Here is a 548,277-nt window from a genome sequence, read left to right on the forward strand (position 1 = left end):
GATTGGACATATTATCACTTAGTTGTACTGACTATGGCGTTTTAGAGATGATAGTTCGGGGTTAGGTTAGTTAAAAATTCTATTTGAGTAGGTAAAATAAAAAATCCGTTAACTACTCTTAAAACAACAAAATATCAATTTGGGTGTTCTCTGAGATTGTTGAGGCAGAGTTCTGTGGTTTGGCGAGTTCCAAGGGCCGTTGTCACTCAATTTCTATTTCGGTTTCATTTTGTTTTTTGGAGATCAGTTGGGGAAAGGTTTTCTTATTTGATCGGGGCTAAAATGTCTTCCGAAGCTTGGGTTTTTTTATTTCAGCTAAGTGTTCCTTAATGGTGGGATGATGGCTGTGGGGTGTTCTTTTCTGGTGGGGCAATTTTCAATTAGTTTTAGCTCTAAACTATTGGGCTCTGGTTTCATTGTGGCTTTTATGGGTGTCTTATCTTTATGTTATGGGTGTTGTTTGGGGTTCATCAGCATGTTTTTTGGTTTTGGTTTTGGGTTTAGGGTGCCTTCTCTGGTTTGCTGTGGGACAGGGAGATGCGCATGTGTTGGGTGTTTGTAGCTTCTCATCTTGAGAACAACTTTTGTTTGGGTTTTTATAGCTTCTCCTCTGTATTTGGTGACTGTAATTCTTTCATGATTATTAATAAAATTGGCTCAGACTTATGAAAAGAAAAAAAAAATCGATAAAGGAAATCATTAGCATACAAATTAAAACTTCTAAGACTTTTGAACATTTGATTTTCAACAAGAACATACCACAAGTAATTCCAGAACAAGTATGATCACCCTTGGTAATAAGAAAGTAGAGTATAAAGGGTCTGCAAGAGAGTAAGAACAATGAGTATAACGGCAGCCAGAAAGGAAATAATACTCCATGGATTTTTAAAGTAGTCACGTCTCGCTGCAGCTATATAACGATGCCAAGGGGACTCAGCGTAGGCATTAACATCATTGCATAATTTTGCTAAATAGAAGTACTCTCCCCAACATATTTCCTTGCACATATTGTTGAAGAGATTCGAAACATCATCTCCATTACCCAAATTATTCAGAATGATTCCCTCCCGTTGAAGTAACTCGACATCATTTGGTGTATCGATCAGTGTATCCATGAGTCTCATGTATGATGTAATATAATATATACTGTCCCGTTGACATTGCTCGAAAGCTATAAGGTTCCTGAAGACTGAATCAGTAGCGTCATAAATGCACAGCGGTGGAATTTTGAATGTGCCATTGTGGAATTGTAAGTCGAACAAGTCGTTTGTCATATTCTTTTGAAACACTACCCCAGCCTGTCTGAGTGATGTTGCACAATGAATGGGGTCCCATTTTGCCACAATTGACCAACGTATAGTATTTCGAGGAAGGCAACATTTGTACAACAAGTGAAGCAAGTGGTTGCCATTTTCCCGGCATTTTTCGAGGATTGCTTCTTCGCTGATATTCAACATTAACTTGAAAAGTTTAAGAGCTATCTCATTGAGAAATGTTGGACGATCATTAGCATAACCAGCCGGGAATGCAAGCTTAAACATAGATTTTAGAACAAAGAAGGGAATCTGATTCTCCAGAAGCACCAAGTCACGCTGCAGTGTCGACATCATCCAACCAGTCGTGAATATGGGATCGTTTTCCATGTACGTACCCATTTCATATCTAATGAAAAGCTCAAGCATAAACCTAGCATCATGTAATAAGATTTTCGCAAGCTCGTGTTTATCATACAGGATTGGTTCTAAATAGCAAGCGCTGACTGCTTCATAAACATTTAAGAGGTCATCGTAACAAAAATCGACAATTGCATTAGGGTTTTCCGTACGCTGGAAGAAGGAGATTAGGTACCGCTTTTTGTGATCCTCCATAGGTAATGTCCTTTCGGCTTTATGGTGGATTGGTCCAATTTATCGATCGAAGGGGTTTCAGAACTTTGCAGATGCTCCAACTTGAAGATGTTGGAGGTGTTTCATCGAGCCCCTTTTTAATGTCGATCAACCAATCTATTTCTGGAGGAGGAGGACTCTTAGCTGGTTCCCCCATTTTAAATCAAACAATAGTAACCTGCCAAATACTCAAAGCATGCATATTCAGGAATTTGATAATATTCTATCATTATTAATAAGAATCTCATATAATGTTTCCACTCTTATTAATTTGATCTTCATATATATAATAAACAAGAATCTGAAGCTGAAACTAACTTAAGATCAAAGGACTTGACTTATATGCTGAGTAAAAGCACTACAAAGACACTATATATTTGAGTTACCTGGAATAATATATATGAAGATCCGAAGCAAAAAAAGTCCGATGGAGTAACTGGAGTTGCACTTTTGCTTTGATTTATAGGGGTTTCTCCTGGTCCTCCAAACTCTGCAATGCATGGCATAAACATGTTTGGTTTCAGACCTTGAGTCGTCGGTCAACCATGGGGATTAATTGGTCGTGATGCCCATTTCACCTACAACCACAAACTGGTCTAAGATATTTTTGTAGGCTTTAGACTTTTTTCTGTCACAACTAACAAGTGGCTTTTATGTTACCCTAACCCTAAGACTAATATCTTATGTACAAGTCAAGTTCACACTCACTAATAAGTAATATCTAACGTCAAGTTGTAATCCAATTCCACAAATATCTTATTGTAGATAATTCTCACGGCGTTAAAGAAGAATAATTTATTTCACAAAACTAGAAACTCCAACGATGAAGCTCCAAATATGATTGGGGTTCCTGGTTCTAATTTTCATCTGTCATTTAATACTGTATCCTTTCAATTGTAGAAGTAGATTATCTTTTCTTAATATGATACCGATTTGACGTTTGTTTGTTTTACCAATTTCAGGGTTTGTTTTATTTGGAAGGTTTTAATTGTTGAAACGGTAGTATTTATTGTACATAACCAAACATCCGTAAGTATTTACAATTACTTTTTCCTTTTTAACTGAGACTTCAAAACATTTTATCTCGTAAAATACATGTTAGATTTCGAAAAAACAATTATTTTACTGTGCAGTTGACATTACTCAAAGGCTACAAAGTTCCTGAAGAGTGAACCAGTAGAGCCATGAGCTCGCAGCGGTGGAATTTTGAATTTGCCATTGTGGAATTGTAAATCGAACAAGTCGTTTGTCGTATTCTTTTTTAACACTACCCCAGCCTGACTGAGTGATGTTGCAGAATGTATGAATTCCCATGCTCCATTACTTCTTGAATCTACAGGATTTGGAGGAAGATAACAGTTGTGCAACAAGTGAAAAGACCAACAGCACCACGGGGCACTTGTCACGACCCAAAAGTGGGGCACGTGACCGGCGCAAGACCCCGATGGACTGAAGGCCCACAAAGGTCAAGCAAGCCTCTGAACATTAATATCCATACCTAATAACAGATCATGATTTCAAGCTTCAATACCTTATCAATTTTTCACACATAAACAGGACCCAATGGCCATACAAATTTAATGAACCTAACTATAGTCAACGGAGCGTCTAAGAACATAACTCGGTAGCAAACCAGGACATATGGGCGAAATACAGGGGTACCCGCACGAACAAGTGCTGGGCTTACCAGAACCGAGGTGTACTCTAACAAGCTCCTTTTATTTCATTTTTTATTTCAGCTAAGTGTTCCATAATGGTGGGATGATGGCTGTGGGGTGTTCTTTTATGGTGGGGCAATTTTCTTTTAGTTTTAGCTCTAAACTATTGGGGTCTGGTTTCATTGTGGCTTTTATGGGTGTCTTATCTTTATGCTATGGGTGTTATTTGGGGTTCATCAGCATGTTTTTTGGTTTTGGGTATTAGGGTGCCTTCTCTGGTTTCCTGTGGGACAGGGAGCTGCGCATGTGTTGGGTGTTTGTAGCTTCTCATCTTGAGAACAACGTTTGTTTGGGTTTTTGTAGCTTCTCCTCTGTATTTGGTGACTGTAATTCTTTCATGATTATTAATAAAATTGGCTCAGACTTATGAAAAGAAAAAAAAAATCGATAAAGGAAATCATTAGCATACAAATTAAAACTTCTAAGACTTTTGAACATTTGATTTTCAACAAGAACATACCACAAGTAATTCCAGAACAAGTATGATCACCCTTGGTAATAAGAAAGTAGAGTATAAAGGGTCTGCAAGAGAGTAAGAACAATGAGTATAACGGCAGCCAGAAAGGAAATAATACTCCATGGATTTTTAAAGTAGTCACGTCTCGCTGCAGCTATATAATGATGCCAAGGGGACTCTGCGTAGGCATTAACATCACAGCATAATTCTGCGAAATAGAAGTTATCCCAAGATATTTCCTTGCACATATTGTTGAAGAGATTCGAAACATTTTTACCATTACCCAAATAATTCACAATGATTCCCTCCCGTTGAAGTAACTCGACATCATTTGGTGTATCGATCAGTGTATCCATGAGTCTCATGTATGATGTAATATAATATGTACTGTCCCGTTGACATTGCTCGAAAGCTACAAGGTTCCTGAAGATTGAGTCAGTAGATTCATAAATGGACAGCGGTGGAATTTTGAATGTGCCGTTGTGGAATTGTATGTCGAACAAGTCGTTGTCCGTACTCTTTTGAAACACTACCCCAGCCTGTGTGAGTGATGTTGCACAATGAACGGAGTCCCATTCTGCAACAATTGATGAACCTAAAGTATCTGGAGGAAGATAACATTTGTACAACAAGTGAAGCAAGTGGTTGTCATGCTCCCCGCTTTTTTTGAAGATTGCTTGTCCGATAACCAACAAAGAGTCCAAATATCGAAGAGCGAGAGATCTTGCACTATGATTAGCATAATAAGTCGGGGATGCAAGCGTAAACATAGAGTTTAGAACAAAGAAGGGAATCTGATTCTCCAGAAGCACCAAGTCACGATGCAGTGTCGACATTATCCAACCAGTCGTCAATATGGGATCGTTTTCCATGTACTCACCCGTTGCGTATCTCATGAAAACCTCAAGCATAAACACAGCATCATGTAATAAGATTTTCGCAAGCTCGTGTTTATCATACAGGATTGGTTCTAAATAGCAAGCGCGGACTTTCTCATCAACATTTAAGAGGTCATTGTAACAAACATCGACAATAGCTTCAGGGTTTTTCGTACGCTGGAAGAAGGAGATTAGGTACCGCTTTTTGTGATCCTCCATCGGTAATGTCCTTTCGGCTTTATGGTGGATTGGTCCAATTGAGACAATATGAGGAGTGTAAGCATCTTCATTTACCAATCGAAGGGGTATCGGAACTTTGCAGATACTCCAACTTGAAGATGTTGTAGGTGGTTCACTGAGCCCCCTTTTAATGTCAATCAACCAATCTATTTCTGGAGGAGGAGGACTCTTAGCTGGTTCCCCCATTTTAAATTAAACAATAGTAACCTGCCAAATACTCATAGCATATTCAGCGATTCCATAATATTCTCTTACTATTAATAAGTAGGGGTGGCAAAAAAAGTCAGTTCCCGATTGGACAACAACACGTATTTACGAAATATTTATATGTCCAGACCTCAATCCGGATTGGATTTTGAACCTACTTAATTGACAATACTTGGATTGGTTTAAATCCATAAGTAAATTGGTCAATAACTTAATCTGCGTTAGGGTCAGACAAGTAAATCGAACAAGATTTCTATGTTTAGACTCAAACCCAATTTTAAACCCCTAAAAAATTCTATGTTTGGATCTGAATTTTGAACATATAACTTATGTCTAAATTTGGTTTAATCCGGACCAGACAAATTCGATCAACCAGACAAGACAGAGATTTGCGACCCCTATTAATAATAATCATATATAATTTTTTTTAGCTGGTTTGGCACAACGGTTCCATAGCGGGACCGCTAACGATACCGTTTTACGGAACCTCTGCACCAAATGCATGGATTAAGCTAGCGGTACTGCTCAACAACCGCCAGCTTAATCACCTAAAAATAAAAGCTTCATCGAAGCTTTTTAAAATGGGTATGGAAAAAGTGAAGTGGTGTGCCGCATTTTTATATTTAAAAACAGTTATGTTGGTCCCACGTAATGGTTGCACTGTTCCACAAAATTTTTAATTTTTTAAAAAGAAAACGTGGGCTCACTTATATAACATTATATAATCAATTAAAAAATAATTTTATGTAACAATTTCAACATAACTTTTTATTTTCATTCTTTTATTAATTAAATTTTTTTATCAATATAAATATTATAAATATGAAATTGGAAGAATTCTCATATTATTATAATTATTAATTTGACATTTTCTTTTATTTATATATGTAGCATATATTAAAATATAAACTTAATTTAAATATTAAAGTAAATAATTATAATTTTTACTTAATAAAATATACTTATAAAGTCATATACTTATTAAATTTAGTAAATTATATTTTTTCATTTATAATTATAATATTTAATATTTATATTGAAATAAAATAATTAAAAATAAAAAATACAAACAAAATATATTTTACAAAAATTAATAACAGATAACATAACAATTTTTACTTAAGATCTCACAACTTATTTAACCAGTAAAAGCACCACAAAGAAACATTTGAATTACCTGGAATAATATATATGAAGATCCGCAGCAAAACTGTCCAATGGATTGGAGCGGCTCTTTTTGCTTTTGCTTTGAATTCTTGTAACCAAACCACTCAGTTATATTTATAGGGGTTTCTGGTCCTGGTCCCCCAAACTTTTCAATGCATGTGATAAACATGTTTGGTTTCAAGTTTTGAGTCGTCGGTCAACTATGGGGATTAATTGGTCGCGATGCCCATTTCACCTGCAACCACAAACTGGTCTAAGATATTTTTGTAGGCTTTAGGTTTTTTCCTATCACATAAGAGTTGATTTCTTGTTGTGTGTTTGATTTTCTGTGTTTCATAATCTCACGCTGCATCAAAACGATGTTGTACTTCATCGATCTACGTCGGACACTCACAGACGATATCATATTACATCGAACATCGTTATACAACCGTCGAATGATGTTGTACTTCACTGGTCTACGCCGGGTAATAAGATTTATCATTACACAAGATTTACTATTACATTTGAAATAATTAGTCATAACCAGATTGATAAAGTCAGACACTTTGTTGATATAGATTACAGTGCATGAACATCTCCAAATGTGGAAATGGTTTGTCTTGACTACTAGAAAGGATTCTCGAATTGGTGCACTAGTGTGTGTAAGATAATATAAATTCACATACTTAAATAGGAATGAACAACCAAAAAAATAATGTCAATGAATTGTTCATCCTATAACTATGGAAGTATGATATCTTTTAAACTTGAGTAAGTAAATACGTGGGTTTCAGCACTTATGACATTAGTTATCTCCTGACCTTGCGTAATACCAATTTAGCCATTAAAATCCTACCACTTTTTTTTAAAAAAATTTTAATCTCTGCAACATCTTCTTTTATTTTGCTATCTATTACTATACCTACGAGTTTATATTTCAGTGGTCCCTCTCTTCATTGGCAACCAGCAGACATATATTTAATGTGAATGATAATGGTCCACAAGAGTAGTTCAAGACTGCATGCACACCTGCAAATTGAACACACAAAAAATCATATAATCAAGACTTTGTCTTCCCTCTATCATCTCATTATTTCCATCCACATAATTAATTAAATGAGTTTCCCCAATCTATTTGGATAGTAACAATTTTCAAAATTCTCAAACCCTAAAAAAGTAGGCAAGTATCCGTCCACAGTTTTGGTCCTACTTAATTATCCTGTTTTAATTTGCGTAGTAATGTTGTTTTCATTACATTAACTGGTGGGTATGAGGTTCTGTTTGGTACATCGTATCGCTAATAAATTATGTGTTAGAGTATACACTGCTGATTTATGCTAGAATATATGTTATAAAATACGCTGTGTCAGTGTTTGGTAAAATTAGTTTTGAACATATAGAATATAGGCTATCAATTTACTAATAAGAGCATTAAACTATATACAAACATCTAGTGATAAATTTTAATTTTTTTTAACAAATTTAGTTTTTAACTGTACTTGTATAATTTATATAAGCATGTATTGCTTTTATGTGTATATATAACATGTGTGTTTTGAGGAATTCTCTCTTAAAAATCTAAAGTAAAAACCTAAAATAATAACCAATGTTTTTCACTATTGATTTGGAACATGTGAGACTCAATTGGTCATTTCATTTATCCACACCCTAAAAAATTAAAATTATTTTAGGTTGTTTATGAGAGAATTCTTACACATACATCAAGAATTTTCTTTTTCTTATAAGATCCTAAAATGAGGTTCTAACTTTTACGATTCAAAATATATTTTTTAAAATTTGAAAAAAAATATATTTGTACTAGGAATGGAGCCAGCATTTTTTGGAGCCACTTTTAGAAGTGGGCAACATCCTTCTTTATTAGGGAGCAATGTCGGAGATTCATCAGTGGTCGGTTTTGCGTGTGACAACCTGGCTTTTATATGAATTATTGGTGCATATCATATTTAAATCTAAACCCGAACCGTTTGAATGAGCAAATAAGACTCCGTATAGTATAAAATTATCCTTTAATGAACTTATCGAGTGTTTGAACGATTTTTAAAATATTTGAGATAGTATAACATTAAACAAAAGTGGTTCTTATACGATGTTAGCTGTATAATATTAAAACATGTCCAACTCATTTTTATTTTATACGGAGCGCTTAGGATAAGAAATGACATGTCAAATGACAAAAAAGATCCTCACTCTCACTTTAATTGGGGGTAATCCAGATATATTAACACAAATCTTATACTATACAAACCTAATATCATATTATTTACAAACATCGGATATGATTAAATTATACATCAACTTATACAAAGATTAAATTATACATTAGATAGAAAAATTATACTATCTTATACGGAGTTCCAAACGGAACCTAAAAGAATAATATCTTTATGTACAAGTCAAGTTCACACTCACTCAACACTCTTTCACATTGCTTATTGTCAAGCTGTAATCCAATTGCATAAATATCTTTAAATTAAATAAGTAAATATCCAATATTTGGTTGGAGCCAAGTACTTGTTTTGGCAATACCTACGTCATAACAAAAAGTCATTCAATTAAGTTAAATAAATAATTACTCGTATTTAAAAATACTGACAAATAATACCCTAAGCAATTGCAATGGTGTAAACAATATTGGGCCATTAAATTTCTTGTGTATTTGGGTGACACGGTAAGGAATGAGTATCAAGTGTAACACAATGGTTGTAGATGCAAAAATTCAATGATTCACATGTCAGTTGATGAGACGGTTGACACAACACCAAACCTCCATAAATCCTACAAGAAAAAGTAGATGACAACCCTTCGTGGCTCGGGGACACTACGATGCTCAAGTCAGTGTCAAATTCGGGAAGTTCTAATACTCAAGTGATCTCTGGAGTGTCGTGGTAGAATCAAATATCTGATCTCATGACATCTTTGGATGTTAGCTTGAGATATTCCCTAAGAGCTGAGAGTTATCATTTCTCAACTTTTATTCTTAGCACGACTTTCAGAAAGCTGTTGCAATATGTAAACTTTGTTCCTGTGACATGCTGACTATGCATGACTTATTTTTCTCATATACAATGGTGCAATTTTGTTTGCTTCTTCTGCTAAGCATTTGGGGTTCTCTTTGTTATCAACTTCTCCAAATGGGCCCCATCTCTACAAATAGGCAAGCGAATATAGGGTCATGCCAAAGTCCATACCCCCATTTTATTCTCAACAAAATGGGGGACATCATGTTTGCACCATTGAGAGCCAGTTTTTCATAGTCCATTAAAAGGGACATCAAATGCAATATATGTTCCCCTAAAATGCAACCGTTGTGGTTGTTCGAATGATCAACATCATACTGTGTGGTCATCGTTGCAATTGTAATCACGTGGAAGTGGCGATAGGACTATCCAAATTTAAGATTATTCTCCAATTTAAGTTCATAATCTCACTAAACATATTGCTTTCACATTGCTTAATGTAAACTTTTAAACCAATCGGGAGCGCTACATATCCCTAACAAATTCAGTCATAACATGTAATTTCACTCACTACAATCGTTGATGACAATAATGTAATTGTCGTGCAATCAATAATGACACAATGACTGTGATGGATGAAATTAGTTGGAATCATTAAATCCACACTCATCCCCTGTTCTCCGAGTTTGAAGTCAACTAGACTTTACATCCTCAAATCAATTTCAACAATAAATGGTCCTTCAACTGCAAAGGCAAGTGGGGCCCACGGGGAAAACCTACTTATTGTGAACAAGTCACCAAACCTATAAATTTTAAGACTTGTTAATATCAGCACAGAAATTATTAATGACCGACCCTACAAAATTTATTGCAGCATGAGCGAACTTTTACGAAACTGTTTGGGAATGGGCGCCACTATCCCAGCCCAGATCCAGCCAGGTTTTATTGATCATGTCCCCAGGGCCGTCTCCAGCATTTTGGAAACCCTAGACAAGTTAAGAAAATGAGGCCCTCATCCCCCTAAATTTTTTTTTATATAAATCTAAAATCCAACATATCTAGTAAATCCAAAATGCAATATAATTAGTTCTTGAATACACATAAATTATCACCAATATCCAATAAATTAAGCAACTCAAACTTATAAATTTATTACATCAAATGAAACCAAATAACACTAAACTAAATCTAAGAAGAAAAGGTTAATACTCTTCTAGCCTTTTGGTGTGCAAAATTGTCAATTAAATTGTTGTGATCAAGTTTAGCTGCCATTTTTTTCTCAATAGACAATATGGCCAAACCGTTCAATCTATCTTGTGACATAGTTGATCGGAGATAGTTTTTTATTCTTTGGCAAACTTTCACCAGTAGTCGCACTCTCAGTTAAATTCGGCGGCATATTTGTAGGTTTTACATACCTATTCATAGATCCCGTGAAAGATTGTGTGAGTTTATCTTGTCTTTCTTTCTTCTTCCTCTTCGAACTTCCTTATTCGAATTTTCTTTTACTTGTCATGATTTCTCAATCACAAGCAAACCTAACAAAAAAAAAAGAAAAAAGGAAATTAGGGTTTAGAAAAACAAATAAGAATTTTCCAATTTCTAATTAAGTGTGTCAAAAGGCCCAAAACAATAGAAATATATAATAGGTGATTTACCGGTGACTTTCCTTCTCTTTCTATCTCCGACTCTCTCTCAAAACTCTCAAAACCTTTTTTCAATAAGACGAGTAGACGACAAACAACGGAACAGGTTCTCATATAGTCTTACTCTTTGGCCTTTATTGGTGTTTTTTCAATTCTTTAATTCTTATTTTACAATTATGACCCTCACTTGTATGTTTGAATTTGATTTGTTACACGACAATCAAAGTTTTACGTCAATAAATTACATTTTTTAATTTTTATATATGTGATGGCGTGTCATTTTGTGTTTGGGCTAATAGGCTTGTTTTCTTAAATAGCAATATATATTAGAATATTTTTTCTTAATAAAAAGTGAGGTCCCTCTCATGAGAGGCCCTAGGCAATTGCCTTACCGGCCTCCCCCTGAAGACGGCCCTGTGTGAAGACCCCCTGGGCCCCCACGCATAATCCAAGGCCCAACCCTCACACCCACGAATGGGCCGGGCTGTGGCCAAGGCCCTCATGGGCAGGGATAGGGGGAAGAGAAGCCCATCCCATGAAAACCTTGGTTATAGTGGGAGGAAGGCTCTCCCACTTATATACTACACTGGCATGCCCACATCTTCCGATGTGGGATCATGACAATACCCTCCCCTTCAAGACCAACGTCCACGTTGGTCAAGCACCCTGGCCGGCCCCTCCGAAGTACAGTCGGTCCGAAGACACACCTCCGAGGCCCTCGCCTGCACGGGCCCTCACCTGTCCACGCATGGACCAGACCCCCCTGGGCCCCCACGCATAATCCAAGGCCCAACCCTCACACCCACGAATGGGCCGGGCTGTGGCCAAGGCCCTCATGGGCAGGGATAGGGGGAAGAGAAGCACATCCCATGAAAACCTTGGTTATAGTGGGAGGAAGGCTCTCCCACTTATATACTACACTGGCATGCCCACATCTTCCGATGTGGGATCATGACAATACCCTCCCCTTCAAGACCAACGTCCACGTTGGTCAAGCACCCTGGCCGGCCCCTCCGAAGTACAGTCGGTCCGAAGACACACCTCCGAGGCCCTCGCCTGCACGGGCCCTCACCTGTCCACGCATGGACCAGTAACCACGTGCCAGTAACCAGGGAAGATCTCCACTCCGTGGGTCGAGCACCAAGGCTGGCCACTCCGCAGACGCGGCCCCAAGGTCGGGGTACTGGACTCTCAATGAAAGCACCAAATGTGAAGACCCCCCTGGGCCCCCACGCATAATCCAAGGCCCAACCCTCACACCCACGAATGGGCCGGGCTGTGGCCAAGGCCCTCATGGGCAGGGATAGGGGGAAGAGAAGTCCATCCCATGAAAACCTTGGTTATAGTGGGAGGAAGGCTCTCCCACTTATATACTACACTGGCATGCCCACATCTTCCGATGTGGGATCATGACACCCTGCATGTCCCTTTTCCAACAGTTGTACCTAGCTCATCCTGGGGCGTCTTTGGCTTTATGAGAGAAAGCCCGTCGGAGAAAAAAGTGAAGAGTGTGATACTTGTTGCCCGATGCGGAAGGAGCACGAGCAAGAGGAACATCAAAGATTATTAACCCTGAGAAGTTCATCAAAAGTATGTAATCATATTTTGTGGAGTTTGGCTCAAATCAGATGGTGTTGTCCGGACAGCATGAAGGCTTGTCTGGACATCAGGCTCAAATTCAGAAGTGGTCAGATGGCCCAGATCAAGCTCTATCTGGATAGACCTCAAGCTGTCCGAATAGGTGACACGGACAGCTTATTGGGACTGACCTTATAAATAAGTTTTATTTTGTAGGTTTTATAGATTATATTGTTGTAAAATACCTCTAACTCTGGCTAAATTTTTCAGATAAATCAACATGCAATAATCCACCCCACGATCAATTCTTGACTCCGCTCTTGTTTCCATCATAACAAAAGGTCAATTCAATTAAGTTAAGTAAACAATGACTCGTATATAAAAAGACGGACAGAATCAATGTTTTAAGATAGAATAATAAAGAAGGCATTCATGTATTCCGTCAAGAAATGACAGTCCCATGTGCATTGTTCGGGGAAACTAGGAATGCACTTAATATCATATTTTGAGAAATGTAATATACGACAAAGAAAATATTTGAAAATTGATTTCACACATTTTCATTCAATGTGTCATCATCATGGTGTATTGGATTACCAAATGGTAATTGCTAAATGCACACAACTTTTACTAAGTAGACATGCTCTACTATTAGCTAGGCAGAGAGTATAGATAGAAGAGAAGGGAATGGATGTGATTGATTGTCATGACTGATGACTTGAGAGAAAAGAGAGACAGAGCAGTCAAAGTGTGTCTCTTGAAATGTGTTCCACATTCTGCTATACATATACATACATATATATGTATGTATAAAGGTCGGCCCCACAATTACATCAGGTGCACTGCATGTTCATGGCATATATCACATGATATTAATTGGTTCTATTTAAATGACGAAAATGACCCTCATCTGAATAAACAGTTTATGATTCGCTCCATATAAATAAGGGGTAATGTTGACCGTCCGATGAAAAGGACAGTCAAACTCAGAAACTCTAACAATTACAATAATTAATTAATTAATTAATTTCTTTATTCTTTTTTTTTCTTTGAAAACTATAAACTTCAATATATATTAACAATTAATTTATAACTATTGTAAGGGTCAAAAATCGTTCAATTATGAATCACCTCAATCTCAACCATCATGTTGAAACACCTCTCTCGATAAGATTTTTTATCGAAAGCGAGTATTTTTTTAAAAAAATAGTGGTGCTTGATGTCTCTAATTGAGACAACTTCTTGTTTCTCAATAAGGATAGTATGTGAAAAAAAAAAGTATTTTTGAATACAAATATTAGAGATTCAAATATACTTGTATTAATTGCTAAGTGGAGAACAATAAATGCTCGGTGTTTTTAGTCTCGTAATACACTTATTATTGATAGAAGAGAGGAACATGCCCACATGTAGCAAGAAGTACCGACTTGATAATTAATTATATACTAAGACCAATTAGAACTTGCCCAGTCATGACTAAATAATGTTGGTCATGACTAAATAATATCACTTTGATTACTAAATTGATTTCAATTGATGATGAATTAAAATTAAGTTATTTTAGTTTGTTAAAACTTTGGGCCAGTTTGGTTGAGTTTTTTTATTAGCATTTAAAACTTGCTAGTATAAACGTTGGGTGACAGCCAAACAACCATTTCGGGCTCGTAATTTGAGGGATTGTTTGCAGCATTTTAGGCTACTTTTCCAATGCTACTATTTTACCAGCATTTAACAATTTATGACTCATTTGTCCCCATTAATTTCACTTAATTCCTATTATACCCTTCATGTTAAGACAAAAAAAAAGTGCAAGTGAAATTTTTTCTACTTATGAAGGAATATTGTTATTAAAATCCTTCTCATTAAATAAATAAATTAAATTTATTTATAAATTAATTTGTATGTTTGGATATAGCGTATACAACTAATATACAAAATACTCATGCACGTAATTTATCACAATATATTACACAACACAAGTGTTAACCGTAAAAGTTCAACCAAACATCTATCCAACATTCATACGGCATATCTGTTACTAAAATTGTCTAGTATTTTTGCTATCACCGTTTCTACTGATATATCTGCTAGTTTGTAAATGCTTTACCAAACTGGCCATTTGTGAGAAATCTTATCAAAAAAAAAGATGGAGAGAAATGGGAAAGAGATAAGAGGGAGAGTCATGCTAGGTTTCTAAGTCTTCAATATCACTCTTTAGTTATAGGGTTTAGGATTTAAGGTTTAGGGTTTATTGACTAATTTACTTATACTATCAGTATATACACATACACATATTTTTAGTATACTTTAGACACAATAAAATGAAAGTACATCTCGACTACAAATAATTAAATTTTATGGATTATATTATATTATATCTCAATAAAATGTTTGTCAGATAGGTAATGACACGAACACGAGATCTTGTATTTTTTAACAAAAAATAATTAGTTTATAGAACAAATACACCTTAAATATACAATTAAATTTACTATTTGTAAAAAATTAAAAATACACCTTAAATATAATAAAAGCTCATATAATAAATAAAAATGTAATGATAAAAAATTTAATATATTTTTAAATTGATATTTATAATTTATGCTTAAAATTAATCTAATAATAAATAAATTTATTAGATTAGTGATGCCAAATTGTGATTAAGAAATTAAAATAAAAAATAATAACAATACCTTAATGACTTTGTAATGGGTGACGTCATAATAGTTATGTTACCCATACAACTAGAGATATTTGACTACAGACGTAAGACAGAGACGTATGACATAATCAAATTAGGATTGGCAGATTCTTTCACGGATGAATCAGTGCCCCAAGTGCATTTAGCAAAATCCGTACAAAAAATGAAAATGTCAAATCAATGCAGTTAACGAGGTGTGTGTACCAAGTAAAAACAATGTCATTTAGGAAGGAGTGAATTTTGTCTGTGGGTCACATCTTTTTTACTCGGTACACACACTCCGTTAACTGTGTTGATTTGACACTTTCACTTTTGTACGGATTTTGCTAAATGCACATGGGGCACTGATTCGTCCGTGAAAGAATCTGTCAATCCTGATTTAATTTCTGTCATATGTCTCTGTCTTGTGTCTGTAGTCAAATACTAAATGGTCGAGTTTTTTATCAAAATAACACTCTCACTCAGAATATGTCCCAATATAACACCCAAGTGAAAATATTTCTGAAAATAGCACTACAAGCCACTGTCAGTGGCGTGTTCTTTGCAAATTTTAAACGATCACACCATCAGAGATGACGTGATCTAATTAACATTGGTCACTCTATTGGCAATGGAGTGACTAATGAATATTTTCATTCACGCCAACTATGTTAGCGTGAATCATATTTTTATGATGATAACGCCAACTGTGTTGGCGTGATCATCCTAAAAATATACACATATATATGTATCTATATATATATATACATCTATTTACATACATATATATATACATGCATACATATATTCATCTAGATACACATACACACACACACACATATATATATATATATATAGAGAATAATTCTTCTATGTGAATAAAAAGTGTGAACCAACTTTTCAACCATAGATGTGATGGGTTCCACAGAAAATTTATGTTACCCACTTTTGTTTTGTTTTATTACAATCATTGGATTTGAAGTTCACAAAGTTGGTTCACATAGGATAATTCCTCTATGTGTGTGTGTATATATATATATATGTATGTATATATATAAGAATTTTCCTATGTGAACCAACTTTGTGGATCAAAATCCAATGGTTGTGATAAAGCACAACATAAGTGGGGGCCACATATTTATTATGGGACCCACCATATCTATGGTTAAAAAACAAGTCCACAAAGTTGATCCACACTTTTAGTCCACATAAAAAAATTCATGTACACATATATATTACATGTATATATATATATCTATACATATATGCATTAAGATATATATATACACACACATATATATACATACACACACATATATATAGAGTTTTTTTTTTTTTAAGGGTCACGCCAACAAGGTTGGCGTGTTGGCGTGACTGGTTTTTATACACTATTCACGCCATCAGAGATGGCGTGAATGAATCACGCCATCTCTGATGGCGTGATCGTTGAAAACATACAAAGAACACGCCACTGACAGTGGCGTATAGTGCTATTTTCGGAAATACTTTTCCACGGATGTTATATTGGGATATATTATGGGGGAGAGTCTTATTTGGGTATAAAACTCCCAAATGGTCTAGTGGTATGGGTAACATAACTATTATGACGTCACCCATTACAACGTCATTAAGGTATTTTTATTATTATTTGTTATTTTAATTTCTTAATCACAATTTGGCATCACTAATCTAATAAATTTATTTATTATTAGATTAATTTTAAGCATAAATTATAAATATCAATTTAAAAATATATTAAATTTTTTATCATTACATTTTTATTTATTATATGAGCTTTTATTATATTTAAGGTGTATTTTTAATTTTTTACAAATATTAAATTTAATTTTATATTTAAGGTGTATTTGTTCCATAAACTAATTACTTTTATTAAATATATATTATAAAACTAGGGGCCCACATTACTTTTTGTTAAAAAATACAAGATCTCCTGTTGGTGTCATTACCAATCTGACAAACATTTTATTGAGATATAATATAATATAATCCATAACATTTAATTATTTGTAGTCGATGTACTTTCATTTTATTGTGTCTAAAGTATACTAAAAATATGTGTACGTGTATATATTGATAGTATAAATAAATTAGTCAATAAACCCTAAACTCTAAACTCTATAAGTAAAGAGTGATATTGAAGACCTAGAAACCTAACATGACTCTCCCTCTTATCTCTTTCCCATTTCTGTCCATCTTTTTTTCTTTTTGATAAGATTTCTCACAAAGTTTAAACAGACTAAAATCACTTCATTTTAATTCATCACCAATTGAAATCAGCTTAGTAATCAAAGTGATATTATTTAGTCATGACTAACATTATTTACTCAGGACTAGGCAAGTTCTGATTGATCTTAGTATATAATTAATTATCAAGTCGGTACTTCTTGCTATATGTGGGCATGTTCCTCTCTTTTATCAATAGTAAGTGTATTACGAGACTAAAAACACCAAGCATTTACTGTTCTCCACTTAGCAATTAATACAAGTATATTTGAATCTCAAATATTTTGAATTCAAAAATACTTTTTTTCCACATACTATCCTTATTGAGACACAAGAAGTTGTCTCAATTAGTGATGCGGTATGTCCGGAGCTTTCCCTTATCCCACATTGAAAGAGTGGGAGCAAGTCGACTGTCATATATGCACAAGGTTTGCCTTACACTAATACCCATGATTGAAGTTCATAGTTTTCAAAGAAAAAAAAAGATAAAGAAATTAATTATTGCAATTGCTGGAGTTTGACTGTCCTTTTCATCGGACGGTCAACATTACCCCTTATTTATATGGAGCGAATCATAAACTGTTTATTCAGATGAGGGTCATTTTCATCATTTAAATAAAACCAATTAATATCATGTGATATATGCCATGAACGTGCAGTGCACCTGATGTAATTGTGGGGCCGACCTTTATACATACAACATATATATATATATATGTATATATATGTGTAGTACAATGTGGAACACATTTCAAGAGGCACACTTTTGGCTGCTCTCTCTCATTTCTCTCAAGTCATCAGTCATGACAATCAATCACATCCATTCCCTTCCCTTCTATCCATACTCTCTGCCTAGCTAATAGTAGAGTACATGTACTTAGTAAAAGTTGTGTGCATTTAGCAATTGGGTACATCTAAATGTACACAAAATTTACTAAATGCACACAGCGTTGATTTCAAGACTGTCTTTTCATTCTTCACATACACAATCACGATACCTTTTTATTCTCTCTTTCTTTTTTACATATAATCATTACATTATACGAGTGGGGTCCACGATAACCTTTTCACTTTTGTTTTCCTCTTTTTTACTTTTTACCCCTCGTCGACTTCTTTACTTTTCTTTTCCTGATCAACATTTTGACTATACCTTTTTTTGTCTTTTATTTTGTATTTTTAAAAGAATTTTTCGATCAGTCAAAGACTCAAAGACTATTAAGTGTTAATATTTTTTTTGGTACACTAATTCAAGCCATTTTTTCATGCTAAAAAAATTCTTTATTTTTTATGTATTAAAACACTCCTATCAAAGTCTATTAACAAATATTCTATTTAAGCATGATAGCATTTATTACATTACTAATCTTCTATCACAATAGTTTCAGGAGAAAACCTAGAATGAGTATGTTGCATGTATACATCAAGTTGTTCCATACACGGTAAAACCTATGCAACTGTGCACTCATACCTAAAGTAATTCCACTAAGGCGTAATGGTAAGCATCGAGTAACCCTCAACACAGTCATTAATTCTAAATTTATTTTTAATTCACCTGAAAAGAAGAAAAACATCTTTTTGGAATGTTCAAAATACCCTTATCCGGTGTGTTTTTTTACCGCGTTTATCGTATCTTGACCTGATCAAAACCTTCTATATCTCATCCGAATTTTTTTTTATTATTATTATCTCTCTCTCACTGTCTGTAGAGTGTAGAAGCTATTTTTTTTAAGACCTTTCGAATTTGACCTGATCAAAACCTTTCAGATCTTGATCCCATCATATTACATGTTCTTAATTTTATATAGAGCTTCACATATTTCCTTAGTTAGGGATTATCCGATACCTATCATTATATCTTAGTGGAATTACTTCAGGTATGAGTACGAAGTTGAATGAGTTTTAAGCGTCATTCACGACCAGGAAAGTTCAGTTTACTGCGAAAGATCAGCGAGATAATTAAATCCTCAACTACTACAGTACAAGATCCGGCTGTTATAAAAAGTACACGTGGACGCCCTTCTTCAAAGAAAAAGGCAGACATGCATACTCGTTGTAATCCTATCGCACCCGACTCTGTAGAACAAAATTTTCTTCAGTCCTACCAACAAAGTAGACATAGTATTTCAATGGGATGCCTATCCTCAAAGAAAAAGGCAAGTGGAGTAACTCATACAGATTCACATCATGAATTTCATCATTCCCAGCAACTAGGGAGACACAGTTGCTCATCCCTCTACAGTACTCCACCACTCCCTACACAAAGGAGTTCCAAATCGAGTAACGTTACGCATGAACATATTTATGTTCGTCAGTTTCCGTCAATATTGCATCCTTACATTGGGTCTATACAAGATGTAATACCTGATGGAAATTGCGGCTTTCGGGCGATAGCTGTTTGTCTTGGTTTAGGCGAACATGCATGGGATACTGTCCGTCGTGATTTGATAGGTGAGTTGGGCGCATTCTGGCATGAATATGTTGCAATGTTTGGTAGTGAAGAACATGCATTGGGTGTTCACAACTCACTGAACTTCTTTGAATCAGATAGAGCAGCACCAGTTCAACACTGGATGACAATGCCAGACATGGGTCTCTTGATTGCTTCGAGGTACAATGTCATATTACATGTTCTTAGTTTTGCACAGAGCTTCACATATTTACCACTGCGATCAACTCCTCCAGTACAGTATCAACATGTTGCTATCGCTATCGGACACGTTAATAATAATCACTATGTCCAGGTTTCCTTAGCTAGGGGTTACCCGATGCCTACCATTATGCCTCAGTGGAATTACTTTAGGTATGAGTGCGCAACTGCATGAGTTTTACCATATATGGAACAACTTGATGCATACATGCAGCATACTCGTTCTAGGTTTCCACATGAAACCATTGTGGTAGAAGATTAGTAATGTAATATGTGTTATTGTGTTTTAATAAAATTAAAGTCACTTTATTGAGAAATGTGTTCAAGCATGTCCATTGTTTTTGCTAAATAATATTTTTATGAACTAACCTTATATATTTATAAAAAAAATGTTAATTAGTAGTATTTTAGTTTACAACTTAACATATAGAAATAGTTTTAATTAAGTGCTCCTAAGTTGAATAAACTATATAAACTCAATTAATAAATACATTAATATTCTAAAAAAAATTCATATTGATAATTATCCCAGTGATGCATAAACACAAAAAAATTCATTTAAGATATATGTTGAAGTTCATAGCTTTCAAAGAAAAAAAAAAGAATAAATAAGGTAATTAATTAATTACTGTAATTGTTGGAATTTGAATAAATGGAATAAGTAAATTTGTTTTGTCCTAGATGGTCATTTCCCTTTAAACTTAAAAGCAAATGTTAGAAGACAAAAGAAAAAACAACGGTTCCTCCTTTACACATAAAAAGTAACGCCGTTATATCATACATACACATACGTCAAGTCAATTGTCAATTCATATAATACACAAAAATACATGTTTGTGTGCATTTAGCAAAACTCATGTGTATTTAGCAATTACCTTAGCAATTATCTCTGTGCAATCACTAAGGTCTTGGCTACAGTAAATTTTGTCCATATTTGGAGAGAGCAAATGGTGTGACAAATTTCTTAGCCAAGAAAGGGGTTGATAGATAAGATTTGATGGTGTCATGGTTTCTTTAATGCTTTTGAATCTTTCTCTTCTGTTGTGTCTTTCTTTTCTCCAGTGCTAATTTTTTTTTGTTAAAACTATATATTGGTGGTTGTAAGAGGAGTTGTTGTCCTATGTAATTTATATTTTTTCTAATAAATTCTGATTTATCAAAAAAAAAAAGGTAGAGAAAGGTGTGCAAGGACTCATTATCAGGTAGGTATTAAAGTCGGAGTAAGATTCACTTAGGTGAGCCATAAACCTTGTGTTGATCTATATGATTATGATTTAATTGGAGATTGTTCTTTCGTAACCTTACAACGATGCCAAGGGAACCTAGCGTAAGCATTAACTTGATTGCGTAATCCTGTAAAATAGAAGTCTTTCAAAATTTAGATGAGTGACAGGTGAACATGATTATATTTGGTATAAAATAAATAGGAAATTAGTCAAAAGAATAATATGAAACTTTTATATTCAATGAAGGACAAATGTCTTGTAACCACTTTTATCCGAATACCAGCCCTTGGCATCAAAATGCCATCTCCGAGCATCAAGAGCATTAACATTACCCAAAGGAATATTCAAAACAACCTTAGCATCAATGGATAGACGCAGATTCCTAACAGCACTTTATTTCCAACACCTTCTTTGACTGTCAATAAAGTGGCCAACCCTTAGATGTCCCCAATTAGAATTGATTGGAGTAACGAGATTAAACTTCCACGAGCTGGGAATCCACTTATCGAACCAAATTGATGCATCCTGACCATTTCCCACCCACCAAATTGATGAGTACAATCTTAGTTACCCTCTCTAGGGCAAAACCCCCCACAAGAGCAACTCACCCGTTTGATACCATACCAAATGGGCTTAATAGAGAGAGGGTTTTTGACCAAATGGGCTGGAAAAATTAAATTTAATACTAGAATACACCCATGTGTCTTTTGCTAAATTAAGAATTTGTGTCCATCTCATTATGGCCCATAGACACTTAAATGAATTACACACAAAAAAAAAATACTGAGTATGTTCCAACATATCTTACTCAGGTTACACTAATCACTCAAAGGGTACAGTTGCATGCCTCACTAATGACTCGTCTATAACGCATTATGTTGCTCTTTTCATCTCGACTATGGCTTGGTTGTTCAACTGACTGATTGGTTTCAGATCATTGATTGAACTTATTATCACTCAGTTGTACTGACTATGACGCTTTGGAGATGATAGTGGAGGGTTAGGTTAGTTAAAAACGGTATTTGAGTAGGTGAAATAGAAAATCTATTATATTAACTGCTCTTGAAACAACAAAATATGGATAAAGGATATAATAAGCATCCTAATTAAAACTTCTAAACACTTTTGAACATTTGATTATTCAACAAGAACAAACCACAACTATTTCCAGAACAAGTATCAATTTTTGTAATAAGAGAGTACAGAATACAAGGTCTGCAAGAGAGTAAGAACAATAAGTAGAACGGCAGCCACGAAGGACATAATACTCCATGGATTTTTAAAGTAGTCACGTCTCAATGTAGCTTTATAACGATGCCAAGGAGACTTAGTGTAGGCATTAATTTGATTGCATAATCCTGCAAAATAGAACTCTTTTAAAACTATTTGCTTGCAGATATTGTTTAACATATTTGAAACATCATCTCCACCACCCAAAGCATTATCAATGATTCGCTTCTGTTGAAGTAACTCGACATCATTTGTTGTATCGATCAGTCTATCCATGAGCATGATGTATGATGTAATATATTGTTTATTGTCCTGGTGACACTGCTCGAAGGCTACAAGGTTTCTGAAGAGTGTATCGGTAGAGCCATGAATGCGTAGAGGTGGAATTTTGAACGTGCCATTATGGAATTGTAAATCGAACAAGTCGTTTGTCGTATTCTTTTGAAACACTACTCCAGCCTGTCTGAGTGATGTTGCAGAATGTATGAATTCCCATGCGCCCAGCTTGCTTCTTGAATCTATAGGATTTGAAGGAAGATAACAGTTGTGCAACAAGTGAAGCAAGTGGTTGCCCTTCTGCCTGCATTTTGTGAGGAATGCTTCTTCGCTGATGTTCAAAGTTGACTTGAAAAATTGAAGAGCAAGCTCTTCGAGCGTTGGAAGACCAGCAGCACTAGACGGTGCTATACGCTCAAACACAGATTTTAGAACAAAGAGAGGGATCTGATTCTCCAGAAGCGTCAAGTCACGCTGCAGCGTCGAGATCATCCAAGAAGTCGTGAATATGGGATCAACTTGTACTTTTAAACCCATTTCGGAGTATCTAAAGAAAAGCTCAATCATAAACCCTGCATCATGTAATAAGATTTTCACAAGCTCGTATTGATCATACGGGATTGGTTCTACATAGCAAGCGCGGACATCTTCTTCAAGAGCTATGACTGTAGCAAGACATCCATTGAGCATAGAACTAGGGTCTTGCATACGCGTGAAGAGGGAGATTAGGTACTGCCTTTTGTGATACTCCATAGGGGATAACTTTTTGTCTTGATGGTGGATTGGTCCAATTGAGACGATGTGAGGAGTGTAAGCATCTTCATTTACCGATCGAACGTTCATGGGAACTTTGCAGATGCTCCAACTTGAAGATGCTCGAGTTGTTGCACGGAGCCCTTTCTCAATGTCGCTTAACCATGTCATCGTTAGAGGATGATTTCTAGCAGCTGATTTCTATCCTTGATAAGATTAATCTCATTTAATTTTTTTCTCTTTTTTGCTTTGAATTATGGTAACTAAACCACTCAGTTATATATGGGGGTTTCTGTTTCTGGTCCTCCAAACTCGCATTTGCATTGCAAGTCATTCTACAACTAACTGCTGATTTTTCTTTTTTCTACAACTAACTGTTGACTGGTTCAGACCCAAAAAATCCCCCCACAATTAAGTACCTACGACTTGGTTTATGTTTGTTTTATCTTGTCTACTCTTAAGACTCTTTAACGTATTTCCCATTTCCAAGAGTGTGCATGACCTTTTCATCTGTTTCTTCGAAGCACCCTAACAACCTACTTGGGCAACCTAGTTTGCCCAAATCCCTTTCTGCACACATTAGCAGGGAGCCTGTCAAGAACTGTGATAAATTTGTCCGAGCGAATGTTTTGTATCATTTATGAGCATTGAGTGTTTCCTTTGTAACAAATGGACCTACAAAGATTGAGTCATAACAAACTCTATCTCTATCTCTATCTTTCGGTGCTGAAAGATACAATTAACTCTTGTTTGATAAGTAGAGTATCTCGGCCCAGCTTTTTGAATAAATATCAATCCAATTGCATAATTGTATCTTTTCCCCCTCCTCATCGACTTCAAGACCATGTGTCGTCGACATCAATTCCTCACATTGTTGACATCAGGTCCATGCCCTCGACATCAGACTCATCTATCTTCAACCTTGTCTCCCTAGTCATCTCAATTTTGACCTCCCATTCACCTCAACCTCGATCCTTGATTGTCGGAGCTTCTTTGGCTAGCACTCCACCGGTGCCAAGATTTTTCCAATTGTTTTTTTGCTTACATGTATTGTAGGTTGCTGATGATCCACCTTGACTTTTCAACGATTGTAGATCGAGCACCTATAATATTTACTCTTCAATCCTCCTTAATTGTATTTATACCACTGGATTATCCAAATGCCGGTATTCTCCTTTCAAAAAAAAAATGCCGGTATTCTTGGTCAATGAACAGTCGCCCGAGTTTCCTTCGATTTAACTTTGAGAAATGCAACATCTTATTTATCATCGCAGCCATTCATCTCCTATCTATATGTTCTTAAAGACGAAATTACCCTTGAATCCAATCCATTTCCACTAGTGTAAACGTTCGTAAGTTGGATTGACCATGTCATAAATAAACAATATTTGGATATTCTCGTCAATATACACCCATTTAATTTACACGTGTCTCTGATCGCTATTATATACATACATGCATACACAACAGTCTTCTCCTCAGTACTCTGTAGTCTGTACTCCACTGTGCTGGCCGCCGAGACGCAGCGAGAGAGAGAGAGTGTTACCGACGTCCGACAAGACGCCACTCCATTGTCTCGTCTCCGCGAGGAAGAACACGAGGAGTAATCAGGTACTCCCTCACTCGCTCTGTCTATATACATAAGCATGTGTTTGTGTGATTGTTGGGGTTCCTAGTTCTAGTTTTGATTCTTGAAAATGATCAAATCATCCTCTTCCTTCTTTCTAGTGAGGGTATTATTTGTGATCACTTCTGTTGAATTGTTGGAGTAGTTTATCATTTCTTGATATTCTTCCCATTTGGCGTTTGTTTGTTTTGCCAATTTCTGGGTTTTTTTTATGTAACCAGAGAAATTTCTAGTTTGTGAAAGATGGCTGACCCTAAACCAGTCCCGCTCTAGCGACCTTCTCTGTCGAGAGTTACCCACTACCTCCAAGACAACAATCGAATTGGTACTTTGCGTACCCACTATAAGAAACAGCGCTATGCTGAACTATACCTCCAAGGTATCTTCAATTCTCTGGTGACTCTCTACACCCCCTTTTCCAGGCACGGTGGCCGCGTTTCAGGTGGTTTATGGATCAATTCACTCCACCAGCTGGAGTTATATCATGGACCTTCACGACCCGTAACTACATATCTGCCTGGATTCACGACCTCTACGTTTCCAATAGTGTTGCCGCTAGGAAGCTTTCCCCCCTGGCGTTCAGTGACGTACCTGAGTTTACAGGGGCCTCGGGCGAACTCGAGAAAAGGGGCCCTTGTTTTCTTTTTTATTTATTTTAAAATAAAAAAATTTTCTTTTATTGGTTTTTTAGTGAAATATGTGGAGAATTGTTAGTTTTTAATTGATTTTTTATGTTTGGATTAATATAAAATTAATATTATTTTCAAAAATTTGGGGCCCTGGGGATTTAGGGGCCCGGGGCGACCGCCCGTGTCGCCCCACCCCAGGGCCGCCACTGCTGGCGTTTTCACAGCATTACCAGCATGAAGAAGTCTATTATTCATTTGAATATGACGAATTTCTTGTTAGGCTTAATGCCAGTATCCGCCCCACACACATAAGTGGGAGTGGGACTATGGAGGATACACTGTTCATCCCGATTTTAGACGATGACCCTGCGTGGAATACAGACAACCCTTTCCATATCAATGGCTTTCATCTCGACTATGACTTGGTTATGGGAATAATTGGAATCATGAAAGGCTGTAAGGCAAAGATAAACATGTCCACATTGGTTACTGATGATTCTCTTGGTAGACCATCATGGCTTTTCGATTGGCACACTGACAATCGATGCTGCGCTTGGTTCCCCATGGAGGGTAATTACAATTTAGATGATGTATCTATTGCTTATATTGTTGGAGTAGCTTGTACTCCAAACCTTGGCCCTTGCGACGTCGACGACTGGCAGGAATTTCCAAACGGTACCGCTGCTCAGTGCATTAACGTGGCCAGTTATGACCGCATAATTGACCGCTGCTTCTTTGGTTCCTATGAAGTCCGGACGATGGAACAAAGGCAACAGGCTCAACTCACACCGGCAGCTAGCACTCGCCAAGCTGGTGCTCCGAAGAAAGGCAGAGGAAAAGGTGAAACTTCCAAGTCTGCAGCTTCAGAGTCGACTGAAATGGTTCAACTAACTGATTGGTTTCAGATCATTGATTGGACATATTATCGCTTAGTTGTACTGGCAATGGATCCTCACACAAGATTCGACGCTTTGGAGATGATAGTTCGGGGTTAGATTATTTCAATTTATGAATGTAATCTTTCTTTTGGATATTATGACAGGAACAATTTTGTGTACTCACATTTTGATTAATCAAATGAAAGCTCCGATTTAATTCGAGTCAACTGTTTTGATTATTTCAGTCACTCCATTCTTGTTTGTTGGCATAATAATGGCTCAGGCTTACCTTCTGCAAGGGAGATCCATTCAGAAATGAAAGAGCATGCAAATTATAAATTCTAAGACTTTTCAACATGTGATTATTCAACAAGAACAAACCACAATTTATTTGTTTTTTGGATAAATCTGAGCTTTATTAATGATTAGAAAACAAGAACAACAAGCTGTGAACCAATCCTCGAGAATTGCTGTAGGATTTTGCGTACGCCTGATTTATCATGTAATAAGATTTTCGCAAGCTCTGGTTTATCATACAAGATTGGTTCTAGATAGCAAGCACGGACATCGTCATCAAGACCCAAGAGGGCACTGTAACAATCCTCGAGAATTGCTGAAGGATTTTGCGTACGCCTGAAGAGGGAGATTAGGTACCGTCGTTTGTGATCCTCCATAGGCAATAAGTTTTCGTCTTGATGGTGGATTGGTCCAATGGAGACAATGTGAGGAGTGTAAGCATCTTCATTCACCTTTCGAACGTTTCTCGGAACTTTGCAGATGCTCCAAGTTGAAGATATTCGAGGTCTTTCACTGAGCCCCCTTACAATGTCGAGTTTCCAATTGTCCATTGGAGGTGGATTACTAATAACCTGTGAAATACTCAAAGCAATTCGATTATATTTATATACTTATTGATCATCACAAATTGGTTTGGTTTCAGACCTTGAGGTCTCGGTCAATTATGGGGGATGGGCGTAACTGTGACGTTCCATTTTAGTTTAGTTTGGTTTTTTTAATTTTATAAAATGAAAGATGGTCTTTATTTATTTATTCCTAACTGAAGAATTGAATCCAGACTCAAATTGTTCTTGGTCTTTATTTATTTATTCTTAACTGAAGAATTGAATCCAGACTCAAATTGTTCCATTTTATACATGTGAATTATTGGTGTATATCATATCTATATCTAAACCCTAAAACTATCATCTTATGTATCAGTCAAGTTGATGCTCTCACTAGACATATTCTTTTCATATTGAGTGGCAAGGTGTGTTACTCTACCAAAGGTAGATGTCACAAGTTCTACTCCCACTCCCTTAAGCTACATCCTCACAAGGTTATTACAAAAACTATCGATAAACCCAATCAAGCTCGTTGTCAGAGTGAGCTGTTGATCTAAGATTTGAATTTGACCCAGTTATCACAAAGTGACAAGTTAAGCTGGGGTTCCCTCGGATATTAAAAAATATATATATATATATATATCCGATATTAAGTTGAGGCCAACTCCTCATTTCATCACCATCCACGTCATAGTGGAAAGTCCTCGTTATGAAAATTAGTTTCGTGTTACTGTCAACCAACCCTTACATCATAACAAAAAGAGTCAATTCAATTAAGTTAAATAAATAAACAATGACTCGTATATAAAAAGACTGACAAAAATAAATAGTAAATAATACCTTATGAGTCTAGGTCTGTACCCCAAAGTCTTCATTCTTGCTCCACCTGGTTAAGTTGTTCGGCTTTATAATGCTGAGGAAAAGGCCCACAAATATAAACGAGCAAAGCTTCTTGCTTGTGTAACAAAAGGCTCCCAAAGGTTAGGCATAGTACACAAGCTACATGACATGAATTAATAAGATAAGCTACGTGAAGCATCCTTGACATTAAAGAAGATTAGAAGGCCTAACAGAAACATAGCTGTCTTTCAACATTTATTCCAAGTTAAAATTGGATACACTTTTATGTCAAGTGAATTGAAAAAAAAAAAAAAGAATCATGAATCGAATTATAAATACTCTCGAGACCTACTGCAGCCATTCCTGCATAAATCATGGCTTTGTTAACGAAAGCGATGGATTTAGAAACTTCTCAGCGTTGAAAGCAGGGTAGCGCGAGCACCACAGTCCCCAGTGCCTCTGCACCACTGAGAGGAATAATAAAAATGAATACATAGCACAGGCTGTTAGCGCAACCATGGTTCCTTTGGAAGGTATGGTGATGCAACTTGCTGGGCAGTTCTATATAAACGGAGCTACCTCAGTGTGGCAAACGTTTTGGAAAATCAGATCTCCCCCATTTTTCGCAACTACGCCCAAAGGAGTCCATCAAACCCAATTTCCATATTTGAAACTGGGCAATCTCCAATATCCTCTTGGTCAATAAATTGATTGTCCTCCAATGAACCCACATAGGGCTCTAACAGATCAGATGATCTCTCTGATGGAATGCCATAGTCTTTAAGAATGTAGGGTGAGGCAGCAACAGCTGCTTCCTTCTCCAAAACAGCAATGAAGTTGTCATCGAATTCGAAAACTAGGTACTTGTCCTCGCATGCTACTCAAGCAGAGACAACCAGGTTAGCTTGTAAAATGAAACAAATAGTAAACACAAAGTTTTACAACTTACAGTCTACAAGGTGTGCCAAGTGATGAATATTTTTAATTCGAGTCCCATTAAACTTCAACACCTGCCGCATTTGTAACTGAATTAGCAGAGGTCGTATCAAAATAGTAAGTGCTATGGGAAACTTGCCTGTTGATTGCTCATATCCTCGTATCCAATGTTTACCTCATTTGCTAAAACCTATTAATGAAAAGGAAAAAAAAAACATAAGCAAACAATTATGACAGACACTTGGATAATGGTTATCATTTCCATAAAAAGCCAGGCCATCATCGTTTTTTCTTCCGCTGTATCAGATTGAAATATGGAAAGAGTCATAACTAAACTTCGGTGGGGGGAAGGGGTGGGAGAGCATGCATATACCTGAGATAAGACCACCATCTGTTCCCCTTTGAACCTTGCCATTGAATACCGTGCCTTTGCCAGTAGTTTCAGCTGGGTGGTGAAAAAACTATCAGATTTTGTCACAAAAAAATTCGTTTAGTACTATAATTGAATGAAGTGTTCCTCCATACTGTTTTACAACTTACCCCTAGAGAATCTTCACACTCCTCACTGTCATGAAAGAGAAAAATAGAAAGCAATTAGCAGCCGCAACCTTGAAGGATGGTATAATTAAAATTGTATATAGCTTGGTACCAGTAAGAAACATACTCTATAAGTGGCTCTGAAAGTGGGGTGAACACCAATCCGGCAGTAATTAGATAAGAAGGCTGACCTCCATCAATGTGATAGGGAACCTTAAAGCAAAAGACAAAAGAACTCAAACAACTACCACTAGAATACAATGTTTATGTACAGGTGAAGAGTTTCCAGTGGCACACCAAAAGCACTTCTGGATTCAAAATTACTTGAACTTCCATAGGTACCCCATTTCTGACAATTCCGAGCTCTGCTGCATCACCAGCAAATCTACATATGTGCAACATTAGATACATATCTGGCATCAATAGAATGATCATAAATGTACCAGAGAGTTACACAATAAACATGGTGAAATAGATTAAAAGATTACATATATCATTGGGTGAAGAGAAAAACAGATCAGAATTAGAAGTCCAGCGAGAATCAAAATAACTTTGCAGGTATGCCTATTGATTTTCCACACATCATCAATGGCCAAAGTTGGCCAAGTTCAGTGAAAAGCATTACAAAATGTCAGCACACGACTGCAAGGATCTCAATAACTCAAAACAGTCATCCTTGCTATCTTTAACTTATTTTGATTATGTTCTAATGTCAGCAATGTCAAAATCTCACACCCATTCCAAAATAAAAATGTCAACATCTGTCATACGTTCAACCTTGGGTATTCTTTCTAATACATGAGAAAAAGCACTGCAGCAAGGAACAAAAGCAAGACAGAATCCCATGTCATGTTGCAGTGAACTTTTAGGTCAAGCTTATCTGGCCGACTCTACATTATGTCATAATTTACCAAGAGGCATTGCATACTTCCATTTAATTTCACAGTCGAGAATTGAGCCCTTACTTTTGACTAATCAGGTAGCGGAAAGCGATGCGCTCATTTGATCGGAAAGGCACTGTTCCTTCACACCCTACAGGAACATCATCAAAGCTTACAATCACGTCCCCCTGGAGAAGCACACCTGTTATGAAAGTTCTTGACATATAGAAGATATAATGATGTTTTATAAGAGTCAAAAAATCTAGAAGACCATAAATCGCCTATTCCATCCTTACTGCTGGCCAACCAGTTGTGTATTTTTCTATATTCAAGTTTTGTTCCTTTTAAGAAATATATATTAGGCTGAATATTAAGAAGAGTTATAATAATGAACCGATGCTTTCTATGCAATTCTAACTAGATACCTCCTTTAACACATTATTTGCATCAGATGTGGGTCCAACTTTCCGCACCAATACACCCTGCATAACAAAGATTTTATGAGGAAAGCCTGAGGATAACAGCAGAACATTTAAGCATTGAGACACCTATCAAGTTCAACTAAAGAGATTAGTAAGAGAAGAACTATGAAAATCGCATCAGACGCATCAAGTAACAGACAGATATTTATCAAAAAAACAAAAAAAGTTAGACAAATTGAATGCTTTGAAGCATCTACAATTATGATCTAGAAATGAGTTTTATCCTTCTATAATTTTCCATGTTTACGTATGCTTTGGAATTCCTTTTTCCCTATAACTGGACAATCTTTTAACAGTTCCAATATAATGTTCAATATTAACTTCATAACTTGCAATTTATAAAGTACAATTAGATAGAATAGTTCGTCACCTAGAAATGAAACCCAGAATGAATGCATCAAACTTAAATTTTGGTTTTCAATCAAATTCTGAATTGAACATTTATTTGATTGGACCATCATGCATACCTTTTCACAGCGCATTCTTTTATTCCCTTATATTTTCAACATTCTAGTCACAGAGATTCAACCTCTACTATTGCCTCTACATCCTCTCCAATTTCCGACACCCCGTTTAAACATATTGTTCAAATGTTCTCCATATCCAACCCTTCACTTCTTTTTTTTACCCTTCTTCATTTATTGCCAAATCCCATGCGACCATCCACCATATTTCATCTCACATCATTGTCATTTAAACAGTACTGATTTACTGGTGTTCTGTTCAATCGAGACAGTTAGGATTTAACATTAACTAGATGAAGCATATACACCTCATTAGATGGTACTTTTAAGCATGCACGGATTGCTGGATTCTCCAACTTCTGCAACAACACACCCAGCGAAGGAAAACCTGAAATTTAATAGTGAAATGTTTCTATAGTCATTCTGCAGCCACAATATTGTTGTCACAAGGAAATGCAAATATTGAATACAAAAAATTGCATCTCCAGAAAGCAACAATAAGTGCAGATGTTACCAAGTGATCTAAAAACAGTACTGGAGTGGAGTGCACTAACAGAGAAATCAGGTGGTCCAAAAAAAATTTTTATTGTCCATGAATTTCTCATTATCTCTTCAATATTTTTTTTTTAACAAGTGCAAGCTAAAAAGCTAGATAGATATGATAACAACTGACAACCCCAGACAAACTATATGTGAAAAACAATGAATGAATTATCATAAGACCGCTAAGAAAACAGTTCAGTTATAAGTAGTATGTGACTACTAAAATGACTCTAGTTTTGCGACAATAATATGAGTATCGAATTTACGATCTAAGACATGGAATCAATATATTCGAGAAGGGTCATACTCCCTTTGCCAAATGCAGAGGGTAGTTTGGTGCTACCAATAATAACACCTATAAACAGATCATTCGGCTATGACTCGTCAACAGCTGCATTGCAAAGTGGATAAATCCTGTTGTATTACCAATTTACCATGTAAAATATGCACAAAAGAAAATGTGGCAAATAAACCTAGCGAAATTGACCAACTCATTGCCTAAGGTGAATTTATGTAGAAGTTTTCCAATGCTGTTCATGTAGATGAGATAGTCTATAATCATATCAAATTGTACATATTAAATTCTAATGCCATTGGAACACAAAGTTGAAACTTAACATACCCAATTCCATCCAATAGCCAATGCAAATATATAAAGATGGCAAGAATAGATTCTCACCAGTGTACTTTCCATTCCTTTCATAGTCATCCAAAAAATGAGACACAACTGTTGTTGGAATCACATACCCAATATTCTCAGCCTCGTCAGATCTGTAAGCCTATAGTAGGTAGACATAACACATAAACAGAGGGAAAATAACTATGGGAGGGGAAAGAGAAGAGAGAGACTATAGAATGACATTTTTTAGCAGAAAATTCACCTGAAATGCCATCCCTATGCACTCCCCCCGGTCATTGAAGGCCGGACCACCACTATTACCTAAAATCTAGCAAGTATAAGCAGTGGCTATCACAAATATATGGTACTAGTCCCTGAATTTTGCATAAATTAAAATATTAAATCTTTTATATCGGAAGCATGATAACTTTTCTGTAGGTTGAGCGGTAAGCAAGAGGAGTTCTAACAAAATTGTAAATTTAATTCTACTGACCAGGATTTATTGCCGCATCAATTTGAATGCCCAACAAATCAGATGACCCATGAGCATACGACGTAACCTGACAGCATAAAATTGGTAACAAATATAGTACAAAATTGTTGTTCATGCCACATAGGCGGAAGATATAGCCAAGTGCGTCAATTTTCATAAAAATAGGATGTCAAAACTGGTAAAACATGATGGACATTGATGGGAAGAATCTAACCTCTATACGTGAAACAACACCTTTTGTCACTGAAATGGTGTCTCCTCCAAGGGGATATCCGACAACAGTTACTGCATCCTGCAAGAAAAGAGTATTAAGCCAATAAGTAAATGAGTAATTTTTATCAATTTCATAACTGACAGGCTAAGACTCTTGTTATAATTGTCAGTGCAAAAATAAAGTCGTGATATAATTGTGAAATAAACACAGGCAAAACAATCACGGAACCATTTCAAATTTAATAACTAACGTGAAAGATTCACTTAAATTTAGGACCACAGTTTCGATGTAACATTATTATTTTTTATTTCAGCGCAAATGTGATAACAACAGCGGAAAAAACTGTCATTTGGATCAAGTGCGCAGCTCTAACTTCTAAAACTACATTTATGAAAATGCACATCACAATTTGCACAATCAAACAAAAGATAGATTTATTGTTGTTTAAATTTGGATCGAGTAACTAGCAGCAAGTGCTAATGTTGCATATCAGAATCTAATTACACATTTCGATTAATAGGATCATATATGATGAGAATGGTAATACCCCATATGAAATTATCCACTCACAATTCAAGGCCCTTCAAAAATGCCTTTCACTATTGATTTTAGTCTCTCACAAAACAAAACACCAACTTCTTCAAGGAACTTATCATTCTGTTTACAAAGAAATCCATACACATAAAACATACAAGCAAACACCATTCCTCCATGAGAAAGGGGGTATTAAAACCTGAAGACGCGGCAGATGTCCAAAATGAAGTTGTTTGGCTCCTTTCCAGAATTCCTTACTTTCTACAGAAAGCAAAGCTATATCACAATCAATACCTCTGGCTAAAACCTGCACTACATCATTAAGGGAAAAGTAAGGTGCAACATCATATTGTCGTCCAATGGGGACTATGGAATACGGTCTAACATTAAACATTAGGGTACAAAAATCTTATTAAAGGCCAATGGAAATTATAAAATAAAGTCTTAATTAAACTTGTGTCAAATTAATAAGCAATTATAAATATCTTCCCATTTTTTCAGTGATGGGAAATCAAACCATGTCAGTGGAAATTTTCAAGCATATTGAGTGCCTCACTCAGAAATCGTTACAAGTAAATAAGTACTTGATTTAACACTTAAATCATAAGAAGATTCCCAAGATTTAGTCAGAGATGAAGACGACAGATGCTACGAACAAAATTGTTTGTCCCTGGTCAGCCAAACACAATTATTATAGTCTGTGCCATAGTTACCAGGAACTGGGTACGCTTCGGGTCGTGGTACGGGTACGGGTACGGGGTACGCCACTTGATTGATTTGTGGTACACTGGGGGGTATACTTAATTGGTACGCTAGTTGGGAACGTGGTACGGTTTAAATAGTTGTTCGGATCACCATTAAATATTGAATGAAATATAACTATATAAGTATTGGAATTGAAAAAACAACAAATAATTCAAATAAAAAGAAGAGAGATTACAGCTCACTTAATTACTAACTCTGAACCTCCATGAAACAACTAACAAAGTAAAGCTAATGAAACTACAATGGCTCAGTTGAATCATACACTTTATCTAAGGAAGCCCATTTCATCTCTTCTAATCTCACAGAAGATTCTTCTAAACATGTATTATCTGGATCAACATCCCATTTCTTGTATGGTCCTTCTTTATAATTGTCAGAGAAACGTGACTGAAGACGAATATTGGAATGAATAAAAACCAACTTATCAGCCCTTGTCCCATTCAATCGATTTCTCTTCACATTATGAATGTAGGAATATGTACTCCAATTTCTTTCGGCAGAGGAACTGCTAATTGGTTGAGATAATACTTTTTTTGCCACTTCAGCCAATTCTGGAGTTTCAGACCCATATGTAGACCACCAATCAATAGCATCCATTGTCACTGCATCAAGTTGAGCTGCTGCCATTGCATAAATACCTTTCCTCATGTGAAATGTTGCAAACTGTTCACGCAATAGTTTATTTTCTGCGGCATTTTCAGCTATCTTTTCAAAAGCTTCCATGACACCCATAACAACTTCCTTATCAACATTTGGAGCCCTTCTTGCAATTCCTCCAGGAGCTGGTGTTTCAAGGTAACGTGGATCATAAAATCTTGGAGTAAGTGCAAAACCAAGACAATGCATAGGAATATTCATCTTTTCCCACCTTGCTAACACAATACTCTCTATTTGAGGATAACAACCAGCATGTTTGTTATTCCTCATTTTATCTTTTATTTGTCCAAGCATACTATCCATTCTTTCATAAATCTCCCCCATCTTTGGACCTTCACCATCAGAAAACTTAATCATATAATATATGGGTTTTGTGATACTAATTATGTCTTCAACCTCATCCCAAAAGTCTTCACTACCAATAGTTTCAGCAACTAAAGCACCCATTTTTCTTGCGTGCTCATCTCCTTGTTTCACCCACTCCTTCCATGTTCTAAGCACAATGGTGGTAGCTAGAGCCTCTCTACAATCAACCAGCCTTTTCAACAATATGTAATGCGAGGCAAATCTTGTCTTTGCCACTTTCAACAACTCTAATTTTGATTGACCTCTAAAAATTGACAAGGCATGAGTATGATTGATAAAATACTTAACAATATTTTTTCCCCTTATATAAGTATCCCTCAACCAGTCAAATGTATTAGCAAAATCCTTAAAAACCAAGTTCAGCGTGTGAACAACACAAGGTGACCAGAAAATGTGTTTGTGGATTTTTTCTACCTCTTTTCCCGCAGCTTTGCAATTAGCAGCATTATCAGTGACAACTTGAAGAACATTTGACGGACCCACTTCTTCAATTGCCTTGAGCAGAAATTGAGCAATAGCATTACCTGATACAAGAATAATGAAAGGAATAATGTCAAAAAAATAAGACACAAGAATACTGAGAAAAAAATAAACTGCTAGCTACAAGAGAGTGAAGAGACACTTAAAATACCTGTTTTTTCAATCCCAGAGAAGTCATTGGCATACATGAACATAGCTCCACGGCTGTTTGCTGCAATTATATTAATTAGGGGCTTGTGCTTCACATTAGACCATCCATCTGATACGATTGACACACCTTGATTGTACCAGGTGTCTTTGATTACAACTAGATCCTTCTCAACACTCCTTTTGCACTCATCTAACAGTGTTGTTCTTGCCCTCTCAAATGAAGGAGGCTTGTAACCCTTAGGTCCTCTGTTTATTGCCGTCACCATCTCACAAAAGTGAGGATTTCGTAGCACGTTGAAAGGAATCCCATTGGCGCACAACCCCTTTATAATTTTCAAATCTACCACTTCTCTCTCCATCATGTTGAAAGAATCTTCAATGGACTTGACAGGCAATGGTTTTTGTCTTTTAGTAATGGTAGAATTTTTCAAGGACAAGGACACCCCTGACTTCTCTGCTTCTTGAACTCTCCTTCTCACTCGTTCATATTCATCCCGATTCTTCAGCAAAGCTTGGCAACGTTTGATTTGTGACTTCGAGCCAGGTGGACCACCAAAGAAATGATGGTGAATCCTAGTATATGAACTAGTAAATTGACCCATACAGTGCTTGCATGTCCATGACTTTGAACCACCTGGATTTTTCCCCTTTGCTGCACCACTAATAACTTCATTGAGCAATGGCTTTGATTTTGAATCTGACGTTTCAATTGGATGAGCCTGAGTATGAGATTGTTCAATTTGCTCTTCGCCTGAATCCTCTTGTATGTCAGTTATGTCATCTTGATCCTCATTTGAAACCTCTTCCACTCTTCTTTTTCCAAACACCATAATTCTTAAAAATATGCAGATATGAATGGATCTTTATGGCAGGAATAGAAAAGTAAAGTAAAGTAAGAAGATGAAGTGATGAATTATGGAGATGACGAGTGAAGAAAGGGTGGTTATTAAAAAAATAATGTAATTATAAAACCATATTATATTATCATGTATTTAAAACTTATAATTACAAGATTATTAATGTAATTATAATATTGTAGTTCAACATAATTTTTAAAAATGATAAATACACGTATTTTCCAAATTGTGAATGTAATCATTTTTTTCCTTGAATTACAGTTTATTTTATCCAAAAAAAATAGTAACAAATATTAAAGATTGGATGAAGGATAAGTAACAGTTTTTAAAAATCTTCTGCAATTGTCCAGATAAATTTAAAATCTAACCGATAAACCACTCATATTTTATAACAAATATTAAAATTCGGATGAAAATATTGTACAAAATTATTAATGTGGTAGTTGTATTCTTGTTTAGTAAGTGAGTATTATTGGGATTGTTGGAAATTCAGTATATATAGAATATTAATTGAATGCAATGAGTCTAAAATCTCAATGAATAAACTTTTTAAAAAAAGATTTAAACATTTATATCTATTCTTTCTTCAGATGTCGTTTGAAACTTTTTGATGACATTTGTTATAGAAAATAAATAAATAAATAACGAATTTAAATATCAATTGGCTATATCCATCTCATATTTATTAGCCGCATCTATCTATCTCTTCCCAACATATCTTAAGGGAAGCACTATCCCAACTCCCTACTTTCAACCCCCTACCTTCTCTAGACTTACCTCCTAGTTTCAATCAATCAATCCATCAAAAGGTACTACAACACTACTTTAATGACTTTTTCCAATCTCATCCGTTGAATGACTTTTCAATGGTTTGAAATTGTCCACGTTGCAAAAGCATTACCTTTTACTTATTCGTCATTGCATCGTAAAACTCGCCAGTCCCTTTTCTTGACCGTTCATGTATCCAATCAACCACTCTCTCATGGACTCCAACTCAATAAATACTCAGTGTAAAAATAATAATAATTAAAAAAAGCAAACAAATAATCTTCATCAAAACATTTAAATTAATAAATGTATATATATATATTCTCTGCCCTATATGTGTATATATATATATATAGGTATATATCTATATATGTGTGTGTATGTATGTATATATCTATATATATATATGTATATATGAGATGAGACATGATGAAAAGACATGACATGACATGACAAATAGTGACAACCTAGGGAGAGGGGTTTAAAATAGTGGGGTTTGTTTATCAATTTCCATATCTTAAACACCAACTTTTCGTCTTCCATTGACAATTTCAATCCACCGACACTTTCGTCCAATCCCATCAAGGAGCAAAACAGGATATTGGAATGATTTAAAAAATAAAATAAAAATCTGATATTGAATGATTAATATTAAAACAACTCATTTTTGTAAAGATCACCATATCTTAAACACCAACTTTTCGTCTTCCATTGACAATTTCAATCCACCGACACTTTCGTCCAATCCCATCAAGGAGCACAACAGGATATTGGAATGATTTAAAAAATAAAATAAAAATCTGATATTGAATGATTAATATTAAAACAACTCATTTTTGTAAAGATCACCATATCTTAAACACCAACTTTTCGTCTTCCATTGACAATTTCAATCCACCGACACTTTCGTCCAATCCCATCAAGGAGCACAACAGGATATTGGAATGATTTAAAAAATAAAATAAAAATCTGATATTGAATGATTAATATTAAAACAACTCATTTTTGTAAAGATCAAAACGCTTCGTTTTGGAGTGTTTGGTTTAGGGCAAAGTGGCAAACAAACAAATACCTAGCCTTCCCCGTACATCATCTTCTTCTCATCTTTGACAGCGCTGTCTTCTTCTCAACCTTGACAAGCGCTTGAGCAAAACTAAAGAAAAACAGAGACAGTAAAAACCAGAAATCTACTTGAAGCTATCTGTGTTGATTTCGAAGAGGAAGTTTGCTTTCTCCTTGATGCTCAGTCTGAATCTGAGAGGTTATTGGGCATACTCGGGCTAGGTGGGTTTCTCAGTATGCTTGAAATTCGAGCAAAGCCATTAACGACCGACAATCATCCAAAGAGAAATTGCTACACCACTAAACTTCGAGGAAGAGCTGCTTAGTTCAAAAGATAAGTATCACAAATTATTGTATTAAATTTGAAAAATCTCTTTCTCTTCACTGATTTAGGGACGCTCATTTGGGTGTCCCAGATCACGTTCCCGACCGACCCAGGTCGCTACTGTACCCCGTTCCGGGACGTTCGTCCCAGATCGGGGGACGAGGGGGGTATGAACGTTCCTGGTAACTATGGTCTGTGCCCAATTGGTAACTAGCTCCAGACATCCATCAGTCTGTTTACTTTGTTAAATAATGAAGGAAGGGGGTTGATAAATGAGGATAATATAATAGGCGTACAAGATCATGCTTATCCACTAGCTACCAAACTCAGTATCATGGGAGTCACCAAAACATCAATTATAAGTACCATGGGAGTCAATGCAAGATCTAATATCTAAACCATGTTTTCAAATACAAAGAGCTCCCATCAAGAGACTAAATCACTGGAGACCCATTGAAATTTCACAACAAATTCCACTGTGTGGACGAAAATGATACTTGGTTATTAGATTGGCCAGCTAATCGGGCGAAAATCTGCTTCCTATGTCTCCCTTCTACTGCACCGTTGAGTGGTATGAAAAATATTGATATAATACTAGCTTAAGAAGAAGTTTAACCCCATCCAAAATAGATCAAGCAATATAAAATGAAAGCTCAGACAGGATGCTACATTTTGAAGGAACATACTGAAAGCTACAATGCATTCTTCTGAAAAAGCAATACCTTAGCCACATATTTGGTATCATCACCCCTTTTCTTCACTTTAATCTGCAGTCATAAATTAACAATAATGAAAACAATAACGAAAAAATAGAAATTAAATCGCTAGAAATTAACCTAAACAGTATATTGCAAAGCAATTGCTAATGAAACCAAAACTCAAAAGAAGAGTGAAAATGAAATTCAATACATGGTAGTAGGGCTAAGAATTACACTTGCAAATCTACACCTTAGTCACCAATGTTATGCAATCCATCAAGACAGAAAGGCCAATGGGTGCCCATTGCACACTTACATAGTAGAGTCGTTGGACATGAAAGGAAGTAGCCATTCTTCATTGTGGCTTAAACACCAAAAAGCCATATTCGGTATCAATTTAGAATCCAAGACTTAAAGATTTACCTGTGTACTATGTTCAACACAATGTGCGTTTGTCAAAAGTTTTCCATCTCCGATCATAAAAGCACTGCAGGAAGTGGGGAAAAAATCATCATCCAGTATACTAACCGAATGACATGCATGGGTAATGGACACAACAAAGAATGACAATTGAATTCAAACAGGGTAAAGATCGAAAGGAGAGTGTTAATCACATTATTCTAGAAAGCTAACAAGTAAAGATTTTTAATAACTTACCTTCCAGTACTTGTATATTGTCTTTGCTTTTGCCAAGGAAGGGAGTAATCAGGTGCAGTATGCGTACAGTAAAGCTTAAAAGATGTTGGAAAAGGAAAACAAAAAAGTTTGTGTTAATACTTAAGAATAATATGAAGACAAAAGAAAAACAGATAGCTTCTACAAATCTTAATAATATACAGAATCAACTGCACCTTTAACAAGATATATCAGGTATCGTATTGGCTTCTTCAAACAAAAATGAAAATGATCAAGCAACTACAGTAACTATAGCATAAGGTAACCTAAAATAGCAAAATTTTCAAGCACTAACATACAGGCCCAGAAAGCGTGAGGGCGTTTACCTTCACAACAGCATTCAGGAAAGCTGCATCTTGAAGATTTCCCGGTTCCACCTGAAATCAGACACAACCACATTATGACGAAAGAATGACAAAGACTAAAAAGAAAAGGAAACAATGCCTCATACTATAACTGAAGTTGAAAAAAAAAAAAAGGAAACAAGGAAACTATTTTCTTTTGAATGGAATCAGGGAGCTCTTTTCAAATATGTAAACAAACGCAAAAAAGATTTCATAATTAGCAGATTTTTAAATCTCAAGACATGCTAGCGAATTAAGTACACTTCTGCAACATCAACCCTCATACTTCAACAAATTCACTAGGTATTATACATGATTCTGATTTTATTTTCCCAATCAAACCTAGAGGTCAGAGTAATCTCCCACGAAACAGTAAAGTACAGAAACACAAAAATTTCAGTCGAAACGGAACACAAATTCATACCTGCTGCTCTGTTGAGTCAATTTGGAACTCTTTCTTGTCCTTTCTTCGTGAACCAAAAGCTTTAGAGGAAATTGATTGAGCTCGCCCCACCTCTCCTCTACCACTCTTTTCATCGGCATACAACCAACGTTTCTTAGAAACAGATTCTTTCTTCTGTGCTTAATCCAAACATATTCACATCGAAACGACCAAACATATCAACATAAAAGTAAGTTGAAAATTTCGTTTCAACACTAAATCAGTTCTCCGTTTCTGTTCCTTTATCACCTCTCGCATCTTCCACTTCATAGATGTCACTCAACATACAGTGTAGATAAGGAGCTTACCTCTCCATTGATTTCACGAGGAGACGATGAGGAGCCTCCCTCGGAAGCGCTCCTCCTGCGATCGACGGCTCTGGGAGTGACTGAGCGATGAAAGGTGGCGTAACGGCGGTGGGAGGGAAGAGAGAGGCGGCATTTAACGGTTGAAGTGAGCACGGAGAAGCAGCAGTTGGCGACTGCGATGGCCATATCGCAAGGAAGGCAGCTATGTTTTCCTTATCCTTTGCTTATTATTTGGGAAATATAAAATCTTTGATTAGGGTCTCCGATTTGGCGCCCCGCTTTTTTCGACCAATGAGGTGCCTTCTCTACTAAATTTTACACTTAATTAGTATTTAATCCGGTTTCCAGTGATACGACGCCGTTCGGTCGACAATCCAGTTCTAGGTTTAGTGGGCTCACCTACAGGATCCAATGGGCTATGGTTTATTATAAGTTTCCTGAAAACTGTGGCCCACAAAAAATAGCCTATGTGGGCCACACCGGCCGAAGTGTAAGGAAACCAAGTCTTGACCAAAAAAAAAAGTGAGCCCATAGAATTCGGCCCATCATGTGTTAAAAATATGTCCTATATGTGTATTTGTAATGAATGACTATCACACTTTATACATAAGATTGAGGTAAAATGGTGAAGCTAAGTTTTAGCAGGCACGGAGAAGAAAGTTCAAAATAGTCTAGTTGGTTATCTCTCCTTACTTAGAGCCTATAAATGCCAACCTACTGGCTACTGGGATATTTCATTGTTGAATCCAAGCTCCATAGGCTTGTCCCATTTCCACGCAACATGGGCTTCAGTCCAATCTTATTTGTGGCGTTAGCGTGGTGCGGGTTATTCTGATATCTCAATATTTATGCTTACTCAACTGTCCAAAGAATATGTTTGGATAGGTTCCTACCAAAAAAAAGAAGGAAAAAAAAGATGAAGGGTCCGTTTGGTAGACAATTTTGACAGTAACATATATGGTAGCATATATTTTGGTAGCAGATATACTGGACAATAATAGTAGCAGATATGCTGTCTAAATGGTTGATAGTGTTTGGTTCAACTTTTACTGATAACATATATGCTAGGTAATATTATGTGACAAATTACAAGCAGGGGTACTATGTATTTTAGTCGTAAGAAATGTAAATATAAATAACAATTAATATCTAAAATAAAAATAATTAATTACAATATTTATCAAGCCCAATAGAGCAGTTGAAAGCCCAAATGACTGCCAAGCACTAGGGTCAAAATGAACCCAATAAATATTAAAAGAGAGCTCCATCGGCGGGAGGTAATTGGTTGGCTGGAACCTACAAATTATAGATGCAGAAAGAGAGGAAGTCCATATCAGATATCACGGTCGGTAATAGAGAGTCGGAGACAATGAACGATTAGCACAAGTTCATGATCCCAAGGACTGCAACAGTGGGTTCCGATCGTTCTACGCCATCTCTGGCGAGTTCTCGGAGGTAAGGGATGAGATTGCAAGATCACAAGTTAGCTACCGCTGGTCAACCGATGTGAAAGAAGGACGGTGGGGTCTGTGAGGAGACACGAGGCATTGACAGGGATAGGAGTAGTTATGGAATTTCATTAATAGGAGAGGATAGATTGGGGATAAAAGTCAAAATTGTCCCTTCCATCACCATTTTCGTTTGACAATTAATATTGTCTCAATATTGTCTAGAAATTCTTGTCAAGAAAATTGCTATTTGTTTGACAACTACCATATATGCTACTAACTACCAGGGATGGCAAAAAAAACCGATCCGAACACTATCCGTAGGGTACCCAATCCGTTTAAAACTCGAAAATCCATCCTATAGGTTTTGAAAACGGTTTTGGATTTGGTTTTCAAACCCGTCATGATTTAGGGTCGGGTTTGGTTTTTGGTGCCGGGTTTAGGGTACCCGAACCGTTTAATAAAAAGATTCATTATAGTAATAATATTATAAATCATCTATAAATGTATACTACTAGGATATTAAATTATAACATGATAAAGCATATTAAAACGTATATATTTATAGAAGCATACTAATAAAACTATAAATTAGACTAATTTAAATTATAAAATCATAATTAATATAAATCATACTCAATATTAATTTATATTAATATAAATCATCAAAGAAAAAATTAAAAATATTAAAAGTTAAATGGTAAATGGGTACCCGATGATAAACGATTATGAAACGGTTCCGGGTTTGGAAATTTAAATGATTTTTTAAATGGTTTTGGAACGGTTTTGGTATAGAGTATAGTAAATGGAAACGGTTTTGATATTTCCTAAATGGAAGGGTACCCGACCCGTTGCCATCCCTACTAACTACAATATATGCTAACAAACATGGCTTGCCAAACGGGCCGAAGTAAATTTCTGAAGAGTATTTTCTTAAGATAAAATATATTACATCAGTAAGATCAAGATATTCTTATTGGTATATATTGTAAAGCCCACCTTTAAATAATCACTAGGCCTTTCATGAGTTTAATGACCTGGGTTAAGGTTTAGTTGTTGGGCCCATGAAAAATAAATTCGTGAGAGTAATCCGACATATCCACAGTAATTGAAACCCCAAATGAAACCCCAAAGCGGACAATATAACAATATAATTGCTTGTTTGGGATGTCAATACTTGCATACACATGCTACCAGAATACAGTATTTAGGAAACCAAAGCCTTCTTGTACTTACAAAGAATGACCTTTCCTTTCAACTTCCATGAAAACAATAAGCGAAAACTCCACAAATCATGTTTGACAGTAAAGATTTTACTGCATCTGATCTGGTGCAGGGAACCCAAAAGTCTTGAATGAAGTAAAACCTCCATCGACAACCAAATTATGACCACTAACATACTTGGCATCATCGGATGCAAGATAGAGTGCAGCATTGGCTATGTCACAGGGCTCACATTTTGCCCCCTCTAACGCTCCGGCCTTGTGTATCAGTTCCACAAGCCGCGACGCCTCAACACCTCGATAAATCTGAGTGAATTCTTGCATCACAAGCTCGGTTGGAATCGCGAAAGGCGAAATGCAATTGACTCTGATCCCATGCCTGCATAGCTCTGCTGCAACAGATTTCACAATGCCAATGACACTAACCTTTGATATGGAATATGTGTGTTGAGCTAGCCCTCCCAGTAGTCCTGTGACGCTGGCTGTGCATAGAATGCAGCCAGATTTACGCGGGATCATGACACGAGCAGCGTGTTTCATTCCAGCCACAACTCCTCGGACATTGATGTTCATGACATTATCGAAAACCGCAAGATCAAGGTCTGCAATAGTAGGAGGAGTTCTGCAGGCTACCCCTGCATTATTGTACATAATGTCAAGCTGGTTGTGTCCGGAAATGGTGAAATCAACAGCGTTGGATACATCTGATTCGTTCGTCACATCGCAGGTGATGAAGGAGGCATTCGGTCCAAGTTCTTGGGCGGTTTCTTGGCCGAGTTGGGGTTGAATATCAGCTATCACAACTTTAGCACCATTTTGGATGAATTTTGCTGCTGTTGCTTTGCCAATACCACTAGCTGCTCCAGTGATCAGTGCTACTTTGCCCTCTAACTTGCTATGTCAAGTACAACCAAGATTTTAAGCATCAGTTTTTCGATCCAAAAAATGTTCTATAACATTTCTTTATCAATTGCTGCTAGTGACATACAAAATGCTTTTAAGACTACCTTGTGTTTTTTTTTTTCAATTCAGTTAAAGGTCATGTAAAATGAACAAACAAAATCTCTAAAGTCCTAACCCTAAGGGATTGATCGAGTCGATTCCTGACATTTCATGAAACTTGTGGGTTCTAAATTTTAAATCTCTTGCCAACACTTTGGGGTCACACTTCCTAGTAAAATGTCAACGAGATACCTTGATTCTGTATAAGTAAACTTTCATTCAGGGATTTACTCCACTATAGTGGGTCCAAAGGGCCCTTCCTAGAGGTTCCCACGATGTAAAAAAAATACATAAAGTCCTCTTGTTTGGTCATGGACAATTCCAACAACTCTTCAACAAGTAATCCCTATATCTTTTATAAAAAAAAACAAACAAACAGAGCCTAAAACATGAGTTTTGATTAAATCAGTTAATTGGATAGTAACTTCCACATTCTCAGAAGTGAGTGGCTTGAACACAGAAAGTAGATAATCTAAAAAGTAAGAAATCAAGGTCATGCAAAATGAACAAACAAAATCCGTAAATCCCTAATCTCAAGGGTTAGTCGAGTTGATTCTTGACATTCCATGAAATTCATGGATTCTAAGTTCGAAACCTTTCACTAACACTTTGGAACCGCATCCTTTGATAAAATAATACCAGCAAAGTACCCTGATCGAAACTTGATGCGGCACACGGATCTAGGATTTACTCCACTGCGGTGGGTCCAAATGGCCCTGCCTAGAGGTTCTCACCATATAAAAAAAAATCCCTAAAGTCCTCTTGTTTGGTCACAGAGGATCCCAAGTTCCAACTACTCTTCAATAAGTAATTCCTAGATTTAAAAAAAAATAAATAGAGCTTATACCGTAAGTTTTGATTAAATCAGTTAATTGAATAGTAACCTCCACATTCTCAGAAGTGACTTGGCTTGAACACAAAAAGTAGATAATCTAAAAGCAAGAAATCTAGGGCAGGTATTAGTTGGTGTTGGAACATTGTGTTTATCACAAAATAATAATCAACTAGGGATGCCATGAAAAATGGTGTCGGGTAGTTCTAAACACCGACAAAATCAACCCTTTAATAAAAGTCGTTGTAATTTTAATCAGTCGTACAATATATGTTTATTAGTGCGGATTCACACATTTTTTTGAATTTGATAAATAGACTACACGTATGGGGTTAAAACTGTAAGAAAACTATAATAACTTCTACTGGAAGGGCTCTCATCGGCAATTAAAGCTAGTTAATACCCAAAAAAAAAAATGGATAGTTTCATGAACAGTTGAACACACCTTCCAGTCTCACTGGACAATCCCCTGCTACAGATCCGAGCAAGGCAAGCTCTTGAAATGGCTGCATTTTTACTGTTTTTGAACAAGAACAATATGTATAGACATTAGTTGTTCTGAGTATGTGGGTGCCAAGAAAAAATGAAAGAATCACAAACAATGATTGATTGCACATAATTGCTTTGATGAAATTAAGCTTAAAACTCATGATGATTGAAAGAGAAACAGAGGAAGAAAAAAAGGGTAGTGAACTGAAAGATGATTAAATCAAAAATGGAGAAAGAATTCCATAAATCTTACAGAAAATATGTATTGGATTGACAGAGAAACTGACCTTGAACCGAACTTGAACATGCTCTCTTTTTATGTAAAGGGATGGAAATAGTAGACTAGTAGTCAGGCACATACACAGAATAAGAGGCCTTTTAAAGAGAGGACGAAAGATTGCTATTGGGCTTAATATTGACCAAGTAATCGTTGGAATATGGTATAAATTATGTGAAACGTCTCAATCAAACAAATTAATTTATTGGGTTGAATGACAAAGTAATTAATCTAAACATGGTATCGGAGCGAGAGATCTTGGGGGCTCAAACCTTAGGCTCCGCAATTTAAACTCCCATTTTTGTGTGTTTGTTGTTGCTCTTAGTGTTAAGTCTCGTTTGTTGTATGCACGTGTTGGGCCGTCGGATTGTCCAGCCCACATGTGAAGGAGAGTGTTGGAATATGGTGGGTGGAGTTAGGGGACAAGTAGGATGTAAGTAGATGTTACTTCCATATAATATGTTATAAATCCAAGACCAAACACACATACCAACAAATATTGTTCAAGGACTAGCACAAATTTGTTCACCCACACCGTTTTCGTAGAACTTAAACCCATAAAACACGTTTGTTTTATGAGATGTGCTTGAACTTTTACTTATATGACACTCAATTGGAGCAGTTTGTTTCGTTTGTTTTATGAGATGTGTTTGAACTTTTATTTATATGACACTCAATTGAGTTATGTCAATTCGACGTAAATTATAAGTCTTGAAATAATATATGATGAGGAATTGAATCTATGAACTCGAGTGGATTAACTCAAATGGTGTCTTCAATTCTTCATGAACACTTCACCATGAAAAGGCCTTTATTGACATTTGATAAGATGCAATCAATCAAACTATTTCTATGGCATGCGAATGAATCATTTTGTCTATGGATCTTCAAGAATTTGGAGAAGAAAACTTAGCCACACCATTCTGTCATACTAAGAAAGGCATTGTAGGCAATCATTGGATTCATATTGACCAATGACTCCACATTTTTTTTTCCCTATTGAATTTGTTTTAATATATGTAATTTTTTTTAGAAAAAAAAAATCTTAACCGTTAGTATATCAGTTTTCTCAGTTACTAAATTGAACGCATTAGATCCAAGTAAATTCGTGGGCTACATATAATGCACATGAAACCTCGTGACTTGTCAATACATCTCAGTAACTAGAATAACAGAGATACCCGTTGTTAGGATACCTATGATAAATGATACGCAATTCCTCAAATAATGAAAAGAGATTTGGCATTATCATGTGTTGGTTTGTTGTTAAATTAATCACACAATGACAGGAATACTTGATTCTTTTTCACCCTCAAAATCAGGGGGGTCTACAAGTATGATAAGTCGGCTAGCTAAAAAAGTTGTTTGAATTTATCTCTAATGTATTGATTAGTGTGCAAAAGCAAAAAATTAATGATGTGGTCCATTGACTGATAAGATCGTAGACATTTTTCATATATCCTAATGAAAAATTCAAAACCTAAATGTCATAAGCAACAAAGTGAATGTAGTTTAAGATATCATTAAAAAAATATTAGGATATTGGAATTCGAACCCTAATCATTAGAATATTACAAATCATTCTTACTACTACAATTAATGACTCGGACGTGTAGTTTAAGTCTTCATGAATCAAGTAATAAACCACGTTTTTTTGGCCTTTTAAATGGATTTGATTTCAAATTTGTATGACTTGGGAACTCGATCAATCCCCTTTAATTTTATTTCTTGCTTCGAACCTCTTAATATTATAAGTTTTTATTTGTTTATGTACTATCTTTCTCCCCTTTCTCTTTTATTGATTTTGATTCATCCCTTAATTTGTATTGGAGTTTGTAGGAAAAATGAATAAAAGGGGTTTCAAAGGAAAGGGAAACACAATGTTTAATTATATATATATTTTTTAAAATTATGTGATTTTGAGTGTTATGGACCTATGGTAGTTTTAACTTTACTATCATATAGAATAAAATGAAATTACAATTGCAAACCGACCTTAGCTCAGTTGGTAGAGCGGAGGACTGTAGTTGGTTGATATGCCAGGATATCCTTAGGTCGCTGGTTCGACTCCGGCAGGTCGGATTACTTTTTTATTTGATTGAAATAAAAGCAGAACGATCTCTAAAAAATCTTAACTCATCTCATATTGTATATGTATTTTTTGGGCTTAAGAACCATTGCTAACGGCCCATAAAGGACAACTTCGTGCTGTCACATGACTTCATCGGACAATAACTCCAATGTATTTGGAAGGAAAAAAAACAATAAAAACAAACTATGCATCAAGATGGAGCCAGGTCCTTGTTGAGACAATCAGGTAAGAAACATCAAATGATTCCTACATCTTACTCTAGAGGTGTAAAACAGCACAGTAAATTTGAAGTGTCATCAAGCAGAAATTCTTATCACACAAGGTGGTTAGTAGGAACATCCAATGGTTTACCTGATAAATGTCTGAACAAAACATGCAAGAACCACAGAAGCCTATCAAAGTCTTCCCTGAGAGAGCTTGTTAGACCGGGTGCCCCGAAATCAAAATCTTAACTTACATGGAAGGATTTCAGGAGGCGGATGGCGATTTCTCTTCAGAGTTTTGATCAGTTATGTTTACATGCAAGCCAATTTTTTTTACATCCCGTAGGAAAGCTTCAAAGATGAAGATGGCTACTAATAACTGACTTTTCACAGTGCAATAACATGCTGATTACATAATAATTACGATGTTTGGCAGCACGCAGGCATTGAAAATCCGATACCATACAGGACAAATGGAAAACATCTTCCTGCCTGCAAGAAAATGGTTGAAGAACCAAAACATCAGATACTCACCAAATAGACAGAAAAGGGAAGCAGAAATGCTGAGCATAAAAGTTACCTATAAATAAATAAAAGATTTAACCTAGTTCGGTTAAAAATTTTCAGATATTGATCACTATTTCTTTTATGAGTTGTATAAATCGTTTGAAAAATAAAGTGGTGCCACCTACTCTGTATGCACGTCGAAATCAGAAGCCTAGACTTCTTCGGGAAAAAGAAAAGAGAAAAAAAAATTCATGAACCCCCAGCTGTGGAAAAACACCAATGCTCAACCCCTTCCGCAGGTCTTCTATAATTCTATTTTCCATTCCAGAAGTTACCAACAAAACACGAGATTTAGTAAAATTAACAACTTCCTCTAGATATAAGAGCAGAGCATACCCATTGAACCAGATTAAGGATTGCCCTCAGGAGCTGGAGCCTTGGCATTGTAATTGTCAAAGCCTCCACTTGTAGGTGTGGCTGGATTGGCTTGGTAGACTGCGGATGTAACCATTGATGGGGTACCACTAGAAGGAGAGGGTGTTGCGGCAGTCCCAGTGACTGTTGTCGGAGGAGCTAGTGTAGGAGGTCTTGGGAGAGCATTAAATTGACCAGGTGCCGGGGCAGCACCAGGTGGTGCCATCATTGATGGCATGCCTGGAGCAGTAACATAACCTGAGAACAAGTATGAGAGCATTTCAATTCATACATTCCAACTTCACAGAAAAGGTTATCTCCATCAAGAAGCAAGCGTTACGGGAAGAGGAATATGTAAAGTAAAAGTATATAAAATAAAAATATATATATATATGGGGAAAGGCTACAATTGCTTCTGACTTGGGAACCATGATGTAGAAGAAAAGTTAACTGAAATTTACAAGCCATCCAATTGTTTTTCTGTGTATACACATAGAAAGGTAAACAACATCCATGCATAAGGCTCTCACAGTAGGTGAGGTCGAGGACAAGCAAGATGTACTCATATAATATGTGGAAAGGTTGTTTCCAGGAATTAAACACGTGACCTCTAGGTTGCACACCTACAACTCTTACCACTAGATCACATAAAAAACCAAAAAAAAAAACCAAAGGTGACCACCAAAACTCCACAACAATGAGCCTTGAGAAAAAAATAAATTTACCTTTGATAATAATAATGAATAATCAATCATCTTGCCAGATTTTACCAGCATATATGCACAAATAATAATGAATAGTGAGTAGCATAGTTAGATAATGAAGAATTTCATATCACTTGATGAATATATTTTTTGAGCAGACCACCTGACCTGACAAATCTATTACCTAGAATCAAATTAAGCAACTACAGATACAGCACCGATTAGGTCAAAGCAACAAACCATCTGCCATGAAGTTAATGTGAGATATTGACTCCTATAAAATCAAGCAAGTGAAAATTTGAATGCACGCGCAAAATGAGAAATGGTTGTGCGAACAAAATAGTCATATCTGTTGAAGTTTGGTCTACCTGGAGCACCAGGAACTGGTCTAGGAAACATAGGAGGCCTCATTCCAGGGATTAGTTGTGGGTTAAGCGGTGGCATTCCAGGTGTTGGTAGGACAGGGAGACGAGGCCTCTGAGCCATAAGATGTTGATTGTAGGCAGCACCAACCTGCTGGAATGCCGTAGCCTGACCAAGATGTTCCTTTATTCGTTGGTCAATTAAACTCTGAGTTTGTTGTTCTTCAAATTGCTGATAGTACAATCTCACATTTGCCTAAAGGTATAAACAAAAATCAGAAAGCAATTCCCATAAAGAATAACAAACAATTCATAAGAATTGACGGCCATGAAAAAACAACAATACCTTGTGTTTATACCCTGCATTGTGCTGCTTTCTAACTGATGGCTGAAGTACGTTAAAAACAAGAGGTTGTCAGCAATATACAATCCCCAACAAAAGAATAATCTTTTCGCACATAGTTTGTTCCCATACGAAAGCCAACTAGACTTAAAGCATGCCAAACGAGAATGAACAATGAGATGTATCATCAGACCAAATTCCAGTAAAACAAGTGATAATCATATAGAAGGGAAAAACAGAGACGGTAAAAAAGGAAGTATATAAACTGAACAGAATTGTTGAAATACGAAGGAACTTACTGAATCATGTGTCAAGTAAGTGTCACAATAATCGCAGTAATACCTGCAAATTGAAAAAATAAAAAAGAATGAGAATTAGCACAATTTCTCTCCAGAGGAAAAATGAAGACGTTTTGATGAACAAAAAAGGATGAAGATCGAACCTAGGCATGGTTGCTCGAGACCAGAACCAGAACGCGAACTACGTTAGAAACCCTAGAAGACGTTGCCACTTGCCAGAGCTCGCAGAAGTCGGAGAGAGAACTTTTGGGGCCGTCAGAATTAGAAAGCCCACCATCACTGGGCTTCTATATATATAATATAAATATAAATATAAATATACAGAACATTCTGGCCTGAAAAATTCAAATCATTTAATTTGGGCTAATGCAATTTTTGATCAATGAAATAGTTGATCAGGGCCAACTCGATCATCAAATATTTTAAGATTCCAATATCATAACTCAAGGTTAAAAATTGTTCAAATATACATAGTCGGACAGATTTTCGACTATTCGAACAGTCAAATTGATGGTGGTATTGGTGGGAGGAGTTAGGACTAGTATGAACTCTGAAGCCATTAATTTCATTTTGAGGGGTTCAATTATTTGATTGAAAGTTTTTGGTGGTAATATTCTTATTCTTTGTTCTTTTTGGGGATCTGAAAGTGTCATGCATAAAGTAGAACTTCTGGATGTAGTAATCATACTAAGTTCATCAGGGATTGCTGTTGTTTTTTGCTAAGTTGGGTAAGAGTGCATTCCTCATTTGTGTGAGTTTCACCTGTTTTAGTCTATGTTTTTCCATAAAAAACAGATTTACTGAGTTTACATAATCAACTGCATCAATTACATCCTATGTTCCCTGAATGATTTGGACGCGACGAGAACCATTGCAGTAGAAGTTATTGTAGTGGTCATCACATATATCACGTATGTGTTGGACCGAATGAGGATCCTTGCAGTGGAAGTCATTGTAGTGGCAATCACAAACGTCTTGTCAGTTTGGACCAGACGATGACCCCTACAGTAGAAGTCATTGGAGTGGTCATCACAAACGTCATGTCTGTTTGGACCGAACGAGGGCTCCTGTAATAGAAGTCACTGTAGTGATCATCACAGATGTCCCGTCTGTTTGTCCGGACGAGGGCCTCTGCAGTAAAAATCATTGTAGTGATCATCATAGATATCCCGTATGTTTATCAAATTCAAAAAATTGTGTGAATCCAAAATAATAATAAGAAGATATGTAAGTAATAAAAACTGCAGAGAAATTCCCCAGTGCCTTCTATTGCAAGAGTTCTTAGCCGGAGTACGCAAGAGTAGACTATGAATTAATGCAACAAGGATTCATGGGTTGGTTAAGTGATGGCCCAAATCAAGCAACAGGACAAGCCATACATGTTTTTCTAAGACCAATACTTGGCAACCAATGGTCTGCTCTTGTTTATTGCAGCTCTGTAATTTAAATTTTTTTTCTTACTTTTTACTTTCACTTTTTCAACCTTATCAATTAACTGCTGTTTGCGGAGAAGTGATGCAAGTTGCCACTTGCAATGGGGAGCAGAAGCCCACTGTCTGCCGACTCTTGCTTGGCGGGACAGACTGGCGTTTTTATCTTTGTCCCTCGTACTTCGTCCTAAATTACGTTTGTACCCTTATCTCTGCATTTACAATCCTACCCCCCCTTCCTATACGTATATAAATATTTGTAAGTCCACAACACATTTTTCTCAAACCTTCTTGTTTCTGCTACAACACTTTACCCTTCATACGTTCATGTAGTGTACTATGATAATAGGACAGTGTCAATTTACATAAGATTGGTGTATTTTTGTAATTCCAATCGCAAACTATATAGCCTCGTTCCCAATTACCCATGTATCGTGACTAATCGCCTGTGAATTGACACCATATTATTATTTATGGTACACTATGTGATGCATAGATATATTCTAATGTAAAATAACGAGAGATTTTTGTAATATATGTTATGAGTTAACATATTCCACATCATGGCTTAATAAAGCAAAGCGCATCTCCTATATATAGCAATGCATTTTCCTAACTGAGCCCAAGTGTGTTGGGCTTTGAGCCATGGACTTTGACCTATAGTACCTAGACTAAGGAGGAACAAAACCATCCAAGTTTGATGTATCTATGAAAATCAGATCTCCAAAAACGGACAATATTCTTATTATGGGTCCGTTTAGTGCATCATATATTATATTTTGACAATAAATTGTGTTTGTCAACCAAACAACAATATTCAAGCCTAAAAATGGAGACAATTTGTTAACAATATATTGTCAATTTTCCAATTGTCTCATTTTGGACAATTTTGAGGCAATTTTTGACTTTTCTCCTCAATATACCCTCCCATTATTAATGAAGTTTCATACCTACCCTTTCACCTCTCTCTTCCCGACCCACCCTCCGGCAACAACAATTCATCAATCCTTTCCACCTTGGCCCTTAACGTCGCCAACTCCTCACCGTCTCTTCTCTGAATATTTACTCCCGAACTCGCTATCACCACCTTCTCCACCCTCTACGAAGAAGATTAGGTCTAGAACGTAGAGGTTGAAGAGAGGACAAGAATTGGACCTGTTGTCTCGTCGTCGTTTATGTTGATGGGTTGGGATGTGAGGCCGGAGGTGGTGCAGCGGCGGCGGAGTAGATGGAGATCGGGCATGGTAGTCCCATTTGATTTTGGGAGAGAGCACTAGTGGGCATGGAAGATGTCGTTTTTTATAATAATTATAAATTATTTTAATCAATTACCAATTTATTCATAATACCCTTGCACATAATTTATCCAACAATTTTAACACCATATATGTTATTAGTAAAAAGTACAATCAAACATTTATCAGCATTTTAACAATCATATCTGTTATTTTTTATTACAACAATTTATTATCTATCATATATGCTACTATCAAAATTGTGCGTCAAATGACCTATAAGTTGTGACTTGTGAGAATGCACACATGAGCACGTCGAATGTCTTGCCTCAAAAGGTCACGTTCAAAGAATAATTCAAGCCATTGGGACAAAAATTACATGATTAGAGGATTACGACGTTAAATTTACTTTTTCAGCCAAGCCATGTGAATGCATTACGTGGATTGTCACATTTTAAAACTTTCACAATTACAAGTGTCGGCAAATCAGGCTTGCCTGGCCCATTTTAATATATAATAATATATATATAGATAGATAGATTCAACAAAAAAAGCAAACCCACAATGGAAAATCTTATGGGGGAAGACTTGCATTTTTCAATGAAGTAGACTAGAATCCACTCAATGTGGGAATCATGCCGGATTCATTGATCACAAAAACATTGATTGAGTTCGTCTTTTTTTTAATTAATGCAAATTGTCCATTTAAGGAGCGGCGTATGTAGCTATCAACTAAATCATGATTAGCACATAAAAAATACATGGTAATGTACCATGTATTAGGCTAAGCTTGATATTGTTTTAGTATCCGACTCGAGTGGGAGGGTCACAAGACTATGCATGTCAAGTTTGATGATACTGAACGAGCTATCAAGTGACGAAATGATTCAATACTTTAAATCTTATATCGTCTTGGGAAAGAAGTGTAGTGCATGATATAATATGTCAACCTTCCATATTAGTAACAAATGTTTTTGAACTCAAATTAGTATGAGTTGGTGTTAGACCTAGGAAGACAAAGTCATACAGAGTAATATGAATCGACATAAAGTGGAAAAAATGTGACTAGTGTAGAGAGCCATGATATATTACATTTGTTTATTTTCACACAAATTATTTTTTATTGTTGCTCGAAATTGATGATTAATTAATTAGTTTCAAAATAAACAATTGACTAGTAAATGGATAATTAAGTTAATTATTTGGTTTGGATCTTACTACAAAGTCATAAATAAAGACGTTTGTGTGCCCCACTTGATCCACTATCACCCCACTAAATCAAAATTCCGCTTTCGCCTTTTCCTTATTTTCTTCCTTTTTTGCGTGAGAGGGACAAGAACATTAGAAAGTAGAAACACGAGATTGAAGGGCATAACAGTCATTTCCTTGGGTGCTTCAATATACAGATCCTTAATTCGATTAGGGGTGAAAAAAAATGGTTTAGGATTGGATTATATTACATGTTTACTAAATATGTATATGTCTGGTTTCTAATTCGGATTGGATTTGAGAATGGGAGATAGCCTGGTTGGTCTGATTATCTGCCCAGGACCTTGAGGTCCAGGGTTCTATACTCACTAGGGGGTTTGGGATTTGGATAGTTTTCCATCCGCTGTGGTGGTCTTCATGCCCCTCGGGCATGGCAAAAAAATTTCGGATTGGATTTTCGAATGTATTTAATTGATCAAACTTAGATATCTACATAAGTAAACCAGATAATAACCTAATTCGGGTTACGGTTCGAACAAGTAAATTTGATAAGATTTATGTGTTTGGACTCGGATTGAGTTTTAAACGGGACAAGTTTTTTTTATTTCAACCCGAATTTCGGACATACTATAATTTATGTCCAAATTTAATTTATTGAACTTGAACAAATTCGATCATCGGAAGCAAGTTTTGCCACTCCTAATTTGGACCCATAGACTCGAACAGCTGTCAGGACGCTGTCGTAAATCTGACTAAGATGGAGCCCAGTTACATACTACTAAATTGTGATATGTTTATCGAAGAGAAGATCCAACTTTGCCATCCAGAAATCCTCACTGTCCCTGCGACGACTCCACGAAGAAAGTATAGAAAATTAGGAAAAAAACAAGAATCTAGAGAGAGAAAGAAACGAGGAGACAGCGAGGAAGGCAGACGTAGAGGAGTAGGCATTAATGGCGGATAGTAAGAAGGAGAAGAACATTCATGGTGATGAGAGCGTCAAGCTGTTTGTAGGTCAAGTGCCGAAGCATATGACCGAAGCTCAGTTGCTCGCATTGTTCAAAGAGTTCGCTCTGGTAGACGAGGTCAACATTATTAAGGATAAGGCCACTCGCGCCTCCAGAGGTTCCCTCCTCTTCGTTTCAAATCTCACATTCTCATACTATTATAATTCTTCTCTTGTTCCGACCTTTTTTTTAAAATTTTCGTGATTTGTGTGATTTATCGAGTTGAACATTGAGATTTGCAGGCGTAGGCTGTTATGAACCCTAATTCGTTTCTCTGTTGGTTTAGGGTGTTGTTTTGTGATATGTCCGTCGAGGCAAGAGGCGGATAAGGCAGTCAATGCTTGTCATAATAAGAAGACACTACCAGGGGTACGTTCAATTTCGATCGCTTACATTTGTGTTCTGTTTTAGTGGAGATCATGTGGTGCATTGCGAATGAATGTGGTGAGAATTTCTTCCATGCAATGTAAATTGCTGATCGTACTTGGAAGAGATAGTTAAGTTTTGTAGGCTTCAAAAATGGCAATTGGCGTTTAGTAGTACACTTAAGGAGACAGCTCTAGTTCACTTCTTGACACTCTGATTCGTACTTCCAAATATGTGCATTGTGTGAAAACTATTCCCAATCGGTTTATGGAGGCTGTTTGTCTAGACTGGCATTCCAGTTATTATATACTAATGAACGCATATCCTTCACAAATTGACATTGGTTTAACATATAAATCCATAATGCGCAAGATGAAGCATAACATTTTTTTTTTCTATTCAGTGGAAACGCTGAATATTTCTGTAAAGATGATTATGCTGATGGAAAAGAAAACAATGTCAATATAAGAAATATGGTGATATTGTGGCACTTGGCAACAATGCCTTTGGTGTGGTAACAGGTCATGTTACCTGAACATATCAAATGGTGAAATGACTAGAATTACTAGGTTCTGATGAAATGCATATTACAATAACAGAAGTCGCATGTATATACCACCTACTAGTAGTGGTAAGACGCTTTGCTAACTATCCTTGGTTTATGAGAATATGAGGAAGATGGCAACTGAAAGGCAATGAGGCAGAGAGATGTATTTTACAGATGAAAACTGATTCCAGCATGAAAATTAGCTCTGAGCCCCATGGATAATAACCAGATATATTAATATCCTTGAAATTATTATCTTTTTGTTGAAAAACATCCTAATACAACATCTGACCTGATCAACACAATAATAGTAATGGAATGTTAATTGAACCGTTTTTACTCCACAAGGATATACAATTTGTTTTTTTTTTTTTGGGTTTGCCTCTTGCTTGTTCATTTAGGATTAAGTATTGGATTGATTTGATTGCTTCTTTCTGATGCATGCATTATTGAGTGCAATTCTAGTTGTTCTATTAGGATAAAATTAAAGGTTTCTAAATTGAACAATTTGTTGTAAAACAGTTTGCCAAGACAATCTAATCTTTTCTATTGCCTCAGATTCATTAGGTTTCTTTATCCTTGTGCCCTAACTCTGTTACTGTGTATTCATGTTGTGGTCTCTCTAATGGGATCTCATTCTTTCTTTTGATCCAGGCATCTAGTTCATTGCAAGTGAAGTATGCGGATGGCGAGTTGGAAAGGCTAGGTGCTAATGTTTTCATAATTGTATTTCCATTAGATGTTTGCATCACAATATATGTTTTCAATCATTATCTCACGTTGTTTTCTTAGTTCTCTTTTACTGAAGATGTTGTGTCATTATGTTTCATGTCATCTGAGCAATAACCGTTGCTATCCCTACAATCCAGAGAACAAGCTTTTTGTTGGCATGCTTCCAAAGAATGTTTCAGAAGCCGAAGTTTCTGCTCTATTTTCTAAATATGGAACCATAAAAGACTTACAGATTTTAAGAGGTTCTCAGCAAACAAGCAAAGGTGTTTGTTCTACAAATATTTTTCTCTTACCAGATTTTTGCAAATTTATAAAACCTGAAATCTCTGATCTCAACAAATTATCTGGTGACTGTGACACTTTACTTCTTTATGGTAGGATGTGCATTTTTGAAGTATGAGACTAAAGAACAAGCCCTTGCTGGTCTTGAGGCCATCAATGGAAATCACAAGATGGAGGTTTGTGGCTATGTGTATGTTTTGCTATTGAAAAAACCACTCTTATGATATATGCTGAGGATAAGTCATATCATTTTTTAGAGTTCTGAATGTTTATTTGATCTTTTGATGCTTACTGTTTAGGGCGAGTTGCAAGTGTAAAAAGTTCATAAAAATGCATTGATTAATTAGACATCTGCTTCATATACCTGTTTACTAGACCTTAGCAAATAGCAATGCTAGATGTTTTTCTTTGGTAGGACAATTTGGTTAGCACCATATTTCCCACTTATATTGTTTATATGGTATTGATATGCAAAGTCTTATCCTGTTAATTTAAGGGGAGGCAGGTCTCCACCCTCCAAATAGTGGTAATTTATATCCTTTACCACCACTATCGCGTCATAGTTTCCATTGTATAGTGTAAGCTATGAAATTTAACATTGGCATTTCATATTGTAGCTTGATGTTGATCTAGCTTAGCATCTTCGTCTGATTGTACACACCTCACCCTGAGAAAATACTAACACTTGAGCAGATGAGCAGAAGAGAAACATACAGACTTTTCAGCAACTCTTGTTTTTTTCTTTTGCTTCCTGGGGACTAAGAAACATGAGATTTATTTATGCTCTTGATTGCTAATGGTTCTTGCATTTGCTTTGGCTTTTTGCTCTCTACTGTCAATTTGATTGTTATTTTTTTTTTCTCAAGTAGGGTTCTAGTGTTCCCCTGGTTGTCAAGTGGGCAGATACAGAAAAGGAAAGACAAACTCGGAGGGCTCGTAAGGCTCATTCTCAAGCTTCTAATGCGGCAGGTAGTGATTCACAACCTCCTTCATTATTTGGAGCTTTGCCAATGGGATATATTCCCCCCTATAATGGATATGGATATCAGGTTAGTTCAATGCATCTCTAAATATTTGAGCTTTTCCGCACTTTTATTTCTTTCTATCTCAATTTGCTACATATGTTGAGCTATGTTTATCATTTTGTCGAGGGTTGTTATTGCTCTATTTGATATCAGAATGGATTTAGAGTAAGACTGTCAGTTTGTTATCCTTGTAGGCTCCTGGTACCTATGGACTTATGCAGTACCGTATACCAGCAATGCAGAATCAAGCGCCTTTCCATAATATGAGTCCTCCAGTAAACCAAGGAAATGCATTGCGTGGAATCACACCAGACCTTGCCTCTAGTATGACTCCCAGAAATTATCCAATGCCTCCTGCGAGTTATTTGGGGTCTGCGTATCCTGGCATTCGGTATCCCATGTCATATCCTGGAGGAATGATGAGTCATCAGCCTTTGAGTGTTTCACCTAGTTCTCCGCCATCTTCAAGTGCTGGTACAAGTTCGGGGGGTCAGGCTGAAGGTTTGTGTCTACGTTGTTTTTGTTTTCTTTGTTTTTTAAAATTTTTTTAGTGGCAGCATTGTAATGTCTCCATTATTTTACTTAGGTCCACCTGGTGCCAATCTTTTCATATATCACATACCTCAAGAGTTCGGTGATCTAGAGCTTGCCAATGCTTTCCAACCATTTGGAAAGGTTTTAAGTGCTAAGGTTTTTGTTGACAAAGCAACTGGTGTCGGCAAATGCTTTGGTATTTATGGTTCCGATTGACCTTTAATTTTAAGCTTTGGTCATGACTCATGAGGAATCTTGCATATCTCACATAAGTATCTGTTTGCAGGATTTGTCAGTTATGACTCTCCAGTAGCTGCTCAAGCTGCTATTAGTACGATGAACGGGCGCCAGTTAGGAAGTAAGAGATTGAAGGTACAACTTAAGAGAGACAAGCAGAGTTAACCTTATTGATTGGAAGGTGAGTCATGGAAGGAAGCAGAATACCCATATGTGGTGGCATGCAACCTGCAAATATTCAAATTGACACCTGTTTCGAAATCTTAGGGGTCGATTGAGATGATCTGTGATTATAGCATTACTGTGCATCCTTCCTGTAATTACCTCAGAGGATAGAAATCCTGGAAAGCTGTAATTCATGGTGCACTCAGCACCAATACAATCTGTAATGTGTACCATGAAAGTTTCTTTAGACATTGATTCTTGATTTATTGATTTTTCACTCAAGAACATCTTTCCCTAATTTTATATTGTAGTTTCAAGCAAAAATCCATTTTTATATTTCCTTCCTTTTGTGCTTCTGTCCTCGTCAGTAAAATGCATGCTGAGAAGTAAGGAATCATGTCCTGAAGATACAGTAACTGTGGCATATCTTTTTCAGGGTTTTTGTCAGCCAACTTCCATTGTGCATCTATGCTTTGTTGTGCCTTGCTGCATGGTTGTCCCAAAACATCTTACTTTCCTGGGAATGAGGAGATATGGAGTAGCCATTGCAAACTTTCTTCCTGCTCATGATATGATCTAAAATGAGTATCTTTAATATCAATTTATATGAAGTGTCATGTTTATAGTGGAGATTTGCATGCATGCATGGTCATTATTCAGGTATATGCATTTGTTTGCGAATAATGATGTCTTGTCCTTCTTCTTCTTCTTCTTCTTCTTCTTCTTCTTCTTCCTAGTGGTCTTTGTACATATCATTGTGAGGTTGCAAGCGTGATCCTCAATGTATAGATATTAGACTCCTTCCTCCGGCCTTCGTTGAATTTTGTATAGCTACTTTAAAAGAGACTTAAGCAATACTCTCTTTAGCATCTTGCATGCTCATATTCTCTTTCAGTTCCTCATTTTAAAATATTGAAGATGGCGTTCACCTGTGGTTTAGTTGATATGGAGTTCAGGTAATCCTGATTCGTACTTCTGCATGCCTGTTCATTTGATTTTCTATTAAGCATTATTTACGATGATATCATTGTGTACTCGTAGATTCTATTCTCATTTTTCCATCTCTGATTCCTTGCTGATTGGTTTTTCATGCATTAAGGTTGGGATGTGTACAATTCAATGGAACAGGTGAAGAAACAGTTACCATCTGAACACTGCTTTTGGAATTGCAAGGTATTATGCTTTGTGTTCTTTGCTTTGTTTTATTACGTGTCCTATGACATGGACAAGCCTATGTGCCTTTTGCCAACCCAGGATCATTTTTCAGCATTGATCTTGGATGTCATATCTGTTTTCCACATTTTTTATTGGAATTTTATTTTCCTTTCCACTCTAATGGTCTATGAAGCTAAAATATCTTATGAGGAGAGTGACTTGAACTTCGGAATGCTGTGCTATTCAGTTGCTACCCAATTTACAGTGTTATGTCTTCAAAATCGAAAAATGTTCAATCTTGGATTAAGTTATACTCTTGATGGCATGGCTGGGGTCTGAAGTTCTATTCTTGGCTTGCAGCAATGCTATCCGTTTTACTTGTGTATAAGATATGCAAGTATTAACTGGAAATGCGTTTTGCCACCTGATTGATGCCTTATATTTGTGTATATAAGCTGAGGAATTTATGTATAAAACTTAGATATAGAGTTTCCACATCCCTCAACAACGGGTTTCTTTTGATAAATGTATACTGCTAGCAGTCTTCTTTGAAAAGTTCAAATTAATATAGGTCAATTTTATTGTCGGGGGATTGATCTGTTATTTTGCGTTTTGGCTTGAAAAGGCTTGTGACATATGGCACCTTGTCCACATGCTTCTTTCCACCAGCACTCGATCCCTATGCCTCTTAAGAATAGTTGTAAAACAGTTGGGGACCAGGAGGGCAGAGATAAGAGCCCCTTGTTATAATGCTTCCTTTGGATACTGAAGCAGGACGAGGAGTCTAGGAGATTTACTGGAGTATGAAATAACCCTAAATGTTCTTCCAGTCAGAATCAGCCCCATCTCTGCTCAGAGGTAGGTTTATCGGTTGGAGTTGGCGCATCAATTGATTTTACTAAGTCAATATCCTCATTATCACAAGAAAGATGCCTATCCATTGGTCAAATACATGATCAAACTGCTTTGATATCATTCGATAGCCAAATGTATATTTGCTGGAGACGCTGAGGCCAAAGCTATATGGAACTTGCCTGCACCCAAAAAGGTATGTTCTTTATATTACATGTATAGATCTGTGCACTTAATTTTCTTATGCTATGTACTCCAAAATGAAAATCAATTTCTATTCAACTGAAAGTTTTTTCAGTCCTCAAAAGTTGAGCAACTTATGTGAAGCAAACACACATTTTTATGCACAAAGAAATATCAGAAATTTTCATCTTTCCTCCTTTGTGCAGAAGTCTGGATTTTGACCTGTATTCAAGAATTAATGTGTACACCATACAGTCTGGATTTCCTCCACTTGATGCGATTTATGTTACTATCTGATCTATTGCTTTGCAGTCTGTTATCCCATGTGTTGACAGAGATTATTGCAACTGCACAAGTCTATGGACAGTATTGTTCAAGATTCCTATACAGATTGAACGATATGTTTGAGGTGATTTGTGTGGTGTAATATCGGTGTGACAGGAATAATGGTTGTGCCAAGTATGTGTGTTTTTTTCCCCCCCTTGTGTGGCCGTTGTCCGATGGTCCTCAGCTAGTAGGCTTTCATGTGCTTGCGTGATACATATGCTGAATACTTGAGTTGTTATGCTTAGTCATTTGACAAACAAATATTTCAGCAGTGCTTAGAGTAAAATCAAAGCCTGTTTGATTGTCAAATATTTTGTCCAAGTTAATAGAGATTAGATAGGGAGACAGTTGATACATTGAAACTTTCATGGATTATTGCTTGTTTCTTAAGGTGTATATGCCGTGATCATGAAAATCAGTCCTGGCCTTCGCCGTATGGTCTTCTTTTATAGAAGGCGAAAATTTTATTCCCCAATAAAGGCTAACATCAAGCTCCGGCCAGCTCTGGATTGTTCATGGCTGCCACTGTGAGTGCTGAATCTCCCTCAATGATGACTCTCTGGAAGTTCCTTTCCCTTGACTTCTGCACGGATATCTTGTATGGTCAGTATTGCTGATTCCTGGAAACGTTTCCAAATGGATCAAAGTTTACTGAATGTCTCTATTTTTGTTTATAAGTGCACTTTGTTTTTGAACGGCTGCTTCAAGTTCAATGAACTGACTCGTCGACCTAACCCGGTGAGAGTCACTTGATTGTTACTGTTCTATTGCTTTTGCTATTGAAATTCGGGTCGGGTTTAAATCGGACAAAAAAAAAATTGTGTCTATACCTTGACTTGATTTTAAACTTGACAATAATTTTGTGTTTGAACCTAAACTTCAGACGTATTTTTAATGTCCACATTTGGTTTAATATGAGTCGGATGATCATTTGAATCGGACAAAGTTTTATCATGCATAACATGTACTTGATCATGATACCTAAGGGTGGCAAGAAATCGATTCCAGGTTAGTTTCAAGTTGGATAACAATACATGTTTATGAAATATTTACATGTCTGGACCCTAATCTAGATTGGATTTTGGATGTATTTAATTGATCAAATATAGATTTGTTTAAATTCAGATAAGTAAATCAGAAGATAACCTAATTCAGGTTAGAATCCAAACAAATAAATCGGATAATATTTTTATGTTTGAAAGAAAGAGAGAAATTTTACTTTTAGACCTGAATTTCAAACTTATAACATATGTCCAAATTTGACAAATGCGATAATCCGGACTATAAAGAGTTTTGCCAACCTAGTGATACCATAACCGGACGGCGTATTGCGTAAAAAAGAAAATAATAACGAAACGCACTTAACGACGTCGTATACCTCTTGCTGAGGAAACGTATATTTTATATGCGGTGCTGCCTTTTCAAGGTAGTTTCACCATCCACCACGTCAAGGAGGAATTCGGAAAGCTTGCTGCTTTCTTTCACCGGGAAAAATCCCACTCTTCACTCCGAAGTAGTCCTCGAAATTCTCTTGCATATAAATCTCCTCGGAACCTCTCAGTCCTCCATTCCTTTCCGTTATCTCGATTGTCTTCTGCAAAGATGATGCTCAGAATCCGCAGCCGGGACGGCCTTGAGCGCGTATCCGTCGACGACCCCCATATTACGGTGGCTCAACTCCAATCCCTCATCCAAAACCAGCTCCGGATCCCTACTCACAACCAGACCCTCTCCACCAACCAAAACCTCTTATTGGCCAAAACCCCAAGCGATCTCCTCCGATTCACCGACATGTCCAATCCCAACACCAAACTCTCCTCCCTTAATCTTTCTCACGGTTCTATCGTCTTCCTTGCGTACGAGGGCGAGCGTACCATTGCGGGCCCCACTGTCCAACCTGCGGGTTCCTTTGGCAGGAAGATGACCATGGATGATCTCATCGCCAAGCAGATGCGGGTTACCAGACAGGAAACCTCACACTGCGAATCGGTCTCCTTCGATCGTGACTGTGCCAATGCGTTTCAACACTATGTGAACGAGACACTTGCTTTTGCTGTCAAGAGAGGTGGGTTTATGTACGGTACAGTGGCGGATGATGGCAAAGTGGAGGTGAATTTCATCTATGAGCCGCCGCAGCAAGGTACTGAGGAGAACTTGATGCTTTTCATAGACCCTCAGGAGGAGAGAATTGTGGATGCGATCGCTATGGGGCTTGGGATGCGTAGAGTGGGGTTTATATTCACGCAAACAATCATGCAGGATAAGAAGGATTATACGCTGTCGAATAGGGAGGTTTTGCAGGCAGTGGAGCTTCACGCAGAGAGCGGATTGAAGGAGTGGGTAACTGCCGTGGTGAAGCTAGAGGTGAATGAAGATGGGGTTGCTGATGTGCATTTTGAGGCGTTTCAGATGAGCGATATGTGTATTAGGTTGTTTAAGGAAGGGTGGTTTGAGAAAGAGATAGGGGAAGATGTTGATCCTAAACTCTCCAAGATGAAGAAGGATGTGGTTGTTGGAGGGAAGGATGTTAAGGAGGTCGACAATGATTTCTTCTTGGTTGTGGTGAAGATTCTTGATCACCAGGTACATTTAGATCCACTATATATCTTGTGTTTTCGCTTGCATTTGCTTATAATGTTTTGTTATACTCTGCTCTGTATATTAATATGCTCTCATATTATTGATGAATTCTCAATGATGGTTGAATGACATATTATAGTTTGTTTGAAGTAAATGTGTGCGACCCTTGAACAAGAGAGAATTACTTGCTTAGGGTGCCCTATAAATAGCCTTACTAGGATGATGCCTGACTGCCTCCAGGCCAATAAGTTGTGAATCATTCTATGCTACAGTATGATGTAGGAGAGTCCTTGTTGTTCCACATCTTACATGAGTGAGAAAAAAATCTAATGGAACTATGGAAGACTATTAATTGCTTTGAAGACTAATTAAGTTGCCAAGTGGCACAGCCTTGAGAACTCTTCTGTCTTCCTTAAAATATGATATTCTCGGGCACTTCTGATTCTGCATAGTCATGCTGCCTTCAGTTGAGCTGATAGACTTTATTGGCAAATTGCAAAGCCCTCACATTTCCACCCAGAAAATATCAAGCTCAATCCATGGGTCATGGTGGTAACCCTGGATGTTTCAAGCGGTTATATACCCATAGAGCATGAATATCTCATTTGCAGCTGAAGCAGCCTCCTTGGTTTAAGCACTCGGATTTTCCTGGGATACCAAGAATTTTGTGTGAAGATACTAAAGGAAATTGTTCTTGGGAGGCATCCCCTTGGTGTCTTTCTCTAATAAATCTTTTTTTGCTTTCAAAAGATGTTAAAGGGAATATGTGGTTTATTCCGTTTGATGTTCAGCACAGAAACTCTTTGCGGCTGTATGTTTCGTACCAGTTTATGAAGATCTTTTGTTACCTTTCTCATGCATCAGGAGCTTGTGCTTTTTATCGAACTGTGAACATAGACTGTTAGGGTTTCCTTTATCGAACTTATTGTCACTATTTTGGATAGAAACACACAATTTCTTGTTTGAAAATAATTGAAATTTGTTTTGGAGATTTGGAATCTTGTTGCTTAGCTGCTCAGCTTGTGCATTTCAAGGAGTACCTTTGCTAGGATAGTGCCTTGAAGGATTTTTAGGAAACCCATGAACATGACCTCAGAAATGATGTCATTATGTAAAGTATTTTAGTACTCAATATTGAAGCGTATGGTTATGTTGTCTTGTTTTCACCCATGAAAGTGTTTAATTCTTGTGCTACAAGGGGTTTTTTGTCAGATTTATATTTTAGTGTTTCCATTGGCTGATGGAATTTGATGGCTGTTGATGTTTTTTGGTTTTGAACTTACCCTACCGCATACTTTTCACAGGAGGTGGGGTAAGCATTGTTTTAGATGCAAGCTCTGAACTTCTTGTTGTTGCTTTTAGTCTGTTTTATTTATTGTTATGTGAATTTTACCCTTTCCTGTTTCCTCTTTGCGTGATAAATTTTACTGCCTGTTCTTTTGCCAGAGGAACATTCCTTTATAATTGCAAAACTCTATAGTTTATTATGAACATACTCTCTTTAACATGTTGGTTGATTAATTAGAACTGAATGTGTCATAATGTACATATTAAGCTTAGCAGCCTTTCTAGGATAGCTCTCTATTTGAAGCTACTGACTATGTTGAAAGAGTGGGATCGTTTTACTCTATACCTGTACAGTGTATGCTCATTTGGGAGACCAATCATTAGCTGTCCAAAGCATATTTATGTAGAAATTTATTGATTTGCACACTTTCCCGAATTGCATAGAAACGTCATTGAGGATGAAGGAACTTTCTTTTTAACTATATGGTTATGAAACCTTACTGATTAATTATGTGATCAGTTGAGATGGTCTTTATATGTATTATTCATTTATTTGATGCTATGGATGAAAAGCTGTTCAGAGATGTCTGTAAACTGATGACACAGTTGAAATACTCCTCCGTGGCAGATGCTTTTTAAAAGAATAATATGTAAATGGAGGATAGTATTGGAAAAGAAAATTTCATTAATTACCCTCACTTGTGGCAGTACATTAGCATTTGAGTAACAATGAAAAAATTGATATCTTCCATATTTGTTGGTGCTTTCTAAATAGTTAAATTCCCAATGCTGGATGATTTCCTCCCGAATGAAGATTTCGAAAGAACTCATGAAACCTTTTACTTTTATGTTGCCTTGGATGCTATCATGGTATGGTTTATGTGAACTTCTATTTTACTCCAGGGACCTCTTTCATCAACCTTTCCCATTGAGAACCGAATCAACCAAGTGACGATGAGGGCACTGAAGAATCATCTGGACCGGGCAAAGAGTCTTCCGTTTGTGAAGAGAATTTCTGATTTCCATTTACTATTTTTCCTGGCGAAGTCTTTGGACCTCGGTAATGACATTGCTGGATTGGCAGTGTGTGTGCAGACACAAACAGCCATACCAGAAGGTTATCAGCTCATCATTGAGTCGGTGGCTAACGCTTCTTGATTTCTTTTAATGCTCATTTGTCGAGCAATACATCACGTCCCTTACAGTGTCCTCAAAAATCACGAGTAAGTGTTTGCTTGTTCGACCTGGAGCAATCTCTCCTGGTATGAAGTACATTTCATGGCCCATTGTGGACTTTGTGCCCTAGCTGATTATGCTAAAAAAGAGGAGAAATTAACTGGCAGTTTCACCATGTACCTTATAATTCAAGCTTATATTAGCTGTACTTTTATGTTCTGCTGAAACAGGGCATGTCTATACACTAGAGCGAGTTTGATTCTGCTTGGTCATTTCTATGAGGATTTTATTGCTGAAATTGATGAATTTAGCATAGTTCGTTAATATGCTTGTCGTTCGAGCACAGGGAACTGAAATCTTGCCTTTCAGGAATGCATTCGACAAATTCACTCGCAGGTATATGCTCTGTTTGAGGGTTGGGATTTGCATTTCAAGACAGTGATGCTAATGGACTTGTTTGATATGACTGTTGTATTTGTTGAGAATGAACATCTCTGGTCTTATACCTTAAACTCCATATATGCTCTCCAAACCAGTCTTTCACCCTCCTCCCTAATTTATCAAAGAATAATGTTTAAGATCCTCAAAAGATCCCTATTTAATGTGGAGTGTTTGATATAAAATGAGTGTTTTTAATCTATGGTTATTTTAATGTCATATAGATTAGATTCGGGAGACTTTTGAGAATGATATTGTGAGGTTCTCTATCATGGTCCTTTATCAAACTATCTCAACTTTATGCGATTTAAATATACGATCAAAGCATATTCATACCAAATAGTTTTAACAGAACCATACCTGGATCATTGAAGGCTAAAAGAAAACTAACTCATCTGAGGTGAAAAGAGAATGCCAATTGCAGTTTCAGAGAACAGTTGATGCTTATACACAGCTAATAGTTCTCAAGTATTCAAAAGATGGCTAGTCGTCGACGGGGGTGCTTGGTGTAGGTTTGAGTTTCGGCCTGGTGGGGAAGGTCTTGGAAACTGATTCTGCCATCGTTGGTGGTGGAAGGAGTTGCAAATAGAGGGTTTTGGGAGTTCGGTTTTTGGAAATTTGCGTTCGCGCATTGATGCATTAAAGGCGTCGTATATCCACTGTTTCCAATTTATGACCAGCTTTCGCAACCCTAAAAAAAAAATTTGATAAAGAAAGCAGCGGGTTTGCGAACATCTGTGGATATAAATTGCGCTCGACTATCTCAGGTGATACTGATTTGTTTAAATTCCGTTCAATTTTTGCAGTGGGTCGGCTCTTGATCTTCGAGCATGAGGCAAGATAGGGAAGAATCATTACATAGCAATGAACTGGTATGAGTTCTTGTGTGGCGCAAGCTAGGTGTTTGTCGAAATGTCTGACTGGGGTCTTGTGCGTATATAATGTTTTCATATAATATATATGTCTTGGTTATAGATGTGGTGATGGAATCTAACTAATTTCTCCCAAGTATTTAGGTAGCAAAACTGAAATATTTGAGATTAAAGCTTTGATCTTGATAATGGTTATGAGAGTATGCGAATGGCTTCAAAGAAATCTAAATCCTTCTCACATTTACAACATTGGTAGGTTAGAAGAATGCAGTTCTTGAAGGATATAGTGCCTGCAGCTCAAAACAACATAAATACAAAGTTCATACTGTTGGACAAAGGAAGGATAACAATGGAAGGCCAAAATAAGACATGCTTGGCACTTGTGGCTGATGAGACAGCTGCTGTTCACTTCCAACTATGGGGTGATGAGTGTGACTACTTTGAATCCGGCGACATTATTCATTTGATCGATGGCATCTTCTCTTACAATCGTAGCAGTAGTCTCGTTCTGAGAGCAGGAAGGAGAGGGAAAATAGAGAAAGTAGGAGAATTCACCATGGTATTTGTGGAGACACCTAACATGAGTGAGATCCGCTGGGTTCCTGATCCCAACAATCCCAAGATTTATGTCCAAGAGTCTATCATTGCTCCACATTCGCGGATGTTCACTCCAATGCTTTGATTGCTGGTGTCTTTAGGTTTGATTGAATTGCTATGTCATTGAAATTTAAGTGTGAAGTTTATGGATATTATACTTGTTAGAGGTTGTTGCAATTTGATTGTATGCATTCATCTATGCATGATATTGTAGGTTTTCCCTAACTGACGTTGATGATTATAGTGGTTCGGTTTATTTCATGCTTTATGTTAAGATTTGTAATCCCGCATCGGATTGGTATAATTTAACTGAGTGATATATAAATAAATGTCTAGCTGACGCAATTTCTTAGTCTAAGTCCTTCAGAGACGCTTTATGAGAACAAATTTGTACGGGCCTTTGGATCTTAGATTAAGAATCCAAGAAAATTATTTCAATTAGGGTGATGTGATATCTTTAATGGACTAAACACAGAGGAGGAAGGAAACTCCATGGGTTTGGTTTGAGCCTTTCAGGCGTCGATTTGTTCAGAGCAATAATATGACAAACACTGAATTGGGCTTAGTCTCCATCATGAGCTTACCAATTGGTCTAAACTCCCAATAGCCCAGGCAGCTCTTTCTCATAGGATTTTCACTCTTATCTGATCCAGTAGCATTATAGTCCAGTTCAACATTCCCTCACTGGTTGATCCTTCGATAGTTCCATTTTACCGGTTGGGTAAATTAGGTACTTGTCGGGTATCCCTATAGAGGAGGGGTGGGACTCAAAACGGTCCCCTATCTCTGGTTTTGAACTTTCAAGAGATTATATTGACTATTGATTATGTTGATAATTTCTTGTGGTTAATGGCAGATTTTTTCTACGAAAGGACACCCTTTTCCCACGTTGAGAGGTAAAGAAGAATTCAAGCTAACCCAGAAGAGTACAATAGCGATGCTTGTTGCTTCCAAAGGGGGCAGAACAGTTTAAGACCATCTTGGCCATGGAAGTTTTACAAAGAAACTTCAGGTTAGTTCACTAATCACTACTCTACCGCAGACAATGATATCTGGATTCTTCTGCTTCAAAACTTTCTTCGAATCCGAGTGATAATCTCTCTTTTTCTTATATTCTTCCACGAATGTTCTGCTTTCGGATTCCCTCATATATTCTCGCCAAGTGAAGCCGAATGATTGGATCCTCAAAGCTTTGTGTTTATGCCTCTCTCTTTTTTTTGGGTTATCTTTCTTTCACAGAATCTTACCTGGGTATTTTCTAAATTGCTCAAAAAATTCGTCTAGGGTTTGACTCTGCTCCTTGGTATTTGTCTGCAATCTCCATTAGCCGTTGATAGTTGATACTTGATTATGACAGTTGATGCTTTTGGAAATTAATAGTTTATGTCCAGAGGTGTTCTTAACTCCTTTGCATAGATTCTTGTGACTTATCATAATTAATTAATCCCTTTTGGGTGGGAACTTGGTATTTGGGTCCTGCAGAATATCATTTATTAGAACTAGCGGAAGTGGAAAGCATATCATTCCCAAAACTAGAATTGGGTCTTTCAGATGTTATCTTTCTGCTGTTGTTTGAATCCAGTTAGTTCTTCCCAAAGAAAGATAACATGGATGAGGATAGGGAAGTGGAGCTTTCAGATACTAATGGTATTTTACAAAATCGCTGCTCATCTGGTGATTTTCTGAATTCAGTATCTGTAGATTCTCTCCTTGATGACTTCTTAAGGAACACCAGAACATGCACACACACTCACACTTGCAACCCACCTGGTCCGGACGCTGCACATACACATACATGCTACCACACACACACCCAAGTTTTAACATCTGAAGAAGACGATCAATCAAAGAATGAAGAGAAACCCAGTTCAAAACAGAAAAGACCATTGGGAAATAGGGAAGCAGTTCGAAAGTACAGGGAGAAAAAGAAGGCACATACAGCTTACTTGGAAGAGGAAGTCAAGCAGTTGCACCTGGTAAATCAACAGCTAGTTAAGAAACTGCAGGGGCAGGCAATTCTTGAAGCTGAGGTTTTGAGATTGAGAAGTCTCTTGGCAGACCTTAGGGGAAAAATCGATAATGAGTTGGGTATTTCTGTTCCGCCGAATACCATTTTGAATGATGGTGATTGTGCTGTACAGTCCACTGGTGAGGCAACTGGTCTCAGGTGCCAGACTGATTTACCATGCTTGCATCCATATGCTGAGGGGTCATCATCACAGGCTAGTATTGGCATAAATGGGACGGAGCTAGTAGCTCCATGGGAGGGGAATTGTCAGCCTCCAGTAGTAGATTGTCAAGTTAACACGATTGATATGTTAAGTGCTGAAGAACGAACCCTGGAGACGGTTGAAGCATTGATTTCATCATCATCTCAGGCTGAATGACTGCAGGAGGAATCTCACCAGTAAGCTTCTCCAATCACTCAATCTTGCTAGAATACAAGTGTATGAAAGTTCATAGTAGTTGTCTGGGTTGTATATCTATAATCTATACAGTCAATACCAGTGTCTAGATATAACATGCTTACAAATTCGTATTTTCACTGTATAATGCAAATAGTCGCAGTATAAGTTTGGCCAATGTAAATATAACACTCCTCTCTTCTTGATAAAGGTGTGTATCTTGGAAAACATTCGATTTGGGTCTAATTTAGAATCTAGTACTGAGACTATTTAGTTCATTTTGCAGCGACTTACTCATTTGCATGTGTTTTTGTTGGGTTTTACATCCTTGCATGAGCAATGTTCTGTCCTAAGCCTTGTGTACCTCTTTGCCACTTGATTTCTCAAGGAATGTGCTCTGTTTTGGGGCATAAAGATTGAAGGATTCTTCTTCTATTTTTTTTTTGGTAAAGTGGAATTCACCTAGTCATCCACAACTATCCATTGGATAACTAGTTGTAAATATCGAGTCACATGAAAGATCTCGCAACTCTCATGGATCAATTGAGACTTGAGCCAATTTAGTGTAAGAAAATAATGCAATGTGACATTCTCAAACCATGGGTTGAACAAGAGTTCATCTTCACAAATTGCGATAATGAAAACACTCATGGGAATTTAAATCACCACATTCCGTTTGCATTAAGAATTATTGCTGTCAACCTCACTATCTTCACTATCTCAACCAACGACCCGTTGTTATTGCAAGATACTAATAGAGGGGAAAAAAACTTGGATCCTCAAGCTAAACAAATTCATCCCCTTACAGCTATCAACCAACCAGGTGGTTGACGACAAATAATATGCCTCATAATGACTACAAACTGGTTTAACGACACACGACCCTCGTCTTTATTGATCATGTCTTGTTAAAATCACTAACTTTGTATGTTAATAATCTACATCTATATATTACAATTTACAAGGAGCAAAAGTGATCTATAGACCCCCTCCCTATAAATAATGTAAGAAAGCAGAAAACACAATACAATTTTCACACACAAAAAATTGTACATATGTTACACCGAGCTCGTCAACAACTAGATCTTCTATCAGGGAAGGTTACACTGGGCAACCATTACTCTTCTGCAACTTTGTACATCAGAAAATACATCAACAACATACTCGAGATCAGTCGCAGAAATTTTGCCCAACACACAGCATGTGATGGCTGAGCTTGGAATTTCCACAGCAAAGCATAGGAGTGCACAAAATTCAGTCAGATCACATCATATATAAGCGAGTGAGCTGCGATCAAGGTCAGGCTGTGGGCGACCTCGAGTTGGGGTTGGTGGTCTTTGAATGTTGAGCTCCTGTGGAAGTAAATAAAAATATAGATGACAGATTGGCTTCCAGATAGCTTGATTCAACATCAAGGCACACTATATATCAAAATGTAGAATCTCTCACCTGCATCCAGGAAACATCTGAGAAACGTTCTGGAGATGTCTCGGGTGATTGTAGCGGTGGTGGCAAGGGATGGATCAGTTTTGGAACCACAACCAGACCCCTGCCAACTACAAGTATGGCTCCAGCATTGTTTGCCGTCCCTGGATACATATAAAAGTTTAGGCTGCAAATCTAACATGGCGAGAGCTAGAGAACAAAAACCTACGCTTACCACAATAGTTGGTCGCAGAAAAAAGAGTAATTAATTGGCCCTGAGCAAACCGTTCAAAACCATCCATCACACATTCATGAGCTCTAATGATGAGCTGTAGCTTGTTTCTCTTACAAAAGTCTGTTACCCGATCAGGCTGCAACAATAAAAATATACGATAGGATGAACATGCCACTATATATCTGTAAATATATCCACGGCATATGAATTTAGAGAAAGCATTGTAGAATTTCAAGATTATCACAGACAAGCCACGTGGACAAAAACTTGCAGTTACAAGGACAGACTATGTGGTCCATGAAGTTTACAAACAGGCACCATAATTACTAAGTTTGATTGGTTATCAAATTCATACATAACTAGAGTCTCTCAACATGGTTATTACTTATTACTAATTCAACATGGAAGTAAAGACCCAAAAAAAAGAGTGAATATACGACCACATTTTATTAACAACAACAATCCTATTAGCTAGTTTATTGCCAGCCTTTTCTATTGGACGAGGCCAGTTGATATGATCCCACAGTTTTCGTTAGTAGGCTCCTTTTAGGGTCATATAATGAAAAATAATTTTCCTAAATTGCGCAGGCTTCATAGTAGCTTCATGTCAAGGCAGCAAGATTTGACTCTTACCACTGACCTAGGCTAGAACCAATATATTGCAAAAGATTTGGTGCAACGAGGAGGGTGAAAGTTTCAAAGGAATAAATATATAACAAAAAAAGGTAAACAACTCTCCTGCACAAGGTAAAGCATGTGGGTAGGCTGTTTCCAGGAATTGAAATGCAACTCTACCGCTGAATATACAAGAAACTGAACACACATACCCCAAATGTAACAAGACCGGGTCCTCTTGCATTTGGTCTCAAACCCTCTATGCTATCATTCTCTGTCGGATCAGACCTGTATAAGAAATGCCATAAGATATCTGTGATATGGAAGATGGTACACAAAAATGATAAATTGAGATTCCATACCATAAAAGGTCCATCAAAATTATTGATCCAGCATCCATTGTTATGGGTCTCTCAAGTTTTTCTATTTGCTCCACCGAGTTAATAGATCTCCCTATGCCCCCATGCATGCAAATTATTTTCTTCTCAATGAGTGCAGCAAGTGGAAGATGGTTGAAAAGTTGATTGAAGCGAGTCCACGCCCATATTCCATCACTCTCCCCCTACCAAAAATACACAGGTCATTTGGCACGGTCAAAATTTTAGAATATAAAAGGATAGTTTATGTACAAATTCATCCAACCATTCTCTCAATGCATTCAATACGGAAACCAAAGAGCGCATTAATGTCAGCAGCTTCATGATTTCCACGTATCAAGTGAACATTTTCTGGATACTCAATCTGCAAAATCATTGAATATTAAGAACTGGGGTGATGTAAGGAGAAAAAATGCATTGTTTCAAATGCGATATAAGAAATACGTTGAACTATATTTTTTAGCAAATTAAAATTCATTTTAGGCGGAATATTTGCCTTTAGAGCAAGAAGCAAGGTTATGGTCTCCAAGCTGTGCTGTCCTCGATCAACATAATCTCCCAAAAACAAATAGTCAATATACCTGAAATATAGAACAATGCTGATTATCAAAAAATTCCTAAGGTATTTTATATTACTCAAAAGATACTTTTGTGTTGAAAAATAACACCGATGAGCTTATTGCAACTTCTGTTAAAGTATATTTAAATTTATAAGCTTGTAGTAATTAACTAAATCAAAATTATAATAACACCCGTACAGATTAGGAATTAACCAGCCAATTTGAGCATTATTAAAACATAGTAAAACAAAATTTGGCAAATTATCTCTCTATAATTGTCCACAAAGTCTCATAATAGTTTAACCCCATACTGAGCACAACAGTTTGATGCAGCCATGCAGGGAACATAAAACTTAAGAAAACAGCTTAAAAAATCCTAGTCTCGGTTTCTTTAGTGGGCACCGACACTTTGTACAGATTTGTAGAACTATAGAGTTGTATTTTTATAATCTGAGTTTTATTCTATTTTTAGAAATAAGGGTGTCAGATCTGAAGAATATAAGCTAGTTTTAGGTCAACCAGTTTCATATTGAGTCAGTATTCTAAAGTAGCTAAAAGATCCACATTTCTTACTTTGGCTCCCGGAATCTAAATCCAATTAGGGATGCAAGTAATCTAATCTTCTACTCTAGGAAACAAAGTTGGTTCCTAATTATTATAATCATCACTTATTAATTTACTGGATATTTATTTATGAAAAACAACTTTATGCTTGAATTTATGTACAACACATGTACCCCTGTTTTTCACTTTTCAGAATTTTCATAGACCATAGGTCCATAGCATAATTTACCCATATTAATACCTCTCCATTTTCTGTAGATTACTCTCATTCTTACAGGATAATCAAACCTGACGCAGAGTGGGAAGCTATAATACGTTTATAAGTTCAATCATGATCGTTATGGTGTTTTCTATATTTCATATCATGATTCATGGGCATATATGTAATTTACATTTTCTAGCAATCTGTCTTTGGTTTAGTAGGATGAGTCTTAGTTTCAGTCCTATTTAAGTTATTAGTCTTTATGTAGGTGTTTAGTTAAATTTTCGATTAATGAGCTCTGCATTAGCAAACATTGTTTTGGTAGAATTAGAAGTTCTAGTTAGCTTAGGAACTTTAAACTATTGTACTCACTAGTCTCCAGAGACCACAATATGAGGATTTGTTAATGGAATATTGAGCACTTGGGATTTTGAGACATGCATCTCTAGAGCGTTCCTTCTCTCTTTCTCTCCTCTTCTTCTTTAGTTTTATCTTTTCATTCTTTATTGCTGCAGTAATCTCGGATTACTATTCACAGCATCTAAAATCCCTTTGTTTCCTAACTTTGAACATCCTCATACCTTCCAAACCCCTTCGTTACCCTTAAACTCGTCTAAAGACAATTGTAGAGCAGGTTTCTCTATCCATCCTTTTCCTACATCACAACCACTTGATTTATAAGTTATTCAAAAGATAGATTCGAGCCAAGGTGACAAACAACTTACTGCTTTGTGAAATGTAGCCTGAAGTGGATCCTGATACCCTACACTTAAAGCAGTAAGTGATTGTGTGGCTGAGAAGAGTGTCACTCTCTAAGCCACCTTGCAAGAGTATACTTTGTCACTTCCTCACTTTGACTAATTTGCCAGCTGCTAAACCACCCACTATCCAACCACATATTTTTTTCCACCTCAAACACATCACATTTAAAAAAATATCTTTGCGAGGTCGTTTTCATCCCTCCCCAATCCCTCTCTTATACCATGTGGCATCCCTCTTTACCATCCCTTATGGACAGCCAACTAATGCAATCAACTATTTACTGACTTCACTTATATATATGAGAAATTTGAGATCTTTCACCAAATTGATTCTAGAAGATACGTTCATCACAAATTTTATTCAAATTATTATTTATCAAACGGTTCACTTTCGATCACAAATTTTAAATCCTTACATAAAATCATGTGCCTTTTTAGGGTATTCTCAACATCGCATCTAGCAAAGAGAACTCCCATGTGAGGGTGCAGGTGGTTAAAGTTATGAACACTTGATAGCAGCTCCTAGAAACATAGTCCAACATGGCACCATATAATGATTTTTCCTAAAGTGCCCAAAAATTCCTTCACCCCAACCAACACGCCAACCCCTCCTCTTTACATAGTTTTCTCAAGACCACTTCTGAAATTAGGCCAATATGTATAAATGGAAAAACAGTAAATTTCAAGAATGCAAAAAACTGGGAGTTGGAACTAATCAATGGCATGCATCGCTCAATATAACCCCATGAGAAGTTTCAAACTTACGTTATGTCTCCTGCGGTAGAAGGAAAACCATACTCATCAAATAGACGCATCAAGTCACCAAACTGTCCATGAAGATCACCAAAGACTTTCACAGGAGCTTTCAACTGAAGCACTGTGGGCTCAAGCATAAAGATCTGTTCAGCAGCATAACAGAGCTCGCCAACTTCATAGGAATCCAAGAAAAACTTCCTATTGGGAGGAGCCTTCCAGTTCCGAGGCCTGAGCAATGTAGAAATAATCTGCATGGCAACAAACAATTACGAACTAGCCCATAAAATTATAAGGAATGAACACCACATGTGATACAACTTGCCTTCTTATGCAACCCCTGAGGAGACTTTTGCCGGGTGAACTTTTTAGTGGGATATGACAGATCATTATTCATAGGAACCATCCTTCTGCTCTCGTTTTCAAACTGATCCAGGGACAGCTGTCTCACCATTCCACCCAAATTCCCAACAGCCTCTTTAGCAACCACTACCTGTGACAAACCGAAAGTATTAATTTGCACCTTGGTGACTGAAAATGACCTCAAACATACACATGGAAGGAATAGACATACAGCTCGGGGATGAAGGCGAACATCTGCCTCAGTATCACTACCATCCGTATTTGTTTCTGCTGCATGTGAGTTTTCATCAGACACAGAGGTGTCTTCTGCAGAATTGGCACATGCTGCTTGTGCAGCATGCCAGACAGCACTAACTGCCTCAGCTTCAGCAGCAGAAGCCTCCCTCAGTTTCTCCATGGAATTTTCATCCATGCTGTTAAAAATGTAAATACATCACCCATTTAGAAAAACAAAACAAAATAAGAAAATTGCCGTATAAACATGCATGTGTGTTGCAAGTTGCAACGAGCATATTGTGGGCCTGTACAATTTTGCAAGAGAAATAATAGAGAAGAGTTATGCAAAGATAACCTCATGCCACCAGATGAGGGAACCTCAGATCCATGATCCAAAGTTTGAGTTGTTGCAGAAGAAATAAAGCCAGATTGGTTCAGTCTGGGACTAGTCACAGTAGGAGTCCTCTCAGATGTTAATACAGGAGAGTTGATGTCTGACTGAATAGGAGAATTTTCTGCAACCTGAAAATCATCTAGCAGAATATCTGCACGAGATAAAGTAAATAGTTACAATTTGCAACTATGCTTATTGCATGAACCATTGCCATGTGTCCTACCAATGAGGCTAGAAAATGAACAAAGAGAATCAACAATGCTTCACTATAGAACATGACCTGACCAGTCAAATGGGTACATATAAACTCAAGCGTTTTTTTCCCTGCCAAGAAGATTCCAAAATTAAGCCTAATACCCAATCCAAAGAAACTGTCGAGAAACGTGTATTTCGTGCATGTGAAGATTCATCTCTAACGTCTCTGAAAATAATATTCCTTTAAAGGTTAAATAAAGATAGGTCAATGCTAATAATAAAAGAAATTCTCATTATTTCACACGTTCAAAGACATCACATAACCAATTTCACTGTTGGAAATATCATGCAACTCACAACTTCAACCATCAGTATGATTAAACAGGAGGCCTGGCTCAGAGATGGCAAAATTTACCATGCTGCAGTAGGACAAAGGATTTCCTACTGAAGGGAGACAATAGGAGTTGCTAAAACATGCTGATTTTAAAAATAAAATAAAAAACACAAAACTTCAGGACTGGAGGTAAAATTGTAACTTCAAGCAACACCAGAGGATAGGCCAGATTACAATTTACAACGAACAGGAACTCAATAGAAAACATAATATTGGAAAGGTGAATCAAGGCATACATCCTTTGTTCTATGTAATGGAAGTAGCCTATCAGACCAGTTGATTTCAGCCTATTAACTGACTGAAAAGTGGAAGCTGCTTGGAGGAAAAATAAGAATAGCTGAAAATTAATGGATGGAAAGTTTGAAATTCTTTAGACCTAGGAGAGGTACAATATGAAAAACAAACAGATTTGTTCTACATAAGCTTAGCATTCTCAAGTTTAGTCTCATACTTTACCTCCTTTAAGACCACCATAAACATATATGCGAACACCAACAGACGCAGATGCATGGCGACATCGACGCATAAGTTCCAAAGAAGGATCATATTCATTGTTCCCCTTGCTGTTGCGTGATGAAGTAACAAGCCCATTTCGGTCCAACCAAACACCAGCAGCAGTGTCCAGAACTACCATAAGAGGAACATCATTGATCAAAACATCAATAAGATCAAGAATATTCACATTCAAAATACAAGACAACAGACTAAAGGAATGGGAAGATTACCTGCAATGGCTGCTTCACCCTCTACAGCACGCCCTCCCCTAAGGGCACCTCCGGTGATATGCAAGCGTGCACCGACAAAAACCTGAGGAGTAAATGTATAGTTAATTTACCAGAAGAAACTCGCACCAAAGGCCTAAGCTATCATACATATAACCAGAGACGCACAAATTAACTACCATCAAATGTTAAAATCCGAAAGTTTTCTACATTGCTTCCAAAATATACAGCACCAGCAGAGATTTTACATTTACTGCTTTACTTTGAAAAGACTAAGTGACAAATCTACTTGGATCTTAGTTCGCTTACTGCAGCGTGCTCATATCTCGGTGAAGGAGATACTCCAGGTGCAAGAGTCCACTCCCACTGACCATTTCTATGCATTAGCAGCCCATAGGCATCTCCCAGTGGCTGTGAAATGTGTAAAAGAAATTGATTCAAAAAGTCTCAACATGAAAAAAAATTGAATCAAATGAAACTTAGATATGCTTGTAGTCAACTGTAGCTCCAGAAAGAAAAGTTTTTCTTTTTCCAGGGAAGAACGATTGTATAAAACATTATTATGTAGAATGTAAATGGATATATTTCTCAGAAAAAGTACCAACGGTATGTTGCAGCAGACTGCGTTTGTGTAAGCATATAAATAACAATATCAATTGACTGATTTAAAACTTCACAAATGGAGCTGATCATACCGCACCAGAGGTGTCTCTTCCTCCACAAAGAAGGAACATGCCATCTGAACGTGCACTGGCTGTTGCATACCTGCAAATCAAAGGAATGTCATGTAAAGTAAGAAGATGGAACTGACGGAGGTACAGAAGTACAACATTTGTGGTCATTGACAACCAAGGCAAACTTACATTCTAGCACACGGTTTATCACCATCAGGATTCAACCTCTGCCATACATATGGTTTCTGGGCAGTATCGAAAGCCCAGGCATCAGAAAGAGCTCTTTTCCCTGAACATTATTTGGAAAAAAGGATTTCAAAGAGGATCCACGAACCAGGACATATTTTTTCATTGATGAGAGCAAAAAGAATCACAACACATCAATCCACACTTTTGTGGGAATCACAATCAAATTAAAGATATTATCATTCAAAAAGCATGCAGTCCAGCATAAACTCCACCCCAAGTAAAGGCATAAGTAGGTGAAATGGGATTAACTTTGACATCAATCCATAACAAGTTTTTATCAGGGAGTAGGGTACCAGAGGGCGGAAATTTTGCATTATGACAATATCTAGAATGATCAGTCTAATGAGTAATTGAATTGCCCCAGCTATCAACGCACAACAAGGCTGCAGTTCCTTGAAGCAGCAGACTTGTGAGTGTTCCATCAAAACATAAACCCCTAAATTGATATACTATATCCAATGCTTTCTTTAATCCTACCAACTAAGAATAGGCAGCAGAAGTCCCTTCTGTAGTCCAACCTACTGGGTTCCCAAAGTATTAAAACAATCACCGTGTAATACACGTATGTTGCTGCAACGAATTAGATAACACATCAAGATCTAGAGGCATAAATTATAAGCCACATGATCAATTGCAAAAACAATTGTCAATCTGTTGACTCCAATAAATCTATTCTCAGATCCTAAAAAGATTCATAAGATAATTTTGAATTAAAACTTCGTAAGTTCACTCCACCATCAATTGTTGAACTTTCCAGTGGAAAGTTTCCACCTATTGGATTGCTATCTGATTAAATAAATATCTGAACCCTTTGTAGAACATTAAAAGTTTCACCATACTCGTAAAAGTTTGTACTCTCGGTTAACTTGTTGGCTGTTGCACAGCAAAAAGTCAAACTATGAAAGACAGGTTGCATGCATAAAGTGTAAGCAGTAATAAGCAAACTAACTACTGTAGCCACATTTGTTGGGAATTATACCGTTCTATTATGAGTTAGCATTGGCAATGTTTTCAATAAACATACCAAGCTGCCTGTAATGAAATTCAGTTTTAAATGAGTTTTGCCGAAACATGTAATTTTTCAAAAATGTTACACGTAATCAGGTTCCAGAGAAATTAGAATTGACTTACAAAAATGAAAATAGCTTTGGTTACCAATCAGGATAGGTATCCTTACCATCATTGCCACTGACAGTAACCAGATATCTTTGGGCAACCAAGTCCATTACATGGCCATACCGAGGACCAGGACCTTTTCCTTGTACAACCACTCTAAAGTCCAATCAAAAATTGAGGGCACAAATGATTAAGTGGTGTGATTACAACAAAAGAGCAAGATCGAACAGCTGCAGTACTAAGTAAAAGAATAGAATAACTCACCGGTGCCATTTGTATTTATCATTAGTTAAGTCAAGCACGTAGAGATCATCAGTTGAATGCCCAGCTGGACCTATGCCACCCTAGCCAGTCACCACCATCAATTCATATAAGTAAAATAAAACAATAATGAAAAGCATCTAGTCTCAAATTACAGCTCAAAATTTACCTGAAAGACCACCATAGTTCCAACCACAGCGGCAGCGTGGGCAGCCCTAGGAGATGGAGGCTCCCCAGCGGGCCTAAGTCTGCACAATTTCATTGCATCCCCAAAAGTCACTAAAACCCACTACTTTTAACTTTAAATTCGTAGCAAAACCCAGTACTTTTAACTTTAAATCCGTAGCAAACAGGGAAGGAAAGGAGCAAGTAAATAGAAACCTAGTCCATTTTCTGGTGAGAACATCATACGAATGAATTGAATTGGTAACCCCAGCCAATCCTACAACCAAAATTAAGAAGAAACCAATCAGGAAATGCTAAGGAAAGCTCGGATTCATAAAGAACGCAATTCAATCAATCAGCAGTAGATAGGAAGAGAGAGAAAAGTAACTGATGCCAGGGGCGGAGGAGGCGGCACCGCCCTCAATGGCGGTTGCACCCCCGAAGAGGATCAAGCGAGGACCGTGAGACTTGGTGGCGGCGACGGCGGTGAGAGTGTGACTACATCGAGGACCAGGCGCGTCGTCGTCGGTGTCCCAATACGTCTCCAATGGACGATAAGTCGGAGCCGGGTACAACAATGGCTTCGAACCCATCGGGTCAAGCAAACCAAAGCTAACAACACCTTCTTGGCTTCTTCCTCCCCACAGATTCAAGATCACAATTTCAAAAACCAAACCCTAAATCGGATCTCGGTAAATCTATTGACGGGGCCCGGATTTTGGCTCCGGAGCCTCCCTCAACTCAAGTAATCCACTAAGAGCAACTTTAGTGGTAAAAACTATATCAAGCACTTCAAAATCATTATCTCTCTTCTACTCTCTCCTACATGGCATAACTTAATTGGGTGAGTGGGTCCCATAATATACACTATTCATTAACACTTCATACTTTTCAACACTTCATATTCATCTTCTTTATTTTCTCTCTCTTACTTTTTATCATCTCTTTCTTATTTTTCATCATCTCTCTCTTCCTTTTCATCACCTCTCTCTTCCTTTTTATCATCTCTTTCTTCCTTTTCATCATCTCTCTTCACTATTCATCAACTATATACATACTTCATATTTCAAGTGTCATTTTTAACAACAACCTATATTTCAAGTGTCATTATCAAGAAAGTGTGTTTTCAAGTGTTCATTTTCTTCCATTGTAGAACTCTAGCACTCTAAATTTTCCGTAAAGTTCACTTTTCAACACTTGAAAATGTGTTATCAAGTGTCCATTGGACATGCTCTAACCCGGTAATCCCTGTGTTGTCTTTTTTTTTTTTGATACTAGGGAGGGGAATACCCACAAACAAACCAAAGGATTAAACCTCTACTTACAATACCCGCCTAGGCCAAGCAACTCCAATAAAATCCTCTCAAAGCAGACCCTGAATGCCAACAATAGGATGCAACAATAAGATGCTGAAGAATCGTTAGCCCATTGCCCTGTGTTGTCTTTGATATTTCAAAATGTTGACAGTCCTTGCCGGTTGCCTCCTTGCTAATACGAATAACATATTATATTATTTTTCTAATTGGATATTGTGGATTTTTGTGATAAACATCGGAGTAGTTGGTATCTCAATTCCCCTTATAATTGAGGCGGACGGAACGTCACACAAGGTCCAAGTGAATTCTTGAATTCCTCATATCTCACATGATGCATGAAGCACATTGCATAGGATTCAAGTAAATTCTCATGCTTCACATATCCCACATAATACACAAAAAAATATGTATGTAAAACTCAACAGCTATCATTACTAATATTTTTTATCCTAGTTATTTTAGATGGACGCACATTATACATATAAAATCGTGGGTCTCATATGTTATCCATATAAAATTATGTGGGTTGAAAAAAAAAAGACTAGGATCATTATTATTGTTTTTTGTTAGATTATCTCAAATGTTGAGTAGCCGATTATAATACATATAAAGTTATGAGTCTCACATACCATCTATATAAAATTATGTGCCATAAGAGAAAAAACGATATGATCATTACTAATATTTTTTGTCATAAGATTGACGTACATAGAAATCGTGGGTCAAGATAACAAAACCATGTCCGTTGAAGTGAACAGAAGTGGCCCACTCAGGTCTGGAGTCAACTACCTCAAGACGTGGGCCTTTTATATTGCTGAACAGCTGTCTCGTCTCTAGTGCAGTGTGGTCGGTCAAAAAACGCGTGCTGGCCCACCTGGCCACACCATGGGCTTGGGCTACACCATTCGCTCTTTCATGCAATTTTCCCAACGAATTTCAGGAAATTCGTAAAATTTGCAGGAGAAGAACAATCACTCATTTGTTCAAGAAAAACAAAGGAAAATTCTTTCAACAGAACAATGGAGAGGACTAGATTGCCTCTTCATTACTCAGAGGACAACGTTTCAGTCAACAATCAAGAATTGATAACAATCACACAATTGTAAGGATGAAGCTTACACTTCCATTGAAACAAATCCATGACAACATTGCTTGTCTTGCTGAACTCACCAAAGAGGGCCAACGTCCTTCAAAATCTCTTATAAGTTTTCAAAACTAAAGGACACCTTAAAATTCCTGTGATGCAGATCCAATGTCGCCTTTCCCCTTCCCAACCTTTTTGGGCAAGAGATTCTGATGAATGTTTGGCAAAACTCCTCCATTTGCAATAGTAACAGTCCCCAAGAGCTTGCTTAGTTCCTCATCATTCCTCACAGCAAGCTGAATATGCCTGGGAACAATGCGATTCTTCTTGTTGTCCCTAGCAGCATTTCCAGCAAGTTCAAGTACCTGTCAAAATATTTACACACAATCAGATTCTGAATGCAAGAAATTAGAAGGAAAGAGTCATTAACATAGTTTAGTCTTGCATCAGCTTCCTAGGCTACAATTTATGAAGCCTTCCATCACCCAGAACTTTCCCAGAATCCAAACAGACCCAATCACCCAGAAATAACTTAAACCCAACCTACAAAAAGACCGAATCAACAAAATTCAATAACCAAGAGTTTTCAGATTTCAAGAAAACAATTCCATCGTAACAAGTTTCTTAATCAATCATAGAATTTAACCAACCATAATATGTCGCCTGTAGCACATAAAGATCCACCGATCACAAGAAAATAAGCAGAATCTCACAAAACCCTAAATCAGCATTCCACATTCAGATTGAGATTGGAGACAAACAATTAAATCCCCAAACGCTTCACACATTTAGTCACGTAAAACCCAAAACAATCAAAAAGAGGATCGGATGAACGAACCTCAGCAGCAAGATATTCGAGGACGGCGGATAAGTAGACAGGGGCACCAGCACCGACGCGATCAGCGTACTTCCCTGCCTTAAGGAATCGAGCAATACGGCCGACAGGGAACTGGAGACCGGCCTTCTGAGATCGGGAAACGGATTTGGATGACTTGGGCTTACCTCTGCCTCCTTTGTTTGAATCTGCTGATGCCATCTTGTTATTTCGCTTTTCTGGATTTGTACAGAGAAACCCAAGAGAATGAAACTGCAGCAGTATTGAGAATGAATGCGTAGTGTGGTTACCATTTGGATGGTTTTATAGATTTCATTGGCTGATGATAGAAGTCCCGGATCGCCAGCGTGACACGCAAACCACATAACTTCATAAAGACCTATTTACCCATCCCCTATCTATTAGACAAACCAGGCAGGTTTGAGATGAGGAACCTCTTTGCCCATCCTCATATCCTATTAGACAAACAAGCCAATGAGATTGGTGATTAATTTCAATTGATTACTGTGGAAGAAATCATAATTTGATTATGATTCTAGTCAATATATCAACTGACCATATATTTCATTCAGTTGTTACACAAAATGAGATTTACATATCAGAAACTGGAAGTACCAAAACCCTAGATGAACAATTTAATTTAACCTAGAACTCTTGTGATGCCGATCCAATCTCGCCCTTTCCTTTCCCGATCTTCTTCGGCAACAAATTTTGGTGAATATTAGGCAAGACGCCTCCATTAGCGATAGTAACACCGCCCAACAATTTACTCAACTCCTCATCATTCCTCACCGCCAGCTGAATATGCCTTGGCACGATTCGGTTCTTCTTGTTATCCCTCGCAGCATTCCCTGCCAACTCCAAAACCTGCAGAACAAGGCAACAAAGAAACCGCACAGTCAATCATGTGATCCAGAGAAGAAAAAAAAATAGAGAGAAATGATTAAGCAGGGACGAACCTCTGCAGCAAGGTACTCCAAAACGGCAGAGAGGTAAACGGGCGAGCCAGATCCGAGCCGCTCAGCGTATTTGCCGGTCCTAAGGAAGCGGGCAATTCTCCCGACAGGGAACTGGAGACCCGCCTTCTGTGACCTGGAGACCGATTTGGTGGCCTTGGGCTTGCCTCGGCCTCCCTTGGTGGTTGTAGCAGCAGCGGCAGCAGAACTCATCGTATCGAAATCTGAGTATTCGAAAAATTGAAAGCCAAAGCAAGAGTGTTTTACAGGGAGCTCTAATTTGTGTAAGGAGACGGAGGGGAGGCTCGTATTTATAAGGGATTTGGGAAAAGCTTTTTTATTGGTTAATTTGGTTTCACACGGACCGCCAGCGTGGACAATAAATTTTGAGATTAAGCGGGAAGGGAATGGTTTTCGTGGACAAATTTTATTGGTTGACGATAGATATTCCCGGATTGCCAGCGCGGCTGAGATTTATGTTTTTATTTGATATTCTTGATTATGGCGGGGAAATTGAATTTTTTAAAGGCTTTTGACCTTTAATTTTGGTCCGTCTCCATTTTGGATCAGACAGATTGGGTTGGGCTCAATGATTGGGCCTACTTAATGTCCAAAGAAACTTTTGAATGGGCTACACTATCATAACATTAGTAGACTTGGGCCTGTATTTCTATTTCTATGTTTTCTTGCCTTCAATGAAAACAATCCTGAGCTAAGGAGGCAGAAATACAATTTGGGTCCTCCTCAAAGCCTAACCCAAAGAACACTGCAAGTGAGCTATTGATTGAACGACAATCACGTTACATGTAAGGGATCACCCACCTATTAAGTCGTGGATTCGAATCATAACCCCTCCTCAAACCCATGTTTCAAAAAAAAAAAACCCCGAAGAACACTCAAATTTTACAATCCGGATATTCTTTAAACCAAATCCGAATAACACACTAATTTTTGAAATTTTCTAGCCATCTGGTGAGTTATTTTATTAGTTTATTGTAATTCTTAGAGGCATAGTTAAAACATTTCATGTCCGTAGATAAAAATCTATTACATATAGGCCCGCACACAGATAAATTAATATAACAAGACAAAACATAAAACTGGAAACAGTTGTGTCTGCCCCAGGAATGATGCATAAGTCAAGACAAATGCATAAAATTAGTGTGTGTACATAAGCAGGTACTAGAAAATGAAAGAGAAATACAGCAAATGAGAAATATTACCTTGCAAGAAAAGCTCAGTAGCTTCTTCTACTCTTTCTTATTCATTCCAATCTCAGTCACTGTTGAAAACTTGGGGTATTTCCAAAAAAATCAGACACAAACAATCAAATCCCAACCAACATAAATGTTTTTGGACATAACCTTAAATCCAATAACATAAATGTCATATACATACATAACCCTTTTGAACTCTACCATCCCATCACCTAACGGCTAAACACCGTAAACCTCGCGTCGGGCAAGAGGTGATGAGATGGGAACGAGGATGTGAGAAAGAGGTTTGACCCAATTTATTTGTAGAGGTATATTGTTTGCTTTGGGTATTAAAGTTCGTAAGATTTTGTTCTTAAAATGGTCAGCTACAATTGAGAGGAGTTTGGCTCAAACTTCATAGTTTGAAACGAGTATGTATTCTCATGGTATGTAGATATGTTTTACACGAGCCAATATGTGTTTCAGTGGTAGAGTTGTAGGAGTAACGTATATGATGAAGTCACCATGGGAGGAACAATACCTTCCATGCTATTGGATCTCATGAGAGATTAATAAATTAATTATTTATCCCAACTTGTTCAAAAATACATCTTCAATGGTGGACTTGGATCCATTGATCCAATATTATATAGTTTTCCAATGATGGTTACCATTAATCACATTTGTTGTATTAATTAACTAACAAAATTAATTTAAATAATCCTATTTTGGTTAACTAACACATGCTTTGATCATTAAAGTTTAGAGATATTAGGGATTAAGAAATTGTGTATTATATAAACATTGACTTGAAAATATATGTACAGTAGCCGCTTCAAAGCACCTAACCGGCTCCTCCGAAAACCAAAGATTAAATTAATCATTGGGTTTATTATAATTTAAATTCTTATTATATTGTATTGAAACTTAATTAACAAACAAATGATTAGACCTAATCATACCCAATTCAGTTAGTTGAATATCTAATGAACTATTATTTTGTTCTGATTCTAAGAAATTGTTGAATTAGTTAATAATTAGTTAAAAATTAAATTGATATCACAAAATATAAATTGAATTGAATTGAATTTTTTTTGTTATTTTCTATGTTTTATTGTTTTTAATGTTTTATGACATCATTTATAAAACAACAAGATTTTTTTTGTTCTTTTTTGTCTTGACAAAAAATGACCTATTAGATGTCTTACTATATAGCCAAAATACCCTCTCTTTTTTTAACCTAAATCGATACCATATAAATTTGTCTTTTGGTCGATCTATATGGGCCTAAACTTAAGCCTTCAAACTCGGGTGTACAAAAGTTTCCCACATGACAATGGGATAAGTTGGGCCAAAACTAAACGTGTGGTCATATTGATATGACTCCCGATGGAAATCAAACTTAGTATCTTATGAGTTCATATGGTTTGAACTTAAAGAGAATCACCACTAAATTATCACTCAAATGATTATATATAGCCAAAATACACCTCTCACATCAACCATAACAAGGCAAAATAGAGTGACTCACGTAGAAAAATTAAGTTTGTGACCTTGTTTTTTTTACCTAATAAGGACAAAGTAAGTTGAAGTTTATGACACACCACAATCCACAAACATATTGCAAGAGAGACTTTCTCTACCCTAACAAGAATTCATGTTCTTTTTCGCTATCAATCAAAATTAGCAAGTTTGTGACATAAAAATCTTATAAAAAAGGTATCTTAACCTAACAAAGAGACCAAAGCATATGAACACAATTAATGGAACAAATATTGTACTTGGTAATCAACGCATGTGATTCCACACTTTGATTTTATACTTTATAGTCAAAGAAATGGACAGTGAACCAAACAAGTTTATTCATTACATACATTGTACTCAGTTTGGTCATATGAATGTCATTTTTGAAACAAAAGATAATGTTTATCCTTTCTACTCCACCACATTCATTGTACGTAGCTTTGTCCAGTTAAAAGGTACTTCCTTTTGGATATACAAAAGCACCCAAAAGGCTATCTCATTCTAAGGTGGTGCTAGCTAAATGGAACGGTATTATCAACGTTCATATATAAATGATAAATCATACATCAAACTATCAAATCCTCCTCTTGAATTGATTGACTACTTAGAACTTGTTTGGATTGATATTTTAGAGAGTTAAGTGAGTGCTAAAGGCGGGAGACTCCCTCCACCTTGCTTGAATTGTAAGAGAGAATTAAGTGGGATGAAGGAGGAAGAAGTTTCATGTTCTCCTCACTTAACTTTCTAACTCTATATCTTGTAACTCTTCAATTTAGGAAATTTGTGAGGTGTGAGAAAAATTTGTCTATTATTTCCAAAATCATTCATAAAATTTTTTCCCTCATTTCAATTTTAATAAAGGCGTTTTTCTAAGTTACATTTCTTAACTCTTCTTAACTTTATCTTCTATCCAAGTGAGTTTGATTCAAGATAGTCCCCTTCCCATAAACTCCCCCTCACTTAACTCTCCCTCCATTAACTATATTAGACTCTTAATTTTTCAATCCAAACAAAGCTTCAAAGACAGCTCGCACTATGCAAACCTCACTTGGATGTGATCGTAAGAGTGATGTATATCGCATTCTACGAACTCTCTTTGGACATGATTATAAGAGTACTCTTCCATTGTGAACTGTTTGATTTGAGTCATAGCTATTGTCTAAAGGGTGAATCTATCACCGCGATACCATTAAGGTACTTGATGACGTCCAAAGCTGTTTTTGGTCTTGGTGACATATCAAGCGGTGGGATTGATGTCGGATGGTGTCCGCAGTTCTGCTAAGAATGACCTACATAGTATAACACGTGAACTAAAGGGGGTCTCGAAGGTGTGCTTGGGAGGACCTCTCTGACGCTGAAGTTAGTATGCTGTCAGTTAGAGAGTGCTCTCAAGTAGCAAGTAAAAGCGCAGGATTCAAGTCAGTATGCTTGTAGGAGGTACTCTTTATATGAGTTGAGAGAATCCTAACTTTGATAAGAACTAATCTCTCCTTTTTAATCTCAGGCGGATTCAAAGGAAGGTGATTCATATCCTGATTCTCTTCCTAAATGGAGTAGACCTTCTTCGAGACTTTGGATTTCCAAGGGTCTCCGAGGATAACGCTATGTCAGTATCAAATGGATATCTCGGTCTTGTTAAGATGCTCTCTTATGGGTCGCTGTGACATATCGGGGCCCTTTGGATGTCTCATCCTCAGTTGGAGTTTTCGACTCTACCTTGGTAGGTGGCAGAGAAGACTTCTCGATTGACGCATTATCAACATTTATAGCCACGTGTCAAGATCCATAGGGTATTTTCGGTATCATCAATACTTTTTTTTTACAATGAACCATTTTCCATTAATGTGTGTGAAGGGCAAAATTCCCTCTATTACCCAATTAATCAACATTGTAATGGTTGAAAGTTGGTTAATTTGGACACGTTAAATAAATAAAGAAAAGCAAAGTGGTCTTCATTGGTGTGGGATTGACCCAAATCGCCAATCGGCACAAGATTCCAAAAGCTGTTCTTAGTTGTTGACCTAAATGCCAAACAATCCCCCATTGTGGGACGCAAGTTAAATCACTAAAATACAAAATGAAATTAAGCAAGTGAAGTGTATATATATGTATGTATGTATATATATAGATATAAAGGGAAAAAAGAGAGGTAGTGGAAAGCAACACGGCATTGGGTTTGAGATAAGGGTATGTGAGTGTGACACATGACTTGCCTCCCCCATATAAGGACAACGTATGCATCCAAATATAAAAGCACCAGCTTCCTTTTATTTCTAAAAAATGTTTTCTTGATTGTGTTGTATTGACTTGGGAGGATGAAGTATATAGTTTTTGTTAGTTTCTATACCAATTTGATTTGTTGTGTTTATGCGTATTTTGTTGGCATATAGATATATACATTATTTATAATTGGGTACACGAATTGTTCGATTTAAATCATAATTATCAATGAAGACCAAAGTCCATCACCACACCCCCCATCAAAATGTAAACCGACAGAAACCCCTCCTAACAATATATACCGTTCACGAAATTCGGTCCGACAAATAATTTGTTATAATATATGGGGTTGTACAAAAATTATCAATATAACTGAACCAACAGATGACCGAATCGATCGATCGATTATTTTTAAAAAAAATATATGTTTATTTCTTTAAATAACCAACCCATAACCGATAATAAACGATCGATCGGACAGTGGAATTCATGTCAACAAAAAAATGAAAAAAATTACCATTTTCACCCCTAATAATGTCTTCAAATTTTGCAATATACGGGTTCAAACTCGCGATTGTTGAAAGGAGGCGAGACTTATACTCTTCACTAAAAAAAGTGAGGGTTGAAATCATTTTGGCGGGCTTTGACTATAAAATGGTTGCTTTTGATAAATTGTGGTATAATAACATTAATATTTTTTCAAGATAGAAAGAATCAAACTTGAAAAGATAGATCTCAAAGTCCAAATTCCTCCACTACACCCCATATAAAGGGCATGGAAATAATGATAACTTCATAGGCATGACAAGTGAGCACTAGTGACTCTCCCAAACTAATACTACTTTGTAAAGAAAATTGAGCACTAGTGAGATCACCTTAATAAAGGAATGATCAACATCTTAAAAGAATCTTAGGATTTTCCATTTTTGTAAGGCTTTCCACCATCAAAGCAAGCAATGTATGGTCCGGATTAGCTTCAATTACAAATACGCATGTATTCCCCATGAAAGTGTTCCAATACTTTCCCTTTCTTTTTGTTTCTTTTGTTCACTTTCTTCTACCTCCATCATATGCGTATCTTTGAACAAAAAAAGATATGTTCCGCATGGATTGGGGGAGGACCAGTGCACCAAAAATTTTTATAAAAATCTTTAATGTGTAATATTTCGTATAACAAATCCAATTACATATGTTTTGTTCTGGAAAAAAAAATCAAATTCATCTCGATTGGACATGGCAATTTTATATCGTCGGATATAAACTCAAAGCATTCGATGTTTTGATCATGCTGAATTACATATTTGTTTTGAACAAAAAATACAATGTTAAATTCGTTAGGCTAAATAATTACACATTTATGATTTTTCTAAAATTTACACATTTATAATCTTTCTAAAAATTTTTGACGCACCGATTGAGGAACCAGTGCATAAGGCACTACTCCTCCCCTGAGTCCATTGTGCATACCAAAAAATGATCAATAAGGTCACACAATCAAGGCTGGGTAACTGTATGGGCCAAAATCCGTCTTCACACCAAATCTCCTCAATAAGGCCTACGCAAATCTCAGTCGATATCACAAGCCCACGGCCTAGGCTCCCTTCTCAACATAAAGGGATCCAACTTCTTGAGATGTTATGTGCGCGTGCTCTCTCTCTAAGGCTCTTATTTCTCTCACTACCAATTCTGCCACCGTCAATTAACTTGATAGTCGAAGTTTCCCCGACCAACACTATATTAGTTTCGCGATCTATTTCTAGTGTGATTTTTATAGGATTGTCGAAGGGCTCGTTCGACAATACATGATTACAAATTCTCATGTCTATATGAACCAAGTTAAACTCTCAACATCAACACTCTACGACTTATCAGGTACTTGCAGAAAGGGAAGTATCGAGAATTTACATGGACCACAAAGTCCCTTGTCATAATAAAAACAAGAAAGTACAAAATCAAAGCTGATCAGGCCACGTGGCAAGCTTAGAGACGTTATTGCCCCATCATGTTGCGCGCTCTGGAGTGGGTCCCCAAACTGGAGCCTTATGATCATCGCATCAGATTGTTTTAAGGAGAAGACTTTTGAGTTTGGTTGGTGTGTTTTTCACGGGGGGCCCATCATAAATAGTGCAAGCTCTCTGAGCTGCCACTTGTCGAATGCCCAATCAAAGATGATGGATAGATGGATGGATGGACTGGATATACACTACTCTTAACATATACATACAGAGTTCCGCACAATACGACAAAATCTAATTCCCACGTCATAAATAGATGACTCCAGAAGGAGAAAGAGTAAAAAAAAAATCAAAATTAAAAAAAAGAAAGGCTCCTCCCAAACTCTCTGCCAAATAACATGCCGTCACGCGAATTCTGCTAGACGACAAAATGTTGATGTATTTTAGATTAAATAAATAAATATGAATTTTTTTCCCCTTTTTAGAATCATGCTCTCTTTTTTGGCAATGTTTATCCATATTTGTTGTCCAGTATTTAGATATGACAAATAGATTTATCATGGTAATTTTTGTGTTTACAAGTAATATGATAAGCGTTTGATATTTTTATAATCAAAAACGATATCATACAAATTTATTATTTATATATATTTAATATGAGTCTAAAATCGGGACATCAGGTCCGCGAGTTGAAAATTTTCTCACACGATAAGATAAGTTATATCAAAGCTCAACATGTGGCTGTTAAGATATTTTTTTTAGTGGAAATGGAATTTAGAAATTCAAATTAATGTAAAAATATGGAAAAAATAATTATAATAGTTAAAAATAACTATCTAATTAGAAGTAGAGTAATAGTAAATTAGTGATAATATAAGCTTGTTAGAGAGAGAGTGGGGTGATGGTAGGACCCACACAAACAGTTAATTTCAGCCGTCCGATTTGTCGTCTCTATCGTCTCCGTCCACCACCGTCAATCCTCCCCTTTGTGTATTTTGACTCTCCATTTTATTATCCTCTCCCACCATCTGCAACGCAACACGTGTCTCTCTCTCTCTCTCTCTCTCCCCCCCCTCTGTGTCTGTTAAGTGTTCTCTTATTTTATATACACATTACAGAGAGACTGTCTCTTCCTTGTTCAGAACTCTAAGACGAGGAATCAATCAGAGGCAATAGAGTATAAAAGAAGGACGACCCCTTACTGTAGATGCATAGATAGATATATATAGGGGGTTTTACAAAGTTGAGTTTACTGGTTTGGTAGTTCACATCTTTCAGATCGAACTCTCTACTATGAATGACTTGGTGTGAAAACTCTGTGCGTGTTATGAGGATTTGGCTCTGAATATCTTCTTCTTTCATCTCTGGGTTTGTTCTTAGCCAGGGTCTCGTTTGTTGGGGCTTTTTGGGCTGAAACGTTATACATGGCGGGTAGTAATGAAGTCAATCTCAGTGAATCGAAGGTATTCTTCTATACAATTTATTCTTCTGCTGTTTGATTTGGTTTTGGGTTTCTTGATGATTTGGGGGATCAAATGGTGATTCTATTTCTTGGGTTTTTATTCTTTTGATGTTTTTGTTGTCATCTTCTGTGGTGATTTAAGTTGTGGGAATTGACTCTGATTTGAAGGAAAAAAGAGGGTTTTGGCTTTGAATTAAGAATTTGAGCTGCTTTGGGGGGTCTAATTAAGCTTTTTTCTTTCAAGCTTTGCAGCGTTTGTTATGAGTTTTCTTGTCAGCTAGTAGTGAATGGGTTTGTTTGATTCACTTTCCTTCATTCTCTTTTCTATGTTGGGTTTGACTCTCTTGTTTTAGAAAGCTGAAGATTGAGAATTTAAGTTCGACTTGGAGCGATAAAAGCTTAGAACATGTACTTTGAGGAGGGTCTTCAATTGTTTTAAGGCCCACCCTGTTTGTTTTCCTTTGTGGTTCTGATTCTGATTTCTTCATTCAACCATGTGTAATTTGTTGTGTGGGGTTGTGAGGGTGTTCTGTACTTCCTGTTCTGGCTCTGTTAGAACTAATCCGTCCATCTATGATCTTCAAGATGCGTTGTATTAATCTAAGTCCTTGTTCTGCTCTTTGTGTAGAGGGTTGTTCCCCTGAACACATGGGTCCTCATCTCCAATTTCAAGCTAGCATACAATCTTCTTCGCCGTCCTGATGGAACTTTCAACCGGGATTTGGCAGAGTTCCTTGACCGTAAAGTTCCTGCCAATACAATTCCCGTAGATGGCGTTTTCTCTTTTGATCATGTTGATAAAGCCACTGGCCTCCTCAATCGGATCTACCAACCAGCTCCTGCAAATGAGGCAAAGTGGGGCACTATAGAGCTCGAAAAGCCCTTGAGCACCACTGAGATTGTCCCAGTCATACTATTCTTCCATGGCGGAAGCTTCACCCATTCCTCTGCCAATAGTGCCATTTATGATACCTTTTGTCGCCGCCTTGTGAGCGTTTGCAAGGCTGTTGTGGTGTCCGTAAATTATAGCCGATCACCTGAGCATCGGTATCCATGTGCGTATGACAATGGTTGGACAGCTCTTAAGTGGGTTAAATCCAGGACATGGCTCCAAAGTGGAAAGGATTCAAAAGTTCATGTATACTTGGCTGGAGATAGTTCAGGAGGGAATATAGCTCACCATGTAGCTGTTAAGGCAGCAGAAGAAGATGTGGAAGTATGGGGTAATATCCTGCTTCACCCAATGTTTGGTGGGCAGCAGAGAACAGAATCAGAGAAGAGATTGGATGGAAAATACTTTGTTACAACCCAGGACCGGGACTGGTACTGGAGAGCATTTCTCCCTGAAGGTGAAGATAGAGACCATCCAGCATGTAACCCCTTTGGTCCTAGAGGCAAAAACATAGAAGGACTCAAGTTCCCTAAGAGTCTTGTTGTTGTGGCTGGTTTGGATCTTATTCAAGACTGGCAGTTAGCATATGTGGAAGGTTTGCAGAATTACAATTTCCAAGTGAAGCTTCTTCATCTAAATCAGGCAACCATTGGGTTCTATTTCTTGCCGAATAACGAGCATTTCTATACCCTCATGGAGGAGATGAAGAACTTTGTGAATCCTAACTATTAATAGAACTACCTGACCTTACTTACAGGCAGTCATACATAACTGAAGCTTGAAATTTCACTCGGGTCGTTTTTTCCCCCCCTTTTGGCAGTAATGGTGTGTAGTTATAAGATTGTGTAGTATTAGCTCTTACTGTGTTACTATTCGCAGTGGTGATTCTGGAGTTCTGTTCCTTCTGGGACTGGTTGTTCATGGAATGGAGATTACCAGTTTATCTGAGAACGCCAGTTTCAATAATTCCGAGGAATGGAGCTCTTCCATGGGATTGGATTGAACCACCAGATACAAAGCTTACCCCAGTTAGCTTCCAGCCAAGAAGACAGGAATGGAGAAGTGTGGGGGTAATGGTTGATTAATTTGTTTCTTTTTTTACTGAACTGGCTATTATAAGCACTAATGTCAAAAACATGGAATGGAACATATCCACCCTGTTTTTGAAGTTTGTATGTCATACTTTGTGTTCTATAACTATATAAACAATTTTATTTGCACATGCAGCCGATCCCAAAATTTTAGGATAAAAGCTCGGAAATCTCGTGTCTTATATTGCTTCTGTATCACTGTTCTTCACTATGCTAAAGAAAACGTGATATGAGCTTTTGATGAAATGAATGTTTTTCTGAAGGTTTCTACGTGAACTGTGACAGACTTGCTAGACATGACAGTCCAGTGAAGAGCTTTACATTCATTCCACTATTGGCGGAATCCAAATCCAGGGTTGTTAAGATTGGTTTGTGAAAAATAAAGTCATTTTATATTCAAGATATTGAGAGATGGTGCATAATTTTGTTTGGTTGATGAATCCCACTTTGATTAACGGCCTCTGCTTTTGTATCCCATTAAGGATTTAAACCTCAAATGCACTTGGTATAGTGTAGACTCTTGAATGTGAAAGAAGTGAAAAGGAGATTAAAAGGGGGACCTTTCTAGGTCATATCCACTAAAATGGTCACAAGACTCTCCATGGCATGGCAACTCTTTTTTTAACTAGGAATCATTTAGCACAACGTATTCTTCCAGATAATTGAGTGGACGTAAACCTCATGCTTAGAAAAATCTATAAAAATACTCTCATTTGGTTCGAATTCTAGATCTTAGCAACGAAAAACTCGAGATATAATCAACTAAGCTATTGCTCCGTGCTTGACAACTCCTCCAAATGTTAAACAAAACAAAATCAAAACTTAAGTGAGAGGGAAAAGAATGATTGAACAATTGAGACCCAGATGGTGGATATCATTATCTTTCAACATCAACTTTGATAATCTCTTGTCAGCTACTGATATGCATTGTATATGGATTTTGTTTGGAGCTTGGGAGAAAAGCAAACATGGAATTTGGCTTTGTTTTTGATGAGGAAGAAACCCATCAACTATAGTGGTTGGGAGTTTTTGATGTATTATAAGGGACCACTTTGAATATACAAAACCCACATTTTTTTTAACTAAAAATTCAAGCTGTTGGGATTGCTTTAAAGTGTTAAAAAATTAGGCACTTAGTGGTAAGAAACAGCTAAGCTTTGGACAATGACATGGGAACCAGGAACCCTGTCTTTCTATGGCCTTTTGCCTTAGAATAGAATGCTTTTGGCCTGCACCTGTCAATCACAGCCAAAAACATTCACTTTATTCTTCTTCTTCCTTCTTCCTTCCTCCTTCCTTCTTTCTTTCTTAAGATTTTGATGGGTCTTCTGCCTGTCTTATTATGAAGTGTCCCTTGTACATTAGATGCTTACATACTTCTTCATCCATGCAGGCAAGAATACAGTAACAAGAAAACAAGGAAAATTAAAAAGGAGATGATGTTGAAAGGCTATAATAACTCAAAATAGAACACAAAAGAACAGGATGATTTCAATTTTCCAGAAGAAATACCAGCCAAAGCAGGAAAAACAAAGACTCTGTTTACAGGCATGGAGTGAAAAGCCATTATGGTCCAACTGTATGGGCCAAAATGTACCTCAATAAATCCACTCAATAAGGCCCACAACAATCTCAGTCGAGCCCATAAACCAACAAAAGCCATAATCAAGCCCAATAGACCCACGACATGTGCTGTTTATTTAACAAGACCCACAAGAGTCTTAACCGAGCCCATAAGCTCATGAAAACCATGGTCGAGCCCAACAGGCCCACGGCCTTGGCTATAAATAAAGCTTACGACTTTCGGTAGAACACAACAAGCAATCATGAAAGACAAAAGCTTTAAACAACAAACGTTGGTTTTTTTAGATTGGATTCTGTCTTGAAGATCTGACCACAACCCTCTTCATTTGTGGCAAGAGCATTGGAGCACCAAAATGGAAAAGACTTGTGTTCAAACAATAGCCATAGAAACCAAAACAAATTTGTAGAAAGTCAGAAGAAAAAAAACAGTAAAAGACATGGGGGAACATTATACATTTATACTAGTAGATTAAGATAATGAAATGAATACATCAATGCTAGTTAGCTCTTGTTTTGACGGGGATGTTGTCAAGTGGGAATTCCCTGGAGATGGAACCTCTCGTTACAGCAACAGATCCGGGAGAACTGATTCTTACTGGGATCAAACAGACAAGGATATATGATACAGACAGTGATGTTTGTAATTAAATAAGGTGCGTTTATATGCAGAAAATGAAAACTCTGTTGTTCTGGTTGTGAAAGCTTCCTGAATAATCATCACTGGACGACCCATTTAGTGGTAAACAGAGTAGAATGTATCTATACATGTTATGCAGAAGGTAAATAATGGTAGTGGGTGGAGAAAGCATGCACAAGGAATGAAACAAAGAAGGAGGAGGAGGAGCGCTGGAGAGCAAAGCAATTAGGGATTTTGACTTTGAGGAAGGGAAACAAAGAAGCCGTCGGTGGTTTGAGCATTGCGATGGGCTTGCGGCTTGAATGCTCTATGGGCCGTTTGTAATTAGGCCATGGTTCGAGTGTATGGTTGGCCCAATACTCTGTCCCATCCAATGACCGAATTTGTCTGACTAAGATTATACCAAGTTTGAACATAAATTATATGTCCGAAATCCGGATCCAAACACAAAAATTTGTTTGATTTAAAACCGAGTCCAAATATAGATTCTTTTTTCATTTACTTGTTCGAGCCCTAACTTGTATCAAGTTATTGTCCAATTTACTTACCCATATTTAAACCAATCCAAATTTGGTCAATCAAATACGTCCGAAATCTAATCCAATTTAAACATGTACATATTTCGTAAACTCGTGCTGTTGTTTGATCCGGAACTGAATTTTGCCATCCATGAGGAATAATATACCTTGATGATGCCACTCACACTTGTGTACTTGCCTTTTTATCATTTTGGAGTGTGGGAGATTGTCTTTTTGCTAATACAAGTCATTCAAGCAAAGCTTGAAATAATTACTAAATCAATATCATAGCATTTTACTTTCGAAAATAAACTCAATGAGCCACCCTCTTTTCCCTTGCTTTTTTTTCCCGAGAAAATTATAAGTAGTTTGGAGGTCATATTTGATGATTAGTGAACATAAAATTCGAGTGGCCTTTTTATCTCCTTTCCCCCTACTTTTTAAAAAATAAGAATGATTCATTTAGAATCAACTCTCATATGATGTTAAAATACGATATAAATAATGTGAAATGTCTCAACCCAACAAATTATAAGATCGTATCAGAGGAGAAGGTATTGAGTTCAAACCTTTGTTCCCACAATTTATATTTATATTTCTTTGAATTTCTCACAAATTGGGTAACCATTGAAAAGTTGAACCATATGTTTGAGCATTTGACCCTGACGAATTTTGAATTTTCACGTGTTGGATCTTCAGATTGTCTCCCCAAACGTAAGGGGGAGTGTTAAAATATGATATAAATAATTTGCAATATCTCAATCCAATAAGTTGGCTTTAAGACATCAAAAAGATTCACAGACATCAATTTTACTTATGGGATCATGTATAATGGAATTAAGGAAACAAGCATGAACCAGTTTCCGAAGTCTTTCCCAAAAGAGATTCCATATTGTGATACAAGACAAGAAAATAAGAAACATGGGTAGATGGACAATTAATTGGATGTCAAAATTGGTCCTCACAACAAGCATTCTAAGCTTTGTGTCAGTGCCATCTTACACTACTTCCCAACTAACCCAGAGAAAGAAGTTAGTTAAGAATTTTCTTTTATAGATTGACTCTTGTGTTTGGCTCTGCTTCATTGATGCTCTCAAAGCCATTTTTTAATCTATCATTTCCCCCACACTTGCATAAGAGGATAGTAGAAAGAGACGTCCAAGTGTTCGATGAAATGTCAAGCTCACACCCATGCAGCTGGCGACCAATGGTTAACAATTGAACATGCCCCCCCCCCCCGGTGCAAATAAAAAGCCGAAAAGCCAGAGATGAAATGTCAACCTCACACCCATGCAGCTGGCGACCAGTGGTTAGCAATTGAACATGCCCTCCCCCCCGGTGCAAATAAAAAGCCGAAAAGCCAGAGGATACCATAATTTGAAGCACTCTATGTACTCACAATCATATTATGACATAAGTCATAACCACATACACCGCATTGCACCACCAATATTGTCGCTCAAAAAAGTGTGTGTGTATATATAGACACACACATAGTCGTTCTCTTATGCAGACACCCGCATTTCCGTTTAATTTATGGACCTGAATCTTAACCGTCGGATCTAACTAACAGCTGAAATTAAAAGGTCAATTTGAGATGATTCAACCCGTTTCATGTCAAAACTCACGATTCTTCTTCCAGCTTGTGTTTCTTCATACATTTGCTTGCAGAACCAAGGACCATCTCAGTTCGGCGGTGGCGTACAATGACGATGGCCGGATTGACAATCTCTTCCTCACTGTGGCAGCTTTCAAGTGTCATTCCAACATCTATGGTGAACAACATCAACTGGGGTTTGGTTGAATTTTATTCGTTGTGGTCTGGGCTTAAATTAGGTGGTAATGACGTCCGAACAATGGTCGCATTTCAAACTTGTTAGAGCATGTCAAAGCAGGTTTTTTAATCTCAGTTGTTATTGGTCATATCCAACAGTTAAGATTCACATTCGTAAATTAAAAGGAAATACGAGTATCCGCTTAAGAGAATTCTCATAATATATATATATATATATATATATATATATATATTTACCCTAAATAGCTACACTTTGTACGAGCATTCACGATCTTATTGGTGCACATTTACTTAAATTTTACCAAAAATAAATTAATGAATCAAACAAAAATGGAAACCCAATATCAACCTTTCTAGCATTCAGCCTTCCCAAAATGCCCTTGATATGAGTTCAAATTTCCAAACCATTACCCTCTCCACCCCACACACTGCGCTGCCGGCCTAACCTTCTGCTTCCCAACCTTGAGAGGGCAGGGCGTCTGTACGGGCGGGACCATACAGTTATACTGTAGACATAATAAACTACTCAGGGGGATATCAGCCGTCGGATTAATCTCAATTCCCGTCAGAAAATTATGCTGTAGATACAGTATTTGTATACTTGACGCCAGTAACCGGTCCACAAAGCTATCCGGAACTTGACCCGTGAACCGGTTGTTGTTAAGGTAGAGATTCTGCACGGTCGAGAACATTGGTGATATCTGGCCGGACAGTCTGTTGTAGCTAAGATCGACGGTCGGGATTTTGACCTGATCAGCCGGCTGAACTGGACCGGAAAATGAGTTTCTCTGCAATTGGAGGTTTGTGATCGGAAAGTTGAAGACCCGACCCGGGATGGTGCCGGTGAGTTGGTTCATGCTGAGGTCGAGATAGTTCAACTGGTCGAGCCGGTTTAGGAGGCCGTCAATGGGGCCACTGAACCGGTTCCAGGATAGCGAGAGGTATTGAATCGAGGGAGGAAAAGAATATGGAGCGACCGAACCGGAGAAATCGTTGTGCTTTAAATCGACCCGGGTCAGGGTTTGAGAGAGGAAAGGAGCGATCGAACCGGAGAGGTGGTTGTGACAGAGAATGACGTTGGATAGCTCTGGTAAGGTTCCGACGGCGCGAGGGATCTCTCCGGTAAACAGATTATAACTAAGATCAAGCGTCTTGAGATTGCGAAGTTGCCCTAAAGTCGCCGGAATCTCTCCGGATATGAAGTTCCGGCTCACCGCAAGAAACCGTAGCTCCTTTAACTGCGATATGGAAGAAGGGAGAGAACCGATAATCCGACCCGGAACGACCGTAAACTCTGCGAGAGCATAGAGTTTCCCAATAGCAGGATCGATCCGACCCGTCAGACCCGGAGAACCAGCCCTCGGGTCACCGAGATTTAAAGCGATCACCTTATCAGAATCACAGTAAACTCCGGCGAAATTACAAGGATCCGAAGTGAAGTCCCAGGAAGCAAAGAAATTCGACCCGGACATATCATCAAGCCCCTTCCGAATCGATTGCAGAGCCAAGAAATCAAGAGGGTCCAAAATCGCAAACACACGTACTCTACCTTCTGCTAGCAAACATATCACAAACAGAATGCATTGCATTACACGGAAACCACCCAGTCTCTGCTTCACCGCCATTGGATGAAAAGTAAAGTATTGATCAGAAGCGGTGAAGAGCTCTGGAGTCTGGACTGATGTCGAAGTGCTTATATAGGAAAAGGAGGGAACTTTTGAGGGAAGAAGGACTGCTTTTCCGTGACAGAGTACCGATTTCTCGTGAGAAATGGCGTGGAAAAGAAACTATCAGCATCAAAAAGAAATCTGCAGTACCATATAGAGAGAGAGTTTGGCTTACAAGAGAAGAAATTCTTGAATCTTTGTCAGTCAATGAGGTGGGTTTGGCTTGTAAGAGAAGATGAATATGCAATGACTGCTACTCTCTCCCTCTCCCTCTCTCTCTCTCTCTCTTTCTCTCTCTCGCTCGCTCTGGCCCTTCTGTAAAACTACAAAAGAGTCGTTTAATTGTATTTTATTTTTTTTATTGGGATGAGGTTCGGGGTCAAACGGTTGTCCTAACATGCATGGGAGTTCAGGCTCGGACGACAAGGCAGTAGGTGTGGTTCGGACGGGTATCGCGTGCCCTGCGGTGACGGTCCATCGATGGTACTAAATACCGTAAGATGTTGCCACGTGAGCAGTGAAGTTAGTGAAGATGGATGGCTTGAGAGATACGGTAACAGTTTGCAATTAGTTACCAGCTGTCGCCGTAGCTAGCACGTGAGATCCTACATCAACCACCCCTGTTGGTTGCTTTAATAAGGAACATGATTCATCTTCTTTTTCTTTTTCCCGTCAACTGCACAAGATGCTTGTGGAAATCTGGTCAATTACTAGGTTTCAAGACACTAATTTAACTACTTGATTTTAATGAAAGAGCCCATGAAGCCTTTTTTTTTTAATTAAAATGCTTTAATTGGACCAGGTTAAGAGCCCCTGTAGTAAAAAGTTACTATAATTTTAGTCAGAAACGTCCAGTCTGTTTATTATCCTGAGTTCTACTACAGGGACCCTCGTCCGCCGATAATATGCACATGACATTGGTGTCTTTTTTTGGGTGCTTTTTACACACTTGTTGGTCTGGCCATTAATTTCTGTCATTTACTTGGAGCTGAAGGAACTACAACATAGGGAAAGAAGAGTCAAAAGTATTAGTGCATCAAAAGATGTATGTCAGTCGAAGAATGTTGAGATGGTAAGAAAAATTGGCATTTCTGCATTTAATTGCATGCGGAGAACAAAGGAAAAAATTGCCGCGTTTTAATTTTGCCCCTCCCTGTATTCCTACTGTTACCTAATTCGCTAGGATGAGTAATGACAATCTGTTCATCAATTACCTCGAAATGACGAAATGTGTATGTATATATGCACAATTTAGGTTTAAGATAGATATAGTAACGAGCATTTGATTGACATTTTGAGGGGAATACGGTGAGTTGTGATAATAACTCATTATCTCGTTTGGTTGAGTTTGGAAAGATGAAATTTCAAACACATCCCACCTTATTCTCTTCTTATGGAGATTAGTTAAGCTCACTAAAATGGTGAGATTGGCTAATCACCACAAGGGAAAATGAGTTTGATACTCAAAAGACGTATACCCCTTATTAAGAAGTAATCACAACCATTAAATTAATTTATTGTACAAAAAATTTGATAGTATGAAAATTGTACAATTAAAATTGTAACACTCATACTCACTCTTCATTTCATACCAAACATGGTAATGTTCATCTCACACTATCTCTTACTCACCTCACACCCACACCCACACCCACACCCACACCCATTGGAATAGCAACCAAATGCCCCGTAATAGACTAATAGTAGATATAAAGTGACAATTGAGAACCACGAATAATTCTGATGACACTCATATGCGTGATATTTCATAAAAATCTCGAGCTCGAGCCCCAAAAAAAATAAAAAATAAAGTGACAGTCTGTCACACGTGGATAGTGTTAATATCAATGTCATTCACGAATTACCAAACTACATAGTTTGTAAAAGTACTCGGCTTAATCATTGATGGGGCTTTGGAATTGGAAAAACTTTAACAATTTTAAATAAAAAAGAAGAGAGATTCAACTCATGGACGTTGCTTCATTCTGGGATGTATAATAATACTTGTCACCAAATAAACAAACATTCCTAATGAACGTAGACAAGTGCTCCAGCAATCAAACAGTGCTCAACTTTTGTGAAAGAAACGATGAGTAAGTTCTACTTAATATATACATACATATGTATGTATATATATCTTATCAGAGAGGAGAGTATGCTGAAAGCAGATATCTCTGAAGATTGGTCCCGCTGTGTTAAATAGGTATCGAGGGGTGTGTGTGTGTGGGCGCTGTGATTGCACCAAACCCATCTACAAGATGCACGATACATTCAACACTGTAACTTTGGGTGACTAGTCCTTTCTTATTAATGAGCAAGGGGTTGCAGTCTTTTTCATCCCAGCTGAGCTACGCTTTCTTCAATACCCCCCAAAAATGGGCCTGTTTGTTCCTTCAGTTTCGCAGTGCCCGCCACTATTAATGCTGTGTTGGGACTACTGCCGAAAAAAATTAATCCCGAACAAAATAACAATAATGAACACCATGATTTTTAACTTGGAAATCCCTTAAAGAAGGAAAAACCACAGGATCGTAGTGCAGTCAAAAATTTTCCATTGGAAATTAGAACGACATTATGAACACCTGAAAGAATTCTATCTTTACCTTTATTAATATAGGGTGTATGACATCAAGGTACTCGAGCTATCGTCGGAATCGACCCACCAGCAGCAAGGATCTGTTGCTGTAGCTGCAGTCCACCACAATTAACATTAGAACACAAGTGAAAACCATGATAAAAAATGAAGGCAGGTGTTAATCGTTTTACCAACGGTATCGCAAGCAGAGCAGAAGACATAACGAGGAAGGCGGGCGAAGGATGGCAAGACATTCTAGAAGGCAAGAGAAATGGACTTCTGGAAAGTAAATCGATTTCTTAAAAAAATTTGTTAAGCATATGAGCTCATTTAAATACCAGGCATCTGCCACTGAATAAATGGAAATTTGTACCATGAATAATGTCTGAAGCTTGTTCTTCAGCAAGAAGTATTCATGATTCACTTGCTGCAGGCATCTTACACACCTGCACTGGCACTCTCAATGAATCAAATTCAAGTGCATATGAAAACAGTTAACAAAGTGCACAACACATTTGGTGCTTCTATTGAGAACTGTGTCAATCCGCAAAAGTTATTCTGGGGTTTTTGAAATATTGTTGTCTTGGTCCCTTGGATACTTAAATCTAAAATCACTTTATACCTTTGATACGGAACTTTTGACAAAAATAAATTTCAAATGAGAAACGTCATTGTTCTCTTGAAATCAAACCAAAAGAAAAGTTAAACTTTTATATTTCTTTTCAGAATTGCCAGTTCCATATTGATTCTTATAAAGAACAAGCCAAAACAAATTCATCATAAAAAGGAACAACACCCAACGCAAAAGGCTCCGGCAATGGAGGCAGGGTCTGCAAATGTGCACAGCAAAGCCAATGAATTGCAAATAGGTTGTTTTTGTGCTATGAACATGTGACTCCTTGGTTACAATGAAATGACTTTACCACTATCCATGTTTCACCATTCATCATGACTTCCTAAAAAATAACAACTCGTACTGTAGTTCTCATTCCAAACAATGTATCTAAAAGTTGATATCCATCAACTTCCATCTAAGATTATCGATTCACAGTGCACAGAGTATAACTCAACCGTCCTGACTTCTTTTAAAAGCCTTAAAAAATCTAGGAGAAATTATCTACCCTTCCTTCAAGAACACAGCATCTAAACATTAGCTTACCATAGGTTTCAAGCATTTGTGATGAATTTGAGACATTCACATATCCTCAATAAATTACCTTCTGCTCACTTTGTAATTCTTTTCTTGTTTGATTTCAGACTCAATATTGTGTCATCACATATCATAAACCAGTGCACCGAATGGTCAATGAGTTTTTCATTAGACAAGCAATTAAAATTGAAGTATTTTTGAATAAAGGCTCACCCTTCACAGTTTTGGCCTTCACAGTAAGTTCTGAAGGCAATGCACAGCACAGATTCTTCATCCTCATGGCACCTACACTGTACAAAGAGCAATGCTCTAATCAAAGAAATAAATAAAAAAAAAAACAGAGAAATAAACATATTAATTCAAAGACTGCTTTTCATCTTAAAACTAAAGTCTAAAAATACACTCTTATTTGTATACCAGCCTACCAGGCAGATATTGTCTCGGTATAAGCACTGTAATTAGCAATACTGATGAAACAATCACAAGTTACATTAACTTTTGCCAGAATTCTCAAAGGTTAGTAAAGAAGTGTTTTCAAAGGGAAGAGACTCATATTATGCAGATCAGTGAACGGGAAAGTTATTAAGACCTGGAGCAGCTACTCTTCAATTGATGAACATGGGAGTCCACTTGCTGGCAATCCACTATCCGTTGTTCTCTGAACACAAAGCAGGGACCCACTCAATAATTTCTTCAACAAATGAAGTCTAATCCAACAAACACACACATGCCCCTTTGCACCAAGCAAGGTTTCTCTAACAAAAACTATATAATATAACTAACTGCAATAAGAAACTCAAAAGAGTAAGGAAAATATATACTCACAGAGCTTTAGCCATATTGTTGATAAGCTTCTCACAATCTTCAAAAAAGAGAGTGACAAATTCAGCCACAAAATCAGGGGTGCTTTGGTCTTGCAGCTTCTGTAGCTCGGCAAACTGATCGTCCACCAATCCCTGAACTCAAACAATAACAACTCATCAGCATCAGAACATCCAAAAGCTTTCCAAAAAAGTCGCTCCCCACAAAACATAAATGTCAGGACTCTCTAATACTGCATATTTGTAGTCTTTTATTAGGGTTTGTTGTTATGGGTCATATATAAACCCTTCTTGTTTCCAGTGTTTCTTATGCTGGCATATACAGTCTCCTTTCGTGTTTTACTTTGTAATGCACTTGAGATTTCAATCTGAATAATATTATGTGATCTGGGTGTTCTCAATAAATATGGCTTCTTCATACTCAAAATCTAAACTTTATCCATGAAATAATTTCTGTATTCGAGAAAAACGAAAGTAATAGAACAAACCCACATGAAAAGAATAATTGATACACTTGAATCCCACAAGTTTCAACCAAATACAGATATAAATTCCTACTGACCTCCCTGAAAAGTGAAGTAAAGTAATCAACGAACTGCCTCTGCAACTGAGTGACAGCGTTCATGGTCGACACTCGAACCCACCTTCCTGTCGTTCCTTTTCAAACTTTAAACGACCTAATCGGATGAGTAGAAATGGTGGATCTTACAGAATGGACACTAAGCTTGCACCATTCGACTTGAAATACTGATGACATGAGAGAATCTTGCGCGTACAGTGATACCCTAATTAAACAATGCTCCAGTAGGAATGTTATTAAGGAAAATTTAGTGTACATGGACTTACAAAGTACAGGGCTTTGTGGTGTTTTTGCCCAAATTCAAAGTCTCACTTCCCGGATTCACCAGAAAAGGATCCAAACTTACTGGGGTGGTGAGCCCCATTTAACCCACTGAATTAAAAAACGGAAAAACCCCATTCCAAAGGAAAGAGATAGCGGATCATATCAATCAAAGTGGGATAGCGCAGCTTGTTATCGATTTCGGCCGAAGGTGTGCCGTCTGTGGGAGGGTTATGTGGTTCGATCCTTGATGGATTTATCTCCGTTCGTTTTCACTAAATTTTGGCTCAACTTATCTATCTACAAGTCGTGAACGCAACCCATACGGATCAACTTGACTGTTCAAAATAAGCAATTATCTATCTACCGGGGCGTGCACGCAACCCATACGGCTAGACTTGACTGTTCAAAATAAACAAATCCAGTGGTATCATTCTTCATTACCCGAAAAAATTGGTCATATCATAAAATACAGTTTTTGTGCAAAGAACCAAGCATATATCCATATTTATGATATGCATTTTAATCTTTCTATTCATTCTTCAAAAGTGTTTTCTACTTTATTTGGTCCAATCAAGAGTTCCCAGAAATCGTTCATTACAAAAAAACTCAAATGATGACTGGTGTGACATTGGTGTTGCTTGCGGTTTCTTTCTTACTCTTTGACACTTGACAAGACTCAAAGAATAAGCAATTTTACCTTAAAAATTCCAAAATTTGGTTTCAACTTCAAGAATATCAATAAGTAGCCTACAATATTTTTTTGACTCAAAAGCTCTAAAACAGTCCAAATCGAATGCTATGCCTTCCTTCAACTTTGTTCCACAATTTCTTTCGTCCTCAACACTACTTTTGTAACTTTTCCAACTCTATACCTACAATAAAACATTCTATCATTTTTTAAAAAAAATATACTCTTTGATAGTACTACTATACATGTATTTGTGTGCTATCACTCTATCTATGAGGCAGTTCAATAAGGTTGTAGAAATGACTCCTGATTTTCAGTATCGAAATGCTTAATCAAGTGATCATCATCGACTTCTTGAGTATTTCTGCACTTGAGAGTTCTTCGCGGAAAGCTTTGCAGAGAAATGACACTTTGGATGTCTTTGTATATTTCAAGTAGCTTAAGTTTCCATTCAAGAGCTGCACAACCTGCATTTCATTTCCATATGCTCGTATAAGATTTATTATTGTTTGTGTATTTCTAATGATCTCTCTTGTGGGTTTTCAAGAAACTCTACGTACCTGACTCATTTGAGGCCGTCGAATGGGAGACTGCTGTATGCATAAAGAAGCAACTAAGAGCATAATACACATCTGCCCAGCATTGTAACCACCGTTACCGGCTAGAGAGGGATCGATTAGGTCTCTGATATTGTTCTTCTTCAGTAAAGGTTTTGCCTAAAAAGGGTAAAAATCTGAAGCCTCAACGACTATCCATCTAATATGATTCATCGATGCAGCAAAAAAAGGGAATGGGACGAGAAAACCATACCCACAGGACAAGGCTTTGTTGTGAATAGTCTAGAGCTCGGCGACCGGTGGCTAGTTCCAAGAGCAGCACCCCAAACGCGAAGACGTCGGTCTTTTCATCTACTATTCCATGCATTAAGAACTCAGGAGCAAGATAACTGCAATAGTGAGAAAGTCCGTTAGTGGTACATTCGAAAATAAATCAGATTATTAAAAGGCAACCAGCAGAAAAGGAAAGTCGAGTTTTTACAAACCCGAATGTGCCTTCAAATTTGGCAACATAATGGTGAGTCCAATGTTCCGGTAGCCATTTTGCAAGTCCAAAATCACAAATCTGAATGAAAAGTACTGGTCATTATTCAGAGCATGGAATCCCAAACATTCATAAAAAAACTATGTAATATATCTCTTTTAGTACGGTTATAACTAATCGATTACGATAAATTGGATCGGATTTTGCACATAGGAGTAACATCTCTCCAAACCCACTTAGCCGAAACTAGATCGCGTGAATTATCATATTCAAAACTTAACACCAAAACCAGAAAAAGGGTTTTGTAAGTGTACCTGAGGCTCAAAATCCTCCGTAAGCAAAACATTGGCAGCCTTGATGTCTCTGTGGATAATCCTTCTCTGACAACCCTCATGAAGATATAATAAACCCTCTGCTGTCCCTAAAGCAATCTTATACCTAATATGCCATTTTAGCTTCTCCTTTGACCCTGCAAAATTCAGCGAATCCAAAACATATTTACAGCTGCATAAATTAACGGTAAGATTCAAAACGGGCAATCTCCAAAAGGTACTACTAACTAACCATATAACAACGAAGCTAAGCTTCCATGCGCAGACAATTCAAGGACTAAATGCATTCCTCCTTCAATGCCATAACCAATTAACTTGGCTGTATTAGGATGGTTCACATGTGCCATAACCCCAAGCTCCGACAAAAAGTCGCCGATCATCTCGTCCTGTGTACCTTTGGTTAGCCGTTTAATCGCTACAAATTGCCCATTTTGAAGACAACCCCTGTAAACCTCAGCATAACCTCCCTTCCCAATCATGTTCTCTAGCCATGTTGAAAAGCAATAAATCCAGTTAATATGAAACTATCACATCAAATTTTTTGGCTTAATAAGGAAAATCTAAACATGACAACAATAGAAAACCTGGGTTGAAATTGTTGGTTGCAGCTTGAAGCTCTGATAGACTGAAATTTCTATTGCCGGACTTCGAGTTACACAATCCGGTGTGGACAAGAAGATCAGGTGCCAGCACAACATTTTCTCTCATACTACTGCTCCTTCCAATTGATGAGAGCTTGAGGACACTGAGAGGTTGTAAAGCTGCAATAGATTTCTTTGATCCATTTTTTAATAATTGCATGAAACCACGCCATCTAGACGCATGTTTTGATTTATTTTCGGAGCGATCTTTCGAAGAACTTGTTTCGAACTCTTCCCTCCTAAAATAGTCCTCAAGAACTTCTGCAGGAAAATTAGAATCCACCTTCTTCTCCATATTCACATATCACAAAACCTACAAAAAAACGAAATCAACATTCAAATATAATCAAATTTCAATACTTTGGAATAGAAAGTAAGTGTAAAGATGATAACTTTACCATCAACAGAAACAGAAGAACAAAGCAGAGCAATTGGGTTTGCTTATCCAGTAAAAATTCATTGTAGAAAACCCATGTCAGGGGGAAAAAAATATTAAATAAGAGAATGAAAAATAGAAACGTAAGTCAAAAAAAAGTGAGAAAAAGACAGAACAATTTTCGAAGAGGAAAGGAACCTAAAAAGAAAAGGGCTGAAACTGACAAAAACCAATCATACACAGTGATAATGGTATCAGATAACTTGCTTGAGATCATATCACAAATTCTCAACAAAAACCCAATAGAAGAAGAAGAAAGAGCAGACTTACCCTTTTTCTGAATGTTGTTGTGGGAGAGATTGTGAGAGCAGAATAGCAGAGAAACGGCGAGGGAAACCAGAAAGAACAAGAGGACATATAATAAATTCCACAATTAATCTTAACCAATACTGTCTTTTCAATACACCGGTAGAAGTAGTAGTAGAACCCATAATGATTCTTCCATTTCCTTAAGGAAAAAAAATTGAGTTATTAAATTAAGAGGAATAAATAAGGAAAATAAAATTTGCGGAATTCAGAGTTTGTGTACAGAAAGAGGAAGGAAGATCTCCAGGGATTCCTTCTATTCCTGTAGAGGTGGCTTTCTCCTTGGTCAGACATCAGAGCACTCAGTTTTGTTCTCCCTGTAATGTGGCACGTGGGGTCAGTGAAGCACGTGCTGTTCCGTTGTAATAAAAAAAGCTAATTTATTCTTTTTTTCCGAAAAATGAAAAACTATGTTTTTAAAATTTTTGAAATATCGTTAGAAATATTTTTTCATTAGAATCGAAGCTTATATACATATATACCTAACTCAACCAATTGTTAATCGAGTAATCTCTTATTGGTTAAAAGCTAATATATTGCCTATAATATTATTTATATATTATTATTATTATTATATACTATTCTAATTTTGTGAAAATGATTGTAGACATTCTTCACCTCCAAATCAAGAGACTCTCATGATCAATCATTACAAACTAGAAACATTCTTCTATACGACAACGTTTTATCCTATAACTTCACTGTTGCTTCTTCTTTAAGTTAATACATAATTAACTAATTTTAAGTAATCAATATTTAAAGTGGATATCTCGATTCGTGTAGAAGCAGGTGAATAATCTCTTTGGGGCAAACAAAACCCTATCGATTTAGGGAGACCAAAGGAAAAACTTGTTCGATGTGGTTTTTGATTACTAAAAATAAGTTTCAACATTAATTCTGTCTATTTGTTTTATGGTTGGTAGCTTATTAATATTCCATCTTACGTCAAAGTTGATTTTGAAAGTCATGGCCTGCTATATATATATAGATATATATATATCTATATATATATATATATATATATATATATATATACACACACACACATATACAAAGCCATCTCAACAACTTTAGTAAAATTAAGAGAATTGTTTTTGGCCAAATGGCCTATTCCAAATCTAAATCTACAAGTTTTGTTACGTCTTCTCATTCCATATCCTTTTTTAGGTGCATGTTTTCTGCCTAACTAGAAAACAACCTTGACCTAATTGGGGCTAATCCTAGTTAAGTTTAGGCGGCATTTGTTTTGGTCAATCTATATATATAATCAATGATATTGTGATGTTCTAATTATTAAAACCCTAGTTGGGGAATTGTAAAATGAGAAAACAAAAGGAGAAATTAAAGAGACCATCATGACGTGATCCTGTTGAACCATACAACTAAGTGACTAACTAACTTGCTTGTGCAAATCATTTTTGTCTTAATTTATTTAGTTAAATATCTGACTTAATTACTTATGTTAGGATGGATATAATAACAAAAATGAAACGTTCCATGCAGCAGAATCTCCTTAATTCAACGATCATGTTCCGCAACGCCAACCCTATCACCTCTTTTTAACTCCAATCAACATTCCCCCAAATTAGGAGAGATATGCGGGTGCGTTTGGTAGGGTGTTAGCACTTGCTAAACACATCTCTTTTAGTTTCAACACAATGTGTTCGAATAAAAAAGTATGACTGAGCGGTGCATTATAGTACCATTGCAGTGAGTTTGAAGCTGAAGCTGCAGGAAGCTACTTCCACTGTTATCCCCCATCGGAAAGATGTGTAGATTATTTCTTTCTATTTTATATTCCTTTAACTGTACCAACAACTTATCTGATCTCTCAGTTTCTGCTTGAGGCTTCATGGAACTTGCTTAGCAACTAGTAGTCAAGTACAAGCAAGCAACCCATGTCTGCCTCTCCTCTTATTTACTCATCCGCACCCCATGATTACTCAAACTGGCTGCCAAGCCAAGACAAACAAGGTTGTAAACCTTCGACTGTACGGGTCAATTATTGTCTTCACCCGGTCAACAAGGTATGACTAAAACCCAAGTAAGAACAATCACAATGGTGGTTTTTTGATGAAAAGTGGGTCATGTATAAGAATTTATATTTTGTTGATATGATTGTATTGAGGGACATGTTTTGTTGATATGGTTGAGTCAACAAAATGTATTGAACCAATAAAATGTATTGGTACAACAACGTAAATTTATTGACTTGATTTTTGTGTAATAGAGATGGAGTCCGATCTTGATTTTTGTGTAAAATGTGTGTGTGTGCTGTGGGGCACACCTGAGAACTAAAATTAAACCAATATATTAACGTTGTTGGAACATAAAAATTTTTATTGACCCATTAGAACATCATTTTTTGACAATCATGCCCTAACAAATTACAACCATTGTGGTTGACATTTACTAGCAGCTCATGGCCTTATACACTGTGCGTGTAGGAATCCAACCCACTTGGAATAGGCCCGCATTCATTACAGGTGTAACTATTTATTTATCGTACCTTTACATATTATCATAACATACACGTGCCATAGGCCTGCTGTCCAAATGACAGCTCACACCTATCATATCATTACTTTTTCCTTCCTCCTCGCCTTGACCTCAATGTCGTTGGCAGGGGTGGAGGGAGGGGGTTACACTAGGTTATAGCCTCTCAAATTTTTATAGAAAAAATATACTTACACATATATATGTGTGCGCGCTCTAAATCCTTAATGCTCTAGTTACTGCACTTTAACAACTACGTAGATAGTCCTTGTCTCCATCCATCTATCGACCTAAGAAGATGTGACCAGTGAGCACTATACTATTATCAACACCTACCATTATCATGAAAGCCACCTATTATATGTGTTAATTGCTTGGATATGTTAGGCAGGACATGTTACTTGCTTGGATATGTGATAGTGGTTAGTAGGTTGCCATCTCTGTAGAGATGTCTACTGGGTTTTGCTGGAATGACTGAAGAAACAAAATACTAAATTTAAATAACTTTATTTTTTAAAAAAAAATCGGGCGGCCCGATTCATGAAGGCTTGAGCCCGACATGGTGGGTCGTCTGTAACGGACTGGAAATCCTGGCCCAGCCTGTTACAAACTATTGGGCTGGGCTGTTCAGGGCCAACGGACCCTTGGCCGTATTACACCTCTATCAATGGTACTAGTACGGTCTTGTATTACACCTCTATCAATGGCCGATGAGTCTCGTTGCTTATAACAAAAGCAGCGGATTCTCCGCCACGCTGGCAAGTAACCCCCTATCTGAAACCCTAATTCGAGGATTTGACAAATCGGGAGAAGAAGAAGCCATAGAAGCACGAACAATCTTCTCCATGGAGCTATGCTCAGGTGGACGTGAGTGCTCAATACCGTGACTGTCGCACCATCGACCGATGCTAGTTTTGATAGCCAAATTGGAGATGACGGTAGTGAAATCGGGTTGGGACCCGTCCTCAAGAACGGGTAAAAATCCAAAATCCGTACAGACTTGTACAGATACTCTCTCGAAGGTTTGGCCTGAAGAAACAACGATGGGGTCGGCCATCAAATAGGCAGTAATTGGACAACGGTACTTTTTAGCGGGCTCATCCTGACATCCTCTCACCAAATCATGTACCAATTGTTGTCCAATCGTATTTTGAACTTAGCAAACTACTCAACCATGATGGGCCTCTTTCAAATGGGCCTCTCTCTATTGGGCCTACTTTTTTTTTCCCCTAAATAGGCCTCTCTCTATTGGACCTCTTATTTTTCCCATGTCCACTAAGAATTGGGCTCCGATAAGTATGTGGGTAAATTGTGCCATAATACAATTAAGCTTGGAACCTTTCAACTAATTATCTTAATCTGTCAGAGCAAGTCCAACCCATTACTCATTTTTGGTATCACATTTCCCTTATTTTAAGTAAAAAACAATTTTAAGTTATCAGTTTTCTAACACCCTTCCAACCATATACCCCATTTTCATATCACGTCCAATATTTAATTATTTTAAAGTAAGAGAGAGGGAGAGATGCAAGAGAGAGAAAAATAAAAGTAAGAGAGAGAGAGTTGCAAGAGAGAGAAATCGAATAAAAATAATTAAAATTGATATAAGTAACATGAGTCATACCCTAGATTTGAGTTACCAAAAAATGAATTCTAAAAATAGATAAGAGTTTAGGTAACCCGTTGGAAGGTAAAAAATGGAAAAATGTTACCTAAAACAAATTTTTATATTTTGAGTAACTCATTGGACATGCTCTCAGTATAGGCCTAATTAATTACCTTGTATTATAAGCCACGTCTACATCTTCAAATAGTTTCATGTGAGACACTTTGATGTTGGCCGTGTGGGGGCTCAACAGAGTTGCCTCTTTCTTTCTTTTACGATTGTTTGTCTTTCATTTCATGGGCCCAATGTAGAAGCTTTCATTTTTCCTTCTATGGTGTTCCTCTTTCATGAATCATGACCAACACAAAAGGACAATAGTCTCTCTTAACATTATATCAGCAATAGTCCTTTTTTCTCCTCCTTTTTTTTAGTGATGCTACTGACAATTAGAAGTGGGACTGTCATCTGTCATTGTCTCTCTCTCTCTCTCTCTCTCTATATATATATATATATATATATATACACAGCTCATTTGAGAGATCTTGATGCAGTGATCAATTCCATGTGAAGCTCACTTGGTGTGTATGGCTTTTCCTGGTATCAAGTACATCACCACAGAAAATTTATCAGAGAATGGAACTTCACAGCATTGTATATGAACAGCTGCAGGATATTTATTCGATTTTGTCTAGCAATTATTGAGACTTTGAATCTGGGTTTTGGCATAGTTGGCATGGTATGTCAATGATTATTGGCTGTAAAATCATAATCATTCTACAGTAATCAAAGCATGAGGGCTTGAAAGTACGGTCAGACAGCTTATTTTTGCTGTCTTCGCCATGCCAGTACAAAAAAGAAAAGGATAATATGGCCTAAAATGTCAGTCAATGTCGAATCTCTCCTCCCACTTGAACCAGAGAAATGGTGGTGGTTGCTTGGTTTTGTTAGGTGGAATGTTTGTCGGTAGCCAATCCCTATTACACTTTAAAATATATGGCACATGGTTTTTAAAACCATACTATACATCAAACCGTACTCTTTAAAATATCACGGTTTCGACCGTCTGAGCGGTGGTATGACCGGGTTTTAAAAACTGTGATATGGGTTTTTGCTTTTGATGTCAAAACAGACTTTTAATATCCAGTAATAGCAATATTGCATACCAAAGAAGCTGTAGTTTCTGGTAGTTGTAAAGAAGGTTGAAAGGTATGGATCATGAATGCAACTACTTGGTCACACTCAAATACAACTACTTGGTTACACTCAAGTACAATACAATTCATTTATGTTCCGTTTGTTTGGAGGAAAACTAACATCTCATGAAAATATATCTCAAGGAAATAATTGTCATGGAAAAACAACTAGTTTCTAGTATTTGGACAAAAAATTTGTTAATGTTTTCTCTTGTTTGTTTGGTGGAAAACATAAATTTGAGGTACAACATTTTTATTTCCTTGTGATAATATAATGTGTGCATACATATATTTATCAATGTGTCAATACACAGCAACTATAAGAAGCAAATATTAAATTCTATTTTGAGACAATAATCCAACAAAATACAGAATAATCCAACTTCTTTTATGCTTTTTATATACAAACATATCCAATATTACTTTATTTCACTATATATGTGGATGTGGATATCACTTTAAATGGTCGGTGTACACAAGTACATGCTCAATACATTCTCTAATAGAATATATTCACAATCACCATAATGTAACTTGTTAAAACTAATATTTTCGAATTAATATTTTTCATCTATTTACATATAAAATGTATAATTTTAATGTCTTATTATATACATGAGGTACAATTTCAATTGACCTAAAAGTTCATTCGGGTCCCACGTGACATTTAGCAAAAAAATGTCTTAATTTAATATCTTGTTATATGTATTTATATATATGCAGTATTATATATAAAAGATATAGTTTTTTAATTCACCTTAAAAAGTCTTCCATGTATACTTTTAGCAAAAAAAAATTAGCTTAACAATCAATTTATTGTTGTGGGGAAAACAACATCCCAAAGATAATAAGAGAAGTTGTTTTCCATCTTACAATTCCTTATTTTGAGCTGACTTATTATAAATTTTGTTTGACTAATTTTGTTTTCATATCTCCAAATACCACAAAGTTAGAAAAACATTTTCAAGAAGTTGATTTTCCATCAAATAAACGGAGCATTAGAAAATGACCATTTGACCTATATATGAGGAGGATCCAGCTCAGCTCTCTCAATCTGGTTTAGTGATATGGACTACCTTTGGACCTATCAATCAAAGGAAAAAAAGAAGATCTGACTTCATTCCCTTAATTTATTTTGATGAAAATATTTTTTATTAGGAGAGGGTGTATGGGAGCAGCCGAGCAGCACACGGATCTCAGTTATCCCAAATATTGAGATCGACGCATGTGATTTCATATGGATCATGTGAGACATAAGAGTTCACATGAATCATGTGATCATGTGCGTCTATCTTAGTATTTGGGATAGTTGAGACAAAAAAAAATATATTAATATAGAAGGCAAAATAATCTTCTCCCGTCCAATTTTGACTATACTATTATAGGAGACTGATTTTTCTCCTTATCTATTAAATTCAAAAACGGATCCTTCACAGTATATTACCATACAGAGGGAATATATATAGTTGACAATTCTATGCACTTGCACTCTTGGTTCCATACATATAGGAGCTGCTTCTCTTTGCCATAAACATATACACACAACTGAAATTTTGACACAACAAAGCATGGCTATCAAAGAGGATGTAGAGAAAGCTAACAATAGTGCCCAAGAAGAGATAAGAGAACCACTGATTCAGGGAGCGAAGAATCCGGCCGACGAAGAAGATGGTTCTGATATCCACAATAGAAGTCAAGGGAATCACACCATGGTTTACATTAGCACATTTGTGGCAGTTTGTGGTTCATATGCATTTGGAGCCGGTGTAAGAGAGATTTATGTTTCATGTTCTTTATCTGAAAGAGGCCTAATTCAGGAATCTAATGAGAATCATACAATGTTCTTTACTGATTTTTAGGTCGGATACTCATCGCCTACTCAGGATTCTATCAGGGAAGATCTCTCTCTGTCTCTGGGTGAGGTAAGTCCTTGAATAACCTCTCTAGCTATCCCTCTTAAACTCTGCTGTTCTCATCACTTTAAAGAAAGTGTTTAATGCAGTATTCAGTGTTTGGTTCCATATTGACCTTCGGAGCGATGATTGGCGCAGTCACAAGCGGGCCTATTGCTGATTTTATCGGTCGAAAAGGGGTGAGAATAAGTCCTCTAATCCATCTATTTAACATCTATAGCTACTTCATTGGCTGAAGAGTAGAATTTATGCAGGCCATGAGGGTGGCTACTGCTTTCTGTGTTGCTGGGTGGCTTGCTATTTACTTTTCTGAGGTTTGAACCATCTTAGAAACTAGAATTCGTCATTGTTTTTTCTGCTATTTTGGAGCCTAAAAAAGTGGCCTAATTTGTATTTCTGGGGAACTTGATTAATGTAAAGGGAGTATGGCCTTTGGACATTGGGAGACTGGCTACAGGATATGGAATGGGAGTCTATTCTTATGTGGTAAATTTCATTTTCTCTCGTTTTCAGCAATTCATTTCATTATATAAGTTGTTCTGAGAACCCTTTATGGAATGTATGTCAAGGTACCTGTTTTTATAGCAGAACTCGCACCCAAAAACCTCCGCGGAGCACTCACAACAGCAAACCAGGTAAATATACCAGAACACAATTCCGATCATTTTCATAAGAACAAAGTTACATAAGTATCATATTTGACTGTCCTTTTGTTCTACAGATTATGATCTGTACTGGAGTGTCTGTTTCCTTTATGATAGGGACAGTCCTAACCTGGAGGACTCTAGCATTAACCGGTGACATTTCTGTCCCTTTATATTATAACCGATCTTAAAGAACAGTGATGAACATAACTTTGATCTTTTTATATGTAACATTTGAAAACAAAAGAGCAAGCTATTGTGACAAGAAGATACTTACAATTTGATTGCAGGACTTGTTCCGTGTGCCATTCTTGTCGGTGGTCTCTTTTTCATTCCTGAGTCTCCCAGATGGCTGGTAAGAAACAAAAATGAATATTCTTGTTATAGACATAACATGTTCACTTCTTGCAGACAAAATAAAACTAGTGACATTGCAGGCAAAGTGCGGTCGCCAGAAAGAGTTCGAAACTGCACTTCGGAAACTTCGCGGCAAGGATACTGATATCACTGACGAGGCAGCCGAAATCCAGGTCCCCTCTTCTTCAAATTCTATATCCTTAATCCAGATAAAGAGTTTTCCAAATAAAATCCTCAAAATGTGATCCATCATTGACAGGATTACATAGAAACTCTTGAGCGTCTCCCGAAAGCCAAACTCCTTGATTTGTTCCAGAGGAGATACATACGCTCAGTCATTGTAAGTTTTTCATCTCTTAACTGACAGAACTAGCAAAAGAGGACCACTTGATGCATAAATCTGATTCTTGGTCTGTGCTGTATTCAATGACCAGATAGGAGTTGGGTTGATGGTTTTTCAACAATTTGGGGGCATCAATGGAATCTGCTTCTATGTCAGCAGTATTTTTGAATCAGCAGGTAACGTGAGAATTCGATAAATTCTGCTCCTTCCAGATCAAAACATAAAAGTATTGGTGTAGGAAAAAGAATCATCTGCATCTCAAGTTCTTTTGAAATTCATTTTTTGTAGCAAAATAGTATTCTCAACTGGATTCTTAGTCTCTTTTGCTAATTTAGAGGGTTTTTTTTTTTGCTGATGAATAGGATTCTCTGCCAGTGTTGGAACAATAACCTATGCCATCCTTCAGGTTCTGAATTCTCACCAACTCCATTAATTCTTAGGGAATCAAATATCTGTGTCCTGTTCAGTAAGAATGGCTGAAACACCTGATGTTTGCAGGTTGTGGTTACTGCCCTAAATGCAGTTGTGATAGATAAACTTGGAAGAAAGCCTCTCTTATTGGTAAATTATAATCCTAACAATCATTTTCTGATATGCTTTACATTCTGAAAGTTAACTTTTTTATCTTCATTGTATTCTAGGTTTCTGCAACCGGATTGTTCATCGCCTGTTTACTTGCTGGACTTTCATTCTACCTGAAGGTAATAATACTACATTATCTACTCTTAACAGCAACCCGTTTTGGTTTCTTTAACAATAAAACTAACTGAACCCTTTTTTCGAGTCAGGCTCACGACTTGGCCCTCAATGCAGTTCCAGCACTCACTGTAATTGGCATACTGCTATACATAGTATCCTTTTCCGCAGGAATGGGTGCGGTACCTTGGGTTATGATGTCTGAGGTATTTAAAACCGGATGCTCTCATTGTTCAAAGCCTTATGGTTTGATCTGCATTAAAAAAAATGAGAAAGTTTTTCCTTTTGACTGTAGATATTTCCTATCAATATTAAAGGAGCAGCTGGAAGCCTTGTAACATTAGTGAACTGGTCTGGTGCTTGGGCAGTTTCCTACACTTTCAACTACCTTATATCTTGGAGCTCCTATGGTGAATAGATTCGATTTGACAGCATTATTAGGAAAAAGAACTAGTAGATATGAAATCATTGGAGCTGTGAGTACTTACCTTATCTGTATGTGTGGTTTGCAGGCACATATCTTCTTTACGCAGCGATCAACGCATTGGCCATAGTGTTTGTGATCACAGTGGTACCTGAAACAAAAGGAAAAACCCTGGAACAGATTCAATCTTCCATTGATGGAAAATAGAAGAACAGAAATGAATAAACATCATTCTTCCCTGGAGAATGCCTTGAAGCCAATTAAGGACAAGGTATGATGCTGCCAACAGAAACAACGGATTCTGGGAAAGGTATTATTTGAATTAAAGCAATTTTTTTGCCACAAGATGAAGAGGATGGGATATCGAGACCCAAATAGCGCAAAGGACTCAGATTGGTTCTGCAATTGCTAGAACATTGTATGAGATGTTATTTTCCATTAATAATAAAGATTTTAGATTGATTGCATCTTCACATTTTCAAAAGATTTTCTCATTTCTAAATCATTGACATCCAAGCTTAATCAAATTTGGAGTACCTAAGGCCACAGAGAAAATGATGGTTGCTGGAAACTCCTAAGCCAAACCCGAAGAATACCCCAGCTTTTGGAATTTCTAGCCATCCGGTGAGCTATTTTATTGCAAACTGCATCAATTATATGACCGAACTAAGAAAAATGGTATGCCATGGACCTGCTAGCCGAAGTCACAATCGATGTAAATACCACCACACCCTTTTAAGTCTAGTTAAAAAGTTAAACTCCATGCGAATACAAACTTCATGATTTTGCACAAATAAGAGAAAAGGCGGAGTCCAAAACCATCTACTCAATCTCTCCCACTTTCAGCTAACATAGTCAAACTAAGAAAATTAAACAAGAAGAGGGGAGGAAAAAACCAAAAACAAGTATGTGTCAACTTCTTGTTTTCCAAATACCTTATGATGATGTCACGATGAAGAGGAGTTGTCATCTTTACAACTTTCTATCTCGGTTGCTTTCGCTTTCTGGTCACATTTTCTTGAGGATTGTTGTTATTGTCTACTAATTTTTTACTCTTATCAACTTTCACAAAATGTATTGATCAGAAGGTCCCTTTTGTCCCATACTTACATGTCCCTTGCACACCTGCATCAACAACAAATTCAAGCCTTTTAATTCATGACACCGGAATTGATTTATTTGAAAAGCAAGTAATTATGTTGATTACTTTGGCCTTTAGCTATCATGACTACTGGTTCACATTCCCCTACAAATTCCTCAGAATCAGTGTATTGGCTTCCCTATCTCCTCATAATACTGTAAAACAAAAGAAAAAGAAGAAAAAGAACCCATATAGATTAGTTAGGCTAAATGCGGATGTACGCAGCCTTAACCTTGCATTCTCCAGTTCTCATCAAGATAATCAAGGTGAGTGCGGTTGAAATTCAATTCCCCTACTTGTGGGGCATCAATTGTGGCCTTAAGTACACAGTTGCTTTCTTATTTGCTTTTATGATGTTCATCTTTCATGACCAAACAAAAGGGTATAGTCATTTTTTCTCCTCGTATTTTCAATGCTGCTAATGACAATTAGAAGAGGAATATCATCAGTCATTGTCTGTATCTAATGAGCTCGTCTCTCTCTCTCTCTCTCTCTCTCTCTCTCTCTCTCTCTCTCTCTCTCTCTATATATATATATATATATATATATATATAGATTGTATTCCAAGATGATACCTGTCTGATTTGAGAGATCTTGATGCAGTCATCAATTCCATGTGAAGCTCCCTTGGTATGTATGTCTTTTCCTGGTGTCAAGTACATCAACTAAGCCAAGTGAGAGTTTGTGTTTTCTTCTATCAAATGAGAAAGTCCAGGATTCATAGTCAACAGAGGAAAAAAAAACATTTTCACATACAGCACAGCATTGTATATGAACAGCTGCTGGATTAATCCATTTTGTCATTGTAATAGCAATAATTGAGATTTTGAATCTGGGTTTTGGCATGGTTTGTCATGATTATTGGCCTGTAAAATCATAATTAATCTACAGTAATCAAAGCATGAGGACTTGAGAGTAAGGCAGCATATTTTTGCTGTCTTTGCAATGTCAGTACAAGAAGAAAAGAATAATAAGACCTAAAACTGTCAGTCACTGAGGAATTTCTCCTCCCACTTGAACCAGAGAAATGGTGGTTGTTGCTTGGTTTTGTTAGGTGGAATGTTTGTCTGTAGCCAATCCCTATTACTCTTTAAAATATCTCAGACATGGTTTTTAAAACCGTACTATATATCAACCCGTATCATACGTACCGGGACCGCCGGTTCACGATTTTGAGGGTCCGACCGGTGGTACAGCACGGTTTTAAAAACTGTGATATGGGTTTTTGCTTTTGATGTCAAAACAGACTTTTAATATCCAGTGATAGCAATATATGTTAATATATATATATATATATATATATTTCTGTATATCAGGAATTCTCCTATGTGGACTAAAAAGTGTGGACCAAGTTTGTGGACCAAAATCCAATGGTTGTAATCAATCACAACATAAGTGGGGGCCACACATTTATTATGGGACTCACCACATCTATGGTTGAAAAACAAGTCCACAAACTTGGTCCACACTTTTGGTCCACATAGGAGAATTTCTGTATATCAGGAATTCTCCACATAGGAGAATTTCTATATATATATATATATATATAAAAATAATTTCAGTTTCTAACCATCAACAATGCATTTTCTTAGAGGATAATATCCTGTAGTAACTCCGTAGTTAAGCGTGCTTCTGCGAGAGCATTATTGGGATGAGTGAACTCCTGAGAATGCACAGTCATGCGGGCTCGATGTATCTACGGAAATCGGACAACCCAAAGCGAAGAATATTGTTGATGTGTATTGGGATGTAAATTATAATAATATAGCATACCAAAGAATATATAGTTTCTGGTAGTTGTAAAAAAGGTTGAAAGGTATGGATCATGAATGCAACCGCTTGGTCACACTCAAATACAACTCAAATCATTTAGAAATTGACCATTTGACCTATCTATGAGGAGGATCCAGCTCAGCTCTCTCAATCTGGTTTATAGATATGGACCACCTTTGGACCTATCTGCATAATCAATCAATCAAAAGGGAATAAAAAAATTCTGTCACTCGCTTAATTTATTTTGATGAAAGTATTTTTTGTTAGGAGTTTGTATTCAAATAGGATTGTGTGTATGGGAGCAGATGAACGCACGCGATTTTATATGGATCATGTGGGGTATACAATTTCACATGAATCATGTATGTCAATCGTAATATTTGGGATAGTTGAGGCAAAAAAAAAACACGGGGATCCTTAACATTTTCGGTATGGGAGATATAGAAGGCAAGATAATCTTCTCCTGTCCAATTTTGACTATACTAATATACTGATTTTTCTCCGTATCTACTAAATTCAAAAACGGAACTTTCACAGGTGTATAAGTATATTACCATACAGAGAGAATGAAGATGACAATGAAAAGACAGTTTTATGGTAATGTTTTTAACTTCAACTTGTAAACTTAGAAAGTGATATATATATGTAGTAGTTGACATTTCTATGCACCTGCACTCTTGGTCCCATACATATAGGAGCTGCTTCTCTTTGCCATAAACATATACACAACTGAAATTTTGACACAAGAAAGCATGGCTTTCAGAGAGGATGTAGAGAAAGGTAACAATAGTGCCCAAGAAGAGATAAGAGAACCACTGGTTCAGGGAGCGAAGAATCGGGCCGACGAAGAAGATGGTTCTGATGTCCAAAATACAAGTCAAGGGAATCACTCCATGGTTTACCTTAGCACATTTGTGGCAGTTTGTGGTTCATATGCATTTGGAGCCTGTGTAAGTAGATATTTATGTTTCATGTTCTTTATCTGAAAGAGGGCTAATTCAGGTATCTAATGAGATTCATACAATGTTTTTTACCGATTTTTAGGCCGGATACTCATCGCCTACTCAGGATTCTATCAGGGAAGATCTCTCTCTGTCTCTGAGTGAGGTAAGTCCTTGAATTACCTATCTAACTATCCCTCTTAAACTCTGCTGTTCTCAACTCTAAAAAAAAAGTGTTCTATGTTTTAATGCAGTATTCAGTGTTTGGTTCCATATTGACCTTCGGAGCGATGATTGGCGCGATCACAAGCGGGCCTATTGCTGATTTTATCGGTCGAAAAGGGGTAAGAATAAGTCCTCTAATCCATCTATTTAACATCTATAGCTACTTCATTGGCTTAACAGTGGAATTTAATCATTTATGCAGGCCATGGGGGTGGCTACTGCCTTCTGTGTTGCTGGGTGGCTTGCGATTTTCTTTGCCGAGGTTTGAACCATCTAAAAACTAGAATTCGCCATTGTTTTTCTGCGTTTGGAGCCTAAAAAAGTGTCCTAATTTGTATTTCTGGGGGACTTGATTAATGTAAAGGGAGTATGGCCTTTGGACATTGGGAGACTGGCTACAGGATATGGAATGGGAGTCTATTCTTATGTGGTAGATTTCATTCTCTCTCTTCTTCAGCAATTCATTTCACTATATAAGTTGAAGTTCTGAGCAACCTTTATGGAATGTATGTCAAGGTACCTGTTTTTATAGCAGAAATCGCACCCAAAAACCTCCGTGGAGCACTCACAACAGCAAATCAGGTAAATATACCAGAACACAATTCCAATCATTTTCATAAGAACAAAGTTTCATAAGTATCATATCTGACTGTCTTCTTGTTCTACAGATTATGATCTGTACTGGAGTGTCTGTTTCCTTTATAATAGGGACAGTCCTATCCTGGAGGGCTCTAGCATTAACTGGTGAAATTTCTCTCTCACTTTATATAATCACCGATCTTAACGAACCACGATGAACATAATTTTGATCTTTTAATATGCAACCTCTGAAAACAAAAGAGCAAGCTATTGTGACAAGAAGATACTTACAATCTGATTGCAGGACTTGTTCCGTGTGCTATTCTTGTCGGGGGCCTCATTTTCATTCCTGAGTCTCCCAGATGGCTGGTAAGAAACAAAAATGAATATTCTTGTTATAGACATGACATGTTCACTTCTTGCAGACAAAATAAAACTAGTAACACTGCAGGCAAAGTGCGGTCGCCAGAAGGAGTTCGAAACTGCACTTCAGAAGCTTCGCGGCAAGGATACTGATATCACTGACGAGGCAGCAGAAATCCAGGTCCCTTCTTCAAATTCCATATCCTTAATCCAGAATAAGAATTTAGCAAATAAGATCCTCAAAATATGATCCATCATTGACAGGATTACATAGAAACTCTTGAGCGTCTCCCGAAAGCCAAACTCCTTGATTTGTTCCAGCGTAGATACATACGCTCAGTCACTGTAAGCCTTCCCTCTCTTATCCAACAGAACCATCAAAAGACGACCACTTGATGCATAAATCTGACATTCAAGAATAAACTTTATAAGAGTCTAAATATCTTGGTCTATGGTGTATTCAATGACTAGATAGGAGTTGGGTTGATGGTCGTACAACAATTCGGGGGCATCAATGGAATCTGTTTCTATGTCAGCAATATTTTTGAATCAGCAGGTAATGTGAGACTTCGATAAATGCTGCTTCTTCTGGACCAAAACATAATTCATTTTTTGTGTGCAAAACAGTACTCTCAACTAGATTCTTAGTCTCTTTTGCTAATCTAGAGTTCTATTTTTTGTTTCGCTGATGAATAGGATTCTCTGCCAGTGTTGGAACAATAATCTATGCCATCCTTCAGGTTCCGAATTCTAACTCACTCCATTAATTCTTAGGGAATCAAATTTCTCTGTCCTGCTCAGTAAGAATGCCAGAAATACTTAATGTTTGCAGGTCGTGGTTACCGCCCTAAATGCAGTTGTGATAGATAAACTTGGAAGAAAGCCTCTCTTATTGGTAAACTATAATCCAAACAATCATCGTCTAATATGCTTCACATTATTCCTGAAACTTAACTTTATCTTCATTGCATTCTAGGTTTCTGCAACCGGAGTGGTCATAGCCTGTTTACTTACTGGACTTGCATTCTACCTGAAGGTAGTAATGCTACATTATCTACACTTAACAGCAACACGTTTCAGTTTCTTTAACGATAAAACTAACCGAACCCTTTTTTTGAGTCAGGTTCACGACTTGGCCCTCAATGCAGTACCAGCACTCACTGTAACTGGTATACTGCTGTACATAGGATCCTTTTCCGCAGGATTGGGTGCAGTACCCTGGGTTGTGATGTCTGAGGTATGGATGCTCTCATTTTTCAAAGCCTTCTGGTTTGTTGTGCGATACAAGAAATGAGAAAGTTTTCCTTTTGACTGCAGATATTTCCTATCAATATTAAAGGAGCAGCTGGAAGCCTTGCAACACTAGTGAACTGGTTTGGTGCTTGGCTAGTTTCCTACACTTTCAACTACCTTATATCTTGGAGCTCCTATGGTGAATAGATTCGATTCGACAGCATTATTAGGAAAAAAGAACTAGTAGATATGAAATCATTGGAGCTGTGAGTACTTACTTTATCTGTATGCGTGGTTTGCAGGCACCTATCTTCTTTACGCAGCGATCAACGCATTGGCCATAGTGTTTGTGATCACAGTGGTACCTGAAACAAAAGGAAAAACCCTGGAACAGATTCAATCTTCCATTGGTGGATAGAAGAACAGAAATGAATAAACATCATTCTTCCCTGGAAAATGCCTTGAAGTCAATTAAGGACAAGGTATGATGCTGCCAACAGAAACAATGGATTCTGGGAAAGGTATTACTTGAATTCATGCAAATTTTTTACCATAAGATGAAGAGGATGGGATATCGAGACCTGAATAGCGCAAAGGACTCAGATTGGTTCTGCAATTACTATAACATTGAATAAGTTGTTATTTTCCATTCATAATAAAGATTTTAGATTGACTGCATCTTCACATTTTCAAAAGAATTTCTCATTTCTACATCATTGACATCCAAACTTAATCAAATTTGGAGTATCTAAGGCCACAGAGAAGATGATTATCCAATGTTTAGTTCATTATGAATTTATGACCTCAAAGGCATAAGAATGTTAATTCACAAGTAGCCTCCATGGAGCCAGTACAAGCATGGACACATCCATGTTCTACACCCACCCATTATGGTCTATGTTATCCAAACTAGTAAGTTTGATTGATTGATGAAAAAAATACAACCATAATGGCCAAAAAAAAAGTGCCAAGAATGATTCGCAGTTGCATTTCCTTCTGATATACTACACAAATTGTCAAATTGCACTACACCCTCTCTTTTTTTCTTTTTTTTGATAGAAACAATGACACTTTGTCTTCATTGAATTAGTAATGAGAACAGTCCTCAGTAAAGGAGAAAGAAACACAATCTGGATTCTCCTAAGCCAAACCCGAAGAACACCCCAGCTTTTAGAATTTCTAGCCATCTGCTGAGCTACTTTATTGCAAACTGCATCAATTATATGACCGAACTTAGAAAAATGATATGCCATGGACCTGCTAGCCGAAATCACAATCAATTGTGGCCTTAAGGACATTCCTTAAACAGACAAAACAAAACAACATCAAAGGATCTTTTCAGTGTCTTAAGACAAACTTGATCTTTGTAATAAGGGTGGTGTTGTTCATTAGTATCAGAGAACAACAAATCAGTAAAAAACTCCAAAACCCTAAACAGAAATATTTACAACCATGAAATCATTAATTTCACTTAGAGTGTGTTTGGATTGAGGGATTTGGGGGGAAGGGAAGAAAAAGGAGGGGAGGGGGAGAGAAGGGAAGGGAGGAGAAGGGGGACTATTTTTCCCTCTCCCATGTTTGGGTAGATAAAAAAAAGAGGAAAAAATTTTGTTTAATTTACTAATTTATCCTTATTTTTATGTTAAAATATCATATACAAGGGTAAAATAGATATTTAACTTATAAATGACTTAATTAGTAATTCTTTCCCTCCAAATGACTCTATTTTACAGAGAAAGAATTTTGACGAAAATTTAAAGAAATCTTCCTCCCAAATCCCCTCGAATCCCTCCCCTTAATTTTTAATAAACTATCCAAACAAGGGAATTGGAAGAAAACTCTATTTCCCTCATTTTCCTTTCCCTCCAAATCTCTCAATCCAAACACACTCTTAGAGAACTAAAACTCATACAAATCTAATCAAACAATAAAATGATTCCCCTGTTACCTTTACTTCATTAAACAGAAAAATTAAAGACAAAACAATTAAACAGAGAGAAAACAGAAGAGTTGACTGCAAAAACTGACCTGAAATCGGTGTCATCCAAGATTTTCTGCCCTTTCCACAGCATTGCCATACTCAGGATCCCAACTTTTCTGCAAACAGATAATTCATCCCTAAAGCAGCAGCCAAATCTGATAAATCACATATTCGAGTTTAGAATCTTTAGATCACATATTAGGGTTTAGGATTGAGAATTTAAGGTTTAGGTCTTAATTTTTAGTTTTTAGGGTTTAGAGAATAAGATTTAGAATTTAATATTTAAATTTTTTTTAAAATTTATTATATTCTAATATTATAAATATCAAAATATTCAATCATATATTTTAATTCATGATTTAACATAATAAATAATTTGAACCAAAAATTGGAGCTCCCCCTATTCCATAAGGGAATTGGGTGGGCTGGATTGATTTTTGGCCATACTATTTTTTTTTTTAATTAATGTGATGCCCCGGACCAATTGGTGCTCAAAGCATTTGCTTTGGTGACTTTGTGCTAGAGGCCGACTATGTTCTTAACTATTTATTCATTTGTGACCAATAACTCGTAAATTGACATCATTTTATTAATTATGGTGCATCGCATTAGTATATGACATGGTGTGTTAGGACATTGAATAATTTCTCTGTATAACCCGCAACGGAAAAGAGGTTATTCTATAATACTAGACAACATAACATATACTAATACAATGTCTCAATCATCTGTGAATGGATTATGTTTCGCTTCTTCTTCTTAGAAAAACGATCAAACAATTCCAAATCTTTGTTCTTGCGGATTGGATCATTCATATAATATACAAAAAGAAAAACTAGATATTTGAGATCTTTCTCTTTGAATGAGATCATATCTCATTAGATATCTTACCACTAGAATCTCTCTTTTTTTAGATCCAGTTCCTCTATCATCGTGAACCCCAGTTAGATTCAGGAGCAAAACATTTTTTAGCTATTGGAAGAACATAAGTACTCTCTTTCAAATCCAAGAAACCATTCTCAAAAATCTTCTTTTTTTTTTTTCCCCTTTTGGAAGATAAATCAACCATTGTTATTGATTCTGGTGCACCATATTAAATGGCAAGATGACTGAATAATTACTCAAGAACTGATCGCATATAAATAAACTTTGATTTGATTAGGGTTGTACAAAATTATTGATATAATCGAACTAACCGATACGAATTGATTGGTCTGTTATCTTCAAAAAAATTACATATTTCTTTAATAGAATCGATTGATAACCGAAATAACCGTCAATAACCGACTGAGCGGTCAATTAAATTCTTGTAAAAGAAAATTGAAAAAAAAAAATCAACCGACCGTTTACATGCGCCCCACTTAATAAACCGAAATCATTGTCAATAACCGATCACGCTGTCAGTTAAATTATTGTAAAATAAAATTAAATTGAAAAAAAATTGATCGACCGTTTACATGCGCCCCACTTAATAAACTGAAATAACTGTCAATAACCGATCGCACTGTCAGTTAAATTATTGTAAAAGAAAATTAAATTAAAAAAATCGACCGACCGTTTACATGCGCCCCACTTAATCAACCGAAATAACGGTCAATAACCGACCGCGCAATCAGTTAAATTATTGTAAAAGAAAATTAAATTGAAAAAAAAATCGACCAACCTGTTTACATGCGCCCCACTTAATCTTCGCAATCCATACCTTCCTTTTTATGATCGACGATTACGAAGAGTCTAGAATTATATATCTTTTTTTACTTTGTAGTTTGTACTTGCATTCGCAGATTGGGAGAGCCGCCATGGCGGAGGAACTACCTGACAAAACTCTGAAAACGCCGAAATCGTCGTTGTCCAAGGTCAGAAGCAAATATATTCTATCACTTCCTTTACATTCTCGGGGGGGTTTTTTTTCCTCTATGTAAACAAACCTTCTTGTTTTTTGTTCTACATTAGGGTTTTTTCCCTCGCTGTTATATAGTCTCGTAACAGTGTCTCTGATTTTGATTTTTTGCAATTGGTCTGATTTTCCATGGAAAACCCCGAGCATACCAAATTTTCTGTGATACGATTCCATAAAGTTCGTAAGTGAGTCAGGTATTGCGATTTTCGGTAATCGGTAGAAATTATTTTGAACAATTGATTCCAAATTCTTCTACTTTTCTTGATAACCGAACGATTGAAAAAGGCAGAAGGATCTGGGTACTGTGTGGTTATCTTTAATGTTGATGGTTTCTAGGCTTGCTTATCCTACTATGCTACATGTTCGGTCATCGTTGTGTTATCGAGGCTTCAAAATCCTCACTAATTGCTTTTACTAGTTCTGTGAGGTTTTTCTATCCCCTAATTTTACAGATTTGAAGGATTTATTGTATGTATACACATTCTTTATATTTACTTAAGCTTTTCAGAAATGAAAGTTTGTACATGCAGGACAAAGCAAGGCATGGTACTGCCTTGAACTTAGCTAACCGGAAAAACTACTTTTTTTCCTTTTAACGGTTTTGGTTGAGGGAGGGGGGTTTGTTTGGGATGTGAGTGGTATTGGAAGTTAATATTGTGGTCTAAGAGGCTTGTTGTTGAAAAGTTAGATATCACTGTTGGTGGTTTACAATGGAGGTGGGAGAATTCATATTGGATCATACTCATCCAATTAAAATGTAACCACCCAGGATGACATACCATGTCTTCACAATGTAATGTCTAATACAAGACTGGCATGCAACAAATTGATCACAGCCTCTAATATAGCCATTGTGCGCATGTATTTTACGATTAAGAAGTAACTTCCACTTGTATTGGTAGTGCATTAACCTACTATAACTACAGGATACCCACCTCTTGCTAATTACTGCATTTATTCACGTGACCCACAAATGATGAAAATCTCCCTTTTGCCTATCTTATTCCGATGAGTTGCGACCAAATCTCTGTTTTTTTTTTGTTTATTAATAGTTTGAGTATGTCTTGAATGACAGAACGAGGCCCCTGAAAGACTGAGGCAAATAAACAAATTTTTGTTATATGGTTTTGACTTTTGGGCCATATCTCCTCGTCTAGTTCTGGTAATTGAACTTTGAGGAATAACTGATTGATTTGCTTTTTTGTCAGTTATTCTTTATTTTTCTCCTAATTTTACAGATTTGGAGGATTTATTGTATATATACACATTCTTTAAATTTACTTGAGCTTTTCAGTAGTGAAAGTTTGCACATGCAGGACAAAGCAAGGCATAGTAGTGTCTTGAACTTAGAAAACTGGATAGACTTTCTTTTCTTTTTTTCCTTTTCTCATTTTGGTTGACGGAAGGGATTTTGGTTGGGACGTGAGTGGTTTTGGGAAGTTAATACTGTGGTCTAACGTCTACGAGGCTTCTTGCTGAGGTGGGAGATTTCACGTAGGATCATACTCATCCAATTACAATGTAACTCAAAATGACATGCCATGTCTTCACAATGTAATGTCTAATGTCTTTTGGTTTAATTGTATTTGTTTTAGTGACTTATCAATTTGTTGCGTGCCAGTCTTGTATTAGAGTTGGAGACTTTTGGACATTGGAAATAGAGGGGTCATTTATTTCGCAGTCTTATATCGTATATGAAACTGGCTGATAAAATTTCAATATAGCTCTTTTTTGTGTGTGTGGTCGATGTAGCTCAAATGATTAACAAGTATGTGAAGTTTCTCTGGGAATTAACTTTTTTCTTAACCCACTTTTCAGTCACTGAGGAGAAAGGGTTCGCCATTGCGGTCGGTTGATACATATGCTGCTCAATGTATAAAATGCTTGAAATGGAGGGTGATCACTACAGAGGAGGAGTACGAAGACATTAGAAATAAAGTCTCTGTAGAACCATTTGTCTGTGCTAGAAAATCTGGTGCGTCCTGTGAGGACCCTGCTGACATAGAAAATGACGGTTCCCAAACATGGGCCATTGACAAGCCTGGCATTCCGAGGACTCCTGAGGGCTTCAAGAGAATCTTGGTGCTCAGAAGTGATTACTCTAAAATGGATGCTTACTATGTTACTCCAACGAAGAAGCGACTGAAATGCCATAGTGAAGTAGCAGCTTTTCTTGAAGCAAATCCAGGTTACCAAGGTGTGTCTCTTAGCAATTTCAATTTTTCAACCCCTAAGGTTGTGGAAGACACTATTCCTGACTATATTGTGAGAAAGGGTTCTGCTGATGGAAACTCTAATGCAAGAGTTGAAGAACCAGAGGATGCAGCAGAATCCGGCAGCTGTGGCAACCAAGAGTCCGGAGTAACCCAGTGACTGTAAGCTTTGTACTTTGGACTTTGGAGAGTAATTAGCTCAGGGTTTTGCTAAGCGGATTGTTGCTTTCTGTATTGACGTTTTCATGTTTAATAAGAATAAATTAGTTATTCATGAAAATCATGGAGATTCTAAGATCTTTAATGGATCTTTTGAAGAAAATTTCTTCAACTGATGTGAGCTGGCTCTTCATCAAATATAATTTACTTCAAGAGAAATTACAACATTCAGTGACAGAAAAAAAAACTGCATTGATTCTGAAAAGGAAAATTACAGCTCTGTTTTATCTACTGTTCACAAAAAATTTCAAGGTCAATTGATTTGCAAACATAGGCTACAATCACCCTTTCTTTTTCCCAGACAAGCTTAACCGTTCAGCCTCTTTCACTGCAGCTAAAGCATAGAACTCAGATCCAAGCATTTCGAGCACATCAAGATTCATAGAGCTGCTCAAGTCGACCGTCTTAGTAATCACTTCTACAGTTATATTCAAGCCTAAAGCAGACAAAACACGTACAGAATTTGCAATCCGGTTAATATTCTGCCTTGATCCCCAAGCAGGGGAATTCATGGTACCTGGATCGTAAAGGACGCACGTAAACCAGCTTGTTAACTCTCTCCACAACTGCACACAAAGTCGCTACCACCTCGCCGTCTCTCTCCGCAGTTCCATGCCCCCTTCACCAAAAGAAAATACGACATCATCAGAGTTCAATTATGCAACGCTTGGGCATTTATACACTTTTTTTTATTAGAATTAGGTGTGATACTTTACAATGTTGTCTTCGAAGTTAACGGGGATAATATCAGCGACGGTGACAGTGACGGTGACGGAAGCATTGGCATTCACTTTAGAAGAGAATGATTCAAGCTGTTGCAGAGCTCTCTGGAGTCTGATCTCCTGTGTCTGGTTAAGAGATACCTGTAACCCTCTCATCTCTCTCCAGTAACGAAAATCCTAAACCCTCTCTCCCGGACTCTCTTCAGTCCTCACGTTGATTTCCCTCGCCACATCGCGTTCAGTTTGTGGGCCTCGCCCTCCATTTTCCAGGTTTAACTTTGTGTTACAAGCCCAAAACCGTATAGGCCCATGGACAATTAACGGACCGCAGATTGTCTGAAATCTAACTTCATTGGGCCCTTATGGGCCAGAAAGTACAGCCCTATTATAAAAAACTCTGCTAAAATATTTTCTTATTACAATTTTACGTTGGAGATGATTCATTGTCATTTGATTTTTTGTTTCGAATCAAAAATATATTATTCGATTCATCATGCTAAACTCTACAAATTTAGGATCTGTTCAAAAATTTTAAAATTGTTTGATTCATCGGTTGTAAGAAAATTGCTAAGTGCACCCCTCCTACCTCAATCTTGTAAAATGACATGTTGGTTAGAAAAGACAACCCAAATCAAAAGTAATATAGCCAATATCCAATAAATGAACTCCCAAAATTTGCGATTGTGTTCACTTTATTTGCAGATTGCATATCCAAATCAATGAACCAAAACTATGGTGCATTCACCATTTGAAAGAAACCATTAACATGGAAATTACAATGATCAATATACATACATACATATATATATATATACACACACACACTTATATTGGGTAGCAAATCCTTGACAAAAAGAATTACCAAAACAAACTTCCATTAGGAATTGTGTGTAGAAATTATTTTTGTGCTCCGAAGAATCTTCTCTTCCTCACAATCTCACCAACCTCATTCCATACCCCACTTCCCTCCTAAACCTTCTCTTAACCAGCCTAACAATGGCTGCAACACCTACTCTCTCTCTTTCCTCTCTTCATTTCCCCTAATCATCTCCCAACACCCTTTTCACCCAATAAGGGCAGGATGGCCTTTTGGAGTTCAATCGTCGACTCCCCATCTCTCCTCGGCCTCCTGTCTCTCCTCCTCCTCCTCCTAAGCAACCCCACCACCTCCACCGCCGCCAATGGCTTCCGCCTTGGCATTATTCGAAAACCCACCTCCCCAAACCTCACTGTATTCCGTGAAGCCCCTGCATACCGCAATGCGGACTCCTGCAACTCCACACAAAAAATCCACATCACAATGACCCTCGACGCTAATTACATCCGGGGAACAATGGCGGCGGTCCTCTCAATTCTCCAACACTCAACGTGCCCGGAAAACATGGAGTTCCACTTCCTCTGGTCCCGCTACGAACCCGACGTCTTCTCCAGCATCAAATCCACCTTCCCTTACCTCAATTTCAACGTCTACCGATTCGATTCCAACCGGGTCCGCGGCAAAATCTCGAAATCAATTCGCCAAGCACTCGATCAACCACTAAATTACGCCCGAATCTACTTGGCCGACATAATCCCCGCCGACGTGAAACGGGTAATCTATCTAGACTCTGATATAATCCTCGTCGACGACATTGAAAAACTCTGGGAAGTCGATTTGGAAGATAAAGTGTTAGCTGCACCCGAATACTGTCACGCGAATTTCACCAATTACTTCACGGACATGTTCTGGGCGGACCAAGAACTGGCAAAAACATTCAATGGGAGAAAGCCATGTTACTTCAACACAGGAGTTATGGTGGTGGATGTGGAGAAATGGAGACAAGGTGGGTATACAGATAAGGTAGAGGTATGGATGGGAGTACAGAAGCAGAAGAGAATATACCATCTGGGTTCACTGCCACCATTTTTGCTTGTTTTGGCTGGGAATATAAAGGGAGTCGATCATAGATGGAACCAGCATGGATTAGGTGGAGATAATATTGAAGGGAAATGCAGGAGTTTACATCCTGGTCCTATTAGTTTGCTTCATTGGAGTGGGAAGGGGAAGCCATGGTTGAGGCTGGATTCAAGGAAGCCTTGCAGTGTTGATCATCTTTGGGCTCCTTATGATCTCTATCGTTCTTCAATACATTCAATGGAAGAATGAAGAGATTAAGAGAGAGGGAAAAAATTAAAAAAAATTAAAAGAGATTCAAAAATCATTGGAACATTCTTTTGTGGGTTCAAAAGAAAAGATTTTTCAGAAAATGGAAAGGCAGAGAAACAGAGAGATGTGTTGAGGGATTCAACAATTGTAGAGCACAGATTGATTTATTATTCTAATGAATTTACAGAGAGAAAATGTTTGTCTGTTCGAAATGAAAGATTGCATGAATTCTACGTTGGATTTCTTTCTCATCCGTTTATGTATAAATACAAGATCCTTTAAAAATACCTACCGCAATACAAGACTCCGATCGAGTGTTTTTTATCTCGACTATCCCTAATAATGATATCCGAGTCCCACAATACATGCATGTAATTCCATCACCCACCAATAAATGTCAATTGGATTGGGCCTTTGTGAGTTTCTAAGATATTGACCAGACCCACTTACTACCTACCATGGACCTTTCGCTCCGGCCCAACAAGACAATATTCAATTGTACTGTGAACAAACCATTATATATATTCAACAAGAAGACGATCATCAAGGCATTTGATCAGGCTTCAAGCTGACATTTCTCTTCATTGCTTCCTTTTTACTTCTGATGAATATTGCATCTGATTTTTCATTAATATTTGAATCCACAATCCAATGCCTTGGAACCCTAACTACAGGGAATCCGAGGGCTTCGCAATGCCTCGGAAACCTATTAAGGCAATGTGGAAGTTGAGAAAAAGAAATTTCACAGATTCACACAATGAAATAGGAATCAAAGAAATGCAAGCAAAAGACTAGATATCCACTTGTCTGAAAGACAACTAATATAAATTGATTAATACAAAATTCGCCCTCTACTAGAGCTATAATTCACACTCCTCATACTTAAGCTCCATCGGCTACCCCGAAAGCCCCGGGGAGATGGGTGTGCATGAAACACCGCGACCGACAATATTATCTATTTCTACTGAGAAGAAAGAACCTAGCAAACACTTCAACTTGCTTGAACACAAGCTCTTTTGAGCAAGAAGTAAACAAGGAAGTATACCTTTGGCAATAAATATACCCGGGAGCAGATTTAGTGCTAACTTAAGATCATTGTTCCTTCAAATACTGCTGCCCGGTTCAGAAGTGGATTCGGCCATATGTGTTTCAACTGAGGAGGGCAATGCAAGAAGTTGTCCTCTTTGGGGACGAGGAGGGAGATGCTTCGTGGGTTTTCTTGATCCTTCAGTCCAGGGTAAGAAAACCCCAGTACCTCCATTAGGAATTCTTTTAGGGCTCAACATCACAGGGCGGACAGGAGCCATCATGACCACAGGGGCACGGACAATTCCCCATTTTCCCATTGCATCCATCGCTTCATAGCCATTGGAGACTCCATTTGACATTGCGTAAGGGCTTGTGAAGCCAGGCTGCCAGAGAGTCATTGCACCTGCCATGGGAGTAGTTGGAGGTGAACGGTCATGGTTGGAGTCTGGTCGAATTCGGAAGAATGTGAGGCTGACTCTTCTGTTGGAAGATGAGCATATGACATGCCTCGCCATGTCAGCACTATTTCCCCTCATGACTAATAGAGACCTGCATAATTGTACAGGATCTCATAAATAAGCTTCTCAATTGGGATCAGTAACAAGGGGGGCAATATAATGGACAACATGTAAGACAAGAACTATAATAGCAATACAAGCATCAACATATCAACATAATCTCTGTATCACAACATAATGGTCAGCAAATTGTTACAAGAATGCAGCATACACTTACAACTGAGAAGGTCATAAATGAACTTCTGGTATGCACTGAACCATTTCCACAAATTCAGCCCATATATAGTTGTAAAAAGCTTGAGCAGAAGGTTAATAAGGCCATCTTCTTCAGAATCTCCGTCTCATATAAATTTTTTGGCAATGATGGAGACCAACTTCTCTACTGAGAAGTTTTTCAAGGTCAAGATCCAACTTACATGCATGGATTCATCAACCCCAACAAGAATGTAAACACCCAGTGTAGTATGTAACTAGTCAGATGCTAGCAGACTATCAGTGACTACTGCTATTTCCTCTGGCTATATGCCCAGAAAAATCTGTCCTACTTTCACAGGGAAATTTTTTGGAGTAGAACTTGTGATTCCTTACCCAGATTGCTTCCATTTTATTATTTGGTCACCTTCCAATGGTTACTTGCAGTTCTCTTAAGGGTTCAAACATCATGGCCTTGAGTCTGCAGATTTTTATTGTTCTGTAACTTTCAATTGTGTAAATACTACTCAGAAATTTAGTGTGTACCCTTCTTTGAGTGAAAGCATGAGTGGCCCTCTATAGTTCCCATCGTTATCGCTAACAATTCTCTGTCCAAAGGCCATCGTCGAGTTGGATAGGAGAAGGGTAGTAATGGGCTGGTCCAAGTGGGGCGGCTTCAGAAAAGGTTGTGAATATTCCCCCTGCACCGAAAGAAAACAAACATATCTATGATGTGTATCATACTCTGTTTATAATTATTCTCACAGTTAAAATGCTCATAATAGAGATTGAAACGTAACTAACTACAATTTCAAATGTTTTGACATTGATCAACAAAAGGAATACCTCATCAAAGAAGTTGATGATGCAGCCATTTGGTCTTTTGTATTCAGATATTAATTGCCACTGAATGAGGTGATTGATGACACCTCGGAGAATAGCTGGAATCGGTTCTATGTAACCTAGAAATATTTAAAAAAATCTTAGATTTGTCTTCAAACTTTCTGTAAGGTATGTGTACCAGTTTACAAAAAGAAAGAAAATGTATACCAAGTTAATGGAAGCTAAACATTTGAAGCATATTTACCAGTTTGGTTGTTACTTGAAGCTTCCTCTTTCACATGTCCAAATATCGGAACGCCGAGCTGAATAAGCTCTCTCTTGTTTCCCTTCACCTCCTTGTTAAACAAGATAAACGTCTCACCTGTATTTCAATTCAAGGAATGCGCAATGTTATGAACGGAAACTCGCTAACTTTTTGCCTCAAAGATTGTTCCAATGCAAGGCAGACATTTGTATAACAATTCAAGGAATGTTCAATGTGTATGATGGAATACTTTGAGATTAGTTATTTTTTTGAAATGAATATGTTATAAATCGGATACTCGTGAGAGAACGACATAAATTCAACCAAAACAACTCGAAAAGGTAGTGTCCGCTCTGGGCTTAAGACCCACACGGTTTCGTCCTTTAAAAGACCCTCTTGGTTGAGAGGGATTGGATTTTTATTTATAAACCACATAGTTGGTTTACCCCTAACCCATGTGGGATACGTCTTAAACCTCACAAACAAACAAAAGGGTTGAGAAGGGAAATGCAATTGTTAGAACTCAGAATGGTGAAAAAGAACAAAAAAAAAAAAAAAAACACTCTGGCAACCTCACAAACAAACAAAAGGGTTGAGAGGGAAAACTGTCAAAGTGAGAGGGTACCTAAGAGTTCTCCCTTCTGGCCAGCAGCCCGGAGTTCGTACACAAAGTCATTCAATTTAGACAGCTCTGAGTCCGTGAATATGTCCTCGTACAACTTCAAACCTTTCACAGCATTCACCTGCGTCAATGGCAAAAATCAGTCAATTAGCAACAGCCAGCCACATTTATATATATATCAATTATCAAAACAAAACGTGAATTTCATTCATCACATGTGCATAAAAAATGACAAAGAAAGGACTTGCATTGTGTCCCTTCACTTGCTCCTTGGCTGTAAAACCTTTTGTCAATTTGATTTGTCCAGCTCTCCCCTCACAGTTTTCATGGCTGGAACATACATCAATATGTTCAGTACTGGACTGCACCTCATGGGATCCTGCATTAAAGAAAAACATAAATATTATTTATATATATCTTTTTATTTTTTTTATAAAAAAAAAGCAAAAATGACACTTAAAAAAATTCATCATTTTTTTTATATATAATTCTACATTCCTAGATGGGGCCCCTTCGGACAATTATATGCTGTTAGGATCAAACGTGCGCACCAAACACGTCCTACCAAAAAAGAATGCAGACAGCACTACAACTAACTTTTGATCCGAATATAGAATTGGCATATCCGCCTACCCAAACGTAAAGTCTCTCCACCTTCATTGGATCGGCCACCCGCCGTTTTGACCCGGTAACTCGTTCTCGTCAAATGAGTCCGCGGACCCCGAGTTAACATAATAAATAAATAAATTGATTAAAATCGACCGCAGAGAACCGTGACGTCAAGTTAAGAAGATCAGACAGTTGTAATGATCCACGCCGCCTACAATGAAATCAATAGCTCACATCACGAGGCGCTTGCTTGCCATCAACGTCAGGGATTCGATCCTTCCCCAAACCAACGTAACATCGACCGCAGAGAACCTTTTTGGCCACCTCGGAAAACTCAAAATCTTCCCACTTAAATTGACATTTCGAAAAATATCCACCATATTTTGGTATTTTTGCAGTTTTGACCCTTTTATTTTCGGGAAATTTAAACGACATCTGTTATTATCTAACAGAACGTTGAATTCAAAGTCAGAAAATTTGCAAACAGGGTTTGAATATCTGATCTGGTGGAGAAAAACATGGTTCAGTTCTGTTTGTTTCCTCAGAAAATTCAGGAAAATATCAAAAAAATTTGGAAAACTATAAACGACCAAAAGGAGAATTAAAAATCTCGCCTGCTTTGTTGAATACGGCAGAAAATGCCAGATTCAAAAGCATTAATCATCCTGTTTAAAGTATTTGAAAATAAATATTACGAATCCAAATCCAACTCTCCGAAGCCATCTTTCGCCGGAAAAGTCCACAAATTAAAAAGTACAGTTTCAAAAATCTCCAGTTCTCATCAAAATTGACGTGAAAGAGATCATTCAGAAAATCAGACACAGAACAATTAGCTAATTAATTACTTTTTACGTATATTCGGAAACCAGTATTCATACTCACCTGAATCAGTAATTTCACTATCGGGTGAATCGTCCTCTTGATTATAAACCTCTCCTGAACCATCTTCGCCAGAATTTCCTTCACTTTCCGTCCCTTTCTCGGCAGTTTTTTCTTTCTCATTTTCAAACACCTCCACTTTCTTCATTTCCTGATCAGCACTCTTCTTCTCCTCCACCTTCTTCGTAGCCACCTGCTTCAGCTCAAGCGCCACATCAGCAATTGAGTGATACTTTTGCATCTGGAGCACCGGGATCCAGTTCATCCTCCTCCTGTGTATCGCCGAGAACACCGCGTCGTACTCCGATCCCAACTCACTAAGTCGAGCCAGGTGTGTGCAGAGCACGTCGATAATCGCGTTTGCCGCCGCGAATTCGCCACGATACCATGCCAGGATCGCGTCCTTAGCGAAGGCATCCGACATCACCGTCGGTGTTTGCATCGGAACCATAGCCGGCATCAGAGGAGGAGCTCGATCCGCCGTTGCTGCAGGCCCTGCTGCCATCGGCATCGCGAGTAAAGTCGATTCACCGATATTTTGATACTACAAATCTCCGAAATTTCGGGTTTTACAGTCTTGGCTCCTACTTTTCGGCCGAGATTTCGGCGAAATATATCAAGCTGTTTCGAGCGAGCGATTGCTGAAGGAGGAAGTGGTGAGAGGGAGTGTTTGGAACACACGAGGGTCTTGCAGCTGCTGTATGTTGGGGAGACGCTATATATTTGTGGCACCCTCCGTACCGGTGGGGCCCGAGTGCATACGTGGCAAAAGGTGAGAAGTTGACGTGGCAGCGAAATTACGTAAATGGGCTTGGCCAGTACTTATCTGGCATGCTGTGAACAAGTCAAACTATAGTAAACTTCCTAGAAGGTCCGTAGCAGTGAAAGTTGGAAAGTTGTCACAAAGGAAGAAACTAGAAAGGAAATTTTGATTTTAAGGTAGAAAATAGAGGCTTGGTTGGTTATGTCTATGTACTATATCTATATATTTTAGATGTATAACTGTATAAAGAATACCACATATATATTTTAGGTCATCTATGGTAATTGAGTAGAGGCGAACATGTTGTCTAGTGCTAATATTGCAATATCGATCGTTTGAAGTCAATGTATTAATGATCATCCGAGCAAGTTTTATGAGGTGGTCGATCGAATTGGTTAATGACGAGTCTTTCTAATTAGATTTAAATTCAACTCACCATATATATCAATATTTTGTGATAAACTATATTAATTTCCGAGATGTACAGAATGAACATTCTAATTCTACGTTACGAACGAAAAATTCAATTATAACATTAAGAGAATGTCATACACATTTACTTAGTGACGTCTAAATATCATAATAGGAGATCGAGATGAAAAATGAGAACATCGGTTAGTAAATTACTATAAAAGAGTGATGGCTAACTTGATCGTCCGAAGGATAAATTTGTACAGTATCATTAAAGTTTGTTGAAAGCATTAATGAATTAGCTTATGCATGAATAACTCATATTTTAGACCAAATAGCAATCAACCACAGCCATTAAAGAGCACATTTACAAAGTTTGACTAATGATGTCCAAAACCAATATCCTCATTTATTACGAAATATATTATTTGAATTTGAATTTGTTTTATAAGCTAGCTAGGTAAATGTCTTCTATGATTTGGCTCCATATAAATTTTTACCCTTAAAATCGGATGACCAAACATCCACAATAAATTTATTATAACAATGTCCAAATCTATCATTAACAAATGACCATTGAAACAAAAAATCAATTTTGAAACTAATAGAGCCATACCAAATTGATCAAAACCATTTATGAACCATGAAAAGTAAGCATGAGGTAATTGGGGGAGAGGAGTTCTCGAGGGCTGCTGTAGTAATAACTACAGCAGCCCCAGCTGTAGCCCTTTTTGGGCTTCAAAATATTTTTATTTTTATTTTAAAAAATTATATATGTGTAGTATTCGAAGTAACGATTCCAACCACATATTTTTTGTTCGAAACAAAAATATAATTTAACGTGAAAAATACATAATAATTCTGAATCGTTGAATATAAACTCAAAACATTCGATGTTTCGATTGCTATGAATTTGATTTTTGTTTCGAACAAAAAATATGTCGTTGGAATCGTTAGACCGAATACTACACATATATAATTTTTTTAAAATAAATAAAAAATATTTTAAAGCCCAAAAGGAATACAGCGGGGCTGCTATAGTAATAACTATAGCAGCCCCCGGGAACCCGGTGGAGAGGGAGATGATTAAAATATCCAAGTGCATGGAGGAATTTTCCTATGCACACATAAATTGTGCATTTAAAATACGTATTTATGTTTTCATCATTAATTCGAAATATGTGAGACCCAAAGCAGTGGACCCAACTTATCATTTCACACATTAAAAAGTGATACGTATTTTAAGTGCGCATAGGAGAATTGCATATATTGAGAACTTATATTTATGACGAAAACAACAGTCAATTCTAATATTCGAAAAATCTATTAGTGTAGAGTGTCTACACACAATTTTTACTGACCTAGAACTTTATTAATTTAAAATTATGAATTTTGATGAGGTAACTGGGGGAGAGGAAGATGATTATAAATTTCCAAAAATTTATATAGGTCAAAAATTTATAATTTATCATAAAATTAAGAGAGAAAAAAAAACGAAGATATATATAGAAGGGTATTGATGTAATTGAGCACAACAAAGAGAACGCACGGGAAAGCTGGTATATGACACGGAGGACCCAAAACAAAGCATGAGGTGCCTGCCCCTCAATCATACATAATCAGTGACTGGGGGAGTGAGTATGTTCGTTTGGTGGGGTCCAAAGAGTGGAGGGGCTCAGCAGTGGAGTAAAATAGGAAGTGACCGTTAGATTCTTTAGTTCACTCTTAGATGTAAATGTAATAGATTACACAATCTAGATCAATGGCTTAAAACAGTCCATATTTGTTATTTTTTTTAAATATGAATTATTTTTTCTTTATTAGAAAATTCAACGCAAACATCAAAATGATATGTCTTATATGGGTCAAAGGCTCGGACAGATTTGTTATGTTTGAGTCGTCTAAAAAATATTTAGGCTCAAAAAACGCGTCTTTTGTATGAGAGAATTTGAACGTTTGCTTATATACCTCTCATCAGTTGGGTTCATCAATCTAATGTGGGATTACAATTATTGACACTCCCTCGCATTTGTAGGCTCTATTATGCAAGGTTCAACAAGTGGATATGGGTAGACCGTAGACGTCAAATTCTAATGGACTGAATCTTTACTCTGATATTACGTTAGAAAATTTAGCTCAAACATATTAAAATTTCATTGTCCACACCGAGTCAAACGTTCACACGAATTTGTTACCCTTGGGTCGTTTCTAAAGTACTTAGGCTTAGAAAATGCATCACTTGTATGAAAGAAGTTGAACTTTTATTTACATATCACTCAGTTATGTTACGTCAATACGAAATATAACCACAAATACATTCTCAAACAAAAATGTATCATTGGATTCACAATTATGTATATATATTAATAATTTTTAAAATTTAATCCCCTCATCCCGGGGTTCGTACCGCTCTATTGTTGCCTTGTTGGCTCGTAGACGAAGAAGGGAAAGTGTGTGTGGGTCCCAAAACAAAGCGCGATGCGCACAAGCGGAGGATACCCCCATTCCCCTTCCTCACCACCACAAAAGACACAGCGGCAGCAACATAGAAGATGCTGAGCCGGCTAGCTCGGCTCGGCTCGGCTTGTCTAGCCTGCTTTTTTGTACGTAAAAGTGAATTTTTTTTTTTAATTAAAAGGACTCTGCTGTCTTATTCCCTAATTGATCACAAAAGCCAAACTTTTTTTTTTAAAAATGCTTCACTTTGTAATATAATGTTTGGGAAATGAGGGTGGCATCAATGAATCTTTATAGATATAGACATTTTATTCATCATTTGGTGTTCAAACACTCTATGATCCGTACTCTAAATATCTTTATGAAAAAGATAAAAGATATTGTATGTTTAAAATCTGGGTGTTAAAAATTGTTTTGTGTAGATAAAATAGAAAATATGTTAAGAGACCCTGATGTCAATGCTATAAATTTACTTTGATAATTGAAAAGGAAGTCGGAAACCGACTGAAACTTTTGCATTTATAAATTAGTTGTAAGGAACAAGAATAAAGTGTGTATATCTTTTAACATTGATACTAATTAAAGAACTCATGGACATAGTTTCTTTACTTTATTTGTAAAGAGAGTGAATAAAAATGGTTAGGATCTTTAACAGTCATACCAATTATAAATCAATTTGTGACTTTGTGTATATAATTAATAAATTTTATTTGACTCATTCTTTTAAAAATCCAAAAAAAAAAAGTGTTTTGTTCCATGTCTTTTCTTCAAGGCTCAAGCATGTAATAAAATCCCATTTGAGGAAAAGCAATATAAACAAAAACAATGCAATATTCAACCTAAAAAAATCAATGAGTCACTCTCTACAATGTTTTTTTTAAGGATTAGCATTTGCTTTTAGAAGTTAAAAAGGGGTGATAGAGACATATATATATGTGTGTGTGTGTGTGTGAGATAGAATTTCATTTGGTTGGAGCTTTATTTAGCTTTATTAGATGATTCTTCTTTATATATTCTACATGCATGCAAAAGCATAAGTGGCTAAGCAAGTGCTTCTAAATTGAAGCCAAGCCAAGTAATCTGAACTTGGGACCCACCAGGGGAAAAAAGGTATTGTTCCATTATTATCCTGTTTAGCATTCAAGGGTGTACATTAACATGAGAGGCCCATGCTAAAAGTTCCTCCCCCACTCACACAACACAATAAGTCAAAATTATATCACCCCATGTCTTATGTCTAGTTCTCTTTATTTATTAATTAGTTTTCAATTGGAACTTCTACTTCTTGTAGTTGTACAAAACATCAATCCATTTCAAAAAACCATTTCAACCTAGTGTTACTTGTCGTCAGCATGGAGTGGGTTGAATTAGCAGTCTGAATTGCCTAGCTCTCCGATGGATATGTTGGAATGAGAAATTCTTGGTTACCAAAAAGGAATTCGATAAGTATTTTTCACGTCTGTCATTCGTTAAAGAGAAGCCAAAACTTCGATCCTATTTCATGTGAACTGAACTTTGATGATCATTTTAGACAAAGTTGGTTCGATTTAAACCTAATAGCACGAGAATCCTTGTCTTGTATATGATATGTATAAGGTGGATAGATTATGATTCCCTCACACTTTATAGTGTCTTTTTCTAGTTCCCTTTTTGTGAATTACAACTCATAGGTTTCAACTTTAGACCATCCAATATACAAGAAGTGTAGGGATATGTTTTTTTGTTTTCCTTTCATTGAAAAACTTTTGAATTGCCTAAACAATGCCACTTGGTTTCATTGCATCCGTCCATCTAAAGTAGGAATAGTTGGATTCAATATAAAAAAAAAATGACATGTAGGCTCTATCAGTTTGGTAGCCCTATGGAGCCCAACAGATTTATTCCATTGATTTTAATCAATTGAATAGTTTTATTCCACTCTTTTATCCTATAATTCATTGTCCAAAATTTATTGTTTTAATATAGATTCCATTATTTTTACAGCACAGTTTATAATTCATTGTTTTTTGAAATTCCATTGAAAAAAACAATGGAATTAAGATTTTACCGATAAAACTCATCGACAATGGTGCTTTATGCATTGATTCTGAATATATATATATTTTTTAAATCTAACATGTATTTTAAGAGTTAAAACGTTTTCAATTTCGTTTAGTAGACTTGGGCTCTCATAGACTATCACTATATGGACTACCTAGCACTATGGGGGAGAGAGAGGTGATGTAAACGCTTCCTTGGACAAGGGGATGGATTAGATTGGATTAGATTAGGTGGTTATAATTATTAGGTTGTCATGTCTTTGCTACCTAGCGTGAAAGCCAGGCTTTTTGTTGATATAATTGTGTTTGTCTTACTGAAATATTGTTGAAATTCAAAACGAAACCCATTGAAGATATTATCCGTTCTAGGTCATGGGTCTGTATAGATTTGTTCTTCATGGGTCGTTGTCAATAATTCTTAGGTCCAAAAAATGCGTCTTCAATGTAAGAAGAGCTAAGTTGTGCTTATAAACTACTTTGCTGGGTTATGCTAGACTAATGTGTGATTTCAGTATGACTCACTTTTCCAACACATCTCCATGTATGAGTCATTGAAGATGGCTTGGGTTTTTCTTGTTCTTGTTTGAGGCAACAAGTAAAAAAAAAAAAAAAACTAATGTTATTATTAAGAATAATGTTTGAGATCTCAAATATGACTCTCATCTATCCTCAATTAATGCGAAGTATTAGATATTAAGTAGATCCTACATTTATATTTATAATTAATGATTATTTCACATGTTACGTAGATTATGAGATAAAATGGGAATGATATCTTGGGTGTCTGTAGCGTTACTCTATTGTTAGCTGCTCAGGTTGGCCCCAACAAAAATTCCAAAATTTGTACTAAATATTCGTTACACATGCATGTCCAAACTGTTCCAAAAAAATAAAAGTTACACATGTTCAAGAAAAATACACACAGAAAATTAGATTTTGTAAGCAGTAGTATTAGTTGTCAATATGATATTACGGCTTTTTTTTTAAAAAAAAAATCCGATTTTAGGGCTCACATGATACATAGTAGTGGGTATCACTTGTCATCTCATTTATCCACACCAATTAAAAGTGATCCCCTTACTTTACATATTTATTTTAAATCCTTATGTGAGAATTTCTTTATATATATACACAAAATAGGATATATATTTTTTCATATAAACGGTAGTTTCATGGTGCATTATTGTTTACGAGTGACATCAGTAACCTACAAAAGTTAGGAAGGAGATAGCAATCGTGAGAGTCCTCAACACTGGTGTGGAGTCGACCGATGAAACTCTGACAATCAAATTAGCGATTTTGCGATTGATGTAATGTGACAATATAAATTATAGAGAGAGCTCATAGCGAAAATAACTCGCGAATGAGATCTGCTCAAAGTGAAAGGACCCCTTCTATTTGTAGAAGCTCGGAGAGCTCACGTGATGATGCAAGCCATGTCAAGGGTATATGAGACGTTGTAGGCCATGTCAGAAAAAGTAGGATACCACGGCCGAAAGTCAGAGACAAAATGGGTGAGCGGCTCGAGCCCACGACAAAGGTAAGATGAGTGAACAACTCGAGGTTGGTTCTTGTCCTTTCAATGTGGCTCGTGAGTCGACGGCTTGAGGGTGGAGGACTTAGGAGCTGGGCCAAGCCTTCTTGGCCCGTGGAGCCCAGCGAGGCTTCTTTGTACTTGGGCTTTGGGAGCCATTGGGCCGTATCAGTCCATGACTAAGTTGGACATGACTGGAGAAAGGGCCCCTAACCCGCATTGTTGAGCCCAGGGTGAGCAATAATAGGAAATAAATCCACCAACACAGAAATTAATAATAGAATTAATTATTCCTTAAAAATTGTTTATTTATCCTTTGCACTTAAAAGAAACATAAAAATATAAGCAAATTAATCCATAAGAACAGACCATCACAAAGGATGAAAGTTACCCAAATCCCAATGCTCTGATGAGAATGGAACCCTGGACCTTAAGATCCTGGGTAGACAACCTGACCAACCAGACTACCTCTCATTCTCAGACCACGTACTTGGCTTAAAGAACACATACATATAGATATAGTTCTCATCAATAAACAAAGACAATCATCAATACCACAGAAGTACTGTTATATTAATCTGCTAGTCCTCTACTCTTCATTTAGAAGAGTCATGCTTTCCACCACCACTGCCGGACATAGCTCTGATCTTAAGCTTGGCACGGTTAATGTACTCAGAGAAGGTCTTATCGGCTTTCGTCGCCTCACTGGTCTTATCGACTTTCGTCGTCGAATGCCTCTTATCGATGACTTTCGCCGCCTCACCGGCATTCGACGTGGTTCTGATCTTCACCTTGGCACGGTTGATATAATCAGTAAACCTGTCTTCAATATGGCTATCGCTATGGCTACGGCTACCTATTTTCTTGCCTTCATGTTTGTTTACTTCACCACTTATCTGTGCCTTAGGCCTGCGGTTTGGTGAGTCGGTCTTCAAAGCCTTGTGCACAGATGGTGGGGGTTTGTTTTCCATATTTGCTGCTGCGACTTCAGCTGGCAGGATATTCCCATGTTTGCCAGCAGCTTTTGCCGGGTCAACCGTGTCTGCGGCTAGAGGGACCTGGGTTCTTGTGGGCGATGAGCGATGCGGCGAATCGTTGTGATGGCAGCAAGGAGTCACTGCTCTAAAGATTTTCCCACAACCATCATTGGGGCGGCTGCTACTGCGCTTCTTTTCCATTGACATGAAGGGAAATTAGAATAACCTAAAAAAGCAGTAGACCTAGTTTTAGGATGGATACTTTCATAATACAAGGAGGAAGAGAGATTTATAATAAGAAGAAAATTATATAATATAAAGAGTCTGTTCAGGGAATTTTTGCCAGAGAGAAACTTTCTCAAATGTTCAAACTGATATGATTGAATGGGATCATATTCCTGGCTATTTTCCTGCTCCAATGTTCGATCTTCCAGAAACCACAGATTAAGAAAGTAATGTGTCCATCTGGACAATTAACAAAAGGTGTACTCCAGACCTTAGCTGTATAAAGATGTATAGTTGTACGACATCAAATTAAATTTGGTATCAGATTCAAATATGACGTCAACATCAAGAAGGCTGTTTTGAAGAATATATCATACAACAGTGTTAGGTAACCCAAAGCAACCCAAATCTTGGTGGCATGTTGACTAAGCTGATGACTAGACGAATGAGACGAGACACATTTTGAATTTTGAAAATTTCAAACAAATACCAACTCTCTCTTCTCTCCCCCTAACTCTCACGTTCTCTCTCTCTCTTTCTCTTTCTCTTTCTCTCTCCTTTCCCCCTCTCTTTCCCTCATTGTTAGAGCACTAGCAATGATATTATTTTGTCTGGGCCAATAAATATGTATGAGATTTTGTGTTTTATTGATGTGGTTATATTGAGTTTTGTGTTTTGCTGATGTGGTTGTATTGGAATATGTGTTTTGCTGATGTGGTTGTATTGGAAGATTGTGTTTTGGTGTTGTTTTATTGTGGACAATATGGAGGGAATGAGAATTTGTTGGCCTTCATGTTGGGTGGGAAGGAAAAATGTATAGGAATTTGTGTTTTGTTGATGTGGCTATATTGGGAGATGTGTTTTGTTGATGTGGCTGTATTGAGAGACGTGTTTGGCTTGACTTTTTATGTAATAGAGGTGAGACCCAATATTGGCTTTTATTGACCCAACAAAATGGGACCATTGCAATTTTAGAACCAAGGTTGATTGTACGGCACCACTCAGGACCGCCGACCCATTGAATTGAAGCGCCGGAGCTCCATGAATCTCGCCTTGAAGCCACAGTCAAACGAAACTTTTGGAGCCCGATTCGGCCAAAATAGGCCACCCCTCCGCGAACCACCATCACCATTTGACTTGTGTTGATGAGTTCTACAGTGTAATTTAGTTTCAGGCAATTATTACCTCACTCTGATAGATCGACAAAAGCTTAAATTAAGAAAATAAATCTTTTGTCAAAAACTACTCTAGTGTAATAAGATTTTGGTATGACGAGTCATTCAAACTTTAATTTCTTTACATATAAGCCAAATTGGGGCTTCCAGGTTAACAAGAAACCTTACCAACATTATTGTCCAAAGAACTACAATAAAGAATTAAGGGACGAAGAATCTAGGGAAAAGAGAGGGGCTTCAAGGATCGGGATCCAAAAGTTTTCGTTCATCACGACTTTAAGGTGAAATCCCGACGAAATATGTGGTTGTGGTTGTTGATAGCAAACGAAGGTTGTGGATGATTCATGACACTTCGACGCTTCAGTTCGATAGGTTGACGGCCCTGATCGGTAGCCGAACGGCCAACCTTGATATCTGGCAATGAAGGGGAGGAGATAAAAGAGAGAAAATAGAGAGAGAAAAGAGAGATAAAGAGTGGAGTAAATATAGGTGGGAGAGGCTTTTAAAATTTGAATTTTAAAAATTTTCCAACTTGACAAATGACATGGCACTTGCCACGTCTTGGGTTGTTTGGGCTACCAGAAATTTGAGTTCTTTGTCATCTTCCTATACCATAGCAAGTGATACTTTCAAGCATGGCCATTGGCATGAAAGCTCAAGAGTTTCTTAAGATGATTTGCAAATGTGACTCTCTTTAGCAAAAGATAGACATTTGATCAAGAAACTACATCTCAGCAACCGTGTGTACTCAATACTCATGTACATCACCAAACTGGCATAATGAACGAGCCAGGAATTCAGATCACACTTCACAAAGTCTTCCCTTACAAATGTAAGCAACTTACTTTTAACTAACAGCAGCATTGTTTTGTCCAAACCATTCCAATGGTCATTCATTCGCTTAAGGCTTTACGCTCTCTTGCGAGTAACCCCACAGCCATGCTGATCATCATCCTAAAGTTGCCCCCAACTATTTGGGGGTCTACATGACTGCTGCTGCATTTTCCTTTTTCCTAATGGCATGGGGCATCACCAAGACAAACTAATGTTGCACAATTTCAGCCTCTACACTGCCTTTAGTTGTAGAACCATCGTCTCAGTATGCTCCATTTCCATATCGAAACCCAGGATTTAACATTAACTCAGAAACCTAGAAACAAGTCCTGTTTTAAAAGCATCATCAAATTGCCATGTTTCGCACAAGATCATTTCCCTCTTCATAGACAACATTTACTATAGATAGACCATAAATTGCATACATTTATATATCCCAACGCTACTTTATCAAATTAACCATTATCATCAAAACAGTATCCATGGTCCAAACTGTGGAACCTCCCAACTGACCTGCTTCATAACTCCCATTTCCACCCTAACTTCGAGAACAGGCTAAGAAAATAGGCACTAAACATTTCTGTCTGTACAATTATTCACTTAACTATACAAAGATGGCAGAACAATCCACTGAATCATTTGAGTTGTACAAATTTACGAGGATAACTAAACGTTCTCACTCACAATTAAAGAAAATGACCCTTCGTACATTAATCCTCCAGGCAACAATATTGGGGTCCTCGACGTAAAAGAATTGACACCGTCCATAGTGCATACGATTGGGGGGGGGGGGGAGGCAACAAAATTACTAAAAAAAAAAAGAACTACAAGATGAAGATGATTCAACGCTTTTGGACTCTTACATGATATCGAGATCCAGATGGAGAGTATTCTGACCTATTAAACTTGCTGTAAATGCTGGAAGCAATCCTCAATGGCGGAAAGTCTTCAATGCCTGCTCTATCCGTCTCCGACAAAGAGGACAGTTAGTCAATTGAGAGGAGCATGTCATACAACAGCACATATGACCACACCTGCAAGTGACAACCAGTAGCCTTTCACTTAATTTTAAACGGACAAGCACAAAAATAAGCAAATTTGTTTTCTGTTTCGAAGGTCATTTAAAGCAGTTATCATATAGTTCAGCAATTGAAGGAAAGCGGCACACTCAAACCACTTCCGAGATTGGGGCAAAACGGCTTATGATGTATGGATTACAGAATTTTCAAAAACTGAGAAAAGTGAGCTAATACTTGATTTTCAAGAGACAGATACATCATTTTTGTTCTAACAGTTGTCATCACTCAAAAAATTTCATAGAACTACAAAGATAATATAAAGACAACTTGGCACCAACAAATGGGATTTTTACGCTCTTCGTCTAGAGAGATTAAAAGATTATCAAGAGTGCTTACGGGACAAAAACAGCATCATACTCGTGCTCCAGGCAGATCACACATAGATCTGGAATAGCGAGGTCTCTCTTGGCATTGCCTGACCCCTCCTCAGCTTTTCCATCTGATCCTGAAAAGCAATTTCAAAGTTCTAGTACTTAGGACCAAGCATTGAAATATTTTCCAAAAACGACCAATATGCCTGGACCAAGAAATTTACCTTCGTCATCCTGCCCTGACCTCTTAGCAGCAGCTTCAAGAACCCTGCATCGACACTGCTTTAAAACTCCATTTTTACAACAAAAAATAAGAATCAAAAGAGGAAGGATGCAACACTCTGACTTCAACTGTTGGTGCGCTAAATGCTGACTTATCTCAAGTAAACAAAACAAATATTACCTTTTTATGACCATAGATGGACATAACAAAAGAATTAAAGTAGGTTCATTTCCTTGCACTGGTTAGTGATGAGCAAACAACCCTAGTGTTAACGCAAACCCATTAGCAATTTCATTCCAATTCCACCTCAACCTAAATTTGGGTATTCTAACTACTAAAATGCAAAGTACAGGGTGAGACCAGCCATATTGATCCTGCTTCTCCAGGACTGAGTACATCTAAAGTTACTCCCTTTGAGCTCTATCTCTGCCTACTCGCAAACACATGCATCGTTATTAATAATGGCAACATCAGAATTGATATTGTCCTGTACTGATGAATTATTAGCACTTTCAGTCTCTAACAGCAATGATTAATATCAAACATACCTTCTCCGCAACTCCCAACGGCGCCTTCTCTCCATAATATATTGTATAGCATGCTTGGTGATCAGAAAGATACCAAAAACTGACAAACCAACAGAAGCATATTTATACCACCTGGTGAGCAGATAAGACATCAATCAACAGTTTCATTAGTGTCACTCCACATAAAAAAGAGGGGATGAAACGTTATTTTCTTAAGTCACATTGTGTACAACCTTGCCCACTTCCCAAGATTTCCTATGAGCTGATCAAGAGTCTTGGGAGATACATAAAAAGGTCCCCTGTGAGGTCTCTGAACACGAACTGTTCCTATATCATCCTTGACAACCTGATTGCAAATAAAGATAGCAAAAAATTCAGTTAAACTCATGCAAGAAGCCAAGAACATACTATGTTTATAAATAATACTAAGTATAGCCAAAGCACCATTTGGGTGCCACTTGGCAACCATCATTTTTTTGAACCTGTTATAGCCAAAGATTAAACATCATTATTGTCCTAATTTTCTTTTATTGCTTAGCCATCAATTCCAACTTTCCATAATAATATGATTTCACTTGATCATGGAAAGAAATTTGGGTTTTCTAGTTAATTAAACGCCAGTGCAGGAGTATGTAAGCAGTAGCTCCCAAAGTCTGGCAATGACTTTCACCGTTTCACGCAATGGTCCTGGTGCCCAAGCACCAATTTGACTTTTACCAGATGATGGGCACCCTAATTTAGAGTTAAAATTGTCTTTTATTTACCGCAGTTGGTTCTAATTTTCCAAATACAAGTTCCAATTTGCTGGGTCACTTCATAATTGAATTCACCAAATCAAAAGTTATTACGTTTGTTAAGACTGCATTGTGTTATCTTCTTAAGTCAATTTTTTTTCTGAATTTTTAATTCTTATGCGAGATCCTAAACAAGCCTGAAAACTTTAGTTTTGGGCTACCAACTACAAGGTTCTACGCTTGATGCATACTTCCTTTCACATTAAAACTGTGTTATGCAGATAAATCAGATCCTTTCTTTAAACCAAGTTCAAGCACCCACACCATATATGTTCCCAATACTTGAGCATTCATCATAAGAAAATATCTAAGACTGGATGAGCAGTAGGACGATAATGTAAACAATGTGAAATGAAGGTAAAAGAGAACTATAAATGAATCTGGAAAATAAGTGGGACCCATGATTAAAGGGCAGAGAAGAACTAAAAGATTGTTTAGCCACAATCTTTTAGGGTGAAAAGACAGTTAGGGTGGCACATATGTTGAGATCATGCATTCCTAAATAAATTGAAATCACTGCAGACCTCAGGAATTTGCCATAGAAAAACATTTCCTTGTTAGATTTGATTTAATATCTTGAAAGTCTTAACAAGCAATATGTAAGCACATCCGCTGGGCAGTTTCTAGTCTCCAATTACATTAAACAACATGAAATAAATGAATTTTGACTATCTCCCAAAACATACCTCACCAACCACAGTCAAAGAACTGCCAACTGGAAGCACCCTCTCGATTCGTTTAACACCCAGCATCTGTAGGTTAATGCATCGTCAAATTAGCTTGACCCAAAGTCTAAGCAGTGTCTTACAAATTGCAAAACAAGTCAAACCTTGAGGCCTTGGAGATAGTCCAATGTCCCACGTACAAGAGAGCGTCCAGACTCTTCAAACACTTCACTTCCAACAGTCAACACAAACCCGGATGCGCCTCGGGCACCCGTTACATATGCACGACCTGTCCCATCATCCTGATACATGGGAATTGGGAACTCTAGGTCAAATGGATGCTCTAAACCAAACACACGATTTCCTCTGGAAAAAATGAAAAACAAAAACTTCTTGCTTGACTGCATGCATAGATATTTTTCAAAACCCCATAGCAATATTTCCAGCAGCAAAAACATGGTTGTCAGAGGCAAAAAAAAATTAAGAAGGGACAAGAGGGAGCCCAACACAGTGGCTATTTCTCACCAGGTACCAAGGAACCTCTTTACTCATGGATAGCATCAAGGCTGAATCCTGTATCCAAGAACCATTGTCATTGTGCTTCAGAAAATGCTGTTCTGCCTGTAGAACATATCAATAAATATTTTTACATACCAATACAAAGACAACCAAGTTTTTCAGTTGTACTCCTTCAACTAATAATTTGATATTACCGTTTCTTCTACTATAACTCCTCTCAAACCGCTATACTCGCAACTGATTGGTGTCTCAGAGCCAACCCTTCCAGATATTGCTACAACTAGTGGTAGAACTTTGCTTTCAATGTCAAGTAACTGTGCTGAAAGGCAAAACATTGAAAGACAATTCATCATATCCGGCACACATTATTTCTATTTTCAACTCATGAGCACATAAAAAGTTTACATCAGTTTCTATCAGGTGTTCAGATGCAATTTCAGGAAAACAGAGACACAAATATAACCTAATAGTTTCCGTTTTGAATGGATACGCTAACCTTTTATTTAAAATACACAATGAAATTTTTATACCACACCTATAATATTCATTTATACCTTTCCAGAAGTTCATCAAATTTTCGGAAATATATACTCTGATCGCTGCAGTCCCCATCACAGATGAGCTACCATTTTGCATAAGTTTAGAAAGATATAAGCAAAAATATTAGAAAGAAATTGCTTATTTTCCCCAAAGGATTCACTTCGAAGTAATGGTTCCTGTGGTATGATCATCATTTGTTTTTTCAATTGCAACAAGTGCACCTAGATGTATACCACAGGAAATAGCAGCAAAGAATATTATTTCTGTCATATCCAAGAAACAACGAACACAGAAAAACTAACCAAGCTAGAATGGCTCAGTCTAACCATTAAAAAAAACTTTTCTAAATACCCGTTCGAGAGACGGGATTTCATGTATAAGTCATGAATGAATCTCATGACCACTAGGGCTCACTGAAATAGAACCAATCAAACAAAAGGACCAGTTCAAATACTGACGAGGATCGAAGGTGTTCTACTTTCGATCAGCTACGAAATACAGTTTCTAAAGGAACACCAAGAACTAGTAGGCTATGTAAGGGGTGCAGAATTAAATTGAACAATCACTGACTACAGATGAAAAACCACTCAAGTAATCAACACAACAAGTGCTAAATTTCCTCAGCGAATTATCAGTTTTCTCTTCAAAATCCATCAACGAAAATTCAAGAAAGTAATTCTTAGGTTATTGGAAAGGCTCATACCCAATTCTTTCAACTGATTGATTCTTGTGACAGACCTAAGAACATCCGCATCCCTGTACATCCACAAAATGTATAAACAGAGAACATATTAACGGTCAATTTGAATTCATAGCAGCATTCTGGATTAGCCAAAGCGTTCAAAATTCAATTTCTAAGTGCGTCAAAAAAATTAAGGCGGAATCAATTCATTAATTTTCAAAAACAATCTACTATGTTGCTTCGTCTGTATATTCCATTCTATTCATATAAATCGAAAGCATCGGAACTTGACCTGCCGCTACTTCTGCCGAGCAAATATAGAGCAGCCGCACTAAAGCAGCAGCTCAGTCCACCCCATGGAATCATCATCTTCAATCCGCAGCTCAAATAAACCCTAACTTCTCTACACCACGACCGCCCTCTTCATTACCTATAAAAGCCAAAACAGTGCCTAGAACTACTAATCAATTCCGAGGTACTTCGCTTCCAACTAACACAAGATGCGAAAGCAACCAGCAATAAAGAACTCAGAATCGATTGATAGAGATGGGAAAATTCAGTGAAATTCGAAATTCGTGAGAATGTATGGAGAATGATTGCTTGATAAGAGAAAGTTCCACTTTGTCTCAAAGAAAACAGAGAGAATCCGATGCTTGAAGTGAAGGAAGCAAGGTAGGGCGAGGAATTTAACAGAAACTTTTCAGTTTCGTGCCAAAAGCAACTTTTATCAACTTCATACAGACGCAGAGTCGCAGATATCTATGGACTCCAGCGTCCTTTGTGAACGGCCATACGAGATAAAACGGTACCGTATCGTCTTATACTCCGCGTTCACGAAATTCGTAAAGAACATGAAATAGGATTGAAATCAAGGCTACGTCTAGTTTGGGCCGAGGCTCTAACTATAAGGCCCATATCGACCAGGCCTTATAGGCTCAAGTATGACTCGTCATTCCATTTGAGGTTTGAGGAGCTTCCCCATTTGGTGGCCATTAGAATTGCTACCTACCCCATATTTAAAGGTTTTGATAATCCTTCAAGCCATCCTCCTTGATTTCACTCCTATTGTCCATGAATAACATATGCTGTCACCAATCAGCTTCCTGAGGTTGTTCAATTTCTAAAGGAATTTTTTAGGAGTATAAACGGTCGGTTACAGTCGGATTTTTCGATTTTTTGACATGAATTTAATCGATCAATCGGTCAGTTATCGGCAATTATTTCGATCAATTATTGATTGGTTCTATGTAATTTTTCTTGAAAATAACCAACCAATCGATCAATTTTGATTGCCAGCTCGATTTCTACGATTTTTCTAACACCCCTAGAATCTCTTTAGTTTGTTCACTATATATGAGAGATATTAGTGGCTTGGAATGTTATAACTTATTAATGGCTCATATTGCTTGGAAAACTCAAGTCCACTCAATGAGGCATTTTTTTGGACCTAAATACTATTAAGTGAGACAGTCCAAAAAGAACAAAACTATATGGGCTCGATATATCAAAAGAATCGATAAACTCAAAGAAGACAATATGGTCGATGTATCAAGGATTGGTATTGCAAATACTTGGATACAGAAAATCAATACAAATGCATGCATAACTTCTTGCAATAACTATACAACACTTTCATTGACAATAACAAGCCAGTTTGAATTCAGTTGCAAGCTCAACAAAGCCAGTTTGAAGGTCAAGAATCATATAGCAGGACGAAGGAATACTGATAAATGAGTAAGAATGAGAAATAAAGGAAGCAGTCAGCAAAGCCGGATTTATTTGACAGGATACGTCGTACTTAGTACGGGAGGTGACTCGGAATAATTTCCGGGAAGTATTTGTTCTGCAACATATCTGTTAGCAGCCTCAGTATAATGGTTTCCATCCCAATTTACATGTTCAGCAGTGTCATTACAAGGACTTGCAGTCACTACACTTCCATTCAGATTCTTGGTTACTCCACAAGCAATTCGATTGTCGAAGTTCAATGGCGGTCCACCATATCCGCAACAAGCTGTTAGAGGCTCCTTGAATCCTGAAACACTCATCGTCCATTAGAGACAGTGTAATATAACAGAATCAATGCAATCCAATGTTGACTTACCGAGTTCCGAAGAATTTGATATGAGGTTGAGTTTTATCGAGAAGATGTCCACATAAGTAACATTTGCATCAGGAAATTGTCCCTGGAAATTAGCGCAAAGATCATGAAGCTGTGCATTGAAGATGTTCGCGGCGCGATTGTGTGAAGTCACGCATCCAAGCTGGTCCAGTTTTGATGTGTTCTTGCCATATGTAGCAATGATTCTTGGTAAACATCCTAGAGGACCTGTGTTGTGAATCCAAAAGTTCCTGCCACCCTCATTATACAATGTCTGGAAGCCAAACAACTTGTTAGTATGATATCAAAGCACAACCTTAATTCCGAGTTTTTATCGAAATAGCATTTGGCGCTGTTTGCAACGACGTCTTTATACGTACTTTCAGAGTTGAACAGAATGATATAGTACAACCTTAATTCCGGTCTGGAACTCCGCCAGAATTGTAGGGATCAAAGTAAGCACTTGGTCCGCTGATTTTGAATAGAACGCACCATCAAGATCATTCTGACCCACATCAAACATGTAAAGGCCCTCTTTGAAGTACTCTTCTAGAGGGAGATATTTCTGCAGCTTCTTATCTAAAACCATTCCAAAGTGCCTAAATTAGCTAAACCATTATTTATCACGCAACGATTGTTTCACAAATACAGTTTGAAATTCTTAGGCTCATGAAAACAAGTCTTCAATGTGAGAGAAGTTGAGTTTTGTTTATAAAATCACCCGGTTGATAAATACGATGATCAATACCTTTTGACAATAATTCAAAAACTCGAGCTTTGAATCTGATGAACTGAGCAACCTGAACTCCGAACGAAAACGGGCTTACTGAGGCTGCATTGGCTGGAAGTATAGTCGATCCTCCGGTCGCAAAATTACACCCGGTTCGGAAGCTTGGTGCACCAACAGAGTCCAAATAGGGATTAAGAAATGGTAGGTCCATTGCATCCACTGTAACATGTAACAAAAGAACATTCGCACAAGTAAACACTTTTTTTTTTTTGATAACGAAAAACCATCTAGCTCAACATGACTTTCGAACATCTAAGTGGGCATAAACCTCAAGCCGTCAAAATGGTTAGTTCAAACTTCGACCTCGAGCACTATAAGCCCTAAGTCCGGAGAGATAATTAACTTTTAGTACTAATTGAGAAACCAAAGAGATGTAGTAATTTACTTAGAAAATCGATGATCAACCGGCCATCGCAGAAACGGCCAGAGGACTTAAGGAAGAATGTCTGTCCATTAGGTGGTCCGACTGGAAAAGCAACTCCGGCAACCAAGCCACCAGTGTCGGAATTTGAATCACCAAAGTTAAAGACAGCTTTGTAGGAGCTGACGTTTAACACAAAGAGAGCAAAACTGGATACAAGAAGAAGGGGGAGTTTCATTGCCATTGTTGATTGAGGAATTACCAACCAAGCTAGATATATGAAAAGGCGTTAATATTGAGTATCGAAGTGCCTGCAATGCAAAGAGTCAGACACATGAGTAAAGACAACGTCTAAGGCCAACATTTTGGCTCTTGCTTCACGCAAATAATATACGTTTTTTTGGGTAATGTAACTGTTGGTTGTCAAAAAAGTTTTTGAGGTTGAATTCGGTCACGGAACGTTCAAACGTTTCAATTTGACAATAGAAAATTAAAAAATTATTTAAAATATGCACACTCTGATAGATTTTCTATCTTTTAGGCAATCCAACTATTGATGGGGCAAAAAAAATCAATATAATGAATCTGTTTGAATAGTGAGAAATCTATCGGTGCGTATATATTTGAACAATTTTTAATTTTGAATTCCCAAGTTAAAATGTCTTAACATTCGGTGATTAAGTTGAAAATTAACAACTATTCACCAAAAATTTGCATTACCTCTATAGTCAGTTTCTGTGAGCTCTATACCTCTTTTCTTACGGTTCAAATACTCTTTGTAATTTCTTAGTGCCAATATCCCACGTCGTTTGAAGAGTACAAGATATTATGGTTTATAAATCAAGCCCAAAAGCTCAACACTTGAGGGCACTTTTTAATTTTTAATAAAGACAAAATTGTGCTAAGGTTCGAAGCGAACAATACCTTAAGTGATCTTGGATCAAACTTCTATCTCGCCTCATTTTTCTATTCTCCCTATTTCTTCAATATTGACCATAACTAAGTCATCATAGTTCATTACATGTACTTGACCCATTGGCCATAGTTTGCTAATGTGTTTCAAATTGATAATTGAAATACCAAAATGATATGTGTCCATAATCTAGGTGGCATGAGGAGAAGTGTGGGGGACCATTTTATATTATGGACATCAAAATTATGGACATGTAGTGTTTTCGATTGAAATATTATTAGACATTCCAGCCTATACACATCAATAATATTGTCTATTTTGGATTGTCCTATTCTCGTGAATACATTGGATCCGCACAGCTTTATCTTCTCGGAAGGGTAGCCATCCTAATTGGACTATCGCAGAAACACGTTTAATTGCGAAGTTACTACGGAATGTTCTCTCAGAAGCACGTTAAATCATATAAAATGCCCTTGATGTATCCTGCTTTTCTCATTTATAGCATTTAAGTATAAAATTTCTCGTTTCTGTCCTTGATGTTTCGTAAACCAATCCAAATCTACCCAGATTTCATTGTTCCGATTTTAGTTTGTCAGAAGTTACACATGTGGCAACTGAAATGCCTACATGGCATACATGTGCCTTATAGTTAAAATTAAATATTTAAATCAAAATTCCAAGTCATTTTTTCTAAAGAAAAAAAAATTAAAATACAAACTCCTTATTCGCATTTCAGATTTTAAGAATTACAATTAAATAGTTGAGAGATGATTTTAAGAGTAAAAATAATTTAAAGACAAAAATAAAATAAAGATATAATTGAGGGAGCAAATATATATTATATATTTTTGTCAAAAAGAAACTAACTCGGAGAAATCGTAGTCCAGATGCAATTGTCAGAACAGGAGACCTTCCATGTCGCTTAGTCGTCAAAAAAGAAAAGAAATATATAATCATGTCCTAGAAAATCTACATGCCATTACGAATCCCTAAATTTTCTCTCTCTCTTTCCCGATAAAAACTTAATTCGAATCCCAAGTCCCTCCCCGATTCCTCCCACTGCCTTCCAATCGGCAATTCCTTCCATTTCTCGGGCATGGGGAGGACTCTCAGAGAGATCAGCTTGTCTTCCGCCGTATCGTCATCCTCTCCTCAAGCTACGACGTCCATTTCGAAGACGGATACAGTGAACGGATCGCATGAGTTCAGAATTGCGGGATATTCACTGTTGAAGGGGATGGGAATTGGAAAGTACTTAGCGTCGGAGACTTTCGTGGTTGGGGGATACTCGTGGGCGATCTATTTCTATCCGGATGGGAAGAGCCCCGAGGATAATGCGTCGTACGTTTCACTCTTTATTGCGTTGGCGAGCGATGGGACTGATGTGAGGGCGCTGTTTGAGTTGGCCATGTTGGACCAGAGCGGGAACGAGAGACACAAGGTGCACAGCCATTTTGGGAGGATTCTTGATAGCGGACCCTACACGCTTAAGTACCGTGGTAGCATGTGGTAAGGAGTCGAATTCCCTTTTGATTATTGTGTGATGTTGTAACATTATAACGTTTTGCTGGTTGTAGCTGATGGGGATTTAATTGAAATTCATGGATAGTAAGAAATTTGAATTAAGAACTGGGATGTTACTAGAATACTAGCTGCAAATTGCAATGACTCGGCTCATGAGATTGTATTTGGAAGGAATTTGATTGATGTCGGCATTTTTAAGATCATGGACCTTTTAAGGGGTTGAGATAAGCTGGACTTTAGAATGATTTCAGTACCTTAAAATGTGCCTAGCTCTACAAACTAAATGTGCTTTTAATTTTTAGTGCCTTCCAGATGTTAGTTTGCAAGTTGTATTACTGATTGTTGGCAGTCCCATCATATCAATCTTGGGAGATCTTCATCTTCCACCATCCCAGAGGTCTTTTAGCCACAATTGATTATGTGAATTTCTTCGACCCCCAAAGGATTGGTATCTCATACTCCTAAGTCAAAAAACAAAGAGTGTCCCATCATCTCCTTTGACAAAATATTGGGTTTTTTTAACAACTTCCGATCTATGGCGGGATCACTCCATTTCTACCATTCAAAGTCAGTCAGGGATCAACATTGCAATATATCTCATATTTTTAACTTGAAAACAAAGATTTTCCCCTCGTCTCCTTTGTAGAATTTTAATGTAGAAGTAAATGGTTTGTTGATTCCTCTGCTTCTTCGCGTAAGGAACTTTAACTACAATATGACTCAATTTTCATCACTCTCTAGTCTCTATATAGATTGACTGCAATACAGGGCACGTATGCCTTTATTTTCTTACTATATTTTGAAATACAATTTCCACATATGACACCATCCATGAACCATCACTAAAATTTTCTTATTTACCAAGTTCAGTGAAATTTTTTCCATGTATGCAAGCAACATACCTGATACCTTTTTCATGTAACACTGACACTTTTTTAAATATTTTTCTTTGTCAATAACCAATAGCCTTTTCTGATAACTTGAATTATTTCATTTGAAGGCTACTTCTACATCTTTGATGATTGCTATTTTTATCAATCTTGTTTTGCTGGGGACTCCGAGATTTGGGATGTGAATCTGCAGAAGCGGGTTGATGATAACCACCTTTACCACTATACATAGTGTTTTTTGCACCTCAAATTGTTAGCCTTTCCTATTATAAGCGCTACGACTACGGTTACAAACACCTTTTTGATTTTCAACGACTACTTTTTTATTAACCAGGCGCCCCTCTTTTGGTAAACATGACTTCTTTTATGTAATTTCCTCTGTTGCCAAGTAGTAATTTTTTTGTTTGACGCCATTTAAAGTATTTGGTCAAATAAAAAGTACAACATCCAATGGTCTAGTGGTAAAGGTGGTCACTCTCTATAAAGAACAAAACATTGGATGCCCAAAATAAATTTCTATAATTATAATTTTTTGATTTATATGAACAACTATCATACATCTAAAATCAAGCATGATATTAATTTCATAATTTGAATCAATGGATACAAATGTTTTAATGTTGGACATTGCAGGGGATACAAACGTTTTTTCAAAAGAAGTGTCCTTGAGACATCTGACTTTCTCAGGGATGATTGCCTCCAAATTCAATGTAGTGTTGGAGTTGTTAAGTCATGCACAGAGGGGCCGAAGATATACTCCATACCAATGCCACCTTCTAACATTGGTCAGCAGTTTGGGCAACTGATGGAAAGTGGAAAGAGAACTGATGTAAACTTTGAAGTCGATGGGGAAGTCTTTGCTGCTCATAAGTTGGTTCTTGCTGCTCGTTCACCTGTATTCAGGGCCCAACTTTTTGGGCCTATGAAGGAACACAATACTCAGCATATTAAGGTTGAAGATATTGAGCCACAAGTTTTTAAGGTTCGACGATTTTCTTTTTCCTCTGCTTTACGTATGCATTGTCAAGTTATGATGTTTAATGCTATCATATTAACCATCACTCATGATTATTGGCATCATTTTTGACATTTTTGCTTGATGTTGTGGAATTTAGTCAACACCCTTCTTCTATTTTTGTGAAAAGCACTTTATCCTTTCATTTATAGTCATATGCTGGCCATTAACACGTTTTGTGCTCTAACCAACCCTCAGATGACAGGCATGTTACACAGCCACACACTGTTTCTTTCTTGAAATTGCATTTTGAGTTTTAGCTAGCCATGTTCCTGATGCAGTTAATGCATATGATGGGTGAAGTAGAACGGAAAGGAATTTATAGGCGTTAGTTCCTTTTTGGGAATCTGAAGCTCTAGTAGAATTGGCCACAGGGGCACCAAGTAGGTGCAAACCCAAAGAGGAGATGCAAGAAAGATAACAAAAGCCAGAAAAAGAAGACAAAAAGCTACGGTCCACAAAACAACAAACTTATGAACATTATTATAAGTTAGATTTGTTTTTTCCGCCACCATTATGAAGAGAGAGCCCTCTTCCATCCAACACCAGCCGCATGTTCTTGTGGCTGTTGAACATGTCCTTTATTTTAGTCCGGAAGGAGACTTTAAAAACTTGAATTATGGAGCTAATGAGAGGATACTGTTTACACAAGAAAAGAGAGAATGAGACTTGTATTTTGATTCATTTTTCTTCTTAATTTACGATCCTTTATTCTTTAAGACTTGTGCTTACACTCTCATTCTATTGCTGGAAGAACATGACATTTAGCACTTGCCTCTCGTTTGGCACTAGTACCTTGGTTTCTCAGTGGTAGAAAACAAGAATATGTGGTTAGTTATGACATACTGCTATTCTGAAAAATGCAGGCTTTACTTCATTTTATATACTGGGATGAATTACCTGACTTGCAAGAGCTTACTGGTATGAACTCAAAGTTGGCTTCTACTTTGATGTCTCAACATCTGCTTGCAGCTGCAGACAGATATGGTCTGCAGAGGCTCAGGTTGCTGTGTGAGTCCAATTTGTGTCAAGATGTTGCGATAAATACTGTGGGAACAACGTTAGCCTTGGCAGAGCAACACCATTGTTTCCAGCTCAAAGTTGTGTGTCTCAAATTTGTTGCTACGCCTGAGAATTTGAAAGGTAATTTCTGTATTTGAACTGCGTTTGACATTCGGAGCAACATCAAAACTTATTATAAGCATTTTCTGTTGCAATATGTATCTGCTTTGTCATTGTGTAATAAACTCTAAATTTATGGGCACGAATGGTATCTATGTTTAATTTTGTCCTTTGTAGCATGATCCTAAATGATACATTAAAGGAAACTCTGCTTTTGTCTCTGTTAGTGTTTTTGGAAAACTGGTTTTCTGATCTTCATTCATGATAGAGGAGTCAGTGAAATTTGTTCTCTCTGAGAGGTGCAGGTTTATGTTTTATTTTGAAAATTCAACTTATGTATTTGGGAAGAGAAACTTGTTCTTAGGCTGGCTTCCTACTTTGCAGTAGTTTGCTTTCAATCTCTCTAAATTTTTCACCCACCCATTTAGTCTCCTATAAACACATTATGTTAACTATTCGTCTAATCATATTGTCAATTAGTTCAGTTAATCTGCTGTAAGTGACCTTATGTTTCAAGTGTCAATCCTATGATCATGCACTAGTTTGTTTATCCTACCCATCCATAGTGGTGTAACCCTTTGCTTATGTCTCACCGCATCCGAGTGCCGATGCAGCACGTCACTTGCGAGGGATATATAATGATTTTATTTGTACTATCTTGAGCCTGGGATGCTCAGCACATTCTGAGTTTCAGTCGAAGCCTACTTAATATGCTGTGTACTTTCTAATGATTGCATTTACCAATGTCATTGTGATATTAGCTAAGCTCATTCCTATTTTGGTTATCAGCTGTGATGCAAACGGATGGTTTTCAACATCTGAAGAACAGCTGCCCATCTGTCCTGGGCGAACTCTTGGATTATGTGGCCAGAGCTGGTGAGCATTCTGTCATCGGGCGGCGCGGAAAGGAGGTTATCTTTGATGGCAATGATGCCAATGGAAGGCGGGTGAAGCAGCGGATATAACGATGAACATGTCATTTCTTTACATCCCACTGACTCATGTAAAAAAAGGGGGAAAATAATAATTATCTAGAAAGATAACAGTTTAGTAAAAATTTTGTTTGTAATGTATTTGTTCATTTAGCTTCAATGGTTTTCCACTTTTCCCACTCTTGGAGAAGAGGGTTCTTGTGTTGTGTATAAAGGTTGTAAGCAGTTGTTTGTGCTTTGCTCTTGCTCTGTATCCCTTCTTCTGTGCTTGTTTTGGTCAAAATATTGCCAATTTGGCTGGCCTCTTTGAACTTTTTGGACTCTGCGTTTGCTCCCATCTGAGAGCTATTTTGGCATAATGGGAGGGGCAGCTAAAAGAAATCGTCCACATTTAACTGGCAATTTAGGATTTACAGTTTTATACACAATCAATTCCACGCATCACACTAAAAAGATAGAACTTGTTAATTCTACAGGATTTATATTTTAGTGAAAAAAAAGGAGTTAATGCAATCTTTTGTCATTCAAAGAGTTCTCTAAGTTGCAACTCATTAACATACAAAGTGACTGAGTTGGAATTTGATAATTCTTTCAATGATTGAGTTGGAACATTCGGTGAAGATGGTTTATTGAATAATTTAGTGGGAACAAAAAATCGTTGGTTCTTATGAGTAAGTTAGTTGTTTAAAACTCTAACACATGTAAGTGGGTGAGAGTTCGTAGGTTCTAATACTGGAATTAACGTGATTTAACATTATTCCTGCACTGAATTTCAGATCATTAGGGTGGAATCGGATGACATTTGTCTTATTTGGCGTTATTCTACCCCCCCCCCCCGCCCCCCGCCCCCCGCGATAGTTTCTTGACTTGGGTGTGAGTGCGTGTTTTCTTAAACACAAAACAAAAAAGGAAAGAAGACCCCCGTCAGAAATCCTTCGGTCGATTTGAGACTTTGAAGTCCAAGCTGCACGAACTCACTAGAGAACTGAGAAAACATGGTAAAATCTCTTCTTCTAGGTCAATTCTAAACACAACTTAAGTTCAAGGGTTTTGCAGCTCTTAGATTTTTCATAAGTTGGCTCTGGCGCTTTCTCTCGATTTTGTGCATTTATCATCTCCGTCCCTTCTCTGTTTTCCATTGTTTCTGTTTCGATTTCAGTATTTTTTTGCGGTTCTTGGTTTTTTTTGATGTGTTGTGTTGTATTTGGTGCAGTTGTTCTTCTCGTATTTCAAGGACTTGGTGGGGAGAGAAGTGACGGTGGAGCTGAAGAACGATTTGGCAATCAGGGGGACCCTTCACTCGGTGGATCAGTACCTCAACATCAAGCTCGAGAACACCAGGGTTGTTGATCAAGACAAGTATCCTCACATGGTATTTTTCTCCTTTTTGATCAATTTTTGGACTCTTCATGCCTAGGGTTTTGTCTTGTTAACTTTCGCTTTTGATTGTTGCCTTACATAGACTGCTCACCTGACTGAAATCATTATTTGTTTGGATTATTTTATATGTATTGGGGGATTATTTGAGTGCTTCAGGGTGCAATCTATGAATTTAGGGTTTAGAGAGGCCTTCACAGAGATTGATGCAGGATGTCTACCTATATGGGTATGCAGTTATGTGTTGAGGGAGGTTTTTTTTTAAGGGTTTCGATGAGGTTTTGTATATTTAAAGGTTTGGATGTCAATGGTTTACGGCTCTCGAAGGTCGATTCTCTTTGTAATAGGTAGGGTCCAGGATGGGGCAACATAGCAGAAGGGGAAGTCTGCCCCAGTTGTGTAGGTGAATCATTACCCAAGATGGAAAAAAAAGAAGAGGGGGAAGCAAAGAGATATATGGTTAGCTCGACTACTCTTGGTTTTAGGTTATATACAACTTTAACCGTCTAATTAGATCTGTTAATTTTTATGAAGATTGAATATAGGGACTACGGAAATGAGAGATTTTCTTTTCATTAAAAAAAAGCACGGAAGATATTACTTGTTCATGGGATGACCCCAACAACTATTAGTGTTTCCTTATCGTACATAATTTAGCATAGCAAATGTGATTTCTGTCTAAAGGTAATTTCTTTTTGTATAGAATGCGTGTCTCAGCCTCACACATGGTAATGACTTGTCCTACAAGAGGTTGTTGGTTGGCCAAATCCAAGTACATGTAAATTGTTTTAAGGCTTTCGTATCTGGAGAATTAATTTGGCATTTCTTAAGTTGCCTTTTTCGCTAATGCTTGTGAGTTACCAATCTGGGGTTGGTCACAATTGCTTACAGAGATTATTTTCTTACTTGACTAGAGTTTCCATTTATTGCAGCCATAGACGATTATCACTATTATGCCATTAGTTAAAGGAATTTTATTACCTGTCAAGCTATTTACATATTGGATTTAGGTGAACTGATTGTTGAACATGCTGTTAACAAGGTTAGATCATGATATGAGTGGGAGGGGGAAAATTACAAAACTTGAATTTATTTGTGAGTGGGAGGGGAAAAATAACAAAACTTAGGGCTGATGGGATTTCTATGGGAGGAGAAATATAGAGAATGTAGCGCTTGCTTTAGATGGTTAGGATGGTCTGATTGTTACTCCTAACTTGTCTAAGTTGCATGCTGAATAGTGAGATGCCAAGCCGTTTTCTTCATTTAAATGTGGCAGACAATGTGGCTGATCTTTGCTGTTCAACTTGTTATGAGATTATTTTTGAGCTACAATGAAATCTGCCAGGTCTTGCATGAGAGTGATCTTGCAATGGTCGAATCATCGCTGAATTGGTTGACGTAGTATGATTCTGGGTTAAGTTTTTGTGGCTTATCTTCTAGACTTTAAACATAGCACCAGATATGAATGTAAACCTGATTTTCTTTTTCAAGCATTCGATAGCTAAGTAGTGCGCCACTTGTTAATAATTAACTTGCTTTCATCGGAGTTTCTGGAGTTTTTGCTGTGAAGCTACGGTAATCCTTAGGTGGCTGAAGTTATGAGTTGTCAAGGGCAATGGATGTGACCTCTGAAAGATCTTTGAATTGCCTAATGAGTAATAACTACGTCTATCTGTATTTTGTGCCATTGGGGTATGCATAAACACGGTTTGAAATTTGTCTGAAAGGTGTAGATAGCATGCCTTTGTATCAAGATTCTTGGCTATTGAACTCTTGATCTCATCTATTGGTTCAGGAATTGCAGTTGAATATAGTAGAAGTCTTGGCAGTCAAGTAATCCTTGACATGTAATCAAGAAGTAAAATTTGAAATCATCAGTTTCTTTGGCATATAATTTTTTTCCTGTTTTTGTGGTTAGGTTATAACATACCCATAAATTTCAGCTGAACAAGTTACTTGATTGATGCCATGGTACCTTGTCAATTTGTCCTATTGTGTTGAACATATTTGGTTTATTGACCTATATGTTGATGAATTTCTGAACTCGGTGTTCGTTCAATGTCGGCATCTTTACCGTTCCCAGTTAGTAGCACTGCCTGGATTTAACTGATTTTCTTTCTTCTCAATCACAGCTTTCAGTAAGAAACTGTTTCATCAGAGGTTCGGTGGTGAGATACGTTCAGCTCCCTCCCGATGGCGTTGACATTGAACTGCTCCACGATGCCACAAGAAGAGAAGCTCGGGGTGGCTGATTTTTTTTGGTTTTGAACTATCAGTGTACTTTTACATGAATATCTATCTGATTTTGGATACTATGGATGTAATAGCTTTAAGGTCCAAAGATGACTTTTCTTGACGTTCAAATGGGTTTTAGTTACCATTGCAATGACTCCATGATTGCATAAAAACTCGTTTGCAATGAGTCCATGAGAGCATAACACAATTTTCATTTGGCTTAATCGGGTCTGAATGTGTACTTGATGGGTCTGGTGGTTTCAACCAAGGAGGAGAGATTCGGGTGGCAAGCGATCCAGGTCGGACTCACGGGAGGGAAAACCGGAAAAGGATTTGCGGGTGTCAGTTGGGTGGATTGTGGCTAGAGATGTAAAGTGCGTCGGGGTTCGAATAGCAAGTATCACGGGTTGCGGATTGTGACTCACTGACTTGTGACGTTGTGTTAGGTTCGGCCCTTGATACTTTAACCGGACTGGGTCCGGGATCTCGGCCCGGTCCGGTAAAAACGTTTGGCCTTGCCGGGTCCGTCCATTTTACACCTCTAAGGCTCTAATTGTGGGTTCATTTAAATAACTTCCCTCTTTATAAACACACGTGACAAAAATGATTGGTATACAAATTTTTGAGATCTGTAATATTGCAAAAATTTGAATAATAATAATAATTTTTTTTTTTCTAAATTAGTGAAAACGGGTTATTATTATATACGGTATATTAGAAGAAAAGAAAATTAGAACAGAGAAGGGCATCATCAGGCATGGGGGCTTCCGAATCAGTTCCGGAGAAATCAATCCATGAATTCACTGTCAAGGTCTTTCTACAATCATCTAATTTTCCTCCATTTCTGTTTCTTCTTCTTCTTCTTCTTCTTCGTCTTGTTTGTAAAATTTTGTTGAGAAGCTTTTCCGCTTGGTTTGCAGGACAGCAAAGGAAAGGACGTGGACCTTAGCATCTACAAAGGAAAGGTTCTTCTCGTTGTTAACGTCGCATCCAAATGGTTCTTTTCACTCGCTTTTCCTTTGCCTTATTCCAATTCATTGTTGGGTTATTGGATTGATTCTGTTTTCGTTCCGATTCCTTTTGGCGTTTTTTGTTTTGTTTTGTTTAATTGGTCTATTTCGGATTGCAACAGTGGGTTTACGGATACAAATTACACCCAGTTGACTGCGCTTTATGAGAAATACAAGGACAAAGGTAAGTTATTTAATTGTTCTGTATCTCTTGTTTTTGGTTCTTTTTTCTTTTTGTTTCTTTTTTTGGGGCTTTTTTTTTGGGTTATTAGCATGAGAAAATGAATTGCAATGAAGAATAGTTTCCAGAGTTTAGGATGTTGTTGCTATCTTTTATGTAATATAGTGAATTGTTCTTGAAAAATTATGTTATGGTGGATTTGAGTTTTTATTTCTTCTTTTTCTACATGTTTTTCTCCTTTCCTTTGGTTGTGGGATATGTAAATTCATAGTACTCTGAGCTTATGCTTCTTCTTATGAACATTTAATCTATTAACGAAAGGATTCAGAAAGTTTTCATCCCAGTTTTATCTGCAATGTCTTCCTGTAATTTAATAGGATCTGAGGTCACTTGATTTCCTGTGCAACAGGTTTTGAAGTCTTGGCATTCCCTTGCAACCAATTTTTAAAGCAAGAGCCTGGGACAAGCGAGGACGCCCAAGAATTTGCGTGTACAAGGTACAAGGCTGAATATCCAATTTTCCAAAAGGTAATGTATCGTTTCTACTCCCAACCTAAAATAATTCCATGATGGGCTTGTTTTAATGGAACCTTGACCATTTTTCCATTCAGATTGTGGTTTGATTAGTTTAATCTGTTTCTGCATTTGTTGAAGTAACTTGATCAAATATGTTGGTCTTTCAACTTTGGTCTGCAATTTTATATGTCACCTGTGAATGATATGATATTTCCAATAGGTAGTTCTAATATTTGGTCATCTTCCAGTTTCTGCACTACTATTTTAATAAGACTGTAGCCTTGCTACTATTTATGAATTTTTTTAATTGTAGAGAAGTCCGGGAAAGCTCTTAATTCACCTCTCACAGCTCACTTGTGAACCACCACACCTTCTGAGAAATGAGAACCACCTCTCTCATTCTTTTATGAGCCAATGACACAGTCATTCAAGGGCTAAACATATTGTTTTGACCTTCAGATGGCGCCCATGCTTAGGGATTAGTATTTATCTATCCTCAAGGAAAAAATTCTGCTATTTTTCAATTTTTTTAATATACTATTTCTTTTGGATCCTCAACAACTATATAGAGAACCAATTCTCCCTCTTTTTCTTTGAGTGTTTACCTCATTAGGTGTTTGTGTCTGCTGCTACATTGAGGGTTTCGCTGTATAATTGATCAATTGCATTAGTTCTGGTTCTTTTGGTGCTGTTCCAGTCACTCATGGCTGATGTTTCTTATATAATCTTCTGTCACTTCACCTCTGCCAACTGGTTTTCCAGTGATCATATCAACTTAAGCTCTACTGGGAACAAATTTCTTAGCATTATATTGCAATCCTGTCTTACGTTCAGGTGCGTGTGAATGGACCAACTGCAGCTCCCATCTACAAGTTTCTCAAGGCAGAAAAAGGTGGATTCTTTGGGTCCCGGATAAAGTGGAATTTCACTAAGTTTTTAGTAGATAAGGAAGGAAATGTCCTTGGTCGCTATGGCCCCACCACTGCTCCGTTGTCCATTGAGGTACTCTCTCATTCCTGATCAACCACATGATAGAAACTGGAGACTAGCTGTATACTTATTTGTTTGACCTCTGATAGTTACTTCTTTCTGCTAATCTGTTTGATTTTGGGTGCAGGCTGACATCAAGAAAGCATTGGGTGAAGTGTGAGATATATAACCAGTGGAGGCTATCATAGTATGTACATAGAGGGCTAATTCTTCTGTTTTATTGAGTTAAATGGAAAATTTGTTTGTGTCTCGTGCATCTTACTACAATCAACGAACTTCATGTTTTGATGTGTAATCAGTGTTTGCTTATTTGGTATTTTGTTCAGGTGGTCTGTAAATCTAGTAGGTGAGAATATTGGTGTTTATCCTCTGTTCATATGTTGAAATGCTCATGTGAGAGTCTTATGGTTCAATTTGAATTGTTGTTTTTGGCAGAACAAACCTATTGCCAGACTTCATTTCCCCTTTCATGGTTAACAAAAAATTGGACTATTGAGTTGATATTTTGTGCCTTAAATGGCTACATAGATTCTCCGTCTGCTATGATTCTACTTCTTTCACAAATGAGAAATACCTTAAGCTTTTGGGATCTTTGGACATTTTTGGTGGTTATTTGCTGTATTTGAGCTGTTTCACCAGAACAAAAATTAGGTTTTACATTTTTGATAAAGGAGAGTAGGGCAGATATTGAAGGGCATATGCCATTAAATATGGTTATTTCTGCTTTTCTATTATCAATTTTGGTATCTGTATTGATGAGTTGTATGACAATTTCTTCCTTGTGATTTCCCTTTCTCCTTAATTGGCATGTAGTTTTCATGTCCAAGTTGTCCACGACATCTCAGACAATACAAGTAAATCTGTAGTCCCCTTGTTGAACTCCCTCCCTCCCTCTCTCCCTCTCTCTTTGTGTCTATTTCTTTGCACCAAATATTTCATATATATGTGAGTAATGCTCAGGCTTGGACTTATAAGTTATGGACCCCGCTGTTTTATGAACAAATGGGGTCGAAACAAGTGGGCTTCACTTGTTATTTCACTTTCAGAACACTCGAACACTTGTTGTTTTAGTTGTTATTTCATTTAATAAGTTACAGACATGACTTATAGTGACTCTTGTAGCCGATCCTAAACTTTTGAGATAAACACTCGAACAATGATGGATATCTTATATTAGTAGTTCATAGTTCATACAACTAAAATGTCTTTCCTGTAGTTCATTTTGGTTTGGTTGTAGGAACTGGGTTGGTAGAAACACCTGTAAGTAACAGTCACTATACCACCACCAGAATAGTAGCTAGCCACACAAAATGAGTGGGATTTAAAAATTCAGATCTCTCCTCTTCTTCAGCTATTGAAGAAGAACAAACTAACATGACTCTATTGGTCACTTACATTTCTGCTAAACAAGTCCCCATTTGTTTATAATCTTCTCTTGATGCATATCTGAAATCACAGATACAGCTCAGATGGAGAGATTCAATAGTTTTAGGCTAGTGTTTCTTGGAGCCATGGCAGTGATCTTGCCCAAAATCGAAAGCCAGGTTGCTCCAGTTCCCCTTTGTTCCTCCCAGTTAGCCCTGGTGACCTATGCTTGCTCTATGCTGCCAACGCCTTACGCTCCTTCTTTATCCTCTTCACTTAACTCCTCCTTGGATGAGCATGGCAATGGCAACAGAAATGTAAGTGGTCATGAGAACCACCACCGCCGCCATCACGATCACGATCACCATGATCACAAGCATGACCATCATCACCACCGCCGCCACCACCACAAGCACCATGATCATGACCACGACCACGACCATCATCATGGAAGCCCTGTAGAAGAAAACTGTTGCCACTGGCTTAGTGAGTTGGATGATGTGTGTGTATGTGAAATGTTAGTTCACTTGCCTGTCTTCCTGGCAAGGCCTGCTCACCAATACACTATCATTGTTGATGATTCATGCAATGTCACTTACACTTGCGGAGGCCGAATTAGACCATAATTAGGAGATTATCATGATTCATGGATTTAAGCTTTGGTTTCAGAAGATTCATGGATACTCTGTTGTTAACTCTGCTTCTACTACCTATTATTGACCTCAAGTTGCTAATTTGTAGTCAGTCTTTACTTGTTCTGGTTCCTATCATATCTCCTGCTAATTATATATTTCTCTTTTATCTTTCATTCCTGTAAATAAATTGTAGCTGTTCTTTGATCAAAGTTGGACAAATATTTTGAGGAAGAAAATTGACTTAAAAAAGTTGGTTATATACCAAATACCAATCAGTATCAGGTCACTTCATATTCCTTCCATATCTCCCCAACTTCTAAGTTTGTTTATTCTAAACTTGGCCGAACAGGTCGCATGCACAACCTGACGAAAAATAAATTGCACCAAATGGAATGGAGATAGATCTCACTGGGGATCAAACAATCAAACACGGAAACCCACCTCTCCTCCCCTTGAAGAGTAAGAATGAAACATATCTTTTAATTAACAGCTCAAATGCTATTTATGAAAATTTGAATTAGTCCTCTCTTGTATAGAGATTTCAGCTTCGAAGGCATAATAATTTTGATGAGATATGACTTTATACTGGAGCATCTAACCAAATCCAGCGTACTTATAATAATTAAGATGATATGTATATATATATATATATATACACTTGCTAGCACTCTCTATGGTTTAACTTTGTAAATCTCTCACGACATTTTTCTTGTCTCCCAAATCTCTTTCCTTAAAAACTGTACACGATTCATGGTGATTCTGTCATCTAATGACAAATTAGGAGGATCAGAATATTTCTGTTGAGTACTAATGGTTGGTGTACATGAAATGATTAAATCCCCTTGATTGGAAATCAATGGAGAATTTATTACTGTATTTTCTTCTTCATATAAATCTCACACTTTCATACTCAAGCACTTTGTAGGAATACACAGTGTTAAACTTGCATAGTTTGGCTTTCGTCAAGAGTTCAAAGCAGAAATGGATCATTCTCAGGAAGCTCTTCAGGTATTTGTTTTACTCCAATTGATCCAATTCTTTTTTTATATTCTTGTGTTGTTCACTGTTTGGACTTCTTCTCCCCAGGTTTGTGCTCTGAAAGTGAATCTCAATTGCGAGCCGTGTCGAAGGAAGGTGAAGAAACAATTGCGGAAACTTCATGGTAACATTTCTTCAGGCCATTTGTTCAAATTTTGTGATCAGAAAGAAAGTATAAAAGATAACATTTTGTGCTCAATATTTGCAGGAGTGCAGTCCATTGACATAGATACAAAGGAAGGAAAGGTAACAGTTTATAGTACACTAGACCCTGACATACTCATAGCAATGCTGGCAAAGGCAGGGAAGAAAGCAGAGCTTCTATGGGAATCTAAGCTCCAAGAGAACAACCAAAGCCAAGCTGAACCTGAACCCGAACCCGAACCCGAACCCGAACCGAAAGATGTCCCATATGCACCCCCCAATGATGCTCAATCTCAACCAGATGAACTTGATTTTTATAAGGTGCAATTAGCACACCTACAGGAGTTGGCCAAGAATAAAGGGTTGAAACAATTGGAGCTCACAACCCATTCTAGGAACATCAAGATGATCTTCAAGGACCACAATGAGGACCCTATAAGTCATGCTACTCCTGACCACTACTCGAAAGTCGGCATGGACGAACCACCGTCACCACCACCACCGGATGGTGGTCGTTCAAGTCACCGTGGTGGTTGTCCTTCTCAATCTAGTAATGTTGGTGGTGGTGGTCCTTGTCCTGTAACCGAACCTCCTGGCTCTTGTTCCAATGGAGTTGATTTTCTCCACCGGGTTGGTCCCGGGCAGTTTAGTAAGAGAACAGTGAGGGGCCATGGGCTTCCACCACTGACCCATTACCCACATCGTGTGCCCCGGCCCATGCCCGTGCCGCCACCTTATTACGGGCCTCGTCCTCCTAGTACTTACCATGTTCCTGGAGGCCCATCACCTGCAAATGCTTTGTATGCTGATGTATACTGTCGTGATGAACGCAATGCTTGCTCGGTGATGTGAGCTTCTGCTTCTCTTATTAGTCCTTGCTAAATGTGTGTTCTCCATTATTTTTCTTCCTCTCTTCCATGTTAATTTATGATGCATTGGTTTTGTATTTTTATATATGAGTTTTGTATTTTCTAGTGGAATTCTGGATGAATCTTGTAATTGTTTAATTATTAATAAAATAGTTGGTTTAAAAAAAATTAATAGTAGATTATTATTAAATTCTTTCTAATCCTGGCCATTGAATTCGATCTTTGGATTCCCAAACCAACGTTTTGATCCGCAGCACAATATCAACAGTCGGCACCCTAGGTACCACACGCGAATTCGTGTACATCTAATATGTGTTTAAATTTGGATTGTCATATTCGAACGTATAAAAATTCTCATATGACGACAAAATAAGTTGGGCCAAAACCCAATACATGATCACAATCCCAATGAGAATGGAATATATGGCCGGCCTCCCGAGTACACACATTTTGAGTACATACACTTTGATCACAGAGAAATTCACCAACTAGACTAAAAAATTGGAAATGTGGCAGTTCATTGGACGCGGCCCATTAAACTATATCATGGACTAGATGATTAGGTGGATATGTGGACTTTTAACGCTCTCTATTGACTTATCTTTGTTAGGTGCCGTAAAATTATGTTCGAATAACCAAATTTGTTCTCCTCGGAATAAATCAAGTTTGGACTTTGGATATAAGTTATATATCCGAAATCCGGGTCCAAAATGAAAATTTTTATCAGGTTTAAAATCGGATTTGGGTCCTAACATAACATTTTTATCCAATTTACTTGTTCGGACCTTAATCCAGATTAGGTTATTGTCCGATTTATTTGTCCAAATTTGATCAATTAAGTATGTTTGAAGTTTAATTAGAGTTACGGTCCAGACAGGTAAATATTTCATAAACACGTGATGTTGTCTGATCTGAATTTTTTTTTGTCACCCCTAATCTTTGCACAACCCTATCTCCCGCTCCCAAGTTGTGCCAACCCTTTAAAAGTGGGGGCATGCCGTAAAAAGGGCACCGTCTCAGTGAGCCCTAGTTATCACGACTAGGCCTGCATCTCATATTCTAATCTCAACTGAAGTCTCGAGTGATTCACAACTCACAAGTTGGTACAGATCTCCCTGCTCTCCGCCTTCTTACAGTGGCTCGGAACCCTACTTCTTTGTATTCTCTCAGCAATGAAGCTTGTCAGGTCAGTTATTACTGCCTAAATCTATTGTTTCATCCGCAATAAGACCTCCCTCATATCTCTTAATTTGTTTTGTTTTTGGAATAAGCAGGTTTTTGATGAAATTAAACAACGAGACCGTGTCAATCGAACTCAAGAATGGAACTGTTGTTCACGGCACGATTACAGGTTTGTTTTTACTCCTTAAGCATCGTTTTCCTTTTTATCACGAGGTTCCTTGTATCTAGGGTTTTGCTAAACCCTAAATGTAATGTATGTATATGCGTTTACGCTTTTATTAGCCGCTTGGAGGTATTCTGTCTTACGTCTGTGAAGGAATTTGTCGTTGTCAATGTGTTCTGTTATTTCTAAGCCCCGCACGTCTGGTAATACTCTGGCTTAGTGTGATCCATAGTTTCTATCATGTTGATGAACTGATGCCCTAAATTTGTAGATACGTGAAGGGCGTGAATTTCTGAAGGTAAAATTTGACTAGTACATTGCCTGATTGCCTATTTGCCTCTCGCTTTTGAAAATTGGAGCTGTAATCCTCAAAAGTTACATATACATCAATTTAGGCTTGGTCTAAACGTAGAGAAGACATCACTCTTTTACTTGTCTTGTTACTATGGGGAATTGAGTTGTATTTCTTTGTTGGTCATCCTTTGGAAGTCACTTCCCAACCATTCTTTTGCCAAATATTGTTTCCAATAGAAACCTTTCTTTGATTTGGTCAGGATCTAACTCCATGCCAATTTTACTAATCGTTTCTCTCACACTTATTAAACCCCTTTATGCTTGTTAGACAAAATGCTATTTGTGCTTGCAACGTAGCAGCTGTCATTACATTGGTTTAATTTGGTTGAGAGATATAGTGCTATGATGTTAGTAAGTATTGTGTGTATTTTGATAGGACGCTGTTTCCATTACACGGGTGGATTAAGAGATCTTGCTACGTGTCCCAAAAGGAACTAAATAGTTTGTTGCTCGTATAACTTTTCGTAAAGAGTAATCTAAGTTACGAGATTCTTCTGGTGCTAAGTATACCGACCTAGAGGTAAATCGTTCTGTAGATGGAAACAAATCATTAGATATATCTCCCCTTCGGAGAGGGAAACTAAAAAGAACTTTTGGCTCAAGTATCACAATTTGTACGACCAGCTTTCTCATGGGTGGCCATGTATTGCTGTTATATATACCTCCCTTTTCCATTTCTTACTCTTAAGTCTTAAATCATTCTTCTGTGTGTTTTTTTTTTTTCAAATGAGAAATCCACTTCGTGGGTTCCGTTACATTTCAAGACTATAATATCATTCCCTTCTCAGATAGTCTGATAGGGAAAGCAAACTTTTAAGCAGAATTGCCCATTTGCACTTATGCCGCATTTCTACAGCTGGAATCTTTTCCTGCTATGGGTTTCCAAAAATCTTGCCACAGGGAGAATTATTAGTGTGACAATTTTGTTTATCCAGCATTGGCTCACATATTATGTGGAAACAGCCTTGGTAAATTCTGCGTACATCCTGCTTGTCACCACCCGGGTCCACTGTTGGAGCCTGCATAGGAGTTGTTTACCTTTTTCACAAACCCAACTGCAATTCAAGCAGTTATTTTTACTGTGTTGCTGGCGTATGCTTACTATCAATGCCTTCACTCACGATCCTAAAACATGCAGCAACAAGTTTATTGTTGCATGTGTTGGAAATTCATGTATAGTCTTCAGATTTCTTGCGATTGAATATGCTATTTAGTTTACCAGACTCATGTTCATTATGTGGAGAAGCTATTGTTCTGACCATTGTATTAATAATTTTGTAGGTGTTGATATCAGCATGAACACTCATCTGAAGTCCGTGAAGCTTACACTGAAGGGGAAGAATCCTGTAACTTTGGATCATCTTAGTGTTAGGGGAAATAATATTCGCTATTACATCCTGCCAGACAGTTTGAATCTCGAGACTTTACTCGTTGAAGAGACACCTAGAGTCAAACCAAAAAAGCCAACTGCTGGTATGTTCATCACCTCTTTGTGATAATGTAAATGATCTGGTTTTCATCTGTGTTATGGTTGTTGACATTCTCAATTCTTTTCGAAACTTCAGGGAGAGCTATGGGACGTGGTCGGGGTCGTGGACGCGGACGAGGACGGGGTCGTGGCCGTTAGGTATGTTGCACTAAGTTTCGATTTGTGTGACATTGTTTTGTAAATGAGACTTGCTTGGTCACTTAGGACCATGTCCAACGTACTTCCGGTGAACAACATTTACCTTGTGGGGATTTGATTAAGGATTCTGAAATTTCACCTGGTATTAATTGCTTGAATGCCTCCTGAAAGAAAAGGTGAGTTGCAGGTAAATGTGCCTATGATAGAGATTATCTTCTATAATTGTTCCCTTTAACTCGAATTAATCATTCAACAATTCACAAAGATGCACCCAGTCTCCACATTCAAGGGGGGTTCTTGGACTGAGAGACTGAACCATGTACATTGGGTCACATATTGAATGGCCGAATTCAGAACCCTGACTGCACCTATTGGGCCCAGTTTGACAAATAATGACAATCCCATGGTATACAGCTACTGTATCTAATAAGAGTCGGTGCATGATCCTGGTTGTCATATGTCATTTTTGATTCGGGACTTCCGCAATTCATTTGAAATTGTATGGAAATGTAGATTTTACAATTTCAATCCAATGGTTTGAGAGGTTTGTTATGTCACACTATGTTTTTATTTTTTTAAAATTGTTTGATTTTTTTTTTTCATCATTACATGTTCACATGTAATGATGACATTGTAAATTCGGAATTATGACATTGTAAATTCGGAATTGCGAACCTTCAAATCCTTTAATAAATAAATGGAGCCATTAAGGCATCGCCAACAGATGATCCAATAATCAATTATTTTATGTACCATTCCCTAATATTAGGTGGCCTACACCTTTCTGTCCCTTCTTTTAACATAGCAAATTAAAATCACCAACATGAATATCAGACGGTACAGGCTGGGATTTGGACACATTTGGGCATATGGTCTGTTCTAACATCCAACTAATTTTGTCTGAACAAAATATTAAATCCAAATTACATGTGTCACGTTCTCTGGTTATATGAGTACTAGGTGAAGTTTCAAACATTTATTTTGGTTAAAGCAATTGTTTTTTTTTTTAGGTAATTCGGTCTCTTCAAAGTTATGGTAGAACAAATGTCACCTCTTAATATTCATTAAAACACTAAGATTAACGACAATTGAAGAGAATTAATTATTAGGAGTTGGTCCGAAAATGTTAGATAGCAAGATCATAATTAATTTAAGGGAGAGCAATCTGGAAGAGATTTAGTGAATTTAAATACACAAACCTCTGGGTAGTGGTGAATCACTTTGGGGTCAAATTGTATAGATTTGAAAGGTCTTGAGTTTGATTTCACTGTGATGAATACCCTTGTAATCATTTGTTGTGTTTATTATTTTGCTCACAAAAAAAACCCACTAATGTTTATTTTCCAGGAATTTATGGGGATTGACTCTATAAATTGAATTTTCAACTTTTTTTTATAAAAAAATCCAAAACATTTAAAGCATGGCATAGAAGATGGTATAATTGACATGGGAGGATCCATAAGGTAAATGCAATGGTTTGTTATTTGTTGGGCCAACAAAATTGTTGGCCCGATCCCACCTCTATTACACAAAAAGTTAAATCAAACACGTATTCTAATACAGCCATATCAACAAAACACATCTTTCAATACAACCATATCAACAAAACACAAATTTCTATACAATTTCTCTTCTCATCCAACATGGAGGCCAACGACATTCCATTCCTCCATATTATCCACAACAAAATTACACCAAAACATCAAATATCAATACATCCACATCAATAAAACACTTATCCCAATATAACCACATAAGCAAAACACATTTTATAAATACAGTCACATTAATAAAAGATAATATATTTGTTGATCCAATAATAATTTACCATTGCATTTGCAAATGGGGCACTGGGGCAGGATATGTGCGGTTACCAAAGCAACACATATACAGCGAATTGCGCACCCGCAGAACAAGGCTGTACAAATCAAAATCTCAGCACTCCCAAAACAGAAAACACTATAGATTCCACACAGGTTCACAAAAGCCCAATAAAGTAATAAACTAACCATCCAAGGATAATAAACCCATCTCTTTTAGTGTTTATCCAAACAAAGTCTCGGATTTGCCATCTGATCTCGAAGTTCTTTGATTGCTCCTCGCGGCGTTCATGTCTGATTACTTCTGCAATAAGTTGGTTTGAGGTGGGTTTATTAATTATTTGTTCTTATCTGTTTTTAGTCTGTTTGATAACGACCCATATGTTCTTGTTTTTTGTGTTCTTTATTTGTTCGAAGAATTTACGATGTGAATTGGATGGTGCTTTCTTCTCGAATTGGAGCGTGATGGGTGTTTGTTCTGTTAAAGATTTGATTTTTTTGCATTTGATTGTTCTGTCTGGAAGTTGGTGTTTACAGTTCTTCTCCTAGACCTATTCAGATTCTTGGTTTTCACCATACTAACATACTTCATTATTCGCATAAAATTATATAGCTAAATGGGTTTTGCATCGGTTTCTTTGTTATATCCGGTCATTGAATATATCATTATCTCATGAAGCTAAGTTTTATGAAAACTGGGTTGATAACTATGAACTCAAATCTCTATTTATGGATCCAATCTCTTTTGAGTTTTTCTCTTGGATTGATCTCTGAATCAAGTTTGGATCATCATTGGATGTTTTCAATGTCCCATTTGTATTTAGTAGGCTGAACTTTGTAGCTTGACTGTGTTTTGTTGAGGATGGCATGATCAGTACAAGTTTACTGGGATTTTATGTTGAATGAATTTCATTTGAGCAGTTCTATGACTTTTATTTCGCATACATCTTAGGGAATCATATGATTCGTAGTCTTCCCAAAAATCTTGTCTTCCTAGGAGTTTGAATTTTTCTTCTATATTGAAGGTTTTCACTTTTTTCTTCCCCATAACGTTTTCCCCCTTCATCCTGCGGAGACCTCATATAAGTGTCTTTGAGCAGCAGATGCACTCTTTTATGTCTATACCTTATTTTTATACAATCGTTTTCTATATTTGATTTCAGCTAGTTTCCTCTATAAATAACCTATCTTGATACAAAATGGAACATGGGTTTTTTTGTCAAATAAAAATTGTGTTCCACCAACACATTTGGAATTCATTAAAAGCGCCTATTTCTAATATTGCTTTGAAATATTTCCTGGTAGGTATTGGATTTCTCTATTGTGGTGCTAATGTTATTATTTTTCTATATGATAAACATGCCTAAAAAAGGAGGCATATATTAGAGGATGCTTATAGTAGTACTCTGTGTCTGGACTCTGGACTTGGGGGTTGTAGCTTCAAGGTTGGAAGAAGATGAGCAAGAAGAACAAGATTGAAGAAAAAGTGCCAATAGGTTTCTTTGGGATTTCCTGTTCTTGTTTTGCTGTCATCAACTTCAATTGAATTGCATATCATGTTGGTTCAATTTTTTTTGTCGAAAAGAACATATCATAATTCTTTAAAATTTTGCTACTCTGAAACCAGCAAAACAGAAATAGATTTTACTGAAATGCAAATTTATACTGAATCATTATTTGACAAAGTGACATGTTTTTGTTTTTGAGGACCTCCTTTTCTTGAAACCATTTCATGTTTGCCACTTTTATTTGGACTTTTTGTTCATACCTTGACACATCACGTGCTTGTATATTTTACGTTCAGAGTTCCATGGCTGCACCACTTGCCCCATTTGAGAGCACGACTTCTCTGAACACTGATCTTTTCTATGACATATTGAGACGTCTTGATGGCCCAACATTGGCTACCGCAGCATGTGCTTGTGCTGCTTTCTGCTCGATCTCCAGAGAGGAGAGACTGTGGGAAGATGTTTGTTGCTCCCTGTGGCCTTCAACTAACAGGGAAGATGTTAAAAGTTTAATAAAGTATCTTGGTGGATTCAGAAAGTTCTATTCAGATTGCTTTCCACTTATTGTTAATAAGGAAGTTGCTGAGTATCAATGGAATGAGGGTCTTGAGTATCTTGAAGAATGGACTGAAGCAGAATACTATGGTGATGTGGATGAGTATGGAAGCATTTTGCCATCAGATTTTGTTTCTATTGTGGATATCAGGTATAAAGATAAAACAATTTGTTCAAAAGTCTTGTGGGGCATTCCTAATGCCAATGGACACAATGGCTGGTTTTACAACTGCCCGTTTCGGATTGATCTTCTTACCTATGCAGCTAGAGATGATGACAGTGAAGGTGAAGTTACCCTCTCTGTCGCTGATGGTCTGTCACCTATTTTATCAATGGAGAAAGAAAGGAAAGACGGAAAACTCTGGCGGGAGCTTCGTGAAGGACTGCAATTAAGTTGGATTGTTGTGAATAGAAAAATGAAACAAGCTGCTAATCTTGCTAGCTGGAGCCCTCTTGGCGGGCAAAGACATTGGCCTACGGACAGAGACTTTGTGCTGCGCTTTGGATCCGTTCTTCCTGCAAAAGACATTCTGCCCTGTCAAGTAGTGGAATGCATACTTATGATGAAATTCAGGGTCATCCATACGGAGGGAGAGGGTGTTCGGACAATTCTCAAATTATCGGAGTTGAGCATGCAGTTGGAAGACATGGAAGGCGCTCATGTTAATGGAAGAAACAGTTTGCTTATTCTTAAAGAAGCGCTGAGCTGCCGTCGGAGCAAAAATTACAGTGAAGTGCTTGAGTGCTGCCATTTGTACTCAAAAGTGCAGAGTGAGTTAAAAGAAGAAAAGATGAGAAATGAAAGTAGGTTAGATCGGCTATGTATCTTGGGAGGCATTGCAACGTTTATCACATTTTGGTACATCATCTTGTGATGTGGTTGTGCCTCTTTTTGCTGTAAAATTTGTATTTTTTTTTTTTGTAAAATTCAATTTTGCTAAAAGTAATACAAGTTCCTCTGGTTGAAGAGCTTGTTAGATAAAAATTGTATTTGCATTTCAAGCAAAGCGAGCTCTGGATGCAGTAGAAGTCAACTGGACTGGATGACCAGGTATGCTTTCGCACTCTTTACCGAGCGCATGGAGAATCAATTGGGTGATAGCCTAATGATGAATCTTTCTAGAGCTAAACCACATGAATTCGGAAGGTCCCGAGTTCAATTATCATTGGAAGCAATTACCCTTGTGGTTGATGAATCTTCCTAAGACTAAATTGTATAAATTCAAAAGGTACTAAAGTTCAATTATCATTGAAAACAATACCCTTGTAATTATGCATTGGACTTTCGTCCAACATATCCTGTAATCAAGTGGAAAATTTGTGCACACACAAGTTTAACGGCACGAGTTTATATCATATCAAATGTCCAAAGTGGTAGCTTGTATCATAATGTTCACGGTTATAAAGCATATGTATAGCCTGGGATTTTAAGATAGTTGTTTGTACAAGTCAATTAAGCAGTAATCCTTCAACTGTAACCTGACACCAAATGTTAAACATACAATAAAGACATTGATAGGAAAATATGAGCTTACAAGGCACAATAAATTTATCACCTAAACCACAAACAAAATTTACAGTTCTAACTTGACAACCAATCTTCTTTGGACTCCCATCATTGGACGCCTAGCTTCGAACACCATCTTCCCAAATGATAACTGGCGAAAAGTAGAAGCGGATGATGATCTAGAGAGAGAGCGCTCATGGAAATGAAACTTACCGCATAACCTCATTATAACATTTCGAAGTCTTTTCCATCATTTCTCATCTTTTCCAAGTCCTCTTGAGACAAAAGGGTCTTTCGACCACTGCCACCAGTTCGATCGTAGGGCTGAGCCATCTTCCGGAGGAACTGCACTCGTATTAACAAGATTATAATGACTGATAAATACATGTGACGCAATGGTAGAGTTGCATGAGTGCGTAATTAATGACTGATAAAACCTCAATCCAGGCTAAAAAAATAAAATAAAAACACGTATGTGATAAAGATACAAGATTTCATAAAACTAGATTGTGTTAATAAACAAACTTCTGTTCCCGAATATTCTAATCAAAGCAGTCAATGATCAAACTTCAAAAGGATGACGGGCTCGACAGTAAGCCAGAAGTGGTCCTGTTTGGACTATGGATTTTTTTTAAAAAAAAAATCTTGAAAAATAGAAAATAAAAGGTATGCAAGATTTTGAATCACATGGAATCTTTTTTGTTTGAGGAAAAAAATTCCTCCAATGAAAAGACGTAACAAATTTGAACTATTCTAAACAGTCGGATGCAAATTGTGTAATAGATTATCTTCTGTGTTCACATCCAAATATCAAATAACCAATCTAACAGTTAAAATCTCACATACTTTTTCTTTTTCAATTTGTTCATATTTTCTTAAAAAATTTCATGGTCCAAACGGGGACCACTTCCGGCTCAGAGCCCCTCAAGGCCTCAACCCATCATCCAAAGCATAGGTTTAAGGCAAGTAGAGTGGGAAATGTGGATCAATCTTTATCAACCCTAAAAGAAATAATAATTGCTATAAAGAAACTCAAAATCGCTTTGCTGATTAAGAGTTTTGACACCTGCAGGCACACAAAAACTATAAGAAGGTAAAAACAGCATACAATGTGGTCGAAAGAACACACCTCTCGTGCAATGTGCAGGGCCATGTCAGTACTCAAATTTAGGTGTGCATCACGCAAGTGTGATAGTATCCAGCCAGGTAACTTAGAGCGCTTGTCATGACGACTATACCTGTGCATGGTAAGTTAACAGGTTAAAAAAATTCATAAATGGAGAAGTTTTTCAAGCCATGCTCATATTGCTTGAGGACTCCCCAGTTGAGTATAATCAACTCCTTACTATTTGTACTCGGGCATGAGCTCATGGAAAAAGCTTATTATACATATGCATTTAGAAGACGAAGAAAAACAAGAGCATTTAGAAAATTTCATAGACAAGCATGAATGCAAAAGAACAATGTGGTTGAAGAAACAAATACCTTTTATCAGCAAATATCATCATTCCATAATCAGACTTTGATCTGATCACTCGACCCACACATTGAGCAGCTTGCCTCTACTTGATAAAAATTTAATTAATGAACATGACTTTGATTTCAATATCATGACCACATTGTGAAGTATATGCATGTTGCTTTAAATGACTCTAAAAAGAGTTGAAAAATACCAAGGCATCGAAAGTCAAGAAATCGCCTTCCTTTATCTGGAAGGTATCTCGTAAGTACTCCAACCGTGCCAGTAGTACTCTGTCATTAAGACCCCAGTTTAATTCTCTTGAGTCGCAAAAAGCTTTTAGAAAAGAAAAACTTAATTACTGGGCTCACATTTTCTTATGACAACTAGAGTTTTAATTGTCTTACCCAAAAAAAGAAAGACTAGATCTTTAAGTTTTTTACAGGATGGAGAAGAAATGGAAGAATGAAAACAGTAGGAAACATATTGCTTCACAACCTTAAAAATTTCGTGGATACCACTGTTCCCCTACTTTGTAAATAATGATGAGAGGGAAAAAAAATAATAGACTACAATATTTTATCAACATGCCTGCTATACTAATATAAAACCAAATGAAAACTTAATACCCATGTAACCATCTCCTTTCTTCCAAATTGGATTAGAGCAGAACAAAACTTACTAGGCCCTACCCATCCTACCTCCCCTTCCAAGCCAGTAAAGGAAACATCTCTATCCATGTTTTTCCAACCCTTCACCTTCCCATACAATCATGACTTAAAATCTGTAAAACTACAGAAACACCATAATTTAATAGAATATATTTGTCTACCAAATAAAAACTGATATTAATAGATAATTGAACTTACTTGCTTAGTGTGTATTGGAAAGGAACACCAAACATGATCACTAGTCTGCCATAATGTCTATCAAAGTCTATTCCTTCAGCAACTTTTCCCCTGCAAATGATCAGGATCATCGACTTTATAGCACTATTCTTGAAACAAAAAGGATTATCAAACAATACATCACACACAAATATTCTACATTACTCTCTTCCTCTCTCTCTCTCTCTCTCTCTCTCTCTCTCTCAAACACACAAGCACACACAAAACCCCACCTTGGTAAAATGAATTCACAGAGATGGTAATTATGAGAAAATGGCTGATCGGCTGATCGTACCAGAGGATGAATCCTTTTCCCAATAGGTGGTTGTTCATCATTGGCCGAGACATTTTGGTGGGGGGGGGGGAGGAGAGAGGAATAGGTAAGATATTCAAAATTGAAGCTCTAAATCTCCTGTGTGTAACCACTAGGCATTCCAAATGGGAAAACAGTAAGCAATAAATTCTGATGCAATCCTGAAGTTTTATCAAAATCATCTCATAATTAGCATATACTAATAAAATATTCACTTTCCTTTATTGTTACTTAGCATAGCAATCTAAAATAAAATATGAATGAATAATAGCGGAAGGTATAACTACTTCAAAGTCGATTTCACTCTGAATTCATGAAAAAACCAATAGTAACTTTGAGCCCACCACCATTTCAAATTTGATTAAAATTACACAGGTAATTTCATGCTCCAGACAAAGGCTCGGAACAATAATTTCAATATTTAACTATGTTATACCTGGCAACGGAGAAGAAAACTGCACCTCTCCCACAATCACAAGCTCTACGATAGTTGTCAAGGGCCAAAGTAGTTTCTACAACATCTTGTGTTTCAATGAAGACAAGCTTATTCTGCATAATGTCCTGCAAACATTAACAATTAGCATATATATATATATATATATATTCTAGAAACACACTCTTCCAGAAATAAAAGACACAAAAAAGAAAAAAAGACATGTATTTATACGATAAACAGTAACATCATATGAAAAAAAGAGTATAGAAAACTTCACAGGCAACTGTCAAAACACACTCTTCCAGAAATAAAAGAGACACAAAAAAGAAAAAAAGACATGTATTTATACGATAAACAGTAACATCATAGGAAAAAAGAGTATAGAAAACTTCACAGGCAACTGTCAATCAAATAGCTTGTCACCTTAAGAATCCCACTATCATTCCAAACACTGATAATTCCATCCATGTAAGAGTAACTAACAAAAAAACACACAATTCCGTCTGGAACAACGGAGACCATCTCCAGCAAGAGTTTTCCATAATTTCTAACAACACCAGGATCGCTTCTCATATCAAATTTGGTGCTCACGGGAAGTTGATCACTGGAAAAAATAAACCAAATGACATCAGCAGATAATAAAACTAAAACTACCACATAATTTAGGACCAAATATGTCCCCCAAGACTAAGAGATTGAAACGTCATAAATGGCATCAAAGAATGCAGTACGGATTAGGATTACCCTGTACAATGTAAGGACGTAAGGGGAAGATGATGCAATAAAGAACAATTCATTTTGTCAAGAACATAACAATAGAAAACATATACAAATTGAACAAGTACCTCCCACGTGTAAGAACCATTGGACATATGCATTCTCTTGTCAAGGACATTGTAAAACTCCGACTCACAACAGGGTGGAAATTAAGAAGACGAGGGTAGAGATCAATTGGGCTTAGTGTTCCAGATGTAATTACAACTGACTGGAATCGCTCAAATACCGGCTTTATGGCAAGAGAAGCATCATGGCAGCAAAGCTGGAATACCAAATTAGAAATTCGTAAGAACGAAGACATAATAAGAAAAAGTAACATTGTGACTAACTGAGAGATCCAAATGTGTACATTCCTCTGAAGAGAGTAAGTCCGTGTTCATTGATAGATAAATCATAGAGCTCGGATTTAAAATTTAAGGATTTTGGGAGAAAATGCAATTCTCCTTTCATGAGTTCCATTGCACACACAATCGAGGAGAAGAAGAAGAAATGAAATCAATGCAAAGTTCACTTGATAATGGATATTTCAAGAGAAGTTTAGCCAGAACATTTAGACAAACTGCTTTCAGAATAAGTAGCTTCAACAAAGTGATAATAGTTTCCTCAACCTTAAAAGATGAAATAAAAAACAAACGAAACCCTAAACAAACCTGCAATACAGGGTCGGGGATATGTGGCATTCTCTCATCAAAGGGTTCAATGATGATTGAAAACCCACGAAAATATGTTCCCACAAGCGTTGCAAAGTCACATATTGTCTGGATATGCAGAAACTCATCTGTGTCGGTTATTTCTAGCGTCAACATGAGAGAATGCAACCGATCGTAACAAAATTTCAATGTTTTCTGGTCGATCCCAGCATGGGTGTTTAGGGAGGCAACAAATCCAATAGGGCTTTCCTTCTCAACGTTTTCTGTGTCCAAGCGCCCTTTGAGATACTGGACCAATCTACGTAAAACATGCAAAAAATGCTCAGCACGGCGGATGTTCCCAGGGACAGCCTCCTTCAAAATGTCATCAGGCAAGGCAGGATTCGAAAGCCAGGTATCTGACACTACATAAAGTGAAAGAGAACACTTAATAAGAACTAAGGACTCCCAGAAAGATATAAGTAATAAGAATGAGACCTAACGTTCACGCATCAACTTACCAGCTAGGTTTCCTCTCTGGGCCAAACCATCAACAAGCCGGTTGTATTCAGCACGCAATCTTCCTGCATCAGTGGCCTTGAACCTTCCTACCAAGTCAAACAATTCAGAAGAGTATATCAACAAGAAAATTACATTAGAAGGTGCAAAAAAAGGAACGAAATGACATTATTCTATTAGAAGGAATAGAAGAACGTTGAGCTTTTACAGTGACATAATGCACACACACATACATATAGCCAGATAGATGTTGGAAAGCTATCCATTATCTTGCGTGGTAATTCTCATTCTCTTCATCTCTTGCTTTCTTCTTAATAACATCACATACTTGATACTATCAATAAAGTATACACATTTAAGCAACCATGCATTAAGATCATCAAATTTCCCAGTCTGAATTCAAAATGCATGAGCTTGAGCATTGGCGATTCATTTATAAAGTTAAGCCAAAACAAAATAATGAAGACAGTGTTCAAACTTGCATATTAACATTTGGATTCTATATAAAGAAGACCACAACATAAAACAAACCAAAGGCAACATTCAAACACTGCAGGTAACACAAACCATGCTGCAGGTCAAGGATTTCCCATAATCTCTTCCATATTTAAGGTTAATATATAAAAATATTAGAAAAAAATACCTGTCAATTTCCTGACTTATCCTAGAAAGATTTCTTGAGGCCCCTTCCAGTGTCTGCCTCCTTACGCTAACACTAAGTGCCTCAATACATACATTATCGATATTATGAGCCTCGTCAAACACCACAACAGACTCCCTCTGCATTTCCTTGGATATAATCCCTGCCACCTTTGGATCAAGCAAGTACTGATAACTATAAACCACCACATTAGCAAATTGTACCATATGTCGTGCCAGAAAGTAGGGACACCATCCTTTCTCCTTCCCAAATGCCCTAAGATCCTACAACAATAATAAAAGTACTAATAGTAATAACAAACACAAGCAAAAAATCATCACAATTTAAATCTACAAAAAGCACCAGCTTTCAGCATTGCCCATACCCAAATGCCACAATCATTAAAATCAATCAACACCACAATTCCTAATACGTCCAAGGAAAATAAAATCAATCAACCCAACGTGCAAACCTGCAAAGTATAAACCCCAGGCGGCAGCACGGCCCCAGAGGCTGCCCTCTCATACTTCTCGAAGAAATCACAAGTGTGCACATTGGGGTTTTCTGCGGCCAAAGCCCTGACCCAACTCGCTGTGAGTTTCCTACAGGCCGCGTCGACGGAATCCCTATTTTCGGCAGACACAACGTCTGGATTGATACACAAATTCTTCCTGGAGGAGAGACCAATGGCGAGAATTTTAGCAGCGGGTCCTAGGTGCTGGAGCTGGTAATTATGGAGCATCTTGAGTTCCGCGAGCGTCTTCTCCATCTCGTGAACTGTGCGCGTGCAGTAGAGGAGCTTGATCGGGTTTTGTGGTTTCGAGAGGGCGTAACCGGTGATAAGAGAAAGAAGGGCAATGGTTTTTCCAGTACCAGTGGGCATCTCGAGAAGGCAATGCCCCTTGGCGTCTAGGGCACGCTTCAACTCTATCATGTACGCATACTGTTCTGGGTATATGTGGTCATACGGGAAGTAGACGGTTATGTCTTCAATTTGAAACTTCATGGCGGCTTTGGCTCTGTGTGAGAGAGAGCAAGGGCGGTTGGCTGAAGGAGGAGGCACGGTGTTGAGCAGGAGCCTAGTAAGCCAGTATCTCTCTCAGGCTTCAGCAGCTGCGTACTGACTTACTGTCTTCACCGGACATATAAACCTGAGGGTACTAGATCATAGCTTGGATTTGGGCCCGAAGATATTGGGATCAAGTCAAAATATAATAGCATCGGGCCAAAATTTGGGCCTTTTGAGCCCACAAGGTTTATTAATTTGACTAGAATATATAAATAACGGACAATTGGCAATAAGAACACTTTAGACAACTTAATTGTAAAAAGGTCATGGACATTTTTAAAATTGTAAAAAAGTACAATTTAAGGGTAATTTGGTCATCTGACTTAAGATATTTTTTAGTTTATACCTACAATACCCTCCTTCTTCTTCTTCTTCTTCTTCTTCTCCCTCCAACTATCCAACTTCCTCTCTTTCTCTCCTTCTTCTCTACTAAAAGTTATCTCCTTCTTTCTCTTCTTCTTCTTCTTCTTCTTCTTGTTCTCGATCTGAATTTGTTCTTCGTTGACTTCTTCTCCGTTTTTGGTCGAGTTTCTCCTCTCTTCATCGCCTTCTTCGTCGTTGCTCAATCTGGACTGCGTCGAGTTGCTCTGCCTTGTTTTTGACAGATCTGGACGATGCTTTGTTGTTCAATCTGGGCTGTGCTTTGTTTTTTTGCAGATCTGAACTCTGGTTCGTTTTTTGCAGAGATGTATCACTATAGTATCACCATAGTATCACCAACACCAAAAAATCATTAAAATGATACAATGAAACTAGTATGCATACTTCATCTTCCTAATTATTTTTCCTTTCTTGATTTTCTTTTCTTGGTTACCTCTCTTATTCGTTTTGGAAAAACATTTACAAGTGCAGTGATGTATCACTATAGTATCACCAACACCAAAAATTCATTAAAATGATGTAATTGAACCAATATGCATACTTCTTCTTCCTAATCACTTTTCCTTTCTTGGCTTTCTTTTCTTGGTTTGTACATCTCTTGCTCGTTTTGGAAAAACATTTACAGCTGCAGAGATGTATCACTATAGTATCACCAACACCAAAAATCCACTAAAATGACATAATTGAACTAGAAAGACATGTAATGCAATCAAATTTACATTCTAACATTTATATCATCATTTTATAAGCAAAAGATATAAATTGAACACTAAATTGGATCTTCTATTTAAAAGTATCACTATTGTATCACAATTCGTGGAGAGAGAAAATCAAATTTGAGGTTATTTTGGTAAAAGATGATCCCAGTGTACTTTTTTAAAAGGATGTTTTAGTGACTGCACTATTTTACAATTAAGTATAATCTGGTGTACCGGCCTCCAAAAGTCCCAAATAACGGATTATCCCTGCCCAAGCCTGGACCGGCCCATGATCAGCATCTTCAGTCTCTCTCTAACCAACTTTCACTCGCCCCTCCTTTTTTTCAACCGAAGCAGGGGCTTAGGTTTGGAATCACTGTTTCTTGTCTCACGACTTCTTGCAGCTGGACTCTCTTACCGCGGTGCAATGGCGGGTGATTTCTCAGTTTCAGGAGGCCGGACTGACATCCGTGTTGTCGTCGCCGGCGATCGTGGAACCGGAAAGTCTTCCTTAATTGCCGCAGCGGCTTCCGAGTCATTCAATGAGAACGTGCCACCAGTGCTGCCTCCAACCCGTCTACCCGCTGATTACTATCCCGATCGCGTCCCCATCACCATCATCGACACTTCTTCCAGGTACGTGGTCCGGACGTGGCTATACGGCGTAGGGGTCTTTTGCACATGTTGTGATGCATTCGTAGTGTTGAATATTGTTGAGCAAGAGAGACGATATTGAATGTTGCGGGTGAAAAATTGTAATTCAATGGTAAACACAGGCTAAATTTCAACTGAAAACGTTGGAACCAGCCAATGCAATTGAATAGTTAAAAAAATTGGTTGCACACTTACTAATTATTCAGTTCGACTGGTGATTGCTTTGGCCTTTCTTTTTTTAAATTTTATAATTTCTTAGTTTGTAAAAGTAGCTGAACTGAAGTTTTTATGTTTGGCAGAAAGTTATTTTGTAATCAGTGTTATTTTGTTGTTTTATTTTGGAAGAATAGTGTAAGGCTTAGTGAAGAATTGAAGCGAGCAGATGTTGTCGTGTTAACTTATGCATGTGATCAACCGAGGACACTCAGTCGATTGACTAGCTTTTGGCTCCTTGAACTGCGTCGTTTGGAGGTTTGCAATCTGTAGCCCCTTCCTTCCAACACAAAGATTTCCAAATAAATTTTCTTTGCTAGGCAAAAGTCTGGCTGGTTTTATTTTATTTCTTACATCACAAATGAATAGGTGAATGTACCAGTTATTGTGGCTGGTTGCAAGCTAGATCTAAGAGATGAGAATCAGCAGATGAGTCTTGAGCAGGCCATGGCGCCGACCATGCAACAATTCAGGGAGATTGAGACTTGCATAGAATGTTCTGCGGCTACCCTGGTTCAGGTTTATTTCAATGCCCAAACTTTGATATCGCAGCACACTTTTTCTTTATTCATGACCTTTTTGTTGCAGCAGTTGATGCTATCATGTCCAACACGTTAATACAAATTTAATATGGAACGTTGAAACAACTTGTTTTGAAGGCAACAGTTCTAATATAAAAAATAAAAAATAAAAAGGAAAGAAAATAACGCATGGAAAACAATTATATCAACAGATAACAGCAAAAAGCTTCCTACTTATGTCTATTGAAGTTGCACAATTTTTTGACTTATAGTATACTTTCAAGCTTTAAGATTCATCCTTCTTTTTACTTGATAGCAGTCCAATAATAAATGATTTTGCTCCTGTGTGACATGGTTTGGGTCAAACAATAACCTAGCAGTTCTTGTTCTTAAGTTTCCAATTCAAAATTCAAGGGGTTAACAATGGACAATAATACTTTGCAGGTCCCAGATGTTTTCTATTATGCTCAAAAAGCTGTACTTCATCCAACTGCTCCATTGTTTGACCAAGAAAGTCAAACATTAAAACCTCGTTGTGTGAGGGCTTTGAAAAGGATATTTGTTCTTTGTGATATTGACATGGACGGAGCCCTCAGTGATACAGAGTTGAACAAGTTTCAGGTTTCTGTCAAAATTTTATTTTCTTAAACTCTTTACCATGTTACTTATCCAACCTATGCACCTTATTTGTGCCAGTCTGACATTGGGAATGATGTAACAGGTTAAATGCTTTAATACTCCATTGCAGCCTGCTGAGATAGTAGGTGTTAAACAAGTTGTGCAGGATAGGATTCCAGAAGGAGTCAATGACCTGGGACTTACCTCTGAGGGGTTCATATTTCTGCATGCTTTGTTCATAGAAAGGGGCCGTCTGGAGACAACCTGGGCTGTTCTGAGAAAATTTGGATATGGCAATGATGTAAAACTTAGGGATGATTGTCTTCCATTACCATCAAAGCGAGCTCCTGATCAGGTATCACCTACACATAAAATCTTTCAATTGCACTTGGAGACTTGGCGCTCGATAATAGTATAAACTGACATTATTCCAACTATGAGTACTTATGCGGTTTGCTTGGACATTCATGTTAAGAGATCATACCAAGGAATTTTTCAGCATCTTTTTATTTCGACAATCTTTGGGCTTTGTTTTGGAGAGGGAGAAGTTGGAACACCAATTGTTATGTTTTGTGTATGGGGTTAGAGGCTATCTTATGCCAGAGTGCATTTTTAGAACACTCAGTGAGGGTCCTAGATATGTCTTCCTGATAAACTCTAATCGCTTAATAAGAGGATCTACCAACCTCATGATTATAATTTCATTATAGCCATATTCGGGCTTACCTATTCTCACCGGTTTCATTCTCCAGGTCTTGTGACTGGCTGTCTCTGGATATGACACTTGGGCACACCACAGGCTGATATCATCCAATAATTTTAAATGCTTAATTAGCTTGAGGGGGCACTGTGGAGTTACTTGGTTGGTTATCATATGTATGTCATGCTGTGTTGATCACAAATTTATGGAAGCATAAATATTTACTTGAGTTTAGCTTAATAAGAGGATCTACCCACCTCATGATTATAATTTCATTATAGTCATATTCGAGCTTACTTATTCTGACCGGTTTCATCCTCTAGGGCTTGTGACTGGCTGTTGCTGGATATGACACTAAGGCACACCACAGGCTGATTTCATCCAATAATTTTAAATGCTTTAATTGATGATGTTAAATGGTTAATTAGCTTGAGTGGGCAATGTGGAGGTACTTGGTTGGTTATCATATGTATGTCATGCTGCATTGATCACAAATTTATGGAAGAGTAAATATTTGCGTAGCATTGCATTTTATACTATGGAAACTTACCAAAACAGTATTATTTATTAATAATGACATTATGTTTTTGATTTTTTTTTGTTAAGTTCTTTTTTGGTTACAGATACTGTTGAAGAGCTGTACTTGCTCACAATGTTTGGGTATAAAATAAAATTTCTTAATATGTCATCTTGCAGAGTATAGAACTCACAAGTGAAGCCACGGAGTACCTGCGTGGGATTTTCCGGTTGTTTGACATTGATAACGTATGCAATAATAACCCCTGTCGAACTCTTTGGTTACATTCATGTCACAGCAGTATTATTAGGTTCTAAATACATAATTACCTCACCGCTGACTAATAAAGTCGGTGAGTCTCTGAACATGTCCATCTTGATGCTTGCTTGTTAGGTTCTAAATGTATAGTTACCTTATTAATGACTCATATAGTCATTGAATCCCTGACCATGTTCATCTTGATGCTTGCTAGGATGGAGCCTTAAAACCTGCAGAGCTAGAAGATCTATTTTTTACTGCTCCAGAAAGGTAGGTTTTGTGATTTGTCTAAATTTTTTTCGATGTACCATGCATTTTTTTTTTCGAATAGAAAAGCAATTTATGCATTGTTTCAGTTTGATGCCTCAGGTTGCTCAAGAGTTGAGCTTATGAATTAGTTCATTTTACTATGAGCAATTTGACAAAGTATTCCTCATCTTATTAATTTTTTCTGAGGGCTAGTGGAAGAGTTAATGTTATGTGCTGATTGAGCCTGATCTGATTTTTTTTTTTCACAATTTTATACTTATTTTTCATATTTTTGTGTATATTATTTATTCTAGTCCTTGGGTTGTGGCGCCTTACAACGATGCTGCAGAGAGAACATCACTGGGAAATCTGAGTCTGAATGGGTTCCTATCGGAGGTGTGTATACCCTCTACTTTTTACTATTTGTTTTATAGTGCTCTTTGATTGTTGGACTTGTCACTGTTGGCTATAACACACCCTGCTTCCCTAAGTTTTTCACTTCTTACTCCATTTACATTGAGCCAGCGATCACCCGTAAGATAAAAGGGTGTTTACACAGAGAAAACAATTGATTAGTATGTGGCTCTTTTACAGATATTATCTGTAAAAGAATGCTAAATTTTTCTCCTAAGCAGCTTTGGAGAAAGAAAAAGAAAGTGCAACTTTTTTAGCACTCTCGGTGTCCAAGTGACTTGACTAGGGAAATTCCTCCTCAATCCTCAGTGTCCAATGACTTGACTAGGAGATTCCTCCTCAAATTCAATCCTTACGCTAAGCGTCAAGTCTACAACACTTTGAATGATGCATAAGAGTCGTTTACCAAGTGAGGATAGATAGGAAGTAACAGAGATGGGTTTTGGAGGAAGATAAGGCACAATATTGTAGGAGTGGTTACCAAACGTATACTTTGTATGGGAAACTCAAAAATAGTTTGTGGCATTGAGAACTTCTTGTTGTCCCAATCCACTGAAAGTGAGGAAAGGAGTGGTAGGTCAAGAACGGTAAAGGGAGGGCACATTGGGTTTAGGACCCTTCTAATATCAGCATTGGGAGAATAATGTTTGATTTTAATTGCAAACTATGGGAAGCATGTGTTAATATATTGTTCTCTCGTAATAATCTTCTTAAGATGGATGTCGATTTCTTGAGAAGGATTTACTATGAGGATGATATCCAGGAGAAGTCAATTTTCAGAATTTTCACTTGGATGTTGAATGGAATTTCTCACTCTTTTCACATGCTTGTATAATATCAGGGATAACCTGGAATGAGTTTTTTTTTTTCTGTCTCAGCGAAATTAATTCAGTCTGAGGAGAGATAAATATTCCTTATTGTTATCTCCTTAAATTCACCTTTTTGCTTACCAAAAATTTTCATTTTATCGCTTGAGTTGAGTCTGCTTGAATATATTTTATTTTCTCGGCCTGTGGTTATGTTCTAATTTATCTCTGGTAAAACGCAGTGGGCACTTATGACCTTACTAGATCCACGAAATAGTTTGGCCAATTTAGTATACCTTGGATATGGTGGTGAGCTTGCCTCTGCCCTACGTGTTACTCGGAGAAGAGCAATTGACCGTAAGAAGCAACTAACAGAGAGAAATGTTTTTCATTGCCTGGTTTTTGGTCCCAAAAGTGCTGGAAAATCTGCGCTGTTGAATTCATTTCTAGGAAGGTGTGATTCTAAACTGATGCTACAGCTGATGTACCTAGTCAACTGATCGCAGTTCTTGATTCTCTCTCTTTCATTTTTTCATTCACCTCCAGTTGATAGCTTCTTTATGTTCTTACCTGGAGGATGTATATAGTTTGAATATTCATTTTCTGTTCTTTCTTCTAGACAACATTGTTTGTTCTTGTCAATTCAACCGCAGGCCTTTCTCGGACCATTATATTCCAACTACTGGGGAACATTATGCAACAAATATCATAGACCAACTTGGGGTGAGAAATATTGTGTAATTGCATTCTGATTTTTAGGTTTGAGTATTCCTGTCCATCTTCATTTAGGTATTGTGCAACTTCTGTATGGTCATCGTTGTCATATAATTGTTCCTGCAGGGGACTAAGAAGACTCTTATTTTGCGAGAAATACCCGAAGATCGCACCAAAAGGTTTCTCTCTAATAAGGAAGTTTTAGCAACCTACGATGTGGCTCTATTTTTATATGATAGGTAAGTTTTGTTGTTGAACATATCTGTAGTAGACATTTTATGTGCTTTATTATAGCTGTACATAATACTTGTCAGACTTCTATTTTGTTGAATTGGTGCTTGTGCTGCTCACCAAGTTGATTTATTCATGATGCAGCAGGTTTGTTGCCCCCGTGCCTGCAACACCCTGTGATGTATTAGTCTGTGTGCATTGTATAGTATTAGTACTTCGCATTCCATATTTCCATCAAATATATAAGTGTCTAGAATTTAATACGAAGTCTTTCCTTGAGAGGCTCCTGATTAATTGACATTAGTTTTTGTGATGTTTTGTTTATAATATGTCCTTTCCATGGCATCACAACTTCCAGTTCAGATGAGCATTCATGGAAAAGATCAAAAAAATTGCTTTTGGAGGTTGCTAGGCAAGGAGAAGAAAGTGGTTACAGGGTGCCTTCCTTGCTTATTGCAGCTAAGGATGACCTGGATCCATATCCAGTGGCAGTACAAGATTCAATAAAGGTATGCAATTTACTGTTGGATACTTGTATTTGCATAACAATTACTTGTTGTAATGCATGGTTTCTTGACTTCTCCTCACATATGTGTAGTTGCAATATTAATTATATTTTCTCGTGAAAAAATTATGACAATGATTTCGACTCTTTCTTTTAGGTTTGTCAAGAGTTGGGGATGGAGGTTCCTATTCGTATCAGCGTGAAATCTGGAGATCTGAGCAATGTATTCTTAAAAATTGTTTATGCAGCTGAGCACCCTCATTTGAGCATTCCTGAAACTGAAAGTGGAAGAAAACGCAGGCACCACTGGCAGCTTGTTAATAATTCGCTTATGTTTATTTCCGGTGTGTTTATTGTCTTCTCATCTCTCTTTCGACCCTTTTAAAAACCACTTCCTTGAGGCTTTCTCTTTCCAGTGTTTACTTGAAGATGTCAGTCAGCCTCATTGCGAATTTGCGATGTTTCTGTGTGCATATGTATAGTTTATGATGAATTCTGTTTCGAATTTACAGTTGGAACTGCTGTTGCTGTTATTGGACTGGCAGCTTACCGTGCCTATGCTGCGAGGAAAAATGCTTCAAATTAGGTATTAAAATTTGTCTGTTTTTTGGATAAGTCATGAGGCTAGGTACTTATATTCTTATTATTTGGGGGGATAATTGAACCTTGCACCTTGTGCACATGTAAGGAGTTGGCTACTACTAGGCCACAAGCCCATGTTTTTATGATTTGACTAGTACTCACCCACTGTTGTTTTGTTGCCTCTGAAACTTTCATCAAGTGTTTGGCTTTATCCGTGTTTACCTATCTCTGAAATATTACAGAATGTTATGATTGTTTGGATTCTGGAATTTTAACACCCAATATTTATGATTTGAGTTTGAGTGGCAGAAAAATCTTCTTTCGTGTCTCTAAAGTTATCCCTTTGTCTATATGTAGGATATTTGAAGAGGATTTTAGCGGTGAGAAGATGGAGCTTCAGATAAGCAGCCTTCTAATGAGGTAATGTTGGTTTTTGATAACCACAGAACATCCTTATGCGCACAGTGCATGTTTTTCCTGTCTCCTATTCCCTGATTTGAACTGGGTTCTTGAGCCCAACATAAAGTTATGGGTTATGCCGAAAATACCGATGCTAGGGAAAGCATTTAGTATATTCAAAATACAGTGTAAGGACCGAAAATAATGAGAAATTTTGAGCTGCCTTGTGATGATGGATGAAGTTGCCATGTTAAAATATGATAGCCTGATTTTCTGCGTTATTGGTTCAATGTTAAAATTCTCAGATTCCTATTTAATTGCTACATTGTTTCACGGCATGGGTTGGTCTGATATTGTCACTAATCGTGGCTCTTAATCATAATGAAGCTTTGGATGAGTGTGCTGATCTGAGATTCTGTGCCTCTATATATATAAATCTCATCACTTTTTCATTAATGTAAATGACACAAATTGTGTAATGGGCTTTCTCCACTGGACTGGACCAGTTATTTGATACATGTAAAACAAAAGCAGGATTCAGCTTTACTCTACGCGACACTTCAGCCTACTCTTAGAGTGTGTTTGGATTGATGGATTTGGAGGGGAGGGAAGAGAAAGGAAAAGGAGTTTCCTTCAAATTCTCTTGTTTGGATAGATTATAAAAAATTGAGGGGAGGGATTTGAGGGGATTTCATTAAAATTTTTTTAAAATTCTTTCCTCCTAAAATGGAGTCATTTGGAGGGAAGATATTACTAATTAAGTTACTTATAAGTTTAAAACTTATTTTACCCTTTGACATAATACTCAAACATAAAAAATAAGGATAAACTAGTAAATTAGATTACTTTTATTTCTTTTCTTTTTTTTTATCTATCCAAACATGAGAGAGATAAATGTATTTTCCCTTCCATTCTCTTCATTCCCTTTCCCTTCCCTTCCCCCCAAATCCCTCAATCCAAACATACTCTTAGGCTCTGTTTGGATTGAAAATTGAAGTGTTAAAAAGTAGAGTTACGGAAGGGAGAGTTTAGTGAGCGGGAGATGAGTGAATATTTGAACTACAAATAATTTTTCCTTGAGTGTCATCCTGTATGCTTGCCTGAGTTTGCCGATCTTTTCCGTTGTAATAAAAATAGCGCAGTTAATAAATTTTTTTAAAATAAAAAATCATGAATGTGTTTTGATCGGATTTATAAGTTCAATGGTATATTTTTTGTCTCAAACAAAAGTTTTGTTTTCGGTTTATATTCAACGGTTCATAGCAAGAGCAATATTGAATGTTTTGAATTTATATTTATTGATCCATAATTTTTATGTCTTTTTCATTTTCAAATATATCGTTGGACTTGTAAATTCGATCAAAACACATCTATAAAATTATTTTTTTTCAAAAAATAAATTGTAATGGTTTTACAGTCACTTCCCGCTGTAAAAAAGTTTACAGCCGGGCCCAGTCACTCATCGTGTACACACCAAGAGACAGGCATGCAGATAAAACATTCAGGCAGACCGAATCCAGGTTCGGATTTGCTCTTTTTAGGCTACGCAAGAAACAAAACAATAGTTTGACATTTTGCAGTGGCGAACTCCAATGGATCTTCGTCTAGGTTAAATAAGACAGAGACCATATAAAGATTCAGGCAACGATATAATGATTTTATGCTGACTGATCATAAAAAGAAAATCTTCTTAAGAAAGTGAGTGTAATAAAAATAAGTGATTGGGTATCTGCTTTGCTTTGCTTTGCTTTGTTATTATACGGCGAAGCCAGATGATGTGAAAGGTCAGGATTCTTGGCGATCAACATAGTGTTAAACAAGATCTCTCACACTTCATTCTCGTATCGTATCCATCACCCCCAACAAGAAACACTCTCCTCTCTCTCTCTCTCTCTCTCTCTCTCTCTAGCTAGCTTGGCTAACTAGTTATGGGGATTGGGGAGTAGGCCTTATTCTTATATCAGATCTCCACTTACAACTATAATTGGCCATTTTAGAGCATTTGGGATGGTGTTTACCAATTGGGCTAACAAAAACTTAGGAAACGTGTAAAGTGGTGTATGAGTGGGAAGAGAAATGTGGCATGCGGCAATGGTGAAATTTTGAGAATGAGATTGGTAGAGAGAATAAGTAAAGTGGATCCCAAATATGCTAAAAGTAAACGAACATATAGGCCAATCAAGTTTCATGTCATATCATTTGGTGCAGCAAAAATGATCCAATAAAATGACATTGTTGTACCCATTAATTCATCCATGTCACAGGAAAATCCACTTTTCTCCCGTCCATGCCCCAACAAATTGTCATTGCTCCAGTTGCTCTCGCAACAATACCATGGATACCAAGCCATCATAACACATTGTATTTTTCACAAATTTGTTGACCATGAATACCATTTTGGCCACAACAATGCCATTTTATTGTCTCTCTTTTATTGGGATATGGTTTGCTTGCATGTTGGTTCCAAACATGGGTCCCACTTAAACTATTCTCACAACTATATCAAAAATCAATATTGGGCCGCACCTTTATTACACCAAAAACTAAGCTAACAAATTTACACCATGACATGTAACATTTTATTTTCATTCCCAGCCACATTGACAAAACACATTTCTCAATAGATTTTGTTGTCCCAACAAAAATTCACCACTACAAGGTGCTCTTTATGACATCTACGTTTGGTTTGCTCATCAATTTTTGATAGAGATGCGTTAGATTCCTCACAATTTTTTCCAAGAAGAGAGTAATATATGTTATGTTGTTGGGAAACATGGACGGTTGAGATTCCGCGACACAATTATAGTTACCTCGCTGTCAAGATTAATCACCCTATATAGGAGTCGGCGGTGACTAACATAGTTATATATATATACCATTTTTTATTTAAAAAAATTAGAAAAATTGAGAAACTATATTATATGAATTATGAATCCAAGAAAATAAATAATAATTGCATTGCTGACAAGAAAATATCTCATGATTCCAATCAACTAGGACTGGATTCTCCAGAATCCTCGAGGTTGTAGGGATGTGGGTCCCTTTTTGATATCCTATTGGATCCTCTGAAATCCAATTATCCTGTGTTTTCGCTTGTCAACCATTACAAAAGAATCATGCACCCTACTTTATTAATATTGAGTCATTTTCACTTAATAATATATATTTTTTAACCCGAGAGTAATATCAGACAAATTTACCATTAGAATATGATATAAGTCTAAACTTGAGTCGTCAGACCGACACACACATATATATCACTTTGCGTTGGCAAGATGATAGTGCGTGTTGTATTACATATATGGTTTCATTTTAAGGGTGTAAGTTTGCATTGCATGTCATCCACACATGGAAAACAACAACTCTTGCCTTAGCTATCACACAAAGTGAGGCAATATATAACAGAGAGAGAGAGAGTCAATTTTTTGTGATTTGTCTATATTTATTTAGGGTTTTGTTTTGTGTTCAGGGACTCGACTCTAGTGGACATGATCACAAGCCTCTGCACTATCAAGATTAGTGTTGTTCGGAAAACTACCGAATGGTGAAGGATTTAGTACTCTAAATCTCACATCGCTCAGGAGAAAAAGTTAAATGTAGAACATAATAAGTCAAATTTCATAAAAGTGTTTCCAGGTCAAAGGACTCAGGATAACAAATATGTACAAACTAACGTTGATGGACCCAAAATGAACAATATTTATTAGAGGCATAAACTATTATACAATAAAGACCCTGGACTGCACCACCCTCCTTATTTATTTGTTGCTGCTGTACATAGATGAGGTTATATATGACTTTATTGCCCCAACAAAAACTAGCTTTCCATGTCATTCTTATTTGTTCTTGCATGGCTCCTAAGTCATGTATACGTGCATTCCATTATATATATATGTGTGTGTGTGTAAGCTAGGCTAGCTATGCATTGCATACGTAGCTTGCTATAGCTTAACATGAGGCGTCATCTGCTCCTAATGTTTTGGGAGATATGATATACTTTATCCGACAAATGAAATCAAAGGCAAAACAATAATATTTTGTGGTATACAACTATACACATATACATACATACGTACATATATATATATATATATTCCTACAATATATATTCAATGAAACAACAATAGAAAGACTAAGACCACTACAAATTGCATGGTCACATATCAATATAACGTCTTAGACTTTAATGATGGATATATATATATATATATATATATATATATATATATATATATATATATATATATATATATATATATATATGATAGATCATCAAGAAAGCACCAGGTAGATTTTTGTAAGGTGATAAATGAACTAGTACCGTCCTTTTTTCTTTATTTGTTTGGTGGATTGAATAAGTGGAAAAGGTATATATTTAGCTATTCCAAAAAGAATTTAACTTAGTAATATGCAGTGGCGGATCCAAAAATTTCAGTCATTAGGGACACTTTCTGGTATATTGGGGGCCCAGTACATTGGTACATCAAGGCTCTGGTACATAAAGCATAAAAAATCTCGTTCGAAGTTGGAGGTTCGATTCTATGATGACACATCTATTTTCAAGTGATTTGCGATGGACCTCGGCCTAACTAACCTATTATGTAAGTTTGTGCGTGCCTAGTCTGGCTCGAGTTTGGACTCAGTGGACAGTCCAAAAGGACACGCCTACTGAGTTTGTCTCGAATCTCGTTTACCAAAAAAAAAAAATTACTGTACTAACATTCAGCCCATGGTAGGTTTAAGTCAAAATATAGTACTGGATGACAAATGTAGACAAACATTTGTTATGGAATTTTTCATGATTGGAACCTATATATATGAAGCATATATAGGTTAATTACATTTACATTTTTAGTGCAACATTGGAGAGTATCCAAACGCCCAAACCTAAGTGTTTCTTCCACGAAAGAAACTATATATATAGTATTCAATTAATGAGATGTATAGAGTATAAAGCCAATTTTTGTGAGCGATATTGGCATTATCTTCTTAAGGGGGGAGGTCAGTCCTAGGCAAACAGAGAAGTCATGTGACATCTATATATCGTCGGAGTGGTAAGGATAGTATGTATCACTTTGGTGATTAGGGTTTGAATCCCCACTCTCCTGTTTCAAAAAAAATAAAAAGAGTAACCTTCTATAATAATATTTTATATATGTAAGAAAAAAATCCAACTCAAATAACTTTTCAACGTCAACGGGTACCCAATACGTGGCCTCGAGGTTTTGTCCAATATAATAGTGGTCTTTATTGATCGAACTCCTTCATGGGTCCTCGATATTTAAGAGATATTGAATCTTAACTTATAAAACACTTTGTTTTCTCTTAATCTTCCGATAGAGGGATGAATCATTCCAACTGGAGGACACAAACTCGAGTGTCAACATTTACAATATGTGTCTTAACTTAAATATATCTTAACTTATACCTATGTGACTCTTGATTCTATTTGGTGGGTTTGACTCTCGCATGCAAGTGAAAGGGATTTGTTGAGAAAAAAAAATTTGCATCACTAAAACAAAGATATGATGGCATAATTTAAAATCGTGACCCCTGAAAAGCCCGAAAAACTATGTGATGAGTTAGACTTGGACTTGAACTCGAAAAAACAAACATTATTAGAACGATATTCAAGTTTGGAGTTTGGAAAAAAGAGTCCATTGGTGACTCCTAACATATACCATAAAAATAAACCTTAACGAATGGATACCTAAACTCCACGAGTGGAGACTAACCAACCAATTACATTGAAGCTTTGTGGTGTTGTACTGAACAATATATGTACATATGTGATCTGTCTGTCTGACAAAGTTACTGATCCCCTTCACTCTCTATGCACACAAAAATCTCAGACACTGACTAGGTCCCTCTTGTTCTCTAACTAATAAGAATCTGAGACGATAGAAAAAAAGCACATGCACATGGATGATCCCTGCCTATTGGGTCAGTACCCCCCTCCACATCCTCACAGTCACAATCACAATGTACATGTGGATGCAATTGTTGTAAAAGGGTATTGTCGGTTCTGAGGTACCTCCTTTATGGGTACTCTACCCTCTCCTCACAGAAAAAGTGAGTACCCAAGTTACCAATTAGTCTAGATGACAACTTAGATACTCATTTTTCCCACCTCCACGAGGTCATGGGTTTGAGTGGGAAAGCGAGATATTTTCTTGAAATAAAATTGTGAGGGAAAGGATTGAGTACTTGTAGAGACACCTCAAAGTGGACAATACACATGTGATGTGGACCAGAAATCCCACATGCTTGAATAAAAAATAATGGGAAAAGGACACAGAACAACATAACCATAATAACTACCATTAGCATTATCATATACAAACATAGTTGGGTATTGGGTTGGATAAGGTACCCAATAGTAATACCTCTCAAATTATAGCCACTAGTACAGTAGGAAGATAGAGCAATTAAAGATGAAAAAACAGAACTAGTAGAGATATATGAATGTTTAGGGTTTATGAAGAAGCCACCCAAAAGGATTCCCAATTAACCAATTCTTTCCTTCCATGCTCACCTTCCTTGCACCTACTTGTCATTGACAGCTTCTTTGAACCCATTGCACCTCTCACTTTCACACCATTTTCCTCCTCCTCTCCCACACAAACAACTTCCTCTGTTTCCTCTGTTTCTCCAAAATCAAGAACAATTTTCTCACTTTCAATTTCTTCAGTTTCTGTTTCAATTTCATCAACGTCTGGCTCTTCTTCTTCTTCGTCTTCTTCTTCAAATTTAGCTTCATGATCATGGTTACAGTCAGGAGAGCAATTTTGCAGTAGACGAAGCCTAAGCCGCCCGTCGCTCCGCTCGGCTTCAAAATAAGTAATGCAAGAAGAAACAGATTCAGCTTTTAGAACCAGACGTCCACCTTCCCTGTGAGGCCTCAATTGGACACCATTTGTTCTGCAAATTGAAGTTAATGGAGGCGGAAAGCTAGCGCTACATTTCATTCTTTTCTCAGTCACCCAATTTTTGTAATACTTGGGTGACGACTCACAATTGTCAAGTTGTTCTAGTGATGAAGTGAAATGAATCTCGTCGCTGCTTTCGCTACAATTACTACCAGTTTCGTTTCCAAGGCTCTCAGTACACATTTCTAAGCTCTTAGTGCTAAGCTTAGAAGACGACGATCGGAGGGGATGGACATACACTTTTTCATTCTCAATTTCAGATGTTTTGGTGAGAGATTGGAGAAAACTCCATCCACCCACCTCAATATTGTCATTGCTTTTCAAGTTTTTCTGCTCCTTGTGGACCTCGGATTCAGTGAGGGAGGGCCCAACAGAAGTATTGAAGACATTGAAATCCAGACCTTGACACACACTTGATGACATTTTTTGATATTCTCAAAGCCAGAAAGCAGAGGAAACAGGGTAAAAGCAGGGGAATTCTGTTTCTGGTCTGAAATGTGTGAGTTTTGGACAAGTTTTAAGGCTAAAAAGGATCAAAGACAAGGTTTTGAGACAAAACCCATGTAATGAATTGTTTGTGAGAAATTGGGGTTGGCAGGGGTTTGGAGAATGAGAGAAAGAGAAATGGACATAACACAATGAATTGAAGGAGGACATGAAGGGGGTGGGGTTGAATTTATAGTCAGAACCAGCAAGCAATATGGTACCTATAACGCCCACTAATCTGAGTTCACAACAACCTTACAGTACGGATACCCGTGTTTTTGTTCCAACTATCCCAAATGTCGAGCTGACAGCACACGATTTCATATGGATCATGTGGGGTCCACGATTTAACATGGATAATGTGCGTTAATCTTAATATTTGGGATAATTGAGGAAAAAAAATACATTGGTATTCTTAGCATTTTCTTTAATTTTGTGAAGACACATACTACTTTACTTCCCTATCAACACTATATATATTTGGGGTTTATAGTGTTCTTTCATGGGGATTAGAAATTATAGTTTATACATACAAACATACAAGAATGATTTTCCTTAAAATGGGATTGACCGACATTCATGAAAGCAAATATTTTAGTGCAACCGACCAAATAAATTAATGAGAAGACTTGTTGGTTGGTTGATACAATTATACTACATTACCACTATATCTATACATTAAACCATACAAAGTTTGGTCACCTTTGATGTTCTTCTAAGGTAACCAAGCTTTCTCTCCATGTTATATATATGCTCACAAATGACAAATGCACACACTATCACAATTAAACTAACCTACTGTTCCTTATTTAATTCAGAATATCAAAACATTCCACCTTTTGTTTTACGTACATAATAATAAATTTTTTTTATTAAAAAAGCTTTAGATTTAAGCAAATAATCATTCATAAAGGTGTCTTTGTGAGTAATAAAATAAAGAGTATTGGGATGACTCGGGAAATCCTAAGTTCGATTCTCACGGTAAGTAATATCATTGTGACATGCGTTGAACTTTGACCTAACTTACCTTGTCATCATGCAGAAAACTTATGAGCTCACGGACCTGATGATCTGAGTTTAGGCTCATATCGAATACTCAAATGACAAAATTTATTATTGTTATCGGTTACCAAAAAAGAGTACTGCCATGACTAACATGCTCACATCAAATATATGCATCCATTAGTAGGTAGTTTGGCATGTGAATTTTTCAGGAAAGGGACTCATGAATTTACTATAATACCCATCTTTTTGATGGAAAATATACATTTTTTTTGGTATTGAAACGATTATGAATCCTTCCCTCCCTAATGCCCACCTTAATGCATTATGCTTTGTGGAGTAATGCCTTTTACTTTTTCTTAAGTGAGAGATCAAATATTCATTTTCTTCTTCCAAGGTAGTCTCAAACAAACATCAAATTGGTATAGTCTATTTGATATGTTCGTTTTCCACGGATTTTTTGTTCTTATTTTTCGTAAAACAGAAAACAATCCCTAAAATACGTTTAGTTGGTCATTTTTTAAAAAAACACGCGAAACAAAAAAATAGTTAAAATCACTTGAAAACAAAAAACGAAAAAATATATGTTTTTTAATTCTTCGTTTTTTGAAAAATAAAAAATAGAAAACAAATCAAACAAACTCTTAATTTATTTCTGTTGGTAACGTGGAACACACTTAGCTGTCAATCGGACAACTAATTGGTAAGTCTCGAGTCACATGAAAAACCCCCCACAACCCCTATGGACTATTTGAGACCCGGGCCTAAACCCAATGTAGAAAGATAGCGCATGATGGCATTCATGTACATGTTGGACTAACCAAAGACTCATCTTGCAAACTGCGATAATGGAAACACCCATGAGATTTGAACTCACGAACTCACGCTTGCGCTAAGAATTACTGCAGTCAAGTTCACCAACTCAACCAACCATCCCATTGTTCTCTTAATTTTTTCCTTGCTAAATCAAGAGACCTATACTTGCAAGATAGGAAGGAACAAAGGTCATCTATCTTGAATAAGCTTCTCCACATATCCACAAAAATCTTAACCAGGATTTTTAAGTACATTGTGTTCCCCACTAATATAACATTTAGTTTCTTCAAGCCATGCATCAATGGCTGCACAGTAAATGATTCGCCTTCTAAAGGTAGTAACACTAATTGACTCCCAATTCTCTCCCATTTTTTCCTCTAAAGAACCCACACACATACACTGGCTACCTCCTCTAAATCATCTTACTAAGTAAGGGATTCTAAGAGACAAATAATAACTGATTTTGTACTAAAATCATTGAACCAGCAACGAATCCCTGGTAAGTGCATGCATATATACACACACATATTGTAAAAAAAAAAGTTAAAAAATTATATTAATGCAAATTAATAAATATTTGTCTCTTGTTAGGATATTTAATGACTTTGATTTGTGGTTCGAATGAATTAAAGTTCTGTTTTGTTTCAATCTAGTGCAATTATAATAGGAATCCAATTACACGTAATCATAATTATAATAATATCGAGTTTACAGGTACTGTGATTACAAATTTTATAATATATGACAAGTATTAATAATATAATTACTAAAAATTAAAAAGTTAAAATTAAACCAAATATTGTTTTAATATAACCGATCGGGTTGTAAGGGTAATTAGAGATATAACCCAAGAAAAGGAAGGGCATGTGCTGCTGAGTAGCTAGGCTGACAAGAATATGGCCCCTAACCATCAAATTTGCTTTGGAAAACCAACAAAGCAAATTGTATACTTCTTTTATATATTAAGAGAGGCTTCTTTTAGTAGTATAATTTGATTCACGTATATTTTTGTCTAGTTATTATAATTTAGGCTATGTTTTGGAATTTGGATTGAAAAAAAAGAGGGCTAGGCTATGTTAAGTGAAGGTGAGTGAAGTGGAGTTAAATGAGGGGAGAGTTCATGAGAGGATGTTCCGAGTTTAGGTTTATATCGAATGTTTAAAAGACAAGTTTGTATTATGTCATTCACGGTTTAGAAAAAAAAGAGTTAATTGGGAAAGAGGTTGAGTTAATGAGAGTTGAGTAGAGTTAAGGGACGTGGGAAATGAGTTAACTTACAATTTAGAAAATAATAAACAAATTTTTCTATCAACCCAATCCCCAATCCCTAATCGAAAGTTATAAATGCTAAGTTTGACGCTCTACTTGTATTAGATTTCTTGAGGGATAAGGAGGGGGTAAAAATTACACCCTCTTTAGATTGGAGGGGAGTGTTAAAGAGGGTATGATCCAAGTGATACAGGGAGCCACTCAATCTGGTCCATCAACTTTCCCCTAAGATCAACAACTACTTCGCCAGTTTTTGCAGTGTTTTCAATCACAGCTGCCACCTTCATAAAACTAAATTTCTCATCCTCTCCTATCCTATAAACACATTCACAAAATACAAATAAACACTAGAGAACTTACCCTAACATTGATTTCAGGGTTTAAGCATCTAAATCAAACAGAGAAATGCATTGTATATGGTTGTGCGTGTTTGGAATTATACCTTGAGTATGAGAAATGAGCATCCATCGGGAATGATTAAAGACTAGATGTTTTTAATTAATTGATGTCTTCACTCTTGTTTTAGTTTGATTATAAAATGCGCACGCTTGCCGAGTCTTCAACCATTTTCCTTTTCCGTACTTGAAGGAATTCTCGCTCCCACTATTTGCCCCTTTCAATTTTTTGAACACTCTCCACAACCTCAAGGGGTATATAAAAGGGTATATATGTAAATGACTCATTTTTTAATCCCTTACTCTCATCCACTTTACTTTCCATTCAAAGTAATTGTGAATAAGAGTAGTCCTCTCACACTTAACTCTATCTCCCTTGACGCCAATTAACTCATAATTTTTCAATCCAAACAGAACTTGAGAGTTAAGTGGAAAAACTTCCTTCCCTTTCAACCCACTTAATTCTATGTGGTCTCTCCTTATAAATCAAGTCACAAGTCAGGTGAAGTTACTACCCTTCATTAAGTCTCATCACTTGACTCTTAAAACATTAATCAAAAACAGAGCTTTAGGATTCTTTATACATCTATGACAGCAAGGGCCCGACATGCTGTTTTAGCATGGTAAGACAGTTATATACGCGATCTCTCTCTGTCTCTGTCTCTGTCTCTCTCTATTACAGGACAAAAAAAAAAATAATGACCTTGTGAGTTTGCATTACAACTTTTCGAGCAAATATGAAATGTGCACTTCTATATCTTAACAAGATAATACAGTAAAGAGATGAGAAAAAGAGTGATACAACAATTGCTGACCACTTTGGTTCGCTAAAACGTTAAGCAAAATGAGGATTTTATGCCATAATATCTTCAACTGGAAATAACATTCCAAAACTTCGTTGAAATAGATGGGATCAAATGTTCTATGTTCCTGAAACTGTTTTCCATTAGTCTATCAAATACAAGAATTTCAATTTCAATTTGCCACAAAATCCATTAATCATGCCAGTGTAGATATATATGTTCAAACCACAACTTCATGATGCCGCTACAACAAATAGATATCCCTCTTCCATTGACTAAAGAATCTACCACCCAGTTCATCAAATATGAAGATTTTGTATTTCGACTTCAAGGGTTCTAAGTTTTTTCTCAGCATTGGATAGCTCATCTTGCATTGCTAAGAGTTTGTTTAATCTATCCTGTGCCTCTTCTTGATAAGGTTTGCCAACAGCACTTACAAATTTCTCCAAATTGCCGGAAGCTTCCAAGAGATCTTTCTGCATGGCTTCTTCAAGTTCACATGCCAAAGCGTCAGCAAGTTTATTCACCCTGTCTATCATCACTTGTCTACGAACTGGGAAACTTGAAATAGCTATATACCTATATGATATTAACCATCAGGAATGAGAGACTACTAGAAAATACCAAGTAAACAAACAAAAAAAAGTGAGAATGCGTATGTATAATCATGCTGCCAGCTATATAGTTCAGAAAGGCAAGGAATAAAGATTCCCGCACTAAAGTGCTCGAATAATTGGCGGCATCATCCACATATATTCTGCAGATTTCCTAAAAATACGCTGCATACATTCTACTCTAATTAAGGACCATCATAATAAGACAATAGTCAGAGAGATGTTTGCACACGCTCCCAATTAAGACTCTCAACTCACGGTCCACTTCACATACGTTCTAGTCGACATGTCATATTGCCAGTCCATCGTTGTCAGATCAAGAAAATCTGACAAGGCATTTTATGACAATATAACAAAGAGAGTTTCAGTTTCCATAGAGTTAGTAGAGTTTTACATCAGAATGATCTTCATGAAAGCAATTAAAACACCGAAGGGTAAGGATATGAAGAATTACAACTGATTTTTCAAGGCATAATTTGCCATGGTAGCACAGCAATAGTAGCGACATTTCCCTATATTCTTTCTTGAAATTTGTGAAAAATCACCCACATTCAGTAGTTAGTGCTTCAATTTTTCCACCCCATCAGCATTAACTTGTATAAGTCCACTGTACCAGTAAACATCATTTTGAGCATCTTATACTTAAATTTTATTTACTTGTCTCCACGGGGCGTAATATTTGCACACACTCCAAGGGTAACTTGTTATGTACAAGGGTAGGGAAGGGAAGAGATGGAATAATATTTTTCCCTCTTCCATGTTTGGATAGATAAAAAAAAAAAAAGAAGAAGAAAATTAGCTTAATTCACTAATTTATCCTTATTTTTAGGTTAACTTGTTATGTACAAGGGTAAAAGGTTTTTAACTTATAAATAATTTAATTAGTCATCCATTCCTTCCAAATGACTCCAATGGAGGAAGAATTTTGATAAAAATTTAATGAAATCTTCCCTCCAATTCCCTTCAAATCCCTCCACTTAATTTTTTATAAACTATCCAAACAAGAGAATTTAAAGGAAACTCCATTTCCCTTCTCTTCCCTTAATCCCAATTCCCAAATCCCTCAATCCAAACACATTCTAAAACTATCACCAATACAGGCTTCAGCAGTGATGCACACAGGACAAATGAGTAAGTGAAGAAGCTAAATTACCCTCCAGCAGAACAAAGGCCAAGAGCAAGAAGATCTTCCAATGTAGTTGGGAGCACAGAAGTCAGAAGCGAAGCAGATAAACCAGCAGCTCCTAGTCCACCAAAAGTCCCCGAGAACTGATGTAAAAGAAAAAATAAAATTCTTTAGGCCCACTTAATCATTATTAATCATTATGATCATTGGGAGTCTGATTGAATATGTACCAAGAAAGTACTTCTCAGTTTCTGGAAGAATTTAAAGAAGAAACCACTTCCTGTAGAACTTCTATTATTATTTCCATACAACAACCATCAAAAAGAAAGATAAAAGAAACAGAAATACCTGGCTCAGGGCAAGAGTAAAAACTAGTTTTTTTTTCCAGAGTTTGAAAGATAAATTTTTGTGGACTAAACAACATTCCCATGTTGGTACTTATCTACCAAAAGCCAAAATGCATGTCTTCAGGTAATGTAAAGTCAAACCCACAGCACACACCAAATATAGTGAGCTAAATTCTATTCATTGTGATAGGCAATGTTTACTCACCACATCTCGAATGTTTTGATCAAACAACTTGGAAGCAGCAAGGGCACTCAGTTTGTCTATAACTCTCAAGCTGAGTTCATCAACCTTTTTCAGTAACTCATAGGTCTCCAAATGCATGGCTGTGCTTGGATGGACAAACGACGGCCATCGGTTTTCAAAAGATTCCTTGTACAGCCTCCCTTCACGAGCATTATTTGTTTGCAACCATAAGACATATTCTCCAACTAGTTTCTGTATATTTCAACACACTATGATCAATGAACAGAAAAGAGGGATCAACAACAACTAATGACATCATCTTGCAAAAGAATTCTTATGCAGCATCCATTCAGAAGTATTATTTAATTCTAGTAATGCCACATATTCTTTTACTCCTTTCTTCATTTGAACACACTCCAAATAACAAACAACAAATGAGAGATAAAAGCCAACAACTCCACAGAAATGTGCCTCAAAGGATACCAAGTCAACATTACCAAGCAGAGAATTCATATAGATGTCCAGAAGCCAAGCAATAAAAGGAAGTCAATTCTAATCTAACAGAGCCATTTTGGGTCTGCCCATAGTTTTATAGAACAGAAAACAACGTTTATCAAATACAAAGACTCAATTTAATTCCCAGATAAATCAAAACACTAGCTTACTCGTCCATCTGAGAGTGCTGGACCAATTATGTCATTTTTAATCCTTGAAGTGGCAGGCAGCATGGCAGATTTATCGCCTTTAAATATATATGAGGTGACAAGATCAAGATTCGATAATTGCAGAGTAGATTCAATGAGCTCCACAACACGCGATTTGGTTGAATAAATCTGCAATTTCATTCACAACCACAGACACGGTCCATAAACTGATAAAAGAAGAAATGAAGGCAAATGTGTCATAGCTCAAACATCATATTCTGAAAACTATACCAGTGATAAAGCTTGTCTTCTCCAAGAGATACTCTCATTTTCCATCTTCATCACATATTGTTTTACGCTGCCAACTATTTCATTCGCCGAAGTAAGATCCTCCATGGCATATTGGCAATCTTGTCTCACAAGAGTCTCACAAGCAGAAAACAGACGTCCCGCGATTCCAATAGGTGTTGCAAGTTTAAGCTTCATTCTTTCCATTCCCATTGTTGTTGATCCATCTAAAAAACTATACAAGAATTTCTCTAATTCATGGAATCTACTGGTTCTCCACAAGGAATCAGAAACAGATATCTCACCATGACCTTTAGAAAGTTTTGCTTCAAGTGCAGACCTTGCAGAGACAGGATATAATATCACATTCTCAGTGTTGAGCAGCTTCTTTGTATTGTCCTTAATAAATGACATTGCTTCCTTAAGCTTCACCAAATTAATAAAAACAGTGTCAAAGAAGCTCTAAGTTGCTTGAGCACTTGAGCGTACAAAAAAGAATGTGCTTTAGTTCCCACAATAATAAATGCAGAGAATTTATATGAACAAATGTGTAACTAAACCTCACGGGCATTCTGATAGAGGTCAGATTTATTCAACACGAACACAACTTTCTTCTTCCATTGCTGAATATAACGAAGAAAAGCAACCTGAAGAATAACAGAACATTGAATCACTGAATCTAAAACCAAAGTACCAAACCTTAGAAGAACACGGCATAATACTTATTCTACACAACCTAGCAGAATCCAGCAAGGAGATTGACCCCCAATTACACATACTATAAAGATGACATATAAAGACCAACTATAAATAGACTTTCGATACCCATAGCAGCTAAATTAAAGATGATAAGTTTTCTAATGCAAGTAGTTAAAGCTTAAGAACATTTAAGATCTAACTTATGTCCTCAAGAACTTCATGACCAGAATATTTGTAGCTAGGGACTCTTCTTCCAATTGCATGCCTAAGAATCAACATTCACATATGAGATCCATGAAGAGTGCTTCAATCAATCTTTAACGCAACTGAATTTACTCCCACAACGGAATGGCACATTGGCAAAAGATATCATTCCAATCTCATTTATTGACAATATTTTATCAGGCGAAGCATGTAATGTAAGAACAAAAAAGCCACAAACTATAGCATTCATCCTTTTGCGTTTTACAGCAGCAAAATTATTGATGCTAAGTCACAGGAACTGCAACTAATCTTACCTCACTTTCAGTTAATGGGCGATCAGCAGAAATAACAAAAAGAAGCAAATCTGCCCGAGGTATAAATTCCTCAGTAAGGCGTTGTTGCCGTTGGAGAATAACATTAGTGCCAGGTGTATCAACAATTTTCATCTGTTTTCAATGAAACAAGAATCAATTAGAGCCCAACATAACAACTTGTAAAATGGACTCAACTCATTTAGTTCCGTAATTTGAAGTGATTATCCCAATAAACTGGTATTATATATCCATTTCCAAAAGACCATATCCAATTCACAGAACAAAGCACACCAAAATGATGACCATCCATAGATTAAGTTTTAATTGTGTTAATGAGAAGAATGGTACAATAAAGAGAAAAAAAGATGTCAACTCTCAAACTCATGATTCTGCAACTGAGCAATTTCTGTTTATTGGTGTCTAAGAGGTGGTGCATTTATTGGACAACACGTACACACTTATGGAACCAAGATGTCCAGGGATTTAAATGGACATCCGAATACTCACTTCTTTAAGAATTGGAGCAGGGAGGTAGCATATATATTGGCCATCAGGATGCCTCTCACAGCGTTGCTGCCCTTCAGAAGCCACCTCAGAATAGCATAAGAAGGTGATCTCATTCGTTGTAGGAACAACCCCATCCTGAAGGTATCTTTTCCCAAGCAGTGCATTAATGACAGTAGATTTACCAGAGTTAAATTCACCCTGGAAATGTCAAAAAAGTAAAGCGTCTATAAAATTCACCCTGATATGTCATTTTGTCCAGGACATGAATAATAAATGAAAGAAGAAAAAAAAGTTAGACCATGCAAAAATTTTCATCATGAAAACACATCTTCCCTCTGCTTGATTAATGTTAAAGTTTCTTTTCTTACAAAAAAAAAATAGTTGAAATGCAGTATACGGTCCTCTGTCTCTCCTTGTCTCCTACATGCATGTAGCAAGTCTAATTGTCAACCATAACGTGTTGATCGGGGTTTACTCTTTTGACATTGTTTTACAAGTAGCAACTTGCAATCACTAAAACAAATAAAAAGATAAGACATCATTGTTAGAATATGTATAAATGATGTAAAATGTCCCCAACCCAATAAGTTCACTTATCGGATTGAATGACAAATTAACAAATCTTAACATGGTATCATTTATACATATTCTAACATTCCCCTCACATGTTGACTAGGCAATCCGACAGCCCAACACGTGCACAACAAACAAGACCCAACACTAGGGCTACTCTCACACAAGGCCCTTAGTTGGGGCAACAACAAACACAAAAGCCCACACTTGGGACGACAACTAATGGGAGTTTAAATTGCGGAAACTAAGACTTGCCCCTCTGAGACCATGTTAAGATTAGTTACTTCGTCATTCAACTCAATAAGTTAACTTATTGGGCAAGGGGCATTTCACATCATTTATACATATCGTAACAATCATCAAACCAAAACTAGGCTCAATTTAAGTATACAATGAGTAAAGAAGAGCAAGCAATGAATCACTAAATAAAGGGAGAGAAGTGATGAGCAGATGTTTGACTACATAATTTACCCTAGTTAAGGTAGCTGGCCAGCTGAATTTTGTATAGCTGAAGAAACAGGAAATTAGGGAAAATAAAAAAAAAAAATTAGAATGGTAATATTCAATAAAATTCATGCACGTTAATTTTTTCTTTCTTTCTTCAAAAACAGACAAAACTCTATTATTAATAGAAGGCAAATATCAATTACGTATTTCTAAAATAAAATATGTATAATTAACACCAAAGCCCACTTTAAATCTACATATTTTCGACCAAACAGAAAATAATTTATTTGAAATGTAGGAGCTAATACCAATGTATATCCCTGGAACCAGAATTTGTTGAAGTTCAGCACTCAATTACCACTATAGCCAATAAAAATGGTTCAGCAATTTGAGAGACGACATCAATGAGCAGTGAAACTTCCTCCATCTGTCATTCAAATGCCAACATTACCAATTTAGGCCCGAATGAAAACATAGCAAAAGAAAAGAATCTGACATATAATAAAATTATATGTAGAAGAATCCAACTACCAAATTTTTAATTAAAAGATCACCAGTGGAGCAGTTTTCTTGATGACATCTATAGCTTCCAGCAACACCATTCTTTCCCTTTCTATGAGCAGTTTTTCTCTATCCTCCAATTTAACAAAACCCAACAATCGCTTTCCGCCACGAACATCACCATCAACATTTAATGATTTGAGCTTGCTGAAGTGCCCAGGTTCATTTTTTGGTATTGTATTAACTGAATATGCAGCGTTCAACAGTTCATCCAATACATTATCGCTCAACAACCTCAAGTCATCCAACGAAATAACCAAACCGCTTGCAGCTGGTTTGACAGCCTTCAATGCCTCCGCAAGCAATGAAGTGGCGTCTCCTCCCGGAGCATCGCAACCAATAAAGATTGGAATCTTCACATTATCAAACAGAACACCTTGCTCTTCACCAAAACTGTACAGGAGAAAATCAGCACCCTCAGAATTAGAAGCGTTTAAGGCAGCATTCGCAGTCTGCACCTTCCTTCCAACCAAAGGAAGAACAACTGAGTCGGATTTTGAATCCATCATCATGTTCCTTGCTACAATAGCGGGAAGACCTGCTTTGAAGAAACAAAACACATTGTGCGCATATGTACACTCAACCACACAAGACTGCAATTTGGTCCAAAAAAACAGCATACTAACCTTGATCTGAAAGCACAACCCCGCTCGCATTAACGGCGGCGGCAATATCAACGCGCTCCGATATTAACAAATACGCACGGTCACGAACTACAGACTTTAACAAACAAGCAGCTTGGTAGAGACTCCGACCACCACCGCCTTGGCCGCCATTGAGGATCACAATTCCAACACGCTGTGAAACGGCAGCATCAACTAGACCTAAAACCTCCTCGTCACCAAACTCGCCTTTCAGCACCTCATCAGGGTTCAACTGGAGAACGAGACTGGGGACCTTGATCTCCGGCCGCTTGTAACCGCCGGGGAAGAGAGTTCTATGAGACAAAGGGCTCGGAAAGTCTTGATTGGAGCTGTTTGGGAGAGATTTAATGGGGCAATGTGTGCGATGAGGCGTAGATTTGAAGCGAATGAAAGACGGTGGAGGTTGAAGAGTAACAGAAGGGGCGAGGAAGAGATATGGAGTCGACAGGGAAGCGTGGAGGGAAAGGGAGCGTGTCATGGAGGAGGAGGAGGAGGAATTGTGGTTCGGGAGAGAGAGGAGGTTATCTCAGAAGCTCTCCGTTTGGCGTCTGAAAATTGAGTGGTTCTGGATTATCATATCTTGTTTACCGTTGGGAGAAGAAATGGCAGATGGGCCCAATTATTGAAATTATTTGGGCCTCTTTTCTCTACATTTGTCCAATATAAGTTTGGGCTAGATTTACTTGTCTTCTGATACCATTACCAATTTACCATTTTGTTTTCATTCAAGATTGCATGGGGTTACCAGGTGACTCGATTGAACAAATGTTGTTCAAGAACATTGGTGCATTGGAACAATCCTTGCTACAAAAACATCGCTTGAAAGCGAAAAGAGTTGTAAAATTTACATTTGTGACAAGCCATGAATATTTTTCTTTTAACAAACTCGATTAGGCCATTGTTATACCTGCCACATTTAGCCTGAACTTCCCTGTTCTACACTTTTAAAACTTCCAAGTCCTCCACAGTTTTCTTAAACAACTGGGAATCAAGGTGACTGGCGTTAAACCTTTCGACTCTGAATGAGTGTCGATAGCGAGGACAAAAGTCTAGCCTCCATTTCTCTACACTACATCAAAACCTTCACAGTCTTCCGACTGCTCCGTTGCATCTCTTCAAGCAGTGAATCACAACAAATGATGCTCTCTTGTACCATCAGCCTTAATTTAGCAAGATATTTACAAGGCGCCAGCTTCTGCTCCTGATTGTCTCTGAAAGCTGTAGAAATCCAGGCCTCAAAGAATGCAAAAGTATTACCTGGGTGGCCTCTCCAATGCAGTCCAACCAAACCTCCCTTTACGGAAGTCAGCCAGGATGCGAAATCCCGCTTGATGGATATCACCGTTGAACAAGTGAACTGCAAGCTTGTGTACAAATCTGCATGAAACAATTAATTTCAACTTTCTTTGAAATTAGATGTTGGTTAAGCGTGTCATCTGAAGACCTTCCAAAATAAAAAAAAATCAAGTTGCTTTGCACAGTAGTATAGGTAGGTTTTTATATGGTCCATGTCTCCAACGTTTGGTTTTCAATCAGATCAATTTGGTTTCCTAACTCAGTTGAACTTTCTAGTATATTTGCTTCCATCGTAAGTAATTGTGCACAAGAGCTTCTTGCTCTTTCTTTCAATAAATTCTTTCTGACCTATTAAAAAGTGGAGAATAAAAAGAATTAGAGACAAGAAGGAAACAAAATAAGACATACGTTTTACCACAGTGACCATCAGCCTGAATCTTATACCGCCTTTGGAGAGCTTCAACCCCTGGCAAAACAAGATCAATTTGAAGGAAGAGGCTCTCAAAGAAAGTAATGATATCAAGAGGAAAAAGAGTATACCTATGTCTGGAAGCCTCGTCAACATTTGCACAAGAATCGCGGCAACTTCAGCAACAGTGTAGGACCTCTCTCCAATGTCATCACATATAGCAAGCTTTATTGCAGCTGATTGATCATTAATCCGCATTGGGAGTACTCCAGGAGAGTCTAACAACTCAAGGTCTTTCCCAAAGTGAACCCATCTTAAAAATGAACAAGAAAAAAGACGATGAGTTAAGGAACTGCTAGTCATGTTTCTCAGCATCAATCCTGTTTATAATAACTAAATAAGGCTAAGTTTGAAAGATTCTTTTTCTGTCATAAGAGGATAGAACTCCAAAACCTTTTGACATGAAAACTTTGTACAGTTCAATAAAAAAAGGTTATAATCGTCAGTGAAATTTCATATTTTTCGCCACACCTATTACCCATAAAATTCACATTCTTGGCATGATGAAACTTCAGAAATTCAATAGCTCCAGGAATGCATCTAATTCAAAACTCATTGGTAAAACCTAGGCATTTGAAGTCCTTTCGTTTTCATCCATTTGAAGTCCTTTCGTTTTCATCCGCATCTCACCTTACACACAACGAAGAAATAACACACACCTTAATTGCCTGGTGACACCTGGTCTGGGAGCTGCTGGGCACATTCGTCGCTTTAGCAAACGGTTGATCAAAGATGATTTCCCAACATTAGGATATCCAACTATTCCAGCTCGAACCTGTGCAACATTCAATTAAGGTGATCCCATTAAAATATAGCAATATGATTTGTTACTTGTCAAGCATCACAAGTAGGCCTTACAGACACTAAAAATAGTGAAGAACTAAGTAAAGGAGATGAGTAATAGCACTATTGCTGAATTGCAGTTTGCACTTTCATCTTTTTCTATTTCATTGACCAACCATCTACCATATGCATGTCTCCTAACAATACCACATGGACAATAGAGCTCTTTCCAATACTCTGAAGTGAGGTGTAAATACATGAAAATTATCAAAAGCAGCTCAACTACTAAAGATAATGCAAAGAAGGAATCTGGCATTAGAGCAAAATGAATATACTCTAGACCATTAAAAATGTGATTAAGTAGAAGAAAATATTAGGAACAATCATCATTACAAGAGCCATTAAAAGCAAATGGCAGACCAGTAACGGGCAAGAGTCAAAGTTTTAAAAGAATAAACTCTTTATAAAGCTCTGGAAAATCACATCCTTCATAATGAAATTAGGGAACAGATCCATTAGGTCAACCTAACTAATTTAGTTTGAAGGCTTGGTTTACTTGAGCTGAATATAACAAGTGCATGGCTACAAAAACACGATATAATGTACTGGAAAACCTACTGCACGAGGAAGGAGTCCTTTGGCTCTGCGTTTGATATTGACCCCTTCCGCTAGAGACCTTGCCAGTCGGCCTAGCTTCATAGTACCCTGTAATTGTCAAAAGGGTGTAACATGCAATCAGAGTTGCCCAATCTGAACAAACCTAAAAGAGAACAGCTTAAATTTTATACCATTCCAAGTTGCCCATTGGAAAAGACAACCTTTGTTCCCTGTAGCGCATAATAAGATGCCCAAGCATTTCGGTCTGCTGTTGATATCATGTCTTCCCGATTTAAAACTAAAATTCTTTTCCTATTACCAATCCATGAATCCATCTGTTCACAAAAAGGTAACAGATGATTTAGAACCACGAAAACTTGCATTTAACATGTCAATCTTAAAGAAGATCTATCTGAGAATTCAATTTGGATAAGAGAGAAAAATGAACAAAAAATAAACACTCTTGTTTTGGCTATTGAAATAACTAGGCTTTGCACTGTAAGGTAGGATAGGACATTAGTTCAGTAACCTTAAAATAACAGCACAGTGAAAACACCAGTTTGTACACAGAAAGTCCATAATATATTAACATCTTTCTAAAAATGACCACATGCCTTTTGTTCTTCTCCACTCCACTACACCAGCCAACACTTAAATCCATGATATCGGAATCCATCCCCATGCAGTTTTGCCTTGTGTAACATCAAAATTAACAAGAATTCTAACCTGTGGATGAGTCGTAGACATAGGGATTCTTGCATCTCGCACCTCAATCACAACATCCATCAACTTGAGCTGTTCCTTCAGTTCCTTTTCTGTTTTTGCAATGTGGCCGGGATACCACTGTATTGTTGCAAGCACCCAATGAATCAGTTTGCTAGAAATGAAAGAACCCATCAAATTAACACGTCCAATATTCAATCACCCAGGACCACACAAAATCTATACCTGAACAGGACGAAGTCCCCTTATCCAGTGATAAAGATCAGCATCCAGATCAACCCAGTCACTCTCTCCATCACTCCCATCATGAAAACTATTGGAGTCCTCATTTCCAATCTCGAACAAACTTGAATTGTTACCACCGACAATCTGCATATTTAGTTTCAAAATTAACTTTAATATTCAATTAAATTGGTTTCAAGAACATTTATCAATGATTGCCAATCAAAAGGAAACATCCCACAACACAATACACAGCAATTTTCATTTACGCAGTCTACAACCGTTAATTCTGGTTACATTCTTACAAAACAAAGGAAGAAACACCTGCCTTAATGGTGGGAGGTGGAGATGAAAGAGAAGCCGTAGTGGAGAGCGCCTTCGGAATTGATTGTTTTGGTTTGCTTCGAAAATTTCCGGCGACTTTGGGAGTAGCCAACCATAACCCCGGCAGCTGCACAGCCATCCCAATTAGAAGAAAATCGTGTCCTCTCTTTTAGCCAAGACAAGATAATACGTATGGGCGGTAATTATTTTATTTCTTCAATCTTTTCCGGGTCTGGGCCAGGCTTAACATGTCGGTCCAAATCCTATTATTGGGCCGAGAGGCCTGTTCATTAGTTCAATAACATGTTAAGGAGGTGGGTATCGAGCTTCTCTCGCCTTTCTTTTCCCTCCCCAGTAGTCGTAGATATTGTTGAACAAGGTTTTGATTCAAGTTTTCTTCACTCAAAATCTAGATCTCATCTATTCGTCGAGACTTCTTGATCATCGATTATTTGATATTTTTGGTGTGTTTGATATTTTCGGTGTGCTTCGGTGACAAGTATTTGATGCATAATGATGCGATTCCTAATTCTGATCTAGTTTGTTTTCGTCGATAAACGACGAAGAATATGACCAGAGCCAAGCCAATACCCTATAAAGTTTTGCAATGTGAGGAAAGAATCAAAGATTCTGCCATTAGAAGGGCACCTGTGAAATGACAATTTTCCTACAAAAAATTCAAAGGCAAGTAATCTTCTTGTTCATGTGGAAATTCTTTTAAGTTTCCAAGGAACCAGCAGGAATGTTACAGGACGAAATGGTGACTAAAGCAAGCAAACTTCAATACGTTAGCCTGCTGGATTCAACTTCATTGCCATAGATACAATTCTCCATAGATACAATTCAATTCTCTCCCTTACTGTATCAACCACTTCAAACTTTCTTCAATGAAAAAAAAAAAATCAGATAAAATCATCTCAACAAAACTGGCTCTGCCATGGAAGCTTGTGTTTAAGCAGAAACCACCTCAGGATACTACTAATGTTCAATAGAGAGAACAAATGGCAAATCTTCAGCATTCATAAGTTACCTCTTGCCCTCTTCGGCTTCTTCGCGAACGATTTGCCATTTTTCTTTGATGTATCAGTGACAAGTTTCCGTTTCTTATTCTGCTTTCCAGAAGGAGCCGATTCTAAATTTCTACTCTTGCCAGATGGGGGGTCAGCTATAAGAGGTTTCCGGTTTGATCCCTTTGCATGAGATTTGCCTTTCTTTTCTGAAAATTTTGCGGGCCGTTTCTGCTTCTTATTATGCTGTTTAGGAGGGTTAGTATTGTCATCTTCGTCACCGGAATCACTCGTAGACCCATCCTCATCAGAGCTAAGTACCAAATCCTCCACCACATCTTCATCAAGAGCTACCTTCTGCTCCACCTCTTTCTTCTTCTTTTTCTTCTTCTCCTCCTGTTTTGAAGACTTCGCGCTGAAAATTAGGTAATATATTGCGACCATTAGCCCAAAAATTAAAAGCAAAATAAAACAAACAAAAAAAACACAATGAAATAAAGGCAAATTCGACAACCATACTTGGAATCACTTGCTGGTAACCACGAGGAGCTGAAGATTGCAGCACCTTTCTCAGTATTGGTATCATCATCATCATCTTCATCAGTTTCTGATACTTTACTCCCAAAGACAGAGGAGTGGTCCCCTACCAGCACACTGAAAATTACATGCACATTAGAACATAGAATCGAGCAACAGATAAATCAATCAAGTCTAACAAGAAGTGTGATTGTGAACCTGGACTCCGCCAGAGAGTCATTTCTTTGCTGTGCCTTTTGATGTAGAGTCAAAACATATCGAGACAGAGGACTAGTCCCCATCTTCTTTTCATCCTAATACAAGGAAAAAGACCTATGTGAAGATGAATTAAAAGCAAAGCACACAGAATATCTGGTAAGACTGAAGATCAATACTACAAACTTCATTTCTACCATTCACTGCTCAAAGGATTGTTGTGCCTTTCTCAATCATCATGATCAACAAACACCGACAGTATAAAAGAAATTCTCCAAGCCTACACATCAACACTATTTTCCAAGCCACGCCAAGGAAGCAAAATCTACTAATTATGAAGCAGCAATAATTTGACTATCTGACCAGTCGTACATTATCCAACTCTTTTAGGGAAAGTATTTTCAAATAGTAATAGAGGTAAACAACTCATGAAAAAGTAGAAAACAGTAACTTCTACTATCCAATGGCCTGGCTCTCCTAGTTATGGGAGATACAGTGTCTGATACCTGCTTTGTTCACTTAATTAAAGATACTCTTGCAATAAAGAAATATGTTCGCAGCTATCGTCAAGCATTGAAAACTAGAAAGGAAACAGAAGTACGAACAAAGAGAAGACATGCAAACCTCAAGAAAAGAAGCTGCTGCAGGATCGTTAGGTAGACAAGTAATTGATATTCGTCTTTCATTTGTAAATGCCGAATTAGCCTCTATCTGGCACGTGGAAGAGCTAAAAATTAGTGATGGCTGACATAACTTTGCTACATGTAAAATATGGACTCATCATAGGCAAATCAGTCAAGCAATCGCTCAGTAAATTTCTTTTCCTCCAATTAAGCTCAAGTTTTTACCAATCTTTTACCTGACGAATGAGCTGCCTTGTTTCTTTCTCGAACCTCTCAATTTTAGTAGCTTTGCAGAAGCTTCGCAACCTCACAGCTGGAATGAATGACAACTCGAAGAAAGCAACAGAGCAACTCCATTGAGCTAAATGTTCAGCAAGTTCTTCAATCACAGAAAATACACACGCATCCTGGAATGCTCGTGTCTTCAGGGTAGGCTTACTTACCTGACATCCATCAACAAATTCAGTTGTAATGAACTGATATTATTGGCTGTGTCAAGGTAAGAAAATTAAAAATACCTTCAATAAGGTACGCAAATCAACAGCTTTGCCGACACCACCTGTTGGGGACCTATTCAATTCTTTCATCTCCAACATATCCAAGAGGAGCATTGAAACTGGTATAAAAGTGCAGGTTGAAGCAGCAATGCGATTGAGCATTTTAACACACCTCAGCTTAAGGGGGAAGTATCTAGCAGTTGGAACTAGTCGAGCAACTCCAGAAATTATCTGGGTTAACGGATAAGCAAGGGGCCTAAAATCAGGTTCTGAGCTGTAGGCGCAGACAGCTCCAGTCCAAAGCTCAAGACAGTTAATAAACTTCCACTCAAAAACCTTCCTGAATGATTCCTACATAATACAAAATGGAAGCATTAGTAAAAGAAATCTTGGTGTATTAAAAAGTAAACTCCTAGGAACAAAGCAATTACTGTTTTGATAAGTGAAAGTTGTGCAGTATCTAGAAGTGTGCCAAACAACTGGCTCAAAAGAAGATGAACATTCCAAGTCTACAGACTCAAGGTGAGATCTTATTTCAAGGTGAAGAAAATTAACAACTCAATGAAATGGAAATTTAGTTCCAGATAAATTCATCAACCTATTGCATGATTTGCACTTACAGATACACATGGGAAATTGCATAACTAGAAAGTACTAAAAACAATATTAATATAATACCTTAGTTTTCATAGAAATTGCATCTTGCAAAATCATGGCCAACTGCCGTATATAAACAAATGCATGTTGATAGGCACTTGGAATGTCAACCCCTATAAGTTCTACAACACAATTTCCAAGAAACTGAATATGCCGTAATTTTACTGCATTTACAAATTGGCAGTTCAAAACATATGCTTTGTACATCCCTTTGAAGCATTCATCTAGACAATCTGATCCCAACCGAATGCATATATCTCTTAAAAATAGGAAGGAAACAACAGGGAGAGCACCTCCTCCTGTGCCCCAGTAGTGAAGAACAACCTGAAAAGTCACCAATAGCAACAAATGAGTATGACAACATAAATTCAGTAGTTTTGTCACAAAAACCTCAAATTTATTGCTTAAACTTCACAGGCACAAATTAATGTAGCTAACACTAACATCATCATCTGAACTAACCAACCACTGATATTTATATAATACCTTTAAAAGAAATGTGAAGTAAAAAAAGTCATATGGCATCCAAACAACCAAGGAGTAAAATCAAGTTGATATCGAACACAATGGACTTACATCTGACACATCTACAGCAAGGTCCAGTACCACAAGAAACGCTATATATGCACCCACTTGGAAGGAATGTAAGAATTGCAAAGAAAATAATAAAACTTGTAGAGGGGGATCTATAGCTCAGGTGGTACCTTAATGTACTTCCTTAATAAGCTAGGAAAAGCCGCCAAAAAGATGGATGAGTATTTGAGACGCCGTAAAGTAAATGATATCATTTCAGTATCAGTCATTTGATTCAAAACGTGTAGGGCATTTCCAAGGTATGACTTCACCAGATGGTTGTAGTTCTTCCACTTTTTAGTGGTCATCAGGTCGTTCATGGTTTCCTTCTTCCCACCAACCGCAGTGAATGCCAAAAATTTTCGAAGAATTCCATCCATTTCAGTTAGCACGAATACCATTATTTTATTAAATACACTGCTAGACATGATACTAAATTTTGCAGAAGAGTCATCTCCACTATCATCGCCGTAGTGGCATGCAATCCTAAAAGCTTTCATAAGAGAGCGAACAGCACCTAATTGTCCATTTTCTCGTATTGAATTGCACCACGATTCAACCATTTCTGTAGTGATAGCATTTCTGGATGGTTTGTCCTCTGTCCAAATATCATGCCCAATGGTCTCATCATCCACTTGCATATCAGCATCCTCCAACTCAGAATCATCCAACTCAGCGTCAACATGTTCCTACAAAAATTGGTAAAAAGAAATGATAGGGGCATCAAAAATCAATTTTAAGCACATGAAATTTAAGCTTCGTTTGCGGACTCACGTCATTGTCCTCATCATCGAACTCTAGCAGCTCCTTATCATGCTCTTGCAAGAACTGATAAAAATCGGGGTCCTGCACAGAAAAAACAGCAGCAGGATGAGCAAAGTTTTGTGAACTGGTTATCCATGGGAAAAAAAAACATTGTTTTGGATGAATTAATTCACAAGAACAATTTTTTACTATGTTATCATCTGCAGACTTTTTTTCCTATTCGAATGCAGCTGCCGGTGCAAGCTAATTAGGTAGGGAGTTCACATTTCCTTGCAATTCCATTCCATCTGGGCCTCACAAGAATGATAGCTTAATCCGTATATGAGCCAGTACAATGCAATGTGCTGGAAGCATACTACGGCAGTACTCTGAGGTTAATCTTATTATGAAAAATGCTGAATTGCATCTGTGCTCCACTTTCTTTGTCTTTTACGTGCATATGGAAAAATACGTAACTTTAAAATTAGGTTTAACAACCATTCTTGTTATCTTTTAACAAAGCTTAAAATCAATGATGTTGTGGACTTTTTGACTAAATTCAACATCCAAAAAATAGGTGTTACTCGTGCAAAAAATATATATCCCAGATTACAGAGTTCATCATCAATACTCTCTCAGTATTTAATCTACTATTTGAATACACTTAATAGCCAGTTCCTAAGAACCTTTATGTCCCTAATTCATTATTTTAAGAGAAGATGACTTCTCAAATCGAAGTATTTAATACCCAATGATTTAATGATGAAAAAAAAAAACAAATAACGACGAAATTTTATATCAGAGACGTTCTCAAAAGTAAAATAAGAGTAGCTACTAACAGTAACATTAACTGGGAATTTAAATGTAAAATTAACATAAAAGACTGACCTTTTCCTTAAGTCTTTCCAACTGTTCTTTATGCTCTCTTGCTACCTTTTTAGATTTTGTGGTTGTGCTCTTCTCCAATTCTGCAACAAATATCAGAAGAAACCCAACAAAACAATGATAACTGCGATTATGTTAAAGTACAAAACTCAATTAAACAGGCACGAGAACAAATAACCATGTAAACACTTCAAGAAAACAAAACAAAACTATTAGCACAGTACCTGCATCCTCCATGCCCATGTTGAAATTTACTGAGAGGACACTGCAAGAAAGAAATCAAATGCATCGTTAAAGGTTCCAAACAGGTTTTTGAGAAGCAGAAGAGCGAAGATGAGAAAAATCCCCTAAATCCTCATAAACATCAAAGAAAAAAAAAAACACATACAGACCCAACAGGGATTGCATATACGCAACCCAAACTATAACCGATGAACGACCATTTTACCTCAGCTAAACCTTCAATGTGGGGCAAAATAAACTTGAACAAGAGAAATTCAGCTTCTACTAAAATCTAAAGATCAAGCGACAAGTTACTCAATAGACTTTTGATTCTGAGAATGAAAAACTATTTGGAAATTTAACAAAACTCACAGACCCGAACGACGCCAAAACCCTAAACCCCAACCGGAGAGAGTTCTACACTTTGGAGATCAAACGCTAAACCCTAGACTCAAGATTGAACGTCAAGAATGGGATAGTATTTGGGCCATAATTTTGCACGTGGGCTTTGCTACAAAGGGCCGTCCTGGACTGGAAGGGCTTTCAATTTCAAATTGCACAAAGCCCATCAATAGATCAAATAAGCCTGGAGTTTTGGGCGGGCCCTAGCCCAGCGCAATAGACTTCTGGGCTCTATTTCTGACTACCTGGACCTAACCTATAAGCCTAGGCCCACAAAAACATGGGCCAGAAGTGGCACGCCTGAAGGCCCATTCTGTAGGATAATCGCGATATTCGCGTAGCCAAACACAGTCACAGTCTCTTGGAACAAGAAGAAAGTTCTTATCCGCGACAGAAAACCCATTTCCTTTCCTTCTCTCTCTTCCTCTTACTGATCCTTGACTACCGAAAACGCTTGCTGTCATGGCCGTCTCGTTCTCCACGACAAACCCCGCAGGTTCTAAATTCCAAGCCAAAATTCTTCTCTCGCTATCAGGTAACTGACCCCAATCCTTTCTTCATCTAATTTATTTGCATTACATGGTTGTATATTTCTGTTAATATTTGAATGCGTTTTAGCTGCGGATTCGTACTTTGTGTTTGGATTTTGAATTGGACATGCGTTAATTTGACTCAGAAAGCTGTCTTACAGATTCATATCAGAGGGGACCTTACTGCGCTAAAGGCCATTCCGTCTCTCCCAATGTGCGTTGCTTGAGCTCTGCTTCGTCTTATGTGAAACTTCGAGTTGGTACAGTCAATGGTTTTAGTAAGTCCGTCATTGTGAAACAGCAGAAGAGGCAAGTTCAATGGCTGTGGTTCAGTCTTTTTTTGTTGGTGTTTCTGTTTGCTCCTGTAATTCCAAATAAGTTTAAACTCTCTTAGACATCTCTTAATTTGCTAAACTGTTGTAATTTGTATAAAAATGTGCCTCAAATTTATGTGTAATGTTCAGAGCAGGGTTTGTGAGGTGTGCTACGATTGAAGAAATAGAAGCAGAGAAGGCTTCAATCGAGAAAGATGTTGTAAGTGTGTTTGCTGATGATTGTTTATGAGATGTATCGTGTGGCCCTGTTAGGGGAATTTTAGGCTCTTTTTAACTCTTTTTTTTTTGAAAGATTTTGGTAACAATGGGCAGAATTTGATCACTGATCTTAATTCTTGCTTTCCAGAAATCAAGAATGGAAAAGACTATTGAGTCAGTAAGATACAATTTCAATTCCATAAGGACAGGCAGATCGAGCACATCCATGTTAGATAAGATTGAGGTATGGCTCTGGGTAACTGGTTCCTAGGACAAGGTTTTCTATTATCTTATGTTCGTGTATCCTTTCAACGGCCTTTGAACCATGTACACCCAAGTATTATTGGGTACACAAATAAAAGGTTACTTGAGAATAAGTTTTGGGCATCCAACTTCAGGATGCTCCAATCTAACATATCGAATCCTGACTTACAATGCTCTACCAAGAAACCATGTAATGCATAGCCCACAAATGAAAGTACACTCTTCACTGCAAGACTTGAAAACAGTTATATTGTGAAGTGAGAATGATTCAGGTCTAAAATCAAATACCCTTGTGTCTCTTGACCCTATTGGGGAAAGTCTATTGATCTCTTGTTTAATTCTTTTTTTTTTTTTGCTTATGTGTCTCGGTATTGTGGGTAAGTTTCTTGCGTCAGATGAAATGAAGTTTTATACATCTAATCTTTAATACAATCTAACATCGGCGGTCATTTTGTAATTTAATTTGTTTATGCCAAAGATTTTTATTTATCTAGTTACTTTTTCACTCATTTGACGAGATGATTTATGAGTTCATTGTAGAAAAGAGACCACTTTTTAAATAAAGTTTTCGGATTAGGAATTAGCAACAATGAGGCAGCTTCTGCATACTTTGCTTAAGAGCTACTATATGATTTATTTTCCCACAGCTATGAAACTACTACTTTTTGGTTCAAATATTACCCTTTGTCTTATATAGCTAAACAATGCACTTTTAGGTCGAATATTATGGAAGTCCGGTCAATTTGAAAAGCATTGCCCAGATTAGCACACCAGATGCAAATTCTCTCTTGGTCCAGCCATATGACAAATCCAGGTATTGGTTAGACTTGAGGCTTGAAACTAATTGAGATTGGGACCTTGAGGGCTGATTTTTCTTTAGTAACCCTTTTGTACCTGGCTTATTTGTTAATGAAGAGTGTTTGCTTCATCTATTTGGGAATGCCTCTTTCCGATACATTGGCCGCCTTTCTTAAACTATTTAAAAAAGATCTGGGATTCCTATTTTATTAAGCTGTAGCAAATTTATATCTTCTAGTTTGCAGAGGACTCTAATTAGTTACTTTGATACGTTGTCTTGACATTTTGTTTAACTTGCCAATGTGCCTTTTTTCAGTTTAAAGGTTATAGAGAAGGCTATTGTCAGCTCTGATCTTGGTATGACTCCTAACAATGATGGAGAAGTGATAAGGTTAATACTTCCTCAGTTGACATCTGAAAGGAGGAAGGTACTTTCCTTGATGTATTGCTATGTTTGGAATGGGAACAACTTGTTTATCTAATTTGAAGATCTCTTCAGTTTGTGTGGCTTGATTTACCCTTTTTACTGTTCATATCAAGGCAGTATTCTTCTCTCTCTATATATGTCTTTTAAATTTGTAACAGTTTAATTTCTTGGTGAATGCTTTCATCTATGCTTTCAGTCTTCTGGTCTTTTCCTCACAGTTGGATGTAAGATTGCAAAGTTTTGTTGCCTAGTTATGCCTTGTATGTGCAAGGCATCCCTATTGGAATAGTAATCTTAGCAATAACTCGCTCAGGATCTATTGACCCGGTCGATAATGATCTCTCCCCCTTCCTCAGTGATGGTGGGGCAGTGTTGAAGGGAGTTTCTATAATCCTGCCACCCTATTTGGTCAGTTCTGTGCAAATTGACTAAGTGCTGCTCTATAGTTTGGCAATCTCCCTCCCGGGTGAACACGCACACATGTTTAGCTACTTGCATATCTTCTGAAAGTCTGAATGTACATTGGACTTTCCTCAAGAATGTTTTCAATTTGGCTGAGATCTTATTTCAATATTTTCTTGTTCTCAGGAGCTATTGAAAGTCGTAGCCAAACAGGTTGAAGAAGGGAAGGTACACGTGCATTCCTTGTAAACAGTTTGAGATACTCAATAGTTGCAATTGATTCATTGCTTTAAGTTTCTAGAGCCCACCTCTTAGGAGAAGTATATGCCATGGTATATTTCAAGAAATATCAACTTAAAATAAAGTTTTTTGGCAAGTTTTTACGAATGAACACCTGTTTGCTTGTAATCAATCATCTTAGGAGTTAGGGCACATCCAAAGGAATTCGGAATGGAAAAATGTAGCTGCTTAAACTCATGCATGTCAGATTGCATCTAGATCAAAGTATCTTTTGGGGATATAAGTCAATGCACAGGCTGACATTAAAATGCTCATTATCCGCTTGAACTGAATTGTAGGTGGCAATCAGAAATATAAGAAGAGATGCTTTGAAGGCATATGAAAAGCTAGAGAAGGTTTGTATTTTAAAAACATATGAAGACACGGCCTTCTGATTTATTTGTGCTGCAGTTACCTTTTAATTAGACTTTGTATTTTCTGTTTCATTTAGGAAAAGAAGCTCTCAGAGGACAACGTGAAGGACCTGTCAAGTGATTTGCAAGTAAATTGATATTTTTGTTTTGTCATAATCTTTTCATTTTGTCTACATATCAAAGTTGCCAGATCATAAATCTTGTCATCAGCATGAATAAAATATTCATTATGCAACCTTTTGGGTGAATGGAACTAGTAGCATGGATTAGTTACTGTGATGTCTAGGCATTTTGGTCCATCTTATGCATCTGATGAGAAATATTCCTTTGAAGTTAATTATCACATGTTCATACCTTTTCCAAACTGGAGTCACTGATATAGTGGTTTTTTATTTCATAGAAATATGTTGTTTGCTCTAGTTCTTGGAGAATGGAGTTGAATATATATTTGGACAGATTCCCCCAACTGTTCATGGGGTTTGATTGACAATTTGCTAGCAATTCAGGGAGCAGTGTGGTGTCTTGTGAATTTTGATTACTATATGCAACAGTGCCTTGATTAAATTTAATGTCCACTGGCAGGCCGGTAATTATCATCCACTAGGTTGTCTAAGTTATTTCTTTTAACTGATTGTAGAGTCTGCAAAAATGAATACAGTATTTCTTCGTTCCGTGCTTCTATTTTTTTTCCATTGTTTTTAAATGGGGATGCTAAGGCATTACAATTTGATGTCATTTTAATACTCAAGCAACCTTTTCTTCGTGCAGAAGCTTACTGATGAGTACATGAAGAAGATTGACAGTGTCTACAAACAAAAAGAAAAGGTATGCTTTACTCAATCAAACTAATGAAATTGGAAGAGGTCTGCAAGACAACACACACACATACATTAGTGCACTTAACCCTTTGCGTTTGTGTTAGCCTCTTGCATCAGTTCGACCCCGTGTTAAAAATTAACTGGCTATGGCTAAGGGTAGAGATTCTATCTTCTTCTTTTGTCTATGTACTCACTTCTTTCTCATCCCTCCTAAACAGATGCTTGTTCTTTCCTATTGTCATTGTTGCTAATGAGGTTAAGGCCATTCTACCCATGGTCAATGTCCTTGTTTTACGGGACCTGTTCCATTGTAAATTAAAAATACTCTAGCAAAATTCAAAATTTTAAATTATTTGTATCACTATTCTTCACTTCCTCGAGCTGAAGCTTGTGTAATATTCTGTTGAGCTTAAACCAAGCTCAAATCAAAGCTTGTGCTGATTTCTACCCCTACTTTTCACTTTTCCTAAGATTTGTGCATATACAGTTCATTTGATCTTAGGGGAATCCATGTAAAAGTTGAAAGGGGGATGGAAAGCTGTGTCATTTCCATTTAATATTTTCTCCTCTGCTATTATTGTTTGTCCGGTAATGCTTCATGAAGTCTGCATCTATCAGAAGCTTTTAACTATACCGGATGTGGGGCTTCATTTCTTTTTTGGGAAGTTTGTTTTCGGCATGGAGTTAATGGTTAATTTCTCTGAGTTTTTCTTTTTATTTCAGGAGTTGCTCAAGGTTTAACAATCGTGGAGTTGGGCATAATCTTCTTACTTTTTGGTTGAATGACTGGTTCATATTATCTATGGCTGTTCATGAAGTTTCTTTTCAGAGCGAGGAGCGGGCCGTGCGCTCCACCTCGCTCCTCGCTTTAAGCGTGCGCCTCTCACGCTTTTGACAACACTAGCACTTGGTGGACATTTGTTTTGGGTTTTTGGTATAAAGCATTTTGTATAGCATTATTTTGTGCGAGCATTACTTGGAATACCAAAATTGCTTTTCAGCAGTAGTAACTGGTTCAGAACTTTTCATGGAGAATTTGCAATTCAGATTAAACTGGAACATTAATTTTCTTTCAGGGCAAGTGCATTTGAGGTATTACTTGTCAAACATTTTTCATTCTCCAGCGAAGTTTTTGTAAATTTGGTTAAAGGTGATCGATATAACGATGGAAAAAAACGCTCACCACTAAATACTAGAAGGTCCCGTTTGGGCCTTGCTTTCTTACGGTCTTGCTTTCTGGTTTGTCCACCTAATAACGATATGTTTGGTTGGGCAGTTCCGGCCAGAACGAAAACGCTCAATTTCCATTCCGGCATTTGGTTTCGCGGTAGATCTCGGAATGGAATGTTGTATTCTGTTCCTAACAATAACTTGCGATTTCCACCTCTACCTAGGAAACCCACAATTTCGGCTTGAATGGGAATTGAGTTTTTAAGTAGAATGATAATTTTGGTCCTTTGAACAATTTATAACCCTTGGATCAAAAAAACCACAACCGTTCATTCATTTAACCTATGAATGTATCTATCGATTCGGTCTCTACGAAATTTTTTTAAACCCCTACCACCTTAGTCTCAGTACCACAGTTAGGCCGGTTCAGTCTTCAATTAACAATGGGCTTTTGAATCTCAGGATTATAATTATAATACTAGCTTTAATTTATAAACACTGCAGAACAACCAAGATTTGTTTCCTTTCCTGGTCCTTTCCTCTTTTTTTTTGCATGAAAAAAACATTTCTCACGCATGTGCATCTGAGTGAGAATATATAACTTTGAATATATATATACTATAGTATTTTAATATTATACTGCCATTGACAGCCATACCCTACACTACACTACACTACCCACTTTACAGGCATCTATATAATATTAATTATTTCCCAAAACTAACCATTTAAGTGGTGTTAGGTGTTCCAAAAAAAAAAAAAAAAACAAAAGAGTGGTGCTGGGCGTACATATATGGTGGTCAACAAAAGGGTCCCAACCAAAAGACATGTATTTGTCAATGTGTTATGCATGTTAAATTTAATTATTTCATTTTCTCAAAAAAAAAAACACTTTAATTATTTCAAGAAAAGACTGCTATTGGGAATATTGTCACATTTGAAAGTTATATATCCATAAATAGCTTAGACCAACAAATGCACTAAGCACACATCACACTTGAGTTCATAAATCGTATCATTTCACTCTCTTGGCCTTTGTTTTCTGTCTACAATATTGGCAAATACACACACTTCTTGATATCATAATCATATATATTGATTTCAATGGCAGCAACCACCCAATCCACGGAGGCTCCACGGCGGTTGGCCAACTTCGCCCCCACCGTTTGGGGTCACGATGACTTTGCTTCCTTTGCTTCCGATCAAGACTCGGTGAGTATATACATAACACTTTAATCTTAGTTCACTTCTATGTGTTCGATACTTTTTCCTTTTTGGGCTAAGTAAGGAAAATTATACATATACGATTGATATTGTAGGTGTATGGATTGTACACAAAGAGAGTAGAGGAGCTGAAAGTGCAAGTGAAAGATGTGTTGTTTTCTACAAACGATATTGTGGAGAAAGTTGAGTTGATCGACTTGTTGGGTCGTCTCGGTATTTCATATCACTTTGAGAGTGAGATTGAAGATCAGCTTATGCAAAATTTCGACGTAATCAAAACTAAACTCGTCGATGACAATGACTACGACATGTACGCTGTTGCACTTCTGTTCCGCGTTGTGGTAAGCGATCGATCGATGATATTTACGTAAACATAATTCAATGAAAATTTTAATGTGTTTAATTACTAACAAGATGATTTGTGAGTTATTGATACTAGAATTCTTTGACAAGTTTAAAGGAGAGGATGGGAAGTTGAGGATGAGGCTGATGGACCTAGGTTACACAAGAGGGGGGGTGAATTGTGTCCCCAAATTCTGAATAGGAATCCCCCTTATATCAATTTCACAAATCAAGCACCACACCAAGCACACAAAGTGAGTCTTACTAATACAATTTCCCTAATTTATTTCCAATCAAACTTGTAACTTAAGTATATAATGCGTCCAGATGCAAAATCCTATCAATTTAACTAATGGCAAAGTATAGTTGCGCACAAATGGACCTATATGAGCAATATGAATAAATTGCACAATAGGAACCAATTGAAGCAAAGCTTCTAACAAGATAAGCACTAGAAAGTACTTAACTTGCAATTTTACAGGACAATAGCAATATGAACAGAATAAACAATAATGTAAAGTAAATAAAATAAAACAAGTTATGTTAAATTAGAAGAGTTAATGAAAGATGTAAAAGTAAAGCAAGTAAAGAACACACAAGTAATTTATAGTAGTTCGGAGACCCTTCTCCTACGTCTACTACCTAGGTTCACCACCTAGGATTTTCAAACCTCCACTAAGGTGTGGCTTTTCAAGAGCTCCACAAAACTCTTACACAAGGGTTTCAAAATTACCCCAACTCTTCCAAAATCTCACAAATATAGTACCCGGTTTGGGTTTTACAAAGATAGGCTCAATGATTCACTCACTCAGTGTTTGCACTCAACAAACTAGGAGGAACTCTCAAGAGATTTTAAAGTGAGGCTCACGAATAGAAAATCGGATTTGAGTTTAGAAGAGCTCACAAGAAGAGAAGATTCTTCACACCTGGAATTGCAATAGCAATCGGTGAAGATGAACAATAAAGATTTAGTTCTTCACACTTGTGTTTGCACTAAGCAAACGGTGAAGTAAGATAGAAGAATATTATATGAGTTTGGGTGAGAAATTGAGAGCAAGTAGCTTTGATAATTCTAACTCTTTCTTGTGTATTTTCTCTTGTGCTAAGCAGCTGCATATATAGGCCAAGAAAAATCATGTTCCCACGATTTTAGCTCTTGAGATAATCGTCCATAAAGTCAGCAATAATGTCTTGATTCTTCTATTTCAATTATGAGATTTTGCCTTGTAAAAGTCTTTGGAACATGTGATAGAACCAACTTCTTTTGACTTGTATAAAAAGAAAGCTCCATGATTTTCTCTCAATTAGACGCACTAATTTGACACGTCAAAGTATGTATTCAGCTTTGAATTTTGCACTTGTAATTATGGTAACATAATCAACTTCAAATGTCAAAGTCTTCCCTCCAATTTTGAAAACATCCTTGAATTTGCCCCTTCTTTATTCATAGAAGAATCAGCTGCAAAATCTTCTCAATAAATTTATTGTGATTTCGGTAAGTCAAAAAGAGAACTCCTTGATTTGATTTCCTTCTCCATAATTCATGGCTTAATGGCTTCAATCAAATATGGTAAGTCTTTCTTTATTTGAAATCAAATGCCAGCCAACTCTCTCTCCAAATATCTTTGCATATATAGGCTAATGTGTTTGTAAGTTTCCAGCTCAAATAAATATCATATAGTCATATAATAAGTCACATAAATCAATTGAATAATAACATTTCGCAACAATTTCAGACAGATATTTGGGCAACGATTGTGAGCAAGAAAAAGTCAACATTTCTTAATCATGTCTTCATGAAAAATGTTTATTATGATGTAAATAATCTCTACCAAATTTCAGATTAATCCGAATTCATTTGATATAAAAATGATCAGTGAGTTCACAAGTAGGTTTAAACCTTATCAATAAAAACTAATTTCAAATTCAATCTTAAATTCATTACATAGTGCATGTAATCAAATAGCACAATAATATTGAATCATCAAAATTAAAATGTAGGACCTTTGGTCCAACACAGGCTAGCTAGTGATGTGAAGGGGATGCCAAGCTTGTATGAAGCTTCTCACTTGAGCATGGATGGAGAGGATGTTTTGGATGAAGCAGTTGGATTTTCAAAAACTTCTCTTCATTCCATAGTGACCCAATCGAACCCACATTTCGCAAACCAAGTTTCCCATGCATTGCAACTATCTTATCACAAGGGCATACCAAGAATCTGAGTCAAGGCAATACATCAATTTCTACGAACAAGACGAGTCTCGAAATAAATTTATGCTCAAATTGGCGAAAATTGATTTTAATCGCGTACAATTTTTGCACCAACAAGAGCTAAGTCATGTCTCAAGGTACATACAATTTCTTTTACAAACATTTTTCTATTAATTTTGATTGGGTTAGCATTAATTTTTCTTGTTAATTTTTTGACCATTTTAGGTGGTATAAAGGCTTGGAGATTGCTTCAAAATTTCCTTATGCAAGAGACAAAATTGCTGAAATCTACATGTGAACTGTTGGGTCTAACTTTGAACCACGTTATGGTTGTGTCCGAATTTTCTTACCAAAAGCGTGACAATGATATCGATCTTTTTTTTTTTTTTTTAAGGCCATCATGACCAGGTTTCATTCAAGTAATAAGAGTACAAATGGCCAAGCCAAACTAGGCTAAAAGCTATCTGTCAACCACTCCTAGTGGGTAATGAGATACAAAACAAAACAAACAACATAGAAAAAAAGATAAAGGTCCAAGAACAAGACCCCAGATGCCAAGTGGGTAACGACAAAGGCCCAAGAATATAATCCCAGATGCCGAGTAGCTTTTGTCAAAGCGGATTACCTAAACTCAGAAAACATTAGAAAGAATACAAATCTTTCTCAGAAAATCACAGATCCGTTCTACCCCAAATGGAGCTCGTATTTCTATCATTCAAGCCACTCCCCAGCCAGTCTTCTCTAATAATCTCATACAATGATATCGATCTTAGACGACACATATGATGCATATGGTACAATTGAAGAACTCCTGCTCTTGATCGATGCAGTAGAGAGGTATGATACTAATTTGTACTTCCTAATCTTTTTTTTTATGCACGGTCCTAGATTTACGTCTACTCAGTTGTCCAAACGACATGTTGGGCTGAGTGATTCCTCGGTTATAGAAAGAAAAGAGGTGTATCTATAGTTGTTAAAATTTGTGAATTTTAATTGATTTCTACGTGGGACATTGATGCCATTGATCAACTACCAGATTACATGAAAGTTCTTTACAAGATGATTCTAAATCTGTACGATGAATTCGAGCACGAATTGAGAAATGAAGGAAGATCTTCTTGTGTCGTTTATGCTAGAGATTCGGTACGATTAATCACCTCACTAATTTACCTCACTTATGCTTAATTATTGCTTTGTTAATTATGTTTATGCGTGTATAGTTAAGAGAAATGGTGAAAGCAGACCATGTTGAAGCCGAATGGTGCAACAAAGGTTACGTACCAACATTTGATGAGTACATGGAGAATGCATTGATCACAAGCTGTTATCTTGCAATTCCAGCTACATGTACTTTCTAGGCATGGGGGAAATTGCAGGAAGAGAAGAATTTGAATGGCTCAAAAGCATCCCAAAGATTTTTAGGGCTTCCGAGATGATCGATCGTCTTATGGATGGCATAATGTCACATAAGGTATGAATAATGAGCCGCTATAATTTTCGTGGTTCGATCCTCAGTGGGATCTATCCCCATTCAATTTTGCGTTGGGCATCGACCCAGCTAATATGTCGGCTAGTTGTACGTGTGACTTGTTTAGCCTAAGTTTAGGCCCAACTTGACTGTCCAAAATAGGCAAGTCCGGTGGTGTCGTTCTCGGTTAAATTTGATCATGATTAATAAATATTGTTAATTGAAATTAATTAGTGTATATATATATGTGATTGTAGGAGGAGCAAAAGAGGGGGCATGTTGCCTCAAGTGTTGAGTGCTTCATGAAGCAATATGGATTGTCGACTAAGGAAGAAGTGGTTCAAGATTTCCAAATTAGGGTTGCTAATGCATGGGAGGATATCAATGAAGAATGTGTGAGACCAACTGCTGTGTCTCTTCATCTTCTGATGCCAATTCTAAACCTAACTCGCATCATTGATGTTGTCTACAAGAAGGAGGATGGGTATTCAAATCCAGTGAATTTGAAGAAGCATGTAAAGTCCTTGTTCATTGAGCAAATACCAATGCAAGATTAATGTTGTTATCCTAGTATTGTGATTATATCTAATACTAGCTTTTATATCGAAAGCTGAGAACCTCGTCGTGTGAACCAAATTTATTGACAAATAATAACAAGCTAAATAGGCGTTGATCCGACGGTATAAAATGTTTCATATCTATATCAATCTTATGTCAGAAAATATATTAAGTTCGAATATTCTACATATTAAGTTCGAATATTCTACACTAGGGTTGAGAATTTCAAACAATATTTATTAAGTTTGAATATTTTACACTAGGGTTTAATATTATACGTACTGTCAGTTTGAATATTCTATATATTAACTGTCAGTTTGAATATTTAAGTGGCGTTAGGTGTGTAAGTATATGTATATATGGTGGTAAACAAAAGTGTCCCAACCAAAACACAGATATTTAATTTGTCAATGTGCCACATGCGTCGTGGATGCTAACTTTTTCATTTTCTAAAAAAAAAAAACTCTTCAATATTTCAAGAAAAGACGTCTATTGGTAATATTGTCGCATGCGAAGTTATCTTCTATAAATAGCTTAGGCCAACATATGCACTAAGCACACAGCACTCACTTGGCCTTTGTTTTCTGTCTACAATATTTGCAAAAACCACACTTCTTGATATCATAATTATCATATATTGATCTCAATGGCAGCAAACACCCAATCCGCGGATGCTCCACGGCGGTTGGCCAACTTCGCCCCCACCGTTTGGGGTCACGATGACTTTGCTTCTTTTGCTTCTGATCAAGACTCGGTGAGTATATATATCACACTTTAATCTTAATTTATATACTTCTATGTGTTTGATAGTTGTTTTTTTGGGCTAAGTAAGGAAAATTATATATATATACATATGATTGATATTGTAGGTGTATGGATTATACACAAAGAGAGTGGAGGAGCTGAAAGTGCAAGTGAAAGATATGTTATTGTCTACAAATGACGTTGTGGAGAAGGTTGAGTTGATCAACTTGTTGGGTCGTCTCGGTATTTCATATCATTTTGAGAGCGAGAGTGAAGATCAACTTATGCAAAATTTCAACGTAATCAAAACTAACTCGTCAATGACAATGATTACAACCTGTATGATGTTGCACTTCAATTCCGCGTCTTCAGACAACATGGTTACAAAATGTCTTGTGGTAAACGATTGATCGATAATATTTTTGTAAACCTAATTTAATGAACTATTTAATGTGTTTACTAACAAGATGATTTGTCAATTATTGAAACTAGACGTGTTTGACAAGTTTAAGGGAGAGGATGGGAAGTTGAGGATGAGTCTAGCTAGTGATGTGAAGGGGATGTTAAGCTTGTATGAAGCTTCTCACTTGAGCATGCATGGAGAGGATGTTTTGGATGAAGCACTTGGTTTTTCAAGAACTGCTCTTCATTCCATGGTGACCCAATTGAACCCACATTTTGCAAACCAAGTTTCTCATGCATTGCAACAACCTTATCACAAGGGCATTCCACGAATTGAGTCGAGGCAATACATTTCTTTCTACGAAGAAGACGAGTCTCGAAATGAAATTATGCTCAAATTGGCGAAAATCGATTTTAATCGCGTACAATTGTTGCACCAACAAGAGCTAAGTCATGTGTCAAGGTACGTACAATTTCTTTTACAAACATTTTTCTATTAATTATGATTGGCTTAGTATTAATTTTTCTTGTTAATTTTGTTATCAATGTAGGTGGTATAAAGACTTGGAGATTGCTTCAAAATTTCCTTATGCAAGAGACAGAATTGCTGAAATCTACATGTGGACAGTTGGGTCTAACTTTGAACCACATTATGGACGCGTCCGAATTTTTCTTACCAAAAGTGTGACAATGATATCAATCTTAGACGACACATATGATGCATATGGTACAATTGAAGAACTCCGACTCTTGACAGATGTAGTAGAGAGGTTTGATATTAATTTCTAATAATTCCTATTGTGTGGGCTGTTTTGGTGGCCCGAGTTTACGCTCACTCAGATGTTCGAAGGACATGTTGGGCTGGGTGGTTTATCGTTTATTAAAAATTGAAGTGTATCTATAGTTGTTTAAATTTGTGAATTTAAATTGATTTCTAGGTGGGACATTGGTGCCATTGATCAACTACCAGATTACATGAAAGTTCTTTACAAGATGATTCTGAATCTGTACGATGAATTCGAGCACGAATTGAGAAATGAAGGAAGATCTTCTTGTGTCACTTACGCTAGAGACGCGGTAAGATTAATTACCTCGCTAATTAACCTCACTTAATGCTTAATTATTGGTTTGTTAATTATGTTTATGTGTGTATAGTTAAGAGAAATGGTGAAAGCCTACCACGTTGAAGCCGAGTGGTGCAACAAAGGTTACGTACCGACATTTGATGAGTACATGGAGAATGCACTGATCACAAGCTGTTATCATGCAATTCCAGCTGCATGCTTTCTAGGCATGGGGGAAATTGCGGGAAGAAAAGAATTTGAATGGCTCAAAAGCATCCCAAAGATTGTCAGGGCTTCCGAGATGATCGGTCGTCTTATGGACGACATAATGTCACATAAGGTATGAACAATGAGCTGCTATAATTTTCGTGGTTCGATCCTTAGTGGGATCTATTCTTGTTTAATTTTGCATTGGGAATATGTCGGCTGGTTGTACGTGTGAGTTGTTCGGCCTAAGCTTAGGCCCAACTTGGCTGTCCAAAATAGGCAAGCCCGGTGGTGTCGTTTGTTGGACCTATGGTCCTATATGTCTAATTTTGTTGATATTAAATCATTTATAAATGATAATGAAACATTAAAGCAATATTTGATTTATATGAATTGAATTTAAATGACTATATATTTTTGAGATAGTGCTGGAAATTAAGTTTTGAAAACAAACATACATGGACTAAGTTAGAGCATCAATTTTCTAATTATCATATCTTAACCAACTTAGGTCCAAATGACTTGAAACTTGAACCACATGCACATGAAGGTTTAATATATGTTCTAGGACTATAATCATGAGAAATTAAGTGCATCACATATATATTTGGTCATATGCTTAAATTCCGCCAAAACTAGGTTTTACCTAATTTTGTGCATATGTGTTCTTTGTGAACGTGGTGAACCAAATGAACTCCGATTTAAATAAAATTTCGTGTGCATCTTAGTTTCATCACTATGAACATATTTTATTTTGCAAAGTTCAAGAGAAAATGTCATTTACACTGAGTTTGCAAAATGACTTTGAATTTACACTTAGAATTTATCGGTTTCACTATTAGTGATCTAATTGCTTGGTTGAGTGACCAAACGATTTCCGATTGTTATGAAATTTTACATGGACATTCTAATACATATAAAATGATTTATCATGCAGTAATATGAATTTTCTGGGTTGTTTTTCTAATGTAATTAACCTATGCGCTCTATATGAAGCTCTTTGAGCTTACATGCAATTGGGGAGTTATACCTTCTATTTCCTTGTAGGTTAATCATCATTGTGGTCTCATATGGCTCAGAATTCAGTATGTTCAAGAGTGGTCGAAGTCCTGTTTCTAAGAATGAGCTTGAAGCTCTAGGAAACTATGAAAAATCCTATATTTGCCAACTTTCCACTAAGGCACTTAATCAAGTTGAATGAATCAAAACATTGAGGCTATTGGTTGTGGTCTTCATGGAGATACAACTCTTTTCAAACATGTGGGACAAACCTTTTCCTCTCTATCATTAGTGATATATTCTTGTTTGACATTTTCACTCAAGACATGTGCTACCAAGAAAGTTAGGATTGGTGCAATCAAACAAGATCCTTGACATTTTCACTCAAGACATGTGCTACCAAGAAAGTTAGGTTGGTGCAATCAAACAAGATCCTTGACTAAGGGATCACTTTTGAAGTCTTTGATTCAAAATGAAGGGACAAGATGGCATAGTACAATTTACATCCATGGTTGAGAATTAAAGAGAGTTTGAATGGTCAAGATTTGAAGACATACATTGATCAAAGGGTTGTGCTTGTGACAACACTTATGGAAGAAAGGTACAACTTGACTTCTCTCAAGCTTCCAACGTCTATATGCTCTATGGTGGAGATTTGTTTGCTCAAATCATCAATGACCAAGATTAGGAGCTGCAATGGATGGTAGAGATCAACTCTTGAAGTTTGATCCAATGGCTGCAAGCATAGGAGAGAATTGCCTTTAAAAGAGGATTTTCCTTTTGATACAACTTGGAGAAGCAAATTGAAAATTATCCTTGAGAGAAACCTCTTGCTATCAAGTTCATCAATCATCAAGCTTTCTTGCTATTTGCTACAACAATCTTCTCCAATACAAGCCTCTACAATCAAGGACTTCTCACTACTCTTGCTTTTGCAAAAGGGAAGTTCCTATATCCTTTAGGCTTTGTTTACTTACAATCTAAACCTCTCTTTTTCTTAAAATCCTATCTTTGAGAGTGTTGCTGTAATCTTGAGAGTTCCACACCAAATACCTTTGAGGTAACCTGTGAGAACCTTGGCTGAAAATCTCATTGAGAAATTCCCTTTGTTAGGGGAAATTGTAAACATTGAAGTTTGAGGGAGTTCTTAGAAACCCTTGGTGTAAGGAGTTTTGTGGGTCTCTTAAAACCACACCTTAGTGGAGTTGGGAAAATCCTAGGTTGGTGAATCTAGGTAGTAGACGTAGGAGAAGGGTCTCCGAACTACTATAAATCGCTGTGTTGATTTCTTTGTTTACTTGTTTATATTTACTACTTGTTTCAAACTGCAGGATTTTCAAAACCTTAATCTGTCCGAGATTAGCAGACTGCCTTAAACTTTGAATTTTGATCTGAAATTTTGATATAGTGTTTATTAAGGTGTTGTGACATTGCATATAAAATTTCGTTGCATTTCGACATCATTTGATAGGTAAAATCTGAGTTGAAAAATCTGTGTGCAGTGTGTTGCTTGAAAATCTGTTTTGTGCAATTCTTGATTATTTGATATTTGGTCATTCACTATATTGTATCACATCTTGCATTGGATTGAATATTGATTAGGAAAATCATTAGAGTCCAAATTTGTGTGCTACTTGTTAATTGCCATTAATTTGTTTAAATTGAAAAAGGGATTCCAATTGGAATTTGGGGACACAATTCACCCCCCCTCTTGTGTTAAACTCGATCCGTCATCGTTTTCGGTCAAATTTGATCATGATTAATATATATTGTTAATTGAAATTAATTAGTGTATACATGTGATTGTAGGAGGAGCAAAAGAGGAGGCATGTTGCCTCAAGTGTTGAGTGCTTCATGAAGCAATATGGAGTGTCGAGTGAGGAAGAGGTGGTTCAAGATTTCCAGATTAGGGTTGCGAATGCATGGAAGGATATCAATGAAGAATGTGTGAGACCAACTGCTGTGTCTCTTCATCTTCTGATGCCAATTCTGAACCTAGCTCGCATCATTGATGTTGTCTACAAGAAGGAAGATGGGTATTCAAATCCAGTGAATTTGAAGGAGCATGTCAAGTCCTTGTTCATTCAACAAATACCAATGCAAGATTAACGTTGTTTTCATACTATTTAGGATGTTTGACTTGGTATTTGGTTTCAGTTAAATAAACCCTAATTAATGGGGTTAGTTGGGCTGTTTTGATTTCTTCAAGCACTAATCACGTTGAGTTGGTTTCCAACGTGGGAGCATATTTCCTTTCATTGTACTGGCTATAAACATAGATGTTTATTATTCAATAAAACATAAGATTACAATTTGTTTCAATCTTTATTGTCTAAAATTCTACAATAACAAGCCAAATCAGGCCCTACAGTAGATTGTCTACTGCACGGCCCCATATCGGTCTCGTGGACCTCTTAAATGCATAAAATTGATATAGTGTGTATTTGGCAGAGCGGTTGTGTTAATTTTCAACGTTAGTTGTTAAGTTACGGAAAAAAAAAATTGAGTTTAAAGTTGTGAAATAAGCTCGTAGGTGTTTGACAAATCTGTTAATTGTGGTTAGCGGTTAAGTTGTGTTAAATGTATTTTGTTTTTTTAAAATTATTTTATTTAAATATATTGATACTATATGGAATATTTATATTACATATAATTTTTTATATTTAAATATATAATACAAATATACAATATTTAAATGTATAATAAAATGTAAAATATAAGTTTTTGCATTTTTTAATTATAATTATTTTTGAAATTAAATTTAATTTTCTAAAAGTACAAATAAGCTAATTTATGTATTATTTATTACATATAAATAATATATACAATATTAAATGTAGAAACTTTAATTTTACATTAAGTATGTTTTAAAATATAAGCTTAATATAAATACTAAATAAAAAAGTACGGTACCCACACCTTTTAAAATTAAAAAAAAAAAGGTATGCGGTCCATGCTAAAAAACAGCCAACGCTATGAAACAAGTTGTGAAACAAGCATATGGAGCTTGTTTCAACTGGGCGTTACCATCCCGTTTTGCAGGCAGTAACGCCCAATTTATTGATGCATTTGATGAAGCTTGCCGTGAAAACAAGGTCATATAGCCAGTGTTAGGAAAAAGAGGGGAAGTCAGTTATCTCTTGTTCAAGTATTTGTGTACCTCAAAAGATTGTCTGTAGAAAACCCCACTAAAGACAATTGTAGTGCACTCTATTGAAGATTCACTTGCAGCCTCTGCAATGGAGATTGCTATGTACTACAAAACCTATATACAGTATTCTCATAGTCGATCAATGTGAGACTCCATTCACAAGGGACTCTTTCCTTTCAACTTTGACCGGGCGTGAAGAACCATGATATTGAGACAACACACCTCCATACACACGTGCTCAACTGCTGAGTTGTACGGACATGATTTCATGTGGATAATGTGGAACCTGTAGAGCTCACAAATTCAGTTGAATCATGTGCATCCAACTCAATCGCTGTGATAACTGGAATACTAAACTGCTAGAATCTTTATCATTTTCGAAAATGACAATAGCAAAAACCTAATGTTATGGCATTATTGTCAATTCCAATGACCCTTTTTACCAATTGTTCCCAGACAACAAAGCATGATCACCAAAAACTAATGTCTGTGTACAAACTATAATACCTACTATCGCTAGCAGTGATGCATCCCTTTCATGGCAACTTCAAAGGCGGTGAGTCTATGACATGCCATGAGGATGTACATGCCTTTCAAACAATATCAGCATATTCTCCCCAATGAGACACGATGTTAGCATTGTCATATGTATTTGACTTGGATCTACTTGCTGAACCAGCTCCATCTTTCGAATAATTTCTTTTGAGGAGTCCAGATTGTCCCCACCCCTAACACACTACCTTTTTCTTCACGGAATTCTTATTTTTTCAGCTTTCGGCTACCAATGCTGAGTTCTCAAGCGAAACATTATTTTCATATGTCAATCTTTTTTCTTTAGAAAAAAACTTGTTTGTAACTTCCAAAAAATTATTTGCTCGTTCCAATGAATCAATGCAGCTTTCATGTGTGTTCATTAGAAGATTGAAGAGACGATAAATAACAAAATTATAGTAGTACCTTCCGTCATCATAAAAATGAAACAAAACATAAATAATATGAATATATTTCTACTTAACAAACGCAAAAACCTTTATTAAAAGTAAGAGAAAATGCTAATTAAGTTTATATTTGACATCAAATGAATAAGAAAGATGTTTAAAATATAAAAAAAAAAATTAACTTTAGATTAAATAACCTCGATTTACCGATTCACCAATTTTGTAAAAAGCCAATCTTTTTTTCCGGTTTTCTCCAATTCTTGAGCAAGTACGGAATTTTAGCTTATCAAATCGAAAATATGGTCAGTTCATCAAGGGGTCGGTCCAATTTTAATAACAGTGCGTGACACTGAAATAGTCGCAAGGAACAAAAACTGGACTGTTGAGTAAAGCATATATAAACAATTTGTAAGAAACCCAGAAAATATAATTTTTTTGTGACTGTAAAAAAATCAGAGTAATTAATTATTCTGCAAATATGTACTCGACATGTTTGTTAGGTCACAAGTAGCTGCCCAGATGACACTCATGTATGTGGTATCAGATATGCAAAACATTAAATTTAATTTCCACTGGCATCAGATATGCAACAGTGCGTTCGTGTTAGCCTCTTGCATCAGATACTCAGATCAACGCCGTGTTAAAAAATTAACTGGCTATGCCTAAGGGTAGAGATTCTATCTTCTTTCTTTTGTTTACGTATTCACGTCTTCTCATCCTTCCTAAACAGATGCTTGTTCTTTGCTAATGTCATTGTTGCTAATTAGGTTAAGGTCATTCTAGCCATGGTCAATGTCCTTGTTTTACGGTACCTGTTCCATTGTAAATTCAAAATACTCGAGCAAAATTCAAAACTATTTTTCACTTCCTTGAGCTGAAGCTTGTGTAATATTATTCTGTTGAGCTGAGCTCAAGCCTGATTCTTACCAAGCTCAAATCAAGCTTGTGCTGATCTCTACCCCTAGTTTTAACTTCTAACTAAAACCTGTCTGTCTGACAATCTAATGTCAAAAGTTGACTTGTGCATATACAGTTCATTTGATCTGATGAAGGGAAATCCTTGTAAAAGTTGAATGGGGGATGGAAACCCTTGTCAGTTTGACCGACACCAAAGTGTGTGTGTACTTACCCCAAGTGTAGGGTATCGTCAAGTAATAAACCGGTGAGTCCGGTATCGATCCACGAGGAAGCAATGCAAATTTGAAGTGAATGATATGCAAATGACTAGTTAACACTAATAAACACAATGAATATCAAATAAAAACAAGTAAAAGAAATGGGCCGAATGACTCGGTAGCATGAGCGATTTTGTAATCAAAGTAAGCACAAATTGGATTTAAAACAATTAATTAAAAACCTAGTCTCTAATCCGTCCCGGTGGTTACTCGGTTCTCATACTCAAGGTATCATTGCAAACACACACAACCATACACAATGCATTGTGTGATACTATCAATCATGCATATGCAAAGAGAATTGGGATATAAGACTTCAATTCATACATGTAGGCCATCGGGTCTCTTAATCTACGATGAACGCAAAGGGATAAGCACCTAATATTATGGATTAATGTTCCCCCTTGGGGCTCGGCTTGGCTAACACCCTAGTTTCACACTCAAAGATCAATTAACCATAACTCTCCCATGCACATTCCTAAATTAACCCAAAACCCCATCATCAATACACATAATTAATAGCTATGCAATGGAAAACTCAATTAATTAAGGAAATCATGCAATGGATTTAACAATTCTCAATCAAACACATTAGATGCAATCCCTAGACTAGACAATCCAAGAATACAATCAAATATGTTATTCTCATATATCCACTCACACAACTATCACGAAATTAAAAGAGAAGAATCGAAGCTACGATTCTTTGAACATACCTTGAGTAATCGAAACCTTGCATCCACCTTTCGGGATTAGAAACTAGAGAAGAGAACTACCCACTCATGATTGTTGCAATAAACATCCAATCTATTGTCATCTAAATCAGAGTTTATACAAAATCAAGAGAAAGCACCAAAAAACAACAAAGAAAACTTAGAGAGAGAAACTAGATCTACACTACTCCTATGGTGGCTTCCTCTTGGAGAAGTCAATGAATAATGAGGAAGCCAACCAAATCTTAGGGTTTTCTTCTCTTTTTACAATAGAAAATACCTAACTACCCTTATAAAATCGTTTCCCATTGGTTACATACATGATTTACCCCAAATGCCCTTGAAATTTCGGTGCAGAAAATTGCAGATTCGCCGTAGGTGTCCGGACGGGTGTCCGGACGCTTCATGCCTCCAACTTGCCCGAACAAGGTCCGATTCCTACAAAACCAAGGGGAAACATTTGTAAGTGTAAAATTAAGCTAAAATGCAATCAAATACATTAACTAAGTGCTAGAACATCCTAATTAAAGGACATTAGAACCTCAAAATAGAGGTCCAATCACACCCCCCAACTTAGACGTTGCTAGTCCCTAGCAATGCAACCACTACCTAAAACTAAAATTTGCTAAATAAAATCCTAACTCACTGACGTAGGCATCACGGTTGCATTTAGCGCATGCAACAAGCCTTTAAACCCCTAGGTCACCCTAGTGGACGAGTTGTAGTCTCGTGAGGGCTTATCAGAGCGATACCCACAAACACTTACCAAGGGATCCACTATTACTTTGAAAGCACCATAAATTATTCTTAAGTTCTCACATGCAAGAAATAGAGCTAATCCCCCAATTCCCCCGCTAGTCGAAAACATGTAAACTCTTTGGAAAATCAATCTCAATCCCCTTAAAAATGACTAAGAACATTTTTATACTATGAAAAATATAAGTGCAATCAAGCAAGACAACTCAATACATTCACACAAGTAAAACTTTGTTACGGAACCTTTTGGTGTTCATAAATCCCCAATCCCAAATGTACACAAAAACATAAAAACATTGTGCTAAGTAAATGACTTACACAATTGAATTAAATATATGTGTTTATAAAAGATAATTTGGATGGGCATAGCTTTGAGAAAGAAATCACCTACAAGAGCAATTAATGCATCCGCCAACTCACTTGCTTACCTTGAATCAAATTCATCAAAAGGTTAAATGGTTTGTAATATGGCTAAGGGACAAGGTAGGAAGAATTTGGACTAGGTAACAAGTTGCAAGGTTAAGTTCAAACATGTGAGCTAAATTCTCATTTTGTCACCCCTTCCATTGCACCACAAATTCAAACACTTCTCATCCTTTACACACAAAGGATTAACTTTATTGCATACACCTCTTTTTGATTTTTTTCTATGCACTTTTTTTTTTTTTTTTTTCTTCTCGAAAATGAACAACATTTGAACAACAACCCTCAATTTGTTTTCAACATAAGAAAGGGTAATATCACTACCAACTTATTTTTTTTTTTCAAGCTCCTACTCAACCTTGCAACCAAAGGTGGGAAGTATTTAAGGAAGTGGTGCACACAAGGCTTGTAAGTGAAATAAAAAGGCTTAAAGAAATTTAGGCTTATAATCACTCACAAATGAATAGGCTAAGCTCAAATCTCTCAACCTAATGAATCATTCAATCCTAATTTCATAGGCAAGTGGCAAAATACAAAAATCACACTTCTCAGTAATCAAATGTAATGTTTACAAAGCTATTGAAGAACACGCGCTAAGATGTCAAATGAATATCAATGAAAAGAATCACCCAAAACCCAATGTATATCAATGAAGAATGGCTCAAAGGAATGAGAAGGGTAAAAAGGTAATTTTTCAGGCAAAAGAATCCAAAAACGCAGTCATACAAATGCTTCAATGCCAAGATGTTTGCTTAACTACACAATTTTATATCAAACTAGGTCTCAATCATCCCAAGAAAGATTGATTATAATTATCTCACTCAATCACATGCATCGATTTAGCAAAAGAAACCAAGGAACCTACTCTACACTTGCACGTGTGAACAAGAATAAGAAATTAACAGTCAAATTGGTGGTGAATCCCAAAAGCATCTACCCTTCCCTTCCTAAAGTCCATCTAGCATGTATGAACAACAAAGCATAACACAATAGGATAGAGGGTAGGAAATCATACCATACTCTTCAAAAGTGATCGGAATCATGAGAAACGAAGCGTATCCTGAAAAAGTTAATACCAACCACACTATCCAAGCATGACACAACAAGACTTTTTCTTTTCTTTTCTTTTCTTTTTTTTCAAAATTTTCAAATTTTTGATATTCACAAAAGCACACCAAAATAAAGCAAGTTTCACAATGAATTCACAATTCCCTCACCCCCCAACTTAAATGAGATATTGTCCCCAATGTCAAGAATGGAAAACAAGGCAAGAACAAATTGTGAAATGCATTGTGAACATACAAAAACACACCAAAATTGAAATCAAATCAAAACTAATCACAACCATACTATGGTACAAGGGTGGAGTCTAACCATGACACATGGGAGAATTGGGATCCTTGAGATCCCAAGAACATCCTCATAATCACTACTCCCATGTTGAGGAACATGACGGACCACGCATGATTCGGTCCCTTTTTCCCGAAACTCACATGGAAAAAATTGTAATTGGGATTTGGGACGCCATACTTTTTTAATTTCTGTAAAAAATTTCTGTGCAAAGTAGCATTTAGAGGACTTTTTAAATCCACTTGGTAAAGGTATTTTTTTTGGTTTTTGAGGATGCACTTGGTATGATTCAACTTTGAGTGGGGAAGGCTCTAAAGCTCCTAAAAGAGAGGACAAAAATCCCACACCGTAAATAGTTAAGGATTTCAAAACTCCTTTCATAGCATCTCCCTCAATCAAAAGTTTACTACCTTTCTCAACCAATGCTAGTACAACCTCAATTGAATCATGTGCAAGTGTCAACTTTAATTTGTCCTCAACATGAGAGTGAATATAAAGCTTAGGGACGTACTCAATTTCCCTCCCAAGGTCTAAATTGTTCCCCTTTTTTCTCACTTTATTTTCCTCTTTCTCTTCATTTCTCTTATCTTCGCTCTTTTCCTCAACCTTTTCAACTTGAGCATTGTCCTTGTCTCGACATGATCTATCTCCAACTATAACATTTTTCACCTCACCACCCACTTCTTCCACTAATTTCTCATCCTCACTTACCTTAGGAGTCATGGTATTGTCAATTACTATCCCACTCCTTGAGGTAATGATGGGTTGTTCTTGTTCTTGCACATTCAACCCCTCACTTGAAGTTTCGAATTGAAATTCTAATGTTTGAGTGATCTTTGTCAATTGGCTTCTTAAATCTTCCAAGGCTCTATTGGTTTGCTCACGAAATTCAAATCTCCTTTGATTAACCTCCAATTGAGCTTCCATGAATATTTGAAGCGTATCCTCAAGTGATCTCTCTTGGGGTGGGGTGCATGGTTGGTAAGATGGTGGAGCTATACATTGGTGTGAAGATTGTGCTTGCCTAAAGGGTTGGTACTCATGTGCATGAATGTAGTCAAAAGGAGGAGGTGCATGTAAATTTTGTCCGAAGGGAGCATATTGTGGCACTTGTGGCATTTGATAATACATAGGTGGGTAGACATTTTGTGGGGCAAATTGCGCCGCATTGTCTTGTTGAAGTGGTTGAGGTGCATTTTGCAAAGCATGCTCAACTTGAACATTTTGCAAATTTTGGGCATTGTCAATTTGGACATCTTGCCCTTGCACCGGATTCATCAACTCATCAATATTCACATGTTGCAAAAGACGACGCAATGCATCAAGATTCATATCACCCCCATGTACACTCCCCGCATCACTCACATTTATATCACCACCTATCCCATCTCTATTAGACCCATGCCCACTAACACTATCTCTAAGATGAGACATGATGGCAAACAAAGCTATCAAATAACACGAAAGATGGCAACCAACCAAGTCAAGTAACACCAGATTTTTCAATCAACAAACAACCAAGAACAATGTCAAGCAAGAACAAGAGCAAAGATAGGAATAGAATGACAATCAACCTCAGGAACAATTACACACCAAGAAGTAGCAAGTAGTGATAGAAAGAAAAATGCGCAAAGCTCTCTCAAACAACGTATCACTACCAAGCAGCAAACAAGGTGGCATCCATCGCCCACAGGAATCTAAGTTAGCCCCATCCGCCAAGTTCTTCTCACAACTTTTTTTTTTTTTTTGTTTTTTTTTTGTTTTTTTTTTTTTTGTTTGTTTTTTTTTTTTGTTTTTTTTTTTTCAGCAACTACACAAGAAAGCAAGTAAAAGGGAGGAACGAAGTTACCCTTGAAGCGTGACCGTGCTCCTTCCTTATTTGATGACGTTTAATAGCATAAAGCTAGCATCTACAAGCCACCCAGCTCCGTCTTTGACACTCACTTCCCCGGCAACGGCGCCAAAAACTTGACCGACACCAAAGTGTGTGTGTACTTACCCCAAGTGTAGGGTATCGTCAAGTAATAAACCGGTGAGTCCGGTATCGATCCACGAGGAAGCAATGCAAATTTGAAGTGAATGATATGCAAATGACTAGTTAACACTAATAAACACAATGAATATCAAATAAAAACAAGTAAAAGAAATGGGCCGAATGACTCGGTAGCATGAGCGATTTTGTAATCAAAGTAAGCACAAATTGGATTTAAAACAATTAATTAAAAACCTAGTCTCTAATCCGTCCCGGTGGTTACTCGGTTCTCATACTCAAGGTATCATTGCAAACACACACAACCATACACAATGCATTGTGTGATACTATCAATCATGCATATGCAAAGAGAATTGGGATATAAGACTTCAATTCATACATGTAGGCCATCGGGTCTCTTAATCTACGATGAACGCAAAGGGATAAGCACCTAATATTATGGATTAATGTTCCCCCTTGGGGCTCGGCTTGGCTAACACCCTAGTTTCACACTCAAAGATCAATTAACCATAACTCTCCCATGCACATTCCTAAATTAACCCAAAACCCCATCATCAATACACATAATTAATAGCTATGCAATGGAAAACTCAATTAATTAAGGAAATCATGCAATGGATTTAACAATTCTCAATCAAACACATTAGATGCAATCCCTAGACTAGACAATCCAAGAATACAATCAAATATGTTATTCTCATATATCCACTCACACAACTATCACGAAATTAAAAGAGAAGAATCGAAGCTACGATTCTTTGAACATACCTTGAGTAATCGAAACCTTGCATCCACCTTTCGGGATTAGAAACTAGAGAAGAGAACTACCCACTCATGATTGTTGCAATAAACATCCAATCTATTGTCATCTAAATCAGAGTTTATACAAAATCAAGAGAAAGCACCAAAAAACAACAAAGAAAACTTAGAGAGAGAAACTAGATCTACACTACTCCTATGGTGGCTTCCTCTTGGAGAAGTCAATGAATAATGAGGAAGCCAACCAAATCTTAGGGTTTTCTTCTCTTTTTACAATAGAAAATACCTAACTACCCTTATAAAATCGTTTCCCATTGGTTACATACATGATTTACCCCAAATGCCCTTGAAATTTCGGTGCAGAAAATTGCAGATTCGCCGTAGGTGTCCGGACGGGTGTCCGGACGCTTCATGCCTCCAACTTGCCCGAACAAGGTCCGATTCCTACAAAACCAAGGGGAAACATTTGTAAGTGTAAAATTAAGCTAAAATGCAATCAAATACATTAACTAAGTGCTAGAACATCCTAATTAAAGGACATTAGAACCTCAAAATAGAGGTCCAATCACAGTTCGATTTCATATTTTCTCCTCTGCTAATATTATTTGTACTGTAATACTTCATGAAATCTGCATCTACCTGCAGCTTTTCATATACCGGAATGTAGGGCTCCATTATTGGCATGGATGTGCATTTTTCTTTTTTTGTTTCAGGAGTTGCTCAAGGTTTAACGATCGTGGAGTTGGGCATAATCTGGTTACTTTTTGAGATTTTGGTTGAATGACTGGGTTCATATTGTCTATAGCTGCTCATGAAGTTTCTTTTTCAGATGAACAGGAGTTGATGGACATTTGTATTTAGGGTTTTTGGTATAAAGCATTTTGTATAGCATTATTTTGTGCGAGTATTACTTGGAATACCAAAATCGCTTTTCAGCAATAGTAACTGGTTGACAACCAGGGGTAGAGCCACGAAATGATACTGGGGTGGGCTATTGCATTTGAGGTACTACTACTTGCTAAACAATTTTCATTCTCAAGCGAAGTTTTGGTAAATTTGCTTAAGATGATATTCATTATCAAAGAAAGATGACATAACGAAGCCAAAAAAGAAAAGAACGCTCACCACTGCGTGGTAAAAGGTCTGGCTTGGGCCTCATTTTCCTATGGTTAAGGTTGTCCGCCTAATAGGGGTCTAAACAGTCGGTTACGATTGTTTTTCGTTTTACATGAATTTAACTGATTATGGTCGTTTATCGACAATTAATTTGGTTTTTTCAGTTATTTTGATTAGTCGATTTTAAGTCAATTTTTTTTTGAAAATAACTAATAATTGGTCGAATTGATGATCCATTTGATTTTTACGATTTTTTTTAAAGGGATAAATATCACAAAAACCATTAAACTTATCAAAAAGAGCCAATTTCGCTATTTTTCGTGCTAAATTAGCTCCTAAATTTCAGACAATGGTCCACACTCGCCCTTTTGTCTTCCTACCATTAAAAAAATGATGATGAGAACCAGAATATGTAACATGGCATACATTTGACAAAAAAATAAATTAAATGGAAAGGTGACATGGCTTTCAAAAAAAAATAAAAAATAAAAAAAAATCAAACACAAAAAAATAAAAAATCACCACCACCACCACCACTTCCTTTCTCATTCTGTTTTTCATTGCAAAACCAGAGCTTTGAGTGGAGTTTCTCTCTAAATTATTGCCATTCATTTGGGTTTGTTTCAGAATTCCTTGAAAAGTAGGGCACCAGAGAACTTCATGACGACTGTTGCGGAGTCGCCGGAGATGGAGGTCAGATAACTTTTCATGGAACCTTCTTGATTTTTAAAAATCATATATAAAATGATGCCACGTGTCAACATTTCATTGACCAATGCCACATCACATATCATTAAAAGATTGAAAAAAATACACATCTGGCCAAGTCATCTCCGTTAGAATGGAAAAGTGGTCGAAGAGCTAACCGAAACACCATTGTTTAAAGTTGAGAGGCTAATTGGATGTGAAAAAAAAAATTTGAAGACTGAATTGATCATTTTTTATAAGTTTAAGAACTTTTATAATAGTTATCCTTTTTTGTAAACCCCTACCGCCTAAGTCTCAGTATCACAGTTAGGCCGGTTCAGTCTTCAATTGACAATGGGCTTTTGAATCTCAGGATTATAATTGTAATACTAGCTTTATAAACACTGCAGAACAACCAAGATTTGTTGTCTTTCCTCGTCCTTTCCTTTTTGTTTTTGCATGAAAAAAACATTTCTCACGCATGTGCATCTGAGTGAGAATATATAACTTTGAATATATATATACTATAGTATTTTAATATTATACTGCCATTGACAGCCATACCGAACACTACACTACCCACTTTACAGGCATCTATATATGTGTGTGTATATATATATATATATATAGTCAAAGATAGGATCCTCATTAATCTCCGATATAATACTAATTATTTCCCAAAACTAACCATTAAAGTGGTGTTAGGTGTATAAATATTAAATATGGTGGTCAACAAAAGAGTTCCCACCAAAAGACATGTATTTGTCAATGTGTCATGCATGCTAACCTTAATTATTTCATTTTCTCAAAAGGAAAACACTTTAATTATTTCAAGAAAAGACTCCTACTGGGAATATTGTCACATTTGAAGTTATATATCTATAAATAGCTGAGACCAACAAATGCACTAAGCACACATTACACTTGAGTTCATAAATCATATCATTTCATTCTCTTGGCCATTGTTTTCTGTCTACAATATTGGCAAAAACACACACTTCTTGATATCATAATCATCATATATTGATTTCAATGGCAGCGACCACCCAATCCACGGAGGCTCCACGGCGGTTGGCTAACTTCGCCCCCACCGTTTGGGGTCACGAGGACTTTGCTTCCTTTGCTTCGGATCAAGACTCGGTGAGTATATACATAACACTTTAATCTTAGTTCACTTCTATGTGTTCGATACTTTTTTCCTTTTTGGGCTAAGTAAGGAAAATAATACATAAATGATTGATATTGTAGGTGTATGGATTGTACACAAAGAGAGTAGAGGAGCTGAAAGTGCAAGTGAAAGATGTGTTGTTGTCTACAAACGATATTGTGGAGAAAGTTGAGTTGATCGACTTGTTGGGTCGTCTCGGTATTTCATATCACTTTGAGAGTGAGATTGAAGATCAGCTTAGGCAAAATTTCGACGTAATCAAAACTAAACTCGTCGATGACAATGACTACGGCTTGTACGCTATTTCACTTCTATTCCGTGTCTTCAGACAACATGGTTACAAAATGTCTTGTGGTAAGCGATCGATTGATAATATTTACGTAAACATAATTCAATGAAAATTTTAATGTGTATAATTACTAACAAGATGATTTGTGAAATATTGAAACTAGACGTGTTTGACAAGTTTAAGGGAGATGATGGGAAATTGAAGAAGAGTCTAGCTAGTGATGTGAAGGGGATGCTAAGCTTGTATGAAGCTTCTCACTTGAGCATGCATGGAGAGGATGTTTTGGATGAAGCACTCGGTTTTTCAAAAACTTCTCTTCATTCCATGGTGACCCTATTGAACCCACATTTCGCAAACCAAGTTTCCCATGCATTGCAACAACCTTATCACAAGGGCATACCAAGAATCGAGTCGAGGCAATACATCAATTTCTACGAAGAAGACGAGTCTAGAAATGAAATTCTGCTCAAATTGGCGAAAATCGATTTTAATCGCGTACAATTATTGCACCAACAAGAGCTAAGTCATGTCTCAAGGTATGTACAATTTCTTCTATAAATATGTTTCAATTGATTTTTGATTGGATTAGCATTAATTTTTCTTGTTAATTTTGTGATCATTGCAGGTGGTATAAAGACTTGGAGATTGCTTCAAAATTTCCTTATGCAAGAGATAGAATTGCTGAAATCTACATGTGGACTGTTGGATCTAACTTCGAACCACATTATGGACGTGTTCGAATTTTTCTTACCAAAAGTGTGACAATGATATCAATCTTAGATGACACATATGATGCATATGGTACAATTGAAGAACTCCGGCTGTTGACCGACGCAATAGATGGGTTTGATACTAATTTCTACTAATTCCTATTCTTTTTATGTACGATGTCGGCTGTTCTGGAGACCCGAGTTTACGCTCACTCAGATGTTCGAAGGGCGTGTATCTATAGTCATTTAAAATTTGTGAATTTAATTTGATTTGTAGGTGGGACATTGGTGCCATTGACGAACTACCAGATTACATGAAAGTTCTTTACAAGATGATTTTGAATCTCTACGATGAATTCGAACACGAATTGAGAAATGAAGGAAGATCTTCTTGCGTCGCTTATGCTAGAGATGCGGTACGATTAATTACCTCACTTATTAACCTCTCTTATGCTTAATTATTGCTTTGTTAATTATGTTTATGTGTGTATAGTTAAGAGAAATGGTGAAAGCATATCATGTTGAAGCCGAATGGTGCAACAAAGGTTACGTACCAACATTTGATGAGTACATGGAGAATGCATTGATCACAAGTTGTTATCATGCAATCCCAGCTGCATGTTTTCTAGGCATGGGGGACATTGCAGGAAGAAAAGAATTTGAATGGCTCAAAAGCATCCCAAAGATCGTTAGGGCTTCTGAGATGATCGGTCGTCTCATGGACGACATAATGTCACACAAGGTATGGACAATTAGCTGGTTATCGGCTTCGGCCAAAAGCGTATACCTGCAAGGTTTTTGTGGTTCGATCCCTAGTGGGATCTATCCTCGTTCGGCTCAACTTATCTTTCGGTAGATTGTGCACGTAGCCTGTTTGGCCCGAGTTTATGCCCAACTTAGCTGTCCAAAATAGGCAAACCCGGTGGTGGTGTTCTCGAGTTACCAAAACAAATGAGTTTGAAATTGATTAATAATTGTCAATTGAAATTGATTTGGGTATATATGTGATTGTAGGAGGAGCAAAAGAGGGGGCATGTTGCCTCAAGTGTTGAGTGCTTCATGAAGCAATATGGAGTGTCGACTGAGGAAGAGGTGGTTCAAGATTTCCAGATTAGGGTTGCGAATGCATGGAAGGATATCAATGAAGAATGTGTGAGACCAACTGCTGTGTCTCTTCATCTTCTGATGCCAATTCTAAACCTAACTCGCATCATTGATGTTGTCTACAAGAAGGAAGATGGGTATTCAAATCCAGTGAATTTGAAGGAGCATGTCAAGTCCTTGTTCATTCAACAAATACCAATGCAAGATTAATATTGTTTTCCTAGTATTGTGATTATAATAACACCAGCTTTATATCAAAAGCTGAGAACCTCGTCATGTAAACTAAATTTATCGACAAATAATAACAAGCCAAATAGGCGATGATTCGACGGTATAAAATGTTTCATATCTGTATCAATCTTTTGTTAACGAATTTGATTTTTCTCTCCTAAAAAAAAACATGATGATCTATACCTCACGTACTACGAATGGACCTAATCCAGGCTCTGCAGTAGATTGTCTACTACACGACCCCCGTTTGGGGTCTCGTGCACCTCTTAAGTGCATGGAATTTATATATAGTAGTGTACTCTATTGAGATTCTCTTGCAGCCTCTGCAATGGAGATTGCTATGCTATGTACTATAAAAACCTATATATAGTGTTCCTGGTGGGGCTGACGCGGCTATTTGTCTAGCAACCATGCAATAAAATGATACAGTAATGGCAGAAGCTGGATCCCGGTGCAAGGGAAATTCCTTTAGGACAGATCCCTGCATCCTCTGTGAAAGAAGCCGAGTCTATAGCCGTAGATGAAAGCATGTCTTTCTAAATGGGAATTGAATACAACGCCTTATCATTATCCAATTCTCAAGCCAAAAAAGCCCTTCCTTACGGAACCTCCTCTTCCTTCTTCTTTTGCATTAACTGCGAATCCCTTCTTCTCTTCCTTGGTATGAAAGAAATAGCTAGGACCAATCTCCCTCACAGTGTCCTTTCCTTTCGCGGATTCTCTAAGAGCGACATCCACATGATCAGAAAGCAGCGACGAAGGGATACCAGCTGCTGAGTCCAGTTATCCCAGCTACTGAGTTGTACACACATGATTGATGATTTCATGTACATCATGTGGAACCTGTGGAGTATACAAATTCACTTGAATCATGTGCGTTCAACTTAACCGTTGACATAACTGGGATACCAAATTGTTGACATCTTTATCATTCTAAACAATGATAAAAGGGCAATCAACTAATTTTATGGCATTCCTGTCAATTCCAATGACACTTTTGACAAGTTGCTCCCAGACAACAGAGCATGATCACCAGAAAATGATTCACCACCCAGAGGAAGTCATAATTGTCAAGTCATGCTCCTCCTCCACATGCCCAGCAGCCCAGGCATGTTGTATACAGTATACACCACATCAAACTCAGGTCCTAAAGCAAGTCTTTTAGACCCACAAACAGACAAAAGGAATAGACCATGCATCATGACTCTGCTTGGGTTTGGTCACTTGGAATCATCATGAATAGGGACTGACAAGGAAAAAAAAAAAGAAGGATAACTCAGTATTGGAAGGAAAGCCATAGTAGAAAATCCCCTTGGGTCCATTCTCTGATATACTCTTTTTTTTTTTGTCCACAAAGGGCACGTGCGTCCCCTCTTCTTGCTTCTTGTGTAAGCGGGGAACATGCAGATGACTAGGGCCCATGATGTAAATGGAGGGGAGGAGAACTAGAAGAGTTGCAGAGCTTTTACAGAGTTCTATTTCTATTCCTACTGAATCAAAATAATTGGGCAATCAAAAACTAGTATCGATTCCCCACTATCTTATCCACCATAACCAACCCACATTCCTTCATAGATCAACTTATGTGAGTCCCAAACTACCTTCCCCAGGTTTACCATTTTCATTAGCAATAGAGGAGACTTTTTCATAAAAGACCTATGCTTTAGAGGTTTTAGAGTGTAGACGGCAATGGAATCAAAATTCCGTACAACTTTAAAGCAAAGGTAGTGCATATTACATTAAACTAGTCCACAAATTAAAATACTAAGTACAAAGATCATTTTTTTAAGTTTGGCAATCCATGAACTTTTGTCCTCAGCATTGTAAACATAAATAGTATATGTTGAAAAGATTATCTGTTCAAAGAGATTATAAGCTTGCAGTACGAGGACTCCAAAGAGAGTAGAGAACTCACTTCTGCCATAATGCTGGCTTAGATCTTCAAAATCTCCTCAAAGTCAGATGACACATACTGAGACATCATCAACAAATTCAGCTGGCAAAGATTCCAAGATTCCATACAGAGCAAAACTAAACTAATCATACTCCAATTCGTCAGGAGTGATGGGCCGCTTAAGGGGGATGATAGATTTCTTTTCAACATCCCGTGACAATGCTTTCCTCATATCTGGAAATCAAACAATTGTATGAGATGAGATGAGATAGGAATTTAGCGAAAAGAAATTGCTTTCATTAGGCAAGGAAGTGAACCCACCTAATCCATCTTCCTCTCCTGAGTAATAGCGAAGCACTCGTCTATAGATCACATAACCAAGCTGACAAGGGAACAAAATTTAAAATGAGCATCCCATCCAAACAGACTTTGACAGACGAAGAGAACCTCGTCACACGAATGCCAAAATATTTAGATTTTTTTGTGACGACAGAATTTTCAAAACTGATGGAAACAATACATCTTTAAAACTAAATATGCATTATAAAACTAGTAAAAATGATAAACCACTAAAGAACGTTTATTTTTTTGAAATACGCAAATGAAGTATCACCTTTTCATACATCTTGATGGCTGGTGTGTTTGATGCCCTCACAAAAAGATCCACAAAGTACGCTTTATCACTACAAGAAAAAAGAAGAAGAAAAGACAGATCTAAATAAAACAGATAATGCAAAGACAACAACATTTCAAGTGATCAACAAGAAGACAAATGGGGAAGAAGGCTCACACATGATCATAAAATGGCATTTTACATTCTGAACAAGAAAGGGAAAAAAGTGGGATTTAACTTAAGTGACTGAAAAGAGAATTGTTCAATGTTCTGTTAATACTGTATAGGTACTCCCAATCTGAAGACGAAGGATTGGTGTAGTAATGTCATAGAGAGAAACAACTGTGAGGAAGGCTTATGAAGCAGGCCAACAGCTAGGTTACCACAATAGTATTAATGGTTGCATTCATACAATCATACCACAAAAACCTCAGTCTTACTCATAACAACTTTCGAGATTCATATTGAACCTTAGACTTATTATGTTTGCATATTAAACCCCTACCCATGTAATACCAGACTACCAGTGCAATCAATACTGCCCCTTCCCTGGAGCATTAATATTGATCATGCTCAACTTACTACAAATCTAAGTAAAAAATCCATGACCACAAAGCCTTGGTAAGCACATCACCTAAGTGATATAGGGGTTCCCATTCTCTGATGCAGTAGCAATTTGGCTATCATTTCACATTCGCCTACACTTTTCATGAGAAAAGTTCATTTCCCTCAATGCAGATCACTTGCATCATGCCATCTTCTATGAGCCATGGCTCTATATGTGTCGGAAATCGATTTTGCATAAACTTTATGAGCTTTCTTTCCACATCACAATATAAACTCCAAGATATATGCAATATCAAGAAATCGACCTTCCGTGCCCAATCCACGTTAAAGAATCCAACAATATACAAAGAAATAAACAACAAGAAAGAAAGATGCATATTCAACATGTCAAACAAACAAATGAACTCCACCAAACTTGTCAAACCAAGTTCTGCTTCAGACCATAAATTCATTTCTTCACCTAATCAAACAGACTTACTAGACTCGACCTGAATAATATACTGCCATAACATATTTCCAACTAGGGAAAATCATCATGCCCTTGGGCAGAGTTCTGTCCAAAGGAACTAATCGAGGAAGAAATATCTCCCCTAAACAAAAAAGAGTTGTAAGATGTTTATGTAAAGCTTCAACTACTCCAGCATAAAGATTATTAAGGGAAGGAATTCCACCTAAACTCTTACAGAGCAGAGCCTGCTTTCGTTCGAAGACATTGTAATATACAGGCGGGTATGAGAGATCTTGCATCTTTGTTAATATGTCACCACCAGTCAGAGGATATCACATATTCTACTTGATAATACCCACCAAGAGCAGGAGCAATCAACGATGGAGCAGACAATGAAGAAGAGATTCAAAGGAGGATTGAGCACCGTGACATTGTGGAGGAAAGAATAAGAAGTGAAGGAAAAATATCAGGCATGCCTAAAACTAGGTTAAATAGATGTCACTCATAATACGCTTCCGAAATTAGATATCGATACTTGTACAACGTTACATTTTCATATTAATCTTCAAGTGCGTAATACTTGTGCACCCCTCTCAACAGCATCAACTACTTGCACAATACCTTTATCATAAATGAATATTCATACAAGGTAAACTAAGAAAAATGAATTGCACAAATGAATTTTGCAATACAGAAGTAAACACTGGCCTAAACTATATCTAATAGCTTGAAATATGACAGAGGTCAGCATCTTTTAGACAAAATGGAAATGGAGTCAATTTTTCTCCTTTTGTTGACATAATGCCAACCCAGAAAACAGCTCAATGTTTTAAGGAGAGGATTCTTGGCAATGTAAGAACTTGGTAAATGACGTCCTAATTCTCGGTTGTAAGGTAGTAAGAGAGATACCAAAGTAATCTACAATGACAAGTTAGTAAGAGTAAAAGGCCATCTACCAGGAGATGCTTTTTCGATAAAAATAAGAATCACAGAGTGCGAGAGGTGAGTGTTAAGAGTGGAGGATTTCAAACTATTGTTGAAGCTGTACCAGGAGAAATAAACACGCTAAAGCAGAACCCAGAACAACAATAATAAGTTACCATTGCTAGACACTAACAGCAAAATAAAAGCACGACACCATACGAATTTATCCCTTGAAATTCAATTACATGTTATCACTGATGTCTTCCAGCAGATTCATTAGTTTCTTAGCCAATTGCTGCCGACGGTACTCTGGAGAAACAGTAACTGCCGTTACATGACCATGCCAGGACTCCCCTTGACCCTCAACTTTTCCCATAACTGCAATGTTTCAAATGCGTCAGAGCCAATTACACATCCTCTCAGAATAGAAACAACAAGACCCAAAAAAACAACGAAAATTTAAAATTAAAACATGAACAAGTAGAAGGAAGAAAGAAACGCACTGTAGCCCATGACTCGGTTACCGGGCGCTTCGGCGACATGGAAATAGTCCGGCCATCTTGCCAGATAAGTCATATAGAATGACATGTTGAACTGTTTCACCTCAAATAGCGAGCTCAATATCCATTGATTAACACAATTGTTGATCAGATAAAACTGTAGGAAATACAGAAGAAGAAGAAGAAGGCTTACAGTTTCAGTAAGATGGTCAAGGTTAACAGAAGCAAAACGAAGAAGATCGTTGCAGCAGAATCGGCGAATCGTCGTCATCCTTCTACACTTCGCCTTCGGCGACTCTCACACACTCGGTCCCAAATCGTATTCTAAGAAAAAGAAATTGTGCGCCAAAATTCCATTACACCAAACAAAGCCTTAAACAAATACAATTTTTTTTTAATTTTCTCAATGAAAGAGCAATGATAAAGTTACCGCGAAATATACAAATGACTTATCTGCACGTGTGCCACGTGGCCCCTTCGTGTCCGTCTTCCAGACTCTAACACCGTCGTCAATCAGAAACGAACGCCAATATCACTCTCTTATCTACCTCCAATCGATTCCTTCCACCTCACCTCGATCACCATGGCCAAACGCCCCTGCCCTTGCCCCTCTTCCTCCACCACCACCTCCACCGCCACCGTTTCTGCTCAAAATCATACGTTCCCGAACCTAAACCCCCAGACGGACCATCTCCTTAACGCATTTCTCGGCCTCGCAGACTCCCCCTCGCACTCCCTCGACATCTGCCTCGATCGCCTCCTCGACTCCTCCACTTGCGATGCCAATCAGTCCGTGCTCATCGATCGCGTCCACAAATTGGGCTCTGTCCTCGTCGACGCTGCCAACCGCGCCGCCCGAAAGCGCGCTTCCAAACACAATTCTCTTATCTGGCCTCTCCCTCCGGATCTAACTATCAAGGTATTTATCCCAACTTTACGGTTGATTTTGTTAGATTCTTTGGTCCTCTGAATTCGGATGATTTTGATTTAGTCGATCGGATTTAGTTCATCCGTCGATGGTGAGATGCTTTTGTAGCGTGTAGTTGAAGGTATATGAAAATACCTGTATGTATTAGTGCTTTGAATTCTATTGTTATTTGAAGAATGCAGTTTGCTTGTTTGGATTCTTTATTTGTTTTTCCCTTGTCTCATAAACTCATTGGATGTACCATTGAATTACCTGTAGCATCAATGTTGATTTGAGAATGCACAATGTTTCTGTTCCAATGGATGCAATATGATGCTTTTAGTTGAGAATTCTGATCCAGAAGTTTTGTATGCTTTGGTAGGAGTATCAAGTCTTTGCATTAGCAGTTCCGAAATAATAGCTTTCTTTATTGATACAGGTTGGAGTTATGGTGAATGTTAGAAATACAAAGTACCACATTGCTGGGGTGATGCCAAGTGATTTGGTATATAAGTGATAGCCCAAATTCGTGCCAGCTTAAGCCAAAGCGGACAATACCTCACAAAGTGGTGTTGGTTTGGGCTATTCATGTTAGGTTCTTTCACGAGTATCTGAATTTATTTCATAGTATCGTGAGCCATTTTGATTCTACGACCTTCCCAATCTCATTCGGAACACTTGATGGCCTTGCCTACCCATCAAGTGAGGGTATACCCAATCCATTTCAGCCACTTGTTAGGGTTTGCCTTTCCCAACTCACAAATGTGGGGGAGTGTTAGAAATATAAAATTCCCCATTGCTTGGGTGATGCCAAGTGATGTGGTATACAAGTGATAGTCCAACATAACAGGTCACTGTTATTATTGGGGCATTTAATTTGGTTTTTGGGACAGAAGCTTCTGCTTCTCGTTTTCTTTTTCACCTAGGGAGACTGCGCTTAATGAATTCTCCATTATTTTAATGTATTTCAAAGGGAACTCATTGATGTTTCTATGTGGCTATAGCAATCTGTGTTTCCACTTTTGCTGTTGGATTTCATTATAGTGGAAGGAAGCCAATTTTTTCAAGTACTTGATGTCTATAGCGATCTACAGGTCTTCTCCATGCTCGACACACAAAGCTTGTGCTTTGCTTCTGCATCATGCTCAATGTTCAATAAGTGTGCCCTGGATCCATTGTGCTATGCAAATATCGACTTGACGACAGTTGTCCCAAAAGTCAATAATGCAGTGGTATCTATAATGATTCAACGAGCAGGAAGAGTCCTTGAGTAAGTATTTAATTGAAGAATTTTATATTTCATCTTTGCCTTTGTAGAGATTGCTAAACTGCACAAGAGTCATTATCTTATATTATCTCGTTTACTTAAATCTTTATAGCCAGTTAACTTTTAATTAGCAATCTCTAAAGGCTCATCAAACACATAAAGTTGTGCTGGATGGTAATGCTGGCTAAGTGAATCCACATTCATCTTTGACTAATAACCATTTGTCTTGCGTGGCATGGGATATTGATAAACTTGCCCCATTACACTAATAATTCAAGAACAGTTGGCCCCTTCTCTCATTTCCCTTGCCTAATAGGAGGGAAAAAAGCAACAGGATGATTATGCATAAACGTACCTCCACCCCTGGCTGGGAAAAGCAACAGGATAACCCTTTTGTGTAGAAATCGTGTACAACTTGAATGATTATGCAGAAGTACTTTATTCTCCTTATCATGTTTCTTTGATTATTTAGCGGAATTATTTACGATGCAGTTGTTCTCATTTTTTATTCCCCTTTAACTGGTTTTGCAGGTCTCTTAAGCTTGGCATAGTTCCAGGCCCTACTTCGTCTCCTGGATCTTGTCAACCATTGGTTTATACCATCAGAAATTTTGTAGATGTATCTAAATTTTCATGGACCGATAAAAAGCCCAGGCAGGGGAAGGAGTCATCCATTCTTACAAGATCCTGCTTAAACTCTTTAAGTGGGGACAATAGTGCTGCTGGGTATGATTGAATAACTTTAAGTATAAAGAGATTCCCTTGTGTCGGTGTTGAGTGACTTGTTCTTTTCTTAACTCTTTTCCCTTTCATTTTGTCAGAACTCTTTTGAGAAGGTTGCACCTTTACAATATTGAAAGAATGGACGGTGCATCGCTTAGTGGGGCATTATCAGCTTGCCCCTCTCTTCTTGATCTGGAGATTGTTGGTCTGTAAGTTTTCTTTGACCCAGATTTGGTCATTGTAGTTGTAAACACACTGAAAGATGATAATAAGCGATTATGAGTTATGCTCATGTATGTGTTACCTGTTGTGCTCATGTTAACAAAGGACCAGGCATCTGACTAGATGATGAGTCATGTATGACATAAATGGAAGGCACGAAATATACATATGATAGAATCTAGATTTCCTTTCCTTGGTCTGGTTTGTTCTGCAAAATTTAAATTTTTTTAAACTTTTCTTGCGCTTTCTTGTCCTTGTATCCAGTTTGGAAGCCTTGTAAATAGGAGTTTTTTACCTGTTCTTTTTTCAAAAGACCTTTTTCCTAAAATCGATGGTAATTGATTTATTTTAAATTTTAATCGTGACGCTTTCTTTTTCCCCCCTCAATTTACTTTTGGATATGGGAGCAGACATGTTGAATTGAGGCAAACATTGATGTCCGTGAGCATGTTTTGTCCCTTGATAGAGCGTTTATTCTTCGAGTCATCCAAAACAGGTGCAGTACCTCCTTCATGAGATTTTTCCCCCTTAGTCGTTTTATATTGTAAGCTGATTATGAAATGTTTAATACCAGGACAAGATGACAGTTTGAAGTCACCAACATGTGTTGACCTGGTAAACAATTGCCCGAATCTAACTTCACTGGCACTCAGGGGTTTTAAGCTACATGATTATAAAGTTCGCATTCTCCTTAAGGTATGTTTAAGGACAGTTGGATGACACTCATGATAACCTTGATATTAGTGGGGTAGATGAACAGGGTAACATTTCTACTTGTGCAGGGATTTCGAAAGCTAAACTATGTTGACTTTTCAACATCGTATTCAATTACCGGAATGTTTTTGAGGTCTTTGTATCTCTTATACTCTGTGATTGGTGAGTCCTTTCATTTGGTTCCTTTACTGAATTTTTTTTTTTTTCATATTGAAAATTAGGAACCTTGGAAGCAGCTTAGGTGGTCATCTACTAGAGGTTTTGATTTTGAGGGACTGTATGCACCTTAGAGAGGTAACTATGATCTTTCCGTTCCAACCATGACTCTCTGCCTCTCACATTGATTGCCATTTGCAGGTGGAAGTTGCTCGATTATTGACAGCAATTCTTTCAGGAGATTTCAAGTTCCTTCAACATCTTGTGGGTAGATTTTCTTAAGCTGAATTTAATCCAAGCTTGGTGCTCAATTTTTATGACTGCTGCAATCTTATAGGACATATCCAATAGGGAAGGCTTAGCTTCTGAAGGTGACTGGTATCAGAGGTGTTACAACTCAAGGCAAGGGTTATTTCCTTTGGACTGATGTGCTTGTACCACTTCTTTCTTTATGTAATTTTGTACTATTTTATGCAGTCTAATCCCCGTAAGGCAGGTCTTGCAAGAGAGGCCTGGCATGTGCTTATTGGCTGAGTTTCCTTCAGAAGGAAGGTTAGTTTATTATTCGGCCATTAGCATGGGTGCTACAATTTTGTCATAATCATCAAAGCCTTTTCTCAAAGAAAATTTAGGATTAGCTACAAGAATCCATAAGAGAAGTTAGTTGGAGTCCCCTATGTGGATTCTTCCCTACCATGCTTTCATATGGAAACATATGTTCGCAAATATTCCTACTGAATCAATGCCATGCCATTTTTTTTTTCACTTTCATTCATCCATATCGATTTTAGCCCTCTCCTCTTTTTAGTATCTTCTACTGAATTTTCACTAATTTCCCTACATTATACGTGCTCAAAGAAAAATTTAAGAAGATTTTTTTGCATATATTATCGGGCCATTCTAACCTAGATCAAATAGTCTCGTTTCATCCTTGTATTGCTGCAAACAGGAAGGGGAAAATGACTTTTTTAACTTTATTTCACTATTATTAAGCATCTTGGGTTTTGCAGTTTCTTTGGTCTTGACATCGATTTGAATAGTGACATCAGTCTGCCATCCCAGCTGAGCAGTCATACATCAGATGGTTCTTCGTTTACGAGTTCGTTGGAGAGCAGCTATAGTAGTGATCAGAGTAGTGGCAACGAGGAGAATCGAGATTCTGGTGGTGTAATTTTTGAGGAAAGCTCAGATGAAGTTGACTTTTTGCCTGGCTAGGTAACTTATCAAGCATGGCAAGGCTTGGAATCCTCGACCACCCAATAAATTGAGTACTGCTCTCCCTCTCTCCCTCTCTCTCTCTCTCTCTCTCTCTCTCTCTCTCTCACACTCGCACACACACACCCAGACACACATTCACACACTCATATTGACTCACTTTTATAAACACAAGTATTCTGGAGTTCTTCCAAGAATGCTAAGCAAAAATATCATAATTGACCTGTGAAGCTCTAAAAAATGTTGGGATGTTATTATAATTAAAATTTTCTGATGATAAGCGAACCACTTGAACAAGTGGTGCTGTTCTTCCATGTCTCAATCTATTATGCAAGATTTATAACATGACAAAGTTGTCTCAAAAGTCTAAATGTGTTCCTTCTTTTGTTTTACAGATACTGGGAAGAAGTTTCCAGTGAGCCCAAGCTCTTACAAGATCTATGAAGAACATAAACTGATTTCTTCCATCACTTGGTTCAACTGCAGCAGAGAATATTTGGGGAACTAACTTCATGGTGGTGGCCTCCATCACTTGATACAACTGCGGACTACAGCAGGGAATTTATGGAGCGATTGGTTTTTCATTATGAAGGCTGTAAATGGTGAAGGGAACCTTTTATTTCCCTCACTTTAAGAAAAGGATTACAGTATTTTTTACGGTTCTACCATTTCAGTATGTTCTGTATTTAATGATGATTCTTGAAACTTTGAAATGTTCGAAAGGCCGAATTGTGAATCAATATATATCACTTTTCTGCTATTGCGTTCAATTACCAAATTATGTTCCTGTCCCTTCCTCTATTTTTGACGAGATCCCGGACAACCTGGAGAATGCAGTGTTAAATTCAAAGCATCAGATTAGTCTTTGGAGTCCTTACCCTTCATGTATTCTGTATTGTTATTGGCGATAGCTTGGTTGGTTATCTCCCTAGACTTAAGTCTTACGGCACCTAAGGTCGAAAGTTCGAACCAACCAACGGAAATATTTTCTTGTGGAATTCTAGTTTCGTGAGCTTGTCTCACTTTCAGGTCTTATCCTCAAGGCTTTCTATCCCACCTTATCTGTCCCCAACGTGGTGTAGGTTGTTCTGACAGTCCGAAGTTTACGTCCACTCAGTTGTCTGAAGTACATGCTGGATTGGATGATTCCTCGGCTACCCAAAAAGAAAATTAACGAAGCCAAGATGAAATGCAAAAACATCCCCTGAGATATGGCATAATCTCCTGTAGTAAGTGCCGTTCTCATGTCTGCTAAATTGGCTTGTGATATCAACCTCTGCTATTATCATCCTTCAACTATTGTCAACACAATTCTCTGTTGTTTTGAGATAAAGTACAGAAAACTGGTCAGCGGTGATAGTAATATAACGCATCTAAGAATTCTTAATTGGCTAGTTATTAAAAGCCCTGATACGAATATCCCACATTGTTTAAACATGGGAGTTGTGATATATTGATAAGGAGGACAATTGCCTTCACAGGATAGAACGCGGATAGAACGCGATACGATGAGATAGAATGCAATAGAAACAAAGAGAGTAGGAATGAGTTACCTACTCTAAACGATCAAAGCAAACCCTTTTATTCGGAATTAAAGTACTATTCACAGCATCTAAAATCCCTTCTTTTTTTCCCTATCGTTAAACATCCTAATTCCTTCCAAACTCTTTTCCTAACCCTAAACTTGTCTAAAGACAATTATTGGGCAGATTTCTATATCCGTCCTACACCAGTTCGCAGCCATAACATACATCTTAGCAGATGCATATCTATCACTGGAATGTAGCATGCATCACTGCACTTTCAAGAATGCATACCAAACAAATCAATGTCATTTCTACACAAAAATTATCAACTGCAGGTCTCTCCTTTTTCAGAAACGTAGCAAATTGATACACAAAACACACACCCACATGGATAGAATTACCGAGAAATTTTTTTCCAAGATATCCGCATTTCATTTGCATGCTTGCTCCGAACTTTATTTGGGGCAATTTGTGCGAGGGAGGGGGAGGCGAGGGCAATGCGTCATAAAGATTTTTATGTCCACGGGGTAACATATGCATACCTAATATCACACCATATGGTATGGTGATACTTTTTCAGAAAACTAACAGCAACAATCCTAGCATTCATATAGTCAGTCACTTGAGAAGTGGAAAAACAATTTGGTAAACTAATACTTCATTGCTCTATGGAAATCATCACAAGAAGTTTTTGAAATAAAACTAGACTTCTACTCATTTTTCCAAGCATACAATACAAGTGAGAAACCAAGACCTGGGTAATCCTTAGCTTGTGAAGAGCTCTTCCAGGACAATACAGAAGGATCAAAGACTGATTGGGTCGACCACATCTTCTCCGCGGAGAGACAAGTTTGGAACATAAAAACTGCATTGCCCATAGCATTACCAAACAGCCAGTTATGTACATCCCAAAACACTTCAACCGGAAGCCCATCCACCAGAATCGTATGGTTGCCCCGGAACTTCCATTTGAGCCGCTTCACCTGCATCACTGTCTTACTGTCAATGCGGATCACAAGACACGGGTCTTTAAGATCGACTGTGTCACACTCAATTGTAACATCATGCATCTGCCCCCTGTCAGTAAATTGAGCTTTTGCACCATAAAACTTCTTTCCAGATATGTGCTCTCTCTTTGCAATGAAAATGGCATTAGAATGAACAGAGGTTTTGTCAATCTTTCTGTATGCTTCCTTCTTCAGATCCCCAAGAAGTAAAACCAATTCTTGGTTAAAGGTCACAGCCAAATAGAAACCCTCAACAGGCTCAGGTCCAGACCCAAATTTAGCATTACAGAAGTCCCAATATATGTCAATCTTACCAGAATCCAAATCGACATTCTTACACCCTTTTCTCTTAGAGAACAACCATGGTTTTATATCGAATTTACAGAGGCAATGATTGGACAAATCATCAATAGAAATGCTAAGTCCTTGACCCACCAGATTCTTGGTCCAAGTAACAGTAATTAAGCAAGAATGACCACGTAATTTACATTGATAAACACAAGTAACCAAGTTTTGAGCAGTTCTGGTGGTACCTGAAGATGAAGAATCAGCAACTTGGACTCCACTTTCACCAAAACAGGAAGGAAAATCCCTCATTTGTACCAATCAAAACAAATCTCAAATCTCCCAAGTTTTGCTTTTTTCTCTCTTCTATCAGCAAGAATTTGATGACCCTCTACACGTTAAAAGCATGAAAAACAGCACAAAACCCATATTTAGAAAAGAGATTCCACCTCAAATCCAGCACAACCACCATTAGAGTTCTCCAAAAAATGAAATCTGGATGCTTCAATTCGGCATATGAGAGAGAGACAGAGAGGAGAAACTGAGATTCTTCTCTGCCAATGTCTTGCTTAGTTAATCCAAAAAAATAATTGACAAAAGGAATCAAAGGATAGCCACAGAGAGCGATGGGGAAAGAGAGTGATTTTTCACATTGGGGGAATACTATGCAGGCTAAATATGAAGTGAACGACAACTGGGTATTTTATTTTCTAGGGAAACAAACAAAACCAAGAAAGAAAATAAAAAATCAAAAGCAGTTGCAGGAAAGAAAAAGCAACCTCTTTTCTTCATTCTCTCTCTCACGCTCACACATTTTCTTTACTAAATGCCATAATTATTAATTAAGAGAATCATAATGGGACCTTCCTTTTAAAAGACATAACACATGCATCAGCATTTAGACCCCCAAAAAACGCTTGCTTTTGAAACCTCCATTGCTCTTTTTCATTGCATTTTCCATGTAAGACAAATGTGACAATAGTGAAAGAGATTGCTGTCTGTATTAAACAATTCTAAATAGATTTTCTAGGGGGGAAAATTGAAAGGGAAGTCTCTATCCTTTATTCCTTTTGGGTTATTATGTGAATAAATAAACATGATCATCAATTTTTTGCTGCAATTTGAAGGTTTAATTATCAAAAATTTTTATATAATGGCAGAAAACATAATTTTTAATAATAACAATGTAAACAATAATTAAGATAATCATATCAAAAATCCACACTCAATACATGTCAATTATATTAGCCGTTTTGGGGTTTCGGTTCCGATGGATACATCAGATTACCCTCACAGATTTGTTTCTCGTGGCTCAACAACTGAGTCTTGGCACAAATCACTTAAGCCTATGAAAAGGTCTACTTGACATATATAAAGAGGGGCTTTGCACATATAAATCACTCTGCATCTGTCCGATTTGGTATATTGTGTCTTAACAAATCATAGTGGGACTTCTCTTGAAAATTAACAGTATAATCACAATTTTTCATGAAAAAAAAATGTTACAAAATTCTGGGATGAAATTTATTTAGCTTTTGGAGACTCAGTAGATTTGAACCTTTCATTTTATTTTTCAATTTGGAACAAAACTTTGTCTTTTCACATCCTTTTAGTACGAAATGTTCTGCGAATATTCATTCGCAATCAACTTGAATACCTTGACCGGCTCCACTATTTCGATAGACATGGTGGACTTGCATTGGCTTAGTTAACCTGATCAACTTGTTAAAATGGCTTCTTTCAATTTTTGTGGGTGTTGACCAGTGCACAATTGTATAATAGGTCCCCCACCAAGCATTTAACTAATTCGATGTGATAGACCTTTAAAACTGTTTTCGATCTTAGTGACGTATCAGGCAACAAAATTGACGTTTCAATGATGTTCTCAACAATTCTATTGAGGATGGCATGCACAGTAAAACTCGTGAACTAAAAGGGTCCCCGACTTCAAGCCAAAATACAAATGGACAGCAAAAGCAACTCAAATTGAGCACGACCCTCTGATTTATAACACTAGGTCATGGACACAACATTTGGACATTTCAAGATGACTGTCCAGAAATTAAAAACTATGTCCTCCCAACTCTAGGATATCTCCAAACCTTAAAACCCAGTTGGACTTGTTCCACACCATGTTAGGTACTAAAAGAGATAAGAACCCATTTAAGACACCATCCTTGTCAAGCAACTAGCAACCCAATGAGTCCACTCTTATACTATGTTTGCGTATTCACATTGGATAAGGTAAGCCTAACATTATTCCTTTCCTGTGGATCCCAAGACACTACTTTCTATCCATCACTCTTTAATCCTTTGTGTAAGAAAATTCTGTCGAAATCATAATGCGTCAAAAATGAGCACGACTTTATTCTTCTTAAATTGTTGTCATTGGTTGGGGAATTAGAGTGTGCGACGGCAACACTAGGCTCACACAACAAACATTGTCCTATTTGGTCCAACATATGATCCGGCTACTCAACGAGTATCCAATATTGGCCTTCAAGACTTTTTTTTTTTGGCTCTATGACACACGCGTTGGTAGTGCAAGAAAGACTATACATTTGCTAATATGCCAATCCGATATAGGATAAAGTCTTAACACTTTGTTTTGTTTGTCGATTTTGAGTAGAATTACCCTTATATTAGAAGAACCCATGGAGTTAGCAAAATCATGAAGTTACAGTAAATGTGTTTTCTGAAGTTCTGTGTCATCATAGCTGGTCTGGATCATGTGCAAGGTTCTTAGGGTGTTAATGTAATGAAGCCAAGTAGCTTTAATCTTGTGATGCTTATTGTGTCTCTGTTAGTTTGTGGCCACTTTCTTAACAACTGCAATTATGGCAAAGTCCTGGAGGAGACTTTACATGAGTCACGCCACTTGTCTTGTGTGAATGTCTAGACTAATAGTCCACATCAGAACTCTCATATAAAGATGCTTTTTTCAAAAAGAATTAATTCGTGCGGACCCTTGATTTAGATTGAAAAATATCCTCGACGTTATTAGGGTTTAGAGTTTAGGCAACAAATTAAAGAAGTTTCACATTGGGGTTAGAGATAATCAGGCTCGAACTGAGGCCTTCCATAACATCAAGGTGACACTCTACTGCTAAGTTATATCCCTTCCTTTGCCCCCCATCGAGAAACAAAACTGATTCAACATCGAACAATCGAACAACTTGGAGTCGGGTCTTCTTTTTGCACTATTACGGATTAGAAAATAATGGGAAAAATTGGATTTGATTGTCAGTTGTTGACTCTAGTAACTCCTTGTAAATGCGGGAGGTAACAAGTTCAACTCCCAAACACATCAGTTTCGACGTTATTTCCTTGTCATGGCCATATGAGAACATTGTTTCGCATGGGCATAGAGGAGGATTTGTGGAGTTAACTCTCCTTTGTTAACTTCAATCTCATTTTCTCCGCACGGACTTCCCGGTCTTACCTATCGCCAGTGTGAAGCAAGCTGGGTTGGCGGCCCGAGTTTAGAACTAACCGAACTATTTGGTTGAAATTTTCACACAATATGTGTTTTCTAGGATTAAGAACCAATGGTGACGGCCCAAGAAGAACAAATCCATGCAGGCCTTTGGCCTGTCTAGTGGGAGTTCTCACACAAAGACGTGTTTTTTAGGGTTAAAAAACCAATAGTGACGGCTCAAGAAGATACAAATCCATATACGTCCATGACCCAAGACGACTAATATCCTTAAAGGACAATATTTGTCGTGTGATGAGAGGGTGAGATCCATCTTTGGGCAAACCAAAGTTCCATCAGATCGAGTCACGACTGCTCCATTGCCTTGTGGTCTGGTTTGGTCTCATAAATGGCAGCTCTGTCTGTCTGGCGTAGGCCACACATAGTTAAACACAACAACGAGGCAACCACTAACCTCCCCACCAAATCAAACAGTGACCACATAAAACAAAGTATTATCAACTGTCAACAACCTTTATGTGTATTGAGGTGTTTTTTTTCCTTTCTAAAATCATATGCAACTTTTTTTAGCTGACCACCCGTGCCTGAACCATTTAACTTTCTAATCATTAAGAAAAAAAAAACATATCCTTTATCTATGTTGAAATTGACAGTCTAAATATATTGAAAATATTGTTTGTTTCGCGTCACAAATCCGCACGAATTTGTTCTTCATGAGTTATCGCTAGGGTTATCCAAAAAAACTGTGTCAAATCGAATCGACTGTTTGATGAGGATCAACCGAAAAACAGAAATAGCCGACCAAACTGTCAATAACCGACTAAACGGTTAGCTAAATGTATGCGAAAACCCCTACCTATTGTCATTGGCCCTTGGGCCTAGAAAACGCGTTTTCAATGTGAGATGAGCTAAATTTAACTTGTAAACCACTCAGTTGGGATTATGCGAATCTGATCAGGTGGAATTTCAGTCTTGAAAATCTGGAAAAAAAATTTGTACCCATGGAAACAGAAATCATTACTTGAATTGTTGTTGGGGGGTGGGGGGGAATCGGTTGGCAAGCGCAAGCGCAAGCGCATAACAATAAATAATGCTGCCACTGTGTTAGGCATTGCCATTTTTATTTTCTTAAGTTTTACAACAAAAACTCTCTTGAAACTCTCTTGGCGGCTGCTTAGAGATTGCAGCTCAAAGAAAGGAAAAGGAAAAGGAAAAGGAAGAGGACACCCACAAGTCAGCTTAAAATCACTTGTTAACCCAAGTACAAAGCTATGGAAGTGCCTGCCTAATCCTTGCTTCAAGAGGAGGGAAATGGGGTAAGCTGCGGAAAGAGGACTAATCTCTCTCTCTCCTGCACTTTTTTGGCATAAAATAGGTTGAAATTAAATGCTAGTTCACATAAATTATAGCATTTCAATACTCTTCATTCTTATAAGAAATTGCAACCCAAATAACTTGCAGAGATATTGTCCGCTTTGGAGCTTAAGTCTGCACGGTTTTGTCTTTAAAAGAACTATCTATTATTGAGAGGTGTTAGATACTTAGATCTTAGCTTATAAAATACTTTGTTTTCTATCAACTTTCCGATTTGAGACTTTCATCTTAACAATTCTTTCTCACCCTCCCTCCTAGAAAATAGTCAATGATCCTGGTATACCATGTTATACAATGATGTGGTGTACCATAACCTCTCTTTTTAAGACTCCGTCCATACGCAATAATAACATTTTGTCAGCTTTGAGCCAGTTCATACTAGAAAATAGTCAATGATCCTGGTATACCATGTCATACAATGATGTGGTGTACCATAACCTCTCTTTATAAGACTCCGTCCATATGCAATAATATTATTTTGTCCGTTTTGAGCCAGTCCATACTAGTTTGAATCTAGGAAAAACGCTTGTTTCTAGGTAGGAAGTTTAACCTATTATATTCTGCACTTCACATCTTCCCTTGAGCAATGTGGGACAAGAAATTTAGCTCCATTGTCACTCGGTAGCTCACCCAACACCATCAAGTTTGACCTTGCTGAGCCTTGTGACTCGCTCACTCGAGCTAGGTGCCACAGACTCCCCCTTAAGGGCCCACTGATGCTCATGAGTGCCCACACTTTAAACCCTAGGGCATCAACTCTGATACCATATATAATAGTCCGCCCATTTGTACTAGTAATACTTTGTTCGCTTGGGGCCAGCCCATGACTTTGTCTTCCAAGGCTCAGCATCAATTTATACTAGTTTGAGCTCAAGAAAAACGTTTATTTCTAGTTAGGAAGTAATTTGACATATGATATTCTACACTTACATCTTCCAGTGAGAAATGTGGAACAAAAGACTTAACTCCATTATCACTCGATTGCTCGCCCAGTTTCACCAATCTTGACACTGCAAACACTTGTGATCCACCCACTCGAGCTGGTTACTACACCCTCCCTCCTACCTAGAAGTGCTTACAGTTCCCCCATGATGATCTCCTTCCCTCCCTTGCATCTTCAACACTTTCTTCCCTGTAAAAGCCACGCGTAATCTACTAAATAATTGCTCAACGTATATTTCAAATCTTGAAAATAAATATTATCGCAATTAAAATAAAAAGCCCATAAACAATTATCTGGGCCTACAAAAGCCCATCTTCTGTGCCATATGCCACTGAGGCAATCAGCCAAGCAAAGCTCAACGGCCAGAAATTGGCTCCTAAACGAAGGCGGCATGTCGTCACTGTTCTCTCTAGCGTGTTCTAACGCCTCTGTAGCCACTCTCACTTCTGCGCCAAGCAAAAATTTCGCCATCCCCGTCACTTCGAAATCAGTTTCCTCTCTCAAATCCTCTCCGTTTTCCCGACGGCTCTATAGGAATGGTTACTGGATTTCTCACCGAAGCAAAATTCGGGCAAAAACCGCGGACTCCGATAATGGTACCAGCGAACTAGCTTCCGGCGGTGGCGGTGGAAGTGGAAATGCATCGACTAGTTTATTGTCCATTCTTTGCCCGTTGCTCAAGCTCTTCTCTGTGAGTCTGGTTTGAATTTCATGTGTGGCTCGCTCTAATGCGTAGTGTACTCGCTTTTTCATATTTTAACTCTTCTGATTTAATTCGTCCGTAAGAATCTTTAGAAATTACTCTATAGCAGGTTCCATTTATTGAGCTTATTCTGTGGTTGTGATAAATGAATCTGCTGATTCATAGCTGTTTTGCTGAGTGGAAATGCATATATGGTATAGTAGCATTGTTAACAAGATTAAGTTTATTTTTTGAATTTCGGATTATATAAAGGACGAATGGGGGAGAAGAGGAGGGGAGGCAGGTGGTGTTTGGATTACTACTGTGAAACTACGCTTAAAAAATAATTCGTATTGCGTTTGTATCCCCACCAAGGGTTTTAAAGGATCCAAAAGCAGGAAATAAGTAGCCTAAGAAAGGAAAAAGCATTTTCAATTATCTTCTGTTTCTTTCTTTCTTTTTAAAAAATCATAGGATTTAGGCACCTTTTTCAATGTTAATCTGTGACACAGTTTGATGGGTCTAGCAAGAGTCAATGATGGGACTTTGGGCAGGGGTCCATAGAAATTGGATAAGCTAATTAATATGGATAATCCGGGTCATGGAGTGGTGATTTTTGCTACCTCTCACTGTTATCTAGTTTAAGTGCAATGCTTGTTCTGGGTTAAAAGTTCATCATTGAATCCTTGATTTCTCATTGACTTTCTATGTCGAAACAATTTAAAAGTTGTCTCATTGAGTTTCTATGTTTAAACAATTTATAAGTTGTCGAGCCTAATTGAAAGAAAGAGGAAAATCTAATTAGATGCCCCTTTTTTAGTCTCTAATAAATGTATGTCTTGCCTACTTTTTTGCGGTCCATAACTCCTGGCATTATATTTTCTAAATTTTTCGTGTTTCTTGCAGGGGGGAGATCCTTCTAAGAATAGAAGTTATTCTTGGGAGGTAGGATCCTTTTTTCTCCATTTCTCATTTGTTTTTGCAATTGTCATTGTAGCTTTCTTTTGTTTGTTTTTTTTTTACAGTGTAATGACGTCTACTTTGTTGTTCCCAGTCTTAACTTCTTGTAGAAAACTTTGGGAAAGGGGATGAAAAGCAACTAAACAAGTAAATCGGTTGTGAAAAAAAATGCTTTGGTTGGCACAAATAACCAGTGAGACCCTTAGATCTCATATACCTTCATCATTTTAAAAAAGTAAAACTACAAATTTTCACTTGTGGCTATTTTCTTGTTCTGAGTGCATACATTCATGCATCAAGAAACAATATCCCTTCTAGCTGAGTCTGGCCTCTAGTTTTTTGTTGCTCAATGATATAGGAAGCAACATCTTCTTTGTCAAGTTTGGCAAGATTTCCGTGGGGATCAAGATCATTGGCAGATGCTGATACTGAGGAAAATCAAGAGACATCTAGTTCAGCACCTAAGCTTTTGCAGCTCTTTGAATTTGGTAAGCAACTGACTCAATTTGTGGACTGCATCCCTGCAAACCAAAGTTATATGACATGCAGAAAATGTCTTCTTCTTTTTTTCCTTTTATGTTTAAACTTACACAGTTCAAGAATATTTAGAATATAATTATAACAGTATAATTAATCTAGATGTCTTTCGAGATATTAGTTTAGACATTTATCATCATCATTATCATCATCAAAGCCTTATTTTTGAGACAGATATAAAAAAAAAAAACTAGTGATGCTAAAGCATAGTATCCTATTCTCTACTATGGAAATTGGAAAGTGGATCCTAGATTTTCTGAGCTAGGGTGATTTTTATCCAAGATATTTCGTTCCATCTGTTGAAAATTTGAACTAAATTATTCCTAATATTTACTTTTTTTCAAACAGAAGCATGCCCCTTTTGCAGGAGGGTTCGAGAAGCCATGACTGAGCTAGATCTTTGTGTAGAGGTATCAAAAAGTTTCTTTGATCCAGTAATTTTCATTAAGTTACTGACTTACTGTGCACTAGCACTTGCATTATAAATTGACTAGCCAGCCGAAAATTGCAATGCCAATTTTGATAATTTTAAATTACTTGACTAATGGTTTGGTTGTTGCTGTTTGATTCTTAGTTTTCCTGATAGACCTGTTGACACTTATGCCCAGGTCTATCCTTGTCCAAAAGGTTCTGTAAGACATAGACAAATGGTCAGAGAATTTGGTGGCAAAGAACAGTATGTAATTCCTTTTCTCAGATTTTCCTTTTAAAGCTCAAGTTTTTTCAACTTCTAATAAGTTTTAGTATGTCATCTCTTCAAGTTGCATTAAAACCTCGAACTCCAACGTGTATATCTTTTTTTCATTCTAGATGATCATCCTATAACTCAAAAAAAATCCAGAAGCACACTATATATATATGATGCATGATGGAACACGTTGTATGGTGGTCAATGGTCAATTGGTCATGTTTGGTGTATCAATTTCCTTACTCTCTTTGTAACATGCTATTTCTACAGAAAGGCTCATTTGATTAAAATATGAACCTTTGTATCATCTTCTTGTACATTTTGCTCTCACAAAATGAGTGTCCTTGCAGGTTTCCTTTCCTGATTGACCCAAATACTGGAATTTCAATGTATGAAAGTGGTAAGTAGCAGAGGTTCACTTGACCAGAATATTAAAAATGATAGTAATATTTTAAAGAAACATTATCTCATGTTGAAATTGGCCTACGCTAGTAAACTGGCTTTTTGTCAAGCCATCAAATGGTAGATGGTGGTTTTAGACAGCCATGTAATTAAATATTTTAAACAGAATGGCTTCTAAGTTCAGACTCCTGGTTGTAATTAACAATGGGGGAAAGAAAACTTTCCAACCATTGAGAACAGAGTCTTTGTTGTTCTTAAATGAGAATGGTGATGATGAGAAGAAGAACTTTTTATCTTGTTTTTCAACTTAATATACAGTTGACAGTATCGTTATGGTCATTATATAAAAGTTACTTCCAGCAAGTGACATACAAATTATATTATATGAGACAACTCTGAAGTAAGTGGAATGTGTATGTCAGTCGTAAATTTTATTGTCCAGCAAAAAAGAATAAACTCAATATTTAGAATGTACTCTTACTCTTTTCTTTTTGATGTTTCATGTTTATAATTTTATGTGACTCAATAATTTAATCGGCTGCTGCAGGATAAGATGATTCATTACTACATTTTTTAACAGGTGACATTGTGAAATACCTTTTTCAGCAATACGGTAAAGGGAAAGGCCCCTCAACAGGGCTTTTGGAAAGGTACTGTGGTTTACAGTTTATGTAATTGTTCCAAAATTTCATTATGTTAGAGTATAAATTCAAGAAGCTATCAAAACTTCTGAACGTATTCTATATAGTTTTCAATTTTCGTCATGTTGATGAAGTTTGAGTACAGAAGTGGAATTGATTTTTTCATGCATGAGTACATTTACACTGCAAGCCTTTAACTATTTAGTTACATGTAAATAAGCTATGCAACATCTCAATTCAAATTATGGAATAATATATTCAATGCTTCTATTATTCGTAGGTTCCAGAATTTCTAGGTCCATTTCAAAGTTCATGTAAAGGTGGCAAGTGTCAAAATTAAATTGTCATTGACAAGATGACAATTGAAACTAAAATTTGTTCTTGCTTTGCTGTACTACCACTCTCACACCCCCCATAGACATCTCTCTGACATACGTTGCATCTTCATGCAGCACATTGTTCACAGGATGGATGCCAACAATTCTTCGAGCAGGTAGAGGGATGACCTTATGGGATAAAGCCAGACTAGATGCACCATCCCAAAAATTGGAACTTTTCTCATATGAGAACAATGCGGTAAGGATATGATATTGTCACTTTCTTGAGGAATCATCATCTATACTGTATTATGCCACCTCTCTACTTAATTATCAGTTATTGAATGTATCAATAAACTGAGAATCTGTTGCCAAACCAGATCGATGTTGGTAAAGTTCTTACTTCTTAGTAACATCTGGGTTAGGGTTTTTTTTGCTGGCTACCCTGTTTGTGAGTTCTCTGTTGATGAAAATATCTTTGGTGAGAAGCTGATGGCATTCCAAAATTTACATTTGCATCATATTGCAAAGAGGGAATCCTCAAGGGGTCAAAATCGCTTTCTATGCTTACTTTCTTTTGGTATTAGTCATGAAAATAACAATGTTAGAGCTTTTTTCTTCTTCTATGTAACGTACTTTTGCTTATCCTTTTTCCCCTCCAATAGCATGCACGAATTGTGCGAGAGGCATTCTGCGAATTGGAGCTTCCATATATCCTCTACAATGTGGGAGAAGGGTCTCAACGGAAAAAGTTGCTTCTTGACATGTCTGGATCCCAGGAGGTCAGATTCTAACATCATTGATGTGAACTATAATTTTCAAATCACGTCTTGACTAATTTAAATATGCTCCTTATAACAACATCTCAAATTTGAATGACCCCATATTTGTATGAATTGGTTTATGGGAGAGAACCTATGAGCATTATTGCCAATGTGACGTTGAATATTAATTTTGTGTGATGATATGAGAAAACATTCGTGTATATTCGGCTAGTGATGCTAAGTCAGGGTCTCAGGGATGTGATATTATGTGCCCAACAAGATGACATTCTTGTCCTCATTTATTCTTCTATTTCTACAGATCACTTGTCCTCCTGTTTAATAGCATTGTTATTTATTTGATTTGGTAAAGAACACATTAATGATCTTGCATATTGATGATCGTGTGTGTTTGCCTCGAAGGTGTATTAGAGAGAAACCATATGCCTGAATGGGAACTTTGTTTTACTTGACAGGTGCCTTACATGATTGATCCCAATACTGGTGCTCAAATTGGTGACTACAAGAAGATCTTACCTTACTTGTTTGAGACATATTCGTTAGCCACTGTCTAGTACTGAACATCCGGCAACATCTGGGTAAGTACATACAACCTTGCAATTGCGTCTTATCACTGGCATTAAGCTAAATAGAGAATAATTAGTGTAGCACGGGTTTGGGTTTGGGTTTGGGTTTGGGTTTGGGTTTGGGTTTGGGTTTGGGTTTGGGTTTGCTTGCGCTCTGATTTAGCTGTAACGTTGCTTCTTAAGTTGGCATTTTTACCATTTTATTTACCTATAAAAGAATGTTCCTTTTCCTCCCCTTTTTTTGTATGGTTCAAAAAGCAGGAGAAGAGTGACCTACCACCATTTACCGTAGCCAGTGTTATATGCTGAATCAGTAACGACAAATGTTGAATGAAAGACTTATAATTTGTATGAGATTTAAGAAAAGAGCTTGCGAGTTGCAACAATGAGCTATAGCTTAGTTGGTTATTTCACTAGACTTGGGGCAGATGCATGCTGCTAAGGTTCCCTATTCGAACCAACCAAGGTATTTCCTGATTTTCTAGCTGAAATGTTAGGAGCTCGAACCAAGGGTATTTCCCTAGGGTTTGCTAGTCTCATAGGCTTTTGGCCTGAGGTTTACCGGCAGAAAGATCGTAATTTGTCTCTGGCAAGGGTTCAAAAAACCATTTACCAGTTGAAGGATGGTCATACAACATCCTGACATTTAAGGACACTTCATTTACTAGACGTCTAGACCTGGTTGAAGGAATTCTTAAGAGTTGCCAAGACTCTTCAAAAAGGTTTCTTTTAGGGTTAGAAGGGGAGCTCAAACAGTATATCCAATCAACAAAAATGCTTTCAATAACTTAAATTTTGTGAACAAGTATCTTCATGCACAAGCAGTCGCTGCGGCAAGATGAGCACGCCTATTCTGAATGAACTTCTGTCGAAATTCACCTTTCTTGATTGCTTCTCTTATTAAGCGGAAGAACATGAGATAATGGTGAGTATTATGTCTGCAACAGAAGAGAAACTGTCATCACCATTATCAAGGTCGAAAACACTTGAAGAAAAGAAATTCATACATTTCTAGAAGTATCTGTGCCAGCATTTCATGAACATTGAGTAGATGATTGATATATGCTTTAGTATGATTCTGGCAGGTATAGCAACCACAACTTTCAACAATTGGTGTAATGTCTTTCCTGAATCAGAAAACATTACAATGTCCATAAACGTAAATCGCTAGAAAGTTGTAAACAAATGCAGTAATCAAATGAATCATTTTTTCATTGCTGGGCAATTTTCCCTTTAGTGAGACTGATAAAAGAAAAACAGGTCCAAGGGCTTGAGGACTTTAGGGTTACTAGCATTAGGCAACCTGATTCTATGAAATATTGAACTTAAATTGCAATGTCAAACTATCTAACACTTTCCGAGAAAGAAATATTACAACCCTCAGAACATGCTACAATCAAAACACTAAAATTGAAAATTCAAGGCCAAGGGACAAAGTGAGAAGAAAACTACTTTAGTACCTGTAAACCGTTGCTTTCAGATTAATTTTTGTTTGATCACTTCCCAAATGAGGCGACTGAAAAGCAGATGTACTAATCTCATTGCCATCCAATGGAAATGAAAGAGCAAAGCCTCCAAGCGTGAGATGGTAAATATACCTGCCAAATTTTCATACGATCTTTCGACTTTCAGAGATCACATCAAAGGCAGAACCATGGATGATAATGCATAAAAAAAACCGAGCACTTACGATGAGTCAAAAAGATCGATTCCAGAAGCCACACCCTGCAAGACCTCCTCTGACAGATTGAGAAGACATGATAATCAGCTTTGGGAAAACAATTTTTGTACGAATGTACAAGCAGGTTCTGTTCCTACATAAAATTGTCCTGCTGAACAAAGAATGGAATAGCAGACAATTGTTTGTAGGTTTGGAAGTCATGAATTTAACTAATCTATCAGAAGTCATGGCATTCAAGCCATGAAAAAAATTCTAATAACTGAGTAAGAATGACCAGACACCAGTATACAGGAAACAGTAAAATACCAAATGGTAGTAATGACAAGAGGCAACGAGATACCTGGAAGTCCAAGCCCACAGATCAGACGCGGCTTTTCCTCTGGTAATCTATCCTGAACATTTGGTAGCAGATTTAGAAGTTAGAACCCAGAAATAAAGAAGGCAGACATGATATATAGTTGAGAGTACAGGGGTCAAGTTAAATCAATCTTCCTCAGAGACTGTGGGGTACATATGACCATATGAGCACCAACTATGAAATTGAAATCAATAGTTCAATTGAGGAATAAGAACAAGGAACAAACTATAACAACATAGTACAACAGACCCTAGGGAACACCTATCACAATTCAGAACAACAGCCCACATGGTAGAGAAAGGATGATCGCCATATATCATTAGAGACATCCTCCAGTTTGTCAATCTTTTCCTAACTATGAAATATGTTGGTTGCACATTTAACTCCAAATAACACAACAAGTATCATTAAGGAAATTTATTGAAAAAAATCATATGAGAGATGGAAGCTTCCATTCTCGTAGATTAGTAACTTACAGTAACTGCATTAAGCAAAGCAGGACGCTCTTCCATACTCTCACCAAGCCCAAAACCTGCGATCCAATAGCCTACACAAAAAATACTTCTGGTCAACTGAAGATGATGTGAAAGAACATGTAAAGAGGAAAATATAAGCCATAGGCCAGAGGTGTAAGATCCTAGCATATGCTTGGCGTACAAGAGAAGCAGCAGCAAACAAATAAAGATAGTTGAAAGGGGAAGGGTGAGCTAATGTAAATATCTAGTTAGAATGTCAGGAAAGGAAAGGATTAGGAGAACAAAGAGACAAATGATTTCTTTTCTTTATGCAACTATCTAGGATGATAAAGCCAATCTTCTTTTTTCTTTTAAATTAGTGGGCTCATGCAAAGGCATCGAGAAAGGATTTCTCTATGTTGGGCAGAGATTAGATTCGTAATACTTCTCTTCTGGATGAAAGTTTGATAAGGGGGTATCCTTTGCAAATCCCCCCCCCCCCCCCCAAAAAAAAAAAGGATATTATCATACCTGATAAATTTCGCTTGGCTGTTTCTTGGGCACATCGCTGTCGTTCTTCTACATTATATCCTCCAACAATTGCTCCAAAAACAAATCCACCTGCCTGCATTGTACGCATTAACGGTAGTAAACAAACAGGGATAAGCAGCTACTCATATCAAGTTACTAGCCAAATCCAGAAAGAAAATGTCGCTTAGAGTATCTACCGAGCTTGATGCAATGCACTCATCCAGCCATTTAACAGTTCGGTCTACTGAGGTCTTGTTCCTCTTATCAGATACCCATGCTGGCACTTCATCAGCCAAAGTGGTCCAAATATTTGGTCTCATGGAAGAAATCATTTGCATGTAGTCGGCAGGTTTAACCTGCAGGCATAAAGGTTAAAGCAATCAAAAAAGAAAGTGAAACAGGGGTTCATGCAGTTAAGGAAAATTATAGGTAGTCTACCAAACAACGACCACAAGGAGTCTCAAAAGATGCTCCAATTTTGTTTGTGCTTTTGAATTCTGGAAGGCACTGGATGGAATCCCTTGCTACAGCAACAAACACGTGTTCATGCAAACCAAGCAGCTGGTGGAGTCCACCAATATTTGATATTGTTTTTGTTGAAAGACCTTCCAAACTGCAGAAATAAGAATGCAACACAGGCCATTCAATTGTTAATTAAGGTAACACATCTTCTTATAAACTATTTACATTTTCCCTCATATCATACTAGAAATGAAAGTAACATGAGATATATCCTCTTGCAAACAACAAATGATATGGGGATTCACTAATAACTCTAAATCTAATCTGGAAATAAAACTCACATAAATCATGATTCTAATTAGACATGCATCAGCCACTAAAAGAACAACAAAGACCTAGGTCCGAGCAGAACTCCAGCCACCATCCTAACAAGACTAGAGAACCTATTTTACTCATTTCCCAGTGATAATTACATTTGTCTACTATATTATTTTCAACATAGAACCACATATCCCTTGCCACCTGTATAGGTGATCTTCCCCAATCCTCCCTACCATTCCTGATATACTTCCAAAAGGCCTTTAGTTTTCCTGCCCTACATATTTTTTAAACCCTTCTTCGCCATACTTCCTTCACGTCACTGTGTTTGTTTTCAGCTGTAAGGACGCAAATGGATGACTCCGTCCCCCCCCCCCCCTTCTCCCCTCTCCCCTCTCCTGGTTCCATGTTAACCCTTTTTTCCGCAGATAGAGAGCTTTTGCTTGAAGTAATATGAAAGATTCCAGGGAATTACTTTCCTAAGCATAGTTATCCTGAATCCAACCACATTAACTAATTCACCCACTTAAAAAACAAAGAAAATAAATGCACATGTGTGCATTAAGTATATGCGACCATATGCTAGAAACAAAATCAACAAAATTCTGAATTCTCTTACACCATTACACAAACACCTCGCGTGCATTCCGATAAGCAAACATGAATAACCAAAAACAGCTTATAATAGAAGGGGGCAATGGTCAAGACTTACAATTGGAGAGGACTGACTTGAAGAAGATGAGAGTCCGGGGAAGGCAAAGAGGGAAGAAGGTCAGGGGATATAAACGCGGGCAGTCCTTTACGAGTCGAGAGGAGGAGACATGGAGTCTCCATTGGGGTCGGCAGGCTGCCTATCTGAAGTGACCCCGCCCGTGCCTTGCCGTTACTCCATGCCTTGACCGCGAACTTCATGCCCTCTCGGTAGTGGTGGTGGTGGTGCAACCAAAGCTGTGTCGGATTTGCTACTTTGACAAGATTGGGTTTAGGGAAGGGTTTTAGGCTCGTACAAATCATCAATCGGAGACGGCTGCCCAACGAAAAGGGCCGTCGAAAGCACAACGACTCGCGAGTCGCGACAGGTTTGCCTGGATACTCGTATTCCCCGCCGAATTTATTGGGTTGGGTTTAGTTGTGAGAACAACAAAGCCCGTTTTAAGTCCAAAAAGTTTAGTAGTGAAGGCCCAATAGAGTATTTAAGGCCCAAAGCCCAATTCAAACACAAAAATTACACCAATCCATGAATAACGGTCAAAAAATGTATAAATTTGTTTCATTAATAGCTTTCTTCATGTATTTGGCCATAGGTGTAGGGGTCACCAAACGGTACACGGAGCCGAGACCCGAGGGCTTTATATTTTCGGGTCGACCCGGCCCGATGCCAACCCCTACATGGGTGAAGGTCACTATGTGCTTCAACCAAACATGCATTGGTAGCATATACACTCTCTTTTTTGTGACTGAACCCACCAAAAACACAGCTCACCTAACTCCACTCAATGGTAAACTCACGAGTCATATACAATACTCGCAAACCACATGAGCCGGTTAAGTCCTAGAACCTATCATCATTCAGCGGATAAAGAGATTAGAGATGCCATAAAACTTTCGTTGCATCACTATGGCAGCATTAACAATACACACCCACAAGAACTGCTCTTTCATTTCATAAAGTCCACTCAAATCAGACACACAATGACTAGAAAGACAAGCAACATTATAGCATAAAACAGGGCAACCATGGCTTTCTAGGTTATTATTGCCTTATTGGTCTAGGAATCATAACTTGCTAGCTGCTGTATGTTCATGGGATACACAATGCTTTGATCTCCATTGAATGCCTTCCTTGCCATCAAAATGTTCACAGCTGATGTTGGGTGGAATGCATCCCAGAAAAAGTACTGATCTCTGCTTGGACATGGTGTTTGGAATGGTAGACATGTAATCTGTCCACTGTTTCTCCCAATGCCACAGCACCCGCGATTCACAACATTAAATCCTACACAAAAATATATCGACATCCATTTCGAATTTTCAATTAGTAGAAGTAAGAACAACCAGAAGCAAGAACATTAGGCAAAAGTCGAATTCAATCAAAGTTTAGCGACCAGGGCAATGCCTACCATACTGTTCTCTGTTGGCAACAAGGTCTTCGAACAATCGAGTAATGTCAATGTATGTGAATCTTGCACCAGGAAGATTGGTGTTGAAGTTATTGATCATGGCCTTCACATTTGCATTGAAAGGTAGAACAAGCTGGTTAACTTCTTCATTGCAAATTCCAGCTGTGCTTTGAGACAATATGCTTGGTATGCATCCCATTCTTCCTAATCCTGAAATCACAAATTTTCTTGCTCCAAGATTGTATAGAGTCTGCAAAATTTTCACAAAACACGGAGATAATGAACTTGGATTTCTTGCAATTTTTTGGGAATGTAGGGGGATAAATATAACTGGGTATTAATTTAAGGTAAAATTTAAAAGCATATCATATGTACCCTTAGTTGCCTTGAATATCGTTGAACCAGAAAATCAGCATATTGCTGTGGATTATACTGATTTTTAGTATCATAGTTGGGCATAAGGTAGTTGTTCAAGTAGTCATTGCTGCCCATACCAACAAAGAATATTGACCGTCCGATTGCCTGAGCCAGATCAACTGCCCCAAGATTACCTGTGATTTGATCAAGTGTGTTCTGAAAGTTCCTTATCTGCTCATCGAACGGTATCCGACCCACCTGATCAAGAACCAAAGTACAAGATTAAAACTGGATGCAGCTGCTTCTTGTGAAAAAAAAAAATGTGCCATCATTTAATAGCTTCATATTTCACCCATTTAAGGCACTGCAGAATAACACAGAACTATTTTCCTTCATTCAAAAAAGTATTAGAAAATTGATGTGCATAAGTGCATTTAAGATTCTGATGAGAAAAAAAAATTCAGTACTGAAGATAACCTTAAGGAAGGTATAAAGAAAGATAACATCCAGTGATTAGGCAGAGTAGCTAATAGGTGTTCGGTGAGTAACATGAAGTAAGTTGATAAAAAAATTAATTCCTAACATACATACATACATACATATATATATACATATACACAGATATTACTAAGTAAAGGGCCTTACAAAATTTCTGCCAGTTATATCAAGGATTCCTGCAGCAGCAGAGGCATAGTTTACTCCATGAAGCACTTGGTCTCCTGATGCTTCAGTGTATGAAGGGATAAGTGGAAGTCCAAGTAATTCAGCTGCATGTAGCAGGGTTCATTAACCACAGTTAATTAGGGACAAGAAAAAAAAACTTTGAAATCAGAGTTATAAGTTATAACAAGGGTTTTTTCTAGAAAAATAGGGTCATTGAATTCCTTTCCCTGTCATACAGCTTGACAAATAATTGAAGCAATTGGCAAGGCTACCTTTTTTATCTTCAACTGCAAAAGACCTGATGAAGACATTGCTACTAAACTACTAAAGTCTTTTTTTTTTCTTTTTTTAGATTGATGATAACCTTCATGGATCCAAATTGAAAACTATATATATATATATATATATATATATATATATATATATATATATATATATATATATCATGCATGAAATGCACATTAGTTGTAAAGCAATGGTCTAAATTAATTTATCTTCCACCATGTAGAATAGAGAATCACGTATAGCCAGTCACACACAAGACATACAAAGTAAGAGATAAAATATACCTATTTCATCAACCATGGTGTAACCATTGGAGAAGCGACCAGTGGGGCCACCATTGAAGTCAATACCATAAGGGAAATAATTAGCCTTGGCAAAGGAAGGAAGGTTGTTGTTATTTCCATTGTCAATGAGTGAGTCTCCAAATACAAACAATGCAGGCACCATTTCTCTCTTCACACCACCTTGTCCAGGCCCAAATGGATCTAGAATCTGAGCTGAAGCCGCCATGAAAAACATAAGAAGGAAATGTAGACTGAAGGTGGCCATTAGAGAGACACACAGATAGGAAGAGAAAAGCACAAGCAAGAAATACTAATGCAACTTGAATGAGTGTGAGGAAAGCAGAGGGGGTTTTAATAGTGGAGAGAAAGGTGGGTGGTTGAGTCTGCAGTAAATGAATTCATCTGTTCTCTACCTTGTAGTAATTACACTCCACACTGATCACTGCATTGCAGGCATCCCCTCTTTAGAATTTATATTCACAGTCACAGCTAGGCCCACTCTACCTCTTCTTTTTTGGTAACATGGGAATCTTATTCAGCGTCACATTAATTTACACTCCTTTATCTGGAAGCTAGCCAAAATTAGGAGATTAATTATTTGTTTACCTTCTGTTTCATGTAAGGACAGCAGATATAAGTACTGTTACTAACTTACTGTTTGACTAATCATTCAACTTATTTGTTGGTTTCCCTATTTAATTGTGACAAATGAGTGGTCAAATATCAAATTAATTGCTAGCTAGCCAGTACAAAAAAGTTCAGTTAAAACTGAATAACCCAGTTCAAACTTAAAGAATTACAATTCTTTATGCAGTACAAAACCCTGAATCTATCTCAATTCTCGTGGTCATGTACTCATGTGCATTTCATGAGTCTATAACTAAGATAGCTAGGGCAAAAGACTGAATTTAATATGATTGGTTGACCACTTGAATGGAAAAAATCCACTGTATATTTATGTTGCTATTCCCTCTCGCTCTTTCTTTCTTTCTTTAACAAGTAACGACACGACAGCAAACAAAGTAGCCTCTGAACATTCTATATGGGTCTAAACTCAGACCGTCAGGCTCGCACGCACACAGAAGTTTTCCACATGGTGATAGAGTAAGTTAAGCCAAAACTCAATGCGTTACCATAAGATAAGGTATTTCCCCTCGTGAGAATCGCACCCAAGATCTCCCGAGTCCATAAAACCATGTATAAGTAACTAACTATAGATATTGGATCAAGAAAATAATCAAAAAAAGTAAAATAGGGTCAGACTTGGATTTGAGTTTAGGTATTCAAATGCTGATAAAATTATATGGAATTAGTAGGAAGAATTAATATGCCTGCAACAATTACAGAGAAGGAAACGTACATGCATTGGAAAGCATTGACTTTTGCAATCTAGGTTAATTAAAAATCCTCAAAACATCAAAAAAAATATGGTAGAAAGAGATAGAAGTCAACACGCAAAAACCTCTAAGAATGGGAATGAGCCAATTGAAGCCGCAATGACTGAGTGGCAGCAGCATTAAGATCATAGATATCCATCCAATCCTCAATGTCTTTGAGCCCAACAAGGTAAGCAATCAATCCAAAAGGGTAGACAAGGTTCATTAAATTCGAGCAGTTAGCTTCTTTCTTCTTTTTGCCAAAATTTGACATTCCCAAGATAGCAGCCATATATGTTGGGTGATTGTCTTCAATCAGGTGCGTCATCCAGCATTCATCATACCTTTGACTTTTGCCACCTTAAATATAACGATCAGAGAAGAATATGACCCATCCACCCAATAATCGGACAATTAACTGGTAAATTTCATTACAATATGGATCAGTTGAGACTTGGGCCAAACTCTAGTGCGAGAAGATAACGCTGGACTGAGCAAGGGAAGATAATGCAGAATCGCTAGATTGAGCTATAGCCTATAGTTAATCTTGTAAATTGCAATGATAAAATTACTTATGGAACTTGAATTCACTACCTCCCGCTTGCATTAAGAATTAAGAATTACCGTTCACCATCTAGTGAAACGACCCGTTGTTGACTTGCTCTAACCCCTTCGTAAACCCATCGATCAAAGGGGGTTTTCGCAGCGGTTAAGAATCACTACTTGACCATCGCCATAGCCGGATTCTTTGCCGCCGCATAGACGACAACGAAGACAGATAAATCGACAAGAGAAGCACTGGCTGCTGTGCTCAATTGGCATTCGGTAGTGAGGGTTGCAAAGGAAATGGGCCTTTCATGAAGTTGTTTGTAGTGGGCCTGGACTGTATTCTAAAAAAGTGAAAACGACCTACAGTTTGGCCCATGTCATAGTCGAATGGGCCAGGGAAATCTTTGAGACTAACAACATTTATTTCCCATAGATTTTTTAAATTTCTCAGTGTATGGCGGATTCGGGGGTCTGAAATTCGTTAAAAAGCTAGTTCAGACTCTAAAATTTTATCCAACGACCTTTCCAACGCCACATAATTTTTTGTGTTCGAATTTTCAATCGATGGGATAATTTTTTGTGTTCGAATTTTCGATGGGGCTTCTTTGATTACAGTTTTAGAAGCCCAGGGAACCGTTTACAGTACAAAATTTCAATCTTAGTGATGGGCCTCATACCCTTAATGATGGATGGTATATACGTATGAATCGATCAATGGGAGATTATTACTAATATGAGTCTGGTCCTGAACCTGGGCCTAGGCATCGTGCAGCTACGTCATTATTATTAACTTGGAGCTCAACGCATGGCCACAAGCATATGCTCTTGATGAAAATCGAACTCAATATCTTTCTTGTTCATATGGTTTGAACTCATAATTTTTCATAATCAAAATCAACCATAAAGGCACACGTTTTACTGAAACAAAACAATTAATTTGGAAACGTATATATACACATACATACATGTATGTATATGTTCCAAGCAAAAACTTCTTATATTACACCCCATTAAGTTAATTATTAACATGATTATACATATACCTACACAGTTGACAACTTATATATGTAGACATATAGCTTACAAACATTTCCATAGTTGTTTTATTTTATTTATTAATACACTCCAAACCTAGGAAATGAATTTCCTAAAACTGAAATATGTCATTCTGTATGGTTAGTGGATATGGAAAATTAGTGGTCACTGGTGCAAAGTTAGCAGTCCCTATATTCTCCTCTATCTGCACCAGAAAAGCCACAAAATATTTTTATATGAATTAGCAAAATAATTAATAACAATTAATTAAGTAGTGTATTTGGACTATAAAAGAGGATTATCTAATTAATTATATGAGTTTAATTAAGACTAACCTTGTTCCTCAACAGTTGAATCTCCTGAAACATAAGGTCCATCTGGATTCATTTTTATACCATAATTAAGTATCTTATAATCAATTAATGACAATTAATTAACTTTAATTAATTAATCGTTTACCACAAAAAATATATATCAAAACATATACATATAGCACATATTGTGTGTATATATATATATAGTTATACCTTGGCAGAGCGTATGTGATAAATCCATTCTTCAAGATGTTTTTCAAGTATATGTAATTCCTCCAAAGTCACCATGCCAGTAGTTCCCCCACCAAACATGTACCTAATACAAGCATGTTATAATTATACCACTAATAATTCATATATTTTGAAATATATGTTAGGTGTAAGTCGCTGATGTGATTTATAAATTAAGATTGAATCTCTCTCAACGAATAGGGTTCTTTTAAGGATAAAATTGCGCAGATCTTTGGTCCGAACGGAATTGTTTGAGATGGATATATGCTGATTTATAACACATTTATAATCAAAATATACCTGAGTCCCTTCTGGAGTATTTCGATCTCCTGTTTCAGCATGTTGATCTCCTCTTTAACCTCCTACTCGATTGCATAAGCTTTCAATTAATTATTAATCCGTACATCATAATATATATATATATATATACATACACAATTATTGTTATTCTATTAAGAAGACATTAATGGAGGCAGCATCCGATGCCAGCCCAAACTGACTTTTTGAATGATAATATATAGTAGTTATATATATATATTATACACACACAGTAGTACAATATGCATATCTGTAGGTTAATTTATTAATTATTAAGAGAAAGAAATCATGATTAATAATTAAATACACACCAGGGCTGGTTGTGGCTGATCAATGCCTTGTTGTTCATGTTCAGGCTGCAGAGATCCTGATTGGGTCGACTTCATGTACCTCTCAATCAGCCCTTGCATGCTTCTTGAATCATCAAAAGAGAGAAACGAAATTTCAAATAATATATCTCATTTGTTCATATTATACTAATTTAAGGACCTGATTTTTTTTTTAACCGAGGACAACAATATACAAGTTTGTCCTTGGAAGATTCAATATGGGCCTAAACTCAACCCGTTAAGCCCGCGCACACAAAAGTTTCTCACTATAAGACATGGTAAATTTTGTCAAAATCCAACGGATAGCCACAAGGATATTGATGTCAGTGAAAATCGAACTCAGAACCTCACGAGTCCGTACGATTTGGCCTAGAGAAATTCACCAACTATATCACCCAAGTGGTAACACTTAAACTTTAAATCCTAAATCTGTACGTGACAAACAAAACATGAGCGAATATTGAAAAAGAAGAGCTAGCTAGAGAGAGAGAGAGACCCTTTGGTAGAAAGTTCATAGATCTTTCCATGGGAAGAGAAAATGACAAGTCCAATTTCAGCATCACAAAGTACAGAGAGCTCCTTGGCCTTCTTAAGAAGCCCTGCACGCCGCTTGCAGAAGGTCACCTGTCGATGCACTGTATTCTCGATCCTCTTCATCTGAACCTTTCCGCGAGCCATTGATTGGATCTTCTTCTAGGGTTTTTGAGACAACCTAGCTTCCACTAGTTTGAACTAGCTTCAAGCTGTTGCATGGCTCTGTCTATCAAGATAAACTAGTTGTGAATACTTGTGAAACTTAATGCCTCTGGCTTCAACTTTATATATAGTCCCTTTTTTGGTGTTCTCCAGGCCAACAAGAATATATAAATATTGGGCATATATTTTCCTTTTTACATAGCACTAAGATTTTCTTTAATATCCCCTCTCTCTCACACTCAAACTCACACACATGTAAGCAGTTGGGATCCCAATTATTCCAGCAGCTGAGTTTGACGCACATGATTCAAATGAATTCGTGAGTTGCACATGTAAGATACACATGAAATATTGTGCGTACAACTCAGCAACTGGAATAACTAACATACCAATTGCTCAAATCAATCCTTATCATTACTATTTTATATGCATTATGTGAGAAATGTGTATCCAACCCAGCAACTTGAATAATTAGGATCCCAACTGCTCATATCTTTATCATTTTCGCAAGTAACACACAAAAGCATGGACAGCCACACAAAACTATTTTCCATCCACTACTAGTACTAATTAATTAAAGCATAATGTCTTGAGAATATATGAGATGTTTAAGAAAGAACGATTGGTCACTCATTTCAAAAAGTGTGATATATATTTTAGATATTATATATATATATATATATATATATATTGTATGTGGAATTAATAGTGTGCATGGAATTGCTTTTCATGTGCAGTCCACGGAGCTCATGAATTAGCCAATGAGCTCCCATGTTGGGTTGTTTTGCTTTTCTCCACCACTTTTTCCTCATTTCTTGGCTTTTTCAGGCGTTGCATCATGCATGCTCTCTGTTTCCTCGACAAATAATTACTTACAAGTGATTTTGTTAGCTTTAAAGGTCATGAGGTGATATATATATATATATATATATATATGATGGATCATGCGAGAATCTTCACCACCAGTAGGGCTGCAAAAGCCCCGATCCTTCAACTAGCTGTTCGCGAACATGCTCGCTCGGTTGAAGGCTCGATTTCTTATTCATTCGTGAAGTTAATTGAATGAGCTCGAACAAAAAATTTAAATTGGAGATTTAAAAATAGTCGAGTTTGAACAAGCATGTGTTCGACTCAGTTATATTCGTGAAAAGCTCGTTCGTGGCTCGCGAGCAAATTCGGTTTAAAAGATCGCGAGTAGACTCGATTAAAGGCTCGATAATAGACACAGTTAATATGCATAAAAAGATAAAAAAAAAAAAAAATGAAAACAGGCTCTGCTACAAGTGTTGTAAATCCACACCCTCAGACCGATAATATTGTCCGCTTTGGATTGTCCAATTTTCGTGGATACACAAAACCCGTACGACTTTGTTTCTCCTTTGACCCAAACAAGTGAACTAAACTCAACTCACTCAAGCTTAATTAGGAAAAACATTGTTGATAGTTAAGGGTGAACTTTACTCCTTATAAACAAGGAGCTATTTTCACATCTTACCGATGTGGGACTTAACAACAAGCTTGCGGGCATGTTCTTGAGTAGGCCCGCGAGTTGGCTTGTAAACTATCATCGAGCTTGGCTGAGAATGGACGAGCTGAGTTCGAACATCACAACTTGAGCTCATCACAAATCTACACGAACGAGTTTAAATAAAGTAATACTCGGTTCGGTTCGATTCGGTTCGGTTCGGTTCTGCTATTTTGCAACCCTATTTGCCACCAGTAGTCTCACTAAACTTAACATTGAAGACTACAAGAATCTTAGTTAGCCAAAGAGAAAAGGCCGGGAAAAGGTAGACAAGAAGAACCTTATTGTCAAATCTCACTTACATTCAATAGAAATCCTTGAAAAGATTTTTTCTTTAATGAATGGGAAAATCATAAGATAATCACAAGTTGCATGCTTTGACGTACACTTTGCCACTTGGATATTCTCTTCCTTTATATGAAAAGATTGATTAGATTTCACATATATGTGTTATCCTTTCATTTATAAAACGATAAGGGATCAAATTGACAATATTAATTGGTTCTTGAACATATATATATATATATATACAAACACATAAATAAAATAAGGATAAAATAAAATAAGGTAACTTTTTGATCATTGATTGAAATGACAAGTAGAGTTCACTGTTTCGCTTAGAATGCTTGATTTGCAGTACAAGAATATAAAAGTTACAAAAAAGTATAATTTAAACTTGTTACAATGGAATGATGACTGCAATTAGCTTGAGGCACAAGTATATATTGTTTTCTTCAAGGAGATTTTAGTCTTTTGCAGTTCCTTTTGTTATATTTTGAAGCGGTGCAACGAGATTCTCTTGCCTCTTCCCCCCTCTCTGGGATTAAAATTATCTCTATAAGACTAGCTTTGACCAATGAAGAACAATATCTTGTTTTAATTTTTAAGAAAGAAATCGTGATCAAAAAGCTTGTGAATCAATAACACGAGCCCTCCACATAGCCACTCCTTTGATTAGCATGATTAAGATATGATTATTAGTCCACTTTTAAGATAATAATCCATTTAAGTTATTGCTAGCTAAAGTTCCTACAAACACATACACGTACACATAGAAATTCGTACTATTTAATTAACTTAAGATTGCAAGAAAAATGGGTTAATGTAACTTTTGGCATGTTCAAACTTGATCATTGAATGTTCGAACGTCATAACTTAGTAACTTAAAGTTTAAATTTGTTCCAATATAGTAATTAGAACAGATTTCTATGTTTTCGAACAATCAACCCATGTACGTGGTGTATTGACCGATCGACCATAAATCTTTAAATATCGAAGATATGGCTTGACGGCACTTCAATCAATAAAGGATGTTGACGTGGCTTCGAACAACTGGTATTTGAGCGGCAATGAAACCCCCAAAATTGAAACTCTAATTAAACACTATCAAACATTTCGAGAGCTTTGCAAGAAGGAGTTGGATCATCTCTACCAACATCGTGAGGTAAATTGTTCTCATCAGAAAATATGCAACTACGAGACTAGTTATCTAAGCTATTATGTTCTAAGATCACATTAAGAGATTTCGATCTTGAAGGTAAGACGATGAATTGATTAGAGCTATTACACTCTTAAGACTAAATCGAGGAATTTCCACACTATCATAAAAAGATTGTAGTTTACTTTGACATGCTACATAAGTGGGTTGACTGTTTGAAAGTTGGAAAATTTAGTTGTAACAAATTTAAACTTTAAGTTATTAATTAAACTGTGGAGAAAAACTATTCATGCAAGTCATTGATTGCTTAGCTGCAACAAGCTTACAAGTACAAAGACAATCTAAAGTCCAATCAATATATATATATTCCTATGTATGTATGTATATATAGATAGTTTGGAATTGATTAAAGCATGATTGAACAACCAAGTTATATATAGTCGCTTCAAATAAATTCTGATTCCAAAGCCGTATAATTAGACACTATATTAATACCAAGGAGAACCAATCAAAATTAGGATAAATTGATTCTCTTGAACTTTTATCTATGATAATAATAATAATAATAATAATAATGAGAGTTAAATTAATGAAACAAAAGAGCTCACCCCAAACACAAATGTCGGGTTAAAGAAAGTGGCTTTCCCTTATGCGGTTTTTACATTTTTTAACCCAACTTGGTGCCATCAAAAACCTAATTACTTAATCAGCCTAAACTAATTATCTCCATATATACATATACATATATATATATTTAAATATATGTATGTATGTATGTATGTACCCACATACGTTGTGCATCATCTTGATCATCCAAATGGGGCGAGGGCACAAGTGAATGATTGCGAAGAATTAAATTATTAAGTATCACCTCCATCAAAATGCGGGGATAGCTCAGTTGGGAGAGCGTCAGACTGAAGATCTGAAGGTCGCGTGTTCGATCCACGCTCACCGCAATTTTTTAATTTTTTTAAAAAAATTTATTTTTTGATTAAAAAAAAGTTAACTAATTTACTAATTTGTAACGCAATTTTCTTTTGCAGTCAGGAATTCCACCATTTTGAAGACGATTAGTTAGCAAATTCCATCATTTTGTGGGATTTCTCTTAATTTTTTTAAAACGAATTTATTTTTTGATTAAAAAAAAGTTAACTAATTTACTAATTTGTAACACAATTTTCTTTTGCAGTAAGGAATTCCATCATTTTGAAGACGATTAGTTAGCAAATTCCACCATTTTGTGGGATTTTTCTAAGGCAGCGTCTTTTGGACCCACCTCAACGGATTATCCTCGGACCTATGTATCGTACTTTTAGAATTTTTCCTACACAAGATATATATATATATTGGTGCATTGTGGGAATCTCTCCAAGGCAGGGTCTTTTGGATCCATCTAGACGGAATACCTATTTTTTGATTAAAAAAAAGTTAACTAATTTACTAATTTGTAACCCAATTGCTTTTGCAATCAAGAATTCCACCATTTTGAAGACGATTAGTTAGCAAATTCCACCATTTTGTGGGAATTTCTCTATAAGGCAGCGTCTTTTGGACCCACCTCAACGAAATACCCTTGGACCTATGCATCGCACTTTTAGAATTTTTTTGTGTATTGTGGGAATCTCTAGGCAGGGTTTGGACCCATCTCAGCGGAATACCCTTGGACCCGTGCATCGTACTCTCATAAGTTTTTCTACACGGGATCAGAGTAATTTGCCGACAGTTTTGTCAGGTGTGTGACCCCAAAGTGTTGGCAGAGATTTCGAACCTACAACCCATGAGTTTACATGGAATGCCAGGAACCAATTCGGGCAACCCCTTGTGTTTATACTTTATTACAGTTAAACAAAACAATGCAAGTAAAAGTAGTGATAAGTGTAGTCCTCAACTATTTTGTTTATTTATTCGTCTACATACCACCGTATGGATTGAATATCACTTTAATGGGTATATAAGTATCAAAACTTAAAAACATTGGCTGAACTTGGGGTCTTTCCGAGTTCCACTCTATGAAAGGGTGGGATAGTTCTCACCCCACTTATGACCATTGATTTTAAATTTGATGACATCATAATAGGTCATCTAACTTTAAATCAAGGTGGGATTTCTCCCATCCTTTTATGGGGTGGGATCCGAAAATTTCCCGTTGATCTTAAGTTACCAGTAGACGATCTTAATCATTCATAAACCCTGGATGAATGAATTTCACTTTGATTTTATTCCACTAAAAATGTTGAGCACTTCATAATTGAGAGTTAGGACTCAGGAGTCTACACGCTACACAGCCACTCCACATGATTCAGACCCTAATTGGACTGGCACAATTGTTTTGGTGAGAATAGGGTTAATATATAGTAAATTATAAAAAAAGATACCTTGAATTTTCCAATTTAGACCTCTCATTGCAAAAAGAAAAAAAAATTCCAACGGCGCTGACCCTGAATCCACGCTTAGCTTTACTTGCCTTGACATAAATTTTATATCTATCCTTGGCGACTCCCCTCATATTATATCCTGACTTCGCCTCTAAGTTTCACTAGGGAGCCGGAATTATTTTGTAAAATAAAACCGTGAGAGAGGTATGAATGCCCATAAACATACCGAGCGCGGAGGATAATAGATTGGAGGTAAAAAGGCATCACAGAGGTTAACAGACTACCAAATCAACTTTATTCGAGTTTTTTTTTTTTTTTTTTTGTTTTGTTTAGACAACCTCCTTTTTGGGTTGAACTTCACACCGTGGGCCTGAACAACTCGTTTATGGGCCTAACATAATTACTCGTATGGCATTTATAGGCGATTGGTGCTCCTATCGCATGGGCCCATCAGAAGACTTAAGCATATTCTTTCATTTTATTTTATTCTGTGAGAGAAAAAAAAGGTCGTTTTTTTTTTTTTTTTTTAAAATCAGGCAAAAAAAGGGTCGGTTAGATTTGCCTGATTTGGAACACCTTGCGATATATTTACGATCAGTACACAAACCCTAAAACCTCTGAACAGACTGACAGCACTTCTTAGCCTCCTTTCTCACTCTTTATCTGAGAGCTAGGCCGTCGGGTTGTTCTCCTTCTCCTGTAGTATTTTTGTGTTTTGATTGTGTTATATGTCATAATTTCATACTTTCATCCTTTTATATCGGAATTATAATGTTCTCATTTTGATGTGTTTCTATTCTCCCACTTTCTTTAGCGGATCTTCTTGCGACGAGTGAGCACTCCGATCTATTTAGCCATGGCTCTGGTATGTAATTCAAATCCTTTTTGGAAATTCGATTTATGATTTCCGTGCATAGTTTTTTTATCTATGTATTTTTAGTTGAGTCTTTAATATCTGAAAGGCTTTTATGTTCTTTGCTCATGAGTCATGAACTGGACCTAAAATTTTAAGGAGCACAAGACATGGCCTGTCATTGAGAGGGAATTCTTGGTGAAAATTGGGAATCATATTCGTAACTTCTCTGTAGTCATATGGTGGTCATCATTATCATCATAATTTTACTTGATAGTGGAACAAATGATTTCTACTTGAGAAAATTTAATGCTGGTGATTCTAAATGTTATATTTTTATCTACTTATAGGTGTTGCACTCGTGGGCCTCAAATAGAAATGCTTTCAAGGCTCTAATTGCTGCAGAGTACTCTGGTGTCAAAGTTGAATTGTTCAAGGATTTTGAGATGGGTGTGACAAATAAGACTCCTGAGTTTCTTAAGATGAACCCAATTGGAAAGGTGTGCTATCATATTTGTGAAGTTCTCCATTTGTGGTAATTTAGTGTATTTGTTTTTCCCATAAAAGAGTTTTTCATATGTAGGTCCCCGTGCTGGAAACACCTGATGGCCCTGTCTTTGAGAGCAATGCCATTGCTCGTTATGGTGAGATGAAAGTTTAATTCTTTATTCGGGTTTCCAAAATTTTTGGTAGAGGATTGCAATTTTTACTGACTGTTATTGTATTTAACAGTTACCCGATTGAAGGCAGATAATCCTCTATATGGATCTTCATTGATTGAATATGTAAGTTATATACAAATTCGCTTGCATTGGTTATATACAAATTCATTGCATTTCCACACCTCCAACAAGAAGGGGGACAAAAAGAAAATTGTATAATGCCATCTAGTGCTATACCTGTATTTTTTGGTGCGTTGTAACTTGTATGGCTTTAATGGGAAAGAACAATGTTGATTCGTTATGTCGTCCCTTTGATTGGTACTTAGAGCAACAAAACTCTTTAAGTCTTTTCAAATTTACAATGCGATGTATTTATGTCTTTTTTTTGTATGCATGTATACATATAAAACTCGGGTACTTCCCTAGATGAAACTCGTAAGAAAATGGAATACTCTGTCTTTGAACCGTACTCTTACAATACTGCATAAGTAATAATGTAATATATTATTATACTGCATAGGTTCTTGTGGTATTTCCTTAACTTCGAAGTTTCCTTCATATGTTTGACTTTCTCTATTTCCTTAGGGCTCTTTTTGTACCATGCAATATGTCGAACCAATATTATCAATCTTTTATTTTAACCACCTCCTTTGGTGACTTTTGAGGGCGGTGGCAGCACAATCAATACTTTTGTTTTCTCCTTTTCGATATTAGTGTTATGCATTGTGATAATTTCTCAAAGTCTGTTGTTTCAAAAAAGTATGCTGCTCATTAGTCTCAGACGTTGATAGGTTGCAATTATGTTTGTGATATCACATTTATTGTGTACCGTCATGTTGTGTCTCCTTCCGTTATCAGGGCCTTAATTTTATAAGTCCTTCCACCGCCGTGCATTCACCGGCGGTGTGTCCATCTTTGGTTTGTCATGCATCAACTCCGGCAAACCCTCCGTGGGCCGTGATTCTCAACCAGCCACCTTACAATTATCTCTGGCCTCCTCCGACATTTAATTTGTTAATTGCTTCTTTTATGTGAGACTTTCTGGTTCTTTGTAGATTTGCAGTCTTCTTCTGCTGTTGGTGTTAAGCTTCAATTTGCTCTTTGAAGGTTTTACTGCATAAGCAATTCATAGAGACTTTTTCTTACTCTAAACGATTTTTGTGTTGGAGTTTAAATGGACGCTTACATGCTTGCAACTCCACTTCGGTGGAGTCAGTCAACGACCATCAGTCGTGGTACCATATTGAGTTTGAGAGGGGGTGTTAGAAATTATTAATATAATTTAGTTTCCTAGTCTATGTTGTTGTAGGTTCTTACGGTGTTTCCTTAATTTCTATGTTTCCTTTATCTCTAGGTTTGACTTTTTATCTATTCCTCTATATAAGGGCTTCACTTTTTACCATGCAGCATATATATCAAACCAATATTATCAACCTTTTATTTTAATACATTTCATAATCAAAATGAATGAATTTTGTTCTTCTCGTTTCATCATTTCTAGATCATTTCTGTTTGTCTGGTTCCATAAAGGGGGCAAGGTGGTTGATACAAATAACATATTTGAGGTATTAAACTGGCAGATTTAAAGCTCTTAAACCTGTCCAATCCTACAAATTCACTGGTTAATCTTGCCTCTTGTACTGTAGCCAAGTGTTTTGGTGATGATGAATTGATGATGTTGCACAGTGATTCGGTGCCGAATATGAAGTGTCTCATTAGTTTAGCATCATGCCTCTAGTACTAAATCTGCAGTGCCTTAATTTTGTGATGCCTATATGATGAACTTGATTGGATGTCTTTTGAACTACTGTTTTTTTTTTATGGTTTATCATCTTGCAAATTTTATTGGCAGGCCCAAATCGAGCAGTGGATTGATTTTTCATCAATGGAGATCGATACCAACATTGGAAGCTGGTTGTATCCACGACTTGGCTATCGTTTATATCTTCCTGCGGTTAGTTTTCTGCTTTCTTACTGTTTTCTATATCCTATATGTAAAACAATACAAAATCTATGCTGTAATAGTGGCTTCAGTTGACTCATATCTCTGCTTTTGCTCTCTTGTTAATTTTCTAAAGGCTGAGGAAGTTGCAATATCTGCTCTGAAGAGAGGTCTAGGTGCTTTGAACACATATCTATCTTCAAACACGTACCTGGTCGGACATTCTGTGACGTTGGCTGATATTATCATGACATGCAATTTGAAAGATGGCTTCAGCCTATTGATGACTGTGAGCTTTACAAAAGAATTTCCTCATGTTGAGAGATATTTTTGGACTATGGTTAATCAGCCAAATTTCTCTAAGATATTGGGTGAGGTGAAACAAGCAGAATCTGTTCCTCCTGTTCAAAAGTCTACACAGGCAAAAGAACCTGTAAAACCTAAGGCAAAGGAGGAGCCAAAGAAAGAGACCAAAAAGGAAGCCAAGAAAGAACCAGCAAAGCCTAAAGAAGAGGACGGTGCAGAGGAAGAGGCACCGAAGCCCAAGCCAAAGAATCCACTTGATCTTTTGCCTCCTAGTAAGATGATTCTTGATGAATGGAAGAGACTTTATTCAAACACAAAGACCAACTTCCGTGAGGTTGCTATTAAAGGTATTTGCTTCTTAAGCTTGTCAATTTTCTTAAATGTACCAGACCACCAGAAAAATCTTTTAATCTTTTTTTTTGGTTATGTAGACTTGGTATTTTTACCTATGGTATTGGAATTCTATGCTCTGTACATTTCTTGCATTAATTGAGCACTCAGTGTACCTCTTTCATCTCTAACTACCATTGCTTCTCCTGTTTATTTAAGTTAGTAAAGGCTATGCTATATGGATGTATGATGATTGTCGTATCTATTTCTTTTCTACTGTTTTCCCTGTTCTTTCAGCTGTTTCTCCTGTGCTTCTGTTTTTTGCTTTTATCATTGGAGTACATCTTTTCCAATTGTTTGGTTAATTCTAATCCCATTTTTGCTTGCTTTACCAGCCATCCCAAAGGTATGCATCCATCTGCGTCATGGATGTTTCTCTAATAGTTGAACCCCTCCATTGGTTCTTTCTGATAACCATTTCGGCTTGCATGTTTTATAACATTTTCTTGTAGACATTAATTTGAGTTTCATTGGTTGAAAATGCTTGCACCTGTCTGATTGTTCCCATCATTTCAAACCCCTTGATTAAATATAGTTGAAAATCCCACTAACGAATATTGCAGTGGACATTATTTTGCTTAGTGGTTGTTCTTTTTTCTTCACCAACACTGATGTCTCCCCTCTGTTTGTGAATGGTAGTGTTTCATTTATTCCAAGGAAGGGTTTTCATTATGTTGCATTTAGTGGTTTAATGTTAACTTGTGTAAAATTCACTCTCTTTTAAATTGAAGCAGATCACATGGCATCAATTAGTTTTTTTTTGTGTGATTGTGCATATCTATTGTGTCATTGGAAGAAAGATGCACGGTTTATGTTTCATTTCCCTAGCTGTTAATTTTGGTGTCAGTGCCTATCATACTAATTGATGCTGTTGCTACTATTGTGTTGTATTAGTACATTTGAAGGTGAAAGTGTGAATCACTGTTTCAAGTAATTTTGATGAGATATTTAATTACTGGTAACAGACAGGTGGTGTTGGTTGTTTGCGGTTCTTGCTTTCTCTCCCTCCTGAGAATTGGAGGAAAGCACCTACTGACCTACCCTCTTTGTTCAGTTATTAACATATCGTCTTTGGTTCCTCTTGCAGGCTTTTGGGACATGTATGATCCCGAAGGTTACTCACTTTGGTTTTGTGACTACAAGTACAATGACGAGAACACAGTCTCATTTGTGACACTCAACAAGGTTGGCGGCTTCCTGCAGCGCATGGATTTGGCTCGTAAGTATGCTTTTGGGAAGATGCTGGTGATTGGCTCAGGGCCACCCTTTAAGGTGAAGGGCCTGTGGCTCTTCCGTGGACAGGAGATCCCTCAGTTTGTACTTGATGAGTGTTATGATATGGAGCTGTATGAATGGAAGAAGGTTGACATTGCAGACGAGGCACAGAAGGAGCGTGTGAATCAGATGATTGAAGATTTTGAGCCTTTTGAGGGAGAGGCTTTGTTGGATGCCAAGTGCTTCAAGTGAGAAATTTCCTGTCTTGGACTAGTATAACTTTAGCCTTTGGGAGTCTCAAAATGAACTTTGTTTTTGTTTTTTGTTTGTTTGGTTGTGACTGGTAACCATTTTTGTGAAACACCTTGGCATATGATGTTCCTGTTTATCTGAAGTTTATTGGGATACTGTTATTTAAATTATGTTAGACCAGCTGAATTTTCAGTTTAGAGAGTGGTTTGTAGATCATATGGAGCTTTTGATGGCGTTGTGGGGGCATACAAACAAACTCCCTGATACCGAGATCAAGTTATATTTGTGGCAATCTCTTTGTAAAATTGAGAAACCAGTTTTTGTGAAAATGTATTTGGTAATGTATTTTCTGTAAATGGGGGGGATTGCCTTTCATACACTAATATCAATGTGCGCCAATTATGTATACAAGTTACGAGAATCACGAATAGTTCTGATGATACTCGTGTGTGATATCTCATAGAAGTGTGTGATATCTCATAGAAGTCTTGACTCTGATCCTTCATATATCTTCCCTTGTATTAAAAAAATGTACACAAGCTATGGGTCTTTCGTGACCTTGAGGCGAATTGGCCTTTTGTTCTTTATAATGTAAAAAAATTCTATCTACATTTTCCCATGGAAAAAAATAAATCTACATTTAACTTTGGGGTGGAGAGCATCATAATTCATGAGTCTTATTTTGTGATCTTTGTTTTACCACGGATCGTTGGTTGAAATGGTTTGTTTTCTCTAACAAAAAATCGTCGGCGTGAGACAGTGAATTAATCACGTTAATTTTTAGCGCAAGTGGAATGTCGTGAGTTCAATTTACATAGGTATTTTTATTTTTATTATCGTAATTTGCAAGATGTGTTTTTACTCAATCCAGCATATGTAAATGTCACAATGTGTTATCTCCCACACTATTGGGCCTTGGCCTAAGGTCTCAACTAGTCCATGAGATTGCAGGGTCTTCCATGTGGTCTGGAGTGCCTCAGACATAGGTCTCAATTGGTTTTTGGGGTTGCAACGTCCTTCATGTGACCTAGAGTGCCTTGGGCTTAGATCTCAACTGATTCATGGGGGTTGTAGGGTCTTCCATGTGGCCCAAAATTTACCAATCAATCGTCCAGTGGACAAATTGAGTGCTTTCTCTGCTCTATATATGACCTAAATACAGATAGAAAACTGAAAATATTTATGTGTTTGGAAATTAGTTTCCTTTTTTAATTCCTAAAAAGGATTTTCAAACAAATTTTGGAAAAAAAAATGTCCATTTTATTGTGAACAAATCCATTCTAAAAGACCCATTCAAAAATAGAAATTTGGGTCAAAATGACCTAGTTCGGGGGGACACCGGATCTCCAACCTCCGATGGCTGTTCAGGCCAGTCAAAGACATGGGATGTGTAGTGTTTTGACCGAACAACCTTTCTGATGTGGTGGCGTGAAAACAAAACCTTACCTAAGATATATATATATATAAAGGAAAATGCATTGTGTCGCGTGATTGTCACGTGACAGATTTTTTGGTGGAAATGTTTTTTAAATGAAGGTGGTTAAGCTTTAATATGATTTTAAATTTGCTTAAGCGTGTTTAATAGAAGTTGATGGTTGGAGTGCTTTGACGACGTGCTAAAGCTGGGGGAAGGGGAAGAATTTCAATGACTTAATATTGCTCGCCTAACCGTACAGAAAAATTCGTTCTTTGCCATTTTTGAATCTTGGACGTACGTAGACATACACAGAGATGATTAGTGGATCTCCATGGCCTCGAAGATATCTTCAGCAGCTCCGCATCCTCTTCTTCTCCCTCTCTCTGCAACTTATTTCAGGTCCGTCTCCCTTCTATCGCTATACATTCTGTATCTAAAGGTTGTACTTCTGCGGTACACTCGATTTTCTTTTCTTATTATCTAAATAAGACGTGATTGTGGAATTACCTAATTGCTGTAGAGGATCTTCTTAGAATAACGCGCTAGGTTAGGTTTTGAGGCAACGAAGAATTCTGATGTTTTTTGGGGGGCATGTTGAATTCTCCAATCAATAAATTCTAAGATTTCTTTTTTTTAGGGCCTGGGATCCAATAGATTTCACCAATCCCACCTCTGTTCCTTTAAAAAAACTTGATTTTGGGGTTTTCCAATCGTGTTACCTCACATCATATTAATCTTGGGTTTCTAAATATCTTATAAGCATAATTCAGAATTTCTCCCTACTGTTCAAAAATTCTCTACAGCTGCATTGAATTTGAGATGAGATCTTTTTATGATAAAACGGCTGACAACTTTTATCTTTAAAGGCTTAGCGAAAGATCCATCAAGTCCCACAGATACAAACAAGGCTGCAAGTCACAATGCATCAAGTACCTCTGTTGGGCTTAGGGTGTTGATCATTTTTCTCGGTTTAGTTGCAATTGTCGCATTTGCTGTGTTATTATTCAAGATATGGCAAAAGAAGAAGAGAGAACAGCAGCAGGCCCGCCTTTTGAAGTTGTTTGAAGATGATGATGAGCTTGAGGTTGAACTTGGCTTACGTGACTGAAATACTGCCTTTTGTTTCCTCTACCGTGTATAATTTTGACCTCCACTTTGTGATTGTTGTTGTTTGTATACAAGTCGTTGTTGTCTTTTTGTTAGGTTGTCCTAAAATAATTATAATTCGTTTGTCAAACATATCTTACTTTGTTTGTGTATATTCTATATGAATTAGTGGTCTAAAGCTACAAAAATTTTGTTTTCTGGAGAATCCATTTGTTTCACATTTATTTTTCTGTGCACTGAACGTTATCATAAACTGCTTAGAAATCACATGCTCAGTACTAAAGCATAATATTGACAAGGAATTGACAAATGATGATCTAAACTAACTCCGATTACAGATGGTCAGTGGGAATATCGCGATGGATATTGGTTTGGGATTTTGAATGAGTCTGCAAAAAAATTTTCATTACCGTATTTGGATCTAAACTAACTCTTATTACAGATAGTCAGTGGGAATAGCGCAATGGATGTTGGTTTGGGATTTGAAAGAGTCTCAAAAAATGTTTTGATATCTAGAAAGGTGTAATTTATAGAGATCTATAATTTGAGTGTCTGTGTTCTGAGAGGTACATACTTTAGTTGTGGATTCAGTCTTTTCTTGCAGAGAGCAGGTAAAGGGAGATTCTTTTGGGGATTTGGTTCTGGAGTCATGCTTAGAACTGTTTGAATGAAGTTTTTGGATTCTTATTGGATGTAGGAATACATATGTGATGTTCTATTTTATTGGTGTGATGACTGGAAGGTTCAGTTTGGAAGAATTTATTGGTAAAGTTATCATGTTTTTGCTTAGAAGGTAAGCAGATGTGGAATCAAATAAGATGGTTCTGTAAATATCAATGTGGCTGATAGTTGTCATGGGGAGGTTCTGCTTGGAGTTCTATAGGAATCCAGAGAGTTGGATGAGTGTAGTTTGTTGCTGGCAAGGCGAGGCTCATTTGAAGCTTAAATTTAGTATGGAGTGCATGTACAATGATTGTTTGGTGCAAATCTTGTTCTTTGGATTCACAAGGGGGTGAAGAAGAGTCTGTGCTTAAAAATTTCTGTGAGAAGCTGACTTTGTTTAAGGTGTTGTTGGTGCACGGTAAGATGGCAGAGCCACTTGACGTTATAATGGGAGTTCCTTTGGGATCTCTTCAGATGATTGATAAAGCAGCAGAAACACAGATTTCTCTTTTGATGGTTCTCAGGGTTCTGCATAATCTTAGAGCTTCTCAAGTTGATGTTGCCAAATGCTCTCTTTTTCTTCTAGCTTTTAATATTTTGATGACCAAAGACCTGCAAACTTTGTATATTCCCTATCTCATCTGGGATTTGGCAGCACACTCCTTATAAATATCAGACGCTTCAAAAGTATAAGCGCTCTTCTAGACATCTATATTTAAGATGATAGTGTGAGTAATGAATTTAAAGCACACAAAAGGAGTTTCAGCATCCATACGTCTCAACAGTGTGGATAGTTGTAGTCCCTCTGTTTACATATCAGCTAGTAATAAGTGTGGCGCCAACACCGAGTAATATATTTGACACCGAAATCTCAGTTTCAGGTTTGGATAACGATTTTAATTGTGGTTTTCTTGAATTTGAAAAGCTCTTTGCAGATTATCTCTATCTCTATGTGCACACGTTTGTGTGTGCATCGTGCGTAAAGGTTAGGGAGTACACATTTCTTGAATTTGATAATGCTCAGCTTGCTAATATCATAGATGTTTGAGTTGCTGGGAGGGAGGGTAGTGGCATCCAATGATATTAAGGTAGCTTTGATGTATGATTATCTTTTGTACCCCTGTTACTGACGTTATGCTGGTAGTTTGTTCAGTATATCATATATGCAGCTAAATCTTTGCTTTCTTTGGTTTTTGTTTCTGTGCTTCTTTATCGATGTCAATGTATGGAAATGGTTGCTTGTGGCTTCACCCTAGTGAACTTTTCTGTTGTCATAACCAGTGGCTGTCTTTTTCAATGGTTTGATAGCCAATGCTCATTTTTTGCTCTCTCTCCTCATGTTCCTTGTTGCTTATTGGCTGATTGATCGATTTGATATGTTTAGGCTTGAAACATATGATGGGATCATAGGCAAGGTAGTTAAAATTGCGATTTTGATCATTAAATCGTACGATTTTACGATCATACCTATAGAAACCTAGTTAAATAGCAGTGGAATCGTAAGGGTTGTAAAATCGCACAAAATCACATAAAATCGTGAGTAAAATCATTAAAATCGGTAAAATCGCGAGTAAAATCGTTAAAATCTGTTGCAATTGTTTGTATTTCTTTTTTCCTTTTTTAATTTTAATGTAGTTTAAGATACGTATTTGAGTGTAAAGGGACCCTGTCGGACCAAAATAAAAAAAAAATATATGGTTCAGAAATATATCCAATAACTTTTATGTTATTTTTGGAACATTATTGAGAATTATTCTTAATTTTACATGGTATGTAAACTCTTAAGATTTTACTTTTCGATTTTACGATTCCGATTTTACACCCCTTCTCCGATTCCGATTCGATTTTACGATTTAACTACCTTGATCATAGGACACCCTTATAATGTGTTACACTGTTGGCTTTACCTAATGGCTAATATGTTCTCAAAGGCTCAAATATATTGTCTTTCAATCTTTGATTTGTTATTCAGGTCCCTGATTTTAATCGCTTGCATATGATTAGATTGAATGCTTCTACTTTCAAATGCTGTATTTCCCTTTTTTGGGTTTGAGGATGCTATTATAGCATTTGTTCTGTCTTTTTATGATATTTGGGAGGAAGAAAGACACTTGAAAGAAGTGCATACATTTGGCTTTTATAGTATGCTGGACCATCTCCAAATGTGCGTTTTTCATTTTGACCTGGTGATGATCAGACTGAGGAGTATATTTGTTTTACTTTGTTGCTTAGCTAAAGTTTATTGAAGTTTCTTTTCATATCTGGTATTACAGATCTAATACCATACTCTGCCTGCCATTTAAGACTCTTTAAGGGATGATTAGTGCTATATTTAGGATTTGTGTCCGTCCGTCCATTTTTCACTTCACAGCTTTTTCCCTGCTGTTGTTTGAATAATGGAGATGTAGATGACTAGCACTGAATTTATCATTTATTGCTTCAACAACAGGATGCATTGTGTATGGTATATTGTATTTCAAGGATAGTAAATTCATATGCCAATTCTGGTAATGGTAGGTATTTGCCATGGCTTACGTAGGGTGGTGGTGGTCCAAGTATGTCATTTAGACAGATGAGCTTGTAACTTTCGTCAAGCACCACCTCCTATGGCACTGATTAATGGTGATGGTTTTTCTCTGGTTATGGTTACTAGATCCACTAGTTTGTTTGGAAATTGCAGGCACTCTCTGAAGGCTAAACCATTTTGAGGTAACTCAACATTCATCCTAGTCTGGTCCTGGTTTTGCTAAAGCTCAAGGGCTCATTGCAGACTTAATTGAATATTTCTGCAATATAAGCAGCAGACTTAGTTGAATATTTCTGCAAAGTATTTTTATAAAGAATTCCTATTTGATTTCTTGTGCTGGGAAACTATTTTTGCATTTGAGTTCTGGTTGAAAGGTTGATTGGATTCTCTGCCCTAGTCAGTCAACAGTCAACAGTCAATTATGGGCACAGGCAATGCCAATGCATGTACTTTGTCAAGATTGACATGGAGGAGATGTGTACTGTCAAATAATTATGCTATTATTTATTTCAAAATTCTTCAAAAATATAATCTTATTGGTTATATTTGGATTTGGATTTCTCATGGTAAAACTTTAGTCACACCCCTACATTTACTAAAGACACCCCGTCAACTGATTTTTATAAGGGATGATTAACTTAAATTGGGGTGTTTTTAATAAACTTAGGGGTGTGACTAAAGTTTACCTTTCTCATGCTAAAGCCTTAAAATCAAGGAACTATGACTTTAGGACTGTTCTTGGGTCCCTAGAGGCCTTAGACAGATTGTGTGTAAAACATTGCCTAGTGGTTTTTGATTAACGTGCCTAATGCTATTAGGATTTCAAAGATTTTCTGGACGTACAATAGAGAGAGAGAGACGGGAACGCGATTGATTTCTAAGATCGTTTTTGACTTGGCGCCGACCTTTTACAAGTTAATCTTGATAAGACTCCCACAGACGATCTTTTTTTATACGAGGCCTTGAGTAACGTGACATTAAGAATGTGTTTGGATTGAAGGATGTGGGGGAGGGGAGGGGAAGGGAAGAACATATTTTTTTGATGCGAGGCCCTTAGTAATGTGACATTAAGAATGTACGTGATATTAAGGAAGGGAGAGAAGGGAAGGGAGAGTACTTTTTCCTCTCTCATGTTTGGATAGATAAAAAAATATTTTGGAAGGAAACTGATTTTCCTTTCTCTTCTATTCCTCCAAATCCTTCAATCCAAACACATTCTCCGTTCTAGGATCAAGAATCTCCTTGGTAGAAAGAAGCTCTGCAGGAACTTTGCGGAGCTTTTGTGTGAGAGAGAGTTAGCTTAAAGAGTGAATCATGAGAAGGATTGGAGAAACTAAAGGCTTCATGATAGTGGGAAATGACTAGGCAATTGGACCACTAGATATAATGGTCCTTACATTACCACCTATAGAATGAATTCTAAATCAACCATTCTACATTGATATGGAGAGATATTCCCATTCTTGCTAAGATCTTGAACATATCAAACTGAATTGGGATTCCTTGTCCAAAAAAGAAGAGAATTGTTGGTCCTACTTGTGAAAATGAAGGCCAAAGGTAATATAATAACAAGCAATTACGTGAAGGAATAGACACAACAAATCTCAATTTAAAAAGCTTAACCAAATTTAATTCTTATGTGCATGCTGTTAAAGATAAAACGTAACATATCGGAAAATTAAGGGAAAGTAAAGTACTTTAAAAGTCAAGATCCAATGCCTCTCAATTGTAGATGACTCTTTTAATGATAAAACCGTACGAATTTTGAGTCCCAAAACAGATTATATGTACCACTACAAATTGTTTGGGTTGTATTTTTTTTATATGATATCCCAAAGTTAATGCTTTATATCTCTACAAGTTGTTTGAGTTGGATTTTCTTACACAAACATTTTTTTTCCTAACAAGAGTATCCGAGACTTTGCCTCGATTGATCTATTGGATATGCATAGAATGTCATCAATGCTTTAATAATTTCATGTGGAAGTAACATCAATATCCCAAATGTTTAATTAAATTGATGCAAGTTAACCAACCAATATTTTTTATGGTAGGCATGCATGCATATATATATATAGACATACATATGTTTCAACTTCAACTTGAACACCCGAGCCACTAATAGTATTGGTAAGGATGGTATCACCCTGCTGATCAGGGTTCAAATCTCCTATCTCCTGTTTCAAAAAAAAAAAATCAATATCCGAAGAAATAATGTAATTAACTTGGAATTCCAGAGAGTTTCCAATTCCAAATAAGCATGGGTGTGTGAGGTTCTTTGTTGCATGTATATGCCAAGTTAACTAATCTAATTGATTTCATTTGTCACCACAACATCAACAGATTTACTTTCAACCGTTCTATCCAATCTCAGTCTCAATCTATGTTGACCAAACATGGATCAAGCCCTATATATATATCAAGTAAAAGCTTGATCAAACATAATATATACCTAACCAAAATTAGCCTAGGCAGCTCTTCCCTCTCATACCAAAATCACACATTTCTCAAGTAGTTTTTTCTGGGTAACCGAGAACACCACCATACAAGCTTGTCTTTTAGACACCGATATGGGTCTAAACTTGGGCCGTCAGGCCAGCATGTACATAAGTTTTCTACCTAAAGACATAGTAAATTGAGTCAAATCTTAGTGCGTGGCCACAAAAATATTGCTTCCAGTAGGAATCAAACTCAGAAACTTCTGAGTGTACATATGGTTTGACCCCCCACATTTCTCAATTAGCCTCTTCTACTTAATCAATAAATGATATGTATTTTCCTTTGTTTGTGTCAATAACAACAAAATTAAATCCAGGCATCAAATATTCAAATAGCTAGCAAGTCTTAATCCAAAAGCAAATGACTATGAATATGAAAACAAGTTCCAAAAATCGACTAAATTCAACAAACCAAGAATTGACTTACAAGTCTAATTAACAAGTCTTTGTGTAAGTATCTGAAAAAAAAAAAACCAAATGGTAGTTCACACATATGTGGATCGCATCAAACCCTAAATCACTTAGGTGATACTTTAGTGGTGAATCTTTCTAGGGTCAAACCGTATGAATTTGGAAGGTCCTGAGTTTGATTCCCACTGGTAGCAATATCCTTATGACCAAGCGCTGGCCTCTAGCCCAACTTACCATGTTATCAGGTCGAAAATTTATGTGCGCGCAGGTCTGATGACCCGAGTTTAGACCATATCAGATGTTCAAATGACAAATTTATATATATAATATTGTTCTCAGTTAAAAAAAATCGCACCAAACCCTATCCTATATATGAAGCCATAAATCTCTGAATTGCCCATTGCCTAAAGAAAACAAAGTGAAACAAGTATATATATATATATATAAAGGCATTACCTTTAGATTATAGAAGGGAGGGCAAGATAGTAAATACAAATTAATGAGTTTATAAATAAGAAGTGAAACAAATATTGCCATATATGGCTCAAATTCAGACCTGCAAAGCTGTTTAATTTAGCTAAAACTACAACGTCTTCTACTCATTTTTGTACAAAAACAATTCCCAATTCACTTTCACTACTACTACTCTCTCTCTCTCTCTCTCTCTCTCTCTCTCTCAAAATTGGTTGATCTTCTCTCCATCACTATCTCAGTCCAGTATAAGCTAGATAAACAAAGCAAGAGCTATAAATACACATAGAAAGAAAGAAAGAGAGAAGTGTAGACAGTTTTGGGTTTCCTTTGGGATTCTAAATTTTCTGAAAGCTGAAGTTAACCGGAGAGATCTCCAAATCCCAGGTCCGTTTTTGTTTTTGTGTCTCTTTTCTTTCTCATCTTTTAAAGAAACAAAAAATACATTTTATCATATATAGTTAGATTTTATAAATAGATATATATATATATATATACGTATGTATGTATATACATGCTTCAAGTTAGTTTCAATGTATGTATATGTAGACTCAAATACAAAATGCAAATCTATTTTTGCGTATAGAGAAGATTTTTCTTAGATCTGGATATCCAGTGAAACGGCTAGAATCTTTGCTTCACTTAATTTTCTTCATTTTTTTTTCCATTTCTTCTTGTCAGAACCCATCTCCAGATTTGCTAGGTTTCATTGTGTTAATGATTAGTACATGCATTTTGTCTATTTGGGTGTGTTATGAGTTCATCAATTTTTAATTTTGACATTGCTTTTATGTTTTAATTAACTATTTCTTCCCATAAATGGTTTAACCTAATGAGACATAAATTTATTTTCCCATGGGTTTCTATTATCATGAGCTTCTCTGTTTGATGTCCAAGATCTTCAACCTTCACTCTCTCAAGCCGCTGAACAATGACCTTTTTACAAACAAAAAACACACACATGAAGAGAGAGAGAGAGAGATGATATGGTATACAAAACCTTAATATGCATACAGCTTTTTCATTTGTCTTTTTTGATTGAACTCCCAGTGTGCATGATAGATCTCCTTTCAACTTTTTCTGATTCTTTGATTCAATATCCATGATTTTTTCCTTTATTTTTCTCACAAATTTCTGACAATGAGTAACACTGTAAATTTTTTTTTTTCACTTTTCTTTGCTTCAGCCTCTGAAAACATTAAGATTTCCTGGCTCTCACAGGTCCATGAAAGGAAACCTAATTGTTTCTCTCTCTCTCTCTCTCTCTCTGGTTCAAATTTCAATTCCCTAGCTTGTGAAACTTCTCTTCTACTATTTCCCATATAAAATTTTCAAAATTATTGCTTTATATAAATTTGTTTTTGATGAATAAGATGTGATTTCCTCATATGGGTTGAAGGGATCGACTAATTGTGTTGAGGTTTGTATTAATGGATAGAAAGAAAGATCCATGGGGCGAGGAAAGATTGAGATAAAGAGGATTGAGAACACAACCAACCGTCAAGTGACCTTCTGCAAGAGAAGGAATGGACTTCTCAAAAAGGCTTATGAACTATCAGTTCTCTGTGATGCTGAAGTTGCACTCATTGTCTTCTCTAGTCGCGGCCGCCTCTACGAGTACTCTAACAGCAAGTAATTCTTTCTTTTTTTTACTTTGTTTTCCATTGCTGAATGATCAACCATATCATAGCATCCTTTGTATTTGATGTTGTTGGGTTAAAGTGTTTGGAAAAAAAATTATGATGTGTTAGAAGTCTTGGTGTCTAACCCATGAAGAAGAATTACTAAGTTGTTCTTTGACATAGTCTTTTTTTTACTTCATGTACTAATTACAGTTAATTAATAGATGAGGGAACTATATATATATATGTATGTATGTATGTATGTATTAATGTATGTATGAGATTACATACTAGTTAGCTTTTAGGTCTAGTTATTGAAAGATAGAATTGTTGTTAATTTGTGTATATATTCATGTGTCTATAACTTGGAGAGTATATATATAACATGTATTTGTGCAAACAGTCTAGTTACTATATATTTTTGCTACCCTATATTTCAAATGTCAATGAAAAAATACATTAATTTGTTTTTGTGAATTTCAATGAAGGAATTATTGCCACCAGAAGAAAAAAGAAAATTGTGGAATTTTCTTGGCCTTCTTGATAAAAATGTTGTAATTAGGAGTGATGAGAACTACTGCCTTTTGAAAATAAAAATGACTTGGCTTCTTTTAGTCCACTCGACAACAAGAACAAGAAAAAATACAAATTTTCTTTGAGTTCAGATGATCCAACTTTGTAGCAATAAACTTGCACCAATTTGAATGTCTGTAGACCCTAGTTAGTTGTCATTTCAATTTTCCTTTCTAGTGTTGCAAAGCTTGACAAAATGTAGTACACGAAACAATATATATAATATAGGCCAAAAGGGTTTCTTTTGTGTAGTTCCTCTTGTATTAATATATGTATTATTTTGGGGTGAAATACGCTCGACGTGTGGGTGCCACGACGTTCGACGTATGGATCAAAGTTTAACGTAAAGTATTTTATATTTATTTCATGAAATGTTTCTGCCTCCCCCACTAGAGCCCATGACTTCGTGGAGGTGGGGAAATGAGTACCCAAATACTTAGTTACCACAATTTTAGTATTTTGTTTCCTCTTCTAGTATTCAAAGCCTCCAATATCTTTTGTTTGTCCTTATTGGGTCATCAGAAAAATTGAATTATAGTGCCTGCCTTCTTTGATTGGTTTTATTTCAATCTCTAATTGAAGTCCAATAGTTTTTAAATAATTATACTCTTATATATATATCCAATAGTTTTAAATAATTAGTCTTCATACATAATGTTTTAAAACTGTGTTTTGAAATTGGTGCTAGCTTAAATACTTTCTGGACTTGTGTACAGTTGTTTTTCTTTCCCCTTTTGGACCAAACAAAAGGTGAAGTTTTTCTGAGTTTGACCAACAAAAAACATTATATCTATATTAATAGCAAAGAGAAACTCACAGTTCCATTGACAATTTGACCATGCACCTTTGTTGGAAGAAAAAGACTTCCATCATTTTGATTGGATTCAGCTCCAACTGAGCTCTCTTTTTTGCACCAATTAGGGTCTGTCTAACCTTGTGGGATGCACTCTTTCTGAGTCTTTTAGGTTCCTTTTTCTATGTCATAATTCACGACAAATTGTAGATTCAAGGGCATGCATGAGTAGCCTAGTACATAGAAATGGCCTTTTTTTTTTAATCTCTTACTGATCCTTTCCCAATAAACCCTTCTTGACAAGTGATTTCAATTGATACTATATGAAACCCATTTCTAGCTTTGAGTACTGGCTATATCAATCCCATATCTTGTCTTTATTCACTAGTAATTAAAATTTTAAAAAGTTCAGTACTTCTTGTTTATTTTTCTTCAGGCAGCATATTGTACTTAATTAGCTAGCTAGGTTGTGACACTTCTTTAATTCTCATGATCAATAACAAGAAAAATAATGCTTTTAACCTTAGATTTTTAAATTTGCTCTTAGCGGTATTAACCAGTTATAGGTATTATCCGTTCTAGGACTAAGACCCACATATAATTTTGTACTTAAAAGGTCCTCACAGTTGAAAGAGATTTCATCTTTATTTATAAACCACATCGGTGACTATCTTACATAAAGCTTATGTAGAATACAAGTCTTAACAATGTTTTTGTTCCAACAACAATTAAGGAGCATATTAGAAAATACTTACAAGAAAATGCATATCCTTCAATCTCAAAACTTGAACCTTGAAATCAAAACGATTTATGCATGGTTAGATATACATTGTCTGAATTTATATGCGATTACATCTGTAACAGTATTTTAAAAATCCTTTCCTCTTGAGTTTCTTTTGCCATCATCAGCTTAATTTGGCAACTTCCCATGCACACTTTTTGTTTGTAGCATTTTAGTGAAAGAAGATCCAAAATCTTTTTTTTAGTATCAGTTTTCTTCAACTAAGAAGTGAAACTTTGAGTGGCTTTTTCTGGCATTTTCTATTACTATTCTTAGGTTAAATGATAAGAGAGAGAGAGAGAGAGAGTAAAACAGTCTTCATTTCATTGATAGAAAGTAGAAGATGTACTAGTTTGATACTTTTCATTTACTTTGAATACTTGTGACCTTTATCACCTAGATCCGGGGAGGACTAGTGCACTATGAACTGGTTCCTCAACCGGTGCACTTAAAAATTTTAGAAAATTTTTAAAAAATCATAAATGTGTAGTATTTAGCATAACGAATATAATGATAAATTTTTTGTTCGAAACAAAAATCTCTTTATAACTTATTGGATTTCAGTCCATGATACTTTTCATTTACTTAATTAATTTATGAAGTTTTGGTATTTTTGAATCTCTTTATAACATATATATAGATTTAACTATAATCTGGTTTTGGTACATGCAGCATAAGATCAACCATAGAGAGGTACAAGAAGGCATGCTCAGATAGTAGTAATTCAAACTCTGTTAGAGAAATCAATGCCCAGGTACCCCATTCTTTCTTTCATCTAGCTAGCTTTTTAAAATTAATTTAGGGTTACATCCTAGCTAGAAGTAATTATTCCATAAACTCTAGAAAAGCTATAATATTATAGAGCTAGGATTAACAATCAGAAAATTTGCTAAACCATCACTAATTAGTTATACAGTTATACTGATGCAGATGGAAATGGTTATCTTAAACATTTTATTTTGATATTTTAATAAGTCAATTGTTTGTTAAACAATTACATTTTTAGGAGTCAAGTATTCCTTTTAATTATTTGTTTATCGTGGTTTACAGTTTGATTAAAATTTCTATATTTAAGAATTGTAACATCTTATGAGAGAGACATTTTTTGGATTGAATACAATGACATAGACTAGCCGTTTTAGAATTCCAACTTCTTTGGTATTCCCTACTAAGTGTTGAAGTTTTAAATTTGATATTTGTGATCGAATAAACAGATTTAAGTATAACGTTTCTTTCATCACGTTGCCCTACATTATATATATATATCATTACAATTTTTTTTGTACATAATATATATGTGCAAGTCTACACAATTATCAATCACATATGTCATGGTTGTGAAGTACAATAATTAGCTTGCTAGCTAGTTTCATTTGAAGTCAATATTATACTCACCTCTGCCTTGTTAACTAATATCTATGTTGTATGTGTGTGTATATATATATATATATATATATGGATTGAATGTAGTATTTTCAACAAGAATCAGCAAAGCTTCGGCAACAGATTCAAATGCTACAAAATTCTAACAGGTATTAATTAGTTAATTATATAATAGTAGGTGTCTAAATGCCATGGTAGTAGTAGTAGTCAAAATAATTAAAGATAATTAATGTCAGACAAATTAATATTTTGCTATATATATATACTCTAACATATAGTTTTCCCTTTGAATTGGTTCAAGGCACTTAAATGGTGAATCTTTGAGCTCCCTAACTGTGAAGGAGCTGAAGCAGCTGGAGAACAGACTTGAAAGAGGAATTAGTAGAATCAGGTCAAAGAAGGTTCGTACACATTGCAGAACCAACTCCAAGAAAAAAAATATTACATATAAATTAGTGGAATATATATATATATATATAGTTTTCCACTATTTTAATATGATTTAATGCCTGTTCTCATCTCCTGGAACAGCATGAGACGTTGCTTGCTGAAATTGAGTACTTGCAGAAAAGGGTAATCACTGTCTTCCCACAATAACTTTTAATTTGTTATATATATATATATGATTTCTGATGAAAGCCTGATTATGTAGGAGGTTGAGATGGAAAATGAGAGTGTTTATCTTCGAACTAAGGTATATATATGAGCAATTGATTTATCAACTTCACTATCTGCATCATCTTGCATTGTATACATATATATATGTATACATATTATATATACTCTGTGAAAATCATCAGATAGCAGAAATAGAGAGGCTTCAGCAGCAAGCAAACATGGTGACAGGCCCAGAACTGAACGCAATCCAAGCGTTGGCGTTGCGCAATTTCTTCAATCCAAACATGCTTGAGACTCCAGGAACTGGCTTCTCTCATCCTGACAAGAAGATACTCCATCTTGGGTAATCTCTCATCATCATCTCTTGATGAGTTTGACATTAAAGAGTAGCTGTGCAATGTTATATATATATATATTCTCACCTCCATTGTCTTTGTTCCTTGCAGGTGAAGCACTGGAGAAAATGGTGGTATGCCATGGTGATAATAATATTATTAGTTGGAATTAATAAGCATAATGTCTTTGTACTATGAATTTGTGATTTGAATTTCCAAGGATAAATTGGAATAAGTGTTCATTTTGAAGTGGCAAGATGATTTGAGATGTGTAAGTGGAAAAGTTTTTGTGAGACTTTTATGTAATAACTAAATCACCTGTTAATCATTGTTCAACTAGTGTGTTTGATCATATGTGTACTATTACCCAAACAAGTTGTAGTGGTATATATTGTTCATTCCGGATCCACACGATTTTGTCTTTAAAAGGGACTTCCAATAATTTATAGGTGTTGAATCTTAACTTATAAATTACTTTGTTTTCTTTCAACTTTCCGATGTGTGACATTTTATCGTAATATTCCTCCGCACTGGTTAGCTCATGTTACGCAAGCCACAACAAAGTGGACTATTCGGGGTAGGGTTCTTGTGGTACCCACTATCTTGTGGGTGGTCTATCTATAAGAACATCCAACATGCCCAACATGTAACTCAAATGGGGGAGGTAAGTAAACCCGACATCATAGCTGGGTATTGATATGATATCATGTAATGTAAGAAAATCCAACCATTGTTCGTAGAGATATCGTCCGTTTTGAAATACTGTGAAGTTACTGCATGATGTTTTCCTCCAAGAAAACGCGTTGTTAATGGTAATGAACTGAATTTATCTATATATGTTAACAAGGAGATTGAAGAGTAGGATTAATAGGAAATTAACCAGAACAAACAGGCTATTGATTGATAAATTTATTTATGATGTTTATATTTATTTTTATTTTTTTGAGAAGAATTTATGGTGTTTATATAGATAAAAAAATAAATAGGGTTTGAAATTGGGCCTCAATTTTACGGCACAGTCCAATATTCGGCGTGCTTTCAAGTCCATATTCCATAAGCCCAGTTTGTAGAAAGACATGAGTCGCCGTGGTAATAGATTTTTTTATTATGGTTTATTTTTTTCCTTCTGTCGCGCATGTCCAAATCTCAACCTGGTAAAAGGGGCATTTGGCATCGTTTTCTCGAAGCAGAGTATTGGCAGACACGAAAGAAAGAAGAAGAAGAAGCGTTTCGACTTTCTATGATCACTCACGCCGAGGAGGAAGTGGTTAGGGAAGAATCGATATTGAAGTGAAGAATGAAAGACCCATTGAAGAGGACGAAAGTGGTGATTAGGCAGCTACCTCCTTCTCTCTCCAAGACCGATCTCCTCTCTCAAATCGACGGCCGCTTCTTTGACTGCTACAACTGGTTCTGCTTCCGTCCGGGAAAGTTCAGGTACTTCTTCCGTCTTTGATTTTTTTTTTTTGTTGGCGAAGTATGAATAGCTCCGTCACTGTATTGAATTTGAAAGTCAAATTATCGATGGTTGCGTTTGCGGGCAATTTTTTTTTTCCCTGAGCGTGGTAAGTAACGAAAGTTTCTATTTTCCTGGAAGATTGAGAGAAAAGAAAGGGATATGATTGCAAAATAAGAATTTTCACCCGGTTTTTTGAACAATTTTTGCAGCCAGAAGAATCAGAGATATTCTCGAGCATACATAAACTTTAAGAGGCCCGAAGATGTTTTCGAGTTTGCTGAGTTCTTCAATGGACATGTTTTTGTTAACGAGAAGGGTACTTGACATCTAAATTTACTATACTTTACGTGGTCTTCTGTAAATTGCCGGAGCTTTTCTAGAGTCCTTCCTGAATGTAGTCATGGGTCTTCAACTGGAGTTTTTGACAGTTTTCTGTTGATTAAGAATAAATGAATGTGACTTCGATATCTTTTTTTTTTCCCCTTCTTTTTTTAGGAAAAATCAAATCTTCTGTGCGCTTTAAAACTATGTTGTAGTGACATGCCTTCATTTAAATTCTCGATCCTTTTCAGATATTATGTTTCATGCTATTGGTGCAACAAAATTGTGACTATCATAAATCTCAGAAACAGCAGTAGATTTTTTGTTTTTCAACTTAGTTGTTTTAAAATTTGGAGCATGCTTGTATCTTCCTCCCTCCCTCCTCCCCTTGGGGCTAGCCTAATGGGAACTGAGGAGAATTGTTTGGCAGAAAACATAATCGTGACATTGAGGATATGGGGCAATGGTATAGTAGTGTTGCTGGTGACGACTTAATTTTACTAGTATTGGTTTGGACTATATCAGTGCCAAAGCATGGTTGTAGTACCATTCTATCAGTTGTTGTTTTAAGTATTTGTGGCGGAGTTAATGATATTGGTGTGATCAGTGATGATAGTGTAGTCACGATAAGATTTGATAGTGATGATGGTGAATAATGATGAGAATATGGTGGTTACTCCAATGTTGGTGCAATGATGGCTGTTGAGGAGGCTTGGTGATTAGGGTCTTGGGGTAACTGCGGTTATGGTATCATGGTCCTGGTAATGGTAGTAGTAATTTTTTTGGGTGCAAGCTGGTGGTGAATTAACTATTTGTTTAGAAAATAAAGGATTATTCGCAACCTAGAAGTCACGGGTTCAATTCTTAGAAACAACGTCTTCGCCATATGGGAATAAAGCTGTGTATGTCTTGCCCTTCCATGACCTTGCCTTCATTTTGGGAGACTTGTGTATAGGAATTGTTTACCTTTACCTTTTGAAGCATTAAATTCTTTTTAGACACTTCGGTCTTTAATGTACTGCATTTGTTTGCAGAAATGCAGACTTATGGCATTAAGAAATTCATTGCTTTATAATTTTCTGCCTTCATTTTTTATGACATGAAATTGCATTATCATGGCAGGACATCAGTTCAAGACCATTGTTGAATATGCACCTTCACAGCTAGTTCCTAAGCCTTGTGCCAGAAAGGACAGTCGTGAAGGGACCATCTATAAAGGTACTTGTTCATTTTGTTTTCTTTTGGTTCTCACATGGATAAATTTTCTGCTGCCATTTCTTTTAATCACCAACAATTCTTTTATGAAATTAGATCCTGACTATCTGGAGTTCATCAAACTTATTGCCAAACCTGTTGAACATCTTCCTAGTGCTGAAATTCAGCTGGAAAGGAAAGAAGCAGAACAATCTGGTCAGTTAAAATGTCCCTTTACTTTAATGTGCTTGAGTATTTATTTCCGTTCAATAATGTTTTTCATTCCTGGGGATTTATCTGGTGAATTGATATATGGATAAAGGTTTTCTGTCTCAGAAGTAGTTTGTTTCTTCACTTCGTACTTTCCAGGTACCGGGAAAGAAGACCCTGTCATTACACCACTTATGGATTTTGTTCGTAAAAAACGGGCTGCTGGGAATGGAACTCGGGTATATATAATCGAAATTTTCATACTGCTTCCTGTTGCATGTTTGCTTTTCTTCAATTTTGCCTGCTTTCATTTTTCCATTTTGCTATTTCGATTAATACCGTGCTATATTATTCTTGCATGACCTTCCCCCTCTCTCCTTAATCTATGGCAATGTTGATACTTTCATTGGGATGAAAAATGGCAATATATTTTCTGAAATTTTATTCATTTACATTTTTATTTCCTCAAAGTTAGTCTTGAAAAGGATTCTGTTGACTTGTGATAGGCCTCATTTGGGAAGGTTAGCAGAAGAAATGGGCAAAAGCCTTCTAGCAAACATGGGTCACCTGCAACCAAGCGAATCTCTGAAAATAAAAAGGTATGCTTCTGTTATAGGGTTGTGGTCTGGCGTTCTCTTGTGTTTCTATGCTTAAAAGATTACAATATAGTGGTTGTGGTTTTTATGTTCATTTCGTCATTGCTCATGTTTTGTTTTAAATGCAGCATTTGTTGCTTGATATCTTGGCAGAGTTGTAAGCTTTAGTTTAGTCATGACATATGTTAGAGGTTCCAATGGCCCCCTTATTCATAGCAACAAAATTTCAGTAACCAGGTTTATAACTGAGATAACATCCAAAAGAAAGCTAGGACTAATTTTCATTTGTATGTCTTTTATCTTTTACTCTTGTCGTTGTTGTTTCTTCTCCCATTCTCTATGTTAATCTATGTGCATTGGTAACATTCTGCACTATTGATTAATCGTCTGGAGTAGAAAGGAAAAGTGTTTGTACCCTGTTATTGTCTAGGGACTGTTGTTATTTGGTCTTATCTTTTGATTGATTGACAGTATATTCAAAAGGACAGCATAAAGAATAGGAATCGGAAGGACAAGTCAAATGCTACATCAGCAGCCAGGCGAGAGGATCAGCCAGCTACTCTAACTGGTATATCTTTTTCAAATCGAAATCTGGTTTATCTATCGAGCTATATATATCTATATATATTTTTGTATACACATATGTATATGTATATTTCTCAGCTAAGTGATTATTCTGTTAGTGCTAGATCTCTTTGTTATTATTTGCTTTATAGAGAGGGAAGGCTTTGATAGGTGAATCTAGATTAGGTTTCGTTTCATGTTCTAATTGTCTACACTCAATTCAAACAACTTCTGAAGTTGCAAAGAAATTTCTCTCAGCTAAGTGATTATTCTGTTAATGCTAGAACTCTTTGTTATTATTTGCTATATAGAGAGGGAAGGCTTTGATAGATGAATCTAGATTATGTTTTGTTTCATGTTCTAATTTTCTACGCTCAATTCAAACAACTTCTGAAGTTGCAAAGGAATTTCCGTATAGCTACGCTAAGCTAATAGATATCATTATCATCAAAGCCTTTATCCCAAAAGTTTGGGGTGGCACGCTAAGCTAATAGATAGTAAAAGAAAAACATTTTTCTTTAGTTAGCATATAAATTCATTCTCTGCTTTTATTCTCCCTCCAAAAAAGTATTTTTTGTAGATTGAACCTAGAACACCAAGGTAACAATTAAGCAACCTCATTGTTGTGTCTTTAAGGGCTTTCCCTGATTCCCTGATTCTAGTGATGGAAAGGCATAACATGTTTTTTTTGAATTTTTTTCCTTCAAGATAATAGCACTGTAAGTGTGTAATGGGCCCATGTGTGCATGACCCATGTCATGCCATGTTCAAGAAATTTGGTTTCAAATTCAGGCATAAATTTTGGATTTCTCACATTAGCTTTCAATGGCTTGTGCACAGCTGGCAGCACCGAAGGTTCCATCACAGGAATTACTTTGAATGCTGATTCAGGAAAGAAAAAAATTCTGCTTCTTAAAGGAAAAGAGCATGAAATTCCTAATGTAAGCAGTTTTCTTGTTCTCTATCTTGTTGATATTATTTGTTTCATATATATTTATTTCTTCTACAACCATGTGAATTCTGGTACTGTTCCAAGAAATGACACGTACAAGGCTTATGTTCTCGATCTAAAGACGGATCATACTAGTGTTTGAAATTCACATGGTGCCTCACTTTATGTCCAGGTGTCAGAAGGCATGCTGCCGCAGCCAGGTGTAATATCTGCTGGAGAAAGCATGCCCATTTCTATTTTTCAAAAGCAGAATCAGAGGCGTGAGGCTGGTGGGAGGATGATAAGAAGCATACTTCAGAAAAATGAACCACGTCAAAGTCAATCTTCAACTGCTGTTCAGCCTCAGCAGAAAATTCCAAACCTGAACCTGGAAAATGGGAAACAATCTCAACGGGCAACTAATGCACGAGGAGGTTCTGTTGGTCATGTACCTGATGATAAATCACCTGCACTTGACTCTGAGGGTGAAGCAAAAAGGACATCAGTTGATAGGTTCATGAAAAAGGATATACATGGTTTGGATACAGTTTCCCAGAAGCAGGAAAAACGTGTAAGAACCAGGGATAGACCAGATCGTGGCGTCTGGGCTCCTCTTCGTCGTTCTGATGTTCCTCCAAGTCAGGAAAGCATATCACCCACTGTGACACAGTCTACTCAATCGCCTACTGATTCTGTTGAAGGTATTGTTGCCAATATTCCCGATTTCATGTTCTAAAAGTATGAATGATGTGTTGGAGAAGATATTTTCATTTCATATTGTCTTCTCTATTAAAATTTAAACATATGAATTTGAGCTATTTTACAATTCTGAGATGGGAAGTACATAACCTCACTTTATGTACTTCCCATAAAGTGAGGTTATGGGAAGTACATAAGTCAAGCTATTAAACATCAATTGGGTAACTTCTTCACTTTCCAAGTGATGGTATTTGGGTTTATTTTTGTTAATAATTTGGCAAAGATAAATGCTTATGGGACGGTAAGTGTGACTTACAAGGATGAGGGTTTTAAAAGTATCTTAATCAATATTAGTTTAAAGTAGCATTATATAATTGAGATCCAGGTCCATTCATCCCTAAGTGTGTATTAGTATGTGAGTATGTCCTAGTGTTACATGTGACTGACGTGAAATATTTTATGTGAACATGTTTTTTTTTTCGACGACAATGTGTGAGATGTCTAAAATAGCATAATTTCAGACATAACAAAAATTGAAAATGAAAATTTACTTCATTTTTAAAATCTATTTTAATTGAGCTGCCATGTAGCTTGAATTGTTGGATTGAAGCTTGATTCTAGCAATGCTGTTTTGTTCCCTGAACTTCGAGTTCTTTCAGGCTCGCGCAGACATTTTGGTCATCATGGACCAGCCAACCTAACAAAGGATGAAAGCTCTTTGAACACAACTGACGGGAAGCATTCAAAAAGAGGAGGTGCAGCAGGCTTTGGTGTCCATGAGGTCTACAAACTTCATACTTTGTGTTGGATATTTCTTGTTGCATTGTCTGCTATGGTTAAAGGTGTTATTTTTTCGTTTGCAGAAACAAATGTGGGTTCAGAAGACTTCTTGAGGTTCCTATGAATATTGAGATCCGGTACGTATCGTATGATATAATTAGCAGTCGTATGCAATATATATTCTCTTTATTAAAGTCAAAATGGGAGTTTTGAAAAAAAAATTCAAGGAATTTTTGTACAGTTGTAATGTACATAAGAGGTTGCTGCATAATTGCTTGTTGAAGCAGTGTTACCATATGTCGCATACTGTCTGTATGTTTTGCCGTTCTCATGCCTAGATTTGGGGATGTAGCAAGTATGGGTATGGGGATTGCCAAAAAAAGAAAAATGTATTTCATAATACAACCCAAGCTTTCATATCTGATGGATTCTTGACTTTTTTTTTATACGTTAGTGGGTTATATTCCTAATTTTTTGAGGGAGGGGATTCTCAACTGTCAAAGGATACTTTATATAAGTGCAATAGTTTCATTAGTATGTTATGGATGGTTTTTTGGTTTCTGGAAATTTCAAGAAATGATGTTGGTTGCTTATGTTTTCACCTCGATCATATTTGTTCGTGCAAGTATCTTTGTGTTGGATGATGAGGCCTTAAACCATCTTTAGCCAAAAAGAGGACTTAAAGGTTATGCCTTTATGCTCTCACTTGATAGTTGATACATTGTTTTTCTCTTTTGCGTGTGCTATGCGGCATGCTGTGGCCTGGGAAAAGAACCAGTTTTTAGCTATTGAGGTGAATTTTAAAGTTATCAATTTTATTGTTGATAGATTGCAAGTTCTGATTGATAATTTGACTGTTGGCTTAAATAAGACTCAAGAATGAAGGGTTCCAGATTTGACTTTCTTTGAAGGTGATATTATGAGGGATTGTACTATGTTGGACTTGTACTCTCGAGTCTCGTTGTAAAGAGGTTATACTGTATACTGTGAGGAAAACCCTTCATGGCTGGTCTATTGGAGTTGGTTGTTCTGTTTGTTTTTACCGTTCAGTGTGTTCTTTTATGTTTTCGTTTTAGGTCTTGCAAAATGTGCTGAGTGCCATTTCAGTTTCTTGGCATTGACTTGCCGCTCTACATATGGTTTAGCAACAGTTATTGTTTGCTTTCGCTTGCTTTTCAGGTTTCACCTAAATTTGCTCTCCATTTCCCCTTATGCTGGGTCTCAACCTTTTGCGTTATGCGATAGTGGATGAAGAACCATTGGCTGTATATTTCTGGGGGTTGCTCCCATGGCATGAGTTCCACAGTGAAATATAGCTGGATAAAACTTCTCTGGAGAGGCTATAGAGGTTTAAGTTTAGTCGGTGATTGTGCATCATGGATTATCTCACAGTTTAACCGAAGACATATAATTCTTTTCATGCAGAAGAGTAACATTTGAATTTAGAATCAAGCAGGATAAAAGCACAGCCTTTGAAGGTGAATGCACAATCCTCGCGGACTGTCTTGTGGAAGGCACTACTAGGTGGAGAAAGTCTCTAATGAACAATCCCCATTTGGGTGTATGTTGTTGTGGTGTTATAGGTGGACACTTGATTGGGTGTAAGTTATTATGGTGTTAAAGCCTAAAGGTAAACTCTTGATTGGTTGTATTTGTACTATAGATATCCCTACACAAAGTGATGCTGGCGGTTTTTTTGTTATGCATTCATAGGGTAGGACATTACATGTTGTAGTGAGAAGTACTTGGAATGTCAAATGTTCATGGAAAGAATAACCCTCACTGCTTGATGTATTATAGTCTGTGTATCTTTGATTTTCTAGATGCATTTGTACTAGATTATATGATCTTATGACATAAGTGGGGATAGTAACTCTTTAAGATTTCTGAGAAACTAAGTTTTGCTTTCTGAATGGTCTCTATTCCATGCGACACAAGGGATCTTGAGTTTGATTCTTACTGACAACAGTACCTTTGTGGTTATGCGTTGATTTTTGATCTAGTTTATCCTATTGTCATGTGAGAAACTTTTGTACGTGCGCTTGAGTTTAAATTCATATCAGATATCTTCAAACGACAAGCTTGTACGACAAGCTTGTAGGATGTCGTTCACTTTGACATTTATCATTTCCTCAACCAACTATTGAACCATTTGAATGTCTTAACAGCATTAGTATAACCAATGGCTTTGAGCATCATCATTAACCATTTTCATTTGGTTCCTACACTCATACTTTCTAAATCGTGGCAGAGGTAAATCCACAGATCGTCTTCATTACAGTAATTTCTGTTGAATGATAAATATTCCTTCTACTTACAGTGATTGTCCAAGTACAATGACATCCATCACATCTAAAGGCATGTAAGAAGCTTGAACTACCTATTGCCTTTTGTTAAAAGCAAAAATTACAGAACAAGAAATAAGTGGTTTCTGAAATTTGAGCTATGGAATTTGCGCAATTTCCAGCAAAACTTTGTGCAGGGACTGCGGTTTTGAAAAGAACGGGCAGTGGTCGCTACCTTTGATCTTGAAGATTCCTTCTGGTGGGTTTTCCCTCAATAGCTTTTCTTGGACGTCTGGTGAAAGAGCGCGATCATCCAACGTCTGAATGAAGAACCGCCGGCTTGTTCCATACTTCTCAGGGGACAAAGACAGCTTCTCCATGATAGGACCAAGTGGGATGGGCCTCATGGAAACCATAGCCAAAGCAACATCCTGGCATTAACCAAATAACAACAATAAAAATCCCTGATACTCGTAACGTATCGGCAACACACTACGAGATTACTAGGAGGGTTACAGAATTCCAGTTGAACAGAAAATCTTAATTCCAACATACTTTCAGACTATAACCCTGTCACATCTAATAGCAGAACGAATCAAAAAGCTTCCTCTATGCAAATATGGTTTCTGAATCTAGTTTGGTGAAATAGACTTTAGGAGTTTTTGTTCGAAATGGACTATAACATATGGACACACAGAAGTTGCATGGGCATGCAATGTGGAAAATAAGCCCTAGTCAGACAGCTAAAGGAAGTTGCTCAATGCATCATGTGCTACTCACTTACATTTACAAATAGTATCCAAAGGAGGAGTTCAAAGTTAAGAAGGTTTTGCTGTAAGTAACATACCTTAGATGGTGATTGATTAAAATATAATCCCTTTATTTGCTGTTTCTCGAACATGAATCCAGTTGGAGGCTTGTCTTTGCCATTTCCATAAATCAAAAACTTCGATTCTTGCATAAAAAGTTCCGCGGAACCAAGCTGCAATACAGAATTGGGCTTTAGAATGCAGTTCAGAAACTCATAGCAATGCTAAACGCCTGGTCAATCACAAGACTGTGCTGTTCAGTTTATATGGGTTGTTAGATTATTCATATGCTGAAGGAATTTGACCAAAAATTTAACACTTCTGCTCAAATTTCATTAACATTGACCAAGAACCTAGTTTTACTTTGATCAGGTGGAATGATTTGATGACATACCCCTTCAGCGAAAACATCAAAAGGCCTCTGGCCATCAGAAACCATCGCAGCACAGAGAAAAACTGCTTTCGAGATCTTCTGTGGATATTGCTCCAAAGCATAAGAAATACACGCCCCACCACTACTATGACCAACCAAAATAACCTGGATAAAGCTACACACATCACAATTTTACAAACGTATGTGCCAGCTGAGGGCTTCAAGATGAATGGTATTCATGATAACATCATATGTGCTTCTAACCTTTTCATCATCAGGAAGATCCTTTAAGTACTCAATCAATGGTCTCGAATACTCAGCCACTGTTGTGATACTGGGAGTATCTGCCAGATCGATACCAGATCCTGCAAGATCTAATGCAGTGGGAAGCAATCCTGCTTCCTCCAACAGAACAATAGTCTTATACCAACACCAAGCTCCAAATCCTTCCCCATGTATCAAAACTATTTTTTTAAACTTGACATTCTCCAGAAAGTCAGGTTGCTGTAAACAATACACAAATTACAATTGAATGTCATTCCATTTGAAATAATAGAGAGCAAAATTTCATACAATCATAACTCATGTAAAAATATTTAAAACCACAAATGTTTGCTGAAATGTTTCTCTAGACATGAGCCTTGTGGATGGATTGACAGAATTCCATGTGTTCTATTAGTACATTCAATCATACATAACTTTTTTGTTCCATTCAATAAGCAAAACTGTTTCAAATAATAAAATTTCAAGCCTACGGTTTTGCCGCAAGGGGTTAGTAACCACACTTCAAACTGCTTCCTTCGGAAATGCTGATCTTGCTAACTAGAGCTGACAAAGAGGAAAGCTTCTCTCTATGGGGGGTCTCTATATGGACATGGAATAACTTGATTCAACAATTACACTCCTTTTATATCATCACTTAAAGGAATACTGCTTATGATTGTACTCTAGCAGAGGTACTGAGTTTCCTACGTAATTCTCTATATCGACATTCATATGCCACAATGAAACTAAAATAAGTCGAAAGAAATCCTGATCTCCCAAACAACCAAGATAGACTAGGAAATGTCAGCTTGCAGAGTGATTATTAAGAAGATTAGATAACAACAAGAAGTAGAATTTAAGTCGTCGACATTTCTCTTCCCTCCCAAAAGGAACTACATATCAGACTGAAGCACAAACTGGGCATCAAAAAGTCCACATATTGAAAGAAAAAGGCACTGAACTAGCTTCCCATACTTCTCCAGATGCACCATCAGTTTCAACCCAGAAAGGGAAGCCCTTCTTTTCAGTTTTCAACCTTTATATTTTTACCTTGACTAATTCTTGCTTCCCATACACATAATTAAGAACCTTTTCACTTCAATCCATGTCTCGCAAACCATAATCAAAAGATCCAATCACCATACACCAGTAATTAACTCAGTCAACATCATCATCTTTATCCCACAATTTGCACATATTTTAATGGCAGGAAAAGTAATCAAAAGAAAAGCAAAAGAAGTATGATTATATATTTATTAAATTAACCTGTTTGCCATTAGAGATTGGATCCTCAGATAGAGTGCGTCTTCGAGAACTGGTAGACCCAATACGCCTAGACATGGATCCATCAAATCTCTGTGACAGTTGTTGCTGCTGAAGCACCATAGAGAGAGCTTGCCTGTGCAGCAATTCTTCCTCACCAAGCAACTTCCTCTGCGACCTGCCCATTCTCTTACTTCTCGATCCAACATCTTTGCTTTCTTTCTTTGTCATGCGAATAAAACGATTACCCATTGTTGCAAACAGCCTTCCCAGAGCTTCTAAACGAAAACCCAGAAACCTCTTGACTGAAGATGAGCTAAAACAAACTCAATTTCCGGGAAAATTAAAGTGTTAGTAAAGGAAAGTGGCATTAATGTTGTGTTCTCCACTGTTTCAGGATGAGTTGGGTATTTCCTTCTTTAATTCGTTTGTTTGTTTGTTTGTTTCATTGTTTGAGAGAAAAGGTAAAATCAAAACCCAACTGGAATTTCACTGTTTCAGGTTTATTTAATAGCGATTTAGAAATGTGAATGTGATTGTATATGGGATCCTAATAATATGTCAACTCTCTTCTGATTCTCAACCATATAATTGACTTTGAAATTTCAATGCTGTTGCTTTCATTCTGTACCTGTAACGTTAGAGATGATTCTTTCATATTAATTTTTCTTTAACTGCTTGAGGATTAGGTTTTCTTTTTTTGTCGTATGAGTCGCCTGGTATTAGTTTTATATATATATATAGTATGAAAAGTCGCTCAGTATTGGTTTGTGTGTGAGAATTCAATGAACAAGAACAGCAAAAGGCAGGCTGTAGAAGACCAAATCATGTGCTTATCATTAAAAAAATTATTGATTAATTAATCTATCTACTTTGCCATGTGTCATTGATTAGGGTCTTGCTAGTAGATTATTTAAAAAATAATACTTTGTGACTACATTATAAATTACGTCAAAGTACATGCCCACAAGAGTATTTGTTCATAATAGAAATTGAGATCAAGAGGCACTCGAACCACCGTTAATGTGGAATAAACAAATAACTTAACAAAAGCACTAATAAATGAAAAAGATAGGAGCTGCTCCAACCCCTATAACAAATAACCCAAATTTAAGTAACTCAATAGCATATGCTTGATGAATATTTTATCAAGTATATGCTTATTACACACATGACGAATTACACCATCAAACTTGTTTATTTTAAACAGTCAAGTTGGATCTAAATTTGGGTCATTCATCGCACACACAATCTGTCAACAGATAAATTGGGTCGAAATCCAATGTGAAACCAAATGAGAATAGATTTCATTGAGAATTAAACCACGAAAACCCTGTAGATATACACTTTGGCCGAAGAGGCTAACCATCTGGCTATCCCAGTTGGGTTTAATGTACTCAACACTTTCAAGTCAATCTCCAGTTTTACCAATTCTGAAATGGACCTCCATAGATAGCTACGCTACATTGTTACCTCCTTTAAAAGGAACTGAAGAGAGTATCAATGCTACCTACTTTTTCTGCCTGTTTGGCAGGGCGGCGGCCACAGCGGATCCGCTAAGCGATCCGCTGGAGGCCAATGCACTGCCAAACGGCACATTTTCGCTAGTGCCAGCGGATCCGCTTTAGGGAGCTGCAGTTGTTATTTTTTTAAATTTTAAATGTGTGGGTCCCACACTTTAATATAAAGTATTACTATTTAATGATTTAAATATTATGAATTAATTATATTTATATTTATGTATTCTAATAAAAATATTTATATTTATGTTTATGTTTATGTATTCTAATAAAAATTATGAATTTATTATATTTATGCAGTTATAATTATTATAACAGTAAATTTAATATTGAAATAAATTAATTAAAATTTAAAAATACAAATAAAATATTTATATTTAAGACTTTTAATTTTATAGGTGTTTAATTTTAATACATAATGATAAATTAAAAAATACAATAAATGTAAGAAAATTAATTTTATTAATTAAATGTAAATTAAAAATACAATAAATATAAGAAAATTAAGTTGATTAATTAAAAAAATACTTCAAATTAATTTTAAATATAAATTATATTTGATTAATTAAATTAATACTTAGAATTAATTTTAATAAGAATTATATTTATTAGATTACTTTTAATATAAATATAAAAAAAACTGATATTATAATACTTTATTTCAACCATTTTTCCGCTAACGTCAGTTTTTAGTTCACCAAACACCTCACAGCATATTTCACAGCTTTAAGCTCAGCATATTTTTCACAGCATTTCCGCTAGCATTGAAAATCAATTTTTCCTCTGTACCAAACGGAGCCTTTGTTATTTGTGTTGACAATATTGTGCCGCTGTAGCTTTAGAAGCATTATTGAGTTCTCACTTTCTGTGCCAACCCTACCATCCTCCTACAAATGATTTATACACAATAGTAGATAGGGGTGTCCACGGATACACAATAGTGAATAGGGGTGTCAATGGTCTGTTTCCATCGATTTTTAACATAAATTTAAACCATCGTTCGATCGGTTATTGAAGGTTTGATTAACCTCACTAATATACATATTTGACAATAATTGATCAGACATTTTGCACGGATTTTTCGGATAGCCCTAATAATTGAGTTGTGGAGCAAGAAAATGACTGGTTACTCAACATATTGTCAAGTTCGCATTCAAAAATCAAGATCTATTGGTTTCTCAGAGTTTTACCTTCTTCTTCATGAAACCAAAGCCATATTGAACCATAAACCTAAAGACCCGGATAGAAAACCAATCCAAAACACCCAAAACAATGTGAGAAATGAACTAAATTCAGAGCCAGAAGAGGAAGACAATGAAGCTGGAGAGACATTTGGGGTGATTTTTGCGCTGAATATCTTCGGTCAAATCCACTTCTTGTCATGTGGAGAAGGGAAAGTCAGTTTTAGATAGTGCAGTTGGGAGAGTATTTTCTATGAGAACAACTTTTTATGTTGGAGAAGGATATATTCTAGGACTCAACATGGTGATGATGCTGATGAACAATCCACATTGCATATATAAGAGAATAAATAGAAGAAAGAGAGGCCATTTCCTGAACTCGGATCACGTTTGCGCTCATATAAATTTTTTCACCTAATGACGGACTAAATTGGGCCAAATTATACATATTTCACAACCTATTTTTCATAGATTATAAATTAAAGTTGAAATTGAAAAAATAACACTACGAAATGAGTGGATCATATACTCTTATTTCTTTTTTTTTTCTTTCTTTTTTTTATGACCGAGGGAAGGCTTCAATCCAACGTCAACTTTGTAACTTTGGGCCAGTTTTAAACTCATGATAGCCACTCCGTACACACAATGGGTCACCAATTTAATACTGAGTCGAAGTTTAGTGTGCAAGTAAGATTGAGCCGAGATCTAGAATAGAGCTCTTAACCTCTCCTAGGAAGCAGCTTGTGCCATCGATCCTCAGCCCACATAACTTAGAAAATCTCAAGGAATTACGTCCCACTAGTTCGAATACCTGACCTGATGGATCTTTTACCTTCAAAGCGGATGATATAACCATTAAGCTAATGCGAACTTGTTGTTATATACTCTTACCCTACCGTCCAACCGTCGAATCTTCCATAGTTGGGCTTCTAATTTTCGGCCCAGATTGTTATTGTGAGCCCAGGCCTCAAATTTGTTATCAGACTCCTACAATCCCTAAATTGGTTACCGTGACTCCCAACGAATTCCAGAGAGATCCGTCATGGCTCGACAGATGACTGCCTCCACCTCTTCTGCGACCACCGTGACTCTAGAAACCCCTGCTCCTCCTCCCTTACAACAACAGCAGCAACAGCCGCCACAAACATTGGTTCTACGGCTGAACCGGAAGAAGAAGAAGGTCTCATGGAAGGAGGGCACCGTCGACAACGAATTCATGCAGAAGAAAAGCTCCAAGAAGTGCTGTATCTTCCACAAGCAGAAGCCCTTCGACGAAGACGACAGTGACGATGAACACGATCACGTTCACGATCACGATCACGACCACGACCACGACCACGACCACGACCACGACCACGACCACGACCACGACAACCATCAATCCGACGCCCAATCTTCGTCCAACGACGGCTGACATAGTGACATCTTGATTGTGAGTTTTTGATATCAAATCAAATCATATGTTGATTTTGATTTTTTTTTTTTTTGTATCTTTAAATTGAGATTTCAAATCATAGCGTCTGTTGATATTTGAGTATTATTAACCCCTGCAATTTATAACTGTGAGGATACATATAGCTTTTGAATAGTGATTGGCGAAATCATGCCCTCAGATTTTGGGGATCCAGTGCTGTTTTTTGTTCCAATTAAGGTTATCTCTTATTTTCTGTGCTGGAGTTTTTGTCACAGTTCTTGTACATCAACTGCCGAAAAATCTAGATTAAAGAAATGAGTGACACATTAATGCTGCAAATAATTGAATCTGGTCAAGAAACCCGCAATATTTAGTGCTTGTGTACTTTGATGATATGATCAATTTTGGACCACCTGAATTTGAATTGCTGGTGTGCTCGTTGGTTGTACATAGTAAGTTCAAGCTTGGCCCCTATCATTACGTGGCTGTGATGTGAATGTCTTATTACTATCTGGTTTGTGCCATCACTTAATGGCAGCATGCTGTGAATTCTAGAGTTGACATACACTATTAACGAATTCTGTTATGGGGAAAGAAGTAGTTAAGCTAGAAGATCTATGCATAGACTGTGAATGGAGCTAAATACATTTTTAGTATTTGTTGTATCATTATGCTCGTATTCCTTTCCAATCACTTATATATTTCTGCCAAAACAATTGGACTTGAAAGTGTTGTTGTAACAAGGGGAAGTTTTGTTGTGTAGGGTTTTGCGATTTTCATAGGAATAGATGGGTGATATATATTTCTGGAATAATCGATTGATCTTCTCACTCTTAAAATGATGTAGATAAAAGGTAAAAGGTATTTATTTTTTCTTTAATCATGCAATGCTGCTTCTGATTGATTCCAGGTGTGGTATTCTTGTTACTTAGAAACTCACTTTGTAAAATTGATTCATTGAATGATTGATGGTTATATTTATTTATTTTTTATACAGTGGAAAACATGCAATATAGATGGTAAATACTGTTCTTGATGGAATAGATCACCTTTCTTGTAGCTGACCTGTTATAGTCTTCAACAAAAACATTGGTTCTAGATTTTATGCAATTAAGCATTATGAAATGGTTTTATTCTTTTGGTCATTTGAGATTTTGGTTTCTCTTACATTTTGGTGGTAGCTTCTTGGTCTGTTAGTAGGCTGTTCAAACCTTTAAATTTATTGAAGGATGGCTCACATTTTATTGTTTGTTACTATTTTTTTTCCATTATTTTCCCCAATCACTTTTCTGTTTGCCTATCTTATTTATTTTTGTTTATTTATTTATTTCCTCTCTCTGTGTTTGGGTCAGGATTTGTGTTTCTGTTGTTTGACATAGATTTTGGTAGCGTACCTGATGCTTTTGATTGAGGATGGTCACAGTATAGTGATAGGTTCTACTCTGAATAAACTTTTTTAGTGTTCATGCTTCCAGTACCTTAAGTTTAACCTTATTCGATGTACAAAAGCCCTGAGTTAGAGACTAAAATTCGGATTAAAATGCAGTAGAAACAGAGTTTTGACTAATGGATTAGAATAAGTTTAGCCTTATTTGATGTTGGCATGCTTCTTTATGGTTGTCGATGTTAGAATCTCTCGAAGAAGAGATTTTGGTTTTTCTAGGAAGAGGATTCTTTATCCATACTGCTGGCTGCCCGGCAGCCACCTTTGGTTTCCATGTGGAACAGCTTAGCGTGTCGAACATGCTCCAGAATGTCTGCAAGTGAACCAATAGCAGAAAGCAGAGGGACGGGCCATCAGACACAGTATGTTCAAAACTTGAAAGATGATCCAAGTTGAACTTCCTCTTTTGATCTTTGCGTGCACCGTATACTTGTTTAACTGGAGGAGAATCGTTAACGGTCAGAAAGATTTTGATCCAAGAAGACAGTGTGCAGGAGAAGCTGACACATTGTGAACTGGAAGACGCAAACTTAAAATGCTTGGGACTAATTTTTATGGTGAATGTCCGGGTAATGAATGATGTTAGCCATCTTGAAGTAATTTTTTCCCAACTCGACTATCCCTGGGTTTTCATTTAGGTATATTGAAGTTTTTGGATTTTCATCATTTGAATTGCTGTCTATACTATTAATGCTTCTTTGTCCACTACATCATTTTCCCAAACAAATTGGATTCCCTCCAACAATTCTTTTGTCAGTTCCTTTGATCTCTACAGTATATTTTTGTGTCCTGAACATTCCATATCTAAATTAAACTGAGGGTGTGTTTAGTATGCTTATCTCGAAACACACGTTTGGTTGTCCATTTTAGAGATCGCATCAACCTGAAATCATTTGAAACAACTTGCAAACAGAAAACGGGAAAAAAAAAAAGGAAAAAAGTTTTCTAAAGAAATAGAAAAATAGCAAAATATTAAAAAAATTAACAGAAAAGCTTTAGAGCCCATGGGCCTGGAGGGCCCAGCCCAAGTACACCGTATCCGTTGACAGATGGGGACAGACAACTAGTAGCCTTTTTGGCCTTTTAATTATTGAGGTAAGAAAAAGGAGAGGAAGGAGAGAGATGGCTAGCAGCAGCAGCACTGTAAATTTTTATCAGCTCAGCGCCTCTCTCCCCCCCTCTCTTCTTCCCCAAATCATGATAAGCTTCTCCATTCACGACTATCTTTTGCTTCTTCATTCAACTCTTGCATCTCTTTCTGCTTGGATTCGTCCCCGCTCGGTTCTCGTATCAGGCAATCCCAGTCGCCAAACGCTCCAAATTTCGTGGTGTATAGGTGACAGCACTCTGTCAAAGCTACTCGAGGATAGGAAGGCTACATCAGGATCTCCGGCCGTATAGGTGTAGAAATTAGAATCCGCCTCGGGGATTCAAGTTGTTACTGCTATCGTAAAAATTCTGCCATACAAACTACATAAGAGAGTTTTCCAAACTGAGAATTCGATAAGGAGTGAAGTCATGAACTTGTGTAGTAAAATTGTTACAACATCAGGTCCTGTGTTGTACCCTTGTAGAACATAGATCTTGTAGTCATGTAAATTCTCTCAAATTCTTTTTGTAAGTTTGATTTCTCAAGATGGTTGGTAGAAAAAATATTCCAACTTCTTTGTGTATTAAGTTCTAAAACAGCTGCTATTTGCAATAACTTTTTTTTCCCGGCAGCTGTGAACGATACCATATAAGTTTGTCCTTTAAACATCCGATATGAGACTCGGGCTGAAAATAGAAGAAGTTTACCACTTGAACGATACCATATAAGTTTGTCCTTTAAACATCCGATATGAGACTCGGGCTGAAAATAGGAGAAGTTTACCACTTGAAGATATGGTAAGTTGGGTCAAAATCTAACACGTGGCCATTGGCCAAAAGGGTATAATTGCTAACTCAAGCTATGTGTGATAACTTCATCCAGTTGACTGTTTTGTCTCCTGGTTGCTGTAAAGTTACATGGTTATACACATTATTATTACTAAGAGACTTGGCAGACTTGACTCTACACAGTGCATTGATCTCCCAATTCCCTGGCATCTCTATGAATAATGATCTACTCTTCAGTATCTTCCTTTTCTAACCTATAAAACATTGCTCTGTTCAGTATATTTGTGCATTTTAAACCTCTTTAGAATTTGGTTTGCATTTCATCAGCAGTTTGTCCAGCTATTGGAAACTTTTGCCCTTATTTTGTCTGAATTAGATCAGAAACTTCTGTCAAGTTCTATATAATGGAGGTCAGAACTTTTTGATTTAAAACCTCAATTCATTAATCTGACCCCATCAGTTGATATTTTGGATTAATATAAGGATTTCTACCCAAGTTTTGTGCTTCCAAAATATTTATAGCACTAAATTTTACAAACAAGTAGGCTGGAATAACTACACTTGCTGATAAAGTTGAGACTGAAAGATAAGCTAAGCTAACTCTAGGAATGAAAAGAAATGCTAGACAAGAAAAACCTTCTCAGTTTTTTGAATAACTGTTGTCTGGTGATCTGAAAGTGAAGGATCAGCATCAACAAGCATCTTGACCACCTCTCTCATGGAAGGTCGTAGTGTTGGAAGCTTGGCGGTGCAAAGGATAGCGATCTTCAAGACCTTGATCATGTTATCTTCAACAGATTCAGACATGACTTCGCTGTCAAGAACCTTGATGACATTTTTGCGGTCATTGAGACGAGTTGAAACCCAATAAACAATTTCTTTCCCTTCTCCGTACTCATCTTCGATGGGGTTTCTGCCTGTAACCAATTCTAGCAGAACGACACCAAAGCTATATACATCACTCTTGGCTGTTACTTTAGCAGTATATGCCAGTTCTGCATAAAAGATATATCGATGAGCGTAATGATCCACAACACGCTTGCATTACAAAGATTATCTCTGGAAAAGGTTCAGAACTTACAAAGAATAATAGAAACTGCAGCAGCAACAACAACTACAATGCTCATAAGAAAAAAGGGTTTTTTGAGACATACCTGGAGCAATATAGCCATGAGTACCAGCAAGGCAGCTATTATCAGACACCCCAAGAGACTTCTCTGCAATCTTTGCAACACCGAAATCAGCGATTTTTGGCTCATAATCCTCGTCAAGCAAAATATTGCTCGATTTTATATCTCTATGAATGATGGGTGACAAGCAGTCATGGTGAAGATATGCAATTCCCTTTGCAGCTCCCAAAGCGATTTTATACCTGTGATACCAATCCAACTCTGGCTGCCCGCCTTTTATTTTTCTGCGAAGTGCTTGGAACAGATTACCATTTGCCATATACTCGAGCACCAAAACACTTGAACCTCCATTTAGTAAACAAGCATAAAGCTTCAGTATATTCCTATGCCTGATTTTCCCCAAAATCTCCATTTCCGACACCATAACTTTCACCTTATCCCCTTTCCATAGTTGCTTTACAGCCACGGTACCACCATTTTTCTTCAAATCTAGCCGATAAACTTTCCCTGTACTGCCACATCCAATCAAGTTGTCTTCTTCCAAGTTACATAGTTTGTCCACGTCAATTTCAAATTGGTGGAAAGACACAAGTTTCCATTTTCGATCTACCGCTTTCGTCCCCTCCACATCAGTTTTCATATCAGTTTCACCATGCTTAAAATTCTTGTAACTCACAAGCATCAAGCCAGCTAAGACCACAACCAATACTGACGCTAAGATAGAGAACAAAACCAGCCTGTGTTTGTATGCCCTTCTCTGACCGTGCTCTCCCACGCATACCTTGATTGTATCGTTTGTTCGGGCATTGGAATTTAGATCAATGCATAGTTCTTTATTACCAAGAAATGGGTTTTCTCCCCCCATTCTAAAAAGCTCAGAAGGAACCTTTCCTGACAACTTGTTATCAGACAAATCAATGGAACTAAGCTTCAATTTTTCTAAACTTCGTGGAATCAAACCAGTAAGGTTATTTCTTGAGAGATTCAGAGAGTTCAAAGAGTTCATTTGAGCAATTGTTTGTGGGATTTTACCAGTCAAAGAATTTGATGCAAGATTCAGCTCCACCAGTCTATCACAGTCACCAAGTTCTGGTGGTATTGAACCAGTTAATGAATTTTCTTCCAAATGCAAGGAGGACAACTGCTTTAGAGCACCAAATTCGGAAGGTATTTCACTGGAGAAGTCATTGTTACTTAAATAGAGAGCCTGCAAGTTCTTCAGACTACCAAGTTCTGATGGAAGCTTACCCACAAACCGATTGTTCTCCAAAAACAACTGATTCAACTTGGCAGAAAACCCAATATCAGGTGAAATCCTTCCTGTAAATTCATTGTCTTTGAAATCTATTATTTTGGCCAGTGGCAATGCCCAAACTCCATCCGGAAACGATCCAGACATGCGGTTGTTGCTGATCCTGAGCCTCTCCACTGATTTACACTCGGCATACGTATCCGGTAACTCCCCAGAAAAGTTGTTCTTCAGAGCCAGTAAGTAAAGTAACCTTCTTCCTGTGCACAAGTACTTTGGGAAAGGACCAGAAAATTGATTCTCCGATATGTCAAAACTATTCAGAGGCGAAAACCGACCAAAGTTTGCCGGAAATTCCCCTGAAAAGCTGTTTTGATAAATTGAGAACCCCTCAAGATGACGCATAATTTCAAACCCAGAAGGGATTTGACCAGAAAAGTTGTTATTATATAACTGGAAGACCTTCAAGAACTGCAACCCTCCTACTTCCTCAGGCAATTTTCCATACATTTGATTATTGGATACATCGAAATCCGTCAAAAGCGAAAGACTTCCGAGCTCTAGAGGGATTTCCCCGGTCAACTTGTTTATGAAGAGCTCGATTTTAGTGAGCTTTTTCAGTCTACCAATGGCTTTAGGAAATTCTCCAGAGATGTTGTTCGTCGATAAATCTAGCGTCTCCAAGGACTCCATATCAAATATCGAATCCGGCATCTCTCCTCTCAAATGGCAATTTGCCAGAAAGAGATATGTCAAGTTCTTCAAGTTCCCAAGACTCGCGGGAATTTCACCTTCATCGAAATAGTTTTTGCCTATTGAGAGAAAAGTTAAGCCAGTAAGATTTCCCACCCAACTTGGGAATGGACCAGTGAATTGGTTCGAAGTCAAATGAAGCTTCTTCAAGCTTTTCAGGGCAGAAAGATCCGGAATTACTCCAAACATACGATTTCCACTAAGTTCGAGCACTGTAAGGCTCTTGAGTACCAGTATCGACGGAGAAATCTCTCCGGAGATGTTCTTCTCCACCACAGAGATCTCAATGACATTCCCAGTATCATCACAAACAACTCCAAAGAAGTTACATGGAGATTCTGATTCTTTCCAAGGACCAAGCGCATTGAACGGGTCTCGTAGCTGGTTCTTGAAGTCAAGCAGTGCCTGAGTCTCAACGGTCACTGAAACCGAAGGCGGGAAATTTGAAAACAAGCTCAAGAACAACAAGGTCACAAGTAGAAGGGGGAGGGTTTTGGCCATTGATCGCCTGACTTCACAGTTTACAGATCATGCTTCAATTTATTGCCTGGAAACAGATGAAGATAAAACATTCACAGCTCTTATTACACTGTTCATTATAATATATTATTACATCACAGAATCAATAAACTAATAAGAGATTTATCTGTTGAATTTGATAGAAAGATAAAGAGATAAGTGGGGACATAAGTGAGGTTAGAATGACAGTTTTTTGTTTGTAGCTGTGGATTCTTACTTGTAGTAGTGTATTATCAATAAACAAAAAGAAGAATGATTGAAAAGCAGAATGCCTTTAACAGGAATCCATGGTAATTAATTCATATAATTAGTTTAATTATAAATTAATTCATGAATTAATCACAATACCTACTACTTCAACCAAAGGTAGTGTTTTTTTTTTGGATTTTGAATGTCCCAAATAAAAATTAATTCAGAAAAAATGAAACCCACAAGAGATTTTATTTCAAAATTGTGGAAAAAGAAGAGAAAAAGTGATTGAGAATTAAAGGAAATAGAATAATCACCTTGAATTAGAGAGAAATGGGTGTCCAAGACTGAAGCTTGAACTTTACTTCACCAAGCTCTGCTCACCACAATCCCTGAATCTCAGAATTTAAACATCTTCTTTCAATCTCAACACAAAAAGGAAACATGGGTCCTGTTTTATTCTTCTGGAAGGAGCAAATAATGAGATAAAAGCAAGCAAAGACTTGGAAGACGAAAAGTGAGAAAATTTTGAAGGAAGTGTTTGTTGGTTTGTTTGTTTGGTTGGACAGCAATTAAGAAGTGCAAATTCCCAATAAGGGATGAGGGAGCAGGGTGTTACAGAGACCGAGAAGCACTACAATTAATGGTGTAATTGACAATCAATGGAGAGAAGAAAAGAAGAAGAAAGAAGAAGAAAGAAGAAGCATTTGCAGAGAGAGAGAGAGATGGAGATGGCAGATAGTGACCTCGAAAGAGGCAAAAGTAACGTAGATTACTTGTGTTTGATTTGATATTGATGTATCAGTTATACTATTTGAGTCAGATAGTTTGGAGGCATATGGAGTTGTCAATTTAAGGATTAAATGGGTGTTTAAAAAAAAATTTAGAAACTAAATCCATGACTGATTAATTGGTTATTTTTTTAAAAAAAAATTATTTAGAATCTATCAAAATAATCAAAAAAAATATCATTCATAATCGATCGATTAAATATACGTCAAAAAATCGAAACGAACGGATCCTAATCGACTGTTTATTACGCTAACTTTTGAAGGCAAAGTTATTCGGGATTATAATGCTAATTTTATTAAAGAGTTCTCATATTTTAAGGTGGATTTGGAAAGACAAAAAAGTTTTGTAGAGTATAAAACTATCAAAGCATCTTTTAATAATAATATATTATCAGATATTTGAATGATTTTTTTTTTTAAAAAAAACTCAAAGATAATATAATCTTATGGTCGTAGTTGGAGTATAAAAGGACTCTCTACAGCATGCCCCAATTGGTATAGGGGTTTTAATTCTTTGCTCTAATTTTTCTTCTAAAACTATGTTAAATCATGTTTTAAAATATGTTATTAAGAATTTTTGCGTTCATAATGTTATAATATAATAAATTTTGAAAAAAAATATAAATCTTAAACCCTAAATCATAAATTCTAAACTTTTTTTTGGTAAAATATAAATTTTAAATTCTAAACCATAAACTCTAAACGTTAAAACCTAAATTTTAAACTAGAAATTTTAAACCCTAAACACTAAGTTATGACTTTTGAATTCTAATATGACATCTTCAAAAAAAAATATATATATATATATATATTTTTATTTTTTTTAATGTAATTTTTTTAGAAAAAATTATAGCTAAAAATTGTAGTAAGAATTGGAGGCCCCTCAACTTATCAGGCAACAGCTAGTCCAAAGCTAGACAAAAGTCACAAAACACACTCCCCAAATTTGACTAAAATCCTTCTTCTTAATTGATTTTATGGTCAACGGTGATTCTATGCAACCATGACTCTATGTAATTGTTTTTTTTCCCACTATTGAGTGAAGAGTGACGTGTTAATCCACCGACGAAAAGTGTAGCACTAGTTGTCTACAATGAGAACATAATGACACTTCAAATGGGTCGGAAAATTTGAAGACACTTCTTATTTGGAGTGTGTACTCTAAAAATCAAAAGATATGTACAAAGGGGACCAAGTGATGAGAGAGGTGATGAAAAAGATCATCTTTCCCTCTCAATCTTTTAAATTGGGATAAGTACTACTAATTACTTAATTAGATTTTGCACTTGTGGGTTTCTAATTAAATATCATAAATTAATATTATTCAAAAAAAATTATTTTTTGTAATTTAATTTTATTTAATAATAAATTGTTTGCTCCAAAAAAGAAATGTCATTTTCGTGCTCTAGCTTATCCTTCTAATGTTGATCAAAGGCTGTGGTTAATTCAATTTATTTATGAAGTGCGAAAAATGAATTATAAATTAAATATAATAGAAAATAGAGGCAAATCTCAAAGAATATTGAATGTCTAATAATTCCAAGTGGACAGGGACATTTATCATTACATGAACAATAAAGGCGTCCATATTGCTCTGTCTTTTCTTTCGTATACATTTCTAGATCCATATGTATGTATGTATGTATATGTGTATGTATATGCGTATGTATATGCCAGTTTTGTCATATCTTTAATTTTCACACTTTTAATTTCTTTTCTCATTGTTCCATATATTTCCATAAAACAAAGGAACCAGACTAGACTACTTTACAAAGTTTAATTACCTTAATTAGCAAAAGAGCATTTCTTTTAGGCTTAGTTTTTTTAAAATCTCTCTCTCATCTTTCTGAATATGTGTGTGACATATTTTTTTTAACCATAAGTATAAATTCGGCTCGTCATGTCCGTACGCACAGTAATTCCCCACTTGACAACATGATAAGTTGGACCGAAACCTAAGACATGACAGCACAAGTATTACTCTCAGTGAATGACTATGCGTGTGAAACATAATGACGCGCTAACTTTTAAACCTTCAACTCGCGTTTAAACCCTAAATTTTAAGCCTAAATAGGAGTAGGTTGAAAAACCCATATCTATAACAAGACAAGTATTCTTTGGCATTTATTAGTGATGTGTATGTATGTAGGCCCATTAGGTTTCATTGTGGGCTGGCAATTAGCTAAGAAGAATAAATTTGTCTATTTCAGCTGACCAAGATTGCATATTAGATTTCAAGGATAACTTTGTCACACTGTCAAGTAAAGAGAATAAAGTTTTGTAGAGTATAAAACTTCTTAAGCATCTTTTAATAATAATATTGTCAGATATTTGAATGATTTTTAAAAAAAAAAAAAACTCAAGATAATAGTCTTATGGCCATAGTTCGAGTATAAAAGGCTCTACAACATACTCCAGTTGGGATAGGGGGTTCAATTATTTACTCTAATTTCTCCCCTAAAACTATGTTAAATCATGTTTTAAAATATGTTATTATATATTTTTACGTTTATAATGTTATAATATAATAAATTTTGAAGAAAAATATAAATCCTAAACCCTTAAATCGTAAATTCTAAATTTTTTTTGGTAAAATATAAATTTTAAATTTTAAACCATAAACTCTAAACACTAAAATCTAAATTCTAAATTCTAAATTTTAAACCCTAAACACTAAGTTATGAATTTTGAATTCTGATATGACATTTTCAAAAATATAAATATATTTTAAATCCTTCTTCTTAATTTATTTTTTGGTCAACGGTGATTCTCATGCAACCATGACTATGTAATTTTTTTTTCCACTATTGAGTGAAGAGTGACTTGTTGATCCCGACAAAAAGTGTAGCACTAGTTGTCTACAATGGGAACATAATGACACTCCAAATGGATTAGAAAATTTGAAGACACTTCTTATTTAGAGTATACTCTAAAAATCAAAAAGTACGCACAAAGGGAACCAAGTGAAGAGAGATATGATGAAAAAGGGGTGTTGGGGACCTGTTGTAATAAAATTACAGTAGGCCCGACTGTAATGCTACTTTGCGGCAAAAAAAAATTTTGTTTTAATTTTTAAAAATTATAAATATGTAGTATTCATCATAACTAATACAACGATATATCTTTTGTTAAATTCATCTCGATCAAACACATAGAATATTTTGAGTTTATATCCGACGGTCTAGAATTGTCATATATTTTTAATATTGAATTTGAATTTTTTTGTTTCGAACAAAAAAATATTGTTGGATTCGTAACAATAAATACTATATATTTATAATTTTTAAAAATTAAAACAAAATTTGTTGGTACCCAAAATAACATTACAACGGGACCTATTGTAATAAAATTACAACAGGTCCCCGCCACTAAATGAAAAAGACCATATTTCCCTCTCAATCTTTTAAATTGGGATAAGTACTGCTAATTACTTAATTAGATTTCGCACTTGTGGGTTTCTAATTAAATATCATAAATTAATATTATTCAAAAAAATTATTTTTTGTAATTTAATTTTATTTAACAATAAATTGTTTGCTCCAAAAGAAATGTAATTTTCGTGCTCTAGCTTATCCTTCTAATGTTGATCAAATGCTGTGGTTAATTGAATTTATTTATGAAGTGTGAAAAATGAGTTATAAATTAAAATATAATAGAAAATAGAGGCAAATCTCAAAGAATATTGAATGTTTAATAAGTCCAAGTGGACAGGGACATTGATCATTCCATGAACAATAAAGGCATCAATATTTGCTCTGTCTTTTCTTTCCTATACATTTCTAGATCTATATGTATGTATGTATATGTGTGTGTATATGCCAGTTTTGTCATATCTTTAATTTTCACACTTTTAATTTCTTCTCTCATTTTTCCATATATTTCCATAAAACAAAGGAACCAAACTAGACTACTTTACAAAGTTTAATTACCTTAATTAGCAAAAGAGCATTTCTTTTAGGCTTAGTTTTTTTTAAAATCTTTCTGAATATGTGTGAGACATTTTTTTTAAACCGATATAAGTATAAATTCGGCTCGTCATGTCCGTGCATACAGTAATTCCCTACCTGACAACATGGTAAGTTGGACCGAAACCTAACACATGACAGCACAAGTATTACTCTCAGTGAATGATTGTGCGTGTGAAACATAATGACGCGCTAACTTTTAAACCTTCCACCCGCGTCTAAATCCTAAATTTTAAACCTAAATAGGATTAGGTTGAAAAACCCATATCTATAACAAGACGAGTATTCTTTAGCATTTATTAGTGATGTGTATGTATGTAGGCCCATTAGGTTTCATTGTGGGCTGGCAATTAGCTAAGAACAAAAAATCTGTCTATATTAAGTGCATTTCCTCTTCTTAATGACTATTTCAGCAGACCAAGGTTTGCATATTAGATTTCTAGGTTAACTTTGTCACACTGTCAAGTGAAGAGGAAGAAAAGAACAAAAAAGAGGAATGACTCAGATACCAGGTGGTGGATGGCAATGGCATCCAACAAATCTTCATCCAGATTTGTTAACAGATTCAATTAATCAAATCTGTTCCTGATTTGAAATCTTGTCTTGGATCCATATGTAATAACACTGTTAATGAAACATTACAGATAAGTTGAAGCCAATATTGGCATTTTTACACTTAACACTGTGAATCAGCTAGTAACTAGAAAAATGCCTAAACTAGTTTCAAACAAAATTTTCCAAATGAATTAAAGGGTTAATGACTCGATGAATCGTTATTGGCAAGAAGGGATCAATTAATTGCATGGAAACTAGAATGTGCAAGTATTAGGTTGCCGGTTATGATACGGATCCCAACAAATGGTATTTCACTTAGATCTCATGCGTCCAATTCAGTTGTTGGGATAACTGAGATATCAACTGTTGAGATCTTTATCATTTTCGTTAGTTTGCTAGCTTCAAGTGCATTGTGCATCTACCAACAAAGCTTTAGGGATTCCTGGACATGGGTCACCACCAAAACTCTGTTTTGATAAGGCAATGGAACATCCCCTCTTCCCTAGACAAGCCTGGAATACATTTCAAGAGTTACACAATTAAGAACATGAAGAATTTCTGTGAGAATTTATGAAACTTGTTAATCTTTAATGAAACTTCATTTAGAACCGGGTTAAGGAAATCATCACCTTTTCGACGATCTCTTTGGAGTTAGTTGAGTGGCAGCTTCCAATGGTGTAGGTTGTTCCATTACAAGAACCAGATGGGTTTCCATAGCTTGCAAACGAGACGTTGGAAATGGTGGTTGTTGGAGGGCAATTCAGCTGAACTTTAGGTCTTCTGCCATGGTTTGCTGCACTTTGGTTGTATACTAACCATGAAGAAACTGGGGCCATATGAGAGGACGTTACATGCCCACAAACACTTGTGATGGATATCGTAGCTATGGAAATTCCAAGAGGGGATCCACCCTCTTCTTCTAGTATAACTAAAAGGTTCCCAACGGGTTTAAGGAACGAACGAGGTACGTGGTACCTGATAACAAAGAAAGTAAAACGTTTTTAGAACGTATGCTTACTGTATTAGAAATCTCATTGCCAGAAAAGAAAAGCCTCCGATTCCTATATGATTCAAATTGAACCATAGACGCCCTGTTTCGGTCAAGTTCAACTGACACTAGATAAAATAGTAGCAAAAGGGTTAGGGGGCATAATGTATACCATTGCTGTGAAGGAAACCCACTAGGCTTATGAAAGGAGACCCAATATCTGCCAATGCTTTCTCCATTAACGAAAGCTTCGCCTTTTCCCATGGAACCAAGATCTAAGGCAATAGGATCATCCCCAGCAGGCGCATCAAATAGAGACTGTGACCAACCAAATAGATAGTCAATGACTTGAATTAAACACAAAACCATAGATAAACAACAGTAAATGAATCGTGAAACTATTTATACGTCATAAAACTGTAAAGAAGATTAAGCAGAACTAAGTTGTCCGACCTTGTACCACGTGAGGGGACTAGGAGAAGAGGAAAAATTGCTCCAATGGACTGGACTTGGTTCTTGGTTGGTGTAAATTTTTAAATTCTCTCCCAGCATTCCTACCTGTGTCAAATCATATGTAAATTGTAATAACAAGACCTACTGCTTGTGTCTTCAAATTGCCCAAAATAAATGCAACTACAGTGAAAGCATCCTACAAACAGCGGTTTCTATGCATCAAAATTCCTTCAGGAATTGCCCATGCAGGTTATTATGACTGCGTCCGTTATCCGGACAATTTGAAATCCTATCCATCAACACCACCAAGCCCATAATATGAAAGTTACAATCTCAATCAACAACTCATCATAGTCATTTTGGAATGTAGTTAGGGTGCTAGTCCACCTGAATATATTTGGTTGTCAATAAAACCAAGTTATTTCGAATTTAGAAGCAACCTCAGTACCAAAGAAATCACCTTGAATCTCATGCCTCAGACAAGGCAGATCTTAGACCCCAGCTCGATTTGATCTCTTGGTCTCAGAAACTTCAACATTAAACCACATTCTATATTCATCTATTACTACAAAACAAAATATCAGAAGATGTGGTGCTCTACTTTAAGTCATGATGCTGAGCAGCAAAAACATCCCTTCCATAACCTGCAGAATTTTTAGAAACCTTCCGGCCTCCACTTTTACCACATGCCTCTCCATTTTCACATCCTCTAAATGGGGATTTCACATGTCCAGAAACTCCTACCTCTCAACATATGATAACGATTCTTACAAGCTTGAACCTAGCAAAGTCTATTAATCAAGTGCAGGGTATCAATATGTTACAATAGTTTCACAATGACTTCAAATTGGTGCTAAATACAGCAAAGATCACAAATTTTTCTTAACTCATGAAAATATGGAATAAAGAAAATTTATCTTTATGATCACGGCCACTGCAAAGACGCAACTATGTTAATTAAAAGAAAAAAAAATTGGAACGATTAGGAAGGTTAAACCACAGAAGAACGCATACAAACATATGAGTGTGATAAACTACACATAAGCATATAACTACTATGATTGCCAGAAAGCAGAACACAATACCTGATAACCCCATGAGTAATTGGCGAAATCCTTCAGCCCATTTATACCATGAATCCTCACCCCACGCAGTCCAGTATTTCTATGCTCTAGAAATGCTCCTGAATCCTTAAGAACAGGAGTAAAAATAAATTCGTATGCAGAAGAAATGATCACATATGACATTGTCTTTGGACATAATAAGTTTTATGAAATTCTATTAGGGTATTTGGCATGACCCTTGTTCAGAAACAGCTTGAAGGAAAGTTGAAAAATCAATTATTTTGACATATTTGTGCCACAACTTCATTCTACTTTACCTCAGATTGACGACTGAACGAAATTTATTTAAAATTTCAATATTATGTGAGATTGAGAAGAAAAAATGGCACATTGCTTTCTCAAATTCATGATCTAAAGAAATTCCATCTCTCTCTTAATTGCTTTCTGAAAAGAAGCATTCAAACAAACAATGTGACTAACAAACAGCATTCAACTAAATATGCTAGATATTAAACAAATTGACCGATACTGGAAATTTCTATAAGGAGGTTTGAGGTGATTATCTAAAAACACAAGGCATGAGTTGGCTTTTGGTGAGCACAACTGATGCCAAGAAAATTGATGTCACTATTTCCTTCAATTTCAACCTATGAAATTGCTGGCATGAGAAGGAAAAATAAAAAATATGCAGTAAGCAATCTCGTAACCATTATAATTCATCCTTGAGTCACTCTATTATGATATTATCATATTCTATCTAGGAGCAATGTAAAAATACCATTAAAGATTTGGATCTTACCGGCAATCCAACCATCACACTCAGCAGGGAGACATAGTTAATCCCACTGATCAAAGAAACTGTACTTTCAAGAGTAAATCTTGGTGTATTAAAGCTTCCATGTGCAGACCCTGAAATACGTAAAGAGAAGTTTCATAAGTATGTTAATGTTTTTGAACTAAGGGCTGAAACAAGAAACATGGCATCTATATGTGCTATTCTAAATTAAGTATTGAAAAACGGCTTGAGATCATTAACAAAGCAAGTAGATGGTTGAGGCCAATTCGCTGGCCTTGAAAAGTTTTCTAAAATGCACATGCATAACATGATCAATGAGGAGATGTGAGACACACCTACTAACACTCCATTTACAAATGCATGCAGAGCATGCCCAGTAGAGCTCACGTTAAGTACGGCCCGATCACCAAAAGTTTCATGCTGAATTCTGCAGACAAGTCGAAAGAAAGGATTTGATAACTAACTTCAAAAGAATGATTGGAACCAGTTTACGATCTGGACACCATTTAGACTAAATCACAATTGACAACTTTAGATTGTGTGACAATTCAGGAACAAACTAATTCCTTCAAATATTTAACTATGCTAAAACAAGATACCCCCCCCAACCCCCCAAAATTAATGTTGGTACTCCCAACATATATGTGAAAATAATTCAATTCCAACATATGTAGATCACCACTCAAACAGAGGCAAAAAGAGATTAAAAAAATGAAAATAACCAAAGATTATGCTTGAACAATCATTTGGATATATATATATGTATGTATGTATGTATGTATGTCTATAGCAAGAAATTTAGTTCAGCCATGCCAAGTGAGGTTCAGGTTGACAATTCGAAACTAAGATAATGCAATGTTTTTGGCTTACTTGAAAGTGTACCAAAGGTAATCAGATGTGTCTTTTGTAGCATTCATTTGCTCTAACAACACATTTGTTCTTAACGAGGTATCATCAAAGTAAGGAACATCTTCTTTGAGTTCTGCCCACCTATCCACGGCATCAAATTTCATGCGCGTGACCATCGTTCTTGTGCTATACTGGACATTTACCTATCCCATGACATATGCAAGTTAAAATCTTCTGCTTGTGTTGATGAACTATGTAAATCTGAATCATTAACATTGTAGCAGTTTTCCACAATAAATGCAATGGAGTTTTACTGACAAAAGTTAGAAATGTTAGATTTTCATGCGCAGATTGAAGCATAAATAATTTTGAATCAATGGCCAAAAAATATTCAATATTCCAAAGAACTTGAAAATGAGTTTTAACAAAGTAGCAACAGATGCACAAGCATACCTTGGCTGTATTGAAGGCTACACTTTTGCAATCAGGTAAAATACTAATTGATTTTGGAGGCAATTCATATGAAGAACCACGAAATTGCACTGTAATTCCTTTATCATTGTTCACAAGAAAGGCCGCACACCCTCCTGAGTTGCCACTAAAGACATAGGCCTATTCAGAGAAACTAGAAATATTCAAACCCGGAAACTTCTAAGAAAATTTAAGACTTAACAATGTTCTCTTTCTAGCTTTCATACTTCTTGTTGTGGACCTAATGAGGAAGTAACTGGTACTCCAGAAAGTAAAGGCTTTGAGCATAGCTTTATTGCTGCGTGCAACTCCTTCAAATGACCCCACTTTGGTTGCCTAATCAAGCCTATATTTTACGATAACAAGTTAAGGGAGATAGTGCCAGCCAAAAACAATATCCTTATATTAAAAGTTGAGAAGCAGACATATGTATGTGACTGACAGACGTACCATACTCATCAATAGGAGCTTGGTCATAGTAACTAGTTGGCACATATGCGGAGGCCACCCTTCCGAAATTGGTTCCGCCATGATACTGAAATAAAAATACCCATTTCCTTTTTAACTCTACTTGGGTAAAAAATAAACAATTTTTTTTTAATTTAAAGAGTAAAACTATAGTTAATGGATTCTTTGTCAAGATTGGCAATCGAGGCTTTTAGCATATTATGGCATGCATGTATTACATATATCTTTGAAATGTACAGTGTTGATCAGCAGAGCAAGAGGAGCAGTGGTACCATATAATAATTTACGAAGCTTCCATTCCTTGCAATGAATAGTGCAACTTGAAATGCAATGTCCTCAGCGTCCCTTGTTTGTATTTCCTCGCCATATACTTGATAGCTACATAGGAAAGAAGAGACGTCTACTTAAGAAAGACATTCACATTTGTATAACAATTCATTAGTTAAATAATCCATAACTGCCATTATGCACTTAATAATTTTATCAATTTTAATTTCAGATGATAAAAAACAGTGTCTGAAATAATTGACATTGAAAAATGCAGCACTGTAGGAATGTACATACCGAGCTGTCCAGTTCTCCGTCCATATTGATGGCTTATTAGGTGAGTTAGGCCCCTTAAATAACTCCCCGCATCTCCTACTGTTACATGTATTAATCTGTGAAATTACATGAGATATTTCACAATCAATACCTATTTATGGTAAAAAAATGAATCAAGAATTAAAAACACACACAGAGAGAGAGAGAGAGAGAGAGAGAGAGAGAGAGAGAACGAAAGGTTGCCCTTCAAACATTTCAAGCTATCTTAGTTGAGAGAAACTGGACATTGGATGCTCCAAGTCCAAGTAGTTTCATGCTAACTTAAGATGTCAAACTAAAAAAGGTGAAGAATTTTGGAAACGGTTATTTAGAAACCTATGGTGATTGAGGCAACTTAGATTTCAAGAGGAGGAGACCAACCACAGGATCAGGGGCATCATCTTGTTTGCACATCATCCAAGGCACCCCAGTTTGAAGTCCCACAGCCATAGCTGCGGCCCATTTGACATAGGCTGGTCCTTCTTCTTTAAATGCACCTTCCACTGTCCCGTACTCATTCTCTATCTACACACACACTGATAGCTTCAGGTCACAGCAACAGTACTGAAATTATATTTTGTTTACGATTATTACTAAATCAACCTGCGATAGTATGATTGGGCCACCTTGCGAAGAGTATAAGTTCTCTGATTGCATCATCCTCACTATCTTTGTGGTAAAATTTTGCATATGAACCTACCAACAATATATGAACCAATTGTCAATAATACCGATACACTTCTAATGATGCAATTCACTGTTCTATACAAGCGTAAAAAATTCTGCAAAATTGAATTCCAGAATGAAGGAAAAATGCAATCAGTTCTAGGTCATCTATAAGTAAGATCTGCACAGCTGGGCATTCAAAGCACGTCAAAAATAGATATTAACTAGTGGTTCATGCTATGCAATTTGGGCTTATTCTCCAACTTCTCACATTCTTCAGAAAAAGAAAGACATTTTTGTTACCTTGAAGGGTTCGTTGTTGGTACGATAAACAATGCCAGGAATGTCATGCAACCAGAATGGCAGCCCTCTGCAAAAGGACCATATATACACATCTATAAACATCAGGTCTGTTATTCATTGGTCATATATATATGCTAGAATTATAATGTGGCAAGTGGGTTCATACCCATAACTCCATTCACTCTGAATGAAAGGTCCAATTCTGAGACTCAAGTAGAGCCCCTGTGCTTGAACTTCTTTTATGAATCTTACAATGTCTTTCCTTCCACTGAAATCATACTGCAATACATTCCCAAAGCAGCAAATTAAGCCATGAGAGAGAGAGACAGAGAGAGAGATTGACAGAGATACACAGAGAGAGTGAATGATTTGTGGGTCAGATTACCTGACCGGGTTGAGGTTCATGGAGCTTCCAAAATACATACGTCTGAATCACATCAATGCCACCGGCTTTGGCTTGGCCGATCAAAGATGGCCACATCTGCAAACAGATAATCACATATTGCCCCTATTAGCTGCAACAAAATCTCTCATTCTTCCAAAACAATCGAGAAAAATCGTTCTCGTCACATCGTTCTACACTTCTACTATAAAATCTCCAAATTCATAGTCGTCACTCTTTCGTATTTCTTGTATTTTGAAAGTGGGCCGCAGTTAAGTTGGACACCACTTATCTGGGCCGAACCCATATCCAAAAATTTTTATGGACGGCAATACGGCCCATGTTGAGCCCAAATACTCTTCAATTTTGGGCCTTTGAAAGAAAAGTTGGGCTGCGACTTATTGGGAAGCCCAAGTTGTAGTATTATTCATGACATTATCGAGGCACATGACGAAGTTAATAAGAGTGGTTGTATTGTCACTTAGCAAATATATCATTTTTCATCTTGTTAGATTTTTCAACAAAGCTGAATTCCAAGTTGCAATCCCATTATTTCAATAATTTTAATTATAAAGGTGTTTTCAGTCTTCTAGATTATTAAATAAACAATCATTGTAGTTGGATCCAAGAAAAGCATCCCCATATTGGCAAAGAAATTAATTAATAATTTTTTTCCCAAAAAAAAAAATAATAGAATTGCACATTGGCAAAAAAATTTCAATTAAACAAGAATTACGAGAAAATATTCGGTGATTTGGTATATCATGTCATATATATGTTGATGTGGTGTAACAGGACCAATAAAATCACGACAATTCATGGGATGCGAGGTCAAATCATGGGTGTTTGGAATGAAAATACTAATTAGTTTATACTTCTAAATTTGACATTATCCCCAACCATCCATGAATTGATACCAACAACTTATGAAATGTCACTACATTATTGGTTATGATACACTACATCAACAGCATGTGACATGACGTTTGAGGACCACTGAATATTTTCTCAGATAACCCGTATTTACTATTTGGGGTTTATAATTATGAGTGGTTTTTTCTTAGCTAGATATATGTATTAGAGCAAATCCTCAAATGCATGTGGTTTATCATTAGTTTGTGTTCATGAATGGTTTTTTCTTCTTATTTTTAGGGTTACTTTTGGTGGATTTATGGATTATGCACGAAAGGTTATTAATTACAACAATATATGCAAAGAAAAGAGAGTATGGATAGGCACCTCAGGAGTGCTGCGAGGATAGTGAATGGAGCCGGAGAACAAAATCTTATGTTGGCCGTCTACTATCAGAGATCTCCCATCGTAGCTCACTTCTCCGGTAGCGCCGGCAGCGCCGCCGCCGCCTTGAACGGTGCCGCTAAACCTCGAAAACAGCAACAAACACAGTAGACCCACCATGACCACCATGCACATACCTACAATACACAAGGAAACCCCTATCTCTCTCTGTTTAGGACAAAAAACTGATCAAATTCTCACAAGAAGAAAGCATAACAGAACATCTATATCTATATCTATATATATATAACTCTCTTACTGAATATCACTAGAGAGAACGTAGACTTAAAGGTATTGTATAACATGTATTGATTCGACGACCTAGCCTTCATAATTCTTGGGATTTGTGTCGATTCAGTCCTGATTAATATAGAAACCAGTATTCAGAAGCTTTGATTGCTATAGAAGAAATGTAATATACATATATGGTATGGTATCATCGAAAAGAGGAGGAGAAAATAAAGAAATAATGAATAGCTGTAATTAACAACAATGTAAGGGAACGTTAACAAGAGGAGGGTGAGACGGCAGAGACAGAAGTGTATATGTTGTCTTTTACTGTGAGCAAATGGAAAGCCACAATCCTGGTAAAATGCTAACGGAAATTTGTTGAGTGTGGTGCACTGGCCGAGAATTTATTTCACTCGAGTGGGTCTAAAGAGTCTTGTCTTAAAGAGGTTCTCACGATATTAAAAAACAAGAGTGAGGATATTCTTGTAAATTTGATGAATGGTAGAATCTGAGGACACCCAGCCCAAATTCCACTCATCTTTGTTGTCCTGTTGATATGCGATTGGATCACGTTGGGCCCATTTTCAGGGAAATTTGCCGTGGAATTAGGTTTGTTGGACATGATTGGATCACGTTGGGCCCATTTTCAGGGAAATCGGCCGTGGAATTAGGTTTGTTGGACATGGATAAGGCTGGTGTTAGGCCCTATTACGGACTATAACTTTAAGCCCATGGGCCGGGGCGTTTATTGGCTTCATGTTTCAAACAAATTATGGTTGAACTACGATTCTTTAAATCAAAACACAGTCCTTTAAGTAAGGGTGTTATATGGTCGGTTTGGTCGGTTTTTTGACATTAATTTATCAAACCAAAAGATCGGTTTTTGTTTTTCCGATATTTGGTCGCTTTTTTATGAAAATTTTTCGAAGAAATGAGTCCTTTTCATTGCTTTGGTTCATACCGTCTGGAGCAATCTTTAACTCCACCGAGCTCTAGCACAGAAGCCACCGATCGCGTCCACTTCTTGTTTGCAGAAAGAGCAGAAGAAGAAGAAAAAGAATAACGTGCGGGCATGCGAAAAGCAAAGTTTTTAAGGCCATTTTTTTGGAGAAAGAGCGAGGTTTTTGTAGAAGAGAGTGGAGTGAGCAACTGAAGTGGCCATTGCCGTACTCTTCTCTAATTAATAAAAAAAGTCTCCTGAGCAACTGAGCCTCCATGTCTAATCGATTACACTCGGTCCGAACCCGTTTTCGACCAGAGCATATGGTTAAGCAATTTTGGCGATTTAAATAACCCATTAAGCCCAATACTTTTCTGGTTCAACGAGGCCCAATTCTTGAGAGGTTTAATGTCCTCAAAAGGCCCATTATCGTTTGACCTTTCGGTCAAAATCTTGAACTAAGAACATTCTAGCATTATCGAGGTCATATATGAGAAAAAAAAAGAAAGAACAGGTTTCTCCCTTTCTTATGAAAGAAAAAAATTCATTAGCAAGCGCAAGATCAATCTAAAACATTCTTCAATAGTTGATTAATATTTCTAAGATTAAACCATATATATTTGAAATTTTTTCAATCTATTGAAAATAATATTTTTGTGGTCATTGACTTTGGCCTAATTTATCCTATTGTCAGAGAAATTCTTGTAATTTTTATACGTTCAAACTTAATAGATTGTTCGAATTTGAGATCTCAATCGGATATTAAAAAATACACACTTATATGGCATCATTCAAAAAAAAAAAAAACCTCTACACCTGCGAGGGCCCAAGTTTAGGCCCGGAGTTTAATTCTAGATGTATGGTTAAAATGGAAATAAGAAATTAACAACCGACCATTTTTATTTAGTTTGGTTTGTTAGATGACAAGCTATTTATTGTAATCACGATCTACCCGAGTAAAGATGACGGATCCGGAGAGGATCAGCAGTGGAGTGGCGTTGAGTTTCCCGGCGAACGACGGAGGAACGAGTTCTCCGCCGTGTTCTACGAAGGTTCTACCTCGTCGATTGAGACAGCGTCTTCTTCTCGAGGCTAAAAGCCCGCCCTCAGCTGAAGAGATCGATGCCAAGCTCAAGGAGGCCAATCTCCGTCGACAAGTCTCTCTCTCTCTTTTGCCTTTCTCTTGTACTTTAATTTGGATTCAAGCCAGGAAATCTTGCTTTTATGTGGAGATGTGATTGAGTGGTCAAGTAATCTTGAGTTTCTATAGTCGTCTTTTATGTACGTGTGTACTGCGCAATTGAGACAATTGTTGTCTGTTCGCGGTGCAGCAATTCTATGAGTTGGTATCAAGCAGAGCGCGATCATCGAGACCTTCACAAGAGGAAGTTCTTGGTCAGCAACTAGAAGCCAAGCTCAACACCGCTGAACAGAAAAGGTTAGTTTCTATCTCTATTTCTATATAGAGACATTATATTCAATAGGAGGAAACTGTTTTATGATTAAAGGACAATAGATGGAGGTTTGCATTTTCAGCATTGTGTGTAACAGAAAAATAAATTATCTTTTGTTTACGTACCTTTTGATCTGTTCATGGACGTGCATTTTTCACCTGACACAATGCCCGCTATTGGATTCTTCAATTAACCAAACCGTCAAATGGTTCAGAAAGAAGACTTGTCTTGCTACTGAACTTTTGTAGAAAAATAATGTATCAGAAATGAACTATACTGCTTAGCTCATGTACAATTAACAGTTATTTATAGATCTTTTCTTTTCTTTTCTTTATGTTCCCAGATAATGGTTATCTTACTATTATCAGTCCTTATATTGACTGCAAACATGACAAGAAAGTCATAATGCAACAATCATTGCATTTCTGTCGAACTGTTTCAGTGATTTTAACCCGTGGTGACGTGTTCAATGTATCATCAGGAAGAATGAAGACTGTTGGCAAACATGCTTTCTTTGTAAAATGGATATTGCTGGTATGAGATTGTGGGGTAAGCTAGAAGGAAGATTTAATTCAATTTTCTGGTCCAAAAGAATAGAAAGGTTTATCATTGCCCATTTAAAAATAAAGTGACGACCAATTGGATTGGTAAAGGTGTCTCCAAATGCTAAGTTATAGAGCTGGACTTCATCCCATAGAGATTCGCTATTGGCTAGACAAGGCTCACTTACATATTTGGTTCACAAATCTACCTGTGTAGTTTACATGCTATACCGGGAACCTAGTATTTAATAACCTTTGATGCAATTTTACCTTAGTATTTAAGCTTTTCATGCACCTTTTGCCTTTCCCTTTAGCCGCATAGTCTTTCTCTTGTGTTCACAGTCTAATTACAATGTATTATCATATTCTTAGGTGCTGGAGGCAATTTGTGAAGTTGAGAAATAAGACTTTTGCACTGGCAGAAGCTTTTGTCGCCTTAGAAATCAATGAAGAATCTGTTAAGTCAATGCCATTTGAACTACTTGCTCTCAAGATTGAGTCCGCTGCGAGTATTCAAATTGTGAAAGCTCTAGCTGACTGTTTAGAGAGTCACTTCAGAATCTCAAGGGCAATACCAGTGGTCCTTCTAGTCTGGATAACATTGAACATCTTCTTAGGCACGTTGCTTCCCCTTCTCGAAGGCATGCCAACAATCCTCTCAGGGGAGGGGTGAAAGCTATTGGGTCTAGTAAAAAGGCACGTCAAAATCCAGTAAAGTTGTCAAGGTATCCTGCAAGGGTTGTGCTTTGTGCCTACATGATAATTGGACAACCAAATGCAGTTTTTAGCGGGAAGGGTGAGCTTGAGATTGCTCTTTATGAGTCTGCAGCTTACTTCAATCAACAGTTTGAGGAGTTGATCAACATCATCATTGATGGTTACACTCAAGCTGCTCAAGGGAAAATAGCCTCTGCGACTCCAAGTAGCGAGACCTTTAGATCCCAACTGGAAACTTTCGATAAAGCATGGTGCTCTTACCTGTTTTGCTTTGTATCATGGAAGGTTAAGGATGCTAAGTTGTTAGAGAAGGATTTGATGGGAGCTGCTCGACTGATGGAGCTCTATGTGATGCAGACTCACAAACCAAATTCAAAAGGAAATGATGGTGCTCTTACTCATTATTTGAAGGATATCAAAAAGCAGGTATGTTACGATGCTAAGCTTACCCACAAAATTCATCCTCCTGATCAACTTTTACTTTGCTTGTGTTGTCAATTGCCATGAAGTAATCTAGCTATGCTGGGTTGTTAAACATCGTGAACTTCTGCAGGCTATTTTGCACAATCCCAGTGGTAAAGCTGGGCTTGAATGTATGCAGCTTCTCATTCCTGATGCACACACTGGAGACCTTGTGGCCCAGAAGTCTGGTAGTTCATTGCCATATGGGAATACCTCATCTTCAGGTCCACCTGCTTCACCAGATGATACTTCTGGCACTGTCTCTGGTGAAATAAGTGGTATTGTCGAAGAATGCGAAAGGTCTATACCTGAAATTCAATCATCACTGGAGAAAGAAGTTTTTTCACCAAGAGTAGAAAGTGGTTCTCAATCTTTGAGGACTACAACTGATTTGAGCTCCAGTGCAACATTATTTAGTGAGAATGAAATGCTTGTAAATGAAATTATTCATGAGCACCATGATATTGCTGATAGTTTAGCTATTGGCGACAAAGATCAGAATAGTCTAAAGGTTGGTGCATCAAATCGAATCATGATTTATTTATTTTATTTTATTTTTTTGAGGGGGGAGGGAAGCTTTATTGGTCTATGATTTGGCTAGTGTTCATTTATGGGTTTGATTTTTAGAAATATTGCTGAACTGCATTATGTACAGGCAAAAGTGAGGGAGGCGATGGAAAAGGCTTTCTGGGATGCGGTAATGGAATCAATGAAGCAGGATGAGCCTGACCTCAGTTGGATCCTTAAGCTCATGAAGGAAGTTAGAGATGAACTGTGTGAGATGTCCCCTCAGAGTTTGAGACAGGAGATTGTCGAGACTATTGATATTGATGTTGTGTCACAGGTAGCTTAGTTAACTGCTGATATCAATCTGCATAACATACCAGCAATTACTTTGCTAACATGTCAGTTTCAGCAGCAATAACTTTTTCTGGGGCTCCTTCAGGTGCTGACATCAGGAATTTCAGATATGGATTTCCTTGGAAAGATCCTAGAATTCTCATTGGTCACTTTGCAAAAACTGTCTGCTCCAGCAGATGATGATGAGATAAAGGTCACTCACCTTAAATTATATAAAGAATTAGCAGAGACATCTCAAGCCGGGAATAAATCAGAAGCTTCATTTGCCATCTTAATGGTTAAAGGTCTGCACTTTGTGCTACAGCAGATTCAGGTGTATATCCTTTCTCCTCTCTTCTATTTTTGGTTATTTGTTTCCTCAGCTGTTACTTGTTAGAGGTTTCTGAAACTTTTCTGTGGTTCTTTCTGGTAACCCAATTTTTTATGACTATTTCATTATCTCATCATGGTAAATAGTCTAGCCTTCAGATGCCTGCCTTTGGTAAAGAATATAAGGCTATGTTCCAGGCCTAGACTGTGAGACAGCATAACAAATCATTGATGGACATTCATTCCATGTGGGCATCGTAAGCATGGATCTAGGCATTGTACATGCATTCGTGTGTTATGATCACTGTAGCATGTTATGATGTGAACTTAAATGCCGCAGCAATGCTAGTGCGAAAGCTATGAGCTTATTTGGATTTCATATAGCTTTTTTTTTCCCGTATTTTTCCTTTATTAATTACTGTCATTTTTACTGGCAGAATCTCAAGAAAGAGATCAGCAAGGCACGTCTCAGAATGGTGGAACCAGTCATTAAGGGACCTGCTGGTTTGGAATATCTTAAAGATAGTTTCACCCGTCGATATAGATCTCCAGTTGATGCCCCTATTTCTCTACCACTAACAAAACAGTGGCTTTCATCTATACAAATAGATGTAGGACGGGAGTGGGATGAACATATCGATTCTCTATCTGCCTTGACAACAAGCAATGCAGGGTTTTCCCAAGTGGTACCCTCAACCACTCTTCGAACTGGAGGCATGACTCTTATGGCATCCAGACTTGACTCTGTAACTTCTTCTGCTACAGGTTTGGATGGCACATTCAACGGCAAAAATTTTCTGTTTCTTAGAATTGCAAAAAAAAAAAAGAAAAAGAAAAAAGAAAAAAGAAGAAGAGGTTTTTGAACTTTGACTGGAAGCAAATTTCTTATGCTCAGGTAATGAGCAACCGGAATGCAAGGGAGAAAGGATTGACATGTTGGTTAGGCTTGGTCTGCTGAAGCTTGTGAGTGAGGTAGGCGGGCTGGCACTGGAAACTGTACCTGAAACTCTTAAGCTCAATTTTTCCAGGCTGAGGTCCATACAATCACAACTTCAGAAAATAATTGTAGTCTCCATCAGGTATGTGAATATGTGTATTAGTAGTCTCTTTCCCCCACCCTTTGTTTCCCTCCTGTCCTTGTTCTAACATTAAAGCAAGTAAGCTGCCTAGGAAACCTATTTTCATAAGAAGGAAAAGAAGAGAGTCAAAGATTAGATGATAAATGCTTCATCAGGTGTGTCTTTCATTCTTTTCTGACTAAGAAAGGAGATAGAGATCATAGCACTTGATGGCCACTATTGTGGACCATTATGCATTACAGCGTTGAGATTCCATTAATTAAATCTACATATTGAGTATTTGAGTTTACTCCGCTCTAGTTTTATTCCCGCCCTTTTAGCTTTAATATACTGATGCCGCTCTGATCTATGTTTTATTGTGTCACTCAGTATGTTGGTCCTTCGGCAAGCCCTCCTGAGTGAGACCTTAGTGGCCAGTTCTGTGGACATGGAAGACATTATATCTAGATGTTCCAAAAAATTGTTCAGCCTACTGGACAATGTTGAAGATGCCGGTATCGTGGAGATAATTGATGCAATCTGTGCAGTTTCAGAAAGTTACAACCATCTTTTGGATGCTGAAAAGCTTCAATCAAGGAAGCAAGTTATGGCTAACATGTTAGTCAAGAGCATGCAAGCTGGAGATGCAATATTCACCTGTGTGTCTCAAACCGTTTATCTTGCTGCACGGGGAGCTGCTTTTGGAGGAAGTGGTGTCAATGGAAGGAAATTGGTTGAGGCAGCTCTCCGCCGTATCGGGGCATCTCATCTTGCCGATAAGGTGATGAAGGTTGCAAAGGTCCTTATTGTGGTTGCAGTCATTTCATGCGGAGTTCATGGAGACTGGTACCAAGAATTGCTCAAACCCGGCCCGCTCATCGATGAAATGCACTAATCATTAGTACTACCTCTGTGGTGTTCAATTTATGTAACATGCAGCCAAGATGACTAGCATGTACGAGGCAGTCATTATGTAACTGAAATGCTATTGAGAATGCCAGGTTGCTCCTACCACAGATGCGATTGAGCTACATAGTAGGAGAAGGAAATGAACTTTAATTTCTTGTAATATAACTATTAAGAGTAGTATCATTGATGATTTATTTCTTGATAATATATGCATATTTGACTGTAAATACTTTAATTTTTTTCCCATATGATTGCAAAAGGAAAAGCATTCAATTCAATACTGGCTCCTTAGCAAGCTCAATCTTTCAAAAATTGTTCTAAACGGCACGTCCAGGTATGAACTGAGAGCACAATACCAATACCAGAACAATCAAAAAAATACAATCCAAGAAGTGAGGTCCACGATGAGGACTTGAAAATTAGGGCTATGGAGAATTCCTAATGCAATAGAAATATTCCTCCCGCTCCTGGTGATAAAGCTCAAGTTGCAGGCCTTTGCACAACATTTCTTTAGTTCAAACTTGGACCATGAACGCGAGCAAAAAACAAGAATGGTCAGAAAGAAAATTCAACACTTGCATTATATGCAATTATTTCCTCCAATTTTTCCCGGCTTAATTTCACTCTAGGGTTGAAGTCAATTGTGTAGATTCTCAGTCCTGCTTATCCTGGAAATGATAACAAGCAATCCATACTCATAATCCTGAAACACAAACGATAAACGAAATAACAAGTGCCACACAAAGAGAGAAGTGCCCGGACAACAGTCCAGCAACCTGTATATGTGATTGTGCAATTCGTGTACATGCTACATATGGACACCACTGTCATTTGTTTAAAAGAAAATACACGATACTAAATAGAGTCTAAAACTTACGAAGACGAAATACTGAATAATACGGAAATACAATATACATTCATGAAGAAAGAGCAATACTGTTGGAATAGATTCACCAACATTATTCATAAGTAATTGCAGTAACACCAAATATGTGAGAAGAAAGTGAGATCAAGACACTACTCTCATGCATATATTAGATAACACATACTAAAGGAAGTGATAAAAGACAGAAAAAGGCTAAGTAAGAGCCAATGAACCACTTAAGGGTATTTATTAGGCAGCAAAAATGTAAAACCAAACCATGATAGCAGTAGAAATTTAATGAACACGAAGCCCCGATGCGATCATTTGTTGTTTAGAATGCCTAAATGAGTTTCAAGTGGCCATAAGCAGTTAAGCTATAATCAGTGTTCGCTAGTAGGACTAATTATCCATTTAGGTAGACATTTAATGAGGTAAAAAACACAAGAAGAAAGTAAGACCTCCCCTCATGGTGCAATATTGAATGCTGTCTATCACGCAAGGAAGTGATTTTACAAATCTCACATGTTATCTTTACACAAACTTATGTTCAAAGCCCATCTCAACAATTTTGCCTCATTTTATGTATCAAAATTAGCCCCCAAATTTATTTTTTTTTTAAAAAGCAATAACAGTTAAGAGTTAAAAAAAAAGATAATCAAGAAAGGCGGGCCACTTTTCAGCCGGGGCAAGGCGAGGCAAAGGTGCACAACTAGCCTCATAATACCCTAAGTTGGTTAAAAACTTAAATACAAACTATGCATTTTCTATATATCCTCATCAACATAAGGTACTTCTATGCAAATTTCTACACAGTAAATGCATCATCAAATTTCCTATCGATCTCTTAGTTTCCTTTTTGATTATTTTGTTTGTCACAATTTTTGCTAAAGGAAATAATATGAATAATATAAAATATCAGCAGCGGCCGAGAAACTGTAGTGGGAATAAATGGAGAAGGAGAATTCATATGACGAATATTCACCAAATTCTCAAATGGATTCGCGTAAGAACTCCAACACTGTTTCAGATAAAGGATTTGATGATGTTATCAGATGACATGAATGAAAATGTGTCAACACAACCTGGATACAGAAACCTTCTATACAGAATAAAGATTAAGAAAGCTGGACTTACAGTCACATAAATGACAAGTCTACCTGAGGAGCTGGAGAATCTACAATCTCAGGAGATGCCAACTTCGCAGGAGAATCTTCCATCTTAGGAGGTGCCAATTTTGCAGGAGATCCATCAAAAATACGAGAACACTCTGTATATGCAGATCCTAGGCCAACTCCAGCACCAAAAGCTACAGATGCCCAGCGAGTCACCGGACTCCCTGCCCATAATAATCATAGTACGTTGATCAAGTGAAAATAATTCACTGGGACTGGGTACAATCAACACAAAAATTCATACCATCTCTCAGAGAAACCAAGCTCGTTAGCGAGAAAGAATGTCTCCACTCGATCACAATACTATTTGAAATAATGCCAGATTAGATTCACAGGTACCATTGCATACTCACTCAGTTCCTAATTCAGCGTCAAATCAACTAAAGTGAAATATTGAATTCAATGGAGAAAGATTCTGTAAACTAAATTGTGTTTGGAGGTGAACTAACATAATCCATTATGTGTCAGATGCTAACAGCAACCTCATACATCTTCCATATAAGTATTATTAAACAACATTATAGATGTTTGTAAGCAAATTACAAAGTAGAATAAAAGGAGACTTCTCTAACGAAAAAGTCTGGGAATTCCTCAAAGTAAATGACCAAATGCAATGCAAAAGAAAAACATTGCAATACACAAAGTAACTGCATCTTCTCAGTTAAGCGTTCAGATTAAATCATCAGAGTTCTTTTTACGGTTACTGTCATGCTTCTTTGATTGTCACACACAAAAGAGGAATTTCTAATTGTATCTGGAACACTCTAACTCGCAAGAACCAGTATCACAATCAGATCCTTCAATCATATAATCCCCGATAAACAATGTGGAGAACGAAACATAGAATACGAGGCTTTCTAGACAGAAAAGCCTGGAAAATAAAAGAATATCGCAGTATATAGAGAGAGAGGACTGACTGAATAAAAGGAGACCACCAAAAGTCCCAGCCACGGAAGAGTAAACGAATCGGCGAACCGTCAGATCGAGACATGCGTCCCATTTGGCGTTAACGTTGCACTTGGGCTGCACAACTTGCTTGTTTTCTGCCATTCTTTCTTCTTCTCGTTTACGTTTTCTTCTGCTACGTTTTTTCTCCTCTTCTCCTCCTCTCTTCTGGTATTCTCTTTATGCTTTGCTTGACCTTGGTAGTAAGGAATCTCCCTTTCCTGTATTATATTCGGTGACGACGACGATGACGCGAATCGCTCCTCCGGATGATCTCTGAGAGAAAATTGAAGCAGGAGTTACAGGACTGCAGTCTAGGGCTGCGAGGCTTATTGGGCTGGACTCGCTTAGGGTTGCTTTATAGGACTGGCCCAATTCTAGATTTGGGCTTAAGGGGCCAAGTTCTTTTGGCCCATCACAAGCAAAGGCGCCAGAGGCCCATAACATAATGTCTAATACTCTTCTCTTGTCGTCTCTGCTCCACTTTACTCTCACTCTCTCTCTGGAACAAAATGGCCGATGAAACTCCTACGTCAGTACCACTACCAGCAGCCTCGCAACCGACACCAAGGGAGGACGAGAAACCAGACTTCCAGCCGCCACCAACATCATCTGTAACTGAATCTGATTCGCTGTCAATTACGCAGAAGGATGAGCCACCAGCACCAGATACATCAGAAGTTGTGGACTCTGATTCTAAAGTGACCGAAGAGCCGCCTCCTGCACCAGTGGCTATGGAGGAGTCTAGATCACTTGCGTCTGTGATGCAGAGAGATGGGTCTGCATCGCCGCCGGTGACCACGACAGAAGCGGAGAAGTCTGAGGTGACGGGGAAGTCTTTTGCTGGCAAGGAAGATGTTGTTGTGGCGGAGGTTGTGAAGGATAAAGATGAAGAGACGCAGATTCAGGAAAAAAAGGTTCCTCAGACTCTGATTTCGTTCAAGGAGGAGAGCAACAAAGTGTCCGATCTCTTGGATGTCGAGAGGAAGGCGTTGCTTGAGCTGAAGCAGCTCGTACAAGAAACTCTCAACACTCACCAATTCACCTCACCACCTCCTAAACAAGAAGAGAAACAAGAAGTCCAAACACTCCAAGAACCCCCAAAAGTTGAAGCAGAATCTGATGTCAGCACAGAATTGACTCCACCGGCACCCAAAGAAGAAGAATCAAAAGCACAGGAACAAGAAATTCCAAAAAAGGAAACCCAAGAAGAAGCACCAAAAGAGGAGCAAAAAGACAAAATTCCTGCTGACGAGGTGTCAATTTGGGGAGTTCCTCTCCTCAAGGATGATAGGAGTGATGTGATTCTGTTGAAATTCCTGAGGGCTAGGGATTTCAAAGTGAGGGATGCGTTTGTGATGCTCAAGAACACAGTCAAATGGAGGAAGGAGTTTAATATTGACGCCCTTGTGGATGAAGATCTGGGTGATGATTTGGAGAAAGTTGTGTTCATGCATGAGCATGACAGGGAGGGGCATCCTGTGTGTTACAATGTGTATGGGGAGTTCCAAAACAAGGACTTGTATCTGAAAACGTTTTCAGATGAGATCAAACGAAACAATTTTCTACGGTGGCGAATTCAGTTCTTGGAGAGGAGTATAAGGAAGCTTGATTTTAATCCTGGTGGAATCAATACCATTTTTCAGGTTAATGATCTCAAGAATTCTCCTGGGCCAGGTAAGCGTGAGCTGCGAACTGCTACCAAGCAGGCTCTCCAGTTACTCCAAGACAATTACCCTGAATTTGTTGTCAAACAGGTATATATAATCATTATATATTATGTTTGATTGATTTGCAAATCTTGATTCAGTTAATGTGTGAAGGACTTGGATTGATTTTTCTTTTGTTTGATTACTATTTAGGTGTTTGTTAACGCTCCTTGGTGGCATATTGCTTTCTATACAATGATAAGCCCATTCATGACCCAAAGGACCAAAAGCAAGTTTGTTTTCGCAGGACCTGCAAAATCAGCTGTGACCCTTTTCAAGTTAGTAGTTAATAATCTGCTTCAATCACATTTTGGTTAGTAACTCAGACTCTAATGAAACATTACCTGGTGAAACAGATACATATCACCAGAGCAAGTGCCAATTCAATATGGTGGCCTCAGTGTGGATTATTGTGATTGCAACCCAGAATTCACCATTGCCGATGCTGCAACCGAAATTACTTTAAAACCAGCAACCAAGCAGACTGTAGAGATCATAATTTATGAGGTAATAGCTGTTTCCTTCGTGTCCCACCCACAAGGTATATACTGATGCATCCTGTTGTGCATACTTAGTGTTATTTAGGATGCTTATCTATCAATGATTTCCTATATCAATGCACTTGTATCATAAAATGAGCTTCATGTTCTGCCATTGACAGCTCCAAATCAATGTGCATTGCAGAAATGTATCATTGTTTGGGAGCTTCGCGTTATTGGGTGGGAGGTGAGCTATGGAGCTGAATTTGCCCCTGACGCTAAAGATCAGTATACAGTAATCATTCAGAAACCTACAAAAATGGCCCCAACAGATGAACCAGTAGTGAGTAGCAGCTTCAAAGTTGGAGAACTTGGTAAACTACTCCTCACAATTGACAACCCTACCTCCAAAAAGAAGCAGTTTCTTTACAGGTTCAATGTCAAACCCTATTTTGAATGAGTATCACCATCAAAGTAAGGGCTTAAGTTTCCAACGATTAAATATGGAAGTTAATTAAATTATTTGTTACTTTTTTTGGTGTGTCATTTTGGATTTGGTTTTTTTTTTCTTTGCATATGAGGCATGGCTTGTGGAGAGTGGCACATGGGTTTCAATGATTTGGGAACAAACAGATATGACTTTTGACAGATGGTGAAGAGAAAATTTGGTAGTAGGAGTTAATGATCCATTGCTGATTGTAGTGAGTGTGTTTTGCTGTGTCTCTGTATATTGTATACTGTCCTTTGTATGGATGTGTATAATGCTATTAGCAAGTTTTCTGCCTCTGTAAATTCATAAATCATGTGCGCTGTGTTTGCTATTCTTCTGATTATCCCCTTATAAGCAGGTGTCTTGACACCAAATAGTCAAACCTAATAAACTTTGAAAAGATTGAAAGAAAAGAAAAACAAGAGAATATTGAAACTCTGATCCAAACTTTGGCTGATTGTTTGAACTAGGAAGACAGGTCTGTTTTACCATTCAGATCCAAATCTTCTAGTTTCAACTGTCAAGTGCTACTCAAATCAATACCTTGGACCAAAAGACATATAAGGTAAACCCTCTCTCTTTGTCCTTTTGTTACATTTAGTATCTCTTTGATCTATAATTACATGGCTGACATAAATTTAGGGAGCTTAATATATCTTAGAAATAAATTTGAACTGATGATTCTCTTGAACACTGATTAAGAATGAACATCTAAAGTGTATTTCTTATAATTATTGATAATAAGCATGCTTTGGAGGTCTTAATGACAATTGTGCACGAAAGTAACTTGTCAAACTTCAGATTTACTACTAAACTAATTGATTGATTTTGTTATCATATGCATTGCTTGTTGACCATCCATCCTGTAGAATAATACCATCTGTGAAATTGCAAGTTTTTTGTATGAATTAGCCAGTAGAAAGTTCTTGAACAAAGCCTAATCTTTCTAGTCGTTACTAACTCTCTCATAATTCATTTTAAGTTGATTCAACCAATAAGGTCAAAGGGTAATTTAAACTGCCGCAGTCTTATGAATCCTAGTATTTTTTTTTTGTCTCAACTATCCCAAATGCTAAGATCGACACACATATTTCATATGGATCATGTGGAACTCGTGATTTCACATCTGTGTCCATCTCAACATTGGGATAATTGGGACAAAAACACCGGGATTCTTAGGATTTTCATTGAAACTAACACAAGTTAGCAAGAAAAAAAATTTGTCTTAATTACACATTTGTCACTTAAGGAATGAATGCTAAACCCATTTGAAACTCTTATTCTAATGTTGACTACTAATAATGGTTAAGGCCTTTCAGCATTCTTAGAATGCAATTTTATGTGTTTGTTGAGATTTCAATTGTTGGGTGGATTATGGTAGGTGAATTTCAAGTTTCAACTTTTTCTTTGTCATGAATAGCACTTTTGAACAGGCATGACAATTTGGGACCTGTTTGCTTTACAAATCATCGTTACCTTCTTCATCCTTGCATGCTCTTCTTTTGTCTACTATATCATAACAGCTTTATAATATTTAATGCACCAAAAGAAGAATCAAATTGACAAATTATGCATACAATAAAGAGCTACTGCAAGGCCAGATTGCCCTTAAACCTAAAATTGATTCATTCCATATAGATTTAAAGTTCTAAAATCATAATTCCTAAGCCCATTCCATATACATATTTACTTATTCTAAGTCATTTTTCAGTAAAAACTCAAAAAAATTCTTTTTGAGACACTACCTCTGAACTCGCGTCAATCATTCGCCCCTTCTTACTTCGCTCCACCATTAACCAAGTCTCCTCAATCAATTTTCTAGATCCGCCGCTACCCCTAACCCATGCGATCTGTCTTAAGATCACAACTGCTTCATAGATATCGATGAATCTGTGTATGCATATCGAGGCAAGAATAGACGTAGACAAAAAAATGAAGCTGGAGACAAACCAAAAAAAAAAAAAAAAGAAGCCTATGCACATGCCTCTCTGTCCCCACTTGGCCCTTGCACTACTCATATTTGCTTTTGGTTTGTAATTTCCTTTTCACCACCTCTATACAATACATTCTCTATACAAATACATTCTGATTTTAGAACTTACAATGCAATTCAATATTATAAAACTCCTTTTTAATGTGTGAATTCATGACTCTGGAGATAATTGAATTCTGGTGGGAGAACATTGTTACTTGTCTAAGAGTTTAGTCGGAATAAAATCTCAAATATTCTTGTTAAAAAGTAATAAATTCAATTGATATCATAATATAAAAACTAATAATTTCAACATATTTTATTGTTTTTGAAGCAAATGAGGCCTAACTTCAGCAAGGTTTTGAAAACCGGACCGGAGCGGCCGGTCGGACCGGTCCAACCGGTGACCGGCCACTTGTCCGGTCCGGTTGAGGTGCCAGAACCGGTCATTGATGAACCGGGATATTTCCGGTTGAACCGGCCGGTTCTTCGGTTGAACCGGTCAGAACCGGGCCGGTTTTGACCGGTTCGGTCATTTATTAAAGTTAATAAAATATTTTTGAATTTTTGTTATTTGTAGGGTTTGAACTCATGACCTTTTATTCATTAAAAAAGGCTTTAACCACTATGCTATGAGATTTTCTTTGTTTAAATTGGTACTTTATTTGAATATATTGTATTTTTATGAAGTTTTCTTACATATTATATGCATATAATATAAATATATATATAAATAATTCATTACATTAAAACCGGTTCGAACCCGGTTTGAACCCCGGTTGAACCTTTAAACCGTGAACCGAAGACTTTTCCGGTTTGATGACCGGTCCGGTTTTAAGAACCTTGAACTTCAGCATGATTTTAGTAAAAAAGGGGGAAAAATCAGCCTAATTGCAAGGTTCTTAAAACCGGACCGGTCATCAAACCGGAAAAGTCTTCGGTTCACGGTTTAAAGGTTCAACCGGGGTTCAAACCGGGTTCGAACCGGTTTTAATGTAATGAATTATTTATATATATATTTATATTATATGCATATAATATGTAAGAAAACTTCATAAAAATACAATATATTCAAATAAAGTACCAATTTAAACAAAGAAAATCTCATAGCATAGTGGTTAAAGCCTTTTTTAATGAATAAAAAGTCATGAGTTCAAACCCTACAAATAACAAAAATTCAAAAATATTTTATTAACTTTAATAAATGACCGAACCGGTCAAAACCGGCCCGGTTCTGACCGGTTCAACCGAAGAACCGGCCGGTTCAACCGGAAATATCCCGGTTCATCAATGACCGGTTCTGGCACCTCAACCGGACCGGACAAGTGGCCGGTCACCGGTTGGACCGGTCCGACCGGCCGGTCCGGTCCGGTTTTCAAAACCTTGCCTAATTGTCCAATTGACATCCAAAGAAAATCCAAAAATTCATGATGTGAAGGGGTAAAGCAGGAAAAAGAATCTAGGGATTTGAGTTTGGCCAAATCAATAGAAAACGAATAGTCATTGACTTTAAAGTTTTATAGTCTATACACACAAGGGGATTCCTTGAGTAAATAAATGGCAAATAGTTTAGGTGAGTTGGATTTGTCCATCACTAACAGATAAACTATGGAACATTTGATCTCCAACCTTTGATAAAGATTGAAGATAGGGACATAGACTATGAGTTGACACACAAAAAAAAAAATTAGGACATTTTGTTCAAGATATAACATGAAATCAGAGTTCAGATCCTAAAAAAGCAAAAAAGACATCCACCTATTTGGATCATTTGTTGTTGAATCTCTTGGATGTCTGTATAGATAAACCACCTACAAAATTGAGGGGTGCCACAAGAACCCTAACTCGTGACATGGACTATGAGTTACCACAGAAGAAAAAATCATTTTAAGACATTTTGCTTAAGAAATATATCCTACACTGTTCACTGATGATGATAACACATCCATAATCAGAATCGCACCTTTAATTAAGGTGGGTGGAGTACATAATTAGGAAACCAAAACGAAACAGGGATTTGGGGAGGAGGTAGGATTCAAACCCACGACATAATGGGTGGATGATCTCTTACATGCAATATGATTATCGTTCAACCAACTGTTCACTTACAAAACTTGGATTCTTTAAGAGGGAATCAACATAAACAAAAAAAAACACACTTTTGTTTTGTCCATATGCCCTACAAAGGCCAAAAAAGAACAACCCCAAAAACAATAATGTGAAGTGAACGTTACTGATAAAAAGTTAATGCACATAATCTTTGTTTTTCAAGGTAAAGCAAGATTTTTGAATAAAGGTTTTTCATTGCTAATGCATGTCTCTACTCAGACAGCCTGGTGGATGGCCATTTCATAGTCATTTTTGAATTTACACTCATGTTCAAGGTTAAAGGATAATGGGTTCGTTTGATGGACAATTTTGACAGTAACATTAATTTTGGTAACCTAAATGTTGATAAAAGATGGTTGTAGATATATTGCTTGAAATACTAGTAGTATTTGACTATACTTTTCTTGGTAGTATTTATGCTGTTGAAATTATTGTGACAAATTACAATGCATTGATATTATGAAGGAAATTTCACATTTAAAGAAAGGTTAAAAATAAAAATTCAATATAATTTTCCATAAAATTGTTGAATCTTGAACGACTGCAAAACAATCATTTTGGGGTATTAAAATTGTATGGAAGTTAGGGTCATCAAATTGCTATTTGATGCACCAATTGGTGTAAAATTATGCGTCAAACGGATACAATATGAACGGAATTCTCCTATGCATATTTAAAATGCGCATATGTTTTAACCATTGATTTAGAACATGTGGAATCAAAACAGTTGATTTCATTTATCATTTCACTCGTCCACATCTTTAAAAAGTGATGCGCATTGGAGAATTTGTGGGTATATATATATATATCTCGATGATCAAGAGAAAGAAACGCCAACTTTACACTTGGATCAAAAAAACACACACCAACTTTACACAGTTTTACAGGCCAGAGAAACAAGGTTTAATGTCAATATTTCCATCCATGCTTCTTCCCACAACGCTATTTTACCAATAACATTTGTGTTCATCGCAAAAGCAAACAAAAGTAAACCCCCAAATCTAATAAGCAAAATCGCCCAAACTGTGAAATCAAAAAATAAATTTGAGCAAAATAATGGGTAAAGAAGGAAACCCTGTTTTCAGAATCAAAAGAATTCCCCCCCACCCCCTCTTTATTTTGCACTTCAATGGTGATTGGCAAGTAAGAACCCAGAACTAGGAGTGCATTGATTATTGAAGCTCTTAGTCGGATGGAGTTTTGGTCTTGGACCTGTAAAGGAGCTTCTTCTTCTTGGAGGTTTGGTTATCAATGGTGGATCACAACCTTGCCAGGATCACCAGTCTTGAAGCTGTCAGGGATGACCGGTTCATCGCTAGGGGTGACCTTCCCTTAAGTCATTGATGGACAAAGGAACCGCGTAATCTGGGTCTGGGTAAATTAGTATTAAACCTTACACCTAAGTCAGTGGAGCTTAGGAGGTTTGGCGAGGAAAAGATCACATTTTGAGAATAGTTATGTTGCCTAACGCGGCTTGATCTTAATGATTGGCTTTGAACGAAAAGAGAGTTTATGATTAGTCATTGAATAGCAATTCATCCACTGAATTATATCAAATCCGACTCTGGTGAAAAAAATAGAAAGGCCGCCATTATTGAACGTGGGAAGCATGCAAGAGAACCAGCACTGATATTCTGAAACTCAGCAAACAAAAATAAATAAAAACCGTGGATTGAAGATGACAATTATTTTCAATATAAATTAAAGAAGTAAACTCATATTTTACAAATGCTGAATCAATCAATCAGGTGTAGGGTTGATTGAAAGGAGATTCTCCACATAACTAACAACAACTTGCGAAGTTTCATCAGCCTCATCAAGATGCAAAATCTTCTCCATTTGTTGGCTTCTAGTGTCATAGAAGAATACATGCCCTTCCGAATTTCTAAAAAATAACCGACCATCTTTCCCAATACCCAATGACATATAAACTTGACGTTCGTAAAGGGGTCGGACAGATACTTTTCGAAACCAAGAGTACCCCTTTTCTTCAGCTTTACCTTCAGTCCACACCCATACATCAAAGCAGGGAAAAACCCCCCCGGTGTTATAGATAAGGGCAAGACATCCTCTGAAGTTGCAAAGTCCTACACCCTCATCATATGAAGAATCAGAATCTGGAAGCGGCACCTTCTGAAACACTTGATCAGTCATGTCGTAGGACATGATACATTCAACACGATCCTCCTCTTGTCTACCCAACCAATAACAAACACCATTCAAATATGTGCAAAACCGTGGATGATACACGGGAGAAATATTTGGATGGGCGTGGGCCGGGATTTCTTTCCAAGAATCACTCTTGAGAGAATATAAATAAAGTTTACTGGATCCGTCTTGGTAAACTAGCACCTTATAGTCATTATTCGTGCGATCGAAACCAAACGCGACTCCTCCGATTCCTCCGATTCCAACAACGATGATTTTGTCCATGGGCGGTGGAGGGAGTGACTTGAATTCTCTAGTGGCTGGATTCCATAGCGCAATCTCCCATCCGGAATACAGGCAAAATAAACCATCACAGGGACCGACTAGATAAGGGAACCGGAATTGGTTACAGAAGAATGGACAACCCTTGCGGGTGAATGGTATAGAAATTTTTTCCGTCAACGTAAGCGATTTTTCAGAGAACAACGACAAATATCTCACATCATCATAGGAGGAATCATGAGTGATACCGAAACTAGGGTTGGAGTTGCAGCAGGTCAAGAGATGGTGCTTGCCAATAAAATCTGAATTCTTAAAAAGATTAAACCAAGTTTTGCAGACGCACTTGAATCTCATCAATGATTTTACAGGAAGCCTCGCGAGTATCTCAAACAGAATATCCTCCATGACTCACCCTCGTCTCCTCCTAACAATTTCTTTCACAAATAAAATCGAAATTCAGCTACTTCTTCTCGCTCACACAACAATCATCGTTCCAATTTCAATTTATTTATAATAATGCGATACCGAAATATAGAAAGAATAGGAAATACGAATCAAATTACAAAAGCCAATTAACCTTCACCGATTCAAATTAGATCTGCTATGAGAGGGCAGTTGTTGATAGAAGAGGAAAAATGACGTGTAGGAATAAAAAGGGGCAAAAAGGATAGATGACTGAGAGGATATAATTATTATTTTAATGATGAAAGAGAGAGAGAAAAAATATTATTTTAATGATGAAAGAAAGAAAACAAAAATTATTTTAATAAGTTAGAGAATATGATAGGTAATATGAATATATGATGCATTGTTGGTCGTTTATGGAATCTATAAACCAAGTTTTGGTGACCCAAATAGTTCAACTCCAGCTGACGCTTATGTGGCATTGCCATGTCATTTGACAGGGTGGATGTCTTTTAAATTTCAAAATCTCTCCTTTAGAGTTTCTTTTAGGGTTTATTTGTGAGAGTCGCGCATATTGAAAAGAAGAACCTCTGGAAGAGGAAAAAGCTTGTTTTGACGAACGAGATACGTCGGGGTGTTGATTAGCAAGGATTCGGGCACCACATTGAGGTTTTCGAGAAGCAAATTGAAGAAGAAGAACCTCTAGAAGAGGAAGAAGCTCGTTTTGACGAACGAGATACATCGGGGTGTTGATTAGCAGGGATTTGGGCACCGCATTGAGGTTTTTGAACAATGCCTTGAAGAAGAAGAAGCTCGAACAACTTATCGACTCTGATCTTGTGTGATGTCTTGGAATGGGTAAATATTGTTTTGTCGAATTTGTTTGTTTATGTTGTTTATGTGTCTGCATTTTAGTTTGTTGAGTTATTTTCGGTTATGAATGTGTTGAACGGGGTTCTATCATGAGTTCTGACCTGACGAATATGTGTTTGCGAAGATCGTTGTATAAATTCCATTGTTAAAATTCAATGGAATATGTAATTTCATTCATTTTGTTCACTTGTTTGTCTGTAACGAAATGGTTAATAATGAATGGAATCCGTTGGGTGATAGTGAAGTTATTAATGTCAGCTACCAGAGCCCTGAGTTGTTTTTATCAATGGCATAACTATATTCCAAATAATGTATTCCATTAATAAAACACAATGGATTTTGTTATTCCATTGTTTTTATATGGTTTTAATGGTTGAATGTATATAATATTTATATGTTCAATCTCAGGTAAGTTAATTGGCCGTTCAAAGAATGTGATAAGTCATCGTCCGACCCAAAAGAATGGATGCACATCTAGGCTAAGAGCTCGGGTATCATCAGAAAGAAAATGGGAGATCACTTCCTTTGAGGATGAACATAATCATGCATTGAGTCCCAGTAAATCAAGCTTTCTTTCATGCAATAGGAGTATGAATCAACATGTGCAGAGACAAGCCTAACAAGAATCACAACGCACAGGTTATTGTAGCAGAAGGACATGACAATTTACCCTTTTTGATGAGGGATACTTGAAATCTTATTGCGAAAGTGAGGCGTATGCGAATGGACAAAGGTAATGCTAATGCAATCCAGAGTTATTTTGCTAAGATGCAATCTAATAATGATGGTTTTTTTCATTCATTGATTGGGATGAGAAAGGGTTAATAAGTATTTTCTGGGATGAGAAAGCAAGGTTAAAAAGTGTTTAGTCGTGAACTTCAAGCTTTTGACCAATTTACCAATAGTTTTAATATTAGACTTGTATTGCAAGGGTAAATTTTTTTCCTTGGTTGCATGGATATTTCTTCAACATTCTTCAAGATTTTTTCCTTCGGTTTAATGGCTCGTTCTTTTCTTTTCCGACTTCTTGACATTCTCAATATCTTGAGATGGTATCTTGTAAAAAGTTAAATTATAGAAGTTTACAACACTATAACAAAACTGGTCAACAGATGGAATGGAATGTTAAATTCTATTGATATTAAACAATGGAACCTATCAATTCCATTAAAAAATCAATGGTACCTTCAAAATACATTGATAAATTCAATGGAATTGTGAATTCTATTGTTTATAAACAATGGAACCGATTCAACAATTGTAACCTATGAAATCCACTGAACTATTTCAATGGAACATATGGAAATCCATTGAACTAGTAATTACATTTATTATAACCAGTGTACTTACTTAAATCTGAAACCCATTTGATGAAAACCGAATGAAATGTCTGGAAACTGAACAATAATAACATATTGAAAATGGTTTTTTCACTTTGCATGTTCATTGATAAACTGAAATCTACATAGATAATATGAATGTTCATTGGAACAATATGTCTAAAAGGTTTTTGATTGATCAACAGGGGATGGTGGATTTGAACCCCTGCGGCCCTGCCCTTTCGCACATTATATCTTTATAATCACAAATGTGAAGATCACGTGTCAGATAACATTAACCATTATAGATAGTATAATCAATACAGAGCACAACATGAATCATTAGAGCCAAAATCATCAAAGCTTTCATATAATCAATTCCTACATAAGAAGCATTAAACTTTTCATTGTCAAGAATCAATCAATAGTTTACATTTAAAAGGTAGACAACGCCCGTGCATAAGACTCTCACGATGAGCGGGATGAAGGACAAGCAAAATGTACGCATACTTTACCCCTCACATAATATGTGGAGAGGATGTTTCCAAGAATTGAACATGTGACATCTAGATTGCACTCTTGCAACTCTACTACTGGGCCACATGTTCACCGATGATAATTTATTTTATATGTAACCAAAAGAATTAGCATTAAGAAGTATATCTAAATTTTCTGAAAAATATTTTCAAAATGGCTGACATTCAAGCAAGAGATTTGACAAAATCCATTTCATATGCAAAACATTTTGCAGACCTTAATTGCTTCAACTGAATTGATGGTTGAGAAACATACAAAATAAAATATCAATCCAACACTTCAATGAGTTTTTTTAAACAAAACTGAAGTTTAGCAAGGTGCTAAATTATAAATACATTATTAAAGCCAGAAGCGACAAGAACTATACTGCATTTTTAACGAAACAACTAAAATACATACCCCTAGGCCTTCTAAACAACCCTCTGTAGTTCTGGCAGACAAGACCAACAGTTGGAGTATACACGACGGGTGTATATTCCTCAATGTTAGCAATAAGAACCTGACAGGTACAGCAAGTAAAGTTATGATCCAAGATGTCCTTCCATTAAACAAGGAGAAAGTGTCAAATATAGAAAATAATGCAGTTGCGATACTAATTCTCATGACTAATCTGTAGAAAATAATGCAGTTGCAATACTAATTCTCATGACTAATCTCTCAGAAAGACCATCAAAGTTACAAAGAAAATTGAATGTAATGGTAAGATTATATTAAGTAATTATGCTTGTTACACTTAGGTACCTTATCATGGAAGTTTTGGTTACGTACATAAGGCTTTCAATGCAATGAGAGCGGATTATGGTGGATCAAAAAACTACAAAGTTTCAAAAGGCTTCCGCCTTGCAACTCTGTTTTAAAATCTTTTCCACCTAAACGTGAGATTAAAGCAGTAATTATCCTATTCTCTCTATTTTCCGTCTAGATGTTAGCCAAGGAGACATCATGTTAGTATGCTGACGTGTCATAAAACAGTAAATGGTCTATGTCCATCATCCATATCAAACTTCAATTCCAACCTCAAAGAAATCAGATAAAGTTTCCACCTCAAAATTTCACTAGATAGACACCTCCTTAACCCATAAGAGTGAAACTGATTCTGCTGATGGAGATCTACACCATTAAGTTGCAACTTCTTTTCTTATCAAAAAAACAAGTATCTTGTCAGCGAGAAGTATCAAAAAATGACAAATCATATCATTAACAAAATTCCATAGGTGAGCAGCAACAAGTCCCAATAAAGGAAGGCATTGCTTCAGCAGTTCAAATAAGTACAAATTCATCAGTCATACAATTAGGCATCGCCATGGTGTTTAATATGACAACCACAAACATAAAAGACTATCTATCTATATGTGCACCTTAACTCGATATCAAACCTTCAAGTTTAGCATGGCGTATCTTAACTCAGACCTTGAAAATGATTACATGGGTTGCAGACTTGCAGTGCACCCCTTGGGTGCCCTTTCATACATTTTACTTTTCATTCAGAAAAAAAAAAAACCATAGGTAGAAGATAACTGAAAGATGAGACAGATTCATACTCCACGCCATACGTCTAATAACTGAGGGAAGCTTTTATTGTTGAACTGTAACTAGCAGTTAGGTTTAATTTTTGCTTGCGCCGTGCGCGAATAAGACTGGAGAAATGTCGTGTCATCTGAGAGAGGGTAGATTATCCAAAACTAATACAGACAGAAGGCACACACCTTATAGTCCATTGTCTAATTCCGATCATGCAACCGATTAAGTATTCGCCACTTAGCCAATGCATTTGGATCAGATGGCCACTTCAAGCCTCTTCAGGTCAACCACTGTTAATAAAGAAATGTCAACACGGGTAATGGCGCAAGATAAGAGTTCTAAGTGAAACTGCATTATTACAGATAAAAGAGAACATTTTCTAAACATGAAATTAACCCATGAAAGAAAAATGTTATTCCACCAGGCTCAGTGGCTTACAGTCCAACATACATAATAATTCCTTATTATTTTGTCCATATATAGTTCCTTTTTATGCAATCAGCTAATATATATGTAACTACAATGTTAGAATTTTATGCTTCAACCAAGTCAAGCAATCAACTATAAGTCAGCACTAATACCATTTATTAGAAGTGGTAAAATAGTCAAACCATCACCGATCAAATCCCAGGTTCTATGGGTCATAGGTTCATGAACTTGAAACCTCTAGAAAATGAAAATACTTCTAAAATGAAACTGTGACATTCCAAAGAAAAAAAGTTAGGGATTGCCCAGTCCCGCCATATCAAAAGAGATATCTCCAAGCAGTGACACAATTAAAATGTTAAATTTTCTCATGAAGGAGTTTCAAAATTTTAAAGATAAAAATTTAGCAAAAAAATAACAATCTTCTCAAAGTCCATAAACAGTAGGAAATGCCCTCTTTTGAAAAACTACTGCAAGTAAGATGAAACTTCACTGTAGAATGTTAAAACGCAAGTGGGAGATAGAGAGAGAAAAGGGATTGAGAAGTTACTGAAGCGTTCAATTTGTTGTTCTGAAGACATGACATTTGGAGGAAGAAGTCCCCCGAAGATCGAGACGATCTCGTTCCGTCATGGAAAATGTTGTTCCCTAGTACACAGAAAAAAAAGCAATCACAATTAGCTGACTGTTAGAGATAGGATCAATACATTTTTCTTTTACTTTTATGCTAGAAACCAAAGCCATGTAGATTAGTACTGCTTACAAAAGCCTGAATTTCAACACGACTTGACTAGAAACCTATGACCCAGAGGCATAACAATTCCATATAAGAAGATATAGATAATAAGAATGTTGACAAATCAACCGACAAATTCTCACATATGAAAAATTCTAAATTTCCTCATTTTACCAACTTAAAGGAAGCTTCTAGAAATTGTCACGATGTAATTAAGAAAAAAGAGTATTGAATCTTGATTTTGAGTAGAAGTAATTTGGGTCGGTGAGTAAGGTCTCTTTTAAGAGTGTGAGCTCCTAAATATAAATGGGACATAAAGCATTCCTAGTAACACCTGTTCAGACCGCATATGTGGGGGTCTCTCAATAGTTAGTGTGTAACCAGTCAGTTTGTTGTCCCACTCAATCTATCGCAAAGTATAACTGCAATCTCAATCAAATGTTGACTCAGCCAATCATTCCTTGTTTCTAAATCTTATAGGTGACAACTCAACTATGATAAACAAACAAATAAATGAATCCCAATGTAACGAACAAGTGACATTAACCACAAGCACAAGAAGTAGACAACAATTAGCCTATTCTACGTGCCTCAAAACTTGGATTGCAAGTAAATTATCCAAAACTTGTGTAAACATATATGATTTAACTGAGAAAAAAGCATTGGAGGAAAGGGTCCAGCATATCTTATCTTCCCATTAAGACTGTTCGGCAAACAATCATAGAGAATCTTCCAAAAATTAGTGAGAAGGTCGATCTCCCAGTCTTGAGCCTCCCTAGAGAAACATAGGGACCAAGAAACTCCATCGGTAAGATCATTAAGCATCGCTTCTTTGCTAGCAGCTAACCTGAAAGGAACAGGGAATTGAACCTTAGGGGGTATTGTTGATCCACTTATCATGCCAAAAGCTAATTCGGGATCCATTCCCAACCTTAAAAGCCACATGCTGTTTCCAATACTGCCACCCTTTCCGAATATGGATCCATAGACTACAATCACGAGCCTCTCTAGTTAGCCTGTCCATACCATATTTGGCAGCCACAATCTTCCTCCACAAATGATCTTTGTCTCTAGCAAACTTCCAGTGCCACTTACCTAGGAGAGCTTTGTTGAAAAGGCTAAGGGAAATAATACCTAGCCCACCTTTATCTTTGGGCAACTTCAGAGAGTCCCACTTCACCAAATGAAACTTATTCCCCACCTCACAATCTCCCCACATAAAATTCCGCTGAATGGACTCCAATTTATAGACAATCGAGGCTGGGATGGGAAACAGAGACATATAGTAGACCGGAAGGTTCCATAAAGCGCTTTTTAATAAGGTTAATCTACCAGCCTTGGATAGGTGGTTCTTCTTCCAACCAGAGAGCTTTTGCTCAACCCTATCCACAATTGAGTTCCACATGCTAGTCTGCTTGTAGCCGGCTCCTAAAAGCAGCCCCAAATAGCACATAGGGAAAGCTCCAATACTACAGCCATGGATACCAGCCAAGTCACTCATATTTGAAGAGGGGCCCAAGGCGGCAATCTTACTTTTATCTAGATTCACACGGAGGCCAGACACTGCCTCAAAGCCAAGAAGGACAGCCCGTAAACTCAAAATTTGATCAGCATCCGCCCCACAAAAAACTAGAGTATCATCGGCATAGAGGAGATTGGAAATAGAGACCTGGCTCCACCACTACCAACACTAACACCTTCCAAAAAGCCGCTGGCAACAGCTCTATCAACAAAAATACTAAGGGCGCCCATGCCCAGAATGAAAAGGAAAAGAGGCAATGGATCACCCTACCTCACACCCTTGGAGGAAGTAAAGAAAGTCGAAGTGCACCCATTAACCAGAACAGCAAAAGCGGGGGTAGAGATGCATTCTTTCATCTAATCATATTGTGGAGCCTCCTGGTCTGCGGTGGAGTGCTGTTTGGCGCACCACTTGTCCTCCCAAGGTCTCTTTTTCTTCTAGGAAGCATTATGGGGCAGAATTCTTACCATCCACAGTTTTAAAAAAAGAGGCTTCCTTCTGCCAAACAGATGTGTTGTCTGTAAGAGTGAGGAAGAATAAATCTCTCATCTTTTATTGCACTGTCCTTGGGTTTCAGTTTGGAATCTTACGGGTGTTAATTGGGTGCCCTGTAATAATTTGAGTTCAGAAGTGGAAGCTTGGCAAATCCTCACTTCTTGTAAACCCAAGGCTAAGTATTTGCTTCTGGTTTTTCAATGCACCTGTTGGTTAATCTGGAAGGAGCGTAACTCCAGAATTTTCTGTGAAAAGGAGTGTTCCATTGGGATTTTCTTGGATAATTGGCTTTCAGAGCTCAAGCTCTGGTCGTTTGGTTCTTGAGCTAATATTTTCGATTATATGAAAATTTTGTAGATGTGTTTGTTCTTGGGTTGCACCCCACCGGTGCCGTTAATAATTTTTTTCGATTCAAAAAAAACTTGTGTAAACATATAGCATCAACTATCCCATACAAGTTCAACTAACAGAATAAACCAAAGCAATGTTTATAAACTGAGAAAATCAAGTAGATCAATCCAGTTCTTATAATTAACAGGAAACTAAGATTCAAAAACCGAGAGAGGAGTAGTTGATTGTCTACCTTATTAAACCAAGGATCGTGGAGTATATCGAGGCTGTGCTTGTGAACAATGGTAGGTCTATGGCCCTCGATCGGAGTGAACCATCTGGTCTGCGTATGCAACGCCGGGTTTACTCTTTTTTGGTTGAATTTCATCCCCAGTAACTATAGTTTTCCCCTCTCCTACGCCTTCATCTCCAAGAGATCGTTTTTTCCCTGACGCAAGCAAAATTAGTTGATTGTCAGGCTGAGTTGCAGTTTTGATCACCTGAGCCCTCCTCTTCCATTTATTTTTTCCTTTCTAGCCCTTCACAATAGAAATTTCTTCCACCATAACATCACCTAATTGTTCGACTTCAATAGAGTCTTCTTTCCCCATAGCACCCCCCATTTTTTCCACTACTACATTCGGCACCAACGTAATTCTTGTAGGGGGTTTCAAAGTCTTCAAACCATTTTTTTCCAAACATGGATCAGACAGAGATTGAGAGAGTGTATCCATATTTTCTGGACAAAGCTCTGACCTTATTGGAAATGTATAGATACCCTCTTTCCTTGTGTCCTCCGCCACCCCAGTACTGCCTCTCACAACATGTGGCGAACCATCCTTAACTTCTGATGTCCCACCAGTACTGTATTGTATTTGTTCAACACGATTCTCCTCCGAAAAAACGACCTCCCTGGGACGACTGTCCTTTGATCCCAAGCTTCCCTCCTCAGAGTCGCCAGACTGGTGCACAAATCTTTCTCCTTCAGCATACTCATGCCGTTGGGGATTTTGCCCCAACTTTCGAAAATTAGGTTCTGCCTGAAGCCAAACTCCATACTGAGCCTGAGAGGAAGCTGAATGTAAACGGGACTGCTTCGGATTTGAGCACACCCCCTTCAGATGAGATATACAGCCACAGCTAAAGCAAAACTTTGGTAATCTTTCATACTGAAAATTTATTATAACATCTCTGGAAGGGAAATTAACCAGCTTCCCCCTGGACAGAGGTTTTGATAGATCTAGCCGCAGACGAACTCGTAAATATCTTCCCCAACAAAAGCCCTCAAAGATCTGCATCCACTTCTACAACCCGCCCAATTGTCCTTCCAATTTTTTCTCCAACAGATTTCGTCATACCAGCCAGCGGAAGGTTATGCAATTGTACCCAAAACGACTCCGTTATCAAACTGCAGCTCCTTAATAGGAGTCTCACTATCCATCTCCTTAAGGACCAAAAGACTTCTATCAAATGACCATGGACGGCCCTCCATAACGCGCATCTTGTCCCTCTCAGATTGGAATAAAATGGCGAAAATGTTCTGCTGAAAGCTTCCAAACACTAAGCATATTTCGAATCACCACTGATAAACCCTGACTTTCCTCCTCTGTTACCGTAAATTTGGACCATATCGCTTCCCAGTCTTCCATCAGAGAAACTGTCATGATCCCACATCGGAACATGTGGGCATGCCAGCGTAGTACTTAAGTGGGAGGGCTTCCTTCCCACTATAACCAGGGACCTTCTTAGGTCCACCCTATTTTCATCCACCCTTTTGTCCACCTTCATCAAACACCATTGAATCTAAAAAATATCCTCGAGATGCTCACCTGAGTAAAGACTGTAATAACCTTTAAAGAGTTATTTAGAGGAGGTGGATGGTCCACTCTTTTCATAAGAGTGGACCTTAGTAATTTCCCTATAACCAAGGTACATCGGAACATGTGGGCATGCCAGCGTAGTACTTAAGTGGGAGGGCTTCCTTCCCACTATAACCAAGGTTTGACTTGGATGGGAGTCTCTTCCCCCTATCCCTGCCCAAGCGGGCCTTGGCCACAGCCCGGCCCATTCGTGGGTGGAGGGTTGGACCTTGTGTGTATGTGTGGGGCCAAAGGATTGGCTATCCCATATCGTGTTCTCGTTGTGAGTCCGGTTCTCGAGCCTCGGGGCGCGTCCACGGAGTGGCCGGCCATGGTGCTCGACCCACGGGGGCAAGGGCCTGCCGGAGGGGCCGGCCATGGTGCTCGACCAACGCGGACGTTGGTCTTGGAGGGGCGGGTAATTGTCATGATCCCTCAGGATCATGCCAGCGTTAACATCTGAGTGGGAGACTCGGTCTTCCCACCAGAAACCAAGGTTTTCATGGGATGGGCTTCTCTTCCCCCTATCCCTGCCCATGAGGACCTTGGCCACAGCCCGGCCCATTCGTGGGTGTGAGGGTTGGGCCTTGGATTATGCGTGGGGGCCCAGGGGGTACCCCGACCTTGGGGCCGCGTCTGCGGAGTGGCCAGCCTTGATGCTCGACCCACGGAGTGGAGATCTTCCCGGGTTACTGTCACGTGGCTACCAATCCATGCGTGGATTGGCGTGGGCGCGTGGAGGTGAGGGCCTTGGGAGGTGTGGCTTCGGCCCGACTGTACTGCCGGAGGGGCCGGCCAGGGTGCTTGACCAACGTGGACGTTGGTCTGTCGAAGGGGAGGGTATTGTCATGATCCCACATCGGAAGATGTGGGCATGCCAGCGTAGTACTTAAGTGGGAGGGCTTCCTTCCCACTATAACCAAGGTTTTCATGGGATGGACTTCTCTTCCCCCTATCCCTGCCCATGAGGACCTTGGCCACAGCCCGGCCCATTCGTATGCTCGACCCACGGAGTGGGGGCCCAGGGGGGTACCCCGACCTTGGGGCCGCGTCTGCGGAGTGGCCAGCCTTGATGCTCGACCCACGGAGTGGAGATCTTCCCGGGTTACTGTCACGTGGCTACCAATCCATGCGTGGATTGGCGTGGGCGCGTGGAGGTGAGGGCCTTGGGAGGTGTGGCTTCGGCCCGACTGTACTGCCGGAGGGGCCGGCCAGGGTGCTTGACCAACGTGGACGTTGGTCTGTCGAAGGGGAGGGTATTGTCATGATCCCACATCGGAAGATGTGGGCATGCCAGCGTAGTACTTAAGTGGGAGGGCTTCCTTCCCACTATAACCAAGGTTTTCATGGGATGGGCTTCTCTTCCCCCTATCCCTGCCCATGAGGACCTTGGCCACAGCCCGGCCCATTCGTATGCTCGACCCACGGAGTGGAGATCTTCCCGGGTTACTGTCACGTGGCTACCAATCCATGCGTGGATTGGCGTGGGCGCGTGGAGGTGAGGGCCTTGGGAGGTGTGGCTTCGGCCCGACTGTACTGCCGGAGGGGCCGGCCAGGGTGCTTGACCAACGTGGACGTTGGTCTGTCGAAGGGGAGGGTATTGTCATGATCCCACATCGGAAGATGTGGGCATGCCAGCGTAGTACTTAAGTGGGAGGGCTTCCTTCCCACTATAACCAAGGTTTTCATGGGATGGGCTTCTCTTCCCCCTATCCCTGCCCATGAGGACCTTGGCCACAGCCCGGCCCATTCGTGGGTGTGAGGGTTGGGCCTTGGATTATGCGTGGGGGCCCAGGGGGTCTTCACAGAAACCCATAGATAGTAAATTACAAACAAACGGCAAGACAAGAACAGAATAAAGGAACTCCTCTTCTCCTCTTAGTCGACTAAACCCCACTTCTTTCGGAGAAACCCCGCTAGGTTTCGCGAAGAGAGAGACTTTTTTGTTACGTTGCAGAGCTTGGCTGCCTATTTGGTGAATATGAAAATTAAAGTCATGTTTCCTAAACTTAGGATCTGATTGTCGAATTCAAGGAAGAAAATTATGAAGCTTATTTTCAAATCAAAAGAAGCTTAGCTGATTGTCAATTTCCTTATTTTGTGAAGATATTTCGAGCCAGAAGAGCTGATTGTATGGAACCATAATATAAGGCGAGTAACACAAGTCAAATTAGAGGAGCATAAAATTTAAGGGTCTCGTTGCCTTCTTTGATGCTTCTTCCATTTAGTAACCCGTGGAGTTTCGCTCTCCTTTGTGAATTGGAGAAGCAATAGCCGAAATACACTTACGAAAGTTTCGAAATTCTGCTTAATTGTTCATCTTACATCAAGCTTCTTCCAAAGATCTCTTGCTCTTTTGCTGCTGCAAATCAACCGTGCTTCATCCCTTGTTATTGTGAGATCAAAAATCAGATTCCTTGTACTCAAATTCTATCTCACCCGTGAGAAACATCTATGGAGTGAATTTATACACACATTAAACCCCAAATTTGCCCGTATACGTTCTTCTAGTGTTCTTATTTCTCAAAGTGTGATCATTTGCTATCTTATGCATCATATCATCATCTTAGGTTGTTAGTAATCATCACATCATAAATATTCAGATTGCTTGAAATCAAACTAGGGCACACTGTTTTGGACCAAACCTCGAGTGTTTTATGCATTTGATTTGTTAAGTGTTCAATTTGGTTTAAGCGGATTCCTAATTGGAATTTGGTGGCTCGGTCCCTCAAAAACTTCCTAAGGAGATTTTTAAGTGGCTGGTAATTAGAGGGAGAAACTTTCACGTTTTAAGATAAGTGAGTCCGCTGGCCTATGCTATGCTGCGGCCCATTGGGCAATTAGAAGTAAGAGATTTGGATTCTGGAATTTAGAGAGACTGCTCTGTTCATCTAAAATAGCTAGCATACATTTAGAATGAATGTTAAACATGAAAGCAATAGCACGAGGGTCTATGCTCTCTACATCCTGTGCTAGCTCTACATTTTGTGTAATGTATTTACATCCTGACAATCCACTTTAAGATCAAACATGTATTTATATGTGTAAACTATATGCCCTAAACTTATTCTTTACTGCATTTACCTTCTTGTATCTTCTTTGCATCCATGGCATTCTGTGAGTTTGTTGTATCAGCTGTATTCTCTGCGGCAAGCATATGTTGCAATTTGTTCTGCAAAAGAGAATTGACCCAAAAGACGTCAATTGCAGGCTAACTACAAAGTACAAAAATGAGAATTGACCCAAAAGACATCAATTGTAGGCTAACTAGAAGGTACAAAATTTGCAGATATCAGTAAGCACTAAGCTCAACCATCTTTCATTTCATGTAGTTTCAAATTCAAAAACTTAACCTGGATGAAATTCTTCACAATGTGCAAGACAACAGAAGAGTAGTCTTTTGCATAAAACCGCTCAAGCTTGGACTCCAATTCCTTGATGGCCTTCACTGTTTGCATCAACTTCGCATCGATATAGAAAATCTGCCACACCAAAGATTGTTATGTTAGGCCAGAGCGAATTTGAACTCCACAAAGAAGTTTGACCTTAACATGGTTATTTACCTACGAATATGTATCTTTCAAATTATACGCTGTATATGTTATGATTCAGAACTAGTCAGAATTCTAAGAACGATGAGTTGATATAATGTTCAGATTTACTAGCTACCTATCACTACTTTACTCACCTCAAAACATAGCTCCAGCTTCTGCTTCTCAATTGCTCTCTCAACTAGGGCATTTCCTACCCCCTCTTGATCGAGCCTACTCAGCTCCACTTCACCAATTACGCAACCACATATTGCTAACGATATTTCATCAAATAGAAATGTTTTAGAGCTGAGGGCTTGTGCCGTAGTTAGAACTCTGGTTGTGGCAAAAAGCTCCCACAAAGCCTTATTATCTGGCATTCTTCTTCTTGAGCCATCAACTCCATTTAATTCCGAGAGCTCCTTTTGCCTTCTGAACAGGAGAGACAAATGGCTCTGTCTCTCTGGATTAAATTGTTCCTGGTTGGATATGTAGCTCATGACCGAGTATAATGCTTCCCCGAACTGAAAACATCTATTTTTTAATTCACATAAGTTTCGGAGATCAGGTTCAAAATTCGATTTTTCCCTTTGGTCCCAAGTGACCAACTTCTCAGAAAGTAGGGAGTCATCAGAGTCATCAATCAACCAATTGGCAAATGTAAGGCCATCTATTGGCTCAAAAACTCTGTGATCAGCATTGTGTTTGCAAATGGCTTGCAAATCCAGTTCAAGAGACGAGACATCAGTATCAAAAGAAATGTTCTCTGCTTGGCTATTGTCATAGGGAACTGCATCTTGAGGATAAGGCATTGATGATATACGAGCAGAAATGCTTTGGAAGAAGTTTACAATGGTGCAGAGGGAGGTAGACTCCAAAAGGCATAGGTTGAATTGTGTTGCCCATGGCGAGTCATAAAAATCTAACTCCGTGTAAACTTCGTGAAGTTTTTCATATGTGTATAGCATCATGATCTTCAAATGAGAGTCTGCAACAAACCCATGCGTCATAAGTGAAGCCACCTCCAGTCTAATCCTACTAAGCAGGTCTGTAATTTCAGCATCCTGTCTGTACTCCCATACATCATCTTTTTCTTCCCTTTCAACATCCTGTAGAAGTTTTTTAGGCGACCAATCGGCACATGTAATTACATCAATCCAATTCCCATCAATACTTTCGGGTAGAAATGATCCATATGTCTTTAAGAGTGTCGCAATGTGAGCTTTTAATTCTTCCATCTGTGCATACCTCTCAAAGAATTCTAATTGACTACTGTTTTCTTTCTCTACCAAATACATACGAATATCTTTAATCTTGGGCTTCAGTATATCCTTCTTCTGATCTGCCGTTAGCTTTTCAAAACAACCCGCAAAAGACTGGAATTTCTCTGGCATATCTTTTGTTTCGGATTTCTGTTCCTCCTTTTCAAGCAATTCATGCAGTCGATGTTTCAAAACCTCAATTCTTACCTCAAGACTCTGATTGTGTTCTTCAAACGCCGTGTTAAGGAGTATCACAGTTGGGTTTTCTAAAGTCAGTCCAAAGACGCATTTCTCTTTCATTCTCGTAAACTGCTCGGCTTCTTTAGCGGCTAACGCGTAGAAATAAAGAATATCCAATGAGTTGGGGGACAGATCGTGGGATTCCTGCAGTGCTCTTAAAGAATGATTTATCTTCTTGTTCTTGATATTTGCTACTTGCGTAGCTCGTGCATGCCTGTAGGAGATCAGCCCTTGAATATACAGCAGGATTGGTGAGTCTTTGTGCTTTAGGATGGAATTACGTATGAGTTTCGCTGCACTGTTGTAACTTTCCTTATAAAGTTTGTCCAATGCCTTTGCGTAATCCTTTTCCGAGACGTTCTGGTGGATGCTAGTGGTGTTCTTGGCCGAGGACTGATCACTGGTGGTCTTCTTGGCGGAGGATTGGTTACTGGTGGTCTTCTTGGCGGAAGAAGAAGAAGAAAGACGTTTCTTGCGGCCCATGGTGGAGGGAAAGGGCTATTTTTTGTGATTGAGCTTTGGTTTTTAGAAGTGTGTTTATACTTATACTGTATACGGACCTCGTGGTGTTCTTGGCGGAAGAAGAGGGTGGAGGGAAAGGGGCTGTTTTAGTATTTTGCGATTGAACAGAGACCAGCTACTTCAAGAGGGTGGAGCGATCCGAAATGGCGAGATCCGAGTGCTCTCAAATACAGGGATCCGAAATGACGATCCGGGGCTCTCGAGGGTCTAATGTGGCTATTGGATACTAAAGGGTTGGATCAAATAAAAACAGAACAGTGGGTATTAGCAGTCAAAGTCAAACGCCGCAATAGCGGGTCTGCTCTGTCCGTTCCCGGCGACCACAAGGGCACTGAGAATCCAGCCGCTCAGTCGTAGCAGCTACATGAAAGAACACTTAAATCTTCCTTGTCATTTTTATTGAATAAAACACAATTATATTAAAATAATAACACACCACAATACATAGAGAGGAGTTTGAAACTCCTTGAGGAACACTACAAAAACAAAGCACTCCAAAAACAAGAGTAAAAATTTGACCCAAAACAATATCATATGCCACAAATAGGCTATAGAGATTAATCGCGTTTGAAGAGATAGACAGGGGTCTTAGAGCATCAAAAGCACGATTAAGGACTGCCTCAAAACCTCGCCAGAGAGTGAAACATTGGTTGCAACCTTGAGACAAATCATTCACAGTTTTGATCAGAGTATCCAAAAGACGAACGTCACCGCCGTCACCACAAACCGCCAGATCTGAAGAAACCCCCAAATCAGTGAACCAAATCATCATATCTGAAGGCAAAACCTGCAGATCTGTGGCCCTATTGAAAAACAAAAGAAAACATTCACACACAAAGAAACAATCATAGAGGAGGAACTGGAGAGGAGAGAAGGAATATGTAAGCGGAATGGAGAAAGAGGGTAAAGGGAGGGAAAGAAGGGAGAAAGAAGAGGGGGAGGGGGAGGGGGAGTTGGCAGGAGAGAGAGAAATAAGTGTTTCTTCCTTGTCATTGTTCTTTGTTGACAAAGTCACCATTCCAAGAGATATAATTGGGTAAAATATACTCGCAACAAACATACTTAAAATAAATATACTCAAAACAAAAGCAATCAGAAAATATGGATATTCGAGAGGAAACTTGGTCATTCCATAGTAATATAAGCCTTAAAAAATGTGCAGAAGAAAATTCATATAATATATTGACTAAGTATTCCTAAACTTGCCTGTGTCTGATGTTGATGAGGTTTTTGTTCGCCTCAACAACGTCAACTGGTGTAGTGGTAGTGGCTCTCCCCAACACCAACTAGGTCAAGGGTACAAGCCACGGAAGCATTACCACTACACCAGTTGACGTTGTCAAAGTGAACAAAAACCTCATCAACATCTGCTCATTCTATTATCACAGGCTTACTCATTTCCTCCCTATTAAGCACACAAAAAATAGACTTCTGTAGATGCATACTAATTATCGATATATAAGTAACCTAGTATTTCGTTGTCGCATACATGAGTTAGACTAATTACCTTGTTCTCACAGTTTATTCTTCCATCAATCTATAATATATCATATCATTTAAAATTTGATTATAAGAAATTAATTTGAAATTGTCAAAATACCACAATATCACTCATTGTATCTGTTAAACATGTCAATACAATTGTATAAGAGTACTACCCAAACTTTAAAGATCAACTTCAAAATTAAAATAAACTTAGTGTACACACAACATCATTCCTATTTCTATGTCTAAGACGGCAAATCAAGGTTCCTCCACGAGCCTCAAAATTTCTGTCATAGTTGATTTCTATTTTCAGTGAGAAAAATGTCTTATCAGGAGACAAAATGAAATTAAAAATACACTTATAACAGTAGAAAGAATTTCTCTAGTTCGCTTAAAAAAAAGAATTTATACTAGTCACATTATCTGCTATGTAACGCTGTTTAAGGAGATGCTTCAATAGGTTATTTAAATCAGATAGTGAGTTTCTATCTTTGATAACAGTTGGAATACTATAGTTTTTCCACCCATAATTGAGTTAAATAAATGCAACTACCTTCAACTATTAAATGGTGCACAAAAACATAAACAACAAAATTTGTTAAGATTAGTTACTTTGCCGTTCAAACTAACAAGTTAACTTGTTGGGCTGAGACATTTCACATCATTTATACCTATTCTAACACTCCCCCTCACGTTTAGGCTTGGCAATCCGACAGTCCAACACGTGCACAACAAACAAAGATCAACACTAGGGCAACAACAAATACACATAAAGGCTTACACTTGGGGCAACAACAAATTAGGGGTTTAAATTACGGAAACTTAGGTTTGAACCCTAGACCTCCCACTCCGATACCATATTAAGATTAGTTACTTTGCCATTTAACTCAATAAGTTAACTTGTCAGGTTAGGGCATTTCACATCATGTATACATATATTAACAAAATGGAAAGGGTCAAAAAGAAACAACCTCTAAAGGATGACCATAAATTCAGAAGACACTTTATGCAAATGTTGTAACAGCATATATGTACTCAATAAAGAAAGACACTGATCTTTCCAGAAGCATGCATGCGAATAAATAGATTTAAAAAAAAAAAAGTGCAACCAAAACAAAGGTATACCCTTTGAGGATTTATTCCAGCAGCAGCAACATATAAATCTAGCTTTCCAACTCCAATTCCCATTCCCTGAACTCCAAGATCTTCAAGACCCAATATTCTGCTCCCATCCGTCACGACAATCTTATCAACCTGAACTCACCCAAAGGGAAAGAAAAAGGGGGAAGGAGAAGGAAGAAAGAAAGAACTGTAATTATCTGTGGATGATTATTTTGAAGTCATTTACATCACTTGAAACCAGGTTCTATTATCAAACTGGATTTTTTATAGACCACCAAAACAGAAATCTACATAGATAATATTAATGTTCATTGGAACAATATGTCTAAAAGTTTTTTGATTGATCAACAGGGGATGGTGGATTTGAACCCCTGCGGCCCTGCCCTTTCGCACATTATATCTTTATAATCACAAATGTAAAGATCACGTGTCAGACAACATTAACCATTATAGAGAGTATAATCAATACAGAGCACAACATGAATCATTAGAACCAAAATCATCAAAGCTTTCATATAATCAATTCCTACATAAGAAGCATTAAACTTTTCATTGTCAAGAATCAATCGATAGTTTACATTTAAAAGGTAGACAACGCCCGTGCATGAGACTCTCGCGGTGAGCGGGATGAAGGACAAGCAAAATGTACGCATACTTTACCCCTCACATAATATGTGGAGAGGATGTTTCCAAGAATTGAACATATGACATCTAGATTGCACTCTTGCAACTCTACTACTAGGCCACATGTTCACCAGTGATAATTTATTTTATATGTAACCAAAAGAATTAGCAATAAGAAGTATATCTAAATATTCTGAAAAATATTTTCAAAATGGCTGACATTCAAGCAAGAGATTTGACAAAATCAATTTCATATGCAAAACATTTTGCAGACCTTAATTGCTTCAACTGAATTGATGGTTGAGAAACATACAAAATAAAATATCAATCCAACACTTCAATGAGTTTTTATAAACAAAACTGAAGTTTAGCAAGGTGCTAAATTATAAATACATTATTAAAGCCAGAAGCGACAAGAACTATACTGCATTTTTAACGAAACAACTATGCAATGTACCAAATAATAAAAGAGACGACGCAAAAATCTTGCATTAACAGCAACTGATCCACGACAGCAATCAAGTCAACAAATAGAAAAGTGATAACTTGACTGAACCATGGACACGTATTAAGACCTGCTCAGCCGGCCAGTTATAAACCATAGACATCATCTCTCCACAATCTTCAGCACAGAAATACATACCCCTAGGCCTTTTAAACAACCCTCCGTAGTTCAGGCAGACAAGACCAACAGTTGGAGTATACATGACGGGTGCATATTCCTCAATGTTAGCAATACGAACCTGACAGGTACAACAAGTAAAGTTATGATCCAACATGTCCTTCCATTAAACAAGGAGAAAGTGTCAAATATAGAAAATAACGCAGTTGCGATACTAATTCTCATGACTAATCTGTAGAAAATAATGCAGTTGCAATACTAATTCTCATGACTAATCTCTCAGAAAGACCATCAAAGTTACAAAGAAAATTGAATGTAATGGTAAGATTATATTAAGTAATTATGCTTGTTACACTTAGGTATCTTATCATGGAAGTTTTGGTTACGTACATAAGGCTTTCAATGCAATGAGAGCGGATTATGGTGGATCAAAAAACTACAAAGTTTCAAAAGGCTTCCGCCTTGCAACTCTGTTCTAAAATCTTTTCCACCTAAACGTGAGATTAAAGCAGTAATTATCCTATTCTCTTAATTTATTCTCTCTATTTTCCGTCTAGATGTTAGCCAAGGAGACATCATGTTAGTATGCTGACATGTGTCATAAAACAGTAAATGGTCTATGTCCATCATCCATATCAAACTTCAATTCCAACCTCAAAGAAATCAGATAAAGTTTCCACCTCAAAATTTCAGTAGATAGACACCTCCTTAACCCATAAGAGTGAAACTGATTCTGCTGATGGAGATCTACACCATTAAGTTGCAACTTCTTTTCTTATCAAAAAAACAAGTATCTTGTCAGCGAGAAGTATCAAAAAATGACAAATCATATCATTAACAAAATTCCATAGGTGAGCAGCAACAAGTCCCAATAAAGGAAGGCATTGCTTTAGCAGTTCAAATAAGTACGAATTCATCAGTCATACAATTAGGCATCATCATGGTGTTTAATATGACAACCACAAATATAAAAGACTATCTATCCATATGTGCACCTTAACTCGATATCAAACCTTCAAGTTTAACACGGCGTATCTTAATTCATACCTTGTAAATGATTACATGGGTTGCAGACTTGCAGTCCACCCCTTGGGTGCCCTTTCATACATTTTACTTTTCATTCAGAAAAAAAAATATATAGGTAGAAGATAACTAAAACATGAGACAGATTCATACTCCACGCCATACGTCTAATAACTGAGGGAAGCTTATTGTTGAACTGTAACTAGCAGTTAGGTTTAATTTTTGCTTGTGCGAATAAGACTGGAGAAATGTCGAGTCATCTGAGAGATGCTAGATTATCCAAAACTAATACAGACAAAAGGCACACACCTTATAGTACATTGTCTCATTCCGATCATGCAACCGATTAAGTATTCGCCACGTAGCCAATGCATTTGGATCAGATGGCCCATCTCTTGCATGATTTTCAAGCCTCTTCAGGTCAACCACTGTTAATAAAGAAATGTCAACACGGGTAATGGCGCAAGATAAGAGTACTAAGTGAAACTGCATTAGTACAGATAAAAGAGAACATTTTCTAAACACGAAATTAACTCATGAAAGAAAAATGTTATTCCACCAGGCTCAGTGGCTTACAGTCCAACATACATAATAATTCCTTAATATTTTGTCCATATATAGTTCTTTTTTATGCAATCAGCTAATATATATGTAACTACAATGTTAGAATTTTATGCTTCAACCAGTCAAGCAATCAACTATAAGTCAGCACTAATACCATTTATTACAAGTGGTATAATAGTCAAACCATCACCGATCAAATCCCAGGTTCTATGGGTCATAGGTTCATGAACTTCAAACCTCTAGAAAATGAAAATACTTCTAAAATGAAACTGTGACATTCCAAAGCGAAAAAGTTAGGGATTGCCCAGTCCCACCATATCAAAGGAGATATCTCTAAGCAGTGACACAATTAAAATGTTAAATTTTGTCATGAAGGAGTTTCAAAATTTTAAAGATAAAAATTTAGCAAAAAAATAACAATCTTCTGAAAGTCCATAAACAGTAGAAAATGCCCTCTTTTGAAAAACTACTGCAAGTAAGATGAAACTTCACTGTAGAATGTTAAAACGCAAGTGGGAGATAGAGAGAGAAAAGGGATTGAGAAGTTACTGAAGCGTTCAATTTGTTGTTCTGAAGACATGACATTTGGAGGAAGAAGTCCCCCGAAGATCGAGACGATCTCGTTCCGTCATGGAAAATGCTGTTCCCTAGTACACAGATAAAAAATCAATCACAATTAGCTGACTGTTGGAGATAGGATCAATACATTTGTCTTTTACTTTTATGCTAGAAACCAAAGTCATGTAGATTAGTACTGCTTACAAAAGCCTGAATTTCAACACGACTTGACTAGAAACCTATGACCCAGAGGCATAACAATTCCATACAAGAAGATATAGATAATAAGAATGTTGACAAATCAAGCGACAAGTGGACAACTTCTCATATATGAAAAATTCTAAATTGCCTCATTTTACCAACTTAAAGGAAGCTTCAAGAAATTGGCACGATGTAATTAAGAAAAAAGAGTATTGAATCTTTATTTTGAGTAGAAGTAATTTGGGTCGGTGAGTAAGGTCTCTTTCAAGAGTGTGAGCTCCTAAATATAAATGGGACATAAAGCATTCCTAGTAACACCTGTTCAGACCGCGTATGTGGGAGTCTCTCAATAGTTAGTGTGTAACCAGTCAATTTGTTGTCTCACTTAATCTATTGCAAAGTATAACTGCAATCTCAATCAAATGTTGACTCAGCCAATCATTCATTGTTTCTAAATCTTATAGGTGACAACTCAACTATGATAAACAAACAAATAAATGAATCCCAATGTAACGAACAAGTGACATTAACCACAAGCACAAGAAGTAGACAACAATTAGCCTATTCTACGTGCCTCAAAACTTGGATTACAACTATATAAATTATCCAAAACTTGTGTAAACATATATGATTTAACTGAGAAAAAAGCATTGGAGGAAAGGGTCCAGCATATCTTATCTTCCCATTAAGACTGTTCGGCAAACAATCATAGAGAATCTTCCAAAAATTAGTGAGAAGGTCGATCTCCCAGTCTTGAGCCTCCTTAGAGAAACATAGGGACCAAGAAACTCCATCGGTAAGATCATTAAGGATCGCTTCTTTGCTAGCAGAAATCTTACTTTTATCTAGATTCACAAGGAGGCCAGACACTGCCTCAAAGCCAAGAAGGACAGCCCGTAAACTCAACATTTGATCAGCATCCGCCCCACAAAAAACTAGAGTATCATCGGCATAGAGGAGATTGGAAATAGAGACCAGGCTCCCACCACTACCAACACTAACACCTTCCAAAACGCCGCTGGCAACAGCTCTATCAACAAAAATACTAAGGACGTCCATGCCCAGAATGAAAAGGAAAGGAGGCAATGGATCACCCTGCCTCACACCCTTGCAGGAAGTAAAGAAAGTTGAAGTGCACCCATTAACCAGAACAGCAAAAGAGGGGGTAGAGATGCATTCTTTCATCTAATCATATTGTGGAGCCTCCTGGTCTGCAGTGGAGTGCTGTTTGGCGCACCCCTTGTCCTCCCAAGGTCTCTTTTTCTTCTGGGAAGCATTATGGGGCAGAATTCTTACCATCCACAGTTTTAAAAAAAGAGACTTCCTTTTGCCAAACAGATGTGTCTGTAAGAGTAAGGAAGAACAAATCTCTCATCTTTTATTGCACTGTCCTTGGGTTTCAGTTTGGAATCTTATGGGTGTTAATTGGGTGCCCTGTAGTAATTTGAGTTCGGAAGTGGAAGCTTGGCAAATCCTCACTTCTTGTAAATCCAAGGCTAAGTATTTGCTTCTGGTTTTCAATGCACCTGTTGGTTAATCTGGAAGGAGCGTAACTCCAGAATTTTCTGCGAAAAGGAGTGTTCCATTGGGATTTTCTTGGTTAATTGGCTTTCAGAGCTGAAGCTCTGGTCGTTTGGTTCTTGTGCTAATATTTTCGATTATATGAAAATTTTGTAGCTGTGTTTGTTCTTGGGTTGCACCCCCTTGGTGCCGTTAATAATTTTTTTTGACATATAGCATCAACTATCCAATACAAGTTCAACTAACAGAATAAACCAAAGCAATGTTTATAAACTGAGAAAATCAAGTAGATCAATCCAGTTCTTATAATTAACAGGAATCTAAGATTCAAAAACCGAGAGAGGAGTAGTTGATTGTCTACCTTATTAAACCAAGGATCGTGGAGTATATCGAGGCTGTGCTTGTGAACAATGGTAGGTCTATGGCCCTCGATCGGAGTGAACCATCTGGTCTGCGTATGCAACGCCGGGTTTATCATCCCCTGTTTGAGTCGTCGGATCAGATACGAAGATGATCTGATCTGGTTCAACATTCTTGCTCTTCTCTCTCAGGAAAAATCAAACTGATGAAGCAGATCAGAGCCCTAAGAAGCCCGATACTACCGAAGAAGAAGAAGACTGACTTCGAAGTGGAAAATCTTCTCAATCCGGATCTGGTCGTTGCGTCGAACTTCCAATTTTCGTTTGTTTTTTCTTATTTTTATTTTTCGTGATCGAAAAAGGACGCGCAGCCCGCGTGGCATTATGACAAAGATGGTGACCTATAAGTAATAATAACTCTACGGGACCAGGCCTCTCTTTGTTAGACTCAGCCCAAATTATTTGGGCCATAACATCAAGAAAACCGGCCCAATGAGCATAGATTTATTACACGATTGTGCCGATGAGCTTGGGTTAAACATTGATGAATCTTATTTACACCGCATTATTTACTGAGTACAACTCATTCTAAACAAACCCCAGTTAAAATTAAAACAATTATGAGTTCACTCATTTTCTTCTTTTTTTAATTTTGCAACCTAAAACCCGTGTCATCAGCGTCAGATGTAGATATTCGGGCAGAATCCGAACCGAATCGGAGGAGTTCGAGCAATCTTTTCTTGACCTAATGCGTTGCTCCCATCGTTTTAGCCGTTTGGCCGCAACCGTTGTCTACAATTAATACATCCATGACCGTCAACATGTCCACATGAAGTCCACCCAGTAGGCCACCCTAACCGAGTTCGTCAAGTACCTTGGCCGGACTGGCAAGTGCAAGGTCAAGGAGACCTCCAAAGGTTGGCTCATCTCATATATTGATTGTGATTCAGAGACATCTGAAGGGAAAAGGAGAGAGCTTTGGTAAATTGGTTTTTGAAGAAATTAATGATACTGAGAAGACTGAAAAGAAAAGAAGGAATGGAGGAGAAATTTGAAGGGATGTCTGCATTGAAGGAGTTGATGAAAGAGGAAGAGAAGGCAAAGGAGAGGATCAACAGGAGGGATGCCCTGATCCCGTTTCCAGCGATGAAATTGCCCAAGAATCGCGAGAGAAGATTTGCAAAAGAGAGAGAGAGAGGAGGGAAATGAGGGAGAAAGAGAGATAGTGGAGGGAAACTGTAGGGTTTGAAGGGGGTGTGTACAGATGATTTTTTTGTGCGAAAATGATTAACTTCCATAAAGTAGCTATACATAATCATACATAATCTATGTGGCATGACACATTATCATGCCACATTGATATCAATTAAAAAAATTAATAGCTGAGAGTGATAGATTTCCCACCTAAAATTCACTACTATTCCACTTCTCTTTCCTATCTTTATTTTCTCTCATCTGAGCTTATCTTCTTCTTCTTCTCTCTCATCTCCTTTCTTCTTGGGTTACGCCATTGTTGCACGGTAGCTAGCATTTCTTTGTCTTCACATCCTATTACGTAAATCGAGCATCTATTTCATCAATCTTCTGTCTAGATTCTCAGGTTTAGGTGTTGGGCTACATCTTTTGTGCTCCAGACTGTATCAATATTTTTTCATCTTTGAGATCAATCGCTTAAGGATGCATGTAGAGTGATACGCCTTGGATCCATTGGTTCATTTTGCTAAGATGTATCAGGGTGATGGTGGAGGTTTTGGAGGTGATAGGCCCATGGGTGGTGACTTTGGTGGTGGTTCCACTGGCAATAATGGTGGCCAAGGCCCAAAGATTGAGGACTAAAGTTGAATAGAGGAAAATATGGGGCATGTTACTCTGTTTGTTGTGTGCTATGTTTCTTTGTGTTCAGTTTGTACTTTGTAAAGCCAGCTTTTGACTTTACATATGTGGATAATTATGTTGTCAAGTTATTATTAAACTGTAACGGTGCCTAATTGCACTATCAAATAAGCTTATTGCATTGTCGAAAATGGATAAAATGACTGAGTACACTACCTCAAACGTCCCAATGACTTATTACGCTATCGCATATATACCAGTGCATAATCACGCTTTCAAGGTGCTTTATTACATTGTTGCATATGTACTAGTGCATAATCACACTCTGAAGGTGTTTTATTACGTTGTTGCATATGTATCAGTGCATAATCACACTCTCAAGGTATTTTAATACATTGTAGTAGTGGATAATTATGTTGCAACAGTGTCAAAGATAACATTGATTTGCTCATTCTTAGTTGGAATTATTGTGTTTCTTGGAATTAAAGTAGTCATAACACCACCAGCAGTTTCAAGCCCAAGACTAAGTGGTGCGACATCGTGCAACAACATGTCCTGCATCTTTTCATTCCCATCACCAGTAAGAATGGAAGTGTACTACCCTTCTTTCACGGGTTTCTTAGTGGTTCGTCATTAAGGAGGATCTCGCCCTACTTCCAATGGCTTGCCGTCATCATGAACACCGTGCTGATCTACCACCGTCGAGAACTCTTAGAGTGTGTTTGGATTGAGGGATTTGGGGGGAAGGGAAGGGGAAGGGAAAGGGAAGGAAGAGAAGGGAAGAGAATGGAAGGGAAAATATATTTCCCTCTCTCATGTTTGGATAGATAAAAAAAGAAAGGAAAGAAAAGTAGTTTAATTTACTAGTTTATCCTTATTTTTTATGTTTAAGTGTTATGTCCAAGGGTAAAATAGGTTTTTAACTTATAAGTAACTTAATTAGTAATCTCTTCCCTCCTAATGACTCCATTTTGGGAGGAAAGAATTTTGACAAAAATTTAAAGAAATCTTCCTCCCAAATCCCCTCAAATCCCTCCCCTCAATTTTTTATAAACTATCTAAACAAGAGAATTGGAAGGAAACTCCCTTTCCCTTCTCTTCCCTCCCCTCCAAATCCCTCAATCCAAACACACTCTTATTTGCTTTCGCCAAACACTCTTCGTCTAAAATCGGTGTAATAGCAGCCGAAAATGGACACTTCGTACGTCATCATGACCTATCAAGCCTCTCGTCCGTTGAAATTTGCCTGAGCTCCTCTCATATTCTCTCAAATGGGTCTCAAGTCTAGGGTTTGTTTTTTTGATATTTGTGAGAGAACCCACTTTTTTATCAAACGTTTCTGAATTTGCCTAACCAGTTGTCATATGTGGCATGCCACATCTTTATGGATGTTTATGGATGGTAGACTTATGTATGATAAGTAGGGATGACAAAAAAAAACGATTCGAGCATTATCCGTAGGATACCTGATCCATTTAAAACCCGAAAACTGGTCCTATAGGTTTTGGAAACGGTTTTGGTTTTGGTTTTCAAACCCATCATGGTTTAGGGTCGGGTTTGGTTTTTGGTGTCGGGTTTAGGGTACCCGAACCGTTTAATAAAAAGATACATTATAGTAATAATATTATAAATCATCTATAAAGGTATACTAAATTATAACATGATAAAACATATTAAAACGTATATAATTATAGAAGCATACTAATAAAACTATAAATTAGACAAATTTGAATTATAAAATCATAATTAATATAAATCAAACTCAATATTAATTTATATTAATATAATCATCAAAGAAAAAAATAAAAATATTAAAAGTAAAATGGTAAATGGGTACCCGATGGTAAATGGTTATGGAACGGTTCTGGGTTTGGAAATTTAAATGGTTTTGGAACGGTTTTGGTATTTGCTAATTGGAAGGGTGTCCGACCCGTTGCCATCCCTAATGATAAGTGCTACCATTTTTTTTGTGATTTGTGGGTTGTACTTAACAAAAATTGGGGTGCAAATAAGGTTTATCTTAAACATTTTTCATCTTTTCTATCATTTTTGATTGTTTGATTTTTTTAAAAAAAAAACTGGGAGCTCGCGTAATGTGCGGGGAAAGTGCTAACAAAAATTAAATTTTAACTTTTAATAATTACAATCACAATAGAAATTACAATCAATTTAGTATTATATATTTTATAAAGTGTAGGGTAGTATTTCAAATAATTTATTTAATGATAATATATTTACTAAATAATAGTATTTTATATTGTACAAAATAGAGGGTAACAAAGTCTTTTAATCATTATTATCACTCATATTCTTATATGAATTTCTTGATCAACCAAATATAAGAATTCAAAATATTCATGTTTCTGTCTCACATTGGTTCTTATTCATATTCTCGTTCCCATTTTCATAGGCAACCAAACATATTGTAGAAGTTATTCAATATTTTTTTGTTCTTTTTTCAATGTGACTCCAAAGAAATTGAATTTGATTATTTCTAATGATAAAAATAATTATGTTAGAGTAAATGTTATGTGATGTTTACTATTCCAATTTTTAAGGAAAATGATGAACAGGGGCAACCAATGTAGCGTAGCAAACTTCCTTTTCGGCGTGACCATAGAAGTACCAATTCGCTGTGAAATGATCGGTTTGAGCCATAACTACTATCCAAATGACAAATTCATCGCCACAACCCCAACAAGATATCAGTCAGTAATGAGACATTCTCCGCAATTGACATGGACTAAAGAACTTTCTATAGGTATTCAGAGTGCAACTAACCAACAAAATTGTTTAGATAGTCTTCCATAGCTTCTGCTTGATGGTCCTTTCACATGATAAATTGAGTTAGTTCTAGGAAGCTGATGGCCTTTGACAAACGAGTGCTAACAAAATAGAGTCATTTTCAAGTACCAATAAATGTCAAAGGCCACCATTAATTGGAGATCCTTTACAATTTTGGTTATATGTGTAGGGAAGTTTCTGCGCGTTTCTCCTTCGACTGATGTTTCACTTTCACAAATCTTCTCTTCGTTTTCTTGATAAGTACTCTGACCTTTTGTTATAATTGTGAAGAACTTCAACGAGACCTGTTAAAGACAAAACAATCAGAAGAACTTTTATACTAAAAGTAGTTTAATTCGCGGGATCATGCACCCTAATAACGGGAAAAAGGGTATCGGGTTGTATCCAGTTTATTATTCTTGAAATAAACAAATCACACACCCCTTTTCGCAAAAAAAATAAATAAAAAAAAATACACCAGGAATTATGCTCAGATTTATTCTACTTGTTTGCTAAAATATCGCTATTAAACCTGAAACTCCCGGCGGCATATGGCCAGTGACCTCGAAAAGGAAAGAATCGATTACATTTTCATATGATCACATCAAAGCAGGTTACTGAGGGGAAAAAAGTCTATTTGATCAATCAATCAAGTAAATACAACTATACCCACTACGAAAGTAGTGGAGACTGTGGATTATGATCAATATAAACAAGTACAATGGAAAGACTAAAGAGAGATCCAATTACCAGAACTGCCCAATATTTGATAAATAATTAGGCAACCACCATGATTTGGATAGTCGATTTTTCAGTACTTAATATGTCAACCCTGCTAATCCAAACTCAAGGAAAGAATCTCATACATAACCACTATATTATATATGAACAGAAAAGGGAGAGAGAGTTGACTGGATTAAACTATTGTTTCATTCAAAAATCATTCTCAATTTGCTCTAGTAATCCAAACTACATGAGAAAGTTGTGTTTAGAAATAATGCATGTAACGACCCGTCTTGGAGGGGGTCTGTACAATTTTCAAATTGTCTAAAACATAAAATATCTATGCAAATCCTCCACAAGTCATTTAATACAATCCCAAAATGAATAAAATGTACTTAGAAATCTATCAAGACGTAATTAATAAGTTTTTATAATTTATACAAAGCAAAAGTCTTTATAATATCAACCCTACACTACATATAACCTTAACTGTATCCATGGGAAACCGCTCACGCCTCGGGATGGTGGCCGTCATCCGCATACTCACTTGAAAAGAAAGAAAATAATAGAGGTTGAGTTGAATAGCCCAGTAGGGGTATAATACCCGATAAGGACCCGGATATCCATGAAGCAGATAACGAGAGAGAAAGAGAGAGAGCAAATCAGAACGTCAATCAACTCAAGAGTAATGCAATGATAGGCATGGACAATAAGAACATGCTCATGCCACAATCACAACCCCATATGCATATACATAAGCATGCAAATTATATATACAAAACACACATCTCCTCCCAATACGCGTAGCGCCACAAATTATCTACATCCAATCATTGGCACACGACAGTCCGAATCCCCCCTCGGAGATCGTGGCAATCAAATCCTCGTATAATCACGTGGGTAACAGATAAAGGGGAATAAATCTCAGACAATGATAACTTCTTAAGGTGGCGTGTCGTGAGTCACAACCACCACCGCACAAAACCAGAGTCAGACAACAACAACAAGACTATCACATCCACCCATCTCCACAAATCCACAATCTAAACACACAATCAACATATATCATGATGCATGTATCACAATAAGTTTCTCCATAACCAATACTTCACATGCCTATCTACATGCTGAAAAGATTATAATCAAACACGGAGAAATGCAAACCAATGAATAGACAACAACCAACGATTCAGGAAGCGAGTATTTAACACGCAAGAAAATAAATCACATAATTCTACAATACGAAGTATTGGGCACTCGAGGCCATCAAATAAAATATCTCCGCATGCCATGAAAGGAATCTAAACCAACGGCACAAGGAACAAGAACGACACGAGTCCAATCAGATATAATAGAACACTAATAATTCCTAATGTAGATGACATTAAGGAACTTATCAAGCAAACAGAAAAATAAGGGGAATAATATCCCGGAATTTAAACAGAATGAAAGATCGGGTATAAGAGGCCAAAGAAATCAAAACCCCTATCTCGATAGCAATACACAATCAAATACACATCTAAAGCGTCGCCTCGATCACCTATACAAATATACCGGCATATTGCGGGTTATTAAATTGTTCAATTTACTAGCTTGTCTAAAATAATTACCGACTTTCTAAAAATTCCCAACTACATGTTTGGCCTGCATTAGTCCATTGGAAATGTACTTAAAACAACAAGGGCAACTTAATACACTAGTGAGTAAAGTCTATAAATGGCTTCAATTGATCAAATTATGCCAAGGACCATTCGGGTCCAAAGATTTCTACTGGACCCAAAAAAATAAATGATTTACTTAACTAAGTCTGATTAGTCCAAAAATCAAAGGAAATCAAAAGTCCAACGGGTCAAACCTGCAACACCATAAAAGACAATTCCTTGACCACGCAAGACCTTGGAATCGAGAGCACCGTGAATTGCATGGGGATTCTTCACCAGATTCGAAGGAATGAATAGCGAGTTCAAGCACCAGTTTGGAGCGGCTGTTGGCATAGGGTGACCGTACTCTGGCCGCTAACAAATTGGCGGCATCGTTTCCATCAAACGAGACTCAGCTCGCTCGGATCTACCATCATCTTTGCAAAGTTGATAGCAAGTTTCAGGCACGTTTCGGTGGAGTCTTGTGGCCGTTGGCAATCATCTTGGCTGGGACAAGGTTTTGGTGATCGGCAGATTCCTGGGCAGCACCGGACGGAAATATTTAATTTTCGGTGTGGGGCGGCAAGAGGAGAGAGATACACAGAGGCAGAGAGTATAAAATCTATGTTTTATTTTGTTTTTCACGAATCCCAATACTAGTTATTATAGGTTTAATTCAGCCACTTTCTCCTTTATTTCAATTTTTAACCCTCAAAGAGTTTTCGTTTTCCATTTAAATCCCTCCTTGTTTTATAGAATTTTCAATTACCCCTTATAAAAGTTTAGGGTTTTACATCCTACCCCCTTAAATGAAAATTTCTCCTCAAAATTTAAATCGAACATCAGATATCGAATAAGTCGGTAGCTCTCACGTATCTTTGACAAACTCCTAAACAAGCAATTTTTCGATCTTTTAACTCGAACAATTTGTTTCTGACACATTACCCAAAGCAACTCTCTTCTCGTAGTATTCCAATATTGCTTGAACCTTGAACAACTAATTCATCGTGAGGAATACATCAAAATACGCAATTCTATTCCGACTAAGTTGACTTGGAACACATGATTACGGAAATAAAACATACAACACGACAAACGCTACTAACACACACAAAAAAAAATTGTCCCTACAAGGACTCGACAAGTAAAGATTTCTCATTGGGGTAGCACTCAATCCCAAAATAACAATAGATCGACGGCAGTACAAGAATAATTAGTGCCCCAAATCAAGTGACACTCAAGACCAAAAATTAGAACGAAACGAGCAAATACCTCCTATGTCCCGCTAATTAATTAGCGAGAAGGTTGGAGGAAATTAATGTCTAGATAGTAGATCTCCCAACTTTAATTAAATAAAATTCGAACAAAATCCCATGCACGGGATTGATCCATCATTAGAAATATCATTCAACCCACAAACTCAAAAACCTATAATTAAGGATTATTTTAAAATAATATTTTTAAGAAAATATGAGAACATACCCAAGCTCATAATCTAAGGTCAAAGTCCTAATGATCGCAACATGGATATGAAAATTATAAGGCAAAACGACCTCACATTCCCACGGAAGTACCAGTGACCTATGGCCTCCAGACCAAAACTAAAAGTTCATCCAATCCAGTTCAGAAGCCAAACAAATATTCAATATGGACATTTCCAAATGATCACATTTAGATTTATAACCATTGAACTCATCACGTCAAAGGATAGATAATTATAAATTTAACGGAAGCACTACATGTCCATAATTTTGGTGTCCATAAGTATCCATAATCTAGGTAGCATGAGGAGAAGTGTGAGGACCATTTAATACAACATGGTCCCCCACACTTCTCCTCGTGCCACATAGATTATGGATACTTATGGATATCAAAATTATGGACATATATCATTTTGGTAAATTTAATAAACTCACAGAACTTCTTTCTGTACCATAATCTTTCACAACTCCACCATTCTTATCAGCAATAAACATTGATAAAAAAAAATCTAATCGTTGGGGGAAAGTACTACAATATTGAATAAAATTGCAAATGCATGTGTGTGAATACCATTCTAATCACATGCTTCCCAAGAACCCACTGAAATATCATTCATGCAAAACAAGTCCATCAATGACAATTGCACTGGTTGTACTTACTTACAATAGAAATCAATGCAATAGTTTGGTTACATCCAATCACTTGGCTTAGTTGGCTATAACTAATTATCATTTACAACAGTTGAGACCAACAGAGGCGGTACTTAATTCTTTGTTCATAGGCCGAACTCAAACATACATACAAATGTTGTGTGTGTGACTGAATAAAGCATCTAGCATAAAAACATAAATTTACTTGGTCCCTCAACGACTAAGAGAAGAGGGGATTAATGAAATACCTCCATTCCCCCTCTCCAAAAGAAAAAAAAAAAAACACACCATCCCCCAAGGAACTAGGTTAATGATGAAGAGAAACCAGTGGCGGTAATAGTTCCAATAATTTATCCAAAGCAGAAGAGAAAAAATAGAAAGGCCGCCATTATTGAACGTGGGAAGCATGCAAGAGAACCAGCATTGATATTCTGAAACTCAGCAAACAAAAATAAATATTAAAAAAAAAACACTAGCAAATTAAGACTTCATGCCTGGAGAACATTTTTGATAAATCACAACCTAAAAAACCATGAAGCAAAAGAAGAAACGTTAGTAGGAAATTACACTACACTTGATACTATACTCACTGACAGAACAAGGACCTAACCCTGTGTGTGTTTATTTTGCACTTGTTCGCCAAATCGGGGTTGTTTCAACATGTGTCATTAGAGTCCTTGTGTGTCTAGAGTTGCATTTCTAAGGTCGGTGTGTCCTGTCCTGTAATACATTTATATATGTTTTGTGTAATGGAGGTATAGTTGGAGAAGGATCTTTACATGTAATGAAAATGAGGATAATTCATAATATATACACGGCAGCAGCACAGGGTAACTTTCTTTCTAGAACTGAAAAATGGGCTATGTATCGTAATAATCTAAGAAAGAATTTAAGCACAGATCATCAGATCAAAAAGGAATAAAGGATGGAAGATGACAATTATTTTCAATATAAATTAAAGAACTTAAAACTCATGTTTTACAAATGCTGAATCAATCAATCAGGTGTAGGGTTGATTGAAAGGAGATTCTCCACATAACTAACAACAACTTGCGAAGTTTCATTAGCCCCATCAATATGCAAAATCTTCTCCATTTGTAGGCTTCTAGTGTCATAGAAGAATACATGCCCTTCCAAATTTCTAAAAAATAACCGACCATCTTTCCCAACACCCAATGACATAGAAACTTGAGGTCCATAAAGGGGTCCGACAGATACTTTTCGAAACCAAGAGTACCCCTTTTCTTCAGCTTTACCTTCAGTCCACACCCATACATCAAAGAAGGGAAAAACCCCCCCGGTGTTATAGATAAGGGCAAGACATCCTCTGAAGTTGCAAAGTCCTACACCCTCATCATATGAAGAATCAGCATCTGGAAGCGGCACCTTCTGAAACACTTGATCAGTCATGTCGTAGGACATGATACATTCAACACGATCCTCCTCTTGTCTACCCAACCAATAACAAACACCATTCAAATATGTGCAAAACCGTGGATGATACACGGGAGAAATATTTGGATGGGCGTGGGCCGGGATTTCTTTCCAAGAATCACTCTTGAGAGAATATAAATAAAGTTTACTGGATCCGTCTTGGTAAACTAGCACCTTATAGTCATTATTAGTGCGATCGAAACCAAACGCGACTCCTCCGATTCCTCCGATTCCAACAACGATGATTTTGTCCATGGGCGGTGGAGGGAGTGACTTGAATTCTCTAGTGGCTGGATTCCATAGCGCAATCTCCCATCCGGAATACAGGCAAAATAAACCATCACAGGGACCGACTAGATAAGGGAACTGGAATTGGTTACAGAAGAATGGACAACCCTTGCGGGTGAATGGTATAGAAATTTTTTCCGTCAACGTAAGCGATTTTTCAGAGATCAACGACAAATATCTCACATCATCATAGGAGGAATCATGAGTGATACCGAAACTAGGGTTGGAGTTGCAGCAGGTCAAGAGATGGTGCTTGGCAATAAAATCTGAATTCTTAAAAAGATTAAACCAAGTTTTGCAGACGCACTTGAATCTCATCAATGATTTTACAGGAAGCCTTGCGAGTATCTCAAACAGAATATCCTCCATGACTCACCCTCGTCTCCTCCTAACAATCTCTTTCACAAATAAAATCGAAATTCAGCTACTTCTTCTCGCTCATACAACAATCATCGATCCAATTTCAATTTATTTATAATAATGCGATACCGAAATATAGAAAGAATAGGAAATACGAATCAAATTAGAAAAGCCAATTAACCTTCACCGATTCAAATTAGATCTGCCATTAGAGATCAGTTGTTGATAGAAGAGGAAAAATGACGTGTAGGAGTAAAAAGGGACAAAAAGGGGAGATGAAGGAGAGGATAAAAATATTATTTTAATGATGAAAGAGAGAGAAAAAAATATTATGTTAATGAGGTAGAGAATATGATAAGTAATCTGAATATATGATGCAGTGCTAGTCGGATGAGGAATCTATAAACAAAAATGATATAGGGCCCAAGTTTTGGTGACCCAAAGTAGTTCAACTCTAGTTGATGCTTATGTGACATTACCATGTCATTTGACAGGGTGGATGTCGTTTAAATTTCAAAATCTCTCCTTTAGAGGTTCTTTTAGGGTTTATTTGTGAGAGTCGCGGGCATGAAAAAGAAGAACCTCTGGAAGAGGAAGAAGCTCATTTTGACGAATGAGATACGTCAGGGTGTTGATTAGCAAGGATTCGGGCACCGCATTGAGGTTTTCGAGAAGCACATTGAAGAAGAAGAACCTCTAGAAGAGGAAGAAGCTTGTTTTGACGAACGAGATATGTCGGGGTGTTGATTAGCAGGGATACGGGCACCACATTGAGGTTTTCGAGTAGTGCCTTGAAGAAGAAGAAGCTCGCACAACTTTCCGACTCTGATCTTGTGTGATGTCTTGGAATGGGTAAATATTGTTTTGTCGAATTTGTTTGTTTATGTGTTTGCATTTTAGTTTGTTGAGTTGTTTTCTGTTACGAATGTGTTGAATAGGGTTCTATCATGAGTTCTGACCTGATGAATCTGTGTTTGCTAAGATTGTTGTATATATTCCATTGTTAAAATTCAATGGAATATGTAATTTCATTCATTTTGTTCACTTGTTTGTCAGTAACGAAATGGTGGATAATGAATGGATACCGTTGGGTAATAGTGAAGTTATTAATGGCAGCTACTAGAGCCCTGAGTTGGTTGCAAGTCATTTGGATAGTAATCAACATGTGCAGAGACAAGCCTAACAAGAATCACAATGCACAGGTTATTGTAGCAGGAGGACATGACAATTTACCCTTTTTGTAGAGGGATACTCGAAATCTTATTGTGAAAGTAAGGCGTATGCGAATAGGCGAAGGTGATGCTAATACAATCCAAAGTTATTTTGCTAAAAAACAATCTAATAATGATGATTTTCTTTCATTGATTGATTGGGATGAGGAAGGAAGGTTAAAAAGTGTTTAGTTGTGAACTTCAAGCTTTTGACCAATTTACCAATAGCTTCAATATCATACTTGTACTACATGGGGTAAATTTTTTTCTCTGGTTGCATGAATATTTCTTCAACATTCTTCGAGATTTTTCCTTTGGTTTAATGGCTCCTTCTTTTCTTTTCCGACTACTTGACATTCTTAATATCTTGTGATGGTATCTTGTAAAAAGTTAAATTATAAAAGTTTCCAACATTATAACAAAACTGGTCAACAGATGGAATGGAATGTTAAATTCCATTGATATTAAACAATGAAACCTATCAATTCCATTAAAAAAAATCAATGGTACCTTCAAAATACATTGATAATTCAATGAAATTGTGAATTCCATTGTTTATAAACAATGGAATCTATCAATTCCATTGATTCAACAATTGTAACCTATGAAATCCACTGAACTATTTCAATGGAACATATGGAAATCCATTGAACTAGTAATTACATTCATTATAACCAGTGTATTGACTTAGATCTGAAACCCATTTGATGAAAACCGAATGAAATGTCTGGAAACTGAACAATATCATATTGAAAATGGTTTTTTCACTTTGCATGTTCATTGATAATTGTCGAAATCAGTGGTTTAGATGTAAACTACAATCAACTCCATCTTTTGAGTGAATACGAACAGATTTAGAATCTAGTATTGATAACAAAATCAATGGAAACATGAACAACGCAATCGAAATGGAAAACAAACAATGGAATACCTTTAACGCAACGATTCGAGGTCCAACAGAATGATTCGATAGAGAAGAACTACGATTATTTGGTATTGGAATCGTGAGTTCAAGGCTGAAACCCTCTGGTTCAATTTTCGTGAGGAAGAGAGAAACTGAAACTGCTCCCATAAAAACGTAACCAATACGCAAAACATAGGTAACTGAACCGTATCCCACTTCTTTTTTTCCAATTTTTTCAATTTTACACAGTCAGGAATTGAGTCAGCATGTCACATGTATTTGAGTTCTTTTGGGCTACCAAAAATTGGGCCATTTATCACTAATAAAAGGATCATTTTAAGACATTTTTGTCTAAGAAATATATCTAACACTGTTCACTGATGATGGTAATACATCCATAATCAGAATCACTCCTTTAATTGAGGTGGGTGGAGTACATAATTAGGAAACCAAAACTTGGATTCTTTAAGAGGGGAAACAACATAAACAAAAGGCACACAAAGCAATACTTTTGTTTTGTCTATGTGCCCTACAAAGGCCAAAAAAGATAAACCCAAAAACAATGTGAACTAAACGTTACTGATAAAAAGTTAATTAATGCACATAATCTTTTTTTTTTCAAGGTAAAGCAAGATTTTTGAATAAAGGTTTTTCATTGCTACTCAGACAGCCTGTTGGATGGCCATTTCACATTCTTTTTTTTTGAATTTACAATCATGTTCTAGATTAAAGGATAATAGGTTGGTTTGGTGGAAAATTTTGATAGTCTAAATGCTGGTAAAAAATGATTGCAGAGATATGGTGTTTGAAATGTTGAATAGCATTTAATTGTACTTCTTGGTAGTATTACAATTGGACAAAAAAAAAAAAAACACACCAACTTTACACTGTTTTATAGGCCAAAGAAACAAGGTTTCATGCTTACATTTCCATCCATGCTTCTTCCCACAAGACTATTTTACCAATAACTGTGTTCATTGCATAAACAAACAAAAGTAAACCCCCAAATCTAATAAACAAAATCCCCCAGACTGTGAAATCAAAAAATAAATTTGGACAAAATAATAGGTCAAGAAACCCTGTTTTCATAATCAAAAGAATCCCCCTTATTTTGCACTTCAATGGTGATTGGAAAGTAAGAACTCAGAACTGAGAGTGCATTGATTATTGAAGCCCTCAGTCAGATGGAGTTTTGGTCTTGGACCTGTAAAGGAGCTTCTTCTTCTTGGAGGTTTGGTTATCAATGGTGATCACAACCTTGCCAGGGTCACCAGTCTTGAAGCTGTCAGAGATGACCGGTTCATCGCTAGGGGTGACCTTCCTAGTCTTTGATACAATGACTGTGTAGCCATCCTCTGCACTCGGCACGAATTCAGCTCCGTAGCTCACATCCCAACCGACCACTCGGAGTTCCCAAGCAAGATGGCTTGCCTGCAAATTGGATATGTAAGCACATGCAATCAAACAGTTGAGATGCAGTAATTCAAGATTGATCAAATTAGGATCTGCCCACCTCTGTAAATGCCAATTCGACTGCGTGTTTGGATGTTGGCTTGATTGTGACCTCTGTTACAGGGTCAGATGTAGAGAATTCCTGCTCACCATCCCTGCTAAGTCCTCCATATTGAACCGGTACTTGTTCAGGAGCTATGTACCTGCACATTAATGGCAAACACATGAGACTTGAGAGAGATTAAAAGATTGATGGACGTATCTGCACACATACTAATGGAAGTGAACTTACTTGAAAAGGGTTTCAGTAGATTTGGATGGTCCTGCAAACACAAACTTGCTCTTGGTCCTCTGTGTCAAGAAAGGGCTGATCATCCTATTGAAGGCAAGGTACCACCATGGAACATTGATGAAAACCTTCGCAAACCAAAACCCAGTTAAGAACTTAAAATATAATTTTCAGTTATAATTGGAATTCTATCCCGTTATCCCAGAGTACTGAGTTGTACGTACAAGATTTCATGTGCATCAAGTGGTACATGTGAATGCACAAATTCACCTGAATCCTATGCACCCAACTCAACAACTCGGAAAGTTTTGATTGAAGAAACAAGACATAATCAAATACCTGTTTGGCTACGAACTCAGGATAGTTGTCTTGTAGCAAACTCAAGGCCTGGTTAGTGGCGTTCCTGAGATCTCTCTTGAAAATTCCAGGAAAGTTTTTGAGATCATTGACTTGAACAATAGTGTTGATTCCACTGGGACTGAAATCAAGTTTCCTGATACTCTGCTCCAAGAACTGAATCCTCCATCTGAGAAACTTAACGCGCTTCTCTTCATCGGAGAAGGAATTCTGGTACAATTCCTTGTCCTCAAAAGCACCATAGACGTTGTAGCAGACAGGATGGTTTTCCTTATCGAATCCCTGCATGAACACTACCTTCTCCAACTCATTTCCAAGGTCTTCATCGAGAAGAGCCTCGATTCCAAACTCCTTTCTCCAGCGAACTGTGTTCTTGATCATGGTGAATGCATCTTTCACCCTGAAATCCCTGGCTCTCAGGAATTTCAAGAGGATCACATCGCTCCTCTCATCCTGAAGGAGTGGAATTCCCCATATGAAAATTTCTTCTGGTGTCAGAGGAACTTCAGGTTCTTTTGGGTCCTCTGCCGGAGCCGCTGGCTCTGATTCTTTGGCGGGGGCTGAAGTCTCTGGCTCCGCGGCAGCGGCAGAGGAAGTCGCAACTGAGACAACTGTCTCCTCAATTGCCTCCACTGTCTTGGTTCCATCCTCGTCCACAGCAGTCACTTTCTCGACGGCAACCGCCTCTGGAGGCACAGCCTTCTCCTCTTCTTTCACTTCAACCTTCAACTCTGTCTTTTCCTCAGCCTTCTCTGATGGCTCAGCCGCAACTGCCGCTGGTTCTGCTGGAGGCACAGCCGTATCCTCTTCTTTCACTTCAACCTTTTCCTCTGTCTTTTTCTCCTCAGCTTTCTCTGAAGGCTCTGTTGGAGGAACAGCCTTCTCCTCTGTCTTTTTCTCCTCGGCCTTCACTGAAGGCTCTGCCGGCTTCTCCTCAACCTTCTCCGGCTCGGCTGGTTTCTCCTCCTCCTTAGCAGGAGGCGGCGCCGGTGGAGCAGTGAACTCGTGCTTATTCAAAGCACCTTGAATGAGTTGTTTAAGCTCTTCCAGAGCCTTCTTTTCCGGATCAGGAAGTTCACCAGCAACGTTACTCTCTTCCTTGAAAGAGATCGATTGCGTGATGCTCTGATCTCCTTCAGCCACGTTTTCCTTCTCTGCCTCTGCCACAGCTTCTTCAATAGCAGGATTCTCCGGTGCCTCAGGTTCCGCCCCCGGAACAGGAGGCTGTTCTTTCTCCACCACCACCACCTCCTCCGTCGGTGGCACTACTTCAGTAGTCGCTGTCGCTGGGGCTGGCGCTGCTGCTGGAGTCTGAGTCTCCTCTGCCATGACTTTCGCTGCTTTTGCTTCCTAGACTGTAATCAAAGAGAGATATGAGGTTTTTTAGAGAGAGAAAGTGATTGTGTTTATTGGAGAGAGAGAAGAAGAAGAAGAACATAGAAGATGAAGGATGCAGAGGCTTAGAAATAGAAGAAGGGAACGTATGTTCGACCTTCGAACCAGTCTGTATGTCTCTGTCAAGGAACGGTAATGCCAGGCTGGCTGGCAAGTACAGCACTTCGGAACTGGGTGGGTCCCATTCCATTTCCGCAAACCAATCCAATCCAAACCAATCCCCCTAATTTTGCTCAATTCTTCTCTAATTAATTTTGTTTAAATCCTTAATTAATTATCACAAATCCTTAAATTTTCCATTTCTGATACTAAATCAGCTGTAACATAAATGTTTCTTTGCCTATGCTACATCCACTCAAAATAAAACGCTCATTTTATTCTCAAATTTATGTAACATGCGAAATAATCATTGATTATAAACACATATAGGATTCACTTAATATTCAAAATATTCCATATTAATTGAGAATTTGATGGGTTCACATTTTGACGTTTTGGTGTCTCAACCACTTTTCATATGTAACTGAGAATTCTTTTTTTTTTTTTTAATACAAGGATGAGGATGAGGAGTCTCAAACTCGAGTCACTTATGAAATACCACACACATGAACGCAATCTGCGATTCTCGTGATCATCAAGAATCCAATTTTTTAAAACCAAAAAAGAGGGAAAATAGTTTTTTTTTTTTTAACAATATAATGGATGATAATCAACGTTACCGTTGGTTATTGTCTCTAAAATGGTAATTATGATAAAACAAATAATAATTATGATTAATTCATGTTGTTCATGTGTGCTTAACAGATAAATGGGGGTGTTAGCCGTTGGTTGGAAGAAACAGATATTCCCAATGACTTGACGTGAATGCAACTCTGTCGCAATCAAATGTATAAAAAGTTCAATATTAATTAATATATAAAAAAGACAAAAAAAAAAAAAGAAGAGGAAAACCACGGGCAGTTCGTACCCCTCACGTAGGACCAGCAACAGCGCATCACAGCACGATACGTGTCATTGTGACCGATGACAGAATGTCACAAAAGATTATCACAATCTCCTTTCCTTAGTTTTTGTTTTTTCGGCGTTTTCATCTCTTTCATTTTGCGTACAAAAAAGCCGGCGAGAAACAGATGGATTGTATTACGTGGAGGCTATTTCCGATTACGATATCAAGGAATTGTCTGCTCTAGTGTTTTTGTACCAATCCCTCGCGGTTTCATCTAAAAAATATTTTATCAATTAGGTTTAGTGGTAAAATATATGCGTATCCACCCCTCTTTAATTAATAAAAAGGTTATGAGTTCTAACTATGAGGATCGTGAGGGGAGAGTAGGAAAACCCACAAAGATATTTTGAAGCGGATAATTCCTAACACAAAGGGGTATAAAGGGGTGTCAGGGGTCTGTTGTAGTAAAAATTACAACAGACCCCACTGTAGCTCTTTTGGAGCACAAAAATTTTTTTATTTAATTTTTAAAAATCATAAATGTGTAGTATTCGGTCTAACGAATCCAACGATATTTTTTAATTCGAAACAAAAATTCAAATTCATAGTGATCGAGACATTGAATGTTTTGTGTTTATATCTGCGGTCTAAAATTGTCACGTATTTTTCATGTGTTAATATGATTTTTGTTTCGAACAAAAAATATACCGTTGGATTCGTTATGAAGAATACCACACATTTATTATTTTTAAAAATAAATATAAAATTTTTTGCTAATTTAAAATTATATTACAGCGGGACCTATTGTAATAAAAATACAGCAGGTCCCCGCCACCCGAGACAAAGAGATGTAGTGGGACCCATAAAGTTTTCTTTTTTCCATTCATCTATTTGACTATTCCAAAAGGCAAGCTTTAAGTTGTGGAAAAAGATTGACTGAAATTATTCCATCAATTTCACTAAATATGCACCATTAAATGGTAGAGTGTGGTGTTATCAAATCCAATCAATTTTTCTTTGATGTCACTTTCTTTTGAAAAAACTATATGATTTTTTTAAAAAATTTAATGAACATCGATTCTTTTAGGGTTTTTTAGGAAATAATTTCGTGTGATTGGGGGACCAGAGAGAAAGTTAAGCAATTTTTTTGTTGGCATTGATGAGGTTGTATTTCTAACATGTAAAGAATGTTTTCCTAGTGAGCCAGTTTGTGAAGTTACAATTATACACCTAGATATATGACTTTTTTTCCATTTCGTGTGGATATAGATAAGAATTCTTCAAACGTGGGTGTAAAATGAGGACCATTTTTCCTCATTGATTTAGAATATGTGGTTCCGAGAACAATGGGTCATTCTTTTTATTTCACTTATTCACATCCTTAAAAAGTGATCCGCATTTCACAGTTGCATAGAAGAATTCTTATGCATTTTACATCTGCATAGAAAAATTCCTATGTATTATATATATATATATATATGTGTACACATGCATGTGGCATTTGTTTGTATTGTGGGGATTAAGAAAAATCAAACTTTGCGAAAATTCATCCACTATTTGTTTCAAGGAATTTTCCTTTATATATTTATATAAAATATATGTTGGAAAACCAACTATTTTCCGAAGAAAAATTGAGGATTTTCTCAAAAGTTTGATTTTCCTTGAAACAAACGGAATTTTAATTGTACTACACTTTTCAATACTTGAAATCATCTCAATCTGTCCAAAGGCGTTCATAAGTCTAGAGAGTTGTTAATCTGATAAGTCGAACATAAATCTCTCAATTAGAAAAAAAAATAAAAAATCATCGACTACATCAATTTCTAAATGTGTTTTGGTTAGGATATAGATATTATAACATTTATGTGACGCAACGTGTAAGTTCTAAATGTTTCAAACTTTTAAATATTGTATACAGATAAAACTATGAATGGCGTACGTGAAGCCCACCTAAGAGAGCTGTCTGTTTCTAGATTCAAAATACGAAAGCAACAATAGCTTAGAACCATTCAACCTAACCACAAAGCCTCTGAATTATGTGCAAGTCCAACACTATATATACATATATATGTGTGTGTCTGTGTGTGTATATCATTAGCGTATGCAACACATTCTCTTCAGTACGTATAACTAGGCTCAATAATTAATTTGGACTTTATTTGCAGAAGCAATTAAGATCTTCATAGACTCGTAGTATTAAATCAAATAAATGGTTGCATACACCCGAATCGCTAATTGGACTAGTAAAGATGGTGTGTATCACCCTAGTGATCATGACTCGAATTCCCCTCTCTCTCTCGTTTCAAAAGAATAAATGGTTGCATACTTGCACTATATAAAATGCAGGACTAAATTAACGGAGACAGGTCTTCTTAAGCTATCCGTATCAATGTCAAGATGAGAACATTCGCAGGTAGAGTTCGAAGCTTTGGGTATCACAGATTTGGGCCTTAAATGGTCCAACACGACGCAAGAGATTTAAGCCCATTTCTTATTAATGGGTTCTTTTTCTGACCTACATGGCCCTCCACCTCTAAGTCCTAACTTGTAAGTCCAAAGTAGGTTTTTTTTTTAAAAAAAAATTGAGTATTTCCAACGTTAGTTTTTTGGTAAACGATAATTCCTCAATCCAACATGTTCATTGGATAACTGGGGCAGCTATAAACTCCGGCCGTCAACCCAACCCGTTCCACGATGACGACGAGTAAGACTGAACTGAAACCCATGAGTGAAATAATGTCAAAATTACTGAGAATGAGAGTTGAACTTGCAATATCCCACATTTACAAACAATTACCACACTTAACTTCACCATCGCGACCGAAGTTCTTTCTTTCATTACAACCTTAGATGATTACACTTACAATATGTTTTTCTTTGAATATTTTTGTTTTGGGTCTAAGAGGGTGCAATGATTAAGGACTAAGGAGTGTCCCAACCACTAGTGTGACAGATATGCTCCAACTAACGTCTAAATTATTGAATTCCAAAACCTCAAAGAAACTCCAGCAAAACAACCCATTAAAGTTCATCTGTCTAATTATACTAATTTCTGCCCCAATCTTTTTGTTCTAAATTCTAATTCAAACATGGAGGACAGGTCCAGATGGGATTTGAACCCACTTTCCACTTATTCTATTGCAACCTTCTTTGGGTACACAACATTCACATACCTTAATACCTACCACACAGACAAGTTAGCAAATAACCAACGAAACATTGCTCAATTGATAATCGACTGAGTTAAATACATGTGTGTCTAAGGTTCGATTCCAACTGCAAACATATTTCTCTGCAGTATTTCAAAAAAAAAAAAAAAAAGTTAGCGAATTAACTTACAATTCAAAATACAATATTCACACAAGCTTCAATACAATTATACAAAGAAGCTGGATTAACTCTACATATATCAAAGAATTACATTTAAGCATTTCACCAGAGACAACAAGCAATTGCACTGAGTCAAATGTTGGTGTCCTTTGAGCGACAGTTGAACTGTTCTACAACCCTTACCTTCCTTGCTTGCTTTGTCATATAATAGATGTGTCCGTGTAACAGCAAACGGATTTACTTACCCCAACACAAATTGCAAGATCTGGAGAAATACAAGTAGATGCCGGTTCTATACAGCACCGAGCCCGGGAAGTATACATCTCTTACCTTCTTGCCTTACATGTAGTTACATTGCAGCCTGTGGAACAAAATACGTATTCATACAGTTCTTCGATTATAAATGTAAGATTTGGAGAAATACACGTAGGCTGCCAATTCTAATGCACTAAGTCCAGCAAGAAGCCAATAGAAGTAGTCGAGATGAGCACGGTTCAGATTATTCGAAAACCAGCTATCACAACCATCCCCGCAAGTAGCTTTGTCAATTATAGATACTAGAAAGCTGCTTAAGAAGCTTCCAACACCAAAGATACTGAGGTAAAGGGACATACCCACGCTCCTTAATTCATGTGGGACCTGATCATAGAAGAACTCTTGTAGACCAACCATGATGAACACTTCAGAAGCTCCAAACACCACATACTGGGGAACCAACCACCAGACGCTCATTGGAATCGTCACACTTGGCTTGTCAACCAGCCCGAATTCTTGTGCAGTTTTGAGCCTTTTAATCTCAACTAGAGCTGCAACTACCATAGAGAGAGCAGAGAAAAACATCCCGGTTCCAATTCTCTGTAGCATTGATATACCAGAAGGTTTCCCAGTCATACCTCTCGCGATGGGCACAAAAATGCAATCATAGATAGGAAGAATGATCACAATGGTAAGACTTATGAAGGATTGTAGGGAAGCAGCAGATACGTCAAAGCCAGGTGTAACTGTTCTGTTCAGGGTAACTCCTTGTTTGGTGAAAAAAGTTGAGCATTGTGTAAATACAACAGCATATACCAAACTTGTAGCCCATATCGGAACAAGCCTAAGTACTGCTTTTGCTTCTTGGACCTCACTAAGGCTACACACCTTTCCCCCTTTTTTTGAGCCTTCTGGCGCAAGCAAGGCTTTGTTCAGGAACCTGAATTTTAGCAAAATTGGGAAATTCAGAATAGCTTTGGTAAAGTGGATCAATAAAAGGGGATATTGCAAATAGAACTTTGATAAAATCAGAAACCATAGAAATAAAATCAGACAACAAAAGGCCTAGGCAGATTTTTTTTTTATAAAAAAGGGAAAAGCTTTAGATGCACCAAATTTCATCCGTACGATAATGTGATGCTTTTAGAATCAACAATCTTTAATCCTTTTAACATTCTCTAATCTTTATATACTACAAATATGCGGAAAATTAATTTTCCTTACCTCAACTGCTCAGAACCATGATGGGGTAACATTCCCAGAGCTTCCTGTTCAGTAGTTATTGCCGAAGGACTAGTCCGCCAGTTCCTAAATGCTGTAACATATACATTACCGATCCTTAAAAATGGGCTTTTTTGGTCCGCTTTGATGCTATATCGGTAAGTCTTTGTTCCAAGTAAGAAAACAATCAGGGCAACAACCATTGCAATACAGGGGATTCCAAATCCAAGGGCCCAATTAAGATTGTCTTGGATATAGGTTAAGACAACTAAAGACACAGTTGTGCCACCACACAAACCAAAATACCACCAATTGAAGAATGAACTTTTGGCTTTGGTCTCTTCTGGGTCTTTTCCATCAAACTGATCCAAACGCCTGGACACAAGGCTTGTGACCACTTCGTCCGACCGCCACTAGGTATAAAGAGAAGAAGAATAACAAAACTTTAAGCTGATAAGGAGAACATGATGTCAGATTATTGACTCTCTGACAGTGAGAACTGCTATGCAAAGGAAGCATCACTGACAGAGTCAATAATCCCAGTCCCTGCCATTTATTTCACAAGGCAAAATCTTTAGACACAAAACAAACAATAAAGACATAATCACTTCCTTTTTCAAATTGAAAAGTTTTCTGGGATAAGTACCATCTTATGTCCTTCGTTTTAATTGCAAAGAACTTCCTGCCCTACCAGTTGAAATAGACCATGTATTATCAACTCAAATGCGTTAATCCAAAAAAAACAAACAAACATAGATTTCAAAGAGAAACCAAAGTCAAGTCATAACTCCTACTTTTTTCACTGTCAAATACATCATCATCATCATTATCGAAGCCTTTATCCTCGAATTGGGGCATAGCTATTTGAATCATGGAAAAAGTTGGTTGGAGTCCAGTAAATGAATCCTCATCTACTAATATGGGATTTAGTACACCAACCAAGTCAATAGATTGCTGGATTGGAGTACTCCAAATTGTCTGTATATAAGCTTATTCATTCCAGTAATCCAGTGACCAGAAAAGTCATATAATCTGCACATTAGTAGAATTAATCGGTACTTCAATAGATTGCTGGATTGGAGTACTTCAAATTATCTGTATAGAAGCTTACTCATTCCAATGACCAGAAACCTCATATAATCTGCACAAAAGTAGAATTAATCATTTTTCCTGACACTACACATCTATCATATGATTTTAATTCTTTTTTTTCAGGGGTGCCAAGGTCCAAATAGGGTCTATCAATTTTGAAATATTGGAAATAGCCTTTTCATTCTGTAGCAGAAGTTAAAGTCTATTCATATGTCTTGCTATTTCGAAATCACTCGGAGCTTGATGCACGAGAGTTGTTTTCCTTTCTTTCATGTTAGTCCAAATATTTTGTTTAATGAGGAGTTTAACATAGAGAACTGAACTTGTTCTGAATAACCTAATCTAAAGTGACGAACAGAAACAGAAATTCAATTGAGAATACGATGAGAGTGTAAATGGAATACCAAGATGTATATAACAGAGGCGACAACGATGGTGCGGAAACGGCCCAGGAAAGAATCGGCGATGAAAGCTCCAAGAAGTGGCAGCAACGAGGCGGCGCCGGCCCAAGCGTTGACGTTCTCTGCTGCTGCCGCGTTGGATTGTCCGAGCGGCCCTGTCAGGTACTCTATGAGATTCGACGATATCCCATAGTAAGCGAACCTCTCCACAATTTCGACACCTTCACAGAAAATAGTGCATAATAAAACGCAAGAGATTAGCAATTACTTCTCAACATGGACAGATATAAATTGATTCTGCGAGTGAGTACACCGCCTGTTCGTTTACCGATGATGAAAGAGGCGGATGTCCAACCGCCGGACGAAAATCTAAGGGCGGGATGGCCATTATGATCAACGGAGCCATCGACGGCTGTGGCTTCTAAAAGCGGCGATTCAGCGTCGGAGTGGCCGGACAGGACCATTCTTCCCACACCATCCACCAGGTAACAGGTAATGCGGGCCACCAATTACCTGAAGCGAAACAGATTTTTAAATGGATACATCTAATCGCAACCGTCCAAATTTTTCCTTAAGCAAAAACGACATATAGAAATAGAAGCTTTTACTATTTAATAAAAAAATCCAATAATGTTGCTTCATCATAGGCTCATTTGTAGTTTACGCTATCATTTTTTTATAGAAAACAAATTTATTATTTTTTTATACATAACGGTCAACTGAGTCAATCTTAAACTTGAAGACAATCCATTCTATCGGCTAACGACAATTTAAAACGGACAGAATTAAATAATGCGAGGAAAAAATTAAATAATGCGGAAATTGCTATCCACGTGTCAGATGACAAAAACTCATTGCTCTGCTGTCATTTTTTTTTCTTTTTTTAGTAATTATTATGTGCTATGCACTCAATCAGCAAAAACCTACAAAGACCTGCTCAATTATTGCAGGGAAAAAAAACATTAGAGAGCAGATAAACGAATGTTAAAGTGTAAATGCACCCATTTTTTTACTCTATACACCTCGGTCTCATCATTGTCTTGTAAGTGGAATCCATGAACACAACAAATGAAAAGGCACGTAATATGTCTAATGAGCGTGGATGAGCAAAAAATAAATCTAGAAGCTCATTAGGCTCATCATTAACTCGATAGAAATATATATACTTGTGCTCGCCCAAGTTATAGAGAAGTTGTTGCATTTGAGAGTTGCTTGCATTTTCTGTAAATCGATACTTTTGAAGAGCATCGTAGATTGTTTTTATAGAATTTTGTATATAGTGTTTGTAACTATACCATTTACATATAAACATACCATATTTGTTGTAAATTCATTAGTAAAATCTTGCTCAACTTGCTCGGATGTTGATCCAACTTCTTCTCGACATGGATCATCATGCTTAGAAATGAATTACTATTAACATTACAAATATGTATATACATATATGTGTGTGTGTGAATTCTTTTAAAATATACAAAAAATAATGTATGAAAATACCTCACTTGATCCTCCACTGGATAATCTTAAACCTTCGGCCCACAACCTTATATAACTATTCATAACGTTAGAAAACATTATAGATAAGTTACTTTTTTTTTGCATGACACAGATATTTCTCTATAGTATTTGTGTCCTGCAAAATTTAAAATTCTCATGTTGGAGTGTCCTTGTCTACTCTTGTGTCCGTATCTGTGCTCCCGACCTCGGTGGCCCTGGGCAAATTTTAAAAAAGTGGCCCTCGTAAAATAATTTAAATGTCGTATATAATTAAATATGACTCTTTTACCATTTTGAGATGCAAAATGAGACTTAAATAAGTTTCGGACTATTGTACAAGATTTAAATGAGTTTGGGGCCACTAAAGTATTAATTCTCTAATGTTATTTTTAAAAAATATGTGACTATGAGGATTTAGAGATTATGGGAGGCCGCCCACCTCCCCCCACCTCGGACGCGAGCACATACTGAGGAATCAACCACCACAAGCTCATTGAGATTGTGACATTACGCATACCACTTTCAATTCTCTGTAGCATTGTTGCAGAAGGTTCCTGGTCAAGGCTCTAGCTAGCGGAACAAAAAAGCAGTCATAGACAGGAATAAAGAGAACGACGGCCGTAAGGTACTAAGGCTAATGAAGGACTGAAGTGAAAGTAGCAGATATGATAAAGCCAGGTGTAAATTGTTCTGTCCATAGTTGCTCCTTGTGTTGGTACAATTATGTAGAGGTCTGTGCAAACAAAATAGCATAGACCAAGCTCATGGCCTAACAGTTGAAGAAATCGATCACATTTAGAAATATAATCTACCTCTTATAAATGTAAGATTTAGCAAAACACAGGAACAAACCAAAACCTGCACCACTTAGTCCAGCCAGTAACCAATAGAAGCGATCAAGATGTGCCTGGTTAAGGTTACTATCAAACCAGCTATCTTTACTTGCTTTGTTAATCACAGAGACAAGCAGGCTGCTTAAGAGGCTCCCTGTACCAAAAATACTGAAATAAAAGGAAATACCCATACTCCTCAACTCAGCTGGGACTTGATCATAGAAGAATTCTTGCAAACCAACAATGGTGAACACATCTGCAGCACCAAACAGAATGTACTGAGGAACCAACCACCATATTTTCATTGGAACTGTTGCTTTCGGTACGTTAACTAGACCATGTTCTTGCGCTGTGTTGAGCCTTTTTGTCTCGATTAGAGCGGCAATTACCATGGCCATAGCGGATAAGACCATACCAATTCCTATTCTCTGAAGCATGGTGATGCCAGAAGGTTTCTTAGTTACAGATCTTGCTATCGCAACGAAAACTCGATCGTAGACTGGAATCAAGAGAGCAATTGAGGTGGCGATGAAAATTTGTAGGGTCGCAGGTGGAATGTCGACGCTTGAAGTGAGTCTTCTGTCCATTGTAACTCCTTGCTTTGTAAAGAAGGTTGATGATTGTGCAAAGACTATGCCGTAACCCAAGCATGAAACCCATATTGGAACGAGCCTCAGTATCGCCTTTGCTTCTTCAACCTCTGTGATACTACAGCCTTTCCCATCCTCCATAACACCAGCTGGTTTGAACAATGCTTTGTGTAAGAACCTAACAGCGAAGTAAATTTTAGATTAGAGAAGATTTTCGTATACCAAAAAAACCCATCTCAACTAACATAAGGATTAACCCTTATAAGATGCATTAGCAGAGTTCTATGAGTTCTTCAAGGGTGCTGTCATGCTTTCTATATAAATACACCACACACACACATATATATATATATATATATATAGGTGCTTGAATATGCATATATGTTTCCAACTGCTGAGTTGAACGCACGGAATCCAAGTGAATTCGTGGGTTTTATATATTCAAGATGATGCACATGAAATCTTATGTTTACAACTCAACAGTTAGGATAACTGAGATATCAATTACTGTGATCTCTATCTTAACTGAGAAAATAGAACTCATTTGAGATATAAAGATACTGAATAAGTCGATTTTCCTACTTGAACTGTTTGGAAATGTGGGAAGGTGAGGAGCCAGAACCTTCCTCTTGAAATTCTATTGCCAGGGGAGTGATTTTCCAGTTCTTAATCGCCGCGACAAACACTCGACCAATTCTCACAAATGGGTGTTTTGTCTTTGTCTTGGCACTAAATCTATAGGTCTTGGTTCCCAACAAGAAAATGACCAACGCAGCTACCATTGCAATACAGGGGATTCCGAATCCGAGCGCCCAACTGAGATTATCCTGAATGTAGACCAACACCAGAAGCGTTACGATGACGCCCACGGATGAACTGAAGTACCACCAATTGAAGAATGAGCTTTTGGCTTTGCTCTCTTCTGGGTCTTTTCCATCAAACTGATCTGCTCCGAATGCTTGAACACAAGGCTTGTGTCCACCTTGTCCGATCGCGACTATGTATAAAGCAAAGTAGAACAAACCTATATGGATTTGAGGAGGAGAACATGATTTTTTAGCACCATTTTTTGGGCAGTCATGAGAAGTAAGCACTGCAAGCAGAGTCAACATGCCTAGTCCCTGCCATTTATTTCAGCCCATATCAGCTATAACACCAGTGGCATTAATTTGTACTGTATGGTGATCATCAATCCCAAAAAAGGGAGAAAGGAAGAAAGAAATTACCAATAAGTAGACAATGGTAGCTGTTACAATAGTCCGGTAAGGGCCGAGGAAAGAATCAGCCACCAAACCACCAAGCAGGGGCAGCAATGAAGCTATCCCAGACCACAAGTTAACCCCGGCAGCCGCAGTTGCAGTGGACTCGCCAAGTGAACCCGTCAAGTATGTGATCAGGTTGGAAGAGACGCCGTAGTAGGCAAATCTCTCAGCCAGTTCTACAGCTATACAAATTAACAATTTATGGTCATATATATATATATATTGTGTGTGGTTGTGTAAGTAAATCAATATTTTTAACATTAATCTTACGTGATCGCACCTATAATGAACAAAGCCGATATCCAACCTCCCGTGGAATATTTGACGGCTTGACCGCCACCTTTGTAGTCGACGGAGGAGTCATGTTCCAGTTCCAGTATTTCTTCCTCATTCGCAGTGCCTCTATCCATGCCTGCCTTAATTTCCAGTTCCAGTATTTCTTCATCATTTGCGGCGGCGACTCGATCCATGACTGCCTGAACTTGTAAAACTGATCTCCGTTTCGTGTTGATTAATTCCTTGAGCTCCCATTATATATACAATTCCAAGTGGTAGTGATTTAAGACTTTGATGGTTTCCCTTTTTTGCAGAGTTTGGAATGGAAATTTTGTTTTGGGTTGCGAATGATTCCTATTTACGTCACGATATATATCCACCTACTCACCCAAAGTTGTGATTCTAAACAATCTGTGATGCATAAGAGAAGGAGGAGGAGGAAAAAAAACCAACAAAAAGAGAAGAAAAAAAACCAGATAATCTAACAATTCCAAGACTTTTTAGTGGAAATTCTAATGAAATTAGATCACAAATCTTTCAATTTTGAGTAAAACAATAACATCAAGGTTTGTTATATAAAATTACGGTAAAAACCCGAAGAGATTTATGCGAAACTCGATTCTTGCAATATTTAATCAAGAGGAACCACCCAACTCAACATTGATAACTGAATGAACATAAATTTCTGATCGATAGACCCATGTGCAGCAAAGTTTCTCATCTACCAACATTATAAATCCTGGGCAGAGGTCAAGTGCACGAAGAACAACTAACAAACCACAGTCCACTAGTAAAGCAGCAACCCGAAGCCCAGATATAAACCTTAAAGGCCATTTAACGCAGCTGATTATCAAGACAGTCACCTCTCATTCTCTCAATGGTCCCCCTTGGGGCTCGATTACCAAAAAAACCCTAATATTGGGGGAAAACGGATAGAGACCCAGCTTGGTTTGGACGATCGATCACGACTGGATTGGAGAGAAATCGACTCTTTCTGCTCTTGCATACCTTTCGATTTCATCGTCTTTTGCTTGTGAGAAAGAGAGGGAGACGTACAGCTTGTTTCACAAAACGATCGTGGAAGTGAAGAATCCTATAACCAGAGGAAAAGTACCTAGCGTTTAGAAATACTCTGGTTTTTTTTAGGCCTAAACGGCTAGCAGCCTAGCTAAGGCTTGACACAGTTGCTATTGGATGTCATTAGTCAACTTTGATGGCTGCCAACCTTCAACCTTGATGGCTGCCAACCTTCAACCTTGATGTCATTAGTCAACTTTGATGGCTGCCAACCTTCAACCTTGATGGCTGTCAACTTTGAATGTGTTCATTAGTCATTAATTGTGTTCACATATCATTAGTCAGTAACATAGCTAGAAGTGCGGAGATGCATATGATCTTGTTACTATATATACTAGGGTTGTAATTCCATAAATGTTAAGAATACAAAAACACTTATTCTTCCATATCTTCCTTTTCTTCATGGTATCAGAGGAGGTCTTTTTTATTCTTCGTTTTGTTTTCTAAATGGCCGAAATCACTCCAATCATGTCCGACTCAGGCAATCCCTCGGCCTCTCTACCTTCAAATACTTTTGATGTTCATACAAACCAACGATTATGTTCGGTTTTGTTGAATGAGTTCAATTATCTTCCTTGGTCAAGATCTGTGCAGTTAGCTCTTGGTGGAAGATCAAAGCTTGAGTTTATTGACAAAAGTACTGTTGTTCCTGATGTCAATTCTTCTCAGTATAAATCTTGGATTGCCCAAGATAAGATGGTGCAGACATGGCTACTTAATTCTATGGAATTACATGTTGCTGAAATTTTCAGTTATTATGAATCTTCTGCAGATTTATGGGATGCTGTTAAAGAGATGTATGGAAATCAAAATAACGCGGCACGAGTTTTTCAACTCAAAAGAGACATTGCATGTCTTCAACAGGAAGGTAAACCATTTATTCAATTTCTTGGTAGCATGAAAAGTATGTGGAATGAGTTGTCTGTTTATCGTCCACATACTACTGATTTTGCTGTCTTGCTAAAACGGGCTGAAGAGGATAAAATATTTCAGCTTTTGGCTAATCTTGCTCCTGATTACGAAGATCTCCGTAGTCATATACTTATGAATTCTGAGCTTCCTTCTCTAGGGAGTGTTTGTGCTACTATTCAACGGGAAGAAGTCCGAAGAAAGGTCATGAATTGTAACCTCAAAACTGAGGTATCTGAAGCCCGAGAATATATGTTCAATCATAAACGATCTGAAGAAAGAAGTTACAAGGGAAAGAGACCTGAGTTGAAGTGCAATCATTGTCATAATCTTGGTCATACAGTGGACCGATGTTGGGTACTTGATAGGCATGATAATACCTATTGTTTTTGGTAGAAATATCCCCCTCTTAAGCTTTCTTTTGATAAATAATGAGTGTATTTATGTGTTGATTTGTATTTTGATAGGTTGATTGCGGTTTGGATGAAAAGCGACGGAAAAAGGGCTGAATTGAAGAAAATGTCCACCGACCTTCGTGTGTTCAAATAGCCATAACTTTCTGTTACATTATTGGAATCGAGCGCAATAAACGGCATTGGAAACTAGACATCCCAAGCTTTCCGTAGCATCTAACATCATGCAAATCGGAGGTCATATGGAGAAGTTATGATCATTTGAATCATGCGCCTAGGGGTAACGCGCCTAGGCGTGGCGCGCCTAGGCGCACAATTTGTGCACACCCAGAATCAATCCTGCACGCCCAGTCCAGAGTGATGGACTTGAAATTTAAGTGGTGCACGCCTAGGATTGCGCCTAGGCGTGAATTCAACACGCCTAGGCGCAAAAAGCAATTTTCTGGGATGTTTTAAGTCGCGATTTGTCCGAGCTGCGGGAACTTTGAGACCTAGAACTGATTTTCTGGAGAGCGAAACCAGAGGGGGAAGGTGATTCTTGGAGCTAGGAGGAGAGATTCTTTAGCTCAACTTGGATCTACTCAACTAATTGGGTTTATTCATGATTTTCTCATCTCTCCTTTTGTGTTTTTCTCTCATTATGTGTAACTAAATCACTTGTGCCAAGGCTAGGATGAAGCCTTGGGTTTGATGACTTTGTTTATAACTCGATTTACATATATATGAGTTGATTTGGGTATAAATCTTGTGTTTCTATGTTTGATTGCAATTTCTTCATGCTTGTGGTGTTTGGCCAACACTTTAGGTTTTTGGATGAAATTGTTTGGAGAATTTGCTTAGACAATAATATGTCAAGTAGATTATGCTTCTTGAAACACTTGATTATGAATGTGTCTCCCTTTAATTAGGTGACAATTTGTATGAATTCTAATCTCCATAGAACTCCATGAATTCCTATGCATGTTTAGACCAATAAGATGGCTAGAATGTATTTAGGAATATCCGACCTAGACCAATAAGATGGCTAGTAATCGATTTTAGGGAGATTTGGTTTAAGTGCGCTAAAACCGACTTAGGTACGGATTCGTTATGCCCGAATTAGCAAATATGTGTGTGAATTTGTGTCATTGCAAGTCATTTCCCAAGGGGGATTCCAAAGCCTTGGTGTTCATCTCATATTCGTTAACTAATCTCATTTGCATTAGTTGCATCCTTATTCTAAGAAAATACCAAAAACACTTTGCTATTTGCTTGTTTTATTTTAATTACCAAACCAAACAATCTTGAGTTGAACTTTACTTGTGATTGCATTGTCCATATATACATACAAATATACATTTGGATTAGACATAACACCGTCCCTGTGGATTCGACCCTTGCTTATCATTGTGCTGTAGTCGCCGACTAGTACACTTGCTAGTAAGGTTAATTTAGACCCAACAAGTTTATGGCGCCGTTGCCGGGGACGGTTGCTTATATTTGATCCATTCTTGTTTATATACATAGATACTTACATACTTAGTTTAGTTTTTACTTATTTGACAATTAGTGATCCTTATACTATTCTTTCTTGTTTGTAGTTCATGCAAGGAAGGCGTTCTCAAGATACAGAAATTCTTCCTGTTGATCTAGACTTGGAACGTACACGATGGAACAAGAGAGACAAGGATTTTCTTGAGGAGAAATCTTCCACTCGTTCTATCTCTCCTACATCCAGCTCTAGTTCATCTAGTGACAACACTTTGGGAGAACATTCTGAACAGGAGAGCATGGCTGAAAATCGTGAGGAAGTTGGCAATAATGCCAACAATGCAAATGCTCTTGTCACCATCATGGACTACTCTATGCCACAATTCTCTACTAGACAATCTTGCATCGTCTTACCAACCATTCCGCCAAACCTCTCTTATGAGCTTAAATGCCATGTGATTAACATGCTTCCATCATTTTCAGGAGCGGAAAATCAAGATGCTAGTGATCGCATTGATAATTTTCTGGAGATTTGTGGCACTCAAAAAATCCAGGGCATATCTGAAGAGTTCATACAGTTGAAGCTATTTCCTTTTTCTCTTAAGGAAAGTGCTAAGATTTGGTTCAAAACTCTGCCACCAAATTCTATCACTTCTTGGGATCAACTCTCTGCCAAGTTTATTCAGAAGTTCTATACTCAGTCAAGGACACAGAGGCTGAAAGATCAGATTTTTCATTTCAGGCAGAACAAGGGAGAACCACTCTTTAAGGCTTGGGAGCGATATAAAACTCTATTGATTGGTTGTCCACATCATCAATTCTTGCCATGGCAGATTATATCATACTTTTATCAACATATGTCTGATGAATGCCGCCATAGGTTAGATGCAGCTGCTGGAGGAAATATTATGGCTAAGGAACCAACTGAAGCCAATGAAATTATTGAGACTGTGGTGGCAAATTCCTCACAATAGGATAATCGTGATCTTGATGCTCCTAGACACATGGTTTATGAGGCTAGTGGTTCAAATACAGAGATGGCATCTGTGGCTAGGAAATTGGATGCGGTAGTGACTTTGCTCAGCAGAAATTTGGATCCTTGCGGCATTTGTGGAGGCACCGATCATCCTACTCATGTATGTTCTAGAAGTGGGACATTTCCTGAAGCTGAAGTTAATGCTATTCAACCTTTTCATAGGCAGCAGAATGATCCGTTTTCTCACACATATAACCCAGGATGGAAGAATCACCCCAATTTCTCCTATGCTTCACCCCAGAATTTCAATCAAGGGCCTAGACCTTGGCAAGCTCCACGACACGAACCACCTTCTCAAGATGCAAGGAAGTCTACTATGGAGGACCTTATTTCCCAACTTGCTCAATCACAAGTCTCAATGCAACATTCACAAGCAGAGATGAGCAAGTCAATGACTCAGTTGCAACAAACTGTTTCCAGTAATACTCAATCTATCGCAAAGCTTGAAATGCAAGTAGGACAACTTGCTCATGCCTTGAGTGAAAGACAGCCAGGAAAGCTGCCGAGTCAACCTGAGGTAAATCCTAAGCAGTATGAAGATGCTAATGCTATTACTGTTTTGCGAAGTGGGAAAAACGTGGATAACAAGATTGAGTATAAAAAGCTTGAAGGTGAGAATCATGATGAACCTATAGCGGTGGAGCCAAGTGTTTCCAAAATACCTCATGTTGAGAAGGAAAAGTCGGAAGTAGAAGAGTATGTTCCAAAAGTGCCTTTTCCATCTCGTCTTGCACCGGCTAAGAAAAGCAAGTATAATCGGGATATTTTTGAAGTTTTGAAGAAGGTGGAGATTAATATTCCACTCATTGAGGCAATTAAGTCTATTCCCGCATATGCAAAATTTTTGAAGGAGTTGTGCACTAACAAAAGAAAGATTGGTGATCATGAAGAAGTATTTCTCTCCGAAGAGACAAGTGCTATTTTACAAAAGAAGCTCCCACCCAAATTAAAAGATCCGGGTAGCTTTACCATTCCTTGTATTATTGGAGAGAAAGAAATTGAAAAGGCCTTGATGGATCTTGGTGCAAGTGTGAATATCATGCCTTATTCTGTTTACACTACATTGAAGATCGGTGAGTTGAAACCAACATCAGTCACTCTCCAATTAGCGGATCGTTCTTTAGTGCATCCTTTTGGGCTAGTTGAAGATGTTTTAGTAAAGGTGGGTGAGTTTGTTATTCCGGTGGATTTTCTGGTGCTTGATATGGAGGGTGAACCTAATCCGAGAAAAGATGTACCACTCATTCTAGGCCGCGGTTTTATGGCTACCACGAAGACCATTATAGATGTGGAAAAGGGCATGCTCACAATGACAGCCTTTGACAAGACCATTGAGTTCAAAATCTTTAAGGCTATGAAGAGTCCAGATGTCATTAGAGAATGCCTTCATGTTGATATGGTAGGCCATGAGAGAGTGAATTTATTGACAAAAACGGCTTCAAGTGATGAGGTTGTAGAATATGTGGTTGGTGATAGCATTGAAAGCAAAAAGACCCTATCATCGCCAATATCCAACGAGCTTGTGGTTACTTCCCTTGTTACTAGCAAGCTATCTCCAACTTTGAAAGGCGTGCGGACAAGAACAAGGAAGTTGAAAAAGGCACGGTCCAAAACAATGTTGAGAGGTAAAGCGAGAGCTCCTTTTGAGACATTGAAATTGTCTATCCATGGTACTTTCACGATAATGAATTCTAAGATAGAAAAAGGGTGGAAATTTGTGGCTCGCCAACTTGAATTCTGTGGGCCAAATGTTTCGGGGATTCTGAATGGAAAGTATCCTGTGCACCATCCTCCTTGATTTGTTTCCCAAGGATTGTTGTAAAGGTGATTGAGGCTTGTGGTGATTTCTCCAAATCAGGTTGTCTCTCTCCTTATCTAAAACAAGTGTTGTGTTTAAGCTTTCTCCCTCCCTTTATTTATTTGCATTGACGACCATGCATGTTCTTAAAGTTTGGGGTGAGAGTTTGCTTAAATTGTTCAGTGTTGATGCATACATGGTTGATTTTGTAGGTACAACTACGTCTGGCTGAAGACATTAAACTTAGCGCTACTTGGGAGGCAACCCAATGAAGAAAGTTTAAATTTCTGGGGATTATGTTTACAGCCAAACCACGCCTAGGCGCACCTTATACACGCCTAGGCGTGTGTGTTTTAAAAAAAAAAAAAAAAAAAAGGGTTCATATGCAAGAAAGGGTTCATGAAGACATTGAAGAATTGTGGCTAGGCCAGTACCCCAATCCACTCGATACATGACTCTAACCCCAGGTTGTATTGTTTCAACTTGTCCTCTTTTTAATGCATTATTACATTGTTATGTTTTGCATTGAGGACAATGCATTCTTTAAAGTGTGGGGTGGTGGACTGCGTATGGATTTTCTTGTGCGAAATTTTACATGATTTTTGTACTAGTTGAATTTGGAAAAAAATATATATATTTGAAAAAAAATTTAAGTGCTTGAATCTTGCATATTTATGGGAGTTTGCTATTGAATTGAGTGTTATACTGAAATGCAGCTGATCTTGGTTTGTGGAACCCATCATATCCTTCTATATGCTTGACGTCTACTCTATTGCATAATCATTGTAATTCGCCTGCACGAGAATGTGTGCTTGTGGGGTATGACTTGGGTGAATAGATGTTGAATGTGGACTTTCTCTAAGATGATCTAGAACACCGTGTTAGTGATATTCTTGGCACTAGTTAATTACATGCATGTTAAAAAAAAATGAAAAAAACAATTTGATGATGATTAAAAGCATGTTCCGCTCTTGTGATCTTGCCGAGTAACCGGGGCTCTTGTCTAACCAACTCGAGTTTCGCGTAAAAAGGTAAGACAATCATGATGAACATACTAGGCTAGCTTAACTTCGAAGCCTTTTCAACTCGAGTGATTGATCTGAGGCGTGCTTTATCACATAATGCCCTAAACCAACTGGTTGGGAGTCATTGGTTGAGAACTCGTTACATGGGTTGACTAGAAAGCTTAAAGGAGTGAGCATTGCACGGTCCTAGTAAGATAAAAATAAAAAATAAAAAATTTAAAAAAAAGAAGAAGAAGAAGAGAAGTATGTATATAAATAAAAGTGCCTTGGTATTACTACTTGACCGTTCTTGGAATTCTTGGAATGTGACTATGTTTGGCGCCTATGAACTTTTGGAAGCCAAATATTTATACATTTCTTCTTTGCATGCACTTAATGTAGACGAAGTGATTGAGTAGACGGATAATCTTCATTGAGTATATGTTTGGATGAAGTGTGGGGTCTCTACATCTTTTTGATTGGATGGCATTGATGTATATTGTTTCGATTCTAGTGATTTCCTTCCCATATGTTTGATTTGAGTTATCTTGAAACGTTTGTGGGTGTCGTTCTTGTAAGCCCTCAGGAGACAAAACTCCTCCACTAGGGACACCTAGGGGTTTAACGGCTTGTTGCATATGCTAAATGCAATCGCGATTCCTGCGTTAGTGAGTTAGGATGTTAGTTGGTAGATGTACTTAGTTTAGTTTTACTTGAGGACAAGTAAGGTTTAAGTGTGGGGTGTTTGATAGGCATGATAATACCTATTATTTTTGGTAGAAATATCCCCCTCTTAAGCTTTCTTTTGATAAATAATGAGTGTATTTATGTGTTGATTTGTATTTTGATAGGTTGATTGCGGTTTGGATGAAAAGCGACGGAAAAAGGGCTGAATTGAAGAAAATGTCCACCGACCTTCGTATGTTCAAATAACCATAACTTTCTGTCACATTATTGGAATCGAGCGCAACAAAAGGCATTGGAAACTAGACATCTCAAGCTTTCCGTAGCATCTAAAATCATGCAAATCGGAGGTCATATGGAGAAGTTATGGTCATTTGAATCATGCGCCTAGGGGTAACGCGCCTAGGCGTGGCGCGCCTAGGCGCACAATTTGTGCACGCCCAGAATCAATCCTGCACGCCCAGTCCAGAGTGATGGACTTGAAATTTAAGTGGTGCACGCCTAGGATTGCGCCTAGGCGTGGTGCGCCTAGGCGTGAATTTAACACGCCTAGGCGCAAAAAGCAATTTTCTGGGATGTTTTAAGTCGCGATTTGTCCGAGCTGCGGGAACTTTGAGACCTAGAACTGATTTTCTGGAGAGCGAAACCAGAGGGGGAAGGTGATTCTTGGAGCTAGGAGGAGAGATTCTTCAGCTCAACTTGGATCTACTCAACTAATTGGGTTTATTCATGATTTTCTCATCTCTCCTTTTGTGTTTTTCTCTCATTATGTGTAACTAAATCACTTGTGCCAAGGCTAGGATGAAGCCTTGGGTTTGATGACTTTGTTTATGACTTGATTTACATATATATGAGTTGATTTGGGTATAAATCTTGTGTTTCTATGTTTGATTGCAATTTCTTCATGCTTGTGGTGTTTGGCCAACACTTTAGGTTTTTGGATGAAATTGTTTGGAGAATTTGCTTAGACAATAATATGTCAAGTATATTATGCTTCTTGAAACACTTGATTATGAATGTGTCTCCCTTTAATTAGGTGACAATTTGTATGAATTCTAATCTCCATAGAACTCCATGAATTCCTATGCATGTTTAGACCAATAAGATGGCTAGAATGTATTTAAGAATATCCGACCTAGACCAATAAGATGGCTAGTAATCGATTTTAGGGAGATTTGGCTTAAGTGCGCTAAAACCGACTTAGGTACGGATTCGTTATGCCCGAATTAGTAAATATGTGTGTGAATTTGTGTCATTGCAAGTCATTTCCCAAGGGGGATTCCAAAGCCTTGGTGTTCATCTCATATTCGTTAACTAATCTCATTTGCATTAGTTGCATCCTTATTCTAAGAAAATACCAAAAACACTTTGCTATTTGCTTGTTTTAGTTTAATTACCAAACCAAACAATCTTGAGTTGAACTTTACTTGTGATTGCATTGTCCATATATACATACAAATATACATTTGGATTAGACATAACACCGTCCCTGTGGATTCGACCCTTGCTTATCATTGTGCTGTAGTCGCCGACTAGTACACTTGCTAGTAAGGTTAATTTAGACCCAACAGTACTTCATCCTGAATTGAAGCCTAAGTTTCCGAGAGAGAATATGCCTCAGAAACGGACTCAACCTTCGGGATATAAGGCTAATCATGTTACAACCATGGCTGGAGATGGATTGTCAAGGTTCTCCTCAAGTCCAATAACTCTTATTAATGAGTTTGCTTCTTATCTTCAAGCAAAGCAAGGTGAATCTGATAACAATGGGAAGTCAGCTGCCTTACATGGTCAATTTGCTGGATTTCTATCTGAAGATAAAAATGGTGCAACTGATGACACATCAGGTATTTTGAAAGCTTTCTCAACTGCGCTGAATTTAAGTAATGTGCATGATTTTTGGGTCATAGATTCAGGTGCCACTGACCACATCACAAATAATCCTACAAATCTGTTTGAGTTTAAGTTCTTATCTCCACCTTCCCAAATATGTGTTGCTAATGGTAATACTGTATCTGTTGTTGGACAGGGAAAGGTAAACTTACTTTCTAAGCACATTGCATCACCAGCATTGTGTGTTCCTTCTTTTCCTTTTCAACTTCTTTCGGTTGGCAAACTCGTAACTCAACTAAATTGTTGTGCTATTTTCTCTCCTCACAATGTTGTATTCCAGGATTTAGTCACCAAGAAGACGATTGGTGAGGGATTTTTCTTTCAAGGCTTATATTATCTTCTCAAAGATTTTCACAAGGGATTTCATGTAAATGCCTGTTTAGCTTCCAAGCACAAATTATGGCATCAACGTCTAGCACATCCCTCTGAGTCAATTTTGGCAAAGATTTTTCCAAATATTAATAAAAATTCAGTTGATTGTGACATTTGTCACTTGTCAAAATCTACACGATTATCATTTCCTTCTTCTAATTCTCGTTCAAATAAATTATTTGAATTAGTACATTCGGATGTCTGGGGTCCTGTTCTTGAGTCCTTTGATGGTTACAAATATTTTGTCACCTTTGTTGATGACTTTTCTAGATTCACCTGGTTGTATCTCTTGAGATCAAAAAGTGAGGTTGCTAGTGTTTTTCAAGATTTTCATAGTCTGATCAACACTCAATTCTCTTCTAAAATTAAGATTCTTCGATCAGATAATGGCACAGAATATATGTCTCATATCATGACACAATACTTGAGCATGCATGGCATCATTCATCAAACTAGCTGTGTTGGTACTCCACAACAAAATGGTATTGCTGAAAGAAAAAATCACGACTTGCTTGAGAAAACAAGATCTCTAATGTTTCAAATGAATGTTCCCAAACAATTTTGGTCCCAAGGTGTACTCACCGCTACTTATCTCATAAATCGCTTGCCTAGTAGAATTTTGAATTTCACTTCTCCATCTGAGTTGTTGACAGGAAAGCAGCCGAATTTATCTCATCTTAAAATATTTGGGTGTACTTGTTATGTGCATATTCAAGCAATTCACCGTGACAAGTTAGATCCAAGGGCAGCCAAGTGTGTTTTCTTGGGATATTCATCTACAAAGAAGGGATACAAGTGTTATGATCCCATCTCTAAAAAGCTCATTGTAACAAGGGATGTTAGGTTCGACGAAAACACTCCATATTATTCTCAGTCTCGTGGCAGTTCAAGTCAGGGGGAGTCAACTTTAATTCCACTACCAACTCTGGATATGTCTCATGATTGGTTATCTATTATTCCACGGGTGGATTTTGTTGATCCACATGCAACATCTGACAGTGAACAAATATCCACTCCAACACCAGTCGTAGTAACTCCCACTGAGTCGGTTCTAGAGACTAATGTGGAAACTGATATGCAAAATTCTGATCTGTCTATTCGACGTAATCCTACTCGTGATCGACGACCACCACCAAAGCTTCAGGACTATGTGTCATACTCGGTAAGACACCCAGTCACTAATGTTCTTGGCTATCATAAACTGTCCTCTTCTCATGCAGCCTATCTTAGCAACATCCTTGACAAAACTGAACCTCAAAGCTTTTCTGAAGCTAATCAAAAAGAGGTTTGGCAAAAGGCTATGCAAGAGGAGCTTCAGGCTCTAGCTGATAATCATACTTGGAGTGTTGTTCAACTTCCAAAGGATAAGAAAGTTGTCGGCAGTCGTTGGGTATACAAACCAAATTCAAATCCGATGGTTCTATTGAAAGGCATAAGGCAAGATTGGTTGCACAAGGCTTTACCCAAACTTATGGAGTCGACTACACGGAGACTTTTGCGCCGGTGGCAAAAATGACAACTGTTCGTACTTTGCTATCGATTGCTATAAATCATGGCTGGTCTTTATCTCAAATGGACGTGAAAAACGCATTCTTACATGGCAATCTCCTCGAGGAAGTTTATATGAAACTACCGCCGGGTCACCCTCAAAGCAGTAATCCACAATTGGTTTGTAAGCTTCATAAATCCATCTATGGATTGAAACAGTCACCCCGTGCTTGGTATGCCAAGTTGAGTATGGTACTTGAGGAACTTGAGTTCAAAAGGAGTAACGCTGATCACTCGTTGTTTGTTCTCATCAAGAATGGGGTACGATTAGTAGTTTTAATTTATGTCGATGACCTTATTATTACTGGTGATAATATTGCAGCCATCTCCAATATTAAAAAAGTTCTTCATCAAAAGTTTGCCATTAAAGATCTTGGGGTCCTTAAATATTTTTTGGGAATCGAAATGGCTACATCTCACAAAGGTCTTGTTTTGAATCAAAGAAAGTATGTGTTAGATTTGTTGTGTGAAGTTGGCATGCTCGATTGCAAGCCTGCAAATACACCGTTGGACAGTAAACTAAACTTGGCTGTAGATGGTGAATCTCTTCGGTCGCCTCAAATTTATCAAAGGTTGGTAGGTAAGCTTATTTACCTCACCATTACTCGACCCGATATTAGTCATGCAGTCAGTATTGTGAGTCAATTTATGCACTCTCCAACCATTGTTCATATGGGAATTGTTAAACGAATTCTTAGATATTTGAAGGGGTCTATTGGTCATGGTCTACTTATGAAGAACAATGGTCATACACAAATAATCGGCTACACCGACGCTGATTGGGCCGGCAACTCTCTTGATCGTAAATCCACTACTGGCTATTGTATATTTGTTGGTGGCAATCTTGTTTCGTGGAAGAGTAAAAAACAGCTCGTGGTTGCTCGTTCTAGCGCTGAAGCCGAATATCGTGCAATGGCTTCCACTGCTTCTGAACTTATCTGGCTAAAGGCATTGTTGGTCGATCTTGGTTTTCTTCATCCTCAACCAATGACTCTCTACTGCGATAATCAAGCCGCCATGCATATTGCCTCCAATCCAGTATTTCATGAGAGAACCAAACATATTGAAGTCGATTGTCATTACGTCCGCGAAAAAGTTCAGTCTCAGTTAATTTCTACCAAATATACTCGAAGTCAAAACCAACTTGCGGACATGTTCACTAAGGCTCTTTCTTCAGCTCAATTTCATTGGTTACTTTCCAAGCTTGGATCAATCAATATCCTTGCTCCAGCTTGAGGGGGAGTATTGGATGTCATTAGTCAACTTTGATGGCTGCCAACCTTCAACCTTGATGGCTGCCAACATTCAACCTTGATGTCATTAGTCAACTTTGATGGCTGTCAACCTTCAACCTTGATGGCTGTCAACTTTGAATGTGTTCATTAGTCATTAATTGTGTTCACATATCATTAGTCAGTAACGTAACTAGAAGTGCGGAGATGCATATGATCTTGTTACTATATATACTAGGGTTGTAATTCCATAAATGTTAAGAATACAAAAACACTTATTCTTCCATATCTTCCTTTTCTTTAGTTGCTCGTCGTGAATTTCCCGCAACAGCGAGAGAATCGGTCGCCTACGCTTCTCCTGACGACACTGGTGGCTTCTTCGATGCGGGCCCCTCGTCCAGCTTTCCCAAGCAAAACAGCTCTCCGGCCGACATTCTTATTAAACGGGAGGAATATTATTCCAACCATGGAATTTCATCTGAGTACGAGTTTGCGCCGCCCAGTACGGATGAATCATCGGCGGCCAAAAGGTTTAGGGAAGTCCAGTTGCAGAATCCATTTCACTTGGTAAATATTTCTGTACAAATTATGGAACAGCGATTTTTAATGCTGAATAATTTGTTATTTGAAAAAAAAAACTGCATGGAAAGTCTTGATGACAGATCTAATTTGTTCTCTCTCTTGATTTTATTTGCAGCAAACAAGTACTGCAGATATGTTAGAGGAAGCAGTGGAGTATCTTAAGTTTCTTCAAATACAGAGTCAGGTATCTCCTTCGCCAAAATTATATCTATATGCTGTGCATTCTCTATGGTATCAACATTGATGTTGAAGATTCATACTTTTAGAAGAGGATTGGGGGCAAAAAATTGCAAGTTTAATAATGGGAAGATTCTGAAAGCTTCCCTGAACAATCTAACAGTTGAAGAAATCGATCACATTTGGGAATATAATCTACCTCTTATAAATGTAAGATTTAGCAAAATACAGAAAGAAAGCAAAACCTGCACCACTTAGTCCAGCCAGTAACCAGTAGAAGCGATCAAGATGAGCCTGGTTAAGGTTATTATCAAACCAGCTATCTTTACTTGCTTTCTCAATGACAGAGACAAGCAGGCTGCTTAAGAGGCTCCCTACACCGAAAATACTCAGATAGAAGGAAAGACCCATACTCCTTAACTCTGCTGGGACCTGATCATAGAAGAATTCTTGCAAACCAACAATGGTGAACACATCTGCAGCACCAAACAGAATGTACTGGGGAACCAACCACCATACACTCATTGGAACTGTTGCTTTCTTTACGTTAACTAGATCATGTTCTTGTGCTGTATTGAGCCTTTTTGTCTCTATTAGAGCTGCAATTACCATGGCCATAGCGGATAAGACCATACCAATTCCTATTCTCTGAAGCATGGTGATGCCAGAGGGTTTCTTAGTTACAGATCTTGCTATTGGAACGAAAACTCGATCATAGACTGGAATTAAGAGAACAATTGAGACGGAAATGAAAATTTGTAGCGTAGCAGGTGGAATGTTGACGCTTGAGGAGAGTCTTCTGTCCATTGTAACTCCTTGCTTTGTAAAGAAGGTTGATGCTTGTGCAAAGACTATGCCATAACCCAAGCATGAAACCCATATTGGAATGAGCCTCAGTATCGCCTTTGCTTCTTCAACCTCTGCAAAGGCTTTCCCATCCTCCACAACACCCGCTGGTTTGATTAATGCTTTGTTTAAGAACCTAACAGTGAAGAAAATGTAAGATTAGAGAAGATTTTACTATACCAAACAAACCCATCTCAACTAACATAAGGATTAACCCTTATAAGATGCAGTAGCAGAGCTTTATGAGTTCTTCAAGGGTGTTGTCATGTTTTCTATACAACATATAAATAGGTGCTTGAATATGCATATATGTTTCTACGTTCTACTACGTCGTCTCGATGTTTATTTTGTCAATGCAGAAAATAGAGCTCATTTGAATATAAACATACTGATAAGTTGATTTTCTTACTTGAACTGTTTTGAAATGTGGGGAGGTGAGGAGCCAGAACCTTCCTGTTGAAATTCTATTGCCTGAGGAGTGATTCTCCAGTTCTTAATTGCCGCGATAAACACTCGACCAATTCTCACAAATGGGTGCTTTTTCTTTGCGTTGGCACTATATCTATAGGTCTTGGTTCCCAACAAGAAAATGACCAATGCAACTACCATTGCAATACAGGGGATTCCAAATCCGAGGGCCCAACTGAGATTATCCTGAATGTAGACCAACACCAGAAGTGTTACGACAACACCCATTGATAAACTGAAGTACCACCAATTGAAGAATGAGTTTTTGGCTTTGCTCTCTTCTGGGTCTTTTCCATCAAACTGATCTGCTCCAAATGCTTGAACACAAGGCTTGTGTCCACCTTGTCCAATCGCGACTATGTATAAAGCAAAGTAGAACAAGGCTATATGGAGTTGAGGAGGAGAACATGATTTTTTAGCACCATTTTTTGGGCAGTCTTGAGAAGTAAGCACGGCAAGCAGAGTCAGCATGCCGAGTCCCTGCAATTTATTTCAGCCCAAATCAGTGACAGCAGTTGCATTAATTCGTACTATAGAAATACACCATGTTGACTGTAATAGTTGAAACCATAAGAAGTGATAAAGTTCGGCTTACGTACTGTCTCCTCTCCCTGATTCCGCCGAACGTTATGAAGGAGAGTTGTTTATTATTAAGATATTTTTTACTCTAAAGCTGATAATTATTGGGACAGAAGGGTTTATTATATGAAAATGATAAAGATCTCAGTAGTTTGGTATCTCAGTTAAGTTGGATGCATTTGATCTAAGTGAATTTGTATGCTCTATATGTCGATTCTCTATGTGTACAACTCCACTGGAATACGAGCCGCTGGAATCTTCTATGGACTTTGATGCAATCTCTCTAATACACTATGGGCCCCATATATAATATATTTGTTTAAGGGGGGCCACTTGATGAATTATACATCGTGGACTTAATTAAATTAATAATTGTAGGCGAGGAAGTAAACTATATCAAACAAAAGATTTCGATAAACACAGTACCTCATGTGTCATGACCAACGACCATTGAACCTTGAATGATTAAGACAATAATTAATTTAATAATTAAACACGTTTATTACCAGACACCATGGCGCCATCCTCAGGCCTCCACTGTTATGCTACAAGTGTAAGTACGGGTGGGCATACATAAGATTTTTGTCCGACTTAAAATCGGGTCAGGGTCCAAACTCCAAACACATAAATCTTGTCCACGTTAGTTGTCCAAACCCTAACCCCGGATTAACTTATTGTCTAAATTTAAACCAATCATGATGTGGTCAATTGTACATCCGAAATCCAATCCGGGTTAGAGTCTAAACATATAAATATTTCGCAAGCAAGTGATGTTGCCCGACTCGAAACTGACCCCAAAGAGAGTTTTTGGTTTTTTGCCACCCTTAAGTCTAACCAAATATGAAAAACGCCCTTCTTCTTTTTTAGCAGTTTTTGTTTACTTTCACTACCATTTTTTCTGGTAAATAAAATAATTGAAATAAGAAACACATGTTAACTTTCACTGCTTTAATTCTTCAACGGGAAATTTTGAAACGAGGAAAGCCTTCTTGATTGTAAAATTAACCCTGAAAAAAGGGAAAAAAGAAAGAAAGAAAGTACCAATAGGTAGACAATCGTGGCAATAACAATGGTGCGGTAACGGCCAAGGAAAGAATCAGCTACGAAACCACCAAGCAAAGGCAACAATGAAGCTACGCCGGACCACAAGTTAACGCGCGCAGCCGCAGTTGCGGTGGATTCACCAAGCGAACCTGTCAAGTAGGTTATCAGGTTCGCCGAGATGCCGTAGTAGGCAAATCTCTCAGCCACCTCTACACCTATACATACAAATTAAAAACTTATATATATAAGTGTAAATCGGTATATATATATTCTTAACAGTAATCGTATGTGGTCATACCTATAATAAACATGGCAGATCTCCAACCACCAGAAGAGGAGGATTTGAGGAGTGGACGACCTTTGTAGTCCACGGAGTCCTCCACCACATGCAATTCCAGTTTTTCTTCGTCATTTGCAGTGCCTCTACCCATGCCTGCCCTCCGCCTGAATTTGTGTGTTTTCTTTGTTGTAATTCCTTAACCTCCCGTTAAATACACAAGCCTGAGTTGTAGCGGGCCAGACATATATATATATATATATACACACACACTATATAGTATTAGAATTTTCTGATTTTTCTGATTGTGGGCTGATGCAAGTTGTTTTTCCAAAATGGCACGTTAGACATATTTAAATATATGAATAGCAATCGGTCAAATGCTGTTGCGAACAGCTTCAAATACTATTTTGGTAATTAAAAATCTCTATTATAGTATAGCTTATAACTAATTCATTAAGGTGTCATGTTTGGTTCGCAGAATCCAGCTTTCCAGAACTAAGAGTTTTTTTTTGTCAATTATTCTTATGTTAATTTGGTTGATGTAATTCTTAGAATCTAGAATTTCAAGGAAAGTTGAATTCCTTCCAAATGAAGAATTCTCCTTTCCTCCCAAAAATAGAAGAATCCTTGGAATCCTCACTTATTTTGGTGTCATTTTGGTTCTCGAAATTCATCATTCAAAGAGAGAGAGTTTTCTTTTTTCTAATAAATTCTATGTTTGGTTGGTGGAATCTAGATTTTAAGGAAAGTTGGATTTCTCGCAAAAGGAAGAATTCTCATTTCCTCCCAAAAATGGAGGACTCTTAGAATCCTCACTTATTTTCAAATAAATACCTATAAGGTCATCTTGAAAATATATAAATTTGACAATATTCTATGATTATGTATTTAAATATATCATCTTTATATTATTTAATTTTTCATTGATTAAACCTGATCGCATATAAATATTAAAAAATTATTTTTATTTTTTCATCTTTACAGTTTTTAATTTTTATATTCAAGTTAAAGTGTTATTTTTTTAATTGAAGTTTATCATATAATGTGAAATAATTATAACTTTTACTCTAACCGAACATTGCTAAGAAAATCAATAATGTCATTAAAGTAGTATAACAGTGTGATCCAAACATTGACAAGGAATAAAGATGCCAAGAAAATAGCTTTCATGACATCTTCTTTCCATTCTAATATCCAAATCGACAAATCAAAACGAGCCATGAATATTAAAGGAAGAGATTTGATAAGGTAAAGGGGGGAACCAACTTAAAAAAGAAGAATAATAAATAAAAAAATCATATAATTTGTGAAAAAATAAAATTTACACTTGAAATTAAAAACCCAAGACATACCCTCACAAAATTACAATAATTTATGATATAACCATTCCCCTACTCTTCAATGGAAATCTTCTACACAACATAGAAAAATGGAAGCTTAGAGAAACTTAAGAGCATTCTCATGCATTCACATCATCATCATTTTTTAAGTTATTAAAAATTGACATGTGAAATTTTTATTTATAATTCTTATAGGATTTGAAAAGTATGATAATCACAATGATTTCAATAGATGATACATACCAAATTAAACTCACTTAATTGTAAACACTTTGTGAAAAGTCATGTTCTAAATCAAATTGATAAAAAAAAAGAAGATAATTAATTTCAACTAATATACGTATATCTAACCTAATTTAATTTCTCTGCGTGTATTAGTATGGATGGCCATATGAGTTCAATACCTTATATCTATTTTTCCTTTAAATAGATGGATATTTATTACATACATTTGTCTTAAAATACATGCATCACATATATGATCTCTATAGAAGGATAGTTTGATCAAAACCTATATTGTACATTTTCTTTACATAGATGATAGATGTTACTCAAAACGGCGACGCTACGTATTCTTAATTAAATCATCCATGCTAAGAAATATGACATCACAACTTTTTTATTTTTTCTTTTCTTAAACGAAACTTCAAAATATTTTATTTCTCAAAATACATGTTACATATTCGGATTCAGCATGTAAAGCTATTTTCAAAAGAAACTCATTGTTGATAGGTTTAACCTGTGAGTTATTAATTACATTATGTTTGAAACAGTGTATACAAATCTACAACACTTAAAACAATGTAATTATGTAAAAAAAAGTATAATAAAAGATTATGTGAGTCAAAAACAATGTAATAAGAGATTGTGTTAATCAGTTTTAATGTAATAATAGCTTATGTTAAAACAATGTAATTATTGCATCATTATGAACGTTTATGTACGAAAAAACTTACGGATATATATCATTGCCGTACTCAAAATAAACCCGTATAATTGATGGTAATTAAGGAACTTTTTTATAATTTCATATATTTTTTTTATAATTGTCAATTAATGTGGGTTCGAGTCCTGCCGGCTCCCCTTCCCTATCCTTTATTAAAAAAAAAAGTTTATTATATATAAATTAGAATCACGGTAAAACCCCGATATTTTTGCGCCACTGGACGCCTCTGAGCCTACCAAAACGACAGCGGAGGAGGATCTCGAGCAAGAACTCGATTCTTGCAATGTCTGCTCAATTGGAGGATTGGCGCTGGCGACATCGATTAGCACCCCCGCATCAGAGAGAGAATCGGTCACCTACGCTTCTCCTGACGACACTGGTGGCTTCTTCGATGCGGGCCCGTCGTCCAGCTTTCACAACAGCTCTCCGACCGACTTTCTTATTAAGCGCGACGAATATTATTCTAACTATGGAATCTCGCCTGACTACGAGTTTGGCCCAGTATGGAAACTTCTTCGGCGGCCAAAATGTTTAGGGAGGTCCAATTGCAGAATCCATCTCACTTGGTAAATATATCTGTACAAATTATGGAACTGAGATTTTCTATAAAAAGAAAATTATGGAGCTGATTGTTCTAATTTTTTTTGCAATTAATTATCCAAATGGTAGTAACTAGTGATTTATTTTGATTGAAGATCGGTAGAAAGGTGACCAGAGTGGTCAGATACCCGATTCAGTGCCTTGCAAGATTCGTGCAAATCGTGGCTGTGCTATGCATCCTTGGAACATTGAAGAGAGGGTAAGATTAGTCACTTTATCTTCATTTTGATCAGACTCTTGTGTTTTTGTCTTGGCTAAGATGTACATCTCTTCCTTGGTTCTTATGGCTTAGGAAGAAAGCTTCATTTTGATCAGACTCTTGTGTTTTTATATGCCCAACTGTATGCTACAAAAGTCTAAGTTAATGAAATCTCTGGTGCCATGAATTTCAATTCTTTTGTTTAGTGGCATATCTCATCTCATTTTATATAAATTGCACTTACTGAAAGTAATGATGTAAGTGAGTGACTTTGGTTCAACTTTTGTGATTCACTTGAATGATGAATCTGTTGTCATGTGTAGATATGTTCATGTAGATTTACATGCAAATTTTCATTTGAGCAGAGTAGCTGCAGTTACTATATAGGATGGTATTTAGCAGTAGAATTAGTCTTCGTCGTTGCTAAATTCATATCTGGTACTTTAGTTCTACAAATTAATGGCACATGACTGCAATAAAGGCTATGCCATCTACTGTTGTTCTGAACACATCTAGGATTGTAGAGGAAGCTCGTGAATGACTGGCTCATTTTCGCCAAGGGGATCTGCATACTGAATAATTTGGAGAGCATCAATATAGCTAAACCCGAGAAACTATGTCTAATATTTATATGCATTCGGTTTCAACTCCTTCCAAAACCTTCGTGATTTGTACCTAGACTAGTAACAGAAAATATGGTAATATGAATGAAGTGAGAGTGTGATACTCCTAATCATGAAATCTCATCTTGACTTCGGAGAAAAAGATGCTTGAATTTTTAATTCTAAACAATTTGTTATTTGCACAAAAATGAATGGAAAGTCTTGAAGACAGATCTAATTTGTTGTCTCTCATTTTTATTTGCAGTAAAAAAATTCTGCAGATATATTAGAGGAAGCAGACAAGCAGTAGAGTATGTTACGTTTGTTCAAAGACAGATTCAGGTACCTCCTGTGCCTAAAATATATCTGTATGCTGAGCATTCTAGATGGTATCAAAATTGATGTTTCTCTTGTTATTTGAAGACTCACCTTTTAGAAGAGGATTGGGGGCAAAAAATTGCAAGTTTAATATCGTAACATAAGTTTTTTTCCTTATAATAATCGGAAAATTCTCAAAAGAATCTTCCCCAAACTAGGAACTAAAAGGGAGTGTAGTATAATACTATAATGATAGGATAGGATGATTAAATTTGAATCTTGGACTATTTCTCTTTAAAAACAGAATGATGTTAAAGAACCTGTAAAATTGTCTCTGTAAATTTCATACTGGTAATCTTTAACAAAAGATTAAAAAGAAACATTGTAATGCTAGAACAAACAACAACAGGAAGTTAAGCTTGAATAATTTCAAATCCAGGTAAAAACCAGAAATTCATTAAGGAATGGGACCGCATTGACAAGTTATATAAACATATGGTAGATTTACCAAAATATATGCAAGAGAATAGACGACAATGGTGGGGTATCGATCCACGCGTTCACGTTCTTAGCTGCAGACGCATTGGATTAAACCAGCAATGATAGCACTATCAAACTCCTGCTTCACAAACAAATGCACCACAAGAAAACAGCAATGCCTAGCTTTCATGTCAACATTAGATGAACAATCTAACAGTTGAAGAAAGTGAGCACATTTAGATATATAATCTACCTCTTATAAATGTAAGATTTAGCAAAATACAAAAACAAAAGAAAACCTCCGCCACTTAGTCCAGCCAGTAACCAGTAGAACCGATCAAGATGTGCCTGGTTAAGGTTATTATCAAACCAGCTATCTTTATGTGATTTGTCAATAACAGAGACAAGCAGGCTGCTTAAGAGGCTCCCTACACCAAAAATACTCAAATAAAAGGAAAGACCCATACTCCTCAACTCTGTTGGGACCTGATCATAGAAGAATTCTTGCAAACCAACAATAGTGAACACATCTGCAGCACCAAACAGAATGTACTGGGGAACCAGCCACCATACACTCATTGGAAGGGTTGCTTTTGGTATGTTAACTAGACCATGTTCTTGTGCTGTGTTGAGCCTTTTTGTCTCTATTAGAGCTGCAATTACCATGGCCATAGCGGATAAGACCATACCAATTCCTATTCTCTGAAGCATGGTGATACCAGATGATTTCTTAGTTACCGATCTTGCTATCGGAACGAAAACTCGATCATACACTGGAATCAAGAGAACAATTGAGACGCCAATGAAAATTTGTAGCGTAGCAGGTGGAATATTGACGCTTGACGTGAGTGTTCTGTCCATGGTAACTCCTTGCTTTGTAAAGAAGGTTGATACTTGTGCAAAGAGTATGCCATAACCCAAGCATGAAACCCATATTGGAATGAGCCTCATTATCGCCTTTGCTTCTTCAACCTCTGTGATACTACAGGCTTTCCCATCCTCCACAACACCAGCTGGTTTGAACAAAGCTTTGTTTAAGAACCTTACAGCAAAGAAAATGTAAGATTAGAAAAGCTTTTACTATTCCAAACAAAAATACAGCATGGGGATATGTTGTATTAGTTCAGCTTATATAAGGATTAACCCTTATAAGATGCAGTAGCAGAGAGCTCTATGAGTTCTTCAAGGGGGTTGTGATGCTTAATATATCAATACAACATATATAGGTGCTTTAATATGCATATATGTTTCTACTACGTTGTCTTGATGTTTTATTTTGTCAATGCAGAAAATAGAGGTCATTTGAGATATGAAGACATTGAAGTTGATTTTCTTACTTGAACTGCTTGGAAATATGAGGAGGTGAGGAGCCACAACCTTCCTCTTGAAATTCTATCGCCTGAGGAGTGATTTTCCAGTTCTTAATTGCCGCGACAAACACTAGACCAATTCTCACAATTGGGTGCTTTGTCTTTGCCTTGGCACTGTATCTATAGGTCTTGGTTCCCAACAAGAAAATGGCCAATGCAGCTACCATTGCGATACAGGGGATTCCGAATCCGAGGGCCCAACTGAGATTGTCCTGAATGTAGACCAACACCAGAAGTGTTACAACTATGCCCATTGATAAACTGAAGTACCACCAATTGAAGAATGAGCTTTTGGCTTTGCTCTCTTCTGGGTCTTTCCCATCAAACTGATCTGCTCCAAATGCTTGAACACAAGGCTTGTGTCCACCTTGTCCGATTGCGACTATGTATAAAGCAAAGTAGAACAAGCCTATATGGAGTTGAGGAGGAGAACACGATTTTCTAGCGCCATTTTTTGGGCAGTCATGAGAAGTAATCACGGCAAGCAGAGTCAACATGCCTAGTCCCTGCCATTTATTTCAGCACAAATCGGTGATACCGGTAAGCATTAACTCGTACTATAGAAATAGAACTTGTCGGCTGTAATTGTTGAAATCATACGAAGTGTTATGTTGTGCGTACATACTGCCTCTCTCCGATTCCGCCCGGTGCAGGAACATGGTGCACTAGAGTGTTATCTATCATTAAGGTAATGCAACTTTTGGCTATTGAAAGAGTTGTCAATATCCAACTCAATCATAGAATATTCAGACGTTCAAACTTGGGAACACAGAGTTGACTTTTTTTTTCAATATGTATATGAGGGCATATTTTCATTGTTCAGGTAGATTATTTTTATCGATTTCTTATACCAAATCAGTAAGTTTACTGTCCAAACAGTGAGAAAGATTCCCATGTGTGTGAATTGAAACAATTTTCAACTTTTGATTTTCCAATTGAAACATTTGAAAATTGAGTGATAGAGTTACACTAACTCTGAGAAGTTGCATTGCCCGTTTTGCTCTAAAATTATCAATTAATGTGCTGAAAAATAAGGTCCTGCTTGAGACTTGAGTGTTTATTCTATGGATTTTCTAATACCCTATGGGCCCCACATTGTTGATTACTTGGGGCCCACCTGATGAATTATATATACATCGTGGTCTTAATCAAGAATTGTAGGCGAGGAAGTAATCTATATAAAACAAAAGATTTTGATAAACACAGTACGTCATGACCAACCACCATTGAAAGTTAAATAATTGAGATAATAATTAATTTAATTAATAAACGCATTATTGCTAGAAATGCGTTTCCTAATGAGTTCAGATCTTAGTTCCGTCACATGTTAGGAATATAATTTTTCATAATCCAATAATTGAAAACAAAACAAAATCTTTTTATTTTTTTATTTTTTTTAGGAAGGAAAGAACTAACTAGAACTGCAGAGTCGGGGATAAGCAACCCTTACCAAATCAGTTCGAAGAAAAGCAATACAATCATGAGGTGTCTCGTGAAAAACTCAATCTTTTTATTTTTAATACAGTTTAATTTTGGTTAATTTTCACTACTTTACTTGTTCAACAGAAAATTTTCAAACGCGAAAAGCCTTCTTGGTTGTAAATTTCACCCTAAAAAAAAGGGAAAAAGAAAGGAAGTACCAATAGGTAGACAATCGTAGCAATAACAATGGTGCGATAACGGCCAAGGAAAGAATCAGCAACGAAACCACCAAGCAGAGGCAGCAATGAAGCTACACCGGACCACAAGTTAACGCGCGCAGCCGCAGTTGCGGTGGACTCGCCGAGCGAACCCGTCAAGTAGGTTATCAGATTCGACGAGATGCCGTAGTAGGCGAATCTCTCAGCCACCTCTACACCTATACATACAAATTAAAAACTTACGTACATATATATATATATATATATCCGTGTAAATTGATATATTCTTAATACTGTGGTGGTACCTATAATAAACATAGCGGATCTCCAACCCCCAAAGGAGGAGGATTTGAGGAGTGGACGGCCCTTGTAGTCCACGGAGTCATGTACCGGTTCCAGTTTTTCTTCCTTATTTGCACTGCCTCTACTCATGCCTGCCTCTGCCTGAACTACTGTGTGTTTTAAATTAATTCCTTGAGCTCCCATTTGAATACACCAAGTCCAAGTGGTGTTGGGGCCCGACATATAAGAAGAATTTTTTGTTATGGTGGGTACCGATTGTGGATATTGATTTCATTACACGCATTTCCCCAAGTATATAATGCATACAACCACACTCAACAAATCAGAGACGTCTTTCTCGATAAAAGTCACTTAATTGTCTTCTTTCTTTTTTCGTGTTTGTTCTAAAATGACATGTTAGGATTTAAGATTTAGGTGCAATTGCGTCCAATATTTGATTCCAACCAATAACGTATTTCTTGGTGACCATCCGTGAGGGCTTGTTAGTGGACTGTAGTCTATTAGTGGATCTTTGTGCATTGGGTTTCGTCCCAAGACTTATCTAGTTGGTAAGTGAGAAACTTCTGTGCACACGGGTCACTTAGCCTAAGATTTACACTCACTCAACTATCCGAATGGCTTGTTCGGTTGAATGGTTTCTTGGTTATTAAAAAAAAAGATATTAGAATTTAAGATTTTGAAATTTTTTTCTAAATTTTAATTCGTGATTTTTAAGATAGTTTTGGACTAGAATTATAATTAGAATTGGAACAAAAATTTGGAGCTCCCCCATCCCTCCTTCCTTGAGCTCCCATTAAATTACATACACAAGTCCAAGTGGGAGTAGGGAAGAGTGCAGAGTTTGAAATTGACCTTTTGTTTTGGTGTGCTATTTACGTTAACGAATATTTCATTACATTCTTTTTCACGCATTTACTAATGTATACAATCAGGATACCTGATTCACTACTCCATAGCTTAGCATTTCGAAAATATCCAAATAAATTTAGGCGGTAAGAATTATAAATAAAAGAATAGTCGTGTAAAGTAGGTCACCCACGAAACATTGAAATAGAGGCCCGCCCCGCAATATCTTTATGGGCCTGCCAGGCCTGCAATACATTACGGGCCTGGCCGGCCCACGAACGATCCGCTATATTTTTAGGGTCCCATCCAGCTCGCATACCAAAAAATATATTTAAATGTAAAATGATAAAAAAAAAATGTCCACTATAACAATTATAAAATGACTAGTTTTTGAGATATTTATGTTCTTTTTTCGATGATAAATTCCAATATATTATCAAAATTTTCGTTTAGCGATAACAAGATCTATAACTAGGAAATACTCTGGCAATTACCACACTTCAAAGAGTTGGACTCGCTTTGGTCTTATCTGCTATGTCCAAAGGTGGTTGTTTCTAGGCAAACCTCATGGCTGTCTTTGCACTCCTACCTCTGTTATAATTGAGCGGTTATTTAAGGGCCTTATATTATACAACTAAGTCGTATAGTTGCCGGATTCGAGATCGGCGGTCTCCTTTGCCGGATTTGAGATCGGCTGTCTCCAAGAGAACCAATTTATTCTTGTTCTCCGATAATCTCTGGATAGTTTATCTACATTCTTTTTGTACTTCCTCTTCATTGGCCCAATTAGACATGACCTCAAAAATCAATCCATCTCACTACACTAGGCCCAAGCCTATCAGGTGAGACCTGAGTCAAACCGGCCTAACCTTCGCAGGTGATCCGGGCTGTTTCCCTCCAACAGTTCCAATAAGCATATGGTGGTTGGTTCCTCAATACATTCTATTTGGTACTGCAGATGTGTTCACTCACCATTGTTGGTTTGCAAGAGGTGGTCTATGATAAAGTTCGTAAATATGTGAGAATTAATTAAGTATGGGCCTGTCACTTTATTTGGGTATTTTTGGTGTGGGGAGCCTCTTAAGTAGTCTGCCTGTCTCTCTGCCATTGATAAAGCAAGTAACAACAGCTGGTTCAATGATAATCTTAACCTGGAGGAAGGGGTTGGCATCGGGCCGGCCCTGTCCTATTTTTTCAGGCCCAACCCAGGCCTGAGCTCAATTTTGTGAATCAAGCTTCGGGTCGGGCCAGGTTTGACCTTCAAAATGAGGCCTAGGCCGGCCCGGGCCTCGAGCCTTTAGGTCGAGTTCTGCCCGACTTTGACTACTTAATATTTATATGTGTATTATATATATATATATAATAGACATGCAATTGAGATATATACATATGATATATATGTGTACGTATACTATATATATTGCATTGTCTATATATATAATCGACAAATACAGACAGTGAGATGTCATACATGGGTTTAGAGTTATTTTTAATAGTTGAGAATCGGGTTTCGGGTCAGGCCGGGCTTGACCTTCAAAATGAGGCTTGGGTTGGGTCGGATCCGACCCGATTTTGATTATTTAATATTTATATGTGTATTATATATCAATTCTATTTTCGTGTCTTAACTATTAAAAAGTAACTTGATTGTCACTCAAATAAGTTTGTTGCCGAAAAAATCACATGTATGTGACGTATGAATTGACTAAATTTGTACAGTTGGAATATAAATAACAATACACCTAATTAGAAACAAATATTTACACATAGGATAAATAAGAACAAAATAATCATAATCCCAAATTTCTTCCCCACCATCTAAATCCATCCTAGCCGAATCTTTCATTCCATCTCGAGATTTCGTCGCGTCGCAGACCTCCTCGCATGGCAGAACTTCCCACGTTTATAGCTCCAGTGCGTGGATTTGCACCGGTGCTTTGTTCATCATTTTTTTTTTTATCAATTTATGTTTATTTGATTTATAATTAGAGGATTTAATGCGTGGCAGCTGAAATTGAAAGAGTATTGGGCCACGTTGAATCGTGGTACGGTTGCCCAACACCCTTGACCCTCCCACACACGCTCTGCGTGCCTGTACGTTTCTTGCTGAAGAAGCAGATTATCCCTCTCTCTTCTATATAAAGCGCTTTCCACGATTCTCTCTCTCAAACGTCTCTCTGGCAACGCTATCACTTCCTCTGCAGAGCTAGCTGTGCTTTTCTTTTTTCAGTCATGGTGATGGAGATCAGTGTCGAGCACTTGACGGACGAACTCTCCAGCAACGTGTACGACACCTACACTGTCTACGTTGAGGGCCACCGCATCCTCGTCACCGTTGTCCACTCCGAACACGCCGCTAGCGCTGGCAAGTGGCTGAAGGAGGCTCTCAAGATTCAGAACACCAGGCTCCGTGACACTGTTGTCGTTGGCGTCATCGCTGGTCATGACCTGCACTATGGATTCTTAAACAAAGACCTCCGTACCACCCCCTACGATCTAATCCAGCTATGCATCGGCTCTCACTGCCTCCTCTACTTTCTCCCCTGGAAATACAAGGCCAAGGAGACCGGGCTGAAGTTTATGAATAACTTCCTCTCTCAGCCGAAGGTCTTCGCCGTCGGAATGAACATCAAGGTAGTTGCTAAGAGGCTAGAGCAAGACTTCCACGTCAAGGTGGAGAACCCGGTGGATCTGAACGAGCTGGCTGTGAGAGGGATGAACCGTGATGATCTAGATCTCGTGAGGTACGATCTAGACCGACTTGCCAAGCTGGTGCTGGGGAAAGGATTTGATGTTGAGAGGCCTAACTACTATTTGGAGTGGTACTACCGTAGGCGGTGGGTTGTCCTTGGCGAGCTCTTCTACCATGAAGAGCTTAACCCCGAGAAGGTGAAGTTCGCTTCCGTTGATACGTATTTCTGCTTCCTGATCGGGTCACAGCTGCTGGAGACGATTCACCTCAAGAAGAAAAATGAGAATAAAGCGGCAGAAAAGAAGAAGAGCAAGAAGAAATAGAAGAGAGTCTCAAGAGAGTAAGCTTCGCGGTGAGTCTCCGTTTCCTATCCGTTTGTTTACGTATTGTGGTCCTTCTGCTCGTGGATTGGTTCTTCGTATGCTAGGGTTTCATTTCATTTACGCATTTGATGTTCATAATAAAAGTCAGTGAAGTTTCCATTTAGGCAATCTCACTGGATTTAGATGTCTAGGGTATGAATATGTTAATCAAACTACAATTTGAACTTCGCTTACATCACCGATCGAGTAGATGCAGTCCTTTCTTTTTTTGTGTTTTCATATCGTTTATATTTTGCTTTGGAGTTTTTGAATGCTTAGGTGAGTGTTTGGTTTCCGAGAAAATGCATGTGGAAATTTCATGGAAAATTCGGGTTTCTCCAATTATCCCCAAACAACAACTTGTATGTCAGTTTGTAGTTTTGTTTCATCATATCCTACCAATTACACTATGCATAGGATTCTGATACCGCTCTGAGATTCAGCATCAAATAACTAGGCAGAGCCAATCCAATTGTCAGGGACTGTAGAGAGACGAGTAGTGGTTTATGATCCAGTCTATTAATTGCCTTTACTGTTCTCCATCTTTTCTTGATATCCATCCCGATTCCGCGTCATGATTGCATTGCTTGGCTGGAAAACCTGTCACGTGATCAGTGAAAACGATTCCAATTGCTATGATTAGATGAGTTTTGATCCAGACGTTTCACTCCTCTGGCAAAGATCATGTGCTGATTGGTTACATTTGTGTTGAAAGCTTAAAATAGGTTAAAAAACTGCAGTTACAGTCTATAGGTTCATAGCTGTATGTGTAAAAGTACTACTAGACTGAGCATCCAATCCCATCCAACAGAGCTAGCTGCTAGCCTGAGCATCCTTCACAGTTTCATATTTGAATGCACGTCACCTTAATTTCATGGGTGCTGCCATTTAGACCCCTAGTTTTGCTATCTAGACGCTGATTAGATAATTCTCGGTATTGGAAGCCGTTTTGATGGTTGATTGTCTTATTTATGTATGTTAGTTAGAAATATAAAGTAAAGATAATAATCATGAAGACAGATAAGACTAAGACCGATTGACAGTGATTAAGAGAGGGAAAGATCAAGAGAGAGGGAATTATCAATTGTTTAATATATACATATACATATATATACAAAATGCGAACTACATTCTCAGTCATATGATCTCTTCAACGATTGAGATCAGATTCTATTTAAAAAAGACCTCACGCACGTCTAACGTTTCTCTCAGTCCTCTCTCTGTCTCGCAGCTCAGCTCTGCCTCCTTTCTTCGAGCTCACCTCACCCATGTCTCGGACTCACCTCCGCTTCTCATGTTCGAGCTCATCTCCGCCTCCTCTTCACTAATCTCACCGGCCCGGCATGAAATGCATTGTTCCGAAGTAGCCCAGAGCGGAGTCCCAAGATCTTTATTCGAGTTGCTTCGAATTCGAGTTAGACAAAGTCTCTTAGGGTTTAGGTTATTGAAATTTTCTGGTCGAGTTCAGCGAATCTCGGATCTTGTAGGTCGCGATTTCGAGTTGCCTTCAAAATCTTTACTGTCCAGAACCATCAATGGGTTTTGAAATTGTTCGGAAGCATCGATTTTTGACTTGTCCATAAAAATCGATTATTTATTTTCCTTTTCAGGAGCGGCCTTGAAATTAATTATATTTGTGAAGTCCTTGGTTCTGTACACAAAATGACAAATGCAAAGATGATGGCGTGGGTTCTTTGGGGAGATGAAGTCAGTGGGTGTAGTTGCATGACATTATCACAACAACAAATCGAGTGGGTAAATGGGTTTTTGGGGAGATGAAGTCCAAGCTTTGGTCGGCTTGATTGAGTGAAGACTGCATGCTCATCATCGGAGTGGTGGAGAGGAGGTCCAGGTTTCTGGTGAAGCAAGCCAGAGGCGAAGGTGAAGTTCGATAGAGGGGACTGAGCGAGTGGCTTCACGCGTGTGAAGTGGAGTGGAGATAGATTTTTTTTTGAATCTAATCTCAACCATTGAAAAGATCGGACAGTTGATACAAGTGTCCGTATGTTATGTCCGTAATGAACGGTGTATATGCTACTAATCTTTAGTAAATAGTTACAAACAGTAGACCCACATGAAAGATGACTAGATGACGTTTAGTCAACATTAAGACCCAAAAAAGGGGAAAAAAATTAATGAAAGAAGGTCATCTGTGTCATGATTACTTATACCTTTTTTATCTGATTTTCTGCATTATCCTTACAAAACTATGACCTATACATAATAGGGGGTGAAGAAAGTAAAAAAGAGGGTCCATGTAGTCCCGCGGTTTTGGCATCCAACCACATTCATGAATATTCGTGGAGAGCAATTCATCTAAGCAAGGTTACCTTGTCACTTTATTGCTTAGATTTTTTTTCTCTCCCTTAAATGTTAAGACTTATGAAAAGTTCCACATTAATTGTGGTGTGATAAGTCAACTACATGGTTTATAAATGTAAATCCAACTTAAAACATTTGATATGTTTTTGAAGGAGAAAGTTATGCGAGCGAACCCATGGTGTGAGTGTGGATTGAGCGCCCAATCCTTTGTTCTTACTTTCTTCCGGAGTAAAACTAACCCCAAGTAGATTGTGATAGGCAAATTAATGAGGCAGTGATCAAGAATACCTTAGGTTTAGGTTCTCTAAGTTAATTATGTTTCTAAATTCCATTCAATTACCTCTATTAGTCAATTAATTAATTTAAGGTATAAATAAATAGTGAAAGTCATGTGCATCCACCCCATTGACCAATGAGTTATCATTAGGAAATAATTGTAAGCTACTATAGGTATAAAAATATTGCCGCTGTATTTGACAATAATTTTTTAGGTTTTTTACTTATAAAGATAAAAATTAAAAGTTGTATTCCAACGATAATAACCTAAATTTTTTTTTAAAAAAATGACAAAGCTTAACTTATCAAAATACCCTCCCTCATTATTTTTCCTTGCATCATCATATTGAAAGTTGGTCGTCCGGCCATCGTTTTCGACGAATGAACTATTGAAATAAAACTCTAAGTCAGCCCGATAAACACTTAGTCATCACCGACAGTAGAAAATCACTTGAATCGTCGAAAACACGGTCACCGTTTGAAAAAGAGTTAGATTCGGCAAATACGGCTAATGCCGGCGACCATCAACATCTCCAATCAACTCTACGGACCAATGCTCATCACCTTTGATGTTTTATTGCTTTTTCGAACTCTTGTTTTTCATTTGAAATCGGATTTGAACCTGCAAATATTATATATGTTATGATATGTTATCTATTTCGGAACTTCAAACAAACAACATTTTAACAAGATAAGTAATATTTAGTAAGACAAATAACATTATGAGTAGAACAATATCGAAGGAAAAGAACGAGATCTACAAGTCTTGTGGTGAGTATGAGTAGAACAAGTTCAAATACAACAAAAATCGGAATGAAAAACCACTAAAAATGGTATAGAACTCTCGAATAAGTCATGAGGGGCGGAGACAAAACCTCAGGCGGAGGTCAGAAATAATCATGTGCAGGAGACATTTGTCATGTTTGAAGATAAAGATGAGAGTATTTTAGACAATAAAACAATATATTATGACTTTTTGTCATTTTAGAAATATTAGTTCAAATTACGTAAATTTTATGGAATAAGACTTTTAAAAGTGTCTTTATTGGAATGAAACTTTTCAATGAGGGACCTATCCTTAATTGCCCTTAATTTTTATGAATTTTCTCCATAGTAGTAGTATTTTAACGGCAATTGCGAAAAAACTTCGTGAGACCATCATGATTCATGACCCAAGATCTGCAGGCTGGGCTGGGCTGTCCCCCATGTTTATTGGGCCGTACTTTAATTTCACAAGACTTCTGTAGTATTGTACATATTAACGGCCCAAGTGTCAAAGGGACCTGATTCTGTAACTGTAAACTTGCCGTCAGCAATTATCGCCAATCATAGTTTTTTGCCACAAAAAGCAACACAATAAAGTTTCCATTTCCAGACATGCTAAATTGCTAACTATTTTTAATTAATTTTTTAGATATTGCTTGTTGTTAAAGTGTGTGTGATTCACGCACATTATTGCGTATGGGAGATGCTCCTTAAACCGTCAAGTTACAGTGAACCAAATCGTGAATGCAATCACAGTGCGGCTCCACACCTACACTCCACGACAAGGTTTCCTTGTCATCCGCCGCTTCGCGTGCAACGCAACTACGCATAATCACCGTTGTTCTCCATTCAATCAATCATTTTCAAACTCTTATTCACACATCAGACGGACCAAAATAGAGTCTGAAAATAAATTTTTTTATCGGAATATGAAGGTTTTTTTTTTTTTTTTTTTTTTTTCATATTTCAAAATTAGTGAAAAGATAGAAAGGGAAAGGAGGAAGCAACACAAGAAGCTCCTGAGCCAGACAGTTGCTGAGGTAACGGCGAGCAGATGCAACGGAAACCTGACGGTAGCAGCGGTGGCGGTGCTGAACTGAGTCGGGGTGGACTAGCCCGTTTTCGCTCAGCTCCGGCTACCTGGCTTGAAGCACTTCTTGAAGACGAATTAGAGCAGCCTAGCCAGGGCTTGACACAGTTACTCGTCGCGAATTCCCCCTCAACAGTGAGAGAATCGGTCGCCTACGCTTCTCCTGATGACACTGGTGGCTTCTTCGATGCGGGCTTGTCGTCCAGTTTTCCAAGGCAGAACAGCTCTCCGGCTGACTTTCTTATTAAGCGTGAGGAATATTATTCCAACTATGGAATCTCTTCTGACCACGAGTTTGCGCCGCCCGGTATGGAAACTTCTTCGGCGGCCAAAAGGTTTAGGGAGGTCCAGTTGCAGAATCCATCTCATTTGGTAAATATTTCTGTACAAATTATGGAACTGAGATTTTCCATAAAAAGAAAATTATGGAACCGATTGTTCAGAATTTTTGCAATTAATTATCCAAATGTAGTAACTACTAACTAGGTTTTTATTTTGATTGATCATCGGTAGAAAGGAGAGCAGAGTGGTCAGATACCTGGTGGAGTATCTAGTTTGATAGATGCAAAGATGGAAAAGCTTCTGGAGGATTCAGTGCCTTGCAAGATTCGTGCAAAGCGAGGCTGTGCTACGCATCCTCGAAGCATTGCAGAGAGGGTAAGATTTCAGTCATCTTTATTTTGATCAGAATGTGTGTTTTTGTCTTGGTTGAGATATACATATTTCTTCTTTGGTTCTTATGGGTTTAGGTTCGTAGAACTCGAATAAGCGACCGTATAAGAAAACTTCAGGAGCTTGTTCCCAACATGGATAAGGTATTTATGGAATTGATGAAGTGGATGTAATAATTTTGAAATGATTTACTTCATTATCCCTCTTGCTTACAAGGTGACTTTGTTTCTGTGGTGATTGTGTCACTTATAATAGTTGACCAGTATAATAACTAATAAGTTTGTTTGTGTAGACAGTAAAGGATAGTTTTATATGCCCAACCATATGCTATAAAAGTCTAAGTTAATGAAATCTTTGGTACGATGAATTTGAATTCTTTTGTTTAGTGGCATATCTCATTTTATATTTGAAAGTTGCATTTTACTGAATGTAATGATGTAAATGAGTAACTTTGGTTCAACTTTTGTGATTCACTTTATTGACGTATCACTTGTCATGTGTAGATATGTTCATGTAGCTTTACATGCAAATTTTCTTTGGAGCAGAGTATCTTCAGTTTTTATATAGGATGGTATTTAGTAGCAGAACTAGTCTTCCTCGTTGCTAACGTCAACATTACATTACATTACAGCAATAAAGGCTAAGTGGTGTTCAGAACACATAGGATTGTAGAGGTAGCTCATGAATGACTGGCTCATTTGCGCCAAGTGGATCTGCATGCTGAATATTTTGGAGAGCATCAAAATTTGTAGTGTTGACTGTTGAGTTTGCAGTATAGCTAAACCCAAGAAACTATGTCTAATCTTTATATGCATTCAATTTCAAATCCTTCCAAAATCTTTGTGATTTGTTCCTAGACTATTAACAGAAAATGTGGTAATATCAATGAAGCGATAATGTGATACTCCTAAGTCCTAATCATGAAATCTCATCTCAGCTTCGGAGAAAAATATGCTGAATTTTTAATGGTAAATAATTTGTTATTTGAACAAAAATTAATGGAAAGTCTTGAAGACAGATCTAATTTGCTGTTTCTCTTGTTTTTATTTGCAGCAAACAAATACTGCGGATATGTTAGACGAAGCAGTAGAGTATGTTAAGTTTCTGCAAAGACAGATTCAGGTATCTCCTGTGCCAAAAATATATCTGTATGCTGAGCATTGTAGATGGTATCAAAATTGATTTTTTCTCTTGTTATTTGAAGACTCATCCTTTTAGAAGAGGACAGGGGGCAAAAAATTGCAAGTTTAATATCCTAATATAAGTTTTTCCCCTTCTAATAATCGGAAAATTCTCAAAAGAATCTTCCCTGAACTAGGAACTAAATGGGTATCATGATTAAATTTGGATGTTGGACTATTTCTCACAGAAAGTAATTTTTTTTTATATACTGAAAAAACCTGAACATGGCAGGAACTTACTGAACATCGAAGAAAATGCACATGCACGGCTAAAGATTAGCTGGGAGAAGTTAATGCCTGCAAATTGGCATACATGTCTTCCAAGGTCCTTGGCTGATGTCATTTTATTTGCAATAATCCAGCTTCTAGTAAAAGCTTTACTAGCTCCTATTATTCTGAACTACATAGATGGTGGGTTGCCATGAAGGTACTGTTGCTCTGATTTGCACCAGATCAAGGCCTTATTGCTTCATATTAGAACTGCTCTCTGATAGTAGTTAGCGTGGTAGTTGTAAAAATTGTACACAATAATATATCTTTAAAGTGCTTCTCTAAAACTTGGTTGTTCATGATATTTGTTTCCCATATCTTCACTTATGTATTTTCAGATTTGTATTTCATGAAACCTTATTTACATTCAAGAAGCTATTGGATTAATAAAATAATTTTCTACAACTCAAGTGGTTTTTGTTATTTCCTAACTAACTTCCCTTTATTTCTTATGTCAAATCTTGACGGCATTTGTTTGATGATGGAGAGGAAGTTTTCAGGTTGGACATCATTTACTCATAACTTAGACCAATATTGCTAAACCCTGCTGAACACTTAACACATAATTGTCTATATTTGATAAATTTCATGTTGTGGCATAAAGATTAAAGTTAAGTGCATAATTCACTTTCAATTTGTGCACTCATAAGTGTGTGTTTTAGAATAGGTAATTCCATCTTTTCTCTATTTCATGCTAGATTTGCTAATGGTATTTTAAGAAAAAATGTTTCAATTATTTGTTTGGTTTATGATTCTGTTACATGTCCCCCTCTTATATTATATTTTCTTTTTTTTCAATTAATCGGGAGTTGACTGTGGCATCTAAATTTGTGTTTCTCATCTCCCCTCCCCTCCCTCCTTTTTTTTCCCCGAACATCATGATGGTAGCATTTACCCATGAGGCCACGAATAATGTTTGGTTGGCTTCATGAATCCACTAGTAATTAGTGAGAATCAACATGTATTCTCCTTCTATGGTACGGTAAACAACTCTCGTGCAGTCTTCTGCAGTGTACGGGGTCGAGAACAAACAAGATGTACTCAGAGTCACAGACCTTATCCACATAATATACGAGGAGAGTGTTTTCAGGAATTATGACCTCTAGGTTGCACTTCTGCACCTTTAACATTGGACCACATATTCATCTGTATTCTTACTGTAGAAAGTTCCTAAAAGCATTATTTACTTTTACTTGTATTGCAGTTTCTTGCATTTGAATGTTTATATTGTTTACTGGGTAGAATACTGTGGGCAACCCGTAACCCACCTATTCATGGATAATCATTGTTATTCTGAGATGGAGGAAGTTTTATAGATGCAGATAATTTCGTCTATGCCTAAAATGTATGGGTTGCATACTTGCATAATTTTTATTTGTTTTGTTTTCAGAAATTATGGGATTTAAAAACCATTCAATATTATTAATCTCATCCTCTGCTGGATTTTTTTTGGCTGAATGAGTACTTGGACCACTAAGACATTCTATTAGCATCATTTTGGTGGGTGCCTCTGCAGATAGCAGGTTCAGGGGTTTAATCCATGTTATTATCTTCAGTTATTGCCCCTGGAAAGGGAAAAAAAGGATGGTAACAGGGAAAGGAGGACGGTAAAGGATGGTGATGTAGCCATGACAGTGAGATGGGATGGCATGGCAGCTAGGGCTTGGGCATGAGTGGCAGCATAATGGTAGTGATAGTAAAAGTACCATATTGAAATTGAGCTTTTTTCGCAGGCTTACAGCAGCTAGAGGGGCAAAGTCCAAAAGCATTGTAGTTTCACCCATTCAACTGCGGTCAGTGTCTGGTTTGCTTTAAAGATCTTCAATCATGTGAGCTAGTTGGTTCATGTTATGATTGTTGTTAGTGAGGTGGGTGGGACTAGTTTTCATAACTGACTCACTAATTGGTATGTTTTGCAGATGTAGATGCATTGATTCTGTTGGGTCATTGTTCAATCATGTGAGCTAGATGATTCATGTTATGATTGTTGTTAGTGAGGTGGGTGGGACTAGTTTCCATTACTGACTCACTAATTGGTATGTTTTGCAGATGTAGATGCATTGATTCTGTTGGGTCATTGTTCAATCATGTGAGCTAGATGATTCATGTTATGATTGTTGTTAGTGAGGTGGGTGGGATTAGTTTCCATTACTGACTTACTAATTGGTATGTTTTGCAGATGTAGATGCATTGACTCAGTTGGGTCATTGTTCCTTGCCTTCTTTGATCCTGGGACCATGCACGGACAAACTGTTGAGAGATCAGTAAGTGAAAAAGACCCCTCTCAGTATGCATTTTAATGAATTTAGTTTATGCACCTTATGTCTTGAGTATAGATAGAACATAAACAAAAACCAAAACTGCTGTACAAAACACTACTGTCCTTGAGCTGAACCTACCGCTACATTTACAAAATCTATCCTAGATTTTCACACACATTCTTAACACGTCTCATGAAGGCGCTGGCCCAGGCAGACTAGATGCCAAGTTAGGTTCATCAGAGTTAGGATGTTTACAAAGGATGAATATGAATTGAGCTTCTTCAGCCTCGCATTAAGGTTTACTATTCTCACCCTCACCACCTCTAGTTCTGGATTTTCCGGCAGTGCGCCTTCTTCCTTCTCTATTTTCATCCTCGTAAACATTACCTGCTCATCATTAGAAACAACAAGGAAACATCTGATGTAAAGCTGAAGAGTGGCATTGTTGATTTCAAGTATAGAAGGTCAAGGAGTTACCTTAGTTGCTCGAGGTTCCAAATAAAATGCATTAGTCAAAACCATTAGGAGTGAAGCCAGAAGATTGTATGCTTGCAACATTTCAACCTTGTTTGAGAAAAGCTTCTTTCTTTGCCCCAACAAGAGTCCCAGAAGAGCCAGTCCTACACTATAAGTCATAGCCATGAAATAAACAGGGTATATCTTGCTCTGCACCACCCCAAACTGCTGTCTTGGCAAAGCCTCTGCTAACACATAGCTTGAAACAAATGTAACCCACACACACATCCCATAAGCCATGGAAAACCCCAACAACTGAACCACACCCATAAAAGAATCTAATCCCTCCTTTGAATACATGAACCTTAGAACATCAGCCTCATTGTGCTGTGTTGCTTGTTTGGTTTCTTTAGCCGTCTCTGTTACATTTCCCTTGATATCTTTCTGCGCCGTGTTCCCAATATCCTTCACATCCTTCACTTTTTCCTTGGCCTTGTCAATTGATTGTTTTGCTCCTTCTTTGACATCCTCCACCCTTTCTTTCATCTTTTCAACCGATTCCTTTATATCTTCCTTTGCAGTCTTCCCAATGTCCTTCACATCCTTCACTTTTTCCTTGGCCTTGTCAATTGATTGCTCTGCTCCTTTGACATCCTCCACCCTTTCTTTCATCTTTTCAACCAATTCCTTTGCGCCTTCTTTGATGTCATGGGCTTTTCGCGCCCCAGCCTCCTTGGCTTCTCCCAATTTATCTTCCACACATTCTTTGGCTTCATGTGCAACATCTTGAACAGCCTCTCTGGCTTCATGTGCCATCTCTTTCTTCTCAGAAGCTACATAACACACTGTTTCTTGGACCTTATCTTTAGCCTCATGCGCCGCCTCGGACACCTTGTCCTTGGCCTTAGCAATTGCATCTGCAATCTTGTGCTTGCATTTGCCTAATGCATCACAAACAAGCTCTCTAGGGATGTTGTATTTCTCCTCTTTTGGAGCCATTGAAAGGCCTGCTTTGATCTTTTCTTTGGTTGTGTCCATCATATGGGAGAGATCTTTGTCTTCTGGGGGTGAGATTTTGACTTTGGTGTGGAGGTGGCCTTCTTGACCACCATACTCCACAACAACTACTCTTGGACCTTCCTTGACTACTATGACTTCTGCTTCAGTTTGTTTGTGCTTCTCAGCTGGGTTTGGAGACAACACTCCTGCTGCTACTAAGGAACTCACAACTAGAAAAAGACCCAGAAGATTCATCATCTTCTTCAACGTTGGAGAGGTCGAATTTCAGGTATGTAACTATGTATGTTTGTTATGGTTTTGAATGTTTTAAGGGGTTTAGGTTTTACACTTTTTGGGGTTTTAAATAGAGGAAAAAAAAACACGTGTCCTCGTCGCTGGTAACGGTTCAAAGTGAGGGATACGTGGGCTTACCAAGCCCACGTATCGCAATACGTGGCTACTTAACATGGAAGGTCTGTGGATAGGTCCTGACCGTCTACGACCCTCTAGTATGAGTTAGAGGCTATTTGGGAATGGTTGCTAGAATGGTCATTTGGTTTCACTAGTTTGGGCCTGGCCGTGCTTCTTTTGGGTCTTATTATTATTATTGAGACCTTTAATAGAGGAAAGCCCAATCATGTTGGCCTCATGGGCTTTATCATTGTAAGACAACCAGAGACCTTTTGTTAGGACTGTTAAAAAAAAAATAAAATCAAATACTCAAATCGAACGGTCAGTTATTTTTCAAAAAGAAACTTACATGTTTCTTTAAAGAATCGATCGAAAAAATTGACCCATAACAGAAAAATTGAAATAATTAACAATAACCGATTAATTGACCGGTTAAATTTATATAAAAAGTTGGGAAAAAAATGACCGTAACCGATCGTTTTCATCCATATTTTTTGTTATTGGGGTTCAGATTCTTCAGAATAAAGACTAAAGCCCAATGATACTAGAGAAATCATGTTGTGCCAGATATATCGAAATAAAATTAGAATCATACCATATAGGCATATACAGTTATAAAACAGATAGGTTAGCCTCAAAAATAAATTTGAGAAAAATCAAAATAACATTTTTATCATCAAAATTTAAAATTTACACCGAATTGGAACCAAGATTCTAATTTCAGAACAAAAACAAACACAAAATATAAAATTTCCGATCAAGATTATTATAGTAAAACTGTATAAGAACAAAAACATCAATATCAAGAGGGTTTTTAATGTTGAATTTGAAATAATACTACAATGATTAGTGTATATATACAAAATGATTAGTCTATATATACAATGATTAGTCTATATATATATATAGAGAGAGAGAGAGAGACAGAGGGGTGTGAAAAAATAATGCCTAAAAAGTAATATATTATGCTTTGATGATGATGTAGTCAAGTCAACATCAAGTACCCCAACCAAAACCAAAAGATAGCATGTGCTTTTGCATGTGAAAGTGATTCTACAAACAAAATACACACACACATATTCACTCTTTATGGATTCCATCCCTTTTTTTTCTTCTTATTTGATTCAAAGTGGTCGGACCATCTTGGGGTATATACTTCCACCTACCTTTTTAATTTGTCTGTATTCAGAAATGTTGCTTAAATGACTAGTAAATTAAGTGCTCCTTGTAAATAATGTTAACATATAGTTGTTTCTCTATATAGATTTTTTTTAACAGAGATTTAAGGAGGGGTAGGATTCGAACCCACGACTTAATGGGTGGGTGATCCCTTACATAGAATGTGATTATCGTTCAACCAACGGCTCACTTGTTTCTCTATATAGAATTAGTGCTTGGCGTAGACCCTCTTACGGAAAAATCAAGCTAGCAAATTTATATCATTGTGTCAATATATTTTGTTGGTCCGACTACATTAACAAAACACGTTTACCAATATAATTTATTTGTCACGGCAAAAATTTACCATTGTAATAGCTATTTAAGGATATTGCTCCCACTTACTCTTTCTATACTATGAAACTTCATTATGTGGTAACTATACATAAGTAGGGTAGACAGCATCTTCCCCGAAAACAAGGATGCCCAATTTGGTAAATTCAGTGTAGTTTACCATCTTTGTGTAGTCTTAACTCTTAAGAGTCGAAAACTCAATTAACACGACACGCTCTCAGTGCTTGCCGACAATCTTCCCTGACCCCCACCAGTCCACCATATACGTCTCTTGACTTTTGGTTTTGGCAGCTCAAGTTACTATAATACCCTTCATGTCATGTTATGTTATTTTAATTTGTTTGTTCTTTAACCCAACCTTCACATGGGGTGAACTTCTATAGTTTTTTCAACAAAATAATAATATTGTATTTATATTGATATGAATGATCTTTGTAGATGGGCATGTTTTTATCTCAAAAGAAGAAGACAAATGCAATAACCCTCTCTCCATATATTGTTCTATATACCAGATGAGAATGGACAACTTTACAAAAGTTGGAGAGAGAGGGGGGACCTTGGATTCTAAAGTATCTTTAGAATAAAATGCATGCAAACAAAAACCCACATAAAGGAGGGGGGGGGGAGTAGAGGGGGAGAGAGATGTCAATGTAAAGTAAGATGCAAACAAAAACCCACATAAAAAAGGGGGGGTGGGGGAAGTAGAGGGGGAGAGATTTCAATGTAAAGTAAGATCCATTTTGATAGGTAATGAATTAATTTCCATGCATTAAGACAGGCTGTGTTTGGATAAGACGTTAGTTGGGGTTTAGGGGTAGTGTTAGCTAGGAGGACTTGAGTTGATTTGAGTTGGGGAAGGGTTGAGGAGAGTTAGATTTATGCGTTGCAACACTTGCTTGGGACGAGAGCGGTTCAAATTTTTTAAAAAGGTATAAAGTTAATAAAGAACCCCTCTTGACTTGTTTAAGTCCCACATCGGTAAGATGTGGGAACAATTTCTTATTTATAAGGATCAAGTCTATCCTTAATCACTAACAAAGTTTTTTCTTAAACTTGAGTGAGTTGGGTCTAACCCACTTATTTGGACCTAAGAAGAAACAAAGTAGTGCTGGTCGATGTATGACAATATTCTTAATGTGTATAGGGGTGTCAAAGCAGACAATGTGTATGGGGGTGTGGATTTTCAACACAACTCTCAATTATATACAAGGAGTCTATCAATTTTGGGATGTTGAGAAAGGTTTGGGAGGACTGGAGTAACGAATCTCACTGAACATCCTCATTTGTTTGCTAAACAAGAATTATGACCGGAAAAAAAAATTGGTGGGTGTGAAAGTGTAACCGCTTTTTTTAGTAACTAAGAACAACCCAGCAAGCGTGTCTTTTGGACAGTCTATTAACTCTAAACTTGAGTTGGGTTAGGCACGTGCAAATCCGTTTGACACATTAGTTGGGCCGAGACCCAACACAAATCGCTTGAAAATAGAGATGCCAGCTTAGAATTAAATTTTCAATCTCGAATGAGATTCTTTATGCCCTAAAACGTCCGAAGAGATAATCAACTATGATATCGCCAAATGATTGTAGAGGTGGAACCCACCAACATATTCTCAATTTTCCACCGACAAAAAAGAATTTAAAAACCCTGGTTTGGTCTGGTCATGGTCTGCCCAAATTCATTTTTATTTTCTCTTGATTAAGCTATGCCAAGTATTTTAAGAACAAAAGTAGTTACACATTTCGATATCAGTTTTCAAACATTTTTATGGAACAAAAAAAAAACAACTTAAGTCAAATAAAAAATAGAATTGTTGGGATTAATATAATCAATAAAATAAAAAAAAAAAAAAACTTAAACAAGTTGAAGACCCAATGATGCTTGGATGTTATTTCAACCTTTCAGTGACATATGCATGCATTTTTTTTCTTCACCATTTGAAATCAGATTTGAATGCAACATCATGGTAGTTAGACGTGGTGTTTTTTTTTTTTTTTTTTTTGAAACAACAAAATGGATTGAGATGTGTTTTGTTGATGTGATCGGGCCACTAAAATATATTGGAACAACGGTGTAAATTTGTTGACTTTATTTTTGGTGTAAATAGAGTTGAGATCAGGTATTGATTTTTGAAGTAAATGTAAGTGCTTTAGAGGTGGGTGGGACCCACGTGGAGAGCAAACATAAGGGACATTGGTTTTGTCATTCCCCCATGTTGATCCTAGCAAAATGGAACCAACAAATTGATTCCATTGGAACTTCTTTTTTTTTCATTGTTTTTTTTCCATTTCTCAACAAATGGGACAGCAAAAACAATTCCTGCCCCAACAAAGTTTGCTTTTTGTGGTTGCTCTCATCCTGTTTTTTGAAATGGGTGAGGGAGATTCGAACTCTGATCAACAGAGTGATATACACCATTCTTACTACTCCAATTAATGGCTCGGGTGTATTGTAGTTGTTACCTTAGTGACTCTAAATACCTTAATAAATGTTTTTTTTTCAATGTTCAAAGTTTAAACAAGTGCACATGAAAAACCTTCAAATAATCAAAGTGGCACAAGCAACCTAGTTCTTGTCTTGTCATGTTACAAGTCCTTGTAACTGAAAAGTAATAATAATTCACCTCTGTTCTTTCTAGTCTTGTGCTAGATAAGCCAAAAAGTAGAATTATCAAGTTTCTGACCTTTTTAGGCCCAAAAAATAGTAATTGGTGATTAATTATTGGATATGCGTAATTACTTTTTTGTATGGCTAACCACATGATATTGATGATAGCGTAACCATCGCTTCGAATTTAGGGTATTAAAAAAAAAACTCGTTCAAAGTTGAGAGTTCAATTCGAACACATCCATTTTCAAATGATTTGCGCCGAAATTATATCCAACGAACCCGTCGGAACGTGTTGGGTAAGGGACATGACTCACCGGTTGGTTCTGACTAATTAGTTCTTTGAAAAAGGAGAGAGCCTGTTAAAAGTGGTGGGACTTGCTTTTGGAGACATACTTTTCTAAAAAGCTTTCATCGGTATATGAATTGATCACCTCACCTACTGCATTCTCTCAATCAAACAACACACATGAATTATGAAAGAATTATCTTATGAGTTTCTAGAATGAGGTTTTAAATGAGATGTTGATTTTTAGGGTTCAAATTATTTTTTTTGAAAAGATATATTTATATTTTAATCTGTCTTACGAACACAAAGATGTATTTTTTGTTCGAAATAAAAATTAAATTTAATATAAAAAATGCATGATAATTATGAATAGTTGGGTATAAAATAAAAATCATTTCATATAAATTCCATGTTGTATTTGATTTTTGTTTTGAACAAAAAAATATCATTCGTTTTGTAAGACCGATCAAAATACAAATTTATTTTTTTTCAAATTTTTAAAAAATATTTTAAACCCAAAAGTGAATCCTAAAAGTTAATACCTCATTTTAAGATTTAATAAGAAAATTCTTTTATATATATATATATAATCCAAAAATAAACATTTATAAATTATTTACAATAAAAAAAACTAGTTTTTTATTTTTATTTTTGTTAGTAACCAGAATCTAGATATGACTTAAGGGGCCACCATCACACCGTATGTTGGTAGTTGTCGTACTCAAAAAATGACCCTCTCATCATCTCCACAGCTAACTCTTCTTCTCCTACAACCACTTCTGTCTTCTTCTTCTTCTTCTTCACTCCTACTCTTAGCCTTTCTTTGATTCGTCTCTGCAAAAAAAAACCAAAACCCACTTATTAGACACCAAAATCATGGCCAAACTAGTGGTGGAAGTTCTTGACGCAAGTGATTTGATGCCCAAAGATGGGCAAGGCTCAGCAAGTCCATTTGTTGAAGTAGAATTTGATGAGCAAAGACAGAGGACCCAAACAAAGCCTAAAGACCTCAATCCTTCTTGGTATGAAAAGCTTGCTTTTGATGTCAGCAACAGCCTCAGAGATCTAGCAAGCAAGACCATTGATGTGGTTGTGTATAATGACCGACAAGCCGGTCATCACAGGAACTTTCTTGGGCGCGTCAGGATTTCTGGTGGTTCAGTGCCTTTGTGCGAGTCTGAAGCAAGTATTCAGCGGTACCCACTCGACAAACGTGGCCTGTTCTCACACATCAAAGGAGATGTTGCTTTGAAGATTTACTTGCTTGATCATGATGGTGGTTCTGATTATAATCATGCCTCCTCACAACAACCACATGAAAAAGAGACCCCACTTCAAGAAATCAACAGTAATAACAGGTTTGATCATGGAGATCATGACTATGTACCAGATGATTATCATGGTCATGAAGAGAAGATTAAGAAGAAGAACAAAAAGGAGAAAGAAGTGAGGACCTTTCACTCAATTGGTACTGCTGCTGCTGCTCCAGTGAAGGAAAAGGTGTCTGAGATGAGAGCGGATTTCGCTCAAGCGGCGACACCAGCAGTTATGCAAATGCAAATGCAAGTGCCAGTCCCAAAGCCGAATCCAGAATTCATGCTGGTGGAAACCTTTCCACCTTTGGCGGCTCGATTGAGGTACAGAGGAGGTGACAAGATAACAAGTACTTATGACTTGGTGGAGCAGATGCATTACTTGTATGTAAGTGTTGTGAAGGCAAGAGATCTACCTGTTATGGATGTTTCAGGGAGTCTTGATCCTTATGTGGAAGTGAAAATTGGGAATTACAAGGGGAGGACTAAACACTTTGAGAAGAACCAGAATCCGGTTTGGCACCAAGTCTTTGCTTTCCCCAAGGAGAGATTGCAGGCCAATTTGGTGGAGGTAATAGTGAAAGATAAGGATTTTGGGTTGGATGATTTTGTGGGGAGAGTTCTTTTCGATGTACCGGAGGTACCGGTTCGGGTGCCACCGGATAGTCCTCTGGCTCCACAGTGGTATAGATTGGAGGATAAAAATGGTGTCAAGCTTAAACAAGGGGGGGAGGTTATGCTTGCAGTTTGGATGGGAACACAAGCTGATGAGTCATTTCCAGATGCATGGCATTCTGATGCTCATGATATCAGTCAGTCCAACTTGGCTAATACAAGATCAAAGGTATACTTCTCTCCTAAATTGTATTACCTTCGTGCACAAGTAATCGAAGCACAAGATCTTGTATCTTCTGAGAAAGGCAGAGCTCCAGACACATATGTGAAGATAATACTCGCAAATCAAGGAAGAACAACCAGGCCTGTCCGTGGCGTCAACCCCGTCTGGAATGATGAGCTCATGTTTGTTGCATCAGAGCCTCTTGAGGATTTCATAATTATTTCAGTTGATGACAGAGTTGGACCTGGCAAGGATGAGACTTTAGGAAGAGTGATTGTATCAGTTAGAGATGTGCCTCAGAGACTTGATACCAACAAACTCCCTGATCCTCGCTGGTTGAACCTCTACAAGCCTTCACTTGCACAACAGGAAGGTATTGAGAAGAAGAAAGAAAAGTTTTCCAGCAAAGTCCTGATTCGGTTTGTACTCGAAGCTGGTTACCATGTTCTTGATGAGTCTACACATTTCAGCAGTGACCTTCAGCCTTCGTCAAAATTTCTGAGGAAGGGACCTGTTGGAATTCTTGAACTTGGCATTCTGAGTGCCAAAAATTTGCAGCCAATGAAGAGCAAGGATGGAAGGACAACTGATGCTTATTGTGTGGCCAAGTACGGGAACAAATGGGTTCGGACCAGAACGATCCTCGACACATTGCATCCAAGGTGGAACGAGCAGTATACTTGGGAAGTGTATGATCCCTGTACTGTAATAACAATTGGTGTCTTTGATAATCACCATACCAATGGAAGCAGTGACGCGAAAGATCAGAAGATTGGGAAGGTAAGAATTAGGCTATCCACTCTGGAGACTGAACGAGTATATACACATTACTATCCACTGCTGATGCTCACTAAATCTGGCTTGAAAAATCAAGGGGATCTTCACTTGGCATTGAGGTTTACATGTACAGCTTGGACTAAAATCTTGGTTCAATATGGAAAGCCATTGCTTCCCAAAATGCATTATGTCAACCCCATACCTTTTAGGTTCATCGAATCGCTACGCCACCAGGCAATGCAGATTGTGGCAGGAAGGCTGACGAGAGCAGAACCACCACTTAGGAGCGAGGTTGTGGAGTACATGTTGGATGTGGATATGAATATGTTTAGTCTCCGTAAAAGCAAAGCCAATTTCTTCAGGATAATGTCTCTCTTGTCAGGGATTACAGTTATCTGCAGATGGTTCAATGACATTTGCCTCTGGAGAAACCCAGTGACAACCATTCTCGTGCATGTATTGTTCTTGATACTTGTGTGCTACCCGGAATTGATTCTGCCAACAATTTTTCTCTACCTGTTTGTGATAGGGATATGGAACTATAGGTTCAGGCCAAGGCATCCACCCCACATGGATGCTCGGATTTCCCAGGCAGATCGCACGCATCCAGATGAACTTGACGAGGAATTTGATACATTCCCAACATCCAGACAAACAGATCTTGTGAGGATGAGATATGACAGACTACGAAGTGTGGCAGGTCGAGTGCAAACCGTCGCTGGAGACTTGGCATCGCAAGGCGAAAGGGCTCAAGCATTATTGAGCTGGAGGGATCCAAGAGCCACATCTATCTTCATCATCCTCTCATTGATCGGGGCAGTGTTTTTATATGTCACTCCTTTTCAGGTAGTGGCAGTGCTGATTGGACTATACTTGCTTCGTCATCCCCGGTTCAGGAGCAAGACGCCTTCTGTTCCTGTCAATTTCTTCAAGAGATTACCATCCAGGGCAGATATGCTACTGTAAAGGAAACTCTCAAATAATAAAGCATTGATTACTCACTTGAGTATCCCAGCCAACTGGAGAGGGATGAAATCAAGGATGCTCTCTACAACTACAGAATCTCATTTCATTCAAATCCAAATTCACCATTCTTTTGGAGCTCTCTACAACTGTGGAATCTCAGTACTAGTAATTGTATTGTAGTATACTACTTTTGTTTACTTTAGCAGTAAATAATGCCAGGAAGGCAAACGATCATCCAACGCAATTGCTAGCAGCATAAAGTATTGTAATAACAAAAATAGTTCCAATCTTTGTAATAACAAAAAATAGTAGGAGTTTTTTTGAGAACAAAGTTCTGTCGATTGCAATAACAGCAAGCATCACTTGATAACTTCTTAGAAGCAGAGAATGTTTTTTACACATGCACAAGTCTCGTATTCTTCAGATCACAGAGAAGGTTTTTCCTGAGCAGATACTCTCTTCTTAGAATAAACCACTTGATCCTCACTGATACTGAGTTCAGAGGGCTCTAAACGATCAATCTTTAATACTCGGAAGAACCTCTTCTATTGATCACTTCCAATAAGAGAATACTCTACTTAATCAAACAGCAACACATGAACTATAATAAATTTAGCCCAAAATAAGAACTACCATCGGTTAAAAAATATTATTGGCTAGATAATTCATTGAACTCTGCTGAACAAAATTTTGAACAAAAATATCATTTGAAATAAGTTAGTTGCACTGGGCCAAACTGAGTTAATAACCTGCTATATTCGAGAAATTTAGACTGATTCCTAGGCTTTTTCTATTCGAATAATTGAATAGAAACAATACTCAAAGTCACCAATAAGGCTCCACTGAGAAAGAGTTCAATAACAAGATAGACAACCACATCTAGGATAATAGACTCATATACATTGAAATCCCTGCCAAACCAAAAATCCTTAGTACTAAACCAGCTATCTTTTACCCATTTAAAAAAAAAAAGCTTTTTACAAGATTGAAAGAGGATTCAAGTCCCTCAAAGGCCCCATGGTTCCTTCCTCACAAAGCATAAAAAATTGGAGGGTTAAAACCAGCAGCCTTTTTTTCCCCGTACAGCAATAAAAAGTCCCCAGATTTAAGCCACATCTCTATTATCTGGATACCATCCAGAAAACACCTAACCTATTTGAAGCCAAGTTTCAGAGTCTTCTCACCTAAATACATCAATGAGATAATCTACAGCTTCCATCAGATCTTTGCATAAGAAGCAACTGTCCAATCAGATCCTATTTTTTGATGCCCAACGATAGTTAATTTTTCTTGTCACATGGTTTCTTGAGTGAACAAGAAACTTGTCATGATACCCAAATTCCAAGCATCCTTCCTATATAAAAGGAATTACCTTGCACTTCATTAAGCTTTTTATAGTATGTTTTAACTCAGTATGCTCCATCTTAAATCCTCCGCATAAATTTTTTTTACCATTGCCACATAAATTGTATCGAAGAAGTTGGTCAAAAAACCTAATTTCCAATCCATAGATTCCCCATTGAGACATTCTACCTCATTCTACGACCAGTCACCCAAACATTTTCCTCGACCAAGGAAACTTTTTTATTAGTAAGCCAAAAAGAATGGGAATTGGAGTTTTATCAGAGCAGAATCTCACAAAGTGTCATCCAGAGAGTCACTCAAATGCCTTTCCCAACCATAAACCAATCAACAGATTTCAATCCATTCATCTTTGCTTAACTTTCTTACACACTCCCACATCAAAAGGAACTCCTTTTACACAGGAGCCCATCCATTGGCTGTATTTCACAAAAATTTCCTTTGGAACCCAAATATCCACGTCCACAACCATTCTGAACCATTGGATGGTACTCATTATCTCACAAGGAGAGGCTCTTTCAGATCTCTTGAATCTCTTTAGTCTTTACCCACAAATAATGATGGGATGGCAAAAACAGGCAAGTACCAGATGGGTAAGTTTGAAAATGTCCTCCTATAAGAGTCGGCCTTCTCCTACTTACAAGTGTCGTTTTCAAGTTGGCCAACTTGTTTTCACGGCAAAATGGCATTAACAAACAACATGAATAAAACCCTCCATCCGTTCCCATTTTTCCTAAAATTTTCTCAGCATGCAAAGACACGGCAAAATCCAACACAAAAGGGTTCATGTATTTTTCAGTTAAACAAATTATGTGAATCTGACTACGTTGAATATGATCAATTCGATTACAATTCTCAAAATCCAAAAACTACAATTCTGTTCTACATTTTTCTCAGCAACCAAATATGAGCCCCTACAACCAAAAAGTTGAATACTTCAAATTTGGAACTGCCTTATATTTAATCTCGTCAAACAAAGAAAAGAACACCTCCCAAATTCAAAAACAAAATGAACCAAATGGCAATCTAATTCGTCCTTACCGCTCTAGTCTCGCACAGCCTCAACTTCTCGAGCGACTAAGAGTTGGGATCTGTCGCGGTATAGCTGGACGGATGGGTCTTGGCGAAGGACGCGGCGTAAGGCGGCAGCGAAGAGTATTTTGAATTATCGGATTTCGCCATCGACGGAGATTCTACAAACAATAATAGGGCTATGCGTTCCTGTTGGGTCCGAGCATTTTTGTTGGGAAATCAAAAATTGGTAGTAGGAATTTTCAATGGAGTTCGTGTTATATAGGTTTTGATGGTGCGAAGAAGATAGACTGGTTCTTCAAAGTTCAAACTCGCGATTCCGTTAACGGTGATATAATTTTGCGGGATTAATGTATTATAATAACTTCGTTTTTTACCCCTTAAACTTTCAAAAACACGCATTTGGTCCCCAACATTTGTTGTGTGTTTGGTAGAGCGTGTTTGGTAGAACGGTTGTGTTGATTTTCAACGCTAACTGTTAAGCTGTGAATAAAAAGCTGAGCTTAAAGCTATAAAATAAGCTTTGAGGTGTTTGGTAAAGCTGTTAACTGTTGTTAGCGGTTAAATTGTGTAAAATATATTTTGTTTATATTATTATTAATTTATAAGTATAATTTATGATGTAAAAATTCTATTTATTTCAATTTAATATTTAAATAGCCATTTAATAAGCATAATTATTAATTTATAAATATAATTTATGATGTAAAAATTATATTTATTTCAATTTAATATTTAAATAGCCATTTAATAAGCATAATTATTATATTAATGTATAAATGTAATTATTAATGTACAAATGTAATTATTAATTTATCAATATTTAATATCAATATATAATATTTAATACAAAGTTATGAGACCCACATGTAAAAAAATTTTAAAAAAAAACAAATCAGTCACTATTAAGCGTGGGACCCATGCCTTTTTGGCAAGGGACCCATGCCAAACCCAAACCGCCCAAGAAAAAGCTCCATTTTGGAGCTTTTTCTTGGAGGGCGGTACCACACCGTTTGGTGGGCGGTACCGCCCTCAACAATCAGGTGTTTGGTGAGGCGGTTCCGCAAAGCGGGACCGCTAGCGGTACAGCTCTGTGTACCGCCTCACCAAACACACCCTTGGTCTCATCTAAGCCCCTTTTGATAGAGTTTTTTTAATAGCATTTATATTATTTTATAGTATAAATGCTACTTGTCATCCAAACAAGTATTTCCTGACACATAATTCGAGGTCATTTTCCTAGCATTTTCTACTACATTTCGAAATGCTACAAAATGAAATCATTTTGGTAGCATTTTCATTTTCATTCCCATTTTGTCCTTATCTTTCTATTGTTATCCCCATAATACCCCTTATTCCTCTTATTCTCTCTTCACCTCCCTCTTCCTATTCTTCCCCGACCCACCTGGAGCCCCCACCAGCTTTGCCGCAATCGACCTCTGTTCGGTTCCATCAACACCCACAACAATACTACCAACAGAAACAACCACCCAACTCTTGCTATGGTATTCCCTCTCCACCCCTTAGCACTGACACCCCATACACAGCTTCGATCTGGTATCCCAAGTTAGAGCCAACCCATATTCAGATGTCAGTTTCGATATGGAGATGAAGAATTGAGAGAGAAATTAGTGAGAGATAAAAAATAGTGAGACAAGAACCATGGGAGAAGATGAAGAATCGGCAGAGAAAATAAAGAGAGAATCGACGAGTACCGTCCATGGGAGAAGAAAAATTTGAGGAAGAGATGAACATGTAAAATATATTACAATTTCAATATATTTAAACATAACAGATAAATAATATTAAATATATGCCTTCTTTTAATTTCTCTTTAATTAATTTAATCTACATAAAAAATGTTGGTCATATTCCTTTTATTATTTTAAAAATCTAAATTTTTAATTTTCAAAATTATTTGTTATTTATTTTTGTATTTTATTTATATTTGTTACAACTAAAATGCATCATACCCGTGCACGTAATTTATCCAATATGCTACACAGCACAAATGTTAATAGTAAAAGTTCAACCAAACGCCTATCCAGCATTCAAGCAGCATATCTGCCATTAAAATTGTCCAGCATTTCTACTACCACCATTTCTACTGACATTTCTGCTACTTTACAAATGCTCTACCAAACTAACCCCTAGTCTAATTGGTCACTTTAGTATTCACTTTTCCCGAACTAAAAAGGTTGTTGTTATCATCTAATTTAGTTAGTCATTTGAATATTCATTCTTCCCAAATTTAAAAGGTTATCGATTCGAGTGTGAGAGACGAGATAATTTTCTGAAATAAAACTGTGAGGAGAGGATAACAATGCAGGTAGATGTACGTAGAGCGAACAATACTTTTGAATGAAAAAAAAAGGCGACGATAATCATTATTTTGTGATTTTTAATTTAAGCACTCCACACAGTTTGTGCATGAAATGGAGTATCTTGGTCATTTCGATGAATTTGCCCTTTGATAAAATAAGAATGGTGATGAAGGCAAACATGATAAATGTATTTTGTTGAGATATTTTCTTGTCACGTGTCGCGTGTTGAGTGAATTGTGTGCACCACGTTAGAACCCACTGAAGATTTTCCCAATATTTAGTATGATTTTTGTGTTATTCTTGTCTATTTCATTTTTTGTTATATAATAAGAAATGGGGGAATTATTCTAATTATAAATTAATCTCAATCTCTTAAATAATTTAATGTAAAAAAAATAATGAATTAATTAAATTTTGACCAGAAAAAACTAACCCCTCCTCTAAACAAGGCGAAGAAGAATAGCTCTCTCTCTCTCTTCGCTCTCTCTTTCTCACTGTTCTTCTGCATCTTCATTCTCTCATTCTAATCAACTACACTGCCATTTCTCCGTTTTGGGTTAGCTTGGCAAGGAAATCGTGATTTTCTTGAGGTATTTCATGCCTCCTTCTTTTTCTACTAAATAATTCTTGAGATTTATGCATCGTATTCTTTAGTTTTTCTACCGCCATTCGCGTTGAACCAGTTGGTTTCGATCTGTAATTCTATTATACTCCAATTGGTTTGATGCAATTCAATTTCAGATTCCCAATTTCCCCTTATATTCCCTGTAATGTTTTCCAATGTAGTTTTCTAGGTTTCTTGTTCTTAAATTGATACATTAAATTTCGTTCACTAAATTGCTGGGTGACATTTCTTTCTCTTGAGGTTGAAATGGATTCCTTTAGAGGTCAAGGAGGCATTCAGATGCTGCTAACTGCAGAGCAGGAAGCCCAACGCCTCGTCACTGACGCTAGAAACTGTAAGAGAGGGGTTTCTTTTGGGGGAAATTGGTGATTAGGGTTTTAAGTTTTCTTTTTTTGGAAAAATAAAAGTATGGGATTGTTTTTGATAATGTTCAGTGAAGATGGCAAGGTTGAAGCAAGCCAAAGATGAAGCTGAGAGAGATGTGGCACTTTACCGCTCAAATTTGGAACAGGAGTTCCAAAAGAAAATCCATGAGGTATAAAACATGTTCCATAGATAATATATGAATGATTTGATGACATATATGTAGCTTCAATTGGATCAGCGGCTGTTCGCTGTGAATATGTGAGCTTTAGTATTGGGTTACAATGCTGTATCGTTTTTCACTTCTATCGACTTACTGCAGACAAGCGGGAGCTCTGGCTCGACTGTAAAGCGGCTAGAAGAGGAAACTGAAGTTAAGATCAAAAACTTGAATGATTCCACATCTAGGGTCTCACCAGATGTTGTCAACACGCTCATCAAGTATGTCGTGACAGTGAAATATTGATGCGGAAAGGTAAAAAAGCAAATGAATCAATTTGGTGAACTGTTACATTTTTAAGGCCTTAGGTTTTATAATTTTTCCTCCGATTCAAGTGACTACGGAGAAATTTTGCTGCTCTAAATATTGGTTATATTTTCATGGCATTGAAGCAAAGTGTTGAACAGAAATGCAATATTCTTTTATTACCACATTTCCTACGTCCAATTGATCGATGATTAACCATTGGCTGCGTCCTCAATTGGAGAGATGAGAAAAATATTTGCTTTGTTCTTGAACCCTTCATTGGAGAGGAGGAAAAGATTTGCTTTGTTGTTGAATGGCTTTTGTTGTGTCAAAAATGCATTGAAATCACCTTCTCTTTTGGATACATGAACTAGCCAAAAGCTTATTCCATGAATCTAGCTTATTCAATTTGGAAGAGCTTTTGTTTATCAAGATTCAAGACTACTACTCTCAAATACTGACTTGACTTCGATTTTCTTTTCTTTTCTTTTCTTTTTCCTGTTATTCGGCCTTGGCAGAAGGAGCAAGCAGCCTGAGTTTTGAGAGAGTTGAACTGCAGGATATGAAGAAATATTTGCATCCCAAATAATTGCTACCTTCTTTTGGAGCAATGCTCTATGATTACCAAATTTGTAGACTCTCACTCTTACTTTGAGGATTGTCTAATAAGTATTTTGCTGCACATAATTTTATTCTGGGACTTCTTTTGACAGCCTTTCTGATGCCAATAAAAAGCATGTTCGATTTTTTTTTTATATATATTTTTGTTGGTTTGGTGTAAATGACACCTTTAGTAACAAGTAAATTGTCCAAACTCCAAAGAGTAAGTGTACATACCCCTTCACTATATGTGTAGTAGTGTTGCAATGTTTGCAGAGTTAATAAAACATATGGTCACTGCAAGATTGGTTCTTGTTTTATTTTAGTCATCGAATGTCAAAATGTTAAAGTTAGTAATCGAAAATTCAAATTTGTTATGGTCAGGTTTTTTCACTTTCGAACAATCAACCTGTTTATATGAAAAGGTCTGAAGGAATAAGCCCAATAGAATATCACAAACTGGGCCAAAAGTCTACAAAGAAGCCCAAAAGAATTATGGGCCAAATGGGCCGCTTCCACTTTGCGAAAAAAAGAAACCATAGAAGTTGAGTTCAGTCGATTCTCCCTGGTAGTTTCGGATTGATGGGTACTCTGACGACCTTACGGAGGTCTCTCGGCCATCACTGCCTGCGAAAATCGAGTCCCAGTCCTCACATATCTAAGCTTTTCGATTTGAGTCAAGGATCGCTGCTAAACGTCATCGTCTCTGGAAGTTTCAACTTGCAGTATCAGAGTCGCCGGACTCTGATTCTAGAGTCCGCACTCTCTGAATCAGTCAAATTAAAGAGACTCTCCGACTCTGGTAATGCTATCTTTCTTCCCTGTCTTGAATCTGTTAAAAAAAATGCATGAAATAAGGACGCAATTGAGTCTGAGTAACAGGAATTGTTGAGGTGAATTTGGATAGGCCTGAAACAAAGAATGCGATTGGGAAGGATATGCTTAGAGGGTTAAAGCATGCTTTTGAAACTATCGATGAAGATGAATCTGCTAAGGTTGTATTGGTCTGCAGTTCAGTTCCCAAGGTGTTTTGCGCTGGTGCTGATCTTAAGGTAAGTTGCCCTTTCTTAATGTGATTTTCTTGTAGGAAGGAATTATTTCATTGGTTGTTCTGTGAAAAATCAAAGTTGTATGAGCTGCGAGGTGGTTGTTTCTGAGATGCTTGATTGTGCTGCCTTTGATTGGATTTCCAGGAGCGCAAGATGATGACTCCTTCTGAAGTAAAATTTACTGTCAACAAGCTGCGGTCAATGTTCTCATTGATAGAGGTTTTGGCTGTTCATGTTCTGTTTCCTTAACTATTTGGCATTGTATGTATTTAACACATCAGACATATATTAGACTTTACTCTGATCACCTACAGGGCTTCGCCATTGATTCATATGTATATATGTAATTGGCTTGTGTCAAAATCTAAATTTACAGAGACACATAAATTACTTGGTTTTCACATTATTCATTGAAATTTGAAAATGTTCTATAACTCACTGCCATCATTTGCTTTTGCTTGTTTGGTAAAGTTCGAACCTTAAGACTTACCTCTACCAGACCACCCTGCACCTTGCTGCATGCCTTGTTCACCTGGGGCTTTCATCTATGCATTTAACTTGAAATATTTGCTCTGCCTTTTTTATGTGTTGGCACTTTCAATTGCAACTTCACTTCTCGTTAACTGCATCAATGTAGGCACTTCGTATTCCAACCATTGCTGTTATTGAAGGAGCAGCTCTGGGTGGTGGACTTGAAATGGCATTATCATGTGATCTTCGGATATGTGGTTTGTCTGGATTTATCCATTTTTTGTTCAGAAAAATGAAGTGGTGTGTGTTATAGCTGCTGCTTGAAGCTCAAGGATTGATATTCTTGTTGGAACATTACGATGCAGGAGAAGAAGCAAAATTGGGTTTGCCAGAAACAGGACTTGCTATAATTCCTGGGTATGCACTCAATTCGTAACTATTGAGTTTCACTACGAGAGTGCCTGTTTTTATTTGGAAAGAACAACTGATCTCTATTTCTCACCCTCTCTCTTCAACTTATCGCCATAGAAGCACCATTCTCAAAATTTACTTACATTCCCCGTTCAGATATGGATTGGAGAAATTTGGTACCCAGGTGATGACATTCTTAGTATAGGTGGAATCTGAGTAGTGGCTTTCTTACTGCATGAATACCTTCTTTTACCTCTTCCTTCCCTTTCACGAACCATCATATTTCATGACATATCAGCCTCCCTTGCAGGGCTGGTGGGACGCAACGACTTCCAAGATTGGTGGGAAAATCAGTGGCAAAGGAACTCATATTTACTGGTAGGAAGATTGGTGGAAGAGAAGCGATGATGATGGGTATGTTCAAGGATCTGTAGATACTTGTTATTAATAGTATTAGTATTGTGATTGTTTTAATTTTAAAATTCAGGTCTTGTCAATTACTGTGTCCCCGCCAGTGAAGCTCATCTAAAGGCGCTTGAAATTGCTCGAGAAATAAATCAGAAGGTAAGTTTCTTAAGGGCTCCTAACTTCATACATGATGTGCTTACCATTGCTATTTATGTCAAACGATCGGTTGGTGATATCACACACTAGCAGGACCTTTTTATCTTCCTGATTTCATTTGAAATCAATGACTATCTTGGGGGCACCTGGTGGGTCATCTCATTGTCTGATCTTTTACTTTGATGAGTAAAAATTTCACATTTTCAAATACCAATATGAATAATGACAGGGTCCGATTGCAATAAGGATGGCGAAGAGGGCTATTAACCATGGAATTGAGATTGACTTGGCATCTGGTTTGGAATTGGAAGAAGAATGCTATGACCAAACCTTGCATACTAAAGACCGTATGGAAGGCTTGGCAGCATTTGCGGAAAAGCGGAAACCAAGGTATTTTGGTGAATAGGATTAACACGTTGGTTGTAATGATCTTCTTCAATCTTCGTTGACTGGGCATTGGAGAAATTAATCATGTAATACATACATTGTTATGTGCAGTTAAAACAACTGTGAAAATACACCTGAGTCTGGTTGAAGTGGTAAAGATGGTGCATACCATCATGATGACTAGGGTTTGAATCCTCCATTCCCGTTTAAAAAAAAAAAAAAAAACCGACTGTGAAATGGAATCAGTCCCACCGTCATAATTTATATTAATCTTATCTTGCTTTTAGTCTGTCTTTCTTTTTAGTCTAGCAGTTGGGCTACACCTTCCCAATTCATACAAGGAGAATCTTACTGTATCCGGGATGAAGCTCATTTTTATATATGTTTGGACAAAAGTGTTTGGCCGAATGGTGCGATATGATATCACTGCACTATGATGAGTTCAAAGCTAAAGCGTTAAAGTTGCAAGGAATTGTTTTCACTCCTGTCGTTAAAGCTGCAGGGAGCTATTTTCACACCGCCACAATACGATTAATCGTATTTTGGACATCAACATAATATATTTTTTCCCTAATTTTGCCCTCTAGTATTTCATTAATATTTTTTACAAATTAATTGATATCAATAAAAAATTTAATTTTACCCTTACCTCGCCAAAATCGTAACTTATCTCACATCACCGCAATATTGAAACTTGCCTCATCTTACAACAAGAGGTCAAAATACAATACTCGCTTTAAGATCACATTTTCAAAATGCGCCTTAAGACCATAGTTTTGAAACTCGCCTTATCTTATCGCAGGAGATCAAAATACAATACACTCCCAAACAGACCAATAGATTTAGCCGGGTGAAAGTGTAGTGTAATATTACCTGTAAACGCACTTTGAGCCTTGGGAAGATTTCGTTTATACGGCCAAACACAAACAATAGTATACGATGAACAACAGCATCAAATCTTGCTAGCCAGTAGCTTTTTAAAGTTGTATATAGACCTGTCACTGTAAACTAATGAAATAAACAGCAAAAATTTACTTTCCAGTCACACCTAACACCCCAAACAAGCATCTACTAGTTCTAACAAATGGATCCTAAAGTCCATTGTTGTCACTTGTCTCAACTCCTCTCATAATGTATTTATCAATATGAAAATAGGGATTTACTACTACTTAACAGTAGACTTTCACATAACTAAGAAAAACTTCCAATACATTGTTAGTGTCTCATTTACAAATGAAGGATGGCAGCACATGCACATTATCATGGAAAACGAATTTCCATGGCCAAGATCATAGTATTCATGGTCTAAGACATACTATAAAAACATACCTTGATTTCCACGAAGTTGAATGTATTCTTGAGAAGGAGATACCAAAGATTCAGAGAATTCCTTGTGTTTTTCGTTCTTGTTCCAAGTGTATGTGACAATGGTGCCTATTTGGGTTGTAACTTGCATTGGGGAGTTACAATCCCAACTGCCCATGGCAGTTGGGAACCCCTCCTTGGAGTGGTTGACCCATCTTGGGTGCCCACTCCAAATGCACCATGGCTAGCCAATGCTAGCCATGCCAACAACAAAGAATTTGAAAAGAGACAAGAAATCACAATGGAGTCTATTACCACAAAAGAATTGGCTTCAACTATAAATGAAAGAATTAGCTTCAATGCACAATTACATCATAAATTACAGGAGCAATTAATACTTATCTTCCTTTAGTTGAGTTGTGTACTATTATTATTGTCTTCATTTCCACCCTCGATTTGTCTACACATACAATCTGGTGCGGGAAATGTGTAAAGTGATGCACTGGGTTTTTTCAATTGAAACCCCTTCGAATCACTGTGATGAAGCATATCTTGCATCTGTTGCTTGAAGTTTTCCCATCTGCATAATTTAAACATGAAAATGTTAGTCAAACAATATGCTCATGATGTGCACATGATGCCAATAATTGATAGAAAATTAGCAATGAAATGCAAAGTCTAACAAGTTTGAGTTGGAAGAGTTGACATAAAGTCCATGAAGAATTTCACTGTGTTAACATCGACTCCATGAAGAATTTCAGCATAAAGTCCATGTGGAAACGTCTTGCCAAAAATGAGATGCTTGTCCAAAGGATAAGAAAAATGACCGCCCAGAAAAACATGGAAGTTCTTTTTTACAAATGATGTTGAAACCAAAAAAAAAAAACACTAAATACATATATAGATTCTAAGTTCTAAAAACAATGTATGCCAAGGCATGTAGTACCTAATAAAGATGAAGCAAGACTCAGGGTAAGAAACATGTTGAGTTCAATACATTCAGCTAGAATTTCCTTCAGCTATCAACAAAATGCATGACAATGTATGGAAACTTTGTTTATTTCTTTACAGATTTTTAAAAACACCACCGATGGATCTTGAAGGGTAACAGTTGAACACGTGCTTTTATATGCAAATTGTTATAGTCTTCAAGTAAATCTCAACAAAAACTAAGAAGTACCGAAAAGAAACCAAAATGATGAAAATGATTTCTCCATTCTCAGAAATGTTCACCAGAGAACATAATTGTTTTTGAATGATAGAAATTGAATTGAAACACCAAGAACTGAAATGGTTAAGCTAAAAAGAAGGAAAAATGAGATTTGAACTAAACTATACCTGATATTGGGACTATCAAATAGTAGCGCTAATTTCCTCTTGTCAGGCATTATTGTTTTTGCATGCCCTCCATACAGATGGCGTCTATGGCCCATCAAGAAGTGGGGGAAGTTTCCACCTTGAGTTGTAACAAATACTTCACTATGTAGGCAGACTGTATAATCAAGTGCAGCCAATCTAGATGAATGGCCCTACATCAGAATTTTAAGCATTAAAAAGATTGAAGTGTCCTATTCTTTCATTGCCTTATTAATTTCTTTTCCATTTTATTTGTACCGGATTCTGATTCATTCCAGCAGAGAAAATTATAAATAACTTTCAAGTGCATATAATGATCGGCATGATACCTTAAACACAGCAAGTTCTTCTGGAGTGGCAAGCGTATCCTTGGTTTCTAAGCGTGGAAACATCTGTCTAAGAGGAGCCATATACTTCTCCGCATTATAAATTTTTCCTGCTGCAATGTATACTGAGGTGGTATTATCAAATCCCATGCCCCTTAGCATCATCCCAACCTACAAAGCCAATTAAAAAAATAATTAATTATCTCTAAATTTTAATCAAGTGAAAAGATTTATGTTTCGCAAAATGGAAAATATGTACAACAGTAGAAGCAAGAGAACAGAGGACACTGTATTTCAGTGCACTTCAAAAAGAAGTCATTAAATTATATTTTCCAAAATTACAGATACTTAACTCCAGAAAGCTAGAATCAGGGGGGCTTACATTAGTGAAATTCAACCAAATCATCACTTGGACATAATAGCTTCCAATATTGGATTCAAACTTTTTGATGGTAGTGAACATATTTTTTTTGCTTTCAAGTTTCTACATGATAGACTTTATCCAAGGAAATTCATCAAACATTCCACATGAGGAATAGGAAATGTCCTAAAGAAAACCACCAGTTGAAGGAATCATTTGAAGTTCAGTTTTGTTTCAGATAATTCAGAGAATGAATGAAGAGAATTAAGAGAAAAAGGCCTACCATAAGATTATGAAGCTCAAATTAGAGAGTTCAGTAAAGAGTACTGACTATGCCATATCCAACATGTGCATGTGTGATCACGTCTTCAAGAGTGAGAGCATGTGCGTGCAGCCATGCATTCAAGCTTGTGTGTTTGTGTGCGTGTGGGTGGGATATACATATACAGAGAGAGAGAGAGAGAGAGAGAGCTGAATACCTCCAGTGGAGTTAAAGGGCATTTTCCATCCATCCGATTTACTCCTGGCCTTATTACTCTACCTCTTCTCCTAAATTTTCCTCTCCAGCCTCTTTCTCGGGCAACATCCATTTCTTGTTTCTCTTCATCTCCACCATCATATTCACAGCACGAAAATGCAACCATGTCCTTTAGCAAAGGGAAAATAGCACTTTAGAAATTGTTCAAAGTATTGGCTACTAAAGAGTATATGAAAATTGTGCATCCTTGGAAAGTAAAGAAACAATAATAACACCATTTCAAATCGCAGATGCACTGAGACATATTTCCCCCCACTCTGAGAACCGTTATTGATCATCCGTTCAATCATTTTCTCAGCAAGTGTTCTTATTGGGTCTGCAAACCTCAGAGCTCCAAAATTGGCTAGGCATCTAAGCTGTTGAACATATGAAGGAACATCATGAGCCAGTCTGTTTGAGAAGGGTGCAATGCGTACAGCCCTACACCATGAGGAAAGAGGAGCAATTCAGATATAATGTACAATGTGCTGCAAGCTCATAACCACAGGAAAGAGTCAATAAATGAGTAGCATCTACAAAATTGTAACATGAAAACAATATCATATTTAGGTTCATGATGGGGAGATAAGCAATTCTGCAAACCCATTTTGACTTTTCTGTACCTATATATGTGATGAGATATAAAATTGTCTAAGCACTTAGTATGAGCGTATGACAGAAAACGCCCGATCCATCATTTCAAACATAAAACATAAATCACAAGTAGCTATATAGAAGAGAAAACACAAATCCACAAGCCTACACCCTCTCCCCAAGGCACTTGATGAACATCTTTATCATCTTCATCCTCATCTCGAGATTTAAATAATCAAACTGATCTTACGCATGACATTCAAACTTTCAAAACCTCTTCAAAATTCTTTACGAATGCTTGTTGATTCCGTACTACTTACACTAGAGTTTATCCTGAAATCTTCCAAACAAGGGTATCTCACATTTTATGACTCGACTTCTCAATCTCTTTCTCGAGTTCTTGTCTATTGGCAATAATCCTTTTACTCTAACCCACAAAACTCTGCTTTATGTTTCAATCTGTTTGTTTTCCCATCAAACTCTAGCTATAATCAAGACTGTCAAAGCCAAGCTTTAAACCTTGCAGTTGACAAGACTAAAACACCTCTGAATCAAATGAGTAAATTTCCTAGAGACTGTTCTTATGAGAATCACCAGTCACATTTTCAGGGGAATTTTTGTTACGTATCACCAACTTAATTTTATGATGGAAAAGTAGAAAACCCAAGAGTCAAACATAAGTGAAATGAATAATTAGAAAGCAAGGCCTTGACCAGGCTCCTTGGGCAATGTTACAGATAAAAATATTTTGAACAAGATGCCCTTCGTTACAAGATCTATTTCATGATATTAATAACTGGGGTAAACCTGGTGTCAAAGGCTCCACACACAGAAGAGCGTATGGGAAGTTGAGATGTACACAGCCTTATCAGGCATTGCGGAAAGGGCTATTCCGCTGTCTCAACCTATGGCGTCCACGTTGCGAAAGGGCAACTTTAAAACTACATTGGACTTTTATTTCAATATTATCATGACATTTCAGCATACATGTTTTTGATCAAGCAGATTGTAGGACCACATGAAAAACAAACAAACAAACGCCTCAAATTACGATTACTGCACCTAAACTTTAAACACTCAGTTAAAATTAGCATCTTATGTTCAAACAAAAGGATTTTAAAACTAAGAGACTTGCATGGAAAACCATAGACTGGCAAAAAGTTTATATGCACACTTGAAAACCAAAAGGATTTCATTTAGTTTCTGAGCAGAACTGGGAGCCAACCTTTTACAATGATAATAACAAAAAAGGGATCACATACCTCATCTTGATCATCTTTGGAAGAACCTTCTCAAGATAGTAGGTGGGACTTGACCAACCTTTTACTCTCAGATTTATAATGCTGCTTATGTTATTATCAAACTGCTCAAGTATTTCTCCTGGAAGTTCCCTAACTACATTCACATTATTATGAAGCGCTTGAATGAAAAAATCTTCATCAAATATGTCCCCAAATTTGCTGTTACAGAAGAGAAGAAAATGAATGGAGAATATAAGCTGCTTTTAAATACCTGGAAGGCTTAAAAAGTAACAGTTCCATGGGAATAAACATGGAAGATCTACAAAGCAAATAAACTAAATTTTTCATGACAAAGTGATTGAATACCATAAAACAGAACAATACAAAATAAGGGGCAGACGATAATGTGACAATCCTACCTATCTGTTGTGAACTATGAGCTGAATGGGTTCTTATTTATGGACAACCACCCGGAAATTGAAAGAAAAAAAATTGGGACAGTAATCACCTGGAATCTTGCCAAACACTATTTAAATGAAAAATTGGGATCACAAGGGTTGCATTTAGCAACCATGCCACAGCAACTGCATCACATATCTGTGTGGAAGAACAAATAAGTGAATAATAAAATAAAATCCATGAGATGTGGCAAAACCATATAAACTTCCCAAACTCTGCACTGCACCAATGCATGTATTGTCAATCAACAGAGACCGGACCAAAAACCCAACAAACAAAAAACCAACTCAACATGCCTAATTTAGTAGCAATTCATTAGTTCATTACCACTAAGAGAATATGCCAACATTCAATTTTTCATTTGTTTCTTATGATTCAATGGCTTCATCCAGTACAGCTTTTGTTTCTTCTTGTCTTCAATTTAGATTCCGGAATGAAGCAAACCAAACTCCAAATGTATTGTAAGTTTTGACAACTATGCCCTCAAGTATTATGTCCAGTCCAACTTACCTAGGATAGGAAATGGAAATTAATTATAGAAAAATACAACTACAATCCACTGTAATGACTTCGATGTAAGAAGTATGAGAATAGGCGTAAAATTCAAATAATAAATCGTAAAATTGTTCGCTTAAAATTGTGGCAATAAAAACTTTGAGATTGAGATTGACAAATAATCATCTCTTAGTTTAAATGTCCATTCCACAATGTATGAAGATGCTGGGATGTTGTTTTGAATGGAGAAAGATAAAACCATTGAATGCATCAAGATGGTGCCAATCAGTACATTAAGGATGTAACAAATTACAAACACTCTCTCACATTACAATCTCCCCCCTCCATTAAAGAGAGAGAATCACAAACACACCAATATGCTGACAATGTTACCCACAATCTAGTTGATATAGTGAATATATTTGACTTTTAGTTGTTCATTTAATTAAGATATTGACTTGATGTGCCTTCTTCCTTTAATAAACTTATTTATCATGTGAAAAAATGACTATGAAAGGGAAATGAATTTACATAACACACAAATATGCTCAAGTGTAATAATTTCTATGATGAGAAACAATAGAATTAATTTAAACTTGAAAAATTTTAAGAAAGAGAGCACACCGATAATCGTTGTTGGTTCAACCCCCCATTTGCTTCAATTATGAGGAAACCAGTGGAATTTGGCAAGCCTTCAAGTAAATACATCATGTTTAGTAATCATAATGCCTAAAAAGATAGCAAGTTAAAGTTTCCTTAAACATGAATTATATACGGGTACTATATAAAAAGAACTAATTATGAATGGATGACCAGTAGTTTCTTGGCTTCAGCTACATCTAAAAATGTTTAAAGAGAGATCCTTTTATTAATATAGCATTACGATTTAAGACACATTCGTGAAACAGGTGCTATATACGTGACATAATCCCCACACCTTATTAGATAATAAGCACTCTAATGCTCGCATATAAAATCAAATGCTTATGAAAACTGGCCACTTGATGGGTTACATTTTGAAATTTAGGTGAGCAATTCTCTTTTCTTGGATTGATATAGAAAAGTCAAACCTTCATTAGTTATGCTCCTGCTGCAAGGCTTCCAACATTGAATCGGTTTGGGATTCCATGCTGTCATCAACTGCATTTTCATTGCATTGTTTGTCACTCAATATGTTAATGTCTGCTTTCCATAATATAAGGAAATCTTTCAGTCTAAAGCAGCAGCAGTAGTAGTAGTAAAATTAGTGAAATAACTTTCATTTACAGATTGAGATTGGGCAAATCAAAGGATTTCCAAAACAAGTTTGGATTCCTTAAATTGCTCTTATCAATTTAATTCTGGAAATTAAGGGTGTATCGAACTTTTGCAGATTTGGGATTAATGATGTGGTAGTAGAATGATATTCTTTCCAATTAAGATTTAGGAAGTCTTTCTCTCTTCCATGCAAGATCGGTATTAAACTTTTATACAAGAAAGTCTGCTATAAGCAAATCCAGAGTGAAGTGTTACCCCATCAATATTAATTTCCTTGCTAAGATACTTATAAGGCATAAAGCACTTCTTTTACTGTATTTTCTTTAAAAAATTCTCCTCATTTTCCCCTTACTTGCAAGCTGTTAGTAACTCCAATCCGTAACCTAAGCCTTAAAACATGCATCAAATGACTCAAATCTCTTCATAATCATATTTGAATTACGGTTCCACATCCATCAAAGCCAAACCCAAAAAGCAATCAAACTTACACAATTCACAAACTACACAGTCAAGAGAAAGTACCGCATTGCGACTCCCATTGTTTTCAGCCTCCATATAAGGCCATAACTTCTCAAAAACCTGTGGACTCCTGTACACCGACCCCGGCGGCGTGCGCTTGCGCACAACAACGCCACCGACACTGTTCAAATCAACGTCCAAACTCAATGATCCCATATACAACACCATCCCCGAAATATAAAGCAACGGCGCAAACAATAGCAAGCCCCTCCTCTTGAACACTGAAGTTATCAAGACAACCACCACTTTCTCCAGTAAGCTCTGCTTGGCTGCTCCCACCCGGGTATCACTACCGCCAGTGCCTTGACTAAACTTGCTCCGACAGTGACGGAGCCGAGGCGAGGACGGAGGGGAAGACGTCGACGCCGTTGTGGTGGCGGCCGTGGAACGGCCTGTGCCGAGGCGGCTGTGACTATAAGGCTGCATTAGAGTGTGTGAACCAAGTGAGGGCGGTCTTGAGAAACCCTAGAAGATATTAAAGAGCTGAAACAGCCATTTATTGCAGGTGGAACGCCAGTGTGACTGAAATCAAAGCATTGTCCAATTAAGAGAGAGAGGGGGATAATGACATAATTAGCTAAGAAGAGAAACAGAAGGAGTTGAAAAGAATTCGTGAAGTTTATTCAATTGAAGAGAAATGGAGAATGCATGATGCTTCAGAGAAATGGTGGTCGATTGATCCAACTTTGAAGAGAGAAGGAGGAGTATTCGTGTTTATGAGGGACAGTTGCCGGAGTGACCAGTCAGTCCTTAGCTTTAGACAAGTGGAGTGCCAGCTATAGAGAGGGACTGACTGCACCAAGTGTCTGAAAAATGGATAGTGAATAATTAGTAAATTTTTTGTTAGTATTTACTGCTATTTGTTAAGATTAAATAAATAGCTACGGTGTGCCAAAGGGAACTATAAAACGGACAACCAGCCAACTACAAGACCTTGAACAAAGAAAATTGGAGAACTCTTGACCTGAAAAACGAGTGTAAAAGAAGGTAGTTTTAATGGAGATTCTCAGAGACAGCATTGTGAGTGAGTATATTCCAAAGTTCAATCTCTCTTCTTTGTAAAGAAAACCAGGTATTTATTGTTTATGAAAAATAAATAGGGATGACGATACATGAGGTCGAATCTCAAGGATGATTTGAAAAGAGATGATTTACAAATGGCGTGTGTCAGAAGAGGGAACGGATATGATGGGTTAATAAAGATATAAGTCTTTTATTACAGCTCGCCTATAAGATAGGATGAGTACAAGTCTCGAGGTAGTTTGGTGTAGATGACCAAACAACTTAACAGTTGAAGGGTGAATTGTGATTAATCGATCTTGGAGTCGAGACCAAGATCGAGGCCAAAACAAATGATAAGGGTGGAGTAAGGGGAGCAAGTTGGATGGCAAGATGCTGAAGTCAACGGTCTTAGGGAGACGGTCTTGATATATACGAGATACAAGCTGAACGGTGGAAATATTAACTATCATACCTGAGATGGGCCATGGACTTGAGAGCAACTCCAATGGGTTTACTTTCAAGTGTTGAAAGTGAACTTTATGGAAAATTTAGAGTGCTAGAGCTCTACAATGGATGAAAATGAACACTTGAAAACACATGAGATAGTCAAAATATTTGACTGACCTTAGTCATACCATACCTGATTGAATGGGCTTGGACAGTTTTTATCCATTGGACTCACTCTGTCAAGCCACTTCACTCTCATGGGGATCTTCATTTTCCTCAATAAGAGCAATCACAATGGTGGTTTTTTATTGGGACAACAAAATATATGGGGAAAAGTGTTTTGCTGATGTAGTTGAGTATTTTGTTGATGTGACTGGGTCAACAAAATATATTGATACAATGACCTTCTCCTTTATTGTTATTGGAAGAAGTGCATTTTTCCTTGTTTTTGAATGGGAATCTGGTAGAGGCGGGGGTTTCAGCGAAACGAGACTCTGGTTTCCGTGTATGGTATGTGTGGATTGTAGCGCAGAACAGGGCTTGACTGGAAAAGTAGTGAAATGGCAAAATAGGAAGTCTCACTATAGGCTAGGTATAAATTGGTTGACTTTACTTTTTAATAGAGGTGTGACTCGATATGATTCTTGTGTAAAAATGTTAGTGTATTAGTGGCGGGACCCACATACAAGCAAACATGTGGGCAAACCAATGTCCCCTCTTCTCTCTGTGCCACAACAAAAATAAACCAACAAAATCTCATTGTTGTATCCACCAATTCATCCAAACCCCATCAAATGTTACTTTTTGAGCATCCATGCCCTCTTAAAAATACCACCATTGTAATTGCTCTTAGCATCTCCTCTAACGGCATTGTTACAGACCTTCCCGAGCAGGCGAGCACGACTCAAAAGGTATGCTGCTCTAGACATGGTTCCTGAGCGTGTGATTCCGGGAAAATAAAAGAAAATTGAAATACGAGTTAAACTTAATTTTTAGGTTATTTAGGTTTACGAGTGGAAAACTCGGGCCAATTTAGACAGGTCTGTGTTAGTTTAGGCGCTTACGTGTTTTTAAGATGTTGAAATCTAAAAGATTTTGGCTTCTCTTATTTTACTTAATTTTCCTGGTAATCAAATTTGGGGGAGTTTGGTTACTGATTTTGCTGAGACTAATCACGGTTTTATTTAGAATGCTTAGTATCTTTTCTTGTTTTGCTACTGCGATGGGAATTTTTTTTTCCTCTATACAGTAAAATTAAAGTGATCATCTTTCAAACTAAAACACATACTTTACATGATTGGAATGTGATTCTGATTTCTGAGAATAAATTTATGGTATCCTTTCCATTTTAATATATAAAAAAAAATAGAGAAAAAGGAGTATAGATTTGTGGTGCACAAGGTAGAATCAGGTGCATGGGGTCTATAGGACCAAAGAATGTGTTTTACGTCCATTGTGAAAGCATCAGACAGAACTATTGGATTCTTTGAAATTTGTTTTGATTACAGGGTGATCAAAACAAATGCATGTATGTAGCAAACTTGTAAAGCTAGCTGCCTAGCTTATACGAGGTATTAGGTAGAGCGGGGACGTACTATTAGCTTATAAGCCAGCGACCCCGTGCTATCTGTTAGCAAGAGTGTGACAGGGGATACAGATAATAAAACGCAGTTGTGGCCAATATGAGCTGCCACCGTTATGTTGAGCTTGTGCGACGTCGTATTGTCAACTCTGAAGTCTGAACCACAAAAACATGAGGCCTCAAAACCTGTAGAACAAACCAAGCTCTCTCTCCTGTCCCTCACATGGCTTCCATAACTGCTCCTTCCTATTCTCGCCTACTTAATTGCAAAGGCCACAGCTTCTTGCGAGACGACCACCTGACAACCAGTAGAGCATCATCGAGAACAAGGTCATGTACAAGTCGTTTGTGGATTGTTTTTGCATCGGAGGGACCGCAGACCGGCCGCCAATGGCAGAGACCGCCACCGGGGGTAGATACACGGATTCATTGGGACAATCCCGACGAAGGATGGATTGGAGGTGGCGATGAACAAAAAAAGAGTTTAGAAGAAGAACAGAAGAATTTCATGAGTGACAAGCTTGCAGATCTCATCAACTACTCTGATTCTCATTACCAGTAAGGGCTAATCAAATTCTTAATCCATGTTCGTCGCATATACTCTAGAATTTCTAAAGAAATGCAGAGTCTACAATTGCAATCAATAATTCAAATTTGAATTTACTCTTTTTTTTTGATAACCGATGAACCACCCAACTCAACATGCCCTTTCGAACAATTGAGTAGACGTAAAGCTCGGTTCGCCAAAATCCTATTAGAATCCTATTCCACTTGATAGGATTTTATTTTATTCAGTCCGAGTAATCAAAAGAGCTTCTTTCTAGAAAGAAGCTCTTTTGATTACTCGGACGCACCGACTAGTTACGCCATCCCATTGATAGCCTCCACCCGTGTCCTAGCTCGTCTGAGAGCGAGATTTGCCTCAATTGTTTGCCTCTTGCCTGCGGCTTTCTTCAAGTTATCTTCCGCCATTTCAAGAGTTTTACGAGCTTCTTGTGGATCAATGTCAATACTCTTTTCCGCATCATTCACTAAAAACAGTGAATTGTAGTTCTATGTTAGCGACAAGTAACACTGCACTGAAACCCATACAAGTAGGGCCCTGGAAGTGGGACAAGCCCATGGAATTAGGATTTCACAAGAAAATATCCCAATGGGTTGGTTTGAACTCCCAACCCAAGCACCTTACACCACAAGTTTGTAGAGATAATCAATTAGACTATCCCAAGTGATTCACATTTGAATTAATGACTCCCTTTAACTATTATAATATTTGCATATACAAATTGTGCAATTCTTGTGATAAAAGCTGAGGCTACTACAATTTGGTGAAATTTCAGGTTCTTAGGAGTATCAGCTGAAGCTGATACTGAAGAGATAAAAGCTGCATACAGGAGACTAACCAAAGAGTACCATCCAGACACAACTTCACTGCCACTGAAAACGGCACTGGAGAACTTCATGAGGCTCAAACAAGTCTACGAAGTATTGACCGACGAAGAGAAACGGAGGTTCTATGACTGGAGTCTGGCTCAGGAGGCCGCGAGCAGACAAGCGGAGAAGTTGAGGAAGAAATTGGAGGATCCTTTTGAGCAGGATTTCAAAAACTACAAACCAGTTCCAGACATGGTCGATAGACTTGGTGGAAGAAACATGGAGCTTGGTGATCAAGCAACTGCTGCTCTCACTATTGATATTTTCATCATCATCTTCTCTATTTGTTGTATCATCTATGTCGTCTTCTTCAAAGGACAAGATTAGAATTAGTTGACAACATGAAAGAAGTCCATTTCTTCTCTCTCAATCTTTTTTCTGAGCTTGTGTTAACTTTCCAAGCTTCATTTTCTTCTTTGAAATTCATAATTTAGTACCATCTTCTATGTGTGACACATTTGATGGGTAAGTATTTAGATAAATTTAAGTAGGAAACATAGTTTGTAAGCTATTACACGAGCCCATGAGCTTATTTAGTGCACGCTTTGAGCACAGTCACTATTGTATGGGTCAAAATCTACACTAGCCCCAAATAATACACAATAAATGGTCATGACCTAAAAGATGTCGAACATACCCATAGCCTGCGCAGAAGAATACACAGGGCCACAATCTAGAAGATGTTTGACAAGCCCATGGTTTGGGCAAAAGAAGACACAGACCCACGACCTAAAAGACGCCCAACACACCCACGACCAGGACAAGAAGACTACACAAGCAGGCTCATGGTTTGGGCAAAAAAGACTACATAGGCCCATTGCTTAGAAGATGTCCAATGGGCCCTCGACTTGGACATACAACTCTTTATGCCTAATTGCCTATGATCTCGAAAAGCCCAACATGTTCACAACCTGGGCAAAGGACCCGATGGGCTCTTGGTATATTTCGACTCAACTTCCACGCCTCATGTACATATCACTTGGACCAAATACCTATAACTACATAACTCTCTCCACTTTGGAGATATCTCAGCTTTCCTAACCGACACCACATGAGCGTCAAATTTTCATTCACGGTCTATTCTATAATTTTTACAGGGTGTTGGTGCCCTCTAACGATAAAACTTTGATCGTAGAATCCGTTGTCTACAACTAGGCTTCACTTTACCAATAATAATAATTGTGTCTCTCACCAAAATGGAAAAAGAAAAATGCATTAGCGTAAAGAGAATTTGGGGATACCCTAGGCATATTATATACACATCGTAACTGATTGTAATTGGGCCGTATATTGGATTACGCGGGAGATTACCCCTTATTTTAAAAAGATAAAATACTCTCGTTTTCTGTCTGAATTTCTTTTTATTTTTTGTATGTTTCTTTGTATGAATTGGCTGTTCAAGACTCAGGAGTCTGGTTTGGAATCATGGAGGAAATACCTCGGTCTCCAGTTCGTTCGACATCGATACATCGCTCGGTGATTTTTGCAATTCTCTCACTTTCGTTGTCGCTCGGTTGATCTGCCTTTTGCATAATTTAACCTAATTTTCGGGTGTGTGTTGTTTCGATGCACAGAATAGCACATGGGCAACGACTAGGGCACGAACACGGAAACGTACCGGTGGCTACCAACCCAGTCAGGCAACTGGTGGCGGTGGAGCTAACCTTGGCTCCAACAGCGATGGCTCAACCTGTGAAATCCCGGACCAGGTGGGCAGTAATTCCAAATTGACGTCCTAGAGTGAATATTTTTTAATCATTATTGTGGTTTCTAGTTCATATATGCGTATGCTGTACACATTTACCATAATTAGGTTTATTTTAATAAACTATTAATTAGGAAAAAGAAATCGAAATTTACTCTGGCATGTTCTTGTTGCTGTTTTTTTGTCGAAGTATTCAATCGGAACATAGTTTGATCTTTACTTTTGAGTCCATTTGTTAACTTGTTGTTAGTGTCAAGTAAGGATCGTAGTCAGAGACAAAAATATTTTTTGCTCTTTCCATGTTTTGCAAAATTCGAGTACAGTTTCGCTCATTTTCTTAATTTTTGCATGGCTCATTTTGTTGAGTGTTCTACTTTTCAGGGTCTGCAACTGCCAATCATCAAAAGTTTGTATTACCTACTAGTCTATTTATCTCGAAAGGAGGAACCATTGAGCTGGATCAACTGGGAAACAACTGCTTTGGATAACTTAGATAGGCAATTTTCTCAATTTGAGTTTAAAATGCAAGTTAAAGGCAAATATACCCTCTCTAGTATGTTGTTCAAAGAACTTGATGGGAGGTTCCGAGAACTATTTTCTGATTCACATGAAGTTTCTGCAAGTTTGGTTCATAGACACGCTGACCAGCACATGGGTATGTCAACCTATGCTGAAGGACTAACGGTGCTTTTACGATGTTGTATGGTGATCTTGACATTCCTTGGGCCTGATCATCATCTTCGTATGGGTCAAGATATTCTCTCAGTACTCAGTAGATTGATTTCTATATGCATAAGTCAAGCGGATGACAGAAGTCTTGTTGCTTCCACATGCATTTCAGAACCTTATGATCCATGCCGTGCCCTTCTATGTACTCTACTTGAGGTAAGGTAATTTTTGTTAGTCCATTCTAAAAAAAGATGGATTTTCAATGACTATTCTGGTGAAAATTTTGTCAACAACTGTCAAGAAATTATGTGCCACATGGTATTGTTATATCCTTTATAATCTTGAGGCTATGTTGCTAGTGCCACATTGTCATTCGTAGATAATTGCGTCATTTACTCATTTGTTTAATGGAGTTGTTGATCTCATTTTAGATATGGACATTCACATAAAAACTTTATTTATCACTCCTGTTTTTCTCCCCTTTTCTTTTTCTTTTTCTTTCTTTCCCGATACATACCTTTGTGAGTTACTTCTCTTCTGTTAGTCAAACACGGTTCACCTGAAATATTTTCTTTAGGTATCTGCAGATGAGCTTTTGGCGCATAAGAATTTGAGAGAGTATTTAATACAAATTGATTCTGCAAGTGAAAATATATTTAAGCACCATTTTGGTCTTGGTGTTCTTGGATGTGTACTGGAACTGATATCAGCTCATTTTATTTTATCAGTTTCTAATGAGCTAGCATATAAAAACTTCATCACCAGATTATATTGGTCATGCGACAAAGGTTACATGGATCCTGAGATGAGCCTGTCATCGTCATTAGCTTTGCTTCTGGACCCCATCATACTTTCTGCACCGAAAATGTTTCTGGCACATCTAATTTTATTGGTTTCTGAATCCATTGGTATTGGCACGACTTCAGACAAAATGAGACCAGATTTCAGACTCATAAATTACCACACTGCTTTTGAAAGGTCTGTGACCTTGTATGCTATACACATTGCTCGCCTGCACATGGATGGTAAAACATTGAGCACTGATTTTCTTACAAAGTCATGTATGCTTGGAAGTAATTGTCAGCCCATATTTGAAACGTTTCTTTCTTCAGCTATGAGAGAGAAATTATTTCATGTACTCACGAAGCCCAATGATTCCTGTGATTCATCTTTTCACAATATGTCTTCTTTCACAAAGTTGGAAATGGTGGCTGCATCTATTGCATACGTAAAAGAGAGCCTACCTGCTTTCGATATTACCTATAAAGTTGAGATCTTATCAATCTTACATTGCATAATACTAAGGGTTTCTTCTGATGATATCAATGATGCTGGATTGCTTAAAAACAGGAAGACAAGCCCCGAAGATATGTATCTTATGGCTTCTTTATTGAAGTTAATGAGTTGTTCGATGTTACAAATCCTATGGTGCTTAAGCCATAGAGGGAATTCAGGTTCCATGACAACCTTGAAAGATGTAATGTCATGTAAGGAATATGAAGCTATGATGGGTATTATCGGCTGTTTTCAACAATATAGTGTCCATCTTCCAGTTCAAAAGTTCTTATACGATATTATGGAATCTCACCCTTCAAGGCACAAAGAGTCGAAGTGGATGCTTTTACATTTTTCGGGCTTGCTGTCATTTAGTTATGTTAGCAAGATTGATTTCTTGGTGAAGGACTGCATATTTGCTATGATGGTAACATTAATTTTGTTTACCTTTGAAGAGGGAAATTTAGATGCGCTGAGTTCAATGCTGCATTCTGGATTGGAATCATGTACATCTTCCATGAACGAAGAAAAGGTAATATTGTATATCCTATTGGCTTGTCAGGCTTATTGGTCGTCACGTCACATGCCTTTAAATTCTTGAACATGGTGCAGGTCATGGTTGACCACAAATGTAGCAAGACTGTTGCATCAAACTTTCACAAGAATCGGATGCATCTGAGGTATGTCTTTTTGCCCCCCATCTTTATCTTATAAATGCCGTCTTTCATGGGAAATTTTTGTGATCATGTCAGTTTTGTCCTCAAATCCTGAAAGAGATGCTACATGTTTGTTTGGATATGTTGTTTGTGGTCAAAGCTATTTCATTTGCGGTGATGTAAATGCAATAGCAATAGTTTGTCGATTCAGTTGGTTGGTGCAAAATTTTGATATAAGACTGAAGTAAGCTGAAATATTGAAAGAGAACCAAATAACTTGGGTTTTAGATGTTAAGGGATTTAGATTGGGATTTTCGGATTGGCTTCTGGTTTAAGGGCGAGAAACAGTAGCACAATAGTTTAAGTACGTATGGCCGCCACATTGTAGGATAAAATCTAAGTGCAAACTTAGAATTGCAAAGAACAAACGAAGTTCCAACATACCAGATTCATTTCTTGAGTAAATAATATGTCATGTGAAATAATGATGCAACAGCTATATTTTCTAAAACTGAGTAAATATATTCTTCTCAGTTTTTAAATCAAACAAACTTAAAGTACCAAATTGAAAATAATGACACATATTGTTTGGTTCAGCACTTCAGTCTTAGCAAAATAATTGACACCTCTGGGCATATGAATTTTAGAAGTCTGTCTTATGTTGACTTGTGTTTCAGTTGGCATATTTGCAGCTTTTATAAACTTACCATTTTGAGATTAACCTGGGTTTTCCTAAAAATTTGTTCATGTCCAAGCCATGTTCTCTAGAAGGCTAGAAATTATAAACGGAGTAGCTATTTGCACACATTTTAACTCAATACACACACTTACCAAGACACCCTAATTTTTTTTAATACACATGGAACTTTCAAAATTACCCTTTCAAACATATTCTTTTGCTTTTCTCCTTCCAATCTCTTGACTTTATCTGCAGAAGTTTGTGTTTCAGTCAAAATCAACCCTCCGATCCTCTTTTTTCTAATCTTCATTTTCTAATCACAAAAATGAAAGAATCAAAGTTCCACTGCTTAGAAAAACCAACTCTAATGTCAATATGAGTAACTAAAGTGCTAAATAACAAATCGATAAAATGCACTCTAAAGCGTTAATCATCAAAAATCATAATGAGGGAGGCTTTTCAAATTGATTGATGACTGAAGAAATCGTACCATCACCATCCTCGACGTTGTCAGTTTTGATGAATCCACTTTGAGCCATTAGTATTCTCTACACTCTTTTTAAACAAACTTCACCTAATCTTCTATCGCCATCGAGTAATCCTTCTGTCATCAAATCCTTGGGCAAAAATTATGTATCATGCTATTGTCGAAGGATAATAAATTTAATTAGAAGGATTATGGTTACAAAATTTAATTCAGTTTAATTGTATTGAGAAAAAAATGTGGGGGCAAGTTTTAAGGTAATTTCATATAGAGATAATTTGGTAAACTTAATCTTTTAATTTTTTTTTTGTGTGCAACGAGTCAAACTTCGTGTGCAAATAGCTGCCCCAAATCATAAAATTTCTTTTATTATTCAAGCATGCTTCTGGATTGTAATGCCATAACAATTGTATGACTGATGATGATGTGAAACGTTTGCTAAGTGTAGTGTATATACTTGCATTACCGTCCTCACTAAATTAAGGATCAGTCTCTTATTGCTGTTTCGTATTCATGTATTGTAGCAAGGTTTTATTTCCGATCTCATTTCCTCACGTTTTGTGGCAGGCGTTCTCTCAGAATCTCTAGCAAAAGAATGCAAAACCAAGAAGCTGAAACTTATGACGACATGGAGTCTGCTAGTATAGGAGAGGAATCAGATAAAAGTTGCAATGGTGAGAGCTTTCTACGGTCCAGGCTAGGAGGGTTGCAAACATTGTCCGATGTTAGTGATCTAGTGGATTTTATCAAGTGTCAGAGTGGGAAAGACTACTCTCTCTGGTTAAAAAATCGCGAAAAATTTAGACAATGGAAGCTTGAGAGAGTCGAAGGTTTAAGAAGAAAGAAAAAGAACGGTGTTTGGAAGTATTTGCAAGGAAGGAAAGTGTAGAAATGTATGTCCTGTTGTATTTTAAATGTGTATAAATTTTGTAGCTTTGTTCGATCAGTTCCTTAGCTGAGTCTCTGTTTCTTGCAATATTGTCCCTTTTTAAAATAGTCTTGTAATCTTGTTTATTATTATTAAGGACCTCTTGTTCCATTTGTAATGACATTAAAGTAGTTAACATTTTGAAAATTGAAATCTTGTATTAGGTTTTGATAAACAGAATTCTTACGATCTTAGTATTTTTTTTTGTTCCAATTATCTCAAATGTTGAGGGGTTGGGAGGGGCTCCAATTATTAGTTACAATTCTCCCTCAAACCATGTCAAATCATGGTTTTATTTGTTTGAAAATGATTTATTAGAGTTTAGGAGTTATGAATTATTGTTTATAATTCGAAGATTAATGTTCAGGGTTTAGGATTTAAGGTTTAATTTTTAGTTTTTGGGGTTTAGGATATAACATATAGGGTTTAGAGTTTATAATTTAAGATTTTAAATTTTTTTTTTCAAAATTTACTATATTCCAACATTATATACACCAAAATACATTTTAATGCATGATTTAAGATAGTTTTAGGGAGAATTATAGCAAAAAAATTAGAGCTCCCCTATCCCAATATTTAGTTGGTTTACAAATCTCACTGCTTTTTATCCCAATTATCTCAAATGCTACGAAGGATACACGGTTTCATACGGATAGTGTGGCATATACTAGCCAATTGATAGGGTGATAGCTAAGCATGAATATGAAGTATGTGAGAAACAATCCAAAGTATGCAGAAAGTATTGAAAATTGGAAAGCAAGTTCATCTTATAATAACTTCAATTATTGCTTCTGCAGTATTGTAACTCAGAAACATTCAATTATTGCTTCTGCAATACTGTGACTAAGAAACATGCTGATCCCAGACACATAAAAGAGAGCTAATTCTGAAAAAAAAAAAAAAAAAACTAATGCTTTGCTACTGAAAAATGAAGAATTACGACATACAGCAAGACTACAGAGTACACACACTGTCGTTTCTTCAGCAAGTTCCAGACTAACAAAGAATTAAATTGGCATTGAACATTTCTTTTGGGAGTGTCCTAGCAAATGACAACGACCACATTGGACAACTCTCTTTGGGCGTTTGAAGTTCTCTAGACGTAGAACCTTCTTTTTGGGCCTCCCCGGTGGTCGGCGAGTTTTGGGTGGGCTTATCACAAGATCAGCCTTGGCACCTCCACCCTCGGTTCCCTCGCCGGGTTCATTCCAGAGACTTTTATCTGGAATATGATTTATCATTTGCGAATAGGTTTCCCGATAACTTGCCACCGTGAAACAAGGCTCGGCAAATAGATGGGCATTCTGTCCACAAGAAATAAGTGCTGCAGCCGCGTGTGCACAAGGTAAACCATAAATCTGCCAACGACGACATGAGCATTCACGACTTCGTATGTCCACGATATTTGTGCGTTCAGTTGACACAATCTCAAATTCAACTTCATTAGCACGAAGTACCTGATAACATCGAGCATCAGCAATTGCCTCTAAAATCCTCTTCTCAGCTGATGGTACAAGAATTGAGGCCATCCTCATGCACACTTCCCGGCGCTCATGAAACCAAGATGTCAACTGATCACGAATATGCTCCATCATCTGCACAATAGGTAGTTCATGACATTCAAGAGCCCAGTTATACAACAATTCTGTTACCCCCAGCATAAAATGGCCATATCGTACACCCTCAAAATATGCAACAGCCCAAAGTTGATGAGGGAAATGTTGAAACCATGGTATCACATCTTGTGAAATTTCAATCATCTCAGATATCTTGCCCTCAAATTCTGCAGCTGTAAGGGCATAAACAGCACTCCAGAAAATATTCACCAACTTCGTATTCTTGAAAGTATCACGGAAATTTTCACTAACATAACGCAGACAAAAACCATGACAAGCACTTGGAAAATGTGTTTCTACAGCCTCTACAATGCCTTTGTGTCTTTCAGATAGTATTGTAAGTCTAGGCATGTTATCAGTGTTGACTCCAAGAAGCTTCCGCAACTCCGACATGAACCACATCCAATTTTCATCACTTTCCACATCAACAATAGCAACTGCAAGGGGAAATAGTGCGTCATCTGCATCAACAGCTGCTGCACAAAGTATTGAACCCAAGTATTTTCCTTTAAGATTAGCTCTATCAAGTTCCAAGAGAGGCCGGCAAGCATTTATAAACCCATATATAGATGCACGATAAGAAATGAAAAGGCGCTGGAAACAATTTTCTTGTCCTATAGCAAAAACAGAAGCAATGCTTCCTGGGTTGGTTTTCCTTATTTGCTCACAGTATGCAGGAAGAAGGCGATATCCTTCTTCGAAAGTTCCATGTAGTGCTGCCATGCTGCGCTCCTTCCCACGCCATGCTTGCATATAAGACACAGAAACTCCATGCTGATCACGAATATCTTGCAGGATCTCTTTCGGCTTATATTGTGGATTTTCGCGAATACGTGCTTCTACAGATCTAGCAACCCAGCCAACCGATGCTTGCTGATGATGGAGATTGCGAACACCTTCGCATGTATGCTCCCCATGAAGAGTTCTAATTGAGAAGGTTGGAACTCCAGGGCACTTCGCAACATGAACACGCCATGGACAACCTTCTTTAGAACATTTGGCAATAAAACGGCTACGATCTGATTTTACTATCCGTAGATCAAAATGCAATGCTATAGCAATATCCTTCAGTGTTCTTCTGCAAGTTTCAACATCAGGAAATTCTTGCCCAATAACTAAAGAAGGGTCAGATAGAGTAACAGAAAGATCATTTGTGATTAAAGAATGATCAGCCATGAACCCACCAAAACAAGGAGCAGCGACTTCACCAGATTCAGTGGATTGCACCCATAGCGTATACAGGTTAATTCTTCAAGAATGCAATGCTTCGGACTCAGCCACGACATAAAACCTCCAGTCGAATATAGTTACTACAAAAGAGTACAAAAAAAATAATTTATATAATATAAAAAAAAATCACAAAGATTTATCCGTGAAAAGTGACGTAGGACAAGATTGGTTGTTATTTACTTCATAACTAGGACTTTCTATTTCAATTAGGATTTAGACTTTAGAGTTTTAAATAGGATTTTTTTAATTTCTTCTATTTCAAATAGGATTTAGTTTATTTTATTTATTATATATATATATATATTTAGAATAGGAATCCTTTTTATATTGCGAATAGGAATATAAATAGGATTATAGCCTCCATTAGAGACATAACTTGATTTAATAAAATTTTAGTGAATTTTCTCTTTTCATGATGGATTCCAATTTCCTTTCACTTAAATGTTGATTTAGCCTTATTTAACCTTTTCCTGTGCGTCAGAATGACAACAGAAATTCAGTCCCACCAAATGAAAACATTAAAAATTACCACCAACATTGAAACCGAACGAACCTTTTAACTTATAGAACAACATTAGTGCCCGTAAATTCCTTTATGCAGTCTTTGGAATCCTAATTAGTTTAACCATTAGAAGGACACTCATAAACCTCTATGAGAAAATGAATCTGTAAGAGTCATATGCCTCAAACTTTTTGGTAAGATTAAAAAAATAGAAAAATAATATGAATTCAATGAAGACACAATCACTAGACGTCTATAAAATCAATTCTATGCTATTAGCATCATTGAAAGAAAACTAACACAACTAAATAAGAAACAAGCATCTTGGCATGTAATGTTACTACAAAGATGGGCAAACATTAAGGAGTCAAAGAAATGAGTTGAACCCCATAGGCAACCAGGTGAAGTATAATTATTAGGTAGTATCCTGGTTTGGCAGTTAGATTCGTGCCGATTAACTGTTAGGTCTTCCTCTTGGAACAAACATAAAAGTGACAAAGATTTGAATAAGTTTCAAAAGAATCTTTAGAGCTGGAAGAGACGCCTTCTTTCTGGGAAAGAAAGTGCAAGCACCTAATCCATTGAAAATAATAAGTAAACACACTTACAATCCTAGTCCAAATCCAATGTATTAGCTTACTATGTCTCTGTTTTCCAGGACGGCCTCCCATTAGCAGGCGTTCGGAAGACTTTCAAACTAGAATCTTCTGGGGTAATGACAGAAAGCTTTAGAAATATCATTCGGTAAAATGGGAGAAAGTAAAGCAACTGAGCACTTATAGGTAAATGGCATGGAGGTTCTCTAAGGGAAAAAAAGGTTCGTCTCGCTGAAGCACAATATCAAGGGAAAAGGGATGCATGGGTAGTGGGCATGTGGGGAAGATTGGACAGCTATGAGAAGAATCGACTCTCATGTTTTAACTATGGTTGGAAAGGGGAAAAGAGTGGATCTTGGAGTGGCATGGCTCTCTGAAGGATCACTTCTTGGATTTGCTTGTTTAGCAGTTTAGGCACGAGAAAAAAAGGCAAAGGCAGTTGGTAATTGTTAATTTGAAATGGTGTGGTTATTTAGAATGTGTCCTTTAACAAAAAGGCCATGGATTGAGAGCTTGATGTATTTAATGAGTTTTCCGAGCCATGTTTACTGTTAATTTTCAACCTTAAGACTAATATGCACTACCTCCCTCACACTTCATGAGAGTTCTTCCTAAACTGGTGGTTGCGGAAAAGGCCCATTACTATAAAGCACTATATAACTTCAAACCTCAATCTTTACAATGCAAACCTCAAGCACCACATCACCCTAAGGGACAGACATGATAATTTAACTCTACATATTTTTCGAATCCCCAGAATCTTGATAAGGAGCTACTCACCCTAATCTCCCAGAATGGATTCCTGCACAAGCATTCCCTACTACTTCTAGCCACCACCATCAACACATACAACATGGATTTTCTCGTCAGACACATTCACACTCCCAAAAGCGTGTGTGATTCATAGAAATGCTAATCCTTTTGCAGCCACCGACAGAAACTACGGCTACAGGTACAGCTGCTCTTCTCTTAACACATATCGGAATAATTTTTCTTTTAAAAAAAAGCTAAATTTCCCAATTCGAAAATTCATGCATCTCTCATCACAGTTGCCTCAAACTCATTAATTCCCTAGGTATATTTGCGTTTCTGTTGAATTCCAAATTAAATACATAAAACAAAGATTTTTACGAGTTCGAATGGCGAATAATAAAGACAAAGAGGGAGCAGCTCAAATGCGAGAGAAGGAAGTAAAATACAGTCAAGGGTAAAAGAGAAAATACCTGATGGAATATGAAAAGAGCTAAGAAACCCGTCGCTGGAGCACGCGCAGAACCGACCGGAGGATAAGAGCGAGGTTGTGGGTACAGTGTGAGAGAGGTTAGATCTGAATAGAGAGATTAAGACAAAGAAAACTGAGTACGAGGAAGAGAGTAGGCGAGCGAGAAGAATGGGAGGACGATGAGAGGCGTCGGAGAAGAAGAATAAGGACCGAGAGGAACCAAAACAAAACAAAATTTACATTTTTTATTTTAATTGTTTTCTAATTTTAATTTTTTTTTTCATTAGCACTCTTTCGTCCAAAATTAATTAATAGTGGAGAATGGGATGTATTCTAATTGGTCAGGTTGTCTATCCAGACCTTGAAGTTCAGGATTTTGTTCTCATCCGGGATTGAGATTTGGGTAGTTTATATCCGTTGTGACGGCCTTCATACTTCTCGTGTATAGCATATGAACCTTTAAAAAAAAAAATAATCAATAATGATCGAGTTAACTTGAATAATTTTTTATTTTTTGTAATTAGATCCCATTTTGCTCTTTTGGCAAATTTTAATCATTATCCATCCGAGACTTTATATAAAATCTTGGGTAACATGAATTTATGAGACCACAACTCTCCTTTTCTATCTGAATTTGGGTCCGGCTACTACAAACGTAAGTCAATAAACCAACAAAATCTCTGGTAGTCTTCTAGAAATGTAACATTTTTTTTACTTTCATGGATTTTGACATCTTGTTTGTAAGTGAGGGGATAGAAAGGTTTAAAATTTTAAGTGTTTAAAAAAGGTTTTAATTTACTTAAATATCAATCCTAGAATACACCTCCACAATCCTTTAATTTGGAGATATGAGAAAACACAATCATGAGTTGGTTTGGCTTCCCTACACTCCATATTTTTCAAAACTAGTGTTTTTTTTTTTAATACTATCAAGTGCTCATCTACAATGACAAATAATCTCAAGCACTCCAAATCTTTCACCTTCACTCTCTTCCAATGTTGATGTGTGGGTCCATTGAGGAAAGGAGAGAGAAAAATATACGAGGATGTTACAAGGTGTCAAGTTTTGTATAGGTCCACATTTACCTCTCAAGTGACTCTTGATATATCAAGTGCCCACTAAATTTAACATGGATATAATAGTTCATTTTGATCCACTGTGCACATCTCACACTTGAAACAAGTGTTTCAAAAGCACCTCCAACCCTATTTTCAAGAGCCCATTGGAGTTGTCCCCAACTTCCTAGACTCCAAAAGCACCTCCAACCCCTCCTCCCAAAGGAGTCATTATGAAAGCCCAGTAGTATTTCTACTCTAATTATCCATCCATATTTGCTTTCACTCCATATTAAATCAAAACATTACTAGTTTCAAAGGAAGCAAGAGACTTGTGCACAAGAGGTCTTTAACTTTTTCATCATAGTCAAACGTGTGGTCCAGTAGTACCGTTGTAGAGGTACAACTTAAATGTCACACATTCAATTGCTGGAAACAATCTTTCCACGTATTATTTGATAGAGTACTATCTAAGTATATACTGTTTGTCACTGAACTCATCCACAACGAGAGTGTTGTGCACGGGGAGTTGTTTACCCTTTTTACCATTCCAAACAAAGCATGCAACTAATGGCACCAAAAGATCTGATAATTTGCAGATCACAAATTAGTCTTCACATTCAACTCAAATGCCATAGCAGATAAGGAAATGCTACCAAACTGAGATAGCAAATCTTTTGAAGCATGTCTAAATTAAGAAGCAGAATGAACAGCAATAAATGTCTAAACATACTCTATATTCTTAACTGAAACAGGTAGAAGACTCAGAACCAGAAAGACTAATACAACCTAATAAACTATTTGGTTGGTGGAATGGCTGCATACTGTCTGTCCACTACCTCAATGAGTTTGTTAGCTATAGCATTGGCATACACATAAGAACCCTCACATATCTGCAAAAAACATTAAACCCACATCATCAATGGAGAAATTTCTGTATGTAATGTAGCAAATGGAGGAATTAGTTTATGCCTGTACCTTGGTGTTGAAGAGAAAACTGTAATAATCACCAATATGGCCTCCTGCAACATGGTGAATGTCCAGCTGAAGCTCATCAAGGACCTTGGACACCAACAACAAGCAATTGATCTTTCCCTGAACAAGCTTGATTGTGACCTCATCATCAATGATACAAACATCGACCTCCGTCTCTCTGAATTTTCTCTGAAGCCTGGAGCTTCTTAAGAACCCATCACCAGCAAGAGGCTTCATGTTACAGCTCTCTACATAACCAGCGGGATCGTCTTCGGTCTTGTGCCTCTTGGTCCTCTCTCTGCTACATCTCTTCTTCTCTACTAGTAACTTGAGCTCATTGACAGTTCTTACAAGCACTTTGATATACTCAATTGCATCTCCCACGACCGATGCTCGATCAACCTTGTTCCCACCAGTCAATCAACAGATTGAATTGATCAGGAAAGTACATCCTTGGTTTTTCATATTTAAGAATGAAAATTAGGAGGTAGAAAAGTGCAAGCATACCTTAGTTGGGTTGGGAACCAAGCTCCTCAAGGCAGTGTACTTGTGGTTCAGGATTTCTCTCCTATCGCGTTCAGTGACGACGTTTTTCTTTCCAGTTGCTCCCCTTCGCTTACCTACACAAGGCATTTCCCCTGCATTGAACTCAAGAACCGAGCCGTCCCCTGTATCGTGCTGAACTCTCTGATCCTGATCAACCCCTGTTCCCCCAAACAATGAGCCAGGCAAACTGTAGCCGCCATGGGGTAGAGACTGAAACAACTCTGTGAACAACGGAGGCTGCAGATGGTATAGTGGGTCATATGACGATGCATTAGACAAGTGATGGAACAGGTTGAGGATTTCTGGGGTTTGAGTTTCTGGGATTGAAGACTGATTGTAATTGTTGTTGTGTTCAATTTGGAGCATTGGGTGGTCAGGATTGATGAAACCCATGTCTTGCATCTCAATTTCATGAACCCAGTTGGGGTTAGACTGATCATAAATCTGGTTCTGATTCTGGGTATTATGAATCTCATTGGAGAAGGCCAGTTGCTGTTGAAGGTGGATTTCAATGGCAGCAGCATCGGTATCAGTCACTGGTTGTGGTGGTGGTGGGAGGTGAGAAAACCCATCATCTGTAACTTGAGCCATGGTGTTGGGATCAAAGAAACCTATCTCCTCATACATTTTTTTGGACCTATTTGAGTCTTCCTGTCACTGCAAAACAAAAAGGGATCAATCAGAAAGTACACATGAAAAGCAATAAATCCAAATATGTAGAATAACCATTAACCAACTGCAAATGGTATACCAGCACACAAGATTGCAAGACCAAACCCAAGAAACCAAGATTCGGAAGGGAAGTTGGAGAACAGTCCAGAGAAAGAGAAAGCGACAGATGAAGGTTAGGGTTTTGAAATGCCTGTGTGTATGTGTGTGTGTGTGTATATATATATATATACGTACAGACTGTCAAGGGGAAGAGGAGGAGAAGAAAGAGCAAAGACTGGAAATTTGTTTGGATGAGTACTTGATTCCTTCTTTCTCCTTTTGCATTCTGCAACAGCAAAGGAGGTTGTTACTAAGATTCCCACCAGTGGACCCCACTCTTATCTGCCCTTCCGTACTCTTCATGATCCTCCCTGCTCATTATTCATTATTTTCACTTTTGCCATTCTTTCTATTTCACAATATATATATAGGTCCATAAATCATGTAGACATTAATTGTAAACAAAAGAACAATTTTTTATTTTTTATTTTATGAAGAACCCATTCAAGAGTCCGCCCACCCCTCTATACTAAACTTCGAAGATAGCGGTATGTCCCAATACATATCTCAGTTCAGTCATAAATATAATCTCAAGCACAGAATTGAATTCGACACGAATGCTTAACCCACACATATCAAGATTTGTCTAACCACCCAGGCTACTCTGCAAGGACCGATAGATGACAAATTGGGTTTGATTAATTATTAAACATTTTTGTGATAATATTATGAAATTATGTATAACACATGAATGGAGATGATTCAGGATTCTGCAAACAAGGGTTGTTGACTGAGATAGTGAAGTTGAAGGTCGTGAGTTTAAGTTGCATGGACGTTTCCATTATCGCAATTTGCGAGATATATCCTTATTTAGCTCAGCGTGTGCAAATATCACCCTATGTTGTCTTTTTACATTGGGTTTCAACTCAGGTCTCAACTGGTCTCTGTGGATTATGGGTGACATTCTCTCATACTAGATTATTAACTCATAAAGCCATAACAGATTATTAACAGTCAATGTCAGGGACGGCTTGATATGGCTTTTCTCTGCCAATTCTTGCTCATACTAATTATACTCACAATCATCTTTATTTGACTGCTTCAAAAGCTTTGTCTTTGTACCTTCATATGCACATGCACAACCAACAAAAAAATTTAAAAAAAGAAGAAAAGAGCTAGATTGTGTAGGATCACTATGCAAGAAATAATTTTTTTTTTTTCTAATACAGGGAAAGGGGATTGGGGAGGCTTGAACTCGAGAGTTCTATAAAATACCACAAATATGAGTGTCATATGAGTTATTCATGATTCTCAAGAAATATTTGTTGATAACCAACTCTTTGTCTAAAAAACACTGGTCAAGTTTAGAGATATCGTGTGAGTTAATCCTAATTAGTTTGTTATTATAATTAAACAAAATAGAGAGTTTAATTTGGGTTGTTGATGTAGTTTCATGGAGGAATATTCAATAAAAGAATTAATAATTGGGTTTCTTGTCGGAAGATAAGGCAGCAATCACTTAAGACCACTTCTCTTGGCTTAAAATTGGACATTTTTTAGGAGGCAAACTAGGTGTGTTCTTCAAAATCTTCAATTATATCGGCTTTATTGCCGTTCACAATAAAAATTGTATCCAAGCCCAAGTCCACAAGCATCCTTAAACCCTAGCAATACACAGTCAGCCTACAAAGTTTGAGCCCATTTGGTTAACATATAGGAATTCATGAATCATGAACCTCACCATCACCTTCAATTGAACCACACCCTGGAGTTTTCTTCATCTTTCTTTGTCTCATTACCTTCCTCCTATATATGTTTGACATGATAATGTATGCACCATGACACCCATCTCTCAACCGTTTCGCGATAGCCTAGTCTCTCCGAACTTAGAACGTACGGCGTCCGAGGTCGAGAGTTCGAATCAACCAACTATGATATTTTCTTGTGAATTCTTGGTTCTGTGGGCTTATCCCACTTCCATGTCCCGACCAAGCTAGTGCACACCAACAAAGGTTACTTCATATGGCTCTATCTATGCCCATCCTAGGCATCTCAGAGAAGAGGCTCAATGCCCTCTTAGCTTCGCCATGCATTGCCAGCCCAACAATCATGGCAGTATATGCATACACATCTCTGTGTTTCATGTCATGGAAGACTTTGAAGGCCTGGTCAATACTTCCACACTTGGCATACATGTCCACCCATCTGCTCTCCCAACATCAATTTTGTCAATATAGGCATGAACCCACTTCCCCAACTCAAGCATTCCAAAACTAGAACATGAAATTAAAACAGCAACCAGAGACATTATGGTTTCCAGTGGTAGTTTTAGGGAGCTTGTATTTTGGTTTCATTTTTCACAAAACAACATAATGAGGTTCTTCATTCAACCTAGAAGAGTATGGAGAAAAAGAAAAGTGATTCTGTTTATCATAGCATTTACGTTTATTCTTCTTCTATTTGGTTTCATACATGTAATACTATCTCCATATATGCAGTTCATGTTGTCTTTTGTATTCAACCAAACACTTTTTTTTTCAACAAAATAGAACAAAAAAAATCATGCAAACAGGGATAGATGTCATATGCAAAACTTTTGTTTTGCTTCATAACTTATTCCTATGCGAATTTATCAAAAGTAAACTATTCAAGTCCTCCTAATCTCAAGCCTGAGATTTGAGAAGAGAAGATAGTAGCTAACCAACACTATCTCTGCATTTTGCGATGAGTGAATAAGATGGTTTTAGCATGAGGAATCCTTCACGATCCACTGTCACATTGAATGCTCCTTCTATTTCTAATCGAGCGCTTGTAGAAGCTCATGAATTTTGCAATAAACTCTGTTCCAAAAAGATGCAACTTCACGTTATTATATAACAAAAATGTCCCTTTAACTTAATATTGAATCTTGTTAATCATTGGTATTTGGTCAACGATGTAAAAAGATCATCCATCTTCTTGATGTGTTCTAAAATATTTTAGTACAATATTTTTGTCACACAAAACTGACCGTATTTTCTAATCTGTTGTTACTAAAAATGCAAAGGAAAATTGGATGGAGATTTGGATTCTTTACCTTCAATTCTCATAAAATGATGAATTTTCTTTCTCATGTGGTTTCTGCCACTTTCAAACGTGTGACCATTGTTTTTCTGTATACAAAAGACGATGAAGTGAATTCACCACTCATTCTCTTATGCGAATGCAGAAAATTCATGTGTTTGTGTGTGTCTGTATGTACATGAATATGAACAGAAAGAAACTCAATTAAAAAGGAATCAAGAAGGTGAGTTTTGTGATCATACACTGTATTCTTGATACAAATTTTTTAGTCCAAGCTTTAACTGCTCATCCAAGTGCTTGTTCAGTTCTTCCACCAGTGACTGCATATGCATTTGATTAATTGATAGAAAAGGTTAAAAAAATTTCAACTGAAACCATTGGAGCATGATAATTAATGACTAGTATAAACCAAGGCCAAAGTTGTATTACCTTGAAGATATAATCATTAGATACATCATGCTCTACAAGATTTTGAAGCTTCCCTCGAATCATATATAGCCTATGAACAAATTGATATCCTATTTTTAATTTTTCTTACAAGGAACCTTCCTTTATCATATCTATGAATTCATTTCCCAACACAAGCAGCATGAATCATCAATTGAAGATAAAGACTTCTTACTGTTTCGGGCTCTGCTCTTCCACTATATCCTTGGCAATGGTAGCGATATCATCTTCCCACCCAGTCAAAATTTCTTGATCTTCCACGAATGAATAGCTGTGTTGTTGCACCAACCCATAAAATGTTAATGACTTGAGTAATGTAAGGTAAACAGATTGCAAATTCAAATTTCTTACCAAATTTTATAATACAAAGAATGTATGTCTGGAAATATTATGTACCTCATGCATTGATGAGATTTAATTACTCCTTGCTATGAGATTGTAATTTAGCCAATTCAACAACACAGCATATAAGGATTAAAAAAAGGCATGCTTTATGAAGGACCTATATTAACCTTTTCTGCCAGGATGCCTCGAACGATCTGATGGCTTGACGGAGATTGTTCTTAGAGTTATTGGCAAACTTTTCAGCCAGTTGATAAGGCAAATCTATGCCTTCTTGTTTAGCAATATACTCCAAAACTTCTACAATCTGAACAAGTTTAAAGGAAAGCTAGTTAAAAGTCCTGGAAATGAATGGCGGGACTTCAAAATGAGGTTTTAAGAAAATTGTTCCCACCTCTTCCTTTGAAGGTGGAAAAAGGTGAACAACAGTGCAAAGGTTTTTAATTGGCTGAAGCTTTGAGACATCGGAGCAGCAAAAGAAAATCTTATTGGACCCTTTATACCTCTCTAAGACCCACCGCATATATAGTAAAGCATCTGTAGATAGCTTGTCTGCTTCATAGAGAATGATTGCTGCACAAAGTAAAAATTAGTCAAATAGAATGAAGCACTCATGTTATTAGTGTTAATAGAGCTATTTGAGACTAGTTGGATACTTCGGCAGCTATCACATTTGGATGGCAATGTCTTGTTGGATATCCTGCCATGCCTCTCTTTGATGAGTTCAACAATCACATGCTTCTCATAACCTTTGAGATCAGAAAGATTGACTTCTACATGCTTAGAAGATTTCTTCAAATGTACTCTAATACTACCTATTGCTTCCCCCTTTAAAAATGGAAAAAAGAAAGAAAGAAGTAATGTAACCGATTAGGTTCAATAAAGATCTCAAGAAGTTATTTAGCTACTGGATTAGTCCTTAATGTCTACTTTTGAAAGAGCGAGCTTTGACAGTTTGCCAACAACAGAAGATCTTTAGTGACGGTAAGTCAGTAGCATATACACTATTGGTGAGAATAAGAAGTAGAAATGTTAAGTGATTCAAATAACAAACAGCATGGTACAATGAGAAGTACCTTCAAGTCAAATGCCTTATATTCCTCCCTTGTCTGTCAAGCAAAAAACAATAACATTTGTGTCAATGAAGTAGTCTTGGTGATCGACGTGAGAAGAATAAAGAGCAGTACGGGATAATTTACTGTCTCTTCAAAACAAAATCAGTGTTTTTTGTATTCCAAGCAAAGAATATTATTTTGCTGATGATAAAATATAACAATACCTTGATTCTGTCGAGTCCAAAAGCTTCTCCAAGCATAGCCCTGATCATTGTTCTCTTCCCCACTCCTGGAGGTCCTTCTAAAATGAAATGACCATATTCTGTCTCTCTCGCCTATAATAACATCATCCAACCCAATTTCCTTTGATTCAGTTACATTAAGATTGAATAGCATCAAAAGGGAGGGGGGGGGGGAGTGAAATTGTCCATGAAACACCGTCTATCCCCTAAAATTTAAGCTTACGGGAAGAGCAACAATTTAATTATTATCTAAAACAAACTTACCAGGCTTTGCACTAGAATAGCTTTGTCTCTATTGCAGATGAAGTCTTTCAATGTTTTGGGTCTGTACTTATCTGCCCATACAAACTCCCTTCCAATACTCACCACCTTTTCAATATCTGTATCCTTCTTCTCATCATCGATGGCAACTCTTTCAGCTCGATCAGATGGTGATGCTTTTCGTTCTAGTGGTGGAAGTACTAGTGGTGCTGATTCACTCTCGCTCAATGGCTTCCCTTTGGCTTTTTTAGGAACAACCTTAACTTCCTTATTCACCTCCTTAATTGCAGAAGGTTTAGAACTACTTGATACTTCAGACGAAATTTTTGTTTCGGTATCACTTTTAGAGTAAAAAGAAGTCGTCCATTCCTGAACCTTACCCATGAAAGTAGAAAGTGAGCTGGAATTAGTAAGTGTAGTACCATGGCTTTCGCGTTCAGGACTTGAATGCTTCTCGCGATTGCTGATGAGTGAGAAATCAATAAGTCCTTTGTCATAAGGACTGCACTTTGAATTCTTTCCATTAACATTTGCATGAATAATGGCTTGCCTTATATTATGTGCCTCAAGACTCTCCTCTGTTACGCCCGAATCAATAGCAGTACTCTTTCTTGCAGGTCCGATCAGCTTGCTTATTCTTCCCCAACCGAGCCATTGAGAGGACTTGTAGCTGGCAGAGCAAGCTGAACGGACAGATATATTTACAGGAGCTGCAGTATTCAACAATGCTGCAAGGTTAGGATCAGATGAGCTGCGTCCGAGCCTTGGTGGTGGAATTGACATTGAGATTACAGGGGATAAAGGAGGATAAAAGATTGAGATGATGATGACTGTGAAGAGTTGAACTTTTCTGGAGTGTCCAACAACACAAACTCTTGGTAGGCCTCAGGCGATGCGGCCTATGATCAAGTTTTAAAAGGGCGTATGCCTGGCGTGTTGACGGAAACAACAATGGATTGGTTTTGTCACAACCTGGATTCGTCATTAGCTGTTGCTTAGCTAATTGATGACATCTTTTTACACACATGATACAAAATTTCATGTAGCTTTCAATCCAGTTTCCACGAATGGAATAAACGGAATCATTTAGCCCCAAAATAAAGGCTGAAATCAGAAAAACCAACAAACTGGAAGAACATTCTTGGGCGAGTAATGCAATTGAAAACAAACCCAACTGAATAGAACCAGCAATAATCTTGAGGCGCATTTTCACGAACAGATTGTGTGCACGGATATTTTAACTCCTTCAAAACCGAAAACTCTCAACTTCTAACATCCCCATCATTGATGTTAACATCAAAAATTCATATTGGTTTCATTCATTAGATCGGTACTCATCATCCAATTTAACTCTCCGCAAAGATCCAGGCTTTCGTTTCAATGAAACATAAGAACTTCATGAGAACAGTCGGTCGGACTGGGTGAAACCCAATGTACACAACCAAAGTGCTATAGAAATAGCTTTTGGTTCCCAAAAGCTCCTACAGAGACCCTCTTGGAGCAATCCAAGCATCATATCCAAGGAAATCGAAACTCCAACAGCGACAGAGTATCAACAGCTGCAAATTAGGCACACCGGGTCGGGTTTTTCAATACTCGGGTTGGCCTGTTTCTAACCCCGGCCTCGAGCTTGGCTCAATTTGCAAATGAGTCCGGCTCTGTTAGTTTTTTTCTCTAAAGTGGGCCACGGTTAGCCCTTGAAAAGTGATCTGCCACGTATGGGTTGGATTGGGACAGTCCAAATAGCTATGGCCCGATAGGATGAGAGTTTTCTCATAGCCCAAATCTTCTAACAAGACTAAGCCCAATTCCCGAACCTCGGTTATTGATCCGAGTTTCTTTATTCGGGGGCTCGCAAATCGCAATTCATTTAGAAATTGAATTTTTGAGATGTGATACATCATATCATATCACATTTTTATTTTTTATTTTAAAAATTTGTTTGATTTTTTCTCCATCAGTAAAGTGCATAATGCAAGGGTGATAAAATTATGTCCGGGGTCTGGATAACCGAGTTTGTTCGACCCGGATTAAACCAAGTTTGAACAAAGGTTATATGTCCAAACAAAATTTTTTCTGTCCAGTTTAAAACCAGGTCCGAGTCTAAACACATAAATCTTGTCCGGATCCTAACTCGGATTAGGTTATTGTCTTATTTACTTGTCTGGATTTAGACCAATTCGGGTTTGGTCAATTAAGTACGTTCGAAATTCAATTTAAGTTAGAATCCCGATAGATAAATACTTTATAAACACGTATTGTTTTCTGACCAATAATCAATTTTTTACCATCCCTGTATACTCTAAAGAATTGTGGAATCCCAAATCCAATTTTTGTACCTTGTATTACTATTTGAGTTCATGGATCCAATAAGAATAATTCATTCTCTCTCCAAACAAACTACAACAAACAGTATTTCGTAACAGATCGTGAAATTAATTTAATAGTAAGGAAAAAAAATCAATCACGGACAGCGTTGGTGCCATCTAGAGCAAGTTATTAGTTGGGTGCCCACCAGCGACAGTGTCAGAAGGCGGAGCTCCGCCAGCTGAACCTGTTGTCGTGGTGGTGGTGGCTTCGTGGTCGTCATAGATGGGGCCAGAGTCGGTACCAGCAGCATTACTGTGATGATTTGCATTTGGTTGCTGGTTTGTATGTTTTTCAACCTCCCTCTGCGCTCTTTCCCCGGCTTTAGAGACATGCAGCGCCATCGCAGCTTCTGCTTCTTTTGCCAGCCTAGCTTCGTGAGCGATATCCATCCTTGCTTTCGCCATTTCCTTCTCCGCCTGCATCAAATCATGATTAGGACCTTTCGTTACGCTCATTCTGATACTAATTATTTTAAGAAGGGTAAACATATAAGATAGGGGTAATGTAACGTTCGGTGATTGAAAGGGTTTGATCAGGTCCAACTCGATCATCAAATGTTCAAATGTTTCTATTCGAGAATCGAAAGTCGAATATTATTCCAATATGTATGTACACTCGGGCAGATTTTCCACTATTTGGACAGTCAAATCGCTAATGTGGCATAAAAAATCAATATAAGGAATTTGGTTGAATAGTGAGAAATCTGCCCTTTCACTTGTCCATAATGAGAACAATTTTCAACTTTGAGTTCCGAAATTGAAACGGGTGAACATTGGTGACCGAGTTGAAAATTGACATCTCTTTCAGCGACAAAAAATTGTATTACCCTATATAAGATGTGAAATAATTAACCTTCTCCTCGGCCTTGGCCTCGGCCTTGGCCTCAGCCTTGGCCTTGCGCATTTCGCTCATATCATGAAGCTTGTCCTTCACAGCCTGCATGGTTCCTCTCCCTCTTGATCAACTCTTAAAACTCCTAGAACTTTTTTTACTACAATACAAACAACCCTTGATGCTTCTCTCTCTAGCACTCATACTTTTATGTGTGCGTGTATATATATATATATATATATATATATACACAGAGAAAGATATGGCAACCCAGAAACTCCTGCTTAAATTGCTTCTACTTATAAACATGTGTCAAACTTGCAGGAGTCTTGGTACCAAGTTTAGTGGGACGGAAATGGCGGTTGAAGAGGACAATGTCAAAAAGACCGATTCTCATGTAGGATTTATATACAGACCCAAATACAGTTAACTCTTGGTCAGAAGATGCGCAATTCAATGGAAAATGTATGAGGTTATATATATAAGCCCAGTAGGGTTTGTATTTGTAACAAATCCAAGCTGATGGATTTGGCAATTGGGCCTTAGCTTGAAATTATAGAATTATAATCAATATCTAATGAAGAAGGAAAAGATCGAACACAATCTAAAATCTCTTTTAACTTTCAAACCCGGTAATTAACAACAGTTCAGATGCATGCTATAGAACCCCAATACAAAAAAAAAAGGTGAAATCATTTGATTTTGAAAGTAATGGCGTGTTTTGTCTCTGTGTCCCTCGCATACTTTTGAAGCAATATGCAACTTTTTTATGTTGGTGATAGGTAAGACATGGCCGAAATCAATGCAAGTAAAGGCTTGGAAATGAGACAAGTCCTTAGAATCAGGACTTCACAAAAAATATCTCAGCTTGTTGGTTCGAAATCCCAACCTCGGACACCGTGGCCCCTAAATCTGGAGAGATAACCAACTAGGCTGTCGCCAAGTGATTAACAATAGTATACTTTTCATCACAAGAACAACGAAGATAGCACAAGTATATATTAGGTTCTGAACTATAGAAATGCTCAGTCACGGATGCTTGTAAGACAAGCGTTCTTTTTTTTTTTTTTTTTTGCCCAAGTTAGAAGTGTAAGACCCACTGGTTTGGGCCCCGCTGATGTGAGTGAAAAAAATAACACTTATAAGTTTAAAATTTACAGGCGTTTGTACTAGAGCCTTGCGCTATATATAAATATATGTTTTTGTGGCATACAATTTTTTTAAAAAAAATCTAATCTACAACACTAGAAAAAGGGGGAAAAAAGAAGTTGAATCTCCTGAATATAAATATATATATATATATATATATATATATGCCATTATTTCAGAAGTAAAGGTGGCAAATGCATCCAATAGGTTACTAGATAAGAGGGTTCAGTAATTGATGACATAACAAGAAGGTGCTACAAACAAAGGTCCAAATTAGAAAAAGAAGAAGAAGAAACTATTGCTTTCATCATGTAGTGAAGTTTTGTTACATAAACAATATTAGTTTTCAAAGGGGTTTTTGCAAAAAAATGGTTGTTTTGGTGGTTTAACTAAGATATACTTCATGACCTCAATCAAACTCACAAGCATATCACAATCACATATGTAACACCCACAAAGAGTTGACCTGACCTGAACCCCCCACACCTTGAATCAAATCAATATATATATATATATATATATATATATATATATATGACACTGAAAGTCTATGCAAACCCTAGATGCATGTGTTGAACCTGGCAGTAATCCTCTGGAGGTATGGGGTCGAGATCCTCTACTAGCTGGCTAGCCAACAACCAACCTCTCTAATGAACCTCAACCATGTATTCATGAGTTCAAAGCTTTAAACCCATTGACCACAAATCACCAATATGGCAGTAATCCCTGTAAATTGATATATATGGACCCTAATAAATCAATATTTTCTTGCTGTATAGTGCGTGTGTATATATATATATGTATATATATCCACCAATTAAATGTAACTAAGTGTGTACCTATTTCAACAATCAAACTTGGAACCAATCAACAACTAAATAACTCTTGGTCTGAGCCTTGGTCAGAGGTTTATGATTCTTTTGCATATGAGCATTTCCTGATTTCCAGGAATAAATACTGACAAAGACAAGAATAAAGTAATAATACAATACAAAAAAAAATAATACTGATGATGACGATATAAGTTGAGAAAAATCAAACCCCCCAAGATAAACAAAACAATTGGCTGGCTGGTGCTGGCATTCTACTTCAAACTTGATTGACAAAATTATATTATCTCTACATGTGTGTGTGTGTGTGTGTTTACCATCAATGCATTTGATTAATTCAAATAATCTAATTCTCTAAACCCAAATACTCCTTCAACTCTACAGGGAAACAAGGGTACCTCTTCCATGAATTACAATGCAACTTCAACATCTTTTTCACTCTCTCTTTTGTTGATGATATTCCATCCATATGCATCAATGCCAAAAGCTTCTTCACCGATCCGCAAATCATCATTTCTTCCACGACCTTCTCTGTTGGATTGAAATTACAGATCAACCACAATATCTTAACTCCTAACTTTGTTGCTACATTGGAGACATGTAACAGTTTCTTGGTCACCGCTGCGATTCCTAGTCCATGCTCCACTAAAGCCAACCTTCCCTCTGCGTTTTCGCATAAGAGTTTGATTAAAAGCAAGATTTTCTCACACTTGGATCGATTAGAGTCTGGTAGGAGATCTAATAGGATGCATATTGCACCGGCTTCGATGGCCTTTAATCTGCTTTTCTTTGAAGAACCCAGTATTTCTATTAGTACTTCCAAGGCACACGCACTAGCCTTGCTACATATCTCGTCTGATACAAGCTCTAACAAAGATTTAAAGAAATCGATACCTTGGTCTTTTATCAAACAGTTGGAGATCATATTGCTTTTGGCCAATTTTTGAAAGATTGTGATTGCGTAAAGCCTTGCATCCGCGTTTCCTCTTTGAAGCATCACAGTCATAGCTTTTATACAGTCTGGTTTCGACAATTGATCGAACATCTTGTCTTCTTCGAATTGTAATGGCAAATGATGCAAAATCCCCAGTGTTTCCTCACACGCTCTGAAGTCATCGAAATCAACAAGAACTTGGATTACAATCTTGACGAGAACCTCAATTCCACCAGACCCAATAAAATCCATGATCGTTGCAGTACTACTCCAATCACCAAGAACAGATCGGAGCTTCTTCAGGGGGGTTACCTTGAAAGGAGAAGATTCGATGGCACGAAGCAGGGACACCATCTCATCGTGCTTGATTGAAGGTTGAGGCGATGAAGAACAAGATTGCGAATCTGGGTTTGTTTTCTTGTTGTCAAGTTGCCAGTTTTGAATGAGACGTTGGAGGGTGTGGTTTGGAGTAAGGTCGAAGCTATGGAGGCATTGCATGGTTGCAGGGCATGTGGTCTTCTTGTAATTCAAGAACCATTTCTCGATGTTCTTGCGTTCGTAGGTGACTCCCGTGGAGACTGTGACTGGGTCTTTCATCACCTCTTTTGAGATTGGACACCTGAAATCTTCAGGGTAATCTACCTCCATTGTTGAATAGTAGAAGCTACAGTTTAAATATTCATCTCCTACAGTGTCAATCTCCCAGTTATATACACAGGGTCAGAGAGGGAGATATGGAGATTGAGAGAGAAACTATTGAGCAATTCTACATATGGAAACAATTCAAAGTCAAATGTACAGAGATGCTATTGATTGCTAGCTGTGTGCTTATTTTATATGGAAATTCACAAGGAACCTTATTAATTGGCCAAATTATTTTGACTTTGTTTTTTCTTCTTCTTTTAGGTTTTAAATTTATTCGGACACATGGTTTTTAGTTTGCTTTTGACTTTATATATATATATATATATATATATATATAAATAAATTTTTCCCTTTTTATTCTAACTTAATAACCTGCGCACTTATTTTTTAAATGTTTTCAAAAGTGAAATGTCAAGTGAGGTCCACTGCTTTGGGTTTCATATGTTTTTAAATCAATGGTGAGAGTTGATATAATAACTTGTGGGTATCCACATAAGAGAAATTCTTATATAAAGAGTTTCTCATATATGCACTAATATTACGCACTTGTTTTTCAATCATAAATACAGCATGTCCCACAACAGATGTGTGATACCCATTTTTGTTGTGTTTTTCTATATATATATACATATTATATATATATATATATATATATATGATGTACTTGGTCCTAGCCAATTAGAACAAAGGTATTTGAAAAGGATGATGGTCAAAGGGTAATTAATATATTAATATATGCAGATTTTACTTTGAAACCCAACCCTAATTTGACTTAACCTTAATTGGTGAAGATTTGGTTCAAATTTAGTCAAAAGTTACAGATTTGGAGTTGACTGTGATGAGTACATTTGGCAAGATTTACTGGTTTCCATAGTAACTGATTTTCAAAGATATCATTCATTCATTCCTTCTTGAGGGATTTTCAAAGATATTACTCATTTGATTTACTGTTATTTTAGGTAATTAGATGTTTTTGACTCCGTGTCAATTTTCAAAATTTTGGATTGTTTGTCAACTTTTTTTCAAAATATCTTTAAAGTTTGTAAGGCATTAATGCGACAAATCAAATCACTTTTTACTATCACTCAACAACATTACTTTTTTAAAGTGATAATAACATCATATAAATTTATCCTATGAATAAGGATATAAATGATCGGTTTAGGTTTCAGTCGGGTTTTTCTTTTTGTGAAAATTTTAATGACGTTTATTTCAGTTATTCTCTCACTAAATAGGATTTGAAAATAATTGATCATTCGGTTGGTTAACCGAATCATTCAATTTTGTCAATAAATTTTTACCACCCTACCTTTGGATATCTACTATGAGCATAAACTCAGGCCATCAGATCCACGGACACAGAAATTTCTTACATGATGACAAGATAAGTTGAATCAAAACACATCACATGGTCACAAAAATATTGCTCTCAAAGCAACTTAGATCACTCTTAATGGTTACTATCATTTTTCTTAAATTTTAATATGTAGGTTCGAAAATTTTACCCCCAACCACAACCACATTGTAAAATAAAAAAAAAAAGTCACGTAGATAGGGCGCTAATATAATTTTGAATTTCTGATGGGTCAATTGAGAATAAGCAGCAAACTTGGCCAACCATTATTTTTTTCCTTTTTTGGAAATATTCAGGGTTGACTTTAGAGAAAAAGAGGCCGGTAAGCGATCCCAAATGACACCAAGACGTGCATAAACCTAGCTTTAATGGTGGTGATTATGTTTGACAATTGTTTTTTAAGGATTCATTTTTCAACGGTTTCTTACGATTACGAGTGACTCATATGACACTCATGTATATGATATCTAATAAAAGTCTCAAGTTCGAATATCTCTCATTCCCTTCCCATATAATAAAAAAAAATAATATATATATATAGGGTTCTACTACAAATAAAATTCAATGCCTGTCATCTCAACTATTAAATCTAACCAGCGACTATGGAGACTAAAATTGATAAAAACATGTGACAACCAATGTCTATGGTACTCATATGGATTGAAAACGAGTCACAACTGGTATGCAATACCCATATGAGTTTAAATGGACCACAACCGATGTCATAATTCTCCTCACATTCAACCAACTATATTGTCAACTTTAAATTTATCGGTTCCCGTAGATACATCAAGCTCGCATGGCTTTATTCCTCCCAAGCCTCGCAAATGGCCGAAGCCCAACCCACTTAACTTAGGAAAATGCCTAGATAACTTTACTCATATAAACCAGGTAGATATTTGTAAAACCGATGTGAGATCTTATGTTGTTAACAACCGGGTCTACGGTACATTGATTATATCTATACACACACATACATATTCAAACTTTATACAATAAACACCGGAGAGGCCAGCTTAGAGTATATATATACATATATTCAAAGCTTTGTACATAAACACTGGTTAGGCCAGCTGAGAGGCTTTGAATATATACACACGTTATTCCACAACTTATTTATTCAAATTTTATTTTGTATTTTAATTTCAGTTTCTTATATGATCGATCTCTCTATGGCTGTTCAACAGCCCCGCTGACTATTTTTAAATCTCCAAAAAAAAAATAATAATTAAAATTGATTAATTTTGTGTCGTGCCGACATGCATTTGCAGAACCCATCTTAATCATGACATATATTCATTTCACATTTACACCATCTACTCCAAACATCTAAACACCAATACTCTTCAGTCATCACCATATCTATACTAAACTCAATCCACTAACAATTAACAAGTGTTAGTGATATATGAAGGTATGATTTTCCACACGTCCCAGAAAGCAATCACAGTTAATGATTATTGGACCAGGTACTTGCAATGAAAAAAATATTGAAGTGGGTTTGGTCAAAATGAGATCATCTAACATGTCATTCATGTGGAGGAGCAAGAATAATACGTAAAAGTTATTCGTCCCGGTAATTGGGATCCCAGTGATACCCGTTATTGAAATTGGTATCCCACTTGTTGGGATCCATACACCAACTGGGATCCCAATTCTTGGGACGACTAGCACTTCTAGCTTAATTATGGTCAGAAAGAGTACAGGACTAACAGGATGAAATATGTACATATATATATATATATTTATGTCATCCATTGAAATTTTCACACCCTTTGCTGGCTCTCTCATCTTGTATAATAAACCCTTGGTTCTTTCTTCCTCTATAGACTTTAGTTATAAAAAAAAATTGAAAAGAAAATGGGCAGTTTCCAGCAAAGCTAGATCATGTTTACTCTGACAACATAGAAAGCAAATTTCTCCAGTTTTATGGTTGGAGAAAGTTGTAGTTGTGCAGAGGAATAGGTGGACTTTTTCTACTAATGAGTTGTAATATCAAAAATGGGTAACCAATAAGGTTACTTTTAAGAATAAACCCGCCTCGAGTGGGCAGGACCACAAGCCTCTACATCGCCTAGAGAAAGATATGAAGTACATAATATAATAGATCAAACTTCCAAACTAGTAAGGAGTGCTTTTCTTGGGCTCAAATTAGTATGGACTGGTATTGGTCCTGGGAAGACAAAGCCATGCAAGCAAAGTGTTGCGGAGGGGCGGGTTGTTACAAAAATCCTTTCTTAAAATGGAAATTTTTTTATTACTTTCACAGGCAAAAGAACATATCATGACTACTCAAAGCAAAATGGTGAGCCAATATGTGGTGTTTTCAGTATATATAAAGAGATCAATCATGAATTCATGACAGATATTATATATTCTCGTTTGTCCATAAAGCACTCAAAGCAATGAACATAATGTAAGCATATCATAAGACATTCATTGGAAGAGGGTCTAAAGTATAATGTCCAAGCCTACCCGTACGATACAGATTGAGTAACTTACCAGCAACTTTACCATGAGCATTATCATCACCTAATTCTGAAGGAACCTGAAAATTAAGCTCCACGCAAGGAAGTGAACTGTATCTTGATGAGTTCTTTCAAAAATCCAGTTTGTTTTCCGTATTACCATTGAAAGCTGATATCGTCTCAATCATTCACATGCCCTTTGAAATGTCTTGATACGCTCCAACTCCAACTCCAACTTTGAAGTTCAAATTATCTTCATTTTTCTCACCTGATAGATTAAAAAATAAGTAAAGATAGAATGCCATGTATATTCACCACTTTAGTGGAGTTGAGACTGTAAGTAAGACTACATTCAAAGCAAGCAAGTGTGAACAGTTCTTCAGATAGTATACAATTGCGGTTGCAGTTTCTGATAGAAAGTGGTCAAATATCATCTTGATTCTCTTTCATTATTTTATTGCACCACATTGGTAGAGCCACCTAGCTTCTGAAAAATTCAAATAAAAATTCACATTGGTAGACTAGAGGCACCACATTCAAGATAGAAAATTGGGTTTAATTTAAACTAAAATGAGCACTTCAAGAAAGAAGAGGAGACTTACTCCTTTAACACTTTCTTTGTTATGGGAATTGACTCCATAAGAAATATTGCAGTTTTGATAAGCATGTTCCATCTTGTTCATCACTACGATCCGGTCTTACTGGGTGGTGGTAGTTCCTCAACTGGTCATTCTCGGACGACAAAGGAATCTAACAAACATGTCTAAGTATACATAATACAACACATACATATGGGTTAGTTTAGACATATCATCGAACAGTTGGCAGAGACTAACGAAGTACCCGAGCATCTCTGACATCAAGAATGAGATCAAAGCGTGAGTGGCTGCAGCCATGTGAGATTCGTACGTTCCTCTCCTGTTTCTCGCAGCCTCCTGCACTGCTGTTCCTAGTTCGTTTGCTATAGCTCTCTGGCTCGCCATTCCTTCCCTCCAATTTCATCGAAGACGACGACTGTTGATTTATTTTTTCGGCCGGGCCCTAAAATTTTGTTCGATCTCGTGAATCGGACCAGACCAGACCGGGATGGGCCTTTATGTCCAACCCTAGGAAAATAATTTGGGCTGAATTTGTTGCCAGGCCCAGCCTATTGGAGACCAAGAAACAATTTTGTCCAAGCCCACAAAAAATAGGTTTTTTGGGCCTTTTGGGCCGTCATCAGGTCACTACACAAACATAATGGTATAGACTCTGGTTTGGGGTTATACCCCTCTTGGATTGAGGATCCATAATTCGTTTAAAATTTTAAAGTCAACAATTTGAATTCAATGGTTTGAGAGGTGTGTTACATCGCATTACATTTTTATTTTTCTATTTTTAAAACTTGTCTGACTATTTATCCACCATTAAAAATAAATTGTACACTCTAGGAAATTACAGAGCTCCCAGATTCCTCTCCTTCTACTAATATATGTTTTCCGCTAATTACAACTCATTACTTTCATTTTAGACCACACTTTTTTTTTTGAAAATGACACCATACAAATTTACCCTTTAGAAATCCGATATAAGCCTAAATTCGAGCCGTCAATCCGAGCTCCCACATTTTAGACTATACACTGGCGTTGGAAATGCAGAACAAAAAAGATAAGAATCTCAATCATCCCAATAAACGATATTGTCCATTGATTCATGTAAGTGTAGCGGATCACAAAACCTGGTGATTGAACCAAAGAGTTAAATCATTTACTCGGATGACTCGGATCCCATTTACTAGGATCCCTATCACTTCCGGCTGCAGAATGACCAAATAGTCAAAGTTATATATTTTCTGTTTTGCAAGTTTTCAACTACCAAATTTTGCATCCACAACAGCATGTACTTCCAGTGAGCAGCATGGCATAGAAGTAGAGAACTTTCCTTCTGTGAGAAGCTGATCTTTGAAAAATGATCAGATAATCAAAATTTGTAAGCTTGAAGGTACTATAGGACTGTAAATATATCATATTCATTTGTTCTTAAACCATGAATTACATGTTGTCTCTCTCTCTCTCTCTCTCTCATGACGAACATTTCTTGATCCTCGCCAAGCAGTTGTCGACTGGCCTTGTATGAGGTAAGTACCTTATGCGGCTATTGGGATTGAGCCTTTCCAGCCTGTGAACAGAAAGCACATGATTAACCAAACGAGAGAAAAAAAAGTTGGCCTTTGGCAAATTTCCGTAGTCTGCCTGATCTATTATCTCACCCCGTTTTGCCTAAAGCGCAATGTCCTATGTTCTATTTTGAAATGTCGATATGATTCATCCTCACATTTCATAGTCCTATTCAAAAGGAGCTTTTCATGCTTTTTAGTCTGGTTTCCAGATTCTTTTATGGTATCGAAGCCAATGTCCTAAGGTTCTTTTATTCAATCCACCTCCCATTTTAATCAAATGATTCCGCGTGTTTGGCTATGGCCAACACGAGAAGGGGATGTTGTTCACCACTTCCATTAGTTTAAGCTTTTGGAAGAGTTGATAATTGAACATCTTCCTCGGACAATCTAAATAAGTTTTTTTAGTGTGGAAGGATGGCCTACATATATATTCTAGGCTTCAGGAGTAATGTAGGTGAAGAAGATGTTGCCGGATAACTTACTGATAATTTAGCAGAAAATGATGTAGAAAAACAGATATTTCAAGCTGGGCAAGGTCGTTTCCAGGGCACAACCTGCTTCCTGCTCCAAACGGAAGGAAACTTCCTGCTGTGGGCGTAAAACCCTACAGCCGAGATCACAAGATTAAATGGTATCAGAGACGAGACACATATCCATTTATGCCAAGGAATACAGGAAAAATGAGTTCATGCTAGAAATATGGAGGTGTAAATAAATGCAACTGCAATTAACTTACATCCCATCTTGAAGGATTGAATTCCTTTGGATTTGGATAAAGTTCAGGATCCAAGTGGACACCTCTAAACCAAACTAGAACTCTCCATCCCTGAGGAATGGTATAACCTGGTACAAAACCCGTTTTCATTCAGTAAATTAAAAGGTGCAAACATGGATGCTGCAACTGCCCATTGCTCTTCTAATTTCCTTTACTTCTTACATTTATAAAGCACGATGTAATACGCTTTTATAAAATGATATTTCAATGCAAAGCATATATATATGCTGAGAAGAAATTGACAGTCCACATGGAATTCATATATTAGAGATCCAACAAAGATTATTGTGCTGGCAATATGACCGGTTTAGAGAGAATCTCACGTGAAGCAAGGCAACGCTGCATGCTGCTTTTGCACATGCGAGAACAGAGATCTAAAACGTTAACGAACCAAGGAGTTCACCAGTAAGTGCTTTCATTTATGCTTTCATGATCACCATACCATATAGATAGACCACAAACATGATGATAAAATTTAGAAGATGAACTAACCATTTATATTGACATCTGTTTTTGCCTGCCGGAAAGCCGTAAGTGAGAATGTTACAACACGACATGTCTCATCAATCACCTACAGAGTTTACAATGAATACACAATTAAGAAAACAGACCAATAATTGTGTTACAGGTTTTGTACCTTTGAAAGGTAATTCATCTCGCGAAACTCCTTAAGTGTCAATCCCTTCTGTGTTGGTGGCCTCCTTTTGACAATCTCCACTTGCTCTGCCTGGATTGTAATCAATTGCAACAGATAATAGGATCTCAAAAAAGATACTTAAGCACAGAAGTGAAACAACATTAACAGAGCTAGAGCTAGCTAGTTGAAATGTAATTGATACCTTTGCTTTTTGGAAGAATTCAGGATGTGCCTGAAGGAAAACTGTAGCCCACATCATGGTATGGCCGGAAGATTCATGGCCTGCATTCAGATACATCAACAGGATATCAATGATCTCATCGTCAGCCAATTTCCTGCCATTTTCATCTTCAACATCCAGTAGAGCATCCAACATGTCTTTCTTCTTTGTTGAACTAATATTGCCTTTCCTACAATATTTTCTATCATCCACTATAGATTGCAGTATAACCACGAGCCTTTTCCGGGCCTGAAATAAATATCCATTTCAAATCAAGATCAAAACCAAAACATCATCAAGTTGAACTTAGTCATGAAACAACTCAAGAAACTTTACCTTGAGAGCATGATAGTAAGCGAAACCCGGAAGATTGATTGCCATGGCTCTAACTCCATAATTAAGAGTCGTGTATTCCTTCTCCAAATCCTCCATCACAGCCTCACTCTCTGAGCTAAGAAAGATATACATTATTATCCTAAAAGTAAGCCCCCTAAGTTCAGACAAGAACTCAACTTCTCCCATATTGGACCACTTGTTCAAGGCAGATATTGTCATTTTCTCTATGTATTGCAGGTAGACAGACAATGCCTCGTGGCCATTGACTGGGGCAGCCGTCAAGCGGCGGAGACGCTTGTGTTCTTCGTAAGGGAGGGAAATAAATGACTTCTTTCCAATGAGTTCAATTGTGCTAATGGGCCAACCAGTCTTGAATGCGTCATCATCCGTCAATACTCTCTTGCAGGCCTCAGGAGTTGTAACAATTATGCTTGGATTCCCAAACATGAAAGCCTTGTAGATTCCAGTACGTCCATATCTGCATTTTTTATTAGTTTATTACCGTTTAAACATAGAATAAAAGTATCATTAGTCATTCTACGTATAATTAGTCATGATTGCACCCAAAAGCCCTTTAAACCAGCATAAAAACTTAAACTTAATGACCAAGAGCTCACTAATTTGAAACTTAATGATGCTCTCAAAGAAGACTCCCAAAATGTTTTCCAAACCTCTTGAAGAATCCAAAAGACAACCTTGAAGTAAAGAGAAAGTGAGTAAGAAACAAATGCCAATCTTGACCATGTGCTAAGTACTAACTAACTTGTAGTTATTAGTCAAAGCTTTTCAATACTGAAACTTTGGCATATATCACCAAAACCTAACTGATAAACATAGAGATGATCCCAAACCTACCTCACAAGAAGCAGCAAGGTATAAAAGACATTCCACTAATTAGATTTAGCAATAAAACTCTGTTTAGTTTATAGTGAATTGACTAGCAACTGCCTATTTGACTGGGACACTATCTTCTAGCATATACAAATAGACTTCAAATATATAAACAATTAGAGGGCTCATACTAAACAGAGTAAAATATTTAACAAAAACATTAGTTGTCTTAACTGTCAAGTATTAACAAATGGAATTAACTAAACCTCATAATCCGAAGCAGCGACAGGTCACTGTTATGGACCCCAATCTATTAGACAGGGACCATGCTTGTGAAGACTCTTTGCATACTACTTACTAGAGAGAATAAATCAATCATTTTCCTGATTAATTTTTTTCACTTTACTTAATCATTCATACAATCCATGCCAACAGAATTCTAACAGAAAATAAGTAAAATCCACAAAACATTCTATACCAATACACAATCGATAATACCAAGACGAAGCCAATTTGTATCTGTAAAGTGGACAGTCAAAATGACAAAAGAAAAAGAGAAGGCAGCTGCTCCTCCTCTCTCCAGAGAATCACCATCAGAGAAACTAACAAAGAACATTTAAATAGTAGTAGTTTTATGGGCTGAAGCTAATGCAAGTAAGAGTCCAGAAGTAGGACAAGCCCACAAAACTAGATTGCACAAAGAAATATCCCAGTTAATTGGTTTGAACTCCTTACCTCGGGCGGGCACCATACTCCTAAGTTCGAAGAGATAACTAATTAGACCAACACTTCATCCATGATTGAATAATGTTCGCAAACTTATTAACAAAAAAGAAGAAATTGTTGTATAAAGGTCTATCTATTTGTGATTCCAGAGAGGGAGAAGTTACCTGGTAATAAAGCTGTGCATAAAAGATTCAGGGTCAGAGGACTTAAAAGCTCTGAGGAAGGACCACATATTGCCAATGAAAGGCCAACCCAAATCACCAGGAGGAAGACAATACTGCTTTTCACCCAGTGGAGCTTCATACAACCACCAATTGATTCTCTTGAGAACCCATTTCAGAGTTACAAAAACAGCAAAAATGCATATAAGCACAGACCCTAACTCCATAATCCGATATTATTGAAGGAAACCCACAAACTTGCTCTCTCAGAGGACCAAATACAGTACCAAACAGAAGCAAAACAAGTCAGGTTTTTTCTATAGAGAAAGAGCTTATGGAGATTTCCCTATTGGACCCTCTTTCTATGCCCCGCTATTTATAGGACCGGGCATGGGAAGGAGCAGAGAAAGGGCGTGTTTGGTAAGAGCATCCACAATGGGATGATTTTGAAGTGCTTGAGATGATACTTTCTTGATAAATTAAGCGCTAGATGTTCACAATGGGAACTTGAGATGATACTTTCTTGATAAGTTAAGCACTACATGCACACTTGTGATAAAAAATGACACTTGAAAAATTAGTTCATACTTGATCTTTGAAGTGTATGATAATTGATGAATAGTGAAGAGAGAGGTGATGAAAAAGGAAGAGAGATGTGATGAAAAGTAAGAGAGAGATGATGGAAAGAAAGAGAGTGAAGATAAAAAGGAAGAGAGAGGTGATGGAAAATAAGAGGGAGATGATGAAAATGAAGAGAGAGAAAATAAAGAAAATGAATATAGAGTGTTGGAATGTATGGAGTGTTGATGAATAGTGTAGATTGTGGGATCCAATCACCCAATTAAATTGTGCCACCTAAGAGAAATGAGAAGAGAGAGAATATAATTTAGTGAAATTTGGAGTGTGTGCACAAGTAGCACCATTGTGGATGCTCTAAGGTTATTGAAACAAAAGTGAAAAAAGGAATAACAAAAAGAAGAAATGCTTTTGGACTACAAGCATGTGGCCAACAATGGTGTTTGCTCTTGGTATAGAAGCATGTTAGTGGGTCACGCTCTCCCCCATCACACTTTAATATGGAGGAGAGCTCACACAAATTTTTTAATCTTTTTTAACATAAATTTAACCGATCAATCCATCAATTATTAATATTTATTTTGGTTATTTTGACCCGTTATCAGTAAATGTTTTTTAAAATAAGTAATCGGCCACTCGATCGATTTGACAGTTCATTCTATTTCTACTGTTTTAACACTCCTAAATTTTTTACCATTGATATCGTGATTTGCGAAGTGGAAAGGTGCAAACTCGATGAATTTAGTCAAAAGAAGAAGCTTTTTTTGTCAAAAAACGGAGTGCCGGCCCAGATTTGTCTCATCGGAAAACAATACTTTTACTTCACATGCTCCACTTAGCCACTTCTATTTGGCTGTAATAAATCTTATAAATCTTGCAGATTGATTTTCACTTTTTCAATACTGAATCCCGAAAAATCTTGATGATATTTCATATCTTTAAAAGCCCAACCCAAAAAAAGAAAAAGAAAAAAAGTGAACAGGCGTCATCATCTTTGTGAAATTGTGACTTGACACTAAATAGTCTCGGACGAACACTGCTATGCCGACATCACCATTTGCGTCGTACAATTGCAACTGAGAGACGTGATGTTGCCTCTGATATCAATTGATATGAGCCTTGAGAGAATCACACCCCAAAAAACTAGTTTGTGAGGTTAGAGAGCTCAATGCCCATATAAACCCCACATCAGAATCCCATACTTTCGATGTGGGATTTAGATTGTAAAAGGTTTCTAACAATTCACCTCATATTTTCCCGATTGGGTTGCCATAAAAATGTCCATTAGCATTATCCTAAGGCAGCTTTCCATTTTTGAGCGTAAACAACAATGTATGATTAGTTTGGTACAGAGCATGGCCCAATGTTTCTCTCTAGCAGAAAACACTGAGCCACGCTCTACCAAACGGACTCTAATACTAAACCCTAAACATTTATTTGAATAGATATAATACTACCATCGTTTGAAATATTTGTTATCTTTCTTATTTTTATTATAGGGGAAGGGGATGGGGAGACTCAAACTCCAAACCTCCATAAGATACCACATCCTTGTTCTGTTCTGGTAATACATATCACTGTGATGTAAACTGTCTCAGATAAAATGTTTACTGTTGACTGCAGTGGCACAATTTGGCAGTGTAAGACACTTCTACAGTTCTATTCCTTAACCATTAAGAAATTGGTGAAGGAACCCACCTACTCTTTTCCTTTCTGGCACAGCCAAAGCCCAAGTTACAAAATTTTTGTTTTTTGTTCTCTCTCAATTGCATGGGCGTCAGTGAAGGTCTGGTAAAACTGAAGACTTGGGCCCTATTTGTGAATGATTATCCTTGAACCATTAATAAAATACGACCGTAATTAATCTTTATACATATGATATGTGAACTCGGACCGTCAAACCTGCATGTACAGAAATTTCATACTTGACGACAAGGTAAGTTGCGCAAAGTCAAGCGCGTGGCCACAAAAAATATTACTTTTAATCGTGCGTTTGGTACAAGGGTAATGGGGTGTAATAGTTACAAGGGTAATTAAATTTTAAGTTTACTTGTGTTTGTTATGTCAGTATAACTTTTACTCCTGTAATAAATTTTAGTAATTGAGCTTATTTTTTACACATAAAGTTTACTAGTGGGGGGACCTGGGTAATAAAAAGTAATGAGAAGTTTTACTCCAACCTATTACCCCTTTAAATAAAAAATTCTAAAAGCCCATAAGTTATATATACACATATATATTATATATTATATATGTGTATATACACACATATACACACACACTCACATATGCACTGTCTGTGTGTGTATATACACACACACACATATATATATACACACACACATGCACTGTCTGTGTATATATATACATACATATATATATATACATACATATATACACACACACACATATACACACATATATACACACACATATGCATTGTCTGTGTGTGTATATATATATATATATATATATATATACACACACACACATACACACACACACATATACATATACACACACATATAAATATATACATATGCACTCTATATATATATATATATATATATATATATATATATATATATATACATATACACAGACAGTGCATGCATTGTCTGTGTATATGTGTGTATTATATATATACATACATATTTTATATAAATATAAATATATACATATTATATATATATAAAAATAAATAATGTCGGGCTTGGGTCGGGCTCGGGCTGAGCCAAAATTGGCCTGAGATGTCTGGCTTCGGGTTGGGCTGACCCAAAAAATGGAGCCCATGCCCGCCCAAGGGGTCGGGCAGGGCCGAGCTCGGACCTAGGCCCGCGGGCCAAATGATGACCCCTACTCTTGTGGTACGTCTTTGTCATGGATTTGAATGTTATCAGATTATTTTGTTGAAATTGTTAACAATTGTTATTATATATATATATATGTCTGGTTGTGTGTGTATATATATGCATATGTATCTATATTTTTAAAATTTTGGTACATGATAGTCGTAACAATAAAAAACATAATCTCACTTTTTTCTACTTTGGTTCATTACAATAATAACAAACAAGGGTAATGGTATTACACCAGTAATATATAATCGTAACAAACAAGAGTAATGAATACTTGGGTAAATTTTACCCTTCTTTACCAAACAAGGGTAACACTTATTCTCCATAATTATTATTACCCTTGTAACATTTACATGGGTAACAAATTATACCCCCAAATTCTTACCCTCATACCAAACGCACCCTAAGTGTGAATCGAACTTAGATATTGTAAATGATTATCCTTTGATCATTGATTCTTTAATTAGCTCACTAACAGATTTTTTTTTCTTCTATAACATAGATGTTGCAGGTACAATGGATGTCAACCATCAAATGTGGGAAAGGAAAAAGTTTTGACTATCTACAACTTGGAATCACAATTAATCATTTCTTCACTAGGTCTAATCTATTGAAGTCAATATCTTCCATGCTCAATAGAAAGATCCAATATATTTATTCATCATAATGGATATACCACCCCCAATGTCTGCTATCTTTCTCAGCAGGACTGAGCACCTGTGATAGCTATTCAACAGTCTCCTGTTTTGTTTTAAGGGTCTTTCTGCAGTTTCTAATTCTTCTCTTCCTTATGCAATGACTGAAAGCAAAAAATGTAAATAAATAAGAAACTGATGTATACACAGATTTGCATAATGCAACAGTTGTTTACAATCACATAACATAATTTTATATGTTTTCTTGAGATAACACATGATTAGAGCATTCTACATCAAAAGAAGACTAGCTTATTGGTGTGAGGTACTCAAGACACTTACAAATAGCCCAGTATCATCTCACCTAAGTGATGTGGGATCGTAACGTCCCACCACGCTTCCAAGTCGATGCCCACGACGACTTTCACTCTATACCTTAGGATTTTTCCATCTTTGTCTAGGCAGCCCTTTTCGCTACGACCTAATCCCATACTGGGATGTGGGGAAGCAAGCTCACATGCGCTTGGATGAAGCTGTCTCTGATACCATTATTAAGGCCCAAGCCCCTTGTACACCAAAAGACTAGCATATTGGTGAGGGGTACACAAGACAAGTACATATAAATAGCTTAGTACCATCTCTCCCGAGCGATGTGGGATCGTAACATCTTGGTCCTTAACAAGCATTCATATCTATACTAGTCAAATAGTGGAACTAGTGTTTCCAAAACATGATACTTCATAGACTACAATATTTGCAACACACCCTTCATCCCACCATCTTGAAACAAACTGTTTTTTTTCAGTATGCTGAATCATTATCCCAAAATGACCACTGCAGTTGGTGTACTTGGGGGAAGTGGGATGATATTTGAATACAAAACAAGTGGACTGGATGGTCACTCAGAATGCACAAAGAGACAACATTGTACACAAAAGGCCATTAGAAAATGGCAGAGAAAAATGTTCCCTTAAAGACAGCACACAACTGCACAAGAACCAGTTCTTGGAAGTTCAGATCCATATTTGGGTCTTCTCTCTATTTCCTATTATTGATGATTGTGATAGATATGTTTGTCCATGAATGTGTATTATTTATATCTTAGCCTAGAAAAGTAGAAATGTCATATCTCCACCGATGTCTAGTCTTTCAATGGGCATCCCATCCCTTCCAATAATGGTGTCTACTTTCTCCTTGAGAACAAGAAAAACCAATATGGAATGCTATGACTCCATCATCACAAGACTCCAATAACAGTATAGACACTCACCTTCAACAACGGTAGGGAAATAAGTCAATAACACTTTTTTTGGGTGAGGTGGAACCCACCCAATTGTCGACCGGACAATTGATTGGTAAACCCCAGGCCACATGGAAGACTGCAACTTCCATGAACAGTTGAGACCTAGGCTGAGGCCCAGTACGGGAGATAACACAGGGTGTCATTCGCACACACTGGGCTGAACAAAGGCTCATAACGCAACTTGCGATAACGAAAACACCTATGGAATTTGAACTCACGACCTCTCGCGTCCATTGAGAGTTACCGTGGTTAAGTTCACCATGTCAACTAATGACATGTTGTTAAGAAATAACACCCACCAAGCAATAAGAGGGGATTCACAGAAAATAGAGGGAATTCAAAGAAAATATTAGCTTTTTACTGTTAACGCATAATAGTTTCAACAAGTAGCATAGATTGATATCTTAATCATCTTCTCTCCCGAGATGTGGAAGATTTCGTCAATAGCAAAATCAAGTATTTTCATTCCAAAAGTTGCAAAAAGAAATTAAAGCCGGAAAATGAGAAGAAAGACGTACGGAAGTTCCTGGGAGGTTGAAGGTTGATGATTCCCGCATTCATTTACGAGCAAGAAAAAGAAGTTTCCTTGCAAAAACATTGCAAGAATCATAAGAAGTTTTATTTTGTACAAACAAGACAAGCCGTGCACATAGGTCATCAGGCTACATAGATTGTGATCTGCACGCACTATATTGTGCGCATTCTTAGATCACAATACATCAGAA

The 548,277-nt window shown here is 37.2% G+C and overlaps 75 protein-coding genes, 6 long non-coding RNA genes, 3 other non-coding genes and 5 pseudogenes across 112 annotated transcripts; 40 read left to right on the plus strand and 49 right to left on the minus strand.

Moving 5' to 3' along the window:
• Positions 1-732: 732 nt before the first annotated feature.
• Positions 733-1,901, minus strand: LOC120003743 (UPF0481 protein At3g47200-like). The gene has a single exon (XM_038852809.1). It carries the CDS (start codon positions 1,866-1,868, stop codon positions 786-788), a length of 1,083 nt encoding a protein of 360 aa, XP_038708737.1. The 5' UTR covers positions 1,869-1,901; the 3' UTR covers positions 733-785.
• Positions 1,902-4,037: 2,136 nt separating this feature from the next.
• LOC120003635 (UPF0481 protein At3g47200-like) lies at positions 4,038-5,365 on the minus strand. The gene has a single exon (XM_038852650.1). The coding sequence runs from the start codon at positions 5,363-5,365 to the stop codon at positions 4,091-4,093; it is 1,275 nt and encodes a 424-aa protein (XP_038708578.1). The 3' UTR covers positions 4,038-4,090.
• A 17,269-nt stretch (positions 5,366-22,634) lies between these two features.
• LOC120003636 (UPF0481 protein At3g47200-like) lies at positions 22,635-27,810 on the minus strand. Its single transcript, XM_038852652.1, has 7 exons — positions 27,362-27,810; positions 27,217-27,219; positions 26,682-26,730; positions 25,673-25,761; positions 24,761-24,896; positions 24,266-24,363; positions 22,635-23,994 (listed from the first exon to the last, which is right to left on the minus strand). Exons 1-7 carry the CDS (start codon positions 27,773-27,775, stop codon positions 22,714-22,716), a joined length of 2,070 nt encoding a protein of 689 aa, XP_038708580.1. The 5' UTR covers positions 27,776-27,810; the 3' UTR covers positions 22,635-22,713.
• Positions 27,811-28,777: 967 nt separating this feature from the next.
• Positions 28,778-42,484, minus strand: LOC120004293 (protease Do-like 2, chloroplastic). Of its 3 annotated transcripts, none has more exons than XM_038853598.1 (21): positions 42,210-42,484; positions 41,884-41,988; positions 41,442-41,492; positions 41,098-41,171; positions 40,864-40,927; positions 40,465-40,509; positions 34,512-34,619; positions 33,779-33,856; positions 33,565-33,631; positions 33,334-33,392; positions 33,132-33,231; positions 32,218-32,297; positions 31,389-31,445; positions 31,048-31,151; positions 30,380-30,467; positions 30,210-30,295; positions 30,086-30,110; positions 29,919-29,990; positions 29,685-29,735; positions 29,559-29,619; positions 28,778-29,486 (listed from the first exon to the last, which is right to left on the minus strand). In XM_038853598.1, exons 1-21 carry the CDS (start codon positions 42,393-42,395, stop codon positions 29,239-29,241), a joined length of 1,809 nt encoding a protein of 602 aa, XP_038709526.1. In that variant the 5' UTR covers positions 42,396-42,484; the 3' UTR covers positions 28,778-29,238. The 3 variants fall into 3 exon arrangements, with proteins under 3 accessions (XP_038709526.1, XP_038709525.1, XP_038709527.1); XM_038853597.1 differs by having other exon boundaries at positions 28,780-29,486; positions 41,884-42,036; positions 42,210-42,482; XM_038853599.1 differs by lacking the exon at positions 34,512-34,619 and having other exon boundaries at positions 28,780-29,486; positions 41,884-42,036; positions 42,210-42,482.
• Positions 35,063-37,661, minus strand: LOC120004292. The gene is made up of 2 exons (XM_038853596.1): positions 36,732-37,661; positions 35,063-36,624 (listed from the first exon to the last, which is right to left on the minus strand). The coding sequence occupies exons 1-2, from the start codon at positions 37,558-37,560 to the stop codon at positions 35,315-35,317; spliced, it is 2,139 nt and encodes a 712-aa protein (XP_038709524.1). The 5' UTR covers positions 37,561-37,661; the 3' UTR covers positions 35,063-35,314.
• Positions 42,485-44,778: 2,294 nt separating the features above from the next.
• LOC120003516 (zerumbone synthase-like) lies at positions 44,779-47,614 on the minus strand. Its single transcript, XM_038852528.1, has 3 exons — positions 47,491-47,614; positions 47,160-47,231; positions 44,779-45,775 (listed from the first exon to the last, which is right to left on the minus strand). The coding sequence occupies exons 1-3, from the start codon at positions 47,508-47,510 to the stop codon at positions 44,971-44,973; spliced, it is 897 nt and encodes a 298-aa protein (XP_038708456.1). The 5' UTR covers positions 47,511-47,614; the 3' UTR covers positions 44,779-44,970.
• A 1,856-nt stretch (positions 47,615-49,470) lies between these two features.
• On the plus strand, positions 49,471-49,562 carry TRNAY-GUA. The gene is given in 2 exon segments: positions 49,471-49,507; positions 49,527-49,562. It is a non-coding gene; the product is annotated as a tRNA-Tyr (tRNA).
• Positions 49,563-49,898: 336 nt separating this feature from the next.
• On the minus strand, positions 49,899-52,689 carry LOC120003473 (U1 small nuclear ribonucleoprotein C-like). Its single transcript, XM_038852478.1, has 6 exons — positions 52,548-52,689; positions 52,405-52,447; positions 52,109-52,150; positions 51,769-52,018; positions 50,679-50,954; positions 49,899-50,267 (listed from the first exon to the last, which is right to left on the minus strand). Exons 1-5 carry the CDS (start codon positions 52,553-52,555, stop codon positions 50,692-50,694), a joined length of 606 nt encoding a protein of 201 aa, XP_038708406.1. The 5' UTR covers positions 52,556-52,689; the 3' UTR covers positions 49,899-50,267; positions 50,679-50,691.
• A 4,390-nt stretch (positions 52,690-57,079) lies between these two features.
• On the plus strand, positions 57,080-61,509 carry LOC120003272 (RNA-binding protein BRN1-like). The gene is made up of 9 exons (XM_038852183.1): positions 57,080-57,403; positions 57,572-57,654; positions 58,853-58,904; positions 59,068-59,193; positions 59,309-59,388; positions 60,082-60,261; positions 60,432-60,738; positions 60,824-60,967; positions 61,058-61,509. The coding sequence occupies exons 1-9, from the start codon at positions 57,232-57,234 to the stop codon at positions 61,171-61,173; spliced, it is 1,260 nt and encodes a 419-aa protein (XP_038708111.1). The 5' UTR covers positions 57,080-57,231; the 3' UTR covers positions 61,174-61,509.
• A 3,602-nt stretch (positions 61,510-65,111) lies between these two features.
• On the plus strand, positions 65,112-68,995 carry LOC120003829 (NPL4-like protein 1). The gene is made up of 2 exons (XM_038852943.1): positions 65,112-66,273; positions 68,461-68,995. Exons 1-2 carry the CDS (start codon positions 65,293-65,295, stop codon positions 68,713-68,715), a joined length of 1,236 nt encoding a protein of 411 aa, XP_038708871.1. The 5' UTR covers positions 65,112-65,292; the 3' UTR covers positions 68,716-68,995.
• LOC120003831 (SOSS complex subunit B homolog) lies at positions 68,994-70,901 on the plus strand. Of its 2 annotated transcripts, XM_038852946.1 has the most exons (3): positions 68,994-69,129; positions 69,978-70,043; positions 70,300-70,901. In XM_038852946.1, exons 2-3 carry the CDS (start codon positions 70,002-70,004, stop codon positions 70,723-70,725), a joined length of 468 nt encoding a protein of 155 aa, XP_038708874.1. In that variant the 5' UTR covers positions 68,994-69,129; positions 69,978-70,001; the 3' UTR covers positions 70,726-70,901. The 2 variants fall into 2 exon arrangements, with proteins under 2 accessions (XP_038708874.1, XP_038708873.1); XM_038852945.1 differs by lacking the exon at positions 68,994-69,129 and having other exon boundaries at positions 69,476-70,043.
• Positions 70,902-71,134: 233 nt separating this feature from the next.
• LOC120003830 (basic leucine zipper 23-like) lies at positions 71,135-73,323 on the plus strand. The gene is made up of 2 exons (XM_038852944.1): positions 71,135-71,370; positions 71,497-73,323. The coding sequence occupies exon 2, from the start codon at positions 72,248-72,250 to the stop codon at positions 73,025-73,027; it is 780 nt and encodes a 259-aa protein (XP_038708872.1). The 5' UTR covers positions 71,135-71,370; positions 71,497-72,247; the 3' UTR covers positions 73,028-73,323.
• A 586-nt stretch (positions 73,324-73,909) lies between these two features.
• LOC120004041 (serine/threonine-protein phosphatase BSL1-like) lies at positions 73,910-84,038 on the minus strand. Its single transcript, XM_038853259.1, has 21 exons — positions 83,675-84,038; positions 83,503-83,563; positions 83,291-83,369; positions 83,125-83,204; positions 82,922-83,016; positions 81,685-81,784; positions 81,517-81,586; positions 81,131-81,232; positions 80,825-80,906; positions 80,556-80,726; positions 79,472-79,661; positions 79,112-79,313; positions 78,863-79,030; positions 78,550-78,788; positions 76,194-76,278; positions 75,963-76,061; positions 75,683-75,882; positions 75,533-75,608; positions 74,706-74,841; positions 74,495-74,634; positions 73,910-74,397 (listed from the first exon to the last, which is right to left on the minus strand). Exons 1-21 carry the CDS (start codon positions 83,877-83,879, stop codon positions 74,314-74,316), a joined length of 2,664 nt encoding a protein of 887 aa, XP_038709187.1. The 5' UTR covers positions 83,880-84,038; the 3' UTR covers positions 73,910-74,313.
• A 1,524-nt stretch (positions 84,039-85,562) lies between these two features.
• Positions 85,563-86,866, minus strand: LOC120004273 (histone H2AX-like). The gene is made up of 2 exons (XM_038853563.1): positions 86,525-86,866; positions 85,563-86,051 (listed from the first exon to the last, which is right to left on the minus strand). Exons 1-2 carry the CDS (start codon positions 86,720-86,722, stop codon positions 85,830-85,832), a joined length of 420 nt encoding a protein of 139 aa, XP_038709491.1. The 5' UTR covers positions 86,723-86,866; the 3' UTR covers positions 85,563-85,829.
• A 156-nt stretch (positions 86,867-87,022) lies between these two features.
• LOC120004272 (histone H2AX-like) lies at positions 87,023-87,760 on the minus strand. Its single transcript, XM_038853562.1, has 2 exons — positions 87,481-87,760; positions 87,023-87,388 (listed from the first exon to the last, which is right to left on the minus strand). The coding sequence occupies exons 1-2, from the start codon at positions 87,688-87,690 to the stop codon at positions 87,167-87,169; spliced, it is 432 nt and encodes a 143-aa protein (XP_038709490.1). The 5' UTR covers positions 87,691-87,760; the 3' UTR covers positions 87,023-87,166.
• A 7,702-nt stretch (positions 87,761-95,462) lies between these two features.
• LOC120004015 (gibberellin receptor GID1B-like) lies at positions 95,463-97,949 on the plus strand. Its single transcript, XM_038853214.1, has 2 exons — positions 95,463-95,835; positions 96,463-97,949. Exons 1-2 carry the CDS (start codon positions 95,797-95,799, stop codon positions 97,456-97,458), a joined length of 1,035 nt encoding a protein of 344 aa, XP_038709142.1. The 5' UTR covers positions 95,463-95,796; the 3' UTR covers positions 97,459-97,949.
• Positions 97,950-102,569: 4,620 nt separating this feature from the next.
• LOC120003729 (receptor-like protein kinase) lies at positions 102,570-104,314 on the minus strand. Its single transcript, XM_038852786.1, has one exon. The coding sequence runs from the start codon at positions 103,974-103,976 to the stop codon at positions 102,759-102,761; it is 1,218 nt and encodes a 405-aa protein (XP_038708714.1). The 5' UTR covers positions 103,977-104,314; the 3' UTR covers positions 102,570-102,758.
• A 1,532-nt stretch (positions 104,315-105,846) lies between these two features.
• Positions 105,847-109,695, minus strand: LOC120003419 (annotated as a pseudogene).
• A 404-nt stretch (positions 109,696-110,099) lies between these two features.
• On the minus strand, positions 110,100-113,139 carry LOC120003458 (receptor-like cytosolic serine/threonine-protein kinase RBK2). 2 transcript variants are annotated; one of them, XM_038852458.1, is made up of 8 exons: positions 112,817-113,139; positions 112,054-112,423; positions 111,702-111,953; positions 111,452-111,606; positions 111,139-111,218; positions 110,907-111,042; positions 110,657-110,812; positions 110,100-110,563 (listed from the first exon to the last, which is right to left on the minus strand). In XM_038852458.1, exons 2-8 carry the CDS (start codon positions 112,403-112,405, stop codon positions 110,429-110,431), a joined length of 1,266 nt encoding a protein of 421 aa, XP_038708386.1. In that variant the 5' UTR covers positions 112,406-112,423; positions 112,817-113,139; the 3' UTR covers positions 110,100-110,428. The 2 variants fall into 2 exon arrangements, with proteins under 2 accessions (XP_038708386.1, XP_038708387.1); XM_038852459.1 differs by lacking the exon at positions 112,817-113,139 and adding an exon at positions 112,509-112,702.
• A 6,426-nt stretch (positions 113,140-119,565) lies between these two features.
• On the plus strand, positions 119,566-123,008 carry LOC120003924 (sugar transporter ERD6-like 7). The gene is made up of 17 exons (XM_038853081.1): positions 119,566-119,913; positions 120,007-120,069; positions 120,150-120,239; positions 120,315-120,374; positions 120,481-120,546; positions 120,630-120,695; positions 120,782-120,857; positions 120,995-121,059; positions 121,142-121,234; positions 121,321-121,401; positions 121,496-121,580; positions 121,767-121,810; positions 121,903-121,965; positions 122,046-122,105; positions 122,193-122,306; positions 122,396-122,510; positions 122,613-123,008. The coding sequence occupies exons 1-17, from the start codon at positions 119,716-119,718 to the stop codon at positions 122,729-122,731; spliced, it is 1,458 nt and encodes a 485-aa protein (XP_038709009.1). The 5' UTR covers positions 119,566-119,715; the 3' UTR covers positions 122,732-123,008.
• On the minus strand, positions 120,908-127,607 carry LOC120003928. Of its 3 annotated transcripts, XR_005469401.1 has the most exons (6): positions 127,475-127,607; positions 124,241-124,311; positions 123,898-124,080; positions 123,460-123,649; positions 122,589-122,675; positions 120,908-121,056 (listed from the first exon to the last, which is right to left on the minus strand). It is a non-coding gene; the product is annotated as an uncharacterized LOC120003928 (long non-coding RNA). The 3 variants fall into 3 exon arrangements; XR_005469399.1 differs by having other exon boundaries at positions 123,460-124,080; XR_005469400.1 differs by having other exon boundaries at positions 123,460-124,083.
• On the plus strand, positions 126,083-129,457 carry LOC120003925 (sugar transporter ERD6-like 7). Its single transcript, XM_038853082.1, has 17 exons — positions 126,083-126,388; positions 126,483-126,545; positions 126,634-126,723; positions 126,807-126,866; positions 126,969-127,034; positions 127,121-127,186; positions 127,273-127,348; positions 127,488-127,552; positions 127,635-127,727; positions 127,811-127,891; positions 128,018-128,102; positions 128,243-128,286; positions 128,379-128,441; positions 128,523-128,582; positions 128,670-128,783; positions 128,864-128,978; positions 129,082-129,457. The coding sequence occupies exons 1-17, from the start codon at positions 126,191-126,193 to the stop codon at positions 129,195-129,197; spliced, it is 1,455 nt and encodes a 484-aa protein (XP_038709010.1). The 5' UTR covers positions 126,083-126,190; the 3' UTR covers positions 129,198-129,457.
• LOC120003927 lies at positions 127,816-130,855 on the minus strand. Its single transcript, XR_005469398.1, has 3 exons — positions 130,808-130,855; positions 129,058-129,144; positions 127,816-127,951 (listed from the first exon to the last, which is right to left on the minus strand). It is a non-coding gene; the product is annotated as an uncharacterized LOC120003927 (long non-coding RNA).
• Positions 130,856-132,464: 1,609 nt separating this feature from the next.
• LOC120003926 (methyl-CpG-binding domain-containing protein 4-like) lies at positions 132,465-135,153 on the plus strand. Of its 2 annotated transcripts, none has more exons than XM_038853083.1 (2): positions 132,465-132,616; positions 134,479-135,153. In XM_038853083.1, the coding sequence occupies exons 1-2, from the start codon at positions 132,473-132,475 to the stop codon at positions 135,031-135,033; spliced, it is 699 nt and encodes a 232-aa protein (XP_038709011.1). In that variant the 5' UTR covers positions 132,465-132,472; the 3' UTR covers positions 135,034-135,153. The 2 variants fall into 2 exon arrangements, with proteins under 2 accessions (XP_038709011.1, XP_038709013.1); XM_038853085.1 differs by lacking the exon at positions 132,465-132,616 and adding an exon at positions 133,847-134,214.
• Positions 135,154-136,873: 1,720 nt separating this feature from the next.
• Positions 136,874-138,145, plus strand: LOC120003498 (probable galacturonosyltransferase-like 4). The gene has a single exon (XM_038852504.1). It carries the CDS (start codon positions 136,896-136,898, stop codon positions 137,958-137,960), a length of 1,065 nt encoding a protein of 354 aa, XP_038708432.1. The 5' UTR covers positions 136,874-136,895; the 3' UTR covers positions 137,961-138,145.
• Positions 138,146-139,027: 882 nt separating this feature from the next.
• On the minus strand, positions 139,028-143,588 carry LOC120003497 (RNA demethylase ALKBH10B-like). The gene is made up of 7 exons (XM_038852503.1): positions 142,900-143,588; positions 141,657-141,787; positions 141,412-141,529; positions 140,787-140,903; positions 140,546-140,661; positions 140,246-140,400; positions 139,028-139,538 (listed from the first exon to the last, which is right to left on the minus strand). Exons 1-7 carry the CDS (start codon positions 143,405-143,407, stop codon positions 139,064-139,066), a joined length of 1,620 nt encoding a protein of 539 aa, XP_038708431.1. The 5' UTR covers positions 143,408-143,588; the 3' UTR covers positions 139,028-139,063.
• A 10,300-nt stretch (positions 143,589-153,888) lies between these two features.
• On the minus strand, positions 153,889-159,440 carry LOC120003445 (E3 ubiquitin-protein ligase SP1). Its single transcript, XM_038852437.1, has 12 exons — positions 159,129-159,440; positions 158,944-159,095; positions 158,673-158,725; positions 157,624-157,748; positions 157,436-157,531; positions 157,075-157,212; positions 156,932-156,997; positions 155,685-155,797; positions 155,473-155,583; positions 154,926-154,969; positions 154,727-154,835; positions 153,889-154,345 (listed from the first exon to the last, which is right to left on the minus strand). The coding sequence occupies exons 2-12, from the start codon at positions 159,018-159,020 to the stop codon at positions 154,243-154,245; spliced, it is 1,035 nt and encodes a 344-aa protein (XP_038708365.1). The 5' UTR covers positions 159,021-159,095; positions 159,129-159,440; the 3' UTR covers positions 153,889-154,242.
• Positions 159,441-160,299: 859 nt separating this feature from the next.
• On the minus strand, positions 160,300-162,152 carry LOC120003444 (GDSL esterase/lipase At1g54790-like). Its single transcript, XM_038852436.1, has 5 exons — positions 161,928-162,152; positions 161,501-161,701; positions 161,165-161,331; positions 160,756-161,026; positions 160,300-160,686 (listed from the first exon to the last, which is right to left on the minus strand). The coding sequence occupies exons 1-5, from the start codon at positions 162,145-162,147 to the stop codon at positions 160,427-160,429; spliced, it is 1,119 nt and encodes a 372-aa protein (XP_038708364.1). The 5' UTR covers positions 162,148-162,152; the 3' UTR covers positions 160,300-160,426.
• A 1,600-nt stretch (positions 162,153-163,752) lies between these two features.
• On the plus strand, positions 163,753-168,610 carry LOC120003443 (BTB/POZ and MATH domain-containing protein 2-like). The gene is made up of 4 exons (XM_038852435.1): positions 163,753-164,325; positions 165,864-166,212; positions 167,112-167,388; positions 168,157-168,610. Exons 1-4 carry the CDS (start codon positions 163,913-163,915, stop codon positions 168,330-168,332), a joined length of 1,215 nt encoding a protein of 404 aa, XP_038708363.1. The 5' UTR covers positions 163,753-163,912; the 3' UTR covers positions 168,333-168,610.
• Positions 168,611-169,137: 527 nt separating this feature from the next.
• LOC120003448 (sm-like protein LSM2) lies at positions 169,138-172,084 on the plus strand. The gene is made up of 3 exons (XM_038852440.1): positions 169,138-169,297; positions 169,513-169,671; positions 171,809-172,084. Exons 1-3 carry the CDS (start codon positions 169,295-169,297, stop codon positions 171,926-171,928), a joined length of 282 nt encoding a protein of 93 aa, XP_038708368.1. The 5' UTR covers positions 169,138-169,294; the 3' UTR covers positions 171,929-172,084.
• Positions 172,085-172,588: 504 nt separating this feature from the next.
• On the plus strand, positions 172,589-175,147 carry LOC120003446 (probable glutathione peroxidase 4). Of its 2 annotated transcripts, XM_038852439.1 has the most exons (7): positions 172,589-172,722; positions 172,832-172,908; positions 173,044-173,105; positions 173,512-173,630; positions 174,453-174,620; positions 174,736-174,795; positions 174,935-175,147. In XM_038852439.1, the coding sequence occupies exons 1-6, from the start codon at positions 172,669-172,671 to the stop codon at positions 174,766-174,768; spliced, it is 513 nt and encodes a 170-aa protein (XP_038708367.1). In that variant the 5' UTR covers positions 172,589-172,668; the 3' UTR covers positions 174,769-174,795; positions 174,935-175,147. The 2 variants fall into 2 exon arrangements, with proteins under 2 accessions (XP_038708367.1, XP_038708366.1); XM_038852438.1 differs by having other exon boundaries at positions 174,736-175,140.
• Positions 175,148-176,619: 1,472 nt separating this feature from the next.
• LOC120003637 (heavy metal-associated isoprenylated plant protein 35-like) lies at positions 176,620-178,642 on the plus strand. The gene is made up of 5 exons (XM_038852653.1): positions 176,620-176,733; positions 176,802-176,861; positions 177,560-177,616; positions 177,695-177,770; positions 177,855-178,642. The coding sequence occupies exons 1-5, from the start codon at positions 176,620-176,622 to the stop codon at positions 178,640-178,642; spliced, it is 1,095 nt and encodes a 364-aa protein (XP_038708581.1).
• A 990-nt stretch (positions 178,643-179,632) lies between these two features.
• LOC120003727 (small nuclear ribonucleoprotein SmD1a-like) lies at positions 179,633-182,537 on the plus strand. Its single transcript, XM_038852784.1, has 5 exons — positions 179,633-179,845; positions 179,934-180,010; positions 181,640-181,831; positions 181,924-181,985; positions 182,052-182,537. Exons 1-4 carry the CDS (start codon positions 179,832-179,834, stop codon positions 181,983-181,985), a joined length of 345 nt encoding a protein of 114 aa, XP_038708712.1. The 5' UTR covers positions 179,633-179,831; the 3' UTR covers positions 182,052-182,537.
• Positions 182,538-183,890: 1,353 nt separating this feature from the next.
• Positions 183,891-186,853, plus strand: LOC120003295 (F-box protein At2g27310-like). Of its 2 annotated transcripts, none has more exons than XM_038852222.1 (2): positions 183,891-184,129; positions 185,610-186,853. In XM_038852222.1, the coding sequence occupies exon 2, from the start codon at positions 185,616-185,618 to the stop codon at positions 186,741-186,743; it is 1,128 nt and encodes a 375-aa protein (XP_038708150.1). In that variant the 5' UTR covers positions 183,891-184,129; positions 185,610-185,615; the 3' UTR covers positions 186,744-186,853. The 2 variants fall into 2 exon arrangements, with proteins under 2 accessions (XP_038708150.1, XP_038708151.1); XM_038852223.1 differs by lacking the exon at positions 183,891-184,129 and adding an exon at positions 184,150-185,301.
• Positions 186,854-187,255: 402 nt separating this feature from the next.
• Positions 187,256-194,157, minus strand: LOC120004387 (general transcription and DNA repair factor IIH helicase subunit XPD). 2 transcript variants are annotated; one of them, XM_038853731.1, is made up of 12 exons: positions 193,508-194,156; positions 193,039-193,319; positions 192,398-192,480; positions 191,898-192,301; positions 191,316-191,509; positions 190,894-191,074; positions 190,471-190,595; positions 189,704-189,793; positions 189,049-189,127; positions 188,861-188,937; positions 188,505-188,613; positions 187,256-187,720 (listed from the first exon to the last, which is right to left on the minus strand). In XM_038853731.1, the coding sequence occupies exons 1-12, from the start codon at positions 194,039-194,041 to the stop codon at positions 187,601-187,603; spliced, it is 2,277 nt and encodes a 758-aa protein (XP_038709659.1). In that variant the 5' UTR covers positions 194,042-194,156; the 3' UTR covers positions 187,256-187,600. The 2 variants fall into 2 exon arrangements, with proteins under 2 accessions (XP_038709659.1, XP_038709660.1); XM_038853732.1 differs by lacking the exons at positions 187,256-187,720; positions 188,505-188,613; positions 188,861-188,937; positions 189,049-189,127 and adding an exon at positions 189,134-189,626 and having other exon boundaries at positions 193,508-194,157.
• A 1,348-nt stretch (positions 194,158-195,505) lies between these two features.
• Positions 195,506-202,883, plus strand: LOC120004492 (mitochondrial Rho GTPase 2). The gene is made up of 15 exons (XM_038853849.1): positions 195,506-195,819; positions 196,188-196,308; positions 196,420-196,569; positions 197,016-197,192; positions 197,293-197,544; positions 198,586-198,654; positions 198,879-198,934; positions 199,228-199,309; positions 200,376-200,587; positions 200,787-200,856; positions 200,974-201,086; positions 201,437-201,587; positions 201,741-201,927; positions 202,096-202,169; positions 202,523-202,883. The coding sequence occupies exons 1-14, from the start codon at positions 195,611-195,613 to the stop codon at positions 202,167-202,169; spliced, it is 1,923 nt and encodes a 640-aa protein (XP_038709777.1). The 5' UTR covers positions 195,506-195,610; the 3' UTR covers positions 202,523-202,883.
• A 6,400-nt stretch (positions 202,884-209,283) lies between these two features.
• On the minus strand, positions 209,284-209,975 carry LOC120003271 (protein FANTASTIC FOUR 3-like; the record flags this gene model as incomplete). The annotated part of the gene is made up of 1 exon (XM_038852182.1): positions 209,284-209,975. A coding segment is annotated over exon 1 (633 nt), but the record flags the coding sequence as incomplete, so codon positions are not given.
• A 4,337-nt stretch (positions 209,976-214,312) lies between these two features.
• LOC120003228 (probable transmembrane GTPase FZO-like, chloroplastic) lies at positions 214,313-221,978 on the minus strand. Its single transcript, XM_038852113.1, has 11 exons — positions 221,399-221,978; positions 220,766-221,310; positions 220,570-220,638; positions 219,192-219,389; positions 218,685-218,816; positions 218,028-218,114; positions 217,471-217,893; positions 217,201-217,368; positions 216,557-216,787; positions 216,032-216,147; positions 214,313-214,843 (listed from the first exon to the last, which is right to left on the minus strand). Exons 1-11 carry the CDS (start codon positions 221,892-221,894, stop codon positions 214,564-214,566), a joined length of 2,745 nt encoding a protein of 914 aa, XP_038708041.1. The 5' UTR covers positions 221,895-221,978; the 3' UTR covers positions 214,313-214,563.
• A 204-nt stretch (positions 221,979-222,182) lies between these two features.
• On the minus strand, positions 222,183-225,995 carry LOC120003690 (DAR GTPase 3, chloroplastic). Its single transcript, XM_038852714.1, has 9 exons — positions 225,835-225,995; positions 225,510-225,653; positions 225,288-225,404; positions 224,753-224,896; positions 224,583-224,669; positions 223,841-223,956; positions 223,253-223,434; positions 223,121-223,178; positions 222,183-222,793 (listed from the first exon to the last, which is right to left on the minus strand). The coding sequence occupies exons 1-9, from the start codon at positions 225,967-225,969 to the stop codon at positions 222,670-222,672; spliced, it is 1,107 nt and encodes a 368-aa protein (XP_038708642.1). The 5' UTR covers positions 225,970-225,995; the 3' UTR covers positions 222,183-222,669.
• A 491-nt stretch (positions 225,996-226,486) lies between these two features.
• LOC120004551 (nucleolar complex protein 2 homolog) lies at positions 226,487-232,226 on the minus strand. 2 transcript variants are annotated; one of them, XM_038853913.1, is made up of 12 exons: positions 232,147-232,226; positions 231,773-231,813; positions 231,552-231,631; positions 230,694-230,765; positions 230,051-230,608; positions 229,368-229,670; positions 228,711-229,040; positions 228,429-228,635; positions 228,194-228,280; positions 227,573-227,667; positions 227,357-227,491; positions 226,487-227,252 (listed from the first exon to the last, which is right to left on the minus strand). In XM_038853913.1, exons 2-12 carry the CDS (start codon positions 231,789-231,791, stop codon positions 226,850-226,852), a joined length of 2,289 nt encoding a protein of 762 aa, XP_038709841.1. In that variant the 5' UTR covers positions 231,792-231,813; positions 232,147-232,226; the 3' UTR covers positions 226,487-226,849. The 2 variants fall into 2 exon arrangements, with proteins under 2 accessions (XP_038709841.1, XP_038709842.1); XM_038853914.1 differs by lacking the exon at positions 232,147-232,226 and adding an exon at positions 231,997-232,097.
• Positions 232,227-232,546: 320 nt separating this feature from the next.
• Positions 232,547-237,672, plus strand: LOC120003465 (ribosome-recycling factor, chloroplastic). The gene is made up of 11 exons (XM_038852468.1): positions 232,547-232,707; positions 232,864-233,011; positions 233,167-233,236; positions 233,384-233,479; positions 234,216-234,313; positions 234,614-234,725; positions 235,313-235,354; positions 235,705-235,761; positions 235,857-235,907; positions 236,548-236,604; positions 237,321-237,672. Exons 1-11 carry the CDS (start codon positions 232,635-232,637, stop codon positions 237,336-237,338), a joined length of 822 nt encoding a protein of 273 aa, XP_038708396.1. The 5' UTR covers positions 232,547-232,634; the 3' UTR covers positions 237,339-237,672.
• Positions 237,673-238,867: 1,195 nt separating this feature from the next.
• LOC120004552 lies at positions 238,868-243,569 on the plus strand (annotated as a pseudogene).
• Positions 243,570-244,216: 647 nt separating this feature from the next.
• Positions 244,217-249,266, plus strand: LOC120003638 (annotated as a pseudogene).
• An 11,685-nt stretch (positions 249,267-260,951) lies between these two features.
• LOC120004609 (probable terpene synthase 6) lies at positions 260,952-263,664 on the plus strand. The gene is made up of 7 exons (XM_038853980.1): positions 260,952-261,187; positions 261,296-261,569; positions 261,668-262,040; positions 262,130-262,348; positions 262,492-262,630; positions 262,708-262,956; positions 263,229-263,664. The coding sequence occupies exons 1-7, from the start codon at positions 261,080-261,082 to the stop codon at positions 263,526-263,528; spliced, it is 1,662 nt and encodes a 553-aa protein (XP_038709908.1). The 5' UTR covers positions 260,952-261,079; the 3' UTR covers positions 263,529-263,664.
• A 355-nt stretch (positions 263,665-264,019) lies between these two features.
• On the minus strand, positions 264,020-268,849 carry LOC120004610 (N-terminal acetyltransferase B complex catalytic subunit NAA20). 3 transcript variants are annotated; one of them, XR_005469563.1, is made up of 7 exons: positions 268,689-268,849; positions 268,499-268,589; positions 268,241-268,373; positions 266,057-266,126; positions 265,765-265,825; positions 265,465-265,677; positions 264,020-264,392 (listed from the first exon to the last, which is right to left on the minus strand). XR_005469563.1 is itself a non-coding variant. In XM_038853981.1 (6 exons), exons 1-6 carry the CDS (start codon positions 268,764-268,766, stop codon positions 265,586-265,588), a joined length of 525 nt encoding a protein of 174 aa, XP_038709909.1. In that variant the 5' UTR covers positions 268,767-268,849; the 3' UTR covers positions 265,230-265,585. The 3 variants fall into 3 exon arrangements, 2 of the variants coding, with proteins under 2 accessions (XP_038709909.1, XP_038709910.1); XM_038853981.1 differs by lacking the exon at positions 264,020-264,392 and having other exon boundaries at positions 265,230-265,677; XM_038853982.1 differs by lacking the exon at positions 264,020-264,392 and having other exon boundaries at positions 265,230-265,677; positions 268,499-268,611; positions 268,689-268,830.
• A 118-nt stretch (positions 268,850-268,967) lies between these two features.
• LOC120003639 (F-box protein SKIP17-like) lies at positions 268,968-274,469 on the plus strand (the record flags this gene model as incomplete). The annotated part of the gene is made up of 13 exons (XM_038852654.1): positions 268,968-269,414; positions 270,497-270,672; positions 271,201-271,395; positions 271,491-271,601; positions 272,025-272,110; positions 272,189-272,310; positions 272,397-272,461; positions 272,550-272,622; positions 272,686-272,748; positions 272,822-272,886; positions 272,962-273,036; positions 273,495-273,752; positions 274,095-274,469. Coding segments are annotated over 12 exons (1,683 nt in total), but the record flags the coding sequence as incomplete, so codon positions are not given.
• A 1,040-nt stretch (positions 274,470-275,509) lies between these two features.
• Positions 275,510-277,327, minus strand: LOC120003260. Of its 2 annotated transcripts, XM_038852165.1 has the most exons (2): positions 275,980-277,327; positions 275,510-275,847 (listed from the first exon to the last, which is right to left on the minus strand). In XM_038852165.1, the coding sequence occupies exons 1-2, from the start codon at positions 276,827-276,829 to the stop codon at positions 275,840-275,842; spliced, it is 858 nt and encodes a 285-aa protein (XP_038708093.1). In that variant the 5' UTR covers positions 276,830-277,327; the 3' UTR covers positions 275,510-275,839. The 2 variants fall into 2 exon arrangements, with proteins under 2 accessions (XP_038708093.1, XP_038708092.1); XM_038852164.1 differs by lacking the exon at positions 275,510-275,847 and having other exon boundaries at positions 275,867-277,326.
• Positions 277,328-282,615: 5,288 nt separating this feature from the next.
• On the plus strand, positions 282,616-288,199 carry LOC120004549. Its single transcript, XM_038853912.1, has 11 exons — positions 282,616-282,961; positions 283,859-283,897; positions 284,271-284,400; positions 284,798-284,859; positions 285,058-285,125; positions 285,488-285,537; positions 286,120-286,189; positions 286,633-286,756; positions 287,163-287,279; positions 287,735-287,932; positions 287,981-288,199. Exons 1-10 carry the CDS (start codon positions 282,662-282,664, stop codon positions 287,831-287,833), a joined length of 1,059 nt encoding a protein of 352 aa, XP_038709840.1. The 5' UTR covers positions 282,616-282,661; the 3' UTR covers positions 287,834-287,932; positions 287,981-288,199.
• A 328-nt stretch (positions 288,200-288,527) lies between these two features.
• On the minus strand, positions 288,528-292,738 carry LOC120004548 (queuine tRNA-ribosyltransferase accessory subunit 2-like). The gene is made up of 10 exons (XM_038853911.1): positions 292,363-292,738; positions 291,309-291,483; positions 291,068-291,226; positions 290,871-290,964; positions 290,361-290,431; positions 289,867-289,918; positions 289,536-289,584; positions 289,306-289,443; positions 288,853-288,972; positions 288,528-288,783 (listed from the first exon to the last, which is right to left on the minus strand). Exons 1-10 carry the CDS (start codon positions 292,662-292,664, stop codon positions 288,657-288,659), a joined length of 1,287 nt encoding a protein of 428 aa, XP_038709839.1. The 5' UTR covers positions 292,665-292,738; the 3' UTR covers positions 288,528-288,656.
• A 539-nt stretch (positions 292,739-293,277) lies between these two features.
• LOC120004379 (GDSL esterase/lipase At1g71691-like) lies at positions 293,278-297,216 on the minus strand. Of its 2 annotated transcripts, none has more exons than XM_038853720.1 (6): positions 296,822-297,216; positions 295,360-295,572; positions 294,773-294,894; positions 294,146-294,385; positions 293,771-294,020; positions 293,278-293,646 (listed from the first exon to the last, which is right to left on the minus strand). In XM_038853720.1, the coding sequence occupies exons 1-6, from the start codon at positions 296,883-296,885 to the stop codon at positions 293,420-293,422; spliced, it is 1,116 nt and encodes a 371-aa protein (XP_038709648.1). In that variant the 5' UTR covers positions 296,886-297,216; the 3' UTR covers positions 293,278-293,419. The 2 variants fall into 2 exon arrangements, with proteins under 2 accessions (XP_038709648.1, XP_038709649.1); XM_038853721.1 differs by having other exon boundaries at positions 295,360-295,567; positions 296,822-297,215.
• Positions 297,217-298,363: 1,147 nt separating this feature from the next.
• LOC120004381 (agamous-like MADS-box protein AGL12) lies at positions 298,364-300,310 on the minus strand. Of its 2 annotated transcripts, none has more exons than XM_038853723.1 (6): positions 300,008-300,310; positions 299,494-299,596; positions 299,165-299,226; positions 298,847-298,949; positions 298,655-298,678; positions 298,364-298,524 (listed from the first exon to the last, which is right to left on the minus strand). In XM_038853723.1, exons 1-6 carry the CDS (start codon positions 300,187-300,189, stop codon positions 298,432-298,434), a joined length of 567 nt encoding a protein of 188 aa, XP_038709651.1. In that variant the 5' UTR covers positions 300,190-300,310; the 3' UTR covers positions 298,364-298,431. The 2 variants fall into 2 exon arrangements, with proteins under 2 accessions (XP_038709651.1, XP_038709650.1); XM_038853722.1 differs by having other exon boundaries at positions 298,655-298,696; positions 300,008-300,309.
• A 3,743-nt stretch (positions 300,311-304,053) lies between these two features.
• Positions 304,054-304,126, plus strand: TRNAF-GAA. Its single transcript has one exon. It is a non-coding gene; the product is annotated as a tRNA-Phe (tRNA).
• Positions 304,127-306,096: 1,970 nt separating this feature from the next.
• LOC120004146 (elongation factor 1-gamma 2-like) lies at positions 306,097-311,378 on the plus strand. Of its 2 annotated transcripts, none has more exons than XM_038853414.1 (8): positions 306,097-306,244; positions 306,360-306,410; positions 306,749-306,898; positions 306,982-307,042; positions 307,131-307,183; positions 308,913-309,014; positions 309,139-309,655; positions 310,786-311,378. In XM_038853414.1, the coding sequence occupies exons 2-8, from the start codon at positions 306,402-306,404 to the stop codon at positions 311,163-311,165; spliced, it is 1,272 nt and encodes a 423-aa protein (XP_038709342.1). In that variant the 5' UTR covers positions 306,097-306,244; positions 306,360-306,401; the 3' UTR covers positions 311,166-311,378. The 2 variants fall into 2 exon arrangements, with proteins under 2 accessions (XP_038709342.1, XP_038709341.1); XM_038853413.1 differs by having other exon boundaries at positions 306,115-306,227; positions 310,786-311,165.
• A 1,362-nt stretch (positions 311,379-312,740) lies between these two features.
• On the plus strand, positions 312,741-313,894 carry LOC120004232. The gene is made up of 2 exons (XM_038853506.1): positions 312,741-312,981; positions 313,449-313,894. Exons 1-2 carry the CDS (start codon positions 312,897-312,899, stop codon positions 313,688-313,690), a joined length of 327 nt encoding a protein of 108 aa, XP_038709434.1. The 5' UTR covers positions 312,741-312,896; the 3' UTR covers positions 313,691-313,894.
• Positions 313,895-320,462: 6,568 nt separating this feature from the next.
• LOC120004422 (agamous-like MADS-box protein AGL11) lies at positions 320,463-326,769 on the plus strand. Of its 2 annotated transcripts, XM_038853771.1 has the most exons (9): positions 320,467-320,646; positions 321,698-321,891; positions 324,701-324,782; positions 325,499-325,560; positions 325,713-325,812; positions 325,943-325,984; positions 326,064-326,105; positions 326,212-326,372; positions 326,476-326,769. In XM_038853771.1, exons 2-9 carry the CDS (start codon positions 321,710-321,712, stop codon positions 326,477-326,479), a joined length of 675 nt encoding a protein of 224 aa, XP_038709699.1. In that variant the 5' UTR covers positions 320,467-320,646; positions 321,698-321,709; the 3' UTR covers positions 326,480-326,769. The 2 variants fall into 2 exon arrangements, with proteins under 2 accessions (XP_038709700.1, XP_038709699.1); XM_038853772.1 differs by lacking the exon at positions 326,476-326,769 and having other exon boundaries at positions 320,463-320,646; positions 326,212-326,376.
• Positions 326,770-327,474: 705 nt separating this feature from the next.
• Positions 327,475-335,031, plus strand: LOC120003918 (regulator of nonsense transcripts UPF3-like). The gene is made up of 12 exons (XM_038853076.1): positions 327,475-327,801; positions 328,033-328,139; positions 329,267-329,362; positions 329,456-329,554; positions 329,708-329,787; positions 330,055-330,147; positions 330,616-330,712; positions 331,549-331,649; positions 331,833-332,340; positions 332,998-333,119; positions 333,202-333,255; positions 334,298-335,031. The coding sequence occupies exons 1-11, from the start codon at positions 327,662-327,664 to the stop codon at positions 333,229-333,231; spliced, it is 1,473 nt and encodes a 490-aa protein (XP_038709004.1). The 5' UTR covers positions 327,475-327,661; the 3' UTR covers positions 333,232-333,255; positions 334,298-335,031.
• Positions 335,032-335,354: 323 nt separating this feature from the next.
• Positions 335,355-338,591, minus strand: LOC120003919 (putative methylesterase 14, chloroplastic). The gene is made up of 5 exons (XM_038853077.1): positions 338,116-338,591; positions 336,850-337,089; positions 336,607-336,750; positions 336,251-336,385; positions 335,355-335,834 (listed from the first exon to the last, which is right to left on the minus strand). The coding sequence occupies exons 1-5, from the start codon at positions 338,362-338,364 to the stop codon at positions 335,562-335,564; spliced, it is 1,041 nt and encodes a 346-aa protein (XP_038709005.1). The 5' UTR covers positions 338,365-338,591; the 3' UTR covers positions 335,355-335,561.
• Positions 338,592-341,805: 3,214 nt separating this feature from the next.
• LOC120003316 (protein phosphatase 1 regulatory subunit INH3-like) lies at positions 341,806-344,374 on the plus strand. The gene has a single exon (XM_038852255.1). It carries the CDS (start codon positions 341,856-341,858, stop codon positions 342,225-342,227), a length of 372 nt encoding a protein of 123 aa, XP_038708183.1. The 5' UTR covers positions 341,806-341,855; the 3' UTR covers positions 342,228-344,374.
• Positions 344,375-346,046: 1,672 nt separating this feature from the next.
• On the minus strand, positions 346,047-350,077 carry LOC120003326 (receptor protein-tyrosine kinase CEPR2-like). The gene is made up of 3 exons (XM_038852268.1): positions 349,707-350,077; positions 346,704-349,228; positions 346,047-346,544 (listed from the first exon to the last, which is right to left on the minus strand). The coding sequence occupies exons 2-3, from the start codon at positions 349,180-349,182 to the stop codon at positions 346,171-346,173; spliced, it is 2,853 nt and encodes a 950-aa protein (XP_038708196.1). The 5' UTR covers positions 349,183-349,228; positions 349,707-350,077; the 3' UTR covers positions 346,047-346,170.
• A 4,633-nt stretch (positions 350,078-354,710) lies between these two features.
• LOC120004122 (beta-galactosidase 16-like) lies at positions 354,711-361,910 on the minus strand. The gene is made up of 18 exons (XM_038853371.1): positions 361,726-361,910; positions 361,507-361,619; positions 361,341-361,407; positions 360,975-361,067; positions 360,753-360,896; positions 360,354-360,448; positions 360,062-360,167; positions 359,772-359,856; positions 359,549-359,667; positions 359,304-359,462; positions 358,872-359,053; positions 358,337-358,428; positions 358,005-358,114; positions 357,227-357,331; positions 356,142-356,246; positions 355,861-356,006; positions 355,330-355,675; positions 354,711-355,212 (listed from the first exon to the last, which is right to left on the minus strand). Exons 1-18 carry the CDS (start codon positions 361,819-361,821, stop codon positions 355,102-355,104), a joined length of 2,274 nt encoding a protein of 757 aa, XP_038709299.1. The 5' UTR covers positions 361,822-361,910; the 3' UTR covers positions 354,711-355,101.
• A 3,168-nt stretch (positions 361,911-365,078) lies between these two features.
• Positions 365,079-370,655, plus strand: LOC120004121 (annotated as a pseudogene).
• Positions 370,656-370,830: 175 nt separating this feature from the next.
• Positions 370,831-373,818, minus strand: LOC120004124. Of its 5 annotated transcripts, none has more exons than XM_038853373.1 (4): positions 373,456-373,818; positions 372,783-372,841; positions 372,524-372,702; positions 370,831-371,204 (listed from the first exon to the last, which is right to left on the minus strand). In XM_038853373.1, exons 1-4 carry the CDS (start codon positions 373,536-373,538, stop codon positions 371,139-371,141), a joined length of 387 nt encoding a protein of 128 aa, XP_038709301.1. In that variant the 5' UTR covers positions 373,539-373,818; the 3' UTR covers positions 370,831-371,138. The 5 variants fall into 5 exon arrangements, with proteins under 5 accessions (XP_038709301.1, XP_038709304.1, XP_038709303.1 ...); XM_038853376.1 differs by having other exon boundaries at positions 372,501-372,702; positions 373,456-373,817; XM_038853375.1 differs by having other exon boundaries at positions 370,831-371,169; positions 372,501-372,702; positions 373,456-373,816.
• Positions 373,819-373,958: 140 nt separating this feature from the next.
• On the plus strand, positions 373,959-376,502 carry LOC120004123 (patellin-3-like). The gene is made up of 4 exons (XM_038853372.1): positions 373,959-375,240; positions 375,346-375,470; positions 375,549-375,699; positions 375,877-376,502. Exons 1-4 carry the CDS (start codon positions 373,996-373,998, stop codon positions 376,129-376,131), a joined length of 1,776 nt encoding a protein of 591 aa, XP_038709300.1. The 5' UTR covers positions 373,959-373,995; the 3' UTR covers positions 376,132-376,502.
• Positions 376,503-381,982: 5,480 nt separating this feature from the next.
• Positions 381,983-383,077, minus strand: LOC120003640 (putative F-box protein At3g16210). The gene has a single exon (XM_038852655.1). The coding sequence runs from the start codon at positions 383,075-383,077 to the stop codon at positions 381,983-381,985; it is 1,095 nt and encodes a 364-aa protein (XP_038708583.1).
• Positions 383,078-383,630: 553 nt separating this feature from the next.
• On the plus strand, positions 383,631-384,887 carry LOC120004590. Its single transcript, XR_005469560.1, has 2 exons — positions 383,631-383,935; positions 384,359-384,887. It is a non-coding gene; the product is annotated as an uncharacterized LOC120004590 (long non-coding RNA).
• Positions 384,888-386,186: 1,299 nt separating this feature from the next.
• LOC120004415 lies at positions 386,187-391,177 on the minus strand. Of its 2 annotated transcripts, XR_005469531.1 has the most exons (4): positions 391,090-391,177; positions 388,304-388,401; positions 387,513-387,617; positions 386,187-386,305 (listed from the first exon to the last, which is right to left on the minus strand). It is a non-coding gene; the product is annotated as an uncharacterized LOC120004415 (long non-coding RNA). The 2 variants fall into 2 exon arrangements; XR_005469530.1 differs by lacking the exon at positions 386,187-386,305 and having other exon boundaries at positions 387,034-387,617.
• Positions 391,178-398,630: 7,453 nt separating this feature from the next.
• Positions 398,631-406,690, minus strand: LOC120004414 (NAD-dependent malic enzyme 1, mitochondrial-like). Of its 3 annotated transcripts, none has more exons than XM_038853766.1 (6): positions 406,331-406,690; positions 404,239-404,336; positions 403,435-403,553; positions 402,056-402,223; positions 400,860-400,988; positions 398,631-398,984 (listed from the first exon to the last, which is right to left on the minus strand). In XM_038853766.1, exons 2-6 carry the CDS (start codon positions 404,267-404,269, stop codon positions 398,934-398,936), a joined length of 498 nt encoding a protein of 165 aa, XP_038709694.1. In that variant the 5' UTR covers positions 404,270-404,336; positions 406,331-406,690; the 3' UTR covers positions 398,631-398,933. The 3 variants fall into 3 exon arrangements, with proteins under 3 accessions (XP_038709694.1, XP_038709695.1, XP_038709693.1); XM_038853767.1 differs by having other exon boundaries at positions 398,631-399,052; XM_038853765.1 differs by having other exon boundaries at positions 398,631-400,988.
• A 13,810-nt stretch (positions 406,691-420,500) lies between these two features.
• LOC120004351 (patellin-3-like) lies at positions 420,501-423,215 on the minus strand. Of its 2 annotated transcripts, none has more exons than XM_038853679.1 (4): positions 421,718-423,215; positions 421,382-421,533; positions 421,151-421,292; positions 420,501-421,068 (listed from the first exon to the last, which is right to left on the minus strand). In XM_038853679.1, the coding sequence occupies exons 1-4, from the start codon at positions 423,062-423,064 to the stop codon at positions 420,814-420,816; spliced, it is 1,896 nt and encodes a 631-aa protein (XP_038709607.1). In that variant the 5' UTR covers positions 423,065-423,215; the 3' UTR covers positions 420,501-420,813. The 2 variants fall into 2 exon arrangements, with proteins under 2 accessions (XP_038709607.1, XP_038709608.1); XM_038853680.1 differs by having other exon boundaries at positions 421,382-421,506; positions 421,718-423,213.
• Positions 423,216-427,380: 4,165 nt separating this feature from the next.
• Positions 427,381-430,936, minus strand: LOC120004526 (annotated as a pseudogene).
• Positions 430,937-432,634: 1,698 nt separating this feature from the next.
• Positions 432,635-435,514, minus strand: LOC120004524 (protein NRT1/ PTR FAMILY 5.10-like). Its single transcript, XM_038853890.1, has 4 exons — positions 434,838-435,514; positions 434,522-434,739; positions 433,878-434,416; positions 432,635-433,473 (listed from the first exon to the last, which is right to left on the minus strand). Exons 1-4 carry the CDS (start codon positions 435,025-435,027, stop codon positions 432,681-432,683), a joined length of 1,740 nt encoding a protein of 579 aa, XP_038709818.1. The 5' UTR covers positions 435,028-435,514; the 3' UTR covers positions 432,635-432,680.
• An 880-nt stretch (positions 435,515-436,394) lies between these two features.
• On the plus strand, positions 436,395-445,782 carry LOC120003641. The gene is made up of 6 exons (XM_038852656.1): positions 436,395-436,778; positions 436,904-437,180; positions 444,799-445,071; positions 445,135-445,259; positions 445,398-445,484; positions 445,678-445,782. Exons 1-6 carry the CDS (start codon positions 436,563-436,565, stop codon positions 445,780-445,782), a joined length of 1,083 nt encoding a protein of 360 aa, XP_038708584.1. The 5' UTR covers positions 436,395-436,562.
• LOC120004700 lies at positions 439,416-439,522 on the minus strand. Its single transcript, XR_005469616.1, has one exon. It is a non-coding gene; the product is annotated as a small nucleolar RNA R71 (small nucleolar RNA).
• Positions 445,783-449,124: 3,342 nt separating the features above from the next.
• On the minus strand, positions 449,125-452,460 carry LOC120004527 (protein NRT1/ PTR FAMILY 5.10-like). Its single transcript, XM_038853891.1, has 4 exons — positions 452,264-452,460; positions 451,963-452,180; positions 450,284-450,822; positions 449,125-450,010 (listed from the first exon to the last, which is right to left on the minus strand). The coding sequence occupies exons 1-4, from the start codon at positions 452,394-452,396 to the stop codon at positions 449,224-449,226; spliced, it is 1,677 nt and encodes a 558-aa protein (XP_038709819.1). The 5' UTR covers positions 452,397-452,460; the 3' UTR covers positions 449,125-449,223.
• A 2,281-nt stretch (positions 452,461-454,741) lies between these two features.
• LOC120004528 lies at positions 454,742-458,367 on the plus strand. The gene is made up of 5 exons (XR_005469556.1): positions 454,742-455,097; positions 455,227-455,330; positions 456,198-456,274; positions 458,019-458,092; positions 458,227-458,367. It is a non-coding gene; the product is annotated as an uncharacterized LOC120004528 (long non-coding RNA).
• On the minus strand, positions 456,667-460,280 carry LOC120004523 (protein NRT1/ PTR FAMILY 5.10-like). Its single transcript, XM_038853889.1, has 4 exons — positions 460,046-460,280; positions 459,741-459,958; positions 458,068-458,606; positions 456,667-457,772 (listed from the first exon to the last, which is right to left on the minus strand). The coding sequence occupies exons 1-4, from the start codon at positions 460,263-460,265 to the stop codon at positions 456,980-456,982; spliced, it is 1,770 nt and encodes a 589-aa protein (XP_038709817.1). The 5' UTR covers positions 460,266-460,280; the 3' UTR covers positions 456,667-456,979.
• An 8,001-nt stretch (positions 460,281-468,281) lies between these two features.
• LOC120004628 (transcription factor bHLH81) lies at positions 468,282-470,929 on the plus strand. 2 transcript variants are annotated; one of them, XM_038854003.1, is made up of 5 exons: positions 468,282-468,768; positions 468,910-469,053; positions 469,146-469,211; positions 470,122-470,190; positions 470,482-470,929. In XM_038854003.1, exons 1-5 carry the CDS (start codon positions 468,361-468,363, stop codon positions 470,527-470,529), a joined length of 735 nt encoding a protein of 244 aa, XP_038709931.1. In that variant the 5' UTR covers positions 468,282-468,360; the 3' UTR covers positions 470,530-470,929. The 2 variants fall into 2 exon arrangements, with proteins under 2 accessions (XP_038709931.1, XP_038709932.1); XM_038854004.1 differs by lacking the exon at positions 469,146-469,211.
• A 1,772-nt stretch (positions 470,930-472,701) lies between these two features.
• LOC120004627 lies at positions 472,702-476,402 on the minus strand. Its single transcript, XM_038854002.1, has 2 exons — positions 473,258-476,402; positions 472,702-473,167 (listed from the first exon to the last, which is right to left on the minus strand). The coding sequence occupies exons 1-2, from the start codon at positions 474,491-474,493 to the stop codon at positions 472,961-472,963; spliced, it is 1,443 nt and encodes a 480-aa protein (XP_038709930.1). The 5' UTR covers positions 474,494-476,402; the 3' UTR covers positions 472,702-472,960.
• Positions 476,403-479,883: 3,481 nt separating this feature from the next.
• Positions 479,884-483,329, plus strand: LOC120004014 (FT-interacting protein 7-like). The gene has a single exon (XM_038853213.1). It carries the CDS (start codon positions 479,929-479,931, stop codon positions 482,944-482,946), a length of 3,018 nt encoding a protein of 1,005 aa, XP_038709141.1. The 5' UTR covers positions 479,884-479,928; the 3' UTR covers positions 482,947-483,329.
• Positions 483,330-488,094: 4,765 nt separating this feature from the next.
• LOC120003274 (V-type proton ATPase subunit G1-like) lies at positions 488,095-489,869 on the plus strand. Its single transcript, XM_038852186.1, has 5 exons — positions 488,095-488,254; positions 488,530-488,623; positions 488,724-488,824; positions 488,975-489,127; positions 489,637-489,869. The coding sequence occupies exons 2-4, from the start codon at positions 488,536-488,538 to the stop codon at positions 489,116-489,118; spliced, it is 333 nt and encodes a 110-aa protein (XP_038708114.1). The 5' UTR covers positions 488,095-488,254; positions 488,530-488,535; the 3' UTR covers positions 489,119-489,127; positions 489,637-489,869.
• Positions 489,870-490,285: 416 nt separating this feature from the next.
• On the plus strand, positions 490,286-492,731 carry LOC120003273 (probable enoyl-CoA hydratase 2, mitochondrial). The gene is made up of 8 exons (XM_038852184.1): positions 490,286-490,520; positions 490,601-490,770; positions 490,912-490,986; positions 491,405-491,495; positions 491,604-491,655; positions 491,960-492,063; positions 492,137-492,213; positions 492,443-492,731. Exons 1-8 carry the CDS (start codon positions 490,301-490,303, stop codon positions 492,617-492,619), a joined length of 966 nt encoding a protein of 321 aa, XP_038708112.1. The 5' UTR covers positions 490,286-490,300; the 3' UTR covers positions 492,620-492,731.
• Positions 492,732-494,214: 1,483 nt separating this feature from the next.
• LOC120003459 (O-fucosyltransferase 9-like) lies at positions 494,215-501,857 on the minus strand. Of its 2 annotated transcripts, XM_038852460.1 has the most exons (10): positions 501,034-501,855; positions 500,325-500,394; positions 499,879-499,946; positions 498,809-498,897; positions 498,322-498,519; positions 496,702-496,906; positions 496,428-496,595; positions 495,591-495,758; positions 495,244-495,434; positions 494,215-494,485 (listed from the first exon to the last, which is right to left on the minus strand). In XM_038852460.1, exons 1-10 carry the CDS (start codon positions 501,454-501,456, stop codon positions 494,314-494,316), a joined length of 1,752 nt encoding a protein of 583 aa, XP_038708388.1. In that variant the 5' UTR covers positions 501,457-501,855; the 3' UTR covers positions 494,215-494,313. The 2 variants fall into 2 exon arrangements, with proteins under 2 accessions (XP_038708388.1, XP_038708389.1); XM_038852461.1 differs by lacking the exon at positions 494,215-494,485 and having other exon boundaries at positions 495,259-495,420; positions 501,034-501,857.
• Positions 501,858-504,190: 2,333 nt separating this feature from the next.
• On the plus strand, positions 504,191-505,921 carry LOC120004480 (NAD(P)H-quinone oxidoreductase subunit T, chloroplastic). Its single transcript, XM_038853837.1, has 2 exons — positions 504,191-504,619; positions 505,402-505,921. The coding sequence occupies exons 1-2, from the start codon at positions 504,285-504,287 to the stop codon at positions 505,820-505,822; spliced, it is 756 nt and encodes a 251-aa protein (XP_038709765.1). The 5' UTR covers positions 504,191-504,284; the 3' UTR covers positions 505,823-505,921.
• Positions 505,922-506,634: 713 nt separating this feature from the next.
• Positions 506,635-512,047, plus strand: LOC120003404. Its single transcript, XM_038852378.1, has 6 exons — positions 506,635-506,971; positions 507,070-507,204; positions 507,582-508,085; positions 508,447-509,676; positions 509,757-509,824; positions 511,531-512,047. Exons 1-6 carry the CDS (start codon positions 506,921-506,923, stop codon positions 511,850-511,852), a joined length of 2,310 nt encoding a protein of 769 aa, XP_038708306.1. The 5' UTR covers positions 506,635-506,920; the 3' UTR covers positions 511,853-512,047.
• A 588-nt stretch (positions 512,048-512,635) lies between these two features.
• LOC120004508 lies at positions 512,636-517,284 on the minus strand. The gene is made up of 2 exons (XM_038853864.1): positions 517,059-517,284; positions 512,636-514,817 (listed from the first exon to the last, which is right to left on the minus strand). The coding sequence occupies exon 2, from the start codon at positions 514,681-514,683 to the stop codon at positions 512,899-512,901; it is 1,785 nt and encodes a 594-aa protein (XP_038709792.1). The 5' UTR covers positions 514,684-514,817; positions 517,059-517,284; the 3' UTR covers positions 512,636-512,898.
• A 1,442-nt stretch (positions 517,285-518,726) lies between these two features.
• On the minus strand, positions 518,727-520,587 carry LOC120004562 (transcription factor bHLH10-like). The gene is made up of 4 exons (XM_038853928.1): positions 520,386-520,587; positions 519,596-520,291; positions 519,092-519,490; positions 518,727-519,006 (listed from the first exon to the last, which is right to left on the minus strand). The coding sequence occupies exons 2-4, from the start codon at positions 520,259-520,261 to the stop codon at positions 518,911-518,913; spliced, it is 1,161 nt and encodes a 386-aa protein (XP_038709856.1). The 5' UTR covers positions 520,262-520,291; positions 520,386-520,587; the 3' UTR covers positions 518,727-518,910.
• A 2,251-nt stretch (positions 520,588-522,838) lies between these two features.
• Positions 522,839-527,370, minus strand: LOC120003802 (replication factor C subunit 3-like). Its single transcript, XM_038852896.1, has 11 exons — positions 525,759-527,370; positions 525,477-525,587; positions 525,274-525,306; positions 524,854-525,025; positions 524,592-524,770; positions 524,368-524,504; positions 524,031-524,126; positions 523,838-523,907; positions 523,651-523,728; positions 523,422-523,497; positions 522,839-523,185 (listed from the first exon to the last, which is right to left on the minus strand). Exons 1-11 carry the CDS (start codon positions 526,536-526,538, stop codon positions 523,106-523,108), a joined length of 1,812 nt encoding a protein of 603 aa, XP_038708824.1. The 5' UTR covers positions 526,539-527,370; the 3' UTR covers positions 522,839-523,105.
• A 3,709-nt stretch (positions 527,371-531,079) lies between these two features.
• Positions 531,080-532,656, minus strand: LOC120004230 (E3 ubiquitin-protein ligase PUB23-like). Its single transcript, XM_038853504.1, has one exon. The coding sequence runs from the start codon at positions 532,515-532,517 to the stop codon at positions 531,282-531,284; it is 1,236 nt and encodes a 411-aa protein (XP_038709432.1). The 5' UTR covers positions 532,518-532,656; the 3' UTR covers positions 531,080-531,281.
• A 2,661-nt stretch (positions 532,657-535,317) lies between these two features.
• LOC120004567 lies at positions 535,318-537,358 on the minus strand. The gene is made up of 3 exons (XR_005469559.1): positions 536,939-537,358; positions 536,729-536,823; positions 535,318-536,604 (listed from the first exon to the last, which is right to left on the minus strand). It is a non-coding gene; the product is annotated as an uncharacterized LOC120004567 (long non-coding RNA).
• Positions 537,359-538,218: 860 nt separating this feature from the next.
• On the minus strand, positions 538,219-542,583 carry LOC120003355 (ent-kaurenoic acid oxidase 2-like). The gene is made up of 8 exons (XM_038852309.1): positions 542,184-542,583; positions 540,463-540,940; positions 540,109-540,375; positions 539,907-539,996; positions 539,762-539,840; positions 539,231-539,337; positions 538,977-539,098; positions 538,219-538,493 (listed from the first exon to the last, which is right to left on the minus strand). The coding sequence occupies exons 1-8, from the start codon at positions 542,405-542,407 to the stop codon at positions 538,397-538,399; spliced, it is 1,464 nt and encodes a 487-aa protein (XP_038708237.1). The 5' UTR covers positions 542,408-542,583; the 3' UTR covers positions 538,219-538,396.
• Positions 542,584-548,277: the final 5,694 nt, after the last annotated feature.

Source organism: Tripterygium wilfordii, chromosome 8, assembly GCF_013401445.1.
Source record: "Tripterygium wilfordii isolate XIE 37 chromosome 8, ASM1340144v1, whole genome shotgun sequence".
Classification (NCBI taxonomy): domain Eukaryota; kingdom Viridiplantae; phylum Streptophyta; class Magnoliopsida; order Celastrales; family Celastraceae; genus Tripterygium; species Tripterygium wilfordii.

Coding starts and splice junctions, on each gene's coding strand:
- LOC120003743 (XM_038852809.1), bottom strand. CDS start 1,868: ATGGAGGATCACAAAAAGCGGTACCTAATCTCCTTCTTCCAGCGTACG.
- LOC120003635 (XM_038852650.1), bottom strand. CDS start 5,365: ATGGGGGAACCAGCTAAGAGTCCTCCTCCTCCAGAAATAGATTGGTTG.
- LOC120003636 (XM_038852652.1), bottom strand. CDS start 27,775: ATGGACAATTGGAAACTCGACATTGTAAGGGGGCTCAGTGAAAGACCT. Junction 25,762..26,681: donor TCGACGTCGCAAGGGCCAAG/GTTTGGAGTACA, acceptor TGTTTCTTATAG/TGGGTACGCAAAGTACCAAT. Junction 24,364..24,760: donor TCCGACAATCAAGGATCGAG/GTTGAGGTGAAT, acceptor TAATGTGTGCAG/AAAGGGATTTGGGCAAACTA.
- LOC120004292 (XM_038853596.1), bottom strand. CDS start 37,560: ATGGTGTTTGGAAAAAGAAGAGTGGAAGAGGTTTCAAATGAGGATCAA. Junction 36,625..36,731: donor CTCTGGGATTGAAAAAACAG/GTATTTTAAGTG, acceptor TTCTTGTATCAG/GTAATGCTATTGCTCAATTT.
- LOC120004293 (XM_038853597.1), bottom strand. CDS start 42,395: ATGGCCATCGCAGTCGCCAACTGCTGCTTCTCCGTGCTCACTTCAACC. Junction 33,632..33,778: donor GTGTTGTTTCACGTATAGAG/GTTAGATTCTTC, acceptor TTATGCTGTCAG/GTTACGTCGTATGCTCATGG. Junction 30,296..30,379: donor TGAATCCAGAAGTGCTTTTG/GTGTGCCACTGG, acceptor TTTTGCTTTAAG/GTTCCCTATCACATTGATGG.
- LOC120003516 (XM_038852528.1), bottom strand. CDS start 47,510: ATGTTCAAGTTCGGTTCAAG. Junction 47,232..47,490: donor ATGTTCAAGTTCGGTTCAAG/GTCAGTTTCTCT, acceptor GTTCAAAAACAG/TAAAAATGCAGCCATTTCAA. Junction 45,776..47,159: donor TTGTCCAGTGAGACTGGAAG/GTGTGTTCAACT, acceptor TACTTGACATAG/CAAGTTAGAGGGCAAAGTAG.
- LOC120003473 (XM_038852478.1), bottom strand. Junction 52,151..52,404: donor CTTACTTGACACATGATTCA/GTAAGTTCCTTC, acceptor AACGTACTTCAG/CCATCAGTTAGAAAGCAGCA. Junction 50,955..51,768: donor ACCAGTTCCTGGTGCTCCAG/GTAGACCAAACT, acceptor ACTTGTTCTCAG/GTTATGTTACTGCTCCAGGC.
- LOC120003272 (XM_038852183.1), top strand. CDS start 57,232: ATGGCGGATAGTAAGAAGGAGAAGAACATTCATGGTGATGAGAGCGTC. Junction 57,404..57,571: donor GGCCACTCGCGCCTCCAGAG/GTTCCCTCCTCT, acceptor CTGTTGGTTTAG/GGTGTTGTTTTGTGATATGT. Junction 59,194..59,308: donor TTCTCAGCAAACAAGCAAAG/GTGTTTGTTCTA, acceptor TCTTTATGGTAG/GATGTGCATTTTTGAAGTAT.
- LOC120003829 (XM_038852943.1), top strand. CDS start 65,293: ATGATGCTCAGAATCCGCAGCCGGGACGGCCTTGAGCGCGTATCCGTC. Junction 66,274..68,460: donor TGAAGATTCTTGATCACCAG/GTACATTTAGAT, acceptor ATTTTACTCCAG/GGACCTCTTTCATCAACCTT.
- LOC120003831 (XM_038852946.1), top strand. CDS start 70,002: ATGAGGCAAGATAGGGAAGAATCATTACATAGCAATGAACTG. Junction 70,044..70,299: donor CATTACATAGCAATGAACTG/GTATGAGTTCTT, acceptor CAACATTGGTAG/GTTAGAAGAATGCAGTTCTT.
- LOC120003830 (XM_038852944.1), top strand. CDS start 72,248: ATGGATGAGGATAGGGAAGTGGAGCTTTCAGATACTAATGGTATTTTA.
- LOC120004041 (XM_038853259.1), bottom strand. CDS start 83,879: ATGGGTTCGAAGCCATTGTTGTACCCGGCTCCGACTTATCGTCCATTG. Junction 79,031..79,111: donor TTCGCCTTCATCCCCGAGCT/GTATGTCTATTC, acceptor GGTTTGTCACAG/GTAGTGGTTGCTAAAGAGGC. Junction 76,062..76,193: donor CCTTGCTTCTTGCTCTAAAG/GCAAATATTCCG, acceptor ATGATTTTGCAG/ATTGAGTATCCAGAAAATGT.
- LOC120004273 (XM_038853563.1), bottom strand. CDS start 86,722: ATGGCATCAGCAGATTCAAACAAAGGAGGCAGAGGTAAGCCCAAGTCA. Junction 86,052..86,524: donor TCGAATATCTTGCTGCTGAG/GTTCGTTCATCC, acceptor ATATTTTGACAG/GTACTTGAACTTGCTGGAAA.
- LOC120004272 (XM_038853562.1), bottom strand. CDS start 87,690: ATGAGTTCTGCTGCCGCTGCTGCTACAACCACCAAGGGAGGCCGAGGC. Junction 87,389..87,480: donor TGGAGTACCTTGCTGCAGAG/GTTCGTCCCTGC, acceptor CTTGTTCTGCAG/GTTTTGGAGTTGGCAGGGAA.
- LOC120004015 (XM_038853214.1), top strand. CDS start 95,797: ATGGCGGGTAGTAATGAAGTCAATCTCAGTGAATCGAAG. Junction 95,836..96,462: donor TCAATCTCAGTGAATCGAAG/GTATTCTTCTAT, acceptor CTCTTTGTGTAG/AGGGTTGTTCCCCTGAACAC.
- LOC120003729 (XM_038852786.1), bottom strand. CDS start 103,976: ATGGCGGTGAAGCAGAGACTGGGTGGTTTCCGTGTAATGCAATGCATT.
- LOC120003458 (XM_038852458.1), bottom strand. CDS start 112,405: ATGGAGAAGAAGGTGGATTCTAATTTTCCTGCAGAAGTTCTTGAGGAC. Junction 111,219..111,451: donor CGGAGGATTTTGAGCCTCAG/GTACACTTACAA, acceptor CTTTTCATTCAG/ATTTGTGATTTTGGACTTGC. Junction 110,813..110,906: donor AACAAAGCCTTGTCCTGTGG/GTATGGTTTTCT, acceptor TACCCTTTTTAG/GCAAAACCTTTACTGAAGAA.
- LOC120003924 (XM_038853081.1), top strand. CDS start 119,716: ATGGCTATCAAAGAGGATGTAGAGAAAGCTAACAATAGTGCCCAAGAA. Junction 121,060..121,141: donor CTGAGTCTCCCAGATGGCTG/GTAAGAAACAAA, acceptor GTGACATTGCAG/GCAAAGTGCGGTCGCCAGAA. Junction 121,235..121,320: donor ACGAGGCAGCCGAAATCCAG/GTCCCCTCTTCT, acceptor CATCATTGACAG/GATTACATAGAAACTCTTGA.
- LOC120003925 (XM_038853082.1), top strand. CDS start 126,191: ATGGCTTTCAGAGAGGATGTAGAGAAAGGTAACAATAGTGCCCAAGAA. Junction 126,546..126,633: donor TCTCTCTGTCTCTGAGTGAG/GTAAGTCCTTGA, acceptor GTTTTAATGCAG/TATTCAGTGTTTGGTTCCAT. Junction 127,187..127,272: donor CACTCACAACAGCAAATCAG/GTAAATATACCA, acceptor CTTGTTCTACAG/ATTATGATCTGTACTGGAGT.
- LOC120003926 (XM_038853083.1), top strand. CDS start 132,473: ATGATCGACGATTACGAAGAGTCTAGAATTATATATCTTTTTTTACTT. Junction 132,617..134,478: donor CGAAATCGTCGTTGTCCAAG/GTCAGAAGCAAA, acceptor CCCACTTTTCAG/TCACTGAGGAGAAAGGGTTC.
- LOC120003498 (XM_038852504.1), top strand. CDS start 136,896: ATGGCCTTTTGGAGTTCAATCGTCGACTCCCCATCTCTCCTCGGCCTC.
- LOC120003497 (XM_038852503.1), bottom strand. CDS start 143,407: ATGCCGATGGCAGCAGGGCCTGCAGCAACGGCGGATCGAGCTCCTCCT. Junction 140,904..141,411: donor CCAGAAGGGAGAACTCTTAG/GTACCCTCTCAC, acceptor ATTGAAATACAG/GTGAGACGTTTATCTTGTTT. Junction 140,401..140,545: donor TCATCAACTTCTTTGATGAG/GTATTCCTTTTG, acceptor CTTTCGGTGCAG/GGGGAATATTCACAACCTTT.
- LOC120003445 (XM_038852437.1), bottom strand. CDS start 159,020: ATGATGATTCCATGGGGTGGACTGAGCTGCTGCTTTAGTGCGGCTGCT. Junction 158,726..158,943: donor CTCGGCAGAAGTAGCGGCAG/GTCAAGTTCCGA, acceptor GTGGATGTACAG/GGATGCGGATGTTCTTAGGT. Junction 154,836..154,925: donor GTCAGGGCAGGATGACGAAG/GTAAATTTCTTG, acceptor ATTGCTTTTCAG/GATCAGATGGAAAAGCTGAG.
- LOC120003444 (XM_038852436.1), bottom strand. CDS start 162,147: ATGGCAATGAAACTCCCCCTTCTTCTTGTATCCAGTTTTGCTCTCTTT. Junction 161,332..161,500: donor TTTTGAATTATTGTCAAAAG/GTATTGATCATC, acceptor GAATGGTTTTAG/ATAAGAAGCTGCAGAAATAT. Junction 161,027..161,164: donor AGTTCCAGACCGGAATTAAG/GTTGTACTATAT, acceptor TTTGGCTTCCAG/ACATTGTATAATGAGGGTGG.
- LOC120003443 (XM_038852435.1), top strand. CDS start 163,913: ATGGGGAGGACTCTCAGAGAGATCAGCTTGTCTTCCGCCGTATCGTCA. Junction 164,326..165,863: donor AAGTACCGTGGTAGCATGTG/GTAAGGAGTCGA, acceptor TGGACATTGCAG/GGGATACAAACGTTTTTTCA. Junction 166,213..167,111: donor TTGAGCCACAAGTTTTTAAG/GTTCGACGATTT, acceptor TGAAAAATGCAG/GCTTTACTTCATTTTATATA.
- LOC120003448 (XM_038852440.1), top strand. Junction 169,672..171,808: donor AAGACAAGTATCCTCACATG/GTATTTTTCTCC, acceptor TCTCAATCACAG/CTTTCAGTAAGAAACTGTTT.
- LOC120003446 (XM_038852439.1), top strand. CDS start 172,669: ATGGGGGCTTCCGAATCAGTTCCGGAGAAATCAATCCATGAATTCACT. Junction 172,723..172,831: donor TCCATGAATTCACTGTCAAG/GTCTTTCTACAA, acceptor CTTGGTTTGCAG/GACAGCAAAGGAAAGGACGT. Junction 172,909..173,043: donor GTTAACGTCGCATCCAAATG/GTTCTTTTCACT, acceptor GGATTGCAACAG/TGGGTTTACGGATACAAATT.
- LOC120003637 (XM_038852653.1), top strand. CDS start 176,620: ATGGATTTAAGCTTTGGTTTCAGAAGATTCATGGATACTCTGTTGTTA. Junction 177,617..177,694: donor ATTCTCAGGAAGCTCTTCAG/GTATTTGTTTTA, acceptor TCTTCTCCCCAG/GTTTGTGCTCTGAAAGTGAA. Junction 177,771..177,854: donor ACAATTGCGGAAACTTCATG/GTAACATTTCTT, acceptor CAATATTTGCAG/GAGTGCAGTCCATTGACATA.
- LOC120003727 (XM_038852784.1), top strand. Junction 180,011..181,639: donor TGTTCACGGCACGATTACAG/GTTTGTTTTTAC, acceptor ATAATTTTGTAG/GTGTTGATATCAGCATGAAC. Junction 181,832..181,923: donor ACCAAAAAAGCCAACTGCTG/GTATGTTCATCA, acceptor TCGAAACTTCAG/GGAGAGCTATGGGACGTGGT.
- LOC120003295 (XM_038852222.1), top strand. CDS start 185,616: ATGGCTGCACCACTTGCCCCATTTGAGAGCACGACTTCTCTGAACACT.
- LOC120004387 (XM_038853731.1), bottom strand. CDS start 194,041: ATGAAGTTTCAAATTGAAGACATAACCGTCTACTTCCCGTATGACCAC. Junction 193,320..193,507: donor CTGGGGTTTATACTTTGCAG/GTTTGCACGTTG, acceptor TTATTGTTGTAG/GATCTTAGGGCATTTGGGAA. Junction 188,614..188,860: donor ATGATATTTGCTGATAAAAG/GTATTTGTTTCT, acceptor TACCATGCACAG/GTATAGTCGTCATGACAAGC.
- LOC120004492 (XM_038853849.1), top strand. CDS start 195,611: ATGGCGGGTGATTTCTCAGTTTCAGGAGGCCGGACTGACATCCGTGTT. Junction 199,310..200,375: donor TGAATGGGTTCCTATCGGAG/GTGTGTATACCC, acceptor GGTAAAACGCAG/TGGGCACTTATGACCTTACT. Junction 200,588..200,786: donor TTGAATTCATTTCTAGGAAG/GTGTGATTCTAA, acceptor ATTCAACCGCAG/GCCTTTCTCGGACCATTATA.
- LOC120003228 (XM_038852113.1), bottom strand. CDS start 221,894: ATGACACGCTCCCTTTCCCTCCACGCTTCCCTGTCGACTCCATATCTC. Junction 216,788..217,200: donor CAGCACTCTCAGATGGACGA/GTAAGCTAGTGT, acceptor TGAAATATACAG/AAACTAGTTGGAGAATATGT. Junction 216,148..216,556: donor ATCAAAACATTCGAGATGTG/GTGAGTAAACAT, acceptor CTTTTACATCAG/TTCTCGGGGACTTTTGGTGG.
- LOC120003690 (XM_038852714.1), bottom strand. CDS start 225,969: ATGGCTGTGCAGCTGCCGGGGTTATGGTTGGCTACTCCCAAAGTCGCC. Junction 225,654..225,834: donor CTCCACCTCCCACCATTAAG/GCAGGTGTTTCT, acceptor CTAAATATGCAG/ATTGTCGGTGGTAACAATTC. Junction 225,405..225,509: donor GGGGACTTCGTCCTGTTCAG/GTATAGATTTTG, acceptor GCAACAATACAG/TGGTATCCCGGCCACATTGC.
- LOC120004551 (XM_038853913.1), bottom strand. Junction 228,636..228,710: donor ATTTGCGTACCTTATTGAAG/GTATTTTTAATT, acceptor GATGGATGTCAG/GTAAGTAAGCCTACCCTGAA. Junction 227,668..228,193: donor CAGCAGCTTCTTTTCTTGAG/GTTTGCATGTCT, acceptor TCCTTGTATTAG/GATGAAAAGAAGATGGGGAC.
- LOC120003465 (XM_038852468.1), top strand. CDS start 232,635: ATGGCCGTCTCGTTCTCCACGACAAACCCCGCAGGTTCTAAATTCCAA. Junction 233,012..233,166: donor ATTGTGAAACAGCAGAAGAG/GCAAGTTCAATG, acceptor TGTAATGTTCAG/AGCAGGGTTTGTGAGGTGTG. Junction 233,480..234,215: donor CCATGTTAGATAAGATTGAG/GTATGGCTCTGG, acceptor ATGCACTTTTAG/GTCGAATATTATGGAAGTCC.
- LOC120004609 (XM_038853980.1), top strand. CDS start 261,080: ATGGCAGCGACCACCCAATCCACGGAGGCTCCACGGCGGTTGGCTAAC. Junction 261,188..261,295: donor TTGCTTCGGATCAAGACTCG/GTGAGTATATAC, acceptor TTGATATTGTAG/GTGTATGGATTGTACACAAA. Junction 262,349..262,491: donor TTGACCGACGCAATAGATGG/GTTTGATACTAA, acceptor TTTGATTTGTAG/GTGGGACATTGGTGCCATTG.
- LOC120004610 (XM_038853981.1), bottom strand. CDS start 268,766: ATGACGACGATTCGCCGATTCTGCTGCAACGATCTTCTTCGTTTTGCT. Junction 268,590..268,688: donor TTGACCATCTTACTGAAACT/GTAAGCCTTCTT, acceptor GAGGTGAAACAG/TTCAACATGTCATTCTATAT. Junction 265,678..265,764: donor AGGAGAGGAAGATGGATTAG/GTGGGTTCACTT, acceptor TTTGATTTCCAG/ATATGAGGAAAGCATTGTCA.
- LOC120003260 (XM_038852164.1), bottom strand. CDS start 276,829: ATGAGGGATTTTCCTTCCTGTTTTGGTGAAAGTGGAGTCCAAGTTGCT.
- LOC120004549 (XM_038853912.1), top strand. CDS start 282,662: ATGTCGTCACTGTTCTCTCTAGCGTGTTCTAACGCCTCTGTAGCCACT. Junction 283,898..284,270: donor ATAGAAGTTATTCTTGGGAG/GTAGGATCCTTT, acceptor TCAATGATATAG/GAAGCAACATCTTCTTTGTC. Junction 284,401..284,797: donor TTTGCAGCTCTTTGAATTTG/GTAAGCAACTGA, acceptor TTTTTCAAACAG/AAGCATGCCCCTTTTGCAGG.
- LOC120004548 (XM_038853911.1), bottom strand. CDS start 292,664: ATGATTTGTACGAGCCTAAAACCCTTCCCTAAACCCAATCTTGTCAAA. Junction 291,484..292,362: donor CAAGTCAGTCCTCTCCAATT/GTAAGTCTTGAC, acceptor TTATTTCTGCAG/TTTGGAAGGTCTTTCAACAA. Junction 289,919..290,360: donor CTTTGCTTAATGCAGTTACT/GTAAGTTACTAA, acceptor CCAAATGTTCAG/GATAGATTACCAGAGGAAAA.
- LOC120004379 (XM_038853720.1), bottom strand. CDS start 296,885: ATGATCTTAATGCTGCTGCCACTCAGTCATTGCGGCTTCAATTGGCTC. Junction 294,895..295,359: donor CACCATGGTTGATGAAATAG/GTATATTTTATC, acceptor TGCTACATGCAG/CTGAATTACTTGGACTTCCA. Junction 294,386..294,772: donor ATATAACTGGCAGAAATTTT/GTAAGGCCCTTT, acceptor GTTCTTGATCAG/GTGGGTCGGATACCGTTCGA.
- LOC120004381 (XM_038853722.1), bottom strand. CDS start 300,189: ATGGCTCGCGGAAAGGTTCAGATGAAGAGGATCGAGAATACAGTGCAT. Junction 299,227..299,493: donor ATCAGCCACAACCAGCCCTG/GTGTGTATTTAA, acceptor GCAATCGAGTAG/GAGGTTAAAGAGGAGATCAA. Junction 298,950..299,164: donor ATACTCCAGAAGGGACTCAG/GTATATTTTGAT, acceptor TGCTTGTATTAG/GTACATGTTTGGTGGGGGAA.
- LOC120004146 (XM_038853414.1), top strand. Junction 307,043..307,130: donor CAATGCCATTGCTCGTTATG/GTGAGATGAAAG, acceptor TGTATTTAACAG/TTACCCGATTGAAGGCAGAT. Junction 307,184..308,912: donor GATCTTCATTGATTGAATAT/GTAAGTTATATA, acceptor TTTTATTGGCAG/GCCCAAATCGAGCAGTGGAT.
- LOC120004232 (XM_038853506.1), top strand. CDS start 312,897: ATGATTAGTGGATCTCCATGGCCTCGAAGATATCTTCAGCAGCTCCGC. Junction 312,982..313,448: donor CTCTCTGCAACTTATTTCAG/GTCCGTCTCCCT, acceptor TTATCTTTAAAG/GCTTAGCGAAAGATCCATCA.
- LOC120004422 (XM_038853772.1), top strand. CDS start 321,710: ATGGGGCGAGGAAAGATTGAGATAAAGAGGATTGAGAACACAACCAAC. Junction 324,783..325,498: donor TTAGAGAAATCAATGCCCAG/GTACCCCATTCT, acceptor GATTGAATGTAG/TATTTTCAACAAGAATCAGC. Junction 325,561..325,712: donor ATGCTACAAAATTCTAACAG/GTATTAATTAGT, acceptor AATTGGTTCAAG/GCACTTAAATGGTGAATCTT.
- LOC120003918 (XM_038853076.1), top strand. CDS start 327,662: ATGAAAGACCCATTGAAGAGGACGAAAGTGGTGATTAGGCAGCTACCT. Junction 329,788..330,054: donor CTGCTGGGAATGGAACTCGG/GTATATATAATC, acceptor GACTTGTGATAG/GCCTCATTTGGGAAGGTTAG. Junction 331,650..331,832: donor AAGAGCATGAAATTCCTAAT/GTAAGCAGTTTT, acceptor CTTTATGTCCAG/GTGTCAGAAGGCATGCTGCC.
- LOC120003919 (XM_038853077.1), bottom strand. CDS start 338,364: ATGGGTAATCGTTTTATTCGCATGACAAAGAAAGAAAGCAAAGATGTT. Junction 337,090..338,115: donor CAATCTCTAATGGCAAACAG/GTTAATTTAATA, acceptor TATTGTTTACAG/CAACCTGACTTTCTGGAGAA. Junction 335,835..336,250: donor TTAATCAATCACCATCTAAG/GTATGTTACTTA, acceptor GGTTAATGCCAG/GATGTTGCTTTGGCTATGGT.
- LOC120003316 (XM_038852255.1), top strand. CDS start 341,856: ATGGCTCGACAGATGACTGCCTCCACCTCTTCTGCGACCACCGTGACT.
- LOC120003326 (XM_038852268.1), bottom strand. CDS start 349,182: ATGGCCAAAACCCTCCCCCTTCTACTTGTGACCTTGTTGTTCTTGAGC. Junction 346,545..346,703: donor TCATGGCTATATTGCTCCAG/GTATGTCTCAAA, acceptor TCTTTTATGCAG/AACTGGCATATACTGCTAAA.
- LOC120004122 (XM_038853371.1), bottom strand. CDS start 361,821: ATGTGGCCATCTTTGATCGGCCAAGCCAAAGCCGGTGGCATTGATGTG. Junction 361,068..361,340: donor CCAACAACGAACCCTTCAAG/GTAACAAAAATG, acceptor TATTGTTGGTAG/GTTCATATGCAAAATTTTAC. Junction 359,668..359,771: donor AGCTCCTATTGATGAGTATG/GTACGTCTGTCA, acceptor CGTAAAATATAG/GCTTGATTAGGCAACCAAAG.
- LOC120004124 (XM_038853373.1), bottom strand. CDS start 373,538: ATGGGACGCATGTCTCGATCTGACGGTTCGCCGATTCGTTTACTCTTC. Junction 372,842..373,455: donor TGGTGGTCTCCTTTTATTCA/GTCAGTCCTCTC, acceptor TATTTCAAATAG/TATTGTGATCGAGTGGAGAC. Junction 372,703..372,782: donor CTTGGTTTCTCTGAGAGATG/GTATGAATTTTT, acceptor TATTATGGGCAG/GGAGTCCGGTGACTCGCTGG.
- LOC120004123 (XM_038853372.1), top strand. CDS start 373,996: ATGGCCGATGAAACTCCTACGTCAGTACCACTACCAGCAGCCTCGCAA. Junction 375,471..375,548: donor TCAGCTGTGACCCTTTTCAA/GTTAGTAGTTAA, acceptor CTGGTGAAACAG/ATACATATCACCAGAGCAAG. Junction 375,700..375,876: donor TAGAGATCATAATTTATGAG/GTAATAGCTGTT, acceptor TGTGCATTGCAG/AAATGTATCATTGTTTGGGA.
- LOC120003640 (XM_038852655.1), bottom strand. CDS start 383,077: ATGGAGGATATTCTGTTTGAGATACTCGCGAGGCTTCCTGTAAAATCA.
- LOC120004414 (XM_038853765.1), bottom strand. CDS start 404,269: ATGTCTTCAGAACAACAAATTGAACGCTTCA. Junction 402,224..403,434: donor ATGAGACAATGTACTATAAG/GTGTGTGCCTTT, acceptor TGTACCTGTCAG/GTTCGTATTGCTAACATTGA. Junction 400,989..402,055: donor ATAACTGGCCGGCTGAGCAG/GTCTTAATACGT, acceptor GGGTGAGTTCAG/GTTGATAAGATTGTCGTGAC.
- LOC120004351 (XM_038853679.1), bottom strand. CDS start 423,064: ATGGCAGAGGAGACTCAGACTCCAGCAGCAGCGCCAGCCCCAGCGACA. Junction 421,293..421,381: donor TCTACTGAAACCCTTTTCAA/GTAAGTTCACTT, acceptor ATTAATGTGCAG/GTACATAGCTCCTGAACAAG. Junction 421,069..421,150: donor TCGAATTGGCATTTACAGAG/GTGGGCAGATCC, acceptor TCCAATTTGCAG/GCAAGCCATCTTGCTTGGGA.
- LOC120004524 (XM_038853890.1), bottom strand. CDS start 435,027: ATGGATCGAGTCGCCGCCGCAAATGATGAAGAAATACTGGAACTGGAA. Junction 434,740..434,837: donor ATCGGCTTTGTTCATTATAG/GTGCGATCACGT, acceptor TAATTTGTATAG/CTGTAGAACTGGCTGAGAGA. Junction 433,474..433,877: donor CACATTTCCAAACAGTTCAA/GTAGGAAAATCG, acceptor CTTCGCTGTTAG/GTTCTTACACAAAGCATTGT.
- LOC120003641 (XM_038852656.1), top strand. CDS start 436,563: ATGTCAATTCTTCTCAGTATAAATCTTGGATTGCCCAAGATAAGATGG. Junction 436,779..436,903: donor TGCATGTCTTCAACAGGAAG/GTAAACCATTTA, acceptor AAAATATTTCAG/CTTTTGGCTAATCTTGCTCC. Junction 437,181..444,798: donor AGTGGACCGATGTTGGGTAC/TTGATAGGCATG, acceptor ACCCAACAGTAC/TTCATCCTGAATTGAAGCCT.
- LOC120004527 (XM_038853891.1), bottom strand. CDS start 452,396: ATGGGTAGAGGCACTGCAAATGACGAAGAAAAACTGGAATTGCATGTG. Junction 452,181..452,263: donor ATCTGCCATGTTTATTATAG/GTATGACCACAT, acceptor TTGTATGTATAG/GTGTAGAGGTGGCTGAGAGA. Junction 450,823..451,962: donor CCACGATTGTCTACCTATTG/GTACTTTCTTTC, acceptor AATAAATTGCAG/GGACTCGGCATGCTGACTCT.
- LOC120004523 (XM_038853889.1), bottom strand. CDS start 460,265: ATGTCGGGCCCCAACACCACTTGGACTTGGTGTATTCAAATGGGAGCT. Junction 459,959..460,045: donor ATCCGCTATGTTTATTATAG/GTACCACCACAG, acceptor TTGTATGTATAG/GTGTAGAGGTGGCTGAGAGA. Junction 458,607..459,740: donor CTACGATTGTCTACCTATTG/GTACTTCCTTTC, acceptor AATAAATGGCAG/GGACTAGGCATGTTGACTCT.
- LOC120004628 (XM_038854003.1), top strand. CDS start 468,361: ATGCAACGGAAACCTGACGGTAGCAGCGGTGGCGGTGCTGAACTGAGT. Junction 468,769..468,909: donor TGCAGAATCCATCTCATTTG/GTAAATATTTCT, acceptor GATCATCGGTAG/AAAGGAGAGCAGAGTGGTCA. Junction 470,191..470,481: donor TTCTGCAAAGACAGATTCAG/GTATCTCCTGTG, acceptor TGAACATGGCAG/GAACTTACTGAACATCGAAG.
- LOC120004627 (XM_038854002.1), bottom strand. CDS start 474,493: ATGATGAATCTTCTGGGTCTTTTTCTAGTTGTGAGTTCCTTAGTAGCA. Junction 473,168..473,257: donor TGGAACCTCGAGCAACTAAG/GTAACTCCTTGA, acceptor AATGATGAGCAG/GTAATGTTTACGAGGATGAA.
- LOC120004014 (XM_038853213.1), top strand. CDS start 479,929: ATGGCCAAACTAGTGGTGGAAGTTCTTGACGCAAGTGATTTGATGCCC.
- LOC120003274 (XM_038852186.1), top strand. CDS start 488,536: ATGGATTCCTTTAGAGGTCAAGGAGGCATTCAGATGCTGCTAACTGCA. Junction 488,624..488,723: donor CGTCACTGACGCTAGAAACT/GTAAGAGAGGGG, acceptor GATAATGTTCAG/TGAAGATGGCAAGGTTGAAG. Junction 488,825..488,974: donor TCCAAAAGAAAATCCATGAG/GTATAAAACATG, acceptor GACTTACTGCAG/ACAAGCGGGAGCTCTGGCTC.
- LOC120003273 (XM_038852184.1), top strand. CDS start 490,301: ATGGGTACTCTGACGACCTTACGGAGGTCTCTCGGCCATCACTGCCTG. Junction 490,771..490,911: donor GCGCTGGTGCTGATCTTAAG/GTAAGTTGCCCT, acceptor TTGGATTTCCAG/GAGCGCAAGATGATGACTCC. Junction 492,064..492,136: donor AAGAGAAGCGATGATGATGG/GTATGTTCAAGG, acceptor TTTAAAATTCAG/GTCTTGTCAATTACTGTGTC.
- LOC120003459 (XM_038852460.1), bottom strand. CDS start 501,456: ATGCAGCCTTATAGTCACAGCCGCCTCGGCACAGGCCGTTCCACGGCC. Junction 496,907..498,321: donor CCAAAGATGATCAAGATGAG/GTATGTGATCCC, acceptor CTCATGGTGTAG/GGCTGTACGCATTGCACCCT. Junction 495,759..496,427: donor GCCCTTTAACTCCACTGGAG/GTATTCAGCTCT, acceptor TTGGCTTTGTAG/GTTGGGATGATGCTAAGGGG.
- LOC120004480 (XM_038853837.1), top strand. CDS start 504,285: ATGGCTTCCATAACTGCTCCTTCCTATTCTCGCCTACTTAATTGCAAA. Junction 504,620..505,401: donor TACTCTGATTCTCATTACCA/GTAAGGGCTAAT, acceptor GTGAAATTTCAG/GTTCTTAGGAGTATCAGCTG.
- LOC120003404 (XM_038852378.1), top strand. CDS start 506,921: ATGGAGGAAATACCTCGGTCTCCAGTTCGTTCGACATCGATACATCGC. Junction 507,205..507,581: donor CCTGTGAAATCCCGGACCAG/GTGGGCAGTAAT, acceptor TCTACTTTTCAG/GGTCTGCAACTGCCAATCAT. Junction 509,677..509,756: donor CTTCCATGAACGAAGAAAAG/GTAATATTGTAT, acceptor AACATGGTGCAG/GTCATGGTTGACCACAAATG.
- LOC120004508 (XM_038853864.1), bottom strand. CDS start 514,683: ATGGCTGATCATTCTTTAATCACAAATGATCTTTCTGTTACTCTATCT.
- LOC120004562 (XM_038853928.1), bottom strand. CDS start 520,261: ATGTATGAGGAGATAGGTTTCTTTGATCCCAACACCATGGCTCAAGTT. Junction 519,491..519,595: donor TGGTTCCCAACCCAACTAAG/GTATGCTTGCAC, acceptor GGTGGGAACAAG/GTTGATCGAGCATCGGTCGT. Junction 519,007..519,091: donor GTTTTCTCTTCAACACCAAG/GTACAGGCATAA, acceptor TGTTTTTTGCAG/ATATGTGAGGGTTCTTATGT.
- LOC120003802 (XM_038852896.1), bottom strand. CDS start 526,538: ATGTCAATTCCACCACCAAGGCTCGGACGCAGCTCATCTGATCCTAAC. Junction 525,588..525,758: donor CTATTCTAGTGCAAAGCCTG/GTAAGTTTGTTT, acceptor ATGTTATTATAG/GCGAGAGAGACAGAATATGG. Junction 523,729..523,837: donor CTAATGATTATATCTTCAAG/GTAATACAACTT, acceptor ATGCATATGCAG/TCACTGGTGGAAGAACTGAA.
- LOC120004230 (XM_038853504.1), bottom strand. CDS start 532,517: ATGGAGGTAGATTACCCTGAAGATTTCAGGTGTCCAATCTCAAAAGAG.
- LOC120003355 (XM_038852309.1), bottom strand. CDS start 542,407: ATGGAGTTAGGGTCTGTGCTTATATGCATTTTTGCTGTTTTTGTAACT. Junction 540,376..540,462: donor CTTACTATCATGCTCTCAAG/GTAAAGTTTCTT, acceptor TATTTATTTCAG/GCCCGGAAAAGGCTCGTGGT. Junction 539,841..539,906: donor AGATGAATTACCTTTCAAAG/GTACAAAACCTG, acceptor TAAACTCTGTAG/GTGATTGATGAGACATGTCG.